General features: G+C 39.3%; 3 protein-coding genes and 1 long non-coding RNA gene across 12 annotated transcripts; 1 reads left to right on the top strand and 3 right to left on the bottom strand.

Moving 5' to 3' along the window:
• Positions 1–54,932: 54,932 nt before the first annotated feature.
• On the bottom strand, positions 54,933–96,498 carry LOC141279400 (uncharacterized). The gene is made up of 3 exons (XR_012333569.1): positions 96,030–96,498; positions 56,293–56,351; positions 54,933–56,044 (listed from the first exon to the last, which is right to left on the bottom strand). It is a non-coding gene; the product is annotated as an uncharacterized lncRNA (long non-coding RNA).
• Positions 96,499–107,890: 11,392 nt separating this feature from the next.
• Positions 107,891–186,902, bottom strand: GDAP2 (ganglioside induced differentiation associated protein 2). Of its 4 annotated transcripts, none has more exons than XM_019920009.3 (15): positions 186,714–186,902; positions 177,745–177,987; positions 176,666–176,805; positions 150,575–150,728; positions 150,076–150,164; positions 144,189–144,265; positions 137,714–137,873; positions 135,583–135,739; positions 127,737–127,813; positions 126,900–126,976; positions 123,949–124,088; positions 123,593–123,647; positions 116,217–116,245; positions 112,757–112,863; positions 107,891–108,355 (listed from the first exon to the last, which is right to left on the bottom strand). In XM_019920009.3, exons 2-14 carry the CDS (start codon positions 177,918–177,920, stop codon positions 112,770–112,772), a joined length of 1,425 nt encoding a protein of 474 aa, XP_019775568.2. In that variant the 5' UTR covers positions 177,921–177,987; positions 186,714–186,902; the 3' UTR covers positions 107,891–108,355; positions 112,757–112,769. The 4 variants fall into 4 exon arrangements, 3 of the variants coding, with proteins under 3 accessions (XP_019775568.2, XP_019775567.2, XP_019775569.2); XR_012333567.1 differs by having other exon boundaries at positions 108,314–108,355; positions 112,757–112,900; XM_019920008.3 differs by lacking the exon at positions 116,217–116,245 and having other exon boundaries at positions 112,757–112,900; positions 186,714–186,900.
• A 46-nt stretch (positions 186,903–186,948) lies between these two features.
• Positions 186,949–227,535, top strand: WDR3 (WD repeat domain 3). 2 transcript variants are annotated; one of them, XM_033860795.2, is made up of 27 exons: positions 186,949–187,046; positions 190,519–190,726; positions 191,737–191,946; positions 194,242–194,360; positions 195,973–196,051; positions 197,236–197,331; positions 198,583–198,696; positions 198,852–198,953; positions 199,854–199,951; positions 200,887–200,994; positions 201,516–201,746; positions 204,515–204,608; positions 207,031–207,132; positions 208,386–208,471; positions 208,635–208,770; positions 209,486–209,542; positions 210,562–210,662; positions 210,887–210,998; positions 211,145–211,279; positions 211,566–211,616; positions 212,143–212,208; positions 219,121–219,213; positions 219,695–219,742; positions 220,408–220,451; positions 222,086–222,214; positions 223,621–223,714; positions 224,007–227,535. In XM_033860795.2, exons 2-27 carry the CDS (start codon positions 190,556–190,558, stop codon positions 224,160–224,162), a joined length of 2,832 nt encoding a protein of 943 aa, XP_033716686.1. In that variant the 5' UTR covers positions 186,949–187,046; positions 190,519–190,555; the 3' UTR covers positions 224,163–227,535. The 2 variants fall into 2 exon arrangements, with proteins under 2 accessions (XP_033716686.1, XP_019775523.1); XM_019919964.3 differs by lacking the exon at positions 186,949–187,046 and adding an exon at positions 187,114–187,381.
• Positions 218,969–391,527, bottom strand: SPAG17 (sperm associated antigen 17). Of its 5 annotated transcripts, XM_073809001.1 has the most exons (46): positions 391,399–391,527; positions 378,090–378,276; positions 376,326–376,520; positions 374,404–374,585; positions 370,146–370,307; positions 368,862–368,949; positions 368,540–368,652; positions 363,746–363,883; positions 363,544–363,657; positions 362,803–362,953; positions 359,153–359,380; positions 358,842–359,057; positions 351,638–351,699; positions 350,966–351,079; positions 343,221–343,375; positions 331,161–331,291; positions 329,451–329,536; positions 320,884–321,120; positions 319,259–319,370; positions 316,977–317,132; positions 315,520–315,633; positions 308,064–308,239; positions 305,993–306,110; positions 302,323–302,501; positions 301,568–301,727; positions 296,521–296,738; positions 292,468–292,612; positions 290,654–290,808; positions 275,245–275,433; positions 273,229–273,374; positions 272,994–273,124; positions 271,091–271,218; positions 264,476–264,658; positions 263,399–263,512; positions 262,813–262,858; positions 260,550–260,649; positions 260,284–260,331; positions 257,586–257,685; positions 256,758–256,860; positions 251,492–251,623; positions 243,547–243,683; positions 235,991–236,175; positions 233,956–234,016; positions 231,212–231,356; positions 228,385–228,528; positions 218,969–219,163 (listed from the first exon to the last, which is right to left on the bottom strand). In XM_073809001.1, exons 1-45 carry the CDS (start codon positions 391,522–391,524, stop codon positions 228,392–228,394), a joined length of 6,303 nt encoding a protein of 2,100 aa, XP_073665102.1. In that variant the 5' UTR covers positions 391,525–391,527; the 3' UTR covers positions 218,969–219,163; positions 228,385–228,391. The 5 variants fall into 5 exon arrangements, 4 of the variants coding, with proteins under 4 accessions (XP_073665102.1, XP_073665106.1, XP_073665121.1 ...); XM_073809005.1 differs by lacking the exon at positions 370,146–370,307; XM_073809020.1 differs by lacking the exons at positions 376,326–376,520; positions 378,090–378,276 and having other exon boundaries at positions 391,399–391,522.
• Between the last annotated feature and the right edge of the window lie 185,189 nt (positions 391,528–576,716).

Raw genomic sequence — 576,716 nt, 5'->3', positions numbered from 1 at the left:
CTCCATCCTTTGTCTCTTCTTCAGTCTACATTCTTCTTAACTGTGGTCATCCATTCCATGTCTCTATACGTCATCTGTTCAATACACACACACACACACACACACACACACACACACACACACTGGCCAACTTGACATTATGCTTAGATGTCACAAAGGCATCTCAAACTTAACATGTTCAAGACTAAACTCTTTACCTTCCCTACGCTAATGTAATCCACCTGTAGTTCCCCCATCTCAGTAAATGGCACTTTCAACTACTCAGTTACTCACAGTGGAAATCTGGGGGTCATTTTATATCCTCCATCTCTTTCATCTCCCAAATCGAATTTATTACCAGGAATTATTTATTTTAACTTCTAGATATATCCCCATATTCCCTTGTTTCTTCATGTCATTTTAGTCTAAGCTACTATCCTTTCTTGCCTGACCTATAGCAATAGTCTTCTAAGTGGTGTTCTTAACATTCATTCCTTTACAACCCCTTTGACAAAGCAGTTAAGCTCTAGTTTAGAAATACAAACCAGATCATGTTACTCCTTAGTGTCCCTCTAGTGACCTCTCATTGCACTATGAGAAAAATCCAAAACTTTAGGATGGCCTTGAAGGATCTGAATGGTGTGACTTCTTCTTCCCTCTCCACCTTTATCTGTGCTGCTAATCTCTCACTCACTGTCCTCTGGACCTTTCTGTAGTCCTCTGAGAGGCCCAGTTCTTCCTGCCTAACATCTTTGTACTGATAAACTCCAAGAGGCCAGGGACTGTATCTTTCTTGTTCTCAGGTGCATACCCAAGCATGTGTAAATAGTGAATAAATATTTGCTACATAATGAATAAATGAATGTGTTTCCTTTATTTAAAATATTCCTCCCTCATTTATTATCTGGTTAAATCTTATCTACCTTTTAGGTCTCATATCACTTTAAATATCAATTCCTCAAAGATGTCTTCTGATGACCACCCCTCACCTTACCCTTCTTTTCTTGAGGCAACAGCCCTCACTGTTTGGCTACAGGGGTAGGTACTGACCCTGACTGGACCAACTTCACAGTTCCCGATTCCTCTGGTCAATATAAGTCCTCTCCTCAGATTTTCCTATCTGGTTTGGTAAGGAAGGCTCTTTTGCCCTTAGGTCATAGAGCTACTTGGCTGTGAACCATGTTCTCTGATGTGCGAAGAAAGCTTGGGAACAGGAGAGAATGAGGCCAACTCAGAGAGATGTGAAGAAGAGGAACAGAGAGTCCAGATGGCATGCCAGTCTTTGGATCTCATCAGCTCCCTTGAGGCATTCTCCAAGCCTGGATTGGCAGCTCTTCCTTGCTTCCATGAGCGACCCCAATATCTTCTTAATCAATTGCTCCTTTTTGCTTACACTAGTTCATATTGGATTTCTGTTATTTGTAATTGAAAGATTCTTGACTACTACACATTATTTGACCTCCCAATCTAAATTTAGTCCTCATATTATACTCCTTAAAATACCCTATGCTTTTCCTTCAGGACACTTAACAGAATTAATAAGCATGTGCTCATTTGTATGTTTATTTGTTTAATGTTTGACTCCCCACAGATGATAGAAGCCATGTTTATTTTGTTCACTACTTTTTATCCAGCACACACTGTAGTGCTTTACCCATAGCAAGCACTCAATAAATATTTGTTGAAGTAATGGCTGAATGAATGACTCTGTGACTAACTAGATACAAAGGGGAACCAGAAAGGGAGAAGGCTTAGGATAATAACACATTGTCTGGCTTCGCCAAGAGGGTGGAGGATGGTATCATTGATTCATATTGAGAACATACGAGGAGGAGTCAACTTAGGGAGGAAGAACATGAGTTAAATTTTGGACATGAGTTTGGGGCTCCCCAGTACCCATGGCACAGTCGAGCTTTCCAGCAAATAGGGGAGTTATCTGTCTCCAGCTTAGGAGAGAGGACAGGTTAGAGATCTGATTTGGAAGGCCTTAGATAATAGGGAGCATTAGAAGTTTGGGCGCAGATGAGATCTTCTCAGGAGCAGACCTAATGACTGAGGAGAGGGCCCTCAGGAACAACCCTTCAGGCTGGCCTAAATCTAGAGCTGTTCAGTAGTTCTCAGGGTCTGGCTAATTCCTGGCTTCTAGGTGGGACACAAGATCTACTGGCCAAGAGGTTTAGTCGTAGGTTTTTGGGGAGTCTCTGGGAAGAAGGAGGTATGAGGCTGAGTCCATCCTCCTTGACCTCTTTGGCAGATCAGTGCCCTCTAGAGCAAGGCAGGGCTTCCCACCTACACATAGCCTCTGTCTATCTGCTCCAAACTCTGATCCTCCACCCAGGACTGCCTTAAGGTATCTGATACGTACCAGGAACTTTGAAATTTTTTCCATATGTGATCTCATTTAACCTTTAACCTTCTGAGGTATAAACTATTACACCCATTTTACAGAAGAAGGATCAGGGATTGAGAAGGTAAAAAACTTGCCCTGGCTCTGACATTTGGGACATGCTCAGGCCAAAACTCCAGCACCAGGATCTTCCCACCTTCCAGGCTTCCTCTTCATCACAGGAGCTGTGGGAACAAAAGCTTTCCCCTCAGAGGGCCAACTATCAACCAGTTGCCAACTCTTGCCAAACGCACTTCTCAGAGGAGAGTGAAGGCAAGGTCTACAAATCCATCTCATGGAGGAATCTCTCCCTTGGCACTACTGTCAGTCTGCATGATAACTCCCAGTAGCCCTTGCTTCAGGGCTGGTCCCCTGACTAGGCTTTGCCTTCTTGGAAGTTTACCAGGCTTCTCTCTGGTCACTGGCAGAGCAGCACCTCAAGGAGTCTCCTTGGTTTCCCCTGGAAAGTCCTGGCAAACAGAGATCCAGCACTCTGAGTTGAGCTGCCCTCGAGATTATTTTCCTAATTCTGAGAGTAGAATTATTTATCTGGAGAAGTAAAGTATCTGGAAATATAAAAGCAACAGGCCAAAAAAAATCCTCTTATAATAAAAAACAAATTTTTGGAAAAATAATCATGGCTTCAAGTACTTTGGGGATGTCATTGCTGATCTAAAGCCATTTTTATTAATTTAGGGCCATAAAACATAATTGAGTTTGCTCCAAAAACTATCACATCTGGTATATTTGGAGACAAGCAAGCTTGGGGGAAAATGGAAAATATACAGGAGAGAAAAGGGGATTCCCATATTTCTCTTTGAGTTTTCTAAGAAAACAAAAGTTTTTCTCAGAAAAAAATTTTTTTTCCCTCAGATTTTATTGTGACCCAGCTCTGTGATCCAGAAAACTACACTCACAAAAGCCATCTCTCCTGGTCAATACCTACCATATATTTCCACACTGAAGGGAATATTATTTATCCACACTCTTTCTTCCATCTCTAAAGGGTTCATCAGGCCAAGGTGGGGGGCTCACTGTTTGTCTAGGACAACCACACTCAAACCAATGCATCTGGTAGAAATGAAGAGATTTGAGTCCTGAACAGGGGTCATAATCTAAGTTTCTAGCTAAGACACACATATAGATAAATCTCTAGGAAATTCTTATGCTTATTGTATAGATCTATAATTTAACAATCACTTACTAGGCTTCTTCCATGCCAGGAGTCAAACGAAGGGATGGAAGTATAAAGGTGAATGAGCCACAGTGCTCTCCCTGAAGGATCTTACAACCCAATGGGAGAAACCAACAAGAAAGTCAGCAATGGTTGTGGTGTACACAGGAGGTTCCACCTGCACTGAACCTGAGGGGGTGGCGGGGGTTGGGGGAGATGAAGATGGGTGTGGTGGAGAGTCAGGGAAGACTTCCTGGAGATGGGTCTGCCTCAGCTGTGTCCTGTTGGACCAAAAGGAATTAGCCAAGCAGAGTGGGAAAAGGGCATTCAAGGTAGAGGGAGCATTGTATGAAAAAAAGAAATAAATAAAAGGAAAAGGGAGAGCATTTGGCACTTTTGTGGAGCTATAAATAGACAGTATGACTTGAGAGATCAGAGAAAGGAAGGAAAGAGTCGAGATGAGGCTGGACAGGAAGGTAGTCAGCTCGTGATGGAGGGACTGGGTTGCTGGATTTTAGCCTATAAATCAGGAGTCAACAAATGTTTTCTGTAAAGGGACAAATAATACATATTTTACATTTTATGGGTCATGTAGTCTCTGTCACAACTACTCAACTCTCTCCTACTGTAGCATAAAAATAACCATAGATGGGCTTCCCTGGTGGCGCAGTGGTTGAGAGTCCGCCTGCCGATGCAGGGGACACGGGTTCGTGCCCCGGTCCGGGAAGATCCCACATGCCGCGGAGCAGCTGGGCCCGTGAGCCATGGCCACTGGGCCTGCGTGTCCGGAGCCTGTGCTCCGCAACGGGAGAGGCCACAACAGTGAGAGGCCCGCGTACCGCAAAAAAAAAAAAACAGTAACCATAGACAATATGTAAATGAATGAGCATGGCTATGGTCCAATAAAACTTTATTTATAAAAACAGGCAGTAGCCTGGATTAGCTTGTGGGCCAATATTTGTTGAACCTTGCTGTAAATCATAATCACCAAGAAATAGGCTAACCAACACATCATGATTTACCCAGGACTTCCCTAATTTTAGCACTGAAGGTCCCACATCCTCGGAAATTCCTCAATCTCCCCAAACTAACCTAGGTAAGCAGAGCAGTTGTTCATCCTACCTAGGAATGTTGTTTAAAAATATAGGATCCTGATGCCACTCCTGACTTAAATCAAAATCTACTGGGATTGAGGAAGCTAAGGGATGGGGCACCATCTATAGGCCAGAAAGTGATCAGGTTTGTATATGAGATAGGTTGCTCTCAAGGCAGGAATACGTACCCATAGACCCCTACCTCAGATGGCAGGAGAACATGTTCACCATGGCCCTTTGGAAGGATGGATTCAGCCCAGCAGGAGCACCTGGCCTAAGGCTGGACATGAACTGGTTTATGCAGATGCTTTTTCTCTAAGTCATCACTGCCCACTAAAGGTAGGGGAGGGTCCACAGAATCCAAGTGACAGGACCTTTGACTGGACCACTGCAGGGGAGGGACCAGGGGAGCCTAGAGACCAAGGCTCACCAGGCCAGGGAGGGCCTCACTGTTTCTCTAGAAGAGCCACATCCAAATCGACACTCCTTCCAGAAATGAAGAGGGGAGCGAGACCTGGGCTGGGGTCACAATCTACCTTTCCAGCTAAGGCACACATACAGATACAGAAAATAAGCAGAGGAGAAGATAAACTTTTGTGCCTACATGTCAGTTTTTGGAAACTTTTCATGGTCAGCCCTTATCAGCAGCAGCTCTGAAGAGCCAGGTCTGAAATTTTCCTTTCTGAAGCAACAGGTGTTTTACTTCTGTTAGCAATGGCCACTGTTTGGCTTGGACAAACAAAGAGTTTACATTAAAAAGACTAATAGTGCTCCGTTTAGTTCCTTAATCAGTCTCTTTCTAATTTAACGTCAGAGCCTTGGGGGAATTTTCCACTTAATTATAAACAGTGCTTCCTATCTTCTGGATTGCTCTTTTCCAAAACAGGTGGGTCTTGTTCTAAGAAGGTCAATATATGAAAATCCAGGCCCACAGTAGAGATAATTTGAATTACATAAAAAATTTTTAATGTTTAAAATAGGTAGTCCTTTGTACACTGCAGAGTTTGTTTATGAACCATTAAGCCCATTAACTGTTTGGCCAGCATTCTTGAGCTATTGCCAAAGAATGAAGAGCAATCAGAAATAAAAATAAAATCTATTTTAAACCAATGGGGAAATAAGTAGCCTTGTAGTATTAAGCAGCTGAGCTTGGTAGTTAAAAGAAATGGCTTTTGAGTAAAAATGCCTCTGTTGGAAACCTTGCTTTGCTTCTCACTAGCTTTGTGACACTGGGCATGTTAATTCATCTCCCCAAGCCTCAGTTTCCTTATCTGTGAGCTAGAAATACTAATAATAGTTTCCGCATAGAATTGCTGTGAAGATAAAATAAGGTAATATAAATAAAGTGCTTAGCATAGGAAATACACAATAAATGTTAGCTATAATATTACTCCCACTAGGCTAGTCATTTTATCTCTATGGGCCCACGTTTTCACATTAGTGAAATGAAGGCGCCGACTTCTAACATCTTCCTGTTAGTTACTAAGTCTTCACCTTATATAGAAAAACCAAGATGAAGGGAAGGCAGGGCTACGTGCGTAGAAAAACATCATTCTCCAGGACCGCCCTCTGAAAAGTAGCAATGTGTTAGGAGGATATAAACACAGAAATGGAACATCCATTTGATGATAAATGGAGAGAGAAACAGGGGATAGACTACATACCGCCTAGCCAGAAGATAGATATCTATGGTATCCTCCAGTACATTTAAAAGCCAGCTCAGAAGCTAAGATATTACACATTACCGGGAGGCCATGTGCTCTAAACTCTTTGCTGGGTATCTCGTTCTTCTAAAAGGACAGCATCTGGTAAGTTTTTAACCTACTTCACTGGCATTTTTATTGTTTGAGTGTGAACGTATCAGCAAAAGTAAAAATGTATAGACTTCATTTTCACCATCAAAGAAGAACAAATTGGTGCTGTAAAAATGGGAGGAATTCTGGGAGAAAAGACTATGTCATCACCCAAGTTATAAGCCTAAGGGACAGGAATGCTGGGCATACCCTACAGTACTCCAAATAGTGGTGACTTTGCAAATGGAATTCTACAACCACAAATTATACCCAAGAAGAATAAATTAGTGGGAGTGTTGCTGGTGGTATTAATTTACTCCAGGTATTTTTAAAATTAATTTTTATTGCAGTATAGTTGCTTTACAATGTTGTGTTAGTTTCTGCTGTACAGCAAAGTGAATCCTCTATAGGTATACATATACCCCCTCTTTTTTGGATTTCCTTCCCATTTAGGTTACTCCGGGTATTACTGAGTACCTACTACCTTCCAGGTTCTATGCTACATACTGGGAAGACAGAAATGTTTTTAAAAAGCCATGGTGCTGAAGGAGCCCACAAGCTTGCAGAGTATCGTTTATGGAGATGCCATCAAGTAGACAATTCCAATACATTTTCAGTACTGTTGAGATAGAAGTGTGCACAGGCTACTAAACTTGTGAGGGGCTCCTAGCTAGATTGGGAGGGGTCAGAGAAAGCTCCCCAGTCAGGGTGATAACTGAGGTAAATTTTCAAGGATGTATAGAAGTATAGTAAGAGGTACAGGTAAGAAGGAGGTTCTATTCTGAAGAAATAGAATGTCTGTAAGATATCATTGCAGAACCTTGGAACAACATAGATTTTCTCTAAAACTGAATTTGAATTACAGTGTAAAGGGAGAGATAGTGAGAGGTCCAGGTCATGGTAGGCCTTGTATGAGGAGAGCCTTGTATAAGGACCTTGTCAAAGAGCTTGGATGTTATCCTGCAGGCCAATAGGACATCACAGAAAAGTCTGAATCAAGGGAATGCTATGGTCTAAATTATATTTTAAATCTGTGGCATTGTGTGGGGTAGATTTTATAGAATCGAAGCTGAACAGAGAGAGATCAGTGGCAGAAATCAAAAAGATGAGAAATAAAATAGGGAGCGGCAAGAGGATGGAGAGGGGGAATGGATTTGAGTTACATTAGGAGGTGGAATGATTCTGCTATGGATTGGATATAGAAGATAAGCAAAAGGGGCTTCCCTGGTGGCACAGTAGTTAAGAATCCACCTGCCAATGCAGGGGACACAGGTTCCTGCCCTGGTCCGGGAAGATCCCACATGCCGCGGAGCAACTAAGCCCGTGCGCCACAACTACTGAGCCTGCGCTCTAGAGCCTGCATGCCTCAACTACTGAAGCCCACACGCATAGGGTCCGCGCTCCACAATAAGAGAAGCCTGCGCACCGCAACGAAAAGTAGCCTCTGCTTGCTGCAACTAGAGAAAGCCCGCTCACAAAGATCCAACGCAGCCAAAAATAAATAAATTTTAAAAAAAAGAAAAGAAAAAATTTAAAAAAGAAGATAAGCAAAAAAGCCTAATGCTAACGATGACAAAAAGAGTAATGTTGTTGGTTGAAGACAGTTGAGTAGATGAGACAGCCCAAGGCAGAGTAGGTGGGGTGAGATGAAAAGATGATGGAGGACTGGCTGAAGAGTAAATCAAGAAAGAAGTGGAAAATAATCAGCCAGAGAAGTAGGACGCAAACCAGGAGAGAGAGTTACCAAAAAATCAAGAAAGGCAAGGGTTTCAAGTGGGAAGTCAACCGTGTCTCAGTATTGGACTTAGCAATAAAAAGGCAGTTTTTGATCTAGTCAGGAGTAGTGTCAATGGACTGGTAATGACAGAAGCCAGATTGCAGCGAGCTGAGGGGTGAGCGGGAGGTGAGAAGTAGAGACAGGACATAGGTTCCTCTCTCAGGAGCCTCAGCCATAAAGAAAAGAACAGATTTAAAGAGATGCCAGGGAGTTGAGGAAGAAATTTTTTTAAATAATTAAAAAAATTTTTTTAAAATTTGAGAACCATTGAGAAACCTGAGCACATTTATGTGGAGAAGAGAGGAGCCATTGGAGAGGGAGAGGTTGAAGACAGACGCTGGATGTGAGGGAGGCATCTCCAGCAGTGGCCACGCCGCCCCTCAAAGGGGCACTAGCAGAGCAGACCCACTGTTGGGGATGCTAGAGAAAATGCTTTTCCTTTGATCAGCCTAGCTGAGCCCAATGATACCTTCTAACTTGTAGATTCTTCAGTGTGACAGTGATGTATTGATCTGTTTGCATTTGCATTGCTGCACGGTGACCCAGGTGGCACATTCCGGCAGGCTGAAGCCACATAATGGGTTGAATCAGCCAGTCTGAAGTAAGATCCCTTGGCCCTCTTGGCCACTCCCAGCCCCTTGTGATTCAGAGATCACAATGAATTAATTCAGGATAGAGGTGATTGTCAGGCCAGCCATCTCCCTGACAACCTTCCCACGTCTACCTTGGGGAAAAGCCAGGCAAGGCCACTTCTCTCCAACTTCTAAAGCAATATTTGGCTTCAAAGTCTACTTGTCATTTAAATTCAACTCAACTCAATTCAATTAAGCAAACATCCATTGAGTGTGTACTGTTTGCCAAGGTTGTGCGATGACAGGAACAGGCTTCCTGCCCACAGAAATGCAGCCCTTCCCCAGTCACTCATCTTTCCTGTGAATTGGAGGTAAATAGAAAAGAAATTATTATGACAGTCAGGGGACTGTTTTTCAAAGTATGTTTACGAAGCCCTTAGATTCTAAAGAGGTGCTCCCTGACCAAGGAGGTGAATGGAGGGAGGAGAAGCAGAGATTCCAGGCCTCCACATTCCAGCTTCAACTCAAGCAGCTCTGCTTTCATTTGTTTTATATATTCAGGTTGTCACAGGTTTTTGTTTGAACCAAGAGTTCCATTGCTAAGAGAAGCTTAACAGCCCACCAAAGTCATGCTTGCTAATCAAAATTAAGAAAGGCATAACTCTAAAAATTACCAAAAAGGCATTGAATAAAGGGGTTCATTTGGTCTTCCAAAACTCTGCTCACGAATTAATTCATCTGTAAAATGAACATATACCAGCAGTCATTGTACCAGTTCCATGTTGGGCACTGAGGAAATAGAGGTAAAGAAAACCTGGTCTCTTCCCTCAAAGACGTTATAATCCAGTAATGGAGACAGACAGAGGAATGATCACTGTCAGGGGGGCAGTAAGTGTCATGATCAAGGTGTGGGTTAAGTGTGGTGGGGAGACAAAGGCGACAAGAATGAACTTTGTCTGAGAGGTAGGGGAGAGGATTTGCCAGGGGAAGCTTCACAAGAGACCTGCCCCGAGAGGGAGAAGGACGGGTGTGCGCCTATTCCTATGGGGGAGCCCTCAGTGCAGGGAGGGGAAAGGCAGGAGATGACCAGACACCAGTGGGGTGTCTGCGGGGACGAGCTGAGCGAGCGATCTTGGCAGCTTTCTCGAGCCATCGGTCAGTCAGGGACTCCAGCTCCATGTCCTTCCAAGTACTGCCACCTAGTGGCCATGCTCAACGCTTCCCTGGAGAGTCTTTAATCTGGATGCAGACCTGGAGTCATCTCAGTCTTCCCACTGATTTAAGAGTTGAGGAAACAGTGAACATAAAACAGTGATAAGTGACTCCTCTGGGAGCACAGAGTTTGTGAGAGCTGCGGCTGCAATAGAGCCCAGGTCTTGCAACTCCAGGACCAGCTTGGGAGTGATCTAGTTTGCCCCCAGCCATGCTCTGGCTCTAGCAGGCTTAGGCTGAAGGTCGAGTGAGACTCAACCTGGTGGCTGCCTCTGGAGTGTACTTAAAATCCTCATCTCAGGCTTTGGTGGGATGGGGACACTTTAAGAGAGAAAGGGGCTTCCCTGGTGGCGCAGTGGTTGAGAGTCCGCCTGCCGATGCAGGGGACGTGGGTTCGTGCCCGGGTCCGGGAAGATCCCACATGCCGCGGAGCGGCTGGGCCCGTGAGCCATGGCCGCTGGGCCTGCGCATCCGGAGCCTGTGCTCCGCAACGGGAGCGGCCACAACAGTGAGAGGCCCGCGTACTGCGAAAAAAAAAAAGAGAGAGAGAGAGAAGGAACATGGGAGTAAGTAGTTGAGCTGGAAAGAAAAAAGGATATATTCTCCCCACCCCATACCCACTGGTCCAGGCTTCAAATCTCTATTAGCAATGAGAAGAAGGTGGCTAGTGATGTTCTGGATGGGTAGACACTATATACTTCAGGCATTGAAGCCAGCATGTCAAAGAGAGAAGGGGAATGGGCTCTCCATCTAAGTCCTTCCTGAGGAATAGATGGGGGCGGAGGAACCCCAGAGCCACAGGCAAAGGAGAAGAGATCAGGAACAGGGCTAGAGGCCTCTGAAAACACCTGTCAGCTGCTGAATGTCCGAAAAAGTGCATTCAAATAGGATTCTCTATTTAAGCCAACCATTTACATGCAACGTGTTTCAGAAGCCCATCTGGGGTTGCAAAACCCACTAATGTTCCAACCTATACTGTGGTAAAGCCATGTAATCCACTATCCTGATCAAACCTCCTATGTCCTTGTGGGTATGTGTGGTCATACCGCATGGTGCCTGTGTATATTTTATATTTTGTGTATATATAGCTGCTATAGGTATATATGCTTGTTTTATACCCAGAAGCTAAAGCAGAATGGATTTTTAAGACTTTACAATAAAAGTCATAGAAATAATAAGGCTAATTTGATTGACATAGTCAAAAGAAAACAAGAACTAGATAGTTAAGAACGCAGGAAGAGAAATCGATGTATTGAACAACAACAACAGCTTTGGGCAGAAGAGTACAAGGCTGAGCCTAAGCTTTGACCTGAACATCCCATCAACTTGGGAGAGAAAAGAATTGCCACTGACGAGCCCTGAATGAGCACCAGGCATTTCATAGGTTATTGCATAACATACCATCAGGTAGGTATCTTTTTGTTTGTTTGTGTTTTTGTTTTTGTTTTTTGCGGTATGCGGGCCTCTCACTGTTGTGGCCTCTCCCGTTGCGGAGCACAGGCTCCGGACGCGCAGGCTCAGTGGCCATGGCTCACGGGCCCAGCCGCTCCGCGGCATGTGGGATCTTCCCGGACCGGGGCACGAACCCACGTCCCCTGCATCGGCAGGCGGACTCTCAACCACTGTGCCACCAGGGAAGCCCCCATCAGGTAGGTATCTTGATCTTCATTTTGTAGAGGAGGAAACAAAGGCTTGTGGGGTTATTTGACTTACCTGAGGTCATGCAGCTATTACATGATAGAGCCCCTCTGTGAAATGGGAAATGGGAGAGCCCTAAATTATTTCATTGGCGCCTTAATCTGTTTACCTCCAAAACCCTTGTCTCCACTCCCTCTTGCTTTTTTTTCAAGCATCCCCAGAATGAAGGCTTCTGGCACAAAGAGAGAAAGTTTTCTGGCTGGGAGTAGAGGGTGAGCTGGGCTTGCTGATAGTTCAAGGGAGAGCCTTGGCCAAGGTGGGCTCACAAGAAACTCCCCTTCCAATTTCCAATCAGAAAACTCATTCAGTTGTTTCTGAACGTCCCATAATTGAGGCTAGGCAGTGTGGCCAGGGATCAAAGCCATGGAACCTCTCCTTGTACCCATCAAACTGAATTCACAGAAGTAGGGAGGGAAGAAAGAAGGAGAGGCTGGGGGCTGCTTCTGATTAGCCTGTGTCTTCTGCCAAAGTGAGATGTCCTCTCTCTGTGGACGATTACACGGTTCTGACGAACCTGCCATCTGGGCTCAACCAAGTGTGGATTGGCGCTCTCTCTCTCCACCCTACCCCACCCTGGTTCAGAGACCAGGCCAGAGAGATTTAGAAAACCTAGCCCCTCCCTCACTTCCCACTCTTCCTGGCATGCCTGCTGCTAACCCAGTCCTCCAGCCCTCCTCCTCTCAATGGATAAAGCCAGCCCAGGAACAGAACCCCTCAGTGGTCCTGAAAAGGGCCGGGGAGCCACCCCTATCACTGGGCTGGACCTTGGGACAGACACTGGTGGCCCCAAAGAAGAAAGCAGCATCAGCTTCCCCAGTCACTCCAAGGGATGAAGTTCTTGGAGAAGCAAAGCCCTGACTCAGTCACAGTTGACAGAACAATCTCATGCCTTACTCTTGCTGTTATTGTTATTGTGCTTCTAAGTGGATTGACAAGTGGGTTTTGGTGGTGGCCAGCAATCGGCAGTGCCAACAGAACCAGGCTCAGACAACATCATCAAGTGGGCAAGGAATGTGTGACTTCCTTGTCCTGTCTTCTCAGGCCTTATCATCCTCACCTTGTCACCTACAGCCTCAGGTCCATGCATTAGCAAACATACACTTTGCTTACCAGGCACTGTGCTAGGCACCAACCCTGACCTGGCCCATCTCTTGGCCAGGGAGGAGAGGCAGCCAGGCAAGCAGACAGGGAGATGACTGTTAGGGTTATAGGGAAGAGGTTATGAGAACAGTGGGGAGGCGTGAGAAGGACCTCTAAGACAGATCTTAAAGAGCTCAGAAGGAGCTTGGAAGGGGTGCACAGAAGAATATAACTAACAACTGTAGCATGTTTTTGTTTCATACAACGCTTTCTCCTAAATAATCTCATTTGATCCTCAAGACAACTCTTTTAAGTTGGGAAAGAAGACATTATAGTTTTAGACCATAGCAGATAACTCATCAATGTTTTCCAAGTGAATCAATCTCTCTGTGAGAGATGAGGAAACAGGTTCCAGAGAAAGTAAATCTTTGTCCAAGATTGCAGAGAAGGAAGCAGGGAACCAGGGTTCAAATCCAAGTCTCTGACTCTGAATCCTGGGTGTTTCCCAACACATCAGTGGTTTTCAGTATGGGTCACAGACCCCTGGGTCCTCTTAGGGCACATAAATTCTATATGAAGATTTTCAAATGTGTTTATTTTGTTGATAATTTAACAAATTAACATAGGCATATTCTGGGTCACTATGCTGGTTCTTTGTGGCCAAGCACACACAGGATTTTTGTGCCTACATCTGTGTCTGTATCTACATACAGATCAGAGGCACCATGATTGGAAAGGAGGAAGTACAACTGTCTTTATTTGCAGATAATGTGATTGCCTATGTAGAGTATCTGATGGAATCCACAAAAAGTGCCACTAAAATTAATCAGTGAGTTTATCAAGGGTATAAGATAGAAAATCAACTTAAAAAAATCAATTGTATACCAGCAATGAACAACCAAAACTGAAATTTAAAAAATATCACAACATAAGAAAAGAAATATGAAATATTTAGGGATAAATCTGACAAATCCTGTACACTGAATACTAAAAATCATTGCTGAGAGAAATTAAAGAAGATCTAAATAAATACAGACAGATACTGTGTTATGGGTCAGAGATTCAACATTGCAAAGATATCAATTTTCTCCAAGTTAATCTGTAGCTTCAAAGCAAGCCCAATCAAAATCCCAGTAGAGTTTTTGTAGAAATTGACAAGATGATTCTAAAATTCATTTGGAAATGCTGGAATAGCTAAAACAATTTTGAAAAAGAAGAACAAAGTTGGAGAACTAACACTACCTGACTTCCAGATTTATTTTAAAATTTATAGTAATCAAGGCAGTATGATATTGGTGTCAAGACAGACAAATAGATCGGTGGAAAGAGCAGAGTCCAGAAATAGACCCGCATGCATATGGTCAGTTGAGTTTCAACAAAGATGGAAAAGAATTTAGTAGAGAAAGGATAGTCTTTTCAATAGTTGATATGGAAATAATTGGTATCTGCATGCAGAAAAATGAACATTGATTCTTACCTAACACCATGTACAAAAATTAACTCAAATGGATATAAATCTATAAAACTTTTAGAAGTTTTATAGAAGAAAACAATAGAAAATTGAGATCTTGGGTAGGCCAAATATTTCTTAGCTAGAACACTAAAATAAAAGATATAATTGATCAATTGGGATTCATCAATTATTAAGAATTTGCTCTTTCAAATATACGTTTAAGAGAATGAAAGACAAGCCACAGATTGGGAGGAAAATATCTGTAAAAAGTACTTGATCTAGGATAGACGAAACACTCTCAAAACTCAATAATAAGAAAACAACAACAAATAGGAAAAAAATGAGCAAAAAGTTCTGAATAGACGCTTTACCAAAGATATACAAATGGCACATGAAAATACACTTAATATTACTAATCATTAGAGAAATGCAAATTAAAACCACAATCAGATATCTTTGCTGGCCTATTAGAATGGCTAAAATTTGTAAGTCTGGCCATACAATGTCACCAATGTGTAGGTGAGAATGTGGAGGAACTGGAACCCTCCTATGCTACTGGTTGGAATGTAAAATGGTACAACTTTGATAAACAATTGGGCAGTTTCTTCAAGATTTAAATACATGCCCACATATGATCCAGTCATTATATTCCTAGGTATTTACCCGAGAGAAATGAAAGCATATGTTCATACGAAGACTTGTGTAGCAATGTTCATTGCAGCACTATCTGTGATAGCCCCAAACTAGAAACAAAAATACTCGTTAACTCATTGATGAGTTGTTGTGTTGTACAACTCGTCAATAAAAAGGCATGAACTATTGATGCACACAACAATATGGATGAATCCCAATATAATTACACTGAGTAAAAGAAGCCAGTGTAATTATAGTGAATAAAACAGTACATACTGTATGATTTCATTTATATAAAATTCTAGGAAATTCAAAGTAATGTATAGCAACAGAGAGCAGATCAGTGGTTGCCTGTTGATGAATGAGAGGAAGGCAGTGCAGGATGGAGGGATTACAAAGGATGCAAGAAGACTTTTTCAGGTGCTAGATATGTTCATTTTCTTGATCATAGTGATGGAATATGTCAAAAATTATCAAATTTTACACTTTCGATAAATGAAACTTGTTGTATGTCAATTTTAATTCCATAATACTGTTTAACAAAACTCAAATATAGCAAAGCTTTTAATTTCTTTGTTTAAATGTCTTATCACCTTTCTTTTTATTGCCTGTAAGTAGAGCACAATTTTTTTTATTGAAGTATAGTTGATTTACAATATTATATTCGTTCCAGGTGTACAAGAGTGATTCAATATTTTTATAGATTATATTCCATTTAAAGTTCTTATAAAATATTGGTTATATTACCTGTGCTGTACGTTACAACCTTGTATTTTATTTATTTTATACCTAGTAGTTTGTACCTCTTAATCTCCTTCCCCTATTTTGCCCCTCCCCCAACTCCTCTCCCCAAACAAGTCCAAGAAACAATAGCTTGTTCTCTGCTTCTGTGAGTTTGTTTCTGTTTTGTTATATTCACTCATTTGTCTTATTTTTCAGACTCCACATACAAGTGAAAACACACAGTATTTGTCTTTCTCTGTCTGGCTTATTTCACTAAACATAATACCCTCCAGGTCCACCCATGTTTTTGCAAATGGCATATTTTCATTCTTTTTAATGGCTGAGTAATATGCTATTGTATATATACACCACATCTTTATCATTCATCTGTTGATGGACCTAGGTTGCTTCCACATCTTGGCTACTGTAAATAATGCTGCTATGAACACTGGGATGCATAAACCTTTTCAAATTAGTGGGGGGTTTTTTTGTTGTTTTTTTTTCTGCGGTACGCGGGCCTCTCACTGTTGTGGCCTCTCCCGTTGCGGAGCACAGGCTCCGGACGCGCAGGCTCAGCGGCCATGGCTCACGGGCCCAGCCGCTCCGCGGCATGTGGGATCTTCCCGGACCGGGGCATGAACCCACGTCCCCTGCATTGGCAGGCGGATTCTCAACCACTGCGCCACCAGGGAAGCCCTCAAATTAGTGTTTTTATTTTCTTCGGATATATACTCAGGAGTGGAATTGCTGGATTATATGGTAGTTTTGTTTCCTTCAGAGCACAATTTTGTAGTGAAAGTAACTACCATAAAAACTAAATCCTTATTTCCAGTCAAACTGGTTGTCAATCCAGCTGAATATGCAATATAGTATAGTGCAGATGCCTGCATGATTAATGCTTTATTGGGGGAAGGATATGCATGACCTGGCATTCTCCAGACAAGTACTTCTCAAAGTTTAATGTGCCTCTGAATTGCTTTAGAGCTGTGCTGTCCAGCACAGGAGCCACTAGCCACATGTGTCTATTTAAATTAAAATTAATTAAAATTTAAACTTAGCTCATGAGTCATGCTAGTGTTCACAGTCACATGTGACTAGCGGCTCCTGTATTGGACAGTGCAGATACAAAACATTTCCATCATTGCAGAAAGTTCTGTTGGACACTGCTGCTCTGGAGGTTCGCTTTTCAAATGCGTGGTCAGTGCAGCAACACTGCATTATCCTGAAGTTTGTTGGAAATGCATAGTCTCCCCTCCCAGGGGATGTTATGCACATGAAAATTTGAGAAGTGCTTGTCTAGACAGTCTAGAAACAGCTACGGAATAGATTTTGAGGTACAGGGGGATTTAGCATTGCGTATCAGGACAAGGGACATAGTCTTTCCTCTGAGCTGCCAACATGAAGTTAAACACTTAGGGAAAGCAAAATGAGCACTCATGAATCCGAGCTGGGTCCTGGACAGAGCTAGAACACTGTGGGGGTAGGTGCAGAACACCAAAGTGAGGCTCAGTCCTAGGTGACCAGTCACTTAGCCAAGGTCAGGAGCAGGAGCGGCACAACCAGGTGAGGTGGTGGATGCACCACAATTCCACTTTCATAGGCAGGGATGGGGCAGGCGAGGGCCCCAGAACACAAGCTGGGAGGGTCATCCTTGTTTGCTTGAACACCTGGCTGGCTGCCCCTGGCTCTTTTTCTTCCAGTCACAGAGTTCCCAAATCTCAAACCTAGAGGGACCTTTAATGGAAACTCTCACCTTATTATCACTCAAAGATCATAGATATACTAAGAATGCTACAGGCGTTCTTCATTTGTCCCACAATCACTAAGCATCTACTGTGTGTCAGAAAGAGCCTCTGTTCACCTCAAAGAGACTGTGGAAGAGACCTGGTCGTGCCCTTTTCAGGAATGGGAAGTTTCTGCCTATTACCACTGACGGTATCAGGTACTGTTCTAGGTAATGAGACTTTAAATATTCTAGAAGTCTGACCCAGGAGTGCAGAGATATGCACCCTTAGAACTTGAACATTCTGAGTAAATGTCTAAAGTCCAATATGCACACTCTTACCCTTCCTTCTCTCCCCTATAACCCTGAATAAATGGGTCAGTTATCATTTCACATTTGTTGAAATGCAGCCATACATTTAAAACCCACAAAACTGGACCTCTGTCATGTTGGGCTTCCTCATTCCCATGTTATATTGTTAAACATTATTTGTTCCCTGGGACTGCTTTTGGCCACACTTATTTCCTACTCCATCTCTTTAACTCCTTCCCACCCCCTTGCCCCCTTTCCCCACCCAACCCTAAAGAGTGACTGATTTTTTGTTTTAGATCATTTTCCTAGGCCGCTATGACCTAGGTAATTTCCAGCTCCCTTTGGTAATTGCTCTCGGTCCTGCTGGGTAAACTCCTTGCTGGTTGGTGTGTGTATCTTGTCTGTAGTTGATGTGCTTTGCACATTTTCTTGACATTTGTTTGTTCCTGCTTTTAAATCATTAGCAGAGAAGTTAAATAAAACCAGATCTGACCCTGTTCTCTAGGGAAGTGCCCTCAGCCCTCCACTCCCTCCACTGGAGCTGTTTTGGGTGTTTATATCCTTATCCTTCATTTATGATCTCCCAGCCAGCGTTGGAGTCTATGTGACTATGTTCTCGTCCAAAGCAATCTGAACTGGCCTTGGAGAAGAAATGGCGTGGCAGGCTGAGCAAAATCCTTCACCCAAGTTCCAAATCCTTTACTAAAGACCTGGCCTCACTCGGATTTTCTCTTCTGCTGAGTCTCTTGAACTCACTCCTTTACATAAATCCTTTGTGTCTTTATCTTTTCCAGATGTTGATGGATTTTCACTGTTAACATCTGTTTTATTGCCATGACTATCCAATTTACTGGCCAGTAATTTCCACAGTTAGCTTTCTTTTTTGAATGTTGACACCATATTTATGGCCTCATCTCATTCTCTACCCTTGATTTTCAACTCTCTTTTTAGTTCTCCAATAATTTTTCAAACTCTTTATACTTTAATCCAGGATGGTGATACTCAGAGCTCCATTCTTGGTGACACATTTGAGCATTAACGGAGGTGTGGCTTAACCTGAATTTGGAGTCTGTTGTTGCTTAAATCTATTTTGCCAGTTAATTGTCCAGGATTTTTCTAAAACACATCACTCAGATCAAAAAAGAAAAGAATAATTTTAAGGATGATATTAATAGTAATTCTACTTACCCAGAAGCCACTTATCTAGTCACTCAGGTATCTAGAATTATAGCAGAAAAAAACCCCAAAAAGCAAACAACATACAAAAATCTAAAACAAAACCCAGAAAGAGTCCAAAAAGCTACTACAAGGCCAAAATAGATGTCATTAAGTCCGCCTATTGAATGATGCCAATTTTCATCACTTTTTGAGTCCCTAGGAATTATCTTAGTAGTTTTCCTGTGTCCTCCATGGACAGTAAGCTATGTTATCTCTTATGCATTGCCTTTACCAGCACTCTGGTACTTTCATGTCCACCAGGCCTGCCTACCACAAGGACCTGCTATCTGAAGGCTCAGCACTGTATGATTTTCAGTGAGAGGGAACTAAATTTGAGTTAGATAAGAATGCCATTCAGCCCAATCCACTTTGTAAAGCCATAGCCCACATAGCTGCTAGCATTTTTTTTTAACTCCTAGAATTTACTTCTTCCCATCTCCACTTGACAAATTCTATTTACCACCTGAGACCACTTGACTTCCAAGTCACATCAGAACAGATGAGCAACTCATAACAGGGGGAAGGCAATGGTTGCTATAAGTAGTCACTATAATAACAACAAAAAGTGATACTTGCCAGGGAAGAGATAGAGAATCTAAAAAGTAAACCAAACACTAAACCTCTGGAAGCTTAAAAGTTTTGGAGCCATTTAGTATAGGAGCAAATAACTCCAATGAACTTTAATATCCTTTTTTGTTTTGGAGTAATCCTATTTAGAAACAAGGCAATAAATAATATTTCTAATAATGACCTTGATTCAGAAAGAAAAGTTACATTAGTTTCAGCAACTCCATTGAAAGAAGTAAGGAAGTGTGTCATTAGTTTTAAATTGATAGGTAATAAATGTACATCGTTCAAAATTCAAAAGTTACAAAAGACGGAAAGTAGGTTTCTCTCTACCTCTACTCCCTAATCTCCAAGTTATCATCCATGGATATAACCACTATAACGATTTGCTTTTGGACTTTTCCAGAGGTGTTCTAAATGCCTTTAGAAAAGTATGTTTTATAAATCATTAAAAATTTTTTGGATTCTAATAAGCAAGCTCCAGTGATCTGGAAAATTCACTTAGATGGAACTGTTTATTTCCCAATGATTCAGGGTGAATTAGGTATCACTGAGTGTGAATTTAGTTTTTTAATTTTTTAGATTATTGGGAGAGAAAAGGTCATTGTCGACCTCAAAGAGACTGTAGGAGAGACCTGGTTTACTTTGCAGGACTGGGAAGTTTCTGACAATTACCACTGATTTCTGTGGTAAAGACAGTTCTCTCAACTCTATTTTCTCAAGCTTTTCTTAATCCTACCATGTGCAAATGCAGGGTGGTGGGGGAAAAACGCGTGCTGCTTTAGGGGCAAGATAAGGTATAAAGAAGAATGCAATCTCTGTCCATAAGATACTTAGAATTTAATTTTTAAAAAGGTAAGGCATGCACAAAATGCTGTAATATAAGGTATCATATTTGCTATAAGGAAATTTAGAATGCTATGAAAAGAGAGCTTACTTGGAGCTGAAAGAGTCCAGGAAATCTTCATGAAAGAAGTAGAATTTGAGATAACCCTAGAAAGAAAAGTAGGACATCGACAGGGAAGAAGGCAGAGAAAAACCCAGAAAGAAGAAAAAGCATGAACAAAGTTTGGGGGCTGCAAAACAACACTCTGGGTAAAACCATTAATGGAATGATTATTTGGTGTCATTCACTTTCTTTTCTGAAACACTTCAAGCCTGCTCCCAGATATTAGAGCTGTGACTGGACACCAGCCTGCAGACCCAAGAGGTGTCTTTGGGAGGGAGCAGTGATCATGTCCAATAAGGTGGGGAGAGTCAAACTGATTTGTTTGCAGGAGAAACCAACGGTCTCCTCCACCCTGACTCCAGCAAGTCTGCTCTTGGCACCCCTTTGCTGGCCGTGTGTGTCTAAGCCATGAGTCTAGTTACGACTCCTTGTTTTCCTGGAACTGTCCCTCATTTCTGTGGTAGTACTTGGAGGAATATGCCCAGAATGTTCCCAACACGAGGCCATCTGCTCACTCTGGTTTGGATTGGTTCACTGGCTGCCTCACTTTTCTGAAGCAGAGTCCCTGAAGGAGCACCCAGAGCCAGGGGAAGGGGAAAATGCCAGAAGGTAAACTTTCCTGGAAAGGGGTTTGCATTTTTCTGACATAGTCTCTTCCACATTTTCCCAGGGGTAGGAATGGCCTGAGACCATGTGTTTGACATTTCCCTCTGGCAGAGACCTACAAGAGCACTCATGTACAAAATGGATTTGATTAATGAGAGAGCCAGGCAAATTCTTTTGTTTTAGGCTGGAGGGGTGCAACCCAACATAGGTGTTGGGTTCTTTATTCCTCTGTACTCAGTCTTCCATGCTCAAACCCCAAACAGAGAGGGCATTTGCCTTACTAGAAGACAACAGTTTGTTTTATGTACTTTTTTTAATCCTGGAAATACAGATTTATAGACCTCCAGAAGAGAACTCTGGGTTCACCTAGTTCAAACTTATGCAGAAATCCCCAGTATCCTGGACACGCTGCCAGATTTTAAGACCCATGAGGACAGAGACTACATGTGCCTTATTTCCTATACTGTATTCCCAGTGTCTGATTCATGGTAGATGCTCTGTGAATGAGTGTTGAACGAAGATAGTTCAGTCTCTCTTACATGCTTCCAGAGATGGAGATTTCAATTTCTTCCAAAGCAGCTCATCCTATATGGTTAACGTTCTTTTTCATGGGGAAAATATTTTGAAACTGATAAATTGATGTATTTTTCATTTCAATCACACATAATCATGTTTCTTTGCAACTACCATTACGATTTGAGGGAGAGCGGGGAGCCAAATGCTACCTTGGGAAGCAGGATAATAAGAAAGAGTATTGGACAGAAGTGAAAATGAAAATTAAAGAAAAAATAAAAACAAAAATTTTGATCCAGGTTACGGGCAGGAGTGTCGAGGAGAAAAATGTTGCATATCAATTTTTAATTGTTTTTTTTTTAAATTTAAGACATAATTGACATATAACACCGTGTAATGTAAAGGGCTACAGTGTGTTGCTTTGATACATTTATATCAATTTTTTTGAATCAGTTTGTCAATTTCTACGATAAATCCTGTTGGGATTTTGTTTGATATGGTTTTGAATCTTACAGATTAATTTGGGTAGAATTGACATATTCCTTTTTTTTTTCATCATAATTCTTTTTTTTTTAAACGTCTTTATTGGAGTATAATTGCTTTACAATGGTGTGTTAGTTTCTGCTGTATACCAAGAGTGAATCAGCTATACATATACATATATCCCCATATCCCCTCCCTCTTGCGTCCCCCTCACCCTCCCTATCGCACCCTCTAAGTGGTCACAAATCACCGAGCTGATCTCTCTGTGCTATGCTGCTGCTTCCGACTAGCTAACTGTTTTACATTTAGTAGTGTATGTATGTCGATGCTACTCCCACTTCACCCCAGCTTCCTGCTCCCAACCCGTGTCCTCAAGTCCATTCTCTACGTCTACATCTTTATACCTGCCCTGCCACTAGGTTCATCAGTACTGTTTTATTAGATTCCATATATATGTGTTAGCATCCGGTATTTGTTTTTCTCTTTCTGACTTACTTCACTCTGTATGACAGACTCTATGTCTATCCACCTCACTACAAATAACTCAATTTCGTTTGTTTTTATGGCTGAGTAATATTCCATTGTATATATGTGCCACATCTTCTTTATTCATTCATCTGTTGATGGACACTTAGGTTGCTTCCAAGTCCTGGCTATTGTAAATAGAGCTGCAATGAACATTGTGGTACATGACTCTTTTTGAATTATGGCTTTCTCAGGGTATATGCCCAGTAGTGGGATTGCTGGGTCATATGGTAGTTCTACTTTTAGTTTTTTAAGGAACCTCCAAACTGTTTTCCATAGTGGTTTTATCAATTTACATTCCCACCAACAGTTCAGGAGGGTCCCCTTTTCAATACACCCTTTCCAGCATCTATTGTTTCTAGATTTTTTGATAATGGCCATTCCAACTGGCATGAGGTGATACCTCATTGTAGTTTTGATTTGCATTTCTCTAATAATTAGTGCTGTTGGGCATCTTTTCATGTGCCTCTTGGCCATCTGTATGTTTGCCTTGGTGAAATGTCTATTTAGGTCTTCTACCCATTTTTTAACTGGATTGTTTGTTTTTTTGATATTGAACTCCATGAGCTGTTTGTATATTTTGGAGATTAATCCTTTGTCTGTTGTTTCATTTGCAGATATGTTCTCCCATTCTAAGGGTTGTCTTTTTGTCTAGTTTATGGTTTCCTTTGCTGTGCAAAAGCTTTTAAGTTTAATTAAGTCCTATTTGTTTATTTTTGTTTTAATTTCCGTTACTCTAGGAGGTGGGTCAAAAAAGATCTTGCTACAGTTTATGTCAAAGAGTGTTTTTCCTATGTTTTCCTCCAAGAGTTTTATTAGTGTCTGGTCTTACATTTAAGTTTTTAATCCATTTGGAGTTTATTTTTGTGTATGGTATTAGGTAGTGTTCTAATTTCATTCTTTTACATGTAACTGTCCAGTTCTCCCAGCACCACTTATTGAAGACGTTGTCTTTTCTCCATGTTCTTGCCTCCTTTGTCATAAATTAGGTGCCCATATGTGCATAGGTTTACCTCTGGGCATTCTATCCTGTACCATTTATCTATATTTCTGCTTTGGTACTGTGCTACTGTGCCAGTACCATACTGTCTTGATTACTATAGCTTTGTAGTATTGTTTGACGTTGGGGAGCATGATTCCTCCAACTCTGTTTTTCTTTCTCAAGGCTGCTTTGGTTTTTGGGGGTCTTTTTTGTTTCCATACAAATTGTAAAATTTTTTGTTCTAATTCTGTGAAGAATGCCATTGGTAATTTGATAGGGATTGTACTGAATCTGTAGATTGCTTTGGGTAGTATAGTCATTTTCACAGTATTGATTCATCCGATCCAAAAACATGGTATATCTCTCCATCTGTTTGAGTCTTTGATTTCTTTCATCAGTGTCTTATAGTTTTTTGAGTATAGGTCTTTTACCTCCTTAGGTAGGTGTATTCCTGGTATTCTTTTTGTTGCAATGGTGAGTGGGAGTGTTTCCTTAACTTCTCTTTCTGATCTTTCATTGTTAGTGTATAGGAATGCAAGCGATTTCTGTGCATTAATTTTATATCCTGCAACTTTACCAAATTCATTGATTAGCTCTAGTAGTTTTCTAGTGGCATTTTTAGGATTTTCTATACATAGTATCATGTCATCTGCAAACAGTGACAGTTTTACTTCTTCTTTTCCAATCTGAATTCCTTTTATTTCTTTTTATTCTCTGATTGCCGTGCCTAGGACTTCCAAAACTATGTTGAATAAGAGTGGTGAGAGTGGAAATCCTTGTCTTGTTCCTGATCCTAGTGGAAATTCTTTCAGTTTTTCACCATTGAGTATGATGCTTGCTGTGGGTTTGTCATATATGGCCTTTATTATGTTGAGGTAGGTTCCCTCTATGCCCATTTTCTGGAGAGTTTTTTTTTTTTTATCATAAATAGGTGTTGAATTTTGTCAAAAGCTTTTTCTGCATCTACTGAGATGATCAGATGGTTTTTATTCCTTAATTTGTTAATGTGGTGTATCACATTGATTGATTTGGGTATATTGAAGAATCCTTGCATCCTGGCATAAATCCCACTTGATCATTCTGTAAGATCCTTTTAATGTGCTGTTGGATTCTGTTTGCTAGTGTTTTATACAGGATTTTTGCATCTATGTTCTTCAGTGATATTGGTCTATAATTTTCTTTTTTTGTGGTATCTTTTCTGGTTTTGGTATCAGGGTGATGGTGGCTTCGTAGAATGAATTTGAGAGTGTTTCTCCCGCTGCAATTTTTTGGAAGAGTTTGAGGAGGATCAGTGTTAGCTCTTCTCTAAATATTTGATAGAATTCGCCTGTGAAGCCATCTGGTCCTGGACTTTTGCTTGTTGGAAGATTTTAAATTATGGTTTCAATTTCATTACTTGTGATAGGTCTGTTTATATTTTCTAATTCTTCCTGGGTAAGTCTTAGAAAATTGTACGTTTTCAAGAATTTGTCCATTTCTTCATGGTTGTCCATTTTATTGGCATAGAGTTGTTTGTGGTAGTCTCTTATAATCCTTTGTATTTCTCAGGGTCAGTTGTGATTTCTCCTTTTTCATTCCTAATTTTATTGATTTACATCCTCTCCCTGTTTTTCTTGATGAGTCTGGCTAAGGGTTTATCAATTTTGTTTAGCTCCTCAAATAACCAGCTTTTAGTTTTATTGATCTTTGCTACTGTTTCCTCCATTTCTATTTCATTTATTTCTGCTCTGATCTTTATGATTTCTTTCCTTCTACTTACTTTGGGTTTTCTTTGTTCTTCTTTCTCTAGCTGTTTTAATTGAAGGGCTAGGTTGTTTATTTGAGATTTTTCTTGTTTCTTGAGGTGAGATTGAATTGCAATAAACTTCCTTCTTAGAACTGTTTTTGCTGCATCCCATAGGTTTTGGGTTGTTGTGTTTTCATTATCATTTGTATCTATGTATTTTTTAATTTCTTCTTTGATTTCTTCAGTGATCTCTTGGTTATTTAGTAGTGCACTGTTTAGCCTCCATGTATTTGTGTTTTTTACAGTTTTTTTCCTGTAATTGATTTCCAATCTCATAGCGTTGTGGTAAAAAAAGATGCTTGATATGATTTCAATTTTCTTAAATTTTCTGAGGCTTGATTTGTGACCCAAGATGTGATCTATCCTGGAGAATGTTCCATGTGCACTTGAGAAGAGAATGTATTGTGCCACTTTTGGGTGGAATGTCCTATAAATATCAATTAAATCTATTTGGTCTGTTTTGTCATGTAAAGCTTGTGTTTCCTTATTTATTTTCTGATTGGATGATCTGTCCAGTGGTGTAAGTGGGATGTTAAAGTCCCCTACTATTATTGTGCTCATGTCGATTTCTCCTTTCATGGTTGTTAGCATTTGCCTTATGTATTGAGATGCTCCTATGTTGGGTGAATAAACATTTATAATTGTTATATCTTCTTCTTGGATTGATCCTTTGATCAGTATGTAGTGTCCCTCCTTATCAATTGTAACAGTCTTTATTTTAAAATCTATTTTATCTGATATGAATATTGCTACTCCAGCTTTCTTTTGATTTCCATTTGCATGGAACTTTTACCATACCTCCACTTTCAGCCTGTATGTGTCCCTAGGTCTGAAGTGGGTCTCTTGTAGAGAGCATATATATGGGTCTTGTTTTTGTATCCATTAAGGCAGTCTATGTCTTTTGGTTGTGGCATTTAATCCATTTACATTCAAGATTATTATCAATATATATGTATTCCTATTACCATTTTCTTAATTGTTTTGGGTTTGTTTTTGTGGGTCTTTTTCTTCTCTTTTGTTTCCAACCTAGAGAAGTTTCTTTACTATTTGTTGTAAAGATGGTTTGGTGGTGCTGAATTCTCTCAGCTTTTGCTTGCCTGAAAAGCTTTTGATTTCTCCATCAAATCTGAATGAGATCCTTGCTGGGTAGAGTCATCTTGGTTGTAGGTTTTTCTCTTTCATCTCTTTCATCACATTCCCTCTGGCTTGCAGTGTTTCTGCTAAAAAATCAGCTGATAAGCTCATGGGGATTCCTTTTTATGTTACTTTTTATTTTTCCCTTGCTTTTCTTAACATTTTTTCTTTGAATTTAATTTTTGTTAGTTTGATTAATACGTGTCTTGGTGTGTTTTTCCTAGGGTTTGTCCTGTATGGGATTCTCTGTGCTTCCTGGACTTGGCTGACTATTTCCATTCCCATGTTGGGGAAGTTTTCAAGTATAATCTCTTCAAGTATTTTCTCAGACCTTTCTTTTTCTCTTCTTCTTCTGGGACTCCTATAATTCGAATGTTGGTGCACTTAGTGTTGTCCCAGAGGTCTCTGAAGTTGTCTTCAATTCTTTTCATTCTTTTTTCTTTATTCTGCTCCTTTGCAGTTATTTCCACCATTTTGTCTTCCAGCTCACTTATTTGGTCTTCTGCCTCAGTTATTCTCTTATTGATTCCTTCTCGTGTATTTTTCATTTCAGTTTTTGTGTTGTTCATCTCTGTTTGTTTGTTCCTTAGTTCTTCTAGATCTTTGTTAAACATTTCTTGATTTTGTCAATCTGTGCCTCTATTCTATTTCCAAGATTCTGGATCATCTTTACTATCATTACTCTGATTTCTTTTTCAGGTAGATTGTCTATTTCCTCTTCATTTATTTGGTCTTGTAGGTTTTTCCCTTGCTCCTTCACCTGTGACATATTTTTTTGCCATGTCATTTTTTTTTTTTTTTCTGAGTGAGGTTTTGTTCCTGTCTTACTGTTTGTTTGGTCTGAGGCTTCCAACACTTGAGTTTGTAGACTGTTGGGTAGAGCTGGGTCTTGGTGCTGAGATGAGGACCTCCATGAGACCTCACTCCAATGAATATTCTCTGGGGTCTGAGGTTCTCTGTTAGTCCAGTGGTTTGGACTCAGAGCTCCCACTGCAGGAGCTCTGGCCTGACACTTGGCTCATAAACCAAAATCCTGCAAGCCATGTGGGGTGGCAATAAAAAGAAAAAGAAAAAGAAGAAAAAAAAGGAGAACAATAACAAAGTAAAAAATAAAAGAAACTAGGAACTAGGAAACTAAGAAATTAGACTAGGAAACTAACAGATATATTAGAAAGAATATAAAAATTAAAATATAGATGAATCAACAACTGGAGGGTACATCAGTACCACACTAGTAAAGAAGAGGAGGAGGGAAAAGAAAAAAAAAAGAGGGAGAAAGACCTTGGCTGTGGAGGCCAGGACCTATGATTAGGACCCACATAGCTGGAAAAGGCCATGGGAGCTGTGGGGGGTGGGTCTTAGGCTCAAGGAACAGAAGGGGCCCAGGCATGTCCCCCAGCCCTGGTCTCAGAGAGTGGGGAACCTCAGCTGGGAGCCCAGCAGGCTTCCTGGGCTAGAGTGGGTGGGAAAAATTCCCTCCTCTTCTCTCCTGCTCCTCCGGTCCCAGAGGGTCCCTCCCACCTGCCCCTCCTGATCTCCCTGGCCTCAGGGGCACTGATCCTGTCTGCCCTCCACTTCTCTTCCCCCCTCAGTCCCCCCACGTCCTACTGATTCACTTGGGGGTTCCTCCTGTATCTTTGGGTGTCAGGGTTCCCCACCAGTGGCCGGCAGGCACCCTAGTTGTGGGGAGACCTAACTCGAAGTCTTCCCACACTGCCATCTTGACTCTGCCCTCCTGCCTGCTTTTAATATTTTCTTTTTACCTTTGGTTAGCTTGGAATGGTCTTACTTATAGTTATCCTGCTTCAAGTTTTACTGATCTTTTCCATAACTGGGTGTTAATGAGTTTCATCAATTTTGGAAAATTCTCAGCTATCTTCTCTTCAAATATTTCTTCTGCCTCCTTATCCCTCTCTTTCTATCTATCATCTGTCCCTCTCTTCCATTTCCCTTTCTATGACTTTAACTATATATTTTTATATAATTTGATGTTATTTCCCTGGCTCTGTTTTTCTTATCTACTTTCTTCTTTGTCTTATTTAGACCATGAATCTTACATAAAACATCTTATAATTATAATAGTCTTTTAAAGCTGATAACAAGTTAACTCTGATTGCACATGAAAACTCTACACTTTTACTCTCCCTCTCACATTTTGTTTTTGATATCCAATTTACATCTTTTTATATTGTGTATCCATTAACAAATTATTGTAGATATAGTTTTTAAAATACTTTTTTACTTTAACCTTTATACTGGAGTTGTAAGTGATTTATATACTACTATTACAGTATTAAAGTATTCTTAATTTGACTATATACTTACCTTTACCAGTGAATTTTATAGTTTTATATGCTTTCATGTTGCTATTTAGTGTCTTTTTGTTTCAGCTTCAAGAACTCCCTCCAGATTTTCTTGATTATAATGTATCTAGGTTAAGTCTTCTTTGACTTGAAACTGTTTGCGGACTTTGAGCTTCCAGAACATAGATGTTCTGGATGTCCATAACTCTCCCCAGATTTGGAAGTTTTCAGCCATTATTTCTTTCAATAAGCTTTCTATCTAATTTTCTCTCTTCTCCTTCTGGGACTCTCATAATAAGAATGTTAGCCCTCTTGATGGTGTCCCTTAAATCCCTTAGGCTTTCTTCATTCCTTTTCATTCTTTTTTCTTTTTTCTCCTCTGACTGTATAACTTCAAATGAACTGTTTAAGTTTACAGATATTTTCTTCTGCTTGATCAAATCTGTTCATGCTCTTCTATATTGTATTATTCATTTCATTCATTGTATTCTTCAGCTCCAGAATTTGTTTATTCTTTTTATTATTTCTATTGCTTTATTGAACTTCTCCTTTTGCTCACATGTTGTTTTCCTAATTTTGTTGAGTTGTCTATCTGTGTTCTCTTGTAGTTTACAGAGATTCCTTAAAATAATTATTTTTAGTTCTCTTTTAGGCCATTTGTAGATCTCCATTTCTTTGGCATCTATTACTAGAATACAATTGTGATTCTTTGATGGTGATATGTGTCCTTGAATTTTTGTGTTCCTTGAAGTCTTGTGTTGCTATCTTCACATTTGAAGAATGGGTCACCTCCTCCAGTCTTTGCTGACTGGCTTCAGGAGAGAAATGGCTTCACCAGTCATCCCAGCTGGTGATTCTGAGGCTCTCACAGACCTTTTCTATGGCTATGCCCACTCCACACTCTTGTTTCCTCTTCAGGGGTGGGTGTGTGTTGTATTCATATTTTTAAGATGATATGCCTTTTCTCAATACTGCAAAGCCAGGTGGGGTGCCAAGAGACTCTCTTTTCTCTAGGGAAGCTCCCTGAAATGTTCAAGTTTGTGTGCCTTTCCCAATCCCAGTGTTGAGTCAACTGTCTGCATGAGATACTTCACTTGCTCTCTGAGGGGGTACATTTGAGGAGCCAATCTTGGGGAGGGAGAGGGTCAGATACATGGAGCACTTGGGGTGCCCATAGGTCAGTTGAGGGGTCTGTAGGCAAAGTGTCCTAAGCAACTTGTGGGAGAGCTTCCTGATGGAGTCTACAGGGCATTTCATGGGGTTTGTGACCTGTCTTCCTTGCTCTTGCCTCTTCCAACCACTCAGCTGTGCTGATCACCTTAGTAATTGGGTGTAGTGAGAAAAATGTGGGCTTCTTGGGCAGCATCCCACATAATTGGGAGAGTCAGGTGCTTACTTACTGTGTTCTCACTTTCCCTGTGGGAGACATGATGGCCTGAGGGGGTCTTTCTTAGCTGAGTTGTGCCACCTTAGAAGAGGAGTTATGCAGGTAAAGTGAAACTGTTCTTCTTACCCTCTTTGATGCATCTATTCTCAAATATTTTGCTCCAACAGTGTGTTGGAACTTCTCTACTGGACTCCTGGAATTCCATAAAGGTACTCTCATCCATGAGTAGTTGCCAAATTGATGATGCTTCTGGAAGGGGATGATGGTAGAAAGCTCCTATTCCTTCATTGTGCTGATGTTCTGATTTATGATGATTTCAGTTCACCTGCTATCTTAAATGTCAGGGCTTTGGGATATGAGTACTGCAAAACTATGATATCTTTCTTGTCCTTTCACTTCCAGCCTGGCCTTATCACTGTTCACTCAACAGACATCTGATGGGAAAAACTGGTAGGTATTGAGACCTAACCTGTGTTGGGACTCTTCTAGGTTTCAATCTACCATGCCAGCCTATGTATTCTGTTATGAGATGAACTAGTTTATCCTTGACCCAGGCAAGTTCCTTTGCCCAGGACAGCTTGCTGTTTAACCCTCTTGTACCCCCAGGTAGAGTCAATGCCCCCAAGAATGAAAGCAGTACCAGCCATTGCTCACCTAGGAAAGCCACATTCCTCTCTGGAATTTAATTCACTAGGACTTCTTTGCACCCACAGCTCTTTGACAGTTATAAGTAAAAGTATGGATTTCTTTTTTACCATTTACCTGATATTTTCTCTTGTTACAGGGGGAGTGATACAATCCTCTTCATCCCAACAATAAGTGGAACTCTGATCTTGTATTTTTTTTCTTACAACTATTATTTATCTTAACCAACTCTCTTCCAATCTCTTCCTTCATTTTAGCCTATTTTCCTTTTGTTTTACTGCCTCTACTTCATAGAAGCTATATCATCTTATGTCTTTTGAAGGACTTCTAGGATTTTTTTTCTGAGAAAAATTCTCTTTCTCTGAGCCTTCAGGATTATGCTCTTTGTCCTTATGATACAGTAACTTTTTGTAAAGTATAATCTTTTATTTTCCTCACTGTCTGCTTGGTAGCTGGCAGCTTCTCTCTTTCCAATTTAAACCTGAATGTGCAGTTGATGTTCTTCAAGCCCAGTTCAGTTTACACTGCCTAATAGTAATTCATCTAGTGAAGTCTGTTGGACTGACAGAAGATCTTCTCTAGCTATCACTCTCTTAGTTTTGGGCCAGCTAGAGTGTCAGATGCAGTTTGCAGTTGGAAAGACTTTCTAGAATGCACTGTTCAGTTTACACTATACTTTCTTAGTTACTAAAGATGTCAGCTGACAATTCAGTCTTTTTTTTTTAAGGATGTAATTTTATTTTATTTATATTTTTATAAATTTATTTTTTAATTTATTTTTGGCTGCATTGGGTCTCCGTTGCTGTACACAGGCTTTCTCTAGTTGTGGCAAGTGGGAGCTACTCTTGGTTGTGATACACGGGCTTCTCATTGTGGTGACTTCTCTTGTTGCAGAGCACAGGCTCTAGGCACGTGGGCTTCAGTAGTTGTGGCACGTGAGCTCAGTAGTTATGGTTTGTAGGCTCTAGAACGCAGGCTCAGTAGTTGTGGCACATGGGCTTAGCTGCTCTGAGGCATGTGGGATCTTCCTGGACCAGGCTCAAACCTGTGTCCCCTGCATTGGCAGGTGGATTCTTAACCACTGCACCACCAGGGAAGTCCCAGTTCAGTCTTTTTTCATCTATCTTTGCTTACTGCCATGTTGTATGCCAGGAGAGAGTTGAAGATTGGTTGGGGGAAAAGAAGAACGCTGTCAGGATGGTGACTATGATATGAGGTGAACATAATGATAGAGTTTGTGGCCTGAGATGGCAAGTTGTCTCTTGCCAACTTCCTGTTGAAATATAACCATGAAGAAATACCCAAAGCAAAAATAATAAATGAACATTATAAAAAATGACAACAAATAACAATAAATGGTCTGCTTGGCTTTACGGTTCAGGGTCTAAACAAAAAGACAAGATGGTATGAATTTCAAGTGAATTTTGAATCAGGCTTGGAAGAGTGCTAACTTAGAAGGAGCAAACAGGAGACAGGGGGTGCCAGTTCTGACTCCCTTCTCTGAGAGCCCTGGAGCCTCTCCCTGAAGGTGGCTGGGGGATGACGGTAGGGCAGATGGGTGTTTGAGGATTATCAAGAAGACATTTACAGGGAATTCCCTGGTGGTCCAGTGGTTAGGACTCTGTGCTTTCACTGCCATGGCTTGGGTTCAATCCCTGGTTAGGGAACTAAGATCCCACAAGCCACATGATACAGCCAAAAAAAAAAAAAAAAAAAAAAAAAACCACACAGCGAGAGACTTATAGTGAAAGAAAGTATTAAAAGAGTGGAATGGAAAGGACTATAAGGGAGGTCCCTGATGGGAGGAGGCCCAGGAGGAAAGAGTGGGAAGAAGAACTGAGCTGAATGTGTGTGAATAAATAGCCTGAGAGAGATGCACTCAGGCAGCAACTAGAATGAGGGAAAAAGACAGTGGAAAAGAGGACCAAAAGTGTCAAGATGGAATTAACCATCTTTAGAATTTTGAAAGTAACTTTGGAGTTTCTTAGGGTCTTGATGTCATAAAGCAGACCAGATGGGTATAGGAAAATGTCAAATAGTAATGAAATTATTTATTTGATTATCAAACGTAAGTTGATCCCTGTTCAGGTCAAGGTGTTCTACCATTGTTTGACAAAAACTAAATGATGTGGAAACAATAATAGAGTTCTTAGTGCAACTTGAATGCTAATGAGTGACTCTGGTTCTTCAGGAGTTGAGAAAGCAATTGAAGATCTTCAACATCTATCCATCTGGCAATGTGTGCTTGCTGCACATCCCTTGCAGCTAGTATAAGGGGCTATATACAGTTGCCCATCTTTCTTTAGGTACATCCCTTTCTTCCTCTGAATTAAACAGATTTATGTACCCGGTCACTGACACAAAGGGCCTTGTCTCTTAGGGACAGGTTCTTTGCTGCATGGAAGGAGAAAGCATTAGAATATACTCTTTTTTAAAAAAACATAAATTTATTTATTTATTTTTGGCTGCATTGGGTCTTTGTTGCTGTATGTGGGCTTTCTCTAGTTGTGATGACCAGGGGCTACTCTTTGTTGCAGTGCGTGTGCTTCTCACCGTGGTAGCTTCTCTTGTTGCAGAGCACAGGCTCTAGGTGCATGGGCTTCAGTAGTTGTGGCATGTGGGATCAGTAGTTGTGGCTCGCAGGCTCTAGAACGCAGGCTCAGTAGTTGTGGCGCATGGGCTTTGTTGCTCTGTGGCATGTGGGATCTTCCTGGACCAGGGATCAAATCCGTGTCCCCTGCATGGGCAGGTGGATTCTTAACCACTGTGCCACCAGGGAAGTCCTAGAATATACTCTTTTTTGCCAGTCTACAGATCTAGAGAGTCATCTTAGAAGAGGCAGAATTACCCATATGCAGCACCATTTCTCAAACTCATCTATAAGATAAGTCACTTCTCTTCCCTGAGGGGAGGTCAGGAACATTATCCTAATTGAAATTCTTCTGCAGGAAAACTTGAGGAGTGGGGAAGTAGTGTTTCCTCCTAACCAGATTAAACTAGTAAAATAAATGCGTTGTAAGGAATAATAATTTCAGAAATTATTATTAGTTATTTTGCAATTTAAACAGGCAGAAGCAGACTTGGAAATCTAATGAACACATAAGAGTGTGGAAGAAAATTGTTACCCTATTAATGGTATTTACCAATCTGAGGTAAGAAAGGTTACCAGAAGGAGTTAAAAAAGGGACAATGCACCATAATAGTATCACTTTTGTTAGGCCTCACATCAGCAAACCAAGACTTAATACCTAACTTAATTACAGTTTCAATCTTCCCCACGAATGTGACCTTTAATTGGCCAACCTGGAATATACTGGTTAGCACTAGGAAATCTACTGATAGACTCCTTTCATTCTCCTTAGGAGGGTGACCTTGACTAAAACAACACATTATTTGTTGATAGTTTCCTTTTTTTCACCTCCGTCTCTGCCTTTAAAAACCTTTTATTCCTGCATCTTGATGGAGCTCACTTTCTAGGTGGGATACTGCCTGATTCATGAATTGCTCAGTAAAGCCAATCAACTCTTTTAAATTTACTCAGTTGAATTTCATTCTTTAACAGATTTGGTGGCAGCAGTGGGATCCGAAGTGAACTTTTGACAACATTCAGGGACAATGAGAAACATTGGTGAGGTGACTGCAAATCCCTTTTCTGAGTTCACTGTCATTCTCACTGTTTTTGAGGGCTGTGGATAAGTTCCTCTCATTTCTGAGCTTTACCTTCTTTGCAACAAGATCCCTATCCAATTGGCTTTCCAATATAGGAAATGTCAGCTTGAGTTGGAAGATGGTTCTACCTGGAGCTAATCCCCTAGCCTTTTAGACTACAATTCCGAGTTTTTTGAGTGGAAATCCCAAGCCTCTGATTCTGTTTAAAGATCTACATGGGAACTTCTAGAGGCAGTGTGCCATTCCCCATCCATGTGGAGCCCCCAGTCCACAGTCCCCATTTGCTGAGATCTGCTGGTTCAACCCTTTCCCCAGCCCAAGGTTCTATAGCAATTGTTGGTGCACACAAGGAATTTTCTTGGCCAGGATGCAGGAATATCTCTTTGTTACTGACAATATATTAAGGTGCACATGTTTGTTTTGTCTTGTTTTGTGTAGATAAAGGCTAATTGCTAATGGGAATATCAAAAGTAAAAACAAACAAAAAAAAAAAATGAGAAGAAAAGCCACAAAAATTGGTGAGCATGAATCAAGCATTTAAGTGCTGATAGACTGCTTGCCATCTAACCCCCAAAGACTCCAATGTTGGGATAAGGTGGTCATGGAATGCGTTGGATTGAAACTAGGTCACCTACCAACCTCAAGAAAATTCCTGTGCGATGAGTTACGTTGTTAAATGTCACACAATCCCCAACCCAGTGGCACAACCCTTTTAGGTATCAATTCAGCTCCTAGAAACCCAAAGGCTTAGCTAATGAAATCACTAAATTCTAAAGAGTTATAAGTGCACCACACCTTCCAGCACACCTGCTTATTTTATGTCTAAGAACTGTGAGTCCTGGAAGCTATAAATACCTACAAAAATTGCAAAAATCTTACTAAAAACAACCTAGAATTACAATGGCCATTAGAAGGAACATTCCAGTTAGGTAAGATCATTTAAGAAGTTAATTTAAAAGTAAGAATTCCAAAATTAAACAAGCAGAATGAGATACATATTTTATTGGTATACAGAAGCTTCTAAGAGGCTTCAAAATTCCAAAACAGCGTCATTAAAAATTCGTTGCAAAAGGTTAATGAAAAATTTAAGACACAGATTATAAACAAAAGCCCACCAAGTTAATGGCCTTACAGACAACCCCATGTCTACCTTCAAGGGAGGACCCCCATGTGGACCCCTCCCAGAGTTGATGGAATTCTGAGGAATTTTCTGGTAAGCTAACAGCTATGTTATTCCTTTGCATAGCCAAGGGGAAACTAAAATTAAAATTAATTTTTTAAAAACCCTTGCCAAATTCTGGTAAATATCAGAGCTGTGTTCTCCACTTTCACTCAGAGCCTGCAGATGGGATCCTGAGAGAGCTAGCAGAAGCCAGTGAAGGGTGAGAATTCTTACCAGAGTTAACTCTCCAGAATCTCTGTCTCAAATACCTAGTCAATAGAGGAAAATAAAATTTCATGTTGTCCCTTTCTTTGCAAGTCCAGACTCATCAGTTATTGATCCTTTCTCTCCCAGGGATAGCTATTGCCTTCTTGCTTGTCTCATTTTGTGTCCTAAGAGCTTGGCTTGGCTTTCTGCCTGCTTGGGACATGTAGACTGTCAGTTCTTTCTTTTGGCTATCTTTAGAAGTGACTCTGTATCTTGGGAAGGTAGTAAACTTTGCACCCTCCTTGGGGACACCTCTTGAATCCAAGTGGTTGTTCACCATTGCCAGAAATATTTGCTATCTGTCCCAGCTGAAACCTGACAAGATATTTTAAAGGATTTAATAATTCTATGAACAGAAATTTGGCCAAATTGGAAGCTGATATTCAGAGCTTGATAGAAAAAAATTAAACCTCCTCTCCTAAACTAAATGTACTCAGAGGGAAAGAAAAACTTTCTAAAGCTCTTATAAAAGGATTTATGGGTGGATCAACCTATGATGTCATTTAAGTTGCAACCCAATTCTTTGAGGCATTAAAAGCAACTGTCATTATCTTACAAATCTTTGCAGAACCAGAAATGCAGCTTTACCTATTCCTTTCACCAACCCCCAAACCTCTCCTTTTCATTTCAAAAGTCTTGCAAATGTTGGTCTTGGGAAACCAAAGTCCTTTTTTCAGGAACTTGCATTCCTTCCCTTATGCCTTTAAGCTGTAAATATTCAAGATCTCTATTAAATTGGATTAAAAATGAATAAGTGCTTATATGGGTTAAAATATATTAGAAACTAACCCAAATGCTTTCCAAGTTCATGTAATCTAGGATTAGTCGTTAGTAAATTAAAGTTAAAGTTGTTGGTTTAATCAAAACAGGCATTTTTTTTAAGAGTTATCAACATTGAATAGAATGCAAACATACAACTTTTATACTACTTGGGTTTACTAATCAAATAAGTTCATGTTACAAAATCTGTCAACAAGAAAAGCACATGGGTATGATAAAATTTTCATAAGTAATCTAAACCTAATTGTTGAAAACAAATAAATAGATGCAAGTGAGATAAAGGTTTTTAGGTGAATATTTTTTAACAATGACTGTTTTATGGTATGCCAACTTAAAAATAGTCACAGAAATCTCTTTGGTGACTTCCACTGTTAAGAGTTTTGCTAAGTTAAATCAAATGATAGAACTTCGTTGAATATCTAGATCATTTCTAAATAAGATAAAATGCTGAAACATTAATAATTGAACATAGGTTTATCTAGTTTTGGCTTCCTTTTACAGAGGAATTAAAGATATTTGGGTATATTAATAAACACGTTTTATGCAATTTTCTATAAAAAGGGGTATGTTTCTAAAAATTATTAAAAAGTATTTATAAATTTTCCAAAGCACAGAATGCTATTATAAAGAACAGTTCACACATGCTTACTTCTTAATTTTCACTAGTAATTAAGGGCTTCTAAGGCCCTTCACTTAAAAAAAGATCTATGTGATTAAAGCTACTAGAAATAAAAAGGAAAATATCTCTGTATGCAAGGAAAGTAGGATGTATGTTTTTAGTAAAAGAAGGTATGAAGAGGGAATTCCCTGGCAGACCAGTGATTAGGACTCCGAGCTTCCATTGCAGGGGACACAGGTTTGACCTCTGGTCAGGGAACTAGGATCCTGCATGCCGTGCAGTGCAGCCAAAAAACAAACAAAAAAAAAGAAGGTATGAGGAATAAAGATGTATTCTTTGCTGAGGGAAAAGAAAGTAAATTTGTCCTAAAGAGCAGCTGAGAAAGAAGAGAAAACATAGGACAAAATCTGAATGTTAAAAAAAAAAAAAGGAAAATACGTAAGGTTTATAGAAAAAGGAATCTTGGAAAGAAATTTTATGCATGGTCAGGACTGGATAAAATCAGAATAAATTTAATTGGGTCAGTGACCACTAATATCAACAGTAAGCTTGTGCAAAATTAAAATTTGGTTTTCCCTCTGTTAAAAGAACAAGTTTTATTAGAATATTGGTCTTCTCTTGATAAGAAATTGTAAAAGGTATTTTTGTTTTTGTTTTTGTTTTCCTTTTAAAATAATCTGCCCAGAAAGCAAGGGTTCTGTGTTTTGTCAAAATAATTTCCTGTGTTCAGAAAGCTAAAATAAATAAATAAATAAAAGCTAAGCTTTTTTTTTTACAACAGTTTATCTGTCTGTATTTGCCTTTAACATCTTCTATTGTCACTTTGATTAAATAGATAACTAAGTATAATATTATTTCACAGTTACCTATGATCCTACTTGACCAAGGGTTTTAAAACCTTTCTGATATTTTTAAACAAACTTCCTCAAAATCAAATTCTAAATGAAGTTTTTTTTTCACCTCAAACTAACTCTGAAATTTTCCAGGGGGCCCCTAGAATATTTCAAAAGATTTGTTCTTTCTCCTTATAAAAAGGGAGATAGTAAACTAATTAGGCTAATTTGAAATGTTAAATTACATGGGAAGCATTGTCAAATAAGAACTAATAAAAAGCTTTCTTTATGTTGTGTTTATATAGGTATACGTTACAAGTGTTTCAGAAATTATGTGGAATTACTGGAAATCTGATATGTCCTGGTATAATATTATTAGTCATAATTCCAGTTTTTATCTTAAAATATTATGTGTCACAGAAATAACTACATTTCCTTGTCGATTCCATCATAATGAACCCTCATCAGCTCTTTAATAACGGGCATGTTTTAAGTCTTTTGCAATCTGTAGACAGTTATTGTTTTACTCAGATGCTTTTACAAAAATGTACCTGTAAAAGTACTTCATCTTCAAGGAGATTCATAGAAAGGATTTTTGACAGATACAGGTTTCTGATTACTTTAGATCATAAAACTGAACTGGGTAAGAAATCACAGAACTCTAATGGAAAAACTGATGGCTTCATAAAATTACTAACAAAAGATCAAGATCAACAAGAATTAATAACATGGGACTAAATAAATTGAGGTGGATGATTATTTTTGTTTGAAACATTGCTGATTCTTTGTTTTAAGGAAACCTTTTCTCTCAAGCTATTTATGACATACAATTTTGATACAATTTTGATAAAAATATACCTTTGCAAACAAGAATGAAACATTTACTTTTTCTCCCTACCTGATCCCTCCAGAATTTGGAGATTTAAGTATTCTTTCCATGGCAGTATAGTTAGTTATTTGCATAAGTTCAGTGAGAATCTGTTCTCCTTGTAAAAGGACACAATTGGAAACACTGGCTATATTACCAAGGCTTTGACTGGAATGATTTGCGAGAGATATGCATAGACTCAGACAGAACCAGACAGTTTTAAGGAAATGCTTGAACTTTGGTTTGGCTTCCTGGCCTTCCTGAACTTAAGAAGTTCAATCAGAGTTTCCTTACAAAAAAGTTCCAGCAAAGTAGTCTTAAAAGGAACTTACATGGTCAATCACTATTTTTGCTGCATTTATGTAAATAATAAGGCCAAGCTTAATGCAAACAAATTAGTTTTATTGTGATTATCCTTAGAAAAAAAAATTGGGGTAATGAGGGAGAAAAAGTATGTTTGCACTTTTGTAGATGTTAGTTTCTAGTCCTATTAATTATCTTTGAGGTTTTGTTATATACCTGTAAACTGGACTGGATCCTGAAATCTTCTAAGTTTTCTCAAATATCTGGCTATGATTCTCAAAACTAATGCTTCCAATTTTTCCCCACCCTTCTAATTTGGAATCAGTAAGAACAATGACTGCCCTTAAATCTCCTTGTAAGGGACTGTACCACGTCCTCATTACCCAGTGGCAGCAAAACTTCAGGGATTCAAGCCTTGGGAATACATTCACAGTTTAAGAAGACTCCACCTGACATCTGGTCCTGTACAAATGCTGGAGACCTTTCAGACTGCTAGATTTGTCATCAACTCTGATTTATTAACAGTGCCACTTTAATGTGAATGACTTGTGCCCTGACAGAGCTTGTCTTTGTGCTGGTTATCATTCTTCTTAGGCCAATCAGTGTCCAGGTAGCTGGCACACAGTTGGGCAATACCTCTTAGGTTATCTAACTGTTCCCCTAACTGCCCACAAACAGACTGAGCCAACTCACTGTTGACTTCCCTGAATTTACAATGTCAAGTTAAAAAGAAATTACCAGGAGGCATTCGTGATTCAGGATTACTTCCTTTGGCAGAACCCTACTTCTCTGGTTAGGAGTAAAAATGAGGCTATGATCAGAAACCTCTCCTTAGCTCTTGAAAGTACTACAGAATCTGCTGCAAAAGCAATGTGTCCAACAGAAATCCTTAGACTCTCTGGCCAAAGTTGTTCTTGATAATAGGAGAGCCCTTGGTTATCTTTTAGCTGAACAATAAGGTGTTTGTGCTATGACCAACACTACCTGCTGCACCTGGATTAATGCTTCTGGGGAAGTTGGAACTCAATCATATAAGATCACTGAGCAAGCCACTTGACTTTAAAAGGTGACTCCTTCTTCAGAGTCTTTCTTTGACTTACTTGATTTTGATTGGTTTGGGTTTTAGTAAGCATGGCTCCAAAGTACACTCCAAACACTGGGAATTATCCTGCTTATTACAATCATAATAATCTCCCTCATGCATTGTATTTTCTCAAAAGCTTTAAGTGCACGTTCATAGCCATCAACTGCCAAGTAAATGATCTCCCTAAGACTGTAATGTGAGAAAAGGAACAGAGTTAATAGCTGACTTAAAAATTGTGAGCCTGAAGTCTCTTCAATTTTGATCACATCTCTCAGTTAAGCTGAGAATCTGATCAAAAGGAGGAAATTATTAAAAAAGAGACAGCAGGTCCAAAGTGGAGCCACTTTTGGTAGGTCCCATGTCAGCAAACGAATACTTAATACCTAAGTTAATTATAGTTTTAACCTTCCCCAGGAATGTGACCTTTAATCAGACAACCTGGAATATCCTGGTTAGACTTAGGAAATCTGTTGATAGACTCTTTTCATTCTCCTTAGGAGGGCAGCCTTGTCTAAAACAATGCATTCATTGCTAATAACTTCCTTTTTTCAGTTCCTTCTCTGCCTTTAAAAAACTTTTCTTTCTGCATCTTTTTTTAAACAAGGGTTTTTTGTGTGTTTTTTTAAAATAAATTTATTTATTTATTTTTGGCCGCATTGGGTCTTCATTGCTGCACGCAGGCTTTTTCTAGTTGTGGCTAGCAGGGGCTACTCTTTGTTGAGGTGAGTGGGCCTCTCACTGTGGTGGCTTCTCTTGTTGCGGAGCACAGGCTCTTGGCATGGGGGCTTCAGCAGTTGCAGCACATGGGGTCAGCAGTCACGGCTTGCGGGCTCTAGAGCACAGGCTCAGCAGCTGTGGCACACGGGCTTAGTTGTTCCGTGGCATGTAGGGATCTTCCCGGACTGGGGCTCGAACTCATGTCCCCTGCATTGGCAGGCAGACTCTTGACCACTGTGCCACGAGGGAAGCCCTCTTTCTGCATCTTGATGGAGCTCGTCTCTCCTGACTAGATGGGATGCTGCCTGATATGAACTGCTCAATAAAGCCAATCAGCTCTTTTAAATTTACTCAGCTGAAATTTTTTTTTTTAAACAGAGTCTAGAGAAAGCACAAAGTCTAGAGAAAGAGGGCAGAAAAGCCACTTCTGCCACTGCATTCCCAGCACTCAGCCTCCTGGGGAGATGGATGCAGCAGGCATTAGGGTTCTCAGGCTCACTCCCTGGCTCGGATTGCATACTCATCAAGTCACTTTCTGATAATAATTTGGCTTTCCGTGTAGACTTTCCAACAGAGGAGAGATTCTGCTAAGATGGATATTTGGGTTTTATTTGTAACTGGGAATATGTACATAGACATCTGCTTTTTTGTTGGTTGTTGGACATCAGTCTCTCTAAGTCTAATCACCTTTGTGTGAACCAAAAAACTTCAGTTTTGAACCTTGCAAAGCTGAGAAACAGACCTGGATTATGATGACTACAGCAAGACATAGCAAGTCTCTTTGACTACATTTTGGTCTTCACTCTAAATTCAACACCCATGTGTACCCTAGTCTAGGAAGAGATTAAATAATTAATGTAGCTGTGCCTGTGCCTTTGTGTTAAATTTGACTACACTATGGTAACTTGTGAAAATTAATAACCTGTAACTATACTTTCTATGGTAGGGTACCTAGAACCAAGTAATTATTATATATACAAATGAAATAAAAGCCAGCAACAGTTGGGATTTTCAAAGCCATTACTTCTGTATTTCTAGACTTTTCTAAGACGATAAAAGCAGCTTCCCTCTCTCTTTCCCTAGTCTTCTTACTTCCCTTTCAGTCGTCCTCTCTCAACTACAGTGAACACTCCCACAACAATAAATGTCTTTAAACTCTTTGATACAAATGATTAGATTTGGCTCTGAGGGGTTAAACTGAAGTGAAAGTCATACATTTCCTGTCATGAGCATGTGGAATTGTTCCTCCACAAGGAGGGCTTTAGCTGGTGTCCTTAAACACTCAGGAAGGCAATGAAGATATTGAGTAGACTGAAATGCAACTCTTGAATGTGGCAATAATTCCACATGTAGGAGTAAGACTGAAATTTATAAATGAAACTGCACATGTTTAACCATAGAAACTTAAAAAAAAAGAGAGAGAGAGAGAGAGAAAGAGTTGTTTAATTCAGCATATGCTGAGAACTTTGCTTCACGATCAGATGCCAGGTCAGCGTTGCTTGTTCACACCTGGTCTGTGAAAGGACCCGTTCACCCTCCCCCACGTGGCTGACTGGTGCTCTGTGGTGATGATCAACTGTCCCAGAAGGCTCAGTGCGTGGAAAAGCCTTTCTTGGCCTTACAAGAAGCTCAGCCTGGGAGGTTGGCCTGGGGGCTGACCAAGAGCAAAATAGAAAAACCACAAATAAGATCCAGCTGGAACAAATAACCTCTATTTATTTTGGGAAAATAATGTTATGTCATCATGACACATATCTAACTCTTGTGTTTCTGATTGAACAGGCCAGATATGTGAGCAGTAACTCCAGCTAGACACAGCTTTTCTGCTGGAAGATGGACTTATCTGTTTTCATGGTCTTACTCTTACCATTAAGCAACTGCATTATCAAGAATTTCCAATTTCAAGTACTGGAAGTTTAGGGAGGCTGCTTATCTGACATAAAAAGAGATAAGAATCAGAAGTAAGTTTTAAGTGACAAATGATGGGTTTAATGGCAGTAACATCCCTTGTACCTTTAGAAATAATGCTCCACCCTAAGGAGGGAGGGCAAGCCTTTCAGTAGAGAAGCACTTGGTAACCTAAGCAAGTGAGGTATTGGTTTTGGTCTGAGAAAACATGAGAGAAAAGAAAGAGAAGATCTGGAAAGCTACCAGCACAAAGAGGAGCAGCTGAAGGGGCAGTGTGCTATAAAGTGCCCTGAAGGAAGTCGCCCTGCCATGAGCCAGGCACAACATCCAGCATGCAGAAGGGCCAGTTCTGCCCTCTGTCCACCAGGATAACTAGCCACCACACTACCCTCTCCTCACCTTCAGGGTGGATGCAGAGCTTGTAGGTATGTGACCTGCAGGCCAAAAGTGGCCCGGAGATGTGTTCTCTTTGACACACTAAGTGATTTTGCTTTTTAAAAATTGAACACGCTAAAACAACACACACACAAATTTAGATTTCTAGTTTCTCTTAAAGGAAATGAAAAAAGAGTGAGCAGCTAAGGCTGAACTCATGTTCTTCTTGGTACCAACTGGCCCGAGTTCAGTGGCTGCTGCTCCTTTGGAGAGCAAGAGCAATGCTTTGTGCTATAGTGCGTAGTGAGGAAAGTGGGAGTCTAGAGCCAGCCTGCTTAGGTTTGCATTCCAATGCCATCACTTACTAGTTGCATGAACTTGGGGCTATTTCTTAACTTTGTGCCTCAGTTTACTTGTTGATTAGATGAGGCTAGTAATTACGCTTATCTCATAGGTTTTCGTAAAGACCAAACAAATTAATAAGTGTACTGTGCTTCAAGTAGTGCCAGGTAAATAGTCAGTATTATATAAGCACTTGCTGTTATTATAATACTTATAAGTACTTATTACTTTTGTTTCTAAATGATTTACATATGCTAACTTACCCAATCCTCCTAAAAACGCTATGACGTAGGTTCTATTATGATCTAGATTTTAGGGATGAGGAAACTGAAGCACAGAGAGGTTAGGTAAGTTGCTTAACCTTGTCATATAACTAGTAAGTGGTGGAACCTGCTCTGGGGTCCATGACCTCAACTGTCATGCTATAGAGTGATGTTCTTTTAAGTGGGGCACACGCTTTTGTTCACCACAGTACTTGCCATTTACATATTGTATACATATTCCTCTTCTTCTGTCTCTCCACCTCTCACCCTGCACTCCTTCAGATTATCTTCCTGGCCAGCTTGCATTTGAATTTGAGACCTTAATCTAGCAGAATGGATACACAGCATATATAGCTGATTGACAGTCTACCACGTAGAACACCTCTCCTAACAAGATCTTTATGAAGAGCCAAGCAGAAGACAAATTGTGTCAATCAAGGGTCTACTCTAGGGACTTCCTTGGTGGTCCAGGGGTAAAGAATCCACCTTCCAATGCAAGGGATGCAGGTTCGATTCCTGGTCGGGGAAGTAAGATCCCACAAGCTGCGGGGCAACTAAGTCCGCACACCACAACGGCAGAGCCCATGTGCTCTGGAGCCCGTGTGCCACAACTAGAGAGAAGCCCTTGAGCCACAACTAGAGAGAAGTCTGCGCTTCACAACGCAAGATCCCGCACACCTCAATGAAGATGATGTGTGCCGCAACTAAGACCCAATGTAGCCAAATAAATAAATAAATAAACGGGTCTACTCTAGCGTGTGTAGTCTGTGATACTGTAGTGTGGTCCCCAGATGAGCAGCATCAGATCACCTGAAACTCGTTAGAAATGCAAATTTGGGGGTTCCATGGCATATCTACTGAATCAGAATCTCAGGTGTAGAAAGCCCAGCAATCTGTGATTTACTAAGCACTTCTAGTGATTCTGACGTAGGCTAAAATTCGAGCATCACAGCCTTAGAAAGTCATGTTCTTTTATGCAAAATACAGAAGCTAAGACATCAGTGGTGAGGGATAGCCATGCCAGCTCCTACAGAGTTGGCCAAGGGAAGGATGTAGAAACATCTCAAAAACACTTCAGTGGAAGGACTAGTTGGGGACAACATAGCTTTCTAGTGAAGCCATCAGGATGAAATAGTACCAAATTGTGTGCTTAGGCAATTAATTAATTACACTTTTATTTGTTGTCCTATAAAGAACGTGCTTCCTACAGGATGAACCAATTAACATTTGGAGACCCTCTGATGAAAACTATGATTTTAATTTTAAAGTAATATTTATTTTCTGGGAACAGTTAGATAAAAGGTCCAATTGTGCAGAGGCCAGTATAAAGGAGAACACATATCCACATAACTTTCTGTGGCAGTGTGCCTGCATTGAGGTCATCCAAAAGTTCCTTTACAAAATTAGAGTCTATCAAGACTCTGGCTGTAACTGACAGAAACCCAACTCAAACTAGCTTAAGCAAAACAGGGAAAACATTAAAAAGTCACTCTGATCACATTTAGGTTCAGAATATGAATATGTTTTGGTATAAAATATACAATAAACCAGAGATAATTTTATGTGGGTCAATAATATTGGGTTGGCCAAAAAGTTCATTCGGGTTTTTCCATAACATCTTACGGAAAAACCCAAACAAACATTTTGGTCAACCCAATACCTAGTCAGAAGAATCTAATTACTGATTTTGACTTCCTAATGATTGAGTCAATCCTAATTAGACCCCTGATGACTTAACTGGATCATAGAAGGAAATAATCCAATGAGAGATAAAGCCAATTTGTGAGGGTACAGCCTTATAGGAGAATGTCCAGAAAGACCGAGCCCTGCTGGAGGACAGTAGAAATAGGGAGAAGAAACATAATGCAAGTCTGAGGCCTGGAAACAGACCAGGCTCTTGCTCTTTGGTGTAACATATTCTATTTGGATTACACCATGACTCAAGCCTACTTCCCTAATTCTCCTGAGATGGACATTTGGGGACTTTGCAGTTGATCCATTGTCTGGGAAGAGCCATTAGCATAGCATCTTCAGTCAGCCAAATTCATCTGGAGGGAAAGAATGCCCAAACCTTGAAAGCGTCTTGCCCTGGAATTGTGGGAAAGGGAATGAGGGTGAGTGTGCCACTTCCTTCTCTTGGATTAGTTCCACCCAATGAATAAGTGAATCCCCTCCTCCTTTTTTAATGTGTGGCCTAAAGAATGTTTAATATATTTGAAACTTATGAGTAGGCCATGGGGTATTTAGCTAAGCTGGTCCAATTTTTCTTCAGCAATTCCATGTTAAGGAGTTTGGACTTCACCCTGAGGGCACTGGGAAACACTTGAATGATTTTAGGAAGAAGAATGACATAATCAGATGTGAGTTCTAGAAAACTCTAGTTCTAGAGTTCTGGAAAACTCTTGCTGTGTGGAGACTAGAATTATTATAGTGCTCAAGGCAATAGTTGAGAGTGGCCTGAAAACAGTATTATACTATCTTTAACAGATTCTGCTCCTCTTGTGCAATAAAATATAAGATTGATAAATCAACACTTACAATTTGTTAAAGAGTAAACTTGCATGAAACTTGTTTGAAATATCAGACAATCTAGTAATCTACGGAAGATTGTCCATTTTTAAAAAGTATAATGGATGATTATACTTTTGTTTCACAGAGTTAGATTCAAACCTGTGGATTTAAGCTTAATGGAAAGAATCAGAGCCCAGTTAATACAAATTTTGAGTAGTTCTAGAGGAAAAATTTGTTCTGATTATTTAATATTTTAAGCAAGTAACCTATATAAAGAAATGTTTGTGAGTCAAGGCAACAACCCTAGAACTTTAGAGTTGAGAGAAACAGGCCTCCAGGGCATAGACTTGTATTTCCAGGGCCTCTTTCAAAAAGAAGCTGTGCTGTGAACCATGACCCTAAATATATTCTCATTTATGGTTACAAAACCGTATCTGTGACCTCTTGCAGGTATTTATTACACCCAGGTTTTCTGGAGGCAATAAGTTTATAATAAGATTTAAATTTGATCAGTTCATGGGTCATAGAAAGGGAGCACTGTACCTTGTTCTCTTTTAGGAGTCTGCACATCCAGGTAGAGCTTATGGTTTGTTTTTTCTTTGGATCCCTAACATTTTTGTCAAATCAGGAACTGAGAGATTAGGACACACTTGCTCAAGAATGAAGTAGTCAAGCCTGGATCCAGTGTATCAACAGATCCTTTGTAAGAGGAAAAAGGAAATGACTCTCACTTAAAGACAGAGGGTGGAAAACAAATAATTAAACAATGGGAAGACCATGGTGTACTCTACAAATATTGGACAATTTTATAAAGATGGTACGTGTAGGGAACTTTTAAAAGTGTTTAGGAAGGGGACTGCTTTTCTAGTGACACCAAAGCCAGCTGCAGTGATGGGAAAAGCAGCCTCACTACATTCTTTCTATGTCAGACCCCTCTCAGGTTGAGGTCTTGGCCCCAGTTAAATCACTTCTGAGCTTTTCAAAGGTTTCTAAATCAAGTCCTTCAGAAACTTGCAGTAAAATTTTGTTCTTGCTCTTGCCTCTCAGTGATGGTAGCTTTAGGCATTTCCAGACCGTTCTGTTCAGCTGAATCATCTAGAGGAGACTTGTACTATTCTTCCTTTTGTTTCTATTTGTAAAAAGTCCTTGCTTCCTCCAGGACATCTGTGTCTCCTCCCTACTCGAGGAGGAAACTCTTGCCCTCCACCCACTCTCAGGGCTGTAAGGGAGAGGGTCACAGCAGGACAACTGGTTTAGTCATGCAATTCAAAATTGCTAGGTGCCCAAACTAAACTTAGACCAGGGAAATACACAATGTGCTCTTTTGTTTGGCATTATATAAACTTCTATTATCATAGAATTTAGAATTTAGATTCTTGTGGTATGGCATAAGCCACAAAGAAGTGGAGAACTAAAAATCAAAACCAACTTGGCCTGTTTAAGCTGACCATGTGACACTCCATCGGTCCAGCGAGGAGTGGCCAGCAGGGCTCTGTAGAGCTGAGCTCACATATGTTCTCACCTAGTGGCATGCATGCAAATGCTGCTCACACTGGTGCTAAACTGGATATATATTTATATCAAAACCAAGAGCCTTCAAATAGATCATCCACATGGCAAGCCTGTGACTTCCTATCCTGGAGTATGAGGTGGCTTCTTTTCAAACATTTATGAGCAACATAAAATTTCAGTTTGCTTTCCCAAGTGAATTGTAACAACTCTTGATGGGAAGGATTCCTCCAAAGAGAAAAAAAATCCCAAGTCCCTATTAATTGAAAGGAAATGTACTATGACATATATCACTTTGGCTAGAAAGAAATAGCATGCCAATTCTGAAATATAACAGAGCCTGCCAACTCTCAATGGGAAGGGGGATTAATTTGACCCAGAAAGACTTAATCAGAGAAGTATCTACCAGTTCTGGGCTGTTGTCAGACTTATAAAGAAATTGGTGTGGAAGAGCAAGAGTTAAGGTAGGAATGCTCCTGGACAGGTTTCCTGAGGCCAGCTCTATCATGCTGAAGTCAGTAGACTCATCTTGACAAAAGAATTCAAGATTACTGAGGACTGACACAGCCATAAGACTTAACAAATGGCCACAGTAAGTAGGCGGTAGGAAATGAACACAATATTTTGGTCAATTCTTATCAAAGTTCTGTTGGATGACATATGCTACATTTTGTTGACAAAGGTCAGTCTAGATTAAGGACCAAGGCAAATAGGTGCTAACTCAAACCCTCTCCAGAAGGTGGAAGCAACTCAAGTATTCACTGATGCATGAATGGATACACAAAATGTGGTATGTGCATAAAATGGAATATTATTCAGCCTTAAAAAGGAAGGAAATTCTGACATGCTACAACACATACTCTCCCCTTCCACCATGTGAGGGCACAGTGAGAAGACAGCTATCTATAAACCAGGAAATGGGCTCTCACCAGACATGGAGTCTGCTGGTACCTTGATCTTGGACTTCCCAGCCTCCAGAACTGTGAGAAATAAATGTTTTTTATTTCAGCCACCCCGCCCAGGCTATGGTGTTTTTGTTATAGCAGCCTGAATAGACTAAGACATGGGAGTTGTTGTTTGTTGGGTATCGAGTTTCAATTTTGTAAGATGAAAAGAGTTCTGGAGATTGGTTGCACAATAATGTGAATATACATAACACTACTTAACTGTATACTTTAAAATGGTTAAAATGGTAAATTTTATGTTATGTATATTTTACCTCAATTTAAAAAAAAGTTTTAAACACATGAAACTGCATATTTTATATTGGTGCAATTTATTGTATATCAGTCATACCTCAATAAAACTGCCTTACGGAAAAAAAAAAAAAAGAAAAAACGAAAAGCAACTACTCCACGTGGGGTCAGCAGGGATGAGGCCATTGTCCTGCATGGTCAGAAAAGGCTGCAGTGCAGATCTACATGGAATACCTGTACTAGATGGGTGTGACCGGACTCATGAAGTAAACTCTATAAAGTAGTCAACAGTAGCATTCTGTTATATACAACATCTTTTTTTAAAATTATTTTTTATTGGAGTATAGTTGATTTACAATGTTGTGCTACTCTCTGTATAACATCTTTCTGTCCTTGAATCCACTTCTAATGATTTTGTGGTTCACATCCTCATTTTCTCTTATCTATATTTTTTCAGTAACTCCCTAAATTGCCTCCTCACCTAAGTAGGCATGTCAGTGGATCTGGTGAATAGTGACCTTCGAAAGTGCAATTTCAGTAGAAAAGGTAGAATATAGATTATGTCATAATAATCATCACTAAAATTTATTGGGCTATATTCTTAGTTGTCTCTTTTTATTTAACCCTAACAAGAATCCTGTAAAATTATATACATTTTACAGATTAAGAGTCTGGTGTTCAGAGTGGCTGAGCAATTCATCCAAAATCCTTAGCTATTGTGCCAGACAGGGTCCTAGCCGAAGGGAGAATTTCACTCAGATGTTCAAATGAAAGATATTGTAATGAATGGACCACTTCCAAGGGTGTGTGGGCCAGGTTAAGGAAATCAAGAAGTGTCATCACCCAAAGTCTAATAAAAATGAAAAGTCACTTCTATTTCTACATGTGAAGGGTCAAGGGAGGTAACAGACTGGGTGAAAATTGGATGGTTATAGGATTAAGACCATATAACAATGTTTGTGAAATGGAGGGAAGAAAGCGTTAGAGAGGTTGAAAAAGGGAAAACTAAGCGAGCAGGAGAAAACAGGAATGGCTGAGATCGAGAGCACAAGGGGAGTTAGCACTGGAGACAAGAAAGAACACATCTTCCTAGCAGACAGGAGAGCAGATTGGGAGAGAAATGAAGGGAACATTGTCCTTTGAATCTAAAGTAGATGCTGACGGTATCAGCTGGGAGGAAAGAGCCTGGGGTGCTACAGGGACCACAGAAGAGCTGACACAACAGCTGTTGTGGTGACTTGAGAGAACCTCAATTGGGGATGGAAAAATAATTAGTACATTGTGCTGTGGGACACACAAATGCCTGCATAACCCAAATCTGCAACATATTCAGTCAGCATTGTCACAGAGCAAACATGACAGATCAACTCCTTCATTGTTTTCATCCATTCCTTAAGAAAATGCAGTAAATAATGGACTTGAAACAGTAAAAAAGTCGTCTAAGAGATATTTGCTTCTAGAATTATGATCAGCCAACTACCTGGTGGCAGGTTGATACATCTATATTATGCATACACACACACACACACACACACACACACACATACATACACAAACAACATGCACAAATATATTCATAACAAAATAAGGAGGAAACACTTATGACAATTTTAATCCTCATTTCTGTTACTGGTCCCATGGTTGTCACTGGCATTTATTACTACCTCCTTCCACTACCCATTCTGTATTCCCTGTGCCTTCAGTAAGCACTTCAGCTGGTTCTTTACCTGGTGAGGTGACCCAAACTTTCATTCCTGAAGGGTCTGGGCCATTAGTAGTCCTGCTTGGATTGGGATGTAGTTATCCATTGACTTTAATCACAGGGTATGGTAATACTAAGAGATGTCCTACGGAATTTTCTATATTCTAGTTATACTATTCCTTACCTCCCTTGTAGAATAGTAGTTCAATTTCCCCTTTGTATTCAGGATCAATCATCCCAGCCAACACCATATCTCCCTTTGTTGACTCAGTGTCAAGAAGAACCCAAAGTACCCAGTGGTAGTCAACTTTCACTTCAATGGAATCATTGTTGTGTCTCCTGACGCAAACATTCCTTCCCCTGGAACTAAGACCTTTAGGCCAGCAAAGCATAAAACTGCAGGAACAGGAAGCAAAAATTTGGTTATTGAGTCACTAGGAGTAATAAAAAGGGTTGCATTCCCATTTATCCCCTCGATTCATGGACCTATGAGCTCTGGCTGAAAAAGAGCACCAGATATTGGACAGATTCACAGCCTATTCAGCCTACTGGAGAACTTTGCCCCAGCCTTGCCAGGTATTGCCATCTATCTGGCACTATAACTGAGTCTTCAGAAGGCCATTTCATTGTTCTATCAAGCCAGCTGCGCCTTCTGTGCTTCTGAGCCCCGCTCAAAACTAGCAGCTTTTCAAGTCATGTGGTAAATGGACCAAAGCAACACACCCAAGTGAGGAATATGTTGCCCCCAAAAGAGGCCCACTAAGCATCATCCCTCTTTCTGGGTTGTAGATGGGACTGGCTGCAACAACTTATCCTTTACTTTAGAAGGTATATCTCAAAATGCCCCACACCACCAAATGCCTAGAAGTTTCACTGAAGTAGAACACCCCTAAATTTTAGTCAGATTTATTTCCCACACTCTGACACGCAAATCTCTTACCAATAAATCTAGAGTAGTTGCTACTCCTTGCTCTTTAGGTCCAATAGTAAAATGTCATCTATATATTGGACCAGTGTGATATCTTGTAGAAGGGAAAGGTAATCAAGATCCCTGTGAATTAAACTACGACATAGGGCTGAAGAGTTGATATACCTCAAGGTGGCACTGTGAAGGTGTATTGCTGGCCTTGCCAGCTGAAAGTAACCTGCTTCTGGTGGGCCTTATGGACAGGTATGGAGAAAAAGGCATTTGCTAGATCTAAGCTGCATATCAGGTAACAGGGGATGTGTTAATTTGCTCAAGCAATGAAACCATTTATTGTTATAAATAAACTTGCCTCTTAGAACTGCTTTTGCTGTGTCCTATAAGTTTTGGTATATTGTGTTTAAATTTTCATTTTTCTCATGATATTTTTGATTTCCCTTTTAATTTCTTTAAGTCATTGGTTGTGCTGGAGCATGTTGTTTAATTCCATGTATTTGTGAATATTCCAGTTTTCCTCTTGTTATTGATTTCTAGTTTCATTCCATTGTGGTCAGAAAAGATGCTTCATGTGCTTTCAATCTTCTTAAATTTGTTGACTTGCATTGTGACCCAACATCTGATCTATCCTGAAGAATATTCAGTGCACTGGAAAATATGTATTCTAGTGCTGTTGGATGGGATGTTCTAAATATATACTGTTAGGTCCCTTTGATTTAAAATGTAATAGTTTAAGTCCAATGTTTCTTAATTGACTCTGTCTGGATGATTTATTCATTGTTGAAAGTAGGATATTGGTCCCCTACAATTATTGTACAGTTGCCTGTTTTCCCCTTCAAATCTGTTAGTAATTGTTGAATATATTTAGGTGTTCTGATATTGGATACATAAATATTTACAATTGTTATATTCTCTTGATGTATTGATCCCTTTATCATCACATAATGACTTTGTCTCTTGTTATAGCTTTTGAGTTAAAGTCTATTTTGTCTGATATAAGTATAGCTACCCTTGCTCACCTTTGGTTTCTATTTGCATGAAATCTTTTCCTATTTCTTCACATTCAGTATATGTATTCTTAAAGGTGAAGTGAATCTCTAGTAAGTAACCTATAGTTGGGTCATGTTTTAATCTATTCAGCTACTTTAAGTCTTTTGATTAGAGAATTTAACCCATTTATATTAAAGTAATTATTGGTGCATAAGCACTTACTGTTGCCATTTAATTATTTTCTGGGTGTTTTGGAGATCATTTCTTCCTCTCTTGATGTCATTCTTTGTAATTCAATGATATTCTGTAGTGGTATACTATGACTCCTTACTAATTATCTTTTGTATATCTACTATAGGCTTTTGCTTTGTAGTTACCATGAGTCTTACATAAAACATCTTATTGAAGATGGCAGTGTGGGAAGACGCTGAGTTAGCATCTCCCCACAAGTAGGGTGTCTGCCAGCCGCTGGTGGGGGACTCTGAAGCCCAAGGAAATGGGAGGAACCCGTAGTGAACCGGTAGGACATGGGGGGACTGAGGAGGGAGGAGAAGTGGAAGCCAGACAGGATCAGTGCCCCTGAGGCCAGGGAGATCAGGAGAGGCAGGCCTGAAATATAATGAGCTTAAGAAAATGGAAAAGAACAAGGGAATAAACACAAAGAAAAAAAAGAGATAATGAAGAGTATAAATCAATGAAATAGGAAACAAGGATACAATAGAGCACATCAAGAAAGTCAAAAATTAAATCTTTGAAAAGGCTAATAAAATTCTTAAACCTCTATTAATACTGATAAGGAAGAAAAATGAAATGCACAATTAAACAATATTACATGTGGTAATGACTAAAAGGAAAAGATACTATGAAATTTATGCCAATAAATTTGAAAACATAGACAAAATGGACACATTTCTAGAACTGAAAACTGACTCTGGAAGAAATAGAAAGTCTTAATGGTCCTATCCTTATAGAATAAATTGAAGCAATATTTAAAACTCTTTCAATAATAAAGACTAGCTGTACAAGTGAATTCTACCAAATCTTCAAGGGATAGATCATTCCAATCTTATAGAAGCCTTTCTACAAAGAAGACAAGGGAACATTCCCCCAATAAATCCTAAGAGGCAAGAATAATCTTAACACCAAAACCAGACAACGACAGTAAAAGAAGTAAAATAATAGGAGAAAACCACTCATGAATTTACCCACAAAAATATTAAATAAAGTTAAATTCATCTGCATTTTAAAAAGAGAATACAGGCGGTTGACCACAAAGGACGTGAGAGAATTTTATGGTGACAGAAAAGATCTACATGCTGATGGTAGTAAAGGTTAACGATTCCATATATTTGTTCAAGTTCATTGACTATACACCCTAAAAGGTGACTTTTGTTTTATGTAAATTATGCCTCAATAGCCTCTTTTTAAAAGAGATTTTATAGAATTCCACACTATTTCATCACAAAATTTTTGTAAATTACATGGATAAAAGACAACATTCTCCCTCTGATATAGACTCCCTACCAAAGGTTTACATCAAGCATCATTCTTAGTAAGAAAATTTAAAAGCACTATCTTTTTTTTTTTTTTTTTTTTTTTGCGGTACGCAGGCCTCTCACTGCTGTGGCCTCTCCTGTTGCAGAGCACAGGCTCCGGACACGCAGGCTCAGCGGCCACGGCTCACGGGCCCAGCCGCCCGGTGGCATGTGGGATCCTCCCGGACGGGGGCACAAATCCGTGTCCCCTGCATCGGCAGGCAGACCCTCAACCACTGCGCCACCAGGGAAGCCCTAAAAGCACTATCTTTAAAATTCAAAAGAATACAAAGATGCCCACCATTAAGACTTCTATTCAACATAGTACTGGAAATTCTAGCCAACATGGTAAGACAACAAAAGCAACTAGAGGCATAGGAATAGGAGGAAAAAAGAAACAAAACTGATATTTCCAGATATATGTTTGTCTATACTGAAGGTCTCAAACAATAGAATTAGTAATAATAATAGAATTTGGCAAGGTGACTGGCTAAATGAGCAAGAAAAAAGATAAACTTGTATTTTTATGCCAGCAAGAATCAAAACCAATTTAAAAAGGAAATCATTTGTAATAGCAATAAAAAGTGAAGTATTTAAGAATAAATTTAATAAAAAATGTGCAAGACATCTGTAGAAATTTAAAAGTTTTTATTAGAAGAAAGGAGACAAATAAATGGAGAAATTATCTTTCTCTATGAAAAGAATTCAGTATCATAAATATGTCAAGTATCACTATCTCCAAGTTAATTGACTGATTCCATGCAGTTTCAATCACACTTCCAAGTGGTTTGGAATGCAACAAACTTATTCTAAAAATGTATACTTAAGAGCAAAGGAATGAGAAAGTAAAAGAATATGTTGGGATCTTTGCCCTACCAGTTACCAAGACTTATTATAAAGTTATAGGAATAGGCAAACGGATAAACTGATTACTAGATAAAAATAGAATAAGCTTACACATACATGGAACTTTGATACATGATATAGGCAGCATCTCAAAGCAGTGGGGGAAGGAAGGACCATTCAACAAATGTACTGGGAAAGTAGATTATTCATATAAAAGAAAAAGTTATATTGGATCCTCAACCCACTCCATATTTAAAGTCAATTCTAGATGTATAACAAAATGAAATCTGAAAGGCTTTAAAAATGCAAATAAAATATGGTGAATGTCTTTCTGAACTTGGGGTAAGAAAGTCTTAAGCAAGACAAAATGCAATAACCATAAAAGAAAAGATTACATTAAGATTAAAATTTTCTTTTCATCAAAAGATAGTAAAAAATGTAAAACAAAGTGAAAACACAAACCACACACTGTGATAGTGGAGAATGATACAACTACTTTGAAAAATAATTTGACTCTTCTTATTAGCTGAACATCTATTTATCCTGTGGTTTAGCAATTGCATTCTTGCTTTTGTGCACTAGGAAACAAGTATAAGAACATTCATAGGGACACAATGTGTAAGAGCAAAAACCTGACAACCATTCAAGTGTCTTGTTGCAGTTATCCTTTGCTGTGTAACAAACAGCCTCAAAGGTTAGTCACTTAAAATGACAACAACATGAGCCTGAAATTTTAGGAGGGCTTAGTCTCTCTCACCAAGAGTCAGCTAGGGCAGCTGGAAGACTAGGAGCTGGAATCATTTGAAGGCACACTTACACGTCTGGAGGTTGATGCTGGCTGTTTGCTGGGACCTCATTTAGTGCTGCTCCATTTCACCTATTTTCACTCCATTTTCCAGTGATAGTTTGGCTTCCTCATAACATTGTAGCTTGGTTCTAAGTAGGGGGGAGGAAGTGAAGGAGAGAAAGAGAGAGAAAAATAGAGGGAGAAAGGGAGAGAGAGAAGGGGGAGGGAGAGAGGGGTAGGAGGAGAGACGAAGGAAAGGAAGAGAGAAAATTATATAATAAGCAACATTTCACCTAGCTGCAGAAATCATACAGTATCATGTTTGCCACGTTCATTAAATATATTCATCAAAGACAAGTTACTAAAGTCAGCCCCTATGCAAGAGAAGGAGAATTACCTTTTGAGAGGAGGAGTATCAAAGAATTTGCAGATATGTTTTATAAACCACCACTTGTCCTGTAACAGAAGCATAGATAAAATATTTTAACAATTAAATATTATATATAACAGTGAATATAAGTGAACTGTAGCTATCTGTCACAATATGGATGAATTTTTGAAATATAATTTGAATTAAAAAAAAGCAGTCCCAGAAGATTACGTTAAGTATAATACTATGTTCAGAAAACCCAAAGTCAAATAAAAATAGATAATATATAGTTTAAGCATATTTATATTAATGACAAAACCATTATTTTTAAAAAGAGAATAATATAAAATTCAGAGTAGTCCTTTATCTAAGTGGGGAGAAGGAGAAGGTAGAAGGATGAAATGGGAAGAGCAAACAGGCACTATATGTTATTAAAGAGTTCTGGATTTTATACTGGTTGGTGGGCTTTCATTATATTACTATACATTATTATGTATGTATATATTTGTTTATAGTTTGCACATTTTTGATAAAAATTCTATTGAATGTACCAAGTATTTTATTAAACATAATAGAGGGGAACATTTAAAAAATGAATAAGGAAATGAAAGGCTGAGACGGGTTAGGAACTAAAGAGAAAGTATCTAGTCAATTTAAATGAGCTAAATTTCTGTCCTAGAATGTTAAAAGAATTTGGTAGATGTGGTTGTTAAAAATCTTTAGGAAAATCATGTATGGGAGACATGAGAGTAAATTATTTATTTATAGTTAAATAAACATCCTGGGGCTTCCCTGGTGGCGCAGTGGTTGAGAGCCTGACGATGCAGGGGACACGGGTTCGTGCCCCGGTCTGGGAAGATCCCACATGCCGTGGAGAGGCTGGGCCCGTGAGCCATGGCCGCTGAGCCTGTGCTTCCGGAGCCTGTGCTCCACAACGGGAGAGGCCACAACAGTGAGAGGTCCGCGTACCGCAAACAAAACAAAACAAATAAACATCCTGAATTTCTAGAAGCTAGGAAAGGTAGATTTTAAAAAATAATTGCAACCAACTTATTATTGATTTCTGTCACAAATTTCCAAAAGATGATACGTCGGCATTTAGAAAAGAATCATGTGCTCACCAGGAGCTTCATGGATTACTGACAAATGTAATTTCCTGTTGTTATTGGCCAATCGAACTTGCAGCATGATTAGGGTAGGCATGAACATAGTGTAACATGACCTTAGTAAGGCTTTTGATATCTTGTCTGTTCTTGCAGACAAGATAGAGATGTATGGGTTAAAAGCAGTAGAATGTTGGGGATATGTTGCTGATTGAACAATCCAAAGGATATTGGTCAGTATCAGTCTGAGTGGAAGTACAAGTGAGCTCTGTCTCAGGCCCACTTGTCTTTTTATGCAACCCTGAAATGTGGAGGGAGAGCTAATGTACTGAGTGCCAGAACCAAGACTGAGAAAGACCTGGACAAGATAGAATGAATGTAGATTCAAAACAAAGCTCTCAAGTTACGTTGAAAATGTACTTGGAAAAACATGGTTTTGAGGAAGAGCTGAATTAGCAGCCATTGTCTGAAAAAAGATGGGGAGAGGCAGAGACAAGAGGTAGTTACTCCAAGTTCAACATGAGGAAATGGTCTGCTAGGGCTGCCAAAAGAGCTGTAAGACTCACATTCTATTTTGCTAATGGTTAGAATGCATCTGGAGTTTGGGCCCAATTTTGGGCATCATATTTTAAGAGGGACATTGACCAACTAGAAAGAATACCATGGAGGGCAGGTTGACTGCGTATGACTCACACCGGAAAGGGTTGAAGGGATTTTAGGATGTTAGGATTTTTTCCTTTCTAAAGGAAAAGCCTTGGGCAGTGATGACTACCTTTAAATATTTAACCTACTATCATGTTAAGGAAAGGGATTAGACTTATTTAGGCTCCAGAAAAATCTAACTTGGTTTGGTAAAAGGAATCTTCAGGAAGGCAGATTTTCTTTCAAAGGCGGGGGGCGGGGGGGAGAGAGCAAGAAAGAGAGAGAACTTTCTAACAAAACCATCCAAAGGCTGAATAGCTTCCTCTCACAGAAGTGCGTTCCCATAACTGGAAGTGATCAAGCAGTTCTGGATGTTTTAGGGAGAATTCAACCACTGGAAGGAAGGTTTTAGTACATGGCCATCAAGATCTTTACCAGCTGTTAAGGTTCAGGGATTCTATACCTACCAAAACCCCTCAACCATGCTACTGAAATGATACTAGAAAACATTATTTGACTATCAGTTGACTAAAGGTACAATTGCTTCTAGGAGTAGCAAGCTTTAAGCAATTAGCACATAACCCTAACCTAATTTGTCAGAGATTGGCAATATAGTGGTCTTAAAAATCTGGAGAGAAAGAGCAAGAAATAAAAAAATATTACTTTTATTAACAAAATATGATCACAATAACTGTAAAGGAATTTTTATGGCAGGAAAAGAAGTCACCCTTGCCCTATTGTCTTAAAACTGATTTCACTTTGACATTTCCTGCCTGTGTTGCTTGGCACACTGGGGTCTTTCTTTCCTCCCTCCCTCCTTTCCTTCCTTTCTTTCTTTCTTTCTTTCTACCTACCTACCTTCCTTCCTTTCTTTTCTTTCTTTCTTTCTTTCTTTCTTCCTTCCTTCCTTCCTTCCTTCCTTCTTCTTTCTTTCTTTCTTTCTTTCTTTCTTCCTTTCTTTCTTCCTTCCTTCCTTTCTTTCTTTCTTTCTTTCTTTCTTTCTTTCTTCCTTCCTTCCTTTCTTTCTTTCTTTCTTTCTTTTCTTTCTTTCTTTCTCTTTCTTCCTTCCTTCCTTCCTTCCTTGTTTCCTTCCTTCCTATTTTCCTTTTTCCGGGGGGGGGGGGTACATAGTGGTAGACATATTTTGATGAGAGAAGGTTGGGGGAATAGATTTAGAGTTAAAAGTTAGCAGCCTGATTCAGGGCAGAAGAGCTCCAAGAGCCTAGAAGGAAAGGGCTGGGGAGGATGAAGGAGGAAAGGAACTGGCCGGTTAAGACCCAGAACAGTGCAAAGTAACTGCTTTCAGGTGGTGATTCTCTACTTGCTGGGTCCTGCCTCTACCAAGAGGAATGGCTGCTCCCTCCTTAGGCAAAACCCACATGCCCTGCCCACTCCCACTGCCTCTAATACCCTCGCATCCTCTCTACTGCTCTGCCTCCGGGGCCTCTTCCTGCAGGGAAACCCAGCCAAGGGAGCCTCCTTTTATTGCAATGTGACCAGATACACTCCCAGTTCCAGATGTTGCTGGCATCAGTTGAACAAACCTCATGAAAACCATAAAGCCAAGCACAAACCCCAGATTAACTATTTTAGATGTTTTTTCTTTCTGAGAACTGGGACAGAGGTCTCAATCTTCTTTATGCCTCTCTCAAGTGAACGCTATGTAGGGGACAAGTAAAAGTCACAATTTTCAACCAGTTGTTAATCATGATTGTGTAAGAAGAGCGTAGGGTCTGGGAGAGTCTAGTGAATGTTACCAAGGGTTCCAGATATGATGCTGAGGGATCCGGCTCATTCCTGTTCAGCACAGTGGGGCTGTGGTCTAATTGGCCTAGAGGCCATGGAGCTTCTAGAAAAGTGACAAAAAGACATTTTGAGACTTGTTTCCTTAACTAAAGATAATGAAATTCATCAGAGTGGTGCAGAAAAATATCCCTCAGTTAATGCAAGGACCAACCCATGTCAGGGTTGGATGAACGCACAGCCCACGTCAGAGGCTTTAGAGGAGGAAAGACAGTTCCACAGTGGCACACCACCAGGAATCTGTTTTCCCAGGTAGGGTCTGGTCTGGGCTCCCATGGGGGAAGATGTCACCTGTAATGATAGGTTTCTGATAGGGTCTGGAGCCTTGGGTACATCTTTAGACCCCATAAGTTAAGACAAAGATATACTTTTTTCAAGTCTCTAACTTGTCCCTATGCCTCTGGGTCAACGTGTATGTTGTTCCTCCTGCCTAGAACTCCAGCCCTATCCTAGATACCTTTGTCTGGCTTCTACTCATCCTTTAAAGTGCTTCTCTATGTCATCCCTCTGAGAAGTCTTCCTGAGACATCACTTCCAAGTCCAAGTTTCCGTAGCTCCATGATTGTGTTATGTGTTTTTGTCCCTCTCCCACCAAGCCTGCAGGCCCCTCTGAAGTCAGGACTTGTTTGTCCACTCTGTCCGTATAGGAGATACTCAGCACTGTTATTTCAATAAACAAATAAAGGAATGGCATCCTGGGATTCATCATCAATGGCATCCTTGACCCCATCAGGGTCAAGGATGGGAAAGAGAGTGGAGCCCCAAGAACGGCTTGGTGACCATGACATTATTAGAATTGAATAAGCAGAGTGGTGTAGCAGTTCAGAGGCAACTTCCAGAGCAATGATGATGAAGGCCTGTTTTCAGTTATGAAGTGCCTCAAAACAGCATTGGGAGGGGCCCCCTGAGACATCTGAACATGACATTGCCCCAGAGATGCTTCCAGAGTGGGACGAATAGGAGCTCCAGCTGACCTGTGTTCTGTTACCAGATACAGGACAGCATCCAGAAAACCATGGGGACAGTCACTATGGTGTGGGGCCTTGACGTGAAAAAGCAATGTGTGGGATCTGGCACTATTTTGAGTCAGTCAAGTTGCCATGCATGACATAGAGCACATAATTCCTGGCAGAGTAAGCCCCATATATGGGAGAATCACAGTAGCGATTATATCATTATTATTATCAAGCCAAAAATTAAAATAACTCAAACAATAAATGGCCAATCATCTGTGGGTGGAGGGGTTGACTTTTTATGGCTCAAGTGCTTTTACTGTGAGATGAAAGGAATAGGAATTAAGTGGAAGCCATGAACTCTACCTACTAGGCTTGGTCATCAAAGGGCTGTGGGAATCTCGAGTTTTACCATTTGATATGCGTCCCTTTAGACAAATATCACATAGGCTTATGCTAATGGATGACCGTTTAGCTTCCATTACACCTCTTTGGTTTCTGTCCCTGTGGCAGCAAGAAGCTCTCACTGAGAGGAGTGGTAAGAAAACTGAAGGGCTTTTTCCTGGGGAATTCTCGCCCTGCTTCAACCGGCAGATAAGGGCTCCTTGCTAGCTCTCTCCCAGAGCAGGAATATCCTCATCACTCTGGGGTGTTGTGCTGTTTTGTGGGATCAACAAGGCAATTGTGTCTCCTTTTGTCACCAGCTTTCTGTTGTATGGCATTCACTAATGTCTTTCAAAGGCTCAAGCAACTTCTGAAGAAAACACCCACTAACCACTTGAACACAGCAGAAACAATCCGGGGACCTTATTCAAACAAGTCTCAGACTAGGCAGGGGATATTCTAGGTCAGAAGCTGGCACATTTTTTCTGTAAAAAGCCAGAGAGTAAGTATTTTAGGCTTTATGCAGACCATGCAGTCTCTGTCCTGACTGCTCTACTCTGTCCTTGAAGCATGAATATAGCCATAGACACTATGTAAATGAATGGTGTGGCTATGTTTCAATAAAGTTTTACCTACAAAATGGTGGGCCAGATTTGACCCATGGGCCACAGTGTGCTGACCCGATTTAGATCAACAGAAGGCTGTCATTACTGAAATGGTACTTCCACATTACAGCAGGTTATGAGAGTGTTCTGGGTTCCTCTGGGGAACAAGGCTGAGAATGGTTGACTGGAGGGCAGGAGGTCAACTGCAGGTTAATAGTCCAGGACTATTGTTCTCAAGGCCAACCTGCTGAAGGAAGGAAGAGGAGGAGAGACTTGTCAGGGCATGAGGGGAGGAGAGAGAGGGAAAATTAGAATGGACGGTGAGAAAGGGAACTCTGTCCCCTGGATCTGAAAGAGTGGGACAGAGAAGGGATTGGGGAGAAGCGGGTGGATGGGGACCTCTGCTTTAGCCAATACCCTTTCTCTGGGGCTGGAAAACACCATTGCTTTGGGACACAGCTGACTTCTCCCAGCAGGTCCTGGACAAAACTTCCAACAGCTGGAGCTGAGTCGACCCTCATCTGGTCCATGGTTTTGAGGGGTAAATACCTGGTCCATTCTTTCTGCCATCTCAGTTCTTGCATCCCTCTCCCCCCAAACTCACTAACACATATTTACTTTCAACTGGACGTAATGAAAGAGGTGTGCTTAGAGGTGTCCCACGGCAGATCCTCCTTCACAGGCCTGCTCCTGCTCTCCACCACTGCAGAGCTAATCTTTAGAAGTATTGAGTCCCCAGGATTGTTATGGACTCCCTTTTGGGTGGGAGGAAATACTCAGTATTGTTTTCTTTCTTGTGCTTCTACTTCTTAGAATGCTGAGGATTCTGTTCTGTTTGCTGTTGACAGCTCCCAAATAATGGATGGTAGGGTCATGGGATGACTTCAGAAATGGCAATCAGTTCAATGACAAAGAGCAGGTCCTTCCAAGGATGCCTGCGTGAGGACTTGGTGGAGGGATGCATGGGGCCTGTAGCTCCACAGTTAGAAACTTTGAACAAATATTGCCCTGGAAGGAAGCATGCAGGAGGCTGAGTGGCGTTTTCTTCCCTCTCCCGATCACGGTTGTTTTCACACAGACATAGGGGAGAATAGTAGAGTGCTTAAGAAGGTGGGCTCTACAGTCTGACGATCTGGACCCTAAATCCCTACCTTGACACCTTCTAGCTGTCAGTGACTTTAGGCAAATCATTTAACCCCTCTGAGCTGTATTTCCCTCATCTTTAAAATGAACATACTAATAATATCTAAATTAAAGGACTGATGTGAGGATTAATTGAAATAATCTGTGTGAATTGTTTAGGATAATAAATGCTTCTTTGTCTTCTTCACCTTCTTGTTATTTTTGCACGGACATGAATCAAAGGATGTAGAGATATTCCCATAAAACCTCCAAACCTCCTGCTCTGAGCCTATTCTAGCTACATGAATTCTCCACTGGAGATTGCTTTGGATTAAAGGTAAATCTCTCTAGAGATAGAACAAGGTATATCATTACTAGCCATTCATATCTCAGGGAGAGATGATATGTTCCTCTATGCATTTTTTCTTCACTTTAATGAAACTTTCACATATATTACCGTGCTCAGTGCTCATACAGTCTTGGAAAAGTAAGGCTAGGGAGGGATCGTTCTCCTCATTTTACCAAGGGGAAAATAAGTCACAGAATCTAAGTCGTTCTGCAGGAGCCTGGATAGAAACCAAGTGCTTATTGCACTAGAAGAGTGTTTCTCAGAGTGTGGTCCAAGGAGGCTCCCTGGTCCAGAAGTATTTTGGAGGCTTAGCTAAAAATGCACATTCCTGGCTTACATCCACCTGAGACCTACTTAATTAGACTCATGAGAGGTGGGGTCTGGGAATCTGTATTCCTAACACATTCCTTATGTAATTCTGATATGTGTTACAGCTTCGAAAAATCATTGCTCCGGAGTCTACACCAGTGGTTCTCAACCCCAGCTAAACATCTAGATTACCTGTGGGGTTTACTTAACAAAATACACTCAAGCATGCCTCAACCCTATACTCCAGAACTCTGTTTCAGTAGGTTCAGGGTGGATCTCTGGCATCCACAGGATTCTGATTCTCGCACTAGAGTTGAAAGTGTCTGATCTAAATCAGCAGTTCTAAAACTTGGCTGTACATTAAAATGACCTGCACAGGCTGCACCCCAGACCAATGACACCAGGATCTCTGGGGATAGAACCTAACCATGGGTGTTTCAACATCTCTCCCAGGTGTTCCCAATGTACAGTCATGCCTGAGAACCAGTGGTCTAGATCAGGGATCAGTAAGCTTTTTCTGTAAGGTCCATGTAGTAAATATGTTTTGCTTTGTGGGCCAGGTGGTCTCTGTCACAAGTACTCAGTGCTACCATTGTAGCATGAAAACTGCCTTGGACAATACGTAAATGAATGGGTGTGCCTGTGTTTCAATAAAACTTTATTTACAAATTCGATAGTAGGCTGGGCCTGGCTCATGGGCCATAGTGTGCTGACCTCTGGTCTGCAGCAATACTTCTCAAACCACCTGTGGTATAGGATCATTATTTTATAAAAATTTCCGGTCTGTGATAGACCAATTTTTTGTAAAATACAATGAAGGTGAATTGTAACAAAAATGAAATAAAAAGTACAAAATGTAAGCCCACTGGTTATAAAACTGGTCGTCATAACTGTCAAATTGCTATCAAAGTTTCTGAGTACTTAAAATCAATTTCTTTACTTACCTTGCATGAACTGGCAACAAACATCTCAAGACTAGATCCATCCAGACTATACCTTGAGTTGTACTGATAAAATCACAATGTTTTTTCTATTTAATGGATAAAGGAACAGATCAGATAAATTAATCGGTGTAAACTTTGTAGCGAAAGAACCTTTGAGTCCAACTTTGAAAAAAGCAGTGGGCCTTGATAGGTGAATAAGGAAAGACAAGGCATCTTAGCATAATTCTTGCCACTTAAAAAACATTTAGTAAAGTGAGCTGGATTTGAATCAGGCAGGGAAAAGCAAGCTTCATTTGTTAAACAGAGAGAAGTGTTTTTGCCACTGTAAACAGAGTAGTGCTGAAGGACCCCTAAGTGAAAGCACATTGAGGGGCTTTGAAATCAGACAGGATTTGAAACCTGGCGTTGTCACTTTTTAGCTGAGTTGGGGCCATCATTGACTATACTCAGTGACTTTGTCTATGAAGGCAAGGATTTCACCAACTTCCCAGGATTGGTGAGGGAATTCGAATCACACACACAAAGTTCCTACCTCAGTACCTGGCACCCAATAGATGACAGTGATTGTTACTGAGAGGGCCAGGCCTGCACAGTCAGGCAGACTTGAGTTCGAATTCTGACTCCACCACCTGTGTGACATTAGGCCATTTAAACCTCTGTGGACCTGAGTTTCTTTATCTGTAAAACAGAGACATTAATACTCACCTTTTAGGGTACACTAAGGATTTAGGGGTTATAAAAATATGTAAAGTGCTGGCACAAAAAAGTACTCAAAAAGTGGGAATTATTATTTTTCTCATATAATTTTTTACTGAGCTATATTCACAGATCATAAAACTCACCTTTCAAAGTGTACAATTCGGTAACGTTTTAGTATATTCACAATGCTGTGCAACCATCATCACTATCTAATTTCATCATAGCTATGATTTTTTAACTCATTTGACTTAAGAACCCTGAAGTCAGCCTCTGCCCTCTCACACTCTGCTGAAGGCTTTACTAAATGAAGCTTGACAAGGGACAAATCGCGCCATACAACACTCGGTACCAACACTCAGTACACTTTCTTAATGGTCTCTTTCCAAAGCCTCACACTGGACAGCAGCTGCTCCAATCTAGTCTCTGTCCTCCAGAACTCCATCTTGGCCAGCTCTCCTCTTCACCCCTTCACCTTCTCTTAGAGCTTTTGTAATCCTTCCCCATAACTTCTATGCGCTTTTTCCTGTTGAGTGATGTATCCCATTCCTTCAGCTTCTTTAGTTTGCCACTGCTGATCGTAATTTCGCCGTGTCGGGGTCGGCTAGCTGTTTTTCTGAGACCTGTGCTCCCCTCTCATAATGAGGAGGTCTGGCAGAGGGCTCTCAGTCTGGAGCCACATCTCTCAACCGCCCTTGCGTCTGGGTGGAGCCCTGTGGATGAGGCAGACTGGTCTTCATCACTGAGCGGAGCAGAAATCATGTGTGTCACTTCCAGATCAAAGTGATTAACAAGTGGGTATCTCTCCTCTACCTTCCCTTTCCTTGTCTGCCAGATAAGGGCAAAGGACTCCAAGGCCCAAGGGGATAGCTAAGCCTCAAGCCAGGAACACGGGTCCATGAATCACCACGTGGGAGACTGTTATCAAATACCTGATTGGGACTGATGGGAGCAAAGAATACAACTATTCTCGTTATGCTACTGACAGTTGGAGGATTTGCTTATTACAGAAGCTAGTTTTGCCTTAACTAGTATACCTGGTCAGCCCAAAGGAAACAAAAGCTCTTGAAATCTCAGAAGCCCCCAGAGGGAGAATGGTTGTAAACATTATGCTTTATATAGATTTTTCTGTTACATTTCTGTTACTCTTATTACACACCCCATTCCATTTAAGACTGGGACTTGCAGGAATAACATTAAGACATCTTCACTGACAAAGAAAGATATTGAGTTGCTTCCCCGGGTGAGTGTTTCTGGGGCTGCTGGTGAGAGCCCTCCACCGGCTGGGCCCATGGATCTGGGAGGCAGAAGCAGTTGGCCGGCAGGTACTTTCCAAGGAGACCCAAGATCTCAGGCAGAGAAGAAGACAGGAGACAGGCAGAGAGGCCTTCACACTGACCCGAGGAGTAGAACCCGCTGCTGAATGCAGGAAGGGTGGCCTGCAAATTAGTAGCACTGTCGGCCTCAGGCTTGGGAAGACCTCATTCTGAGGGTTGCATGGTGACTTGGGTGGTGGCTCAGGGAGGTTGTGGATGCGTGGGAAAGAAATGGGGGCCTGCAGGTGAAGCTCTGAAAGCTCAGAGCCTCAAAGGCCATCCATGAAAATCCTGCCCAAGTCCACATTCCCAGTGGTCATAGCAGCAGGGTGGGCATGGGGCCCACCTTTTTCCTTACATACCCCACTCCCTATAGGATCCCTTTTACTATGTCTTTTTTATCCTCCAAGGCTACCTTTCATCCCTGTGTCCTTATTTCATATTAGTGTTAGTGGAAAAGAACATGGTGTGTGAGTGGGCAGAGGATTTGACAAGAGTTGAGGATGTCAATAGCCCATCTTCCACCTCTACTCTAGGATGAGATGCTCCAGCTCAACTCCCAACTCATTGGGAGCTCCAATTAAATGGGTCTGTGATATCAGGGCTTTCATAAATCTTCATAAATGCATTTATTCATTTATGCACTTACTTGTTTGCCTACCAGACATTTCCTGAAACCTGACTTTGCAAACAGTATGATGTTAAGGTGCCGTGGGGCATGGAGAAATGAAGAGGTCATCATCCCTGTCCTTAAAAAGGAGAACACGAAGAAAAAGGAGAGCAGCAGCTTGTAATTCTCTGTCAAAGCAGTGGCAGCAGCCCTCTGGCAGTGTAGCAGGGAGGCCTGGGGATGTGGTGGGACCAAGAGAGCTGGAGGCCTCTGATGTTCTAGGGCCTGTGGTCAAGAAAGATGAAGTCTTTGGCAGTGACTGCTCCATCTTACAGCAGGGTTAGGGCGGAGCCCGTTGGCGTGGTGGTAAAGCACAGTAATGAGGAGATGCCAGAGTTCAGCTGGCTGCTCCGAAGCACTCAGGAGTGGGCTCTGGCTTTATCCAAAGAGAGATGACACCCATCTCCCCGAAGTTGGCTGGAAGAGTCCCAGAGAAGGGCAGAAAACCTTCCCTGGAGACCAGCATTCAGGCTGAATTCAGTGGTCAGGTGCTCTCCCCTTTCCACTTCTTCAGTCCTCAGCTCACTGGCCCCTAAACCAACAGTACGGGTGAAACATCGGCCAGACATGTCCTGTCAGAGAAACCTCCATGGTGTATCACCTGAAAGGAAGCCAGCATGCCTTTCTCTAGTGTTAGAAGATGAACCTGATGTGTGTGTGTATTTGGGGGGCAGTGGGGAGACCCCCGCCCGTGAGCAGGACTCCTCTGGACAGGTGCCAAGATTTCAGGCCACTGCTACCTCTTCCCTTTCTCCCCAGGAAGGGAGTCAAGAGGGTCATATTTCCGATGGCCCAGTGGGTAGGCAAAACCAGTTTGAAATCCACCTGAGATCTAATCTTGGGGCAGCTCTGGGATCAAGTCACCCAAGGATTTGGGTTGAAGCTCAGAGGGAAAACACCTAGTGTTTCCTCCTTACAAAAAGGTGAGAGATGGAATGGGAAGATGAGCATGGTTCTAGTGTCTCTCCTTCTGCCCCTGGGACCAGAGGTTACAGAGCATGTCACCTAAATTTTTGTGCTCCAGGAATCAGATATTCCCACAGGGAGCCAACCCAAGGCTCACTGATCAGATGCCAGCCATCAAGGCTTCTCAAACTCCTTTCCATCCTGCCCAGTTCTAGACAGACCGTGTAGCCCCAGAATTCTCACATGGCCTGTGGCAAAATACTGCTTCTCCAATGGTCAGTCCCCTCTGTGTGAGCCGTTTTCTTAGTGTACTCATTAAATGATGCCTCTGGGAGGGAGACTTGCCCAGGGTTTCCATACCTGGTCACCACCATCCAGAGGTTACCTTTGCCAGTCTGGGAACTTAATTCCATCAGTTTCTCAAAGAGAAGCAGGCTATGGAGAGCTGGTTCCATCAATAAGAGCCTGAATGACAAGTGAGATACTTATTAATGAGGGGTATCAGGTAGGATCACTGGTACCCAGGCTTTCTTTAGAACCCTCCTAAGAATAATCCCACTGTGGATGCTGAAACATGAAGCAGGTATTTTCCAAGAGGACAAAAGTAGAGCAAAGCTTCAAGAGTGCTCTTGTTTTTATGGACTATTTCATCATTCTAGAGTATTTGGATAAACTGTGCTTCTGCACTTTGGAGATGTTTCTGGGTAAACAGCGCTGCTTCCCAGAATTAGAGGGCTCCTACTCTGGCACACAGAGCCACCTCCACCTGTGATGCCAGCAGTGCCTCAACATAATACGGTACAGTTGAGTAGATAACTTTCTTTATAAGTGAGTGCTTTCCAACTTTTTGAGCATCATCGCACCCATACACAACGGCAATGTCTGTATGGCATACTGGGCTGAACTGATAAAGGGACTCCAGTCATCCCAAGTCCTGTTCTGCCACCCTAAGGTTCAAAGGAACTAAAAGCCCCCGCACATCTCTGACTCATTGTTGCCCATCAGTGGGCCTTAGCACATCCGTTGGAAAACTCTGGTACATACCATGATCTTCTTCACTAGATTTGGGAGTTATTTAGTAGAGACGGTAAGTACTCTAGTCTCATCAGCAGCACACCTTCTTTTAGGATTCTTTTAATGCTGTGTCTTGAGGTGTTTTGGTTTTATTTTCAGCTGATGAATTTTTCTGACCCTATCACCCATCCCCCAAATCTGGAATGCCTTCAGATTGGAGAATACTTTTATATTCTCTCCAGATCCCTTATTCAAGGTTGATCCACCCAGCTCCCAGCTGCTGATGCCTCCCAACTGTGTCCCTCACTAGACAATGTCCTTGGCAGATAACTGCCTGGTGCAAAATGAAGGCCCCTCCCAGAGGCAGCTCCCAGCCAATGGCTGGCTAATGTAGCAATGTAAAGGTCGGACCCCTTTACTTCAATTGGAAATATTAATAATTCTGAAAGCTCATCCCAGCTCCAGAGCTCCCCACAGCATTGTCTAAGGCCCCAGTTACAACCATATTAGGGGTCAGTTTCTTCCTTTGCCAAATTTTTATATGGAAACACACTCAATAAAACGTTTGCATGCCATTTTCTGTCACCAAATCTGCTTCCAGGGAACCCAATCTAAGCTACACTCTCTTTAGCATTTTATGCACATAATGTCATATACCTTTTACTATATAAAATGAACAGATTTATATTGACAGACAGATTAAATTGTTAAAAAAGTTACCTGATAATGTGAGGATTGGTGAGCAGCTAGAATGTCTGGGAAAGGACGATAATTCAAAAGGAAAAATTGAGTTTCCCTGTGGGAAGGGAGGGAGGACCCAGAGGGACAAAAAGGTTATCTGTCTTTTACATCTTCCAGGACAAGTCACCTTCTCTCTCTGGCCCTCACTTCTTTCATTCATCACATGGTCAGGTAACCACCTGATTGCTCGGCTCACACTTTCTATGCTTCTACATTTCTCTGTTTTTCTAAAACAGTAGTTCTCACGCTTGAACATGCATCAAAACCTCTTGAAAGACTTGTTAAAACACAGATTGCTGGGTTCCACCTCCATAGTTTCTCACTCAGTAGGTCAAGGGCGAGGCCTGAGAATCTGCATTTCTCACAAATCCCTGGTGGTGCAGAAGTTAATGCTGGAGGTCTGGGGTCCACACTTTGAGAACTACAGCTCTCATGGCATGGTAAGGGTTGTCTGTTCTCTCAGATGGAAGAAGGACCATTTCACACATTGCGACGTAGTGGCATTATTACTCAAGTGACCTTAAGAGAGTTAACTCAGCTTCTTTATTTGCTGGTGAGAAACTCTCTGTGCAAGAAAAAAATGTTCCCAGCCCAGTAGAGGCCTAACTATCTAAAGTTAAATCTTATGTGAAAAAGAGATCACTTTTTCCAGAGGAGACTACAAAGATCATAAACCAAATAGATGTGGATTTATGGCAAGTTCCTCTAAGCAGGAGAAGGGAGGAAGAGAAGGAATTGTCTTTTGGAGAGGGTCTTTCCTGAAGACCCTTGCCAACTGAACACTGTCTGGGATGCTGACGGCGTCAGATGCTGAGCCTTGCTTGTAAGCAAGGTCTCAGACTCCAGTCTCCTGGGATTCTGGGGCAAGTGCTATATAACCTTCTAGGGTGTGCTCAGTGCCAGCAAGAGTCATCCGCCTAGGGCTGCACTGCTGGAAGAACTCTCCCTTGTCTGGCCCGGGGCCTCGCCACCCAGTCTGTTTTCACTGGACATCTTGGAGGTCTGAGAGCCCAGACGTTAGGGCACTTCCTTAAGAGTGTAGTATCTGGGATGCTGAACCTGGGCCTGCCAGTTCCCATGCATGCTTCCAGGCCATGACATAGCCCTGCTGGCTGGAGGAAGGCAGGCTTTGCTGTTCTCACTGAGGATTTGGTTGGACAATGCCCTGGAACTGTCCTCTGGAAGTACTGGGGCACTGCATACGATCAGGAAAATCTTGGACTAAATCTCTCCTTTCTCCCCAAAGACAGTTTACCCATCTTTAAAGTATCAGAGGATCTCAGGACTCTGAGGGACCTTCAGAGACCATCTGGTCCAGCTCTCTTAATAATCATAAAGTCCTATTCATAATAATGATGATGACATTTTACAGTTGGCAAAGTTTACAAAGTGCTTCCGTATATATTACGTCTTTCCTCACATGCTGCATTGAATCTGTTAGAAAGCCCTGTTGACTCTTCCTCAAAATTATGTCCCATTGATCTGTCTGCTCTTTCCATCTTTTCTGCTACCACCCTAGCCACAGTATCTCTACAGCATCAGCCTCCAAACATATTTCTCCTTTTCCACTCTTGCTCCTCTACCATCCAATTCCCACACAGCAACCAGAATGATCTTTTAAAATATAAATTGGTGGTGACTGTACAACATTGTGAATGCCTCTGAAATGTTCACTTTAGAATGATTAATTTTATGTTATGTGACTTTCACCTCAATTAAAAACGTGTGTGTGTGTGTGTGTGTGTGTGTGTGTGTGTGTGTGTGTGTAAATCAGAATGTGTTATGTGCTGGCAGAAAACCCTTCAATGGTTTGCCACCGCACTTAGAATAAAAATTCAAATTCTTTTTTTTGTTTGTTTGTTTGTTTTTTGCGGTACGCGGGCCTCTCACTGCTGTGGCCTCTCCCGCCGCGGAGCACAGGCTCCGGACACGCAGGCCCAGCGGCCATGGCTCACGGGCCCAGCCGCTCCGCGGCACGCGGGATCATCCCGGACCGGGGCACGAACCCACGTCCCCTGCATCGGCAGGCGGACTCCCAACCACTGCGCCACCAGGGAAGCCCAAAAATTCAAATTCTTTACCATGAGAATGCTAGGCCTCCGTGATGGGCCTTGCAATCTTACCTACTTCATCTCCTGCCACTCTTTATCACACCTGCTCTATTCCCAGGCACACCAACTTCCCCTTTGCCCAAGCACACTGAGGTCATTCCTAAGAACTTTTGCATTCCCCTGTCTATAATAACGCTTCATCCAGATACACTCAATCCAAAGGAGGTTCACCACTCACTATCAGCTCTCTGTTTTGTATTTTATTCACATGATATTGCCTGTTTATTGTCTGTCTCCTTCAACACTGTATCCCCAGGGCCTAGAACAGAGCTTGACTCATAGTAGGTGACTTATTATAAAGGATTGGCTCACATGATTATGGAGGTTGGCAAGTCCAAAAATCTGCAGTGTGGGCCGGCAGGCTGAAGACCCAGGAGAGCCACTGGTGCAGGTGAAGTCTGAAGGCAATCTTCTGGAGGATTCTGTCTTGCTGAGGGAGGCTGATCTTTTTGTTCTATTCAGGCCTTCGACTGATTGAATGAGACCCACCCACATTATGGTGGGCAATCTGCTTACTCAGAGTTCACCAATTTAAATGGTAATCTCGTCCCAAAACATTCTCCAGTTGACACAAATTAAGCATCACAGTGAGTGTTTTATAGGTGTTTGTTAATTAAATTATCTAATTTGATCCTTGGAAATTCTGTGATGTAGGGATTACTAGCCCCACTTCATAGGTGTCCATGGAGCAAGGAGGTTAACTGATTTATTTAAGAACATAGAGCTGGAAAGGGGCAAAGGCAAGTCAAGCCCACTCTTCACCACCAAGTCTAGAGCTTGCTTTAACAAGTTTCAGTGCACTCTGTATTCACATTGTCTCACATGCTATGCATGGTAGGATTGCATCCAGAGAGATAAGAATCCTCTCAACTCTTCTCTCTGGAAGTTGTTCCTTGCATTTACAAAAATCATCCCGTTAGGAAAGTGGGCAAGAAGAGGAGTCTAAGGAACAAGTGTGATGCTTTTCCCTAGGATTCAATGCACTTCTGTTTGTTGGGTCTTTGCCCTTCACCTTCTTTGCTTCAACCAAGTCAATCAACAATACATGCAAGGGAAAAACCAATCCACATTCCCACTCTAGCCCACTACTAGCTAAAGTAGCTACCATTCACCGGATGCCTACTATATGTCAGGAATCCTTAAAGAGTAGCTACTATTAACTCCCATTTTCCAGTTGAGAAAATGGAGGTTTGGAGGATAAGTAACTTGCCAAGGTCACAGCTTGTAAATAGTAAGAAAGATTCAAATCTTGTCTGACTCCAAAATCACAGTCATCTCACTATACCACAGGGCCTCTTAAAAGAAATCAAATCTGTGACTCATTCCCCCTGAACCCCCTCCCTACCCCTTCTCTTCCTCTGCCAAACTGAAGCAGTCTGGTGCAGTGGACAGATCATAAGTCCTGGAGAGAGAAGCTCTGGGCCCTTCCAGGCTGTCTGAACAAGTCATTTGGTCTCTCAATTATTCTACAGTTTATTCATGTATAAAATGAAGAAAAATGTACCACTGTTCAGATGAAAAGAGGTGATGTCTGTGATGCTCTCTGAGGACTAGAAAGTGCTGTATACGTTAGTTGGGACTGTTATAATCTAAATACATAGCTTTCTTTCTAGATCTGAAGGAAAAACTTAACTTGCAGGAATCCTTTTCCGATTGACACAAACCCATTTAATCACTTGATTTATACTCCTTGAGAATTAGCAACTAATTATGAGTTCATTTTCAAATAAATTGGGTGTTTGATTTGGCTCTTCAAATGGACTTGATCAAGGCAGGGATTGCATTTTCTATTTCTGTTTTATCCTCTTAGCTTGCCCAATGCAGGGATCTTCATTTACCAGGAGCTCAATAAGTTCAGGGTGAAAGACTGACTCAAGAAGGAGAATTTGTGGAGAAAGTCAAGAAGTCATTTGCTTATGGAGAGTAAGATATTTGATGAAGACAAGTCTGGCGAATCCAGAAAGCGCAAATTAAGTTGGGGAGATATGTCCCTAAATGGGTAAGTGAGAAATAATAGGGCCATGGAGAGGGGCAAAATCCCCAAATCCCAATGCTGATACATTTTGAGAGGATGGATATTGGTTCTTTCTGTTTTAGGGGTGGCCTGGTGAAGTGTAAAAATTACTAAACTAGGAGTCAAAATCCTGGGCTGCAGACTTGCGAGTCATCTGATATCTCTAAGTCAGTTTAAAAATTTGTAACATGATAGGCTGAACTAGATTACTGTCAGGTTATTATTTCTACTGCAAAAATGTGATGAAATCACAGACAAGAGGCTGACTTTCTTAACATATGAAGACCTCCTAAAAAATGAAAATTTAAAAGCCAGTAACCTAACAAAGAGGGTGAAGGGTATAAGCAGACAGTTCACAGAGAAGAAAATATAGGCAACTTTTAAACAAAAAGAGCAATGCAAGTTAAAACTGCAAAGAAATTCAATGTTTTCAACTATCAGATTGGAAATAATCAGGGTTCCACAACACATTGTGTTGCTGAGTGTAAGGCAATACTCTCAAAAAGTAGTGGGAGTGTATACTGGAATATCCTCTAGGGAGGACAACTTGGTAATTACTATTAAAATTAAAAGTACCCTTTAATGTGGCTATTCGGCTCCTAGGTATTTATGCTACAGATATACTCACACATTTAAGAAACAGTCAGTGTAAAACGGCATTCACTGCAGCATTTTTGTAGTATGAATGGATTTAAAACAACTTAAATGTCCACCTATGTATTGTTATTTAAATAAATTATGTTATACTGTGTTTCCATACAATGAAGTTATGGCAATCTTTAAAAGAATGAGGCATCTCTATATGTACTAGCATGAGCAGATCTTCAAGATAAACTGTTTAATTAAAAAAAGATAGGGGCAAGACAGTGTGTATAGTATAGTGCCATTTGAGTTATTAAGCAGAAAATATATTTATTATATAATATGCATATTCCTTTTTACTTAGAAATACTTTAAAACTTACAAAAGTTGTAAAAGTAAAGGGAGTATAAATGACACCCATATACCCTTTAACCAGATTCACCTATTGTTAACATTTTACCCCTTTTGCTTTGTTGTTTGAATATATATATAGATCTGAAACTATATATATAGTTTTAATGTCTCTGGAAACGATCATAAGAAACTTGTAACAATGGCTGCCTCCAAGGAGGGAACTGATTGACTAGAGGCAGGGAAAGACATCTTACTTTTTACTCTCTGCATTCTTGAACCTTTTGAATTTAGTATTATATGCAAAAAAATAAATTTAAAGTTATATGAGCATCTCTGCATATATGATATCTGAGGTCTGTACCTTCTGAGTAAAGATCACTATTCCAGTGAAGGAAGTCAGATATCTGAAAGGGTGAAAGGGTAAAAATGAAAGCCAAAAGGTAGCCAAGAGTGACCAAATAGTGATGAAGGATAGTTTCTCTTTATAGAAATCTTCCAGCTGATAGACAAAGAAAGAAGGATAAAATTATTTTATCAGCATTTGCAACCCCTATTGCGTCTGTGGATCAATAGCTATTAACACCAAAAGGATATTTACATTTGGATGCCCCCTGATGGAAGTACACACCACTGCCTGTGAAGGATCCATGGCAAAATAATTGATCCTGAATTGGGTCAGCTTCTAGATCTATACAGCAGTTAAAGGATACACAGGGATCAGAGGAACACACCATCCTGGGAAGGCTCACCCCTACGGGTTGTGCTCCCTGGCTCCTGTGTCAGCTGGCTCCTGGTACATTCAGGCAGTGGGAGGTATGCAGGGGGCTGAAGTTAGGAAGAGGAGAGAAGCCAAGGTTTTATCTATTCCACCGTGTGCCTCATGGAGGCTCCCACACTGGATACCTCTTTTCTGCAGCCCAAGCTCCTGCTGGTTATACCAACATGATTCCCGCTTCCACCTCCTGACTTGGGCCCTTGGACTCCAGTAACACCTCCTCTTCCCTTTGTTCCCTCTGGATTAGGGGTAACAGTTGTTTCCTACTATTGCTAATTTCACTTTTTTGGTTTTTTGACTCCTCCCATCACCTGTGTAATTAATTCCCCTCTTTTTAAATACTCTGAGTGGTTTCTGTTTTCCTGATTGGACACTGACTAATACACATGGCTTTACTGATTAAGTATTTCAAACATATGTACCTTGGGACAAATAATTTCCGAAGTATCAATATTTATTTTTCAGAGCATAGAAAAGAGATCCTCTGGTCTGCTCTATTTATTAGCACAATCTTGTTACAAAACCTGTGAAGATGGCAGACTAAAACTATAAACAAGTCATAAGAAATGGTTTTCATATGGCCACCTGATTTGTGACAAAGATGGCATTGCATTTCAGTGCAGGAAAGGATCGTCTTTTCAATAAATGGTGTTGGGTCAATTAGAATCCATTAAAATAAAAAAGAAGCCTTGATCCTCTGGTTCACACCATACCAAAAAAAAAAAAAAAAAAAAAATTGTGACGACCCATAGGCCTATATATAAATCCTAAGGCAACAAGTTTCTTAATAAAACTACAGGGGAATATCTCCGTGATTTAAGGTAGACAAAACATTTTAAAACAAGATGTAAAAACCACTAAACAAGAGGAAAGCTTAATACATTGGATTTCATTAAAATTAAGAACTATTTATCAAAAGACAACATTAAGAGACTGAAAAGGCAAGTGACAGACTGGGAGAAGATAACTTCTCTCTATGTCTCTCTCTTTCTCCTCTCTCTCTCTCTGTGACCCCCTCCACCCCATGACAAGGAACTCATCCAGAATATATAAAGAACTACAAATCTAAGGAAAAAGACTTAGAATCCTATAGAAAAATGGGAAAACACCTGAAGTAGGCACTTAACAAAAAAGGATATTCAAATGACCAATAAGCACATGAAAATGTGCTCAATGTCATCTGATCAGAAAAATGCAAATTAAAACCGTAATTTGATACCACCACAGTAATGCCAAAATCAAAAGGACTGGTTAAGACCAAATGTTGGGGTGGAGACCTTAAGAATGGCGGAGGAGTAAGACGCGGAGATCACCTCCCTCCCCACAGATACATCAGAAATACATCTACATGTGAAACAACTCCTACAGAACACCTACTGAACGCTGGCCGAAGACCTCAGACCTCCCAAAAGGCAAGAAACTCCCCACATACCTGGGTAGGGCAAAAGAAAAAAGAATAAACGGAGACAAAAGAATAGGGACGGGACCTGCACCAGTGGGGGGAGCTGTGAAGGAGAAAAGGTTTCCACACACTAGGAAGCCCCTTCGCAGGCGGAGACTGCGGGTAGTGGAGTAGGGGAGCTTCAGAGCCGCGGAGGAGAGCGCAGCCACAGGGGTGCAAAGAGCAAAGCGGAGAGATTCCCGCACAGAGGATCGGTGCCAACCGGAACTCACCAGCCCGAGAGGCTTGTCTGCTCCCCGGCTGGAGCAGGCGGGGCTGGGAGCTGAGGCTCAGGCTTCCGTCGGAGCGGGAGAGGACTGGGGTTGGCGGCGTGAACACAGCCTGCAGGGGGTTAGTGCACCACGGCTAGCCAGGAGGGAGTCCGGGAAAAGTCTGGAGCTGACGAAGAGACAAGAGACTTTTTCTTGCCTCTTTGTTTCCTGGTGCGCGAGGAGAGGGGATTAAGAACGCTGCTTAAAGGAGCTCCAGAGACGGGTGTGAGTCGCGGCTGAAAGCGCGGACCCCAGAGACGGGCATGAGACGCTAAGGCTGCTGCTGCCGCCACCAAGAAGCCTGTGTGCGAGCACAGGTCACTATCCACACGCCCCTTCCGGTAAGCCTGTGCAGCCCGCCGCTGCCAGGGTCCCGTGATCCAGGGACAACTTCCCCGGGAGAACACACGGCACACCTCAGGCTGTTGCAACGTCATGCCAACCTCTGCCGCCGCAGGCTTGCCCCGCATCTGAACCCCTCCCTCCCCCCAGCCTGAGTGAGCCAGAGCCCCCGAATCAGCTACTCCTTTAACCCTGTGCTGTCTGGGTGGGGAACAGATGCCCTCAGGTGACCTACACGCAGAGGCAGTGTCAAATCCAAAGCCGAACCCCAGGAGCTGTGTGAACAAAGAAGAGAAAGGGAAATTTCTCCCAGCAGCCTCAGGAGCAGCGGATTAAATCTCCACAATCAACTTGATGTACCCTGCATCTGTGGAAAACCTGAATAGACAATGAATCATCCCAAAATTCAGGCGGTGGACTTTGGGAGCAACTATAGACTTGGGGTTTGCTTTATGCATCTAATTTGTTTCTGGTCTTATGTTTATCTTAGTTTAGTATTTAGAATTTATTATCCTTGGTAGATTTGTTTATTGATTTGGTTGCTCTCTTCCTTTTTTTAAAAAACATAGATATAAATATATTTTTCCTTTTTCTCTTTTTGTGAGTGTGTGTGTATATATATATATATATATATATATATATATATATATATATATATATATATATATGCTTCCCTGTGTAATTCTGTCTGTATAGCTTTGCTTTTACCATTTGTCCTAGGGTTCTGTCTGTCCGTTTTTGTTTGTTTGTTTGTTTTAGTATAGTTTTCAGCACTTGCTATCATTGGTGGATTTGTTTTGTGGTTTGGTTGCTCTCTTCTTTCTTTCTTTTTAAATTATTTTTTAATTATTTTTATTTTAATAATGTTTTAATTTTTTATTTTAATAACTATTTTATTTTATTATTTTTTCTTTCTTTTTTTCTCCCTTTTCTTCTGAGCCGTGGGGCTAACAGAGTTTTGGTGCTCCAGCCACGTGTCAGGTCTGTGCCTCTGAGGTGGGAGAGCCGAGTTCAGGACACTGGTCCACAAGAGACCTCCTGGCTCCACGTAATATCAAACGGCAAAAGCTCTCCCAGAGATCTCCATATCAATGCTAAAACCCAACTCCACTCAACGACCAGCAAGCTACAGTGCTGGACACCTTATGCCAAACAACTAGCAAGACAGGAACACAATGTCACCCATTGGCAGAGAGGCTGCGCAATCCCTATTAAACTACCAATGGCATTTTTCACAGAACTAGAACAAAAAATTTCACAATTTGTATGGAAACACAAAAGACCCCGAATAGCAAAATCACTCTTGAGAAAGAAAAACGGAGCTGGACGAATCAGGCTCCTGGACTTCAGACTATACTACAAAGCTATAGTAATCAAGACAATATGGTACTGGCACAAAAACAGAAATATAGATCAATGGAACAGGATAGAAAGCCCAGAGATAAACCCACAGACATATAGTTACCTTATTTTTGATAAAGGAGGCAAGAATATACATTGGAGAAAAGACAGCCCCTTCAATAAGTGGTGCTGGGAAAACTGGACAGCTACACGTAAAAGAATGAAATTAGAACACTCCCTAACACCATACACAACAATAAACTCAAAATGGATTAAAGACCTAAATGTAAGGCCAGACACTATAAAACTCTTAGAGGAAAACATAGGCAGAACACTCTATGACAAAAATCACAGCAAGATCCTTTTTGACCCACCTCCTAGAGAAATGGAACTAAAAATAAAAATAAACAAATGGGACCTAAGGAAACTTAAAAGCTTTTGCACAGCAAAGGAAGCCATAAACAAGATGAAAAGACAACCGTCAGAATGGGGAAAATATTTGCAAATGAAGGAACTGACAAAGGATTAATCTCCAAAATTTACAAGCAGCTCATGTAGCTCAATATCAAAAAAATAAACAACCTAATCCAAAAATGGGCAGAAGACCTAAATAGGTATTTCTCCAAAGAAGATATACAGATTGCCAACAAACACATGAAAGGATGCTCAACATCACTAATCATTAGAGAAATGCAAATCAAAACTACAATGAGGTATCACCTCACACCTGACAGAATGGCCATCATCAAAAAATCTACAAACAAAAAATGTTGAAGTTTTTTACGACCCAGCAATTATGACCCAGCAATCCCACTACTGGGCATATACCCTGAGAAAGCCATAATTCAAAAAGAGTCATGTACCACAATGTTCATTGCAGCTCTATTTACAATAGCCAGGACTTGGAAGCAACCTAAGTGTCCATCAACAGATGAATGGATAAAGAAGATGTGGCACACACATACAATGGAATATTACTCAGCCATAAAAAGAAACGAAATTAAGTAATTTGTAGTGAGGTGGAATGAACTAGAGTCTGTCATACAGAGTGAAATAAGTCAGAAAGAGAAAAACAAATACCGTATGTTAACACATATATATGGAATCTTAAAAAAAAAAAAAGGTTCTGAAGAACCTAGGGGCAGGACAGGAATAAAGACGCAGACGTAGAGAATGGACTTGAGGACACGGGGTGGGGAAGGGTAAGTTGGGATGAAGTGAGAGAGTGGCATGGACATATATACACTACCAAATGTAAAATAGATAGCTAGTGGGAAGCAGTTGCATAGCACAGGTAGATTAGCTCGGTGCTTTGTGACCGCCTAGAGGGGTGGGATAGGGAGGGTGGGAGGGAGGGAGATGCAAGAGGGAGGAGATATGGGGATATATGTATATGTATAGCTGATTCAATTTGTTATAAAGCAGAAACTTACACATCATCGTAAAGCAATTATACTCCAATAAAGATGTTTAAAAAAAAAAAAAAGACCAAATGTTGGCAAAGATGTGTCAGGCAACTAGAATTCTTACACATTTCTGATGGCGTATATGTTAGTTTAACCACTTTGGAAAATTGTTCAGTAGGCTTTTTTTAATAGCTCTGAGGTGTGATTCATGTAAAATAAATTGCACTTTTTTTTTTTTTGGCCACACTGTGTGGCTTGTGGGATCTTAGTTCCCTGACCAGGGATTGAACCTAGGCCCCAGCAGTGAAAGCATGAAGTCCTAACCACTGGACCACCAGGAAGCTCCCAAATTGAACATTTTTAATGTATGTAATTTGATGGATGAGTTTTGACATATGTATGCAACCATGAAACAATTACCACAGTTAAGAATATGAACATATCCACCACCCCTAGAAGTTTCCTCATGCCCTGTGGAATCCATCCCTTCCTCTTTCCTCCCCACCACCCCATCCTCAGGCAACCACTGATATATTTTCTATCACTATGAATTAGTTTGCCTTTCTAGAATGTTATACCTGGAATCATATAGTATTTTGTATCTAACCTCTTTTACTCAAACCATTATTTTGAGGTTCATCAATATTGTTGCATCTCAGTAGTTTTTTTTTTTTTTTAATCACTGAGTAGTATTCCATTGCACAGCTCTGCCTCAATTTGTTGATGCATTCATCTGTTGATGAATATTTTGGGTTGTTTCCAATTTTTTGCTATTACAAATAAAGCTGGTATGAACATTAATGTACAAGTCTTTGTGTGGACAGATGACTGTTTTCTCTTGGGTAAATATTTGGAACAGAATGGCTAAGTCATAGGTTGATGGATGTGCAACTTTTAAAGAAATGAGTGGAAGTTTTTAATTGAACTGAATATACGCATTCCCTGTGACCCATCAAATCTACCTTGGGTGTATTCCCAAGAGAAATGAAAGCACATGCCTGCCCCAAAATATGTATAAGAATATTCATAGTACTTTGTTCACAATACCCAGAAATCGGTCATATGTCTTAACATCTATGAATAGTAGCCAGAGATCCTCCACCACTGCTGTGTTCCTGAGTTGCCTTGGGCCAGAAGGGGTACTTTGTTGTTCAATAAATCTATCATAATCAGCCCATGACATACACCGTCGGTTTGCCTGCCCCTCCCTCCTGTCACTGTTCTTGTCTGTCAAACCCAGCACTCATCAATCCAGATTTCTGCCTGTTTCCTGCCAGCACCTGAACAGCTGAATGTGACTGAAGAAAAGTATGCCCCCTTGTGACTGGTTCCTAGTGCTTCTCAATTGGGAATGGTTCAGCTCCCTAGGGGTATTTGGAAATGCGGTGGGGGGCATTTTTGATGATCACAATTAATGAGGGGCATTACTAAGGGACAGGGATGCCAAATGCCAAGCAACATGCCTGCCCAAGAGGCCAAGAGCGTTTCCACTGAAAAACACTACTTGACTACAAACCTAAAGTGTAAGTGCTTTCATTATCATACTACGATTCTCTCATCATTTCCCTTTTCCACTCCCCTGGGCAACTTTTATCTCTTCTCACTTCAAACTTCCAACATATCTTCCCTCCTCCTCATTTTCAGCTGAAAACCATATTTCTTATTCAATAGAAAAAACAGAAGAGTTTAGGGGGACTTCCCTGGTGGTCCAGTGGCTAAGGCTCCACACTCCCAAAGCAGGGGCCCCGGGTTCCATCCCTAGTCCCGCATGCCGCAATGAAAGATCCCTCATGCTGCAACTAAGACCTGCATGCCGCAATGAAAGATCCCGCATGCTGCAACTAAGACCCGGCACAGCCAAATAAATGAATAAATAAATAAATATTAAAACAAAACAAAACAGAAGAGCTCAGGAAAAAACTTCCACACGCTCTTGATATCTACCAGCATATCTACATATATACCCACGTATTCAGTGTCCCTTACGGGACATTGTGGGTAAACTGTCCAGGCCATTTTCTAAGTCCTCTCTTTGCATACTGGATTCCATCCTCTCTCACTCAACAACTTTCCTCTTGCAACCGTTGTATCATCAATTTTCCTCTCTCTGCTCTACTATTCTCATCAGAATATAAATATTCCATATAACTGCATAACCCCCAAATATTTTCCCCTGACATCATGTTCCCCTCTACTTTTTAGAAGGTGGTAATTTGCAGGGAGTGAGGTGTCCTGGCTCTGCCACCATCTCATCAATGACCTTGGGTGGCTGACCTCTGCATATCTCAGTTTTCCCATCTATAAAATGAAAAGGTGATACTAGTTAGTCTCTAAGGTTCCTTCCCTGGTTAACATTTGACATCTATGATGTATCGCCTCACAATGTATATATCTGGCAAGGCACAGAGCAAACCCAGGCTGTTTAAGAAAGGTGTCAGGCTAAAGAAACACCACAGGGAGTGCAGGGATGGGTAAGACATTTTTCCACATGAGAAAATGTGGGGCCCTGAGATAAGAACACAAATAATTCTGACTCCGTAATAACAGAGATGGAGAGGCTCTGGGTGAGATTCAGCCCAAACGTTTGAAGGTTAAGGAAAGGAAAGAAGATGAGGCTGCAAAAATAGGCTGAAGCCATGTTGTTGGGAACTTGAGGTCTGGATGAAAAGCTTGTATTTTTTACTTGCTTCGTGGAAACTAATGCTGGGAAAACTAAAGATGATGGAAACAAATATGTGTTGAAATTCAGCTTGAGTCTTACAGTCCTACATTCAACGTAAAATTGTGTAACTAAGGTTCCAGTCTTTAACGGAGTGAATGGGGCTGGAACAAAGAGAAAATCATCTTTCTGATTAATTTGGGCAAAACACAGTTGGAAATTATCAAGAGAGAATAAATAAGTAACCTTTAAGTATTATTATACAAAAAATATATATATTTCTGATTGTATTGATAACTACATGCTGAACTCTGGAAACTGGTCTGACCATATGAAAAACATTCTTTTCCAAGTTACCACAGGAGAATACCTACTTCTTGGTTCATGACATGCAGTTATTTGGATGGTGTCCAAGACAAGTCTTGTCGCAGGAAGAGGAAATGTTTAATGATAGGACAAAATACTCAGTTCTAAGACCAAATATACATTTCCATATAGTTGCTAGCATATTCTTGTTTGCTTTGTATAAAGCTCAACATTAAACACTTCAGTGCCTAACAGCCTTTAACATTGGTGCCAGTTGTGAGGTCCATAAAGCCATGTGGGGAGCCTGAGAGCCTGAATTCCCATTGACCTCACCACCAATTCACAGGGTGTCCTTAGGGAAGGAACTGCCTCTCACAGTTAGTTGGAAAATTGGAAACCTAGAGACTTCAATACTAGGTTCAAATCCTGGCCCTTCTGGTAATGTGACTCAGAGCCTTAATTCTCATTGTGCCTCAATTTCCTCATCTGTAGAGTGGGGTAATAAAAGTTCTAGCCTCACAGGATTCTTGGGAGAATCAAATGTGTTCATATATAGAATAATGCCTGGCACGTGGTAAGGGATTATACGTACTGACTGTTATTATTCACTTCACCATGCTATTTCAGCCTCTCTCTGAGGCTATCACTGCTTACTGAAGATTTTAAGTCAAAAGGCAGGAGCATAGTTTCAGTAAACTCAAATGACTGTGAAACAGAATTCAGGATGCTCAGAAATGTGACCTTATACCTCCACTTCTTCTCCCAGACTCACTGGTGTGTATCCTATGATCAGAGACTCCTGGGAAGAAAGAAAGAAGTTCTATAAGAATTTTTCCTTTGAGGTGGCCATAGACATCCTCCAATACAGCATGCTCTTCAGGAAAACTCTTCCCCCACCCACAATGTAATCTATTTCCATTTGCCTTCTTCAATGTCTTGTTAGTTCCTTTCCCCTTTTTCCTTTGCTTGGTTCACTGATACCAGTGTCTCTATTCTTTCCTGCATAGCCCATTTTTCAAGTGTGCTTATGAATATATAAGGACAACAGAGCAAATGTGCCAGAGGTCAAAGCCTGATCACTTGGGTCAGAATATCAGTTTCTCTCCTAAGAGGCTGAGAAAAGAGTGCATAGTGTCTTGGTTTACCCAGTGAAAGAAAGTGCTTTGGGAACCACGTAGGATATCTTCATCAACACTATTTCCTATGGAGAACATGCATTTTCTATTCCTGTGTGCTTTCTTCACACCTGGAGCTAAGAGAGTTAAAATTTCAACTCAGCAGTGCCCATAGGAATGCTCTTAAGACATCTTAAAAATTCAGTCGAGTTCAACGTACTCCCAGATCTGACTCTCTCTGGAAAATCTCTGCAAGGTCACACCTCTCTAGTACCGTGACCAAACAAGGACATCCTCTGTAGCATGATTACCATGCAGTCTCTCTGGAACAACCTCAAATTCAAATAAATGACTCTAGTCTCCACAAATGCTCACTTGCAACTGTCATACCACATATTCCCAAATATTTATTTGAAAAAAAGTATTAAAACTATAAGACATGAAAGTACAATATATTCTTCCTGTCCTTAGGTCACCCAGAACAAAGGTCAGGACTGACAATTCTCTGCTGGAACATGTTTGTTTTCAAGGCTTCACAGCAAAGTGGGATTCTTCAAAAAAGAGAGCAATAATTTGGTACAGAGATGGCCAGATCTCCTGGCCTTTATCACTGAAAGCAACGTTCTTGTCTGCTCCAACTCATTCCATGACATATCTGCTTGAGGAATCTTGACATTTTCATCACTTCTTTTCTCTGTCTTCAGGTTGGTTGCCAGCCCTTGCTAAGACTGCAGCAGGGTGTAATCACTGATCAAAACTCACAGAACTTTGTGAACTGCTTCTGTTGCACTGTGTTCCTTTCAGGAATTTGCTTGGCAAAGTCCTTGCGTTTATTACATTAGACTTGGGCGGGCAGAGGCCACTGCTAAAAGATATAATTCTAGTAAATCCTTACAATATCCAGAGTCAAAGGGCTGGTCTTGAATTTATAAAGGATGTGACGATGGTGCTTTACTAGTTGGATATTGTGCTTTACAGTTTATCTTCAGCTACATTTTGAGGTGATAAAGTATAATTATAAGAAGAGAATAAGGCCCAGAGATAAAGGCCAGATAGATAAGAAAAACAGAGAGGCTGGGGTTTGAACCCAGGTCTTCTAATTTCAGAGCCCATGGGTTTTCTGCAACATTCTATCAAGTTAAGTGCAGTAAACAAGGAAGCCAAGAAGAAGAAAAAGAATCTTCAACTCTTAAAACATATGATACAATTAAGCCTTTCTAAACAGGGACAGGCCCTCTCTCACTTACCAAAGAATGCACTGTTGGTGAAAATACATACATCCTTTATGTCTGTACAAATAACTCACACAATACCAAAAGTCATTTAGATATTTAAACAGAGCAAGACATTGGTTTTCCTGCCTCGTCTTCTTCCTACTTTCTCCACACCCCAGATACAATGCATGGCTTTGTAGATAAATGCCTACTTGTTTTTCATGATCGTATTACAGTATAAAGTCAAGAAAAACATAAAAATGGGTATGAAACAGTTAACTACTGCCCATATCCCTGGCAACAAGTAGGCTATTCTTAAAATGTAGTGTAGTCAAGGAGTGCATATTTATACTGTCATGTCCAGAAGTAACTATAAAGGGCAGGGCTTCTGATTAATGTGAGAATCCAAGGTAGCACTTAGCCCAATCAGTTAGTGAAAAAAATACATGGTGCAGGTGTTGTGCTTAGCACTATGTATACTGGGGTGTGCAAAACATGGTTTGCCCTGCTGGAGGGTACTGTCTAGGTGGGAAGCTCTTGTCTTTCACCAAAACCTACGTGGAAGGTTAATAAAACTCCTTTTGTTACTGCAGCAATGAGAAGAAAATATTTTGTAGCCAGAAGCACCCAAAGGCCTATTTGCAGAATTGACGAAGCTTGGCAAATCTGATTACTGAAAGGATTTCCCAAGTAGCCAACAGGTCGAGAGATGGCTGCAGCAATAGAAATATAGCTGCTAAAGATTCCACACTTTCAAGGTTGAACTTAGAGCAATTGCTCGCAGTGACAAGTAACTCTCTGAAATTTGTTGCTATGTGACAGGAAGGTCACCAGTCTCTTAACAGACCCACAAGTAGATGCATGAGGCAGACCACCACAGTGAGACGGAATCTAGATAAAACCAGCGCTCTCATGGATCAGGTATTAGCCTCCTGGTGATGATATTCTGCTGGGAGACAAAGGGGTCATCAGGGACCAAATCATCATAAATACCAGTGGGGAGTTGGTGGCTCCCCTTCTGAGGATGGACATGTGGTCCCAAAACACATTCAAAGGATAGATGTTGGTATTTGAAGAAAGATATCAGAGGTGACACACAAAGTTCTAGACAAGGAAGATTTTCAGAATGATATGGAAAGTAGTGAAATGCATAGCAAGAGAGTCTAGAATCATGGTCTAGCCCCGATTAAATACAAAGTCTTTATGTATCACCATGCAGTAAGTGGATCAATGATTCCATGTGAGTCCAAACATTCAAATTTCAGGTTTATGGCAGTTGTGAAAAATTGGGCAAATACATGGCACACCAGCTTTTACTATTAGACTTCAGCACTTTCTCCTGCTCAGCCCAGGAGGATGTCACGGTCATTTTCACTGCAGTGATGCAAGCAGCTGTGGTCAGTGTTAGTATCAAAAACATAAGCTTCTTGCAACACTTGGACTAGACTTTTTCTAGACATCTCTTATGAGTGGGAAAGGACCTACAAATTTTTGATTCTTGTCAGATGCAGGACTGTGAAGGGGAGCTTTCAGGTAGCTGATCACATTTTAGTGCAGAAAGGAGAAGGTCTGTCAGAACAGGTGGACAGTATAGACATTTCCTTAGTCCCTCTGGCTAATGGTTTTGTCCATCCCGTGTTGTAAGAGAACTGGTCATTAATATCAGATTCATACTTGTCCCGCATGTTTACAAGAAATTTTAAAAATGTAATATCCCTACCAGGTTATAAAATGCATAAAGTTAAGAACTATGACACTCTTGTACAAGACTATATTCTTGGAGCTCAGGGCGTAGTTGCTGCTTGACGAGTTATTTTTTTGAGTAGGTAGTAAACTTGTGTCTATTAACTCTCTAGTAGGACACAGTAGCATGGGTTCAGCTGCTCACAACTACAGTTGACTCATATTACTTGTGGTAGTTATGTTCTATAAAGTTGTTGCAAATGCTAAATTAGTGAATCCTGAAACATTGCTCCTAGGAAAAATACAAGATGAGGTTCCTTTGAGCCTCTGGTCACAAACTTTTCATCAACCAATCAATCCATAACTTTGTTTTATGTGTGTTTCTGCTTAAAGATCCCTTGTAATGAGATATAGTTGATTCATTAACATTGAACTCATGGCCAACAGCACTATAACTGATGCCTGAATAAAGCTTATCTAACATGTTTCTCCATAAAGTACATCACAGCCTTCTTGCACTTAGGAACATGAGACAGCACTTCAGCACCATCCTGGGAGCCATTTTAAACAGAGAAATCAACGAAGAGCAAAAATGCAAAATACAGAGAGATCTTCAAGATGGCAGAGGAGTAAGACGTGGAGATCACCTTCCTCCCCACAAGTACATCAAAAATACATCTACATGTGGAACAGCTCCTATAGAACACCTACTGAATGCTGGCAGAAGACCTCAGACTTCCAAAAAGGCAAGAAAATCCCCACATACCTGGGTAGGGAAAAAAAAAAAAAGACACAAAAGAATAGGGATGGGACCTGCGCCCATCCCTGGGAGGGACCTGGGAGGGAGCTGTGAAGGAGGAAAAGTTTCCACACACTGGGAAGCCCCCTCGCTGGTGGGAACAGCACGGGGGGGAGCTTCGGAACCACAGAGGAGAGCACAGCAACAGGGGTGCAGAGGGCAAGGTGGAGAGATTCCCACGCAGAGGATTGGTGCTGACCAGCACTCACCAGCCTGAGAAGCCTGTCTGCTCACCTGCCTGGGTGGGTGGGGGCTGGGAGCTGAGGTTCGGGCTTTGGAGGTCAGATCCCAGGGAGAGGACTGGGGTTGGCTGTGTGAACACAGCCTGAAGGTGGCTAGTGTGCCACAGCTAGCTGGGAGGGAGTCGGGAAAAAGTCTGGACCTGTTGGAGGGGCAAGAGACCATTGTCTTGAGTGCGTGAGGAGAGGCGCTTTCTGCTCCATGTGTCCACAGATGACAGAGCACTGCCTAAGCAAGCTCCAGAGACGGGCATGAGCCGTAGTTATCATCTCAGACCCAGAGGCAGGCACGGATTGCTGACCCCACTGCCACCAAGGATCCTGTGTGCAAGCACAGGTCACTACCCACACCCTCCTGGGAGCCTGTGCAGCACGTCACTGCCAGGGTTCCATGATCCAGGGCCAACTTCCCTGGGAGAACACACAGCGTACCTCAGGCTGTTGCAACGTTATGCTGGCCTCTGCTGCAGACACGGCCCGCACATTCCAATTGTGACTACTGTACCCCTCCCTCTCCCCAGCCTGAGACAGCAAGAGAGCACTGATCGGCCGCAGCTTTAACCCCCTCTTGTCTGGGGAGGGAACAGAGACCTGAGGGTGGTCTACACACAGAGGCAGGGCCAAAACCAAAGCTGAACCCCAGGAGATGTGCGAACAAAGAAGAGAAAGGGAAATCTCTCCATGCAGCTTCAGGAGCAACGGACTAAATCCCTGCAATCAGCTTGGTAAACCCTACATGTGTGGAATACTTGAATAGGCAAAGAGTGCTCCCAAAATTGAGGCAGTCAACTTTGGAGGCAAGTGTGGACTTGGGGTTTGCTTTCTGCATTTGATTTGTTTTTGGTTTTATATTTCTCTTAGTTTACTCTTTAGTGATTGCTTTCATCTGTGGGTTTGTTTATTGGTTTGGTTGCTCTCTTCCTTTTTTTTTCTTTTCTCTTTTTATGAGTGTGTATGCTTCTTTGTGTGATTTTGTCTGTTTAGTTTTGCTTTTACCATTTGTCTTGGGGTTCTGTCTGTTCGGTATTTTTTTGTTTTGTTTTTTATTTTTCTGAGTGTGTGTGTTGGTTTCTTTGTGTGATTTTGAGTGTTTAGTTTTGCTTTTACCATTTGTTTTGGAATTCTCTGTGTTCATTTTTTTTTCTTTTTCTTTTCTTTTTTTCTTCCTTTTCTTCCAAGCCGTGCATCTGGCAGGGTCTTGGTGCTCTGGCCAGGTGTCGGAACTGAGCCTCCGAGGTGGGAGAGCTGAGTTCAGGATGTTGGACCACCAGAGACTTCCTGGCCACATGTAATATTAATCGGTGAGAGGTCTCCCAGAGATCTCTGTGCAACACTAAGAACCAGCTCCATGCAACGGCCAGTAAGCTCCAGTGCTAGACACCCCATGACAAACAACCAGCAAGGCAGGAACACAAACCCACCCATTAACAGAGAGGCTGCCTAAAGTCATACTAACTTCACAGACATCCCAAAACACACCACCAGACATGGCCCTGCCCACCAGAGGGACAAGATCCAGCCCCAACCACCAGAACACAGGCACCAGTCCCCCCACCAGGAAGCCTACACAAGCCACTGAACAAAGCTCACTACTGGTGACAATCACCAGAAATAAGAGGAACTACGAACCTGCAGCCTGTGAAAAGGAGACCCCAAACACAGTAAGTTAAACAAAATGAGAAGACAGGGACATATGCAGCATATGAAGGAGCAAGGTAAAAACCCACCAGACCAAACAAATGAAGAGGAAACAGGCAGTCTACCTGAAAAAGAATTCAGAGTAATGATAGTAAAGATGATCCAGAATCTCAGAAGTAGAATGAAGAAAATACAAGAAACGTTTAACAAGGACCTAGAAGAACTAAAGAGCAAACAAACAATAATGAACAACACAATAAATGAAATTGAAAATACTCTAGAAGGAAGCAATAGCAGAATAACTGAGGCAGAAGAATGGATAAGTGACCTGGAAGATAGAATAGTGGAAATAACTGCCACAGAGCAGAATAAAGAAAAAAGAATGAAAAGAATTGGGAACAGACTCAGAGACCTCTGGGACAGCATTAAACGCACCAACATTCGAATTGTAGGGGTACCAGAAGAAGAGAAAAAGAAAGGGACTGAGAAAATATTTGAGGACTTATAGGTGAAAATTTCCCTAACATGGGAAAGGAAATAGTCAAGTCCAGGATGTGCAGAGAGCCCCATACAGGATAAACCCAAGGAGAAACATGCCAAGACACATATTAATCACACTATCAAAATTAAATACAAAGAAAAAATATTAAAAGCAGCAAGGGAAAAGCAACAAATAGTATACAAGGGAATCCTCATAAGGTTAACAGCTGATCTTTCAGCAGAAACTCTGCAAGCCAGAAGGGAGTGACAGGACTTATTCAAAGTGATGAAAGAGAAAAACCTAAAACAAAGATTACTCTACCCAGCAAGGCTTTCATTCAGATTTGACAGAGAAATTAAAACTTTTACAGACAAGCAAAATTTAAGAGAATTCAGTACCACAAAACCAGTTTTACAACAAATGCTAAAGGAACTTCTCTATGTGGGAAACACAAGAGAAGGAAAGGACCTACAAAAACAAAACCAAAACAATTAAACCAATGGTAATAGGAACATACATATCCATACTTACCTTAAATGTAAATGGATTAAATGCTCCAACCAAAAGACATAGACTGGCTGAATGGATACAAAAACAAGACCAGTATATACACTGTCTACAAGAGACCCACTTCAGACCTGGGGACACATACAGACAAAGTGAGGGGATGGAAAATGATATTCCAGGCAAATGGAAACCAAAAGAAAGTTGGAGTAGAAATACTCATATCAGATAAAACAGACTTTAAAGTAAAGACTACTACAAGAGACAAAAGATACTACATAATGATCAAGGGATCAATCCAAGGAGAAGATATAACAATTGTAAATATTTATGCACCCAACATAGGAGCACTTCAATACATAAGGCAAATGCTAACAGCCATAAAAGGGAAATCAACAGTAACACAATAATAGTAGAGGACTTTGACACCCCACTTTCACCAATGGACAGATCATCCAAAATGAAAATAAATACGGAAACACAAGCTTTAAATGACACAATACACCAGGTGGACTTAATTGATATTTATAGGACATTCCATCCAAAACCAACAGAATACACTTTCTTCTCAAGTGCACAGGGAACATTCCCCAGATAGATCATATCTTGGGTCACAAATCAAGCCTTGGTAAATTTAAGAAAACTGAACTCATATCAAGTAACTTTTCGGATGACAACTGTATGAGACTAGATATCAATTACAGGAAAAAGACTGTAAAAAATACAAACACAAGGAGGCTAAACAATACACTGCTAAATAACCAAGAGATCACTGAAGAAATCAAAGAGGAAATCAAAAAATACCTATAAACAAATGATAATGAAAACATGATGACCCAAACCTATGGGATGCAGCAAAAGCAATTCTAAGAGGAAAGTTTATAGCAATACAATCCTACTTCAAGAAACAAGAAAAATCTCAAATAAACAACTTAACCTTACACCTAAAGCAATTTAAAAAAGAGAAACAAAAAAACCCCAAAGTTAGCAGAAGGAAAGAAATCATAAAGATCAGATCAGAAATAAATGAAAAAGAAATGAAGGAAACAATAGCAAAGATCAATAAAACTAAAAGCTGGTTCTTTGAGAAGATAAACAAAAATGATAAACCATTAGCCAGACTTATAAAGAAAAAAAGGGAGAATACTCAAATCAACAGAATTAGAAATGAAAAAGAAGTAACAACTGACACTGCAGAAATACAAAGGATCATGAGAGACTACTACAAGCAACTTTATGCCAATAAAATGGACAACCTGGAAAAATGGGCAAATTGTTAGAAAAGTACAACTTTCCAAGACTGAACCAGAAGAAACAGAAAATATGAAGAGACAAATCACAAGTACTGAAACTGAAACTGTGATTAAAAATCTTGCAACAAACAAAAGCCCAGGACCAGGTGGCTTCACATGTGAATTCTAGCAAAATTTAGAGAAGTGCTAACACCCATCCTTCTCAAACTCTTCCCAAACTCATTCTATGAGGCCACCATCACCCTGATACCAAAACCAGACAAACAAGTCACAGAAAAAGAAAACCACAGGCCAATAACACTGATGAATATAGATGCAAAAATCCTCAACAAAATACCAGCAAACAGAATCCAACAGCACATTAAAAGGATCATACAACACAATCAAGTGGGGTTTATCTCAGGAATGCAAGGATTCTTCAGTACACACAAATCAATCAATGTGATACACCATATTAACAAACTGAAGGATAAAAACCATATGATGATAACCTCAACAGATGCAGAAAAAGCTTTTGACAAAATTCAACACCCACTTATGGTAAAAACTTTCCAGAAAGGGAAACTACCTTAACATAATAAAGGCCATATATGAGAAACCCACAGCCAAAATCATCCTCAATGGTGGAAAACTGAAAGCATTTCTTCTAAGATCAGGAACAAGACAAGGGTGCCTACTCTCACCACTATTATTCAACATAGTTTTGGAAGTTGTAGCCATGGCAATCAGAGAAGAAAAAGAAATAAAAGGAATACAAATTGGAAAAGAAGAAGTAAAACTGTCACTCTTTGCAGCTGACATGATACTATACATAGAGAATCTTAAAGATGCTACCAGTAAACTACTAAAGCTAATCTATGAATTTGGTAAAGTAGCAGGATACAAAATTAATGTACAGAAATCTCTTTCATTCCTATACACTAACAATGAAAAATCTGAAAGAGATTCAAAGAAATACTCCCATTTACCATTGCAACAAAAAGAATAAAATACCTAGGAATAAACCTACCTAGGGAGAAAACAGACCTTGATGCAGGAAACTATAAGAAACTGATGAAAGAAATTAAAGATGATACCAACAGATGGAGAGATATAACATGTTCTTGGATTGGAAGAGTCATTATTGTGAAAATGACTATATGACTGAAAGCCTTCTACAGATTCAGTGCAATCTCTATCAAACTACCAAGGGCATTTTTCACAGAACTAGAACTAATAATTTTACAATTTGTATGGAAACATAAAAGACCCTGAGTAGCCAAAGCAATCTTGAGAAAGAAAAATGGAGCTGGACGAATCAGGCTCCCGTACTTCAGATTAAACTACAAAGCTACAGCAATCAGGACAGTATCATACTGGCAGAAAAACAGAAATATAGATCAATGGAACAGAATAGAAAGCCCAGAGATATACCCACGCACAGATGGTCACCTTATCTTTGATAAAGTAGGCAAGAATATACAATGGAGAAAAGACAGCCTCTTCAATAAATGGTGCTGGGAAAACTGGACAGCTACATGTAAAAGAATGAAATTAGAACATTTCTGAACACTATACACAAAAACTCCAAATGGATTAAAGACCTAAATGTAAGGCCGGACACTATAAAACTCAGAGAAAAACATAGGCAGAACACTCTATTACATTAATCACAGCAAGATCCTTTTTGACCCACCTCCTAGAGTAATGGAAATAAAACCAAAAATAAACAAATGGGTCCTAAGGAAACTTAAAAGCTTTTGCACAGCAAAGGAAACCATAAACAAGACAAAAAGACAACCCTCAGAATGGGAGAAAATATTTGCAAACGAAGAAACTGACAAAGGATTCATCTCCAAAATATACAAGCAGCTCATGCAGCTCAATATCAAATAAACAAACAACCCAATCCAAAAATAGGCGGAAGACCTAAACACATATCTCCAAAGAAGATATACAGATTGCCAACAAACATATGAAAGAATGCTCAACACCACTAATCATTAGAGAAATGCAAATCAAAACTCCAATGAGGTATCACCTCACACCTGTCAGAACGGCCATCATCAAAAAATCTACAAACAGTAAATGCTGGAGAGGGTGTGGAGAAAAGGGAACCCTTGCACTGTTGGTGGGAATGTAAATTGATACAGCCACTATGAGAACAGTATGGAGGTTCCTTAAAAAACTAAAAATAGAACTACCATACGACCCAGCAATCCCACTACTGGGCATATACCCTGAGGAAACCATAATTCAAAAAGAGATATGTACCACAATGTCCATTGCAGGACTATTTACAATAGCTTGGACATGGAAGCAACCTAAGTGTCCGTCAACAGATGAATGGATAAAGAAGATGTGGCACATATATACAATGGAATATTACTCAGCCATAAAAAGAAACAAAATTGAGTTATTTGTAGTGAGGTGGATGGACCTACAGTCTGTCATACAGAGCGAAGTAATTCAGAAAGAGAAAAACAAATACCGTATGCTAACACATATATATGGAATTAAAAAAAATGGTTCTGATGAACCTAGGGGCAGGACAGGAATAAAGATGCAGATGTAGAGAATGGACTTGAGGACACCGGGAGGGGGAAGGGGAAGCTGAGATGAAGTGATAGCGTAGCATTGACATATATACACTACCAAATGTAAAATGGATGGCTATTGGGAAGCAGCTGCATAGCACAGGGAGATCAGTTCGGTGCTTTGTGACCATCCAGAGGGGTGGGATAGGGAGGGTGGGAGGGAGACGCAAGAGGGAGGGGATATGGGGATATATGTATACATACAGCTGATTCACTTTGTTAATATAGCAGAAACTTACACAACACTGTAAAACAATTATACTCCAATAAATATGTAAAAAAAAAAAAAAAAAAAGCAAAATACATGGCACGAAATAGAACACAGAAAGGAAATGTGCTTACAGTATGAGACCTGAAATGAGAAGGCGGAAGTAGCACCTTGTTCCACCTCAATTTTTTGCTGTCCTGAGGAGGAAAACACAGAACCTCTTTGGTGTGATTAAGAAGAGTCATGGACCCAAAAGGTAGTTTGTGGTTACCTGGGTGCCCAGAAGTATCCCAAGAACATGGGGCCTGATCAAGAGCTATTTTCATCTGGGGATGGTTACATAAGACAGGAGACATTAGGAAAATGTGTATGGAAGAATTTGGCTTACAATGTAAACCAAACTGTAAAATGCTATGTTTAGCAGGTACTCCTTGAACCTTAAAAAGGGCATATTTAGGGAAAAAGTAGATGATTTTCTATCAAAGACCAAAAATAAAAAGTAAGAGACAGCATAGGCTGGAACTAGCTTCAGAAGAAGTTCAGGGACGTTCAGAGGTGGCTTTTAATGACAGGCAGGAACTGGTAGAGCACTCACTGATGAAACACACTGAATATTTTCGATTCTGCTAAAGTGATGTGAAATGCACCTTTCTTCTCTGATTCCTAGCCTGACAAGAGACACGTGCTGATGTGGTGCCCAGGTTTGTGCAGGTGTTTTACCTGAGAGTAGCTTCTTGGGGAGACAGTGAGCAGCCATCAGTGCTCACTCTCTCTTTGTGTGTGTGTAGAGGCCCATCTGTCAGGAAGGGCAGGACCAGCTCTGGCCATGTGAGCTTCATGGCTCATTTTAGTTATTCTAGGTGACTCAGTCTCCCCCCATCACAGAAGACTCACCAAACTCCTCGGCAAGACTGCCTCATCACCTCAGAGCCTTCTCTCAGGCTTCCTTGCCTTGTTGGCTTAGCTGCTACCTTCAGGTCTAGTATTTGGTCACTAATGAGGCAACTTGGGACCTGAAACCCAATCCTCACTTATATTCACCTTTCCTGGAAAAAAGCAAATTATTAAAAGAGTTAACGTTGTGAAGCAAGGCTGCTCACCGAAGGAAAGATCATTTGGCTGTTCACAAAAAAGCTTTATATGGGGATCCACTTGACTCATGTCCTTCCTTCTCCTATGACTCATCAAATCATTCCCAAATCCTGACTGAACAAGACGTAAAGTGGTTTATGGATGTGAAAACTGAGGGTTAGAAGAGCTAAGTGGCTCTAAACCCAGAACCGCACTGCTCGTGAGCATCAGTCAGGATTTGAATCTGGCCTTTTGACACCAATTCCACTGCCCTCTCAATTACTCCTTAGTTGCCACTCCTGGCTGGTGGCGTCTGTGGGTACTAATTTATTCAATGAATATCTGTTGAGACACTGTTCTACCACTGAAGTGTAGAACAACATGAAGTGTCTTGGAGAACACATTGCAGTAAGACCCAGACACAGGAGGGAGGCTGGAGGAGACTGGGAAGGGGGAATGACAGCGAATGGGTATGGGGTTTCCTGTTAGGATGTTGAAGATGTTCTAAAAGTAGGTAATGGTGATGGTTGTGCAACTCTGAATGTACTAAAAACCACTAACTGTACACTTTAAATAGCTGAATTTTATGATACGTGAATTATATCATTAAAGCTACTAAAAGAAGGAAAGAGAAAATAAACATACCAAAAAAGGATATACTCCATAAGATTAGAATAGAAATAGAAGTCTTTATATATTCAAAAAGAATATAATGTAGGATTATATTATAATTTGATTTTGGTACATGTTACAATAAATCATAAACATAAAAATAAAATTAAAAAACCCTAGATGCAGAGTGGTCTTACACTGTGTCACTTCACTACTGTGACTAAAATATGGGATTTTTGCCTTTTCCCTGCTTCTTGTGCAATTCCAATGGGAGTTAAGTAAGGTTCAAAACTGCATTTGCTAAGACAGCACACCAACAAGATGGATTTAACAAGAAAGTATTAGCAGCTCTTAGTTCTGGCCTGTACTAAGTGCTGTACAAAGAAAACAACATGCAGCATTTTGGACTTCACTTGTCAAATGTTAAGGTTGATTTCTCTATGAATTGGAAATCCAGGTCTAAATGTCGAGAGGCATATACAAATTTAGACTTAGATATTTCTATTTGAAAAAATGTGAGTGGTTCTTGGGTTGCTCCTTTCCTTGAGTGAAAGCCGTAATAACTAAAGTCTTTCAATTTAGTTTCCAATTCTGAAGAATTTGATGAGCTAAAGTAAGCCACCCATAACATCAGTAAGCATACCTTAATTAAACTGGAATTTTAAAATTGTAATTTACTTTAAGAGAAAGAGGAAAAAGTCAAATAAGCTGATATTAGGAACTGACTTTAAAAGATGCTTTTAAGTCCCAGATTCTATTCTTATGGCGGTATATATTCAGCCCTATCTCTGATAACTTTCTATGCTAACCATGTATGATTAAGAGAAACAGTATTAAAAAGATAAACCCAAGGCATGAAAGATCTAGATATGCTTTCTAAATCATTACATAAAGCAAAAATTAACTTTAATGTGCATATATTATACTTACTAAATGAGGCACAAAGATTATACTACCAAAACACATTTCCAAAAGGTTGAAAACCAAGTTATTTTCTGGTTGAACAAAATTATTTGATATACAAATACTTGTGTTTCCTATTTCAATTAATCTAAGGTTACTATAAATGTTATGACTGAAGTCCCTTAGGAATTTAGTATCTCTCAAGGTTTGGCATATTAGTAGATCATTTCTGTGTATACTTTAAAGTTTATACCTTGATAATTCATTGATTGAAATCATGGCTGCTGTCTATGTTAGGACTTACTAGGCCAAACATCTTTTGCTGACTCTGGAAATTTTTTTTTTTTTCTGTGCTTACTCATTTCTAAGGAACACTAAACCATATGAATAAGAAACTATTTCAAAGGGCTTAAGTCCTTAGTGTGACATCAATAAGGGTTGAAAGAGGATGAGTTCAAATAGTTCCAGTTTAAAGCGCTGTCTCCCCTTTATTTTAAAAAATACTTAGCGTAAGAAAATAGCCAATGCTTGCTGTCAGGTGTTACTTAACATTTGTGTACATTATCTCTAGAGAGTACCCCGATATCCAAGAAGTGAAGGGACAGAGAGATTGAGCAATCTGGCTAAGTCATACTAGTAAGTGCCGGAGCCAGGATTACAACAGTGTCTCTCAAAATTAACATAGATGCCAATCACCTGGGGGAACCTTGATAAAATGTACAGTCTGATTCCATAGTTCTGGGGTGAGGCCTGAGAGTCTGCATTTCTAACAGGTCAATACTCTTGATCCACAGATTTGAAGTAGTAAGATATTAGTACAAGATTCAGTAAAGGGCATCTGGATCCCCCCATTCTGTCTGCTCTAGAGCATATGCACATTTGGTGATAGAGGTTCTGGATACTAGGAGCTTCAGTTTACGGATATGTTCTAAGCTATGCCATGGGATTTTGTTCCAGGCAAAGTCGTGATCACGTGCCAATGCCCTTCTCTAACATTTGACATATCTCTAGTGGAGCATTTCTTTCATCACAGAGTAATTGACTTCTATTTGGCTGGAATATACATATATATATATATATATATATATTTAAATTGGAGTATAGTTGCTTTACAATGTTGTGTTAGTTTCTGCTGTACAACGAAGCTAATCAGCTATATGTATACATATATCCCCTCCCTCGTGAGCCTCCCTCCTCCCCCCCGCCCATTCCCACCCATCTAGCATGTAGTAGACTGCCTGGATTATTGCCAAAAGCTGGGCACCAAATTCCTATCCTTCTCTTCCTGGGCCCACAGTTAGTCTACATTCCCTACCTCCTGACCTTGCAGTCAGGTGTAGCCGATGACTGAGTTCTAAATAGTGGAATATGAATGGAAGTGATATGTGTCACCTCCAGGTCTGGCATAAAAAAATCTTGTGGGCAAGTCCTCTGGGTTCTTTCCCATCTGCCAGCTTGAAGTGGAAAAGCGTGTATCCTTCACATGTTGAAGATGATGGAGCCGTCTCTGAACCAGGACTTGGAGAAGAGTGCTTGCTCACCAGTAATATCTGTTCAGGCTTCAGGTGAGAATTAAATTTCTATTGTGTTTAAGCCATTATGCATGTTCAGTGTCTTTGTTACAGCAGCTAGCACTGCTTTAACGTACAGATCCTTAGTAACTGTTTACTAAGTGAGTGGAAGAAGTATAGTATTTCTCTGTATTGTGGTCTTGCTCATTGATTCAGGAACAAATAAAGGAGAGAATTTCTATGCTATAAAACTAAATGTCAGAAAATGGGTTCATAGATAAGACTTTCTCCCGCAAGAGCCTCCGTAATTTTAATGTAGAGCTTATTTTGGCATGCTTTTGGCACTTGATACGGTAGCAATGCCAAAGTCTGTGCAGTTTTCCAGGTGGTGTAAGATCATCATATTCGGATCAGCATTTTCTCAGTGTGATTTGATTTCCAAAGAGGTGGTTTTAAATGCTGCTTTCTTGTTCAACTTTGCTGGAAGGAGGAATTTTTATTCAAGAGGTGGATAGTGAATGGGAGTGAATGGACAGTTGGGTAAAAACTAAAACCTCACACCTGTAACTTCAAATGAACATTTACCTCCCACCCCCAAATATTTTCACAGTCCCTGATGATGACTGGTAACCTCTGCTGTTAATTCCTGAACTTGGTCCTCCCCTGGAACTTGGCTAAGCCAAGTGCAACATAAATAAAAAATAAATGATGAAAAAAATAAACCCTACTTTGGAAGACATAAGAGGGAATGTGAAAGTCAAGCAACTGTGCAAACATAATTAAACCAAAGGGCTCTAGCTACAGATGGCAAGGTCATCCTCAAAGTACCTACAATCCCCATGATCTGGCTATGAGTCCAAGCTGTCTTAACCTGCCTGGGCCTCCATTTCTTCATCAGTAAAATGACAGGGTTCAGTGGTTCTCCACTGTTGGAGAACCAATGCCCCCTTTCATAATAAATTTTAACACCTACTTTAAGAAATAAAATTCATAGAAAACATAACTCACCTTATTTAAAAAAAAATGATGTTATAATTAATAATTAGCATTTCAAAATGAAAATGCCAGACACATCTGAACTAGAAGACATAATTAAACAAATTCTTTATATACCTACTTATAAAGAATAAATTTGGATTTTAAAGAAGCAAAAAACCAGAGGGCATTATATCCAAATAATAAAAGAAAAGTTAACCAGTCTTAAAATGAATAAGAGAAAGAGGAAAATAACTTGAACTGAAGTAGGGCTCACAACCCAAATCAAATAACAGACTGCTACAATGGAGAAAGTCAGGTAGAACTGGGCCATATCTATTCTGTGAAGCCAGAAAAATTTTCTTACGCTGTGATATGGGATGGGCAGTGAAGTAACACAGAAAACATATCTTTTATCTTGATAACTCACATGTACAGAGAGCCATGCATTCATTGAACTTTAAAGATCTTGCTGGGGCTTCCCTGGTGGCACAGTAGTTAAGAATCAGCTTGCCAATGCAGGGGACATGGGTTCGAGCCCTTGTCCGGGAAGATCCCACATGCCACAGAGCAACTAAGCCTGAGCGCCACAACTACTGAGCTTGCACTCTGGAGGCTGCGAGCCACAACTACTGAAGCCTGCACGTTTAGAGCTCACGCTCTGCAACAAGAGAAGCCACTGCAACGAGAAGCCCGTGGACCAAAACGAAGAGTAGCCCCCGCTCACCGCAACTAGAGAAAGCCCATGTGCTGCAACAAAGACGCAACGCAGCCAAAAATAAATAAATACAATAAATAAATTTATTGCTGATGGCAGAAAGAGGCTGGAGTGGAAAAAGAATCAATAATTTCCACAACATAGATTATCATCATGCTTCTATATAAGATGGCATAAAGGGAAGTATTTTTACAACAGATTTTAATAAAATTCAATGACAGCCTCACATTTCATGTGTCTCCACTACTCTAACAATTTCTGCAAATATTTTAGTAAGTAGGGAAAGAATTTTAATTTGCTACATACTATCTTTGTTAATAAATGAGTTCCTCTTACAACTCCCTCCTGCTATTTTCTCCCAACACCTAATTAGAAAAAAGCTAAACAATAAAATAAAAATTTAAAAAACCCAGCCAACAGGTATGCATGTTCATTTTTCAAAAGTCCAGATTTTTTTTTTAACAGGAAACTAGGAAATGATAGACTTACGAGAAACTATTTTAAAGGACAGTTAGAACAATTTTTAAAAATATGTTTCACATGTGAAAATTAAGTTACATATTATTTCTCAGACTATCAAGGAATACCAGGATAATACTGGTGGGGGGAAAATTATTTTTCTGCAAAAAAGCTATACTGAGATTCAGTGAGAATCTCATGCTACCATTAGTTATAGATCTTAAATGTGCAAGAGAACAATAATACACAAGTGGAGCCTAATGGTCCTAGTATCTCTTCACTGGACCACAACCTAGCAGGACAGCCTTTAAAAGAAATCTACATTTATTCTGTGTCAATTTGATTATCAGCACATCACACAATCGTTAAAAGGAACCTTAGTCATTTCCCCTCCAGGGAAACATCATTAATTTTATAACAAAAAGTTTGAGAAAATACAATTTAACATTAAATAACTTTTAAAATAAGCAACTTAAGTTGATGTTCTATATTAGATTATTTTTTTAAGGGCATGAGCTTTGGAGTCAGACTTGGATTTGAACCCCAATCCTATAACTCAATATATAAGATAACATATATAAAGAGTTTAGCAAAGTTGAAGGCGGCACATAGTAAGTCCTCAAATGGTAGTTATTATTATTCCTAATCAAAGCTATGGTAGCTACCATTTATAAACACTTACTATGCATGCTTTACTAACATGACTGCATTTATTTCTCTTAACTATTCAATGAGTATTATTATCCTTGAATAATACCTGAAAACAGTGAGGTTCAGAAAATGTTGAGAAACATGCCTGAACCCAGGTGTGTCAGAAGCCAAAGGACCGATGCTATTAAACACCATGAAAAATCCTTGTTGGGAGGGAGAGAGAGAGAGAGAAGGAGAAAGGGGAATTAAGAGCCTGTGTATGTGTTTGCGGGCTGGGAGATCCATGAGTTTACTATGAGAATTAGACATTTTTCATGTTGATGAAAATTCTAAAAAATTAATATTCACGTTCTGAATTATCTGGATAACTACCTTAAAACCAAATATTGCCAGAATGTTTCAGTGACTAGGTTTGCATTTGTCTTTACTTGAAAGTTAAAGCTGGGTTCTGCTTTAGTTGTGGAAAGCTTATGGAGAAGAGAGGATAACTTAATATGAGGGAAATGATGCATTCAAGCTAGATGAAGACCAGATAACATCACTATGTGCTAAATGAATGTAAGTAATAGTTTGAACAGAGAAAAAGAGTGGGAGAACTGAGTCACCACATAGTACATGGTAGTAGTTGCATGCTAAACACAGAAGAAGCTGTATTACAGTACTCAGTACCATAATCATGTTGCTGCTTCGTTTTGGCAAAACATCATCATCAATCATACTCAGTTACTGTTATTCTAAACTGTATTAGTTTTATAGTTTTGCTTGTGTCTGATCTGTAAACTTCTTTCGGTTTTATAGTTGTGCGAGAGCTATAAGCATAAGGCATTTACATGTAGCTTTATGTTCATATATAGTTAGGTAACATTAGAATGAACAAAACCCGAGGAGCTAAGAGAATTTTTCCATATTAAAAGGGGATGTGCATTATTCAAGTTTGAGAAACACTGGTCTATACTGCACCGCTTGCATGTTCGGGCTTCAGCAGCACTTAACCTCTATCACCACCTATCTCACAGGATTTCTAAGAGGATTAAATGAGATGAGGTATGTGTGAGTGCTTGGCCCACAGAAGGAATTACACTGAGAGTTCTGTCTGCTTTACTGGAAACAAGGAAAATATGGAAGCTAAATATGGTCTAGGCTCTTTTACTCTAAGTGTGGTCTTGGAACCAAGAGTATCGATACTACCTAAGAGCTTGTTAGAAACGGAGAATTGGGGACTTCCCTGTAAGTCCAGTGGTTAAGACTCCACGCTTCCAATGCAGGGGGAGTGGGTTCGATCCCTGGTCAGGGAACTAAGGTCCCACATGCCTTGCAGCATGGCCCCCCCCCACAAAAAAGAAAGAAACAGAGTCCCAGGCTCCACCCCAACCTACTGTATCAGAATCTGCATTTTAACATATTCCCAGCTGATTTAATATATGCACATTAAAGTTTAAGAAGCACTAGTCTAGGTCTCCATAGAGATAGATGGTTGACAATAAAATTCACTGCATTTTGAACTGCTCTGTAGGCTAATTTTGGTGATTAGAGAAATGCCGGGTATAAATAGCCAAAAAAGACTGTCCTACCCTGGGGTTCAGTATAAACATTACCATTTTACTAACCGGTTTTTTTTTTTTTTTTTTTTGGTATGCGGGCCTCTCACTGTTGTGGCCTCTCCCGTTGCGGAGCACAGGCTCCAGACGCACAGGCTCAGCGGCCATGGCTCACGGGCCCAGCCGCTCCGCGGCATGTGGGATCTACCCGGACCTGCGCACGAACCCGTGTCCCCTGCATCGGCAGGCTGACTCTCAACCACTGCACCACCAGGGAAGCCCTTTAACCGGTTCTTAATGGCCGTATGTGTGATAGGGTGGGACTCTCTTTAAAAGGGATCTAACTTCTAATTCAGAAAGAACAAAGTATATTTTTAAGTGCAAAATATTCATAAAAACTTTCTGAATTTTGAATAAACAAGTTTTAAGATCACATCAATCAAAACTCTGTTAGGTCTCCTTTGCCCAATAGCAATTAAAATAATTTACATATGTTAAGCTCTTATTTAAATATTTTGGCCCACAACATCTGGTTTGCCAAAGTCTTGGCTCAGTTTATGACGATTGTGTGCTTACACTAACAAAACACATTACCAAAAAAAAGTATGACTGTGTATACAAAATGTATTAATCTTAACTGTTCAACAAAAATAGTAGATCACATTCACCACTCATGATTTTGTCAGTGTAATTCACCTAGAGAATATCTCTGCTTTTCTTCTTGAACTCAGAGGCCCTAAACATTTAAGTCATGTTTTATTTACTTATAAAGATTTAAAGATACTGTTCTTGGAAGCACAGAAAACAAAGTTAACAACTAATATCCAAGAGAGCCACTAATATTTAAAATGACCTTGATATCATCTGTTCAAGGGTGATTTTGGTAGAATCAAAGCTTAAACTAGGCTATTTATTGTTTTATGTTCTCTATTTACAGGCCATTTAAACCACATTCAAAGAATGTAAAGCAAAGCAGATTATTGTGTATAAATATAAATATGTATGTAAATATGTACACATATACGTACATATGGTTAGACCTACTAGGAAATCCTTATAATCTCTGGGTTTATCCTACGATTTAGATTACAGGTAGAACTCTCCTCTACCCTTCACGGTCTCAGGAAATAGCAAACCAAGAGTCCATCCTATAGCATGAAGTATATTAGCGCCAGTACCGGTGAAACACTCTAGTGCATGTTGATTATGGTGACCATAACTTAAGAGAACCACAATCTGAAACTCACTGGCTAACTCCAATTTTAGAGGTCTACATGCTATCTTGCAGTCCTTTCGGTCCTTATTATAGTCAATCCCTGTTCCTAGATCCATACAATTCTTCTCTTTCCAGTACTTCAAATACCAATCATTTCTGTTCATATATTAAGCAATTTAAACTCTATATACATATATACACAATGTACCAGGGGAAACACAAAGAGTGATTTTTAGCTCCTAACTACACTTTCTTGCTTTCCTATGAACTGCTGCAAAGAAAAGGTTAAACCATTACCTACAGTTTGAATTTATTAAACAATATCTAGGCAAACAGAAGACAGGCAGAAATAGCCAAGCCACGTTTTTCTAATACAGTGATTACGCTCATCTCTCTCTAGAAATGGGAGATATTTTAATCATTTTAAATTTCAGATATTTGATCAAAAATCTACATCTATTTATGCTACCAAAAATACTTTAAAAATCCTGTTAATCAGTCTCAAACTACGGCAGATGGATTACTTTGCAAAAAATAAATGTAATAGAGCACCAGCCGATGAAATAAGATATATATTAAAGAAAAGAAAATCTTTAAAATATGAACCTCTTGGTCTCTAAGGTTTAAGAGTCTAATAAATACTGAGTTTTTTTCAAGAGGTCATTTTTGCTATCAAGAAATAATGAAATAAATATAGATTAATTAAGAATCCAAATATATGCTGAAGCAAGAAACATACTTGTTTTATAATTCATATTATGTCTTGCAAGAACTAATTAATGAATTAAATTAATATTTTGTAAGTAGTTTCTTCCTCAATTCAACTAGCATTTGGCATGACCAAAGTTTAACTAAATTAAGGACTTGAGGGTGCTTTGAATTAACATCAGATGCTAGTGGTCATCTCCACCCCTTTATCCTCCCTCTAATGTGTCCTTGAGGGTGGCATGTGTTACCCAGGCTATCCAACCTTCTGACAAAGGCATATATATAGTGAACATTACTTTTTCATTTCAATATCAAGGTCACTATGTTCCCCTCCTAGGATTTAGTACGTTGAAAGACCTTCATTACATAACACTTCAGACAGCTATAAAAGCATGAACTTGGTACCATACCAAATTCAGTTTCACTGAGCAGAGCAACCTTATCTTTAGTCACCATTAAATTATAAAATGCAGTTGATATGTACATAGTCCCGTACTACCTTTACACCCTAGGACAGCAATTGAACATTCTTGCTTGTGTTACTAATCATTAATATACTGCTGTGAATATACCAAAGGGACATCCTTTCAAAATTATTGCCTATAAGAAATTGTAAAATTTGCTCCCTTTCAAATAGTAAAGTAGCTTGCACCCTCTATTATCTATAGAGGAAATGATTCAGGCCAGATGCCAACGTGAGGTAGCCAAGTCCAGCTTTAACAGAGAAAAGATGGCATATTTCTACAACTGCTCCTAGTGAAATGACACCTCATATATGATCTAACAATGGACTGGAGAAGATGAAGCTAATTTTTCAGATTTCTAAAGGCCAAGGCTCAAGGGATGAAAGGAGTACTGTTTGAGATGAAGCTTAATACCAGACATTTGACTGGCTGTCTAGACCTGATGACCTAGGGAACATAACAGGAAGTCCTTAACAAGTAAGTGTATATAAGGAACAAGTGGTTCTGATTTCTGGCATAAAGCAAATGTGTCCATTACATGCAAAAGATAAGACTGCTTATCTGAGAAATGTAAAGCCCCTGCTTGTTTATATGGGAAGATAGAGGATGGGGTTAACACAACTATGGGGGGGTTCTCTGGCATAAATGAAGAAATATGTTTCTTTTATCTCCACTGAAGAATTAATCTGGACATAGGGGAGTGGGACCCTTGGAAGCACCAATCCTGAGCACATTAGAACAGAAGAGTTCTACTTTTTCTTCTCCGAACTGCCAGTGTACATGATGGGGTGAGGGAGATGGGGAGTGAATGTAGGAATCAAAAGGAATATGAAGAAACCCTGATGGAAATGATAACGGTTTGACCTTAATTCAAGAAGTAATGTTTTCAGGCTCCGGACACGCAGGCTCAGCGGCCATGGCTCACGGGCCCAGCCGCTCCGCGGCATGTGGGATCTTCTCGGACCAGGGCACGAACCCGTGTCCCCTGCATCGGCAGGGACTCTCAACCACTGTGCCACCAGGGAAGCCCAAGAAGTAATATTTAAAATGGCTAACATATGTCTCTTGTTAAAGTGTAGCACTGGAAGAGGAGTAGGACAGAAGACATTCTGGACAAAGTAGGAAGGAGGTCCTCAGGGTTGGCATTTTGCACTAACAGCTGTTGTCCCAAGAAAAGGGAAATCACTCAAAAGGTGCCAAAGACAAGAGGAGTGCCTTGTTGCACTCCCTCAAGGATATCTGTTATCATTTAAAAACTAACTAAAGACACCCCACCACACAAACTCTCCTAGCATTTTTCATCCAAAGACATCAAAAGCCCTTTCTAAATGTTACCTCATGATACCTCTGTGAGGTAGGCAGCATAATTCTAATTTTTATTCAAGCTAAGGCACAAATAGAGCCTGAGTTGCAAAAGTGGTCTGGAATTTTGTTCACTGCAACACACCTCCTTCATTTTGATGTAGGCAACTCAAGACACACTGCTAGGAAATGTCCTTAGAGAAAGTAGACCTAAGAGCCAAACAAAATCATTCATGACTCTGGGAAAGCGGCACTCTAACACTCACTGATGGTGTCTTAGGAGATGCCCTGCACTTAAGAGTACTAATATGTGCAGTCCTGTTGAATATGGAGACCAAACCATCTATGATGATAGGAAAGAGGCTGAAGAAACAGTCTTCTTGTTTTCCCCCACTGTTGAGACCAGAACAGTGACAATCTTAAAACATACCATCTAAGGAACTTTAGTTCTTAAGTCTCGGTCTTCACTGGTGCGGTAAAATTCTAAGACCTATATTTTGCTGACGATTTTGATGTTTTTGATCAGATACATTTCTACATCCTTGATCCCAGACAATTCTCTTTTAGCATAACTGAATTATCTGTATAAAACGTAATGCCAGGGTCTGAAGCAAACAATACATCCAGTCAGCATACATTGGTTCTATATATTTTGAGAAACACTTGAGTACACAAAGAAAGCGTGCAATGTTAAAGAGATGATGTGAACAATATTGTGGCTTGTCTAATGGAGAATCCAGTGTCCTTTCAGGAAACTGAAGATACTCAAAAGTTGCTCCCCAATTTCTATTAACAACCCTCGAAAAGTGAACATTTTCATTTGATACAAATATACAAATTTAAAATAAGTGAACAGTTCAGAATGGCCTACCATTTTCAGATTGCTTATGTGTCAGAAAATATACAGTCGATAAAAAAATACCAGAGAGGTGGGGACAAAAGGCTCTCTGGAGCTGTACAGCAAAAATGAATATCACTTCAGTAGGTAGTGATCTCTGGAGAAAGTGGTGTCCTTAGAAACCAGTAGCACTGAAAGACAGCAGGTCACAAATCCGGTGATGGGGGATAAGACGTATAATAAGGCCCATTTTCCTGCAGAAAGAGAAAAAGACAAGAACATTAAATAATAAGATCAATGTAATTGGGAATGTAAAAGAAAGGGATTTAGAGCCAATGATCTAACGTATGGAAAATGTCTAGCACATGCCTGGCCCTGAGCAGGCCCTCAAGCCAACAGAGCCATTCCACTGGAGTCAGTCAGAGTTGGTATAATGTAGGCAGAGGTAATCAGGATGATGAGATTTAAAAATATTACCATTTATTGAACATTCTATATGCCAGACACTTAACCAGCACTTTTCTTTCATTATCCTTTTATAACCTCACAACATAATGCCATAAAGTAGGTAACATCCTCATTTTACAGAACAGGAAACTAAGGATCACACAGATGGCATCACTCACCTTAGGTCACCAAGCCGGCAACCAGGAGAGCCTGAATTTTAAATCCATGTCTATCCAAATCTAAAGCCCAGATTCTTTTTTTTTTTTTAAACATCTTTATTGGAGTATAATTGCTTTACAATGGTGCGTTAGTTTCTGCTTTATAACAAAGTGAATTTTTTGTTAGGCTGTGTTGTCTTGCTGTGTGCCGAATCTTTGAGTTATGAAACAAAAATCATCATCAAGGAATTTAATAAGTACAACTGTGCTGGCAGAAATGAGTCTCTCCATGACATGCCTGAGTGGCGAGGCTTTTAACAATGACAGTTTTTAGGGCGTTCAAGATCAAGGTGGAGAATTGAATGCTAGAACTTTAATGTCAAACGTAGAAAGCAATAAATCAGTGTAAGGAAATTTTTTGACCTTATTTTGGCTAACTTTATCTTATAAAAATCAAGACAGTTAGCTTTGTGGTAGATAGACCCAAAATTACATTTATGAGACTGAAGATTCATTTCTTGTTATTTAGGAAAGTATTTCTTTGACAAGTAACTTATTTTCCAGTAAACCATAAACAAAAAATGCTCAACATTAATGTACGATAATAGATATGGAGAATGAAAGGTAGGAAGAAAACAGCATTGCTTTATGGCATATTTACATTATAGTTATGGAGCATTAAATCCATCCCGTCTTGAACATAATAGGCAGTTAAATGGTATTTGAGTGACTAAGTGAATCAAAAGCTCTGCCATTCTTCAGAGCAGATGCTCTGGAGGAGAAATTGATCCTGGGACCATAACCAGGAAAACAAGAGAATATCTAGGAAAACTTACTTTCTTCTTTTTTTCTTTTCTTTCTTTCTTTTTTTTTTTTTTTAACTTTCTGATTATACATCTGACCAGGTTAAAAAAAATTCAGTAGAAACAAATCTAAAGATTGGCTACATTTTAGGATACTTCACTAAAATTAATGAAAAATTTTTTTTTGTATTTTAGAATTTCCTACCAGGATCTGTTAAACTAATCACTCCAGTATCCTCAACAGGCATAGAAGCTATGCTTAAGAAACATGCCTGAAGAGAGAAATCTAGCCTGAAGTTCAACTGAAAAGAAATGGTTCACGATCCATCTTTAAGATTTCTCCATTCCATTCCACTACGGTATTTTTCTAGGCTTCCTGTATCTACATTAAATTGTGATAAAGTAAGAAGGGAAAATCTAATTCTTAATGCTATGAAATAAAGCTTTTATATTAGTCTCACACTGTGGAAGAGACTGCCGAGCAGTCGAATACTTTCTCTATTTCTCGAAACAATCACAGAATTTTGAAGAATTGTTACCAGGTAAATCTCTACACTCTCTTCTTTGACTATAAGAGTGCTGACTAGCTCCCTTTCTGAAATGGTCTCAGTACCATTTTGATCCAGATAGACAAAAATTACCTTCTAATTACCGCCAAAGGTTCCTTTTAATCCTATAAAATTTATGTCACTAAGTCACAAAAGACCCAGAAAAATAGAAGCTCACTGCCAACAACCAACCACGTCATACCTTCACCAAGTAAAGGACTATGGGCAAAGCACACTTGAATACGATAATAAAACTGACCGACTCTACACTCGTTTCCTTTTCTCTAATCATATTTTTAATTCTTTCTAGCAAAGGAAAACTTTTCTTTACAAGGTACTATCCAACCACCTTCTAGCCTTTCACCTCAGTGCCCCGTGGGGCACCTCAAACCTAGTGTGTCACAAACTGAACAGACCACCTGTCTGTTTTCTCCAAGCCCCCCCAGTGCTCTTCCTCCAAATTGCCTCTCTGGGATGGTGGCGACACCATTCTCCAAGTCTCCCAAAGCAGAAACTTTGTTAGTCACCTCAGGCTTCTTTCCTCCTTCATTCCTCCCAATGGCTGGCTGCTCAGTCACCATAATGCTGTGGATTCTATTCCCTAAAACGTCTACTTCTAACTATCTCTAAGATCTTCAAACCCTTGCCATTACCACTACCACTGCCTGGCTCTAGTCTCTCATTTCTCCTCTGACAGCCTCTTATTTGTCTCCTTGCCTCCAGTTTTACCCCTGTCTGGTCCCTCTCTACACTGTGTCTTTAGCCATCTTTCTAAACAGGAACACAATGGCAGTTCTCCCTTGCTCAACACTCCCCACCAACTACGAAGGAGCCAAAGTACCGCAGCATAATGTGCAAAGCTGCAGTGTATTTAGGGATCTGCCCTCTGCCTGCCCCTTCCACATCATCTCCTGACTCCTTCTTCTGTTTCTTTCCTCTTTTTATTCCTCTCTTTGGTCTTTATATATAGATGGCCTGATATCTCAGTTTTAGAAAGCTCCAAGACAGGTACAGAAAGATGATCCAGTGGCCTAAGTGTTAGATTGTAGGTTATTTTATTTCATTTTGATTAATCACATTATTAATTAGGCCTGTATTTAATATATAAAATATTTTAAAAAAACACTAAAAACACACACACAGAACAAAAAAACAAAACCAAGCTTGAGTGCGGTGTTGATATTTAATGAAAGCCTGCTTTGTAGGCCCTTAAGTATATAGAAAACGTGTTGGCTTAAAAACTGCTCTTTTGGGGCTTCCCTGGTGGCGCAGTGGTTGAGAGTCCGCCTGCCGATGCAGGGGATACGGGTTCGTGCCCCGGTCTGGAAAGATCCCACATGCCGCGGAGCGGCTGGGCCCGTGAGCCATGGCCGCTGAGCCTGTGCACCCTGTGCTCCGCCAACGGGAGCCTGTGCTCCGCAACGGGAAAGGCCACAACAGTGAGAGGCCCGCGTACCGCAAAAACAAAACAAAACAAAACGAAACACAAAAAAACCCTGCTCTTTTGGGTTGTCTAACCAATACATCCTAACTTACATATTTCTATACCAGAAAATAAATGGTAAATCTGGACATTAGCTTTGAATCATCATTCCAAATTTTTGGTATCAAAATGTCTTTCAGTGCCTTTCACATTTCCAGCTATCCATTTTTCTTTAAATATTAAGAAGAGTGATATATAGTTCAAAAAAATAATAAGGCAATTTTCTGCTCTAGCAATCTGCAAGAAATAAAACCGGATGCTCTTTTTTCTGCCTCCCATATATTCAACAATCTTTGTATTTATGATCCAGCGACTCCAATTACAAATCCTCTTTGTGCAAAAGCGAAACATGACATTTTGTTAGCCATTAGAACACATTAAATACTTTGCTCTTCACATAAGAAATCATAACTGTAGCAGAAATCATAACTGAAGTCGTAGAAACGTTAGAGAGAAAATGTCTTGTAGGATATTTACTGTACATACGTTGTACAATAATTAAGAATAATTCATTTTAAGCTTAATATAACCTGCAAATATATTCTCTGATTCATGCATAAAAATATGCAATCAGCAATAATTAAATAAGGCAATTGATAACCTTTTGGCCAAGCGTGTTACTTACTTCTCTGTTTTTAACTACTAAAGTGATAGCGCGAATAAGTACAATGGAATAGAGCTTTGATGAAATTCTAGAGTAGTTCTTTCTTAGTGTTTAATAGATTCATAAATGTATCTGTAAGAAATAATGTATTGGTTGTCACTTATACAAACTTTTAGCAAAATGAAACTTCTCATAGGGTAAAGACTAGGATAGGCGACCCGGCTTACAATTAACGCTGAAAATGTCGGACACCAACAGATTCTTCTGGCTCTATTTATGTAGATGAAAAGCCATTCAGTCTTAACAAAATTAGGGAGAGGTGTGTCTCAAAGGTGATGGAAAACTGACAGTACAAGCAAGGATTGGCTATAAACCTACAGCAGAAATATTTCCCATTGAAAAGTTTACTGGGGGAAAGGCGCCCTCCTTAGAACCAAGCATTTTCCTAAAGTTACCATAGGAAAAGAATGTCAAACGATACTATCAAGCTTATTCAAACACATTAATTGCATTATCATCTTACAATGAAAAGATGATGTGCTCAGACGCACTTGCACTATAAAATAGTTAAGATAATACACCAGGTAAGGGAGAATTCCTGGTACTTCTTACCCTGGCATCATATTCAAGGACAAAAGGAGGAAAGTCGATCTGTTCTGGGGAGATGGCAGAAAACAGCTGGTGGAGGCTGTCCACATGGTGGATTTTGTCCTTCAGTCCTGAGACAGAAAAGGTGGTAAAAAACCATGTTGATACCTGATTAATAGAAGAAAAAAAAAATTTAAGCCAGTGGCCTGAATTGGAAATATACACGATTTTGAAAATTTATGCTAGATAAAAACTATTTTGAAATTGAAATTGATATCAAAAAAATCTTGTAATAAGCAGTGTTTTTCAAGGTGCAGGTTGTAGTGCATCAGTGGATTATGCAATCAGTTTAGTGGATTGTGAACAGTATTAAAAACAACAAACAGAAACATGCTAGAGCAACAATGACTAGGGAATGTAGCAAGATGAGCTTTGTCTCATGAAGCTTCAGTTTCTCTTACATGTCTATGCGCTCCAGTGCATGTCATGTGTTGGGATGTAACATAATATGCTTCTTACTGTGGGCTGTGGTCAAAACCACTGCATTATCTGATGGAAGAACTGATTCACTGGTACTCTGAAAATGGTTAACATCTCCAAATCTCATAAACTCTTTTCATTACTTCAAATGAGACTGAAAATTTTTGCCAAGTTTTGAGACATTTATTTTTCTGTTGACACTTGGCATGCAGTCTCTTTCTCAGTCAAAGTGAATCTTCTGTAGACGTGGAGCCACCTTTGCTCATTCCACTTCATGACACTGCAATCTTTCTATAAAAGCTAGTCTGCAAAATTTGTTGGTTCCAAAAACAGAGAGAATTCTTGATAGCAAACTATACTGGCAAACTATACTGGCATTCTAGCTAAACAATAGCTAGAATTTACAAATTCTTGTTCATCTATCCAAACTGGCAATCATAATTAGTCATGTTTACCAACGGCTTATACAACAGTTCTATGAGGTAGGTACAATGTTACTGCTATCCTCATTTTATTTACAGAAGAAGGTAACATATGCATATGAATTCTCAGTGCACTGGCATAGTACATTCCAGTATATAACTGGGTACATTATAAATACAGTACATGCCACTTTGGGCACTTGCCAATCATTTTTAAAATTTCTCTTTGACACCCTATCATGTTTTCCAGTGGTTGCTCCAAACCTTTCACATATTCCTGGTCCCTAATACAACATACTGTCTTCATACCTACTTATGAGAAAAGGCATGGAATAACAGAGACAACACTACACTTATCTCTATCAGAATCTTATCCAAATTTCCAAGACTCGGTAGAGACTCATCTCTACCATTATTTCTCCCTTACAGCTCCAAACAGATTATCCCCTCTACTGAATTCACATAACCTTATGTTTAAATCTCATTTATAGCACTTATCTTACTTCATAGGAATACAAGTAGTTTCTTATATTCACTTCTATAATTTCCCTAGTACTTGGCAGACAATCATAGAATGGTCTAAAGTTTTAGAAGGTACAGACAGACCATGCATTCTCAAGTATTTGAAAAAGAATGAATGAATGAAGATAAGGCCTATTTCATACTGAGTTTCATGGCCTGGCTCACTAATCTATTTCGGCTATACTACCAATGACTGTTATAAGGCCTCAGATATTAACACTACCCTCTGTATCCTCTCATCTTACCAAGCTTATTTGGAGGGTGGTGGAGGGGGCGGGAGGTACTCGGCCTTTCTAGAACCAAGTGAGTTAATTTAAATCAGATTAGATTGTCACTTAGTTACACTCCAATCCCCAGTTTTTTACATCAGTTTTTTTTGTTTTGTTTTCAAAGCACATGCTGTTATATACCTAATTGATACAAACTTCTGCAAACTAGATTAGGGGCTCTACAACCAGTTAGCTGATAAACTAGTAAGAGCTACGGAGAGACCATGGAGATTTTAGAGATTCTAGGAAGAGGTTAAGAAAATAGATTGTAGAGTCAGAACGGAGAAGAACCTTGTGGATGTGTCAGGAGATACTGTGCAAGGAGTTACACATTGACTGGGAATCTACTATGTGCTAAGCATTGGACACGGCTGTAGGTGATACAGGGTAACAGTGACCTGGCCATTCCTCTAATGGGGGCTTAGACTCTAGAAAAGGAGCCAGCTTATAAGCATAACAACTTCCTAAGGCAAAAAGTACTAAATCAATGAATGGCCCAAAGAAACACATGAATACCTATCACAGGCAAGGAGCTGTGCTACGTGGAAAAAGGTATAAAATTACGGAACTAGAAGGGACTACACAGGGTATCTGTGTTCCACTGTCTCTTACCTCAGGACCTTTTTACATGCTGCTCGTTTAGTCCTGAAACCCTTTTCCTCAATTCTTTGCCTGGCTAAGAACTGTCCTTCAGAGTTCAGGTCAGAACTCACCTCTGTGAGGAAGCTTTCACTGAGTACCTACACTCCAGCCAAAGCTGGAGAAGCAGCTTCCCTCTAAGTGTTCCAACAACACCGTGCTTACTCATATTACTACATAACTGACACTCTTTGTGGTAGTAGCTGATTCTCTCAATAGACTAAATTCCCGCGTCTGGGGATTCTCTTCTTCAATACCATATTTATAGGGATTTATAGGGTCTAAGTAATGCTCAACATGAAAAGTAAGCAATTCAATATGTGTTGAGAGAATTAACAAATACTTTCTGGACTTACTACTTTAGTACTATTTAGGGATGGTCGAATATTCCTTCGTTCTACAAAAACAAGTTGTACTTCAATCTGGGCCTCAGTCTCTTCATCTACAAAACGAGCAAGTTGGACTTCAATGATTTTTAAAGTCCCTCTTAGTTATACAGTTCTATGAAAGGACTCTTGACTATGCTGCATGTACTGACATGGTGAGCTGGTGGTAGTAAATTCAAACAGAAGGCTGGGTTGGGGAAGAATGGGCAGTGATCTTAGGCACACACTCTTTGAAAGACAAACACATTTCTCTGTTGCATTTTCTCCCATTACCTCCTTTACATTCTTTAGGTATTAGCAAGAGAAAATTACTCAAAGTAGACAGAAGTGGAAACCCAGTTACAAGTTTTCCATTCAGGGAGACCCACGAGCATTGTCTTCAGTTTTTTTCATTTTATTTTTATGTAGCTCAGCTTTTAATTTTCAATTATTTACAACATAAGTCATAGATATACATTTATTTAGGTAAACTTGCTTTACTCAGTATCTACTATTTTAAAAAACTGAATTAAAAATTTGAAAAAAAGGCTGCTATGATATTCTGTGAATGCTAGAAACTCTTTCATCCAATTATTCACAAATGCACAGCCAAGAACATGGGATCACAAGACAACATAAACTAGGAAAAGATTGTTCACACATGTATGCACTTAAGTCATCTACTAGAGCCAGAATCAACAGTGGGTTTAAATACTATTAGTTCACGTTCTATTAGTGAACTTCAAGAAAGAAAAAGAGTAGTGATTTATATGAGCAGTCAACTTACCACGTTGGGTGGAGTGCCCTGGAAAAGATCTGAGAAGTATGGAAATCAGGACAGTGATTCTATTGTTTCATTATCCTTTGATTTCATCTCATTATTTTATAATTACAACCCCTCCATTTACAGTTTTCGATTTAGTATAAAATAATGGTGGATTTCATTACACATGGGTTTTATTTCCTCAATCCTTCATCATTTTCTCCATCCCAAAATATTAAGAAAGGTAACATAATGGCTTTCACTTCATACATCTGCTCTTCAGTCTCTGCCTACCCGCCATTTGCACTGACTTCTACCTGAAGCAATTCCAATGGTGTGGCAACCAACGCTAGTGGCTCTAACACTGAAATTTCTGGTAATGTCTATCCATTGGTGTCCAAGTGGGGGAAAGATAGCTATTCACTGACTCTCTTGTGTGGGGAAGGAGGGGTTAAAGTCAGATCTTAGCAAACAGTGGCTATGTATTCTCGTAAGTCTGGTACAGAGTAACACTCTGGATAAGTCTGAATTTGTGACAAAAGTTAAAGAAGTTTTTTTTCCATTAAAAAATTATGAAGATTCATAATTTGGATGAAAATTCCAACATTCACTAAAGTTGAAAGAATTTTACAGGGAACACTGGTACAGAAATCATTCAGACGATCATTAACATTTTCCTTAAGTTTTCTTCATCACACATCTATCTGTTCCTCTATGCATCTATTAACCCATCTTACTTTTTTGCTGCACCTCAAAGTAAACTGCAGACATCAGTAAACGTTCCCCAAATACAGTATTCATATCTTTAACTAGAGTTCAGTGTTCGTTCAGTTTGCTATAAAATTTACATTCGATGAAATGCACAGATTTTAAGTGTACTTTTGCTGGTTAGACAGATGTACACACTTGTATTAGTAAAACTCCTATTGAGATACAAAACATTTTCATCACCCCAGAAAGTTCCCTCACGCCCCTCTTCCCAGAGGCAAACACTGTTTTGATTTTTTTTCTACCAAGCATTAGTTTTGCCTGCTCTAGAATCTCATATAAGTGGAATTATACAGTATGACTCTTTTATGTAAGGCTTCCTTCACTCAGCATTAACGTTTTTAAGATTCCTTCATGCTGTTGTGTATATCAGTAGTATCGATGTTTTCTTTTATTGCCAAGAAATATTCCATTACAAGTATACAGCAGAGTTTAATTATTCATAATCCTATTGATGGACACCTTGGCTGGCAGTCACTGGCTGCTATGATTAATGCTGCAGTGAACATTCCTGTAGAAGTCTTTCTATGCACATATATTTCATTTCACTTGGGTAAATACCTAGTATTGGAATTGCTCGGTCACAGACTAGGTATATATTGAGTTTATAAGAAACTGTCGTAACTTTTTTCAAAGTGGTCGCAGAAATTCACATTCTGACTTATACTGTAGGAGAATTCCAGTTACTCCAAATCATTGGTAATATCTGGTATCGTCAGTTTTTTAAACTTTAGCCATTCTGGTGGCAGTGCAGTGACATCTCATGCAGTTTAAAAAAAAAGTTTTATTAAGATATACCCAACTTACAATAAACTGCACATATTTAAAGGATAAAATTTGTTAAGTTGTGACATTACATATACACCCATTATACCATCATCACAATCAAGAAGATGAACACTGGGAGCTCCGCGGTGGCCCAGTGGTTCAGCTTCCGGGCTTTCACTGCTGTGGCCCGGATTCAACCCCTGCTCGGGGAACTGAGATCCCGCAAGCCACGCGGCGCAGCCAACGACAACAGCAACGACAAAAAAAAAGAAAGAAAATGAACATACCCATCACTCCTACAGGTTCTCAGGGTCCTCTGTAACTCCTCCCTCCCACCCCTCCTCCCTGTCCACAGGTAACCACTGCTCTACTTTCTGTAGAAAAATTATACATTAGTTCATATTCCCTAGAATTTTATATGAAGGGAATTACATAGTATAGACACTCGTCTGGTATGTACATGCTTCTTTTATTCAGCGTAAATATGTTGAGATTCATTTGTGTTGTTGCATATATCAACAGTTCATTCTTTTTTTTATTGCTGAGTAGTATTCTATTGTATGGATATACCATAGTTTGGTTATCAGTCCTCTCAGTGATGAGCATATGGGTTGTTTCTAATTTGGGGCTATAACAAAAGTGCTGTGAGCATTTGTATACAGGCAATGGATATGCTTTCATTTGTTTTGGGTAAGTATCTATGAGTGGAATGGCTGGATCACACAGTAGGTGCATGTTTAACTCTTTAAATAAGCTGCTAAATTGTGTTCCAAACTTTCTATACCATTTAACGTTCTGATCAGCACTATTTGGGAGTTCCAGTTCTTCCACATTCTCACCAACATTTGATACACAGTCTTTTAAATTTTAGCCATTCTAATAGGAACGTAATATCTCGTTTTGGTTTCATTTGTACTTTCCTAATAAGTAATTGTGCTGAACATCTTTTCATTTGCTTATTTATCATCGTATATTTTCTTTGGTGAAGTATTTTGCACAAATCATTTTTTCCATTTCTAAATTGTTTCCTTATTATTAAGTTTTGAGATTTCTTTATATATTCTAAAGATAAGTCCTTTATCAGATAAATGTTTTATTTACAAAGATTTTCTCTCAGGCTGTGGTTGTGTGGTTGATCTTTTCATTCTCTTAGCTATCTTTAAAAGAGCAGAAGTTTTAAATTCTAATAAAGTTCAATTTCTTTTATGGATTGTGCTTTTGGTGTTGTATCTAAGAAATATTTGCTTTACACTCAAGGTCACACAAAGCTTTTTCACCTATACTTCCTTCTAGAAGTTTAAAAAGTTTTGTTTTACATTTGTGTGATACAAGATATAGATCAAAGTTCATTTTTTTTTGGCATATGGATATCTAATTGGTCCAATATTGTTTGTTGAACAGACTAACCTTTTTCCACTGATCTGACTTTGCACTTTTGTAAAAAAATCAGTTATCCATAAATACGTAAATCTATTTCTGGATTCTTAATTGTGCTCCATTGATGTCTTTGTCTATCTTCATGCCAATACCTCACTGTCTTGAGTACTGTAGCTTTAGAATAAGCATTGAAAGCAGGCAGTGTTGGTCCTCTAACTTTGTTCTTCTTTTCCAAAGTTGTTTTGGCTATTTTAGATTCTGTGCATTTTAATTGAATTTCTACAGAAAAAACCTTGTTGAAATTTTGACTGGGACTGAATTGAATCTATAGCTTTAGAAAGAATCGACAATTTAACAGTATTCAGTTTTCTAATCCATAAATACAGTATATGTCTTCATTTATTTAGGTCTCCTTTAATTTCTCTCATTAATGTTTTGCAGTATACATAACTTGTGCAGTGTATTATACAAGTCTTTCATATCTTTTGTCATATTTATCCCTAAGTACTTGGTATTTTTGATGCTAGTTTAAATTATATTGCTTTTTAAATCTCAATTTGTTTCTTGCTAATATATATAATAGATTTTTGAATATTGATCTTAAACCCTGAAACCATGCTAAAAGTTACTCATCAGTTCTAGTAGCATTTCTGAGGATACCATAGGGTTTTCTATATAGATAATCATGTCACCTATTAATGACAATCAAGACAGCATTATTTACTCCTTTCTAAATCTATATGCATTTTGTTGCTTTTTCTTGCCATATTGCACTAGCTAAAACGTCCAGTACAATACTGAATACAAGTGGGGATAGCAGACATTCTTGCAAAGACATACTAAAAACCGACATACTCTTCTGTTTGTCTCCATTAAAGAAAAAGTTTCGGTAGCTACTGGATGAATACAAAAATAAATGGATGACGAGATTTTGGGAAATAGTCAAGCACTTCTTATGTGCTATAGAAAGAAAAAATTAGCCACCTGCTGAGCATAACAAAGTTAACTTTTCCAATAAGGAGAAAGGTTAGGAAGGTTAATAATATATTATCTGATAAGACCATGTAATCAGAACTCAACTGAAAGAAGAGTAGGAAAGACAAAGTGATTTAATTGACTGTTCACACATTTTACTTTTTTTTTTAAGCCTTGCCAAGCAGTGTTCCCATAAGCATAGAACTTTCTACTGTGCTGTTCTAACACTGAGGGACCAAAAAGAAATTTGCAATTTTTAAAAGAATTATTAAAATACTTCATGCAAAACTTAAAGATGGTATTTCAATGACAGACAACAATTTTGTAAACAGTGACAAATCCCAAAGTGGAAAACATTCTCACTGAAGCCTTCACTCATCTTAGTTATGAAATTTAATAAGGACTTTTCACTACTTATCTTACTTAATTTCTCCATAGTGCTTTAAAATAACTATTTCTACCATCTCTGATGCTCTTCCCATCCACTGGCTTCCACAGCATTAGCCAATCTCAGTTCTCCTGCTGCTTTTTGATTATTTCTTCTTGATCTCCTTCCCTGATCCCAGGGCTCTTTCTTTAGCTGTCTAAGTCTATGATTTTATTCATTAACACTTTTAAAGAGTTAAAGCTCTATTTACTTGACGATGTTCTCAAATTTACATCCCAATCCATGGTCCCTACATCTGATGACCCCTGGGAGTCATGGATGACACGGTCCTTTCTCTCACCCGTACTCATTTAATAAATCACTAAATCCTGGGATTTTACACCCAAATAATAAGTCATCTTTTCTCCAAACCACACTGATATATTCAGATTCTTATTTTTTTCTTTGCCTAGGCCAGGGGTTGGCAAACTTTTGCAAAAGCCCCTATAGTAAACAGGAAATATTTTTGGCTTCTTATATTAATATTATAAGAAAATTTCACTAGGCAGGCCTGAAGGCACCTGGAACAGTGCTATACTGGAGGCAGGACAACGTGAATACTGATTAGGTTGTTGCTGCATCCTTTGAGGTAAGAGATGATGGTGGGATGAACTAAAGTAGAGGCAGTGGGACTAAAGACACAGGCATAGAATTGGACAATAGTAAGCACACAGAAGTGATGCAATATGATGAGAATGAGGTAAGGCAAGTACCCAAGGATGCCTCCCTTGTTTCTGACTTAGGCATCTGGGTAGACAGTGGTCTCATTCACAAAGATAGGGAATACAAAAAGCAGTTTGGGAGGGAGTGGGAGATGACGACATGAGTAGTTCTGTTTTCAAAATGTTGAACTTCAGGGGCCTGTAAAACATCTAAGTGAAGATATTTGATCAGAAGTTCAACAAGCAGGTCTAAGCACAGGAATGATGATGATGGCTAACATTTACTGAGTGTTTATTGTATGCCAGATAATGTTTTAAGCGTTTTACATGTATTAACTAATTTCATCCTTCTGACAACTACACAAGATAGGTACTACTATTATCCCCACTTTACAGAAGATGAAATTAAAGCACACAGAGGTTACATAACTTGCCTGAGAAAACAAGCTGATAACTGGTAGAGCTGGGATTAGAACCTACATTACCTGAATCTCAAATCCATGCTTTCACAAACATTAGACTTTACTGCCTCTCCAGACATATACTTGGGAATTGCATATATTTTGGAGGGTTGTTGAAAACACAAGAATGAAAAAAAAGAAGTACAGAATGAAAGAAGTCAGAGGATTTGGGGACACTAACACTCAAACGATGAGCAGAGAAAGAGGGAACTGCAAAGGAGACTGAGAAGGAGTGGCTAGAAGTAGAAGAAAAACTAGGCAGGATAAGTTTCAAAGAAGCCAAGACAAAGTGTTTCAAGGGAGAAGTGACAACTGTGCTTAAGGGTATAGGGAAAAGAGAAATTACTGGTGTTTTTAGCGTGAGCAGCTTTAGTTGCCATAGTGGGATCTGAACCAGACTGGAGTAATTTCAGGTGTATGACAAATGGAGATGGTGAGCAGAGGGCACAGATTACACTAAAAAATTTTGGTTGTAAAGGGGAAGAGAGATAAGTGGAGGCTTTAGAATGTTTAAAAATTGATGAGTTAGATCCATAAAAATGGGAGATAAGAAAGAGGATAATTGCTGAAGGGAGGTTCCTGAGGACAGGGAAAATATTCAATATATGTGTAGAGAAGAGTGTAGGCTCTGGAATTCAAATGCCTAGATTCAAATCCAGCCTTTGCTACTTTACAGTTGCTTAGTTTGCAAAAGTTACTTAATCTCTCTAAGCATCCATCATTTTCCTATCCAATGGGAATAATACTACTATCTACTTCATAGATATAAGGCTTAAACAAGATAACTCATGGGAAGAACTGGCACACAGTAAGTGCTTAGTAAACGTTAGCTATTATCACTATGGGATCCAGAGCACAGGTAGAGGGACTGCCCTTCATTAAGAAGGAACACACTTCTGTGACAGAATAAACAGTGGCAATGATAGGAAGAGATGGCACATAAGTTTGGGGTGGGAGGGAGAAGACAGGGAGCTCCTCAGTGATGTTTTCTATGTTCTCAGTTAAGAATGAGGCAGGGCCATCTGTTGCAGTGAGGAGCTGCTGGTAGGACAGAGCTTGAGGGGAGCACACAGCCATGCTGGGACACTGTTCAGTGAAGCATCAAAGGACCACTAGCAGTGAATGCCCCACGAGTCTGCTGAGAAGCCCAAATTCACATGGCTCTATGATTTCTCCACCACTGCTCAGCAACCCAGATACAGGAGTGAAGAAAGCAGAATGATGGAATAGCTCAAGATCAGGTTTGGATGGGCAAGTGTGATGGAAGGCTAAGAGGTCATAGGTTATTTTAGACATAGGTTATTTATTGACAAGAGTGGCTGAAGTGATGGAACATGAGTTTTAGGCTGGATAGGGAAGAAAAATAAAGATTAAAAAAAAAAAAGAAGATATTTTCAGAAAAAGTAAAAGGACCAAAGGACTAGATATCTTGATGAAATCAAGATGCAGGATTAGATATTAGGGATGTAATTATGAGCAAGATAGCTATATAATAACTCTCAGAGATCTGGCAGGCTAACACATAAGGTAGAAAATTAAACTAGTACTTAGAATTAAAAACAACAATGAAGGAAGACTAGAAAATCTTAAGGAAGTACAATGCAGGAGTACCTACTAGTGGCAGGATTGATCAGAGAGGTTTTTTTACAGAAAGTAATTGTTGACCTGAGCTCTGAAGGATAAATAGGAGTTAGCCAGGAGCAAGGGCAGAAAAAAGCCCAGATTAACGAAGAGCATGAAGAGGCAAGGACTGAGGGACTAAAGGCCTGTAAAGGTCGCCTACAAAGATACTGGAGTTACATGGGACCAAAATAGGACCACAACTCAAGATCACTTAAAAAGGAAGGGTAAACAAAGAAATTAGCAGTCATAACGGGGATAGCAAGAAGATGATGAAATATATCTTAATATGCATGTAGTACACTTAAATTCAAGATTTAGCTAAAAAGAAAAATACCGTACCTTTGAACGAAATGTTGGATGAACAAAATAAACAGCCTTCAAATTCCTCTTGTACCTGATTCAAAACCAAAAAGAGAGTCAGTATAAGCCATGTCTAAAACCAGTCACCATTATGAACAATTAACTCTTTTTCCAGGTGTTTAAAAGCAGGAAAAAGTTTACATATGAATTTACTTTGATACAAAATAAACTGGAGTTAAGGAGGGCCTATTATTAAAATATCCAATCTAAGTAAAAAAAAAATCTTAGTTACATGAACTATCCTTTCACAAAATACACAACGATGTTTGCTATTGCTTAATACTCGGAAAGAAAAAGGCTGCTTTCCCCCTTCATAATTTGAGAAGATAACTAACTTGACATCAACAACATCGTAGAGTTTCTTCAGGAAGTCAGAGTCCAGGTGATTGTATTCGCTGGTCAGTGTGTGAAAATATACTAATACGTATTCCTTCACAGCAATGTGATCCATTACATGGATAAAATATAAGAGAGCCTAGAAGAAAAATAAAGATAACAAACATTTTGTACAGTAGTCTATTTCACAGATGCCAAGAGAGAAAAAACCTAGAAGATTAATCTGCACCCCAGGCACTGCAGAGAGACATCTCAGACTAACGAGTACCTCTTTAAAAAGATCTTCAGGGGAAGTGTCTCATGCCAGTGTTTAGTAGTGCACATAATGCTACAGTATGGTCCCTTTCTGTCTTGTTCTAAGTGGTGGAGGAGAATCACCAGTCTCCGTCCTTTCAAACAACTCTTCACATACTCAAAAGAGCTCTTCAGTCAACTACCAGGTTTTCTCTCTCTGGAATAACGGTGTCAAAACCATTAGAGGGAGAATTTCTAGACTTTTAATCATTCTTGAAGGTTCTACCTGCATTCAGTGAAAGTATTTGCAGTCTCCACTGAGAAACGGACTAATGGCTCTCACGTAACCAAGAATTACTATAAAAGGACATTAGAAGTGATGCCGCACATGGCTCACTTTGAGGGCTAATTTTGTTAGCATCTTTGACGTTGAACTGAATGAGGAAAATGAGAACAGGTTTAGTGAGCAGATGGCAGTGGGCTGGGCAGCACTTCCCTGCTCTGCCTCAAACTTAATGTGACCTGGATCAGTTAGAGGAATATGCCATTACAAGAAGGATGAAATTTAAGAGAAACATTAAACACAAAGCAGAGACACGATATGGGCAGGGCCAGCATGACCCAGTGGTGTAGCTATAAACCATGACAAAGAGGAAGCTAAGAGGTAACAACTGAAGATTATTATCAAACAGGTTATTTCTCCATTCCTCCTCAGGGGAGTCCTTGGCATTAACTTGAATGGACTAACATGGATTAGTTAGGATGGGTCCAACTGCTACCAGAGCAGACAGAGGAGGGCACTAAGGAAACACAGTACCTTTCCAGTTGCTACCTGGTTTGGACTTCACAATATATACGAAATGATACACCACGAACATCCAGAACACCATGTAAGTACACACCAGAATCAAAGGCAGGGGTTTACGCTTTTATTGGTATCAATCACATTATTAATGCTGAGAATGAATGTCATACCGATTATCAGTTGTTTTTTCCCCTGTGTGTATGTGTGTATTTTTATTATTATTTCTGCTCTTGCCTGACTGCTTCTGGTCCTCTTTCTATCCACTCACCACCTCAAGGCAAGGCAATCAAGATATCCATTTTCAGCTTCAAATTCCCCATCTTTAGCTTGAATCTTTTTCATTATAAAGTACAGCCATATGACAGAAAAATGTAGAAAACAAATTCTCCCTAAAACTATGAAATCCATTTTGAGGTACTGATATGCATAAACTCGCACCATGCCCCCCTCCCCCACAAAAAGGTCAATGTACATACAAGCTGTTGTTTCTTCTCCTACTGATATTATACCATAAACATTTCTCTATAGTACTTGCCTCTATAACCATAATTTTTCAGGGTCACAAAACATTCCATTTGTGGATGCATAATAATTACCTGTTAGGAATTTAAGTTATAATTTTGGGCCACAAATGAGCCTGTGAATAACATGCCCAATCCAGGGCTTCCACAGTTTTTTTTACCCAAACACCAGCGACCAGGAGTTTAAGGGCTTAGCCAGATAAAATTATCCCCTTTTGCACAACTGTGTTTTATCTTAAAATTGTATTTAATTTTTACACTTTTGAGTACACTTTTTTTTTTTACTGTGGTTAAGAATTATTTATTAAAGCGATTCTCCTCCTTTGCAGTCTGTGTCTATTACAATTGTTCTAGGAAGATCTACATATTTATCCCATGGATTCAGTTGTCCCTTGCCCAAGTATTCCAATTTGGGCAATTTCTGGGCCTATAGCTACTTTCAAACCTAGGATTATTCCCTTAGTACAAATTCTCAGAAATGGGATTAACGGGTCAGTGGGCGTGACCACTTTGACAGTTTCAATTCATCTTTGGTAACAATGATTATTATTTAAAAGTAATGGCTAATTTTGATGACAGTCCCAGCTGGACCATGAAGGGACAAGAAAACTCCCCCGCCTGACATGGAGGAGGAAATGACAACAGAAGCGTGATGTCTACTCAGAATGAGGAAGAAGGTGGTCTTCTCCCCCTCACCACTTTTCCTTTGATTATAAAACTGTAGCCCACTAAGGTCTCGGGGTGCAGCAACTTCTCGCCCACCCGCCTGTAAGCCTCACAAGTGTCCTATTCTAATAAATCACTTCTTATCTATCAAAAAAAAAAACAAAAAAAGTAAAAGTAATGGCTAGTTTTGAAGGTGAAAAAAGAGATCTCATTTTAATTCACTTTTTTTTTTTTTTTTTACTACTAATCAGGTTGAACACTTTGTTTACCAGTAATACCATTTCTTCTGCTATGAATCATCTATTTCTGTCCTTTACCTCCAAAAGAAGGGATTACGAAATTATGACATCTTGGGTTAACTACTTCTTCTCTTCAGAGAGATAAAAGAGTTAATGTTTCTTGTTTCAAGAAAAGCAGAATTTGATTATTAGTACAGTTATAATACAGAATGAGTCCAACCAAAAACTTGCCAGTTACATCATATCCAAAACAAAGCAGCTGCATTTTTGGAGATCACAGTATGGCAATTCAGTATTTCCGTTTCTCCCAGAGCGCAAAACCAAACCCCTTACTGAAATGCTATGTGCCAACTTGCAGAATCAGGGCTGCTACTCTATCACAGATACACAATTCTGTCTCATATTCTAAGCCTTGATTCCAAATTCATGTCCTACTTATTTTTTAAATCAACATATTTATAAAACAAAGCTTTTTAATGGCTTACCTTGTCCATATCTATTAATGTTACAGGAATGTTTCTTCCAACTACCACCATTACTGTGCGACCACAGTTATCAACACCTACAAACAGGAAATGTAATCAGCACCCAGAAACTTTATTCCAAGAATATTATCTGTCCTGGGCTCTGACCTTATAAAAATATTCTACACAAATATGAAAGACTGAAAACCAGGAACATAAGTTTTTCAGATTTCATCTTCAGATTTCTTTTAGTATGTGGAAAACATCACCTTTCTTTTCTTTTTTTTCCCAGCTTCATGAAGTTTTGATGACTGCCCTTACTTTTAAGATAAGCCCTCTTACAGGTTTTAAATCAGGGACAGCCAAAGGTAAGGTTGAGGGTAAAGATTTTTTTATAAATAGCCTTTTGTTTAAGCATACTACAACTTTTAATAACATCAGTGATCCAGGAAAAACTAAATGGAACTCAAATCTGAAAATTAACGAGTACTGCCTGGAAAAGAAATATAAAGGGGGAATCTGATAACTTTTACTGTCTCCGTTATTTATTTATGTAAGGTTTGAATTTTGTACAGCAGGATTATGGTACTTTTAAAAGTAGAAAAAAAATTAAAAGATAGGAAAAAGGACACTGAGAAGAAATGAAGTTGGCCAATGTAGAATTACTAGCTGAAAATCTTATAGGTTGAGATGCTATTTTGAAGATCTTGATGATGAGCAAAAACTATCTTCCACTGTACAAAAAAAATCTATTCAGAGATAAAATGGACAAAATCAGAGAAAAGTGAAGTCTCTAATAACATGCTAAGTAAGGTTCTTAATCAGTAAAAGAATAAGTTACCATATCCTTAAGCTCACCTGTTTGGTATAAGGCTTTTAGAGAAGCAATATCAGATAGATCCTCAGATCTTGCTTGACACAACCAGCGATTATAACTAGAGAAATAAAGGATATAATTATTGTAATAAACAGTTGTAAATTTATAAATGAGACCTGTTTTTATCTGTCTGTGTTCTTAAAGAATAATGTTTTATTATATTGAGAAAGGAGTTAAAGAGGCTGTTACACCATGCAGAATCTCTACTCTGTTATTGATTAAAAAAAAAAAAATGAGTTACTGAGAAAGGAAGGTATTCACACTAGATGATTTTTAAAAATCCTTTACGAGCAAATGAAGACTACTCATATAATTGGCTAAGATACCAAGTATTCTAACATTGTTTTTAAATACTATTATCTTCCCCTACTAAAAAAAAAAAAAAAGCAAAGAAGGCCTAAAGCAATAGCAGTTCTCCACAACAGATGTTCACTAATCCAACAAAGACTTATTGAGTGCTTACTACACAAGAGGTATTGAGAATACTCTAGTGAACAGACGTGGTCAGACCCTCAAGAAGTTTACTTTTCAGAAGAAAACCAGGTAAGTGTTGTACATGTTATGTTGGACCACAAAGAAAGTAGGTAATTTTTTCTGGGAAGTCCAGGCTTATTTAATGACTGGCTAATCAAAGTAGCTGTGCTGATACTCTATATACCAGATCATAAAGATGGCAGTTTGGCTTTGGCTAAGAGGATACTGAAACTGGAAGAAACGTAAAGATCTCAAAGAGTGGAAGCGATCTGAAAAAGGTCAAATTAATCTTAGAGTTACCAGTTAATGGTAGAGTTGAATTTGAAGTTCACTCAAGTCTCCAGTTTGCTGGAAAGGTCAGTACTTTTTCTACTATTTCCTACTTACTTTCTTAAAATTCAAAGTGCCACTTACTTAATTGTGAAAAAAGCTTTCAAGGTACCTAAATGCATGAAAAGCAACTTTGAAGCATCTGGGTCACATATGGCAACATCCCACAACATGAAAACAAACAAACAAACAAACTAAACTAAACCAGAAGAGAGGATACTTGGGTCCTCACGCTATCACTTTCTATGCAATCTCAGTAAAGTAGTTCCACCCCTACGGACCTCAGTTTCCTCATTTGCAAAACGGTGTTTATGTAGGATACCTTTCAGCTATGAAGTACAATCACACAACTAAGGATATTTAATAGGAAGTCTATTACATACGGATTGTAATCAACAAGTGATATGCCTGCTAGTTTCACAGAAATTGTTATTGTTTGTGAAAACAATACTTAGTATTGCATAGTTCTATAGTCTAGGTTTTTAAATTTAGAAACGTGCCCACCTGTGCAAATTGAATTCAAAGACAATAACTTTTAATTTTAGTTTAAGATATAATTTGCAAGTCAAGAAAGGATCTGTGTTTATTGTAGTTCTCCCTATTCATATGTACTATTCCATATTTTCATACAGAGCTATTTCCGAGGTTATTTACACTAACTCCCCTATTGTCCTGCTTTCTAATTGTTTTATGATTAAGCCATCTCCACACATCAAGACTAAACAGAAAAATATGTCTTAAAAGTCTTATGAGCACCACAGGTCATGGCACAGAACATGTAACAGGAATTCAGTAAATACCTGTTATTTTCTATACTCTCTGTGTATTCATTAGCTCATTTTCAAAGATTTATTGCATAAATGCAATGCCTGCATCATAGCAAGGACTCAAATCTTTGTTGAATAAAATAATAAACATGAGTATTATTCAAGGTATTTTGGAGGCCTGAGAAGAATAATAAAAGGCCCTTGGCTTCAGAGTTTGAGGTTGAATATATGAGACAGACATATTACAAAGACAACTAACATTGTAATAAGACCCAGCGAGATAAGCAATACAGCAGACATCTGAATACTGTATCAATCAAGTATGTATGCTAAGGTGGGGACTGGCATGGGTAGGAGTGGGGGCTGGGGGTGGAGTGAGCAGAAGTGGAGGCAAGGTCCAGGCCTGTTATAGAACTAACTTCTCCCTTCTTTATATCACAAAGATCAGCACAAGGCTTTACCCACTCACTGCAATATTTGCTTCTACTCTGTTGGACCTCAAGATAGGGACTATGTCTTAGTTGTCTCTATATTTCTAGCAAATTTCTAGGGTAGTTCCTGACACTCAGGAACTATGTATTCAATGAACTGTGAAGAAAAAAAAATTTTAAACTGGAACTCAGATGTCCAAAATAGAATTAATTAACAGAAGCTTTTCCTGACTTGATGCAACTATCCCACACTGGACTTAGTTAAAATCCTTGTTATACACTCTTATTGCACCCTGTAATTTAAATACATTTTTCATACAATAATTAGTTTAACGTTTCTCTCCTTTGCAAGACCCTAGGCTCAATGAGGCCTGGGGCTGTATGTGCCTTGCGTGACACTTTATTATGTTTCTAGCTTGGCACGTTAGTAGGCGCTCAATAAATATTTAATAATGAATGAGATAAAGTTTTTACTGTGAGAAATGACATAAGAGTTATAGGCAACTGGATCTTAAGCCAACCAAGGAACACTAATGAAAAAGAAGAAAGTTCTTGTGAAATAATTTTAAGAGTGATATGCCCAAACTGTGTCACAACTGGATGGAAGACCTGGAAATATTAATCAAGACCTAGACAACATGTCTAATTATTTTAGATGTTCAAGCGAATTATTACACAGAGACAAGGCAATGTTATGAAAGGAATGATCTAACCCTACAGCCGATCCATGTGACCGTTGGTTTTGTTACTGAAGGAAGAATTGAAGGCTTTCAAAAAGATAATTCTAACTAAAGATCTACTTACTTCCTAAGAGATTTAAAAAAATTTATCATTTGTTCAACTTGATCAACAAACATAACAGAAACCAAACTCAACCTGTGTAAATAAAATCCTGATTTAGAAAGAGTAAGAGAAATAAAAATTTTAAACTACAGTCTTAAACATGTAGCCATGGCAGAGTATGTAAACAGATGACCTACAGCTCAGTTATATAGTAAATTCCTAAACGATTAGTCATCAATTCTCAAACTTTTGAGTCTCAGGACCCTTTCATATTTATGTCAGTTACACCTACCAATATTTACCATTTTAGAAATAAAAAGAGAGATTTATAAAAAATATTTATTAATTCAAAAATAATAAAAACCTATTACGTGAACACAAATAACTTTTTATTTTTAAATAAGCTATATCTAGGGAGAAGAGTTACACTCTTACATTTTTGCAAATCTCTTTAATTTATGCTAGATTCTTACATCTGCTTCTGTATTTAACCTACTGCAATATCACACATTAAACACTCTCTGGAAAACTCTATTGAACACTACAAGAATGAGAATGAAAAGAGCAAATAAGTCTTAGTAAGATGATAAGAAGAGTTTTGCCCTCATGGGCTCCCTGAAAGGGTCTAGGTTTCCTGGGTTACACTTCTGAGCTGCTGACAAGACCTCATCTTTAATTATCACAGACATGGGGCACATGAATAGGAAATCTGAAAATCTTTTGATTCAGATGTAACTTATCACTCAAGGGAAGTGAGTGGCAGGGGTACCACGCCTTTGTTTCTTGGTTCAAGCTCTGGGAACCATAGGCTGTGCTCTTCCCCAAGCCTGTAGCTATGTGCTAATTGGATGTGCACAACAACCTCAGCGCCACACAGAACACACCATGACATGTGAGGGTAGTGTGGCTCACTCATGAATTTCTAGACTAGAGAGACTACTTTATCTGTATATTTCAGTTCTAGAATATTATCTTGTACAGAGTAAATATCCAATGTTTCCTGAACTGACTGGAAACTGTGAACTATGTGACTAACTTGACTCTCAAGATCATGGCCTTCTACCAAAAAGAAGGACAATGCTTTACATGCTGTATTCATATTCCTTCCTAGAACCTACCCCTTTGCTGATGACCCCTTTCCAGAAAGCATGGACTCAGTAAATACAGATTCATTTTAAACTGGTTTGAACTAGTCATTATTAAGTGAAACAAATCTCATTAAAGAGAGCAATACAGACAGGCAAATATCCAGTCCAGACAAAAACAAATGCCACTTTATCTGTATCACTCATGCAAAAATTAAAAAGGTGTGTGTGTGTGTGTGTGTGTGTGTGTGTGTGTGTGTGAGAGACAGAGAGAGAGAGAGAGAGAGAGAGACAGACAGACAGACAGAGACAGAGACAGAGAGAGACAGAGAGAGGGAAAAGAGAGAGAAGAGAAAAGGGTAACTGATTTGAGAAAGGTGGTAACAAAGCAGTTCTCTGTATATGAAAACAAAATGTGTCTGGTCCTTTCCCAGCTTCTCTGAAGCTGGTCTGTGTAGGTGCCTGGAGATGGTGGTAGAGAAGGGAGATGAGCTGCAGTAGCCATCTTGAAGGCTCATCTTCAATTAGCTGTAACTCTGGTCAAATCACTCTTGGTGATCAATTCACCCTTCTGTAAATTAGAGGGATCAGACCAGATCAGGTACAAAATCATCTAAGAAATCATCTAAGAAACCTTAGAAGGATGATTCCTGAGGCCTTCCCACAGAGGTTCTGATTCAGGAAGTTTGGTGTGGGGCCTATGAATTTTTAGCAAGCACCCCTGGTAATTCTAATGCTTATACACTTTACACTACATTTCAGAAAACTGTATCAGATAATTACCAAAACTCCTTTCAACTATAATGTACTGCTGAGAGACCACAGACCAGTGGTTCTCAAAGTGTGGTGCATAGTCCCAATACTTTTTCAAGGGGTTTTACAAGGTCAAAACTATTTTCATAATAACACCAAAACATTTGTTTTTTCACTGTGTTGACATCTGCACTGATGGTGCAAAAGCAACTGTTGGATAAAACTACTGCTGCTTTAGCATGAATTCAGGTGGAAGCACCAGATTGTACTAGTAGTCGTTGTGTTCTTAATTGCCAAAATACTCACAGGAAAAAAAAAGTCAGTTTCATTTAAGAATGTCTTTGATGAGGAAGAAAAAATTATTAATTTTATTCATTAACCCTTGGAAATACATCTTTTTAATATTAATGTGTCACAAAATGGGAAGAACACACAAAGCATTTCTGCAGACCAAAGCATGAGGCTGTCCTGAAGAAAAGATCTAGTTGTTTGACTTGCAAGCTGAACCAGTTGCTTTATTTCATGGAACACCATTTGTCTTCAACTAATGACTGGCAGACAAACTGTGGTTATTTAACATGAGTATTTGGCAGACGTTTTGTCAAAAATGAATAAAGTGATCCTGCCATTTCAAGAAAAAAAACCAACAGTATTTGTTACCACTGATAAAATTCAAGCTTTAAAATACAGATATAATGTTAGAAAATTTGTATCCACCACCAGAAGCTAACAGTTTCTAATACTTAAGGACTTTTCTGATGAGATCAGTGGTGATATTATCAAATATAAGTTTTTGATATTGTGTAATGTAATGTGTCAATATTTGGAACAACTGAATAATTACGTGAGTCAGTATTTTCCAAAAGACCAACACATCATGTTGTAAATTCATGCTCTAAATTCCTATTATAAAATCTACTCAAAGTGCAGGATAAAACAACACATTTTAATATAACAATACAAAAATTCATAAATATGGTTTGAGATTCCATATTACAACATTATGAAACTACCATTCATTGAGTTATGGTGTACTATCAAAGAATATCCCCAACTATTTGAAAAGGCTATTAAAATACACCTTTTTCCAACTACGTATTTTAATGAGGTCAAATTTTCTTCATATACTTCACCCAAAACAAAGTATTGCAACAGTTTGAATGCTGGTATGAGAATCCAGCTGTCTTCTATTAAGTCAAACATTAAAATATCTGCAAAAACGTAAAACACTGCATTTCTCACTAACTTAAAAAATAGTTATTTTTCATAAAAACATAATGGGTTATTTTTAAATGAATTAACAAATAATTTATCATATGATAAATATTAGTGGGTATAAGCCAGGTAAAAACAAAAGCTCTTTGGGGTCCTCAATAATTTTTAAGCATGCAAAGGGGACCTGAGACCAAACAGTTTGAGAACCACTGCCCTAGTCCAAAAAACAGGTACCCAAATCTAGTTGTACATGAATCATGATGTGAAAAAGTTTTAAAATATACATAGAGGCCAAATCCCAGTCATGTGAGGGAAAGCCCAGTCACTGTATTTAAAGAAAAATGTTTGCCAGATGATTCGTACACATGGCCAAGTTTAGAAACCACTGAAACTGTCGTTCGATTGTGCTTGCCTTTAGAAAAGCTGTTCGTTGGTGCCCCCTAGTGACTAATTAGCTTTTGTTCATGAAAATAAAAGGAGATCTGGACTTCCCTGGTGGTGCAGTGGTTAAAAACCCACCTGCCAATGCAGGGGACATGGGTTCGAGCCCTGGTCGGGGAAGATTCCCACGTGCCACAGAGCAATTAAGCCCGTACACCACAACTACTGAGCCTGCGTTCTAGAGCCCGTGAGCCACAACTACTGAGCCCGTGTGACACAACTACTGAAGCCTACATGCCTAGAGCCTGTGCTCTGCAGCAAGAGAAACCACTGCAATGAGAAGCCTGTGCATTGCAACGAAGAGTAGCCCCCGCTTGCTGCAACTAGAGAAACGCCCGTGTGCAGCAACAAAGACCCAATGCAGCCAAAAATTAATAAATAAATAAATTTTTTTAAAAAAAAGGAGAATAAAATGAAGACCAGGAACTCAGGAAAAACAAAATTCTAATTCTATAAGGGACTCCGGAGATCGTCTAGTCTGACTCCCACTTTATACATGGAGACTAACAACAACCACACGTCATTACAGTATTGTGTGATAAGTGCTAGGCTATCCTTTGGTTAAGTATAGGATGTAAAAAAAAAGGAAAAAAAAAAGCATACAGAGGAGGCATTGATTCCAGACTTCTATTCTGTCTATTCCAACTTATCTCCAGGGAGATAAGTTTCTAGAGGCAATCACTTCTGAGCTGAAACCTGGAGAATGAGCAGGAATTGAAGAATGAGAGTATTCCAGTCAAAAGGGATGGCAAGTACCAAAGCTCAAAGGTAAAATAGACCATAATTTGCTCAGTATTGAAGAGAACAGCAGTGACCAATTTTAAGAGCTTGCTAAGTACCAGGTACTGTGCTAAGCTCATTACATTATCTTATTTAACACTCACAACAACCCTATGAGATGTTATCCCCTCAACTAACCCTATAAGATAATGAATATTAATCAATTATGGTGTACGATTTTTCCTTTCCTTTAACATTTTTTGAAAAGCAGCTAGCTTTCCAAGGACTGTTTGTTAATCCTTGGACAAGCTTACCCAGAAGTACAAAAGCTGCTTTTCTTTATGTTTCAAAAAGGAGTTATTCAGAATTGCTTTAGAAAACACCTGAAAGAAATGGAATGGCTTTATAAGGTCCCTGGGATAAATCAGGGGGAAATAAAGCTCTTTTAACGTTAATACAACCATAGATTATGCTTTAATTATAAATATAGTAATGTTAAGTAAAAACTTTGTGACTTGATTTTTCCCTTCCCCTATTTTCTGCTTTTAGAATATAATCTCACCCAAAGACACTACAATCGCAGTAGAAAGAGTAGGAGCTCTGAAATCAGAGATGCATCTGAACACTGACTTCATCACATACTAACAGTGTCCACTGATATTAACTTTGAATTTCTGCATCTACAAAGTGGGGACATATCTTTCTTAGTGGATTGTCATGAAGAATAAACGATGAGACCATGTTACGTGTAGATCATTTAGCAGAGGTAGGCCCTTTCTTGTTTCTCATGTCCTTATGTGTCTGTCAGTCCAAAGGGGTTTGCCTTACTTTCTTTGATGCTGCTTCTGCAGGGCTGCCTCTGATAACTGTCCTTGAAGGATCAGTCTTCTTTGCTTATCAATATCTCCTTCCATTCGAGCAAAAGCATGAGAGCCAATGAAAGAGAGATCAACTGCCAAGCCTTCATCCTCCTCTTCTTGGTTGTCTGCAACAAAAATACTATCAATAGAGATGGCAAAACTTGACAGTAAATGCTACAAACAGATTGTGAATGCTGCTATAGGGATGAGTGCACAGAAACTCAAAAAAACAGGGTTAAGGTTATTTTTTGAGAATGAAACTGAAATCAGATTCAGGCGTTTGAAGAACTGAAATAATGAAAGAAACCACCTGTCCATGTGGGATGGAAGTTTTAGGAACACATGAAATCAAATCAAGGGGACCTAGGTGTAACCTTAGGAAGAGAAGAGTAGAACGTAATAATAAACAAAAAGATAGAAGCAATTATACTGTATGTGGGTTTAAAGATGAACTGTAGCACAACACCTAACCAAAGAGAAATAGAAAGAAAAAGTGTTTGGGGTCATTTATCCAGCATTGTTTAAGAAGGGAGCACTTGACTGGCTGGTACATAATCTTCAGTCCTTTTGTCAGGGAACCCCTGAAGGAAGATGGATGGAACAGGATTTCAGGGTGTGATCCGTATTCACTAAGATATGTTTTGACTAGCGGTCTGATTTTCTACACTGGTCATGCCTACATAATCATTCTGGTACATACGAGTTACAGTTCTCACTACAAATTAATGTTACCTTTCTGATTTATCCATATGATCATTTTACATTTGACTAGCAGCCAGTCCCTTGGGAATGGATCATCTCTTAATGTGTTCCCCACTGCCTCACTAGATCTGTTTTAAAAAAATTCTTTTTTAAAGAAAGAAAAGCAAACAAACAAAATCCTTGGACCATGGCAGGGGAGCTTCCCAAGGCAATGCCACCACCAGAGGCCGTTCAGCTGGGACCTCCTCACATCTATACCTCTGCTCCTCAAACTGTGACAGGCAAGGGCCGAGTGTGCCTTTATTAAAAAAAATACCCATAAATGAATCTTCTCTCAATCCCTCAGGTAAGGCTGATTTTACATCTATTTTAACAGATTCTATATTCTAACTGAAAATAGTTATGAACACTAGAGCCTATGAGATAACAATATTTTCTGAGATATGGATGCAAATCAAGCAGTCTTTGAGGATGGGGGACAGAAGGGAACCTTTTGGCTAATGACTGTCCGATTTTGCTTTTTATTACCCCTTGTCATATAAAACACATTTTACGCATTTAAGAAAAATTATATTCTATTGTGGTAGTCACAATTATGAGGATTTCCAAATGATGCTGGGCACATTTCAAGGCTGTACTCTATTGGTGGCTCCCTAAAAGTACATGAGTACCCCTCCAGGAAAGCTTGGTTCACAGACATTTTCTGATAAAAATACTGGTGATAAAAAAGAGATGAGTAGCCTTCTATAGATTTTAACTTGATGCTCATTTAAAAGTGTTCACAGCAGGAATCTCACAGTAATTCTTAAACTGCTGAATTTTGAGATCAAGTTCCAGCCATGAAGCTTGTGAGGCATGTCTCCAATAACACGTATCCAAGAAGATCAGTACAAGCTGTCATACAGAACAGCTTCAGAGGAGCTCCCATCCTACCCTGCTCTACTATCACTTCAATCTACAGGGGTATGTAACCTAAAGAAACAAAACAAAACAGCATTCTTGTTTCAGTATTTAATGTTAGGTATGGCTTTCAGAGGACACAGTTGAAAATTTTAGATGATAATATACTTGACTGCTTCCTCAACAGTGTCCTGCATGAAACTATAAACTTCGTGAGGGTAAAAATGTTGTCATATCCACCTCTGAATCTCTACTGCCTAACACAGACTTGACATTTTATATATATATATATAAATATAATACATATATATATTTTTTACATTTAAAGAGTAAACCTCAACAAGAATAAGACTCTAAAAACGCCTAAGTTGGTCTTGATCTTAGTGTCCCACTAATAGCCTCCCAAGGGTCAGGCTGAACTTCCTACTTCTTCGGTGGCTGATGTTTACCAGAGCCTTTGCTTCCTTAGGAGGGAAAGTAAGAAAAGGAGAACTCACCCTCCGGGGCACCAGGTTTTTCACTTATTCTTATCTGCCGTTCGGGTACCACAGGCTCCCCTTCTGCGTTTCCAATATCTGCAGGTAGGTATGGCAATGAGCAACTCTCCTCCTTTAATGACCTTGGGAAGTACAGAGGTAGCAGCTTTCGGTAAGTAGCCTGTGTGAGAAAAGCCAAACATTGTGTGAAAACTAACGAAGTAACGAAGCAGGCACCAGCAGTGCTTAGTGTTGTTCCTTACACCGTGAAGACAGCCTTCATCACGGAGAAAGGCCACACCACTTCTAAGCTCAGACTGTATGCTGCCTGGGACCCTCAATCAGTTCTTGTGTTAAGGATCAGGGTTTGTTAGTCACTCAAGTTGAGCATGATTCCCATCCTGGCAGTTCCAGGTCACTGAACCCGGAATGAAAAGTTCTGTGACCCCTGTCCCCAGCCCCTCCTTCACCTCACTAGTGATATTTGTCTTTCAAGATTCAGCTCAGACACCACTTCCCTAATCCTCAGTGTGCCATCAGGGTCCACTGGACCCACGTTTAGTTTTTGAGATTTTTTTTTTTAACAGTTCTAACTCTTTGTGAAGGATTGCTATTTCATGACTTCCATTCTTTCTTAGAGATTTCTCAAAGAATAAAGATATATCTCACTTAAAAAAAGAGAATAAAACTCATTCTATCTTATAATTTCCATATGGGTTGGTCCATTGGACTCATTCCTAAATCCATGATACATTATAGATACTTAGTGCTCTTATTTTTCCTATATCTTGAAGCATTTTGCTTTTTCATCATCCTAGAATTATTTTATCATTATTCATCAATTATCCCCAACTATACCAGAAAAGACTACAATAGAATAATAAGAAACCAAAAGAACGATGGAATTGCCTAGAAGGGCAGAGAAATCATTATCTGTCAGTTTTCCCATTATGTCACCTGCAATACTTCATCATCTTTCATGTAAATAAGTATATTAATGAGGTACATAAGAAGACTGGATTGTAAGTCAACTGTACTCAATTAAAAAAAAAGACTAGACACAACATCTTTGCAGCCTTTTTAAAAAACAGATATAATTCACGTACCATAAAATTCACGTTTTAAAGTATACGATTCACTGGTTTTTAGTATATTCACGAAGTTGTGTAATCATCACCACTATCTAATTCCAGAACATTTCATCATCTCAAATAGAAAATCTAAGCTCATTAGCTGGGTCATTCTCCATCCCTCCCTCCCCAAGCCCCTGACAACCACTAACATTTCTGTCTGTATAGATTTACCTATTCCAGACATTTCATTAAAATGGAATACAGTATATGGTTCTTGTGTCTGGCTTTCTTCACCTAGCATAATGTTTCTAAGGTTCACCCATGCTACAGGATATATCAGTACTTCATTCTTTTTACAGGTTAATATTCCATTGTATGTATATACCATATTTTGTTTGTCCATCTATCAGTAAGTCAGACATTTAGGTTGTTTCCACATTTTGGCTGCTATGAATAATGCTGATATGAATATTTGTGTACAAGTTTTTGTGTGGAAGTATGTTTTCAATTCTATTCTGCATATACCTAAGACTGGAATTTCTTTTTAACTTTTTTAGGAACTGCCAGGCTGTTTTCCAAAGCAGCTGCACAATTTTACGTTCTCACTAGCTATGTATGAGGGCTCCAATTTCTCCACATCCTAACTCTTGTTATTGTCTGCCTTTGTAATTAAAGTCACACTAGTGAGTGTGAAGTGGTACCTCACTGTGATTTTGATTTATATTCCCTTATTGGTTAATGTTATAGAACATCTTCCCATGTGCTTGTCTATTCAAAACTTTTGCCCATTTTTTAAGATTTTATTTTTTTCATAGCAGTTTAAGGCTCACAACAAAATTGGGAAGAAGGTAGAGAGATTTCCCATATCCCTTCAGCCCTCACACATACAGTCTCCCTCATTATCACCAACCCCCACCAGAGTGGTACATTTGTTATAACTGATGAACCTACACTGACACGTCTAATCACCCATAGTTTATATTAGGGTTCACTCTTGATGCTGTACATTCTACAGGTTTGCACAAATGTATAATGACTTGTATCCATCATTATAGTACCATAAAGAGTATTTTCACTGCCCTAAAAATCCTCTGTGCTCTATTCATCCCTCCCCCATCCTCCGGCAACCACTGACCTTTTTACTGTCTTGGTAGTATTGCCTTTTCTGGAACATCAGATGGTTGGAATCATACAGTATGCAGCCTTTTCAGATAGGCATCTTTTTTTTTTTTTAAATAAATTTATTTATTTATTTATATTTGGCTGCATTGGGTCTTTGTTGCTACACGCGGGCTTCCTCTAGTTGTGGCGAGCGGGGACTACTCTTTGTTGCAGTGTGTGGGCTTCTCATTGCAGTGGTTTCTCTTGTTGTGGAGCATGGGCTTCTTGGCACGCGGGCTTCAGTAATTGTGGCATGTGGGCTCTAGGTGCGCGGGCTTCAGTAGTTGTGGCACACGGGCTTAGTTGCTCCGCGGCATGTGGGATCTTCCCAGACCAGGGCTCGAACCCGTGTCCCCTGCATTGGCAGGTGGATTCTTAACCACTGCACCACCAGGGAAGTCCCAGATAGGCTTCTTTCACTTAGTAATATGCACTTAAGGTCCCTCCATATCTTTTTATAGCTTGATAGTTCATTTCTTCTTAGTGTTGAATAATATTCCATTGTCTGGATGTATTACAGTTTATTTACCCATTCACCTACCAACATATTGGTGCTTACAAGTTTTGGCAAATATTATTAAAGTTGCTATAAACATCCTTTGTAGTTTTTTGTGAGGACATAAATTTTCAACTCCTTTGGGTAAATACCAACTTTTGTCCATTTTAAAATTCGGTGATTTGTCTTTTTACTGTTGAATTATAAGAGTGACCAATTTACCTATTTTTATTTTGGATGCTTGTGTCTTTGACATCACATCATATCTAGGAAACCACAGCCTAAGCCAAGGTCATGAAGATTTATACCTGTTTTCTTCTAACAGTTTTATAGTCTTAGGTCTCATACTTGGTCCCTAGATACATTTAGAGCTAATTTCCTTTATATGGGTGAAGTAGGGGTTCAACTTCATTCTTTTGCATGTGGATAACCAGTTGCTCCAATACCATTTGTTTATAAGACTATTTATTCTTTCTTCATTGAATTGTCTTGGCAGCCATGTCAAAATTCTATTACACTGATCTATATGTTTATTCTTATGTCAGTACAACATAGTCTTACTTACTGTGCTTGGAGTAAGTTTCAAAATAAGTTAAGTGTGAATCCTTCAACTTTGTTCTTTTTTTCCAAGGTTGTTTTGACTATCCTGGGTCCCTTGCATATCCATGTGAAATTCAGAATCAACCTGTCAATTTCTACAAAAAACTCAGTTGAGATTTTGATAGGGATTTTGCTGAATCTGTAGAACAATTTGGGGAATACTGCCATCTTAACAATATTGTCTTCCAATCCATAAACAGGATATCTTTCTATTTATTAAGGTCTTTTAAATTTTTCTTCAAATGTATTTTGCAGTTTTCAATGTACAAGCCTTACACTTCTTTTGTTAAGTTTAGTCTTAAATATTTGATTCTTCTTAATGCTACTGTAAATGCAACTGTTTTCTTAATTTCATTTTTGGATTATTCTTTGCTAGTGTGTAGAAACACTATTTTTTATATTGATCTTATGTCCTGTAACCCTGCTGAGCTCCATTACTTCTAATAGCTTTTTTGTGGACGTCTTAGGATTTTTTTATATACAAAAACATAGCTAACATTCCTGGGATAAATTCCACTTGGTGATGTTATATTACATAATCCTTTTATATGTTGCTGGATTCAGTTGGCTAATATTTTGTTAAGAATTTTTTCACCTCTATTCTTATGTGTAGTCTGTAATCTGTTTTTAACTTTCATTGGAAAGATTTGAGAATTCAGACTTTTTCATTTTCAGCCCAAAAGAGCAAAGAGAAGACAACTGAACAAAGATGACGTTTCAGAATTATTAAAGGAATCAAAGGTGAATGTAAAGACACAGACAGCAGCATTTCATTTAAAGATGAGGTTAAGATTGATCATATGAAGTGAATCTCAGACACTGAGTCTTCCGATGACAATATCCTAGATTAATCTTCTCAAATTCAAGAACCTATGAGTCAACAACATATTTCCATGGGCAAAGTAGAAATATGGCATTCTCATTCAGTGAGTCACTATAGGAAGAACTTGACCATACAGGATTTTGTGATAAGAACATTTTACTAGAAAGATGTGACAGTATTCTTTCATCTTTTACGATGTTTGTGCAACAAAATTTACTTGATATAAAAAGGTTGGTTACATTTCAATTCTTACTGAAATACCTTATCAAATTGTTTTTTATTATCCCTTTATTATTCAATAAATTATTCTTAAAACGACTTTTTAAAAAAAAGTCCATTGGACCTAGATGATAAACATTAATGACTATTTTTTTCAGGTATACTGCAGGTGAAGAATTTTTCTCTGTTCCCCTGGGTCTGGCTTAGGTGCCCTGATAGACTGCCACAGCACTGTGATGTACACTCCCAGCACAGCACTTGCCACACTTCAGGGTGGTCTTTGTTTATCTGGCTATCTAACTATTAGTCTACAAACTCCCTGAGAACAGGGTATCTTATCTTGGTCCCTTACTTGGTAACCTATTCTATGACATGGTCAAATCTCTAGCCCAGACTTCACTCCTCAGCTTCAGACTGACAAGCACAATGGCCTGCTGATCATCAGTTGAATACACTGACCCCCTAGGATTCAACATGTTCAAAATAGAACGTGTCTTCAATCCCTTCTCCTCTCTGAAACTTTCCCCCCTTTCTACCTGCTATCTCACTGGTGGCATCATTATCCAGTCATCCAAGCCAGAAACCTAGGAGTCATCCTTAACTTCCCTCTCTCTTTTCCCCTACATACTTGTGACCTCCAACTCCAGTTGAATTTGTTTAATATTTTTTTAAATTTCAACACTTCCAGTGCCCTTGTTCAGGCCTGACCATTTCTCACTTGGAATATTACAACTGCTTATTATCTCTTCTTGTCACTTGTCTTTCTCCTTCAAAATCATCCTCCACATAGCTAATATAGAAGTTAGACCACATCATTCGTCTGCTTGGAGCTCTTCTATGTTCTCCCATTGTATGACTGATAGAGTATGAGATACCAGGCCTTGAGTGATCTTGCACCTGCCTAACTTTCATTTTTGCCACTCCTAGCCTCACATTTTACGCAATACACTACACCCTTTCTGCTATTTCTTACTTATATGCCTGTGCTTATGCTTGTATGACTACTGTTATTTGCCTTTCCTTTGGAAAATTTTAGTTACCTTTTACAATGATTTCAACTTACATATCACCATCTATGGAAAGCATTTCCTAACCCCATGCCAGGCTGGAGCTGTGTGCTCCTGTCCTTCCCATACCTCCATTAATGCCCTTACCACAATGACCATAACTTATCTGACTTGTCTGTCCCCACCAACAGACAGCGGGTTCCTTGAGGACAACGACCATGACTCATCCACTGGTGTATTCCCAGAACCCAGTGGAGTAAACCTGATATATCCTAGAATTCAATTAATAGGTCACTGAGAGAATGAATGAATAGGTAAACCAGGTGAAACAAGAAGAGATAGCAAACATGGTAAATGTGTCTTACTTCAGCAAATTCAAAATGGTTTATATCTCATATATGTACCTACATATACTTTGAATGGCTATTTCACATGTATTAGTTCATTTATCACAAAACTCCTGATATAAGTACTGTTAGTATTCATTTTTTATCAAAGCACAGAGAGGACACAAAACTTGCCCAAAGACACAAAACTCAGAAGTAATACAAGCTGAATGGGACAGAGCACACTAAAGCTAAATAAAGCTTAATAAGATTTAAAAAAGAACTCATTTCCTAAAATGGCTCTAAATTAAATTGAAACATACTAAACCTAACCACACATAACAAACCATAAACCTCACAACTTACTCAATACTAGCCACTAGGCTAGGCTGTCACCTGTTTCCAGGTCACAGAGATAACACGGCTTTTCCAGCAGTGGTGGTTTTCCAGTTATGCTGCCCAGGCACCCAGTGCTTAGGTCATAAGGCGATGCCTTGAGCTGTCTTGAGAGCTAATATAGTGAGTAAATCAGAACAACTCCACCTTATAAGATTTTACTGCGTGATAACAGTTTACCAGTGAAAAACATGGATAAGATGCTCCTCTTGACTTGCTTTTAGTCTCCAGTATAGTCTTTTTCAACAAATGATGGTAAGCCCCACTACCGAACATGTGCACAGATAATTAGGATTTCCCTGCTGGCAATTCAGTTAACAGATAATGAAGAGACAGCGGCAAACACTTACAAGTGAAAATAAGATTTAAACAATGCAAGATAATTAGCAAAATACCTCTTCAAGTTCAGAGACAGCAAATACTACTTTTTCAATAGTCTCTCCGTGAATTTCGAGGAATCTCCTTACCGTGCCTAAGGAAAAGAATAGAAAGATTAATTCAATAAATAAGAAATTAATTGTGAAGAAAAATCAAACCCTTCAAAGTTTTATTTCTGTAAGGGATCACTCCTCGTGTCATTCAGGTCTGTGCTCAGTGACACCTTATCAGTAAAGCCTCCCCAGATCACCTTATTTAAAAACTCTTCCCTGATTTGCTTTCCTACAGAGCAACAATTCTGGACATTTCGTGGTTTCCTGTTTATTGTATATCCTCCCCACCCTCCCTGCCCCATCCATTAGACGAAAGTGCCACAACAGCAAGAGCTTTATTTTATTTACTGCTTTATTGCCAGTAAATAGTGCCTGGCGATAGAAGATGCTGACTCCAGACAATTCTCCCTTATCCAGTATATTCCTTTTATTCTCTGGGGCCTCTCTCTCTGACCAGAATGGTCTAGCACAAGTGTCTTTCCATTAATCAGTTACAGTATGAGAAGTCCTCCTCAGCTCTTTATCCCTGTCAATATCCTATTGAACCAAAACTGAATTATTTTTTCTTAATTTCTATCTTATCCTTTCTCTATAAACTTCTTTTTTTTTTTTTTGCGGTACGCGGGCCTCTCGCTGTTGTGGCCTCTCCCGTTGCGGAGCACAGGCTCTGGACGCGCAGGCCTAGAGGCCATGGCTCACGGGCCCAGCCGCTCCGCGGCATGTGGGATCTTCCTGGACCAGGGCACGAACCTGTGTCCCCTGCATCGGCAGGCGGACTCTCAACCACTGCGTCACCAGGGAAGCCCTATAAACTTCTTAATAATGAGACCTAGTGGCCTTTTCTCAGTCCCTAATTTACCTGCAATCTCTCTCTAGATGCCCACACCCCACCTTTTAAAAATATTGTCCTCTCCAAGTTCTGTCCTCCATATTTTTAATTTTCTTGGTATATATATTTTCTTGAGCTCACTAATTTGATTGCTAGATAATACTCCACATGCTGATGGCTCCCAAATCTTTATACTCTGTTTTCTGAACAAAAGACCTGAAATTTCCTACAGCCTGCTGGGCATATCTGCCCAGATAACTTGAGACCTCAAACTCAGCATGTCCAAACCTGATCCCAACAGGTCCAAACCTGACTTCCATCTCTCCTCAACACCTGCTTCTTTACCTGTACTCCTTATTTCAGTTACACAGCAACAACCAACCACTCACCTAAGCTAGAATCCTGAATTCTTCTGACACTTCTTCCTTCATCCTGCATTTTCAATGTGTTATCATGTGTTTTAAATTCTATTGCTAATATTTTTAACAGCCATTCCTTTTCTCTTCCAGCTGCTCTCAGGCTCTCAATGATAACAAAGACGTTGGCAATCAGTTTTCAACTGTTCTCTTGTTTCTCTTTCCAAGCCTACATATTCACTGTTGCCTGAGTTATCTTATGTTACCTTCCTTACTATTTCTGATGGCTGTGCACTGCTTATATGTTAAGATCCAAAGTCCCCATGGCATGGCTCTCCACACCCTGACAATTAACCACCCCTCCACCCCTGCCCGTTAGTCCTATTTCCAGCTATCTTTCCCACCTATCTTATGCTTTAGCCATTGGCTTCTTTGCTGTACTTCGAATATGCCACTTACCCTACCTCTGCCTGCATGGTTGCCTTTGACTAGAATACCTTTCATCCACCATGACCCTCTCTTAGTGAACTCCTACTCATTTTTCATGGCCCAGTCAAAAGCCATCTCCTTTGTATAGAACTCCATCCTTCTGTGTGCTCCTCCTGTAATCTTTTAAACAGCCCTCTATTTGTGAACTTTGCATAGCTTTTTATATCTAGACTGTGAGCTTTCTGAAGGCCAAGTAAACTTAACATTAATACTGCTAGGGCCTTGGGACTGCCCTCGCGGTCCAGTGGTTAGAATGTTGCCTTCCAACGCAGTGCAGGTTTGATCTCTGGTCGGGGAGCTAGGATCCCACATGCCTCAGGGCCAAAAAACCAAAACATAAAACAGAAGCAATACTGTAACAAATTCGATGAGGACTTTAAAAATGGTCCACATTAAAAAAAAAAAAATCTTTAAAATAAAATATATATATTACTAGGGCCTAGTACACCTTAGGAATATGGCAAGCAATCATTCAAAAGTAGTAACTGAATGAACATTTTATGACTCTGATTATCAACCTATTGCTTGCCTTGTTCACTACTGTGTCTTGAGAGCCTAAACAGAGGAGACCCATTTGTTGAAGGACTGAACAAATCTTCCTAATTCTCTTTCTGTCAGGTGACAAATTTTTTCATTTCTCCCTCTATTCTGCTTTAATAATTTTTAAAAAATGAAATAAAAAAAAAACCGATTTTCTTCCATCTTATTTACTTTGACACCAAGTTTTAATGTTTACACAAAATAGTTTCCCAGCGTATAACTGGGGCATTTCCTTTGGAAGACAATGTACGATGCCAACTAGTAACCAAGCTGAATTCCCTCAGCAGCACAGTTCACTCAGAAAAGTAATTCTGCAAAAAGGAGAAAAAAAAAAAGTGATATCGTGGCTATAAGGTTTTGGTACTGTGCACTATTGTTTGCAACCAACTAGGATGCCATGTGCCTAACTTGTAGTAAAAACTCTGTAACTGGTGAGAATGACATGTGTGACATTAAAATTTCCAAACTGAAAACACAATAAGAACACCACCATTGCCTTTTTTCTCACCACTGTATCCTCTTCCATACAGCATAGGACCTAGCATATAGTAGTCACTCAGAGTTCTGTTGAATGAATAAATAACATGATAAATTTATCTAAATGTAGATGTTTCTTTAAGTTTCTTCTGGAGAAGAACTGAACTGCACATGAACTAAGAAAAAAAAGATAAATAACTTAGTATATCTATCATGAAGATATTACTTAGATTTCAAATGAAATAAATTTCAATAATAGTTTAATAAGTAAGAAAGTTTTTGGAACTAAGGACTTAAGAGTTACAGCCTCAGATTTGTTCTTGGCCCATATATGCTACAAAAGCCTAAAAGCCATTTATTTCCCAGATGCTTAGAAAGTATGTGAGCAAAGGGCACAACTGTTTGTGTTTGTGTGTATTTTTTAACGAGATGTTATAGTTCTGCTATTAGATTTAAGGTGTAATAAGTCAAGCAGGTCTTATAACATACAAGTTAACCTGCTTATCTTAAAGCTTTACATTTCCTTTGTGCTAATTAAATTTCTAGAAATTGCTTCATCAAAGTCCCTTATACCTACTTTTTTTCTTTGTAATTTGAGGAGAATTTAATTGAGGGACCATTTACAAAAGCACATGCTGGGTTTCTGGTTGACAATTTCAAGGTAGGAATAGTGGGCTGGCTTTCTACCCTGTGACAGGCAGAATTCTAAGATGACATCCAAAGAGTCACAACCTGGTTGAATCTCCTGCCCTTGAATGTGGCAGGACCCAGCAGAAGTGAAAAATGTCACTCCTGTGGTTGAGTTACATGGTGTGAGGCACTGGCTGGCTGATGGAAGAAGAGGTTCTCCTGCTGCCCTAGAGGAAGTGGGCTGCCCTGTTGGGAAAGGGTCACGTAGCAGGGAACTTCAGGTGGCCTCTAAGCGCTGTGAGTGGCCCTCGGCTGACAGGCAGCAAGAAAGCAGGGACCTCCAGTCCCACAACTGCAAGAAACTGAATTCTGCCAATAACAACATGAACTTAGAAGTACCCCCCAAGCTCCAGAGATGAACTGTCTGGCCCACACCTAAGTTGTTGCCATGGGAGACCCCGAGCAGAAGTGTCAGCCGAGCCAGACTCCTGACTCATAGGAACTATGGCCTTATACCTACTTTTGATCTTTATCTGCTGTTACTACAATTACTGCTCAAAGCTGACTCCTCTGTGGTACTGTATCAAGTGACTTATCTGAGGGCCACAGAGCCAGAGTTAGACTGGTAGAACTGGGACCAAAAACCAGTCTTCTTGACTACCTTTTCAGAGCCTTTGCTACAAAATGATGGTGTCTCTTTAAATTCTAATCCATATAATTACTTTAATAAAAAATGGAGACATAAAAGGCCTATCTCAAGCTATGAGATATGGGGCACAGGCTAAACGAAAACAGAGAAAGTTAAGACCTGCCAAGAGCCTTGCCAAGGAGAATTATATAAAGGTAGGAACTTTGCTTTGGTAAGGCACCATTCAGAATACATGCAGGCTAGCTGTAACAGTAGTTTCCCACCAAAGCAGTCCTAACTCAAGCATAATGAATTATCTAGTACAACACATAGGTTACTAGACTTGGGAGTCAGAAGGCCTGTATATATGTTCCAAGTCTGCATAACCCTAAGAAAATGATAAATTTCTGAGCCTCTTTATTTGTAAAACAAATACCTAAAACACTACACTACCTAAAACACAAGGCTGTTGAAGAAGTGAAATGGAATTTCTTTTATCCCTTTTTTAATACATATTTCTTCAGCAAGGACCATATGTAAAGCATTCCTGACATATGAAAGTGTTAGAAATACAGAGATGAAAAGATCTCTGGGACATCTCTGGTGGCGCAGTGGTTAAGAATCCGCCTGCCAATGCAGGGGACACGGGTTCGAGCCCTGGTCCAGGAAGATCCCACATGCCGCGGAGCAACTAAGCCCATGTGCCACAACTGCTGAGCCTGCGCTCTAGAGCCTGCGAGTCACAACAACTGAGCCTGCGTGCCACAACTACTGAAGCCTGCGCACCTGAAACCCATGCTCTGCAGCAAGAGAAGCCACCATAATAAGAAGCCTATGCACCACAACGAGGAGTGGCCCTTGCTTGCTGCAACTACAGAAAGTTTGCGCGCAGCAACGAAGACCCAACGCAGCCAAAAATAAATAATAAAATAAATTAAAAAAAAAACCACCTTTCTATTTCAGATAGTCCTATCTCAAAGGGGAACAAATCTTCCTTGTCACTTGGTCTTAGACCTGTCTTCTACAGTTGGAGATCTTATTTACAATCTTTACAAGGATCTGTGAACTTCCTGAAATAGCATGTAAATTCCCTCTGTATGTGCATTCCTCTGGGAAAAGGGTCCACAGCTTTGTTTCATCAGATGCTCAGTGTAGTTTATGATGAATTCCAAAGAAGTCATAATAGTTAACTAATAGAACTATTGCTCTAAAAATACAGCATGGAATAAATCCACATGAGACGACTCCATATATTTGGGCACCATATATGCTAAAAGCGTGTTCTTCTTTAGGAGAAACACCACTAATGTTTCAAACTGTTTGCCCTGCAGTTTGTCAGTCTCATGAGCTATGACAGCCAGAACTAGATGCAAAATTCTAGGTGTGGTCTGAAGCTGTATACAATACAATGAGATCAGGGACTCCCTCGAGCTAAGCATCATATTTTTATATTACATATACAACATTCTGGCTCATAATGATTGAGCCCAGTCTTTTTAAAATCTAAATGCAGGGTTTTATATTCAAATAGCACACGTGAAAGCTACTGCTTAAACTGATAGTGCTGTATCAATCTGATATTACAAAATCTGTTTTGACTTCGTTGTTGCTGCCTGCTAAGATTATTCTGAATTATGATTCAAATACCCAATGCACTGGCCATACTTCTCAGTGGTATAATTTTCAAACTTAATAGGCAAATTTTCTAAGCCTTTATTCAAATGGATAAAAATGTCAAACCTAGAAAGTAAACTGAGAGCTCTGCAACTTGTCAACACAAACTTCCCACCAGAGTGCCACAATCAGTTAATCAACAAATCTTCTTTGGCTGCAACTATTTAACTAGTGATAAAAAACTTTTTTTAAATTTAATTTATGTACAGTACCCCCAACCTTACTTACGAAGTGCTATGTGTGTTGCATCCTCTAAAGGGTAACCTCGTTTTGCAGAATTGATGACACAGAATCCAACAGAAGACATGGACTGCTCTCTGCAATCAAACAGAAAACACAAAAACTATACTCTAAGCATTCATAATAAATAATAAAAAAGGCAGCTTAACTTCTCCTTCCCTGTACCTTCAATGAATCTACTGTAATATTTAACCCAACTACACTATGTAAAAATTATATTAATAAATAATTTAACTGCACCATTTGGGGGAAATACATTCCGAGTAAAATGGGAACTAAGTAAAATGGGAATGGGTTAAATTCTCAAGTCACCCAAATGTATTCCTCTTACTCTGCCACGTTTGAGAAGATTATTAATTCTATCTTCAGGGTCCTCTTAAATTATTTAAGTCCCTCAAAATTTGACTTTCATAGCTAGGTTTCATTTTAAAACCAGGGCCTTTACCAGTGTATGGCATGCTATGTCTAGGAACTCAGTTAGCCATACTTTGCCAGCTGAAGTACGTTTCTGTAGCAGCTGTATAGGGAACTCTCAGCGGCTGTGCGATAGCGGCTCTTGTACTTAGGTCCCACTGTGTGAATGATGAACCGGGCAGCTAGATTAAATCCTTTTGTCAATTTTGCTTCACCTGTCCGGCAACCTGGGAACAAGGGAGAATATATAAGTCATGGAGCTGTTAGGAAAAAAAAACCCCAGCAAACTAACAGAACAATGCATGAAACAGAGAAAGTATTACGAACTTTGAGAAATTCCAGTTAAAAATATGGCTTGAATACAAACATTTGTTTCTGATCCCAAAAAAGCAATACAACAGGTATAAAAAGAGAGACAAAGAGGATGGGAGAGAACATGAAGCAGAAAAGCATCATTAAAATTTTGGAAGGAATACAGTCAGTGGACTACAAGCAACTGATTTAGCAAAGCAGAGAAACATAACTGCTTGCAGAAATGGGGTGACCAACATGAAGCAAGCTGGTCTGTTCTGAAAGGCAGTGTTGGATTGAAGACAGACTGCTTTGATTCAAATCCTGAATCCACCATGTTCCTGCTGTGACCCTTTGGACAAGCGCTTGGCCTCTCCATGCCTCAATTTCCTATATAAGGGGGATACTAGTAGTACTTACTTCACAGGATTAAATGAGTTAATATATGCAAAGTGCATTCATGCATTAGCTATTATTGTTGTTGTTATTACTACAGAACACTAAAAAGGCTCAGAAATTGGAGGTCCTAAGAACTTCTGAAGGCTATGATGTGAAGTGAGACTACAAAGAGGAGGCTGAGTTAAAAGTTTGCATAAAAACATTCAAATCTGCAACAACCCCTCCCCCCGCCAGCACAGCAAGGCGATGATTCCTTTACCACCACAGCAACAGGAAGGCTTATTCTTGGGAGATGCTGCACTAGAGCTTCTGGACTCTAAGAACCCCAGGCACAGCTGAAAAGAGGGGATTTGATTAAACTGTTATACTCAACAGTAATGGCTCTAGATCTCTGCTCCTAACTGGCTTCCAAAACAGACATCCATGATTATACCCCTGAAAGATTCCCTTCCAGGAGACTAAGAGGCTCAAACCAAAGGACCTACAGATTCTGATAAATGAGGGATGTTCTCCCAATGAAACAGCAGGGCTCCTGCTCATCATCTGCTTCAAGATCCACCAAGCCCATGCACACAGAGCTTCCCAGTACCTTCTCAATTCCTCTCCCTTGAATATGCTAACACTCGAGGAGTGTGGGGAAAGCCTCTCAGAAATGGGGTGTGTGTGGGGGGCACAAATGCTAAAAAAAAATAGGCAATTTAGGGAAGGAAACTTAAATAACAAGCCAAAAAACTCCCAACACTATAATTAATACTCTCAGAGAGGTGAGAGAAGACATAGTATGTCTGAAACATAACCAGAATGTTATGAAAAACAGAATATTCAGAGAAGAGGAAAAAGCACTTATCTAATTGTTATAGCCAAGTGAAAAATATGACAGCAGAAATAAAAAGTTCCATAGATGGGTTAAAGCTAAAGTTGAGGAAACCTTCCAGAAAATAAACAGATGGAAAATAAGAGGTAACAGATATAAAACCTGGAGGATGAAATGGGAGGTACAGCATCCAATTAAGTTTCTTCAAAGACAGAACAGAGAGTAAGGGAAGATGGCGGAAGAGTAAGACGCGGAGATCACCTTCCTCTCCACAGATACACCAGAAATACATCTACACGTGGAACAACTCCTGCAGAACACCTACTGAAGGCTGGCAGAAGACCTCAGACCTCCCAAAAGGCAAGAAACTCCCCACGTACCTGGGTAGGGCAAAAGGAAAAAAGAATAAACAGAGACAAAAGAATAGGGACGGCACCTGCACCAGTGGGAGGGAGCTGTGAAGGAGGAAAAGTTTCCACACACTAGGAAGCCCCTTCGCGGGCGGAGACTACGGGAGGCGGAGGGGGGAGCTTCGAAGCCGCGGAGGAGTGCACAGCAACGGGTGCGGAGGGCAAAGCGGGGAGAATCCCGCACAGAGGATCGGTGCCGACCGGCACTCACCAGCCCGAGAGGCTTGTCTGCTCACCCGCCGGGACGGGCGGGGCTGCGAGCTGAGGCTCTGAGGCTAGGGTTTCGGTTTCGGACCGAGCGCAGGGAGAGGACTGGGGTTGGCGGCTTGAACATAGCCTGAAGGGGTTAGTGCACCACAGCTAGCCGGGAGGGAGTCCGGGGAAAAGCCTGCACCTGCCGAAGAGGCAAGAGACTTTTTCTTCCCTCTTTGTTGCCTGGTGCGTGAGGAGAGGGGTTTAAGAACGCTGCTTAAAGGAACTCCAGAGACGGGCGCGAGCCGCGGCTAAAAGCGCGAACCCCAGAGACGGGCGCGAGCCGCGGCTGAAAGCGCGGACCCCAGAGACGGGCGCGAGCCGCGGCTGAGGGCGCGGACCCCAGAGACGGGCGCGAGCCGCGGCTGAGGGCGCTGACTCCAGAGACGGGCGCAAGCCGCGGCTGGAGGCGCGGACCCCAAGGCGGGCGGGAGACGTTGGGGCTGCTGCTGCCGCCACCAAGGGGCCTGTGTGCGAGCGCAGGTCGCTCTCCACTCCCCTCTTCCGCGGAGCCTGTGCAGCCCGCCACTGCCGGGTTCCCGGGATCCGGGGACGACTTTTCCGGGAGAGCGCACGGCGGGCCTCGGGCTGGTGCAGAGTCACGCCGGACTTTGCCGCCGCAGGCCCGCCCCGCATTCCGTGCCCCTCCCTCCCCGCCGCCGGCCTCCGTACGCCAGAACCCCCGAATCAGCGGCTCCTTTAACCCCGTCCTGTCTGAGCAAAAAACAGACGCCCTCCAGCGACCTACACGCAGAGGCAGGGCCAAATCCAAAGCTGAGCCCCTGTGAGCTGTGAGAACAAAGAAGAGAAAGGGAAATCTCTCCCAGCAGCCTCAGAAGCAGCGGATTAAAGCTCCACAATCAACTTGATGTACCCTGCATCTGTGGAATACATGAATAGACAGCCAATCATCCCAAATTAAGGAGGTGGACTTTGGGAGCAAGATCTATGATTTTTCTCCCTATTCCTCTTTTTGTGAATGTGTATGTGTATGCTTCTGTGTGAGATCTTGTCTGTATAGTCTTGCTTCCACCATTTGTCCTAGGTTCTATCCGTCCATGGTTTTTTCTTAAAATTTTTTTTCTTAATAATCAATTTTAATTTTAAGAACGTTATTATACTTTACCTTCGTCCTTTCTTTCTTTCTTTCTTTCCTTCCTTCCTTCCCTCCTTTAGACAACGAATCATCCCAAATTGAGGAGGTGGTCTCTGACAGCAAGATTTATGATTTTTCCCCCTTTACCTCTTTTTGTGAGGGTGTATGTGTACGCTTCTGTGTAAGACTTTGTCTGTATAGCTTTGCTTCCAACATTTGTCCTAAGGTTCTATCCGTCCCTTTTTTTTTTCTAATTAAGAATTTTTTAATTCAATAACTTTATTATACTCTATTTTATTTTTACTGTATCTTCTTTCTGTTTTCCCTTCTTTCCCTCCTTTCTTCCTTCCTCCCTCCCTCCTTTCGTTCCTTCTTGCCTTCTTTCCTTCCTTGCTTCTTTCTTTCTTCCTTCCTTCCCTCCTTCCTTCCCTCCTTTCTTCCCTCCTTTAGACAACGAATCATCCCAAATTGAGGAGGTGGTCTCTGACAGCAAGATTTATGATTTTTCCCCCTTTACCTCTTTTTGTGAGGGTGTATGTGTACGCTTCTGTGTAAGACTTTGTCTGTACAGCTTTGCTTCCAACATTTGTCCTAAGGTTCTATCCGTCCTTTTTTTTTTTCTAATTAAGAATTTTTTAATTCAATAACTTTATTATACTTTATTTTATTTTTACTGTATCTTCTTTCTTTTCGTTTTTCCTTCTTTCCCTCCTTCCTTCCTCCCTCCCTCCCTCCCTCCTTTCATTCCTTCTTGCCTTCTTTCCTTCTTTGCTTCTTTCTTTCTTTCTTCCTTCCTTCCTTCCTTCCTTCCCTCCTTCCTTCCCTCCTTTCCTTCTTTCTTTCCTCATACGTCTACTAATTCCCTCTACTTTTTCTCCCTTTTATTCTGAGCCGTGTGGATGAAAGGCTCTTGGTGCTCCAGCCAGGAGGCAGGGCTCTGCCTCTGAGGTAGGAGAGCCAACTTCAAGACACTGGTTCACAAGAGACCTCCCAGCTCCAGATAATATCAAACGGCGAAAATCTCCCAGAGACCTCCATCTTAACACCAGCACCCAGCTTCACTCAACGACCAGCAAGCCACAGTGCTGGACAACCTGTGCCAAACAACTAGCAAAACAGGAACACAACCCCACCCATTAGCAGAGAGGCTGCCTAAAATCATAATAAGGCCACAGACACCCCAAAACACACCACCAGACGTGAACCTGCCCACTAGAGAGACAAGATCCAGCCTCTTCCACCACAACACAGGCACTAGTCCCCTCCACCAGGAAGCCTACACAACCCACTGAACCAACCTTAGCCACTGGAGACAGACATCAAAAACAGGAGGAACTACGAACCTGCAGCCTGCAAAAAGGAGACCCCAAACACAGTAAGATAAGCAAAATGAGAAAACAGAAAAACACACAGCAGATAAAGGAGCAAGATAAAAATGCACCAGACCTAACAAATGAAGAGGAAATAGGCAGTCTACCTGAAAAAGAATTCAGAATAATGATAGTAAGGTTGATCCGAAATCTTGGAGATAGAATGGACAATAGAATGGACAAAATGCAAGAATCAGTTAACAAGGACCTAGAAGAACTAAAGATGAAACAAGCAACGATGAGCAACACAATAAATGAAATTAAAAATACTCTAGATGGGATCAATAGCAGAATAACTGAGGCAGAAGAACGGATAAGTGACCTGGAAGATAAAATAGTGGAAATAACTACTGCAGAGCAGAATAAAGAAAAAAGAATGAAAAGAACTGAGGACAGTCTCAGAGACCTCTGGGACAACATTAAACGCACCAACATTCGAATTATAGGGGTTCCAGAAGAAGAAGAGAAAAAGAAAGGGACTGAGAAAATATTTGAAGAGATTATAGTTGAAAACTTCCCTAATATGGGAAAGGAAATAGTTAATCAAGTCCAGGAAGCACAGAGAGTCCCATACAGGATAAATCCAAGGAGAAATACGCCAAGACACATATTAATCAAACTGTCAAAAATTAAATACAAAGAAAGCATATTAAAAGCAGCAAGGGAAAAACAACAAATAACACATAAGGGAATCCCCATAAGGTTAACAGCTGATCTTTCAGCAGAAACCCTACAAGCCAGAAGGGAGTGGCAGGACATACTGAAAGTGATGAAGGAGAAAAACCTGCAACCAAGACTACTCTACCCAGCAAGGATCTCATTCAGATTTGATGGAGAAATTAAAACCTTTACAGACAAGCAAAAGCTGAGAGAGTTCAGCACCACCAAACCAGCTTTACAACAAATGCTAAAGGATCTTCTCTAGGCAAGAAACACAAGAGAAGGAAAAGACCTATAATAACGAACCCAAAACAATATAGAAAATGGGAATAGGAACATACATATCGATAATTACCTTAAATGTAAATGGACTAAATGCTCCCACCAAAAGACACAGATTAGCTGAATGGATACAAAAACAAGACCCTTACATGTGCTGTCTACAAGAGACCCACTTCAGACCTAGAGACACATACAGACTAAAAGTAAGGGGATGGAAAAAGATATTCCATGCAAATGGAAATCAAAAGAAAGCTGGAGTAGCAATTCTCATATCAGACAAAATAGACTTTAAAATAAGGACTATTAAAAGAGACAAAGAAGGACACTACATAATGATCAAGGGATCGATCCAAGAAGAAGATATAACAATTGTAAATATTTATGCACCCAACATAGGAGCACCTCAATACATAAGGCAAATACTAACAGCCATAAAAGGGGAAATTGACAGTAACACATTCATAGTAGGGGACTTAAACACCCCACTTTCACCCATGGACAGATCATCCAAAATGAAAATAAATAAGGAAACACAAGCTTTAAATGATACATTAAACAAGATGGACTTAATTGATATTTATAGGACACTCCATCCAAAAACAACAGAATACACATTTTTCTCAAGTGCTCACGGAACATTCTCCAGGATAGATCATATCTTGGGTCACAAATCAAGCCTTGACAAATTTAAGAAAATTGAAATTGTATCAAGTATCTTTTCTGACCACAACGCCATGAGACTAGATATCAATTACAGGAAAAGATCTGTAAAAAATACAAACACATGGAGGCTAAACAATACACTACTTAATAATGAAGTGATCACTGAAGAAATCAAAGAGGAAATCAAAAAATACCTAGAAACAAATGACAATGGAGACACAACGACCCAAAACCTGTGGGATGCAGCAAAAGCAGTTCTAAGGGGGAAGTTTATAGCAATACAAGCCCACCTTAAGAAGCAGGAAACATCTAGAATAAACAACCTAACCTTGCACCTCAAGCAATTAGAGAAAGAAGAACAAAAAAACCCCAAAGCTAGCAGAAGGAAAGAAATCATAAAAATCAGATCAGAAATAAATGAAAAAGAAATGAAGGAAACAATAGCAAAGATCAATGAAACTAAAAGCTGGTTCTTTGAGAAGATAAACAAAATAGATAAACCACTAGCCAGACTTATCAAGAAAAAAAGGGAGAAGACTCAAATCAATAGAATTAGAAATGAAAAAGGAGAGGTAACAACTGACACTGCAGAAATAAAAGAGATCATGAGAGATTACTACAAGCAACTCTATGCCAATAAAATGGACAATCTGGAAGAAATGGACAAATTCTTAGAAATGCACAACCTGCCAAGACTGAATCAGGAAGAAATAGAAAATATGAACAGACCAATCACAAGCACTGAAATTGAAACTGTGATTAAAAATCTTCCAACAAAGAAAAGCCCAGGACCAGATGGCTTCACAGGCGAATTCTATCAAACATTTAGAGAAGAGCTAACTCCTATCCTTCACAAACTCTTCCAAAATATAGCAGAGGGAGGAACACTCCCAAACTCATTCTACGAGGCCACCATCACCTTGATACCAAAACCAGGCAAGGATGTCACAAAGAAAGAAAACTACAGACCAATATCACTGATGAACATAGATGCAAAAATCCTCAACAAAATACTAGCAAACAGAATCCAACAGCACATTAAAAGGATCATACACCATGATCAGGTGGGGTTTGTTCCAGGAATGCAAGGATTCTTCAATATACGCAAATCTATCAATGTGATAAACCATATTAACAAACTGAAGGAGAAAAACCATATGATCATCTCAATAGATGCAGAGAAAGCTTTTGACAAAATTCAACACCCATTTATGATAAAAACCCTGCAGAAAGTAGGCATAGAGGGAACTTTCCTCAACATAATAAAGGCCATATACGACAAGCCCACAGCAAACATCATCCTCAATGGTGAAAAACTGAAAGCATTTCCACTAAGATCAGGAACAAGACAAGGGTGCCCACTCTCACCACTCTTATTCAACATAGTTTTGGAAGTTTTAGCCACAGCAATCAGAGAAGAGAAGGAAATAAAAGGAATCCAAATCGGAAAAGAAGAAGTAAAGCTGTCACTGTTTGCAGATGACATGATCCTATACATAGAGAATCCTAAAGATGCTACCAGAAAACTACTAGAGCTAATCAATGAATTTGGTAAAGTAGCAGGATACAAAATTAATGCACAGAAATCTCTGGCATTCCTATATACTAATGATGAAAAATCTGAAAGTGAAATCAAGAAAACACTCCCATTTACCATTGCAACAAAAAGAATAAAATATCTAGGAATAAACCTACCTAAGGAGACAAAAGACCTGTATGCAGAAAACTATAAGACACTGATGAAAGAAATTAAAGATGATACAAATAGATGGAGACATATACCATGTTCTTGGATTGGAAGAATCAACATTGTGAAAATGACTCTACTACCCAAAGCAATCTATAGATTCAATGCAATCCCTATCAAACTACCACTGGCATTTTTCACAGAACTAGAACAAAAAATTTCGCAATTTGTATGGAAACACAAAAGACCCCGAATAGCCAAAGCAATCTTGAGAACAAAAAAAGGAACTGGAGGAATCAGGCTCCCTGACTTCAGACTATACTACAAAGCTACAGTTATCAAGACAGTATGGTACTGGCACAAAAACAGAAAGATAGATCAATGGAACAGGATAGAAAGCCCAGAGATAAACCCATGCACATATGGACACCTTATCTTTGATAAAGGTGGCAGGAATGTACAGTGGAAAAAGGACAGCCTCTTCAATAAATGGTGCTGGGAAAACTGGACAGGTACATGTAAAAGAATGAAATTAGAACACTCCCTAACACCATACACAAAAATAAGCTCAAAATGGATTAAAGACCTAAATATAAGGCCAGAAACTATCAAACTATTAGAGGAAAACATAGGCAGAACACTCTATGACATAAATCACAGCAAGATTCTTTCTGACCCACCCCCTAGAGTAATGGAAATAAAAACAAAAATAAACAAATGGGACCTAATGAAACTTCAAAGCTTTTGCACAGCAAAGGAAACCATAAACAAGACCAAAAGACAACCCTCAGAATGGGAGAAAATATTTGCAAATGAAGCAACTGACAAAGGATTAATCTCCAAAATTTACAAGCAGCTCATGCAGCTCAACAACAAAAAAACAAACAACCCAATCCAAAAATGGGCAGAAGACCTAAATAGACATTTCTCCAAAGAAGATATACAGACTGCCAACAAACACATGAAAGAATGCTCAACATCATTAATCATTAGAGAAATGCAAATCAAAACTACAATGAGATATCATCTCACACCAGTCAGAATGGCCATCATCAATAAATCTAGAAACAATAAATGCTGGAGAGGGTGTGGAGAAAAGGGAACCCTCTTGCACTGCTGGTGGGAATGTGAATTGGTTCAGCCACTATGGAGAACAGTATGGAGGTTCCTTAAAAAACTACAAATAGAACTACCATATGACCCAGCAATCCCACTACTGGGCATATACCCTGAGAAAACCGAAATTCAAAAAGAGTCATGTACCAAAATGTTCATCGCAGCTCTATTTACAATAGCCCGGAGATGGAAACAACCTAAGTGCCCATCATCGGATGAATGGATAAAGAAGATGTGGCACATATATACAATGGAATATTACTCAGCCATAAAAAGAAATGAAATTGAGCTATTTGTAATGAGGTGGATAGACCTAGAGTCTGTCATACACAGTGAAGTAAGTCAGAAAGAAAAAGACAAATACAGTATGCTAACACATATATATGGAATTTAAGAAAAAAAAAATGTCATGAAGAACCTAGGGGTAAGGCAGGAATAAAGACGCAGACCTCCTAGAGAACGGACTTGAGGTTATGGGGAGGGGGAAGGGTGAGCTGTGACGGGGCGAGAGAGAGTCATGGACATATACACACTAACAAACGTAGTAAGGTAGATAGCTAGTGGGAAGCAGCCGCATGGCACAGGGATATTGGCTCGGTGCTCTGTGACAGCCTGGAGGGGTGGGATAGGGAGGGTGGGAGGGAGGGAGACGCAAGAGGGAAGAGATATGGGAACATATGTATATGTATAACTGATTCACTTTGTTATAAAGCAGAAACTAACACACCATTGTAAAGTAATTATACCCCAATAAAGATGTTAAAAAAAAAAAAAAAAAGACAGAACAGAGAATACAGAGGGAAGGAAATTATTAAAAAAAAAAAACAAGAAATTTCCCATAATGGAAAGATATGAGTTTCTAGACTCAAAGAGCCCATGGAATAACCAAACCAGACCAAGCCACATCACTTAAATTATTTAAATCACTTAAATTTCAATTAAAAAACATCAGAAATAAAGATGAGATCATAAAGTTTCCAGAAAAGAAACCAGTAACATATGAAGAATCAGGAGTAATAACATGAGATTTTTCAAGAGCAATAATGAAAATAGAAAACAATGGAGCAATGCCTTCAAAAATCTGGAAAATAATTTCTAACGTAGAATTTTATTTCCACCCAAACTATAATTTAGGACTATAAATTGTTGCTAAAACCATTATGTGAATGTACAATGAGGAACTAGATACTCATAGAGCCTAAACACCATCTTATTGATTACCTTTCAGCCCCAAAGGATAAAATATAACTGTACAAATGGAAGGATCAAACTGTCATCACTCTAATCTGGAGAGCCTCTTAATAACGGTCCACTAACAGGTCAATCAGATTTCATGTATCTTCTAATATGAGACAATATTAAGTAAACAACACAACATCACCTATGAAATATTTTAGCCAAACTTGATTCCATTAGATATAACTTCCAGTTTAGAGGAAATACAAGGGATAAAGCAATAAACTAAATGGTACCTCAGGTGAATCAGATATATCCAGAAGGTGGGATATCTTGAAACACATCTTGGCCTAATTCACTCAAACAAGTCATATTTCCCTCAAATCTTCTTTTCTCTATGCTAATCCTAGCTCTTTAAACTATTCCTTCAAATAATATGGTTTCCACAATGTCTACTATGCTAATCATTTTCTTTTAGGTATATCCCAGTTTATCACTCTTAAAAAGTAATAACAAAAATAAGATGAAAACTATGCAGCATGGGGTCCTAACAGGACAGAATAAATAACAGCCTCTCTTGACTTTGATGCTGTACTTTTCCCCTCAGCTTTACTGAGGCATAACTGACATATAACATTGTGTAATTATTGTGGTAACCATTTCACAATATATACATATATCAAATGACCATGTTTAAGGTGTACAACATGGTCATTTGATATATGTATGTATTGTGAAATGATTACCACAATAAGGTCAGTTAACGCATCTATCACCTCAAATAACTACTCTTCTTTATAGAGAGAACACTTCAGATCTACTCTCTTAACAACCTTCAAGTATGTAATAGTGTTATTAATTATAATCACCAAGCTGTACAACTTTAGTATTTATATTATAGCCTGAAGTTTGTTCCTTTGACCAACATGTCATTTCCCCCACCCCTGTCAACCACAATTCTATTCTCTGTTTCTATGACTTCAGCTTTTTTCAGATTCAATATATAAATGAGATCATTCAATATGCCTTTGACTTTATTTCACTTGGCATAACACCATCAAAGTCATGCATATTGTTGCAAATGGCAGGATTTCCTTTTTTATGGCTGAAAAATATTCCACTGTGTATACTATATATTATATAATATGTACACACACATAGTTTATACATACACACACCATCACCACATTTTCTTTATTCACTCATCCATCAATGGACACTTAGGTTGTTTCCATGTCTTGGCTATCATAAATAATGCTGCAATGAACACTGGGGTGCAGATACCTCTTTGAGATAATGATTTCATTTTCTCTGGATTTACACCCAGAAGTGGAATTTCTGGACAATACACTAATTCCATTTAAATTCTTTTGAGGAACCTCCATACTGTTTTCCATAACAGCTATCCCAATTCACATACTTACCATGAGTGCACAACAGTTCCCTTTTCTCCACATCCTTAACAGCATGTTATCTCATTTTTAAAATAATAGCCATTCTAACAGGTGTGTGGTGATATTTCACTGTGGTTTTTTTTTTTTTTTTTTTTTTTTTTGCGGTACGTGGGCCTCTCACTGTTGTGGCCTCTCCCGTTGTGGAGCACAGGCTCCGGACGTGCAGGCTCAGCAGCCATGGCTTATGGGCCCAGCCGCTCTGCGGCATGTGGGATCTTCCTGGACTGGGGCACGAACCTGTGTCCCCTGCATCAGCAGGTGGACTCTCAACCGCTGTGCTGCCAGGGAAGCCCTTCACTGTGGTTTTTATTGAGCACCTTTGTATGCACCTATTGGCCATCTGTGTCTTATTTGGGAAAATGCCTCTTCTTGTGCTGTACAGAAGCTTTTTAGTTTGATGTAGTCGCATTTGTTACTGTTCTGATTATTATAGCCTTGTAGTATAGTTGGAAATCAGGAAATGTGTTGCTTCTGGCTTTGCTCCTCTTTCTCAAGATTGTTTTGCCTATTTGGGGTCTTCTGTACTCCCATACAAATTTTAGGATTCTTTTATCTATTTCTGTGAAAAATACCATTGGAGTTTTGATAGGGATTGCACTGAATCTATAGATGGTTTTGAGTAGTACAGATATTTTAACAATATTCTTTCAATCAATGAACACAGGCTATCTTTCCATTTATGTCTTATGTCTTCTTCAATTTCTTTCATCAATGTTTTATAGTTCTCAGGGTACCGATCTCTTACCTATTCACTAAATTTATTAGTAAGAATTTTATTCTTTTTGATGCTACTGTAAAATGGGATTGTTTTCAGAATTTCATTTTCAGGTGGTTCATTGTTACTGTATAGAAATGCAACTGATTTTTGCATGTTGATTTTGTATCCTGCAACTTTACTGGATTTACTAGTTCTAACAGTTTTTTTTTTTTTTTTTGCAGTACGCGGGCCTCTCGCTGCGGTGGCCTCTCCCATTGTGGAGCACAGGCTCCGGATGCACAGGCTCAGCGGCCATGGCTCACGGGCCTAGCCACTCCACGGCATGTGGGATCCTCCCGGACCGGGGCATGAACCCATGTCCCCTGCATCAGCAGGCGGACTCTCAACCACTGCGCCACCAGGGAAGCCCCTTCTAACAGTTTTTTGGTGGAGTCTTTACAATTTTCTCTAAATAAGATCATGTTACCTTCAAACAGTAATAATTTTACTTCTTTTCTGATTTGGATGCCTTTTGTTTCATTTTCTTGCCTAATTGCTCTGGATATGTTGAAGTATGTTCCTTCTACATTGAACATGTTTAGAATTTTTATCAAGAAAAAGGTGATGAATTTTGTCAAACGTTTTTTCTTCATCTATTGAGGGGATTATATAATTTTCACTCTTCATTCCGTTAATGTGGTGTATCACATTTATTGACTTGTGTACGTTGAACCATCCTTTCATCCCAAGGATAAATTCCACTTGATCACAGTGTGTGATTCTTTTAAAGTGCTGCTGTATTGTTTGCTACTATTTCGTTGAGAATTTTTGCATCTATATTCATCAGAGATATAGGCCTGTAGTTTTCTTTTCTTGCAGTGTCCTTTTTTTTCTTAGAATTAGAAAAACTTTATTATGCAATCATACATCAATTTTTTTGTATTTAATGAACCAATAAAAATCCTCTGTAAAATTATAACTACTAATGATTCCTTTAATAGGAATGTTATTTTAGAATTAATTTTTATTTTTTTAATATCTTTATTGGAGTATAGTTGCTTTACAATGTTGTGTTAGTTTCTGTTGCACAACAAAGTGAACCAGCTATAAGTATACATATATCCCCTATCCCCTCTCTCCTCAGCCTCCCTCCCACCCTCCCTATCCCACTCCTCTACGTCGTCACAAAGCATCGAACTGATCTCCCTGTGCCATGCAGCTGCTTCCCAACAGCCATCCATTTTACATTTGGTAGTGTATATATGTCAATGCAACTCTCTCACTTCGTCCCAGTTTCCCCTTCCCCCCATGTCCTCAAGTCCATTCTCTACGTCTGGTCCTTTATTCCTGTCCTGCCACTAGGTTCATCAGTACCGTTTTTTAGATTCCATATATGTGTGTTAGCATACACTATTTGTTTTTCTTTTTCTGAGTTACTTCACTCTGTATGACAGACTCTAGGTCCATCCACCTCACTACAAATAATTCAATTCATTCCTTTTTATGGCTGAGTAATATTCCATTGTATACATGTGACACATCTTCTTTATCCATTCATCTGTCGATGGACACAAAGGTTGCTTCAATATCCTAGCTATTGTAAACAGAGCTGCAGTGAACATTGGGATACATGTCTCTTTTTGAATTATGGTTTTCTCAGGGTATATGCCCAGTAGTGGGATTGCTGGGTCATATGGTAGTACTTATTTTAGTTTTTTAAGGAGAACTATACTTCATACTGTTCTCCATAGTGGCTGTATCAATTTACATTCCCGTCAATAGTGCAAGAGGGTTTCCTTTCTCCATACCTTCTCCAGCATTTATTGTTTGTAGATTTTTTGATGATGGCCATTGTGACGGGTGTGAGGTGATATCTCATTGTGGTTTTGATTTGCATTTCTCTAATGATTAGTGATGCTGAGCATCTTTTCATGTGTTTGTTGGTAATCTGTATGTCCTCTTTGGAGAAATGTCTATTTAGGTCTTCTGCCCATTTTTGGATTGGGTTGTTTGTTTGTTTGATATTGAGCTGCATGAGCCGCTTCTATATTTTGGAGATTAACCCTTTGTCAGTTGATTCGTTTGCAAATATTTTCTTCCATTCTGAGGCCTTTTTATCTTGTTTATGGTTTCCTTTGCTGTGCTAAAGCTTTTAAGTTTCCTTAGGTCCCATTTATTTGTTATTTTACTTCCATTACTCTGGGGGAGGTCAAAAAAAACCTTGCTGTGATTTATATCAAAGGGTGTTGTGCCTATGTTTTCCTCTAAGAGTTTTACAGTGCCTGGCCTTACACTTAGGTCTTCAATCCACTTTGAGTTTATTTTTGTGTATGGTGTTAGGAAGTGTTCTAATTTCATTCTTTTACATGTAGCTGTCCAGTTTTCTCAGCTCTACTTATTGAAGAGGCTGTCTTTTCTCCATCGTATATTCTTGCCTCCTTTGTCAACGATAAGGTGGCCAGATGTGTGTGGGTTTCTCTTTGGGCTTTCCAACCTGTTCCATTGATCTATATTTCTGTTTTTGTACCAGTACCCTACTGTCTTGATTAGAGTACCTTTTAGTATAGTCTGAAAACAGGGAGCCTGATTCCTCCAGCTCCATTTTTCTTCCTCAAGATTGCTTTGCCTATTCGGGGTCTTTCGTGTTTCTATACAAATTGTAAAACTTTTTGTTCTAGTTCTGTGAAAAATGCCATTAGTAATTTTATAGGGATTGCATTGAATCTGTAGGTTGCTTTGGGTAGTATAGTCATTTCCACAATGTTGATTCTTCCAGTCCAAGAACATGGTATACCTTTCCACCTGTTTGTATTGTCTTTGATTTCTTTCATCAGTGTCTTATAATTTTCTGCATACACATCTTCTGTCTCCTTAGGTAGGTTTATTCCTAGGTATTTTATTCTTTTTGCTGCAATAGTAAATGGGAGTGTTTCTTTGATTTCTCTTTCTGATATTTTTGTTGTTAGTGTATAGGAATGCAAGAGATTTCTTTTTTTTTTTTTTTGTGGAGAAAGAATTTTTTTTTTTGACAGTTTAAGGCCCCTCTTTAATTACATCTCTGTTCTTTTCATTTCACCAGATAAAAGAGTTTTTCAACCCCTCTCAGTAATAACCCAATGTTCAAGAACCATAAATACTAGGAAATTATTCCACATTTGCTCATTAATTCATGTGTTTTCATTCAACTAATGCAGCAAGAGTCTAGTGTGTGCAAATATCATGGGAACAACTTACTTGTCCCTCTACTCACCATTCTGTATCGTAGGCCCCAATTTTCCTACTTTGTATTCAGTTAAATGGCAAACAGCCAACTGCCATCCTTAGGATAATAACCATATTGCTTTACACCATTAATATATTGTCTTCCTCCTTCTCATCTCTAGTATCACGAACCTCAGTCTCTATAGTCTTCGGAATGCAAGAGATTTCTGTGCATTAATTTTGTATCCTGCTACTTTACCAAATTCATTGATTAGCTCTAGTAGTTACCTGGTAGCATCTTTAGGATTTTCTATGTATAGTATCATGTCAGCTGGAAAGAGTGACAGTTTTACTTCTTCTTTTCCAATTTGTATTCCTTTTATTTCTTTTTCTTCTCTGATTGCTCTAAAACTTCCAAAACTATGTTGAATAATAGTGGTGAGAGTGGGCAACCTTGTCTTGTTCCTGATCTAGAGGAAATGCTTTAAGTTTTTCACCATTGAGAATGATGTTGGCTGTGGGTTTGTCATATATGGCCTTTATTATGTTGAGGTAGGTTCCCTCTATGCCTACTTTCTGGAGAGTTTTATCATAAATGGGTGTTGAATTTTGTCAAAAGCTTTTTCTGCATCTAATGAGATTATCCTATGGTTTTTATCCTTCAGTTTTTTAATATAGTGTAGCACATTGATTGATCTGCATATACTGAAGAATCCTTCCATTCATGGGATAAACCCCACTTGATCATGGTGTATGATCCTTTTAATGTGCTGCGGGATTCTGTTTGCCATTATTTTGTTGAAGATTTTTGCATCTATGTTCATCAATGATATTGGCCTGTAGTTTTTTTTGTGACATCTTTGTCTGGTTTTGGTATCAGGGTGATGGTAGCCTCATAGAATGAGTTTGGGAGTGTTCCTCCCCCTGCTATATTTTGGAAGAGTTTAAGAAAGACAGATGTTAGCTCTCCTCAAAATGTTTGATAGAATTCACCTGTGAAACCATCTGGTCCTGGGCTTTTGTTTATTGGAAGATTTTTAATCACAGTTTCAATTTTAGTGCTTGTGATTGGTCTGTTCATGGTTTCTATTTCTTCCTGGATCAGTCTTGGAAGGTTATACTTTTCTAAGAATTTGTCCATTTCCTCCAGGTTGCCCATTTTATTGGCATATAGTTGATTGTAGTAGTCTCTCATGATCCTTTGTATTTCTGCAGTGTCACTATTACTTCTCCTTTTTCATTTCTAATTCTGTTGATTTGAGTCTTCTCCCTTTTTTCTCCTGATGAGTCTGGCTAATGGTTTATCAATTTTGTTTACCTTCTCAAAGAACCAGCTTTTAGTTTCATTGATCTTTGCTACTGTTTCCTTCATTTCTTTTTCATTTATTTCTGATCTGATCTGTATGATTTCTCTCCTTCTGCTAAATTTGGGGTTTTTTTGTTCTTCTTTCTCTAACTGCTTTAGGTTAAGTTATTCGAGATTTTTCTTGTTTTTTGAGGTAGGATTGTATTGCTGTAAACTTCCCTCTTAGAACTGCTTTTGCTGCATCCCATAGGTTTTGAGTCGTCGTGTTTTCATTGTCATTTGTTTCTAGGTATTTTTTAATTTCCTCTTTGACTTCTTCAGTGATCTCTTGGTTGTCTAGTAGCTTATTGTCTAGCCTCCATGTGTTTGTATTTTTTACAGTTTTTTTCCTGTAATTGATATCTAGTCTCACAGCATTGTGGTTGGAAAAGATGCTTGATATTTCAATATTCTTAAATTTACCAAGGCTTGATTTGTGACCAAAGATGTGATCTATCCTGGAGAATGTTCTGTGTCTACTTGAGAAGAAAGCATATTATATTGGTTTTGGATGGAATGTCCTATAAATATCAAATTAAGTCCATCTGGTCTAATGTGTCATTTAGAGCTTGCATTTCCTTACTTATTTTCTGTTTGGATGATGAGTCCATGGGTGTAAGTGGGGTGTTAAAGTCACCTACTATTATTGTGTTACTGTTGATTTCCCCTTTTATGGCTGTTAGCATTTGCCTTATGCATTGAGGTGCTCCTATGCTGGGTGCATAGATATTTACAATTGTTATATCTTCTTGGATTGATCCCTTGATCATTGTCCTTCCTGGTCTCTTGTAGTAGTCTTTATTTTAAAGTCTATTTTTTCTAATATGAGTAGTATTATTCCAGCTCTCTTTTGACTTCCACTTGCACGGAATATCTTTTTCCATAACTTCACTTTCAGTCTTTATGTGTCCCTAGGTGTGAAGTGGGTCTCTTGTAGACAGCATATATATGGATCTTGTTTTTGTATCCATTCAGCCAGTCTGTGTCTTTTGTTTGGGGCATTTAATCCATTTACATTTAAGGTAATTATTGATATGTATGTTCCTATTTCCATTTTCTTAATTGTTTTGGGTTTGTTTGTGTTAAGACTTTTCCTTCTCTTGTATTTCCTGCCTAGAGAAGTTCCTTTAGCATTTGTTGTAAAGCTGGTTTGGTGATGCTGAATTCTTTTAACTTTTCCTTGTCTGTAAAGGTTTTAACTTATCTGTTCAATCTGAATGAGATCCTTGCTGGGTAATCTTGGCTGTAGGTTTTTCCCTTTCATTACTATAAATATATCTTGCCACTCCCTTCTGGTCTGTAGAGTTTCTGCTGAAAGATCAGCTGTTAACCTTATGGGGATTCCCGTGTATGTTATTTGCTGCTTTTCCCTTGATGCTTTTAATATTTTTTCTTTGGGTTTCCTCTTTGTTAGTTTGATTAATACGTGTCTTGACATGTTTCTCCTTGGGTTTATCCTGTATGGGACTCTCTGTGCTTCCTGGACTTGACTGACTACTTCTTTTCCTATGTTGGGGAAGTTTGCAACTCTAATCTCTTCAAATATTTTCTCAGACTCTTTTTTTTCTTTTTCTACTGGGACACCTACAATTCGAATGTTGGTGTGCTTAATGTTGTCCCAGATGTCTCTGAGACTGTCCTCCATGTTCATTCTTTTTTCTTAATCTGCTCTGTGGCAGTTGTCTCCACCATTCTATCTTCCAGCTCACTTATCTGTTCTTCTGCCTCATTTATTTTGCTATTGATTCCTTCTAGAGTATTTTTAATTTCAGTTATTGTGCTGTTCATTACTGTTTGTTTGCTCTTTAGTTCTTCTAGGTCCTTGTTAAATGTTTCTTGTATTTTCTCTATTTTCTAGATTGTGGATCATCTTTACTACCATTACTCTGAATTCTTTTTCAGGTAGTTTGCCTATTTCCTCTTTATTTATTTGGTCTTGTGGGCTTTTACCTTGCTTCTTTACCTGTAAGATATTTCTCTGTGTTCTCATTTTACCTAATTTACAGTGTTTGAGGTCTCCTTTCCCTAGGTTGCAGGATCATAGTTCCTCTTGCTTCTGTTCTCTGCCCCCAGTGGTTAAGGTTGGTCCAGTGTCTTGTGTAGGCTTCCTGATAGGAGGGACTGATGCCTGCGCTCTGGTGGGTGGAGCTGAGTCTTTTTTCCACTGTTGAGCAAGGCCAGGTCAGGTGGTGTGTTTTGGGGTGTCTGTGAGTTTAGTATGAGTTTAGGTAGTCTGTGTGCTGATGGGTGGGTTTGTGTTCCTGTCTTGTTTGTTGTTTGCTGGGAGCAGCTGGGAGCTGCTGGCAGTTGGGTGGAGATGGGTCTTGGATTCAGATGGAGGCTTCCGTGACATCTCTCAGTGATTAATCTTCCTTGGAGCCAGGAATTCTGTAGTGTTCCAGCACCCTGGACTCAGTGCTCCCAATCCAGAGCCTCTGGCCCAACTTCTGGTCGAGGGACCAAGACCCCACAAGTCGCTCATCCCGGCAATAAAGGGGATAAAAAAAAAAAACTAACAAAACCCCAGACATATGCTATAAATTAAAATCAAACAATCAGAAACAGAAACAAGGAAGCACACACACACACAAAAGAAAGAAAAATAGAACCAAATAAATCAAATAGCAAGATAACAACCAGACAGACAAAAGAACCCAAGAATGAAATCAAACAATTAAGAAGAAAGGTGACAAAAAGCAAGAAACAAAACCAAAGCAGAGTGCCAACTGAAGAATGAAGCAAAGAAACAGAACAAACTGACAAAAATGATATAAAAAAAGAAAAAGAGAAAGGGGAAAGATGACAGGACAACAGAAAAGCAATGTAGAAACAAATATAAAAAAAAATAGAAAGTATATTTTAGAAAAAAAAGACAAACAAAACCCTGGAGAAATGGTAAAAACAAAATCAAACAAAAAGAGAAACAAGGAACACAAACACACATAAAAGAAACAAAAACAGAACAACCAGACAAACAGAAGAACTCAAAAATGAAATCAAACAATTAGGATTAAAACTAACAAAAACACATAACCTAAAAACAAAACCAAAGCAGTGTGACCACTAAAGAATAAAGCAAGGAAACAGAACTTATAAAAATGATTAAAAAAATAACAATAAAATAAAATAAAAAGGGAAAAAACACAGACAACAGAAAAGCAAAGTAGAAACAGAAATATATACATTAAAAAAGGAAAATTTATTAAAGAAAAAGGAAAAAAATTAGGGAAAAGAACACAGAAAAGTAAAAACAGAAATGTATAAAAAAAATAGAAAGTAAAAATATGTTATAAAACATGGAGATCCCAAAAGAGTAAAAAAACAAAACAAAACAAAAAAACCTAAAACCAAAAAAAACCAAAAAAAAAAAGCTAGAACCAAGAACAGAATGAATCAAAACATAATGAAATTAATAGCAATAATTATGTGTCCCTGACATCTCTGCTGTAAGTGTCCTTGCATATGCCGTGAGCTAGAGCCCACCTCCGCCTCCCCAAGAGGCTCTCCTCTGCCTCTGGGCTGGTCTCTAGACCTTCTGTGGGCCCTGTGGGCACCACTCAGACTCTGATCTGGCCCAATTCCTGCATGTGCTGCCCCCAACGTCCACAGCTGCCAGAGCTAGACCATTTTCATTTGTGGGAACACTCATTGTCTACTCAGATATTCCTTAGATGCAGGATCTACCTAGCTGATTGCAGGGATTTAGTCTGCAGCTTGTACAGCTGATGGAAGGATTTTTGATCTTCCTTAGTCACCCCGTCCCGGGGGTTCAGCTCTGGTTTCATTCCCACCTCTGCGTGTGGTCCACCCACAGGAGTCTGGTCCTGAGGCTGCCTTGGAGCTCTAGGGTCTGCCCCCGTGAGGACCAGGTGCAGAGGTGGTATGACTGCTTGGATCATGGGAGCCCTTACAGCCCCAAATGCACAGGGAAGCTGCCAGCCACAGGCACAAGAGATATGGTCGTAGTGAGGGCCTTTTCTGGCGCCCGGCATAAGGCACATGAGGGCCAGCCCTGGCCAGGGTTTTCCTGGCACCCGGCAGCAGGTGTGCAAGGGCCAGCCCTGAGAGGGTTTTTTTGCCCTGCAGCCAGCACGTGAGGGCCAGCCCTCATGGGGCTTTGTTTATTGCTTGGCAGCCAGCGCACAGAGCCAGCCTTGAGTGGGCTTCTTTTATTGTCGTCAGCAGGCACTGGCATGTAGGGAGAGAGAGGTTACAATGGTGGCTCCTCCCCCCTCTTGTGACTCAGCAATAGCGCCCTGCTTCCATGGCAGTCCAGTCTTCCTCCACAGGCATTCCCTGCTGCAGATTTCCTCCCTCCTGTCCCCTCAGTCCGTCTCCCCACAGTCCACAGCAGTTCTCACTCTGGGCCTGTTCTCCAATCCCCAAGCACCAGCTCCCAGCCCCCTTGCACACCTGTGAATACATGTCCCAGTCCGGGGCACATAGGGCTGAGGTATGGACCATCTGTGTACTTCTCACTCTGTCCCGTCTGCCACAGATTGGCCGCTTCACCTTCTTCTGACATCCTCAAATGCTGCCCTTCTGTCTCAATCGATTTCCCTGTCGGAGAGGGGGGTTTCCCCGAATTCGGGCATCTCTCCTCTGCTTCAGCTCCCCCGACCCAGAGTGCAGGTCCTGTCCTACTTCCTCTCCTTCTCCTTCTCCCTTCTTTTTTCCGTCCTACACAGTTATGCAGGGATCTTTATAGTCCTTTCTAGTGTCCAAGGTCTTCTGCTGGTTTTCAGCCAGTGTTCTGTGAGAACTGTTGCATCTACAGATGTATTCCTGATGCATCTGTAGAGAGAGATGAACTCCATGTCCACTTACTCCTCTGCCATCTTGAATCTCTCTTCTTGTAGCATCCTTATCTGGCTTTGGTATCGGGGTAGTGCTGTCCCTGTCAAATGAATTTGGAAGCGTTCACTCCTCTTCAACTTTTTCACAGAAGAAATTGAGAAGAATTGGTATTAATTCTTCTCTATATGTATATGTATGGTAGAATTCACCGGGGGAGCCATCAGGTTGTGGGCTTATTTTTGTTGGAAAGTTTTTGATTGTTGATTCAAGTCTCCTTACTCCTTTCGTCTGTTCAGATTTTCTGTTCCATCATGGTTCAGTCTTGTTAGGTTGCATGTTTGCTAGGAAGTTATCTGTTTCTTCTAGGTTATCCAATATGTTGGCAAATAATTGTTCATAGTAGTCTCTTATAATCTTTTGTCTTTCTATGGTGTTAGCTGTAACATCTCCACTTTCATTTAGAATTTTGAGTCCTTTATTTCCCCATGGTTAGTCTAGCTAAACATTTGTCTCTCTTCTTTAAAAGCCAACTCTTTTTGTTGCTTTTTTCCTATTGTCTTTCTAGTTTCTATTTCTTTTATTTCTGCTCTAATATTTACTATTTCCTTCCCTCTGCTAACTATAGGCTTAGACTGACCTTTTTTTTCTAACTCCTTGAGGTTTAAAATTAGGTTGTTTGAACTGTTTTTTTCTTCTAATGTAGGCACTTAGTGATATAAATTTCTCTTAGAACTGGTTTAAAACATTTTTTTTTTACATCCCATAAGTTTTGCATGTTGTATTTTCCTTTTCATTGTCTCAAGATAATTTCTGATTTCCCTTCTGATTTCTTCTTTGATCCAATGGTTTTTCAGGAGCATACTGTTAAATTTCCACATATTTGTGATTTTTTTCATTTTCTTTTTGTTATTGATTTCTAGTTTCACACAACTGTGGTTAGAAAAGATTCCTGACATGACCTCAGTCTTCTTAAATTTGATAAGATTTGCTTTCTGGCCCAATATGATTTATCATGGAGAATGTCCCATGTATGCTTGAGGAGAATGTATATTCTGGCGCTGTTGGATGCAATATTCTGTATATGTCTTAGGTTCATTTGGACCATAGTGTTATTCAGGCCTTCTGTTTCCTTACTAATTTTCTGTCTGGATGATCTATCCAATATTTATAGTGGGGTATTGAGGTCCCTAATTATTACTGTATTTCCATCTATTTCTCCATTCAGTTCTATTAATATTTGCCTTAAATACTTAGGTGCTTCAATGTTGGGTGCACATATATTTACAATTGTTATATTCTCTTGATGAATTGACCCCTGGACCATATAGTGACCTCTGTCTCTTGTGACCAATTCTGACTGAAAGTCTATTTTATCTGATGTAAGTATAGCCACTCTTACTCTCTTTTGGTTTCCATTTGCATGGAATATCTTTTTTTATCCATTCACTTCCAGCCTGTATGTGTCATTAAAGCTAAAGTGAGTCTCTTGTAGGCAGCATATTGTTGGATTCTTTTTCTTTTTTTTTTTTTATCCTTCATCCCCTCTGTGTCTTTTGGTTGGAGAATTTAGTCCTTTAGCATTTAAAATAATTATTAATAGGTAATTACTGTCATTTTGCTAATTGTTTTCTGAGTATTTTTTTAAGTCTCCTATCCTTTGTTCCTCTCTTGCTGTCTTACTTTAATTTTTTTTTAAAACTGATATGCTTTAACTCCTTTCTCTTTATCTTTTTTGTATCTATCATAGGTTTTATTCTTTGTGGTTACCATGAGGTTTACATTAAACATCTTATAAATATAACAGTTTATTTTAAGCTGATTACAAACCTTCACTTGTGATGCTGTGCAATGATGCATCTGATACTGTTAGTGTTTTCAGTAGAAATGATGCATTATCATCTCGGAGTCTAGTCAGTTAAAATCCCAGGGAACTTCTATTCATTCATTTATCAGCTACTGAAAGGATGCCTTTACTATACTTGGTACTGGGAACATGGAGGCCAATAAGACATATGGTTCCTGTCCTCAAGGAGTTCAAAGTTTAACGGGGACATAATAATTATATAAACAATTTACAAAATTACAATTGTGCTAAGAGCACCAAAGAGAAGTACCACAGGTTGGGAGCATATACCATGAGCGATTCTGAAGTGAAAGGAAGAAGCGCTTTGAGGAAGAGATATAAGCAAAGACTTAAGATTAAGAGTTAAGAATTGAGAGAAAGAACAACAGCACATGCAAAATTGAAAAGGAGCTGGATGACAAGGCAATGAGAGATCAGTCTGGTTCAAGTACATTGAGGAAGGTAAAAGGGGACCTGGAAGTAAGTGAGTGAGATCTTGCAAGAACTTGGAGAACAGTTTAAGGAGTTAGGACTTAAAGTGTAATGAGAGGCCACTAAATGGTTTGAAGCAGGGGAGTAATGAGAAGGGATTTACAGTTTAAAAAGCAAATACTGACTACGTGTGGAAAACAGATTCAAGTAAAGAATGGTTGTAGGAGACCAATTGGGAGGGAGGCAATGGCTGTAGTCCAGGCAGGGGATGACGCAGCACAGGCTAGGCTGGAGGTGGTGGTAATACAGAGAGATTCAAGATCTATTTAGGGCTTGATGACAGACTTTATGTGGGGAATAAGGAAGAGGAAAGTGTTAATGCTAAAGTTTTTTTGCATGAAAAATGGAGGAGATGATAATGCCATTTTACTGAGAAAGCAAATTCTTATATAAAAAGTGTTGTCAGACTGGGCTTCCCCATCCTGAACTTGGGTAATTAATGTTTTCAACTTACTGCAAGACCTTTATATTCATCCTTGTTGATTTTTTCATTTCTTTGGCTCATACTTCCAGTCGGTTCGGATATTTCAAAATCTTTAGTCTATCATCCAATGTCTCCTATAAATCCTCCCAGCTTTTTATCATCTACAAATTTGGTAAGTCATACTTTGTAATCATTTACTAAGTTGTTGTTAAGCATGTAAAAAGAGGACAGAATTAAGTACTCAGCCCTTCAGTGCATCCTTAATAATCTCTCTTCAGGGTGGCACTGGTTCATTAAGCAATACAACTGAGGAGTGTAACCAGCACCAGCAATAACACTGAACACTGAGGATGTGCCTAGCACTTAATGTCCATTATTTAATTTATTCTTCATGAAATTAATTTTTTCCATCCTCAAATACTCATTGAGCTCTTGTTATGTGTCAGGAACTAAGATAGGGACTATCATCATCCCCATTTTAGAGATAAGGAAACTCAGGCTCAGAGGTGAAGTAACTGGTCCTAAGTAACACAGTTAGTAAAGGACAGAGTTATAATATGAACCCCAGCTTGGAGACCCTCCAAACATATGCTGCTAAAAATTGAGTTTTTATTTTGTATACTTAAATTTTATATTTTTTTAATTCGTAAGTCCAGCTCTAAGGTGTAAGTGAGCGTGTGCGCTCATTAGGAATTTTTCCAGACCAGTTTCTCTGTTACTTATATCAAAGAACTTCTCAGTATTATCTCTAATACATATTATAATTTCTACATATTCTTCATGGCATCATGTTTTTAGTTAAACTGAGGGCTTTTTCCCACATCTACCCTCACAAAGTTCAGTTTCTTGATCAGATAAACAATTCTTCTCTCTTTATCTCTTCTTTCATGGTCAGCATTATAAATGATCCTGTTCAAATTCTAATATCTTTATTAGGTTAAAAACCAATTGTTTGTAGACGTCTAAGAAACGAAGATTTTTTTTATATAGGTGGGATTTGCTGTTTACATTTTAAGAAAAATTGCTGTATTTCAAAAATATTTTTTATAAAATGGGATAATTGAATTTCACAATATTCCCTTTACACACAAATAATAATAACAAAAAGTTGTGAGATTGGTAAGTTAAGAAAATAAATGCAAATAAGGTAAACAAGATTCTGAACAAACAGGACTCCTCCTGTCTCCAATTCCAAAGAAATATTCCCAGAAGAAGAATGTACTGGTTTAAAAAAAAAAAAAGAAAGTACAGAATTAACCCAGAACACACTTGGTTTTTACCAGTAAGTCAATTTCATTTCAGAAGTGTGACACTCTATGTCCAGGAGGTATATAAAAAAATTCTGTCAATATCAAAACTCAATAAAAAATTTTCAGTTTAGATAAAGAATAGTTGTTTTATAAGGCTCATCGGTGCAAGACATTATACAGCCAAGAAAATGTTACCAAAAATCTAACTGGCTATGATGACTGTCATTTTAAAATTCAGGTACACGACAGAGGGGTTTTACCAAGTAAAGTCTCAGCACTCAGCTTCTAACACATTATAGGTTTTTCAAAGGCTGTATTTATTTAGTTTTAACAACAACAAAAGAGCTACATCTACTTAGTTTCTCACTTACACGCAAAATATACTTCTTCAAACATCAAAATAAATGTTTCCTAAGCACTAACATACCTAAGAAAATTCACTCACCTCTAAGTTTCTGGAGGTCCTCCTTCAAATCAGGCCCTGCAAGCATGAAGATACTTTCTGACACAGGATTCTTATCAGTAAGACTTTCATTGCTGGTATTCACAATAGCTGTACAGTTCAGTAATGCAACATCTCCTTTCCTAAGGAAAATAAATAAATAAGAGCAAGTGTGGGGAAGAGGAGGCAGATAAGAAAGCTAGTTTCTAATCATTTCAAAACATTCTATCTTCACTCCCTTCACAACATTGGTTTTACCAGTTCACAAGCTTAAGCAATAGTAAAAAGTTGTTCCTGATTCAGAAAGGCTAATATGGCATCGCAGATAGATCTTGAATGCAATTGCTGTAACCCTGAAACGCACAAAACCATCATGTCATTCCTTTGCTTCTTACATAAGAGATGTGTGTGAGATGGGGAGTGACAGCTAATGGGAACAGGACTTTGGGGTGATGAAAATGTTCTAAAATTGACTCTGGTGATGGCTGCACAATTTTGTGAATATACTAAAAACCACTGACTTGTACAATGTAAACTAGTGCATTTGTATGGTATATGAATTACATCTCTAAAGCTTTTTTTAAAAACAGAAATGTACTACTACTGCTACATGCAACAACATAGACGAACTTTCAAATAACTGTGTTGAATGAAAGAGGCCAGACTGAAAAAAGAGTACACGATTCCATTTATGTAAAGCTCTAGAAAATGCATACTAATCTATAGTGACAGAAAGATGAATGATTGCTTGGGGATGTTGAGGCAGGGAGGGGCAAGAGAGAGGGATTACCAAGGGACACAAAAAAACTTCTGGGGTGATAAATATATTCACTATCTTGATTCTGGTGATGGGTTCATGGGTGTATGCATGTCAAAATTTACCAAACTGTACACTTTAAATATATGCAGTTTATTGTAAGTTAATTAAGTCTCAATAAAGCTGTAAATGTGTATGCAAAGTAATATTTCAATAATGCAAGAGTTCACAAAAAAGAGTTCAGAAAAAAACATGAAAAAAAGAAATTAGAAGAAATTATGAGAAAGTATTATTACATCATGATATGATTTAACCAAGGAATTACCAGAGAACCACTTTTCCATTGATATCCTTATTGTAAAGAAAAGGTGATCTAATAGTCTCTTCCTGATATGTTTCAGCTGCAGTATCAGAAGTAGTTAATTGTTCTTCACAAGAATTGCCCCAGCTTGGTAGTGTATCCACATCCACAAACTGGGAAGGTGCACCCAAGGGATCCATGGAATGGGAACTTCAGCTTGTCTTTTCCCAAATTCCTCAGCAATTCAATATTCACTGTAGACTTTAGCTTAAGAGAAAAGAAAGAATCATTTTAATAGAGAAGCACAGGTATTACTTTACTTCTATTAGAGTAAAAAACAAAACTCTGCTGTGAAATGCTCCAATAGTACATTGTGTGATTATAGTCACTTAAACAGTCTATTAAAAAATCAAAATGTACAATGAATTACTACGGCTTTTTTAAACAGGAAGAAAGAGGGATTATTTAAACACAAATTATTTTCAAAGAATTACAGTCATTTAAATAATCACACAGCCCATCAATTCTACTTTCCAGAAACACAGGACTATTCATTCAACATTCATTGAGTGTCTGCTATTGGCGGGGTAGGGGGAGTGTCAGGTGCTGCAAGAGATACAAAGATAATATGAACAACTTAAAAAGTTCAGTCTAATACGGAAGATGAGAAGCAGGGAGGTTACTGCAATCAGGTAATAAGAGATAAAGGTCTGAACTATGTAGAGAAACAGATGGAGAGGAAGGCATAGAACTGTGAGGCAACAAAGGAAAAATTAACAGGATTTGAAAATTTATAGAATATAGTATATGAGACACCGATGTGGTATAAGTTTGGTTGTACAGAAATGTAGAAATTAGAAGAGAAGGGTGATAGGAAGACACGTAGTGTTAAGTCACAGAAACTCATGGGAAATTTAACATGATACTTCATTTGGCAGTAAGTCAGATAGCTATTTCAGTAAAATGGTAGATTCGTTCATTCAGTAAATCTTTATAAGCAGCTATTATGTGTCAGGTATTGTTCTAGTTACTGGGGACACACAGTGAATAAGAGCAAGTCCCTACCCTTAGAGAACTGATGCTTCCTTGAAAGCAGATGAAAAACGATAAACAAACAAGCAAGCAGGTATCTAATAGAACGACTGGAGGCAGTGAGTATTATAAGAAAAAGGTTCTATCTGAGCAGAGAGCTAAACAAAGTGAGAGAGCAAGCCATGTGAAGCTCTGGAGGGTGCGTCAGGCAGAGGGAATGGCAAGTACAAAGGCCAAAAGGGCAGGGAGGAGCTTGGTCTATTCCAGAAGAGCATAGAGGCTGGTTTGGCTACAGTACAGTGAGCTAGGTAATGAGTAGCAGGTGATGAGGTTGGTGAGCCAAGGAAAGGCCAGATGATCTAGTTTGTAAGCCATGATAAGAAGTTTAGATCTTAATGTAAATGAGGGTAAGCTATTAGAGGGTCCCTATAAGGATAATGACTTAATATAAATATTTGAAAAGATTACTCTAGCTACAGTGAAACTGAGTGGGGGCAAGAGTAAAGGCAGAGACCAGTAGAAAACGACTGGAGTAATCTAGGTGATGGTGATGAAGGTGGTGAGGAATGGTTAGAATTGGAATGAATTTTGAAGGTAGGGTCAACAAGACTTTCTAAATGCACCTGAGGGGGTGAGGGAAAAGAACAGAAGCAAAGGTTACTCCTAGATTTCCTGCTTGAGCAATTAAATAGACGGTAATGCTACTTATAGAGAAGGAAAAGACTGGAGTAGGTTGCAGGTGGAGTAATAATCAAGGTATTTTTTTCCTTATGTTTTCCTTTTGTTAGTTTGAGATGCCCATTATATGCCCAAGTATGTATATCAAACATGCAGTTGGCTGGCTACATGAGGCTAGAGCCCAGAGGAGAGGTCAGGCTAAAGATATAAATTTGGAAGTCTCAGCCTATGGATGGTATTTAAGACCACCAAGAGAGGAAATGCAAATGGAGAACAGATCCAAGGACTCAGTCCTAAGGCCAAATTTAGAGGCTAGAAAGAGGAAAAGTTTAAAAAAGAGATAGAAAAGCATTGATAAGAATGGAAGATCTGGAAAGTGTGGTACCCTAAAAGCCAAGTGAAGAAAGTAACTTTAGACAGAATGCTCAAGAGGGATCATCTAGGGTTAAATGCTACTGAAAGGTTGAGTAAGGACTAAGAACTAATTAGTCGGTTTGGTAAATTGGAGATAGCTGGTAACACTGAACATACATAAGAGCAAAGAGATGATTAGGGAATGACAGCTGGTATGTGAACTTCCTGAGAAGCTTTTCTGTACGATCCTTATGTTTGTTAAGAGTCAAGGAGAAAAAGCATGCCCTTCTATATCTAATATCTTGCTGTTTCTTGCTGAGAGACATGGGATACTAATTGGAATGAACGATGGATTTGACACAATATTCTAATTCCTGCACCAACACTGTGTGGTAGGAAATGTGCTCATTTATATAACAATTTCAGAAAGGCCTTGTAGATCATATCAGGATAAAATTGTATCGGAGAATTATTCTTATTTGTTACTAAGTACTCCTTTGATATTATTTTGAAATATATAAACTAATTTTATCTAGAAGTTGGTGTTTAGTCCATCCAATTGGCCTTTGAAACTAGAGGCAACCACAAGTCCTGTTGATCAGTTCACAAGTATTCAGCCTGGAACTGGACAAGCTGAACAGAGTACAAGTGAAGGCTACATTCACTGTCTATGGCTGAACTGCCTTGAGCTCAACGGAACGACACCCTGCAGAAATTCATAATTTCAAAAAATTATCCACAGGTTTTTGGTGACAACTCATGCTGAAATTTCTTAACCATGATATTAAAAAGTCCATTAAAAACAAACTTAGTTTTCATTTTGCAAACTTGAATGTCAAATTACAGGGCTAAATCACTTCTTTAAAATAACTTTTCTTTCCAATTCTAAGTAATACTCACTTACAGAACATTTGAAAGATACCAAAAAGTAGTTCCTACCTTTTTCTGTGATAGGTAAAATCATAAGGTACGTACAATTTTGAATCCGGTTTCTTTAGTATTTTAAGGTAAATATTTCCATATGCAATTACACTTTGAGGCAGAAGCAGAATGGTAAAAGCTTGGGCTCCGTTATCAGAAGGCCTTAGTTTGGGTTGAGGACCTACCACCTAACAGTCATATTATCCTTGACTCTAAACCAGAGTTTTCTTATTTTTAAAATAGGAGTAATGTACTACTATGGTTATTGTGAGAATTAAATGATATAATCTGTATTAAAATTGCACAGCAGGGACTTCCCTGGTGATCCAGTGGTTAAGACTCTGCCTTCCAATGCAGGGGGTGCAGGTTTGATCCCTGGTTGGGGAGTTAAGATCCCACATGCCTCTCAGCCAAAAAACCAAAAAAACCCCATAAAACAGAAGCAATATTGTAACAAATTCAATAAAGACTTTAAAAAAATGGTCCATATCAAAAGAATCTTTAAAAAAAAACTGCATAGCAGAGCACCTGGCATCAAGCAAGGCACAATAAAAGTTATAACTTTCTCAGAGCCAATGTGAAAGTCACCTGCACCACTGTTGAGATAAAGAGATGTTTTCATGTGTGGCAAAGACCAAGACACTCACTGTCAAAGACTCTCTAACGAGCATCAGATAAACCAAAAACAAATTGGTGAATTAAGATACACTCTTACTTATCTCTATGTCTGCTCTTGTAATGACTTGTTAATCCCTAACACCTAGATCAAGCCTACATCTGTTTTCTCTGATCTGCTCCTGCGCCAGTAGGGAAAAAAAAAAATCAGAAGTTATTCTCTCTGCTGTCAAAACAAATACATGGTTTCCTATGTTAGCTTGGCCCTCCATCAACACTAACTGAAAACTGTTTTGAGTAATTCTTGGATGACTCTATGCTATTCCACACAGCATCTGTGATAGACAGCCTCCAAGATGTCCTTCAATGATACCTGCCTCCTGATATTAATGCCATTGTGCAGATGCCTCCCATAATGAATAAGGCTGGCCAGTGTACCCAACTGGATATTGCAGAAATGACAGTGTGTGACTTCCACGGATGGATCATAAAAGATATTGTGGCTTCTGCCATGCTCTCTTGGACTGCTTGTTCTGGGGAAGTGAGCTCTCCTGACATGGGGACACTCATGAAGCTCATGGAAAAGCCCCTGTGGGGAGAGACTGAGAGTTCCTGCCAACAACCAGCATGAACTGATAGACATGGGAATGAATCACCTTGGATCCTCCAGCCCCAGCTGACATCTTGACCACAACCTCATGAGAAACCCTGAGCCAGAACCACAAGACTAAGCAACTTTTGAATTCCTGACCCATAAAAACTGTGAGGTAATAAATGCTTATTTCCCTATTATGTCCCAGGCATTCATTCATTCAAGCACTGTTAAGTGCTGAGTCTCTGTCTAATGGAAGAGATAGCTCCACAAAAATCACACAAAGATATAATCGTAGAAATACATACATAGTTAAAATCTGTGATAAGTGTCCTACAACAAAGAAGTGGGGGAGCTATTTAAATTGAAGAGGCAGAGAATGTCTCTTCCAGATAGTGAGGGTTGAGACCAAAAGTAGAAGAGTTTCACAGGCTGCGGAAAGGTACATCTGGGCGCCTTAAGGCAGGAAAGAGCCTAAGACACTAAAGGAACAAAAGAAGGCCAACTGTGGAAGTTACAGTGAACCACAGGGCATTAGATATGTTACAAATATGCTTTCTAATCCTTACAATAATCCTGCAAAGTAGGTATCAGAACACTTATTTTACAGTGAGGGCACCAAGACCCAGAGGTTCAATTATCAGCTCAAGGTAACAGAACTAGTAAGTGGTACCTTGAGATCCACATCAAAGACCAGCTGGCACTAAAACCCATGCCATTTCCATTACATCATATCACATTGCCTTCCTTCTTTTCCTGATGCTCTGAGAAAAGAGAAGTCATTGTTGAAATTATCTTAACTTCTCTCCAACTCAAAATGTCTCTATCTTCACTCACTCTTTCCAACTTCCAAGTGATTTTTGGGTATATTCCACACTTTTAAGCCTGCCAAATCACCTTCATTTAAGCATTTTACTGCACCTGACTAGCTTTCCTCTAAGAGAATGTAATAACATCAAGTATCCCTTCACTACACCTGATCTCTCCTTCCCCTGAGTCTCTTACTCTCAAATTTTTTCCCTACCCCATTTCTTCAGAATACCAACAAACTCCTCTTTTCACCATTTAACTTTAAAAGTAATCTGTTTCGCAGCTCTACTTCCTTTTCCTCCATGTATTCAACCCACTGCAGTTCTGCTTCCATCTCTATAACAATACTAAAACTGCTTTTTCAAGGTCAACAATAATTCTCCAAATGTCAAGTCCAAGAGCTAATCAAATTTTAGCTGCATCCACTATTGATTATTCCCTCCCTGAAACTCTATTATCTTCTTTGACAGTACACTCTGGTGGTTCTCCTATATGTCCAACCACATCTTGTCAGTATAGTTTGTTGGATCTTCTTCCAAGATCTTAAAAGTCATTGTGACACACAAGATACTGAGTGTTAAATGAGTAATAGGTAATGTTCAGAGCTCTTACTGTAGAGCAAATTTAATGGCATTATATGAAAGTGTCATGGCATTTAACAATGAATTCTTTTTCAGCTCCATTTCTAAACAGAAATGTATTTTTCTCATCAAAAAGAGATTTAAATCTCCCCCTCCCCCAACACACACACCTTGGCAATAAAGCAAATGGAGCAGCAAAGCCAAGCTAGGCAGGAAAATCTGATCCCTGATCCTTAAGGAACAGTGGTTCTTAACATTCTTGGAGTCACAGACCCCTTGGAGAATTACATGAAATATAAAGACCTTTTCATCACCCAAATTGTGACTACATGAGCTCATACAAGCACAGGTCTGGAAAAAAATCTGAGGGGTTTCCCAGACTCAAATTAGGAATCCCAGTGATAGAATACAGAGTGCTCGGGTAAGGAAAGGAGGAGGGGAAGGCTACAATAATCTACAGCTTTAGCCAGAATTTTGGATAACATTAAAGAGGAGCGGGACTTTCCACTGAAAATCAATTGATCAGTCCTGTATTTTGAACAGGTTCATAAGCAAACACAAAACCTTAGTAAAAATGCTCCTGAAGCAAGACATTTACGTCCCAGGATCTCAAAGTTTACATGTAACAAACAGATGATTGCAGAATCAGATCTATTTCCTTAGCCATACTATCTTAAGGGCTATCTTCAGTACCTCCCTAGATGAGGATAAAGAGAACCCACTATGTATCTTTTACAATTCAAATTAGTAATGAGTATATAACAGTTCTTATTACACTGTAGCTCATCTTTTTTTTCTCAAAATCTTGTCATCTTTTAGTTTAAGAAGTCCTCCAAATAGTGCTTTATATGATTAATTGGATTGGTTAGAGGGATTAGACTTTTATTGTTCAAGACAGGGCAGAATCAGGCAGAACGTCTTGGATCACTGTCTCAAAAAATTCTGATTTTTTGTCTGAATAAAGAGAAAATGATATCATTTAAAAGACAAAAGAACTTTAAATCTGTTTTCTTATTCTTCAAAATGCTTACATTGATTAGATAGGCCTGGATAAAAGTACAAAGAGAGCTGGTCCATGCTTTTGACCTCCACTCATTACCAGCTCTATTTCATTGTTTTTGTATAAATTATAGGTTTACCATTCTTTATGTCTTTGTATTTCAATATTTTAAACTTCAAGGTACTTAGATATTTCCGCACAATACCTCTATCCCAACACCAAATCTATTATATTTAAGAATCATTCTATGCAAATAGAAAGAATGACTTTTTCTTTTTAGAAAGTTACTTAGATGGAAAAACAAATGGAAGCAGTCAAATACGTCAACAATAAATACAGTATAACAAAAAGATTTCTAAGTTGTGTTAATAGCCCAGGTCAAATTTAACACCATTATTCAAAACCAGCCAAACACATGCTCTCTCTAATGGTGAGTTAGTAGTACCACCTTCATATTAAAAGAACTTTACTATGTTTCATCTATCAATGTCTAAACTGAAGAAGATGATTCCTGTGTACTGGTTTACATGTGTGTGAGTGGCAGGTTCTGGGTCTGCTGTGCTGTGTCGTGACTGTCAGTGTTTCTCTAGTTTTGCAGTAACGCCGTGTTGTTATTTACGCTCTGACAGACTGTCACGTGGTAGGTTCTTTCTCAGGAACTCAATTTAACTATTATTTATTGATATATCATCACCTTTGAAACGCTTTTACTGGCACAACTTATTGTTAAAGTTTTGAATCCAAAAAGTAAAAAGAACTTTACTATGTTTCAATTATAAAATTAATACATTTAGCAATTCCGAAACTTAAGAAACTAAGGTTATGCTCTTGAAGTAGTGCATTGGGAAGTTATAAGATGCATTATCTTAGCACTCAATCGAAGATGCTTACAACAACTTTCATTAAAATTATTTTTTCTGGGAATTCCCTGGCAGTCCAGTGGTTAGGACTGGAGAAGGCGCAGGTTCGATCCCCGGTCAGGGAACTAAGATCCGGTAATCCGCGCGATGCGGCCAAAACATAATAATAATAAATAAAACAAAATTATTTTTTTCATTTGTGATTGTCCTTTCCCATAATATTTAATAATGTTAAATTAATTTTTTAAAGATAAAATCATGACTCATTCTAATACAGAAGTGAACATGGTTCAAGATTTTATTTAACTCACAAAGGAACCAGCCAGATGGTTGATAAAGGGAGTCCCAAAATTGGGCTCATTAATAGATCAGGAATACTGAAATGAATGTACGTGAGGCAAAACTTCCACTCAACCTCTAAAAGACATGTAGAATTTTCATGTCTACAAATAAAATGATTTAGTATTGACAGTAGTTATCTACAGTTTATACAGCTGTAAAATAACTTTCTTAGAATCACGTAATACAAGGGGTGTCACCGAGATGGAATCTAGACTATGTACTAAAGCACGTTTTTTCCTCATATATATACACATTTTTTCGTATATTAGCCATACACGTTCACCTAAACGCTCCCTTCCCCATCAAACTTATCTGAAGTAAGTCTGTTGCCACAATTTCCTCCTTTCTCATTCATCCAACCCACCGGAGGCTTGTTTCAAACACCTACACTGTTACATCTATTTACAGCCTGATCATATCCATTCTCTACTCTTATCATATGGCAGACTAGGTGAACATGTCTTAAAAACTCAAGAAACGCCTGAAGAAAATCAGGTAATATAGATAAAACTATTTTCTAAGCTGGCTGCAGCTATCTTGAAGGCACAGACTTATTTCTTTTATATACCTATATGTTAGCTTTAATCTTCCACAGCTACAGACATCAGAACTCCTTTCTAAACACTTTTATGCAGCCCAAGAATAAAATCGGACAAAACTGCAAGAAAGAAAAGCTAATTCCCACTTGGTGACAGAGCACCTAAAGCCTCAATTACCAAGCAAGGAGGAGTCAGCCCTGGTCACTTCTCCCTCCGGCGACCAAGGAGCGGAAACCAAAAGCCAGACCAATGTCACTCCAGGGACTGCGGAGATCCAGACAACTCAGCATCCTGGGCTCAGCGCCTACCCAGCCCTGATTCGAGCAGCTCTCGGTCCGTGAAACACCCAATCCACACGAGCGACCACACAAACTCGACTCCTGCACCCCAGGACGCGCGCCTCCCCAGGGGCTAGAGCACCACTGTCCCTTGTGCCTGGGTCTGCCTATCCTCTATCTTCTGGTGGGTAACTTCTCCCCGACAGCGCCTCGGGCGAGAGGAATCAGACCAACAGCGGAGGGGGGAGTGCCAGGCTCATTTTTGCGGAGAACTGACAAAACCAGCCCTCTATGCCCGCACCCCCAGCCCTGGCCGAGTCCCGTGCGCCCCCGCCGCGCCCCCGGCCCGCTCCGCCCCGCCTTCCTTCCCGGCCTCTGTCCCGCCTCTCACAGCATTCCGGCGGGCCCATCCGGGAGGCAGGCACGGCGGGTTAAGTTCCTCGTGGAAAGCGGCCGAGCGGCATCCCCGGACAAGCCTTGCCAGGAGCTCGGCGGGTAAAGCAGCCAAAGTCGCAGGAGGCTGGAAAGACCAGCCGCAGGAGCCCGGGCAGGCGAAACACCGCCTTCCGTTCCCGGCCGGAGCTCACCAATCAGAGCCCAGCTCTTACGTCATTTCCCCCAGAAGGCAAAGGGAACGTCGGGCGGAAGAGGCTCCTCGAGCGGACCCGGAAGGGGTGGGTTCGACGGGCGGGTCCAATCAGCCCGGAGCCTCGTGGAGGCCCAGGTAGGTACCGTAGGCGCGCGGCGGCCGAACGCTTTTTGCTTCGCTCCTTGGGTTTGTTTGGTCCTGGCTGAGGCCTTCCTGGTGCCAGCAGCGGGCGAGGCAGGGGGATTTGGGGCCGGTCTCGAGGGTGGAGGGGCACCTGGGCCACTGCGGGAGCCCCACCGCCGTCCCTGGGAAGCCGGCCGCGGACACCCGAAGCTGGCGCGTGCCGTGTTGAGCTAGTTCACCCGGCGCCTGCAGGGCTCGCCTGAGGATGGTCTGGCAGCGTGGTGGGTGTGCGGAACCCCCACTTCACCCTCTCCTGAGTGAAGAATTGGTTTAGGGACATCTGACAGGTCTGTTCCGGCGGTCCAGCCTTTCAGCGCATCATAGAAGCATGTTTTCGGGGGCTGTGGGTTAAGAAGCAGGGGCATAGAGGAAGGTTAGGGCGTGAGCTCTCTCCGAAAAGCGTCATATACACAACATGCATGTGAGACACAAGTGACCAGTACCAAGATGTATGGAAGATCGTTGAAGTTCTGAGGCAATGGAAAAGGCTTCGAGCATTGGACTAGCCCCAAAGGAAGTGGGCCTCAGAGGGTAACACTTAGGTAGACGGGCGAATGCATGTTATTCTAAGTGGGAGGAACAGTTTGAAGAAGGCAGGTGACAGGACAAAGAGGGAAACCAGCTAGCCCGACAGAAAAGTTTATGCGAGAACTAAAGAGGAATAGATAGGTTGAGTGCTTGCGAACTGCACACTGTTTAGCTCTTAAAGGGTTTTGGGGTAGGATTAGTGCGTTTGAAAAGATTAGTCAGGTAGTATTAATGACTTTTAAAAGAAATGAATGAAAAACATGGAGGTGGAGGTGCTACATAGTGCAGGAACCCAGTGATAAAGAGCTGGAACAGAAAGTAGTGGAAAGAGAAAAGGATCCTCCTTCAGAGAAACAGGTAGAAGTTTCTGACAAAAGAGAAGACGGAGGCAAAGAAATAGTTTAGTGGTTAAAAGAGGAAATTTTGGTGTTTGGTTTGTAATCTGGCTTTGGCACTTAAAACCAGCTGAATGACTTTGAGCTAGCTATTTCATGTCCCTGTGTCTAGTTTCTTTGTCTGTAAAATAGGGATAAGAATACCAATCTTGCAAGGTAACTGTGAAGGATCCTTTTAAGCACTTTACATGTATTAACCCACTTAATTCAATTAATTATGATCAATCCAATTAATAAATATGAAATTAAATGCATATGTTTACTCAGTTATATATATTTTAATGTATCAGTTACCATATAGTAAGCACTCTTTCAGTATTGGCTGTTTAAATAATACTAATGAGCCAAAGGTTACTACAAGGTTTTGAGCCTGAATGGCTTGGAGAGCTGTGTGTTTTAGACTTAGAAAAAAATGAGTAGGGTTCAGGAAGCAAGGTAGGTTTGGTTTTATACACGTTAAATGTGATACTGCAAGGTGTTTGGATGGGGATGTCTAATAAGCTCTTGGAGCTATATAGTTAGTATTCAGGTATGTAAGGCCAGACTGGAAGTAGGGATGTGGTGGGTCCCTGGGCCTAGGCGTGCTGTATGAAGTCTCCAAGGAAAATACTGTGGTAGATGGCGGAAGACTACCATGAACAACAATTACAGTTAAGGGGCTGGGGCCAGAGGAGTAAGATGAATTGGTAAAGAATTGATCAAATGGCCCAGGTGAAGAGCGTTTTTGCCATGTTAATATTATCTTCCCTTCATTTTTAACTGGCTTTATGTTGGTTCCTAGGAGAAGAAAAATGAGGCCTGTAAGTGGTCATTAAAAGAAAGTATTAGTACAGGCATTGACTATTTTCCTGTTAAAGTAGACTAAAACATCAGGTTGTAATAGAAAGAGACCCTGTAGCGTTAAACCAAACAAACTGAACCAACAACAACAACAAACAAAAACAGCTCCAGAAGAAGGCTGTAACTTCTGTTTAGTATTCTTGTGTTTTTTAAGTTGCACCGGTGTTTGGGGGAATACCTTTCACATTTCCATATTAAGAGCAGACAAGCTTAATTTATCTCCTTCACCAGTTGTCTCTTATGGTAACCAAGTGTTTTCAGTGAATTTGATTTAGTGCAGTTGTTAAAACCAAAGCTGGGCCCGCCCCGCTGTGGGCAGTCAAGCCAGTCTACTGACACCGGGTTGTGGTGAAGGAAAGTGCACTAATGCTAAGTGCAGCTAATGCTGAGAAGACACCCCTCCCCCACACTGGCTTTCAGGGAAAGGTTTTTAAAGTCAAGGTGAGGGAGAGGGGGTGGGGCATGTGATCAGCTGGTGGGCATTCTTCTGATTGGTTGGTGGTGAGGTAATTGGGAGTCAACACCATCAACCTTCTAGTTCCAACTGGCCTGGAGTCTACCTGCTGGTGGTCAGCATTCAGTTAACGTCTTCCACCTGGTTGGGGTTTCAGTATCTGCAAAACAGCTCAATGATACGGTTCAAAATATTATCTCCATAGCCCTTGACGAGGAACCTAAAGATCCTTGATTTTGTTTAATGGCTAAAACTATTTTTATTTTGTCTTGCTTGATTCCTTTGTTTCTGCATTTTCTCACTTCTCTGATTACATTTGCTCTTTGGAACTCAGGGAAGGCTTAGGAGGCTAAAGGTTTTCTATTAACGGGAGGCAGGTGGAGGACATGGTGTGGCGGGGGTGGGGGGCGAGGGGTGGGGGGTGGCGGTGGTGCCTGACCTGGGAAGCCCCTGTAGTGTCCTGCTCGGTTACACAAGAACTATGGCAACTTTGAAAAACAGTGTGCCAAGGGCAGGTGACTGCCCTGCTTTGGAAATCCAGGGCATACCTGCACGTATTAGTTACAGTAGTTCTCAAAGCGGGGAACCGCAGCAGCAGCATCACTTGAGAACTTGTTAGAAATGAAAAATCTTGGGTCCCACCCCAGACCTACTGAATCAGAAATAGGCTCTGGGGATGTGCAGTGTAGGTGGTTCCCAGCAATTTGTTTTCATAATCCCTTGGGTGATTTAGATACATTCTGGAGTTTGAGAGCCACTGTGCTCGAAGGTAAGTGCCACAAGATCAGGGATTTTGTTTTACTCAACACCATATCTCTAGCGTCTAGATCAGTGCCTGTCTCATTATTAGTAGGTTTACAATAAATGCTTACCAATAAATACTTTCAGTCTCAGGCTGTCTGTCTCCATGTAAAAACTTTGATGATAGTTGAATGGGCAGAAGCAAATTGTTAAGCTGCATTGGGGCTACATGTCAGAATTTGTGAGGTGGCCATGACAGTGTGACCAATCCGAAACTTAAGTGAGAGATTACACATTGAGTCAGCAGTGAATAAAAAATGGAGGTGTCTGGGTATTTTATGTCAGTAATATATTCAAAGTAAATGAAGGTTAAGCAACCACAGGTCATGTACTTTTAACTACACGATATGCAGTCGGTGTTTGCCAGCCTAGCAGAACCCAAGAACTCAGTTTTCTTTGTTTGTAGGTGCAGCTGCCTCACTTGTGGTATCAGATATTAGAACATGGGGCTCACCAGGCAGTACCTACGCTATGTTGCCAGTGCAGTCTTTGGCCTTATTGGCAGCCAGAAGGGTAATATTGTCTTTGTGACACTTCGTGGTGAAAAAGGACGCTATGTGGCAGTACCAGCCTGTGAACATGTTTTCATCTGGGACTTAAGGAAAGGAGAGAAGGTATGCGAGAAATCACCTAGATTGGTATTGATTTATGGGTATTTGAGGGTGGAGGCAGAAGTGGGAGAGCTCTGCTTTGTCATGCACAGACTTTGTCATGCACAGATTTTTTTTTTTTTTATGTGTGTGCCTCTAGAAATTTTTTTTTTCCTTTGGGTCTAGATAGCCAAGTATCACATTCTATTGTGCTCTTCTATACTATATTCTGATAAACCACAACCAAAAGAGCTTACCTCTTGGGTATTTATTTGTAGTGATATTTACAGGTAATTATTTGTAATCATTATTCCCAACATGTTTGTTTTTCTCTGCTTTACCAGTTCTCCATTTTTCAAGTTCTTCTACTTGCCCTCACAACTAGTTACAGAATATTAAGCATTTAAAAGGAATATTGCTATGTTGACTGAATCTTTTTCTTACTTATGCAGATGAGGCCCAACGGTTGTTAAACTAGCCTTTGATATCTTGTATGACTCTGAATTCCCAAGCCTACCACTTCTGCCAAACAAAATACAGGCATTTTGATCTTGTCCACTCACTTTGTGACCTCCAAGAGGTTAATACTTTGATACTTAGTGTCCCCCAGAGTCCCTTGGGGATACATCACTGTAGCACTCCAGTGCCATGCAGGTTGGTTTCTGGGATGGGGCTCAGTTAAATCAAGGATGTGTTTATAACCCTTTATGGAAAATCATTTGGTGTTGACATAGAATAAGGACTTAGTAATTTATTCCATTACCTGGGAAATTTTGGCATGTATTATGCTAATGTAGAGCTTTGGAGAAATAGTATAGTATAGCTTTACCTTTTCTTGAATGTTTCATTACCCTGTACAAATAATAATTTCTATATTAAAGAACTTGAGATAGAGTCCGGAGACTCATTATTATTCATAAGAGCGATTTGGAATTATTGATGCTCTTAATTTTACTGTGCCTGATTATTCCCACACTTTTTCCTTGATGACATGCTTAACTCCTCTACATTGTTTTTAATTCTTATTATTTCAGATTCTCATCCTTCAGGGGCTTAAACACGAAGTCACTTTCTTGTGCCCCTCCCCAGATGGGCTGCACTTAGCTGTTGGTTATGAGGATGGGTCTATCCGAATCTTCAGTCTCCTGAGTGGGGAAGGAAATGTGACCTTCAATGGACACAAAGCAGCAATCACTTCCTTGAAGTATGATCAGCTAGGAGGCAGGCTGGCATCTGGGTCCAAGGTGAGACCTTGAATTAGGTGCCCGGACTTTAATCTAGAAAGGAGTGTAAGGCTACTGCTGAAGCAGGTTATTCACAAACATTGTTGCGTGAAACAGTGGGCACTCGGTGTACAAAATAGTATAGATGGTAGAATAGAGTGAGAAGGATGGATATGAATTGGGTGGTTCATTTTGTTTCCTGTCAGATTCACTGATAAAAGACTATTAAATACAGGAACAAGATGAGGATGCCCATGATAGTTACTATGTAACATCATTGTGGATATGCTACCCAAAACAGTACACAAGTTGGGGGGAACAAAACAAATTGGAAAAGGAGAGTCAAAATGATGATTCTTGGCCATTCGTTTTGGTAAAATCGGTAGCTTTCCTATATCTCAGTCATCAGAAAATAGAATGTAAATGATTCCATTTACAAAAGTATGTTAAGTAATGGACACAAAAATACTGTGAAACTTTACTAAGGAATGTAACAGAAGACTTGAGTGAATAGAGACACAAACCATGTTCTTGAATGGCAAGACAAAGTATTGAAAAGACGCTCGTATGTTCTAATTAGTTTATACGGATAAAGCAATTTAAATATCCCAAAGGTCTTTTTGTTATTTTTTTAGAATATGACCAAATGATTTAAAAGAACATATTGAAAAAACAAATGAATAATAAATAGCAGAATTTTGGGAAAAAATAAAAGGGTTTCAGATTTCTTTTTTCAGGGTTAGATTTAAGAAGTTTCAGATATTAAAATGCATTATGAAGTTATAACTTATAATGTGTTATATTAACCTGACATTAATACAAAATAGTCAGATTACTGTAACCAAATGGGAATCCAAGAAACAAATCCACTTGATATATTTTAAAGATGACATTTTTGATGAGTAGATAAATGATGGATTACTTATGAAACAGGACTTAAACAGTTGGCTAACTGTTTGGGGGGAAATTTAAAGTTAAAACTTTACCTCATGCTGTGTACCAAAGAGTCACAGATTAAAGACTTAAATATTAAACCATGATATTTTAAGTAAACTAGAAGATATATAAATAAATATTTATTTCATATCAAGGTAGAAAAAGACTTCAAGCATATCAGCAAGGAAAGAAATTATAAAGGAAAAGACTGATAAATTTGAACGCTTGATATTTGAATATTTAAAACATTTGTGCATTTAAACACTATAAAGAAGTTGTCAAGAGTAAATCCTAAGAGTTCTCATCCCAAGGAGAAATTATTTTTCCTTTTTTTCTTTTTATTATATCTATATGAGGAGATGGGTGTTAGCTGAACCTATTATGGTAATCATTTCACAATATATGTAAATTAAACTGTCATGCCGTATGCCTTAAACTTATACAATGATGTACATCAATTATTTTTTCAATAAAACTGGAAAAAATAAAGTTAAAGGACAATGAAAAAGGGAAAGTATTTAATAGTTCCACTATGAAAGGGAAGGATTAATGTGTCTTAATAACCAAGAAACAAGTGAAAAATAAGACCCAAAGGAAGATGAAAGACATGACTTGGCAGTTCAAAGGAGGTGCAGAATGGCCAGTAATCACCATAGAGCATGTACAGAATTTCTCATTGGTATTCAGAAATGCAAATCAAATAAACATTGAGACAGCCTTTCAACTTTTGAAACTGGCACTGTTTTTTGAGCAACTGATAATATCCAGAGATGAAGGGATGGGAAAACTGGCATTGTCATACATATCCTTGGTGGACCTTTAGATTGGTGTAGCCTTTCTGGAGATCACCCTGAATTGCAGACTTAAGATAGAAATACCTTTTAACCCAAGAATTTCCCTTTTTAGTTTTTATTCTGATCAGAGATATGTACAAAGATAGAGGTACAAGAATGTTCATTTCCACATATCTATGATAGCAGAAAATTGGAAACTGCCTAAATGGCTGAAATAGAAAAAATTTAAAGTAAGTTATGGTATATCCTTAAGGTTGGTTATTATGTGACCAGTAAAAATGAGAACAGTGTGGAAAGACATGGAAGTATATTAAATGAGAAAAAGGAGGAGAGTTATACAGTGATAGGAATAGCATGATCTCAGTTAACATGTATGTATACATAAAGACTAGAATAGTATACAACAAAATATCTGTGGTGGTTATATCTGGATGGTGAAATCAACTGGTGTTTGGTTCCTCTGTGCTTTTCTGTATGTTTTCCAAATTTTCTATAAGGACTACATATCAACTTTGTAATAAAAATATTGTTTGTCAAGTTAGGCCTTATGTGGTAAAGAAAATTCTTCTGTATTTGATTCCTTTAGGACACAGATACTATCGTGTGGGATGTGATCAATGAAAGTGGCCTCTACCGTCTAAAGGGGCACAAGGACGCTGTTACACAAGCATTGTTTCTACGAGACAAGAATCTGCTAGTTACTAGGTAAAGAAATAATAAGTTTCGTTTCCATTTTTCTCTAGGTGAATTCATTGGAGAGGTTTTCAAAGAGGGAATTTGTTTCATTCCTTACTCGTATCTCTGCACTAGAGTACTCAAGCTCATGTGCTAGTTTCCTCTTCTCGCTGCTTTTCCTCTCTCTTCCCCTCCCTTCCCCTCCCCTCCCTTCCCAAACAGTGTCATAGATGCTGTTCAGAGTTATTTATAGCATTTTTTAATTCCCTTTTCTGATTTGTCATTATTTTCCCCTGATACCAGCTTTTCCATAATTCCTTAACTCTTCAACAGACCTTGTATAGGATGAGCTGTCTACTTTCTGGATCCCTAGAAAGTCAGAAAAGCCGAACATGGAGCAGTGGGCAGATGCGAATACCAAATGTTTGTCTTAGCCTGACTCTTGAGAAGAGACATACCCCATACTTAGGCCTTCTGAACATCTCATAGGTTGAACCATTTGAAATTTCCATTTGTGTGGGTTAAAAATGATAGGTCAGATATCAGCAATTTCATATATCAGCAATTTCATATAGCTCAACCTAATATAATAGTTATCATTCCTAAGGAATGACCACTCAGGAAAGTTTGGGATCTTAAGTTTTGCCAGGCAGTAATTAGAACCATAGAAGAACCAGAAGGCAGTGTAGAGGAGCAGCACGAAATGCTGTACCAGTGGTGGATTTGTTCCTGTGGGATAAGATGCAGGGACATTAGTGTGTCTTGTTCAGATAACACATTCTGTGAGGCAATGACTCTACTGCTCTACTAGAATATACATACACCTTATAGCTTAGGGAATGTAAGGGAAAGGAAATAACACCGTGAGGTGGGATTATATAGCAAAGACTTTGTAAATTGGGTTTTTGGTTTTTTCCAGTTTTGTCTTGAAGCAGGATTATATTAGATTCACATTGGTGAAGAAGCAGGGAACAGGCATTTGAGGCAGGAATAGTAGAGCCCATTGGCAGGGAGATTAAGTGCCAGTTAATGGGAGGTTTTGGGAATGGTGCTGAAGAGCTTGATTTTGAATCCATAGAGAACCTTGAGTTAGTGCAAATTTAGAAGATTAAGATTATCTGACAGTAATGTATTGGATGTGAGGGAACAGAATAGACAGAGACCAGATAAGTTATTAAAATAATTCGGGCAGTAGGACCTAACTTCAGGTTTGTGTACAGAAATGGATTGGAAGGAATCGAGGCTTGGAGACTTCCCAGAGGAGGCGTTTTCAGGACCTAGAGACTAGCTGGACATAGGAGACAAGGGAGCAGGAGAGGTCTAAGATGTTTGTGTGTTAGAATGAAGGAATGTTGATGCTGTGGTGATGGAAATGGTGGTCAACTGGTCAAGTTCTGCGTTCTGTAGCACTCTGAATTCAAGGTTATTTTTGTGCTTACAGATGGGACATTTTATTTTTCTACCTGAGAATAGACATATAAAGAGTTAGGATTCTTTACTTTTTAAAAGAAAGGTCAGGTAAATAGTAGCATTAGACATCATTGCTGTGTATTGTCTTTTTAAGGCAACAAATAAGTCCTTGATTTTCCTGTTAGTTCAGTGATTCTTCCTAATAAGATTTTTTTCCTATTTCTTCTTCTAGTGGGAAAGATACCATGGTGAAATGGTGGGACCTTGATACCCAGCACTGCTTCAAAACAATGGTCGGCCACCGAACTGAGGTATATGTAGGGTCATGGGCCCAGGGAAAGAATAGCAAGGCAGAGAGGAAAAGATGGTTTCTTCCCTGGCCCTTTCATGACTTTGTTTTTACTGCTAACAGTAATCAACATGTACTGTCTTTAGAGAGAGAAGTTGGAGTGGTGGACAAAGTGCCAACCGTCAGAGCAGATGCAGCTGCTCTGGCATTTGGTAGAAATTGGCCTCGCATAAGTTTTTAACCCATGGATATGGGTTTCATCACTTCTAAATTATAAGTATCCACCTTTATGATCATAGGGAAGTTTAATGATACTGTGTATACAGTGCCTGGCCCGGTGACGTGTAAATAGCAAATTGTAGCCATTATAATAATTACCTGAACATAGATCTGTTCAATAGAGATCAGGGAATATTTTACATCTTTGCATCCTCCTTTGTGCTTTGTTCATACCAGGCATAGGTGAAGGTGATTAAGGGGTACAAACTTCCAGCTATAAAATATGTAAGCCATGGGATGGAATCTACACATAGGGTATATAGTCAATAATATTTTAACAACTTTGTATGGCGATGGATGGTAACTGGTCTTATTTTGGTGATCATTTCATGATGTATAAAAATATTGAATCACTGTGTTGTATGCCTTAAACTAATTTAACATTGTTAATTATAACTCAATTATATATATTTTTGTATATATATGCCCTAGAATATATGAGGAATATACACACCCTAGAATTAATGAGGAGGAAAAGCAGATTCTTTCTTGATTTGCAACAGTACTGTTGTTTTCATTGTTTAGTTAGTTCATGGATGTTTGAGGCTAAAAATTATGCTCTGATAGACATTAATGGGGCACCTTTCATTTGCAAGGCACTGCTGAAATCAGAGAAGTGCCACGCTTGAAATCATTATTTTGAGTGGCTTCTAGTTAGGATTTATTCTGAACAGCCATTATCTAAATTTAAGGATAGGAAATTACAGAGAAACTGCTAGTTACCCCATAAACAACACTTCCACCACAGATCATTTTCTTTCTCAAAGTGAGCTTTCTTGTAGTGTATTTTGAAAGGGTTGTCTTAATATTAGACTTTGCAATGTCAAAGAGATTTCACTACAGTGTACTTAGACTTTTGGAATGTCATGTCATGCATCCTGGAGTCCCTTAATAACCATATTATTTGAATCTTTTTATACCCTGTAGGTGTGGGGGTTGGTTCTGGTGTCAGAAGAAAAGCGACTCATCACTGGGGCTTCTGACAGTGAGCTGAGGGCTTGGGACATAGCTTACCTGCAAGAGGTAATTGCTTTTTTTCTGATCATGGGCAGTGTCATGTTTTAGCAATTTCATAGGCTTGCTGAATTTAGAATCAGATGTAATTTTTGAGTACTTCACATACTATTGGAATTCTCTCTTACTGTGATTTCTAAACAACTTTTTTTCTTCATTCTGTGGTTCATTTGCACTTGGAAGAAGGATAGCTTTAGGCTGACAGCTCTTGGTAATGTTAATGTTTTAGTCTGTAGGGCTCTTAGCTTGATATTCCTTGACCTTTGGGTGTCCACGGATGGACTTCCGAATATCTGTGACCCTCTTCCGTCAAACAAAAATCTATGTGAAATTTGTGTATGTTTATGTAAATATGTATATCCTGAGAAGATCTGTCACATTTTCTCAGATCATCAAAGATTTTGCGTGAATGAAAGGTGTTATAGACCTTAGGGTTTAGCTGGAGTTAGGTGTGTGGTGGTGTGTCCAGTAGCCATTTTGATGGGTTCTTCATTAGTAGGCTAGGGTTTATCTTTTTTTTTATTTAAGGAGAAAATGTAACCTCTCTTGCAATGTCTTTCAATTTGTAATGCCAATATGAATCTTTCCCTCTAGAATATGGTAGATTTTTCACCTAAGAAGGTTTTAAAATTAATGAGGTCATATCATTTTTTCACCTTGTTATGAAACAATAGTCCTTAGACTGTGGAAAGTTATTGGAGCTGGTATAATGAATAATGTTTTGTTTGTGTTCTTGATGTGGTCAGTTTTTAACACATTCTGATGAATGTGCTGTCGTTGAAGAGGTTTGATCAGAGAGATCACTAAATGGAAGTTATCAGTGGCTATAAGGACAGGTTTCTAAGTCATTAGGGGGGAAAATCACCTCCTGGAACAAATTATTTCAGCTTTTTTTTTTTTTTAAATAAATGTATTTATTTATTTTTGGCTGTGTTGGGTCTTCATTGCTGCACATGGGCTTTCTCTAGTTGTGGCCAGCAGGGGCTACTCTTCATTGCGGTGCTCAAGCTTCTCATTGTGGTGGCTTCTCTTGTTGAGGAGCACGGGCTCTAGGCACGCAGGCTTCAGTAGTGTGGCTTGCGGGCTCTAGAGCGCAGGCTCAGTAATTGTGGCGCATGGGCTTAGTTGCTCTGCGGCATGTGGGATCTCTCTGGACCAGGGCTCGAACCCATGTCCCCTGCATTAGCAGGCGGATTCTTAACCACTGAGCCACCTGGCAAGCCCTATTTCAGCTTTTATTTTCCCATTTTTATAAAACAGATTGAAGACCCAGAAGAACCAGAGCCCAAGAAAGTCAAGGGATCTTCCCCTGGAATACAGGACACACATGAAGCAGAGGATGGTACCCTTGAGATGGATGAAGCTCCTGAGGATGTAATTCATTTTTGTTTCTTACCTTCAGTTGAGTTGAATGGTGGGAAAGTATTCATTTTCGGGAAGATCTTTGTCACCTGCATTTCTTGGGATCATGTCTTTTCAGGGGTCAACAGAACTATTAACCTTCATCTTTTCTCTTGCTTCCTCTGCAGCGCATCCTTACATGTAGAAAAGCTGGTTCCATAATGCGGGAAGGAAGGGACAGAGTTGTGAACCTTGCAGTCGACCGGACAGGCAGGATTCTTGCTTGCCATGTGAGTACCAGGCTTAGGAGAAAATAACAAGGACTTGGCTCTTCCTTTAGAGACTTGTTCTTCTTTCGTATTCAGTGTGGAGGTGAATTTTTCTTTGGTCCTGTTAAGATTTCCTTATATGGTATTGTGTGGACCTGTATTCCCTAACTTCTGTTAGCCCAACAACAGTAATTGCTCTTATTCTTCTTATTATTAGCAAACATTTATTAAATCCCTGCCTTTCTAAACAATTTAAAAGCATTAACTTCTTTTTTCTGTTTTTTTTTTAAACATCTTTATTGGAGTATAATTGCTTTACATTGTTCTGTTAGTTGCTGCTGTATAACAAAGTGAATCAGCTATGCGTATACATATATCCCCACATCTCCTCCCTCTTGCGTCTCCCTCCCACCCTCCCTATCCCATCCCTCTGGGTGGAAACAAACCACCGAGCTGATCTCCCTGTGCTATGCGGCTGCTTCCCACTAGCTATCTGTTTTACATTTGGTAGCGTATATATGTCCATGCCACTCTCGCACTTTGTCCCAGCTTACCCTTTCCCCTCCCCATGTCCTAAAGTCCGTTCTCTATGTCTGCGTCTTTATTCCTGTCCTGCCCTTAGGTTTTTCAGAACCAATTTTTTTTTTTAAGATTCCATATATATGTGTTAGCATATGGTATTTGTTTTTCTCTTTCTGACTTACTTCACCCTGTAAAAAGCATTAACTTCTTATTTAGTCTCAGAGTAACATTGTAGAAAGTGGTGAATTCCCACTTTACAGATGAGACAGCAATCCCAACGAGATTAAGTTGTCCCTGGTAATACAACTAGTAAGGGAAGAAAGAGAAATGTTCTTACAGAGAAAAAGCTAAATTACAAATTGCCTCTCCTGGACTCACATCAACCTTTTGCCTTTCTAGGGGACTGATTCTGTGCTAGAAGTGTTTTGTATCCTTTCCAAGGAGGAAATTCAGAAGAAAATAGACAAGAAGATGAAGAAAGCTAAAAAGAAAGCAAAGTGTGTTTTCTTAATATTTACTACTAGTCAACAAGTATCGTGGGCCACATAGTACTGAAGGAAAAACTATGGCTTCTTTAAAGGAGTATTTACTCTGTTTTCAATTACCATTAAATGCTAGGGAAGATTTTATGGCGTGCTGGTAGTCCAAGTTTTTAATTTCTAAATACAGCTTCATAACTATCATATTCCTGGGTCTTGCACTCAGAGCCACACAGAACGAGAAAGGCAGTACAGATATTCAAACATGGCTTCTAAATGATTTAATTCTGAGAGGCTAGCAGTGTGTCTTCGGTGACAACAGCCTATACAGAAGCAATCCAGGTTGCGTAGTGCTGACCTTTGGGACTATGAGAAGGAAGACTGGTTGGACAGTTACATAATTGGAGTTTGGGGGCAGTATAACCTTACAATAAATAGGTCATTATAGCCATAGAAATCAGTTTCTCAGTGGTTGAAATTTATCAAGTCTCAAAGAAATAAAAAGTCACCAGTTTTAAAAATTTTTTATTTGCCAAAGCAAATCTTTTGAGACCTCTGGGTTTTTTTTTTGGCATGGTTGGGTTATAAGTGCAGAGTAATGGGTTTTCTAAAAAGTCCTGAAGTTAGAGAAGTTTACTAGAAACACTTCAGTGGGATAGTTTGAACTATAAAGACTTGTCCTGTCCTCAGAAATTTTATGGGCGTTTGCATTCAGAATCCGTTTATTGAGGGTACCCATAGGATGGAGTAACACTTCATATTAATTGCGTTGTGGTTCACAAAGCATTTTTACGTACACTACATTGTTTAATTCTCATGGTAATCCGTGTGGTTAAGTGACTCTTCCGGGTTCAATAAAGGTTGTTGGTCTCAGACCAGAGCTTGACTCAAGTAATAGCAAAGCTTCTTCTAGAAAAGTGATAGCATGATAGTCTTTTTTTTTTCTCCTCTAGATTAAATTCTTGCAAAGAGGAGGAGGAAGACCTTGAAGTCAATGTTGAAATGACTCTGCAAGATGAAATCCAACGGGTGACTAATATCAAAACTTCTGCCAAAATCAAGTGAGTGAAAATGTAGTAGCTGAGGTATCTGAGAGAAGTATCTGAAGTGTTGCTACAAAATTGTATCGGCTTTTCCCACTATTTGTAAGCAGTCTCTGCAAATTATGTATCTGGAGATGGTGATCGTGGCCTCAGCTCCTGCCTCTCACCATGGGCCCACTTACTCATCATCTCATATTTGTTTTCTTATGATAGCTTTTTAGCTTTTTACTTACAGTTCTTTGCTGCCAGTTAAAAAGAAAAATGTATACCCCACATTCCAAAAGGATTTGCGGTCACTTACAAAAAAGAATACATGCACAGAAACAAGTCAGAGCCAGTATCTGAGCTCAGGTTTCTTGGACTTAAAAGCCTATACTGGACGATTGTCCAATACTCAGAGCACTCTTATTTGTAAAATCCTTTATACTTGTTCAAACTTTGTATAGATGGAGGGCATTGCAAAGCTTTTCTCCTAGAAAAAGATTAACCTTATGAGCTAAGATGGTTGCTGGAACATTTATGAATATTTTCTCATGCAGATCCTTTGACTTGATTCATACTCCTCAAGGAGAGTTAAAGGCTGTCTTCCTTCTGCAAAACAACTTGGTGGAATTATATTCACTGAATCCATCCATGTCAGCTCCTCAGACTGTCAGAACAAACAGAATTACCATCGGGGGTCATCGCAGTGATGTGCGGACTTTGTCATTCAGCTCAGACAATATCGCTGTCCTTTCAGCAGCAGCTGATTCCGTTAAGATATGGAACAGGTTTGTGAAATGATGCTTTCTATAGCTTTATCCAATCGTGTTTTCTTCCCTTTGAGTTAGTTTTTAATACTCTTGATGGTTAGTTATTCTTAGGGCCCTAAATACAGTTCTCTCAAAATGTATCTTCAGTGCATTTTGACTGTAGGCCTGTGGAGTTTAGAGTAGGAAAAATTGCCTTTTTAGATTTGGTATAAAAAATGTAAGTTTATTCCATGTCTGAAGCTTATTGCTGTACTTGGCTAGAGAAAAACACAAGCATACTTCCTACTCTAAATTCAAATAGGCTCTTAGTGCTTTACAGTAATTTTACCATGATTTCTCATTCCTCACTTTCCTAGATGACTATTTCACATGTTCTTACCGCTCCTCACACCTCACACCTGTAGCCCCTTTAAGCTGATGACCTTGCCTCCTAGTTCACTGAAGAAATGGAATCATCTAGAAAATGTTCATATGTTCCCACCTTAGCTGCATCTGTATCCACATAATCTTTCTTCCTATGACTGTTGGTGCTCCTAACCAAAAGGTAATCACAAGCTATATTTCTCCTTCTAGCAATTTTGCTCCCTCTCTTGCATCATTAATCTTCCCTCTCTGTTGGGTTGTTCGCATCAGCATACAGATACACTGTAATATCTCCCATCTTGAAGGAAATAATCCTGTTTCATCCTTATCTCTCTGTCCAGTTATCTCCCCCCATCCTCTGACTTCTTTTCTCCATCAGACCTTTATCCCCACCATTTCACGAAAACAGCTCTTGTCATCTCATCAGTGGTGTTCATGTTTCAAAATCCAGTGACCAATAAGCTTCGTTTGACACTGTCTTTGAATTGATAACTTTTCTCCTCTTTGAAACAGTTTGAATTTCATTACTTCCTCTTTCTCTGCTGGCTGTTTTTTTTCCTCAGTCTTGGCTAGACCCTTTTTATTTTGCTGACTTCTAACTGTTGGAATACTTCAGGGCGGAGTCTTTGAAAGTTTTCTCTGTCTACACTCACTTTCTGTGATCTCTAGTCAGGTGGCTTTCTATAAGCTGATGACACTTAAATTTCTATCTCTAGCCATAGCCTCTTCCTGAACTTCAGACTCATATGTCCAAAGCGTTTGTTTGTATCACCCTTGGATGTCTAATTAGGCATCTCAGATTTTTATATGTCCAAACCATACTTGTGATCTTCATTTCTTCAATAGTCTCCCCACCCTCTGTTCCTACAGACTTCCCCATATTAGTAAATAATTACTTTCTGTGGTTTTTCTAGCCCAAATCCTTGTAGCCATTCTTGATTCTCTCATGTCCAGTGCATTAGCAAATCCTATCAGCTCTACCTTCAAAACTTCCCTGGTGGTCCAGTGGTTAAGAATACACCTGCCAATGCAGAGGACATGGGTTCGATCCCTGGTCCGGGAAGATCCCACATGCCATGGGGCAACTAAGTCCATGTGCCACAACTACTGAGCCTGCGCTCTAGAGCCTGTGAGCCGCAACTACTGAGCTTGCGTGCCACAACTACTGAAGCCCGCGCACTCTAGAGCCTGTGCGCTGCAACTCCTGAGCCCACACGCTGCAACTACTGAAGCCCACCTGCCTAGAGCCCATGCTCTGCAACGAGGAGCCACCGCAATGAGAAGCCCGCACACCGCAATGAAGAGTAGCCCATGCTCACCACAACTAGAGAAAGCCAAGACGCAGCAATGAAGACCCAGTGCAGCCAAAAATAAATTAAAAAAAAAAAAAATGAGTGTTTAAAAAAAGAAAACTCACCTGGAATTCAACCACATCTCATCACCTGCGCTGCCATGACCTGGTTCAAACCACCAACATCTCTTATCTGGATTGTAATAGCTTTCTGACCAGTCTTCCATGCTTCCTTACTTGCCCCTCTGTGGTCTATACTCAACACAGCGGCCAGTGTAATCTTTTTATAATGGAAGTTATATCACTTCCAGGAGCTCCATCTCACAAAGACTAACTACAAGCCACAGTCCTTACAGACATTGTCTCTTACCACTCTCCCCTTCTCCAGTGGAGCCACCCTGGCCTTCTCGTTATCCCTTACAGGCGACAGGAGCGTGCCTGTGTCATGGCTGTTGTGCTCCCTTTCTGCGTGGAACCATATTCCCCTTTTGGCTAAGGCTTTCTCCCTCTCTTCTCATCACATGGCCATCCTGCTATCCCCTTCCCACCCTTGTACTCTTGGTCCCCTTCCGCCAGGTGCTGTGTTTCTCCATAGCACCTGCTAGCACCTGCTACACCAATATTTGTCTCATTTCCAGAGGATGTTAAGCTTTATGAGATTTGGGGCCTCTTCTGTTTAATTCATTGTTATATCTCCAGCACCTAGAACGGTACCTGGCATTCAGTAAATGTTGAAGGAAGTGGGCATTTGATATCTGTTTGTTGCATGGATGAATGTTTATGGTCCAGTAAAATGAACTGTACTTGTAAGGATACAGTATGCTAATTCGACTTGCAGTCCTCTGGCCTCACTTCTTTGTAGTGGCAGTCTGTTGAGCCCAGCAGATGCTTTTCTCAGCTCTTTCGTAGAATCTGTTCCTTAGGATTGGGAGCCGCCATGAAAGAAAACAAAGTTAGGTGCCGCTTACTAATTTCTCCCTTCACTGTAATAAGCCGGGGTTATTCAGACTTTATCCTTTCTCATATTGATCATTCTGTGTGGCTAAGTTTGTATGAAATGTACATGCTGACCTCTCAGATGGAGAAGCAGGTTCTCTTAACATACAAGTTCTTTATTCCTTCTTTCTCACAGGTCTACACTGCAGTGTATTCGCACGATGACCTGCGAATATGCACTTTGCTCATCCTTTGTACCTGGTGATCGGCAGGTGGTCATAGGAACAAAGGTAAACAGGCTTTTCCATGGATTTGGGGGACTTTTTCTACTCAGTTATTCTTAAAGTTGTTTGAGAAATATGCTTTCTATTTTAACATATGGGAAATGTATTAGGGCCAGATAGTATGAGAGGGTGTTAGTTCATTGCCCTTTTTTTTGAGGTTTTTATTTTTATTTAATTAATTTATTTTGGGCTGCATTGGGTTTTCGTTGCTGCGCACAGGCTTTCTCTAGTTGCGGCGCAAACGGGCCAATCTTCGTCACGGTGCATGGGCTTCTCATTGCAGTGGCTTCTCTCGGGCTCTAGATACACGGGCTTCAGTAGTTGTGGCTCATGGGCTCCTGAGCGCAGGCTCAGTAGTTGTGGCTCACGGGCTCCTGAGCGCAGGCTCAGTAGTTGTGGCTCACGGGCTCCTGAGCACAGGCTTAGTAGTTGTGGTTCACGGGCTCCTGAGCACAGGCTTAGTAATTGTGGCTCACGGGCTCCTGAGCGCAGGCTAAGTAGTTGTGGTTTGCGGGCTCTAGAGGGCAGGCTCAGTAGTTGTGGCGCGTGGGCTCAGTTGCTCCGTGGCATGTGGGATCTTCCCGGACCAGGGATCGAACCCTTGTCCCCTGCATCAGCAGGTGGATTCTTAACCACTGCACCACCAGGGAAGCACGAGGTTTTTATTTTTAAGTTTTGTTTTCTTTGTGTTTTTTTTTTAAAACCAAATCTTATGTCACATTACAAAGAAAATTAAAATCATGACCTTGAGATAACCGTCACTAACATTTTGGAGATCAGCCTTTCATGCATCTTTTTATGAGCACACGTGTAATTGTGTTTTGAGAAGACTGATGATAAAAGACATTAAGTACCAGCATCATGCGTGGCAGATAGAAGCATTTGGTAAAGACAGCCTGACTGATGAAGTCCTCAGCTGCTAATCAGATTGGGAGATAACCATGAGGGAATAAGCAGACATGGATTTGGATTCAGGTTCTTCCCCTTACGAAATGGGTAATTTGGAGAAAGTCATATAACTTCTCTTAGTGTGCTTCATTATCTACACAATGGAATGGTGACACTTGCTTTTTCGCAGAGCCTTTTCTGCCAGATGGGCCTAGGTTAGAATCCCAGCTCTTCCACTTACTGGCTATAAGACCTTTTGGGCAAGTTACTCAACCCTGTGAGCCTTAGTTTTTTCATGTAAAATGATGTAAATAACCTGCCTCACAGTCTGCAAAGCACTTAGCACAGAGACTGGCTCCCAGCAAATAACTAATAAATAAGAACTAGTAGCAGAAGTAGCACGAATGGTAGTAGTAGGGGTGGTAGTGGAAATAAAGTGGAATAAGGTCTATGGAATATTTTGAAAAGTGCTTTGCAAGTATTTGTCATTATTATCCCCCTAAACTAATGCCATGTGCGCATGATTATTTTATTAGAAAAACCTATGTTATCATAATGGATATTTTTGGTCCAGCAAAAAGTGTAAAATAAGCTGGAGAGATTTTAGGGTCAGGGTCAGTGAAAGAACATTAAATTTCAGTTAAAAGTTTTCCTCAGTTTTCATTCATTCTTTTAACAAATGTCCATTCACTATCTGCTATTGGGAAAACATTTTGCACATTGCTTCAAAGACTATTTGTATGACTCAGACAGAATCCCTAGCCTAGTCTCTGTGCCGTGCTGCTAACATACATGATCTCATTTCATCCCCACAACAGCTTAGAGGGGTTGGTGATATAAACTCCATTTTTCAGATGGAAAAACGGGCTCACGGAGATGAATTTACGCACAGTCAGAGTTAGAGAGAAGCAGCCCTGGGATTCAAGTCTTCCCCTTACGTTCTTTCCACCACGTGTGCACAGGCTTGTCATAGAGCAGGCTTTGCCACTGTGTGTGTTCCGTGCTGGCACCATGACCACAGCATATACATGGTCTAAACAGGAAGCGTGGCTGATAGCTTTCTAAGCTACTGTGATTTTGTTTTTTTCAAGTTCATTGCCCTCCCTAGCATTGTAGGTAGTATTTCACATTATCAGTGTATTCTAGAGGGGGAAATCAAGAGTTGGTTAAGCCAACTACCATAGAGGATAGTCCACTTAAAGGATTGATGAAGTTTTTTAAAGGTTTTTAAGTTCCCCATTTGCTCTTATGTTTATTCTGATATGCCTGTGGCCATGATATTTACCTTTTGAAGTTGAGGAAACCAGTAGAAGTGACAGTAGTCCTGTACTCAAGGTTGTACTGTTCCTTAGTTGTACAGTATAGCAACCCTGCCAGGATTAACCCAACATGTCCGTAGGGGATTTAACAACATTTATTCACAGAGGAAGTACATACAGAGCATGGACCGTGGAAGCCCGTTTCCTGAGCAGTTAGCTACATTGTTGCTGCTTGGTTATGAAACTGTGTAGGTTGTGTGTTCATTTTGTGTCTTCCAAAGACAGGAAAGCTGCAGCTTTATGACTTGGCCTCAGGAAATCTGCTGGAGACAATAGATGCACATGATGGAGCTTTATGGTCCTTGTCTCTCTCTCCAGATCAGGTAACTAAACCAGATGTTAAGATCTGGGCTTCAGTACTCTGGCTGTACTTCCCATTTCTTATATCAAGTTCTACTGCTGCCTAACAGGGATTTGTCTCAGGGTTTCTTTAAAGAAAGCCCACTTCTGTCTAATGTCTAGCTTTTATATATGATGCCATATCTTGTGCCTGATAATATGAATAGCTGTCATTATGTTTTGAAATCTTGTTCAGCTGCTGTTCATCATCAGCTCCATGACATCAAATTGCTTACCCTCCTGACTTTGTACCAGTGGTTTGTGATACTTCTTAAGAGGAAATACTTCCTGGGGCAACACAATGTGGAGGATAGAGTAGACTTTTGTGCTCCCCTTTTAGTCCATACATCTATGACTATATAAATCTAGTGATTCTTTAGTAAATATGTGAACCTTTTCAAGTCAATAACTGTATTTCCCTTCAAAGGAGTCACCCTGGAGAACTGTGTACTTATTCCAGTAATGGTGCTGTTGCTCAGAACATTTTGAGATATTTTTTGACAACACCTTAGGGGGTTGTGGCCCATTTATTTGAATACTCCCAATGGTGGCAAACCTTCATTCATTGAAAGTAGATATTTTTGGAAAAAAACGGAACCTGGAATTTAGACTGGGTAATGCCATTTGGGGTCAGAAATGAAACAGCATTTAAAATTTAAATAGTACCAACATCTAGCGTTTGTAGAGTGTTCTCTTTTCCAAAGTGTTTTCACGTCCATCATGTCATTATTGTTATTTTCACAATGATTTTATAAACTAGGTAGTCTTTACAACTGCACCAACACTGAGGGTCATTATAAGGTTATTTTCCCATGTTACAAATCTCTGAAATAGCAGAATAGACATTTGAGATGTAGTTTTCTGACTCTATAGTCCTTATAGCTTACACTAACACTAAAATGTGATAAAACCAATTGAATACTTCATAGCAAATTCTTTTGACTGTTGCCTTACCCTGCAGTGTTCATTGAGTCTTTCTTCCTGATGCTGAATGAAAGTATAACTAGAACTTTACACTAGTTATCATCTGACTACATTAGTCTCTGCTAGGAGTTCTCCAGTAGGATCTGTGGTGGCATCCCATAAAGAGCAATGAAGGGAGTTAAGGAAAAACCACATATCCTAATTCTTACCCCATGCCATTAAATAAAAATGGTCTTTTATACTATTTTCAGGTGTCTTATTAAAGTTTCTATACTAAGATATTTTTTTAACGGAAATGTCATTTGATTTTCAGCGTGGCTTTGTGACGGGTGGTGCAGATAAATCTGTCAAGTTCTGGGATTTTGAGTTGGTGAAAGATGAAAACAGTACCCAGAAGAGGTGAGTGGACATTTTTTATTTGTGTCCATTTTTGGGGAGGGAAAATCGGGAACCATTGAATGGGTTTTTGACATGTATTGATATTTCTGTTGAGCTCCAGAGGGTTTTTGGAATTTTTTTGTGCCTTCGTACTCATTTTTCTTGATGCTTTCTGTAATGCTAGGCTTTCTGTGAAGCAAACCCGAACCTTGCAACTAGATGAAGAAGTTCTGTGTGTCAGTTACTCTCCCAATCAAAAGCTGTTGGCTGTGTCTTTGCTGGACTGTACTGTGAAAGTTTTCTATGTTGATACTTTAAAGGTACAATGGTTATGCCTATGGGTATTTGCTTTCTTTCTGACTGACCTTGGGTTGAGACTATAAAGAAGTGTCCTTGAGTGTTCCCAGCAGTAGTATGTTTCTAAAAATTTGTGAATCAAAACATTGCAAGTACACTAGGAAGGCTGGGGTTTTAAAAGAATCCTTTGGTTCATAAATTTTGTTTAAAGCAAGTTGTATTTCATATGTTCAGAAAAATCTGTGGACAGAAAATCCTGTCGTGGCCAGTAGTTTTAAGAGCGATGCTAGGTGTCTTAGGCAGTGATTCCACACTTGGCTGTAAGTCAGGATCATTTGAGTTGCTTTTAAAAATATAGATTACTGGGCTCTATGCCCAGAGTCTCAGTGGGACTGGATTGGGCCTGGAAATATTGTTGTGAAACAAGTGCTCCAGAGACTTTTCAGCTAAGAACGTCTCTGTTCCATATTCTGACTGAGGGAATAGGCTTCTGCAGCAGCCCTGGCTCCACTGTATTGCAGCATTCTTGGCAAGTGCATGCTGGGGTTGTATGCTGGATATGGGTACAAGTCACCTTCAGTGGTTTGACTGTCTTCTTTGAAACTACAGACATAAAGCAATCCAGAACAGTCTTAGCATTGTATTTAAAGTTATGTTTTAGGTCTACAGGTAATAAATTATACCTGTGTTTTATAGACATGAGTTATTTATATTCTTTTTTTATTTTTAAATGTTTAGTTTTTTCTCTCACTGTATGGACACAAACTGCCTGTCATTTGCATGGACATCTCTTATGTAAGTAAAATTTAAATAATGTCTCAGTAACAAGTTGTCTTTTCTAAAATGCTATCTTAGTTCTTGGCTTGATAGCTTCATTTTAGTATTTTTCAGTTTGTTGTATAACTGATTATCCTAAAAAAAAATCATACCCTAGATATATATATTTCTTTAATGCTTTTAGAATATTTTCACAGATACCTGAATTAATCCTCATAACCAACTCCCTGTTTTGGATTCCCCAAGTAGTATATTTTCTTGTATAAAAATAATATAATTGGTAGAACACCCTAGAATATGAAGAACTTTCAAAAAGGCAGCCCCCTTTGTTCTGAAGTATAATGTTTGTAAGGAAAATGGAACTTTGCAATATTTACGGTATTTTGCGTTATGTATACTTCTAGTCTCTTGACCAAAGTCATATTTTTTGTAATGTCTAGTTATGATTAGGAGTGGCAATATATATTTAAAAACAATGTCTAGTCTGTGTAAAAGGAATTGGCCCCTGCTCTAGCTTGTCTGCACTCAGTGCATTAACAGAATAAATTGGTGTCAGAAAATATTTTCAGTTTTCTTGTTATGTTGACAGCAATTTGCACTAGGTGCTAAAACAGGAAAGGTAAGAAAATCAGTGATAGGAGACATGGCATAAAAAGGGCTAGGTCGTAAACATTCTATATAGTAGATTCTTTCCCAGCCTTATTCTTCTCTTTCCCTCTTCTCTCCCCCCAAACTTTATGACAGAGATTAGAGATTCTTTATTCTATCTGTTGGACAAAGTAAACATAACCTCCATCAAGGTATAACACTGTCCTGTAGCAGGACCAAAACATCTAAGCCACAGAGTTCTTGCTTACTTACAAGTTTTGTAAGTAGATCTGTAGGTAAAAGAGAGGATGTAGGTGCTCTTGGTAAAGAGATGAAATTAATTTTTTGGCATTAATGTTTTTGAAAGAAATGGGATACATGTTCTGGTTAGCTTTTCTCCAATTAGAGTTTCAGATAATCAAGTAATGTTTTACTTCTCTTCCTCCTAGGATGGAGCACTGATAGCAACTGGCTCTGCTGACAGGAATGTGAAGATCTGGGGTCTGGACTTTGGGGACTGCCACAAGTCTCTGTTTGCACATGATGACAGGTAGGTGTCATCTTTTCAAAGACCTCCCGTTGAGTCACCTGTAGGTATCATTTCCCGGGAGCATCTGTGTCTATTATTTAGTGTTCTCAGATAGTCAGAAATTAAAAATTCTAAAATATAGTCAGACACTCTAGAACTAGCTATTCAAAAGCTATTTATGTGTATAAGACTCTTTTTAATGATGAGGAATTTGATGACATTTGAGTACTTCTCTCACTTTTCAGTGTGATGTACCTAAAGTTTGTACCCAAGTCTCACCTCTTCTTCACTGCTGGGAAAGACCATAAGATTAAGCAGTGGGATGCAGACAAATTTGAACACATACAAACTCTGGAGGTAACCTCTTGCCTGCTTTGCTTGCTCAGTACTTAGGAACTTCTTTTAAGATCAAGTGTTGATTTCCCACTAATGTAAGCAGTTAGCGGTCTATGAATAAGGTATTCTTACTCAGGATTTTTGTTTTTTGTCCTTTCTCTCTGCAGGGGCATCACCAGGAAATATGGTGCTTGGCTGTAAGCCCCAGTGGGGACTATATTGTATCATCGTCCCATGACAAATCTCTGAGACTTTGGGAGAGAACAAGGGAGCCTCTTATTCTTGAGGAAGAAAGGGAGATGGTAAGGTGTTCAGCCTTGGTTACAAATGTGCTGGTGGGTGTCAGTATCTGACACGCTGTCTCAGCTCGAGTTTCCTGTCTAGTGCTGTCACACCTCAGTCAGTGCAAGTCCATTGAGCTCCAAAAGATGTTTCCAAGACTGCTGACACCACTTCGGCAGCCAAGCGGACACAGAGATGCCATAAGGGGGTTGGATTGTGAAAGAAGCAGCTTCTCACTGTCTCATTTCACTTCACATAGGGGTCATGTTTTTTCTTTGAAATTAATTCATATCTATCTCTTGTCAGCAAAGGGAAGCAGAATATGAGGAGAGTGTGGCCAAAGAAGACCAACCAGTAGTAAGTAAATCTTTCAGGACCCTCAGACTGTGTCCTGTAATTATCTTATTGGAATTTACTGTAATTTCAAGAATTTCTAATGGGATTAGAATTGGGACTAGATGTCAAAGTCATCCACAGCTGATACGGGAAGGAATCTGTGTAGTCCTTCTTAATCCAGCTGTATATCCTGATTTTATGGGACAAATGATTGACCAGATTTGGTATTGAATGATTTTCGTTCTGGCTTTTTTTTAAGGAGGCTTCAGGCAGTTGTTTCACTGTAAATCAAAAATCAGAAAAAAATGGAGAAATTGGGCATTCTCTTAAAACGTGTTGTAGAGAAGGGTATTCTTCTGATAATGCATATAACACATTTAACATAGTGTCTGGCACTTACTAAGTACTCAGTTAATGGTAGCTGATAACACCATGTAACAGTCATCGTAACATAGTAATGTCTATTCTTTTCTGGATATAAGATTAATTTATTGGCTCTTTAACACCTGTCAATGAAATTGTTAAAGGATCTCTTTGTTCCTGGCAGGTTCCGGGAGAGACTCAAGGTGACAATTACTTTACTGGAAAGAAAACTATTGAAACGGTCAAAGCAGTAAGTTGATACTAGAATGCAGTATCTCATTTTTAATTTTTTTTTATTTCCAAAAAGTATTTTATTAAAATCTAAAGAAAAACACAAAGGAAACAATTATAAGAAATAAAAACAGCATGAAATTGCCCTTTTTCTAGATTTGACCCTAAAATCACCAAATAAGTGTTAAGAGCCCCTATTCTAATTCCTTTACTTTATGGCAGTAGTTCTCAAAGTGGAGCCCCCAGACCAGAAGCATCAGCATCCCCTGAGAACTTGTTAGAAAAGGAAATTCCCAGGCCCTAGCCCAAACCTACTGAATGTGGATCACAGGGGTGGGGTGAGCAATAAATGGGGGTTTTTTGTTTGTTTGTTTGCTTTTTTGATTATAGACTTTTTAAAAATTGAAGTGTAGTTGATTTACAATGTTGTGTTAATTTTTGCTGTACAGCAAACTAATTCAGTTATATATACATTCTTATAAATTCTTTTCCATTATGGTTTATCATAGGATACTGAATATAGTTCCCTGTGCTATACAGTAGGACCTTGATGTTTATCCATTCCATGTATAATAGCTTACATCTGCTAACCCCAACCTCCTACTCCATCCCTCCCCCAAAGCAGCCACAAGTCTGTTCTCTATGTCCGTGAGTCTGTCTCTGTTTTGTAGATGGGTTCATTTGTGTCATGTTTTAGATTCTACATATAAGTGATAACATGGTATTTGTGTCTCTTTCTGACTTAGTTCATTCAGTATGATAATCTCTAGTTGCATCCATGTTGCTGCAAATGGCATATTTTGTTCTTTTTTATGGTTCAGTAGTATTCCATTGTACATTTGTACCACATCTTTTTTTTTCTTAAACATCTTTATTGGAGTATAATTGCTTTACAATGTTGTGTTAGTTTCTGCTGTATAACAAAGTGAATCAGCTATATGTATACATATATCCCCTCCCTCTTGCGTCTCCCTCCCACCCTCCCTATCCCACCCCTCTAGTGTACCACATCTTCTTTATCCATTCATCTGTTGATGGACATTTAGGTTGTTTCCATGTCTTGGCTATTGTGAATAGTGCTGCTATGAACATAAGGGTGCACGTATCTTTTTGGATTAGAGTTTTGTCTGGATATATGCCCAGGAGTGGGATTGATGGATCATATGGTAATTCTATTTTTAGTTTCTTGAGGAACCTCCATACTGTTTTCCATAGTGGCTGTACCAACTTACATTTCCACCAACAGTGTAAGAGGGTTCCCTTTTCTTCACATCCTCTCCAACGTTTGTTATTTGTAGAGTTTTTAATGTGGCCATTCTGACCACTGTGAGGTAGTACCTCATTGTAGTTTTGATTTGTATTTCTCTAATAATTAGCAATGTTGAGCATCTTTTCATATGCCTATTGGCCATCTGTATTTCTTTGGAGAAATGTCTGTTTAGGTCTTCTGCCCATTTTTCAATTGGGTTGTTTGTTTTTTTGTTATAGAGTTGTATGAGCTGTTTGTATGTTTTGGAAATTAAGTCCTTGTCAGTCACATCATTCACAAATATTTTCTCCCATTCTGTAGGTTGTTTTTTCATTTTTTTTATGGTTTCCTTTGCTGTGCAGAAGCTTGTAAGTTTGATTATGTCCCATTTAATTATTTTTGTTTTTATTTCTATTGCCTTGGGAGACTGACCTAAGAAAATATTGGTACTATCTATGTCAGAGAATGTTTTGTCTATAATCTCTTCTGGGAGTTTTATGGTGTCATGCCTTATGTTTAAGTCTTTAAGCCATTTTGAGTTTATTTCTGTGTATGGTGAGAGGGTGTGTTCTAACTTCATCAATTTACATGCAGCTGTCTAGCTTTCCCAACACCACTTGCTGAAGGAGACTGTCTTTTTCCCATTGTATGTTCTTGCCTCCTTTGTTGAAGGTTACTTGACAGTAGGTGTGTGGGTTTATTTCTGAGCTCTCTATTCTGTTCCATTGATCCATATGTCTCTTTTTGTGCCAATACCATGTTGTTTTGATTACTGTAGCTTTGTAGTATTGTCTGAAGTCTGGGAGGGTTATGCCTCCTGCTTTGTTCATTTTCTTCAGGATTGCTTTGGCAGTTCTGGGTCTTTTATGGTTCCATATAAATTTTAGGATCATTTGTTCTAGTTCTGTGAAAAATGTCATGGGTAATTTGATAGGGATCACATTAAATCTGTAAATTGCCTTGGGTAGTATGCCCATGTTAACAGTATTCTTCCAGTCCAAGAACATGGGATATCTTTCCATTTCTTTTCTTAAAAAATAAATTTATTTATTTATTTATTTCTGCCTGCATTGGGTCTTCATTGCTGCATGCGGGCTTTCTCTAGTTGTGGCGAGTGGGGGCTACTCTTTGTTGCAGTACACGGGCTCTAGGCGCGCAGGCTGCAGTAGTTGTGGCATGTGGGCTCAGTAGTTGTGGCTTGCAGGCTCTAGAGCGTGGGCTCAGAAGTTGTGGCACATGGGCTTAGTTGCTCCATGGCATGTGGGATCTTCCTGGACCAGGGCTCGAACCTGTGTGCCCTGTGTTGGCAGACAGATTCCTAACCACTGTGCCACCAGGGAAGTCCCTATCTTTCCATTTCGTTGAATCATCTTCAACTTTCTTTATTAAGGTTTTATAGTTCTCAGTGTATAAGTCTTTCACTTTCTTGGTCAGGTCTATTGCTAAGTATTTTAGTTTTGGGTTGCAATTTTGAAAGGTATTTTGGTTTTTTTGGATGTAATGTCCTGAAAATATCAATTAAGTGTAACTGTTCTATTGTGTCATTTAAGATCTCTGTTGCCTTGATTTTCTGTCTAGAAGATCAGTCCATTGATGTGAGTAGGGTTTTAAAGTCTCCTACTATTGTATTGTCAGTTTTTCCCTTTATGTATATTAGTATTTTCTTTTTTTTTTTTTTTTTTTTTTTTGTGGTACGCGGGCCTCTCACTGTTGTGGCCTCTCCCATTATGGAGAACAGGCTCCGGATGCGCAGGCTCAGCGGCCATGGCTCACGGGCCTAGCCACTCCGTGGGAAGTGGGATCCTCCCAGACCAGGGCACGAACCCATGTCCCCTGCATCGGCAGGCAGACTCTCAACCACTGCGCCACCAGGGAAGCCCTAGTATTTTCTTTTCATTTAAATTTATTTTTATTTTTGGCTGCGTTGGGTCTTCGTTGCTGCATGTGGGCTTTCTCTAGTGGCAGCGAGTGGGGGCTACTCTTTGTTGCGATGCGTGGGCTTCTCATTGCGGTAGCTTCTCTTTGTTGTGGTGCACAGGCTTCAGTAGTTGTGGCACGTAGGCTCAGTAGTTGTGGTTCGTGGGCTCTAGAGCGCAGGCTCAGTAGTGGGACATGGTCTTAGTTGCTCCGTGACATGTGGGATCTTCCCAGACCAGGGCTCAAACTCGTGTCCCCTGCATTGGCAAGTGGACTCTTAACCACTGTGTTACCAGGGAAGTCCCTGTATATTAGTATTTGTTTTATGTATTTGGGTGCTCCTGTATTGGGTGCATACATTGTTGATGAGTGTAAACTCCTCTTCTTGTATTGATCCTTTTATTATTATATAGTGTCCTTCTTTATGGGCTTTGTTTTAAAGTCTGTTTTGTCCAATATGAGTATTGCAACCCCAGCTTTCTTGTCATTTCTGTTTGCATGAAATATCTGTTTACATTGCCTCCCTTTCAATATTTCATCTTTGTCCCTTTTTCTTTGTTTTTCCTTTTGTGGTTTGATGATTTTCTTTCATATTATGTTCTTTTCTTTTTGGTTTTTGTGACTGTATTGTATGTTTTTCATTTGTAGTTATCCTGTTTTTCAAGTATGTTAACCCCGTCCTATATCTGCTTGCCTCAGACTGGTAGTCATATAGGCTCAAACACATTCTAGGAAATGAAAAAAAGAAAAGTCTACCTTTTCTTACTCTCCTCACCCACATTTTATGATTTTGATGTCCTGTTTACATCTTCACGTTCATGCTTTTGCTATTCATTGTGGTATCATCACGTTCACAAAAATTTTATTTTATTTTTTAATCTGTGTACTGGCTTATTTATGTGAGTTGCTTTCCAATTGTGAATTTTCTCTTCCCTATATATTCTTCCTACTTTTCTGCTTAGAGAGGACCTTTCAATATTTGCTTCAGGATAGGTTTAGTATTGCTATATTCTTTTAGTTTTTGCTTGTCTGAGAAATTCTTTATACCTCCTTCTATTCTAAATGATAATCTTGCTGGCTAGAGTATCCTCGGATGCACATTCTTCCCTTTCAGGACTTCGCATGTATCTTGCCACTCCCTTCTGGCCTGCAGTGTTTCTGTAGAGAAATCTGCTGATAGCCTTATGGGGGTTCCCTTATAATTAACTGTTTTTTTCTTGCTGCCTTGAGAATCCTCTTCATCTTTAACTTGTGCCTTTTTTATTATAATATGTCTTGGTGTAGGTTTGGGTTTACCTTGTTTGGGACCCTCTGTGCTTCCTGTACCTGCTCTATCTGTTTCCTTCTTTAGGTTTGGGAAGTTTTCAGCCATAATCTTTCAAATACATTTTCAGTCCCCTTTTCTCTTCCCCTTCTGGAATCCCGATTATGTGTAGATTGGTACACTTTATATTATCCCATAGGTCTCTTATATTGCTTTCATTTTTTTCTCATTTGGCTTTCTGTCTGCTGTCCTGATGGGTGATTTCCATCATTCTATCTTCCAGGTCACTTATTCGTTCTACATTATTTATTCTGCTGTTCATTGCCTGTAGTTCAGTTTTTGTCTCGACAAATGAGTTTTCTAATTTTTCTTGGTTCCTCTTTACTGTTTCTAGTTCCTTTTTCTAGTACTCTGCATTTCTGTTGATAACCTTTCTTAATTCCTTCAGTAGTTTCATTATCTCCTTTTTGAAATCAGCGTCTATTAGACTGAAGAGGTCTATCTACTGTGGTCTTGGAGGGCTGTTTTTATGTGGGAGCATCCCTGTGTAGCCTGTGTGGGTTTAATGTTTTTGGTGCAAGGGCTGATTTTCGTATGGATGCCTGTTGCCTCTTTTCTCAGCGTGTGCTGGCCATTATCCCCTTAATAGAGGGTGTGCAGATGCAGTGGCTGGTGCCTGGTTGTGGGGTTCTCAGCAGCAGTGGTGGCTCATGTGTGCCCCCGGAGCACATGATGGGAGCAGAGGCAGCTCATGATCACTCTTGGAGCTCATGTGGGCAGTGTCCTGCCGCCTGAGAGCTCGCTCAGGGAAAACGGCTGCAGGGTGGCTCCCGCGCCTCCCCTCACACACTGCCCACACAACAGCACCTCTCCAAAGCCCAAGTTTCCACACCCAGCCCTTGCCCGTACTGGCAGACGTGCATCTCAGGCTGGGGAGTGTAGAGCGGGTGCACTGACCCCCTGTGCAGGTCTCTATTCTAGCTGCTGCAGATCGGTTGCTGTTTTCTCCTCCAAGGCTCTGAAGCTCTCCCTCTGTCCTGGCTGATCTCCCTGCCGGTGAGGGCACTTCCCAGGGTGCAGGAACCTTTCTTGTTTCACAGCTCCCTGCCTGGGGCGCAGGTCCCGACCCGATTACTTCCTTGCTTTTTTTTTTTTTTTTTTTACTTTTGTCCTACCTGGTTACATGGAGATTTTCTTTGCCCTTTCAGGGGTCTGAGGTCTCCTGCCAGCATTCAGTAGACATTCTGTGAGAACTGTTCGACATGTAGATATGTTTTTGATGTAGTTGTGGGAGGAGGTGAGCTTCACATCCTTCTACTCTGCCATCTTGATCGCTCTCCTGTATCTCATTTTTATTTTTTAAAATTTATTTTGGGCTCTGTTGGGTCTTCGCTTCCGTGCGAGGGCCTTCTCCAGTTGCGGCAGGCGGGGGCCACTCTTCATCGCGGTGCGTGGGCCTCTCACTATCGCGGCCTCTCCCATTGCGGAGCACAGGTTCCAGACGCGCAGGCTCAGTAGTTGTGGCTCACGGGCCTAGCTGCTCCACAGCATGTGGGATCCCCCCAGACCAGGGCTCGAACCCGTGTCCCCTGCATTAGCAGGCAGATTCTCAACCACTGCGCCACCAGGGAAGCCCCTGTATCTCATTTTTAAATAGGATCCCAACCAGATAGGCCTTTTGTGGCAAAAAGTTGATGAAATTTACAGATGAAGTTCATAACCTCTGTTTTCCTCCCTTGTAACCAAGGACAGAAGTAGTGCTGAATCTGTTGGATCAGTGCCTGGTTTCTAGAAAGAAAAGTTTGATCTCCTGAAAGTGGCACCTCTCAGGTGTTCCTGGGAGTTGCCCTACTCAGTGTGTCCACTTGTAGTCTCATCTGAATCCATGACCCAGTCTCCTTGTAAATTAAAAAAGAAAAATCAGGGACTTCCCTCTGGCGCAGTGGTTAAGAATCCACTTGTCATAGTAGGGGACACGGGTTCAATCCCTGGTCTGGGAAGATCCCACATGCTGTGGAGCAACTAAGCCCATGCACCACGACTACTGAGCCTGCACTCTAGAGCCCACGAACCACAACTACTGAACCCACGTGCTGCAACTACTGAACCCTGCATGCTCTAGGGCCTGCATGCTGCAACTAAGCCCACGTGCTGCGACTACTGAGCCCACATACCTAGAGCCTGTGCTCCGCAACAAGAGAAGGCACCGCACTGAGAAGCCCGCGTACCGCAACGAAGAGTAGTCCCCGCTCACCGCAACTAGAGAAAGCCTGTGCGCATCAGCGAAGACCTAATGCAGCCAAAAATAAGTAAAATTTAAAAAAAAACAAAAAAAACCCCGAAGACATCTTTGAATGCTGTTTGGCACACTATTGGCACATCTTTATTAAACTGATTCAAGCAATTTCATTTGGTAACTTTTCGTCAGGCCTTCCATTTGCAGTGTTGTGGGATGGTGAGTTTGTTGTGATGACTTCTGTCCTTTGCCATCATCCGTGTAGGCTGAGAGGATCATGGAGGCTATTGAGCTATACAGAGAAGAAACTGCAAAAATGAGAGAACACAAAGCCATTTGTAAAGCTGCAGGGAAAGAGGTAAGAGAGTCCATTAAGTTACGGTCTGAGAAACATTTATAAATGGAGACAATTCCTGAGGAAAAAAACATCATTTGGGGATTTATTAACTCAGATCAGGAAATGAGATAAATGTAGTAGAATCTTTTCTAATTCAAACATTAGAAAGAAGGAATTGAGAAGCTTTGTCTTAATAAAAAGCCAAGGATAGTTAATTTGAGATCATGGTGATTATTGTATTGAGTTAAAAACTCAGATTCCTCCTTTTGTTTGGGAGGCAGGGTAAACATTTCGGGTTTCTAGATGAAATGTATTGCCCAGACTCATTCATAAATAAGCAGTATTGAAACTAAAAGCTATTATTAAATAATTTAATAATTCTTCAGGGTCAGTTTTTAGGGTCTCTCTTTTCAAAAGTGTAAAATATTGTTATGACCCTGCCTGTGATAAGCACTATCAAAGGCTTGTTGTTTAATGACTTGATTTAATAATTTCTTCATAGGTTCCTCTTCCCATCAACCCCATCCTGATGGCTTATGGCAGTATCTCTGTGAGTAGACTAATGGTTTCCCCTTGGTTATTCTAAGGTTACTTTCAGGCGCAAGAGAGGAAGTGAAGAGGCATTATGATTTTAGAATAGACATATTGGGAAATACTTTGTCATTAAAAATGTCTTGAATGCTGGAATCCTCTAAGACATTTTGTATTTCAAAAGGACCATTTTAGTGTAACTTCAAGTCATCCTTTCTGGTTGGACTGGACTGGCATTGTTTTTTTAGTGCTTATTTATGTTTAGTATCCACAGCCCTCTGAAGATTCTATTCATTGAAACTGAAGTTTTTGGAGGAAAAGTTGATATAAGTCAGATAAAAGAGGAGAGAGGGAGAATACTGGGACAACGTATGCTCTTAGTGATCTTTAATTACTCAATACTTGCATGTTTCATTCATCACAACAGTAATGTGAGTCAGTGTGTCTTCATTTTATGGATAGGAGACTGTTCTGACTTACAGATCGAAGGGAACATAGCTGATAAGTGGCAGAGCTGGATTGTGAACCCAGATCTGACTCAGTCTAAGCCCGTGCACGTAGTGCCCTTTTTAGAACAGTTTCTCATAAGAAGGAGAGATATCCCTGGTTTTTAGGAGATAGAAATTAGAGAGCTTCAGTTAAGAAATCAAGAGTATCACTAATGCTGTCACACTTCCTTTATAGCCTTCAGCTTATGTGTTGGAGATTTTTAAAGGAATCAAGTCAAGGTGAGTGCCAGTGCGCAGTTATTACAGCTAATACCATTTACCGAACATGAGATAAACAGACATTATAATTGATGATTATCTTCTTTAGAGGTTTAACTATGTCAAAATTTTGATGGAAAATAACTCATTATAATGTTCTTTTTGAATTAGAACTAGAAGGTTCCTCCTAAAATATGAAGGGAGATATTGAATACTTTTAAAAAGCACAAATGAAGGGCAGTGCTACTTTATATCATAGGTAATGAAATCATCTATAATTCAGTCACAGGTACCAACTGCTAACATTTTTTGTTGTATATTTCCTTTGGCTTATTTTCTGTATACATACACAGTTGGAATCATATGTATACATTTTTATATCCTGTCCTTTTTCACAGAATATCTCCTGAGCACTTGCTCACTTTAGTAATATTCTTCAAAAACACAACATTGAATTAGTTCAAAATATTCCATTGTATATATAGTTACTATTGGGTGGTGCATATGTGTTTGGCTGTTATCAATACTGCCTTAGTAAACACCTTTATATATAAATCTTTGTCATCATCATTGATTATTTTTCTTAAGGGTCCTAGCAGTTTATTACTAATAAATGGACATGAGCTTTTTAAAGGTTTATGTTGCTTAATTACTGTCAGAGTGCTTGTAATGACTTTTACCAGCTTTTAAAAAATTCTTTGCTGGTTTGAGAGGCAAAAGGTGGTACTGCATTATTTTCCTTTTTAATTAACAAAGTTAAAATTTTATTATATTTGTTGGCCATTTGTATTTTTTCCTGTGAATTTTTACTTTCCCTTTCTTGTGCTTTATAGTTGTTTCTCTTACTGGTTTTTTAAGAATTTTTTAATATCTTTTGTCATTCATTTTTGAAATAATATTTGAGTTTGATCTACTGAGAGTTATCATTTTTTTAATAACAAATCACAATATCTGAGTATATCCCATACAAGAAACAAACAGGACCTATCTAAGATAATGAAACTTTGCTAGAGAAATGTAAAAGAAAATTTAGAGTAATGGAGGTACGATGCATTCCTAGATGGGAAGATTCTGTGTTTTAAAGATTTGGTTTTTCTTAAACTAGTCTATAGGTTTGTGATCCCAGTTGAAATTCTCTTGAGAGTTCTAGTTGGAATTGATGAAATGATAATAGAACTAGCTCAAGAAAAGTAAAACAAACCAGAAAAAGAACAAGAGGGAGCTGTTCTCCTAGATTAAAAAGCTGTAAAAATGCACCTGTACGGATTGTTGTCAGAATCAGTTATGAAAACAGACTCTAAAGCCCTAGAACACTCTATGACATAGAGGGACTCAATAAATGGTAAAAGAAGTATCATATAAAGATGGGATATACAACAAAAGGCTTTAAAGAAATTGGCTATCTGAAAGAAAAACAGTTAGATTCTCCTACCCTGCCATGGACAAGAATGCATCAAGTAGGTTAAAATACTAAATATAGAAAACCAAAACGTTGAAAAGAGAGAACCATTCATAATACAGATGTATGTTTAACTCTGGATGGGTAAGATCTACTCAAGTATAAAAGTAGAAGAAAAAAATAGGAGAGGAAAAGATTTTTAAATTGACTATGTTAAGAAACGTGGCATTTTTAATGTTTATTTTTTCCTCTTCAGTGAGCTGGAAGAATCTCTGCTTGTGCTGCCTTTCTCTTACGTCCCAGACATTCTTAAGCTCTTTAATGAATTCATCCAGCAGGGCTCTGATATTGAACTTCTATGTAGGTGCCTCTTCTTTCTCCTCAGGTAACGTCCTTTCCAAAAGAATATCATGTCTTATCCGCATAACTGCTCCAGTAGTGCCTCACCTGAAGCTGTCCATGCTTTGGGATTAAGAAATGTGATGTTTCCGTTTCAGAGACTGTTGGGAATTTCAGTGCTGCCTGACATAATTCTTATCCTTTGGAGTCAGTCTTGCTCGTAAAATGCAGTTAGTGATGACCCAACTCTAAGTAGCATGAGGTACTATGTTGCTAAGGATGCTCAGGCAGGCGGAGGTCTCCAGGTTACAGTCTAAGGTAGCAGTTCTGGTTCTAGTCAGTTTGCTGAAAGCCCATCTCTGAATGGCCAGTCTGCCTCAGTGTTTCTTTTTGACTATTGAGTTTAAACCAAATGGTTTTATTTTCATAATAGCATTTTAAGGAGTAGTCAGTTTATTTCCCAGGTCTCTACAAGTACAAATGGAAGGATAGGGGCATATTTGGAGGGAACTAAGAAACATAAAGAAAACGTTCATTAGATTATATTCTTAAATAGGAAGAATTCTTATTAATATGTAACAGAGGGAAAATATATTTACAAAGGCGTAATATATTCTTATCTTCCACTGTGTCCCCCAGTCTCAAGCTGTTATATCAGAGGACAGGAATAGAGGCAAATTTGAACATTCCTTAAAATGCTATTAGGAAATCAGAAACTGCTCAGCCAATACCAAATAGTTAAAAAGAAAACAGGTGTATTTGGTGAATTGGCCTTTTTTCATGATCATTAACCCTTCATTCCTTTATTTCTTTCAGGATAGTAGCAAATGAAGAACAATGATATGTTTATATTATTCTGTTGTCATATTTACAGTTTATTTTTTAATTGCTATGGCATATGTGCTATTGAATCGGGGTTACTGATTCTAAGAGAAACACAGTGAATATTTCTAGCATATTGGGGTGGTAGATGGGTGCTACCTCACAGGTAGATATGGCAGGTCACAACTGAGGGTGAGGGTGAATGTGGAGGTTAAAGGAGCATGAATCATCAAGGGCATCTTGGTACTCTAGGTCAGAGTTTGATCATCTCTTTTTTTGGCTGAAATATTAATAAATCTTTGAGTTAGCAATTCTTAGAAGGCTCATTTTCCTCTGGTCTTTACATAGAATGCCGTTGTCAAAATCTGTGGCCACTGGGTAGATTGCAAAGAGTCAGCTTTGCAAATGAGTTGAATGTTAGGATAGTATTTTAAAAATTGTTATTGGATAGAATTGAATAGTAGGAAGAAACTTCTTTAGTTTTTTTTCATAGAAGCATTTCTGTATTCCCATGATTGGCAAAATGATTTTTTTTTTTGGACATTTTGTCTGTTTGCTAGTTCTAGAAGGGACAGGTAGAGCTAGAACCACTATCCTTCTTTGTGACATGCCTGGTTTTATTTTTGTTAGGATTCACTTTGGCCAGATCACTAGCAACCAAATGCTTGTGCCAGTGATTGAAAAATTAAAGGAAACAACTATTTCAAAAGTCAGCCAAGTCCGGGTAAGTATCTTTGTAGAGACAGAACAAGGAGGGGAAAATTCTAGTGTGTATGTTACTTACAAGTAGCATAGTGTGCTGTGCCCTATCTTTGGTGATATTGACCTGACATGCATGTATATTTAAGATGAGGTTTTTGTTAGAGCTAGTAGACAAAAAAACAAACAAACAAGGAAAACCCTTAGGGAAGGATGAGTAACAACACATGAAGCTTTGGTTCCCCTGACTCACATATGCTGCGATATTGACTGAATTGAGAGGAAGTTTATTTAATCTCTCTTGTATTCTTTCTCAGGATGTTATCGGCTTCAACATGGCAGGTCTTGATTTTCTCAAGAGGGAATGTGAGGCAAAAAGTGAAGTTATGTTTTTTGCTGATGCTACCAGCCACTTGGAAGAAAAGAAGAGGAAAAAGAAAAAGAGGGAGAAGCTGATTTTAACATTGACTTAGAACTGAAATGTGGTGCCTTTTTCAACTTTGTCTTGAAAAGGACTTCCAAACTAAGCAGCAGAACCTATGAATGCGATCTTATTTGGAATTTGGGTCTTTAAAAATATAATTAGTTAAGATTGGTCATTCTAGATAAGATTAAATCCAATGATTTGCTTTTATAAGAATGCCATGTGATGGACAGCTACATGTAAAAGAATGAAATTAGAACATTCTCTAACAAACACCATACCCCAAAATAAACTCAAAATGGATCAAAGACCTAAATGTAAGGCCAGACACTATAAAACTCTTCGGGGAAAATAAAGAACACCCTTTGACGTAAACCTCAGCAATATCTTTTTGGATCCACCTCATAGAGTAAGGAAAATAAAAACAAAAATAAACAAATGGGACCTAATTAAACTTAAAGCTTTTGCACAACAAAGGAAACCATAAACAAAATGAAGAGACAGCCCCCAGAATGGGAGAAAATATCTGCAAACAAAGCAACCAACAAGGGATTAATCTCTAAACTATACAAACAGCTCTACGTTAAAAAAAAAACAAGGCACATGAAAAGATGCTCAACATCACTAATTATCAGAGCAATGCAAATCAAAACTACAATGAGGTACTACCTCACATCGGTCAGAATGTCCATCATCAAAAAGTTTACACACAATAAATGATGGAGAGGGTGTGGAGAAAAGGGAACCCTCCTACACTGTTGGTACCACCACTATGGAGAACAGTATGGAGGTTCCTTAAAAAACTAAAAGTAGAACTACCATATGATCCAGTAGTCCCACTCCCGGGCATATATCTGGAGAAAACCATAATTCAAAAAGATACATGCACCCCAGTGTTCACTGCAGCACTATTTAGAATAGCCAAGACATGGAAGCAACGTAAATGTCCATTGACAGATGAATGGATAAAGAAGATGTGGTACATATATACAATGGAATATTACTCAGCCGTAAAAAATAATGAAATAATGCCATTTGCAGCAACATGGATGAACCGAGAGATTATCATCCTAAATGAAGTAAGTCAGACAGAAAGACAAATATCATACGATATCACTCATATGTGGAATTAATTAAAAAATGATACAAATGAACTTATTTACAAAACAGAAACAGACTTACAGATATCAAAACAAACTTATGGTTTCCAAAGGGGAAATGTGGCGGGGAGGGATAAATCAGGAGCTTGGGATAAACATACACTACTATATATAAGGTAGATGGCCAACAAGGACCTGCTGTATAGCACAGGGAACTCTATTCAATGTTGTGTGATGACCTATATGAGAAAAGAAGCTAAAATAGAATAATATATGTATATGTATAACTTAATCACTTTTCTGTACACCTGAAACTAGCACAACATTGTACATCTATACTCCAGTAAAATTAAAATTAAAAAAAAAAAGAATGCCATGTGAGGACACACAGGGAGGGAGGCCACATGACAGCAGAGGCAGAGATTGGGATTGGAGTGACAGCAGCTACAACCCTAGGAACACCAAGGATCCTGTCTACCACCAGAAACTAGGAGAGAGGCATGGAACAAATTCCCTCAGTGCTTCCAGAAGGAACAAACTCTAATACCTTGGTTTCAGACCTCCTAAACTGCAAGAGAATAAATACCCATTGTTTTAAGCCACCCAGTATGGTCATTTGTCATGGCAGCCTCAGGAAACTGATAACAAATTTTGGTACCAGGAAGTGAGGTACTGCTATAGCAAATACCTAAAAATATGGAAGTGGCTTTGGAATCAAGTAATGGGTGAAACCGGGAAGAATTTTGAGCTACATGATCGAAGAAAGTCTAGATTACCTTGAAGAGACTGTTGTTGGTAGAAATAATGGACAGTAAAAGCACTTTTGGTGAGGGTTCAGAAGGAAGTGATGGGGAAAGTAAAGAACACTTTAAGCATCTTAGAGAATTCCTACATCATGAATAGAATGTTGGTATAAATATGAACATTAAAGGTGATTTTGCTAAGACCTCAGATGGAAATGAAGAATATGTTATTGGACAGTGGAGGAAAAGTGATCCTTGTTACGAAGTGGCAGAAAACTTGGCTGAATTGTGTTCTGCTTTGGGGTAAAAAGTAGAACTTATAAACAATGAAATTGGATTTCCAGCTGACGTTTCCAAGCAAAACATGGAAGATGTGTCCTGGTTTCTTGCTGCTTATAGTAAACAAGAGGAAAGGGGTAAACTGAGGAAGGAAATGGTCAGCAAAAAGGAACCTGAACATGATTTGGAAAATTCACAGCCAGTCCATATTGCAGGAAATGCTAAGGCATGCTCTGGAGCGTTCATCAAGGGTGCAGCTGGAAAACCTAGTGGAGAAATTAGATTTGTGACCATGAGTATAATCAACCATCTCAGCAGAAGCTAGGAACAGAGGTGAGACTATCCAGGAAGGACCTGTGGAGAACCCTCACGTCTAATGGCGTGGATCTCCTTGATATCCATGAAGACTGATGGTTTTTGAGAATGTTCTATCAGCAGAAACACTGCCTGCTTGGCCTGGTGGACAGAGACAAGAAATGAAGGAAGGCTGCCAGACTTCTGGGCTTCTATAAGCAGGAAATGGGGTGCCCAGAGGATAAGACTGTCCCAGGCTAACAATTGAGAGGGTGGGGCCCACAAGGCATCTGTGGGTCTAGAGGGGGGTGCTGGTGAAGCCTCTGGCCCAGAGGGCAGATCAAGACACAGATAATTATGCTCAGGCTTTGAAACCTTAGGAAATCTGCCCCGCTGTGCACTGCAAACACTTAAATCAGTGACTCCTTTATTCTTTCCATTTTCTCCTTTTAGAATGGGAATGTCTTATGCTATTTTGCAAGCTGACAACTTGTTTCTAGTTTCACAAGTCCATAGATGGAGAGGACACCATGATAGGTGAAGACTTTGGGAAATACTGGGATGGAGTGAGTGCATTTTGCATGTGAGATGGGTATAAATTTTGGGGAACCAGAGGGTGGACTGTACTGAGTTTATCCCCACAAAACTCATGTCTACCAGGACTTATGAATGTGATCTTATTTGTAAATAGGGTCTTTACAGATGCAATCAAGTTAAGATGAGGTCATTCAAGATTAGAGTAGCCCCTAAAACCAATGACTATTGTTCTTATAAGGAGAGACATATAGAAATACACAGGGAAGGATGCCATTGGGGACAGAGGCAGAAATCAGAGTGAGTTATAAGCTAAGGAACACCAAGGACTGCTGGCAACCACCAGAAGTTAGGAAAGAGGCATAGAACAAATTCTCCCTCAGAGCCTCCAGAAGGAACCAACCGTGCTGCCACCTTGATTTCAAATGTCTGGCCCCCCAAACTGTCAGAGAATAAATATCGTTTTAAGCCACCTGGTCTGCAGTACTTTGTTATGGCAGCCTCGAGACACAAATACAGATTTATTACAGCAGCCCTAGGAAACTAATGCAAGATGCTATTTGCCTTTTTCTCTCATGAGCGTACAGTGGAGTTTTCCAGAGACTATGTGATGTGTGATATGGTGACAGATTGAATACAGAGCAGATGTGAGAATCCAGCTATGTCCTATTAAGCCAGACATTGAAAAGATTTGCAAAAATGTAATACTCTTACTAATTTTTGTTTGGAAAAGTTATTTTTCATTAACAATTTATTTTTGGTAATATACTGGGTTTATTTTTTAAATAAATTATAAGTTTTTCCAAGTTTTAATTCTAACTTGGTAAATATTGATAATATGACCCACATAAACAAAAGGTTTTTGGGGTCCTCAATAATTTTTAAGAATACATGAGGAGTCTTGAGTCCAAAAAATTTAAGAACCACTAGCCTAACTGTAAATTCTCAAGTCCAAAAGGGCATCCTGCTGTTTGTGTTTGTACCCTTGCTTTTTGGAGAGTCCGATCAACATCAAAAATAGCACTTGAAAGAATGAACTTTAGAATCACATTGAAGTAGGTTAGATTTTTACTTCTTCAGGATTCTCTGAGCCTCAGTTTCCTTATTTATAAAGTGGGAAAAATATCTATCTTGTAGATAGTATGAGGATTAGATAGTTTATGACTATGAAGGGGTAGTTACAATTATTAAAAACAAATATTTTCATTCCACCAGACTAAGTGGCTCATTGGTTGCTGGCTGTATGAAGATGGGAACAAATGCAAGGTCTAAGGCTTCAAGTTTGAATGGATGACAATCAAATTACAAATTTGTTACTTACCTGACACCTAATGAGAAACTTTACGGGACATGAAGACTCCAAGTGCAGGGGAAGCAGCTGTAGAAATCTTCTGGACCATAGGATTTTCTTTTCCCTGGGGAAAATCTTTTGGTCTCTTATCATAATTGCTGCTTGTTAAAACTGGTAAAATACCCATTAAGGACTATTACTTTCATGAACAAATGATTTGTACATGCAAACTCAGATAACATTGTAGAATCTCTAGCACATTTAGCTCAATTTTAGGTATTTTCTGTCTAATGCAAATTCTGCACGCCAGGTTTAGGGGATGAAGGATGGCTATTGATCTCCTGTAATTTCTTCTGTTCACCCTAGAGTATGTTTTCTGCTAAGGGTGACTGGCCTTTCTGTAGGTGCCATCAGTCACCATAACCAGGTCCCAGACCACATCAGCATCCAGATTTCATGGTTTTTTGGTGGGGAGGGGCAGGGGGACAGGCCTTGGGAAATGGACTATGAACTATCATTGTTGTCACTGGAAGTAGAGTAAGGATTTAATAAAACTCTTTTCCCCATCTCTCTGTGCCTGACAGATGGTCTCTATAAGCAAGGAAATAGAAACTTTATTAACATAAATGCAAAATTATTTAATTGCTGTGATCAGCCACAGGGATTCAGTTAGTCTGGATCAGCATCTAATAACTTGTGTGAAGAGGATGTAAGAGGACTTGATTTAGTTCCCAGAGTGAGGGAAAATTGTTCCCAGTGAGGTCTTTCGTGACCACCCTGCTGTAAACTGCAATCCTTCACACTCCCTGTACTTCCTTTCCTACTTTACATTTTCTCCCTTGTACTTATCACCATTGTCCATGTTTCACTTATTTTGTCTATTGTCTGTCCTCCCACTGGAATGTAAGCTTACATAAAGGCAGAAATGTGTGTCTCTTGTTCATTGCTGTATCCCCAATGCCTAGCACATTAGAAAAACTTATGATCTTTGAAAGAATGAACAAATGAATCCAACTCCATTTCTATTGAAATCAAGGTCATCTGACACAAGTTCCCCTAAATTTCTTTCACCTCAGAATGTCTGGATCCTTAGCCATCTTTGTTCTCTCCCTTGCCAAGACTAACACTTCAGCTCTGTTCTTGATTATTCTCTTGCCTTCTTTTGGATACTGCTGGTTCAGTCCTCTCATTCATATTTCTAATGTTTCTCTTCTGATCCACTCTTTCCAGCCCACAAACACACTAAACTGAAAATCTCTCCTTTTCCCTGTTGCCTCCCTGAGGTACTCTCTCAGGTACCATATACTCTTGCTGTTTCCTTTAATACTAAATTGAAAATGTATCCATACTCAATATTTCTGCTTTCTTAACACCCAGGCATTCTTCACGTTCTGCAGTTTGGGTTTTGTCCCAACCAAATCTAGTGGTCCTATTTAAATCCGCAGTCTCCTTGATATCTCCATAGCATCTGTCAACTGTGTCCATAGTTCCCTTGAAATTCTTTGAGATATTTCATATTTTGCTAATTGCTTGTTCTGTCTCCACTGGTGCCTCTTTTTTCTCCTGCTCCCTAAACAGACTCCACATTTCTTCTCCTTCTGCATACCTTCTATCATCACCTCTGTAGCTGACACTTAAAATTATTATATCTCCAGCCCTGACTGTTCAATTGAGATCCACTCCTGAGTCTCCATGTTTCATTACCTGAGCCCCAAACCTTGCAGGTGAACTCTTATGTCCTCTTACTTCCTTTTCTCAGTGGGTCACACCTTAGATTTTACAGTGCCCCCTGCCAAATGTCTTTCATCCACGTCCCTCTTTCCCAACTATAGTTGCCACACTATAGTTCTTGTCCTTACACGTGGCCTGTTGATGTAGCCTTCCAATGGTTCTTTGCATATCCAGTAACTCTTCTCCTTCAGCATATCCTGTACAATAACACTGGATTCATTTTTATAAAGATATGCTGATTATATCACCCATTGGATCAGAATTTCAATGATTCACTGTTGCTTATATAATAAAGTCAAGCCAAGGATTCAAAATCTCCCATAACTTGATTCCAACCAACTTTCCCACTATATTACTAATACTGTAATCTCTCAACAAATTGAACTCCCTGCTTCCCCTTCTGAACACCTGGAGATTTCCTATTGCTACACTTTTGTTCATTCTTCCTAGTTTAAGTCTCCTTTCATCAAAAGTTTTTGCATTCTATAAGACCCAGCTCAAATATCAAATAGATATAACTGTAACGCAAAGTAGCATATGATTCATGCTGTTGGAGTACAATATAGGAATCAAGTGTGAAAACTTTATTTCTGCTACCAGACTATGTAAGTCTTTTAGGATAGAGTCCAATTTTCATTTTTATATTTGATAAAATATTTCATACAGTACCTTGCATATAATAGGTTCTTGATATCTGTATATTCTATCTGCAAGAGACACCAGTATGAAGGAATGTATTGTAATTCAGTGTATGTCCATTCAACTTCTACAATAAGGTATCTCCTATCCCCCATCAAGATTACAAGTTGTTGTGTTTTTTTAATGACAAAGACTTGCTTTTTTAAAAAATTCTGATTGTCTGATACCCCATAGATGGCCAATAATATTGAGATTTATCCAACTTACAGTCACATGTACTATGTTAGGCACTTTGCTAGATGCTTTCAAAGATGAAAGAAGATACAAGTCTTTGTCCTAAGAAATTTAACTCTGATTTTAAAAATAGAATAAATGAAGCTACAGAGTGCAGATGTGAGGGGATTAGAAAATAGCATTTTGAATTCTCCTTGCTCAAATGTAATTTTTGCACTATATATGACTACTCAAATTGAACTTTAAAGGATATTTGCTTCCACAGGTAAGAACAGGACATCATGCTCAGTCATAATCTCTATATTGTGAAAGATGTGTGCTGATCCCTTGGCACCATCCTCTCCAAAAGCCATGGCAAATAACTCCACTTTCAGTTCTGCCTGCAAACCAGCAGCCACCTATAAGACACAATGTAGCTTTAGAATCAGACATGTATGAGTTCAAATCTTGATTTTTAACATGACTTTGGGCAAGTTACTCAAACTCTCTAATCTTGTTTCCTCATCTATAAATTTGGCACAAATGAATGATTGCTGTTCTAGCATTTAGAAGAATTACTTCATGGATTAGTTAGGTTGAATTCCATTGAGTAAGCGGGACCCAGGAAAAATTGCTGAAGGAGAACATCAAGTACTATTTAGGAAAAAGCATAAGGAAACTAAATGCCAGGATGCTGGAGGGCAAACTTTCATGATGTCTGTAACTGTGCTATTTCTTGAATATCAGTAGCAAGTTTCTATTTATTGTCATCCTTGTAGATAAAGATAAATTTAATCTAAGAAAAATATGTTTCATCTTAAATTTAATCTAAGAGACTGGGTGAATCCCACAATTCCCCTGCCCTGCCCCTTGGTTTAGAGTATTCCTAATATAGGACCTGCAATGTGGCAAAGCCAGTAGAGGGAGACAGAATTAGTTTAAATACCAAACTGCTTAGATCCGAAAGCTACATGGACGAGGTCTGTACCAACAAAAAAGAAACCTGATACATAAAGAAGAAGAAACACAGCAAGGAATAGGCTTCTTGCCTTGCTCCTTGAAAAGAACACTAGCCAGGAAAGAAAGAGCTGTTTATGTTTCTAAGCTGCCTCTCTAGGAGGTGGGTTAAAAAGCAGACTTGAGAACAGTTATCTGGAAAAAATAAATCAGAAGAAACTACCACATGGAAAGCAGTTAGGTACGAATGGAATTTTTTTCTTCAATAGAGTTTTATAAATAATAGAATTGAAAAATGTTTCAGTTTTTTCAACAGTGTGCTTGTGAGCATCTATCTGCACACTGGAGAGTATCCAACAGCTCTGTTTTGAGACCCAAGCCCTTAGCCCTCCAAGCCCAACAACCAGAGCAGGGCCGGGGAATGATGACATTCTGCACAAGGGCAGCTGGAGAACTGTTATCACACAGGTTTACCCAGGCTTGGAGTACATTCATTCACTGTTGGCAACGAACCAAGATGAACAGTGGTGAGATTTAGATATGGAGAAGTCTAGAGGTTACATTCTTTGCCAGAGCCAAAACCTACTATCAAAAAGAAAAAAAAATAATAATAACAAACAGTATAGAGTGAGCTTCAAAGAATACAAGCTGGGTTTTTAGTACGTATAAAGGTTCGTCCAGCAGTCGTTTGTTTGGCTTTTGGCTAATCCCTACTTTAAATGAAAAAGATTTGCTAACTTCCCAGAACAGTGGGAGAAAAGCTTGCTTTAACTGTGTTTTTGCTTTATGTTGTGAAGATTCTGAAACTTTGACACAGTACAATGATGCATTGTCTTGGAGAGGTGCTCATGAATTAGTGGATCTAATCCCAAAATGTATTTCTGTTTGGAAATTGCAGCCTGCGTACTACAATTTTATATAGATCATAAGATACTGGAGCTGGAAGAGGGCTAAGAAGTGATCAGTCTAAGCTCCTTCTTTTATAGACGAGGAAAGCAAGGTGCAGAGGATTAATTAACCAAAAACATCACTGAGCTGCTTGGTAGCATAGCCAGGACAAGAAGCCAACTTTCTTTGCACTATAGCCAACCGATGCTTCTGTGTCAACGTATAACAACTGTGGCTTCCCCACATCGTCTGTCACTCAATCACACATCTCTCGAGTGCCCACCATGTGTCCTGCTCTGTAAGCTCCTTATGTGTCTCACTCATCTTTAACATCCCCTGTACCCGGCACTATCACTGGCATATGGGAGGAACTCAGAGCTTGTTGACTGAAATGAAAGGCGTGTTAAAGCAGCAAGATGATATACTGACCAAGAAATAAAAGTTAAGATTGCAAGTGTGATTTTTGTTATCTTTTGAGACAACCTTTTGTTTATAACATACTACACTTCTGAAATTCTAATGTGAAGTAAGTGGCAGTATACACATTTTATACTAAACACCTTATTTGGGGGAATGTATCAAATAAAATCAGAACAGATTGACATATTAAAATTTGTATTTTCAGAGATTTTTGGAGAAATGAGACAGATGGTGACTTTAAATATACTACTATTTCTTAATATGTTATTAACTAATATTCTCTGACAAATACCAAGAGAACAAACCAGATTTACATAAAATGTAAACAATGAAATATTTGTTTTTCAAGTGATTTTTCACTTTGCAGAAGGATTTGTCACAGGATATCTTTAGGTAATCAGTTTACCAAGTGCATGTTAAATCGTATTTAATGTTTTAAAAGGTATTTTCAGACAACAGTATAGAACTGCAGTATTGGGACAAGTGAAGTGAACTTCAGAAATGGTTCCATAGCTGGAAGTTTAACTCTATTTACACACAGATCTGCTCATGGTTGTTACATGAAGTAAGTGACATCAAGCCAGATGTTGAACCAATACCAGGAATCTTTTGTTTAAGATACTAGAAAAAGTAGACTTAAACATGGTTTAAACTGAAACAGGTAGAACGACTTGAAAATCACTTGACTGGAAACATATACATATCTGTACGCACACACGTGGACACACACAACAGATAGCACATAGGACTTACAGGCCCAGGTTTGTAAGTCACTTTCAGTCCTGTGCTGGGTGGGGGCTGCTTCACCCTAAACCTACCAGGAAAAAAGATGGGAATAAATTGATGCCATAATGAAAAACATGAGCACGAATGAACTGGGAAGTAATAAAACCAGAAAGGTGTTAATATTCCCTACACAGGAGCAAGGGGTCCAGACTAGTAGAAAAGCAACCCAATATCCAGTTGGAAAAAGAATCTGGGGCCTGCTTCACAACTGCCTTTCCAACAGTTTTCATCGGCGTCAAACTGACTCCAACCTGAGTTTCAACCCTTTGTTTTCGGATGCTGACGAGCAGCTCGGGTCTGGGCAGAAGGTGGCGAAGGTTTGGCTGGCGCGTGCACTGCAGTGTAGCTGCCAGCGTGAACACACATACTGACTGCCAGGTCATTAAGCTGAAGAATAAAGGCTCCTTTGGAAAGCAGCAGAGCATGGAAGCCAGTCTTTCTCTGCCATGGTATGGGGTTTGCAAGTTTGGGGAGAAGAGAAACAGAAAAGGCTCAGAAAATGTTGGTGAACTTGAAAAGCCCGGTGCTCACACGTGGTGCCTATTGATCTCTTCCTCTTCCTGTGGTTTGTGGGTTCTGCCCGAAGGTTAAAGACCTGGAGTAAATTAAAATGCCAAGGGAAGCCTACCTCCATCTACTCCACTCCCTCTACCAGCCACTTTGCTGTCTGCCCTGTGGTGGCTGAGTTGAACAAGCTGAGGACTGAAATCTATAAAACTAAAATTCTGTACTGGACACACAGGGTCTGCATGGGTGGTTTTAATTCGTTTGAGGTTGACTCTCCATTTCTCCCTACCCACTTTGTGGCAACAACCTAAACAATAATGTCTGATCTGGCGGCTTGGGTCCCTCATCAGGTTGTCTGTGAGGAAGTAAATGTGATTCCTGAAGTTGAGAATTCACCTCAATTAAAATGGGCCGGTGATCTTTTCAATCAGATGCTCCTATAGCTTTGCTCCATCTGACTTCCAATCCTGAATTTAGAATCACAAACATTCTCAAACTTGCTACTGACCCTGAGAATAACTCTGCACTTGAAATAAACATGTATCCCATTTTTATGGGGGAAAAAACTCGACATAATCCTGAAGCTTAATTCAAAATAGTATAGAGGAGATTTTGTGATTGGGAGTTGTCTTGGCATAGATACATGGTATATTGACCCAGTGGGAAGGACTGATCTCCCACAAGAAGCAGTGACCACAGCGGTGTTGATAAAGCAAGGTGCTCCAATGAGCTGGTACTCAGGAGATCTGAGATCTACCCTTGCTGCAGCCTACAAGACCTTAAAACAAGTTACTCAGTTTGTTCCTTTATATAATAGTCTCTAAGGTTCTACACACTCTAAAATTCTATTGGTTTTGATCTGAAAATGAAGGGCTAAGGTGACTTTCTTGTCACTTAATGCCAGATACAGTATATTTTCTATTCGGAGTACAGGCTGTGAGTTAAGGTACTTGTTTATAATTCCAAGTCACATCATCAGAGTCAAAATGACCCTGATGATTAAGGGTTAACTTTTTTTCCTTTTTGCCTCAATTATGCAGAATTAATGTAATTAAAATCATGTTTAGATCACAAAGTGCCAACCAATGTTAGCTGGTATTATAGTTGGTGGTAGATTTGAGAAATAGACTTTCAAGTTTTGTGCATTAGTTATTGTTTTGTGTATTAGTTATTGGAACACTTGTACAACTTCCCTTTCATTTTTTGCTAGTACAGATCAGGTCTTGAGGTGCTTCTAACCAAAGTATGGATAAAAATTAATGGAAAGGCAAAGAAATACCTACTCTATAGTTGAGGCTTGGTAAGTACTAATTTGTTGAATAATGAATGAATGGATGAATTAGTGAGTAAATGATTGAATGAATGATGTTAAGATTCAAGAGTTAGGGTGTAATTACAATTCAGTTCAATAAACATTCACTGATGTAGGCAACCAAAGAAAAGTCACAGAGTAGGGGAAAGTGATCTGAGCATACACTTGGAGCCTTGGCCTCACCTGCAGAAGTCCACTCCAACATTCTTGAGCTTTACAGTGGTTGCATAGGTGTGTCCTTCTTCGAGCACTCCAAACGTCACTGAGGGCGGGAGAAGATGGAATCCAAAGGGGGATGAATTTACATTATTAATGGCAGCAGATGCAATAGAGGATGTTTTCACTCTTCCTGCAACAGAATCTTGCACCTTGCATTGAGAAAAAAAGCAATAAAGCATAATAAAATGGTTCTATTTTGCATTCTCAAGATAATAAAAACTCTGACCCCACACATCCCCTGACTAGACCATGCAGCAAAGCATGCAAGAAGCTTACCCTGCCCTCCAGCCAGCCTACAGCCATTGCACAAGGCAAGGCCTTGCAGCCAACCAAGTCAAAGCCAGCTTTGCCCCCAGCATGCCCACAGTAGTAGGCCCTACCACAACAGAAAGGCACCTGCAGCCCACATAAGGGCATCCCTTGACTACACAGCTCTGGTGACCAGAGGGGAGCATGCTGCTGGGCCCATGGGACATCTTCTACATGAGGCTACTTCTCCAAGATTGGGCAATGTAACCAACATTAGAAATAAACACAGAGAATTGGGAAAAATGAGGAGACAGAAGAATATGTTCCAAACAAAGGAACAACACATAACCTCAGAAAAAGAACTAAACAAAGTGGAGGTAAGCAATCCGGCCAGTAAAGAGTCAAGATAATTATCATAAAGATGCTCACTAAACTCAGGAGAAAAATGAATGAATATGGTGAAAGTTTCAACAAAAAGTTAGAAAAATGAAAAACCAAACAGAGCTGAAGAATACAATAACTGAAATAAAAACTGCACTAGAAGGAATCAACAGCAGATTAGGTGATACAGAGGAATTGATCAGCAATGGATCAGAGGAATGGATGAGACAGTAGTAAAAAATCACCTAAGCTGAACAGAAAAAAGAAAAAACAATTAAAAAATGAAGACAGTTTAAGAGACCTCTGGGACAATATCAAGCATACTAACATTTGCAAATAGGGGACCCAGATGGAGAGAGAAAGGGGCAGAGAACTTACTTGAAGAAATAATAGCTGAAAACTTCCCTAACCTGGGAAAGAAAACAGACATTCAGGTCCAGGAATCACAGAGAGTCCCAAACAGGATTAACTCAAAAAGGTCCACACCATGACACATTAAATGAAATTAAAATGGCAATTAAAATGGAAAAATTAAAGATAAAGAGAGAATCTTAAAGAAGCAAGAGAATAGCAACTAGTTATGTACAAGGGAATACCATAAGACCATCAGCTGACTTTTCAGCAGAAATTGTGCAGACTAGAAGGGAGTGGCATGATATATTCAAAGTGATGAAAGGGAAAAACATACAACCAAGAATATTCTACCTGTTAAGGTTACCATTCATGTTTGAAAGAGAGATAAACAGTTTTACAGACAAGCAAAAGCTAAGAGTTCAACGCCACTAAACTGGCTTTACAAGAAATGCTAAAGGGACTTCTCTAAGCAGAAAAGAAAAGGCCACAACTAGACATACAAAAATTATGCAAGGAAAAATTTCACTAGTAAAGGCAAACATACAGTAAAGGTAGTAGATCAACCACTTATAAAGCCAGCAGGACAGAAGGTCAACAGACAAATGCATAAGATTATATATATCCACAATGAGTAGTTAAGGGATATTCAAAACAAAAAGATGTAAAATATGACATCAAAAACATTAAATGTGTGTGGGGGGAAGATGAAGAGTTGTTAGAATTTATTCAAACTTAGGACATTATCAACTTAAAATAATCATATATATGATTATATGTTGTTATATATGAACCTCATGATAGCCACAAACCAAAAACCTGTAATAGATACACACAAAAAAAGAGAAAGGAATCCAAACATAACACTAAAGATAGTAATCAAATCACAAGGGAAGAGTCTAAAAGAAGAAGGAACAAAAAAGAACTACAAAAACAACATGAAAACAATTAACAAAAGGTCTGTAAGTACATACCTATCAATAATTACTTTAATGTAAATGGTCTAAATGCTCCAATCAAAAGACAGACAGTGGCTTAATGGATAAAAATCAAGACCCATATATATGATGCTTACAAGAGACTCACTTCATATCTAAAGACACACACAGACTGAAAGTGAAGGGATGGGAAAAGGCATTCCATGTAACTGAAAACAAAAAGAAAGCCCAGGTAGCAATACTTATATCAGAAAAAGTAGATATTAAAACAAAGACTGTAACAAGAGACACAGAAGGACATTATATAATGATGAAGGGATCAATCCAACAAGAAGATATAACAATTGTAAATACATATGAACACAACATAGGAGCACCTAAATATATAAACAAATATTAACAGACATAAAGGGAGAAATTCACAGTTACATAATAATATATAATAATAGTAGGCAACTTTAATACCACTTACATCAACAGACAGATCATCCAGACAGAAAATCGATAAGGAAATACTGGCCTATATGACAAGTTATAGTGGATGGACTTAATAGATACTTACAGAACATTTTATCCCTGAACAGTAGAATACACATTCTTTTCAAGTGTACATGGAACATTCTCCAGGATAGATCATATAATAGGCCACAAAACAAGTCTTAATGAACTGGAGAAGACTGAAATCATATCAAGCATCTTTTCCAACCACAACACTATGAGATTAGAAATCAACTACCAGGAAAAAACTGCAGAAAACACAAACATGTAGAGGCTAAACAACATGTTACTAAACAACCAATGGATCACTGCAGAAATCAAACAGGAAAAAATACCTAAAGACAGATAACAACCACACAATGATCCAAACCTATGGGACACAGCAAAAGCCATTCTAAGAGGGAAGTTTATAGCGATACAAGCTTAACTCAGGAAATAAGAAAAATCTCAAATAAACAACCTAACCTTACATCTAAAGGAACTAGAAAGAGAAGAATAAACAAAACCCAAAGTTAGGAGAAGGAAAGAAATAATAAAGATGAGAATGGAAATAAGTGAAATATAGACCAAAAAACCAATACAAAGACCAATGAAACTAAGAGCTAGTTCTTTGAAAAGATAAACAAAACAAGCCTTTAGCCAGACACATCAAGAAAAGAGAGAGAGCGCCCAAATAAATAAAATCAGAAATGAAAGAGAAGTTACAATCAACACCACAGAAATAAAAAGGACCATGAGAGATTACTACAAACAATTGTATGCCAATAAAATGTACAACCTAGAAGAAATGGATAAATTTCTAAAAACATAATCTCCTAAAACTGAATTAAGAAGAAATAAAAAATATGAACAGATTGATTACCAGTAATGAAACTTATTCAGTAATTTAAAAAATTCCAACAAAAGTCCAGGACCAGATGGCTTCACAGGTGAATTCTACCACACATTTAAAGAAGAGGTAGCACCTACCATTCTCAAACTATTTTAAAAAATTGAAGAGGAAGGAATGCTTCTGAACTCATTCTATGAGGCTGTCATAAATCTGATGCCAAAACAAGACAAAGATACCATAAAAAGAAAATTATATATCAATATCATTGATAAACATAGATACAAACATCTTCAATAAAGTATTGGGAAACTATATTCAGAAATACATTAAAACACTCAAACATCATGATCAAGTGGTATATCAAATTTTATGATCATCTCAAAAGATGCAAAAAAGCTTTTGGCAAAATTCAACATCTACATTTATGATAAAAAATCTTAACAGAGTATAGAGGGAGCATGCCTCAACATAATAAAGGCCATATATAACAAGCCCACAGTTAACATCATACTCAATGATAAAAAGCTGAAAGCATTTCCTCTAAGATCAGGAACAAGAAAAGGATGTCCACTCTTGCCACTTTGATTCAACATAGTACTGGAAGTTTTAGCCACAGCAATCAGACAAGAAAACAAAATAAAAGGACTCCAAATTGAAATGGAAGCAGTTAAACTGTCACTATTTGCAGACGACATGATACTATATATAAAGAATCCTAAAGATGTTACCAAAAAACTATTAGAACTTGGTAATGATCCATATCTTAATAAGAATTTGAGTTACATGAGTATATGCATTTATCAAAACTCAGCAAATACATGCTTAAAATTTGTGCATTTTATTGTATGTATGTATATTATAGATCAAAGGAAAAATATAAACAAATATTGAACTCTACTTAGTGATATGTATGTTAGAATATTTAGGGATAAATGTAGTAATCTCTGCAATTTACTTTGAAGTGCACCCAAAACAAGATGGATTAATGGATAGATATAAGGATAGATATGTGATAATGCAAGTATAATAAAATGTTACTGGTAGAATCTAGAAAAAAATCACACACTATTAGGACTGATAACTTAATTCAGTGAAGTTGAATGTTATAAAATTAATATACAGATATCTGCATCTGTTGCATTTTTATACACTAATAATGAACTATCAGAAAGAGAAATTAAGTAAACAATCCCATTTACAATTGCATCAAAAAGAATAAAATACCTAGGAATAAATGTAAACAAAGAGGTAAAAGACTTGTACTCTGAAAACTATAAGACACTGATGAAAGAAATTGAAGACGACACAAATAAATGGAAAGATATACTGTATTCATGGATTGAAAGAATATTGTTAAAATGACCATACCATCCAAGGCAATCTACAGATTTGATGCAATCCCAATCAAAATACCAAAGGCAATTTTCACAGAACCAGATCAAATATAACTAGATGATTTAATTCTAAAATTTGTATGGAAACACAAAAGCAATTTTGAGAAAGAACAGAGCTGGAAGTATCATGCTCTCTAATTTCAAACTACACTACAGAGCTATGGTAATCAAAACAGTATGGTACTGGCATAAAAAGAGACACATAGATCAATGGAACAGAATAGAGAGCTCAGAAATAAACTCATGCTTTTATGGTTAGTCAATCTATGACAAAGGAGGCAAGAATTACAATGGGGAAAAGATAGCCTTTTCAATAAATGGTGTTGGGAAAACAGGACAGCTCCATGCAAAATAATCAAACTGGACTACTTTCTCACACCATATACAAAAATACTCAAAATGTATTCAATACTTAAATGTAAGACCTGAAACCATAAAACTAGAATAAAACATAAGCAGTATGCTCTTTGCCATCAATGTTAGTAACCTTTCTGGATCTGTTTCCTCACACAAGGGAAACAAAAGCAAAAATAAACAAATGAGACTACATCAAGCTAAAAAACTTGTTGCACCATGAAGGAAACTATCAACAAAATGAAAAGGCAGACTACTGAATGGGAAAAGATATTTGTAAACAATATATCTGATAAGGGGTTAATAACCAAAATATACAAAAAACTCAAACAGCTTAACATCAAAAAACCAAACAACCCAATTAAAAAATGGTCAGAGGACCTGAGTAAGATTTTTATCAAAGACATAAAGATGGCCAACAGACAACATGAACAGATGCTTAGCATAAAAACATACAAAAAACTCAAACAACGCAACATCAAAAAGCCAAACGACCCAATTAAAAACTGGCCAGAGGACCTCAATAGATTTTTTTCAAAGAAGACATACAGATGGCCAACAGACACATGAAAAGACGCTCAGCAGTAACTAATCAGCAGGTAAATGCCCATCAAAACCACAGTGAGGGGCTTCCCTGGTGGCACAGTGGTTGAGAGTCCGCCTGCCGATGCAGGGGACACGGGTTCGTGCCCCGGTCCGGGAGGATCCCACATGCCGCGGAGCGGCTGGGCCAGTGGGCAATGGTCGCTGAGCCTGTGCGTCTGGAGCCTGTGCTCCGCAACGGGGGAGGCCACAACAGTGAGAGGCCTGCGTACCGCAAAAAAAAAAAAAAAAAAGAATATAAGGATATAAGGAGCAAAATCTGGAGAGTTCCCAAAGAGAAATGGTGAGAATCACTAGAAGCCTTAAAAAATTCATTTAGGGGGCTTCCCTGGTGGCGCAGTGGTTGAGAGTCTGCCTGCCGATGCAGGGGTCACGGATTCGTGCCCTCGTCTGGGATGATCCCACATGCCGCGGAGCGGCTGGGCCCGTGAGCCATGGTCGCTGAGCCTGCGCGTCCGGAGCCTGTGCTCCGCAACGGGAGAGGCCACAACAATGAGAGGCCCGCGTACCGCAAAAAAAAAAAAAAGAAAGAAAGAAAAAAGAAAAGACTCCGTCACCAGAAAAAAATAACTGCTTGGTTGGGAGAGGAAATGAACATTTATGGTCTATGTAATCCTTACTACAGCACTGTAAGGAAGTATTTTAGGCTTTGTTTTAAGGATAAAGAAGCTCAAGTTCAGAGAACTGAAAGACAGATAACTTGCTCAAGTGTTACGTGCCGAAGTTTCAAACTCAAGTTTGTCTGATTCTAAAGTTTGTACTCTTTCTTCTGTGCCAGTGATGATCAAACTTTAGCTCCCACCAGAACTACCTGGAGGACTGGTTAAGACACCAACTGCTGACTCCACTCCCAGAGTTTCTCCATTAGTAAGTCTGGGATGGGGTGGAGTAGAGAGTACGTAGGTGGGGAGGGGAAGTGTCTACAAAGATAAAGAAAACCTGCTCTGGAGAGGAGCACAGTCTTCTGAGGACTCCTTAAGACACAAATTGCTGACTCCAACCCTAGAGTTTCTCCATCGGTACATCTGGGATGGGGCCCATGAATCTGCATTTATAAAAAGGTCTCAGGTGTTGCCAATGCTGCCAGTCAGGTAATCATGCTTTGAGAGCTATTGCCCTATGCTGTTATTTCCTGACCTCACCTGGGAGCCTGTTAAAACTGCAGAATTTCGGGCCCCACACCAGAGCCAATAAGTCAGAATCTATATTTTAACAAAGTCCCCAAATAACTCACATGCACATTAAAGTTTGAGAAGCACTTCTACCACATGTCACTTATATACATTGCAATACCTTCTCTGATGGTAATGAACACAGTGTGCCATGAAATTTCTAAAGGATGACTACCAAAGCTTGATTGGTGGGCTCAAGGAAACCTTTACAACAGAACTGAGATGGAATCTTAATCTTAGGGGCTCTGAGGAAGGAGCTTGGTGCTTTTAAAGAACTAAGAGAAGTCCACAATGGGTGGAGTGTAGTGAGTTTGAGACAAGGTGAGGGTAGAGAAGCAAATGGAGCCATGCCTTGGAGTCATGCTAGGTCACCTGGATTTTATCCTAAGAGTCATGAGAAGGGTGCCCAATGATCCCCTCAGCCAACAGTGTGCTGGTAAACTGGCTCTCAGAAAAGAGCCTTTATCAGTAGCATTTGCCGATTTCTGTGGCATAAGAACTCCCAGCGTGGCTGACTGCAAGCTAATGACGATTTAACAGCTGGCTCATAAAGTTTCTCTCATGAGTGTATATAAGCTCCAGCGAAGCACTGCCCTGGTTTATCTCTGTGTGACCTGAAGGGATCCATGTTGAGATGGTTCTTATATTGAACAGTAGTACACAGTGGCTGGAAATCAATGGCCTCAATCACCAGGAATATATAAAATGCTCACTGGCTCTGGGAAATTTCTTCCCATGTCTGTTTTACCTTTTTGAGAGGTTGAGACTTGGGCTTGGAACTCAGCAAATAGCGAGGTAGCCTCACTTTCTCTTTTCTTGCTTGTCCTGCCACATCCTGCAGCAGTGACTGGGTTGGAATTTTCAGAGGCACACACGATTCTGGTTCTGTTAGAGAGAACACTGAAATTACACCACGTGGACGTTGCTTCCAAAGACATTCAAGATCATACCAGAGCATAGAAGAACACAGAACCGACTTGGGAAAATTTTCTTCTTTCTTTCTTAAAGAGCTTATTTGCAGGAATAAAGGCTTTTATTCATTCTAGTGTTCTATCTTTGCATTTTACAAAGAGATTTTACCTAAAATTAGTCTTCACAACAATCCTATGAGATGGGCAGGGCAGATGCTATTAGCATCACCTTCTTTTCAATAAATGAGAAAAATCAGATGCTAAGAAATCGAGTGACTTGCCTGTAAATCAACAAGGCACAGTTCGAGAAAATGTTGACTCTCAAAGATTTCTTAAAACTAATGAGGAAAAAAATCTTAAGAATTTCTTTGTTTCAACTAGTAAATTTATAGTTCGAAAAACTCTTGTAGTAATCATAGATAAATTAAGCCAGGGAATCAAATCCCCAGATCACTAAATTTGGTGAAGGAGGGAGCAAAAGTAGATAATCTACACAGCTGGCAATTTTATGTATTTTTCCAAATATCCAGGGGGTTTAATAAGAATTGTGTTTTAGATCAGCATATTTAAACATCCTTTCTTGAGTTTAAGTCATCAAGAGAGGAAAGGGAAGGGAACAAATATCTGAGTGTCCACTGTCTGCAGGCAAGCACCACATGCGTGTTTTTACATACAGCATCTCACTTAGTTCTCATAAAGTCCTCTGAGCTGAAGGTAATGGTAATTGTAATCTTTGTATGCTGAGCATTCTCCCCATTGCCCACCTCCACACCCACTCCCAGCACACATACTTCTAGTGCCACAACACCCCTGGCCCCAGGCATCAGGATGGTGCACGACCCATGCAAAGCCAACACAGGCCCTTCACCTGGATATTTCCTGAAGCTGACCGGGATGATCCCATCTTGTCCATTGGGTTATGGGTCTGGAAGAATCAGAACCTTGGACCTCTCTGATCATGTCCCTGACACATGGACATAGCCTGTCCTTTGTAGGAGAGGATAAAACCAAACAGGGCAGCAGTCCCAAATTTTTTGGCACCAGGGACTGGTTTTGTGAAAGACAATTTTTCCATGGACGGTGGTGGTGGGGGGTTGGGGAGATGGTCAGGCGGTAATGCGAGCGATGGGGAGCGGCAGATGAAGCTTCACTCGCTTGCCCGCCGCTCACCTCCTGCTGTGCGGCCCGGTTCCTAACAGAGGGTTGGGGACCCCTGAAACAGGGACAAGTAAGGATGTGACAACACAGAGGCAGGGAGATGCCCAGAGAGACAGACAATCAGACGCAAACACTCCCCTGAAAAGCTTGAGTGCCTGCATCCTGTCATCCCTGGGCTAGCACCATAGCCACTTTTCTGTGGTTTGCTTTTGAGCATCAATAAACACCACCCCACCCACTGGCTTTTTTGTTGTTGTTCAATGGGTTTGAGTTTCAGTTCTCAAATTGAAGAGTCCTGACTAATATAACAGTAGTATCTCTTTTCTACAGATGAGGAAACTGAAGTTAAAAAAACTTGTCCTGGAAACTAAAAAGTGGCAAGGTGGGATGTATACCCAGGTGTGTCAGATTCCACAAGGATCACACTCCTGGTAGTGTAAGATAATAGAAAATGTATATTCATCTCTGCCCCTGGTTCCCGGCAAGGGCACGGCACTCCTAAATCCCTTGTGATTTCCTAAGTGATAAGAGTGTTAGGAGTATCTTTAAATATTTGGTCTTTGACCCTGATTCCTGACACAGAGCTCCTAAATCCCTTGGAAATTCCTGGGTGATAGGTGTGTCTTTTGACCTGAATGAAGTGACTCTTGGTGGGCTCCTGGATAGCTTCAGGATGGGGGCTGGTCATCAGGAAAACCAAGCCATGATTAGAAGCTTGGAACTTTCAGCCCCACCCCCCCATCTTCTGGGAAGGAGAGGGGACATGGAGATGGAGTTAATCATGCCTACATGATGAAGTCTCCACAAAAGTCCCTACAGCACAGAGTTCGGAGAGCTTCCGGGTTGGTAAGCACATCCACAGGTCGGGAGGGTGGTGCACCACACCACCACAGGGACAGAAGCTACCATGCTAAACCCTTCCAGACCTTGCCCTGTGTGCCTCTTCCTCTGGCTACTCATCTCTGCCATTTATCATGTCGCCTATTATATAATAATATATGAGTTCTGTGAACTGTTCTAGTAAATTATGGAACCATAAAAGGAGGTCATCGGAACCACAATTTATAGCTGATTGGTCAGAAGCACAAGTGACAACCTGTACCTGTGGCTGGCATCTGAAGTGGGTGGTGGGCAGCCTTGTGAGACTGAGCCCTTAACCTGTAGCATCTGTGCTAACTCTGGTTAGTGTCAGAATTGAATTGTAGGACACTCAGCTGGTGTTGCAGAATTGCTTGGTGTGTATGAGTAGTGAGTTTTTCCTAGACAACTACCCAGTGTGTCCCAAATTCACCTGTGCTTCATAATCCCCTGGGCTGACTCTGGTAAAATAGAGATTCCCTAGCCACATACCAGATAAGCTGTATTTCAGACCAGAACAGAATCAGAATCTCTGGGGATGGAGCTCAGTGATCAGTGTTCTAATGTATTTATTCTCTTTGGTCACTGCTGCCTACATAGGCAACCATTCTAATGGCTTGATGTGTCTTTTTGCTTGTATTCTTAGCATATGCATATTACTATCTTATATGAATGCATTTTACCAGTCTAATGGGTATCAAATAATCTCTCATACTATTATTATTAATAGTAAATACTGATACGGAGTTTCTCATGTGCCAGGCACTGCTGTAAGCATTTTACATATACTAACTAATTTAATCCTCACAACCCTATAATGTATATACCATTATACCCCCTTTACGGAAGAGGAAACAGGAATATATAGAGGGGTTAAAGAGCATGCCCACTGTAACATAGTTATTATATGAGGAGTCAGGTAGAGTCTTACATAAGTTATAATATAAGTCATATTATATATATGTCATTATATAATTATATAAGTCATAAGCTATTATATAAGGAGTCAGGTAGAGCCTTAGCTCTGCTGTATACCATACTGCCTCCCATAATAGATGGATTATTATCCACTGAAGCCTACCCAGGGCTTCCCTAGGGATGGGGGGAGGAGGAGGGAGTACTTGAGGGGCTTGGAACAGCAGCTGGTCACGAGCTGATACAGAAGTATTTTAATACTTAACAACTGGGGGACTTCCCTGGTGGTCCAGTGATAAAGAATCCACCTTACAATGCAGGGGAAGCGGGTTCAATACCTGGTCAAGGAACTAAGATCCCACATGCCATGGGGCAACGAAGCCCGCCCGCCTCAACTACTGAGCTCGCGAGCCTCAACTAGAGAGCCCACGCGCTCAGGAACCTGCGTGCCGCAACTACAGAGCCCACGCGCCCTGGAGCCTCCACACCACAACCAGAGAGAGAAAAGCTGCATGCCACAACTAGAGAGAAACCCGGGCACCACAACGAAGAGCTCATGTGCTACAAGGAAAGATCATGCGTGCTGCAACTAAGACCCAATGCAGCTAAAAGTAAATTAAATAAATAAATAATCTTTAAACAACTGGGATAGTCCAACTAGTGGAATCATCTGAAATTACGGCTGAATCCGACACAACTGAAGAGCAAGTAATGGTTCCCTGTTTCTATGCTGAGGTCGACTGTGGTATTTATGCACAATAATGTTTTGGTTTTGGTTTTTTGCCTCCTCTCAGAGCATAGCTTTATGTACTTCATCTCTGAGCACAGCTTCCCTGTAGATGGAGCGTATTTCTCTGCCCTGTTGACGCTGAGCTCAGCCTTAGGACTTGCTCTGACCCATAAATGTACGTGGAAGCGGCTGCGCCAGTTCTGAGCAGAGGCTGAGAGCGGCAGCCCGCAATCCACCTCTCTTGATGGTCCTGATCCACTTCTCCTGAGCTCCGACCCTGTGTCCTGAGGACAGCCAGCCACAGAGGGTGGGGCTCCTTCATCACGGGAGCAGAATACACCTGAGCTCTGCCTGAGGGCGCGGGTGTGCTAAAAAAAAGCTTAACAACTGCCTCCCCGGAGAAAAACCGACCTGGTTGGTACACTTTGCAAGTGTGTGGCATTTGCTGATTTCTCACGGTGGCTGACTCATGCTCTCAACGTGGTGTTGTTGAATGTGGGGCTGGGAAGAGACAGATCTCAGGGGCCTGGTGCTGACTCCAGCACGTGCTGCCTGCAGGCTGCACAGTCAGCTCACAGCCCCCAAAACTGGTTGCTTAGCCACTATAGGATTTATGCAGTGTTATCATAGCGAATGCTGACAAGTTCAGTTTTATTTCACCAAATCCAAATCACCTCTGATTCTCTTTTATTTCCCAAACATTTCTTGTACTAGTACCAAATCAGAATACTCTGATCTACTTACAATAGCTTCCAGTTCATTTCTACTCAGGCTTTTGAACACATTCTTTCTTTTTTTGTGTGTGTGTGTAAAATACTCTTCTCTTCCCTACATCTGGAGGGTAGTGTAGTAAACTATAGAGAATTCAGAGTCAAAAACTCATTTTCTGGCCCTGGCGCAGTCCCAAATTTGCTGTATGATTTTAGATGCTGCTTGACTTTCTCTAGGTTTCAGTTTCCTCAAGCGAAATGAGGGTTATCTCAGGTGATCCAATCTTAAACTTTAAAATCTATGCAATTGTATTTATTCTTTAAGACCACCTCTCCCATAAAGTTTTCCTCACTGCTTGTGTTAATCTCTTCCTACTCTGAACTTCTTTAAACTTTATTGTTTATATCAAAATTTAATTTACCACTTACAGTGGAATCACATTATTGTCTCTTATTAGCTCAAGTATTTCAGCGTGTAGGGGTGCTGTAGGTGTCCCTCTCGTTTCAAAACAATTTTTTTGCTCCTTCAAACACTCCCATTCCTTTGACTCTCATGCTATCGTACTGTTTTACCTACGACATCTCCAAGTAGTTGTCAGTTACTGACCTTCTCAATCATTCCCTTGATTCATTGCAGATCTTGACACCTTGGATGGTCTTCCACTTCATGGCTTTTGGTGACATCCCCTGGATGACCCATCCAACACCCTGTCTGCTCTGATTTTTCCATCGCCCTGTTTCTTCATCTTTTCCTCTTCTCCATCTCAGAAACTCCCACGGTCATATATTTGCCCTTGGCAACACCAGTAATTTTACCACTTTCCAAATCTCTGTTTCAAGCTACCCTCTCTAGATCACTACTTCCTATTCTTCTAGCTTATTACTCTATCATATCTGTCAAGCAATTATTTGACCTTCTTGAGACCTCTAATCAATGGACACTGTCACTTTAAACAATCAGTCACCCTTTCTTGTTTTGCTTTCCTGTTTCTCTGGAATGGATTTTATATTCTTATCATTATATCCACTCCTTTGCCATCACACTCACTCATCTCCCCAATACCATGTATCTGTATTCTTTCTCCTTTCTCCTGTCACTGTGGATGAGGTGACCTACTCACAACCGAGGTCAAATCTGCCACTCAGGGTCTGCCCCAAATGTCATGTTCTCTCACCTTCTTTAACACTTTGCTATCCTGCAATCAGGCTCCCTTCTCCTGCATCATAAGTTCTCTCTTCCTACAGAATTATCATCATTTGCAAATCAACATGCTCTAGTATGTCTAATTTTTTAAAAACCTCTCACTTGGTCACACATCTCCCTCCAGTTGCCGTCCCACTACTTTATTCTTTTCCACAAGACTCTTGGTTACATCTATGTATTCCCGCTGCTGCTGCTGCTGATTCCGCTTTAGCCATTCTACACATAAGCAGTTTCAGTTGGCTTTGGTCTCCCCTGTGCCCTGGAACTGCTCTTGTCTAGATCACCAGTGATCACTATTGCCCAATTCCATGGTTATTCTTTATCTTACTCGACTTTTGAGGAGCACTTAATATACTCGAAACACTCAGTCATTTTCACTCTCCTATTTTTCATCTACCTTGCTGGCTTTTTCTTCTTAGCTGCCTTAACTGGCTCCTCCTCTGCCTGATTTTTACATTCTAGAGTTTGCCTTAGGTTGGTTCTCAAAGCATGGCCCTGTATCAGCACCATCAGCACCATCTGGAAACCTGTTACAGCTACCAATTCTCAGCCTCACAACTGGTCACATTAGTTAACTTAGGAATCACCCTTGATGCCTCTTAGTTCTCACCCTCATGTCCAATCGACCAGCAAGCCCTGTTGTCTCTACCTCCAGGATATATTTCCAATTAATTTGCTTCTCACCATCTCCACCTCGAGCTCCTTAGTCCAGGTCTCTGTCCATACTCACACGTATCTTCTGTTGCTTCCTCCCTGCTTCCACCTTCCCCACTTCTCCTTTCCCTCGCCATGAGCTATTGGCCACACATCTACCAGAGGAATCTTTTTCAAATATAAATTAGTCAGGTAACGACCCCGCTGCTCAAAACCTTCCAGTGGTGCTTGACTACAACTCCACTTAGAATAAAACTCAAAGTTCCCTATGCAGCATCACGGGATCTCACTGCTGTCCCTCTCTCTGACCTCACCTTCTACTTGTTCTGATGACCATTTTCTTCCAGTTCCATGCCTTATTTTCTGTTTCTTCTCTCCTCAGGGCCTTCATATTTGCTGTTCCCACTACCTGGAATATTCCTTCCCCCCAGTCTTTGAATGGCTGCCTCCTTCTTGTCCTTCTTGTCTCAGTTCAAATGTCCCTTCACAGAGGGGCCTTCAAACCCCCTAGTGGAGTGCTGTCTCTCTCCCCGAGACACTCTCCATACATTATAGTGTTACATTATGTGACACCATTTATTATAATCTGAATTTGATGTGTTTACTTATTTATTGTCTAGGTTTGCCCATAGCATGTTCAGCTGCATATGTCTTTGGCTTCTTAATTGCTGTATTTCCATGCCTAGAACAATGCCTGGCAGTGAGTAAATCACACCCTAAATGAATAAACCTTATAAGAGAGATAAGATTAAATCAGGAAGGCAAAAGGCCTGTACAAGGTAAATCCCTAATTCACCCGTAAATGTGGCAAGATGCTCCCTCTATAAGAGGTAACTAAGATTCCCAGATTCCCAGCAGATTCCCAGCTCACTTTCAATATGGAACATGCCCACAGGAATCAAGGGGTGCAAATGTATCTACACAATTTAAATTACTGTTTTTCTTTCTTTCTTTCTTTTTTTACCACCCATATTTGGTTGAATTAACTGCTGTGAAATCAGTGTAATGTGACTCCACGGGAACTAGATATTATTCTGTAGTATTCCACACTTCAGTTTCTGCTACCCCAATAAGTCGATGTGCTGTGCAAGACAGAGACTACATCTTACGTTTCTCTTCTAGCACCTGCAGAACAAGGAAGTAATAGGTAAATCTAAGTCCAACTACCAAATCACTGGCTGCTCAAACAAAGCTACCAGGTTCCTGAGTTTCAGTAAACCACACAAGCTCTTAGAACTATGAGGGATAAAATAGAATAATAAATGAATCAAAATAAAATAAAATGAAGAAATAAAAATAACAAATCTTAAAAAAAATTTTGTCATCTCTTTCCTTCAATGTGGGACTTGTAGTCATTCTCAAAATATTTTTTGAGATACTTTGCTGTGCTAAGAAGCCTTACAAAGTCCCATAGGTTCAGGATCCATGACCCTCTAGAATTTTTTCTGTAACCGCCAACCATGCCCTCAGTCCCCAGGGCCATCTCCCATACTCCAAAAAGAAATGATGTTCAGTGTTGAGAAACAATGAGATAAAGCAAATGACTGCCATACCTTTGATAGATGCTGTTAAATTTTCAGTTTGTTTCTGGCTAGCAGACTCCTTGGTATTCACAAAGTTCTCCGATTTTGGAAGACTAAGCGTATCTGAGGATTCCTGTTCTGCAACTTTATTTTTCTGGGAATCTTAAAAAGAAAACCAGAACAGATATTTTAAAATGATATTCTGGACAATGATACAATGACTACTAATGTTTGTATTACAATGAACAAGGGGCCTTTCCCCCCACCGTCTTTAGAAAGACTAAATGGAAGAAAGCCATTAAGAGGCTGGGATTATCATTATATGACAAATGTTTGCCATTAACAAACAGGACAGTATCTGTAAAACTCAAACTCCCAAGGAGCTAGCTGGTTCTTTCCGGGCCTTATGACCACATAGTAGTTGTTACCTTGTTGGCTTATGAAACAGGGACCAGGTAATTTGGCCTACTTTTACTTGGCAAGAGTAACTAAAAGGTGATATTTTTTAAAAAGTTTCCACTCTTAAATAGCTCTTTATTAAAATGCACTCTAAGAAATCAGTGCAAAATGAAACAAATTTTAAATAAATATATCAAGCACTGGGGATGCAAACACATTTCAACTTGTGTGTACACCAACCCTGGTTAAATGGTGGTGGCTGCCCGGAGGACTGTGTTGAAGAAACTGTGGCCTCGCCCCCTTTCAAGGGGAGAGTAGGTTTGATTGGTTAGTGTCTTCTGCCCAGGGTGCAGGTGGCAGCACAAGCACCATCAGACTTCATCCCTGATTTAGCCCCATCACATCTACAAGTCATTGTTCCAGCCTTAATCTTTGCTTTGCAAACTCTGTGGTAATTGGCTGTGCTCATTCCAGGCAGCTGAATTTGTGGTATTGTACAGTAGAAAATCCCTCTATCTGGGCATTTTAACCACCCAGTTTATTAAAGAGAAGCACTAAATTTTATGTCATCCCTAAATTCTTCAATATGCACCTCCTGAAATGAAGACATTCCCCTACACATCCACAACAGCATCACCAAACCCGAAAAAAGTTACAGTAATCCAACAATGCCCTCTCATATAGAGTCCCTAAATCAAACTCATGTAATTCATCCAAATATTTTTGATAGCTGTTTTTTTCTCAATCCAGCAACCAAAATGTATGTATCACAAGTAGTTTTTATGCCTCTTTTGTCTTTTTTATTATAGAACAATCACCTCATGTTTAAAAAAAATTTTTAATGACATTTACTTTTTTTTTTAACATCTTGATTGGAGTATAATTGCTTTACGTTGTTGTGTTAGTTTCTGCTGTATAACAAAGTGAATCAGCTATACGTATACATATATCCCCATAACCCCTCCCTCTTGTGTCTCCCTCCCACCCTCCCTATCCCACCCCTCTAGATGGTCACAAAGCACTGAGCTGATACCCCTGTGGTATGCAGCTGCTTCCCACTAGCTATCTATTTTACATTTGGGAGTGTACATATGCCAATGGTACTCTCTTACTTTGTCCCAGCTTATACTTCCCTCTCCCCATGGGTACATCTCTGGGCTTTCTATCCTGTTCCATTGATCTATATTTTTGTTTTTGTGCCAGTACCATACTGTCTTGATTACTGTAGCTTTGTAGTATAGTCTGAAGTCAGGGAGTCTGATTCCTCCATCTCCATTTTTCTTTCTCAAGATTGCATTGGCTATTCAGGGTCTTTTGTGTTTCCATACAAATTGTGAAATTTTTTGTTCTAGTTCTGTGAAAAATGCCAGTGGTAGTTTGATAGGGATTGAATTGAATCTGTAGATTGCTTTGGGTAGTAGAGTCATTTTCACAATGTTGATTCTTCCAATCCAAGAACATGGTATATCTCTCCATCTGTTTGTATCATCTTTAATTTCTTTCATCAGTGTCTTATAGTTTTCTGCATACAGGTCTTTTGTCTCTTTAGGTAGGTTTATTCCTAGGTATTTTATTCTTTTTGTTGCAATGGTAAATGGGAGTCTTTCCTTAATTTCTCTTTCAGATTTTCCATCATTAGTGTATAGGAATGCCAGAGATTTCTGTGCATTGATTTTGTATCCTGCTACTTTACCAAATTCATTGATTAGCTCTAGTAGTTTTCTGGTAGCATCTTTAGGATTCTGTCATCTGCAAACAGTGACAGTTTTACTTCTTCTTTTCTGATTTGGATTCCTTTTATTTCTTTTTTATCTCTGATTGCTGTGGCTAAAACTTCCAAAACTATGTTGAATAATGGTGGTGAGAGTGGGCAACACTTGTCTTGTTCCTGATCTTAGAAGAAAGTGTATTCTGTTGGTTTTGGATGGAATGTCCTATAAATATCAATTAAGCCCATCTGGTCTAATGTCTCATATAAAACTTGTGTTTCCTTATTTATTTTCATTTTGGATGATCTGTCCAGTGGTGAAAGTGGGGTGTTAAAAGTCCCCTACTATTATTGTGTTACTCTCGATTTCCCCTTTTATGGCTGTTAGCATTTGTCTTATGAATTAAGGTGCTCCTATGTTGGATGCATAAATATTTACAATTTTTATATCTTCTCCTTGGATTGATCCCTTGATCATTGTGTAGTTTCCTTCTTTGTCTCTTGTAATGGTCTTTATTTTAAAATCTGTTTTGTCTGATATGAGAAATGCTACTCCAGCTTTCTTTTGATTTCCATTTGCAAGGAATATCTTTTTCCAACCCCTCACTTTCAGTCTGTATGTGTCCCTAGGTCTGAAGTGGGTCTCTTGTAGACAGCATATATATATGGGTCTTGTTTTTGTATCCATTCAGCCATTCTGTGTCTTTTGGTTAGAGCATTTTATCCATTTGCATTTGAGGAAATTATCGATATGTATGTTCCTATTACCATTTTCTTAATTGTTTGGGGTTTGTTATTGTAAGTCTTTTCCTTCTCTTGTGTTTCCTGCCTAGAGAGGTTCCTTTAGTGTCTGTTGTAAAGCTGGTTTGGTGGTGCTGAATTCTCTTAGCGTTTGCTGGTCTGTAAAGGTTTTAATTTCTCCATTGAATTTGAATGAGATCCTTGCTGGGTAGAGTAATCTTGGTTGTAGGTTTTTCCCTTTCATCACTTTAAATAAGTCCTGCCACACCTTTCTGGCTTGCAGAGTTTTTGCTGAAAGGTCAGCTGTTACCCTTATGGGGATTCACTTGTATGTTATTTGTTGCTTTTGCCTTGCTGCTTTTAATATTTTCCTTTATATTTAATTTTTGATAGTTTGATTAACATGGGTCTTGGCGTGTTTCTCCTTGGACTTATCCTGTATGGGTCTCTCTGCACTTCCTGGACTTGACTATTTCCTTTCCCATATGAGGGAAGTATTCAACTGTAATCTCTTCAGATATTTTCTCAGTCCCTTTCTTTTTCTTCTCTTCTTCTTCTGGGACCCCTATAATTCGAACGTTGGTGCGTTTAATGTTGCCCCAGAGGTCTCTGAGACTGTCCTCAATTCTTTTCATTCTTTTTTCTTTATTCTGCTCTGCAGCAGTTATTTCCACTATTTTATCTTCCAGGTCACTTATCCGTTCTTCTGCCTCAGTTATTCTGCTATTGCTTCCTTCTAGAGTATTTTCAATTTCATTTATTGTGTTGTTAATCATTGTTTGTTTGCTCTTTAGTTCTTCTAGGTCCTTGTTAAACATTTCTTGTATTTTCTCCATTCTATTTCCAAGATTTTGGATCATCTTTACTATCATTACTCTGAATTCTTTTTCAGGTAGACTGCCTATTTCCTCTTCATTTGTTTGATCTGGTGGGTTTTTACCTTTCTCCCTCATCTGCTGCACATTTCTCTGTCTTCTCATTTTGCTTTACTTACTGTGTTTGGGGTCTCCTTTTAACAGGCTGCAGGTTCATAGTTCCCGTTGTTTTTGGTGTCTGCCCCCAGTGGGTAAGGTTGGTTCAGTGGTTGTGTAGGCTTACTGGTGGAGGGGACTGGTGCCTGTGTTCTGGTGGGTGAGGCTGGATCTTTTCTTTCTGGTGGGTGGGACCGAGTCCTGTGGTGTGTTGTGGGGTGTCTGTGACCTTATTATGATTTTAGACAGCCTCTCTGATAATGGGTGGGGTTGTGTTCCTGTCTTGCTAGTTGTTTGGCATGGGGTGTCCAGCACTGGAGCTTGCTGGTGTTTGAGCGGAGCTGGGTCTTAGCGTTGAGACGGAGATCTCTGAGAGCTCTCGCCAATTGATATTATGTGGGGCCAGGAGGTCTCTGGTGGTCCAGTGTCCTGAACTCGGCTCTCCCACCTCAGAGGCTCAGGCCTGACACCCGGCCAGAGCACCAAGAGCCTGTCAGCCATACGGAATTATCAAGATAGTGGTCACTGGCAAGTGAAACCACAAGAGGAGAGGCCCGTGCTGTGCCTGGTTCTGCTGAGCACTTTTCAGACATCAGCTCATTCTGGCAACAGGGCGACTGGGTCAGCGAGGCAGGATGGTGTCCGTGAGGTGGGCGGCACTCAGCAGATGGCGAGGCCTGAGGCGCCCTGTCGAAGCCCTTGGGAAAGGCCAACGGGGGCCAGGACTCCAGCCTCCTGCGGCTGCAGCCTCTTTAGTGTCTCCTTCCCGGCGTCAAGTTGCTCTCACTCCTGCTTTGGTGGCCGTGCCTTTACCCTGAGGTTCTTCATGCAGTAAGCGCTCCCTGAGGTGATGCGTGAAAAGCGTGGGCCTCACTGAAGTGAGAGAAACGGGGATGGAGCCATGGGGCCAATGACATTGACTTTTTGGAAGAGCCCGGGTCAGCTGTCTTATTAAATGTCTACATTCTGGTTTGTCTGATTGTTTCCTTTTGATTAAATTCAGGTTAAGGATTTTTGGTGAGAATTCTACACAGGTTCTAGGAACAATATTCATATTGCATTAAATGAGAAAACATCTAATGCTAGGTTGTCTCACATATGGTAGAAGTTTGATCACTTGGTTAAGGTGGAAAATGCCATCTCCCTCCATTGTAAAGGCATATTCTCCTCCTCATAATTAGCAGGTAATACGTGAGGTGATACTTGGAGACCATGTAAACGTACTGTTCTCCAACAACCTTTCATCACTCCCTTGATTTTTAAATTAGTCAGGTCTTCTTAATGCTTTTAGGTAAATTTTAAGCATACAGGATGAAAACTAAATTTTATTTACATTTTAGTTTCCTCATATAACTCAGCCAAATCTATAATATATAGGTCACACTGTGTTATGTCATTAGCTGTTACTGAGACAAAAAGTGGTAGGAACTAGTTATGTTCTACATTAACAGGAATAAGAGCTACATGAACATATTACCTGGAGGAAGATTGGATGTATTTTGAACAGCTGTTTTGCTTGCATCCTTGTCTTTCTTGGTAAAAGAAGGCAAGTTTTTGGAAAGGGTGTCCAGATAATTAAACTTCAAGGAAAAATCAAAGATTTATTTTAGACTTACACACAGCTGAAAGGCAAGTGCTACGAGCATGATAAGTTGGTAAGCAGTGATAAAAGCATATTTTTGAAGGCCCTGAAAAGGAAGTTTGCAAATTACAAGTTGTTCAAGAAACTGATTAACTCAATTCTGGATTTTGTTAATTAGTCATAATTTCCCATAATTTCTTGTCAGGCAGCCTCTGGTTAAGAATAACATCTGGAATTTTCATTGAAGCACAGGGAGTTCTGAACACATGAAAATCCTCCCTTTGCTTGAGAGTTTCAAGGTTTCATAGGAAAGGAGAGCCATGTTCTCCTTCCATGGGCTTCCAAGAACTCACAATCTCTCAGTGTTGCCTCAGCAGCTGATGGGTGAGGACATTTCAATAGAATAAAAACTTCAAAATGGGATTTATCGGAGGATAATCATCAATAGGGAGAATTCAACCCAAAAAGAGCTTAAAATAGATGGGAGAACATAATTAATAGTGATAATGCAAGGCAGGGAGGTAGAGCTGTAGGAATACACTGGCAAAGAATTTCCCTCTCACATGCTGGTGAGGACATGATTTGAAGAGCATGGGTTAGTCAATTGGGTTGATGCTTGAAGCAGGAAAGAAACATCAGGATAGGTAGGTTACATTAAAAGCACAGGCATTGTATCAACTTCTATGAAGACTCATTCAATTTTTGTTAATTACATTCAATTACCTGAGACTGATATAACTTGCTTAGTTCAGATTTGTAGTACGGAGATATTGCTTTGTTCCTAATTTCCTTTAGATAGTTTTGTGTTTTTTCAATTTCCTTCCTGGTGGATATTTCCATAACGATGCAAAAGAAGACACAGAACATTAACGAAAAAGTGTTATTTGCTTTTGTTTCAGCTCTAAATCCCACAGAAAATGGGGATCACTAACAAAACTGGTAAGAATTAACTCGGGCATTTTTTTGTCAACTTGTTTCAGTTCATCTTCTGCTTCTTCTAGAATCGGTCACATTTCTGACCTCAGAAATTAGACTTTCATGTGAGACAGGAAATAATGATACCAGCTAGTAGTCTGGTTTTACACTTCATCTCAAAAGGCTACAAACCACATGGATGACCTTTTTGCATGTCTTTCCGTTTCTCTGAGGTTTAATTGACAGCTAGATTCTACTGATTTCCGAAATTTCAGTAGCAGTGGTAACACTGAAACCTGGGGAATGAATGGCTTATGAATAATGCAATTAATGATCACAAAGTAAAATAAAAACAATCATAATCTTGCTAGCTGACTTTCCATATTAGAAAATGTACTGGGGAGGCAATAGTCCAGCTAAAAACTACACTTCCCAGCCTTCCCTCTATATACGGATAGCCAGTAAGATGTAAACTGAAGTCACTGGGTAAGACTTCAGAAAGCTTTTAAAGAGGGCTAACTCAGCTGGAAGGCTTTCCCTTTGTCCTTGCTTCATCTCTTTTCCTACTTCCTAAAATATGAATGAAATGGCTGTAGCTGCAGCAGTCATTTTGCAACTATGAAGCAAACTTGAGGATGGAAATCATGTGCTAAGAAGGATGGAACAGAAGAAAGGAAGGAATCTTAGTTCCTGATGATGATGTGGCACTGCCTGCCATGGACTGCCCACTTCGGACTTCTTTTACATTAGGAAAAACAAACTTCTTTCTTGTAAAACACTGATTTGGGGGTTGTCCGTTAAATGCAGCCAAACCTAACCCTATCTGAAAAAATTTTCATTTTTAAGTGCTTATTGCATGCCAGGAAAACTTTGCAAAGTACTTTGCATTTAATCTTACAATAACTCTATGAGTTACTATTATTATTCCCATTTTATTCATCAAAAATTCAAGGCATAGAGAAGTAAGTAGTAAGAAGTAAAGTCTGAATTAAAATCCAGGTTGCCTGCACCAAAGCCCATGATCTTGAGAAGTGCTTATGCAAGTCAGCTGTTAGTGAACTGACAGAGATCTTAGATACTAGGTGGTCTAATCATCCTCATTTTATAGATAAGCAAACTGAATTCCTGAAGTAAATTTTACTGAAGTAAAACAACCAGCTGGAATCATACAGTCTGCCAATAATCAAATTGGAGCTGATTCTAGGTCTGCTGGCTCTAAGAACAGTGCTCTTTCTCTTATACTAGATGGCCTCTCTGGAAATACTGGCTGAATGAAAATCGTCTTATTTAAACAGCTTGAATTTCTCATTAAAATATCTCTACTGCCTCACTGGATTCGTTCATCAATCTATGGCAGTCTGGCTACCGCCTATCAATCTATTAAAATTGTTCTCACAAAAGAAATCAATAAACCTTCCAACCGATAAGCACAAATTCCTCTCTTCATTCTCCTTTCTGATTCTTCCATGGCATCTGACATTTGTTGACTACCTTCTATTTCCTTGAAACTTTCTCCTTCCTTAACCCTCCTCCCCTGTCCATTTTCCATGTTGCCAGCCCTTCTCTTTCTAGGACATATATCTAATTATGTGTTTCACTTTCTTCTTCAAAAACTTTTGTTGGCTTGCCATTCCTACCTATGGGTTAAAATTCGAAATTGTTAATGTTTCAAAAATTTTTTAAAATGTGAATGGATAACACATGCAAATGTACATAATTCAAAAAGGAGAAAAGAGTACATAATGAAAAGGAAGTCCATCTTGCACTATCCCCTAACCTCCCAGTTTCCTTCTCCACAAGCACTCACTGTCACCAGGCTCTTGGATATCCTTTCAGGGATATTCTACAGGACAGTATATACTTCTAGTTTGACCTTGTATAGAGGGGTGGCCCATGAGACCTAAGGTCTTATCTCACTACTTCTCCAACACATTCCACAAGGTAGCCCAGACGTTTTTATTAAGAAGCGTATTCATCCTGGGAGTCATTCTGGAGAGGAGCCATGCAAATGTGTACAGTGGTACCATATGTACTACTATACACTCAATAAATATATCTGGCTTCCTTTCTTTAGGGCAAGAGGGCTGGGGTTGGAATCCTCAGCTAGGATTGAAAGGAAACCAGAGCACATAATGCTTAGAGCACATTCCTCGTGTGCATTATAAGAATCCTTGCATGTTTACAACTATGCTCTGCATTAAGTTCTAGAATATTTATTAGTATATTAGAATTACCAAAGCACAGAGAATACCTGAGAGTTCCCTTGCTTATGAGAGAGAGAGGATCTACCTAATGGTCAAATGGTAATGGTCAAATGGGCTTCCTCAAAAGATAATAAGGTCACTGCCCAAAAGATGACTGCTGGGCAGAAATGTAGCAGAATTTAAAGAACATCGGGGAGCCTGGATGGTAGGACTTTGCAACCCCCCCAATTCTAAAATTCTATGACTCCACCAAACTGGGTCTTTCACATGCTTATTTTATGTATAGTTCAGGGTAGAATTACCTCTTTTGAGCTAACTTTTCTTTCCAGCGCTTTGTTGTTTCTGCGTGCCTGTGTAAAACGAAAGGAAAAAAAATATGATGAAAAAGGGCAATGTTCTCAGCCTACAGATAATAAAAGAAAACCCACCCTTGTATGATAAATTGTTAACAGCATGGAAGATGAAAGGCTAATTCCTTGATGTAGTCACCCACTGTATGACACCCGCGCCTCTCCATTTCCTCATCATTTCCTTAGTACTGATTGGAACACATTATTGATCAGCTTACCTCCGTTTCTTTTCAGAGAAATCTGTCTCAACGGTTTCTGGTGGACATTCTGTAGTATTAGCCAAAGACTGCTTGAATACATCAGTTAGGTGGGCTGCAACTTTAAAAACAGATGCATTTAACTTTTATCCTCACTTCTTGACAGCCCAACACACAATCAGTACCCAATTACTCATTTGAGATGTTTTCTAAGAGCCTATATTGAGTCTATCAAGTGATTACTAGAATTTCCATGACCAAACTATAATATAACAGGAAACCAGGTATCTCTATGAAATACCCTTTTAGAGAACACACATCTTATAGTCAAAATGTAAAATGTAAGTGACACCTCATTTGTCCCACATCACTGGGGGCGTCAGTGTTCTACCTAACTGAATTTCTTCACATCTGAAGCACCAAAGCTCAAAAAAATTAAACACTTGGGCTTCCCTGGTGGCGCAGTGGTTGAGAGTCCGCCTGCCCATGCAGGGGACATGGGTTCGTGACCCGGTCTGGGAAGATCCCACATGCCGCAGAGCGGCTGGGCCCGTGAGCCATGGCTGCTGAGCCTGCGCATCCGGAGCCTGTGTTCCGCAACGGGAGAGGCCACAACAGTGAGAGGCCCGCGTACCGCAAAAAAAAAAAAAAAATTAAACACATATTGAAATTGTTTTTCTAAAACAATATCTAAAGATATAAACCTAAGAATATGAATATAATACAACAGTTATTTGATAATTTGGGCAGTGGTTCTCAGAGGTTATTCCAGAGAACATGGTCTTGGAGGGATGTTAACAGGAGATTAAAAAAGAAAGAAGGCTCCGTGTTTCATGGTTATATGAGTTTGGAAAACACTGATTTTTACAAGGTTAAATATGTTTCATTACTGTAGAGCTTTTCTGGACCCTTAACTAGTTCATGTACTTTGTGGCTGTCTAAGAAAATAAGGCAATATGCAGCAGTATGCAAACTTATGTTAGCATAGAACTCACTTTTTTTTTCTGGAGCTGTCCCGTAGACTAGTGTTTTAGGAAGTACTTTGGGGAGCATTGACTTAGGATCACCACTATTAATGTGTCAGGGGCAGCTGTAAACATGCAAGACTCTGATTCCTGCATCTGTTTGTCTGTTTGAAAAATACATTTGATTTGTCCTTCACTATTGGGCAGCCTGTGCATTTACCTTACAGTGATTGTTCCCTCACACCAGAGGTTAAAAATTCAAATGCTACAATGTAGGGTCACCAGATAAAGTATAGGGCATCTAGTTAAATTTGAATTTCAGAGGAACAACAAAAAATCTTTAGTATAAGTATGCTCCATGTTATTTTGGGACATCCTTATAACAAAAAAATTTGTTGTTTGTCTGAAATTCATATTTAACTTGGCCTTCTGTATTTTTATTTGCTAAATCTGGCAACCGTAACATAAGAGGCCACCCAGGTAAAAGAGTGACAACAGAGTGTAAGGACAGGAGACACTGTGGCTGTGATGGATTCTTTTGTTCATGGCAGTTCTAAAGGGGCAGCTGATAATCATCTTCAGCTACATGTCACTGTGTGGTAATGGGACATTTCAAGATAAGGAAAATTCAGATACAGAAACAACAAAAGCAACTGTGCAAGACAACACTGTGGGGGACACACAAAACACATCTGTGGGCTGAATGGAGCCCGTGGCTGCCACTTTCTGACTTTTGTCATATGACCAAAATAGAAAAGAAAACCCCAAACCACAAAAATTCTCCACTGCTTGTCTTCTGTGAACTATGAAACCATATAACCAAGTTTGTTGGGGCTGTATATTTCCCCACATAAATAAGCTTTCCAAGAGTAGACTGCTTGGGCCACATATAGTGCAAAACAGTGCAAGATTTTGGTGATACCTGTGTAGTTGCTCCAAAGTTCTGTGTGTGCGTGTGTGTGTGTGTGTGTGTGTGTGTATTGGGAGTAGAGTGTTGGTTGGTTGACTGTTTCCTTCCTGTATATTTGCTATGTTCTAAATGCAAGTTGAGGCTAACTTAAAAGCCAAATGTCAACTTTTATCATTCAACATGTGATAGTTAAAGATAAATTAGAGGCAATCATGGTTTGAAGGATCTCACAATTTAGGCAGGAAAAAAATATATAAAAAAAATCATTACAATACAACATGGCCAATATGACAACAGAAATATGTACATGGTACTTTGCTATCAGATGAGAGAATAACTGAGAAGTGTATTTAAGATTGTTCCTTTGCAATCTGTAACTATTTTGCACAAAAATATTAAATGTAATTACCTTCAGTATCACGACTTTCTGTAGTTTTCTCCATTTTAGGGAAAGACTGAAATGAAGATAGAGTTCCTTAATGATGATGATTATATTACATACAAAATTTACTTTGTTTAGAAGGATTCCTTATGTGATCAAATTGATCTTTTATGGAACTTACTATAAAATGAATTAGTTTTTTAATGCCAATACAAAAAGTGACATGATTTTTTTTAGTCATTTCTTTCACTTAGCAAATTTCTAAAAATGGAAATCATTTTAAGTGTAGAAGTTGATTTTTCGTCCTTCTTCCTATTTCATTCATTAATTCATAAGACATTTCAATGAATGTCAGTTTCTCTGAAGACAATAAAAACTTTTATTTAAGAGCCTTCAGAATTATTTATGATTATTTAAGGAAGAGCCTAAAAAGCTTTTGGAAAATTCGATATATATAAGGGATCAGAGTTCCACAGAAATAAGAAATTATAAGGAGGGAGAAAATGCTTCATAGAAGTGGCAGAAACAGCTATTATTTACAATATTTTGTCTCAAAGCATTTAATATTGAAACAATAGTAAAACCACTAGAGTAAAAAACATTTCTTTCTCACCATAACTAGCTTGAGGAGATCTGCAGCCTTGGCTTTCTCCTCCTCAGTTCTGGAATCTTTAACTCTCATTTCCTGTAGCTCATCTTCTTTCTTTAGAATATGGTTTATATAATCCTAAATCAGTAGAATAAAAGAGATCAATAAAATGCAGAAATATGGTAGAGAGAGACACAGAATAGCCAACATCAGCTTGAAATATTACAAAAAGGTTAAGAATATGTAAGTTCACAAGGCTTAACAACCAGTTACTGGTCAAGCAATCTGGAAAGGCTTTTCCTTAATACGTTAATAAGCAAAGACCTGAAAAGTCCAAAAGCAAAGCTTTAAGAGCCACAGGACATTAGAATTGTCTGAGGACCTCAGAGAGGCCCAGCTTCTCATTCAGTGCTCCAGTGTCCTCATCAATAAAATGGACAGAGTTGGGTTACATGATTTCTAGAGTCCTTTCCAGGTATAGCCTTTATGATGAGATCTATGAATGTAAGTTACTCAGTTCATGCCTTTGCTTCCAAGAGAAATATACTTTACCTTTTGCATAAATATTTGATCTGTTTTCACAAATAACGGTCCCCTGCTGTATGCCAGGTATTGGGTATATAACCATAAACAAAACACATATGATACCTGTTCTGAGAGAGCTGACACACTTGACAGTGAGATGTTATAGATATGCTTATACAGTTAACTATATATGTACAAATTCTTAGACTATTTCCCAAAACCAATAATCCTTTTCTTCCTCTGACAAGTATCAAGTTAATATGCAGTTCTACCTTTTTCCAGAGGTTACTAGATCAGTTTTCCATATACTGAGAGGGGAGGAGGACGACATTGCAATCACATATAAAAGTTACCTATCTTCTCAATGTCTTTGGGGCCTCAATACTTCCTATACCTTATGGGAACCATTAAGCATTTTCTGCCTTTTCCACCTCCTACCCTCTAGAAGATTGACATTTATGTGTTGCATTAGATAAATATTGGCAGAATTACATAATTTCAGGTTCCTCAGGAAACCAAGAAGAATGATTGCTCTGTTCCTGATTCTTTTGGGTCAGGTTACCAGAATTCCATTACCTTCAGGGAAATCTGCAGTTTCAATTTCACCTCATTCTTTATGACCTCGTGCTGGATGAACTGGCGTATCTGTAGCACACTGGGGCTCTTCCGTATAGGGGCTGGGGTGCTCATTAGCTGTTTGGACCCAACGTCGAGGCCCTTCCAAATCTGAGTGCCAAATGGAGGTCCTGGAGTTTTTTTCTATTAACGAAACAAAGCAAAACAACCACCAAACAAATGAGAATATTTCACCGTTAGAATTGTTTTTTCCACCGAGTACTTATTATGTAGACACTCTATGCTAGGAACCACTCGTTAGGGAATACCACAGTGAAAAAATGTATCCCTGCTCTCAAAAAGGTTTGCAAATATGAGTGAAATTGGGAACAGAACTGGGCAAGTTTTCCTCTTTAAATATGTTACCAAGAATAAGGATATTTAAAAATCTGTTGCCTGATGTCCCACTGGATAGCATTTAGGGGAATGCTAAGCCATGCTGTTGCCATGGTGAGGCAGCAGCAGCCTCGGTTATGCCAAATGCATGCAACTATTCCTTAAAATCCACAGGGAGCCTAAGACACTTGGAATTAACAATCTTTAACTTTTTGGTTCCATGTTCATTTTGACCTGGAGAGATCCTTTGAGAGAGAAATCATCCCATAGATCTGGGAGGTCTTTGAGCTCATTCTAGATTAAGCATGCCACTAGAATCTTCCTGGGATCTCTTGGGCAGAAACATGTGCCTTGAGTAGATTAACATCTCTATCTTCTCCTTGTAATTGATTTTCAGGAGTGGTGTGCTTTGATGTGTTTCATTTTAAATTGCTCTTCAATTTCATTCCTTTTTACAGCTGAGTAATATTCCATTGTATATATGTGCCACATCTCTTTATCCATTCATCTGTTGATGGACATTTAGGTTGCTTCCATGTCCTGGCTATTGAAAATAGTGCTGCAATGAACATTGTGGTACATGTATCTTTTTGAATTATGGTTTTCTCAGGGTATATGCCCAGTAGTGGGATTGCTGGGTCATATGGTAGTTCTATTTTTAGTTTTTTAAGGAACCTCCACACTGTTCTCCATAGTGGCTATATCAATTTACATTCTCACCAACAGGGCAGGAGGGTTGGGTTCCCTTTTCTCCACTCACTCTCTAGCATTTATGAAAAATAAATAAATAAAATAAAATAAATTGCTCTTCAGTGCCAAATGCCTCGTCAGTGATAGCTACTCAGAGGCTTGCCTGGGTGGCCACTCCACTGGGCATAGAAGGTCATAGATATAGGAGCTGTGGAGGAAGAGAATGAACTTCCTTCATTAATCTCAGGTGTGGTATATTATTTCTCACAGTGCAGTATTTTCAACTTGGAGATAGTTTTAGTAAACCATTTGGTGTGGTCTTTTCATTTTTCAGATAAGGAGTTAAGACATGCAGTGTGACTTTTCCTAAGTCCCACATTAATAATTGATAGAGCCAAGACTAGAATTCAGATCATCTTCATTCACCATGTTGCTTATAGGCATCAAACTGAAATATGGGGTCCTGCGGGCAAGCACAGGTCACTACCCACACCCTGCTGGGAGCCTGTGCAACACACCAGGGCCAACTAACCCGGGAGAACACACAGCATGCCTCAGGCTGTTGCAGTGTCACGCCAGCCTCTGTTGCCGCAAGCACTCCCGGCATCTCAATTGTGACTACCGTACCATTCGCTCTCCCTGGCCTGAGTGAACAAAAGAGCCCTAATCAGCTGCTGCTTTAACCGCCTACTCTCTGGCCAGGGAACAGATAACTGAGGGCAGCCTACATGCAGAGGTGGGGCCAAAACCAAAGCTGAACCCCAGGAGCTGTGCGAACAAAGAAGAGAAAGGGAAAGCTCTCTGTGCAGCCTCAGGAGCAGCAGACTAAATCCCTGCAATCAACTTGGTAAACCCTGCAATTGTGGAATACCTGAATAGACAACGAGTCCTCCCAAAATTGAGGTGGTGGACTTTGGGGGAAACTGTGGACTTGGGTTTGCTTTCTGTGTTTGATTTGTTTTTGGATTTATGTTTATCTTAGTTTAGTTTTTAGTGTTTGTTTTCATTTGTGGGTTTGTTTATTGGTTTAGTTGACCTCTTACTTTTTTGTTTCTCTTTTTGTGAGTGTGTGTGAGTGTTTCTTTGTGTGATTTTGTCTGTTTAGTTTTGCTTTTACCATTTGTCTTGGGGTTCTGTCTGTTCGTATTTATTTTTCTTTTTGCAAGTGTGTTTGTGTATGTTTCTTTGTGTGATTTTGTCTGCTTAGTTTTGCTGTTACCATTTCTTTTGGCATTCTGTTTGCTCTTTTTTTTTTTTTTCCTCTTCCTTTTCTTCCATGCCATGTGGCTGTCAGGGTCTTCATGCTCCAGCTGGGTGTCGGGCCTGAGCCTCTGAGGTGGGAGAGCTGAGTCCAGGATGTTAGACCACCAGAGACCTCCCGATCCCATATAATATTAATTGGTGAGAGCTCTCCCAAAGATCTCCATCTCAACACCAAGACCCAGCTGCACCCAGCAGCCAGCAAGCTCCAGTGCTGAACGCCCCATGACAAACAACTAACAAGACAGGAACACAATCCCACCCATTAGCAGAGAGGCTGCTTAAAGTCATACTAAGTTCACAGACACTCCAAAACACACCACCGGATGCAGCAATGTCCACCAGAGGGGCAAGCTCCAGCCCCAACCACCAGAACACAGGCAACGGTCCCCCGCACCAGGAAGCCTACATAACCCACTGAACCAACCTCACCCACTAGGGGCAGACACCAGAAATAAAGGAACTAGGAACCTGCAGCCTGAGAAAAGGAGGCCCCAATCACACTAAGTTAAACAAAATGAGAAGACAGAGAACTATGCACCAGAAAAGGAACAAGGTAAAACCCACCAGAACAAACAAATGAAGAGGAAATAGGCAGTCTACCTGAAAAAGAATTCAGAGTAATGATAGTAAAGATGATCCAAAATCTCAGAAATACAATGGAGAAAATACAAGAAATGTTTAACAATGACCTAGAGGAGCTAAAGAGCAAACAAACAATGATGAACAACACAATAAACGAAATTAAAAATACACTAGAAGGAATCAATAGCAGAATAAGTGAGGTAGAAGAACGGATAAGTGACCTGGAAGATAGAATGGTGGAAATAACTGCCACAGAGCAGAATAAAGAGAAAAGAATGAAAAGAATGGAGGACAGGCTCAGAGACCTCTGGGACAACATTAAACGCACCAACATTCGAATTATAGGGGTCCCAGAAGAAGAAGAGAAGAAAAAGAAAGGGACTGAGAAAATATCTGAAGAGATTATAGGTGAAAACTTCCCTCATATGGGAAAGGAAACAGTCAATCAAGTGCAGGAAGTGCAGAGACTCGCATACTGGATAAATCCAAGGAGAAACATGCCAAGACACATATAATCAAACTATCAAAAATTAAATATAAAGAAAAAATATTAAAAGCAGCAAGGGAAAAACAACAAATAACATACAAGGGAAGCCCCATAAGGTTAACAGCTGACCTTTCAGCAAAAACTCTGCAAGCCAGAAGGGAGTGGCAGGACATATTTAAAGTGATGAAAGGGAAAAACCTACAACCAAGATTACTCTCCCCAGCAAGGGTCTCATTCAGATTCGATGGAGAAATTAAAACCTTTACAGACAAGCAAAAGCTAAGAGAATTCAGCACCACCAAACCAGCTTTAAAACAAATGCTAAAGGAACTTCTCTAGGCAGGAAACACAGAGAAGGAAAAGACCTACAAAAACAAACCCCAAACAATTAAGAAAATGGTAATAGGAACATACATATCGATAATTACCCTAAATGCAAATGGATTAAATGCTCCAACCAAAAGACACAGACTGGCTGAATGGATACAAAAATAAGACCCATATATATGCTGCCTACAAGAGACCCCTTCAGACCTGAGGAAACACACAGACTGAAAGGGAGGGGATGGAAAAAGATATTCCATGGAAATCAAAAGAAAGGTGGAGCAGCAATTCTCGTATCAGACAAAATAGACTTTAAAATAAAGACTGGGGCTTCCCTGGTGGCGCAGTGGTTGGGAGGCTGCCTGCCAATGCAGGGGACACGGGTTCATGCCGTGGTCCGGGAAGATCCCACATGCCGTGGAGCGGCTAGGCCCGTGAGCCATGGCCGCTGAGCCTGCGCGTCCGGAGCCTGTGCTCCGCAACAGGAGAGGCCACAACAGTGAGAGGCCCGCGTACCGCAAAAAAAACAAAACAAAACAAAACAAAAAAAAACCAGAGCTGGAGAAATCAGCCTTCCTGACTTCAGACTATACTACAAACTACAGTAACCAAGACAGTATGGTACTGGCACAAAAACAGAAATATAGATCAGTGGAACAGGATAGAAAGCCCAGAGATAAACCCACGCACATATGGTCAACTAATCTATGAAAAAGGAGGCAAGAATATACAATGGAGTCAAGACATCCTCTTCAATAAGTGGTGCTGGGAAAACTGGACAGCTACATGTGAAAGAATGAAATTAGAAAACTCCCTGACACCATACACAAAAATAAACTCAAAATGGATTAAAGACCTAAATGTAAGGCCAGACACTATAAAACTCTTAGAGGAAAACATAGGCAGAACACTCTATGACATAAATCACAGCAAGATCCTTTTTGACCCACCTCCTAGAGAAATGGAAATAAAAACTAAAATAAAAATAAACAAACGGGGCCTAATGAACTTTTGTACAGCAAAGGGAACCATAAAAAAGATGAAAAGACAACCCTCAGAATGGGAGAAAATGTTTGCAAATGAAGCAACCGACAAAGGATTAATCTTCAAAATATACAAGCAACTCATGCAGCTCAATATCAAAAAAACAAACAACCCAATCCAAAAATAGGCAGAAGACCTAAATAGACATTTCTCCAAAGAAGATATACAGACTGCCAACAAACATATGAAAGGATGCTCAACATCACTTATCATTAGAGAAATGCAAATCAAAACCACAATGAGGTATCACCTCACACCGGTCAGAATGGCCATTATCAAAATATCTACAAAGAATAAATGCTGCAGAGGGTGTGGAGAAAAGGGAACCCTCTTGCACTGTTGGTGGGAATGTAAATTGATACAGCTACTATGGAGAACAGCATGTAGGTTCCTTTAAAAACTAAAAATAGGGGCTTTCCTGGTGGTGCAGTGGTTGAGAGTCCGCCTGTCGATGCAGGGGGCACGGGTTCGTGCCCCGGTCCGGGAGGATCCCACGTGCTGCGGAGCGGCTGGGCCCGTGGGCCGTGGCTGCTGAGCCTGCGCGTCCGGGGCCTGTGCTCCGCAACGGGAGAGGCCGCAACGGTGAGAGGCCCGCGTACCGCAAAAAAAAAAAAAACAACTAAAAATAGAACTCCCATACGACCCAGCAATCCCCCTACTGGGCATATATCCTGAGAAAACCATAATTCAAAAAGAGTCATGTACCACAATGTTCACAGCAGCTCTATTTACAATAGCCAGGACTTGGAAGCAACCTAAATGTCCATTGACAGAAGAATGGATAAAGAAGATGTGGCATATATATACAATGGACTATTATTCAGTCATAAAAAGAAATGAAATTGAGTTATTTGTAGCAAGATGGATGGACTTAGAGTCTGTCATACAGAGTGAAATAAGTCAGAAAGAGAAAAACAAATACCGTATGCTAACACATATATTTGGAATCTAAAAAAAGAAAAATGGTTCTGATGAACCTAGTGGCAGGATAGGATTAAAGATGCAGACCTAGAGAATGGAATTGAGGACACAGGTCGGGGTGGGGGGAGGGTAAGCTGGGACGAAGTGAGAGTAGCATTGACATATATACACTACCAAATGTAAAATAGATAGCTAGTGGGAAGCAGCTGCATACCATAGGGAGATCAGCTCGGTGCTTTGTGACCACCTAGAGGGGTGGGATAGGGAGGGTGGGAGGGGATATGGGGATATATGTATATGTATAGCTGATTCACTTTGTTATATAGCAGAAACTAACACACCATTGTAAAGCAATTATACTCCAATAAATGTGTAAAAAAAATGAAATGGCAAATCTGGCAAGATGCAGGACTATATGATTCTTGCTCAAGATGTTTTCTTTCACTCTTTACAAAACCTTAGGTGGGCCTTTCTCTAAGCTGCCACAATTACAATGCTTACTTTTTAAAATTGCAGTTGCAAGTTCCTGTATTTAATATTTCACATTATTCTTACATACTCAGTTTGTGCATTAATAAATTGAGACTAAAGGGAAAGTGAAAGACCTAAGACTGTGTGTTAAAACTAACAAATAAATATTGGGAGAGGGAAGGTTTCTGTATTGCAAAATATCAGTAATGGGTTACTCAAATTGCATATTTTCATATTATAGGAAGACGTTCAAGCCTGCGATGTAGGCTAAAAGAAATAAAACTGAGATAAACTAGTCAGGTGTATTTCTCTAAAATCTACAAATATAAAACTCCTTGAGCCCATTAACAATTTACAAAAGAAGGAAAATATGTGAATATACAGGAGAAGAGCTGAACTCTGGCCCACAGATAGATGGATATGCAAATATAGTTACTTTATAGCAGAAAAATTTGTACCTCAACCGAGGGAAATGTCTCCCATGTCCTTGACTGGAGATTAGGAGGAACAATTGTATCTAACTCTTTCTTCATTAGCCATGGTGAAGCTTCATGGAAAGGGCGAAGGACAGTGATGCTCAGGGCACCTGGTTCACAGAGAGGTATCGGAGGATCATTTCTCTTTCAGAAATATTCTGAGAAATCCAGTAGGTATTCACCAAATCGAACAAACACTTTTGAGAAGCCAGACACAATGACTATGCTTAAGGACCTTACAGTCTAACAAGAAAGGAGAGACGCAGTCATGGTAACACCTAAAACAGCTGGATTTAGATCACCTGAAAGTATTAATGGACACTTCACTGTCCTTCGGAAACCACATCCAAGTCCTGTCAGTTCTACCACTAAACGTTTCTTGAGTTCATCTATCTCTTCCTCCTCCAGTGACCCTACCTTAGACTATTCCCCTCAGAGCCATCCTGTTTTGGACTACAATGACAACTAGCTTTTCTGCCCACTTCTACTCTGAATGAACCTCCCTCCGCAGTCAGGGTGACTGATTATGCTAGCCCATGATGTAAAATCTTCTTTGACTTCCCATTGCTTATGGGATAAAACAGAGGCCTCACCCCTGACTCAACTTGCGCTATTTTCCCTTCTGTACTTTGCCTACTTTAGCCTTTTTTCCCCTATCCTCCAAAGCTTTAAGCTTCCTGCTTTGTATTCTGTCTTCCAAGAAAGCTCCTCCTCCTATTTTAATTAATGCCTACTTATCCAGCAGCTCTTGGCTCCAGTGTTTTCAGGGAAGCCTTCTAGACTATGTCAGCTCCTCTGTTAGATGTTCTCATAGAATCATATTCCTTTACTTCATAGATCTTTTCCCAATTTATAATGATACAGTTATTTGTGTGACTATACATTTAATGCCTATCTCTCTCACTAAAGTCTAAGCTCTGTGAAAGCAGGGTCCATTGCGGTCTTAGCTCACCATTGTATTCCTAACACCCAGCCAGTGTTTGGCACATGGTGGTTTTTCACGTAGATGCTGGTTAAACAACTAACAAAGCAATTTGAGATGAATTCCTATTCTCTTACAGTTCCACACACAGACTGCACCAGTCAGAGCTCCCCACTCCTCATATTCACACAGAAAGAGCAAATTTATAACATCACGCAATGTACGTTGATACATTCAAAGATACAATTGTACATAGATGCAGGCATATTCATAAATGAGCACAAAATATATCCCACCAACCAGAGAAAAGATAAAAAGGAAACACACACATAAACCTAGATAGAGCACGTTGCTTTGGTACACAGATAACATGAAAGTCTTTCTTTTCCTGTGTTTAAATACACGTTACATATACAGTGACTCTTACTTAGTGCAATATATGTCTCTAACCTTTAATCACACACTAATTTCTTTCAAATTGATGAAAACATGTAAATGCCCAATGAATATAATATGTAACTTATCCTATATTTCAGGTTGATTTTCTAACCGACACGTGAAATGTACTTTCTCCTCTTGTACTGAATTCACCAAGGCAACACATTCAGAATGATAAAAAATGAACTTATGAAAGATAACTCACTTTTGTTTTTCCCTACCAAGATGAAACAAACACATAAATAGGAACCTAGGTACATAACTAAACATACCTAACAGATATAAACGCAGATACAAATCTGCTTATAGGTAGGAGGGGGATCATACACAATTTATATAGGTTGATGCTTAGATGAAGCGTGGTACAAACATAAATCACTGTATAAATAGGTTGACATGGCCAGGTGAAAAGTAGAGTTGAAAAGCGAGCAAAGGGAAAAAAGCAGAGACGACACGGGGGTAGACTGGATAAGGAGGATGAGAGCTGGTAAAGGGACTCAATGAGTTCCAGTCTGGATTCTCTACCTGGCTGTTCCTGTACTGGCTCTTGAAGAACTACGGTAGTTGAGTCTCCGTATGCGAAGGAGAGGTATTCTTCTATGTCACTGTCCCGAAGAAGTTCCACTCCTGATCCATCAGCATAGATAATAAAAAACCTATTTGAAGAAATAAAAATCTAATCCCTTGACATATTCAGCGAAAATGCTCCTTGAACTTGGAATTGAAAATAAAAGTCATGGTGTTATTTTTATCATATTACCTGGGGACATGTTCACCATAGATTTGCAGATGATTCTTACGAAGGTGAGTGGATGATAATGTGTCATAGCCTTCAGCTTTTGCATTTAAATCATCTTCCAAATTGTTTTCAGGTAGGATAGTTGATGCAGTACCATCAGCCATGACCTAAGGGACATAGTATATAAGCAACTAAAAGAAAAGAAAAATGCCATAAACTTACATTTCTTTTGATCCCATTTGAGAAAGCAGGTGATCTTTTGGTTACTCAGAAAATCAGGGATATTTCTTTGTAAGGAATTGTGCACTAAGTATAGATTGCATTAATAAAAGTGAAAAGCTAGTAGCACATCTCCACTTACAAACCACACCTAGACTGTGAAAACAAACAGGAAGACAAACCTGAATACATTCAGAGGAAGGTGTCTAGGATGGCAGGGGACTCACTTAACTTCTGAGGATAAGTTCAGGGAACTGGGAATTTAAACATGGAGGGAAGGCTATTTATGTGATGGTTGTCTTGAAATATTAAGAGTGACAGTATGGATTCTAAGCACAGAAATAGGACTCATGGATATACAGGGAGACAGATTGAGTCTCACTATGAGAAGAATTGTTCTAGCCATTACTACTGTCTAGATATGGTGTGGTCAGGCTGAAAGGCCACTGAAGGGAATGCCCAAGAAGAGCATCAATGTCTAGGATAATGTTTGGCTTGCATGTTTCAACTCAGAGAGTTTGGGCTTTAGGTTTCAATTTCAGTTTCTTGCACACTGAAATCTCTTAGCAGCCTGAACTCATGCTGTGAAATTTCACTGACTTAGCACAGAAAAACTAAGTTGGATCAGGGCTTGTCTGCATCTCAAAGTTGGGGACTTTGTGGTACGGTTCCAAATCTAAAAAGTAACTTCACCACCCGCCAGACAACACATGAAATTCCACCGCTGGGTGAGGAGTGAAAAAAAAAATTGCCTAGAGAAGGGGCTGGCAAACATCTTTTTGTCAAGGGTCAGATAATAAATATTTTAGGGTTTGTTGGCTGTAGAGTTTCTGCTGCAACTACTCAACTCTGCCATTATATGCAAAAGCAGCCAGAGATAATATGTAAACAATTGAGCGTGGCTATGTTGCAGTAAAACTTTATAGTGACACTGAAATTTGAATTTCTTTTAATTTTTATGTGTCATGAAATATTCTTCTCCTTTTGATTTCCCCCAACCATTTAAAAATGTAAAATGCAGTCACTCTGCATTTTTAGCTCATGGGCCCATACAAACAAGTGGCCATGGTTTGCCAATGCCTGGCTTAGAGATAAGAGGAAGGACAGAGAAACAGAAGATGGAGCTCTACCACTGAATAGCTAAGCACCTCTCCAGGCTTCCCAACACCCCATCGTCAGCCCTGCTGGAACCCTCACACTAACTGATAGCTCTCACTTTGGATTCTCTGCCTAGTTAAGCAGACTTGCCTGCTGCCCCATGTATTTTCTCTCACTTGAACCCAGATACAGAGCATTTATATCACTCTTCTTTGTTGGCATTATTTTTAGATGGTTAGTAACTTTTTTCCCTTTTGTTCTAATTACTTATTTGGCTTTAGCATTTCAACCATCCTCATTGTTGGACTTGCTATCTCCTAATGAAGTACACTTGAGAATTGAAGATACTGACATTCATTGCTGCTGTCCAAAGTGTATTGGCAGTTAGTGGATAACTAATCCCAAGGCAGCTAAGATAAAATGCTATACGGGAGCTCTCTTTTTTTTTTTCAGTACGCGGGCCTCTCACTGTTGTGGTTTTTCCCGCTGCGGAGCACAGGCTCCGGACGCGCAGGCTCAGCGGCCATGGCTCACAGGCGCCCGCCACTCCAGGGCATGTGGGATCTTCCCGGACCGGGGCACGAACCCATGCCCCCTGTGTCGGCAGGTGGACTCTCAACCACTGCGCCACCAGGGAAGCCCAGCCGGGGAGCTCTCTTGTGTGAAATATCTCAAAAGCAAAGCCCTAGCCTCTCTCTCCATAATAATGATGCACTTTACCTGAAAGGTGTTTCCTTCGGGATCCATGACCTCACAGATAACCTCTGATGTGTGCTTCATGATGTACCTGCTAGCTCTCAGCTGCTCACGTTTTTGAAAAGGATGGTATATCTCACTGCTTGATTCATGGCAATATATAGCTGAACAGTCCCTATCAATATGAAGACAGCCTGTGTTTGGAGGTAACACCTGGAAGGGTAACAGGAAGAGAGATATTATTAAAAATTTCTCGTTTGATTTGAGGGATTTATAAAATCATTTAAGGAAAAAAATTATCCATAGAACCCAGACACAAACTGCGTTTCCAGGAAGAAAACAAGAGAAGACTTAAGTTTGGGGAAGGACTACTTAATAAGGAGTCAGACTGATTAGGATATAATTGCTCCTGTGTCTCACATTTTATTTACTCACTTTAATATTTCTTCCAAGTAATTGCTTTGTACCTTATCATCTCCAAGAGGGTAAAAGCTATGGGACAAATGCTTTTAGAAGCTTTTATTTATCGTTATTCCTATGGTGGCTGACACAGTCCTTGAGTAATAGCTTTTGTGTAATGACTTCTGGTTCAGATAGACTCTTTTTGTGAGATGTAATTCACATGTCATATATTCACTATTTTAAAGTGTATATGCAGTGGATTTTGTATATTCAAAAACTTGTGCAAACATTATCACTAATTCCAGAACATTTTCATCACCCCCCAAAGAAACCCTGATGCCATTAGCAGTCACTCTGCATCACTCCTGCCACTGACAACCATTGATCTGCTGTCTCTATGGATTTGACTATTTCAGACATTTCATATAAATGGAAGCACGTGACATGTGGCCTCTTCTGTCTGGCTTCTTTTACTTAGCATAATGTTTTCAAGATTCATCTATGTTGTAGCGTGTATCAATACTTCATTCTGTTTATTTTCACCTGAGTTTAGATGTGTGAGATTTGGAAGTTTTTCTGCTAACATATCCAGACCTCCATAGATTCTGCCACTGAGCTCAAGCTTTTTCAATTTAGGTAGTTTGGGGAGATTTGAAACTGAAATCAAGCCTACATTTATTAAACTGAGGAACTCTAAGTTCACAAATTCAGCCATAAAGCCCTCAATTTTCCCATCATTTGATTTGCATTTGTCCAGGACAAGTTCTCAAACAGCTGCCAGGGTTCAGTTTCTCAGCTCCAGATGGATGTTCCTCTTCATGTCCGTGTTTCTCTCTTCCCCCCTCTTCAAACTTAACTTTCCATGGTGGGGGCAGAGCAGGGAGAGGTGTCCCAGCCTGTGCAGCGAGGGCCATTGGAAGGGGTTGGCTGTGGCAGACAGATCAAAACTACAATGAGGTATCACTTCACACAGGTCAGAATGGCCATCGCCAGAAGTCTACAAACAATAAATGCTGGAGATGGTGTGGAGAAAAGGGGACCCTCCTACACCGTTGGTGGGAATGTAAATTGGTACAACCACTATGGAGAACAGTATGGAGGTTCCTTCAAAAGCTAAAAATAGAACTACCATATGATCCAGCAATCCCATTCCTAGGCATATATCTGGAGAAAACTATACTGCAAAAAGATACATGCACCCCAATATTCACTGCAGCACTATTTACAATAGCCAAGACATGGAAACAACCTAAATGTCTACCAACAGAGGAATGGATAAAGAAGATGTGGTACATATATACAATGGAATATTACTCAGCCATAAAAAGAACGAAATAATGCCATTTGCAGCAACATGCATGGACTTGGAGATTGTTATACTAAGTAAAGTAAGTCAGACAGAGAAAGACAAATATCATTTATATGTGGAATCTAAAAAAAAGATACAAATGAACTTACTAACAAAACAGAAACAGACTCACAGACTTTGAAAACAAACTTACGGTTATCAAAGGGGAAAGGTTGGAGGAGGGATAAATTAGAAGTTTGGGATTAATATATACACACTAATATATATAAAACAGGTAATAAACAAGGACCTACTGTATAGCACAGGGAACTCTAGTCAATATTCTGTAATAACCTATATGGGAAACGAATCTGAGAAAGAAAGAATATATGTATATGTATTCACCTTGCTGTACACCTGAAACTAACACAATATTTTAAATCAACTATACTCCAATAGAAAATTAAAATATAAAATAAAAATTGAATTAAAATCAATAAAATCTAAAAAAACTTCATTCTGTTTTATGGATGAATAACATTCCATTGTATGGATATATCAAATTTTGTTTATTCATGAGTTGATGGACATTGGAGTTGTTTTCACAGTCTTGTTATTATTAAAAATGCTGCAATCAACATCTGTGTATAAGTTTTGTGTGGATATATGTTTAATTTCCCTTGGATATCTACCCAGGAGTAGAACTGCTGGGTTGTATGAGAACTCTATTTTTAATTTTTGGCGGAACTGCCAAACTGTTTTCCAAAGTGACTACACCATTATACATTCTCATTAGCAATTAATGAGGGTTTTACATTTCTTCACATCCTCACTAACGCTTATTACTATCTGTCTCTTCTATATTTCGGAAGAGTTTGTGAAAGATTGTTCAGTGTTAATTCTTCCATAGATGTTTGGTATAATTTACCAATGAAGCCATCTGGGCCTGGGCTTTGCTGTCTGCAAGTTTTAAAATTATTAATTCAATCTCTTTACTTGTTTTAGGTCTATTCTGATATTTTATTTTTTCTCGAGTTAGGTTAGGTAGTTTGTGCCTTTCCAGAAATCTATTTTATCTAGGTTATCTAATTTGTTGATGTATAATTGTTCACAGTATTTCTTTATAATCTTTTTTATTTCTGTAAGGTTGGTAGTAATGTCTTCTCTTTCATTTTTAATTTTAGTAATTTGAGTCTTCTCTCTCCCAACCCCTTTTTTCTCCTTCTGTTTGTCTGTCTATCTCTCCCTGTAAGTCCAGCTAAAGATTTATCAGAGAACCAACTTCTGGTTTTGCTGATTTTTCTCTATTTTTTCATTTATTTCTACTCTAATCTTTACTATTTACTTCCATATGCTTGCTTTGGGTTTAGTTTGCCTTCTTTTTTCTAGTTTCTTAGGGTGGAAAGTTAGGTTATTGATTCAAGATCTTCATTTTTAATATGGGCATTTTGACATTTAAAGCTTATATATATATATATATATATATATATATAATAGAGAGAGACATTTAAAGATATATATGTGTATATATATAGACATTTAAAGCTATATATATATAGCTTTTGCTGCTTCAATTAAGTTTTGGTATGTTAATTTTATTTTTAGTCATTTTTAGTCATCTCAAAGTATTTTTAAATTTCCTTGTGATTTATTCTTAGTGTTATTTTTCACATATTTGTGCATTTCCCAAACTTCCTTTTGTTATTGATTCCATTGTGTGTTATTTCATTCCGTTGTGGTAGGAGAACATATTTTGTATGATTTCAATTCTTTTTAATCTATTGAGACTTTTTTGTGGTGTAACACATGGTCTTTCCTGGACAATGTTCCATTTACACTTGAGCATAATGTATTCTATTACTGAGTGGAGTGTTCTATACATGTCTAGGAGGTCTGCATGGTTTATTCTGCTGATTAAGTCTTATTATTCTCTTGATCTTATCTATTCTTTTATCCATTACTCAAAGTGAGGTACTAATGTCTCCAAATATTATTGTTGAATTGTCTATTTCTCCTTTTAAATATGCCAATTTTTACTATTTAACTGGACATGTTAATTTGTATAGTGCACAACTCTGGAAATACGCATGTGTTTTGGGCTCTGTTGTTAGTGTATAATATGCTTGTAGTTGCCATCTTCTTGATGGAGTAATCTGTTTATTATTATAACATACCCTCTTTGTTTCTTGTAATATTTTGTTGTAAAGTCTATTTTGTCTGATATTTGTATAGCCACTCAAGTTCCCTTTCAATTACTTATTGCAGGTATTATCTTTTTTATCCTTTTACTTTCAACCTATTTGTGTCTTTCACCATAAAGTGTATCTCTTGTTGACAGCATACAGTTGCGTCATGCTTTGTAATCCATTCTTCCAATATCTGCATTTTGATTGGGTTGTTTAATCCATTTATATTTAATGTCATTACTGATTAGGTCAGATTTGAATCTTCCAAATTTCTATTTGTTTTCTTTTTTTTTTAGCATCTTGATTATGGTATGATGGCTTTACATTGTTGTGTTAGTTGCCGCTGTATAACAAAGTGAATCAGCTATACGTATACATATATCCCCATATTCTCTCCCTCTTGCATCTCCCTCCCACCCTCCCTATCCCACCCCTCTAGGTGGCCACAAAACACTGAGCTGATCTCCCTGTGCTATGTGGCTGCTTTCCACTAGCTATTTTACATTTGGTAGTGTATATATGTCAATACCATTCTATCACTTCATCCCAGCTTACCCTTCCCCCACCCCGTATCCTTAAGTCCATTCTCTACGTCTGTGTCTATATTCCTGTCCTGCCACTAGGTTCATCAGAACCATTCTTTTTTTTTTAGATTCCATGTATATGTGTTAGCATATGGTATTTGTTTTCTCCTTCTGACTTACTTCACTCTGTATGAAAGACTCTAGGTCCACCCATTTCACTACAAATAACTCAATTTCATTTCTTTTCATGACTGAATAATAGTCCATTGTAATATATATGCCACATCTTCTTCATCCATTCATCTGTCGATGGACACTTAGCTTGCTTCCAAGTCCTGGCTATTGTAAATAGAGCTGCAATGAACATTGTGGTAAATGACTCTTTTTGAATTATGGTTTTCTCAGGGTATATGCCCTGTAGTGGGAAGGCTGGGTCATATGGGAGTTCTATTTTTAGTTTTTAAAGGAACCTACATGCTGTTCTCCATAGTAGCTGTATCAATTTACATTCCCACCAACAGTGCAAGAGGGTTCCCTTTTCTCCACATCCTCTGCAGCATTTATTCTTTGTAGATATTTTGATAATGGCCATTCTGACCAGTGTGAGGTGATACCTCATTGTGGTTTTGATTTGCATTTCTCTAATGATTAGTGATGTTAAGCATCCTTTCATATGTTTGTTGGCAATCTGTATATCTTCTTTGGAGAAATGTCTATTTAGGTCTTCCACCCACTTTTGGACAGGGTTGTTAGTTTATTTGATATTGAGCTGCATGAGCTGCTTGAATATTTTGGAGATTAATCCTTTGTCACTTGCTTCGTTTGCAAATATTTTCTCCCATTCTGAGGGTTGCCTTTTCGTCTTGTTTATGGATTCCTTTGCTGTGCAAAAACTTTTAAGTTTCATCAGGTCCCATTTGTTTATTTTTTATTTTATTTCCATTACACAAGGAGGTGGATCAAAAAGTATCTTGCTGTGATTTATGTCATAGAGTGTTCTGCCTATGTTTTCCTCTAAGAGTTTTATAGTGTCTGACCTTATACTTAGGTTTTTTTTTTTTTTTTTTTTTTTTTTGATATGCGGGCCTCTCACTGTTGTGGGCTCTCCCGTTGCAGAGCACAGGCTCCAGACGTGCAGGCTCAGTGGCCATGGATCACGGGCCCAGCCACTCTGCGGCATGTGGGATCTTCCCGGACCAGGGCATGAACCTGTGTCCCCTGCATCGGCAGGAAGACTCTCAACCACTGTGCCACCAGGGAAGCCCACATTTAGGTTTTTAATCCATTTTGAGTTTATTTTTGTGTATGGTGTTAGGGAGTCTTCCAATTTCATTCTTTTACATGTAGCTGTCCAGTTTTCCCAGCACCACTTATTGAAGAGGCTGTCTTTTCTCCATTGTATATTCATGCCTCTCTTATCAAAGATAAGGTGACCATATGTGAATGGGTTTATCTCTGGGCTTTCTATCCTGTCCATTGATTTATATTTCTGTTTTAGTGCTAGTACCATACTGTCTTGGCTACTGTAGCTTTGTAGTATAGTCTGAAGTCAGGAAGCTTGATTCCTCCAGCTCCGTTTTTCTTTCTCAAGATTGCTTTGGCTATTCGAGGTCTTTTGTGTTTCCATACAGATTGTCAAATTTTTTGTTCTAGTTCTGTGAAAAATGCAATTGATAGTTTGATAGGGATTGCATTGACTCTATAGATTGCTTTGGGTAGTATAGTCATTTCCACAATGTTGATTCTTCCAATCCAAGAACATGGTATATCTCTCCATCTGTTTGTATCATTTTTAATTTCTTTCATCAGTGTCTTATAGTTTTCTGCATACAGGTGTTTTGTCTCAAGTAGGTTTATTCCTAGGTATTTTATTCTTTTTGTTGCAGTGGTAAATAGGAGTGTTTCCTTAATTTCTCTTTCAGATTTTTCATCATTAGTATATAGGAACACAAGAGATTTCTGTGCATTAATTTTGTATCCTGCTACTTTACCAAATTCATTGATTAGCTCTAGTAGTTTTCTGGTAGCACCTTTAGGATGCTCTATGTATAGTATCATGTCATCTCCAAACAGTGACAATTTTACTTCTTCATTTCCAATTTGGATTCTTTTTATTTCTTTTTCTTCTCTGATTGCTGTGGCTAAAACTTTTAGAACTATGTTGAATAACAGTGGTGAGAGTAGGCAACCTTGTCTTGTTTCTGATCTTAATGAAAAGCGTTTCAATTTTTCAACATTGAGAACAATGTTGGCTGTGGGTTTGTCATGTATGGCTTTTATTATGTTGAGGTAAGTTCCCTCAATGCCTAGTTTCTGGAGAGTTTTTATCATAAATGGATTTTGAATTTTGTCGAAAGCTTTTTCTGTATCTATTGAGATGGTCATATGGGATTTCTCCTTCAATTTGTTAATATAGTTTATCACATTGATTGATTTGCATATATTGAAGAATCCTTGCATTCCTGGGATAAACCCCACTTGATCATGTTGTGTGATCCTTTTAGTGTGCTGTTGGATTCTGTTGCCTAGTATTTTTTTGAGGATTTTTGCATATATGTTCACCAGTGATATTGGCTGTAGTTTTCTTTAATTGTGACATCTCTGTCAGGTTTTGGTATCAGGGTGATGGTGGCCTCGTATAATGAATTTGGGAGTGTTCCTCCCTCTGCTACATTTTGGAAGTGTTTGAGAAGGATAGGTGTTAGCTCTTCTCAAAATATTTGATAGCATTCGCCTGTGAAGCCATCTGGTCCTGGGCTTTTGTTTGTTGGAATATTATCTTTTTTTTAAAACATCTTTATTGGAGTATAATTGCTTTACAATGGTGTGTTAGTTTCTGCTTTATAACAAAGTGAATCAGTTATACATATACATATGTCCCCATATTTCTTCCCTCTTGCATCTCCCTCCCTCCCATCCTCCCTATCCCACCCCTCTAGGTGGTCACAAAGCACCGAGCTGATCTCCCTGTACTATGCGGTTGCTTCCTACTAGCTATCTATTTTACGTTTAGCAGTGTATATATGTCCATGCCACTCTCTCGCTTTGTCACAGCTTACCCTTCCCCATCCCCATATCCTCAAGTCCATTCTCTAGTAGGTCTATGTCTTTATTCCCGCCTGGCCTCTAGGTTCTTCATGACCATTATTTTTATTATTATATTTTTTAGATTCCATATATATGTGTTAGCATACGGTATTTGTTTTTGTCTTTCTGACTTACTTCACTCTGTAAGACAGACTCTAAGTCCATCCACCTCACTACAAATAAGTCAATTTCGTTTCTTTTTATGGCTGAGTAATATTCCATTGTATATATGTGCCACAAATCACAGTTTCAATTTCAGCACTTGTGATTGTTCTGTATATATTTTCTATTTCTTCCAGGTTCAGTCTCGGAAGGCTGTGCTTTTCTAATAATTTGTCCATTTCTTCCAGGTTGTCCATTTTATTGGCATATAGTTGCTTGTAGTAATCTCTCATGATCCTTTGCATTTCTGCAGTGTCAGTTGTTACTTCTTTTTCATTTCTAATTCTGTTGATTCGAGTCTTCTTTTTTTCTTGATGAGTCTGGCTAATGGTTTATCAATTTCTTTATCTATTCAAAGAAGCAGCTTTTAGTTTTATTGATCTTTGCTATCGTTTCCTTCATTTCTTTTTCATTTATTTCTGATCTGATCTTTATGATTTATTTTCTTCTGCTAACTTTGGGGTTTTTCTGTTCTTCTTTCTCTAATTGCTTTAGGTGTACGATTATGTTGTTCATTTGAGATTTTTCGTGTTTCTTGCAGTAGGATTGTATTGCTATAAACTTCCCTCTTAGAACAGCTTTTGCTGCATCCCATAGGTTTTGGGTTGTCATGTTTTCATTGTCCTTTGTTTCTAGGTAATTTTGATTTTGTCTTTGATTTCTTCAGTGATCTCCTGGTTATTTTGTGTAGCCTCCATGTGTTTATATTTTTTTACAGTTTTTTTCCTGTAATTGTTATCTAGTCTCATAGCATTGTTGTCGGAAAAGATACTTGATACGAATTCAATTTTCCTAAATTTACCAAGGCTTGATTTGTGACCCAAGATATGATCTATCCTGGAGAATGGTCCATGAGCTCTTGAGAAGAAAGTGTATTCTGCTGTTTTTGGATACAAAGTCCTATAAATATAAATTAAGTCCATCTTGTTTAAAGTGTCATTTAATGCTTGTGTTTCCTTATTTATTTTCATTTTGGTTGATCTGTCCATTGGAGAAAGTGGGGTGTTAAAGTCTTCTACTATGATTATGCTACTGTCGAATTCCCCTTTTATGGCTGTTAGCATTTGCATCATGTACTGAAGTGCTCGTATGTTTGGGTGCATAAATATTTACAATTGTTATATCTTCTTCTTGGATCGATCCCTTGATCATTATGTAGTGTCCTTCTTTGTCTCTTGTAATAGTCTTTATTTTAAAGTCTATTTTGTCTGATATGAGAATTGCTACTCCAGCTTTCTTTTGATTTCCATTTGCATGGAATATGTTTTTCCATCCTCTCCCTTTCAATCTGTGTGTTTCCTCAGGTCTGAAGGGGGTCTCTTTAGACAGCATATATACGGGTCTTGTTTTTGTATCCATTCAGCCAGTCTGTGTCTTTTGGTTGGAGCATTTAATCCATTTACATTTAAGGTAATTATCAATATGTATGTTCCTATTACCATTTTCTCAACTGTTTGGGGTTAGTTTTTGTAGGTCTTCTCTTTTCTTGTGTTTCCTGCCTAGAGAAGTTCCTTTAGTGTCTGTTGTAAAGCTGGTTTGCTGGTGCTGAATTCTCTTAGCTTTTGTTTGTCTGTAAAGGTTTTAATTTCTCCATTGAATATGAATGAGATCCTTGCTGGGTAGAGTAACCTTGGTTGTAGGTCTTTCTCTTTTATCACTTCAAATATGTCCTGCCACTCCCTTCTGGTTTGCAAGGTTTCTGCTGAAAGATCAGCTGTTAACCTTATGGGGATTCCCCTGTAAGTTATTTATTGCTTTTCCCTTGCTGCTTTTAACATTTTTTCTTTATATTTAATTTTTGATTGTTTGATTAATATGTGTCGGCATGTTTCTTCTTGGATTTATCCTGTATGGGACTCTCTGCACTTCCTGGACTTGATTGACTATTTCCTTTCCCATATTAGGAAAGTTTTCAACTAATCTCTTCAGATATTTTCTCAGTCCCTTTCTTTTTCTCTTCTTCCTCTGGGACCCCTATAATTCGAATGTTGGTGCATTTAATGTTGTCTCAGAGGTGTCTGAGACTGTCCTCCATTCTTTTCATTCTTTTTCTTTATTCTGCTCTGTGGTAGTTATTTCCACTTTTATCTTCTAAGTCACTTATCCATTCTTCTGCCTCAGTTATTCTGCTATTGATTTCTTCTAGAGAATTTTTAATTTCATTTACTGTGTTGTTAATTATTGTTTGTTTGCTCTTTAGTTCTTCTAAGCCCTTGTTAAACATTTCCTGTATTTTCTCCATTCTATTTCCAAGATTTTGGATCATCTTTACTATCATTACTCTGAATTCTTTTTCAGGTAGATTGCCTATTTCCTCTTCATTTGTTTGGTCTGGTGGGTTTTTACCTTCTCCTTCATGTGCTGTGTATTTCTCTGTCTTCTCATTTTGCTTAACTTACTGTGTTTGGGGGTCTCCTTTTTGCAGGCTGCAGGTTTGTAGTTCCTGTTGTTATTGGTGTCTGCGCCCAGTGGGTAAGGTTTGTTCAGTGGGTTGTTTTGGCTTCCTGGTAGAAGGGACTGGTGCCTGTGTTCTGGTGGTTGAGACTGGATCTTGTCTTTCTGGTGTGCAGGACCACATCCAGTGGTGTGTTTTGTGGTGTCTGTGAACTTATTATGACTTTAAGCAGCCTCTCTGATAATGAGTGGTGTTGTGTTCCTGTTTTGCTAGTTTTTTGGCCTGGGGTGTCCAACACTGGAGCTTGCTGGTCGTTGGAGCTGTGTCTTAGCATTGAGATGGAGATCTCTGGGAGAGTTCTCACTGATCGATATTACAAGGGGCCGGGAGGTCTCTGGTGGTCCAATATCCTGTCCAGAGAGCTCAGGCCTGTCCGGTGTCAGGCCTGAGCTCTCCCACCTCAGAGGCTCAGGCCTGATGCCCGGTCGGAGCACCAAGATCCTTTCAGCCACATGGCTTAATGAAGAATGCTGCAACATGATGATCGCATGAATGGAAGTCTCTATTTGTTTTCTATATGTCTTCTGTCTCTGGTTTCCCCTCTATTTATCCATTACTGCTTTCTTTTATTTTAAATAGATATTTTGAAGTGTGCCACTTCAATTCCCTTGTTTCTTTTATATATATTTTTGAGTTGTTTTCTTAGTTTTTCTTGGGTATTACAAACATCTCAATTTATAACTTTCTAGATTAAATTGATACTAAGAATTTCAATATTATACAAAATCTTTGCTCCATATAGCTCTATTCCTCTGCCCTTTATGTTATTCTTGTCAAAAATTTCATCTTTACCCATTATAAGCACATAAATATACTTTTATAATTATTGCTTTATGCATTTGCCTTTTAAATCCAAATGAAAAGAGAGTCACAAAAACACATCTATACTGTCTTTTATATTTACCTATGTAGTTACCTTTAACATTGCTCTTTATTTATTTGTGTGTATTTGAGTTACTGTGCAATGTTCTTTCATTTCAGCCTGAAGGATTCCCTTTAGATTTTCTTGTAGGGGATGTCTAAGAGCAATGAATTCTCTCAGTTTTTGTTTTTCTGGAACTATCTTGATTTTTTCATTTTAGAAGGATAATTTTACTGAATGAGTTTTTGTTGATGATCTTTTTCTTCAAGCATTTTGAATATGTCATCTCACTGCCTTCTAGACTCCATAGTTTCTGATGAGAAATCAGCTACTAATCTTATTGGAGATCCCTCATATTTGATGAGTCTCTTCTCATTACTTTCAAGATTCTCTCTTCATCTTTGACAGTTTGATTATGATGTGTTTAGGTGTGGATCTCTCTGAATTTATCCTACTTGAAGTTTGTCGAGATTCTTGCATGTACAGACAGTTTTTATCAAATTTGGGAAGTCTTAAGCCATTATTTCTTCAAATAATATTTCTGCCCTTCTCTCTTTTCCTTCTCAGACTCTCATTATGCATGTGTTAGTATGCCTTATGGTGTCCCACAGGTCTCTGAGGCTCTGTTCATTTTTCTTCATTTTTTTTTTCTCTCTCTTCCTCAGATTGGTTAATCTCAACTGACCTATTTTCAAGTTTGCTGATTATTTCCTCTGGCAGCTAAAATTTGATGTTGAGCCTCATTAGTAAATTTTTCATTACAGTTATTATGCTTTCCAACTCCAGAATTTCTATGTGGTTCTTTTTTTACAAAAAATAATTTCTATGTATTGATATTCTATACTTGACGAAAAACCATTCTCATACTTTGCTTTAGGTCTTTACGCAAGGTTTCTCTCAGTTTTTTAAACATAACATCTGACTTAAATTTCTTTGTCTATTTAAGTGCAAAGTCTGGGTTTCCTCAGGGGTAGTTTCTATTGATTGCTTCCTCCTTCCCCATCCCTGTTTATGGGTCATAATTTCCCTTTTCCCCCACATGTCTCATAATTTTTTGTTGAAAACTGGACATTTCAAGTAGTATAATGTACAACTCTGGAAATTAGATCGTTTCCCCAGGGCTTGTTATTGTTGCTTTGTTGTTGTTGCTGTTTATTCAGTGATTTCCCTGAACTATTTTTTTAAAGTTTGTATTTATTGTCGAGTGGGCCTAACATGTTTGTTTGGTTGCTTAGAGGTCTTCTCATAACTGGGCAGATATTTTCTTAAGTACTTTACACTAATACGTCTTTCAGCTTCTGCCGAGGGCTCCGTTTGCATATTGACGTATTTTTTCAATGCTCTAGCAGGAAGTTTGTAATTCCACCTTAGCTTTGTAATTCTGCCTTAGCTTCACTCCCTGCTTGTGCCGAGCCTCTTGATCAGAAAGAGTGAAAGATCAGGGCTTTCTTTTATGGGCATGGACACAGCCCTGCACTTGAGTATGGCTTTCCAGATTCCAGGGAATACATCAGAGCTTTTCAAAGCTCTCTGTGGACTTCTCGTTCCCCTTCTTTTCCTTTAAACTCTTTTGTTCAGCCTCTTGTTTGTTATTGCCACTTCGATGGCTATAATGTTAAATAATTACCTCTGTTTGGGGAAAAGGCTGTTTTTAGGGAGTGAGCTCAGAATCGGATCAAATAAAGACAACCCCTGTGAGTGGGTGTTTCCAGGGAACGGCCAGACAGCTCAAACACTGACAATATTTTGTGGAGCTCTAAATCTTTTCTTCTTTCAGTGGCTGCTGGCTTGCTGGCTTTCACTGCTGTTTTGCATGTGAGAGTGTTGATTTTCAAGGCTACCATGGAGCTGGGGGAGGGGAGGGGAATATGGCAAGTGAAATCACCACAATTCTTGCTGTTCTTCCCAAGATTCAGTTTTTTTTTTTGTCTTTAAATAAACAATCCTCAGAATATTGTAGTCCTTTGGTTAATTTCTAGACTTCTGAAAAAGTTGATTTTGACAATACTTCCAGGTTTCTAGTTGTTTTTAGGGAGAGTAGATTTTCAGAAGTCCTTACTCCACCCTTCTGGAAGTTTCTCATATTGACTCTTCACCATTCCCTAGGCCCAGAGAACTCCACTGGACTTGATGAGTTCTGAGGCTTCTCTGTGGTTTCAGGTACATTTTAGAGTAGGCACTCGTGGCTGGTTAAATATTCAATTTTCCCAGCCTCCACAGGTCCTCATCAAAATGGATCCAAACTGTCAGATTGACTCTGTAATTTACTGAAAGCTGCTCTGGACAGAAAAAGATGGCCTATAACTTCCACAATTAAGACATACCATAGGTGAAGGAACCATATAGAAGAGCCAAAAAGAAAACCTATAAAAAGGAGATGTTCTGCCTTCTAGGAAGTTAATCTGGAGAAACAGCAGTGCTGAAGCATAGAGACTCAACATGAAAAATATAGCAATGACTCATATATGTATGTATGTATGTATGTATGTTAGCAAATTAAATTCTCATGGTTTTACATACCTATACTGCTCAGAATTTACTATAAATTTGCCTCTTTCAACTGATTTCACACACTAAGTAGAGGACAAGGCACCCTTCATTATGATGTTTGTTTGTGGTAGTACTGATAAAGACAAGGACTTTTAAAGTCCTTTTCACTAGTATTCCTAAGAATGCTTCTTACATATCTCTATCTTCCCCCAAAGGAGTCAGGATCAGACTGGTATAGAAGAGTAGTCAAAAGCTTAGTCTAGCACACACACACATACACAGACACACCGTTCCCCAGAAAGACAGTAGGTCTTCTGGTCTAGGGAAAATGGTTTTAGTTCCTAAACCCAGGGATAGAGAAAGATTTCCCATGGGAGATAACAGACCCATTATTTGTCATCTTGTCTTCTTGAAATCCTCCAGCTGGGTGGATGTTCCCACCGCCACTTGTGGCACATTATAATCATAGAAGATAACAATTGTTACACCCACCTCCTTTTTGATGTTTTGAATAATCTTTCTAGTGCTGCCAAGGTACAACAGTGACCAATATCAAGCTCTACTCTCCCTTTCATACATTGCCTAAAATCTGGCCTCCCTCATCACACTGCCCAATGTTCTCATGCTGGTGAGTGAGGAAATAAATGACAAGTGTGCCAAGTCCAACAGAGGACAGGCAGAAGGTATTTTTGAATGCCAGCTTTCAATTCTATAAAACCACAGAATTACAAAATAGGTGCAGCTAAACTTACTCAGGGTTTTTTTTTTCCAGTTGGGAACTAAGATATGTGTGTTTCTCCATAAGGAGCAATCAAGGTTGATCCTTCCTTAGTCTGTGTTTCAGGATATTGGGCAAACAAGCAGCTATACAATAGTGTCAGGCACTGAAGGTCTCCAAGTTGGATCTCTTTTCTGTTACATCTCTTCGTTCAGTGGTAACTGTCATTGGTGCTAAAATTCCTTTGCCCCATAGTTGTAACAGTTAGAGTCTGGGGACATGATAAAAATAAGCTCTCATCACAGCATCTTAGGAGAGTCTCATCATATCTGGTAGGACATATGATACCGGCAAATGGATGCTGCCTAAAAAATTGGATATTCTGAATGCTATATAGGAAAAAAAGCATCCCCTTCTCCAACTGCAACATTTCACAGTCATCTCTCACTTTCAGTACCTTCCTTGCTGCACAAAGATCTGCACAGGGTAAAGAGGGGGTAGGATAACATTATCGGGAGAGATGGGAGGGATAAACTGGCTTCAACAGCTTTCACAGAAACAAACATTTGTCACTGAGGTCTTTGTCCATCATCTTCTGGCTTCAAGCTCTCAGTATCCTATGACCTTAGATGTGACACCATGGCACTTGTGTTCCTTCTCCAGCAATTGGAAAGGCAAAGGCAAATCCTTCTAAGACTGAAGAGACTGCAGGCTGAACCCGGGTGATTGTGTTTAATGGGGAAATGCAAGGAGGCAGAGGAGTTTCTAACAGTGCTCCTCCCCAGCCCTCCAAAGACAAAGCTGTGCTTCAGCTGGGCTAGCTGTCCTTCCATCCTGTGGGGACATGAGGTAGAGTGGGGACAGACTGGAGGTGGGAAGGATGGGAGAGAGAGAATGAATAAGAGGTGGCAGGAGGTGAAACTGGTCTGGTAGGGACAGGCCAGCACTGCATGCTTCTAACACCCACGGTGCCCATCACCTACCACATAAAGGATCCCCAGCAAATACACTCTGGTTTATAAGCTTGATCCCCAAATACCCAAGAATTTAAAGACAAGCAGGACTATGTTTTCCTGGAATGAATTGTAAAAAGAAGGTGAATAAATGAAAAGAGATTGAGAAGTGTGTTCTCAGATCCACTGAGACAAGAGAGCAACAGTCGTGCATGTGGCAGGACTGTTCACTGCCCCCCGAGGAGTGGGTTTTCTTAGTCAAATTGACACTTACCTTTGGCACCCCTCATCCTCCCCCAGACCCACCTGGTATGTTCCCTGTGGCTTTGCGATGATAGACGTCCCATCCCCAAAGGTGGTGCAGCAGCTACTGTCCTCGCAGTTGGTGATGACAGTGGCGTAGTGTGAACTTTCAATCTGCATGCACTTCACCTGCCTGGTGATCCTCTGAGGACCTTCGTCTGTGGGCAAATGCAAGGGAAGCAGGTCTGATAGGATGCACACATAGGGAACATGCCTGCCAGCTGACTCTGACTGTGCTCCTGCCTCCTGGCTACCTGGACTCCAAGTCAAGATCCAGTGTTGAGAACTCACTCCATGGGGCTGGAGTACGGGCTACTCTCTATGTCAATGCAGTCATATTTCCAGAATATCTCTTAATTTAGTGTGCTCTTTTGTTCTCACCATTCTTTTTATTTTGAGAAATTGAAAACATCCGGAAAAGCACAAAATATAATTTAACTATTCATGCTCACTAATGAAAATTAACACTTGTTAATATTTTGCCATATTTGCTTCATTTTTAATATGTACATAAGAGAAAAATACAGATAAAGTTGAAGTTTACTGCTCTCCTTATCTCTGGGTTTATTCCTTTTTCTCACAATCCATTTTTATACTTTTATATAAATGTATGTATCAAAAACAACATATAGTATTTTGTGTACTTTAAATTTGCATAAGTTATATATTACTCTATGTATCATTCTACACCTGAATTTTTAACTTAACAATGTTTTGAGACATTTAGCCATCTTGATATATATGTGTGTGTGTAAATAGGTGCATGTATGTGTGCACTTCATTCCTTTTAATTGCTATATAGTACTCCTTTGTAAGCATATACCACATTTTATTTTTCTATTCTGCTGTTGATGGACATTTGTTTTCCCAATATTTTAATATTAAACTTGGTGTTGCAAGTAGCACCCCTATACCTGTTTCCTTGTTCAAATGTATAAGAGTGTCTTTCTATATATACCCAGAAGTAGACTTAGTGTATTGTATGATATGCACATTTTCAATTTACCAGATATTTAAAAATTGCCCACCCAAGTGGCTCTTTTAATTTTCACTCTAACTAGCAGGGTGGAAAGGTTCCTCTTTTTCCAGTCACTTGCCCATTTGTTGCACTTAATTTGGCAATGAAGCATTTAAACTCTGGAATTAAAGAAAAGTGAGTCGGAATAATTTTTATTTAAAAATCGTTTTTAAATTTAGCTTAGGAAGGGTGGTAGGCTTTTAGATAATATGAAAGACTCTGGTTCATTAGTAGCTGTCGCTGGCTTTTCTCTTATATCACCTTTCTGATAATGAGAATTGTCAGAAAGAATTGAAGGAGGACCTACCTGATGTCACCTATGTATGCAAATTAGATTCCTTAAGGATCAAAGGAAACAGGTCTGAGAGCTAATGTGCAGGACAGTTGAGTCATGATTATTAACTTTTAGTTGCTACCAATCCAGGCTGTAAGTTTTTAGTGGTAAAAATGGAAAAGGCACTATTATTATCCATCAGCCAACTAGAGCTGTTATCACTTCCACGTCAGCTGAGGATAAAGATCATAATAAAGGGCCTCATTTGGATTACGTGAGTACTCTTTAGTTGACGTGAATTCTTCAAAAAAATTATTTTCTTATGTGTATTTTCAAAAATCAGTGAGGTTTCTACCTATCTTATTGTAAAGACATAGAATATTGTCATCTACTTGAAAAAGAAGAGATACATGTATATGTATAACTGAATCGCTCTGCTGTACACCTGAAACTAACACAACATTGTTAATCAACTATACTCCAATATAAAAGAAAAATTTTAAAAAAAGAAAAAAAAAAACTTACCTGTCTCTTGATCATCCGGAGAAATAATTTGATCTTCATAAACTTGATAAAAGGTTGTGATTCTGGTACCATCAGCATGATCCACTACCCGAGTACCATCTTTCTTTTCAATGATGATCACTTTGTCTTCTCGAGTTGTCATAACCTGAACATACAAAGGCAGAGCACCATCATTTGGTCAGGTGGTTAATCTCAAGTGTGCTTATTTTCACACCCCATTGATTACCATCAAAATCCTGGTTATTTAGAAGTAAAAGTTTTATCTCATCTACTTGATCTAATCTTTATAACAATCCTGGGAGGCAGGCAACGATATCCCCATTTTATGGATGAGGAAATTCAGGCTTAGAGAAGTTAAGAAACTTGCTGAATGTCACTCAGCACGTGCCAGAGCTGATGCTGGACTAAGACTGTCTGACTTCAGAACTGGTGCTTCTTCCATGGTCGCACATTTGTGAGTAAAAAGTTAACATCAGGACTGATCTGACCCAGGTATGTCCAGGAAAATGGTCCCAGGTCCTGCCTCCTTGGAAACTACAGGTTTAAGATAAGCAAGGGACCACTGGTGTCTGTAGTGAGGGTTCTGATGTGGTCTGGTCTCCCCTGAGGAAGCAATGCCAGAGCTTGGATTTTGTGTGTCGGTGCAGGAGGGCAGCATGGGTGAAAGGGGTGCTAGACACAAAGGATCCCAGGGAGCAATGGGCAGAGTGGTGAGAGCAAGGTTAGGAGTGAGGGACCAAACTGGGAAGATTATTAAGCCATATTAAGGACACAGTCTTTATCCCAAGGCAGGCAAATCAGTAGTGAAGGGTTTTAAGTATGTGGACTAGAGCAAGAAACACAGAAAATATTCATTTAGCCCTAGCAAGTACTTCAGTCTGAAAGAGCACTCAGACCTTTGTATCCTGTAGCTAAATGGTTCACCAGAGAAGCTCTAAACCCCCAGCTCTGTGTGTGTGTGTGTGTGTGTGTGTGTGAAGATGTGGCAGGCATGGAGATGCATAGCCCAGATCTTCCTTCAAGACAGGATTTGCTCCCCAGCTGTGTGGAGTGAAGTTGGCAAACAGCCTCCAGTTGTCAGCTCTTCCAGCATCTGCCTCAGCTGCAGAGAAATGCTTTGCCTGACTCACATTGCTCCAGGTGACCTTGGTCCAGTGACTGAGTGAGGCAGGAGTACACCGATATGGTTCCTGCTCCCAGACTTGGGACATTGGGACAGATGACACTGGCTTCTGAGCTCCTGCCAGTTAACCAAGGCTTTGTGGGGTCTGCGTCACAGCTCAGCTTCTCCTCTGTCCAATCCTGCTTTCTCCCCGTTCCTTTCACAAATGGTGTCCCTTATAAATATCTTGTACCACAACCTTCATTTAAGTGTTTGCTTCTGGAGACCCCAACTGTCAACAATGTATTAAAATTATATAATGCATATATTTAAATCATTGAGTGTTTTCTAACTTATACTGTCCTAACTGTAAGGGACACAATTTGCAGTGAAGTGTCCAGATGGATATGAGAGTGAGTTTGCTAGCTATATTTTGACTCAAGTGTCTAGGGCTTTTGTGAGTAGGTCATAATTACATTTTTATCTTTTTATAGTAGGCAGAAATCACTATAAGAGAGAAGTGCACACTGATCATTATTTTAAGTTCTTATCTTTGGCACTCTCAGCCAGTGGTAGATATAGATATGTATATCTGTCTATCTATATCTGTCTGTCTATCTATCTATCTATCTCTCTATCTATCGAATGTGTATAACAAGAAATACTGCTGTAGAATGCAGTGACTGAGAGCATGGACTCTGCAGTTAAGCTGCCTGAGTTCAAATTCTGGTTCCACAGCTGGCTGAGTGATTTAGGCAAGTTGCTTCCCTTCTCTCAGCCCTAGTTTCCTTATCTGCAAAATGGAGCCAACACTAGTATTCCTCAGAGATGTTATACGGATTAAATGAGATAATGCTGGTAAAGTAATTCACACTTAATTGGTCATCAAGTTAGCAATGATAAATACTAGCTCTTTAACTCATTTATTTATTTTGGCTGTGGCACATAGCTTGTGGGATCTTAGCTTCTCAACCAGGGATCGAACTTGGGCCCTTGGCAATGAAAGTGCAGAGTCCTAACCACTGGACCGCTAGGGAATTCCCTATCTAGTTTAGATATTCACAAATTATTATTTAGAATTATTCCAACATTTTATAACACCACATAACATTGACATTTTCTGATCACCATAGGGTAAGATAATCATTATTTTTAGAGGTGGCAAGAACACAATAGAAAGAATATTTACTGAACACCTGATGGTGCTAAATCTGGTATTAATCTTCCCAACTATTTTAGGTAATGACTATTATTTCTATTTTAGGAGTAAAGATACTAGATTAGAAACATCCAAAGTCATATATCTAGTAAGAAGTGTGACTTGGGGTTCAAACCCATGACTGCCTCACAGCAAGGTCAGTGGCACTCCTCTAAAATGTGATACTTCATGTCAGATATCATGAAAACACACATCCATTCTCAATTTTGTTTCATATGATTATTGCCCCTTATTTGCATAATAGTTAAGCATATGAGACCTAGAATACAACCTGGGGTCCACATTCTGAATCTACCACCTGCTGTGTGATCTTGGAAAAATTATTTAGCCTGTCTGTAGCTTAGTTGTCTCATATGTAAAATGGAAACAATAGTTTATTGTGAGAATTAAACAAGTTAGGATGTGGAAAACACCAAGAACAGTGACTGGCACACAGTGAGTGCTCAATAAATATTATTACTATTGTTGTGATTGCTATTTGACTGTTGGGTGTCTATGCTTGAATCCAGGCTCCTGGATCTTGGTTTGTGCTTCTATAATGGTGCTAGGTATCAGTAAAGGAAATTGAGTGTCATTAACTAAGAAATATTAATCAAATTTGCATATTAAGCCAAATAATCTGTATCAGGGCTGAATTAAAGTGAGTCATTTGAAGTCACCAAAAAAAAACTATCCTGAGATGATATGTATCTTGAGTCTCACAACAGAGAACTAGCAAACAATGTAAGAGATTATGAAACTATTTCAGAAGTAGGCTGAAGAAGAAAGGAAAACGCATTTGGTTAGATAAAGGAATTTATCTCAATAGCAAGCAGACATTTTGCTTTCGACTATCAGCATGTGGTTGTAAACAAGTGCTGGAAGTCCAGAAACCAGAAATAAGGCATGCAGGAAATTCTTTGTCTTGTTAGATTTAGAGGGTGCTGCAAAGCTCCACATAAGATATTAGAGGAATAGCTGTGGAATGGAAAGAGCCCAGTTTTTAGTCCCAACGACTGGTTCTAAACCTGGCTCCAGCACTTCCTGGTCACATTACTTAACTTGCTGAGGCCCAGCTTCCTCATCTGTATAATATACACTGGTGTGAGGCCTGAATGAGAGAATGTATGTAAAACCCCTAACAGAAAGCCTATAGAAAACGCTATTGTGCATCCCAGGGGTTTCAATTTCACATCTGCTTGACAGATAAACAAAACCGTTATTTACTATACCACTCATTTGTCACTTTTTCTTAAGTTATAAATAAAATCTTTCTTATAGTTGCTTTGTGGTGGTGTTGAATGTTTGAGTTATTTAATGTGGGCATCTCATTAAATATACCATAAATTATTTGAAGTCAAGGATCATGAACAAATTTCTATAATTCATGTCAGGTACACACAAAAAGTAGGAATAAATCAGAGCCCCTCACTTCTAGAAGATAAGACATATAAACAAATACATCCAACAGAAAGAAATATAGGATATCATTAATCATATGTCTTAAAAGTGGAATAGAAAATTCATGATTTGTCTCTCACTTCAAGAATTGATATTTCATGATACACTACACTGGTCAAATGAACCACACAATATTTTTAGATTTGGAAAGATGGATCCATCCATTCATCCATACATCCATTACTTAACAAACAGTTATTGAAAATTTATTATTTGACAGGTATTCCTCCATGTGTTGTTTCAGAACCCTAACAATTTAGAAAAATTTGTAATATATAATAGTTTGCCATACCGTTCCATCGACAGGATCTGTGGCTTTAAAGGATAAAAGTGGGGCCAAGTCTGCTATTCTTTCTAATCCTTTGGTGCCAATCCGATTTCCTTGAGGTGTAGTTGTAAACCAGGTGCCTAAGTGAACCTCCACAGGAGTTACTGTTTGAATTGTTTCTGGGGGAGGTTCATGGCTTTCATTTTTATGAGCCATTGATGACTGATTTTTCTGACTTTTTCCTGTGGAAGTTCAAGTAAAATCAAATACAACAAATCAACTATACTCCAACAAAAATTTAAAAATTTAAAAAAAAATTAAAAAAAATCAAATGCAACAATATAACTATATCACATATAGAATTATTCATTAAGTTTTAATACAGTGTAGGTTACCTCAGACACAGAGAAATTCTAAGTGGTATTCATCAATTATACTATTTCTCAAGAAGCAAAAATTTCAGGTTATGAATATCTAAATCTTGGTACTTGAACCTTGGCTGGATTCCCATCACCTCCCACAAAACATACACGTGCATACACAGCTCACTCTCCATGGCACAATACCCATTCTTGTCAATTTCTGTACACTTTTAGGTCTTGCTTACATCTCCCTAGATTCCAGATTTGGGGTTCTGTACCCTGGTTTTCAAAGCCTCTATTTTCTCCTGTGTATCTCTGAAATTTTTAGAATGCTTTTTTTGACTTATTATATTCTAGTATAATAGAGTATAATTTTAACTCTTCATTCCTCTGATTTTGTCTTTTTTTTTTCAGTCACAGGAAACATCTTTCTTCGGCCCTGGATCTGGAGAACATTACCAATCAAGCATATCCTTGGCCTCTCATATGGAGAGGATTTGTACAGTTTAATTACTACATTGATAATCATCTGATACACATCCCCCTCTCAACCCCTCCCCACCCCCATTCAATTAGAACAGGAAGATAGAACTGAAGAAACCCTCATGGAACCCTGTAAATATTATCTCAATCCCTCTACCTCTGGAGTAAAGGTAGATTTACTCCATTTGTATGAATAATAATGAGTAATCTCATTATTACTTGCCAGGCAAAATTTGCCAGTGTTGCCAAGCCTCGATGATGAAGTAAACTCAGACTGAGAAAAAAATTGCAAAAAATATAGTAAAGGATTGTTGCCTCCAGGAAGATCCTTTAGATTCAGACCACGAAATGTGGATCTTGGTGTAAGATGCAGACTCAACTAATTGGGGGAACCAAAGAAGACAGATATATTTAGCTAAGCCTTTCCATTGCCCTAAGATTTAATTTGGACCTATTTGTATTTCCAGAGCATTAAAAGAGAACTGAAAGATAGACCTGTAGAAATTATTTAGAATGAAGCTCAGAGGGCCAATGTGACAGAAGTAATGAAAGAGAGGTAAAAGCTCTCTAATACACATTTAATTGGAATTCTCGAAGAAGAAGAGAAAGAAATGGATGATAAACAATATTTGAAAAGATAATATTGAGAAAGTTCCACAAGGAATGAAAGATACTAATTTACAGATTCAAGAAGCCCAATGTGGGGCTTCCCTGGTGGCGCAGTGGTTGAGAGTCCGCCTGCCGATGCAGGGGACACTGGTTCGTGCCCCGGTCTGGGAGGATCCCACATGCCTCGGAGTGGCTGGGCCCGTGAGCCATGGCCGCTGAGCCTGTGCTCCGCAACAGAAGAGGCCACAACAGTGAGAGGCCCAAGTACTGGGGAAAAAAAAAAAAAAAAAAAAAAAAAAAAGAAGCCCAATGTATTCCCACTTGGATAAATAAAAAGAAATCCACCCCTAGTTAAATCATATTGATATTATAATAAAAAAGAAAATATTTTAAAGGTGGTTAGATTGTCTAACAACAATTAGACTGACAGCCAACTTTTCAACAGCAATAGTGGAAGCAAGAAAAATATGAAGAATTATTGTCCACATGCTGAGAGAAAATACCTGTCAATCTAGAATTCTACACCCAGTGAAATTATTTTTCAAGAATGAGGACAACATAAAGACATTTTCAGAAAATATCTGTTTTGCAATAAATAGCTTAAAACTTCCAGTTAAAACACAAAAATATCTAATTTTTAAAACATATACCTATATGCTGCTCACAAGACACACTTTTAAACATAAACCATAGAAAGTAAAATAAAGTGTGGGAAAAGTTATACTGGAAAAGTTAAACAATAGCTGATGTAGCTATAAAAATATAAGCAAAATCAACATTAGAGTAAAAAAGAATCCTAGAATAAAAAGTCATTGTGTACTGATAAAAAGTTAAATTCCCCATGAAGATAAAACAATTCTAAATTTGTAAGTATCTAAAATCATATCCTCAAAATATATAAAGGCAAATCTGAGAACTATAAAAAAGACATAGTTATTTCAGAAAAAAGAAATATGGATTAAACTGTAAGGAGTGAAGAGGCTATTCTACCCTTTCAGGAAATTTAAACATACTTCCGCTGAATAAGTTGACATTGTACATTAAAAAGTCCATAAGGATATAGAATAAGAAATGTCAAAGTTTGAATGTGAGGCAAATATGGCCTACTGTCTGTTTTTGTACAGTCTGTGAAGTAATAATTCTTTGTACATTTCTACATAATTAAAAAATCAAAAGAATATTTTGTTATGTATGAAAATTATATTAAATTCAAATTTTAGTGACCATATAAAAGTTTAATTGGAACACAACACAGCATGCTCATTTGATTATGTATTTTCTAAGGCTACTTTTACACTACAATAGCAGAGTTAGTAGTTGTGACGGAGACCATATGGCTCCAAGTGTCTAAAACATTTACTATCTTGCCCTTTACAGAGAAGTTTCCTGAACCTGGATATAAATTGGACAACACAACTAACAAATTTGATTGCACAGATATAAAGAGAACTCTGTAACATGCTGTATAAATATATATATATAAATTAATTAATTAAATTAGAAAAAGAGAACTCTGTACTCAATAGCTGCAGGATATATGCAGTTTTCAACTTTTCAAACACAGACAGAATTTTTTTTTAAATTTGACCATATCCATTCCTCTGTCAATGGACATTTAGGTTGCTTCCATGTCCTGGCTATTGTAAATAGTGCTGTAATGAACATTGGGTACATGTATCTTCTCGAATTACGGTTTTCTCCAGATATATGCCCAGGAGTGGGATTGCTACTTCATATGATAGTTCTATTTTTAGTTTTTTAAGGAACCTCCATACTGTTCTCCATAGTGGTTTTACCAATTTACATTCCCACTGACAATGTAGGAGGGTTCCCTTTTCTCCACACCTTCTCCAGCATGTATTGTTTGTAGACTTTTTGATGACGGCCATTCTGAATGGTGTGAAGATGTCATACATGTATACCATGGAATATTACTTAGCCATAAAAAAGAATGGAATGCCATTTGCAGCAACATGGATGGACCTAGAGATTATCATACTAAGTGAAGTAAGTCAAAGACAAATATCATATGATATCACATATGAAAAGATGCTCAAGCTTCCTCATCATCAGAGAAATGCAAATCAACCACAATGATATACTACCTCACACCTCTCAGAATGGCTATCATCAAAAAGAACACAAATAACAAATGTTGGAGACGATGTGGAGAAAAAGGAACACTTGTACACTGTTGGTGGGAATGTAAATGGGTGCAGTCACTGTGGAAAATGTTATGGAGGTTTCTCAAAAAACTAAAAATAGAACTACCATATGACCCAGTATATCATTTCACTAAATTTTGAGTTATCAAAAAAAGAATTCACTTTGCCTCCATACAATGTTACTGGGTACCATGATGAGATGTGTGAATCTGAGAGAAAAAGACTAAATCTTAGTCTCACAGATCATTAAAGGCATATGAGAAATTGAGAAAAATTTGCAATGCCTGAGAGACAGTGTAATTTAGGGGTTAGTTGCCCAGACTCAGATCCGAGCTTTACCACTTACTAGCTGAGAGACTTCAAGGAAGTTAATTAACTTCTTTGTGTCTCAATTTTCTCATCTGTAAATTGAGATTATTAAGATACACACCTCACAGAGTTGTTGTGAGTATTCACTGATTTAATATTTTGAAGTATCCAGAATTGTGCCTGGTGTACAAGCACATGTCTCCTACACATGAAGATCTCTTAAAATGAAAATGATGAACATCCCAACAGCAAACCAAGGAAAGATGTGAATAGAAAATTAACAAAAAGAAAAAAAAAGCAACAAACATCTTTAAATGTTTAATCTCATCAGTAATCAATGAAATGCAAATTAATATAATAATAAGATGCATTAATTGTCTATCAAACTGAGTAACATGAAAAGAATGACAATACCCGGCATTGGCAAGGGTATGAGGAAGCAGACACTTTCATACTGTGCTGGAGGTAGGGGCATAAATTGCAAGTGTCTTGGAGGGGAGCAAGTCTGTAATTTAGATTATGGCAGACATGGTTGATTGCTTACAAGACACTTCTCCACCTTCCTTTTTCCTTACTAGTAGTGCTCATCTCCTGAGAAAAAAGCCAAAAGTTTCAGATGCTGTTTTCCCAGCCTAAGTCCCCAACCAGGTTTAGTCAATGACATATAAGAGGAGACCCACTGGGGGTGGGGGAGACTGGTGTAATCTGGGGCTATTTTCCTCCCTGATAAAGAGAGACACTTGAAAGCTCTTGTGTCCACCCTCTTTCCTTTCTGCTTTGGAACTTACGACATGAGGCCCTCGTGTCTGGAGCTGAGGTGGCTCTCCTGCGATTTCGGGGAAAAGAGAAGGACAGAGAAGGCTACACAGAGACTTGACATCACTGATCACTCATCTAACCCTAAAACAGTAGTGTAGGCATTAGAACTAATGTCGTGTCAGAGTACATGATGACATAGGAAAATGTTTGCTATTTATTACATAGAGATAAAAGCAATTCATGAAACAATGTGTAATGCTGTGATTCCCAATGAAATGTGCATGTATTCGATGAAAAGATAAGTGTAATAAAAATAATATTGAGCATTTACTAAGCCCTTGGATTTATTAAATCCATTATAAATTGAGAGGCTTCGGTTATTACCTTTCTTTGTGATGACAGTCTCTGATGGTGCTGTTTCTGATTTTTGCTGAGAACCCATGCTCATCAAGTCCCCGCTGTGAGGGCTTGCTGGCGCATCAGCAGGAAGACCAACAGGCCCTGAATTGGGACTACTGCTCACAGTACCATCTGCGAAGAGAATCTGAAGAAAAAGCAAAAAATTTCAGCATTCTCAGAAACGAGGAAGAAACTGGTTAACAATACTGTGTGTCAAACTGAAATAGGTTAAAAATAACTCAAAGAAATGCTATTTTCCGACATCCAGACTCAGCAGTATAAAGCATGTTATAGAAGGGTAGATTTGGAGCTCAGAGACAACAGGTTAATAAACAGCTCAATAATATTGCTTTGTTTTCCATTTACTTTCTATTTTGTTTCTTTTCATTTCCTATCTTTTATCAGATTGACTTGCTTTATGTTTTCCCATTCTTCACCCTTCCCCTATGTAATTGGGAAATTATTTACCCTATTTCAATTTTTCTAATGACTACATTTAAGACTTTATCACATATTTAAACGTTTAGTTTCTATCAATATCTGTCTAGTATGTATAGTATGTATAGCATCTAAGGCAGTGTTTTTCCTTCCAACTATATTATTCTTTGCCATTTTAAGGCATCATTCATTTTCAAATGAGTTGTTTCTCTTTCCTTGTCATAGTACTGTTCCTCACCTTTAGCTTGTTTGTATTTTACTCTGCAGCAGGAAAGAGTAATTTATCTAACATATTCTTTTACCTGTGTGGATCCATCCAACAGGTATTTGACAACAGTGCCTTGACTGGTAATAACTCTTGATGCCTCCTGCTCCAGAGGTGGCATCACTGTTTTACAGAATTCATAGTGCTTCACCTTCTGGGGGTAGCTCTGTCGGACCATGATGTCCCAAGTGGGTTCCTCATCTATAACACATTGATCTTAAAAAGAAAAAAGAGCTTACTGAGAACTGTGCAATGCTGTATGGCTGGGATCTTATCGTCCTGCTTAATTGATTTCATTCTTTGGTCTACATCTGGTTACTAGGGGAGTTTTCATGTCATGACAGATGGCCCAGAGTACTGGTTCTTTGCTGCCTTTCTTATAGTCACATGTAGTAAATAAGGTCATTTACGAGTACTTAATACATACTTTCTCCATGTATAAGCCAGTGTTTCTAATGATGTCCAGAACATTTCAGGGCAAAATTAGGAAGGGAGAGAGTTATTCTGTCTTAGATGTTGCCTTTTCTCCCCATTGGTATTTTTCTCTCACCCTGGATGCACAATGTTCCCCTGGGGTCCCCCAGTTCCCTGGAGCCCCAGGGGAAGTCACTCACTCAGGCTTGCCCTCCTTAAATCATTTATCATCTTTCAAAGTTAACACAACCCTCTCATCTCTAACCAAGTCCAGATTTTTCTCAGAGTTCTACTCTTAGCTGGCAATCAAGAAGAAAACACCTAATAAATTCCTCCAAAAGAAAGTATTATTATTGAGAATTTCTGGTACACAGCAGCTACTCAGATTTTGCTAACTGAATAATTTCCTCTTCTCCATTTAAAAAGTGGTTTAATAACATAAAATCCAATGTCTGTCAGTGATGGAGTCTATTAAAAAATCACAGTCTATTCATTTGATGAGATGTTATCTAGATTTTAAAAGAAATACATTTGATAAATGTGTATCACCTAGAATATCCAAAATAGAGATGGACTAAAAAGGCTATTTGCAGAAAAATATTTACAATAAAATATAATTTATGTAAATTTTGCATTATCTACAACTTAACATTATTTGTTATTATGAAGGCATACATATAGCACATTTGTATAAACCTATTTGCACAAAAATCTAAGTCTTGTTAGTGTTCACTATAAGAGAAAGAGAAGGAATAGACTGTAGAGGGAAATTTCGGGTTACAGCTGTGTCTGTAATTTTAAAAATATATTTTGATTAAAGTATGACAAAAAGAGATCTTTATTTTGTCTGGCCAGCACATCAGTACTTGTTATATTATATATTATATTTTTCTGTATTAAAAGTTAAAATAAAATGGTATTGGTTCAGGAGGAAAAGAAGTGGTTTACTAACATGAAATGATGGTATTTCAAGGACTATATCAGGCTGGTGGGAAAATATTTTGGAATAAGCACCTTTCAAGGTGCTTGACCCTTCAAGTCACAGAAGTAATAATAAAATAATAAACATCTGTTGAAATATTTCTATATGTTAAATGCTCTGTGTATGTATTTTATTCAGCCCACCTCAACAACCCTTTAAGGTAGACACTTTCATTTTCCAGAGTTTTCCGATGAATAAATGGAGGCTAACTTCTCCAAGGTCACACAGCTGGTAAGAGCAGAGCTTAGATTTGAACCAAGTCTCTGTACTTAACTATTTTCTTATGCTGTAAAAACAACCACTGCTACCATGACCAAAAACAAAAGCAAAAACCTAACATTGGAATAATACTTTCCAAATTAGAAAGTATTTTCTCATTCAATATTTATAGCAACTCTGTTTAGTAGATGACGTTATTTTATAAATGAAGAAATTCAGGTGGGGAGGGGTTATGACTTGTCCAAGGTCACCCTGGCAAGAACTCAAATCTAGGCTCTTTCTTCTTGCACCGTGTGACCTTCTCTCCCTTGCCCAAGGCTGACCCTATGAAGATAGTGCTACTTTGATACTTATGCTGTAATTATATTCAGACTTGAATTAGGATAATCACAATATATGGAGGGTTTTAAAAAGATTATTTGTTACAGTTATTATTATTATTTTTTTAAAGGATCCAACAGCATTTTAAAAAATAAATTTATTTATTTACTTTTGGCTGCATTGTGTCTTTGTTGCTGCATGTGGGCTTTCTCTGGTTGCAGCAAGCAGGGGCTACTCTGTTGCAGTGCGTGGGCTTCTCACTGTGGTGGCTTCTCTTGTTGCGGAGCATGGGCTCTAGAGCTCAGGCTCAGTAGCTGTGGCTCATGGGCTTAGTTTGTCCGCGGCATGTGGGATCTTCCCGGACCAGGGATTGAACCCGTGTCCCCTGCATTGGCAGGCGGATTCTTAACCGCTGCACCACCAGGGAAGTCCCCAGACAGAGTTATTATTAACTACATTGTCTACCCTGACATAAAGATGAAAACATCAGACTAGAAAATGAAACTAATGGAAAAGACCGGTGAAACAAGTATTAAGCTGTGGTTTGCTAACAGAATCAAGAAAACAAGCAAGGAAACAAATATGTCCTTAAACTTAAAAAGAATATCCCTCTCAGTTCCCTCATAGCATCTTTGACTTCGGAAGACTGTCAGTGGCCTTCAGTCTTAGCACACACAGTTGGTCCCATCATGGAAAACCTGGATCACTAGGAATACTTGGAAATAGAAACAAGGGTTCATGGTCTATTTTTAATAATTCAGAAAGCCCAGTGAAAAGAAAAATTGAGATGAAATAGATCGACTACAACATTAAGTTTCTTCTCATTTGGCTGGCAACTGAATACAACATTGAATTATTTTTCAATAAGCAAACTCTTTTTCTTTGGTACACTTTTTAAATATGGGGTACATAAGGAAATTATAATAGAGTATATTTGGTCATGAAAATAGGATTCACTGATATAATGTAACATTTGTCAGATGAAGAAACATGGTCCAAAGACAGTAAGTTACTGAAAGGGCCATACAGTTAATTAGAACTCAAGTCCCGGCTCTGTGCTTGCTTTGTTGCCTCTCCCACTTCTACTGCAGTAGGGGGTCTTCATTTAAATAATGTTCAAATCAATCACCAATGTGGATGCCCCCCTGCATCAGGTTAATTAAAGGAGTCCTGTTGTACTTACTTATTCATCTTAATAGGTTAGGAGCCACGTACAGAATCAACAGAAGTAAGAGACCCTATAAAAGTATATATTGATACCTGGGAATGAGACTGGTTTTCTTCATCCATTTAACTTGCACTTATCTTTACCTACTCTGTGCTCACCGTCCTTTGTTTTGATCAGACCAGCAAAGTTCTGTTCCTGTGGCCCTTTGTAGAGGAAGGACACAGGACCACACAGTAGTTATTAAGAGCATTGGCTTTGCCACCACTGGACCAAGAATGGCATTTTATCTCTGCCACTTAGGAACTGAGTGACCTGGGGTAAGTTACTGAACCTTCTGATGCCTCGATTTCTTTATTTTGTGAAAGGAAATTATTAGGACTTAGTTTATAGTAGTTGTATTTTGTCATGTATGTTAAGTATTTAGATAGTGCCTGGCCCACAGTAAGTGCTCAAAAATGGTGGTCATTATTGTTATTAGCCTATTATTCATTATCAACAAGTTTATTTAACTGGTAGGAAAATACACAGTTTCAATGGTGACTGAAGTGTTTTCTATATGACTTTTTTTCCCCCTGCCTCCTCATCCTCCTGGCCAGCACTCACCTGGGGACTCTTGCCCAATGAAGGTCACTTGGAGCCCACTGGGGCAAGACACGTTCAGGTTTTGGAAGGTGGGAACATAAAGAGTCTCTTGTAAAACAGGTTCTGGTTCTACTTCTTCCTGTAAATAGTTCCACGTGTGAATAATTTCCTGTCATTTTCTAAATGAGATATCGATTTATTATGACTAAACAAAGACTTGGTGAATGCTTAGACTATGACTTGCCCAGGACTAGTGAGCCCTGCAGTGGAGCCTATAAGGATGCATGAGTCTCTACCTTTGCGCAATTGATATTTTGCCTGTAGAATGGCACACAGACATATGAAACAGCTAAATAACAGTACCAAATGGTTGGCACATCTTTCCTCAGAAAAGGGAGATATCAAAGTTAATGAGACTAGGAAAGGATCATGGAGGAGCTGAAGCTTGAACTAGGCCTTGAAAGATGCCTCAGTTTGGACATGTAGATGTAAGGGCTGACCAAGATCCCCACCACCTTCCTTGTGTGAGTCTTACAGTTTGGATGCTAGAGACATTATGCTATTAGGATATGTGTCTTTATTTTTCTATAATGAGCATACATTGCTTTTGTAGTAAGTAAAAATAAAAAAACACAATAAAAAAGATTATTTATAAGTTTTAATGAGGGTTTGGGTGTGTCTACTTAACAGATTCTAAATAACTTTATGCTCACTATGCCTGAATCCCTTGTTTGGTTATACGTACTCCAGGATGAAAATTATTCGGTTACTTCCAACCCACCCCTAACAATAATCCTTTCAGTTTTTCCAGTTGATTTGCTCAGCGGCTCGCCACTAAAATCATTCCAACTGATCCCCCAGTGTTGGATCTTTAATTTATTCTCTCTAGTCCTCTACTGTTGATCATTTAGGTTGTTCTGCCTTTGTTATTAATAGAGAATAAAATCTGGATCACTGGCTGAAAATCAATTAAAAACACAAAGCAAAATTAAGAGGTAAAAGCTTATGAAATTCTGTAAAATGAAAAATACTGCTCAAAGACACAAACAAGCCATGACAAATGTATCATTACACTCAAAACCAGTAATTATCCCCCACCCTTTCATTGTCATCAATTTTAAAAAATGTTGGGTGGACCAACTGGTTTGCCACCAAATTGCTTTCAGCTAAATTAATGAGTTACCTGGGGATACTCTACTCAGTACTTGAACATTTCTACTTAAGGGTCAAGTGTCCTAGCTTGAGAAACCTCATCTAGTAAAGCTGTGTAAATATGGTGCAGAGGCCAAGTAACATTCAAACCCCATAACTTTCAAAGGGTCAGGCTCTGAAATCCAGGTCCCTGATCACTTTTTAACACTTTTTTTCTAATAAGTTGAGAATTTGTACATTGTACAAACTGTACAACTGTACTAGTAAAACTGAAAGAATCAAGATTTGATCAGTAGTTTCCTTCTTGTCATTCTTTTAGAATCTCTTTTGATCTATATACTTCTATTAGGAAAATGTTTAGAGTCAAAGAGTTCTCAAGTGTGTGAGTGTGTGAGTGTGTGTGTATGTGTGTGCGCTTGTTTGCATATGGTGAAGGGTTAGAGGTAGAGGGTGGACTGCTCTTTAACTGGAAGTGGGTTGTCCTTTAGACTTGCTGAATTCTTAGTACATCAATATCTAAGTCCAGATCTACCTAACAGAAGTGTTTCCACTATTTAGTTAGAGATCCTCCCCTTCCAATTGTTGTTTATCTCAATGGAATTAAATTCAGTATTGAAAATAAGGACTGGTAGGAACTTGACCATCTAAGCAAAGAACATCCAAGATTCAATGTGGAAAAATGGTTGAACTAGTTATTCTGAGTTTGAAATGAATGACCTGAGACAGTTTGTTTAAGACAGCATGTCTCCTGGTGTGGGAATTCAACTCCTGTGCGCAGACCTCTTCTTGTCCATTCAAAACTGAAAGTACAAGGAGTGTTACTGAATCTGCACAGTAAAATATATGCACTGTAATAACACTATTGACATAACTCATGATTTAAAAAAGTTAACATTGAGGCAGAAGCAGAGTTTGGGAATACATGGCAAGGTCCACTTACCTTTTTCTCTTCTTCCTTTGGGAGCTCCTCTTCTTTAAGAGATTCTTTGGATTTTTCTTTGCTTTTTATTTTCCCTTTTCCTTTGCTTTGAGGAATACTCACTATAACAGGAATTACTGTTGGAGTATGTGCTGATGGGATATTCAACATTGCTTCCAAGTTAGGATCCTTATCCTCTATAAAGAGAAAGAGGAGAAAACAAGTAAATTAGACATTTATATTTGATATGTTTGTTAAATAAAATTTACATCTCAAACATTTATACCACTTGGCAATTTTTACCTTGCTGAGTAGGATTGATCAGTTGGATAGGTTTCAGGGGTAATGTAGTTGATTTGGAAATCAAAATTGTAGCTTAGAAATTTGAGGCACTTAATACTTTGATGCATTTGATTGAGTCATGATTTCACACACTCTTGCCTCCCTATCTAGATTGTAAACTCCTAATGATAGGGCAGTAACCATCTCTTCATTTTTTTGAGAAATATTTATTGAGGCTCATATGTAAAACGTGTGCAGCAGTGGATAATAATAAAAAAGAAAAATAAAGGACCTTATGAAGTCAAAATAGTCTAAATAAGATCTGTACTCAAATAGCTTCAATACAAGGACATATTAAATAGAAACATAAGGGATACAAACAAGGAAATTTAGAAAAGAAATGATTATTTCTGGCTGAGATGATAAAAGAAGTTTTCTTATTGAAGACTGATTTTATTCTGGGTTTAATGGATTGTTAGAATTCTAAAAGGAGAGCCAATCCATGGAGGAACTATGTTGGAAACTTCCAAGCATCCCCTTACGTCTTAGGTTATATCCTCTTCTGAGTTCCAGGGTAACACTCCCACCTGGATCTCCTCTTACCTCTGGTTATTTTTTTCGCAGTCTCCTTTACTAACGCTTCCTCTTTGTTAAATGTTGGTAGGTCCCAGTTTTTTTCCCCCTTCTCATTACACAACAGATGTTATCAACTCTGGCTGCACATAATCATTTTTCATGGAATTAAACGAAATGCTCAGGCCCCCCACCTTGACTCTCTGGGGACGAGGCCCAGGCATTTATAGTTGTGAAACACAATCACATGTAATTGTGATACACAGTGAGGGCTGAGAGCCTTTATTATCTCTATTAGATCTGAGTATCTTGTTCACTACTGGGGCTCCAGCTGTCATCTACATTTGAATGACTGCAAAATTTACATCTCCGGGCACAAGCTTTCTTCTCAGCTTCAGATCTGTATTTCCAACTGCTCTTAGACATCTACCCCTGCTTGTGGTACTGGAGACATTTCAAAATCAGTAAGTCTCTCCTCTTCCAAGCAGATAACCCTCCCTCCTATGTTCTCAACCTCAGTCAATGCCATGACCAATCATGCACTTTGTTTCTCAAGTTAGACATTGAGATTGTATGCATTTTCTCTTTTGGACTCACCCTATACATCCAACCAGTCACGGAGCCCTCAGAAATTTCTCTCAAATCATGCCTCTCCTATCTATTCCTACCACCTTAGTTCATATTCTTATTCACTTGCTTGATTTTTTGTAGCAGTTTCCTAATACCACCACCTCAGTGTACTTTCCAAACTATCACTATGATTATGTTCCTAAAATGAAATCTTTTCATGTCACTTCCCTTTTCATACTTAAAAAACTCTGGCGCTCACAAATCTTGTAGGACACACAATGCTCACCCTCCTCCACTCCAGTCACACTCAACCTCTCATTTTTCTGTAAAGATGTCATGCTTTTACCCAACTGTGTATTTATACAAATGGTTCTTACTGTCTAGAATTCCCTTTCCTTGCTGCTTTGTCAGGATAGTTCCTACTCACCTATAAAGTCTCATCTCAGATGCTATGCTTTCTCTCTCAAGTATTTTCTGGCTGTCCCCAGTACTTGGTTTATATATAATTTCTAGCACTTATGCAGTTATTTCACTATTTATGGTTTCTGTTCCCATTAGACAATGAATTCTTTGAGTAGCTGTAACATGGTTTTATTCATCTTAGTGACTCAGTGCCAGCAAGATGCCTGACTCATAGCAAGTACAGAATATAAATAGCGAATGGCATCTAGTTAGAGGCAGCTGGAAACTCCTCCCTCTCATCCCCATCCATTTACTCAATCAGTAAATATTTACTGAGTACCTACTACTGTGTACCATGCATTGGGTAACCAGTGATGAATGAGACATCAGGAACTTGTAACGTAATGAGAAGTTCAGATGAAGAGAACCTCAGGTATTCAATGTCATGTGTTAAGCCCATGATAGGAAAAGTACAGAGTGACAGGGGAACCCAGAAGAAAGGCATTTGCCACAAAACACTTCCATACAAGCTGTACTTTATACAGCTGTCCTTCAGTATACACAGGGGGTTGGTCTCAGAAAACCCCATGGATACCAATATCTGTGGATGCTCAAGTCCCTTATATAAAATAGTGTAGTATTTATTTGCATATAACCTATGGACATTCTCCCATATACTTTAAATCATTTCTAGATTACTTATAATACTTAATACAATGTAAATGCTATAAAATAGTTATTATACTGCATCATTTAGGAAATAATGACAAAAAATTAGTCTGTACATGTTCAGTACAGATGGAATCATGCAACCATCATGTGCTTAACTACATGGTACACATCAGCAACAACATAACATTATCTTTCTTTCAACACTTACAGATGGCTTTTGTTTAATGACCCAAAAGAGAAATACATGGAATAAAACATAGACTATTTAAAATACATATAGAAAATATAATCATAGAAAAAATATTAATTCTCTCTCTCTCTCACACACACACACATAGTGTTAACAATCACCAAAACCCTAGTTCTCCTGTCTTGATTACCCTTGCATCATGATGATGATGATGATGATGATGATGATGATGATGATGATGATGATGATGATTGCTATATGGTGTCTATGGTACCGATGTGGCAAGGCGATGAGATGTGTGGCACTCTAGGTAAGTGATGAGACATCAGGCTGAGTTAAGTCTTCTGACAGGATGTCAGAAGGATTATCTAGTCAGGAGAATTGGGTTCCAATTGCAGACACTGTCACTTTGGAGGAGGCTCAATAATACTAATGTCAGGATATCTGGAGGTTGAGGGCTGAGGATCTTAAAGCATTGAAGTTCTAGGCTTCACAACTGCAGATGCTTTAGTTAGAAACACTGTTATAGGAAGCTGTTTCTTCCTTTTCTTTGCATCATCAAACAAGTCTTGCAATGATTGTTGGCATACTGCTATACCTTGGATACCACAGAGGCTTCAGTCCATCAAAGGATTGTACTTGAGGATCATATCCTTTAACACTTGCACCTACTGAAAAAGCACTGCAATATTTTCACGTGTCCAAATTGATCGCTCTGCTTCCTCTAAATTTTCTCTGTAGAAAAAATCATCTGTAGATGACTTCGGCAGATCTTTGAGCTCCTTGTTGGTAAGGATTCCTCTATACTCTTCTATGTGTTCCTTGATGTCACCCTAGATCATGTCAAAGAAGCCTCCCCCCCACCCAACTTCCCTTGCAGCATTCAAGATATTCCTGATTCTACATCAATAGTGGGGAAGCCCCTGAGATCATCGACTACCTCACACCATAATGGCTTCCAACATGCATTGACTGTCTTAGGCTTTAGGGCACCTACAGCCTCTGCAGTAAGCACAGTTCCAACCATAATTGTGACGCTCTTCCATAAATCCACTATTTTTTAAATAAATTTATTTATTTTTTTACTTACTTTTGGCTGCATTGGGTCTTTGTTGCTGTGCGTGGGCTTCCTCTAGTTGTGGCGAGCAGGAGCTACTCTTCATTGCGGTGCACGGGCTTCTCATTGCAGTGGCTTCTCTTGTTGCCAAGTGCGGGCTCTAGGAGCGTGGGCTTCAGTAGTTGCAGCACACGGGCTCAGTAGTTGTGGTGCACGGGCTTAGCTGCTCTGCAGCATATGGGATCTTCCTGGACCAGGGATGGAACCCGTGTCCCCTGCATTGGCAGGCGGTTTCTTAACCACTGCACCACGACGGAAGTCCCTAAATCCACAATGTTGCAATCAGGGTTAGCACCAAGGGCAGCATGAATCTTCCTGAAGGTGAGGCAGGTATAAGTTGCCTTAATGTCCTCGATGATGCCTTGATTGAGTGGCTGCAGCAGTGATACAGTGTTAGGAGGCAGGAACATCACTTCCACCTCCTTGTCAATGAGGCAGAGAAATTGAGTTAGTTGGGAGCATTGTCAATTATGAGGAGCACCTTGAATGGTAGCTCTTTCTCTTTGAGGTATTTCTTCATTTTAGGAATGAAGCACTGGTGGAACCATTCCAAGAACAAGACGGCTGTCACCCAAGCTTTCCTGTTGTGCTGCCAGAACAGCATAGACAATTTTTGTTTTTGTTCTTTTGGGCCCAGGAGTTGTTTGCTCATAGACTAGGCTTGATCATGTGACCTGCTGCATTGCCACATAGCCCGAGAGTAAGGTAAGCTTTCCAGTCCTTGAACCCCAGGATCTGCTTGGCATTCTGACGGATGTAGGTACGACTGGGCATCAGCCTGTTTTATCACAATTGAAGACTTGCTCTAGAAGGTAGCCTTTCTCTTCTTGAGTTCTTCTGGGAACACTGATGTTGCTTTGGCACTGGCCGATGTCGATTCTCCTGTGATCTTTAAGTTCTTGAGGGTGTAGCATTTTACCAGCTAACCAGCCATCTATTAGTGCCCTTAAACTCCTTCCTCTCACTCTCCTCACCCCTCACAACAGTGCACACAGAGGCTAAGTGCTCTTTCACACGTAATTTTGCCATCCAAAGGGACATACTTCTGTAACATGTCCCCTAGCCACATACAAAATACAAGCACTTTGTAAGCACTTTGTCATGAACCTGTGAGACCATTTCTGCCATTGTAGGGGCAGCTCTAACCCTTCCATGAACTTCGGCTTCTTTCTGCTTTACTGTGAGAATGTTCCATTTGTTCTTAGTGACCTTACATCCCACTTTGGCAAGCCACACGCCACTTTTCAGAAGATCAAAGATCTGTATTTTCTTGTCGAGAGACAGCACTTTCTGCTCTCTCTTGGCATTTGAGGAATTGTTTTGACCACTTAACTGCTTTTTGGGAGCCATTTTTCACAGAAACCAAGCATGAACACACAATACAAGTAGCAAACGAAGGGAACACCAGACCAGCAATGCTCAGACAATGAGCACTGGAGAGAGTGCAGGTCTGTGACGTGGTAGGTGGCCACAGTAGGGTGTGCCTACACATCACTTCATTCACGTGGCTTCAGCATAGTGATCGGCATGGGGCAAAATTGGGGGCAAAGTTTTGCTTTTTGCAACTTTCTGGAATTTTTTTAAAAATAATATTTTCAATTCAAGGTTGGTCGAATCTGCGAATTCAGAACCCACGGATATGGGATACAGAGGACTGACTGTACTGCGCAGTTTGCTTTTCCACAAACGTGTCATGCTTTTACACTACTGAGCTTTTGCACATGCTATTCCTGGTATAGAATTCCCTTCCTTTGATTCTTTGCCTAAGCAATTTCCACTCAACTCCAAAGACCCAGTTCACATGGGTGAAGCATTCCTCAGAGCAAGTAACCTGTAATCTGAGTCCTGAAGTATAGGAGGAAGTTCATTGTTGAAAGTGGTGATGTACGTAGCAAGAGAAAGAATTCTGAGCAAGGGGCACAACATGGGCAATTGGTCAGAGATAAGACAGAGCACAGTTCATCAAGGAACTGAAAGGCACAAAAAAGACTAGGGTAGCCAAGAGCTGGAGATAACCTAAATGTCCACTGACAGATAACTGGATAAATAAAATGTGCTGTATACATTCAGTGGAATGCTGTTCAGTCTTAAGAAAGAAATTCTGTAATGTGTAACAATGTGGATGATCCTTGAGCACATTATGCTAAGTGAAATAAGCCAGTCATAGAAAGACAAACACTGCATGATTCCACTTATGTGAGGTATCTAAAATAGTTGAATTCATAGAATCAAAGAGTAGAATGGTGGTTGTCAGGAGCTGCGGAGAGAAGGAAATTGGAAGCATAAAGTAATATCATAATCAACGGGCATAAGTTTCAGTTAAGCAAGATCAATAAGCTCTAGAGAGCTGTATATATTGAATTAAGAGGGGGGGAACTGGATTGGAAATTTGTTTAGCCACTAGCAGATAAACGTTCTTAAATATTAGTATTATATGCATCCTTAAGGAATTTATAATATATTTTTTACAAAGACTCATGCCTTCAACTTTTCTAATATACAGGAAGTAAAACATTACTTATTATCTACACTATAAACATTTTCAAACACAGTACCTATAAACTGAAATTAGGAACATCTGTATTAAATGGAAAGATTACATATTAATTTAAGGATTAGATCAAGAATAAGTAAATCACTTAGAAAATAGCAGCAACATAGTTGATATAGAGTGTAAATATCTTAATGTAAAATAATGATAACCTTGTTCAGTTGGAGTATGGTTTGTTAGTGACTGTGTGTGATTGTGGATTTTAATACATAATCTGTTAGGCAACAAATGACTTTTCCAAGTGTTGGATTAAAAATGAATCAACTACAAAATTAAAAGTCAAACCCCCAAATAAAGCAAAAATACTAACAAATTTAATGGGCTCTCTAACCCACTAAAGTACTACAATACTTGGCACAAGGTAAGAAACATGGATTAATGATCCATGGGAATATTGTCTCTAGAGAAATGAAACTACATAGTACGGCAGATAATTGGATCACCACAATTCACATGTAGTTTAAGGTCACACAACATAGGGATTACCTTTTGATTTTATAAAGCTTTTTTTTTTTAATCTCTTGTGGTTAGATCCCTGTAAAATGCATGAGAACCCACAAGATTTCCTAACTGGTTCTTGGTAAAGTGACAGGTCATTTTGTGGTTTGTAAGGAAATAGCTTCCAGTTGGAGAATTTGTTTATTAAGAGTAGGGTAAATAAATCCTTCAAGATGTCCAATGAATGGCTCCTTTAAGATTAATGTTCTGAAGCACATTGAGGAGTTCCATAAACACAGGATTCATAGAAATATTATTCTGTAGAAAACCAAGAGGATTCTTTGGCAAATCATGTTTTTTTTTGGTACCAACTAACAGACTTATTTTCATGGGTTAGTTAACAAAGATAACTTATATGTATGTACATGTGGTTATATGTGAGATTATATGTATGAAAAGTGCTGTTTAAAATGTCAAACTATTGTTATTTTCTACGTATGCAAGATTATATATATACATACATATGTACACACACATATGTATGTACACACACATATATTCCCACTGCTCAGGAAATGAGGGGCATTAAATCAGAACATGTTTATCAACAAGTAAGCTGATAGAGGATGGGCAGCTGCCCTTGGTCACGGGACACTTATCCTTTCTGTTGTGTTTAATTCACCTGGCGCCATTCCACTCGATCCATAGTAACTTATTGAGAGGCAGATTCCATTTTCCAAGGTGGCAGAAAAAGATCCAAACTTGCTGACAGCTTTATTCTCTGCATTTGATTCTTCTAAAAGATAAAATCAAATCAAGAACATTTTTGTTTTATCAAAAGGAAATGTAAGCAAAACTCAGTGTGAAGTAGAAATCACCCAAATATGTAAAAGCATGGATATGATTAAGTAAATTATGATATGTACATATACCAATGAATTATTATGAAATCATTAAAAAGTCTTTTTTTTTAAATCTTTAGATATATATTTTTTAATCAAAGTATAATTGACTTACATTAGTTTCAGGTACACAGCATAGTGGTTTGATATTTTTATAGATTATGCACCATACAGTTATTATAATATGATTTTTTAAAATATTTAATGAATAGGAAACTGCTCATCATGATAAAGTGAAAGACATACACTGTGAATAGTGGTTACTGCTGGGATGGTAGAATTATGAGCAACTGTCATCTTTTTAAAGTATTCCTATATTTCCTAATTTTTATAGTAAACCATATATTTTTATATCAGATAAAACAAAGAAGAGTAATTTTTAAATTTCTGTTTTTAAGTTCTTGGGTACATTCAAACTTGTCAAACATTGTATTCTTACTTTGAATTTATAAAACACTGTGACTATAACTAAATGTATTAGCTAGATTTAGTCATTGATCTTATTACTTATTACTAACTTGAGTCCAAAAGCATTTTATTAATTAACTCATCTCCATTTGCAGGTATAACCTACACTGGGCAAGAAGCAATTAATTTTTCCAGCTGGTGTTGCCGGGACATGTTAAATGGTGTTATCAAGAAGTTTCATGGTGTATGATCAATGGACATCCACTTGGAACTCTCATCTACAAGCAGGTCGAGATGCTCATGGCCAAATTTAGGATTTTTTTCTTGTTCTTGCAGTTTAAGAAAATTGATACTACATGGAGATCCAAGTGATAGATCATAGATAGAAACCCTATCATTCACAGTCAGTATCGCAGAGAAGCCAAACCTTCAGTAGGAATCAATTAATAAGGACCTGAGTCCTAGAGATTGCACTTGGTACAGTGCATTAAACAAAATTCAGAACAGAAAGGACATTGCAAACTCAATGTTGCTACAAAAAGGTAGCCAGGCGAGGTAGACTCTCCATGTCAGCTGGAATCAAGAGCTGGGTTCCCAGAAGAGGCAAAACCAAGTAAGCAGCCCACTATAGATGGGCTATGTATATGATGTATATATCCCCTTTACATTAGGGAAAGTGTATATAAACAAGATGGCAAAACACTTCAGTTATCATCTGTAAAAATTACACATGCTACCTGCCAGGGATGCATGTGTTTCTGTTAGGTGGATAGGTTTGACCTATGGTGGAAGTACTGATACCCACTGCCACAAAGATGCAGCTGCTTACCTTTTTCAAAATGTTGCTCTCCTTCTCCTTCTCCTTCCTCATCTTCTGAAGGATAATCCTCTTTTTTCTCCTTTTTCAAAATTTTCTTAGGGTCTCTTAAATGAATTAAAAAATTGTGCTTGTCCTTTTTCACTTTCACTTTGATAAAAGTTGGGCCTGGAGAAGAATCATGGGATAGAAAATGGGCTGATTGTGATGCCCCAATTAAGCTCTGTGATAAGACCTCTAAATAATGCAGCATAGCATTTAAGTCAGGGACTAGAAATACCTAGGGATGTCACTACTTTTATAAAAAGATACCTAAAAGAAAAAAGTGTTGGTGGAATTCCAGGAAGGAACAGCAGGTGGATCAGGGAGATGTTTGCAGACTTTCTGCTCATACCTAAAATCCAATTACAGAAGGGAGAGTAAATTGGCTAAGGTATACCTATACTCAACTTTATGATCAATCACACATGATGGTTAACGTGAAAGGATTTTGTAATTGATAAAGAATTGCATAAATGTTAGTTACAGTAGTTATTATTGTTAGTAGGAACATATAAGAATTTCCCAAACAAAACATTTTCTGCTAGTGTTCTGACTCATTCTTTGTCTCCTCTTCCAGCTTTTTTCTTTTTTTTTTTAACCCAGCCTTTCCTTTTCAACTTTCATTGAATGATCATATCTCAAAGTTGATAGAATTAAGATAAAAATGTACTTACTATGAACCATCTGAAACATATATATTACATGCATATGCAAATATTGATAAGAGTAAAGAACGGTTACTGAAAATGGAACATAGCATTTTAAAACTTGAGTCCAGTGCTTTTCTCAGTTCTGTGATTCTGAGTTCCATTTTTAGTTACTACTATTTGTACCCTACACCCAGGGTTGATATTCAAAATATTAAACACTAAAAAATATTGTAATATAAATAAATATGCACACCTATCTATTAATAAAAATCCCTTTCATGTTTTAAATGTCTTTATTTTTATTTATTTTTTTTGGCTGCACAAAGTGGCCTGCGGGATCTCAGTTCCCGACCAGGGATCAAAGCCCGCCCCCTGCAGTGGAAGCCGGAGTCCTCACCACTGGACCGCCAGGGAAGTCCCCCCTTTCATGTTTTAAATAAACAAACTTTATATAATAAAACAGTCTGGCATTTGATATAAGTTGTACCACAAACCATTCTTTAAATAATTTGAATAATTTGTAGGCCTTTTTAGTTTAAAAATCATTGGTAGGATCTTTTGTTTGATGTGGCAGTTACTATCTAATGATGCTTGAGCCATGATTCCACATAGGGAATAGCGTTCTCACTCTTGTAATGATTTCCTCATTAAATTGATGGTCATTTGATGATAGGAAGGAAGGAAGGAAGGGAGGAAGGGAAGAAGGGAGGAAGGGAGAAAGGGAGGAAGGAAGGAAGGAAAATTAAGAGAGGGCTGGAGGAAGGGTAGGGAGTGAGAAGGGGCGGGCTGGTGTCGCAGGCAGAGTGTGGATGGGAGGAGCCCTGGTGTCCCTTGTTGGGTTGCCTAATCTTGTGGACATTAAACAGGATCTTGCTTACACTCCCTCCCCACTGACTTTTCCCAGCTCTCAGAGACCACAGCTCCCTACTAGACAATAAGCTGTCAAATAAAACCCAGGTCCTCAAACCCATCCTAAGAAATCTTTAAAGCAAAGTGAAAAGAGAAGCTCTACAAGATGTCCCCAGTAAGTTCCCTAGAGCCCAGATCTGCTCTTCCCTTGGGGAGAATGAAACATTTCCTTTTTCCAGACTAGGTCCTCCTCAGCTCATCTCCAAGACCTCCCTCCCACTTAATGACTTCTGAATCCAGAGGCAATTTCTTTATAGCAAAAATAACTGGATATTGGCAGCAGGCCCCCAAACTCTGTGCTCCAGAAACCAAATCAGGAATTTGCTCTAAATTCACAGTATGTGCTTAGTTTCTGAGATAACACTATGTGTTGTAATTAACATTATTAAGTAACGATTTGCTTACTGCAGTTACTATTATACTATTTTCCAATCCTATGGAAATATTTTCATATTTTAACAACTGGAATGTTTGTCTTAGTGTGCCCAGGTAACCTCACGGCTGGCCTGTGCCTTGCAGAGGCTATTACAACAGAAGAGTGTGAAGTCTGAAAGTGGGGAACGTTGTGCATAAATGAATCACTGGGGGCACATTACTACTCTCATGTATCATACTCAGGAGTACAAGGCCCCAGGATTACCTGAAATGGGTTAATATCTTCCAAACCATTAACCAGCTGCTTTCAAAATGTACCTTTTTCAAATGTTGTCTTTTCTACTTCAATCTGCCCTCCATCGGAAGGATACAGATAATAATTTGTTCCTGAGATTTGGACTGGTACTTCTCCCATGTTGTATCCACGAAACTAGAAAAGAAAACATCATGCTTTGCGTGTGGAATGGCAATGGACAAAAATTAGGTCATCCATGTGAGCCAGTTAAAGCTGCCATAAGCCTAATTTCTGCTAAATGATTTGTCACTTTGTAGACTCAGAGGCCAGTGTCCATCTTATCTTTGGCACCTCCTGTAGTGTTATAATGACAGGTAGAATTAAAGAAGGTACATGATTTTAAACTCTGTTCACTGGAGCATCCTCATAACCCAGTGCAATTCAAATCACTGGACTATTGCCAAGGCAGTGCGAAAAGTTATTAATTTCTCCTTCATTGGCTGTTAATTTCCTGTTTAAAGAGAGCTAATATACTGAGGAGTATTGGTACTTTACATTTTAGAAGGTCAAGTGTTAAAGACTTTTTTTTTTTTTTTACTAAGTGTCGCTAATAGAGCTCCAAGTGATACTGATGCAGGCTAAAGCTTGAGAACAACTGGCTCAGAGTAGTAACTAGAAAGGACAAGGGCTGTTACTTTTTTTCCCATCTTTTTTTTTTTTCTGATTAGGTTTTTCTCATAAAACAGCTTGAGGGAGAGATTGGCAAAGGGAAGGTTTCACAAAAGCATACAGGCAAGTAACGTGGGTGCATACAGAGAGACAACCCAATGTACTCAGCAAGTCCCATCATCTGAGACAGAAAAAGCCAACCTCTTTGTCCACTATTGTAACTGAGCAGGACTCTATGGGCCTTCCTGGGACAGACTCCTCCCCCATATCCTCTGCTTTAGCTCCTCTGAAGTACCTAGATAATAGTATTTGAGGCACATTTCCTGAGTTGCCTTACAGATACTAAAACCAGCACCAAATGGAAGAAATGAACTATTGTACTTGATGACCATGAGCACCATAGCCCCCAGACCTACTGGTGCCTAAGGATTGATAATGTTAACCCCTGTGACACTGCCCTGTTACCTCACCATCAACCAATCAGAGAAGTCTTCAGGAGATGGTCACATACCCTGCGACTTCCCTCCCTCACCTGGCCTTTAAAAATGCTTTCCTGAAACCCATTGGGAAGTTGGTTGCTTTGAGCACTAGCTGCCCAGGACTCCTTGCTTGGTGCCCTGCGATAAACGTTGCACTTTCCTTCACCACAACCCGGTGTCAGTAGACTGGCGTTACTGTGTGCAGGCAAGTGGACCCAAGTTTGGTTTGATACAATGCTGATCTATCACAGTTGCTTATTTACATACACCTAAGTGAATGCTTTTGTGTCAAATTTCCATCTTTACCACCCCTAGAAACCTAGCTTCATGGCACTCAAGAAAAACTGGCCTAAGGGTGTTCCTGTCTTGATGATCAGCTGCAAAGAAGGTCCTAGGTATCACAGGATGGACTGCAGGTCTGAGATCTTCTATACTAGAAGAAACCCCAAGGCCTCTGTGGTGGCAGTGAAGACTGAAAACCTTATGTTTCCACAGAAGCTGTGTTCTTCCCCAAACAATTAGGAATGACCCAAAGGAGCTTTTTAGAAAATTGATTTTACCGAGTAAACGATCTCAGGTTCTGGTTCCTGGAGGGGCTCCTCTGTTATTTCCAGGATCTTTATTTGCTCTTCTTCCAATTTCTCCTTTAAAAAATTTTCTCTCTTGAAATTCCTACCATCTTCTTTCTCTAGTTTTTCCTTGCCTTTCTTTTTACCAGAGTCCTTACTCTTCTTTTCTGCTTTTCTTTCTTCCTTTAAGCGTTCCTCTTCAGCTAACCTATCTTGTTCTTTCCATGCCTGTAAACACATTTTTAAAAAATTAATAGGATTTTGAAACAAATCTGATCCTATTCAGGTTCACTCTGGAGAATATTTAACATGATTTTTATAAGCTGTATCTCTGATGGATCAAAATACTGAGCTAGAAATTGTGGTGTCATCCTTGATTCTCTTTCTCTCACCCAACTTCTGTATGCTAAACCCTGCCAATCCTCTGCAGAGATCTCTCTTCACTTCAGCTTTTTCTCTCACCCTCTGTTGAAGTTTTCTCTACTTCAGGTCTTTTAATCTTTAACCTGAACTACTGCATCAGCCTCTTAGCTGGTCTCCCTGGCTCTTATACTTTTCCACAAGAATCCAATCCCCAATTTAGGTTCTAAACATGGTTAATCAGCAGTATGGTAGACAAGATGTACAAAGAAACATTCCTGGCATAAAATATTTCAGAAATGATGGCTAAAATATCAAATCATCATTGTAATGCATAGCAATGTAATGAAATGCATTGTAATGCATAGCAATGTTGGCAGCAAAGTAAAAAATATGAGAAAGCACTAATTCAATGAGGGAAGGAAGCACTGAAAACAGCAGTTTCCCAGGGTTATCTGCCCATCCCTGGAAGCCAAGAACTTGGGTTTTGGGAGTTATAGGGACTAGAGCCAGAACCCAGGAGATCAGAGACCTGTGAATAGCATGGGTATTTTTTTAAAATGACACCTTCACTGAGCGAACTAGAAAAAAATCTTGCCCCATAGAGTAAAATCATGAAAGCTAGTCAGCTTCCCTGGCCCTGAGTTAAAGTAGGGGCAGAGAGGGCAGGAGGAAATTGGCCCTGAGAACGCTTAACCACAAGCCTGTCCTCACATAGATTTGTGGCCAAAATGTACATCACCTTAAAAGTATTCTGAAAAGATTGTGGGCAAAATGTGAGTTCACAAAGGAAAATCACAAAATCTGAGGAACTAAGTCAAAATCAAAAACCTGAAGAAGAAACAAACTCTGAAATTAATTTGCAAAGACTGCAGATATTGGAATTATCAGAGAATATAAAATAAGTATTTTAATATGCTTAAAGAAAGAAAAGGAGGCATCAAAAGTATCAGTAAAAACAAGAGAGTATCAAAAATCAGTGAGTTTGAAAGCCCTATTGGAAATGGAATAGGAGTTTTGAAAAGGCAGTATTTGAACAGATAATGGATGAGACATTTCCAGAGCTGATGAAAGACACTAACCAGTGAATCAAACCCAGGAAATGATAGTGATGTGCTGGACCTGGGTCATATTGACTTGGAAGAGTTTATTGTTAAACTTTCAGGAATTTTGCGAGTCAGTTTTAACCACATCCATTATTAAAATCAAATGATACAAATGCACAATAAAATACCATTAAAAACAAAGGCAATAAACACTCAAAACGTACCACTTTCCTAACTACTTTGTTACATTTAACTATGATTTATGCCAGCGGTCCCCAACCTTTTTGGCACCAGGGACCGGTTTTGTGGAAGACAATTTTTCCACGGACAGGGCTGGGTGGGGGGTGGTTCAGGAGGTAATGCGAGTGACGGTTCAGGCAGTAATGTGAGCGATGGGGAGTGAAAGGGAGCAGCAAATGAAGCTTCCCTTCCTCGCCCGCCCACAGCTCTCACAGCGGCCCAGTTCCTAACAGGCCGAGGACCAGTAGTGGTCAGCAGCCTGGGGGTTGGGGACCCCTGATCTATGCTCTTGGGGTTATCTATGTAAATTGTATCTGTATGGTAGAATTATAACAGTGTGCTACTGCATATTGTTTCCAACTCCACATACAGTGACATCTTATCAGTAGCTTGAAGTCAGCCATGATGGGAGTATTTACACTACAGATATCAGCAAATGCTACAAATCAGGGATTTATTGACTACTCGTTGACTACATAGACTTTAAAAAATGATGGAGAAGATGTTAATAATGCAGTGTGCTGTGTTTTGAGCTGTTACACTGTAACTAGCACAAAAAAAATTGAGGAAATATCCTTCGAGTATTTAAAAACTATTACCTGATTCAGCAAAGAAGTTGCTAATATCATTGGTGAATAAGTGAGACATATCCCTCTGTTGCTCACTTTTGTCTTACTTGCTTATGTAAATGAAAATATCAATCAGCATTCATTGTGGCACTACCCTTGTTTGTCAGTTGCAACTATAGGCTGGCTAAAGATGTAAGAGCTTAGTAAAAATCAATGAAAGCAATTCTGTGAGAATCCACTGGCTAAATGGAATTTACAATAAAGAGTATTACCTATTTTATTATTTGTAAATTGTGTGCTATACATACCATATATCAGTAAAATTTAGAATAAACTATCTATTTATCTATACAGAATTTTTTTTCCTAGAGAGCTAATGCTAAACATTTACCAGCACACCACCACATGTTTTCAAAGCAGCTAGAGAGAAAAGATGAACTGTCTATAAAAGAATGACAAGTTAGATCAACAATCAATTTATTGGGTTGGCCAAAAAGTCTGTTCCATAACATCTTATGGAAAAACCTGAACAAAATTTTGGCCAACCCAATATTAACAACTACAGCATCAGGTAGAAAAATGTGGAACAAAATCTTGAGAGTACTAACAGGATACAAAAAAGTCAACCAAGAATTTTATAAATTAAAACTATGTTTAATAAATAAGGTAAAGTAAAACCATTTTTCAGACCTGTTCAATAGCAACAAACCCTCACTAAAGGAAGTTCTAAAGGAAATACTCACAAAATAGAAGATGTGAGAAGAAATGCTCAACAAAACAAATGGCAAGCATGGGGCTAAATCTCAATAGCACTGACTGTATAAAGCAATGACAATAATAATGTCTAATTTGTGGGAACAAAAAAAATCAAGATAAAACTTAAACACAGGTTGGGAGAGAGTAAGCCGTTTTAATAATTCCTTGTATTGTTCTGGAAGAAAGATATTTTACTGAGACTTCATTAAATTATATATACAAGTTGAAAATCTAGAGCAACCACTAGAAGAATAGAAATAAAGTGTATACATTATAAACTTTTCCTATTAAGAGCCAGATAGTAAATAACTTAGGCTTTTTGGGTCAAAAGACAATATCAAGGATATTGTGTAGGTATTTATGTAACAAGCAAGAAAAGTAATTTCTGCAAATATTTTATTGACAACTCACTGAGTACAATTTTTCCCCAGAATACAGTCTACAAATATGAAAAACAGAATTCTTCTGGTGAGGGAGGATAACATTTTACTTAGAGTTAAAATTAGTGTTCCCTATCATCAAATTGATTGCAAGTAAAAAAGGAAAAAAACATACAAAAGAAAACAAGAAAAAAGGATCACAGAAAAGGTAGGAAAATAGAAAACAGATTGAAAATCGAAAATAAACTATATATCTTAATATATAGTTTATTAGAATAGGTATAAATGGATTCAAGTCTTCTGCTAAAAGAAAAATCATCAGTATAATTTTTTTTAAATCTAGTTTATAATTCCTGTTTACAAGAGACACACTTAAATTATCAAGCCACAGAAAGGTAAAAATAAAGAGATAGAATTTGTCAGTAAAATACTATCTGAAAGAAAGCTCCTATCCCTTTGTTTTTCTTTATTAATTTTAGAATCAGCTTTCTAAGGTTCATTAAAAAACTGCTGAAATTTTGATAGGAATATATTTCTATTTCCCATTGTGGTCACAGGGACTCTAGCCCTTGGTGTTATGAGAATGGTGAAGAAAAGGGCCATTGTGAAAAAACTACCTATTGTTGAAACTCTGGGCTGCTGTAACATGATTTGTTCAGATAAAACTAGAACCCTGATGAAGAATGAAATGACTGTTACCCACATATTTACTTCAGATGGCCTGTGTGCTGAGGTTACTGGAGTTGGCTACAATCCATTTGGGGAAGTGATTGTTGATGGTGGTGTTGTTCATGGATTCTATAACCCATCTGTTAGCAAAATTGTTGAGGCGGGCTGTGTGTGCAATGATGTTGTAATTAGAAACAACACTCTAATGGGGAAACCAACGGAAGGAGCCTTAATTGCTCTTGTAGTGAAGATGGGTCTTGATGGAGTTCAACAGGATTATATCAGAAAAGCTGAATACCCTTTTACCTCTGAGCAGAAGTGGATGGCTGTCAAGTGTGTGCACCGAACACAGCAGAAAACAAAATCAACCGATGTAACTAACAAAACCTAAACCCGCTGACCTGACTCAGGATCTAGAAGAGGTCAGCCTGGCACAGATATGAAAAACGTACCAATTAAAAAAAAGCCCCACGGGACTTTGCTGGTGGCGCAGTGGTTAAGAATCCACCTACCAATGCAGGGGACACGGGTTCGATTCCTGGTCTGGGAAGATCCCACGTGCAGTGGAGCAACTAAGCCCGTGCGCCACAACTACTAAGCCTGTGCTCTAGAGCCAGCGAGCCACAACTACTGAGCCCATGTGCCGCAACTGCTAAAGCCTGCATGCCTAGAGCCCTGCTCTGCAACAACAAGCCTGCACACCGCAAAGAAGAGTAGCCCCTGCTCGCCGCAACTAGAGAAGCCTGCAGGTTGCAACGAAGACCCAACGCAGCCAAAAATAAATAAATAAACAAACAAAACAAAAGAAAGTATGAGCATATACTTTTAAAGGTATATGAGTATATTTCATATCCTAAACTGAGTCTTCTCATCCAGACCATGGTATATTTTCCCACTTATTCAGGTGTTTATTGTCCTTCAATAATATGTTGTAATTTTCTCCATAAAGAAAAATCTTTTATTAATTTATTTTTCTTGCCACCTTATAGTTTTTGTTGCTCTTGTGAATGATATTGGTTTTATGTTACATTTTCTAATCAGTTATTGCTGGTGAATAGGAACTCCAGCGATTTCTTTTTCTATGTTAATCTTGCATACAGTAACCTTGCTGTGCTTCCTTAATTCATTTTAAAAGCCAACATGCACCCCAATTTCATAGCAGCATTATTTACAATAGCCAAGATAGGGAAGCAACTTAAGTGTCCATCAACAGATGAACAGCTAAAGTAGATGTGATATATATATATATATATATATATACACACAATAGAATACTACTCAGCCGTAAAAAGAATTAAATTTTGCCATTTGCAGCAACATGGATAGACTTGGAGGGTATTATGCTACGTGAAATAAGTCAGAGAAAGACAAATACTGTATGATATCACTTACATGTAGAATCTAAAAAATACAAAAAAACTAGTGAATATAAAAAAAAGAAACAGACTCACAGATATAGAGAACAGATTAGTAGTTACCAGTGGGGAGAGGGAGGGGGAGGGGCAATATAGGGGAAGGAGATTAAGAGGTACAAAGTATTAGGTATAAAATAAACTACACGGATCTATTGCACAACACAGGGAATATAGCCAATATTTTGTAACAACTATAAATGTAGTGATTCTTTTTTTAGTTATAGTTATATCTTTATTTGAAAATCTCATCTGCCAACTTAGTGCTTTCCACCAACTCGGGGTGCAGAAACCTTCACAGGCTTCACAATCTTTTGATTAGGTGCTGCCTTTGTAATAGCCATTGCTGTCTTTATAAAATTGTGAATCACTATACTGAACACGTGTAACTTATATAATATTGTACATCAACTATACTTAAATTAAAAAAAAGAGCCAACACATGGTGCTTCCCTGGTTGTTTGGTGGTTAAGATCCCATGGTTCCACTACAGGAGGCGTGGGTTCGATCCCTGTTCAGGGAAGTTCCACATACCGTGAGGTGCAGCACCTCCCCCCCCAAAAAAGAAGCCAACGTAACCTTAATAGTAATGCTTGTTAAGAACAACACAAAAGCCTATCATTTCATTCATCATAGACACAAAAATTCTAGATAAAATACTATCAGAACAGAGTAAGTTATTTATTAAAATAATTAAATATTAAAATATTAATTAAAATATTAAAATAATAACATTCCATGAAAAAAATGGTGCTATAATTTTTCATCAATAATGTACATAAAGATGGACCCAGGGACTTAACTAAAAATTAAAATTCCTAGGTTCTATTCCCAAAGATCAGTTAGAATGGAGTGAAAACATGTATATTTTAAGTCTCTCCTCCCCCCAGAGATACCTAGGCAATTACAGCATATGTGGTTTTGTGGGATAAGGACTAAACTTTAGGAAATGCTGAGGAGAAGTTTGTTTTAGAAATACAAAGGTTATTCATATTGTTAAATCAATCTCCATAATTCAATATATCTCCTAAATAAAGGGGAAAAAACCCCAATAGATATTAGTTTCAATACCAACAGATACTTTAAAAATTTACTAAGATTAAGCAGCAAATAATAATAAACTTAAAGATTTGCCATGTAATTATCTTTATCATTAATACCAAGAAGCCAGGGAGGCTCACCAGTCTTAACCAATGCTCTTTTGAGGGTTATTGCATACTGATGGAGGTGGGAAAATCAGCTCCTGCCTACACAGTCTATAAGCTTACAACAAAGCTACTGGAATTAAAATAGTATGGTACTTGTATAAGAATAATTAACTGAAACAGAATACAGCATTCAAAAATGGTTTAAAATACCATCACATTGGGATTAGGTTTTCAACATGTGAATTTTGAAGGACACAAACACTCAGTAGACACTATAGTGTTCAGAAGAGTTCAGGACATCTCTTATCATTGTATAGGGATCTATAAAAATGGATTAAAAAATGGGTACCTAATATGTGACATATCAATATTCCAATTTGTTTAAGGGGTGGGGATTAATATTACATTTAATTAAATAGTACTAGTAAAATGACAGTCCATCTGGCAGAGAAAAAGACCCTTACATTATGCTACAAAACATGTATTTCAGATAGATTAGATCTCTGAATATAAAAAGGATATCTATGAAAATATTCTAAGAGAGTGAAGGAAAATTAACATACAAACTCAAGGTGGAATCAACCTGATGGAACCAAAAACACAGAAGCCCTAAAACCATAAAAAAAAAAATGACAGATTTTTAAAATGCTTTTTTTGACAAGCTGTAACGTACATACAAAAAGAGCACAAATCCTAAGTGAACAGCTGAATGAACTACCACCAAGTAAGTGCTCCTGTAAAACTACCACCAGGTCAAGAAACAGATGACCTCCAGCTCCCCAGAAGCCCTCCTCACGCTTCTCCTCAATTACCACCCACTTGTACTGCCCCAAAGGCAAATATCATCCTAATTTTTAATACATTAGTTTAACTTTGCCTATTTAAAAACTTATGTAAACAAAATCCTACATAAGGTATATAGTCTTTTAACTTTCTCTTCTTTTGCTTAACATGTGTGTGAGATTCATCCGTATTTCTGTGTGTAGCTATATGTCATTTATTTCCAGAGCTGCATAGTATTTCATTACATGAACCATTCTAGGCATTCTACTGATGAATCTTTGAATTGTTTCCAGTTTGGGAGAATTAAAAATAATGCTGCAAGGAAAACTGTGTCCATGTGTCTTGGTGAACACATGCATGCATAAGTATATTAGGTATATACTTAGGAGTGAAACTATTTGGTTAAAGAGAAATCATATGCTTAACGTTAGTATGTATGTCCAATTTTCCAAAGTGGAAGTACCAACTTATATTTCAATCAGCAGTGTATGAGAATTTACTTTACTTCACATCCTTGACAAAATCTGGCATTGTGTCTTTTAAATTTTGGCCGAAGATGATTGATTTGACTACATAAAAGTTAAATATTTCTGTATAAATAGAAAAAAGTGGTATTTATTACTAAGGAAATTGTTTAATAAATTAAGGTACATCCAAATCATAGACTAATATAATGCTATGAAAATAAGTTAGATCTCTAGATACTGTCCGGAAGTGATATTCATGATGTGTTGCCAAGAGAAAAAAGCATGTAGCAGAGTTAAAAACAAACATACCAAACCTAAACCAAAACCAAACATGAATACTCTCTTATATTTGTGCATGCATGCTTGTATAAGCATAGAACATGCCAAATCATTAATATTTCTGACTTTAGGGTCTTAGGACAGCCAGGTTAAGTTTGATTTCTTATAAAAGCATGTATTACTTTTGTAACTAAAAATTGCAATAAAAATGCAAACAAAAACAACTTCCTGCAGCAGATGCAGAGAGTTTACCAACTATGAACAAAGCACTGCCCTGGATTTTGGCATAGTTTCCTAAAGGCTTATCATCTGATGGAGGAAATAGCTTGGTGGAGAGACTGTCATTTCAAGTTTAGCAGAAAGATCATTTCCTGTTATACCACACAAACTAGCACAAAATAACTTTGACCTTGTGATTTGTCAGTGTCATTTGTCTTTCCTTGGATTACCTTGAGAGAGCCTTCTAAAATAAAAGGAATCTTTTCCTTCTCTTTTTCTTGATCTGATATCTCTGTTTTGCTCATTTCTTTGTTACCTATAATCAGAGAAAATTAAACTTCTTAGTAAAACTCTCTAAAATAAGGTTTCATCGAAGGACCAAGCGTCTGGGTTGTAGGGGATCCCCATTCACTCATCTCTGAATTCTTTTTTTGCCATCTCTAGAGTAGACATCTGAAGTGGAACTGAGCTCTTTTAGGGATGAACAACTCACCATCTGTGGAGGCAGTACATTCCATTCTCAAAGTGTTGAGATTTTGAAGCTTTTAGTGAACTGGACTCTCTCTCACTAGAGTTTTAACCTAATTAATCCTAATTTAACCCCTTAAGACCACACAGAACAAATGTAACTTTTCTTTCTATACTGAAGCCCTCCTCTTGCCATCATAGTTATTCTGTTGTGAAGATTTACATCTGTCCTGACTTGAGAGGCCTCAAACTGAATGCAATACCTACCAGGTGTATTCCAATCCCAATTCCAAATAAACCATTTTCTGAATTTGGTCCATAGACACCCAGATAATTATTAAGCTTTTGGTTCTGCTCAGAAGCAGAATAAAGAAAAGGCAGTCAACCCACAATTTTTGCTACTAACAGTAAAGTATGGCCTGGACACGATTGTGAGAGGGCAGCCCTACCTGTCTTTTTAGATAGTCCCATCGAGTATTCCAATTACCTAGTGCTGTCCTGCTGCACCCCATCAGGAGGAAGGCTGAGTTGATGGATGGATTATGTAACCATTTTGGTGAAAGGTGAATGCTTCATCTTTGACTTGGTTTTCCAAGTTTTATTTTAGAATCAAGCCAAGCAAATTGGCTTTGGTAGTTTATAGTGGTTGCAAAAACTTTGGAAATTATATAGTTTTGCTTCTTTATAGGAAATCACTCTCAACTTGGTTATCAGAAACAATGAGTATTATTCACACAGAGCTCATTTCCTTTGTACGAACCCAGTGAAATATCTTTACTTTCCAGATGAATTACCTCAACATTTCACTTATTTATCAAGTATCCTTCCTCTTTTTCTCACCCTCTTCTCTCTGACTGACAGCATCAAAGCCAAGAAAATTGACAACAACAAAAATGAAAATATCTATTGATCCAACATCCTGTAGAGTCCATGTCACAGGCCCCCAGTAATCCGTTTTTCCTTCATTTTTAAATTCTAACTCCCAGTTAGTCTCGGGACTATTTTGTTTACTCTTCTAAGGAAGGTCTTGTTTTAATCTCACTTTGGAAGCCATAATGATTCTTACGGAGACATACTGACTCTGAATCTAACTCACATATTGCCAACAAAACTTAGATAGGTGAACCTATCAATCCCAGCAAAATAAAGACATTTGGCATTTCTCAGCATCACACTGGATCTGAATAGATTGAATCTTTCAGATCTGGCAGGAAGTATGGTCAATATAAGACAAGTATCAATCAATATACAACAAATATTTTCATCATATTTAGAATGCAGCTATTCTATTTTTTAGGGAAAGTGAAGAGTCTCAGAAATTTTGTGGATAACTCTTTTTAATCCTGAAATGTTCACTGTCTTGATTAAATTAATAAATAGAATGTCTTTGGACTTATGTATAAGTTCAACTGGTTACTTATTTTTAGATTTTTTAATAGAATAAATTTTGCTAGTAGAAGAAATTTTGGTACCAGCAGAAGATTTTATTTCCAGCTCATTCTTGGTCCTACTGATTTCCTCAGCCATTTTAGCTTCCTGATATACAGTTTCTTCTTTTATGATCCAATCTTGAATGGATTTTGCAACAAGTTCCAAATAATTCCTAAAAAAAAAGCAAAGAACAGCAGGTGACAATTGAGCTAATATTAGTTAAAGTCAACAAGTGCTTAAGATACTGATTGTGCAAATGAAATTTAAAAAAATGAACTGATTCTAAATTGCCCATGTAACAAATGTAATAGCAATATATCCTAGAATATATTTTGTACAAAGTAGTCATATATAAATATCCAATAAACATTTGAAAATTGTTCAGCTTCCTTCATGATTAAAGATGTATAAAATTAAAAATTAGATATTTCCATCCAAACCAAAGATTAAAATGCTTGATAATACCAAGAGTTGATGACGGTTTGGAGAAACAGTCATTCTCAATGCTATTAATTGGAGAGTAATATGGCAAAATCTCTTTTTAGGGCAATTTTATAGCACAATAGGTACTATCTTAATTGACTACCAGCTAAGTGACTCACTGTACTAGCTGAAACACTGCACTCTTGCTATAAAACTTACTGGCCCTTGAATACCCACATCCTAAATACTACACCCTAAGCTACTTGTGCATTTATGTATACATCAGCATCTTATTGCTTACCAGGATTCAGTAATATTTGCTCCCAAATCCATTTATTCTATTTATACAGATTATTGTAATTATTTTAACTAAATGTTATGTACACTTACAATATATGAATGTCCAAAGAAAGTTGTTGCTAGGGAAAAAAGTTGAAATATTTAGGTTTGACAATAAAGATTAGTTACTGTCAAATTGTATGAAAGTGAGGATAAAAGTTTTGAAAAAATAAAGCTAGATGAATTCTATACTCAAGTTGCTTCATTATTTTCTTTAATTCTTGATCTCTTTTAAAGAAAAGAAATGCAAATTGGAAAAGAAGTAGTAAAACTGTCATGGTTTGCACATGACATGGTACTATACATAGAAAATCCTAAATATACTACCAGAAAACTACTAGACCTCATCAGTTAATTTGGTAAAGTTGTAGGATACAAAATTAATACACAGAAATCTGTTGCACTTCTATACACTAAAAATGAAATAGCAGAAAGAGAAATTAAGTAAACAATCCCACTTAATATTGCATCAAAAGGAATAAAATACCTAGGAATAAACCTATCTAAGGAGGCAAAAAACCTATACTCCAAAAACTATAAGATACTGATGAAAGAAACTGAAGAGGACACAAACAGATGGAAAGATATACTGTGTTCTTGGATTGGAAGAATCAATATGGTTAAAATGACCATACTAACCAAGGCTATCTATAGATCCAATGCAACCCCTATCAAATGCCCAATGGCATTTTTCACAGAACTAGAACAAAATTTTTAAAATTTGTATGGAAATACAAAAGACCCTGAATAGCCAAAGCAATCTTGAAAAAGAAGAATGGAGCTGGAGGAATCTATACTACAGACTCAGACTATACTACAAAACCACAGTAATCAAAACTGTATGGTACTGGCACAAAAAACAGAAACATAGACCAATGGAACAGGATAGAAAGCCCAGAAATAAACCCACACACTTATGGGCAATTAAAATCTACGGCAAAGGAGGCAAGAATATACAAAACAATGGAGAAAAGATAGTCTCTTCAATAAGTGGTGCTGGGAAAACTGGACAGTTACATGTAAAAGAATGAAATTAGAACAGTCCCTAACACCATACACAAAAATAAACTCAAAATGGATTAAAGACCTAAATGTAAGGCCAGACACTATAAAAAGCTTAGCGGAAAACATAGGCAGAACACTCTTTGATATAAACTGCAGCAATACTTTTTTTGGATCTGTCTCCTAGAATAATGGAAATAAAAACAAAAATAAACAAATGGCTCCTAATTAAACTTAAAAGCTTTTGCACAACAAAGGAAACCATAAACAAAATGAAAAGATAACCTACAGAATGGGAGAAAATATTTGCAAACTATGTGATAGAGAAGGGATTGAGTTCCAAAATATACAAACAACACATACAGCTCAATAAAAAAAAACAAACAAACAACCCAATCAAAAAATGCACAGAAAATCTAAATAGTCATTCTCCAATGAAGACATACAGATGGCCAATAGGCACATGAAAAAAATGCTCAATGTTGTTAATTACTAGAGAAATGCAAATCAAAACTACAATTAGGTTTCACCTCATACCAGTCAGAATGACCATCATCAAAAAGTCTAGGGCAGGGCCTCCCTGGTGGCGCAGTGGTTGAGAGTCCGCCTGCCGATGCGGGGGACGCGGGTTCGTGCCCCGGTCTGGGAGGATCCCACATGCCGCGCCACGGCCGCTGGGCCTGCGCGTCCGGGGCCTGTGCTCCGCAGCGGGAGAGGCTGCAGCAGTGAGAGGCCCGCGTACCGCAAAAAAAAAAAAAAGTCTAGGGCTTCCCTGGTGGTGCAGTGGTTGAGAGTCCGACTGCTGATGTGGGGGACGCGGGTTCGTGCCCCGGTTCGGGAGGATCCCACATGCCGTGGAGCGGCTGGGCCCATGAGCCATGGCCGCTGAGCCTGCGCGTCCGGAGCCTGTGCTCCACAATGGGAGAGGCCACAACAGTGAGAGGCCCGCGTACCGCAAAAAAAAAAAAAAAGAAAGAAAAAAGTCTACAAATAATAACTGCTGGAGAGGGTGTGGAAAAAAGGGAACTCTCCGGCACTGTTTGTGGGAATGTAAATTGGTACAGCCACTATGGGGAACAGTATGGAGTTTCCTTAAAAAACTAAAAATAGAGTAACCATATGATCCAGCAATCCCACTCCTGGGCATATATCCAGAGAAAACCATACTTTGAAAAGACACATGTACCCCAGTGTTCACTGCAGCACTATTTACAATAGCTAGGACATGGAAGCAACCTAAATGTCCATCAACAGAGAAATGGATGAAGAAGATGTGGTACATATATACAATGGAATATTACTCAGCCATAAAAAGGAACAAAACTGGTCACTTATAGAGATGTTGATAGACCTAGAGAGTGTCATACAGACCAAAGTAAGTCAGAAAGAGAAAAACAAATATCATATATTGATGCATATATATGGAATTTAGAAAAATGGTATAGATGATCTTATTTGCAAAGCAGAAATAGAGACACAGACATAGAGAACAAACGTATGGATACCAAGGGAGAAAGGGGTGGGGTGGGAGGATCTGGGAGATTGGGATTGACACATATACACTATTGATACTAGGTATAAAATAGACAACTAATGAGAACATACTATATAGCACAGGGAACTCTACTTAATGCACTGTGGTGACCTAAATGGGAAGGAAATCCAAAAAAGAGGGGATGTATGTATAGGTATAGCTGATTCATTTTGCTGTACAACAGAAACTAACAAAACATGGTAAAGCAACTATACTCCAATAAAAATTAAGTTAAAAATAATAAAAAAATTTAATAATAAAATACCTTATTTGCCTAAAAAAAGAGAAAGAAAGAAACTGAAAATTGTAGACTATGAATTATGGTTACACAACATCTTTATTTGGAAGGTAGAAGATATCTCAAACTCAGCATGCCCCAAATCAAACTCCTGATCTTCCACTCCAAACTGCTCATCAAGCCCTTTGGCCTCTTAGCTGATGGCAAGTCTGCACTTGTCATCAGGTTGAGTTGAATAGGTCAAATACCCTGAAGTTATCTTTGACTACTCTTGTTTCTCATGTTCTTCTTCCAATCTGTCAGGAAATCCAAATGATTTTTTAAAACATATTTAAAATACATTCAGAATCTGATCACTTCTCACTCCCTTTACCACTACCGTCCTGGTCTGTCACTACCACCTTTTGCTAGGATTGCTTCCATAGACTCCCAACAAGTCTCCTTGTTCCTACCTTCGACCCCTTGTAGTCTATTCTAGAGAGAGCAAGTAGGAAGATCTGTTTCATCCTTAAGTCATATCATGTCTCTCTTATGCTCAGGACCTTTCAATAAGTCTGCATTTCAAACAAAACCCAGAATCATTACTACTGATCTGTGATGAGAGGACACGGATATATATATTTCAAATGAGATAACAAAATAAGGAATATTTCAGCATGCAATGATTCAGGAAATTTGCCACCCACAGATACTTTCTGAAAGAATTACTCACAAATGTCTTCCAGCTGCATTAAGAAAAAACATCCAAGACAACATGGGATATAAGTAAGAGTTAAGAAATCATAAAATTTACAATTAAATGTAGGCAACTATTTATGCCACTTATTTATGATTAAAAAATATTACTTTACAATTGGAAATAAAATTTTTAGGCAATTTCTAAATCAGAGGTAGGAGATTTGTTGGGAGTAAGTGAAAATATGTTAAAGATTTTAACATTTTCTGTGAAATGATATTAATATTCTTTAACCCTAGCTATTATATAAAAAGGTTTAAATATGTGATTTAAAAGGATAAGTGTAACTTCTAGAAGAATATAAATAGAATGTATGACTTTTAAAAATCGCATGCTAAGAATGAGCTAAGAAAATTGAATCTAACAAAAGGAAGGAAAGGGATTAATCCTGAAGTAAAAATGTGTGTTTATAAATTTAATGGTAAGACACGGTCCCTGGCTGCCGTCTTGGATGCAGCGTCCTTTGCCTCACTTCTGCACATGGCTCGCCTGGGCTGAAGTGTTGGTGGCAGCCATTCCACACTAGGAACTCTGGTCGGAAGAGCCGGATGCAATGCCTCTTCATGTGGCTCCCTGTGAGCAAGGGAAACCCGACTAAGCACAAAGGAAAAAAGCCATCTCAGAGCTGTGACTGTTTTCAAGGCTATTGTTTTTCTCTGTGGAACACTACCTTTGGGGCAAAGCAAGGAAGAAGCAGGTGATTCTAATGTGCAGCACAGAAGGAGAGACACTGCAGGCCAGCATCTCCAACTCTGAAGGCACTCCAGCCGTGTGGCTCACAGGGTCTTGGTGCTCCGACTGGGTGTCAGGCCTGACCCTCTGAAGTGTGAGAGCCAAGTTCAGGACATTGGTCCACCAGAGGCCTCCTGGCCCCACATAATACCAATCAGCGAGAGCTCTCCCAGAGATCTCCATCTCAATGCTAAGACCCAGCTCCAATCAACGACCAGCAAACTCCATTGTTGGACATCCCATGCCAAACAACTAGCAAGATGGGAACCCCACCCATTAGCAGAGAGGCCTCCTAAAATCATACTGAGTTCACAGACACCCCAAAACACACCACCAGATGTGGTCCTGCCCACCAAAAAGACAAGATTCAACTTCATCCACCAGAACACAGGCACTAGTCCCCTCCACAACGAAGCCTACACAACCCACTGAACCAACCTTAGCCACTGGGGTCAGACACCAAAAACAACAGGAACTACAAACATGCAGCCTGCAAAAAGGAGGCCCCAAACACAGTAAGTTAAGAAAAATGAGAAGACAGAGAAATACACAGCAGATGAAGGAGCAAGGTAAAAACCCACCAGATCAAACAAATGAACAGGAGATAGGCAGTCTACCTGAAAAAGAATTCAGAGTAATGAGAGTAAAGATGATACAAAATCTTGGAAATAGAATGGAGAAAATACAAGAACCATTTAACAAGGACCTAGAAGAACTAAAGAGCAAACAAACAATGATGAACACCACAATAAATGAAATCAAAATTTCTCAGAAGGAATCAATAGCAGAATAACTGAGGCAGAAGAACAGATAAGTGACCTGGAAGACAGAATAGTGGAAATAACTGCCACAGAGCAGAATAAAGAAAAAAGAATGAAAAGAATTGAGGACAGTCTCAGAGACCTCTGGGACAACATTAAATGCACCAACATTCAAATTATAGGGGTCCCAGAAGAAGAAGAGAAGAAAAAGAAAGGGACTGAGAAAATATTTGAAGAGACCATAGTTAAAAACTTCCTTAATATGGGAAAGGAAATAGTCAATCAAGTCCAGGAAGTGCAGAGAGTCCCATACAGGATAAATACAAGGAGAAATATGCCAAGACACATATTAATCAAATGATCAAAATTTAAATACAAAGAAAAAATATTAAAAGCAGCAAGGGAAAAACAACAAATAACATACAAAGGAATCCTCATAAGGTTAAGAGCTGATCTTACAGCAGAAATTCTGCAGGTCAGAAGGGAGTGGCAGGACATATTTAAAGTGATGAAAGGGAAAAACCAACAACCAAGATGACTCTACCCAGCAAGGATCTCATTCAGATTGCACGGAGAAATTAAAACCTTTTCAGACAAGCAAAACCTAAGAGAATTCAGCACCACCAAACCAGCTTTACAACAAACGCTAAAGGAACTTCTCTAGGCGGGAATCACAAGAGAAGGAAAAGTCCTACATAAACAAAACAAAACAAGTATGAAAATGGTAATAGGAACATACATATTGATAATTACCTTAAATGTAAATGGATTAAATGCACCAACCAAAAGACACAGACTGGCTGAATGGATACAAAAACAAGACCTGTATATATACTGTCTACAAGAGACCCACTTCAGACCTAATGAAAGATATAGACTGAAAGTGAGGGGATGGAAAAAGATATTCCATGCAAATGGAAATCAAAAGAAAGGTGGACTAGCAATTCTCATATCAGACAAAATACACTTTAACATAAGGACTATTACAAGAGACAAAAAAGGACACTACATAATGATCAAGGGATCAAACCAAGAAGAAGATATAACAATTGTAAATATTTATGCACCCAACATAGCAGCACCTCAATACATAAGGCAAATGCTAACAGCCATGAAAGAGGAATTTGACAGTAGCACAATCATAGTACGGGACTTTAACACTCCACTTTCACCAATGGACAGATCAACCAAAATGAAAATAAATAAGGAAACACAAGCTTTAAATGACACCTTAAACAAGATGGACTTAATTGATATTTATAGGACATTACATCCAAAAACAACAAAACACACTTTCTTCTCAAGAGCTCATGGACCATTCTCCAGGATAGATCATATCTTGGGTCACAAATCAAGCCTTGGTAAATTTATGAAAACTGAAATCATATCACGTATCTTTTCTGACCACAACGCTATGAGACTAGATATCAATTACAGGAAAAAAAATGTAAAAAATACAAACACATGGAGTCTAAACAACATAAGCAGGAGATCACTGAAGAAATCAAAGATGAAATCAAAAAATACCTAGGAACAAAGGACAATGAAAACATGATGACCCAAAACCTATGGGGTGCAGCAAAAGCAGTTCTAAAAGGGAAGTTTATAGCAATACAATCCTACCTCAAGAAACAAGAAACACCTCAAATAAACAACCTAAACTTACACCTAAAGTAATTAGAGAGAGAAGAACAAAGAAACCCTAAACTTAGCAGAAGGAAAGAAATCATAACTATCAGATCAGAAATAAATGAAAAAGAGATGAAGAAAACAATAACAAAGATCAATAAAACTAAAAGCTCGTTCTTTGAGAAGATAAACAAAATTGATAAACTATTAGCCAGACTTATAAAGAAAAAGAGGAAGAATCAACAGAATTAGAAATGAAAAAGGAGAAGTAACAACTGACACTGCAGAAATACAAAGGATCATGAGAGATTACTACAAGCACCTATATGGCAATAAAATGGACAACCTGGAAGAAATGGACCAATTCTTAGAAAAGCACAACCTTCTGAGACTGAACCAGGAAGAAATAGAAAATATAAACAGACTGATCAGAAGCACTGAAATTGAAACTGTGATTAAAAATCTTCTAACAAACAAAAGCTCAGGACCAGATGGCCTCGCAGGTGAATTCTATCAAATATTTAGAGAAGAGCTAACACCTATCCTTCTCAAACTCTTCAAAAATATAGCAGAAGGAGGAACACTCCCAAACTCATTCTACAAGACCACCATCACCCTGATACCAAAACCAGACAAAGACGTTACAAAAAAAGAAAACTACAGGCCAATATCACTGCTGAACATAGATGCAAAAATCCTCAACAAAATACTAGCAAACAGAATCCAGCAGCACATTAAAAGGATCATACACGATGATCAAGTGGGGTTTGTCCGAGGAATGCAAGAATTCTTTAATATATGCAAATCAATCAATGTGATACACCATATTAACAAATTGAAAGACGAAAACCATATAATAATCTCAATAGATGCAGAAAAAGTTTTCAACAAAATTCAACACCCATTTATGATTAAAAAAACTCTCCAGAAAGTAGTCATAGAGGGAACTTACATCAACATAATAAAGCCCATATATGACAAACCCACAGCCAACATTGTTCTCAATGGTAAAAAACTGAAACCATGTCCATTTAAGATTAGGAACAAGGTTGCTCACTCTCACCAGTATTATTCATAGTTTGGAAGTTTTAGCCACAGGAATCAGAGAAGAAAATGAAATAAAAGGAATCCAAATTGGAAAAGAAGTAAAGCTGTCACTGTTTGCAGAGGACATGATACTATACATACAGCATCCTAAAGATGCTACCAGAAAACTACTAGAGCTAAGCAATGAATATGGTAAAGTAGCAGGGTACAAAATTAATGCACAGAAATCTCTTGCATTCGTATACACTAATGATGAAAAATCTGAAAGAGAAATTAAGCAAATGCTCCCATGTACTACTGCAACAAAAAGAACAAAATACCTAGGAATAAACCTACCTAAGGAGACAAAATACCTACAGCAGAAAACTATAAGACACTGATGAAAGAAAGTAAAGATGATACAAACAGATGGAGAGATATACCATGTTCTTGGATTGGAAGAATCAACATTGTGAAAATGACTATACTACCCAAAGCAATCTACAGAGTCAATGCAATCCCTATCAAACTATCAATGGCATTTTTCACAGAACTAGAAGAAAAAATATCACAATTTGCTTGGAGACACAAAAGACCCCGAAGAGCCAAAGCAATCTTGAGAAAGTAAAATGGAGCTGGAGGAATCAGGCTCCCAGACTTCAGGCTGTACTACAAGGCTGCAGTAATCAAGACAATATGGTACTGGCACAAAAACAAATATAGATCAATGGAACAGGCTAGAAAGCCCAGAGAGAAACCCATGCACATACAGTCACCTTATGTTTGATAAAGGAGGCAAGAATATACAGTGGAGAAGAGACAGCCTATTCAATAAGTGGTGCTGAGAAAAATGGACAGCTACATGGAAAAGAATGAAATTAGAACACTCCCTAACACCATACACAAAAATAAACTCAAAATGGATTAAAGACCTAAATGTAAGGCCAGACACTATCAAACTCTTAGAGGAAAACATAGGCAGAACACTCTATGACATAAATCACAGCAAGATCCTTTTTGACCCACCTCCTAGAGAAATGGAACTAAAACCAAAAATAAACAAATGGGACCTATGAAACTTAAAAGCTTTTGCACAGCAAAGGAAATCAGAAACAAGATGAAAAGACAACCCTCAGAATGGGAGAAAATATGTGCAAATGAAGCAACTGACAAAAGGATTAATCTCCAAAATTTACAAGCAGCTCATGCAGCTCAGTATGAAAAAAACAAACAACCCAATCCAAAAATGGGCAGAAGACCTAAATAGACGTTTCTTCATAGAAGATATACAGATTGCCAACAAGTACATGAAAGGATGCTCAACATCACTAATCATCAGAGAAATGAAAATCAGAACTATAATGAGGTATCACCTTATACCAGTCAGAATGGCCATCATCAAAAAATCTACAAGCAGTAAATGCTGGAGAGGGTATGGAGAAAAGGGAACCCTCTTGCATTGTTGGTGGGAATGTAAATTGATACAGCCACTATGGAGAACAGTATGGAGGTTCCTTAAAAAACTAAAAATAGAACTACCATACAACCCAGCAATCCCACTACTGGGCATACACCCTGAGAAAACCATAATTCAAAAAGAGAAATGCACCGTAATGTTCATTGCAGCACTATTTACAATAGCCAGGACATGGAAGCAACCTAAGTGTCCATTGACAGACGAATGGATAAAGACGACGTGGCACATATATACAATGGAATATTACTCAGCCATAAAAAGAAACAAAATTGAGTTATTTGTAGTGAGGTGGATGGACCTAGAGTCAGTCATACAGAGTGAAGTATGTCCGAAAGAGAAAAACAAATACCGTATGCTAACACATATACATGGAATCTAAAAAAATAAAGAGGTTCTGAAGAACGTAGAGGCAGGACAGGAACAAAAACTCAAATGTAGATAATGGACTTGAGGACACAGGGAGGGGGAAGGGTAAGCTGAGACGAAGTGAGAGAGTGGCATTGACATATATACACTACCAAATGTAAAATAGATAGCTAGTGGGAAGCAGCTGCATAGCACAGGGAGATCAGCTCGGTGCTTTGTGACCACCTAGAGGGGTGGGGTAGGGAGTGTGGAAGGGAGACGCAAAAGGGAGGAGATAAGGGGATATATGTATATGTATAGCTGATTCACTTTGTTATAAAGCAGAAACTAACACACCATTGTAAAACAATTATACTCCAATAAAGATGTTAAAATAAATAAATAAGTAAATAAATAAATAGAAATCCCGAAGAGTCTAATAACCATGACAGAAGTTGTATCAGTAATTAAACATCATCCCAAGTCCAGATATTCTTATTTGGAAGTTTTACCATATGCCAAAGGAACATATAGTCTTAGTCTTGCACAAACTCATTCAGAAAATCAAAAAATAGAAATGAAAAAGGAGAACATCCACCCATTAATTTACGAGGCTAATAAAATCCCAATACAAAAGCCAGACAAGAACGTTTAAAGAAAGGAAAATTATAGCTGAGTCTTACCCACGAATACAGGTCCAAATATTGTAAATAATCTATTAGCAAACCTAATGCAGTAATTTATAAAAAAAGATATCATAATGGACAAATTGGATTTTCACAGGAATAAGGTTGAACACTAGGATATCGATTAATAAAATTTAGCACTTTAACGAATAAAAAAGAACACCTAAATTGATGTAGAAAAATCATTTGATATGATTTAATAGTTACTTATGATTAAGAACTCAGAGCAAACTAGTAACAGGAGGAACTTTTCTAACCTAATAAGGAGTATTTACATAAACCCTACAGCAGAAAAACAAAAGCAAAAACATACTTAATAGATGAATATTCAAAACCTAGAGCAAGACAAGGATGTTCTCAAAATTGTATTGGAAGTCCTAGTCGGCAAAGAAATGAAAAATATAATTACTGGAATGAGAAACAAAACAAAGAAAAGCACAGTTTAAGATATTAGCTTGGTACATCTGTTGCGTGCCTTAATTTTGAAAAATCATCTCATGACTTTAAGATGTGTGTTCCCATGTATGCACACAACCTATTTCCCCAATTATTATACAGGACCATGTTCGTCCTATCTTTCTGTATCCCTTAGGACTAAAACAATTCTATACAAATAATAAATACTGAACATACATTAACCAGTATTGAAAAATAATGAAAAGTCCTCATTATTAATAAGGAGAGAAAGCAAAATTTTAAGTTAGCAATGGAATAAGGATCTGGGAAGAAAAAAAAATCACTGATTCCTAGAGGCCTCAGTTTGCTGGGAACCTGACTGCATGTGCCACTCAACTGCCCTACTTTTGAGTCTTCCCTAGATCAAGTGGAGTTACCACAAACCAGCATGCAGAATGTCATGTTTTGTAGTTCCTACTTTAAATCTTTCAGAGGCTATTTTATTGGAGTCTAAATGAATCAAATGTAATTTAGTAATATCCCCACTAGATTCAATGGGATAGGGAATGACATCTGTCTTCCTTGGGGAGATAGTTTCAATGCCTATCACAGTGCCTGGCACACACATTCAACTTGGTGAGCTGAATTGAATCTATAGTATCACACAAATGTTTTTATCAAGTTTAACCACCCAGCTTAGGCTATAAGAACTAAAAACTAGGTAACTAGCAAACTAAGCTAAGACAACTAACTAACCAAACTATCTAAGTTGGTTACCTGAATCCAACATTAGAGTGAAGAGCAATGTTCCAATGTTCACAGTGCAGACGTTGCAAATTCATTGGATTATGAAAGACCAACAGTAAAGCGTTATCTTGGGTGTGGTAATAAGAATCAATACACTTGTATTGCTGATTGGCTTCTTGAAGAACCTGAAAATCAAAACAAATCCATTGTTGTGTCTTTTTATCCCAAGAGAAGGGTCTCCTGCTAGGGCATTTCTCTGCCCCCTTCTTTTTCTCCACTTATCTCCATGATGTTAGTCAAGGTGAGACCATAGATGGCAGACGTTTTCAGGAGCATTTTAGCAACTTTTAAAGAAAAACAAATCCTAGGCTAAAGGCATAGAGGCATTTGCTCAAGTGTTCTTCATTAACGCTGGGAGATAATAATTAAGTCTAGGAGTTTTTTATTTAACGTTTTCCATGCCTTCATATAGATCATCTCATTTTGTCATCATAAAAGCCCCAGATAAATAGGTATGATTATTTTTTCCATTTCAAAATATTAAAAGCTGCATTTTTCAGCATCAGTTGTGGCCAAGAGGGGATAAGATACTCGTCCAAGAATATGGAGTCCCTAAGTTCTGGTGCCAGGGCTCATACCAGTCTTTCGACTCTACATGTCACATTTCACACTCCACACAGTGCTCTCCACTACACCACGCTGTAGTACAGAGACATGCTGTGAGCGGTCCTCCTGATATTGTTTCTACATGACTTCTATCCCTGGCCCTTTCCAAAACATTCTATCTTCAGCATTGCAACTGCAGCCACAAACAGAGGGGCAGAGTAGGCAGCTCGCTGTCCTGTTGCCTTTTCCTTATGCCAATCAACATAAAGAAATATATGCATAGGGAAAGCAATTAGACAGCTGTGGGGTTTTGTTTTTCTAGTCTATATCAATTCGGTGGTGGCAGCTTTCTGTTCTCTACCTTTCAGATGATCTGAAGGCATGGAATTGCACATTATGTCAGGAAAGGACTGTTTTACTTTTGCTTTCAATTTTACACTGGTAGCATAACTAAAATAATATATGTACTTCCCCAATCTAGTCCCCTCTATGAGTGTCTTTATGAAGTGGCATTTAAATTTTTACATCTGTTCCCTGAGAGCCAATACAAGAAACACACATGTGGTAAATATTTTTGCATTTAAAAAATTTTGCTATGTGGGGTGCTATCCATTACTTTACTTTTTTTGGCAAATTCCTTTCATATTTTAAGTCCAAAAAACAAATATTTTTATTTCTGATGAACCTGTATTCTTTCTTGTATTAGAGAGCTCCACAATCTTTGTGTTTCCACATTTACTTTGACTGCTGGGGTAGACATCTATTAAGTATGTTTTTGTTTTTTTGTTTTGTTTGCTGTAGGGTTTATGTAACCTAATACTCCTTATTAGGTTAGAAAAGTTCCTCCTGTTACTAGTTTGCTCTGAGTTCTTAATCATTAGTGACTATTAAATCATATCAAATGATTTTTCTGCATCAATTTAGGTGTTCTTTTTTATTCTTTAATCTGTTAAAGTGTTAAATTTTATTAATAGATATTCTAGTGTTCAACTTTACATTCCTGTGAAAATTCAAATTGTACATTATGTTTTCTTTTTTTTTTTTATAAATTACTGCATTTTGTTTGCTAATAGCACTAAGTTTCTCAGAGCTGTAGCTGTTCTTAATATTTGATAAGCTTTCATACAATGTATTTCCTGTCCTTTTTAAAAACTTGGCCACAGCACTGTAAATCAACTATACTCCAATAAAATAAATTTTAAACACTTGGCTTTTACCTATTTTTCTGCATTAATATTGTTGTTCTCATTAACTACTTTTCTCCTTAAAAATGAAGACCTACTATGTGCCAGGCACCATGTAGGTTCTAGAAAAACAAAATGAACAAGATAGGTAAGATTTTTCTCCAAAATCTGATTAAGATTTTTCTAGAGAATTCTGGAGTTCAGAGATGTGTGTCTAAGAAGATGAAATTGATGGAACATCTGATATGGACAGAAGGGATTGGCATGGACCAAGAGTGGAGCAGGCTGATGACTAGGATATTACAGTAGATGGAAAGGATGGTACTTGAATTAAAGTAGGAGCAGTGGAGATGGTGAAGAGCTTGAAGATATATTTTGAGGTTATACCCTCAAAACTTGATGGATCAGACATGCAGGACAAAGGAAAAGCTGAAGTAAGGAATGACTCTTAGCCTTTTGGCTTGATGGTGACATTTTCTGAGATGGATGAGGGGAGAAACATGCTTAGGTGGGAAAATTATCTGCTTCATGTGGGACACTAAATATTTAAGAGGCCTATCAGAAATTCAAGTGGAATTTAGAGGTAGGGACAGTAATGTGGAGCTCAAGATAGAGATAATTTGGAAGATAAAATTCTATGAGTCATTAGGGTTAGACATATATAATAGATGAAATCATTAAAAGAATGTTTACAGAGGAAAGAAGACAATTCAGGACTGAGACTTGAGGCACTTCAATATTTAGATGTTAGGTGGAGGAGAAGTATTAGACAAAATTCCAAATGGAGCACTGAGGAGGAATCCAGTATGGTGTCTTGGAAACCAAGAGCGAAGAGTGTATCACAGGGAATGGATCAGCTTTGTTGATGAAAAGGTCAAGGAAGATGAACAGAGATAAGTGTTCATTTAGGTTTGGCAGGACAATTATGTGTGACCTTGAAAAGTGAAGCTTCATGGAGTGGGAAGGACAGAGCTAAATCAAAATAGTCTGAAGTGAACTTCCAGTTAAAAATGGAAGATTAAACACATGTACTCCCTAACCCCTCAGTAAAGGAACTGTAAAAATTTTGAGTTTTAATATCACAAAGTTGAAGGCCACAGAAGAGGAGACAAAGGCAACAGCATTTTAGAAGGTAGAAAGCAGAAGGATAAGTGGTAACAGATTTAGCAGAACATGGAAAGCCAAATCCTAAGAGTAGTTTTAAGAGAGACCAGACGGAACTTTATCTGTGTGCAGAAATACAGAAAGGCTTAAGAAATGGCAGAGTGAGGTACCTCTGAAAGTGGAGTGAAAGTGGCATTGAAAATAGGAAGTCTTTTAAGAAGCCTCAACAGTCCTGAGCAGCCGGGGGACTGTCCATCTCCCACCTCAGCAGAAGGGAGATTTATTACCAACACAAGGTGACCCTGTGGATTCTAAGAAGAGGGACCCGAGGCACCACTGAAGGAGACCTATACCACAGAAAAAAGAGAATTCTGTAAAAGTCTAAATTGGCATGGTCCAAGAGAAATATAAGGTAAGCCACAAATGTGAGCCATGTGTGTAATATAAAATTTTATAGTAGCCATATTTTATAGTAGTCATATTTTTAAAGAGGTAAAATTATAACTGTATGTTTTATTTAACCTAATATGTCAAAAATATATTATCATTTCAATATGTAATCAATGTAAAAATTGCTAATGAAATGTATCACCTTCTTTTTCAACTAAATCCTTAAAAATCTGGTGTGCACAGCATTTATATAGCTATACTTATGTAGTGTATAGCCTACTTACAGCCCATCTCACTTTAACTCGCAACATTTCAAGTACTCAGAAGCTACATGTGACTAGTGATTACCACATTGGACAACGCAGATCTGGAGGTTGAGTGGGAAGACACCTTAAACTCTTTCCCTCTATCACTCAGCTCTTAAAACCCCGACTGGTAAGTTATATCTTGAAGATAGGAGATTAGATTTTTCTTTTTTTCCTGGAGACTCTAAATGGCCCAAGAGTACAGAACTAATACTTTAACACTGATGGGTCTCCCAAGAAAACCCCCCAGCCAAATTACCCAACAACGAAGTCCAGTTGTTGACAACTTCCCTCTACCCTGACCTCAGGTAGCACTTCCTATCATATTTTTAGTGTCTCATTAATATGAACAAAGAGGCAAATACCACTAGATATTATTCTCCAATATGAAAAATGAAGATCTCCCCTCCTCTCCTCCAAAAAACAAAAAGTTAAAAAAAAATTTGAGGAAAAGAGACGATGCAGGGAGAAGACACTATGACTTCAAAGGACTTTAATATCCTCATAGAGATAAGAGAAGATATGGCACCAGGGAATGTGAACAGTGTGCTCTATAAAGGTAATTTTTAATTATAAATAGAACTTAAAGAAATTAACATTATAACAACAGACACAGAAGACCCAACAGAAAAATTGAATGAAAGCAGAGCCATATTTCCAGAATAAGAAGAAAAGGTGTTGTAAACTAGGAGGGAAAAGGTAAAGAAACTGGAAGTTCAGTCCAGGAAGTCCAACACCAGAATAATAGGAGTTTCAGGAAGAAAGACTAAAGAAAACAGAGGGGAGATGATTTAGACTGATGATTGTATAACATTTCCCAGAATATAAAGACAGGAGTCTCTGGATTATACTGGGCTCCCCAGTACAATATGAGGAATAGAACCACATACCAAGGCACATCAACAGGAAATCTAGAACACTGGAACAAAGAGAAAATCTTAAAAACCTTACAGAGAGAAGAAAAAAAAAAAACAGACTAAAGTGATCAGGAATCAGAATTTCATTCTTTTTTCTCAAGGACAATCTGGAAAGCTAAAAGACTATTGAAGAATGCCTTCAAAATGTCAAAGGGAAATACTTTTTTTTTTTTTTTGTGGTATGCGGGCCTCTTACTGTTGTGGCCTCTCCCGTTGTGGAGCACAGGCTCTGGATGCGCAGGCTCAGCGGCCATGGTTCTTGGGCCTAGCCTCTCCAAGGCATGTGGGATCTTCTTGGACCGGGGTGCGAACCCGTGTCCCCTGCATCGGCAGGCGGACTCTCAACCACTGCGCCACCAGGGAAGCCCAGGAAAGTACCCTTTAACTTAGCATTTTATGTAAAGCCAAACTGGCAGTCAAATGTAAGGATAGAATTAAGATACTTTCAAACATCCAATGCCTCAAAAATTTATGGAAGCAACTTGAAGAGACGGTCCCCTACAAAAAGAGTAACCCAAGAGAGAGGACAACATGGGATTCAGAGGACAGAGTATCTAACTGGAAATAGAGGCAAAGGATGTGGCCATGATAGTGAAGGGAGATCGCAGGACCACAGCTGTGCAGCAGGCTTTCTCTGAAAACTGGTAGAATTTTCTTTGCTGCTTTGTAGCTTCTGGCAGTGGCCATCAATCCTTGGTGTATTTTGGCTTGCATCTGCCTCATTCTAATCTCTGCCTCTCTGGTCACAAAATATTCTCCCTGTGTCTCTTTGTCTTTACTTGGTATTTTCTTCTTCTTACAAGGACGTCAGTCATATTTGATTACAGCTCACCATAATGCCCTCATCCTAACTTGATTTCATCTTTTAGACACCCTAATTCCAAATAAGGTAACACTTTTAGGTCCTGGTGTAAGGATTCTAAAAATTCTTTTCGGGGACACTGTTCAACACATAACAATCCATACTGTGGCCTCTCAAATTCATATCCTCCCGATATGTAAAATATATTCACCCAATCCCAATATCCCTCAAAGTTTTAACCCTTTCCAGCATCAACTCTAAGGCCCAAATTTTACCTAAATATCTTCAAAATCAATTATGGGTGAGACTCAGTTCCTGGTCCCTCCTTGGGCAAAATTCCTATTCATGTGTGACCCTGTGAACCCAGAAGACAAGTAGAGGGCAAGCAGAGGTTGAGAGCACACAGGAAAGGCATTGCTTAGACAACAAAATTGATAGAATACCTGTTAGGTCTGAATGGATTGAAAGGAGATTTACTCTTTGGTAGAGAATTTGGGGGGTAGTAATGATAAATGAATAACAAACTAAACAAATGAAAAGGAAATGTAATCATAGAATACTATACAGTTCAGTTGTGAATAGTTTTTATATAATTGAAATAAGGTAAATCTTGAAATCTAACCAAAAATTATGATATAGTTAACAGTGTTGGAGAATGGCAAGGAGAAATGCTGCTGTGAGGGTAGGAGTGTATGAATGAATGTATGTGCACGTGTGTGTGTTTGTGTGTGTGTGTATGTGTCTGAGTGTGTGTTATATGGAGGGTGGGCAAGCTGTCTTCTCAAGAAGGAGTTAATTGATGATGATGCCCCAAACTAAAACTAAGACTAAATATACTTGTTACTGAGAGACAATTAAGTAACAAAAGAAACAGGTAAATACCTGGAAGATTTTTACCTCTGGGAATTTTGGCATGGGAGTGGGTGGGAGCTGTTATTTTTCGTAAGACTCTTTATACAATTTTTTGGCTTTAAAAATATGTGGATGATTATGGAGAACAGTATGGAGGTTCCTTAAAAAACTAAAAATAGAACTACCATACAATCCAGCAACCCCACTACTGGGCATATACCCTGAGAAAACCATAATTTGAAAAGAGTCATGTACCACAATGTTCACTGCAGCACTATTTACAATAGCCAGGACTTGGAAGCAACCTAAATGTCCATCAACAGATGAATGGATATAGAAGATGTGGCATAGATATACAATGGAATATTACTCAGCCATAAAAAGAAATGAAATTGAGTTATTTGTAGTGAGGTGGATGGGCCTAGAGTCTGTCATACAGAGTGAAGTAAGTCAGAAAGAGAAAAATATATACCATATGCTAACACATACATATATGGAATTTAAAAAAATGGTTCTGAAGAACCTAGGGGCAGGACAGGAATAAAGACATAGTTGTGGAGTATGGACTTGAGGACACGGGGAGTGGGAAGGGTAAGCTGGGGCCAAGTGAGAGTTTGGCATGGACATATATACACTACCAAATGCAAAACAGATAGCTAGTGGGAAGCAGCCGCATAGCACAGAGAGATCAGCTCGGTGCTTTGTGACCACATAGAGGGGTGGGATAGGGAGGGTGGAGGGAGGCTCAAGAGGGAGGAGATATGGGGCTATATGTATATGTATAGCTAATTCACTTTGTTTTAAAGCAGAAAGTAACACACCATTGTAAAGCAATTATACTCCAATAAAGATGTTTAAAAAATGTGGATGTAAAACTTTGATAAAAGTAAAATTGAAATTAAAAAGATAAAACAAAAGAGTACAGGTTTTTGCATAAAACGTAAAAGCAACAAGAAGTTCATTTTAGCGTTACTCATTATTTTGCATAGTGGTTAAGGGCACAAGTTCTGGGGTTGGATTTCTTGGGCTCGTATCTTGCTTCTCTCACTCATCAGCCATGTGACCTTGGACAAAAGTTACTGTTGGTCAAGGTGTCTCAGTTTTCTACTATTTAAATAGTTTCTACTTCACAGGATTATTGAAGAGATTAAATAAGCTAATAATACATATTAATCATTGACTAGCATATGGTAAGTGCTCAGTAAATGTTAGCTATCACAACTTCCATTGACCCGTTAATTGTATCAGAAAATACTTGGAAATGTTGCGAAAACTGAAGAGAACTGCCAGGCAATATGGGGGAAAATAAGGTTGCTTCCCAATGTCTTACTTTTATTACTATGTTTTTTTAAAAAAAACATGTGCAACAGTCATGCATATCTATATTTTTTTCCTTAAAAGACTTTATAAAAAACATCCTTTTAGAAAGTATATTTTAAACTATTTTGGGCATGCAAAGCTCAATCTGGGATTAAACTCACTTTATAGGTGAAGTAAATGGGAGTATTGATCTGAACTAGATCTGAGAGTGACCTAGAAGTGAACTGTTCTAAATCACACCATGCCTCTCCAGGCCCATCTGACCATCTTCCACAGACTCACAGACCATTAATACCTGAAGCAGAACTTCTGGCTTAAAATGTTCAGTAAAACTCCAGTCCATTAGATTGCGTTGCTGCATTTTCTTTATGTCCTCTAACTCTGCTTCCACAGTCATCTTCTTGGGTTTCTAAAAAAATCATAGGAATCCAATTTCAGCCTTAATTTGTTTAAGTCCAAACGGAGCCCTCTTGGACTCCATCAACTAACCAGCATGCACTCCATCTAATTGGGGAAATCTGCATATGTATAAATCCATATGGCAACACTTTAAGAGAACTGCTGCCAGAAAGAGTATGCCTTTGACTTTTTTTTCATGGGCAACATAATCTAAATATTTTTATTGTTAGGTTATACTCTTCTGAGTCCTGTTAGCAATTATAGGCAGGTTTTCTGAACTCACTTCAAGACAGCATTAGTTCTACATGGCTGTATGGTCAGCAGGTGTTCGTGACGTTGCCAAGCCACACTGTCTAGAGAGGAGCATGGAGCCTGGAAGTTTTGCTTGAGCGGCTGGTGAAATTAACTCCTTTCTCTCCAGTTGGAGCTGGTCAGGGGATGTCTGAATAATCCCTTCTCCTCTAGCATCAGCATTCTCCTGCTAAGCTTCTCTCTCTCCTTTTTTTAGTTCACGGTTTTCTCAGATCATCTTACTCGCATCTACACATTTATAATAATAATTTCCTACCTTTTCAAGAGGATCAGCATTCGTGACCGCTTTATCTTTGATCTCATTGTTCATGGTCCGCTCTGTAAATCAAAGACACCAACATCCAGTTGTGTTTGGGCTTTGTTCTCATTTTAGTCAACGCTGTGCATTTTTGTTGCCATATGATCTAGCTTTCTGTGCTGAAAAGGTAATTCCTAAAAGGCATGTTTCATGCCTCCAAAAAGGTGTCTGTGTCAATAATTCTCAATCAGTGTCTACCTAGAAAAATTATGCTAAGTCCTTTGAAAAGAACCCAGCTTCCTATACAATACATTCCTAAATCATGTTAGATAGTCTGCCTTCAGACTGTATGGCTCACTTCTAACAATGTCCCTTTACATTACAAGCTGCAAATATTTACTGATTAAACTATGTCAACTGCTCACTACACACTGTTGTGTCTTGTCATGCTGGCAGCTATCACAAAGGCTTTTCAAACTTCTTGGTCATATCTTATGGGTGACAAACTAGGACAGGGGCAGGGGATGTATGGAAAGGATAACTACCAGATAAAGGCAACTCCTACCAGAAAAAATAATACTATATACCATCTTGTAGAGTTTTTCCATTCATTAATTGTTTATTAATTTTAAACCCATTTAATGGGCATCTGCAGACTTATAGAGTTTTAAAAAGTTAGTTAAATGAATAAAATGAATCGGGAGCTGGACTCCACTGCCCCATACCATGGACCAATGTGAGTCACGCACATTAGTTCTCCCTGTGACCAAACAGTAGACTTATATGATAATTGGGATTGTGATATCCTTCTTGAGTACCGAGCAAACAGCCATATAAATGGACAGAGAGGAAACAGAATCATGCTGTTGATTTCTGAATCACCATGCTTCAGTAATTACTAAAGTTAACAAATGTTACACAGAAGAGTTCCATGATATATGTTTCACGTGGATAGACATCTTTACTGTGAATGTCTCAGAGTTTGTAATATGCTCTTGTGACTGTGAATCTCTAACAAAGAAATGGATAAAGTACATAGCATTTTCCAGATCTGACCAAAGTAATAGAGTAAGGGTGTGAATCTTGTAACATACCTGTCATGCTGCTGAATAACAGCCAGCCGGACTTTTTATCACCCTTAGAATAATAGCAAATTAATCCCTACAAAGTCATATATGAAATGGCTCCAGCTTAACTCTCCAATCACATCTCCTTCCACTCTCCCTTGCTCATTCCACACCAGACTCACTGGCTTGCTTGTTGTGTCTTGAAGTTTTTGAACTTGCTTTTCTCTGTCTGGCATGCTTTGCCTTAGATAGTCATCTGTTTCAAACCCTTACTTCATTCATATTGCTGCTCAAATGTCACCTCCTCAAAAGCCTTCTGCTTCTTATCCTGCTTTATTTTTGATCATGGTATTTATCAGTGCCTAATAATATTTGTTTATGTCTGTCTCTCCATATCAAATGTGAATTCCTGGAGAATAAGAACTTTATCTTATTTTCCCTAACTGTATTCTGAGCAACCAACACATGCTAGGAACTCAGTAAATATCTATATTTTTTGATTGAATGAGAGAAATCTATACCATATACTGAAACTGGAAATAAATACAGGGCCATATAGAGAGAGAAGAAATGTGGAAGAAATCCTACAACAAAAGCTTATTTGGGGGTAAGCATAAGATTTGTTTTCATTCTGTGGCAAAGAGAACCATATCTGGGTTTCTAGAGGGAGTAGTTAATTACGTCTAAGCAGGATAGGTCAATGTTTTCCTTGCTTTTAGGAGCATAGCTACTTATATCTTTACTGCTAGTTCCATCTCGCCTTGGGCTGGTGAGGGTGACAGCATGAATGTTCCATTTTGATTTAGAAGAAAACTATAAAGACAATTCAGTATTTATATAAATACAGCCACTCAAGAGAAAACTCAGGCCAACTATAACTCTAAATAGACCATGATGTCCCATGTGTCCTTGAAGCAATTGATATGAAATCTGTGGAATAAAAATTATTCTATTCTGTGGGCTGCCAGATTTCCGGGAGATCTGATATTCCCTCTGTGTCTAAGGATCCAGCAGAAAAAAGTCTCCAGTTTAAAAAATATGTTCTAAAAATTTGTGCACCAGTTATTTTGTCAAAGGAAAGAACATTCTAAGACTAATGTGAACTCTCTATTTAATAGTAAAGCAAGAGTCATTTTTTCTTTCTTCCTGATTTCTCCCTTCAACCGCATAATCCCTTGACAGTGTGATTCAGTAGTTTTTGACACATCTGGAAATGGATGCATTCTCATTCCTTTGAAAAACAACTTTCCTAATCTGTTTTACTTTAGAGATAACAAGATCCCTCTGCAAAGCAGTTACTTTATTAAAAAAACACCCAACAAGCATAAAGGGCACATCTAAACCTATAGCCTCACAGTTATCAACTCTCAGGTTTTTCATAAATATCCAATAGGCCCTGTCAAGTTCAAAAACAGTCTCAGATGGATGTTTGGTTGAGAAAAGCACAAATACTCAGCTCTTCATGTCCAGGAACAGGCTTTTATATATATCTGATGCTAAGATGGTTGTGCAGGAAATAGATGAACAATTTCTGCTTTGTTTAAAGAGATCTAAAGTCGATGCTTTAGAAATGTGACTCAGGGTTAGGGGAAAAAGCAAAAAAAGATTAGCAACAACAACAAAAAATTCCCTTACATATAACAGCCGCAGTGAGGAACCAAGGCTCAGCTGCCCTCCCCCACCCAAATGTAACAGTTTCTTGATGTAGACCAGCCTACACCCTGTAGAATCCCTTACAGGCCAACCCTTACAGGGTTCAGCTCTCACGATTGCTCGGCCTCTAGGATACATTGTCCATCACAGCATTGTCAGCCTTGATGATTAGGGAGTTGCTATAAACATTTACTTTGCACCAGGATCCAGAACACCAACTTATGTGGTTTGACCACCAGGTGGCAAAAGTTGCCTGAGAAAAAACTATATACCAACTGCTCTAAAAAAAAAAAAATTAAAAAATTAAAAAAATTAAAAAAGCAAAATAAAACAAAAAAAACCCCTCAGGCCTTATATCTCTCCTGGCTTATTCTGGCTCTACATTAACTCAAAATGACTTCTTTGGAACTTCCTTGGTGGTCTGGTGGCTAAGACTCTGCACTCCCAGTGCAGGGGGCCCAGGTTCCATCCCTGGTCAGGAAACTAGATCCCACATGTTGCAACTATGAGTTCGCATGCCCCAACTAAAGATCCTGCATGCTGCAAGGAAGGTCATGGATGCCGCAAGGAAGATCCTGCATGCCACAACTAAGACCAGGTGCAGCCAAATAAATAAATAAAGTATTTAAAAGAAAAAATGACTTCTTTGCTATACATGTACATTCCCATAGGATTCACTAATACCATAACATCTCAGGCTAACTTATTTGGCTTAATTTTTTGTGAGCTAGGCTAATAGGTAAGGGTATTTAGAACAGAGAAATAGGGAACCAGCCCTAATGGTAAGGAACTAGCCCTAATGGTAAGGAACCAGCCCTAGGAAGACCCGAAGGCAACAAAATCAGGTTAAGTGTTGCCATGAAGAAGAGACTATGAATATGGCTAAACTATCAGATGCATCGCAAGGAATTTCTGGAACTGAGGAAGCCACAAGACAGCCACAGTGGAGGAAGCATTGATTTGGAGTTAGATAGCCCTCTTTGGAATCCTGACTTCCTGCTTGTATGTGGTTGAAAAAGTTACTTAACCACTCTGAGTCTTTGTTTCCTTGTCTTCAGAATTAGGCTAATAGTAACTTCCTCATAGGCTTGATGTTTATATAAAGTATTAGTTAATATATGTAAAATAGCACAGTGCTTGGAATATAGCAGGCAATATTAAATAAATGTTATCTCCCTCCCTCCTTTGTCCCCTTCATCCTCACTTATCTGCTCTGCTAACAGGCAAGGAGATTTTCCCTAATTCCACTCCATTGATGACTTCCTCTTCTACCCTCATTTAAGTAAATGAAATGGTAAGATGACCATTTAGTCAATACTGACTTAACACCTATTCTTTTGTGGCACTATTTTTTAATGCTTTTTAAAATTATGAAATATAATACAGAAAAGTACAAACAACATAAATGCTTGGTATAATGAATAATGATAAAGAAAAGTCCCAGCACTCCAGACATCTTATGCACGTTCTTTCACAATCACACTTCTTTATTAAACTTGCATATTATTCCTGACTCTCTTTTGTGGATTATTTTGGGTTTTCTACATACACACTATTTACAAATAATAACAGTTTTGTTTATTCCTTTTCAACCTTTACAATATTATCTTTTTCTTGCCTTACTGAGTTGGCTAGCGTCTCCTGTATAATCCTAAATATGAGTGTTTATAGTGGATAGTCTCCTGATCCAGGGAAATCTTTCAACTTTTCATCTTGATATATAATGTTTATTATAGTAATTTTAAAAATAACCTTTATAAAGTAGAGAAATTTTCTTTCTATTGCTAGTTTGTTAAATTGACTTCATAAATCGCTGTAGAATTTTAAGTGCTTTTTCTGCATCTATTGAGATATTTTTCTTACTGTGTTAATTGATAAATGATGTTGATTTTACAATGTATGTTTTTTCCTTCAATCTTGTTATAAAAACTTGTACTTGATTATTATCATTTTGTATATTGCTAGATCAGTTTACTTACGTTTTATTCAGGATTTTGGCCTATATATTCATGAATAACTTTGATTTATAACTTTCTTTTATTGTATTATCTTTGACAGTTTTATTATAAGGCTGATGTTAATTTCATAAAATGAGTGGGAGAGAATACCCCTTCTATAGTTCCTGGAATTAATTTTTGTTAAGCTTAGAACTATTTCTTTTTTTGAGCATTGAATATCACTAGCCAATGACATTATTTGGGAAGATTTTAAATTATTGATTTAATTTATTTAAATAGTTACAAGACTATTCAGGTTCTCTATTTCTTCTTGAGTGAATGTTAGTAAGTTATACTCTTCTAGTAATTTGCTCATTTCATTTTTAGGCTTAGTGGAATAAAGTTGTTTATATCCTTTTACTGTCTTTTAAATTTTTATAGGATTAAAAGGAAGTCCATTTCTTTATTCCTAATATTTTTATTCCTGATACAGCTTTATTTCTAATATGGTTATTCATGCTTCTTTTTGTGATCAGCCTTTTGTAAAAAAATTTCTCAATTTAAAAAATCTTTTCAAAGAACTAAACTTTTTCATTTTATTTGTTCTACCTATTGCATCTATATTTTCCATAATTTCTTTGTGGTTTGAGAGCATACTCTGTAGTTTTGATCTGTGAAAATTTGTTTTAGGACTTGTTTTCTGATGTAGTATATGATTAATATTTTTAAGATAAACATACTTATGACCTCTAAAAAGCTATAGTATTAAGGAGGCCTTAATATAGGCATATGAATAATGGTAGTAAGTAATAGGAAATGATAACTGATGCCATAAAGGAAGCATAGATTAATTATGACCATATGGAATGGTAAGGGAGGCATTTCCTGGTATACACATGTAACAAAGCTTCATGGAGGTACCATTCAAACCTAATAATAATCAAAAAGAGAACTCTAGTTGGAGGGTATTGTGGGGAAAAGTCACAGAGATTGAAAAGAGCAGGCTGCCTAGAGGAAATAGGGCCTAATTCTGTTTGGTTAGAGCATAGGATAAGTGAGCAAAAGGGAAAAAGTAGAAAGGGTTTGGGAAAAGTAATCTGGTACTGCTGAAGAAGCACGTAAAGCAGGCCAAGAAGTTGGGTTCTATATTGCAGGTAGTAGGGAGCCACTGAAGGTTATAAGCAGGGACATAACAGAAGTGTATTTTAAGAAATTAATCAGTTGTGTGTAAGACAGCTCAATAAAAATTTAGCCTAATATTCTTCTATGCTTCTATACCTCCTAATACAACAATATTTATTATGCTTTATTCTAGAATGAGAGTAACTGCCTAAGCCATGAGGAGGAGGGAAGGGAACTGATGTTCACTGAGCACTGATTTTGTACCAAGCTCTGCACTGGGCAGTTCATTATGTTACTGCAGGTAATTTTTAATAAGTTTTGCAAATAATCACAATAGCCTTGTAAAATACTAATGATGAAAGTTTTAATTATGTTCACTGTACTACATTTATGAAGGTAAGAGTGGACTAAGAGGTTTTATATTTTGGGAAAAAAAAGGTTGAAATAATGAGGACTTACTCTACAAATAATAAATGCTGGAGAGGGTGTGGAGAAAAGGGAACCCTCCTACACTGTTGGTGGGAATGGAAATTGGTACAACCACTATGAAGAACAGTATGGAGGTTCCTTAAAAAACGAAAAATAGAGCTACCATAGGATACAGCAATCCCACTCCTGGGCATATACCGTATCCAGACACAACTATAATTCAAAGAGATACCCACACTCCTATGTTCATAGCAGCACTATTTTCAATAGCCAAGACGTGGAAGCAACCTAAATGTCTATTGAAAGATGAAAGGATAAAGAAGATATGGTACACACACACACACACACACACACACACACACGGGAATATTACTCAGCCATAAAAAAGAATAAAACAATGTCATTTGCAACAACATGGATGAACCTAGATCACATTAGATGAAGTAAATCAGACAGAGAAAGACAAATATACGATATCATTTATATGTGGAGTCTAAAAAATGATACAAATGAACTTATTTACAAAACAGAAAGAGGCTCACAGACATAGAAAACAAACTTGGGGAGGGGAGGAATAAATTAGGTGTTTGGGATCAACAGATACACACTATTATATATAAAATAGATAAACAACAAGGACCAACTGTATAGCACAGGGAACTATACTCAATATCTTGTAATAACCTATAAAGGAAAAGAATCTGAAAGAGAATATATATATATATATATATAACTGAATCACTTTGCTACATATCAGAAACATTGTAAGTCAACTCGACTTCAATAAAAACTTTTTTTTAAAATAATGAGGACTAACAACACTCAGTAACAAAGTTTAATTAACCAAATAATTTAGATATTAAACAGTTTTTCAACTGAAATAGGGAGGCATTTAAATAATGCATCTTGAATCTTTTTTTTTTTTTGGTTTATACATTCTCTAGTAGCGTCTATACACACGCACGCACACACATATAGACACATGTACACACACAGAGACACAAGTTTACTTACTCAAAGGCTCAGGTTGGAGCTGCGACTTCAAGCTTTTCTGCTCTGATGGTTCTCTGTAATCAGAGTCTAAGGATTTCCTATTATCCAGGTCAGAATACTTCATATTGTTAGTATCAGGCTGACTAGGATAGGAAGGTTCTTTGTTGATCTCATCATCTTGCATAGATGTTGACCAATTCTGATCCAGAAATAAAACTCTGTCTTTGATTCCACTATCTAGGCAGTGTAGAGAGGATCCATAAGATACAATGCTAGACAAATGGACAATCATACAATGCGAGATTACTTTTTGTTCCTTCCAGGCACTGTACCTGTTCGCTGTCTGGTCTCTTGGGTATTCATTTTCATGATGTACTTTTGCCTTATCTGTTTAGCAAATCTGGCAGGGTTGTCCCATGGTATGTTGAACATCTCAGAATCTGTCCCATACATCATTCTAGAAGGTTTTAGTTTCCCTTCTTCATCAACCTCAGAGAGTTTCAGGCTCTCAAAAGTAAACACTTTGAAGGCTCGCTCTACTTCATTCCAGCTCAAGACTTCTGTAAGAAAGTAGGACAAGTGCTGCTAGGAATGCTCTTTATTACCACATGGTACAGGGCTAAAAGAGGGACAACCAGGGAGTCAGTCCACCAAAATGACAAAGGAGTCACGCCATGATGGGTGTTGACCTGACTTTACACACAGGCTCCACAATTCTGCAACAAATACCAAAGGTAACTAATAATAAGAAAGCTGCACAATCAAGATATAATTTATTAAGATAACGCTCACAAACTGCTTCGTAGCTGAATGAATATTAGGTGTCCAGATTAATTCACATGGACTTTCCGGGGTATCACATTGGTTGAATATATTTAAAACTTGTCATTTTTCATAGAGAGCAGACTTGTGGTTGCCAAGGGGGAGGGGGGAGGAGAGGGATGGACTGGGAGTCTGAGGTTAGTAGATGCAAACTATTACATATAGAATGGATAAACAACAAGGTCCTACTGTATAGCACAGGGAACTACATTCAATATCCTTGGATAAACCATAACAGAAAAGAATGTAAAAAAGAATGTACATGTATAACTGAGCCACTTTGCTGTACAGCAGAAATTAACACAATTGTAAATCAACTATACTTCAATAAATAAATTAAGAAAACGTCATTTTTAAGCAAAAGCACCTTTTGCTGTGGTTGTAATTTAAAACAGAGAAATCACTCACTCAAGTCTAACATAGGCTGTTATGTTCAGTAGGCTTTTCTGTTCACTCAGGCTAAGAAAAGGCCTCTTTCCACCCAATGAACTGGTACAGTACTTTTCATAATTTTACTTTAAAGGTTATCAGCCTTCAAGGGGCTATATTAACTTGTGTATTTATTCTTTTATAGCATTTATTCATGCATTCACTCACTCACCTGTTTTTGTTTTCTATGTCTTAGGCTTTGTACTCTATGTATTTTTCTTTGCCTGAGATTTAAAGAAAAGATTTGGTTCTTGTGCTTTAGAAGTTGAAGATAGAGGTGGGAGGTAGGTGTTAACAAATAACCATGGAATTCAGTGAGGGAAGGCGAAATGACAGTGACAGATCAATGAATCAGAGGTCACCTACACTTCCTCTCCAACAGAGGTGAGGGCAGCGGGAAGGTTCCTTTTGGAAAAAATACAAGGAAATTCAGAAGAGAGACAGGAAAGTGGTTAAAAGTGACAGAATTAAGTTTGTTCATTCATTCATTTCACAAATATTTTTTGAGCACCTACTAGTTGCCAGTGACTTTAGTAAAGGGACCACAGCAGTAAACAAATCAATGAACTTCTGATTTTATGGATTACCCATTGTAGCAGTTAGAAACAGAATAAACAGATAAGTGTATCCTGTATCAGAGATGATAAGAAGAATAAAGCCAGGTGAGGGGATAAGAAGTGATAATGGTTGGGGAGAGGCTTCTATTTTATATAAGGTAGCCAGCAAAAAGCCCTCTGAACAAGTAAAGCAAAAATGTGAAAGAAGTGGGGGAGCCATATCGATATCTGGAAAAGAGCAAATGCAAAGATGGAGGCAAGGGTGCAAGTGACTTGTCCAAGGAATCACAGTAAGGCCAACCAGATAGAGTGGAGTAGAACAACGAGAGCTTGACAGATGATGAGCTCCAAAAGTGGGCGGCAGAACAGCTTAGATTTTATTAATACTTTGAGGGAAATGGGTGATCACTAGAGGGTTTTGGGCTAAGAAGGCACATGATCTGACTGACATTTTAGAAGGGTCATTCCCATTATTGTGTGAAGAAAAGACTGTAGATAAAACGGGGAAAGCCTGGAGACCAACTGGAAAGCTATCGAAATAGTCCAAGTGAGAGGTGGTGCTGGACTGGGCTGGTAGTGAGGGATGTGGTGGAATTGGTTGTGGGGCGTGAGTAAAAAGAGGAACCAGGGATGACGCCAAGGTTTTGGTAGAAAATAGTCACCATTTACTGAAATAAGGAGGACCATGAAGGGACATGTTTTGAGGAAATCAAGAGTTTGGTTTTCGACTTGTTAAGCATGAGGAAAGAGAAAAGGAGGAGAGGCAGAGGGACAAGGGTTTGGGATGGGATATGGGAGCAAGATATGTGGGCAGTTTCAGTGGTGGCAACACAAACAAGAATCTTGTGTATTGTACAACATGGGGAATATAGCTTATATTTTGTAGTAACTGGAGTGTGACCTTTAAAAATTGTATAAAAAAGAATGTGTACATATCCTCCCATAAAAGACAAAAGCAAATGTGAGCATACGAATCATCCTCTTCTTATCTTTCGTTTCCTTTCCTTTTTTAACTTAATTATCTGGGAGACTGTTCCACATCACGATATAGATATGCCCCACTGTTGTTAAGTCGCATGATTTTGTACCACATAGGTTTCTGATATTTTAATGAGAGCTTCTGATGGCCATTCAACTTGTTTCCAGTATTTTGCTACTGTAAAAAAATGATTCAATAAATGTGCTTGTTCATATAAAAAAAACCCCAAGAATCCTGTGCTGCGGAGGGCAGAACTGAGGTGGAGAGAGAATAAAATCATATCACAGGGCAGAAGGAGAATAGGAGTGTGGCAGGATGGAGGTAAAGGCCAGATGTTCTCAGAACACCAGGAAGAGGGTGATTATGTAAACAACAGACAGGACATACCCAGGCCCACTAGGCTACACCCCACATTTCCATGAGGTGAAGGCATGGCAGTATTAAAAATTTTAGCTTTTTCTATTACTAAGCCTGCTGAAAAAATGAAAAAAAAATCAAGATTAAAATATTTCATAATTTGCTTAGAGTTAGAAATGAAAGGAGAAGGAAGAATCTGCACATGCTTTTTTCTTTTCTAGGTCAAATCAAAATGTCTATGTAATTTCATATTTCTTCTTATAAGCAGGAAGGCATTTGCTTATTGCCTCAAGTGGAAATAGTATATGTTTTAGGAAATGATTGTCTATATCATAAAATTCCCATGAACTCTGCAATAAGAAGCTGATTTTAGATATTTTTAATGACCCCTCTTTCCACTGTCCTCAAAGAGCAGAAAATGGCCCTTCATGTTTTGAGAGGAGGTGAACTGGTATTAACACTCTCAGCACCACACCACAGGGGGCGCTCTAAGTTCTCCTCTTAACCAGGATGGGGGCTACCATGTCATCTCCAATGATGTCAATGAGGGGATGTGGGACTGGGAGGCAGGGAGGAGGAATAAAGAAGGGGATTATGCTTGTAGAAACAGTGAAAAGAAAAGCCAGGGCATCAGATTGAAGAATGCTATGCATCACAGCTATCATCCTACTGCTAATGATATTATTCAAGATAAGAAAAGTGCAGTCAATCAAAATACCCACCCCAGCCTCTGAAAGGTCAATAATCAAAATACTTTTTGCAGATGGGGGTGTAATCGTTAGAGGCACACGTGACCATAAATGAACGAACTTAAGCTACGACAAAGCAATGTACTCACCACTTGTACAAAAGTGCATGAGCTCATGAATTGTAGCTAGACGTTTCGTGCTGTTCCATGGCGGGGGCAGAGGGAATTCAAGGAATTCCCACAGTGGCAACTTAGACTGCATCTTCTGCTCAATTTGAACCAGGTCAAAATTCTTTAGATCCTGATGAAAAAGAGCAACATGACAGAAGACATTAAAATAAGCTGTCAAGTGCCTTATGCATATGGAGAAGGCAAAACATGATACCCTTGCTCTCATTATTTGGGAACAGGGGAAATCAATGGTAATTGGGGAAGACAAACTGTTGGTATTTTGCTGAAGGTCAAAAAAGCTAGTTCTCACTTTGCCAGAGGTTCTTGGTGCACACAAATGATGGATTCCTCATTCACAGTGACAAACTGCCAAAGTCTCAAATGTATTCCTCCCTCCCTTCTGAGATCCTTTTCTGGCCTCCACTAGTTTTTTCATATTAGCAGATGTATAAAGCAAGGCTTTAATGCAAATTTGGTGTAGTCGCAATCAATTTAATGGTCCGTTGGACCTCTGTATTTAGGCCAGTTTTCTTTGCTGATGTAATTTCTCCTTTATTCATTTCCATTTTCTGAGATCTTACTTTGCAAGCAGGTATCTACTTCGCACATTACTGGTAATTAGCATTGGTAAAGCTATCTCATTAAGATTTCTTCAACTGAATAATTACTAATGAGATTTCTTGCATCCATTATCCTCAGGGTAACCTGGTTACTTATTACCTTTAGCACATATTTCTTGTGGGCGAGGGCATCGTGATAGTTCAGTAGGAGAGGGCCTCTGGGCACTGGTTTGCTTTCATTTTCCTCTTCAGGTAAGAATATTTCATGGAGATTCTATTCAAATTAAAACAATATTGATGTAAAGAGAGAGTTCATACTTTTCAAAGCATACACACTTTTTGGTTTTCTCACACCATCTGACCTTTTTCTCCCTCTCTGTCAGACAGAGAGAGGGCAGGATGGACATGATGTGAGCTGCAATTGTGTGGTCCAGCCCATCTGCTCTGGGAGGCGGCTCCGCCAGACTCGGTGGGACAAGGTCTTCTTCACTTGCCACAACCTGTTGACATAAAGAGTTGGGAGGAATCAGTTTAATAGTCAGTTCCTTACTGATAGTCACGTATTTCCATTGCTTTTAGTAAAAACAAGGCAGTTTCTACCAAAAAGTTTGGTGATTATACAAAGTGGCAGTGTAATTACCAGTGACTACCAAAGTAAAAGGGAAAAAGTTTATAATCCATTAAAACATTAATTTATATATAATTATATATATTAAATTATTAAAGTATATATAATTTTCATACATGTACTAGAATAGATAACACAAAATGCAAATGGTAAACAGGAAATTTTACCATGGTAGAAATCAAACTAACAATATTAATATAATTTTTCTTAATGATTTACTCTTTCTTTTAAAGGACTCAAAACTATGCTCTCACATCTTTGGATTCAATAAGTATTTATTGAGTGCCTACCACATGCCAAGCACTGTGTGGGCCACCCTCACATACATCATCTCATAAGCCTCACAGCAATAGTGCTGAGTAGCTATTATTTTCCTATTTACAGAAATGGAATTAGGGTGAGGGAAATTATGTGCCTGGCCCAAGCCCAAGGCTGCTTACTGGGAGGAACTGGGGTTCAGGTCAAGTCCTTAAGATAGAAAAGTTATACATGGTGAGATCAGTAAAGGGTAATATTCTTCTTAATATGGAGGAAGTGAGGCCTAGAAAGATTAAATGCCTTGTTCAATTTTACGTGGTAAACAAGAAGTTGAAATATAATCAAGATAGGCACCTAATTTATAATTGTTCTCTTCACCTTCAATACCAATATCACCCGCTATGATTTCACACCGCTCTACAGGATTTTTCAACCTTGAAATTTAAAGACATTTGGACTAGATTTTTGTCATGGGGGCTATCTTGTGCACTACAGAATGTTTAGCAGCATCCCTGGCCTCTCCCCATTTGATGCCAGTAGTACCCCTCCAGTTGTGGCAGCCAAAAGTATCTCCAGACGTTGCCAAATGTCCCCTGGGAGGCAAACCCCCCTGTTGAGAACAATAACAAAATAGTTGTATACTCTTTACTGTTTATCAACACATTACTTTTAAAAGAGTCACTCCTGTCTCCACTTTCTCTCTTCCTACCATCTCTTGGACCCACTCCAATCACAAGAGACCATGCAGAACTGTTCCATCTCTGAAATGTTAAACTCTAATATCCCCTCCTATAAAATCCCACACGATTCCTCTTATATTTCAATTTTTCATCTCTTTATTATCAAACACTTATTCAGTCAACATGTATCTCTTATTGGAGCCTTCTATGTGTCAGGCACTGAGCTCATCAACTGTCCCCTTTGGTACACAGAAAACAGTGGATGGTTAATAAATATTTGTTGCTTTGAGTTGAGTTGAATAAAATAAGTAAGATTAAGATAACTAAAATGATACTGTAAGCCATATAGGGCTATTAAACTTTTACAAATTTATTGATATAATAAAACTACTGATCTTCCAAAAGCCTTACAGGGTAATTAAAGGCAAATATGAGTGTGCTTACCTAATTGGTTAGAAAACTAAAGAAGTCAACAAGCATAAAAGTGTATGCTGGAGGTAAGAGATGATTAGAGTCTAAAACTATTTTAATATTCAGTGAGATAAAGGAATATTTACATACATGAAATAAGAAGGACAGTTATAAAAAGAAATTAGAGAATTTATAAATTAAAAATGTTATTGTTGAAACAAAACTTCAGTAGCAGACTAGACTCCACCTAAGAATAAATTAGTTGGAAGTTAAGCTGAAATTCCCAAAGGGGTAAAATTGAAAGAAAATTTAAAATACATGGAGGTAAAAACTAGAAATTCCAACATCTGTCTAATAATAATTAGTATAAATTAAAAGAAATAATATTTGAAGATATAATTTAATTGAACAAATATATATTCAGGGTCTACTATGGGCTAGGTGTGGTTACTGTGTGCTGAGCAGAGAGCAATGAACAAGACTAGATTAGGTCCCTGCTTGCATGGAGCTTACATTCTAGTGAGAAGAAGATAATACATAAAGGAAATAAACATTTTCCTTTTTTTAAAGAGCAGTTGTTGATAAGAAAATAAAACAAGGTGAAATGGTAGAGAGCACTCTGTGTTGTTGTGGGCCTTCTTTAGATCAGGTGGTCAGAGAAAGCCTATCTCAGAAATGCCACTTTCACTGGGGACTGAATGACAAGGAGTATCCATCCACCAGGCAGACAGACATGTGGGAACAAAACTTTCTAGGAAGAGAAGTTAGTGTAAAAAAACTAAGGTGTAATTAGTGAATGTGAGGAAAAACCAGAAGGTCTATGTAGATGACCAGTAGTGAGAGAGAGAGAGTGGGAGAGAGGGAGAGAGATGGGGGGCAGGAGATGAGATGACAAACATCCCAGAACCATATTTTTAGGGTCTTTATGGACCAGCACAAGGAATTTTGATTTAACTCAGAATGTGGTCAGAAACCAGATTATAATCCTTTAGATCACAGAGGCAATGAAAAAACAAAGCCATAACTATACATAGCCTTGGAGGGAGGAGATATGGAGATATATGTATAGGTGTAGCTGATTCACTTTGTTATAAAGCAGACACTAACACACTGTTGTAAAGCAATTATACTCCAGTAAAGATATTAAAAAAAAAAAAGAAAAAGATAAAACTCTAATAACTACCAGAAAGAAAAAATAGATTACCTACAAAGGAAAAAGTATCAGATTGACATCAGACTTCTCATCAGCAGTGTTAGAAGGGAAGACCACAACAGAGCAATGCTATCAAAATACTTTTCCACTTAGACTGATGAGGTTCAAAAGTGGTTTCTGTCACTTACTACTTGGATAATTTACTTTTTAGGCCTCAGTTTCCTTTTCTGAGAAATAGGGAATAAAAATAGTTCCTGCTCCATAGGGCTGCTCTAAGGATTAAATGAGTTAATTAACAGCAAATTCTTTTCAAATGCATATATAGTACTCACGAGAACTGACGATGTACACCAGGTCACACAGGAAGCCCAGGAAATTAAAAAATATTTTTAACATCCAGATCATGCTTATTGACCATAATGCAATAAAATTAGAAATGGACAATAAACAGTGGAAATTAAAAGATTTAGAACTGAATACATTGAAAGCATCATGATGCAGCCAAAGAAATACTCAAAAGGAAATGCATAGCCTTAGGTAAAGTGAAATAGACTAAAAATAAACAAAGTGAGCTTTCAGTAAAAGTGAAATACGAAATAAACCCAAACAAAGTAGGAAGAAGGAAATAATAAAGATAAATGAAGAAATTCATAAAAAGTAAAAAGGAGTGGATCAGTGAAACAAAATGCTGGTTCTGGATAAAGAAGATGTGGCACATATATACAATGGAATGTTATTCAGCCATAAAAAGAAACAAAATTGAGCTATTTGTAATGAGGTGGATGGACCTAGAGTCTGTCCTACAGAGTGAAGTAAGTCAGAAAGAGAAAGACAAATACCGTATGCTAACACATATATATGGAATTTAAGGGAAAAAATGTCATGAAGAACCTAGGGGTAAGACAGGAATAAAGACACAGACCTACTAGAGAATGGACTTGAGGATATGGGGAGGGGGAAGGGTAAGCTGTGACAAAGCGAGAGAGAGGCATGAACATATATACACTACCAAACGTAAGGTAGATAGCTAGTGGGAAGCAGCCGCATAGCACAGGGAGATCAGCTCCGTGCTTTGTGACCGCCTGGAGGGGTGGGATAGGGAGGGTGGGAGGGAGGGAGACGCAAGAGGGAAGAGATATGGGAACATATGTATAACTGATTCACTTTGTTATAAAGCAGAAACTAACACACCATTGTAAAGCAGTTATACTCCAATAAAGACGTTAAAAAAAAAATGCTGGTTCTTTGAAAAGACATCAATAATCGATATACAATTGCATTCATGATCAAAAAAAGAGGGCACCAATAAATAACATCAGGCATAGGAAAGGAACATAACTAGATACAGAGAAAAACTTTTCAATGTATATTAGTGAATAAAGAACTTTTATGACATTGAAAACAAATAAAATGGACATGTTCATTTAAAAATATGAATGACTGGGCTTCCCTGGTGGCGCAGTGGTTGAGAGTCCGCCTGCCGATGCAGGGGACACGGGTTCGTGTCCCGGTCCGGGAAGATCCCACATGCCGCAGAGCGGCTGGACCCGTTAGCCATGGCCGCTGAGCCTGCGCGTCTGGAGCCTGTGCTCCACAAAGGGAGAGGCCACAACAGTGAGAGGCCCGCGTACCATAAAAAAAAAAAAAAAAAAAAAAAAAAAATCGACAAGTGTAAAAGAAATGTTAAATGCAGTTGAGGACCATTTACCACCCCACCCACCTGCCCAACTCTCTTTTCTTTCATTAAAACAACACCTGATAGTTTTAAAGATATGCCTACCAAAACTTCAGCAAATGTTATATAAAATCATTCCAAAATGTAGCAAGAAAAAGAGGATTGAAGCTGATAAAGCAGATTTTAGCTTTATCTAAAATGTTCTAATCTTTGCAAAGAAGAATGCATTCAGGTATTATGAGCGTAATTTTAAAACAGTTAAAAAACAAAAAAACCAGAAGCAAAGAGAGATGAAGTGATTGACTCAAGGTTGCCCACCTGGGAAGAAAGCTTCAGCGTGTATCCACTTACCTGTTCCAGCATACAATGCAGTATCAAGGGCACAGAAATGAATTCTTCCGGAATTGGATTCAGCAAATCATTGTAATATCGCATGTCTACTTCATTTGTGATGACGGAAGCCACTGTAAAAGATACAAAATACCACTGTTCAATTAAGATGTGTTCTCCGTTACTCCCATCAAAATTTCATCCACAGATTCAAACTCTGATCATGCACTGATAAATGTAGGATCTTGAGGTGGAAAGAGATGTGAAAGCGACACCAAGGACAGTCACTCCTCAAAGCACCAGCTCCTGGCACTGATCCTCCAGCAACAGGTTTCATACATGCCTGGTGGTGGTGGTGCAGCTGGACCTTGCAGCTCTTCATATTGTTGTGTTTTCTTCTTTCCAGGGGTTACAGCAACAGTTTGTGGGGGCTAAAATAAGAATAATTAAAAAAACAATTGAAACTTCCAGCTGAGAGATGCTTTCATCCAATGCTGGTATGATGGGACTCTGACGGGATTCCGGGATTCTGAGATTGTATGATTATGTTCACACCACAAAATCATTTGCTAATATTAGGATCAAATAAATGGGTTTTGTCTGAGGAAGGAAAGAAGTTAATGAAAACTGAAAAGAAGTTTTCAGTTTTTCCTAACAGAGCCCACTGAGAAATTTCCAGGAAAGAGATGGGAAGATGGGGCATCTTCTCTTCTCTTCTGTGTCACTCTGGGGTGACACAGAATCATGCCATTCTCCCTCTAAGAATCCTTCAATGGTTCTCCCACAACCTTCAGGATAAAACCCAAACTCTTGAGCTCAGCACCAAAGAACATTCTGGCTCCCGCCTTTCCAGCTCGTGTTGCTGCTCTCCACTTTGCATGTATCACCTGGGAGCACTGCCATACCCCGTGGTGTGGTCCTGGACGCAATACTTCTTTACTTTGACCTCCATGTCTTTGTACATCTTTTCCCCCTTCTTGAAAATACCACTCTGTCCCTCTCCCCAGTCAGGTTTTGCCCAGGCAATTCAGCCTCAGCCTTCAGCACATCACTTACCCTGCCTGGTAACATCTTCCCGACTCCCGTCTCTCTATCCCACTCTGCTCAGGAGAGGTGCCCTATTTATAGCTTCTCCTGCAAGCTCAGCTGACTGTCCTCACAGTGCTCATTATGCTAAACTGAAACCACCTTTGCCTTGACTGCCATTTCCCCTTTAAAGGTTAACCACAATGAGGAGGACAGAGGATGGGTCTTGTTCATTATAGTATGGCCAGCATCTGGTACAGTGCCAGCACAGGGTAGGTGCTAAAATAACATGGTGATTAAGTTATCAGTAGCCCTCCTTGTTCCAGATGCTATTTATCGCTCCATGGCTGAAAAGTGGGTTCTATCATCCCCTCTGTGTGTGGCAGGTAGTTGGGGGTTTCATAAAGCTCCCATCACATGGATGCCCTTTAATGCTGTGCCTGGGGGCCTGGATCTCACCCTCACCCATTAAATCCCAGCAGGCAGTGTTCCCATGCTACCAGTATTTGTGTGATTTTTTTTCTTCATGTTTTATAAATGTGAAAATTAAGTTGTTCAGCAAATCATTCGGCCAACTAAAGACATTCTCGCATATGCCTACCTCAGAAGTCAACGTAGCTTCTAAGATAGGTTTCTCACTAACCACCTGTGGGACGTTAATAAGCTGCATGTTTTCCAAATAGTGCTGGTGCTGCCTTTTCCAATCCAGGCTGTCGTACATCAAACAGGCAATATTTTCAAAAATGTTGGTGCCCAATTCCAGCTACAGGTGAGAGAATTCATGACAATTAGTCCTCAGTTTCATGTTGTGGGAATCAGATGCATGATTTGTATCTCCCTTATAGCCAAACCTATCACTTTTTACAGGGAAGTCCTTCCCCAGCTGGTCCCCAAACCACTGAATCCCAGTCATGGTGACCAAGTCTTCATTTGCTGAACCCTTCGGGCCCTTCTTGTTCACCACAATGCAGACTGTTCCCTTTGGAGGGCCTATGGCTGCCTAGTATTGTTAAGAGCCTAATTAACGCTTCAACGAGGTGAAAAGTGCCCTATTCATTCATGTCAGCAATGTGGCCTATTTTCTAGGTATGTCCATTCCTAAAGCAACTCATTAGATAGGTAATTTCCATATCCTCAGCCCAAGACAAGCTGGGGATGAGCTCTTGCTTGGCGACAGACACAAGAATCGCAACGGCAATCACCCACTCGGCTTTGCACGCCATCCCCACAAGTCCACTGCAGTATGTGTGCAATCAGGATTTCTTCCTTCCCTCACCTGTGCTACCTTTAGGGAAAAAAACCCTAAGACGTCCTAGTAGACTAGTACTACTATAATACCCACAAGTTTTATGATCTGGCAAGTGGGTTTGGATCAGATACCTCTATTACCTAGGCTTTCATTTCCAGAAGTGGAAAAGCACTGTTGGTTAGCACTAGATGTGTCTGCTTGAAAGCGAAGGAGGATTAAATAGGCTCCTCCTATGTCCCAGCCGCAGTGGTAAGGTAGAGAGAGAAAGCACCTGGTGGGAGCCAGCGAATCACAGTCTGGCGTGAGACCAGTGAAGTGTCAAACCTCGCCCATCCTCACAGCACAGCTGTCAGTCTGGACTTCACGCGTCCCCGCTAAGACTGAGAATTCTTCCGTTAATATCAGCTTCAAACTGATATTCTTTGCCCACATTCTGGCATATAAACACATTTTTGTTTGTTTGTATTTATAAGAAATACAGTAAAAAACTTCTGCCCTATTATCCCTTAGGGTAACTAGCTAATTTCTTTTTAAATCAAATAGCAACTCGCATGTTAAAAGCCAGAAAATTATTTCAGCAACCAAGGGCTTGACTTGAAATGTTGCAGATGTCGTTCATAGGCAGTTAGCGCTTCTTGATGGGCATTTATTTGATGTAAAGCTTTCGTTACCTGGGTTCAGCAGAAATACAGCTTGCCTGCTTGCAGCCAAGGGTACTAATGCTTTCCTTCTTCCAGAGAGGAAGAAGGACTACGGCTACTTGGCTGGCTCCTGGCTTGGATATGAGGCCATTATCAACTTACAGATATAGCTGAGAGTGGGATACTGTGTATCTACACCATGCATTTAAGCTACGGGTATTACAAATAGGTTTATTGCTTTTATATTTCGTAAGTAATCCCAAGTTTAAAATGAATTTTGATCTTCAGTATTAAATCCAATGGCCTTTTCTTCTGTAACCCAAATCTATTACTGAATTGCTTTCAAGGCTTTCTTTCCCCGTCATCCTCCATGCTGGGCTGTTCACTCACAAACCATACCTTACAGAGGCATGCCTTGACCTAAAAGTCTCCTGCAGTTGGACCCAGACTGCAGCCCTGGTGTGAAGGAGATGTTCAATAAATATTTGCAAAGTGACCGATAGAAGATCGGTGTGTCCAGTTGGGCAGCAGAGCTAAATGTCTCATTCCTCACTTACCTTCATGGCCCAACTAGAGACCCTAGACATTAATCCTCTAGTTCTGAAGTCAGTGTTTCAACGAAGCTGATACTATTTTTTTCAACATGAAATTTATGAACTTTAATTGCCATTTAAACTCTTCCACTCTATTTTTCAAAAGGAAAATATAGTCACATTTACTGTCTTTAAAAATGGAGGGATTAAAATCTTCTGATGAACACTAAGTTGTTAACACTGGAATAAGAAACAGGATGCTGGGAATGGTGCTGGGTCTCTTGGAGCTGCAATTGTGTGCCTTGCTGTTCACATCTATGTACTGATGATGCAACAGAATGTCTTCTACCTTGGGCTCAATGCACATCAGCTATTCTCAGTCTATGCCTGGGGAGTAAATAAGACACATGGAAGGCAGCTCTAGTTAGAGCAGGAGCAAAAGGTTCTCGGTTTGAGGCTGCCTTAGAAGACTCTTGGTATTGCCTCCTCTGAATTAGCATTCAAGATACGTATGGCTGGGATCTCCTATGCCTTATTGAACCAAAACTGCATATAAGTTCTTTACAAGGTATGTGGCCAGAACTTGGCCCAAATGAGAGAAGGACTGTTTCCACAAAACTTAAACTTGTGGATGTGGGTTTTTAAGTTAGGCATATATTTATATGTTCTCGGGAGAAGAGCTGGTCTATTGTAGAGCAAGAGTAGAAAGCTATCTTTCAGATGGTGTTTCGGGATCCCAGGGATATGGCCTCTTTCTCAAACATATCTCACGTTTGCTGGGCATAATCTGGAATTCCAATAAAATAGGATGGAATAGTCATAGTATGACGGTACCTGGTATGCCAGTATCTCTGGGATAGAGAAATACGGCCCAACTTAACACAAAGTAGTAGAGGACAGATGGACTCTTTTCTGAGCTCAGGCTTAGAGGCAGGGGAGTGAAAGACAAAGCAGGAAAGAGGAAGATATCTAGATGAAGGAGTGGGACGACACAAAGCAAAGGGAGTCCACAGTAACCAGTTTTGCCTACAACAAGCTCTGCCTTCAGCCACAGCTTTTCTATGTTCAGCATTGTTTCCACATATAGGTCAAGGCTTATCTTTATTCTTACTATTGCCAAGGTATCAGACTTAAGTGTTCTGTTTCTACGTGGTGACATCTAACGCCTTATGTTGACAGTCTTTGTAACTCAAACTGATCTCTCCATTGCTACTTATTCAAATCCTGTCCATCCTTCAAGGTTCAGATCTAGGCTTCCCTCCTCGGTGTTTTCATTTACTTCACCCAGTGCGCATCCATTTCAAGGTAAAAGAATCAGGGACTCTCATAGTGAGAACTGTCCGTGCTCCAATCCATGACCGTGGGCAGCCTACCCTTTGTCTCGGAAACTGCTCCAGGCTTTGATGTCATTCTCCTCCTCTTAGACAGCCAGGTTTGGTTGTTTGTTTGGCAGCCACCCACAGTCATTGCCCACAGACACCTATCCCCCTCCTCCACCCTGCTTTTCCCAGCTCCCTTCACGGCATACTTTATGTGGTCCGTCTCCAAGACTCTGCTTTCAGTTCAATTCCCTTTAATGCTGATATATATCACCCTGCAAGGGATTCAACACTCCTGGGCCCCTGTTTGTTGGGACAGGGGGTCAACCAGGAAGAGACCTGAGAGGTCTCTTTTTTTACAACAGGAAGCATGGATAACTTCCCCAACAATGATAGCTAACATTCTTTTGAAAAACACCCTCATGTATTTAGCATTTGTTACTTTACAAAGCATCCCATGTCTTCTTTTTCTGAATTAACAGGAAACTTAGAGTGTGTTTCACATAACACATAGGCGCGTGGCACCTTGAACCCTGCCTCTCTGTTTCACGGTTTTGGTCTTGCCTCTCTGCGAGCACCTCAATAGCAGGGGCCAATAAATACTCTCAGGAAATGTCTACTAACTGTTGGGCTGGGGTCAAGTCATTCTATTAAGATAGACCTTGCTAGGAAAATACATGAAAAATACAATTCTGGCAATAAAAGCAAGGGCCTAGAAGAACAATGTTTTGAACTGATACATAAAAAAAAAAGACAATGTAATTTGACAAACTGTAAAATTTACTCTTTTCACAATTAATGTATATTAAGACTCTACTGCCTAGAACATTGTTATGGTATGAAGCAAAGCCACATCACCAAATAAAATAATTACCATCCTTTATCTTCATCTCATCTTATTCCTTTGTCATTAATTCATACACTATAAGCTGAAGGATCAGGCTATAGCCATTATCGGATGTTCAGTGTGATCGCTGTCTTGAAGGTAAAGGAACCTAGCACAAAGCCTTCTCTGTAGACAGTGATTAATAAATATCTGTGGAATGAACGAATGGAGCAAATGCAACCACAGTGTCACGTGTTCAAACCAGTCACTCTCATTAATGCGTGTACTAACCAACATCTCACTGTCCGACCAGTCGCAAGGAAACTTGTCAGCCTTGACCACGTATTCAAGCCGAGCGACATCAAAGAGATTTGTTTCCGGTTTCTCATTATTCAGGATTGGTTCCAAGTACTTCCAGAAGATTTCAAGTTCTTTTATGTCGTTCTCTTTCTTCAATTTTTCAGCTTCTATATCTAATAAGAGCAACGTGTTTATACTACAAAATGAGAGTGTCGAATTTCTTCCCACGTTAAGTGTTTGTGGTGAGTCATATGCATTGCATGATGTCTGTACAGTACCAGAAAATGCAAATAAAGAAATGTAATTTTGAGAAGTGTTTGGACCTAGACTATATAATTCAACATCAGAGGATTTTACTCCTGAAATTGTTATTTACTATGAGCTTTTTCCACCCCTTTATTTTATAGTTGAGGCCCAGAAAGATTATAAGGTCACACACTTGGGGAGCTAAAAATGGCCAATACTTCCATAACTCTGAGATTGTATCTATATAGGAGCAGTTTTTCTGCCAGATCCCTTTTTGACTCTTAACATTTGTTTGCTGCATAACTGGTTAGGAATGCAGTCGATCCAGTTCTCCTTCCCATGTGGGTAAAAACAGACTGGATCCATGATTTCTGCTTCAGTTAACTTTTGGTCACATTGAAATAGCTACTGGCTTCTCTGGGCATTTGTGCTCTGACTGTATAAAATAATGACAGTTTTCCATAAAGTTACACTTGAAAATTTGTCTGACATGGTTTGGTTTTTCCATCTCTAACTAAATAGGTTCTAATACTAAGATCTCACTGTTCTACTGTAAAGTCTCTTTTTCTACGATTTTATTTTTATATATTAAATATTTTTAACAGAAAGACTACGGAGCTTGTGCAGCATTTTCTCACTGACTTGAATAATAAGTTATTGAATGTTACAACTAGGCTTTGAGATAGAAATAGCTAGGTTTAACTCTCAACTCTTTTACATAATAGCTGCCTCTAGACAGAATCGTTTTTGGTAAAATGGAAATAGTAAAACATACTTCCGAGGGTTGTCATGGAAACTACACGAATCAACACACTGAAAGCCCTTAGCATTGAGCCCAGTCCCAAGGCCTGTGCCCAATAAATGGTAGCTATTATTATTATCAGGGGTAGCCATTTCTAACCTGGAACAGCAATTTAAAAAATATGGTGTTATAGAAATCCGGATGTGGCTGTATAGGTTACAAAGCCCTGTGAAAGGATATTACTAATAAATAACAAAAAATCGCAATAGCATGTGGCAAAAAGAGCTTGGACTTCCAGGTCACACAGGCTTATATTGCATCCTAATTTTACTATCTGAAGTAGACAGTAGACTTTGTTCCCATCCCACAGAGGCAGTCTAGTACAATTCCCTTAGATGAAGACCCTGAGGTCTGAATAGTAGTGCAGAATAGTAGTGTAGTGGCTGAATAGTGGTGTAGGTGGGACTACATCCCACAGCTTCCGGGTCTAAAGCCTGGGAGATAAGCGTCCCCTCTGACTTATCAGAATAAGCCAGTAGCAAATCGGAGCAAGAACCCAAGGCTATGACCTCCCTTGGGCCATTTGGTGACTGTGGCTTCTGGCAGAATAGATTATCTACAGATGATCCATCCCACTCATGCTTTAGGTAAAAGTTATAGAGGAAAATTCCTGAGAAATGTAGTTGGATAACCAAGTCTATGCTCTCTGTGGCTCCACAGGGATAGAAACACGGGGTATGATTTGAATTTGCAAAATTTACAACACCTGGCTAGTGCAAGTGGCATAAATAGCAACTCAAAGTCTCGAAAGGATTTAATAATGTATGTCTTGTATGACTATGCTTTGGGCAGAAAATTGTATTTGTACTTTAAGGACAGTGGGTAACACTGAAGGATTCAGTAAGTTGTGTAGCAGACTGCATACCTTCTGGCCGAAGAAAACTTTCCTGCTGCTGGCTAACTGCTGCCAGGTGTGTCTGCAGAGGTTCATAATTCTCTGATGATATTTTAATCACGCTGCTTATGGGAATGCCGAGCTCAGTCATGATCGCTAATAACTGAGGACTGTTGAAGCCCACAACTATAATGTAATGCTGGGCACCGTCATCTGGCTCATCGTCTGTTCAAAATACCGTAGAGAAGAGCAGCCGTCATTTTAAAAGAGAACAGGTTGCACTCAGCCAGTTCAATGGCTCTATACATTATGCATGCGTTTATCATCCCTCGGGCTCGCCAAAAGCAGTCCGGTTGGCTGGAATGCAGTCATGTTGACTGGTTTTCATTATTGCCCTTCCGGTAAGAAGGCTGTGGCCATTTTACAAAATATTAAATCACTTTTGCAAATGAGACATAGGCGTAATAGGAGGACAAACATACAGAGGGCCTGTCGTCATGGAAAATGTGTGCTTGGGTTTTTCTAAAAAAAAAAATGTCTAGGTTTTTCTAAAAAAAAAAAAACATGGAAAATGTGTGCTTGGGTTTTTCTAAAAAAAAAAAAGACACATGCTAATTTTTCTTGGTTCTAATCTCTTTTGAGCAACATCTGGCTTTACTCCTGAATTACAAGTAGCTGCCGCTTTGTGGTATTTGATATGCGGAGGTGTTTACAGAAGAGGGAAATATTGAATATGAACAAACTCCCTACCAAAGCATACTGTGTGTTTATGCCAATAGGTGTGCATGCTGAGTATGGGTAATGTAGCAACTATATAGTTATTGCATTCAAGTTAAAAAATAGATATTGCTCACTTTCCTAAAATTTTTCTCCTCAATTTTGTCCTGGCTATACTGTTCTATAAGTGTTAAAACATGAGTTTATATTAGAACGTGAGATTCTGGGGGGTGAGAATAATTGTTGTACTTTAATATCAATACTAGATGGTACACGAAAACATTACATCTCACAATGGTTCATCAAGATCAATTTAAGAATAGAGAAACAGATGCACAAACTTTTGATCTTCAAGTAGTGATTTTTCTTCAGCTACTAAAACAAATCAGTATTGATACTCCTCACGGAATCCATAATATAATTGCTTCTGTGTCTAGTGGGTTTAGAGCAGAGATATATTAGGGGAGTCAAACTGTCAAAGGATGTGAAGAGGTGCCGCCTCATTTAAATACGATGCAAATAAAAAACAGTAGCTCCACTTGGGTTCATGGGAAGGTGGCAATGAATTACTCATAGCTGCCCAAGTCAAATAATGTTTTTTATATCAATACTCTAAATGAAAGAGAATTCTGGTTGTTCTATCTAGGACAGATAGTGGGAGAAGCTGAGGTCAGGAAGCTACGTGCTCTGAGTCACAAATTAACAGGTCTGATTTTATTACCACCGTATTACACTCGTGACAATAATCACTTTTTACTTTGCCTTATAAGTGTTTCTGATTTTCTCAAATGTTCCCAACAAGATAGTAAGCTCCTCGGTGGCACAGTCAGCTAGTTAATTCATCTTTTATCTGCACTATGAAAATGTGCCTATAGCAAGACACATGCTAAAGAAATATTGGCTGAAAACAAAAATGAATTGCAAATAGAAATATTTTTCTATTAGGGTGTCATGGGGAGTATAGGATTTATGCTTTTAAAAAGGTGAAAAGGCTGGGGAAGATTAAGCATAGTGGTTGGAATGATTTTTCAAGTTTGTAGGTCATCAGGCAAGAAGCGAAAGGAGCATCTTACTGACCAATGTAATGTTTGGTGTGATCCTCTTCTCCCCTTCTTACTAACTGGGTGGTCTTTTTTACTGCTGTGTTTGCCTCAGGCTGGTCCTTTCCCTTTCCTTTGGCAACCATGGCAATTGGGGACTTTTTTTCCTTGAGAGATTTTGCTCTCCCTTTATCCTTTTCTACCTTAAATCTGTCTTCTATCACCTGGAAAGACAGAATACTTTTGATTAAACCATAGAGTGAGCAGGCAATGGCTTCTCTACTGTCAGGTAAATTAAATCTTTATTTCATTCACTCACTCCTTTACTCCCTGATTCATTCTTCAAGCCAGGATAGTGGAGATTCCAGGTTGAGCCTAAGCTGTGAGAAGGCACATCAAACACAAAGACCAGAGGGGTGGATGCTAGGAGACTGTCACACACACACACATCTTTCTGGAAGGGAATTCATCTTAAAGGAGCCCCCCCCTTGGCCTAATAAACAACCTCAGTTAGTGGCTGGCAGGGAGAGTGGTGGATTCTGAGTACATTGTGATGGCAGGGACTTAGGTTTATCAAGTAGCCTAACCCTGGGGTCTCTATCTGGGTCTAACAAAGGTTTTCTTTTCAAACAATTGCCAAAACCTTTGTACATTACGTCATAATGTAATTACACTTTCCATTCATGTGTTATGAATACATATAGGTTGAGTTCATTGAAATGACGTGGTAGTATTGGACCATACAGAAGATCCAGAATATGCTTATGTTATTTATTTTTCCCATGTTCAACAAAACTGGGCACAAAAATAACTAAACTAAATTACTGCAGCAACATTGGGGGTTCTGTGTTTTCCTGAGGTCGTGAAACCAAATTTGAAGAACTCAGTCCTAAGACGTTAGAGACAAGGAAAGTAGAAGATATATTGCTTTGGCACCAAGCTAACAGAAGGTAGCACAGGAGGGGAGAGGAGCGTCTGCCTCCTCTATGTGGCTTCTGGGTGTTGATGTTTCCAGAGAACCCAGTTTTTGGTTTCTTTTTAATCTTTTTCACCCCTCCTCGTGGCATGTGGGATCTCCGTTCCTCAACCAGAGATTGAACCCATGCCCCCTGCAGTAGAAGCGTGGGGTCTTAACCACTGGACTGCCAGGGAAGTCCCAAACCCAGTTTAGCTGTAGCACCCGGAGGAAGCATCAGAGGTGCCCATGGACCCTCCGTGCCTGCCTGGCACCTGTGGCTCCAGTGGTGGGGAAACTCGACCTCCCCACCACCTGCTCCTCAACAGAGGGAAATATCAGTGGAGGCTGCAGATGTCACTAATAGCCTTGGATAGAGGCAGCAAGGAAAGCACAAGGTAAAGTACAGAAGTATGAAAAGCCCCAGTGTTTCTCTCTGCGCCAGATACAAATTGGCCCATAAAAAGGGTTGGCACGTGCTAATGCATATATATGGAATCTAAAAAAATGGTACTGATGAACCTAGTGGCAGGGCAGGAATAAAGACACAGATGTAGATAACGGACTTGAGGACACAGGGGGGAAAGGGGAAGCTGGGACGAAGTGAGACAGTAGCATTAACATATATACACTACCAAATGTAAAATGGATGGCTAGTGGGAAGCTGCTGCATAATGCGGGGAGTTCAACTCGATGTTTTGTGACCACCTAGAGGGGTGGAGTAGGGAGGGTGGGAGGGAGGCTCAAGAGGGAGGGGATATGGGGATATATGTATACATAGAGCTGATTCACTTTGTTGCACAACAGAAACTAACACAACACTGTAAAGTAATTATACTCCAATAAAGATGTGAAAAAAAAATAGGGTTGAACTCTATTCCCTTGAGCTCCTACTCTACAGGGGAAGAAAGAGAAAAAAGCACATGAACAGAGAAACAAAAGCATGACTGACGATTTTCATGAATTTTATGAAGGATAAAACCCAATGTAGTAATAGACACACAATTCGCCACTCACTAGTAAGCTGGTGATGGAAGGCCTCTGAGGGAGTGACATTTGAGTGAAGACCTGAAGGATGAGAAGCATCCGTGTGAGAAGCAGGGGAAAGGTGAAGTGTGTGCCAGAGGCCCTGAGTTATAAAGGAGACGGGTATGCGCAAGGAACTGAAAGGAGGTGAGTACAGCAGGAGAATAGTGGGCAAGGGAGAGAGTGGCCAGGATGAGGCGGGGAAGGTAGGGCATGGGCCAGGTCATCCAGCGCTTTGGTGGGGGCTGGTTCACAAGTTTATATTTTATTAAAAATGCATTGGAAAGACCATAAAGGGTTTAAATGGAGGACTACTGTGATTTTGCAAGATAGGAAACCAGAAGACCAGTAAGGAAACTCTAGCAATAGTTCAGATAAGACCTAACAGTAACTCAGTTTAAAGTGTTGGTAGAGTGGAGAAATGTAGATGGATTTAAGATATATTGTGGATGTTGAAAGTACAGGGGTTGAAAGATTAGAGACAAGGAATGAAGGAGGAGGCAACAACGATAATGCTCTGGATTTAGTTTGAATAACAAGTTGGTTAATGGTGCCACTCACAGAGACAGAAGCATTGGAGTGAGAAATAATTTTTACTTAAGGTGGGCAGACTATTCAGAAAGATCTTGTTAAATCCGAGATGCTCCTGAGATGACAAGGAGACAATTGAATACACATGTTCTTCTCTCAGAAGAGAGATGTGGCTGGAGTTACAAATTCAGGTGTGGGTAACATAGAGATAGTAGTTAACTGCACGGGAAGAGATAAGACCCCCTGGGGAAAGAGGTCTCAAGAAATATGAGAATTGAACCTGGGATCATGCTGGAAACTCCAATACTTACCAACTGGGTATAGGAGGGGATGTGGGTAAAAGAGAGAAGTGACTTAGAAGGTAGGAAAAATTACAGAGTATGCAGCTAGAGAACCAAGGGACTGAAGAGTATGGGTAGTTATAGGCGACATTATGGGAGCAGTTATGGTGGAGTGTGGAGGTAGTGAACACAGAGGCAGGAACAGTTGAGTGACCACTTGTGTGGACAATGGTTTCAAGAAGCTTCCTTGTGAGCACTATGCACAATAGCCAAGACATGGAAACAACCTAAATGTCCATCAACAGATGAATGGATAAAGAAGATGTGGTGCATATATACAGTGGAATACTACTCAGCCATAAGAAAGAACGAAATAATGCCATTTGCAGTATGGATGGACCTAGAGATTATCATACTAAGTAATGTAAGTCAGAAAGAGAAAGACAAATACCATATGATATCACTTATATGTGGAATCTAAAATATGGCGCAAATGAACCTATCTATGAAACAGAAACAGACTCATGGACATAGAGAACAGACTTGCTGTTGCCAAGGGGGAGGGGGTGGGAGAGGGAGGGAGTGGGAGTTTGGGGTTAGCAGAGGTGAGTTATTATATAGAGAGTGGATAAACAACAAGGTCCTGCTGTATAGCACAAGGAACTAGAATCAATATCTTTTGATAAACCATCTTGGAAAAGAATATTAAAAATGCATATATATATGTATAACTGAATCACTTTGCTGTATAGCAGAGATTAACACAACATTGTAAATGAACTATACTTCAATAAAAAAGTAAAAAACAAAACTAATGTAAATGCATTAAAAAAAAGAAAAAGAGAACAGTCTTTAAAGAAAAAAAAAAAAGATGTCTGCTTGTAAAGGGGAACTGGGGGACCTGAGATTGTTCAGTGGATGAGTGGGCAGAAGGGGAGTATAACGTCGTTATGCACGTATGTAAGTAAAGTCAGGAGATACTGTGTTTTCAGGCTGATGGAATGATCCATCAAAGAGGGGGACATTGAAAACATGGGGGAGACTAAAGTCCTTGAGGAGAAAAGATGGGATAAGATGAAGAGAATGTGTCAATAACTGGACTTTGATAGGAAGAAAGGCAATTTCTCAGTTTAATGAAAGGAGCAAAGAGGGGATGACTGGCTGGGTGTAGGTGCAAGAAAGAGAGAGGTCTTGATGGTGCTGGGGGAATGTTTCAATGTTTTCAAGTCAAGGATGAGGCAAGGTTACCAACTCAAGATGGGCAGGTATGAGGTAGGAGGTTTGACTAGAGAAGATAATGTGAGTCATCTCAGAAAGTGGGAGAGCAAGCTTACTGAAGAAAGATGGTAGAACTCTCTGCCAATGTGGAGAGCTTATTGGAAATTTTGAGATTGTTCACTGAAAATGAAACCAGAGCCCAAATCAGTGCCCCTGACTCCAATCAACTCGGAGGTACTGGTAAGACTCGTGCAAGTAGGAGCTCTCCCAGCCACACCTTGGATCAAGGTGAGTCCACTAGAGGGAAAAACACCAGTGCAGCTGTGAGGTGGACAGCTGGCCTCACCACAGAGAAGTCCCAACTTGACCAAAAAAAATCTGCCAGAAACTTCTACAGCTATCATTTGAAATAAAATCGCAGGGTGATCTTTAGAACTGAAAAGAAGAAACTGTTTTAGATTAAATTATTCTAAAGTTCACCTTCATTCATTTCATTCAACTTTATACATGCATTCATATTCCACCATTCCAAAAAACACTTCCTGACTGCAGTGGACATTTGTGTCCCAGTAAGGCAGTAAAAGGGCCCTCTGGCCCTGCAGGCTCTCCTAGGTGGGGTGTAGGACCTGTGCAGACACATAGCTCTCATTCCTTTGGAGTCTCTCTAGCAAAGATTGGGTTCTACAAGGTAAGCAACTTCCTGAGCCCTTTCTCCTGTAAGTTTTCTTAGGATCCTAGAGAAAGCAAGGCTGATCACAACCAAAATTTCAAAGTAAGTGGTAACTTAGCAGAGACACTGCTATACAGTATGATACGTGCTTTCTAGACGTCATCATCTTTAATTTGTTCTCACAAAGCAACATGCCAAATGGGTAATTATTCCCATTGTATAAATTAAGACCCACAGTTTCCCTCACAAGCACACAGCTGTGGTAGAGACACAAGTTGGTGTGACTCCAAACCTCAAACTCATTTTATTTCCATGGTTCTCCTGTAGCCTCAGCCTTCGATGTCCTTGCAACCTTCTTCTCCATGCTCGTCTGCCCTCTCTCTACTCCATCTTTCCAAGGGCTGAATAATACTAGCTGTATGCTCTTCTGTTTCTCCGTGTGTTTCACTTCCCTCAGCTCCTCTTTCTGCTCAGTGCCCTCTTTCCCTCTCTTTCTTTTTGCCTTTGCATTCCCTTAGCAAGGCCAAACTTGGTACCCTGAAGACGAGCATCTTTTTTTTTGTTGTTGCGGTACGTGGGCCTCACACTGTTGTGGCCTCTCCCGTCGCGGAGCACAGGCTCCGGACGCGAAGGCTCAGCGGCCAGGCTCACGGACCCAGCCGCTCCGCGGCATGTGGGATCCTCCCAGACCGGGTCACGAACCCGTGTCCCCTGCATCGTAGGCGGACTCTCAACCACTGCACCACCAGGGAAGCCCAGACAATCATCTTTTAAACTAATTTCCAGTAACACGGAAATTAGCAATATTGAGCTCCCTCCTTTCACAAAAGCATTTAAAAAGTACTTCTAAATCCTGATTTACTTCTTTCGGTATGTTTTTAAATTCTAAAAATAATCATTATTGAAAAACTGGAAAAAAAACATAGAGAACTTACAAAAATCACAATTCCACCATCCAGAGAAGATGAGTGAAGAGGCTATTACAATGCATTCTCTCAAATTATGTTTAGGCGTCATTTTAATGTAATCATTATTGTTGTCTCTATATAACCTAGTGTTCTGCATTTTCCATTTAACAGTGGATGTATGTTTAATTGGTAGAACATCAAGAAGTATTGCTATGTAAAGTATGTCTCATAGCGACTATATATGTGATTTCCTGGTGTGCAAAGACACTAAATGGTAGAGAACAGAAGCAAATGGAAGCACCTGGGTCCTCCTGGGTGCCAGGGGCAGGCAGAGAAGTCCTTGGTAAATTTCTGAACATGTTCTTTGCCCTACCCAGTGCCCACTACTCCCCTGTGCCTGACTCTAGTGGTGGTCTCTCTACTCCTCTCCTGTATCCAGTCTGTATCTCCCAACCTCCACACCTGAGCTGAACCACGACAGTCCCTTTGTTCCTCTGCTTCTGAACAATCGTTGACTACTTGGCCCCTTAGAATTCTACTCTGGTCAAAAGGTCCATCCTTTTCTACTAAGCCCCAATTGCAGGAAAATCACCTCCTATCTCCTTCCCTTTCCCTCTCTTCTCTCACATTCTGAATAAGTCCCTCCCTTCTATGGGTTTACGTCTTGGGATTTGAGGGCGGAAGTGGGGAGAAGTGAACCAGGTTTGCTGAGCCCCCTCTTAAATCATAAGCTAAAATTTGTTCAACACCAACCTCTTTTGCCTTTCTTGCTTTTGGGTAGCATAACATGCATGTTCCCATTTAGGGTCATCTACTTACAACTGAAACAACTCAGAGGAAACTCTTGCCAATTCAAGATAAAAATTTAGGAGGTGTGTATCTAACAGGCCCCTCTTTCTACCGTGTTTGGGGAACACATGCTCCCCAGCATATGAAGGGAGAGTCAAGTTCATGGCAGAGTACATTTTCTTTAAAATGCACTGTGTACCAAAAGCATCTGGATGGCTCCTCCTCCTGTGCGAAGGCTTTGGGTAGGCATGGAGGTTTCTTACCAGTTAAGCTACATAGCAGATGTGGGGCTCTTGTCTTAGCAACAAACAAAAATGTATTAGGGTTTCACACACTCACTTGAGTATTACGTGACACCTACCTAGAGCCCTTAATCTTGTTATTCTCACCTCTTAAAGGGAAAAATACAAAATTCTTCCTCTCTGGAATTGGGCAACCTAGTTAGTTGATGCTTCAAAAATATTTTAGACTGTGTTTTATTTCTAAATTACTTCTTAATACCAAAATTCAAATACCTCTATGGGTATTCATTCTGTTGTTCTTCACAGTGAAAGGAAAGTAAATGGTAAAAGTCAGTGGAACCGGTGGTAGATACCTATACTTCCTCTTAACTTTTATAGATAATAGCACATCTACATATTTGTGCATAACTGTGTGTTGTGTACAACTCTGTGTTTCATATGCGTTCTATCATAAGATTCCCACAATAATATTATTAAGGATATAGATAAGAAAAGATGTCACGGCAGTTAAATGACTCACTCCACTATTATGTGACTTATGAGAAACAGGGTCTATCTTCTGAGTGCTACTCAGTTCTCTTTCAAGATATCACTCTATCTCACAAACAATCTATTGGTCACAGATGATGAGAAGACAATAGATGGACTGAAAGAAATGTATGGTGTCAAGTAAGTTTGAGAGACAACAGATTAAACAATATTAAAGAGATTTGTTTTCATGAAACTCCTCCATCTTTAATAAGCTAATATAAAGTTAATTTGAACAGGGGGTCATTTGTTATCTTTTTTAATGGAGAACTGGGTCTAAATGGTTCCAGAACCTATTTTGGAAAGAAAAGGTTGTGGGAACATTTGGGGGCCCAATTAATCCATTTCTATAAACGTATGCTAAGGAAATTATCCAAAATATGAAGAATTGTATACGGTAAGGTTGTTCATCACAACATTGTTTATTATGAAACAACACAGAAATAATGGAAATGTTCAACAATAAAGGAACTTTAAGAAAAGTATGGTAGTCAATAGAATGTCACCTAGCCAATAACAATGATAGATGTGGATGCTGTGATAATGAGAAAAAATTATGGTATATTTTAATTGAAAAAAACTGGATTAAAATTTCATTTTACAATGATTACAGCTATGTAAAGAAACAAATCCACAGAAACAAAGGAAATGTACCAAAATGTTAACATTAGTTATAATAGGGTTATGGCATTATGAACATTTTGTTTTTCCTTTTCTATATTTTCTATTTCTTTCCCCTCCCTGCTTACCTGCCAAATAGAAAACATAATGTATGGGACTGAGTTAGGAGCTTGCTTTTCTAGAGAGTGGCTGAGGTGTAGAAAACGTAAGCAAACGAATATACTGGGTTCACTCGACCAAATGATGCAATCTAAAGATTGCACCAAGTCCTGGGGTGCCACACTGCCATCTTCAGGGTGCAATTCTTCATCCACGGACTCAGAACACGGCCCTGTCTGTGTGTGGTGGTGGTGAGGGGGTGGGTCTGATGTCTACCTGATGTCTGTCTCCTGCACGATCCTATGTGATTTAGAGGTTTCAGCACCGGATCAGCCAATGCTATCCAACTTCAACATCCAGAGGGGCAGAGAGAAGGGCTAAGGATGTTTGAAATAATCCCAGGAAGTCTCTTTCTAAGAGATTCCCCCAGAGACCAGCCCATTTCTGGGCAGGGGGGTGGGACTGGATAAGAAGTCAGGATTCCCTCGGGAATTGGTGGTTGGTTAGCTCAGTGCCCTTTGTCTTTGGTGGACTTTGTTCCTTTCTCTGACCAGTCCCCCCCACCCCCGCTTAACCTCAGGATGTTTTATGCAACATGGAATTACATGATCTAATTAGCGAGTTGGTAGATCCCACTGAGCAAAGCCATTTGCTCCTTGAAGCATCCCTGCGAAGTTCTCTGCTGATCGTAAGCCAAGAGTGCTGTTTTGTGTAATTATTGAGACACACTCAGAAGGGGTATGTACGGTGGTTAAGAACATAATCTTAGAGTCTGACAGTTCTGGATTTAAATCCTGAGTAGCTATTTAGCCTTGGGAAAGTTACTTTTCACACCCTCAGTTTCCCCATCTGCAAATCGAGAATAATACTCTGTAACTCATAAAGTCATTTAAAGCATTAAATGTTAAAACATATGTAAAGAGCTTAGTATAGTGGCAAGCAGTCAATAATGGTAGCTAATTACTATTATTAGCTGCTGTAACTATTTGTATTTCAAAATACTGCTCTATTTTAAATGTGTGTGTTTCTTTACATTTTTCCTGAAGTCTGTAAAAAGGTTTCATTGATTAATAGCATCCCAATTAGGAAAGCACTGCTCTAGTTTACAGATAAGCCAGCCAGGGAATCATTTATAATTTACCCTGAATTGTTGAATTTTGTAGCTCTTCAGATCCAACAGTTTTGTTGGTAGTATCCTCATTTCGATAATCCAGCCTCAAAGAATTCCATCCAGTTAGTGAGGCAAGTTATTCCTTTCCTGAAACCACACGGGTCCCTCTAAACTGAGTTTCTGCTCTTCCTCTGTTTGATTTCTTAGAATAGTTTCTGAAGATTTTAACCACAACTGAATCAAAACTAACCAGCCTGTAATTTCCTGGTATGTCCCTATGGCTTTTCTTTTAAAACAAAACACACATACAAAATGGCATTACATTGGCTGGTTTCCAGTGTTTCGGGGTTTTAACTGGAGTAAGCTGGAAAACGTCTGTGAAATTTACCCTAATTTCTCTTTGTCGGTCCTTTGGAGCAGGCTCTGGGTTGTTTGGGCTTCATCATGATATCTGATCAAATTTAGGTGCTTTTAATTTTGAGATGTTTTAAGAAAAGTTTACCAATACCATCTGTCCATATTCTTTACTGCCTGTCTTCCATCTATTCAATTCTAGGACATTGAAAAATAAGGCAACTTGTGCTAAGTAGATAAGCCAGAAAGAGAAAGAACTGTTCTGCTTTTATATAAAAGATATGCTAAAAATATCCAAGAAAATATGGACTGGTTATTTGAATTCACAAATTAAAAGCACAGTTAGAATATATTTGGATCTTTTCCTAAAAAAACCTATCCAAATGTTCTGAACTCAACGGCACAGACTAGATTTAGTTTGGCTGATTATTTAAATGGGTTAATTTTGCTTGTATTACAGCCATTTTTAATTTTTTGATGATTAAATGTTTTCTTCTAGCTGAATTCTCAATATATTTTAAATATTTTGATTCACAATGAAGTGTTTTGGTTTTAAAAAATGTTTATAATTAATATATAACATAAAAGTTGCAGTTAAAAAGAAGTAAAACTGTGAAAAATACTGTAATATTCAGATAATGACTAAATTAAAACATGGTCAGCAATTTGTTTTAAAATTATAATGAACCTTATGAAAATATATGTGCCCAATACATTGTTTCTCTAAATGTTTGTTAAGTTAATGAATTAACAACAAATTGATAATGATATAACTAAAAATGCAGAATAAATGTTGAGATAATGATGTGCACAAGGAAAACTTATTTCTAAACAAAACACTCTCTTATTCCGATTTTAAGATATAATAAAATCTAATTTGGGATTAATTGTATGAAAAAATCATATTCAGAAGTTCTGAAATGCTGAAATACATTTCTAGAAATAAAGTGTATTTTCTTCATTATATGTATATTTGCAAGTAATCAACAAGATGCTTCTGAATATATAAAAGTTTTGAAATATATTCAACTTATTACAATTAGAGGCAGGGATTTGCCTCTCAGAAATTTATATGCTAAAGGCCTCTAAACTGTACTTCTAAGAAATAGCTTCCTTGTGTTATTTTTTATAATATTAATTATCCAGTAAACTTTCTTCATGGACAAAGCAAATGCAATGTTAAGCATAGCCCGGACTAAAGTGTTATAAATTATTAAAATTAGTGGAATCTAAAATAATGATATTTTCACTGTATCTGGCTATTGTAACTATATTATTAAGAAAAGTTTTGATGGTTAAAACAGAATCAAGGGGCTTCCCTGGTGGCGCAGTGGTTGAGAATCTGCCTGCCAATGCAGGGGACACGGGTTCGAGCCTCGGAAGATCCCACATGCCGTGGAGCAACTGGGCCCGTGATCCACAACTACTGAGCCTGCGCGTCTGGAGCCTGTGCTCCGCAACAAGAGAGGCCGCGATAGTGAGAGGCCCGCACACCGCAATGAGGAGTGGCCCCCGCTTGCCGCAACTAGAGAAAGCCCTCGCACAGAAACGAAGACCCAACACACCCAAAAATAAATAAATTAATTAATTAATTTAAAAAGCAAGTTAAAAAAAAAAACAGAATCAAATATGTAGTATACATTACATTTTTTTCCATTGGGCTAAAAGGACAGGGACGTACTCATATTAGTAGTTTTTGTCCTCACTGTCTCCCTAGTATTTTCTGTAATTACTGCTATGGATATTTTTCAACCATTCATTTTTAAAAATTCAATTCCAAAAATTCAACATAGAAGATACAAAACACTCTGGGTTGTACAGATGTAAACATATAACTAGTATTTGAGAGAAAGCAACCACATATACCTCATGTTGATGTTAAAAAGCCGAAGAGACAGTCACTCCCCTTGCAGGAATCTCAGAATCTCACCCGGGGTTCAGAAAAAGGAAGAAATTGGGTAAAATCCTCTTTCCTTTTTTTCCATTTTCTAAACCACAGCGTGGTGTCAGTTTTACATACTTTATACTTATTTTGCTTTCTGCTAAACTCCCTGGCTGACAAGCATTAACCTCCGCTGTTCCAAATGACCTGCTGGGCAGTGTTGTTGAAATGAACATAGATTATATCATCCCTCCAACAAATCCCTTAGTCTTGCCTTTACCTAGAATATTTTTCTGGAGAGTTCTCCCTTCCAATCAGTTTTCATCAATTGTTTAGTACTGACTCGTGTGGTTGCAACTCAGAGATTTGGGGCTGGTGTTTCAGGAACCCAACTTAATGAAGGCATCAAATTAGATTATGTAATTGCTGGTTCTTAATTGCTCTAAGAGTCCTCTTATGCACCTATTACTTTTTTATTTTTATAAATCTAAAATTCAACTCCCAATTCCTTAAGACTCTTGAATTTTCAACAAATAAAGATTATTTCCATATCTTCAAAATCTCATAACTGTCTTATTATATTGTTCACATTTCAAAAAAAATGTTGAGCAAAATAACAGTGCAGAAATATCTTTATACTGTTAGTTTTAAAAATGTTTCCTCGGTCGCCAGGATATTCCATTTATTGTTACTTAAAATTTGTTAACTGAAATCTAAAACCTACTCCTATTACAAACAATTACCAAGACTTAAAACAGGTGGCAAACAAGGAAACTGACACTCTTAAAGTGTTATGTATATTTGTAGGTGCTGTGGGAAAGCACAAAGCAAACAGAAGGTGCAAGAATTTTTGCAGGACTTAACAGTCTACTTTTTGTAATTCAGATTCCCATGTGATACTGGAATTTTAAAAAGACAAGAAACCATCTTTCTATACTAGTTTCAAATTTTCCAATTTTTCTTCTGCCAAGTCTTAACGTCCCTGAGTATTTTTTAAGGTACGAATCTCCTGTACACGTTGGAAAGAGCTTCATATAGATGGAAAACTATACCATCAACTGTTTTCAAATAAGTAGAATTTTTCTGGGGACAATATACACCACCCTAGTAAGATGCTAAATGCAGAATCTCTTTGAAAAACATAAAGCCCTATATTACAAATTTAAGGTGGCATTATTATGTTTATCTACAGTTACCCTGTCAAGAGTTCAATTCAAATAGGAAAGCCAGATTTGGGGGGGGGGGTCTTAACAAAGGGGAAGTAGGTATTACTGGAACATGTTCACTTTTCTCTTTCTTCTTCCATGACTTGGTTTTGCCTCTCCCACTTAGACGCATAAAGAAACAATTTACTTATACACCCATTTCATGCATACACATGCACACATACACATTACACATGTACATACAGAAGCATTTGGCTTTCCAAAAATATTTCAGCATGATTTGGAAAATAAGAAAAACATCTCTCATTTTGACTAAGGTTAAATAGCAAATGGATTTGAAACTGGCATCACTAAAACTATTTTAAAATATTTTTTCAGATGAAAAATACAAATCTTTGGAAAACTCACAGATTGATTTCCATAGGCAAATTAAATGAAAAGTCTACACATGAAGAAATAAGCAGGTATATAATATAGGAGTAGAAGTAATGGAGCGCTGCTGAAATATTTAGATTATTAGGAAGATGCAGATGTAGCCCATTACTTTAATAGGTACTCCTATTGAATATCATGTAAAATATTTAAAATAGTTAGACCCTGACTTTGTGGGGTTTTCTCACCTTTTTATACTTACTTCTCCGGACTCTGTGTCTCTCCTTTGGTTCCCTAATTTGTTCCTAACATATAAATAGACTACGGTAAAAACAACCTCAGCCATATGCCCTGGGATACTGTCACATTTCTGCATAGGAGAACTTATTTTTAATGGGTTTGTCTTTGAGAAAATGTAATTCCTCCAGCAGCGCTTTGGATAGGCTTTTCCCTAAAAAGTTGAGGCAACAGTCAAATGTGCTACGTAACACTTCGTGGCAGGCTTACGGAGAGAGGAAGTGCCCCAGAGAACCTGGCTGCAGTTCACTCACTCCTTGCCGTCTTTAGAAAACCCACCATCACCCTCCCAGTACCTTTTTCTCCTTTTCCCGTCGCTGTTGGTCCTTCAATTTAACCTGGAGAAGCTGAAATTTCAAGAGTTTCCCTATCAGTGGTAAGGTGAATTTCTCTCCGCTGTCCATAATTGCTTTTGCTGCCATTAAAACCTATGAAGAAACACAAGTATTAGGAAAGTGGCATTTTATAACCTTTGGCATGTCTGTCAGTGATGAAAAGATGAAATGGTATTTTGAGTTTTGTAATATTTGTCTTGCCGCAAAGGTGCCTCATTGCGGGCCAAAAAAATTAGGGAAAAATGCCCCAATGCCATAAAGAGAGGCATTTACCCTCTACTCTAAGTAGATTGGGTTGTCTGAAAATGAACTTTTTCCAATAAGTGCTTCCCATGATGGTGCTAGACTCAGACTCCCAAACGTGGGTGGAGGAAAGACAGGTGGAGCTCTGTGTTAGGATGACTGGTAGGTCAGTTTCATGCTACAGAAAGTCTGTTGTTTGGCAGAGCCAATAGTCCAAACTGTCAAACCGTGACTTCTTACGACGCTATAAATTAAATAGGGTTTTATAAAAATGGAAATGGCTATGTTAGCAGTCTTTCATTTCTTGGTGACCAAATTCAAATGAAAGATAAAAGCTGTTTGACACAGAGGCGCCGAGTGAATGCTGCTCCCCTACTCCTACCCCTTGCAATTTAAGGTTTATCCTGTTGGTATGCAGCCTAATTGGGGTGAAATAAGGTTATTGAGTTTCCTTTGGGTGACGACAGCCACTAGGAACATACAGCTGTATTGTCCAGATGTGTGGCACTGACAGCCTGTTTTATAACTGCACTTTTTACAGCTTGTTTCCTCTAAATTTCACACAACTCTCTAACATCTGGGCCCTTTTCCTTGGAGCCCTATAACCACTTTATTTACTGCAAAAAAATAAAAAATAAAATCGTGTAAAATATACCATAAAAAGTTGTTATGTATTTCTCTTTCTTCATGTTGTCTCCTTAATAAAGTTCACCTCAGCCGGAAGCACTGTCACAAAAGTAATCTAGTCAAAGTGTTTTTTGACTTTTGTTTTCAAGCAAGCATCAGATTTATTTATAACCTCGGGATGAATTAGGTGTTACTAAAATGTCCTGACATGTTGCTTTTCTCCCCCCCTTGGTGCAATTACTCCTCCAGGCGCATATGGTGTCAATTTCACAGCCTCCGTCTCAGATAATGATGGCGCACACCGCATCTCATCGGGCTGCGTCTTGTCTGAGGTTCATACAAGCCCTTGGTCAGGGCTTTCCTGACCAATCCGGTTCCTTATGACTTTTCACTTTGCCAAGGGAAATAGCTGAAAGAAAGGGAGATGGCTATTTTGCTTCTAACTGCAGATGGCCCTGTGGATTATCCTATGCCAAAATGTAATCGGACCGCCTCGAGACCACATTGGGGTTTCCTGCATTGCAATGCAGGAGGGGAAAGCCAGGGAAAGGACTCCTTTAAAGCTGCTGTTTCCAAAAACCAAAGGAACAAACCAAATGTCAGAAAGCTTTGCATGTGTCTAAGCAAACACCCTCCATGAAACAGAGCTCTTTGCTTTTTATGGCAGTTCTGCTCCTGCTAACACGATTTAAGAAAAGGGACATGATGGCTGTGATAAGGATACACCTGTGGAATCTCACCACTTAATGATGACCAGACTCAAGAGAGAAGGGAATCCTAAGGGGACGGACAGTCACACATAAAATGAAAGCTGTCCGATTGGGTCCAGCCTCAATGGGTAGATGTATTTGGCTTGAAATGTTATTTTTCAATACCAGCTAAACAGTGTGCCGACTCTCAGGCTTCTCTGTGACATCTGGTTCAAAATATACAGCTTTGAGTTTTGAAGCTCATAGCAGCCTAGGATGGGGCGTTTCCCTGTGATACAAATATAATGACAATGTTGAAGGGAAGTCAACACTGGACTGGGTCTCTTTTCCTGAAGACCTGTGAAAACAGGATATTTACCTATGTCTCGGGTGGTGTGGGTGAAGCCTGCCTGGTGTCACGGTGATGGATGGGATGTCTCCGGAGTTGTTTTCTATCCCCATGTCCCTATTAGGCTACGAATGTTACCTCACTGTGTTAAAATGTACTCAAAGCACAACAAAATGTCCCAAGAGAAAGGTGTTTTGCGGGCCATAAATGTTATTTCCGGTCAATCGAAAACTGTCTGTAGAGAGCTGGGTTTAAAACAAAAATCTGGCACAGCCTCAAAATAAGAATGATACCCTACTCTGAAATGGGGAGATTAGGAATAGCTGGGCACCCATGATCTCATGGACACAGAGCCAGGAAGAGCAGTGGCGGGGCGAGCCCAGAGGATGCTCCCTCCTCCCTGAGCAGCCCAGGGTGACCCAGTCGGAGGCAGACTCAGTGCCGATGCCCACACTCCCGGAGAAGGGCACAGCACTGCACGTGGCACTGTTGGCAATGGCAGAAACCGGCATGCTTGTCCTTCCCAGAGGAGGTTGCTCGGAGGAGGTTTGACTCCCAGGCATGCCATTTTCTTTCTGTGCTTCTCCCAAAGGGAACAGTAATGTGAATCCTTAGGATAATTAATGTAAATGAAAGTCTCTGCTGAAAAACATCTTAGACTGAAAATTTTTATGGAATGTGGGTCATCTCCAGGAGAGGCAGAAAAAGAAAAATGTTTATAAGTGAATTTCTACCGAAAAGTCTGTCTTCTCACACCCCATAGTTCACACTTCCAGCCAATCAACAGCCAGTAGTTTGGTCTCAGATGAAAAACAAATCCTTAGAGGGCCTCTGTTTGAAGGATAAGTCTTTGAGGGAAGGAAAAAACATGTGCAGAAGACACAGATTTTAAGGCTTCCCTTCCCTTGCCTTACTCGTATTAACTGAGATAATAATCAAATCTTCAACCTCCCAGCATTGTAAGGGTTACTTGTCCAGTATCTAGTCCATGTGTGTGTGTTTCTGTGTGTCTCTGTGTGTCTGTGTGTCTGTGCATCTGTGTGTCTCTGTGTGTGTCTGTGTGCTGGGGAGGCAAGCCGACAAGGGCAGTAGGTCTTGGGAGGATGAGGGGTACAAGAGAAAAAGGGAGCCGTGAGCTGATCAGGGTTGAGGAGTAATTAGACAAACCCCAAAGTTTCCAGAACTAGGCAGAAAAACAGCCCTAAGTGGGTTAAAACCTAGGTACTCATCAAGCCAAAATACCAAATAAATGAGCCTGGCATGAGTCAGAAACTTAAAAAATGCGTCTTATGGGCAAATGAGACTTATTAAATGGAGAAAAACTGTTCCCAGACAAGGCCTGTACGTGTCTCCTGGACCTATTCAGGCCAGGCCTCGGGGCCTGCCAGGGCTGGGGGGACATCCAGGCCAAGCTACCCGAGGTGCTTGGTTCTGGGAAAGACTGGTGTAGGAGGAAATTTAGCGTCCAAGAGTGCAGCTGAGGCAGGAAGACACGATTGTAAGGATCTTATTTTGAGGGTGGATGCCCTTTGTCTGTTAGGAAGTTTGTGGTTCTGAGCACACTAAGAAATAAAAACATTTCTCTCTTTATCACTGACCTAATTCAAAGACGTATGTCTTATTTACTACCTAATGATCTGATCCAACAAAAATACACCAAATGAGCCAAATTCTTTCCTTGCCTGGGGATCAGGTCCCCCCACAGACACTAGTGGCCTCCCTTCCCGTCTTCCATCCTCTCTGTGGATCCTCCCCACATTAGTAGTAAGCACGGCATCGGTTGGGACAAACACTTAGAACTGCTCCACAGATTCCCATGAAAACAAAATGTATGTGTGTGCACAAATGCATGTATACATACAGACATAGAAACACATATGCATACATATATGTATGTGTATACATGATACATAAATAGATAGATGATAGATAGATAGATATAGATAGATAGATAGATAGATAGGACTTCCATGAGGTCTGCAGGTCTGCTGCCAGGCTTCCCTGGTGTGCTTACAACAAGGCACAAGGGACAGCTTGACTTAAGTTGCTGAACTTGCTGCATGTTCAATCCAGGTGAGTTCTGAGGAAGGGTAAAGATTTTGGATCTGCATTTCTCTTGCCTGGAACAAACCAGGGAAAAGAGGTGGTGGAGGAGAGGGAAAGGTGTGGTTATGTGGGGCAGAGAAGGGAAGGATGAAGGGAGAGGGATGGGATGAGGAAAGGCTTTTCCTCCAGGGACTCCAAATATAGTCACCATTTTTTCCTAAAAGTCTTTTGGTTTCAGGGCCCTCCTTGAGGGTCCATGGTATTTGTTATAGTAGCCGCAAAAATGCATAAGATATGATTTCACGTTTAACCCATTATTCTTGGGTCAATGACTTAGGATTGGTTTGGATATATAAAGACCTCAGCAAATAGGAGCAGAATCCGTAAACTTGGCTCAGTCCAAACTAGCCCAGGGCGGAGCAAACAGGTTTTTGACATGCAGATCTAATTCGCTTTGTTTCTTCGTTCGTTCATTCATTCATTCATTCATTTGGTACCACATTCTTTTGTTTCTCTCATTTCCTTAATATGTGACCAAGTGCAATAGTTCCTCATCATGGTAAAAAGTGCAAGCAGTACCAGAAGGACGTACAGTGAAAAGAAAATGCTTCCCCAATCTCCTGCATTCCATTAACCAATTCTTGTGTATCCTTATGTAATTTCCTATGCATATATAGACATATACTTATATCTTTTTATATTTTAATACAAATAGTATCACACTTTCATATTGTCAAGTGGTTTGTGTTTTTACATCCAAAGTTATCGAGGACACCTCTGTATGAGAGAAGAGACCATTTATTACTCATAGCCCAAAAGTAGCTGTGTATGTGTCTTCATGTATAAATAGTCTTTGCATAAATGTAATTACGAATGTTAATAGAATTCAGGCCAATCTCAAGGTAAAAACCAGTGTATAACATTATATTTGGGTTTCTTGAAATTATATTCTAAAACTAAGCATTAAAGTATGCCCAAATAAATATGTTTTTTAAAAAAAGTTATCTAGGACAGCTTTCTGTGCAGACACGTATTGCTTACACATGTATTTTTAAATTATTAGCATAACCTCCTATTGTAGGGGTGTTTGGTCATTTATTTATAACCAGTTTCTTATTGATGAACACTTAGGTAATTTCAGGGTTTTTTCCTACTAAGTGCATGTGTAATTTAAATATTTATTGATACTTCCAAATTGACATTTGAAAAGTTAGCAGCATTTTTATTTCCACCACCACTATACGAAAGGGTCTGTGTCCCCCACTGCCTGCATTAACGCTGGATATTCTCCAACTTTTCTTTGTCTATATCATTGCTGACAGATCTTCCTGTGATCATGGAAGTGTTCTTTACCTGTACTGCACAAAAGAGTAGCCACCAGCCACTCGTGGTTATTGAGCACTTGAATATTGCTAGTGTGACTGAGGAATTGAAGTTTTAATTTTATTTTTTAATGGATTAAATTAAAACGTAAATAGCCACATGTAACTAGTGGCTCCGGTTTTGGTCAGAACATGTCTGTGTGATAGTGAAAAGTGATTCAGTCTTTTATTTATATATATATATATATATATATAAAAGACTGAATCACTCTGCTGTACACCTGAAACTAACACAATACTGTAAATCAACTATACTTCAATATATAAAATAAAATAATGGGGCTTCCCTGGTGGCGCAGTGGTTGAGGGTCCGCCTGCCGATGCAGGGGATGTGGGTTCGTGCCCTGGTCCGGGAGGATCCCACATGCCGCGGAGCGGCTGGGCCCGTGAGCCATGGCCGCTGAGCCTGCACGTCAGGAGCCTGTGCTCCGCAACGGGAGAGGCCACAACAGTGAGAGGCCCGCACACCGCAGCAATAAATAAATAAATAAATAAATAAAATAATGTTTGTTTAATCATCCCATCACTTTGTCCCTTAGATTTTATGCCAAAACTGAAAGGAAAGATATCCTATTTGGCACCATCCTTGGCAAAGTTTATTAATGTAGGAAATGCTTACATGCCTTATAAAATAGTAATGGTGCACTCAGATATTACACAGTGAAAGGTAATGGAAATCTGTGACTTCCAGGCTAAGACATTTTTTCCTGGTCATTTAAGAAATGTGCCCTTGTACAGGTGAGGATAAACAAGGCTGGTCCAAGGCAAAATTCAGAAAGACACAGAGCGCCTTTTTGCTTTCTAAATCCCTCCTGCTGCTAAAACAGAAAAGATTTAACTTGGTAACTCACTTTGAATGAATTTTACTCATACCAGTGACTAAGCTGTATTATAAAATTTTATCCCTTATTTATAGAATGAAAGAGACTAGCAACTGATGATAGAATTTCAAGCAAGAAGTAACAGATGTGGCATTTGAGAATTTAGGATGGGAGGTAGCTATTCTCTCTAACCCGAAAGCTTGCAATGCCTAAGGCTGGCTCTGAAGATAAATATGGTTTTACCTTTGTGGCACTGGGAGGCTGCAGTGTGACAGCAGTCTTGCGGCCATGACTAGTTTCCCATGCATCCACCCTCAAGTTTCACTGCCTGAAGTTGCTCTTATACACCAAGGCTAGGTCATTCAGAGGAAGGGCTCTGAAGAGAAAATGGAAATACCCTTCAGATTACGGTCAAAGGAGAAGCATCAGAGAGGGTGAGTGGGTAGGTGGGGCAGAAAACCGGTGAGACAGCAGCTCTGTATTGAGGGAGGAGTAAAGGCAAAGGAAGATGCTCTGGGGAGTAAGACCTGAGACTTGTCTGTGTGTGACTGTGTCCAAGTGTGTGTGGATATGTGGTGTGTGACTGTGTGTGACCACGAGACTGTGTACAGACTTGTGGGTCTGTGTGCATGCATGTGCCTGTGTGTGCATGTCTGCACAAAAGTATGTGTGTTTTGGTAGCTGCCTTTGGGGATGATTAAGATTATTAAAAGATACTCAGTTTCTCAAAACATTGGCAAAACTGAGATTGCAGCTACTGAAGAATTAATAAAAAGAGAAGAATACTAATATTTTTGATTGACACCTTAAAAGTAATACTGCTGTTTACCATTTTTAGCTAATTATTCTGCAGAACACAAGTGCTTATGTTTATCATTAAACACATGTCAGATTAAATATGTATAATTTATTCATCAAAGTAAACTGTAACTATATAGGCCATCTTCAAAGTTTGTTGCTTATGCACTCTGCTTTTGTCTTATATATGCTATATCTGCTTATAAAATGACAAAGTCAGAGAAAGTATTGCCCCAGTGTGTGTGTGTGTGTGTGTGTGTGTGTGTGTGTGTGTGTATGTGTGTGTTTTTCACAGTTTTCAATGTTTAGAGTCAAGGGCTGCTTTAGATGGGACTGATTCTGCATATTTGATGAAAAGGATGGATGAGCAGGTGATTTCAAGTGACTGAAAAGGGCCACTTAAATGGAGATGCCCTCATAGGAAAAGATTCCTGTTGGGAATTCTAGGTCCTCTGGTACAGGGATGATGACCCAGCTGCTGAAGCCGTACCTACTCACGGGCAGCATAAGGCAGAAGCACAGGCTGCGTTTGTATTCCAGTCTTCTCAAATACCACTGGGTGGCCTTGGGAAAGTTATCAACTCCTTTAAACTTCAGCTTTTTAAGCTACAGCAGGGTTTCTCAACAGTGGTACTATTGACATTTTGAGCCAGCTAATTCTTTATTGCAGGAGGTTTTTGCATGCACTAGAGGATGTTTTTAGCACATCCCTGGCTACCCCACTGTGACAACCAGAGGTATCTCCAGACATTGCCAAATTTCCCTGGGAGACAAAACTGTCCCTGGCTGAGAACCGCTGATGTACAGAAAGAGAATATGAATAGTGCTGATCTCACAAGACTGTATCAAGCACTGCATGTAGAAACACATAAAAAGACTTAGCATGGTGAATGATCTATGCACAGTAAACCCTCACTAAAGTGAGCTCTTACTGTTGCTATGCTTACATCCAGGGCAGGACTGGAATTCTTACATCCAGGGCAGGATTGGAATTCTTACATCCAGGGCAGGATTGGAATTCTTGAAGACCTTTCAGCTCAGGTTGGGGGAAAGAAAAAAGTAACGGAGAGATGTGCATTTGGGCAGGCAGAAGGGGAACCTTAATTTATTATCAGCTGGTGGTAACCTGGTTTTTCCTTTCATTTAACCCTTTCTCTGCTCTGACAAGGACAGATCAAGACGCATTTAGGGAAAGCAGAGATAAAAAGAAAAGGTGTAAAACAGATCCTGTTATGGTGCAGTGCATTCTGGGAGGGGGAGAGGAGGAAGTCCGTTATTCTTAATTTCTTCTAAAATGAGACAGAGTAATGATCTGAGTGTTCTACAACTCCTCAGCCTCCCTTCCTGTTCCCTCCACTCTCTTCCCTCCTTCATTCCTCCTGCATTTACTGGGTGCCAACTACACTGCAGTCATTGCGTTGCTTGATCCTTTCTGTGTCTAGTCTATCCAGTTCACATTCTTTAAGTAATGAATAATTTCCAATGAGGCATAATTGGAAACACAGCTGGAAGGAGCAGGGTAGCAGCGAGAGAAGGCAATGGAGTGAGACAAGAGGAAAGAAAAAGAATAGGAACGACTGCAACATATTTTCTCACTTTGAGCAGAGGAAAAGAAAATAATCAAGCAATATGAAGCTGTCCCTACATAAATTTCAAGGTGACAGAAGATCTGGGTTCCATGTAGGTCATCCTGTCTGTCTAACGCAAATGGAACGTTATGAAAGGGCTCAGACCACAGCTTGGTGAGAAGTTCATAATGATGATAAATACCCGTAGCAGGTGACTCCTGGATCATTTTCAGCTGTCCATAATTAAACTGGTATCCATCTCTCGACAGTGTCAGGGCTGTGAAATAATTCCAGTCATTGGACCCCTTACATCTGGGCTGAAATGAAATAATATTTGGCAGTAACAAGGAGTCACTGAAACTAAATAAACAACCCCTTTCAAGACTATATAAAAGTCGGTAACATAATAACATTTGACAGGGATTAAGACCTCTTTGGGGCCGTAAGGAAGTTTCAGAAGCAGCAATAACAAATACATAGAAGGTAGAACAGATCTATGCTTTAACAGACATGTATAATTTGAAATGTGATGAATTTCCCAAGGGAGAGGTGCATTTTGAACATCTAGTATGCTCGTGTCAAAAAGCACAGGACTTATCTTAGAAACGTTTGTCGGACTTATTCTTCCAAAGAAGGAAAAAGCAAAGCTTTCCTTTTTCTTTTTTAATTTAAATTTATTTATTTTTTATTTATTTGTTTTTGGCTGCATTGGGCCTTTGTTGCTGTGCGCGGGCTTTCTCTAGTTGTGCGAGCGGGGGCTACTCTTCGTTGCGGTGCATGGGCTTCTCATTGCCGTGGCTTCTCTTGTTGCAGAGCACGGGCTCTAGATGCGCGGGCTTCAGGACTTGTGGTGGGCACGCTCAGTAGTTGTGACTCGTGGGCTCAAGAGCAGAGACTCAGTAGTTGTGGCACACAGGCTTAGTTGCTCCATGGAATGTGGGATCTTCCTGGACCAGGGATCGAACCCATGTCCCCTGCACTGGCAGGTGGATTCTTAACCACTGCGCCAACAGGGAAGTCCCTAAAGCTTTCCTTTTTTAAGTAGCGTTTGGGTTTTTGTATACCCACAAAATAAAGGCACATGAAGCTGAATGTGATAATATGGGAAAGGATGATATAGGAAGTTCAGATATATATTAGCTTTAGGTGTATATGAGTAGCATATGATTCTATTATCATAATCCTTTTTTTATTTTAGATCAAGGTCTTTTCCTCAGTCCCAAGATGCCCCCACCCCTCTGAAGTCATTCTTGGTTCTTTCAGCTTGTCATGAAAGCTACAACTGAACAACCCTACGACTTTTTTGAATCTTCCCTAAGGGAGCTGGCTCTCTTGTTTCGGAATTATTTGTGTGCAGGGTTTGTAATCTCTAGGAGCTTGGAAAGGCTGATCCTGATGTGATTCATCTGTCTCCAACCCCGCATAGAATCGATGCATATGTCATTCAATAAATTTAAAATAGCTTTTGGAGTTATTTCTTGTTTGACTTGAAGTTGGGTGTTTTCCAATATTCATAGCTACCATCACCAAGGTCTAGGAGTAGACTGCAAGTAGCAGTAGGTTCTCAGGCTAAATAAGTAACACATAAGCGGCTACATAGCACACACTATGTGCCAGATAAGGACTGTTCCAACAGTGGCACTAAAATAATCTAAGGATTGCACTTTAGATAGTCTACCTCATTTAACTCTCACCTTCCCTCCGAGGTAGAGACTCATCACCCCATTTTATAGATAAAGAAACTGAGGCCTGGTGATCACAAGTAAGTAGTAGCTGTGGGAGCTGAACTCAGGCCACCTAGTTCCAAGGTCCTACTCTGCATCACCATATTTGGTGGCCTCACAGAAGCCTTTTCACCCCTGAAATGGAGCTAGTAGGCTCCCATCTAGTATCGCAGCCCCTCCCCAGTCTCTATACCCAGTCCCTATCTTAGCTGGAGGGATGTAGAGCTTTTTAGCTTTTTTTTTTTTTTTTAATGTTTAAATACTCTTGACTCTCTTACTAGTTTTGTCTTTACTGGGTGCCTCCACTCTAGAGAGCTGGGCTGCTTTCTTTTCCTGAGACCCCTCAGATCCTAAAATAGCTCTGAAAGGTGGCAGAAGGTGCCACTTTGGCATAAGGATTATTCTGAACTAAAGGCACTTGAAAAACGGCAGATGCAAGAAGGGCATTCTAATCTCCCTTTTTCTTCACGAAAACAGGAGATCAAAGCTTCCATGTGAAAGATGCCCTCCCTATACCAGAAGGAAATTAACATCATCGTCACCGAGGACCAGAAGTTGACAGAGAATTCTATACACGAAGACCTTGCCAAAATAATTCTTAACTTCTTTTAGCCTCCCCACATAGTCTACCTACTTTTTCACACTGCCTCTCTCTGTTCAACCCAATATAAAGGCCCATAGTTCTTGCCATTTCTTTGGGAGTGGGGCTTCATTTCCTTACGAGGGCTCCTGTGTCAGGTAAAACGTATGCAAATTTACATGCTTTTCTCCTGTCCATCTGTCCAATGTCAGTTTAATTCTTGGACCCAGCCGAGAAGAAGCCTCAAAGGGTAAAGGTAAAAAGTTACCTCCCCTGTACTTCATCTGTCTCTTGTCCCCAGGCCTGAATCATGTCTTAGAAACTCAGGCTGGCATCCACCTTCCTTTCCTAGTCGTCTTCTCCTTCGATCCTAGACCATTCCCCTAAAATCCTGCCTCAGTCTGAGTCCAGTGACTGATACTTGCTAGTCACTGACTGGCCTAGATATCTGAGTACGGCTGGTCCCTGAACTTCCTGCACCCCAATGCCAGACCACTAGATGAGTCATTTGCCATTTAGTTAGATTCCACGTTCCACTTCCTAGACTGGAAGTTGCTGGGTGCCCACCCACGCCTTCCTTCCTTTCTGGGAGAATCTGACATTTTTTAGGCGTTCACCCCTCTCCCAATTGGCTCGTGTGCCTCTGGGGACTCGCAGCTCCAGGGGTGGATCCCTTTGCACTAGAAATAATCCTAACCTCCCTGGTCCAGGATTGGTTCAGGATGAGCCTGTGACCTAGTTCAGGCCAGTGGGATGTGAGGAGTGGTCTCCTGGGGTTGCTGGATCCCATATCCTCAGTCCTGATGCTTTCGGAAGAGGCTGCAGCCATCCCACCACCATAGGAAGCTGGAGCCGTCACACAGATGGAGGAAGGGTCGTTCCTCACAGATGCAGGAAGTGGGGCTGGAGCCTGTGGGCTAAGCTGACCCCAAAACCTGTCTAGACTTCTAGTTATACAAGCCAGTACACTCCCTTTTGTTTAAGCCAGTTTTAATCTTCTTCTTGTGAATTTAGAAGTAAGGTGACCAAGCTGGTACCGATACGGTGAGATGCATGCCTTCAAACCACTAGAGACTTTTTTTTAAAAAACAGTGATTATGTGTCTTTCAGGTCAGCAGCACTAGCATCACCTGGGACCTTGTTAGTTATGCGAATTCTTGGGCTCGGCCCAGACCTGCTGCATCTGACGCTCTGGGGGTGGGCCCAGCAGTCTGTGGTTTAACCTGATGTTTAACCTGATGTACTCAGGTTTGAGAGCCACTGCTTTCTGGTTTCTTTGGTGGCCTTTCACACTAACATATTTAACTCACGTATTATCAGCACCCCTGCGTCCCTTGTTCTTAGTAATGTGCATCTATATTGCTTAATTTTTTGTATCTATCTTTCTAAAATATAGAGTTACCAAGCTGCTCATTTCAGAGGACAGCCTGGAGTGGGATTTCTGCTAATGTCCTGCTGGGCAAAGAATGTATTCAGCGTGTCAACTCTCTCCTCTTTCCCCCTCAAAACTCTACTCCTTCACAATTAAAAAAAAGCTGTAGTGTTTCTCTAGCTTGGTTGTGGACAGTATTCTTCAAGGCTATTGCTGCCTCCTAACTTTCAATCTATTCCAAACCTGTCCCATATAGAGGCTTGTTTTCTAAGTTTCCCGTGTCCTCTCCTAATCTCTTGGACTCATGGAGGAAGCATACAGGGTATTGATGTCTCCTGGCTGGCTACTGGGAGAGCCCTTTGTGAGCAGACGGATGCTGCCTAGTTTCCCATAAGTGTTTCTCTGTGTGCCCTGTGGACCACCTGCCCCATAATCCCTGGGACCCTAGTTAAAGACACAGATTACCTGGGATCTACCCCCAGAACCACCAAATCAATCTCTGGAGGTGAGGTTCTAGGAGCATAAAGTTTCAACAAGCATTCTAGAGATTCTTAAATACCCTTGAGTTTAAGAACTGGGGCAAAGGTCATTTACATATTGACCCTAGGATGACTAACCGAGTGTTTTCCCAGGGCTTGGTACTTTCAGTGCTAAAACTGAAAGTCCCTGGCATCCAGGACAGTTGGTCACCCTAAGATAGCAAGTTCTCAAGGCGAACCATTTTGAGACTGTCAGAGCTAAGGGGATAGTGTCGTTAGTCTGACTTTATCCCTTGCTTTGCTTTCCCCAGTCTTTCTAGCCCATAGAAGAGGGGTGTATTCCAGAAACTGAGAGTGACTGAAAGCACTCGAGGGGTGTGGGTGGGGCCAAGAGTGGCAGGTGGGGGGACGGGGAGGGGAGAGAATTAGGGGAAACTTGACATTGAAGAAGTAAGCAGGGGTGAGGCCACCAGCTGCTCAAATAACATACTAAAGGAATTTGGATTTTATCTTGAAAGTGATAAGGAGACACAGAGTTTTAAGCAGGTTAGAGACATGATCAGATGTATAGAGGTCTCCTTCTGAGTCCTGGCATTTCATTTATCTTCAGTGACTGTTCTTATGCAGCAAAACCCCCAGGCTTTCTTAGATGTCTTGGTAACCAAAACCCTTGAATGTGTATTTCAGGGCTTACACTCTGTACCCTCCCCCTCCAGCTTTGTTTGACTGTCATTTGCTCCTAGCGCTAGAGGCATATATGTTGATCAGAGGCATTCTGATTTGCTCAGAGGCTATAGACAAAGAAGTGGGCAGGCAGGCAGTAGTACCATCTGCCTTGAAGAGCAGGGGAATGAGCAAAGCATGAACATTCTCTGGCCCTTCTCAGATCACTGTTACTTTGGCAGAACTCAACAGATTGGAGAATGTAAATATCCTAAAGGCACCGGCCTTCAATGGTACTTCTGTTTCTCCAGCTCTGAGAACAGTGCCTGGCACAAGTGCTCAAAAGTGAAAGAATGGATGGATGGACGAACACCGGGCCATGGAGAATGGGAGGAGGAGAATAAGTGGGGCCATTGTCCTGTTCTGGGTGGTGGCAAGGGGGAGCCAGAGTGCAGATGGAGAGTTCACCTTTGGGGAGGATGGCCCCTCTCCCGGCCCCGTGAGCAGCATGCGGACAGAGGTGTGGCTGCGTCTCTCCAAGTGCAGGCTTGGGAGTGCCTGGATGCTTGTTGAGAAGGTGTGTTCCTGGACTTTCCTGAAGACACCCCCGATCCCCGTCACTGTGGCTGCGATCTCGCACAGGCATTTTTAAATGAGCTCTGCAGGTGATTTGGAGGCTTGCCACTTTGAGGACCACTGACACAAAGAGGCAAGAAGAGGTTTAGCAATCGGAAGGGCTCACACCAAAGGCCTTCCTGCAACAACCCCTCCCAGATTCCCCTGTCTGAGACAATTCTCCCTGGTCCCGCTCCCTGGCCCTTGTGCATGTTTCCATCCAGTCCCCTCCTGCAGGTGCGCCTGTATTAGCAGCCTTGAATGTGTGTCCTTCTCCTTCAGGGCACCTGGAGCTTGGCAGGGCCCCCAATGATGGCTTCTTCCTTTTTGTAACCCTCACTGCATCTAAAATCTGCTTTAAATCAAAGCAAATATTCCTCATTCTGAATTTAGACAACAGTGGCTCCCCTCCCATTATCACAAGAAATCCGAAAACAAAATTACGTAATCATTTCGCATTCATGAATTCCGTAATCACAAAACACAGCCAATAAAAATATGATTAAATGTTTAACCTTACAATTTTTGCTTATCAAATTGACTAAGATAAAAAAATACAATGTTGAAGAGGGTGTGGTTAAATTGGAACTGTTAGAAGGAATGTAAATTGGCACAAATTATCTCGAATGCATTTTGACAATGTATGTCAAGAGCTTTACAAAGATTTATATACTTTGACTCAGTAATTACACTTCTTGAAATTTTTCATAAGGAAACAATCAAGGTCCTCACTATTGGTAAACAGTCTAAATTTAGCAAAAGGGGGAGTGGTTAAGTGAATTATTGAATAGAGACATGCTTCCTATTATATAGACACTGTATATGGATTTAGAAAAAGGCTAATGTCATAATATATGAAAAGGATATGATAGAAAGTATATACAGTTTCTATTTTTCAAAAAGAAGCATGCACCTCTGAATGGTGGAATAGTCTACAGATACTTAGGCGCCTGATACTATATGGGCTATGCTCTTTCTACATTTCCCAAATTTTCTACAATTAACTTGTACTGTATTGCTTTTTTAATAAAACAGCTAATAAATGAAATATACAATGTAAATGCTATACAGCAATGGACTGTTATTAATAGTGCCACCCTTCCATCCTCCTGCAGAATTTTTCCTGCACGCTGATTCTAATATCTTCACCTCTCATATTACTTTCCAGCTCAGAATTCCTCAACGGATCCCATACCGAAAGGATAAAGTGTTCACTCCTTAGCAGGGCACACCAAGCCCTTTATGACCTAGTCTTGACACACTTGTCTGGTCTCGTTCCTAGCTGCTCCTTCCACTATCCCTCCTATCCTTCAGGGATGCCCATTATTTGGAATTTCTTGGTTATGCCATGCTGTCTATGTCTGCCTGATTTTGCCTGGGCTGATTCCTCTGCCTAGAATTCCCCCTCCTCCTTCCTTACTTCATAAATTCCCCATTCAGCTTTCTAGCCATTTTCCTAAAACCTTTCCCTCAAAACTTTAGAAAGATTTAGGCATTGCTCTGTGCATTCAATGTACCCTTAACAACTTTGTTGTTATCGTATGGTAATAAACTGCTCATTTCCATATCTGTCTTTTAGGTTGAAGGCTAGAATTAACTTTATGATGGGCACATGGTAAACAACGAATACAATACATGCTGAATGAAAGAATGAGCACACAAATCACAAAGCCCTTCACAAACATCGTGCAGGCTGTCCCTTGTAAAAGGGTACCCTGTGACGGCCAGCGTGGCTGACATCCAGCCAGCCCTCCTCTTGCGAAGCCAGTGTGCTCAGAGGCTGGGAAAACGCTTGGCACTAGTTCACTAATTGAGAAAGTGACTGGTGTCAGGGGAAGTGCCTGATGTGCCAGAGACTCATTCCACAGACCCATTGCACAAACATTTATTGTGTCCAGCAAAAGTGCGAAAATCAGTGGATTCAGTCTCCAAATGCACCCCTGGGCATGAGCAAGAGTATCAACCAAGAGGGGGGGAAAATATTAGAACCCCTGATTACATTTGCCTTTATTTTGTCCTTTTTAATTCTTAATTTTGAGGATGTTCTGTGATATTTGTAATATGTTCATATACACACACACAATGTACACGGAACAAACGCTCTATTTTTTTTTTTTTTTGAACTGATGGGATATGTGATCAAAATAACTTGGGATTGCTAGCCTAGAGCGCTGGGGTTTTAGTGATGAATAACACATGTCCTCTAATGCTCATGCCGTTCACTACAAAGTAGCGGGAGGCAGATACAAACAAACAACCACGATATAACACAGCAAGATGAACTTTGCCTGCCGGAATCCAAGGAGATTTCACAAAAGAGATGACACTTGAACAGGGTTATTTGGCTGCTAAATGGGAACATTTAAGTCTAAATTTTACATAATTCTATTTAACTCGGTGCACTTTGCACTTACTGAGGAAGGAGCATAAAGTGAATGGAGCGCAAAATGGCTAAAAAGGGATGAGCTAGAGCTGCTCCAAAACCGTGGCTTCATCACCTAAAGGGATGGAGATATGTGTGTGTTTGCTTACGGTGCCAAGTAGACGTGATTTGATACAGAAATTCTAGATTTACAGTCACTTCATCATTCTTGATCAAGTTCTACCCCAACCTTTTATCTCCTCAAAAAAACCCCAGGTCCCAAGGGCTCTAGAGAAAATCCTAAGTTAATATCTGCCAATTCGTATTTGTATTTTCCCTATCTAATTTGGTTTATTTATTTTACAACTTTGTGCAGAGGGGTCAGGTATTCTAAGTGGGGAATGTCTTTAGCCCTGGGAATGATGTGAATGACTGATAAAGTCTAATCCAAAGTCTGAGGCCAAACGTGTGCCTGCGGAAGCCTGTGTTTGGCACAATTCTTTTAGAAACTTTAAGACCAGGGGAAACACTTCCTCGGTAACAGCGCTAGAGAAAACTCCCAGAGGGCTTGCTCCTTTGTTTAGGTGAATTACTAAGCAGGTTAAACTTAACTGTCAGCTCCTTGACTGTAGGGACTGCGTCTCAAAGAGCCTGAAGTAACAGAGTGAAGCCTGAACATGGAGCCTGCGTTCCAACATGGGGCTCTGACGTTATCAGCTGCGGGCGCAAGGCAAGTCACTTAACCTCTTCGAGACTCTCTGCTCGTTTGCTACATGAGAATAATAAGATGTAAGTCAGCTTCCCAAGGTTGTTGGGATCAAATCTACATTGTGTGTGAAAAGTATTTTATACTCTAAAAGGCATCTTCCAAATGTGGGTTGTTATTATTCTTGTTAATAAAGTCCCAGCAAAAAGCATTGCCTGTTGGAGAAAATGTCACATGCCATAAAATACTGATTCAAAAAAGACTGATTGAGTGAATGAAGGTGGAAGAGGTTTAGTTTCAACAAATTCACTCAATGGTGATGCAGAAATGGTTTCTGGGGACTCGCATGGTTACCCCACGCCTTCAGTCTTGCTAACTCCTTCCCCTACTCTCCCTGTCCAGATGAACATTCCCTCAAAGGTCCAGCTTTTACTTCTGATAAATAAACGCATGTTGATAGGATAACGGTATAATGGGTTAGCATGCTGAAAATGCAGTTTCATTTCATCTGAACCAGGGTTTTACCGACCCTGTGCCTGAACCCAGGCCTTGCAGGGGCTATTTTTGGACAGGCAGAACTTCCAGCACCTCTTATATCATATCTCACGGCAACTGCCCTCTCCACCTACATACAGGGTGGGCCTGCATACATAAAACAGGACACTAAAACCTCTTTCTCCCATCTGATGACTCATCTTTGTCTCTACTTTCAGAAAGGGAAAGCACCATACATAGACTTTACCAATCCAATCCATTTTCCTTTGCTTCTCCCCAAAGAGGAGAAAGAGTATGTATGTGTGTGTGTGTGTGTGTGTGTGTGTGTTCCTCCCATGATTGAGGAATCCTGAAATGAACCTCTATAAGAACCCCTCACAATGTTCTGTGGATGGTTTTGCACATGGAATTGAAACAAGTTGGCAGGAAGAAGAATTCTTTCTGCATAATTCAAAGCAGACATTTTACTAGGGGAAAAGCAAATCAGAAATTTGCTGTCAGTCCTTGAAATTTTATTAGTTACAAAAAGTAATATATTAGCCCCTTGCATTAAATCCAGATAGGATCTACCCTTTCTTTTTCCCCCTCTCAATGATATTCCTAAAATGAATCTTTGAGAATGTACTACAAGACTAGCTCCTCATAAATTCGTAAGATTCAGCAGTGGTGGCCTGTGACTATGTTACGTGTTATTAGCTTCTCCTCTGCTTCTCTGCAGCTCCAGCGATAAAGGATAATATTATAAGACTTGAGAATAACTGAACTAATTACATGTTCCTTCCGATAAAGAGGATAATCTAATTAAATATTTCCCAATGAGTGAGTGAGCCCGGGTGAGTCTGAGTACTGTAATCCAAATAAGTATGAAGCCAAAAGATGCAATTTTAAAGGAAAGGGGTTTATTGAACAATTGCACTTTTTCTGGGTAAGAATTTTTGTAGGACTGGTTTTCTATTTTTCAAACCTCTAAACTCATAATGATATATTTTAATATATTTTGGAAGCAATATAGAGATCATATTTTAGTTAACTTACATTATCAGGCTACTTAATTGGGTTTGAGGGGTTTTTCGGCCAGTCAAGTGTGTGAAATAGAAGAATGGATGGACTTCAAAACACAATATCTATCTGAAATTCACTTATTCAAATTAATATTCTGTGAATTAGTATGCACAGTAGCTTTTCAGTAAATATAAATGAATTTCTATCTAATAGTCAATTCTCTCACCTTTGGTTTGGTATTTCTTCTTCCTTTCCTTGCTACCAAAGATGGAGGAATGAGTTAGAATTTCAGAAATAGAGGTCACACTAAAAATACGTAGAAGCATGAAAATTGTTACCATACTTCAATTCCAGCTACACATTCTCTCCCTCTCAGGAAGCAAGGCCATCTATATCTTTGTTGCATCTCTGACTGTTTTGGTGACGGCTCTGCCCCTCCCTCTCTCCTCTTTCCAACATGCCCTGTCTGGGGACCATTACCCTTCTGGCTGAAAGTTGTGAACAATAAGTGAGGTCAGCCACAGGGCTCAATGAAGGACAGACTCAATTATAACCAAGGCTTAAATCTATAACTTTTACATCAGACTTGCTACAAAGTATTAAAACGTCATGAAATAGCAGGAAACAAACATAGTATTTACAACATGATGGACTACCAGCTCTTGAGGGCAGAGACCAGGTCTAACTGAATCTTGTGCCCGCTCTCCAGCCTGTAATAGAAACTCTGTAAACGTCTGCTGAGTGAGGGCTGAACAAGGATGAGTGTCTACAATACCCTTTACTCCAGGGAGATGCAGAAGGAAGATAACACAAAATAGGTTTAGAGGACTCTAAGGTATTGGTTTTTCAAACTTTTTCGGACCTATATTTACAGCAAAAACTGTTTACATCACAAACCACACACATACACACACAGTTGCCACCAACTAAATATCTGTGTAAACCACTGGGTTGTAACCCATAATTAGAAAACCACCATATGGGATATGGAACCAAAGAAGAGAAAAAAGAAGGGACCAAAACTGCTAGTACCCAGGAAATATTACTGAACTACCATTGTTGAAATGGTCCAATGTGTCCTGCTTGTGGTCCTTACCAGTAACTCTCACTAGTCCTTCATTAATAAATTAGTTTTTTCAGACAGCAAACACCTCTTCAAATACTTATTATGTACCAGCACCACACCAGGCACGTAAAGATACAAAAAAGGAAAAAGACTAAAAAATCTGACTTCCTTTTTGACATCTCTCCTCTTAGAATATCTGTCAGACATATCAAATTTAACCCAGGCCAAACTGTACTTCCACATTTCCCCCGAATTTAATCTTCTTCAGTTTTTTCTATTGGAAGATATTTTGACTGAGTTTCTCAAGTCAGAACTTTGGAATCACTCCTGAAACTCACTGCTTCTCCCTCACCCCTCACATCTCACAGTGGCATCATTATGCTGATTCTTCCTCCTTAATATACTCTGAATCTGCCTGCTCTCTCCACCTCCACCTGGGTATCCCAATGACCTCCTAACTGGTCTCCTCACTTCCATGTTTATCTCATGACCCCATCCCAATTTATATTTCACTCTGAAGTAGGAAAATATTCTGAAAAAGAACTCAGATTGTGTCACTTTCCCCTTTAAAAGGCTTGATGGCTTCCTATTTCCTAGCAAGTAAAAATGCAAACTCTTGCTTATCAAGGACATACTAGTCCCTGCAGATCTGGCCTCTGTCCACCTCTGTCTCACACTCTCTCTCTAATTAAATTCTAGGCACACTGGCCTTTTTCATTCCTCTGAGAGGGTGACATCTTTCACTCCTGCCTTAGACTCTTTGCACGTACTGTTCCCCCTGCCTGAATATTTTCCCCACTCTTCTCACTTGGCCTTTTTTTCATCTTTCAGTTTATCTCCAAACACTCAGTTTAAAGTATTTTCCATGTAATTCCTTCTGATTTAAAGCAATTATCACAATTTTAACTGTGTATATATTTTTTTGCTTAATGTCTGTCTGCCTTCCCCATTCAAATATAAGCTCTGTGAGGGCAGGAAATTATATCTGTTTTATACACTAAGATAAACTCAACCATAGATTTGGCACATGATAGACATTCAAATATTTGTGCAATGCATGAAAGTGAAGCATTTCTTAAACCTTAGTTATTGTCACTTGATCATTTAGCCAAAGCCGTGTATCTGTGCATCGATGACTGAATAGATAAACAAAATGTCATAGATACATACAATGGAATATTACTCAGCCTTGAAAAAGAAGGAAATTCTGACATATGCTACAATGTGGATAAAACTTGAAGACATTATGCTTAGTGAAATAAGCTAGTCACTAGAGGACAAATACTGTACGATTCCACCTATATGAGGTACCTAGAGTTGTTTAGTTGTTAGAAACAGAAGGTAGAATGACTGTCAGGGCTGGGGCAGGAAATGAGGAGTTGTTTACTGAATACAGAGTTTTAGTTTTGTAAGATAAAAAAAGTTGGGAAGGTTTGCTGCACAACAATGTGAATATATTTAACACTAAGGAACTGTACACTTAGAAATAGTCAAGACTGTGAATTTTATGTATTTTTTTAACCACAATAAAAAATTAAAAATAAAAAACCCTGCTCATAGATGTTTCTTTTCTTTCTTGCTTCTTAAAATACAAAACTGTAACAATCACTGAGAATAGAAATTTTAAAAATAACATTAATTATAATAGCTAAATCTTATTGGACACTTACTCTGGGTCAAGAATTATGCTAAGTATTTTATATTTACTGTTTCATTTAATCATCATTACAGCTTTATGAAGTAGATAGTATTATCAATGCTGAGTTTACAAAGAACTGAAGTACAGCAGAGTTATGTAACTTGTCCAAGATTACATAGCTAGTAAGTAGTAGAATCAGCATATAGCCCAGGCAGTCTGGTTTGGATCAGTGCATCTAACTCCTGGGTCTAGGTCTCATCAAACTAGCAGAAGGCACTCTGAAAGACTCAGTCACCTTAACCATACAAATCTTAACTCTAAGAATTAAAAATTCCAGTTGACCCAAACATTTGAGCAGAAGCCACTCATGAACATGGCTCAAAAATAACTAAAATTGTTTGACACCTTCATTATCTGCTGATATACCTTCACTGTTTTCGCCTGAGTAGTAGGAAAAGTAATAACCATATCACAGAACTATGGAGAGATTTCAAGCTTAATTCTAATTACTAACAGTAGCTTGTATTCAAGAAATGTGAAACCACAACCACCACTTGTAGAATCTAAACTATTCTTAATTTTTGTGTAAAGACAAGGAGAAGGAACAAAGGCTTCCAAATCAACCAGTTACTTAAACTTCCTGAGCTTCACTTTCATCATTTGTTAATTATCTCCTGGCACGTTGTTGAGAAGATTAGGTTAGCTAATATATATGAGGCACCCAGCACACAAAACTTGGAATACACTAAGTGTTCAACGAATGGTAACTATTATTACCGTATGTAAAGGGGGGTTAGTCACAGTCTTAGATACAGGAATAGGATGAGATCGTCTTCGTGATTCTGTCTCCAGTATCCTTCCAATCATGGTGGAAGTGTAATGTAACATGTTGGAGAGGCTCCAAACCCCACCCAGTTAAGACAGTGATGGCCACTCTTCACTAGCTGAACCTTGCTTTATTCTTGTGGCTGCTCCTCCACTGATATCTGTGTGTCCTGGAATTCTTGACTAGATTCCTGCCTTGCCCAGCAGTTCTCCCACTGGTCAAAGGTCCTAGCCAGCACCCCAATCCTTGCACGGTGTGCATTTCGTGCTGATGAATCCCAGGGTCCTCAGCTTCAGGTACCATTCTTCCCCAGTGACTACTGGCCTCCCCCTGGACTGTTGACTATTTGCCACATGGGCTTGGCCAGCCGCCTGCGCCTCAGGGTGGAAAAGAGCTGAGGGCACCATTTGGATGTCTCTGAGTGCCTTTGCTTGAGTTGTGCTTTCCTCTGAAAACAGAACTCCAGGTTTCTGACATGAGAAGCAAACATACTGCACCCCAGGAGCCCTGACCTTCTGCTCCTCAGTGACTAGCTTGGCCTTACTTTCTCTGCTGGGCTGCTCAGGCCTCCTCCAGAAAGAGGAGGCTCAGGGTTGATAACCCATCTGACTGCTCTTTTTCCCATTTCGACAAAATGCATTCGCTTGCAACTCTTCATAACCCTTTATAAACATTTCTAGCACTGTGATTTCTCCTCGTTTTCCCTTCTTTGGGTGAGAAATGCCTCCAGAGCCCAGCTTTTGACACAACAACTCCCAGATTGTTTTTATAGTCCCAACGTAGTACTTCTTTGTTACAGCTCAATATTCCTAAATTTTGTTCCAAGTCATTATTTTACATTTATAAATATCAGGTTGTATTAATTGGTTCCAGCTTTAAAAATGTTCCATCAGAGGTTATTTTCTTCTATTTTGACAGTGGTTTCTAAACCTGGAGCGCCAAGGCCCTGATGTGGGCCATGTTCTGCAAGCATCCCTGAAGGACTGATGTGGAACAGAAAAGATACTCAGACCCTGGGCCTCGCTGTGTTCTTTGAAGACTGTACTGGCCATAATAGCTTCAAAGAATTTCAACAAGTTCCTAAGACATGACCTTCCCTTTCCGAAAACCACGTTGGCCAGGCTTGTCTTAATCAAGCTGTGCTTTTCTAAGCATCCTTTTACTTGATCTCCTGCAGCAGTTTTTAATACTTTCCCTACAAGTGAAGTTAAACTAACTGGTCTGTAATTTCCTGGTGTGTCCCTAAGCTCTATGAAATAACGGCATTAGGTTGGCTACCTTCCAATTCTTCCTGACTTTTTTTGTTTTGTTTTAAAACGCAGGATTGAAAAGGCCAGAGAATGCTTCCTGTCTCGCTTTCCCTTCGTTCCTTCCATGACATACTGCTCTTTCTGTTCCCAGTAGATCTGCCATTTTAATAACTTCAAACCTCTTAAATGTGTTCACTTATTATTTGTTCCTATCTCTGAAGCATGAGTTTTCCATTTTTCATTTTGACAAGGGCCACCCCCAAAAATAAGGGTTTACAATTCTACTGAATAGATTATTAATTTGAGGCACTGTTTAAGAAATGTTTCATATTAGGAATCTGGAAAAGGGAGGCAACTAGATAATAATTAAGTCTGTGTTCTTACTTGTGAGTTATTATAAACACATTTTGGGGAAAGAGCTGAGAAATATGTCTACACACCCAGGAATGGGAACCAAAAATGGAACTATTATATCTGGGAATTCTAATCTAAAGTACTAGCAAAGCGTTTTAAAAATGTGGTGAAACTAATTTGATCAGAAGATATAAAATTTGCATCTTATATCTGTTTTAACTGCATTTGGTTTATTACTCTCATATCTAATACCATAAAAGTCTTTCCACATTTAATAATCTCCCAGAATTATCTCCCAATGGAAAAGCCCATTTTAATATTTAAATTAAAAGTTTTAGTTTTTACTGAGAGGAGTAAAGAGGAAAATTAATAATTATTTGTATTTGTAAAATTGCAACGTATCACATAATCTTTAGGATTGTCCAAGTTCTTTATTGTATAGAATTGACTATTCTTTGAAGTAAGTGAGACATAAACAAGGACATAAAAAACTTCATTGTTTAAAGATGATTTTTGTTTCAGCAGACTATTGGGTTTTGTTTGTATAGTGACCCAATTTCTCTTTTCGGAATAAGTCACAGACAGGCACATAAACCACAGCCTATGTGTGGATAGAGGCCCATCTCCCGATAGGGAGGCATGACGATCACCCTTATGGAATGAGAACTACGCAGTGGAATATACAACTTTTAAGATGGTAGACTCTAATTTCAGATAAGTTGGATAAACAACCCCCTTGCCCAGTTGGTAGTTTTTTCTTTCTAATTTATCAAAACTACAATGTCAAAGTCTGAAAATTTTACATCTCTCATAGTGCTCACATACCGTGTATCAGATTTAACCATAAGAGGGATGATCTTTGCATGTATGATATACTTAGACCCCTCTCATAGGTAACAGTTCAGTTGACTCTGGATGACCATTAATATTTTCCTTTGTGGTTTAGGTCAGGACTGAGTATACCTGCAAACGAACAGGTCAGATTCTCTATGTGGACCATAAAGCACACACACAAATATTTGTGCATATTTAGTGAATTAATTTAAGTGCAGCCATGAATCTTAAAGCATGGATTTTTTTCCAGTGTTTGAAATGTTTTCTCATAGATTTCCACCTTTAGGATCTTAAAGTTGTAATTAAGATATGTACAGGGTTTATCTTTGCTATTTCATATGTATTGTACCATGTAACTACAAATTTAGTACATATGCTTTCAGTCTTCTCTCTCACTCCTATGCCTTTACTTGAGCTGTTCCCTTCTCAGAGAATGTGCCCTCTCCCACATTTGAAAGTCAAGACCTATCCATCCAAAAGGTGGACAGCTTTGAGCCCAGTGAAAGAGTACTGGGTTTGTGGTAAAGTGGAAAAATCTGAGGCTATGTGTTTAACTATGGTTAAATCCAAGTTCTTCAGTTTTCTAATTAGCAAGCTTCCTACCTTCTCTATGCCTCCATCTTCCCCTATGTAAGATGGGGATATATACATTTCCTTTTAGAACTGTGATATGGGTCAATCGGGATAACATGTTTAAAAGATCAGACTTGTCAGCTCCCCTTCCTTTCCAATGCCACCTTCTCCACAAAGCTCCTCTAGATCTCACCCCTCCCCAATCCACCCAGGCTAACAGTAACCTCATCTTCCTTTAAATGTCCAGAACACTCCAACTGTCCCTCATAGACTTCCCTGACTATTTTCTGCTTTGTGTTACTCAATTTAACAAACATTTATTGAATACCTACTATGTGTCAGGCATATATATATATATATATATATATATATATATATATCTTTTTCTTCCTAACTAGTCCTTAAGCTTCTTGAGGTTAAAGTCTTTATAATATTCATACTCCCCTCCCTCCATTGTCTAGATAGTGTTTGACACCTAGTGCTTGAACAAGAATGTACTGGTTAATTGTTTGGTATTTGGTAAAACTGGTCACTAATAATTCAGGCAACATCTGTATATCCATTCTCATGTGCGTACACTTGTTCAAATAGGATTGCATGGTGAAAATTATGCTTATAAGTAATGCCAGTATATGGGATCATAATCATATTCATCCTCATTAAATGCTACTACTATACCTACTACTACACTACTACTACTACTATAAGAAAAATAAAGTGATAGCTAACATCCCTAAGACTATAGGCAAAGGGGAAACTTCTCTTCCCATTCCCACATAGGTCCTTGGAGTAGTTCCTGCTAGAGCAAAACTTGTTTCCAAAAAGAGAAGGTGAAGGAACACATGGGTAGTTTTGTCTCTGTGGAATCACATTAGCACAAATCTAAGCAGGTTTTCAAAGAACTGTGGTTTATAAATAAATATTCTCTCATATATACAATATCATGGCTAGATGAAATTCTAAAGTTTCAGGGGAAATTACACAATTTCAAAACGAGGCTGTGTGTACACAGGACCAAGCCATCCAAATGAAAGCTTGAGCAAATCATTGTGGAATGTGGTCTTTGCTAGCCCAGACATTTCAAGTCGTTATTGGAAATATGTAATGAGGTTCTGACACTCTTTTACTACTCATGGATCAACTGCGCTAGAATGAAGTTTCACTCGAATTCTCTGCTCCTAATCGACCGCAGGCTGGGAAACCAGAAAGTCAAATTGGTTAGAACTGTGTTTAAAGTAAGAACGACGAGGCTCTGATCTAAGGCCAACGAGAGTATCCCACAAATAGTAGTCAATGTAAGTGCGTGGCCTTTAAAATATCTATTTTGAGCTCTCCTTCCTCCAAAATGGAGATCGAAAAGGAAACAGAACTCTATGAATTTCCCATGTAACGTAAGTAATTTTGTTGGATTCTCTTTTCTTTCCCCGTTGCAGAGTTTCCTTTGAGAAGGAAAACATAAGACTTCCTAAACAGGCTCCCGAGGAATTCACCTGTGGCCACAGACCGTGCAAGATTTTAAGCAGAAATAGAGTCAAGAGCCGGCTGTCTGCATGCCTGGAAAGTCCAGAGGTCCCCAGAGAGTTTGGCTTGTGGGTCTCTTTCACGGCCACACTCCTAACTGCCTTGGAGCTCTCAGTAGGCACTGCCTGTAACTTTTCACTTCTCTTGGGAAGAGGGACCAAAACGGGTCCTAAGTGTGGAGGGACTGAGGTTGGATATGTGCCCCTCTTGTCCAGATGTGCATTCTGGCCATGGCTGATGTCGCCCAGGAACCCAAATTTGTTTTCTGTTTTTGATCCATTCTTGCTACAGTGATTGACATTAATGCACGTCTGGTGCACCCCAGGTCCATCTCTGTGGTGCTCCTGCTGCCTTCCTTTTTCTTCTGGAACCATTCAGAAAAGGGTATGTGAGCGGGTGTGGGAGGCTTATTGCCCAAATGCTCCACTGGAAGAATGCAGGGGAGCCAGATGTGAAATGGACCTCCCCTGAGTGAAGGCTGTGAGGAGTCATAGCACACATTGGAGAGGAATGGTTTTCTAACCGAACTCTGGATTTGTAACATCGGGCTATCCCACATCCAAGCCAAAATGCCTGTCCACATCAGATGTCAAAACTGGCCCGTTATCATCTCTGATTTTCACTGAGCATCTTTGAAGAAGAAAGAGTCCTTTGGAGGCGGGGGCTAATTGATCCCAGGCCTGAGAATTGGACATGGATTTCTATGGCTACTTCAGAAGAAAACTTCCAATATTTTAAATCCAGGTACCACATAATGTTTCAACTGGGGCATGCACATGCAGGACATCATAACAAAAGCTAGAAGGCTCATTATTTGACTTCATCAGCGCAGAATGAGTTTTTTGCCATGATAGCGAGAGTAGTGTAGCAAGAGTTAATGCTAAAAATCCACAGTATTGGCAATTGTAAATAAGTCCAATGGAACCTGTTCAGATAGTACTCAGGCAACACTACAGAGTCCATCATGAAATCACCCAAGAACCGAGACACATAAAAACTTTATTAGTTACCACTGAAATAAAGTACAAACAAGTTCGTCTTGAAAGAGCCCCAAATCTTTATGCTTTCGGTCTGCAGAGTCATAAAATAGTACCTGACAAATTTTAAGTGATATTCTAATTAATCACTGGATTTTTATAGTTCCTTGTAAGCTGTCAGTTGGATATTAACAAGACAGGGTAAGAGGAAAGCCCCTGTACTGAGCCTGTGTTCTAAGTCCTTTGCACAAACCCACTGGTCAGCCAGGCCAGACTTTTGCATCTGCTAGAAACGGAATGGACCATTAATCTGAAGATTATCCTTACTTTCACAATGATTAAAGTAGCATGTAAAATGGACACAAAGTTCACAAATGGATGGAAAATTATTCCAGTTGTTTCTCTGTCATGTGCAGGAAGCACCTTCTGGGGCATTTTTACATTGTTTCTTTGGTAAAACTAACACTTTGTAATACACTGATAACACAACCCCCTTTAATACCATCACATACTCAGTAATTACCATGAAAAAGTATGGTCCAACACTTTCATATACACACATTTCTGATTTATATTCTTCAATTGGATACAGTGACAGTGTAGACAATCTGGGACAATTTTGGTCCTAAAGGGGGATTTTGTTAAAAGGGAAGCAGATTTTTCACACGCCCACCATCAGGAACAAACAGCTCCAACAATGAGTGGGAATTTGCTTTCAAAGAATGAATTAAATTTTTTTAAAAGTGACTATAAAATTATTACTTCAATTCTTGTTTTCTAAAAGTTACAAAAATCTCTTCAATCAATACGTTCACCTACCTCACAATATAAGGGAGCACTACCGCTTAGAGATTTCTTTGCCTTTTTAGATGTACTTCCAAAAAGTGCACTTGTTCCATTGATCTGTAAGAAAATTCATCTATAATGAAAAAGAAAGGCTTTCTTAAAGAATCCTTAGATATATGTAACTTTCAAATACCTCGGTGACTTGAGGGGTTGGGGAACCTAGCAAGGAAGAGATAGTCATCAATTAATTCAAATATTTACAGTCACTTCGGTAAGCTGTTAGTAATTATATGAGGCTGTGCTATCTGACAGAACTTTTCTGTGTTATCATTCCCCTCTAACCTCTGACAGCTAGGATTCTCTGGAGGCTTCATTTTTCCAGTTAGTTATGGGCTTCCTTGGAATATTAAATAGTTTTTTCTTTTATTGTTATTGAGTCTTTTATTAAATAATTCCTCACAGAACCTAGCATGGAGCCTAGTATGACCTCAGACATTTTTGTTGAATGAATGAATGTGGAAAGGGCAACATTCACCGATAAAAAAATAATCCTTCCAGATTAGATGATTCAAATTTATTCCAGCTAAGTGTTTGTGCAAAGTAATGCACCAAAACTTGCCAAACAGCCCAAGAATATGACAGTTTTATTTATTTCATTATTTTATTCTATTATTTTAAGAAGAAAGTCTCCAAGGGGCTTAGGGGTGGGAAGAGACAGGTACCTGCTGGAGAATGTCTTGCCAGGAAACCATACTGAAGAGTCTGCGCTGAGGAACTTGGACAGCGAGGGTGAGGGCTTGAATGAGAAGCTCATCCTCAACTCGGTTTCCAACGACAAAAGCGATGGAGCTCTTCCAGTCATTCTGTGACAAAATCAGAAGGAATTAGATTCTAAGTACTCCTGGCTAGGTCATTTTGTATCAAAGGCTTCCATTGAAGAGCAGGATAATTGTCCTATAAACCTTACCTTTAAAGACAGAGTTGACCTTACAGTGTATGTGGGTTTCTGATTCAAGCAGCCGCAAGGCGGCAGTATTGTGACAAATTTCATGCAACTTGCCCAAAAAGCATTTTTCTTGAGAAACAAGGCCTTTTATTTTAAGGAAGACAATTTAAAAAAATAAAAAAATAAAAATGACACATTTTCATTAGAATGCTGTGCAAGAATAATTTGGTGTTGGAAAGTAATAGTTCATTCATATGTTACAAATGTACATGAAGATACAATCTCCAAGGCAGAAATCTTTGTTTTGCTTCCTGATACATCTTAAGACTCTAAATACTGCTAGGAGCATAGTAGAGGCTTGATAAATATTTGTTGATTGTTGGGTGATATTGAACGAGTTGCAAAATGGGCTTTTTTATAGGAGGTAAAATTCAATCCCAGAGTTTTTGTAAAGGACAGAACTAGAACACATCTTTTCCTCCTAATGTAACACAAAATTCTCATTGCTAATTCACATATGGGTTCTTTCCACTGTCAAGAAATAGACTGCAATATTAAACTTGGACATGAAATTCTTTGTCGAATAGTGTAAAGAAATAAGTTACTAAAAAACAATATTCTTATTCAGTAATCCCCTTCCCTCTATTATAATTTCTGTTGGGAAGAGGCAATTCTCTGGAGGAGATTAAGAATGGAATTTACCGACTTTCTCATTGTGTGGTGCTGAGGAAGGCCAAACTCATGCAAATCAGGTCTAATGCTTTTGAACACTCACCACCTTATGGGAAGATGGACCAAGCAAACATGATACAGACAACAGGAAAGAGAGATAATAATAAGGGAGGGCACTCTGGCCCTGTGACCTCTTTAGACCTTAGTTTCTCCATTTATAAAATAAAGGGGTTGCACAGGGCAATATGTAACCTTCCCTCTAGTTCCACTCCAGAGATCTGATACAAATACAGTAAAACTCCCCCTTGGTCAATTCCAAAACAATGTCTAAGAAGATTTGGAAAGACTTTACACAAATTTAATGAAATGCATAATTTTACATGGTTCTCTCTGGTTTCTGTCCAATTCATAGTCAGGGTAGTGACAGAACTAGAGTATAGATGGGAGGAAAGACCTTAGTACAAATACTTCCTTACCATCAAAGGTAAGGAGGAATTTGTCCTTAAACTTAAGAATTTGTTCTTAAACTTCTCTTACTTCTCTCCATGGAAACTCACTAACCCTAACTACGTAACAAAACCCACACAATTTTCAATGCTATCACCAAAACAAAAAACACACATAAAAGCATAAAAAATGTCTATTTAATCTACAAAGTACGTATTTGCGTTTGTACACGTGTACATGCATGCATGTAGGTGTGGCTCTGTGTTTCCCTCTGTTATACTGAGTTTAAAATCTTTTTTTGTTTGTTTACTAATTCACCATAGGAAGATTGAGCATCTGTTTTGCAAATAGCCTGATTCTGAAAAGCAAGTATGATATTTGTAACACAGTCTTCTGAAAAAGAATTCCATGATCACAAAATGACCTTTCCCCACACTGGATGCCTTTCTTTTCTCTTGTCTGCTCCCTCAGTCAAAACTGCAATTACAATCATCATTAAAGAACAGAAATCTTTCATTCCATAATAAAGCAGACGTGGTTCCTGAACAGGCAATACCTTGAAGTCCCTGTCAGTTACAGTTTTCACCACTGAAGATTTTAATGACCACCTCTACCCCCTTATCCCACTCCCTCTTGCAAATTTCCTTGCCAATATTCAAAACTAATAGTGACAAGCAATGGCTGCCTCTCAGCTCTTTGGGGGACAATTCAGAAAGAGGGCATCGTAATCCACCATCCACCCATTAGTATCTGGTATCCAAGATGGGTGTTGACTATTTCAGTCCAGAAAAAAGGGGTCGGGGGAGGAGGAGGTAGGAACTAACAATTATTGAAATCTGCCATGTGCCAGGCATATGTTATCTCATTGAATCCCTAAGTAATCCATTTAAATAGGGGCACTAATACTTTATAGATGGAAAAACAGAGGCCCAATGAAGTTAAACACCTTGTTCAAGGTCATTTTGGCAGAACTTCATGGAGACCACATACATGGCTCACAATTTGGTGATCATTTCAGAATAGTTTTGAGAGCAAGCCTTTAGGGTCAGAATGCCTTTCCATAATCCTTAAATTGCACCTAATGGCTACTTTGGCTACAGTAAACCTAATAGAAGAAGATTTAGATCACATGTTAAAGTGTACAGAACCTTCAAAAACAGATGAATGTATTAAAACCTTACAACGTCTAAGATTACTTTTTTTTTTTTTTTTTTTTTTTGCGCGGTACGCAGGTCTCTCACTGTTGCGGCCTCTCCCGTTGCGGAGCACAGGCTTCGGACTCGCAGGCCCAGCGGCCATGGCTCAGGGGCCCAGCCGCTCCGCGGCATGTGGGATCCTCCCAGACCGGGGCACGAACCCGTGTCCCCTGCATCGGCAGGCGGACTCTCAACCACTGCGCCACCAGGGAAGCCCCTAAGATTACTTTTTATCAATAGTCGTTTTACAAAGGCTAAAAGAGTTTGAGGGAATTTCCCAAGGTGGTCTCTCTCTTCAAGCCCGTTGCTCTTGCTACTTTGCACTCTAGGAGTGTATCTTAACATAAGATCAGTTCCTCTGATTCTTGGCACTGTACTGAAACTTATGGGCTCCCTGAGATCACCTTGAGACAGTCTGCCTGCATTAGAGCAGGTCCAGATTTGTTCATGTTCAGAGCTCTCTACAAGGCCCATTGGGAGATGGGCCATGTCTCCCCATTGGAAGGGGTCTCAAGAGTCCAGCCCACTTTCCCATCTGTACTCTCTAGCCCACCAAACTCCTGCTCCAATAGTTAGATCTATTTGGCAAAATAGGACCCATGGAGGACTCTGTTGGAGCCATGGATTAGTGTTTAATCACATTGCCAGAACCCAGGGAAGCATGAAATGGACTGATCAGACAGTAATAAAGCAAAGATTGCTTGCAGGGAAGGATGCGCTCACTGGCATGTTGCACTAGGGGGCAGCGAGATGCCAGGAAATGCACAATATTCCCATAACGGAGAGCAAAGTCACTTCTCTGTGTCTAACTGGGGAGACTCGTTAAGTAAATGACACTCTGCAAATACAACTTTTGAGCTTTTTCTTAGTATTTCAGGATAAGGGTAGATTCCAAGTCTCTCCTAACTGGCAGCAGTTTTAGAAATAGGAAATTATTTTGGAAAACATTCAACCCAATTTAAATTTGGCAAAATACTATTAAAATACACCCTTCCACCCATATTCCACCCCAACATGCAGCTAAACACAGCCCTTAAATTTCAGTTCACAGGGCAGCAAGAGAAATAAGTACAGAGAAAACAAATGTTGACCAGAGGGGAGAAATGAAAGCATATGGCACAGAACCTGATTCATCACACTCGCGAGCCCTGCAGGGCTCCTACCTGTGTGTGAATTTGTTTAAGACAGTTCAAGAAGCTTGGGTGTAATTAGTAGCATAAGCCTAGAGAAAGAAAACATTAATCATTTCAGGAAAACTACACACTAGATGTATCAGTGAAGGAAGAGGGTTTTAGTCGGGCACACCTCAAACACCTTAGGAAATAAAATCAGCTTTCTATTGCCTGGAGACATCAACTGTACATGGTTATTGCTGAGTCTTGCCCTCTAGCAGTTATTGATAAACTCATTCAAAGGATGGAATGAAGTCGTGTATGGACACAATCCATTACCTTTTATTTACTTTATCAGCCTCACCTAATTTGAAGCCTGGCAGGAGGGCGTCCTAACCTAAACACTTAGGCCCTAGACTTCTATGGCAAGAAAGTACTCTCGTAAATGCAGAGAATCTGGCTGGCTCACGCGAGCCCACTGTCCCAGAGACACAGGGTAGATCCAGAACTATTTTTCTTTCATATACTGCAAATTCTCCAAATTTTACTTAGGGTTCCTATATTCTAAGAGAATTACCAAAACCCTCTCAAAAATAAGTGAAACACTGCACAGGGAACTTTATTCAATATCCTGTGATTAAACCATAATGGAGAAGAATATGAAAAAGAATGTATATAGATGTATAACTGAATCACTTTGCTGTACAGCAGAAATTATAATAACGCAACATTGTAACTCAAAAATACTTCAGTAAAATAAATTGACAAAAAAGCAAGTGAAAAGGAGCTTTTGGATGATGAGAGTGAGATTGCTTCCTTCTATTAGCACAAATAATCAGCTGATACAGGGGAAGACAAGGGCAGACACGTATGTCTGCTCTCTTCTGCTGCCTTTGCTAGTGTGTCAGGGGATCTGTTGCCCTGGATGATCAGAGGTGAGATTCCCACAGTCATCCACCCTGAACTGATCAGAGCCTATGGAGCTCTATGACACGAAAGCCCCAAATAAAATCAATGCAACATTGAAAAAGTCAGGTTCTGTCAAGAGTTATTTAATACCGTGCAGATATGCAAAGCTGTGCTTTGTCAATACTCTGCTGAAAGGATAACCTTTTTGTTAAGTAGATTTACTGCCAAATGGACAGGGATTTGTGAATGTCTTTCTCATACCGGGTTTTCCCTTCAAAAGGAGTCTTGGATCTCCATCAGCAAAGGAGTGTTAGTATGGGCTGTTGGCCAGCAGAAGAAATATTTTTATTACATTGAACTGGCTGCTCTAATCGTTATTTGTTAAAAAGGGATTCTAACTGTAAAATGAGTCGGAAATATGTTTAAAAAATGGGTACACATTACGTGACAAACAAGAACAATATAAAGGACCAGGATATGCAGTTTGACTGTCTTTACTAAATAAGTTCTCATTATAGACTCTCCTTTAATTATAGGTTCCTCACAATTCATTATAAAGACTATTCTTTGACATATCATCATCATGCTGTTATAAGTGCTCCTTACTTAGGAATTAGTTCACATGGCTGTCACGTTTTCTCAACGAGATTATAAGCTCTTTAGGTTGGAAAAATTGTTTTATGTGTTTTGCAGCTCATAGTGTCCAATAGTGAATGGAAAACAGAGCAAGGCTCTCTGTGTACATATCTGTTGTTCAACAGAGAAGATGCTTAGAATGACAATTTTGACCCTGGGAATCATAAAGCACTAGAATGTCAGGAAACTGAGCAGGGCATACATAGCCTTGAAGTCCTTCGGGAGGAAAACAGACTGTATCTGATCTAACATTGTTCATATCAGGGTCATTAACAAGGGTGTGAGGAGTTAGACCCTGCTAAGACATTCCTCTGCTAAAACATGTTTCCTGGGAGTGACTCAGACTAGCAACCAGACTGGCAACCAGGGGAATGAGGCAGCTCTTCCTGACAGTAGGGAAAAGCCAAGGACTCACATACACACATGTGTGGATTATAAAACCATTCCTCCCATCTCTTTCCTTCTTCCTCCTTTCTCCCATCTCCCATCAAGAGATGATGTCCTGCTCCCTCTTCCCTTCCACCTACTGCCTCTGGGCTGCAAATTCTATGATTCCTTTCTCTTTCAAGACCCCTTTGATATTCTTAGAGCTTGATTCTATGGTGGAAGGTATCAGGGTAGGGTGGGGAAAGAAGGAGCCACACATAAAATGAACCCTCTAGGTCCAGAATCTGAACCTGACCCTTGTCCCCTGCAGCAACACTACCACCGGGGTCTGTCTACCCTAATCTTCTGACCTCGCCCAAGGCTGTGCTGGATCTGATTGCCCACAGCTCTTCCTGACCCTGTTCAGTGGGGCTGTGTTGGTAACCTGAAACTTGCTGTGGTGGGAGCATTTAAACTAAGGCAATGGCAAATGCTACCAATAAGAGCTTTCCTCCTGGAGAGCAGGTGATTAAACATTTGCCAGCACATTGAGGGCCCCCATCCCAGGAAGGCCTGTTGGTCTAAGGCCGACTTAGAGATGAATTTGATTTAAAACGCCAAGGCTGTCTCTGAGAAAATACTGAGGGCAAAGCAGATTCTCTCCATCTATTGCCCCTCCCAACCCCAATACACATTGTGCAGCAGTGTGCTGCTATGTGAATTCATAATTAAGTGTCTGCTGATGCTGTTTCAGGTGTGGCCCAGCCTTAAGCACTATCCTTCAAAATGGGCTCTATAAAAACAGGTGACAAGGTAAGGACAGAGAGGCCACTGTGGGAAGAGCAGGACCAAGCTACTCCAATGTTCTCCTTGCCTCTTGGCCGTCTCAGGGGTCTACTTCCACACGCAGGATCTGAGCACTGGGGTCATTGCCATGGGAGGGCCCCAGCACCCCTTGCCCATAGGTGACGAGGCGCCCTCATATTTTGGTGGCCCCTTGGAGAAGGGGTGGTGGCCCACAGGTCATTGTGGCATAGTAATTAAGAGCCTGGACTCAGGAGACAGAATGCCTGTTTTTGAATCTCAGCAAACCAGCTGTGTGTCCTTGGGCAAGTTACTTAACTTCTCTGTGCTTCATGTATAAATGAGGGTAACTACAGTACCTACCTTTTGGGATTGTTGTGAAGATTGAATGAGACAATCTATAGAGAATCTTTCTGAGCACAGCACTTAGCAACAATCATAGCCATCATGATGGATATTATTTTGGGGGCTTCTCCTTGGGTTAGTCATTAGAACAAACATGGTTGTTCCATACATGCTGTTTCAAGTGTGGAAAGCTTAGGGGTGAATGCAGAAAAAAAAAATCAAACAGAGTATCAACAGCTGCCTCATAAGTGACAGTCAACTTATAAAATAATTTTCTCATTGATAACAATAAACTTGTTAACTAATATATTTTTAAAATATTTTAGGTCTTTGGAAGAGAGGCCAAAAATCATGAACACAGGATATTTAAAATTCTCCAGGTATAGAATTCTCAGAGCTGTGGGAGAGGATGTGAGAGCGAGGCAGGAGGGTACTTTAAATCCTTTTGCACCTGGTGCAGGTTTGTCAGCGATGTCAACCTATCATCAACTGTGAAAAGACATTGATTAGAGTTAAATAAGGAGTACAGAGGCTGACTAAGGAGATGATGAGTTCTGAGGTAGCCACACAGAGGACCAGCTACCAGGCTGATTTTCATTAGAGATGGGGGCCTGCTTACTTGGTTTTAAACAAATAAGAACTTGGCTTTGAAATATATCAGGTAGGGCTAGTTCTTAAAAACAAAAGCAAAGTGACTGAAGTTTATTCTTGATAGAGAACCTTAGTGCATCCCTCTCTCCAGATAAGATGGGCTCCCTGACCTGCGGCTATATCCTGGCTTCCCTGGGCCCTTACAGGTGAATTTCTAGAATTCACCATCCCCTTCTCCTGGGTAGAATACAATTTATCCACATCACCTCCTATTCAACTCAGGGCCTTAATAGTTGATTCTGGTAACTGGATGAATAAATATACCTCAAGGCTTTAGTGAAATTTAGTATTTAAAAAAATACTTTAAAAATTATTTTTTAAATTAAAAAGTATATTTTTCTTTCCAAACTATCTTCATTTTCAAAAAAGGAATCCCAGTGACTCCTGGACTAACTCAAAGGGATGCCCTGCTAAGGAGACTATTTTAGGCAGTGGGCTGGGCCAGTGTAAAAGGCTCCCTTAGAATCATACCACCTGGATAACTTCCTACTTTGCCCATGTGCCTGGCATATAGTAGCATTCAATAAATGTTTCTGGAACTTAGCAGCCAAAACCACACACTACAGAGAATTTTTACACATGCTTAGTATGAGAATGCCAACTAAGTATGTGGCATTTTATCGGCTACACTCAGCACTTTGGAAGGAACCATGTCTCTGAATCACTGAGCATTTGAATGAAAGGAAGAGCATATCCTCTGGACGTTCAGACAACACTGTAATGTCTTATATTCACTGATGAGAACTCAGAAGCCTGGAAGCATCTTTACTGTGTATGCACACACTACCTGTCTGGTGTTCCTTGTCTTCATGAATATTAAACGTCATCACTAGTTAAAATTACTGAAGTTCTAGCTCTATTTACAATAGCCCGGAGATGGAAACAACCTAAGTGCCCATCATCGGATGAATGGATAAAGCAGATGTGGCACATATATACAATGGAATATTACTTAGCCATAAAAAGAAACGAAATTGAGTTATTTGTAATGAGGTGGATAGACCTAGAGTCTGTCATACAGAGTGAAGTAAGTCAGAAAGAAAAAGACAAATACCGTATGCTAACACATATATATGGAATTTAAGAAAAAAAAATGTCATGAAGAACCTAGGGGTAAGGCAGGAATAAAGACGCAGACCTCCTAGAGAATGGACTTGAGGTTATGGGGAGGGGGAAGGGTATACTGTGATAAAGTGAGAGAGTGGCATGGACATATACACACTAACAAACGTAAGGTAGATAGCTAGTGGGAAGGAGCCGCATGGCACAGGGATATTGGCTCGGTGCTTTGTGACCGCCTGGAGGGGTGGGATAGGGAGGGTGGGAGGGAGGGAGACGCAAGAGGGAAGACATATGGGAACATATGTTTATGTATGACTGATTCACTTTGTTATAAAGCAGAAACTAACACACCATTGTAAAGCAATTATACCCCAATAAAGATGTTAAAAAAATAATAATAATAAAAAAAAATTACTGAAGTTCTGGTGTAAAGATGCAGAGCTCTGAAGTGGTATCGAAATCTGCCTCTGTAGTTCCTCTGCTAAATGACCTTGGATCTATCTTTGTGACTCAGTTTTCTCATTTATAAAAATGGGGCTAATAATAGAAACTTCCAAAGGTTGTGGGAAGTCTCTAATGATAAAATATATATATTGAAGCATTTTGTAAATTGTAAAGCTACATGCAAAGGTAAAATATTAAGGCATGCAAAGAAAAGATTACGATTCTCCTTAGAAAATTTTGCAAAAAATGGGTTAAAACAGGCGATTATTTCCGTAATTTTGAATTTGCATATGTCCTGAGGATCTTCTTTGGACGGTTTAGCCTCTGAGCTTAGGCTGTTTGTTCGTCTTTTGTTTTTCAGGGTTCTTGGCTCATCCCAGCAATCTCGTACATGAGTCTAATTCGGTTTTGCTCCATGCATCAGAGAGTTTTAAGACAGCTATTAAAACACCACATGGAAAAGCTTTGCAGGGAATTCTACTCCACAGAGAAGCCACAGAAACCACTACACACCTTAACTATCTCCCCACCCCCCAGAGTTGGCTAAAATTACAGCTCCATTATGTTAGTACAATCCAGCCAATTTTATTGCTTGGAGCAAAATCTGAGGTCCAAAATGAACTTCAGAACATAAAAAGTAAGGCAAACCTCAAAAGGAAACAAGCTTCTTTGGGTTTTCAAACAAATATTACATATCAGAGGCATTCTTCTAAGGGAGGAGACCAAGCAAAGCCAAGAGGAGTCCTGCTAATTGCTCCATGAATGTAAAGTTGGAACCAGGGACTCACCCCAAAGAAAGGAGATCTCTTTTCATCATCAGATATTAAAGACTACAACCTTTCATCAACTCCCTCCTCAGACATGAGACCCCTTTGTGCCTTCCTCGAGTCCCTTCAGTGTTGAATTACTATCTTCCACGTTAAAAATTAAGATATATTTTCAGGACTCAATATGAGCTCATTAGTTATCCTAATTTAGCCCTTTCCTTTTTTTTTCCCCACCTTCCTTTGTCTAATTAAATGTCATTTTTTCCCTAAGCATTGTGACATAGTCCATGAACTTGTATGGCTTTGGCACTACGGCTACACAAAGGAAACAAAATAACCAACCAATGCTCTTTCTAATGAGCCATCCACGCCCCATAGCTGCTGCTTGGTTTGTTACATCTCACTTGTCATTTGTTCACTACAAAGCCACCGATACAGTTTAATTTCTACATGCATCTTGAGTGAGTGTGGAACACCCAAGGATACTTCTGACTATCACAAGAATATAAGACTGTCTTGATTACAAGCACTCTATCCTATTTGCCCCAAAATTCAATAAAATGTCTAAGAAATGCCAATATTTTGGTAACCAAATTCCATTCCCCATATGGTCTCTAATACTTGGAAGCAGAACAAAAATTCTTTGTCTGACCACCTGCTCTGATTTTTAGGTCTAAAGCTGTGGTCTTCAAATTATGATGTGGGAAAGAAGGGACGATCCCAGGCAGTATCAGATCTTCTAGATACCTGAGTTTGTGTCACGTTAGTAGGGAACAATGAGACTATCCGAGCACTCCCTGAGGGTGTCAGAAAAACTATGAGAGTGTACCTTGAGCAAGAAGCGTGGTAGAGAATCTGTGTTCTGCCTCAATTCAACAAAAAAAAGAGGTGGGGTTCAACTCAACCAGCATTTATTAAATTACTCTGGTTAAATGTCTGAGATGTAACAAACTGTAAAGCATACCCCAAAATGACTAAGATAGGAGTTTGAAAGTGGGCAAGCAGTGCTTATACATGGAAATAAGTTCCTTAAAAGGTCTTTCCCTTGTGCGAGCTACCTGGCCACTCAGTTGCTTTGACTGGCCTGTCAAAGGAGTTAGGGTGCGCTGCTCCCCAGATCTCGTTCTGTGCACAGCAATCCTGACTTTTGCAGCTGCCCAGGACCCAAGAGTTGTGCCAGGGATTGAAGAGGTGATGGAGATCTGCCTCTGAGTGAGGAAACTGGGGTAAAACCTCCAAATCATCAAGTGAAGGGTTAAAGGTATTGATCGGTACCAATCGTTCCTAGTGGGAGGGCAGATTGGAGTGTGGGTGGTATCTGAGGCAGCTCCTGAGATCTTTTTCCTAGACTGCTTGTAATTTCCTTCCGATCTCCACTCAACTGTCCCTGTTGTAGGGAAGGGTTTCTAGGAGGTGGACAAGAAGGTGGGGTGAAGGAGAGCCAGGAGGGGAGGTGTCACTGAAGCCAGAAGAACAGTGGTGTATGTCGTCAAAGGCAATTAGAAGGTTACCACTGACCTTAGCAAAAGCAGTTGTACTTGAGTGAAACTGCTTCCCACTCATTCCTTCCCTCCTGCAATCCTATATGCCCTCATAATTCACATATCTCCTTTATAATATGAACCTCACATGGTTTAAGGACCACATGACAATATATTCTAAGTTAATGATTATGATAAATTTCAAGCCCTAGACCTGGTTATGGTTATTAATTTTCCCTAACTACATAGGTACATGGAGTCTATTTATTGGTTACATCAGGGCAGTAATTCATTATAATTATTCCTTTCCTATTGATTCCCTAATATAGTCCTTACAATAGCTCTTTCAATGTTATAATGAAAAGACCACTGGATTTAGTATCAGAAAACCTGATCATTAGTCCTGATTCCAACCACGTGGTCTTGGAAAAACACTCACGCACTCAGAACCTGGACCTTAACAAAATAATACTTACAGTAGGGAGTCATTCATTCATTCAATAAATATTTACTGAGGAGTTACTATGTGTCAAACATTGAAATGGGCATTAGGAATAGAATGCATAGGCATAAGGCATAATTGCTACCCTTAAATAGCATCAGCCTGGGGAAGAAAAATCCACAAATAACAGAGAAAAGGGATTATAGTTAAAAGTATTCCATAAGAAAGTGCTGTATAAAGTATCCATTTCTTTTGTTATACTGTTTATCCTAATTTATTCACTAATAACTTTTGCTATATGGGTACCTATGCTACACTGGAAATGAAGGATACAAAGATTAATAAGACAAGGGAAATTAAAGGAAATGAACTAAATCTGTATTTCTCAGCATGGTTAGACTTCAAAACATAATGATGAATTTTAAAAAAAGATAAATTGCAGAACTGGTAAGTACAATATGGAACCATTTGTATAAATTAAAAAAATCATAAACAATATTACATAATATTCGTGGATATAGATAAATAGATACATAGATAGGCTCAGAGGATATGCATTCATGACAGTGTGTGCTCCTAGGAAGGGAGAGAAAGGAATGGAACAGGGGCTGGGGGTAAGGACAAAGTGTTCTTCCATTTTTTTCCCAGTGTTTATTTTAAAAAAAAGAGAAACTAGCAATTGTCCCGATGGTACAAATGTCCTTGTTATATTACCCTTTGTGCTTTCCTGCATTAAAAAAGAAGGAAGTCTTTGCTCTCAAAAAACCCACATTCTAGTAAGGGAGGCAGATATGTGCACAGTCATAACGTAAAATGATACGGGTTTTACTGTTGACCGCATCTCTCCCTGCGTCTTATGTCCCTGCCTCACGGGCAGATGCTGATTGAAGAAAGAGTGGAAGGAATTCTTTGCCTATGTCTCTTGTTTGTCAACCTTCTATCTACACAGTGGCCACACCTCCACCTCCTCAGAAGAGCAAAGCTCTCTTGTTTAGGTTTCTTCCCTTTTTCACATTCTCTTCTCAGTACGTCCTTCACTAGTCTGAAGAACTTGCTCCTTTTTCTCGGGCTGAGGGAAAGATTCTGATCCTTTCTCTTTTGTACTAGAGCAAATGACCCACTTTCCTTTGACCTGCTTTTCCAGATTGTTCCGTCAATCCTATCTCTCCCCCTCCAGTTTTCAATCCCTTCCTGCCCTCTCCTCTCTATCCCATTTCACAAAAGCATAGCTATCTTCACCTAATCCCAGTCTCCCCGCTAACCATTTTCCATAGGATCTTCTTTTCTTCATAGTCAAACTCCCCAAACATGGGACCTAGCGCTTGAGGCCCTGGATCCTGATAAGCCACAGTACTGCTCCCACCTCCCTCCCTCACCTCCACCACCATTCACTCTATTGAAACTGCATCCTTTAGGATCACTAATTGTGTCCTCATCACCAAATATGGTTGCCTTGCTCTGTTCTCCCTAGATCTCCATAGGTGGGGACTTCAAACGCCATTTCGTGCCCTTCTCCCTGGACGGATGTCCATGACACAACACTGTTCTCATTCTGTCTTTATTCCTGTGGCTGTTTCTTCTCTGACCATCAGGCTCTTTCCTTTCTTTCTACCTCATAAATGAGGACCTTTAGATATTCCATAGAATTCTATGCTCAACCTTCTGTTCTTCTCCTGGCACATTCTCTCTATTGGATATTCTAGGTCCTCCCACAGCATCCACTCCACTTCTCTACTACAATCCCTAAGTCGATGCCTCCAACCATGGACTGTGAGTTATAGTCTATGGACTTCCTGATGAATTTCTACTTTGATGTTCTACCATCATCTCATACTCAGCATGTCTGAAAGCTGAGTTCTTTACCTCTCTGTATACCCTAAAAACAAAACAAACAAAATCCTATCACAAACAGTAAAAATCATCCAAGTTCATTTAACTGAATTGGTCAGTTTCTGAGACTTTCCATTTTTCCCAGTCATCATGCTTCAAATCCTCCCTCATTCTCCTTTTGTATATGCAATCGCAGTTACTTTCTTTCTAGAATTTCTTGGATCTGTCATTTCCTTTTTATTTTCATGGTGATTCGGCTAGTTCAACCTATAACCACCTCAAACCTAGACCACTGAAAATACCTTCTACGGGGTCTATTCGAGCCTCCAGCTTCTTCCATCTCTAACCTATTAATTTTTTCTAAGAATCAGTTTAATCATTTCATGCTTCCCTCACAGAAAGTATTTTAATTGTCTAACTCTTAGACTCTAATGGGATAAGTCCAAACTCTATATTACTAGAATTCAAAATCCTTTACATTCTCTTCCCCACATACTTTAAACACCATATCTCCCACTATTTCTAAACTCTCACAGCTCTCAAATTGTTCTATGTAAGTTCTTGAGCCTTAATTTTGCCATGTAAATGGGAATAATATTTTTAGAGCTGTTGTGAGGATGAACCATGACAGTGTGTGTAAGGCACCTAATCCAGTGCCTAGTGAGTGGTTAATTATGTATCACAAATATGTCATGTGTTTTCTCAGCTCTCTGTTTGCTCAGCATGGTCCTTTTATACAGAATTCCTTGCTTCCAGGTGAAATTCCTGCTTCACCTGTGGCTCTTTCCCTAAACATCTCAGCCCAGCAGTGACCACTGTGTCCTCTGCTTGCAAACTCATTATCAGTACTATACTAGTAACATAGTACTTACATTGAGGTCATGATATTAGTGTGGGTCTTCAGCTGTAGTGTGCATGAGAATCATGTTTGTTAAAGTACAAATCGAAGTACAAACTATGCTCCACCCTGAGTTTCTGATTCAGTAAGTCTACGGTGGGGCCTGGGAATTTGCATTTCTTATAAGTTCCCAGGCGATGCTGTTGCTTCTGGTCCAGGGATTACACTTTTAGAATCACTGGTGTCTATGTTTTCTCTGATTAGCTCTATGTCTGTGTTTTCTCTGATTAGCTCTAGGTGGCAGGAATGCTGTATTGTTCCTTTTTCCATTGACCCATCCTCCCCTTTCTATACATCCCAGGTAGTACACAGGGCAGTAGTTTAATACAAAAGGAACAAACGTTTTTCAGCTGAATTTAATCACTTACTGAAGCTATGGTCAAACTCCATATTTACTAGCTGGTTGTACTCAGTCTTAAACCATTTCCAATATTTAAAAATCTACTGAAGGAGAATGTCTTAGTGATGTCAGGTGAAGAACATATTATTTGTATATAAAAACCACATTAGATATAGATATAGCCTCAAGCTTCAATTCTTCGTTAGTAGAGAAGTATATGGACTCTAGGAATTTAATAAAGGAAATTATTTCTATTTTCCTTTGGAATGCATTTTTAAAGTTATACTTTGGGATGTGCCCATCTTACATTCTGGAAATTCAGAATGCTTTAAATAATTCCCCTATGAAAGTATGTTTCTGTGTCAAGGACCACTCTCTGCCTCCTCTGAAGCCTAGAGATGGACTGGCAGTGAGGGGGATTAGAAGGAAGGTGTCCATACCAAAACAGGACAGAGGAAGAAAAATAGGGAGAACTTTCAGAAGACATTAAAAGGGTAATTTTGTCCCCAAATCTGGGGAAGATAATGGTAGGCAACTTAGTAATTGCTATTCTCCCCCTGGCTCACCCATGACTCAACTGCTACTGGGCTAAAGATACATTACAGAAGGAAGCTCCAGCTCCACAGCTGACCATGTTTAGGGCTTGGAATTGACCAGTGGGGTACGTCTACTATAGACTTACATAAGGAAGATCTAGGAAGGCGTCCATCTTTCCTAGTTTGATTTTATTTTAATCCCACTTTCTCCAGCCCAAACTGAACAATTCAAGATGAACAATCTTTCCTACTTAATTCATTTGAAACATTTAAATACAGTTCTTTTGTTTCAAGGTGCTTGTTCGTTTGACCGAAAATTTTCATTGACCAAACTAAGTTGGATAATGTTAAAGACTTTTTCTAGCAGCTAAAATTCAAAGTAGAAAGGAAACTTTCAACCTCCTCGATTTTGGAGGAACACTGGCTTCTATAAAATAAGACTAATTAGAGATGCTGATGAGGTCAACATGGAGACAAAGCTAAAGAAAAAATGCTGCCAAGGAGGCTGAGAACAAACTTCCAGTGAAGCCACCAAGAGGCTCTTTGTGTGGTATACGCTGTGTAAGATGAGAGAATTTCCTCAGCTGCTTTGAAGACAGTACTGATGAGGGTATAGCCAGAGGTCCAGTTCCCATATGGACTTCACGTGACCCCAAATTCTGCTCCACACGACCAAAATCTTTGGCCTCTAGACATGATTGCTCTTAATTACTGAACACAAGAGGGACTAAGCAAAAACCTTTCTTCAGAAAAACAGATCATCATTGCTTTAAATATGTTTTAAAGTGTATACCCTTCTGAGCAAAAGTGACATCTTCATCACAAAGAATAAAGTAACACATTCACAGTTATTTCCATCTCAAAGGTTGAAAATATGGTCCTAATAAATCATTTTTCCACAAACATTTTCCTAGGTTGGTGCTAAATTTCTAAGATATGCATGACAAGTTAAACAATAAACATTCTCTAATGCTTCACCTTTATGATTACAGTAACAACTGTGAATAATGAAACGCTTTCTATCCTTGCTCAGCCATCTAAATACTTGATGTGAAGACAGAGGTAGCTGACATAATGGAAAAGAATATGAGAAAGTATGTGTGTGTGTGTGTGTGTGTGTGTGTGTGTGTGTGTGTGTGTGTGTGTGTGTATAAAACGGAGTCACTTTGCTGTATAGCAGTAATTAACACAACATTGTAAATCAACTATACTTCAATAAAAAATTCAAAAAAAAGACAGAGGCAGTTGAAGTTAATATTCCTAACCTTTAACTAGTTTAACCAAAACTCAACTATTAAATACATATATGGAGTCATAGACAGTTTTAGAGATCCCATGATTTTTCATTGGTGCTTATATAATTTGGGGGATTTCCTCTCCATTTCTATTCAATATATCCTGCCTGAGTAACTGTTACGCTGTCTGTACCACCCAAGGCCAACACACTATAGTCATATTTAGCAAAAACACAATAAGAACAACACAAAGAATCATGATCGTGAGGGGTGAGGACAAGAGGAAGCCAGGAAACAATTTATTTAATTTTAGAAAGCATTTCACAAGTTTACATACCAAAAACATTGAGTTACCATGGAAGTAGAGGAAATGTTTTGTCACAGAGAACTGGCTAAAAAACAAAGGCGAAGTTAAGCAGACATCTCTCTGGATGGAGAAGTGTTAACAGCAGGGAGCCCTGGGAACCTTCCTCGTATATGTCTTATTCAACTGCCTTTATACAAAATACGTAAATAGTTACAGTGAAACACAAACTTTCAGAATTTAATGTTAGGCGATTTCTTCCATTGCCATTTAGTCCAATTCCTTCATTTTGCAGATGGGGGTAAAAAATCTATGACATGGAGACTTGGTCAAGGTGACACAGCTAGCAAGAAGCACGTCCCGATTCCTAGACAATGGGCCTTCCTCTGCCACCCTGCCTTGGCTTCACCGGCAGATGTTGTGACAATGACATTGTGCCAAGGGGACAATTAAACACTGCAGGGAGATTTCACAAAGCCTTCTGAGTTGAGCAAGCATGTGTGTCAGATGAGATTCAGTGTGGAAAATATAAGTAAATGCACTGAAGAAAACATAATCTAAACTCCAGTCAGAAGTTTAGAGGCTTTATATGACCCAGCAATCCCACTCCTGGGCATATATCCGGAGAAAACTCTAATTTGAAAAGACATGTGCACCCCAATGTTCATTGCAGCACTATTTACAATAGCCAAGACATGGAAGCCATCTAAATGTCCATTGACAGAATAATGGAGAAAGAAGATGTGGCATATATATAGAGAGAGAGAGAATACTACTATATTAGTAGACTACTACTCAGCCATAAAAAGAATGAAATAATGCCATTTGCAGCAACATGGATGGACCTAGGGATTATCATATTAAGTGAAGTAAGTCAGAGAAAGACAAATACCGTATGATATTACTTGTATGTAGAATCTAAAATATGATGCAAATGAACTTACTTACAAAACAGAAACAGACTCACAGACATAGAAAACAAACTTGTGCTTACCAAAGGGGAAAAGGGGTGGAGGAGGGATAATTTAGGAGTTTGGAGTTAGCAGATACACACTACTATATATAAAATAAACAACAAGGTCCTACTACACAGCATGGGGAACTATATTCAATATCCTGTAGTGAACCATAATGGAAAAGAATATGAAAAAGAATATAGATATATAACTGAATCACTGTGCTGTACACCAGAAACTAACACAACATTGTAAATCAACTATGCTTCAATTAAAACAAAAGAAGTTTAGAAGCTTTGATGATCAGTTACAGGAAAGGTGCCTGTATTAATGCTTCCCCATAACCAACAGCTTAATGTGCTGCAGTTCCATTGAAATGCCTTGGCTCACCAGATGTAGAAAAAAGTGGGAACAAAATAGAAAACCTTGCCCTACAACTGTACAAAACCAGAGGGCCTAAGTACTTGGAAAGTTGTGTTGAGTTTTGGGCATAAAACCTAAAAAGAGATTGAATAGCTGGAAAGAGTCACAAAATGGCAAATAAACTGGTTATAGGAAAAGAGGGACTTCAATGGGAGGACTGACTGAAAGAAATTTAGGAGAGAGAGGGGAAACTATTACTATACAGTAATATAGTACTGAGTACAGCCACAACTACTGAGCCCACGCGCCACAACTACTGAAGCCTGCACACCTAGAGCCCGTGCTCCGCAACAAGAGCAGCCACCACAGTGAGAAGCCCGCACACCGCAACGAGGGGGAGCCCCCGCTCGCCGCAACTAGAGAAAGCCCGTGTGCAGCAGTGAAGATCCAATGCAGCCAAAAATAAATTAATAGATTAACTAATTAAAAAATAAAAGATAACAATCACTGAAGTAATTTAGTGGAAGGAGAAAAGTCAGTAGGGACCAGAATAATGTAATTAAGCTCCCTTCTGGAAGATATAAGGGAGGGTTTTAATGAGAAGGAGTTGGATGGAGGCAGGGAGATCTTCAGGCCAGGAAACTACATGGGAAAAGTCAGTATGTGCCTGGGGATACTACAGAGACCACTCAACTGGAGTAAAGGAAGATAAAGACGGATGGGCAGAGAAAGACCAAATTAGGCAGGGCCATGAAAGCCAGGCAGAACATCTTGCATTTTATCTTGTGGGTAACTGGGAGCCAATGACGGTTTCTATGGCTAGAGCTGAAACATGGTCAACATTCACCATTTCTTAACATTTCCCTAGTATGTTGCCAAACTCATACTGGCAACACTTACGTTTTACTTGTATTTAATATTTTTCATTTGCTATAAAAACAATCACGTATACCATCTAGGTAGATATTTTGACATGAGAACTCCCTTTGGTTCCAAACTCATTCAAATAATACATTTTTGTCTAAAAAGATAAATTATAATGTGAGGTTATGAAAAGTCCATTTCCCTCTTAACATTCTTCCTAGCAGCTCAGTTGTTTTCGTTGGCCTTTATTAAAACAACCTTTGTGTGAACTGGCAATCTGTTTGGTAAATATCAATGAAAGCATATTTCAGAAAATATAGTAATAAAATCCAAGCCAATTTCAGAAATATGCTTGCTGCCAGACATCAGTCTTCAGCTCATATTATGAGGATTTCCAGTAAGTCTTACACATTAACATGAGAAACAGCTTACTGTTTAAGATCAAAAAAGTTGAAAAATTCTTCACTGCCTCTCAAACGTTATTCAGGGGGTCTGTCCATAAAATGTATTTCTCTTTTGATAAACTGCATTTATAATGGTTTCAAGCACTTCAATTCAATTGAACAGTTTTCCTCCCAAACCTACTGAGACTGCTTATTATCATTCTAGTATCTATATACTTTACAAATTTAAGAGGTCTGGAGTATTAATAATTTCAGCAATACCTATCTGGAACCCTTATCTACTTTCCAAACCTTTATAAGATAGAAGCTTTGTTCAAGACTCCAAGGAAATTCTGTTACTATTTTTCAAGTGTGCACAACTCAGCTATTGTCACTAAGCTACATTTAATAAGAGAAACATATTATTCCTCAGCTGAAGTCTAATGAGGAGGAGAAACTGCTAACTATATGTTCTAAAAAGCATTCACTTAAATGCCTCCTGGTTGGCAGATAAAATATCTCTGTGAAGTGAAATGGAATCATTGCATAGTTCTTTTGGGGGTACTGTTACAATCAGCCTATATATCTGCTATGATGGTTTTTTTATATAAATGTTTTCTGTCCCTTCCTCTTCTCTTAGAAAACATCTCCTCAGTCTAACTGCCCTGGTTTCTACAATAAAGGTTTCTTCATATTTCAAAGTAAATCAGTGAATTAATTTCGTATAGAGTTTGAGTGTGGTTCTGTGTGCCTATAAACGTGCTGGTCATTGTGGAGTAGATATAAGGAGTATAAGATATGATTTCTCTGTGAAGCAGCTTACATTACATCAATACTTGTGCTCTATAAAACATGAAATGATAGCAAATAATTCAAGGCATTCTCACAACCAAGGACTGGGTTGTAAAAGACAGAGCCTAGATCCAAGGTGGGGGAAGATAAATGTGGGTTAGGTTATTTAGGAAAGCTCACTGCAAGGCATGGCTTTATGAGAGCCTCGAAGAATGGGCCTGACAAGGGGAGGGAAGGTGGAAATTCATTTCAAGCAAAGAGACTAATATGAGTGAAAAAGCAGGATGCAGGGAGTGAACTCTCTTATTGAAGGGTTATTAGATGCCAGATGTGATAAAATATTTATGAAATGAAATAAATATCATTTACTCCTCACAGTAAATCTTTGAGGTGGATATTATTATCTCCATATGACAAAAGGAGAACGAGGCTCAGAGAAGGTAAGACATTTGCTCTAGGTCACCCATGGGCCTTTCAAAATCAGGATTCGACACCTAGGTCTACCTGGCCCCAGAGCTGGGGCTTTCTCCAGCAGCTCATTGCCTCCTTTGTGTGTCTGTGCTTCAAGGAAGAGAATGTCTTGCCTCTAGCTATTCAATGTGATGGTTAACTGGCGGCCAGCTTAGGGCTTCCCTGGTGGCGTAGTGGTTAAGAATCTGCCTGCCAATGCAGGAGACACGGGTTCGATCCCTGGTCCGGGAAGATCCCACATGCCACAGAGCAAATAAGCCCAGGTGCCACAACTACTGAGCCTGAACTCTAGAGCCTGTGAGCCACAACTACTGAGCCCGTGTGCCACAACTACTGAAGCCCGCGTGCCTAGAGCCCATACTCCAGAACAAGAGAAGCCACCGCAATGAGAAGCCTGCGCACCACAAAGAGTAGCCCCTGCTCGCCACAACTATAGAAAGCCCGTGCATCAATGAAGACCCAACATGCCCCCCAAAAAAAGGAATCATTATTTAAAAATATGTGGATATTTGTATTAAAGAAGAGTTGAAGGCTTAATCAAGAAGCAAAATCTTAATGATAAATATAAGGCAAATGACAATGAGTATCCATTCCCTTAAGCTGGGTATTAGGGACCTGAAATCATCATTACAAAATGAAATCAGTGAATCGGAATAGTGAGGCTGGCTGGGTTAGGGAATGTGTAGATTGCCATAATTTTTTTTCTGTTGTTGTTTTTTTTTTTTAACATTCTCTATGGTGGGTCACAGTAGGAGAATGAAATAATTGCTGTGCCAATAGTTGGTCTCACAAGTTAGGGCTGCCTTCTTGCTACACCTAAAAAGGAGAACTTAAACTTGGAACAAATGAAAAGAAATAACCATCTTGGATAATCTGAAAATATGGAAGTACTTAAGAATTAAAACTAACAAAATCCCAAACCAAATCGACTCAAACAAACTTTGGAGAACCCTCAAATTCTGTAGAACATATTTGGGACAAAAGTCTATAATACCTTAAAGAAAAAGAAAAGGGTTTGTATCTGGCTTCTCAATATTCACTATACTGGTATCATGCTGTCACTTAACACAGATAACATTGTGAGGATTTTCCCCACTGTGTCAACACAAAAGTCTTCATCATAACACACGATTCCATTTGAAACACGTAGCTCACTCATTTTGAAGCCATGTGACAATCTGTAGGCTTCTAAAAGGAATGGCTCTGCTGTTTGAACAATTTTGGTAAATTTTCCTAAATTTTCATGAGCAAAGCTTCTACTAGTCTCCCCTTCCCCAGCATCACCTGCTATGTATGTTTGTAAGAAATGGAAAAAATCAGAGTTGATTACAAAATCTCTCAGACCACAGTAAGATCAGCAAGATGGCCAACTGGAAAGCTCTAGGCCCTCTGTCCCTCACAGAAACATTAGAAAAACAACCAGAGATTGACTAAAATAACTTTATAGGAGCTCTGAAACCAGTCAAAGATCTAAAGCAACCGAATGAATGCCCAAAATCAATAAAAAGCCACATTCAATATGGTAGGAAATTTTGTGGCACTTCTACTCTCCCTTGCCCCACCCTTTCTCTGGAGAAAGGACAATCTTTTCAATAATTCGTGCTGGGAAAACTGTATATTTACATGCAAAAGAATGAAGTTGGACTCTTACCTCATACTATAAATGAAAAGTAACTAAAAATGGACCAAAGACCTAAATGGAAGGCAGAAAACTCTTAGTAGAAAACATAAGGTAAAATCTTCATGACTCTGGGTTTGGCAATGATTACTTTGATATGACACCAAATGCATAGGCAACAAAAGAAAACTTAAACTGAACTTCATCAAAATTAAAAACTTTGTACATCACAGTACACAAAGAGTAAAAAGGCGGGGCTTCCCTGGTGGCGCAGTGGTTGGGAGTCTGTCTGCCGATGCAGGGGACGCGGGTTCGTGCCCTGGTCCGGGAGGACCCCACGTGCCGCGGAGCGTCTGGGCCCGTGAGCCATGGCCGCTGAGCCTGTGCGTCTGGAGCCTGTGCTCCACAACGGGAGAGGCCACAACAGTGAGAGGCCCGCGTACCGCAAAAAAAAAAAAAAAAAAAAAAGAGAGTAAAAAGGCAACCCATGAAATAGGATTAAATATTTGCAAACCATGTATCTGATAAGGGATTAATACCCGGAATATATTTAAAAAAAAAAAAACTCAACAATTTAACAATAAAAAACCAAGCAACTTGACTAAAAATGGGCAAAAGAAGATACACAAATGGCCTAAAAGTGCATAAAAAGATGTTCAACATCAAAAATAATCAGGGAAATGCAAATCAAAACCACAATGAAATACTACTTCACACCCATTAGGATGGCTGCTATATTTAAGTATATAAATAAAAAACACAGACTGTTAAAAGCATTTGGTGAGGATGTGGAGAAACTGGTGGGAATATAAAAATGTTATAGCTGCTATGGAAAATGGTATGGCTGTTTCTCAAAAACTTAAAAATAAAATTACCATATGATTTGGCAATTCTACTTGTGGATATACACTCAAAAAATTGAAAGCAGGGACTCAAACAGATTCTTGCACATTCATATTAATAGCAGCATTATTCACAATAGCCAAGAGTTGGAAGCAACCCAAATGGCCATCAACGAATGAATGAATAAAATGTGGTCTATACAGACAATGAAATATTATTCAGCCTTAAAAACAAGGAAATTCCAGTACATGCTACAACCCGAATGAAGCTTGAGGACATTATGCTAAGTGAAATAAGCCAGTCATAAGAAGACAAATACTGTATGATTACATTTACATGAGGCACCTAGAGTAGTCAAATTTGTAGACACAGAAAGTAGAATGGGGGTTGCCAGGTGCTGGGGGGAGGGAGGTGGGGAAACTAGTTAATGGATGTATTTTCAGCTGGGGAAGATGAAAGAGTTTTGAAGATGGAAGGTGGTGATGGTTGCACAACAATGTGAAGATACTTAATGCCACCGAATAGTATATTTTAAAATGTTTAAAATGGTAAATTTCATGTTCTGTATATTTTACCACAGTAAAAAATACAAATAAGAATATCTTAGACCAAAATGTTTCCAGATAGCACCTTCTGTCACTGAGCACCTGGGTTAACACATCTTCCTCTCACTGTGGCCAGCAGAGGCTGCCTTGAGAGTTTCATGAAAAGATTTTAATTTCTATGATACCACAGTATCTTTAACTTCTTAATGCTCCTAGATATCATAAATATGTCTATGTCATATAAAGCCCACACTAAGATGCATTTTTATAACCTTGTACCTAAATATTTCCTGTATATCTAATTTGAGATGTGATATTTTGCATATATTAATAATACAATATACTCACAAATAATATTATTTATTCACATGTACAATAATAAGCTAAATATTTGATACATGGATAGCAAAGTTAGTAAATGACCATTTGATTGACAGAATTAATTTATGAGCAATGTACTTCCAGGAGCCGTCTAACCTACATTTTTCTCTCTCACAATTTAAGTGTCCCAGATTTATTTAAGGCACATGCTGGTCTCCTTTCCTAAAATAATTGTCCTCCTTCCTTCTACCCACTCAAATTCTACCTATTCTTTAGAGCTCAGCCAGAAGAAAGTATTTTAAAAAGCATTTCCTGGCTATCCGAGCCCACTTTCATCCTCCTAATGTCCAGACTCTATATAATCATTTAGTGCTTAGTAATAGACTGCCTTGTATTATTTGCTATCATTTCATGTTTTAGAACCAACTAAAATGTACTGAGAAATTGATGATTATTCTAGCCTGAAAGGACAGCCCAAAACAGTGATACAAGGTACATTCACTAAAAGCAAATTGTGAACTTGCTTATTCTCTGTCAACTCTAGTGCAGCTCAGTACGAATATGAGTTCAAAATCACTATTGATTAGGATTACTAAACTGGCTTATGGAAGACTGGGAGGAAAAATTCCCTCTCTGCGACCCCCAATACACACGCAACACACACACAGTAGCACACACATACTCAACCACGTACACTGGAGCACAGTTTGCACAGAAGTAGCAACTTTATGGAAAGAGACTGTGGAAACGAAAGCAGTAACATTTTTTGAGCATCCAATATGTGCAAAGCACTTTGCTGAGCCCTATGAATAAGGAATTCACACATCTACAGTCATCTTTAACCAAAATTCAGAGTCTGTTACATTGGTGGTTAGGGCATGCTTCTGGGCATTGGCTTAATCTGGGAATTTTCCTCTTGGATCAGACATGAAACCAAGCTGAGAAAAAAATGTGAGAGGAGGTGGAGGGTAGTTGTCTTCCCCCTGCAGTAAAGAACCCACATTTCAACAAACTGAAGAAGTTTACTTGTTGTAGTTAAAACTACATATTGCTTTGAGTTCAAATTCTTTCTATTAATATGTAAGATTTATTGAAATTATATTGTTTAAGCAGGAACAAGAAAGCTGAAAATTATTTCAGGTTTTCAAGCCATAAGGGAAAATAGTGCCTTTAGGTTTTCCACTCAACTAGGAAAATTATAGCTTCATATTTGCAGCACTAAGGCTAATGCAATGTCAGCAGCTCCATCAAACTCTGTTGTTCAGCAGTTTATAATTCAAGCAGAAATGTTCACTCCAAGCCCAAACTTGGCCTACACAATTTCAAAGAAAATGAAGAAAAAATTATTTTGGCTAGCACTAACTTATAAAAGCAAAAGAGAGGGTCTTTTATAGAGTATTTCAAAAAACATCTAAGAATTTGAGAACGTAACTGAGAATTACTGAGTTGACATCCTTCGTTCCTAAGGCTATAGAAATACCCCCAAATTCCATGACATCATGTCAGCATCGGCAGTGTTTTAACTACTTTCATGAAATTCTTCATCTGGTAGAATTTCATATCAGACAGAATTACTGTTCATAGGGAAAAAACAATTATAGTGGAAAATAAGGACAAATAGGTAGACATTTCTCATGAGGGCATCATAAGACTTTAGATGTATTTTTCCTTTAAGTACTAACTCTCTAGTGGAACATACACACACATAGAAAATGAAAAAAAAAAAATTCTAGTTTTTAAAGTGTTTTGCAACGGCAGGCTGGAATTCCCAGAATCTAGCTTCCTCCTTCCAAATGTCATCTTAGAAATAACTTAGTGTTGAAGTGAATTTCTGGCAGCAGATGACAGGAACTATTGGGCTGACCAGCTCACTGGAGGTGGGTGGGTGTGAGTGAGGTGGGGAGCTAGTCAGTTCTGGCATGGCAATTCGACGTCATGTGGCAGGTGGGTTATAGACTGCCTTTGTGTCATCCTGCAGATGAGTCTAGCAGCCAACCCCTCAGTACTCTGATCTCCTACAGTACCTTCAAAATACATCAAAACTTTTGATATTGTGGTATCAGGGCATTACATAAGAAAGTCATCCTTTCCTATCTGTAGAAGGCTCACTTGTATTAAATATGTTGATACCTTAGGTATTCCATGTCTGTTTTCATACAGCATTTATTAAAGCTGTACTATGCACCAGGCTACAGATGATCCAACAGGATTTCTCTCTTCAGGAGAAGTCAGGAGGAAGCGAGCAGTTCGTGAGGACAACCCCAGTACAACTGTGGAGTGCCATTTGGATGACTTCACTGAAGAGGATGCTGAGGTGTCAGAAGGACACCTTGTCTCTTCACCACCACGCACCTTTCACCACCTTTTGAAATCCACTTCCCCTTCCTTCTTCCCTTAACGCTCATTTCGTCAAGCGTTCCCTGCGGATGGGACCCTGGGTCGTTTTGTGTGAAACCATCAGGCCTGGGAGAGCAATACCAAGTACAATTTTCGGAGGGGACAGCGGTGGCGTCAGGAAGGGAAGGCTAGCCTGGCAGAGTTGCCTGCAGGGTCTGGTCGGGCTTTAGCATTGCGGGGGGGCAGAGAGGATTTACGGGGTTCTGGGCATACCTGGTTGAAGGGTGCGGCGATGAGCGAGGGTTCCCACATCTTAGAACCTGTGGTCCCGCCGTTCTCTTTTTTGGGTGCCATGCAGAGAATGGGAGGAGCATTGGCCTCTAAACAGGCCTAGGCCTGGACTAAGCGTCTCCGCTGCCATAGTAACCAAAGCCACGCCCAGTTCCTGAAGGAATTGTCTCCCCTCTGCCAAACCTGTTCTGAATCCTCAGGTCAACCGCTTCTGTCGCCATGGCAACTGAGTTTCCCGGAGCGCGCTGCAAACTTGAGGGCGGGACTCCAGTCCCCTTGGTTAAATCTTAGGATTTCCCATCAGAAGAAATGTGCAAGTGGAGAGGGAAAGGACGAGGCCGGCCTCGAGCTGGTCAAGCTTTCTTTTACTCACTTCTACCCTCTGCTTCTTCTTAGAGCCTTCTCTGGCCCGAGGCATTGTCTTGAAATTCAAAATCCCTGGAATCCCGTCCAGGACTTCTTCACCAAGATTTCTTTCACCCTGGGTAACCTAGAATGAAGAACTGACTCTCCTCGGAAGATGGCCCATGCCAGTTTTCTCTTCCACTCTAATCTGCCCAAGATGCTTCACTATGTGAGCCAAATTTGTCCCCCGACCTCCATCCTCTGCTTTGGTCTCGGTTCTGCCTCCCAGGGCCTTACTAAACAAGTCCAATCACTCTTCCACAGGACCCTTTATATAATTATAGTTGGGATTACTGTCTTTATAAACCTTCTTCTCTGCCTGAGTAGCCCCAGTTCTTTTACACTGTCCTCCACTGCTCACTAGAGTCTTTTTCCCCTTTCCCCACCTGCAGCACCAGTATCTAAAATATCCTGATCAGACAGAGTTCCCAAAGTAATAATGATAGTAATCATAATAATGGTAATAACAACTCTTGTTGTTTGAGCACTGGTTATATGCTGTACACAGTTACATTATTTAATTCTTACAACAGCCTTGTTCCAAGTCCCACAGTGTATCACTCATGGCACCAGATTTAGAATCCAGGATTCAAATGATTTTAAAGAATTAAACATTTTAAAATTCAAAAAAATGAAGATTTCAGGATGGAAGAATGCACTTCCAGTACAATCTTTTATGGATCCCTTTGTAAAGACCTACCAGGATAAATTTAAATATAGGTTTTCCAAAACTGATTTAGAGAATTGAAAATAAAGGTTTTATTACAGAATGCTTTTTGCCAGTTTTGGCCTGTTTCATTATTCCAGAGAAAGTGGTACTCTAGATAATTTATGACACAAAGGGGAAGACATTATACAGTAACCCAATGTATAGGGAGTTTCATCTTAGAATTGGTCTGTTTAATTTCAGAAAATAGGTGTGAATGACAATGTTCATAGTTTTAAGAAGCAAAAGCCGTTCAGCTAAAAGGGGACCCTGGCAAGAATAGAAAAAAAATCATTACCATCTGTCATACATTTATGCTCTTTTGGTATAATAAATTGTTTCCCCCACTAAATATAAGTTGAAACTTTATAAGCATATACTTTACTACATAAATTTTCCCATATGTCTGTGGCTGAAACAAAGCTATTTGGAGAATTTTCTTTCACATTGGCAGAGTCACTCCTGGTTTGTTTTAGTTTTTCCAGTAAGATTTTGCGTTTAACATTATTTAGCTCACCAAGGATCGTCTACTTTTAGGGATGCACTGTTTCTTTAGGAAACAGTGATTACCGAATTATTCTTTTCAAGTGTTACACTTTGATCTTATAGTAAGTTCAGTGAACTCTTATTCAGGTGTAAAGTCTGAGGCATGACTCTCATACATGAAAGGTTCTAGGCAGCTACTGACGTGTCCAGTGTTTCCACTGTTACCAGGTAACATCAGGAGCTATGGACCAATTCGCTTCTAGGCCAAGACTGCAGCCATTCAAAGTACATTTAGCTGCAGCAACCTGCTTGCCCTCAGCTCAGAAGGCCTCACAGATGTCCTGTGGTTTCTCAGATTGGCATCCTACATCTAAGAACACCTTTCACTATCTGGTTGTGCTATTTACTGTCATGATTACTGTGTTTGTAACGTTCCAAATAGAATGTTATAATGCATTGTCCTGGAGTTTTTATTGTGTGTGATGCAGAGGGCTTGATCTCTTTCAGCTACAAGGTCCAAAACATATGGAGAATATTACACCTGCTTTCAATGGTCAGCATTAGCGTCCTATTCCGTCCTGAGTGCAATTTAAAGTGTTGACTTTAATCTTTAAAGCTCCTCATTGTTTCGAAGCCAGTTACTCCAGATATCACATCTCTCCTTATGCATCATTGTGGCAATTAAAATCAGTTGCAGTGCTTGCAGTTCATAATCCCCAGTGAATTGTGGGAAGCCTGGGAGTAGATCACTTTATAACGAGGAACTTCCTAGGAACCCTGTTTCTGTCAATGATAAAAGCAATATTCAAAGTTTACCGTTTTGGCCTTGAATGTCTTGTCATATAACTATACATCTCTGGAACCATAATGAAGTGCTGTGGATTTAATTTTTATGTTATTTTATGTAATTTGTGGCCAAGCATTTAGAATATCAATCTACGTTTTAATGAATCAGATAAATAACAGTTGTATATATGAAAAAATAGGAAAAGCTACAATTCATCTGTTTCATATTTGTTAGTGTGGGAGTTTTTACTCGAGTATTCTCTCACTCAAGTTTTTCTTTGAATCTAATTTTAAATGTCTTCAGTGAAGGGATTTGCTAAAAATCCTTTGGGGACTATTTCAAAATCCATAACTCATGGTAAGTCATTTCTCTAAATGCTTAGCTAAATGTTTGATTTCTTAATGCTTTATCAGATGTCTGTTACTTATACATTTGCACTATTTTAAATAATAACTTTTTAAAATTGTGGACAAAGTTCAAAATCTATGTTTGAGGGGAACCTATACCAAAATGTATCATGCCAGACCATGGAGCAATCTTTTAGGGAGAAAAGATGATTTGTCGTGGGGTTATGAGGAGCTGGGAGAATTATATATGGTGGTGTAGACCAACAGTGGTATCTGCTGCCCCTCCTTCCTCAGCTTCTATCTTTCTCTTTTCCAGCTTGACACTCTCTCTCAGCCTTCCTAAAAAATGCAGGGTACCACTAGGGAGACGTCTGAATGATTTCCAAGGAAGTCTTAAATGCAACTATGCAGAGTTGCTTTTTTCTATCTTATACATGCCACTCCTTGTTTCCATGAATTAAAATCTTGCTTTTGCTGGCTTCCAACTTTTGTGTAACATTCTGCTGTCAAACGCACCCAAATTAAGACTATCTGTAGGCACTATGCTGCTCCACTTACTGAGAAAAGGGGTCCTGTTCAGTGGGATGAAGCTGCTTCATTTCCTCTTATATTTCAAACTCATAGATCATTTGTTTATTCAATGACTTTTCGTGTGCTTGCTTAGGTTTCTTCTGCCCTCCCAATGTGGTATTTTATAACATACCCATCTCTATGAAAGAATATGAATTTCTCTGATTAAATATCATTTTATTTCACTGGTTGATTGGTGTTTCTATTTATAGGGATAGGGAATACCAGAAGAAGAAAAGGGTCTGGGAGTGGGCTGGTGAGGAAATTAGGACTTTGGTTTTTAGAGAAGTTCAGTTTGTATACACCTGAGACATCCAAACATGTAAAGCAGGTAACTGGATATGTGGGCCTGGTACTCAGAGCAGGGGTAGACATGGGCGAGTCATTTACTTATCTGTAGCAATCGAGCCTGAGTGGATGAGCCCGCCTGGAGAGACCACCCAGTGAGCAGGGGAGCGAAGCCTAAGGCTGAGCTTTAGGTGTCCAACGGTCAGTGGCTGTGAGGAAGAGGATGGCCTGGGAGTGGAGGTGTGGCCAGAGAGGAAGGAAGGAATCCCAGTGGGGCTCGAGTCACTGGAGCCAAAGGCTGGGGGTATTTCCAGAATGAGGGAGTGCCCAGTAGTCCTGACTGCTATTGAGAAGCCAGGTAAGAAAGTCTGAAAAGTGCCTGCTGGATGTAGGAACAAAGAGGTCAGTGGTGGTTGGCTGCTTTATTTCGAAGTCTTTGGAAAAGTCCACTGATAGACGAATGGATAAAGGAGATGTGGTAGATACAATGGAATATTACTCAGACATAAAAAGTAAGATCTGCAACAACATGGATGGATCTAGAGGGTATTATGCTAAGTGAAATAAGTCAGAGAAAGACAAATATCTTATGATATCACTTACGTACGGAGTCTAAAGAAACAAAACAAAAACACACTCATGGATACAGAGAATAAACAAGTGGTTGCCAGAGAGGAGGAAGGTGAGGGGGGTGAAACAGGTGAAGGAGTGATTAAGAGGTATAAACCTCCAGTTATAAAATAAGCCACAGGGATGTAATATACAGCATAAGGAATATGGTCAATAACATTGTAATAATTTTGTCTGGGGACAGATGGTTACTAGACTTACCATGGTGATCATTTTATAACGTATGCACATGTTAAATCACTATGTAGTACACCTGAAATTGTATGTCAACTATACTTCAATATAAAAAAAGAAAATAGCATCAGTGTTCATTTGAATGTGATTCCTATGCAGGTAATTTTTCTTACTGTTCTTGGATCAAACTAATTGTGGTGGTTGTTCATATGTCAACTTGACTGGGCTAAGGGATGCCCAGATAGCTGGTAAAATACTATTTCTGGCTGTGTCTGTCAGACTATTTCTGGAAGATATCAGCATTTGAATCGGTAGACTGAGTAAAGAAGATTGCCCTCACCAATTCTGTGAGCATTATCCAGTTGACTGAGGGCCTGAAGAGGACAAAAAGCAGACGAAAGACAAATCTCTTTGCCTGAGCTGGGACATCCATCTTCTGCCCTCAAATGTCAGTGCTCCTGGTTCTCAGGCCTTTGGCTTTGGAATGAAACTGCCCACCACTGGCTTGCCTGGGCTTCCAGATTTCAGAGAGCAGATAAAGGGACTTCTCAGCCTCTAAAATCTCATGAGCCAAAGTCTCATTTTTTAATATCTATCTACCTTTTTATCTATAGATATAGATATAGATCCCCTATTGGTTGTTTCTCTGAAGAACCCTAATACATTAATATTTGAGAGTGCATTTTTTAAAAGTTACATTTCCTATGGTTTTATATGCAGAGCGTTCTTTAAAAATCATTTCAATACACAGTTTTTATTGTGTGCATTTTTTTGACCTTTTTTGATATCGATTAGTATTGGCTTCTATGTGAAGTATAAAGAAATATTTACCACACTGACATCTTTTATGTTTTTAAGAAATTTAAGAGGGGATTTCATTGAAACCTAAAGATTCTTTCTAGTAAGAATTTAATAGAAAAAACACCATCTTAGTGAAATCTACTTTAACTATGTTTTGTGAAAATGTCAGTCTAAAAAAGGAGGAAGGATTCCCAGATGTTAGGAAAAGGTCTTACACTCAATTTCTGTCCCCTTCCAAATACATATTTTCAGAAAACTTCCAATGAAACCTCCAAATTATGGCTGATGTAAGTGGATATAAGGAAAGAATATGAGGAAAAAGAAAACATTTGAAGTCAGATATTAGGAAGAAAAGGATGACTATAAGAAAATACTCATTCAAAAATAAAATAATTTCAGCCGATGCACAAGTCAATCAGCAGAACAAATATTGCTTTTAAAGGTCATATTAGGAGTTGCTTTCTCTGCCTCACTCCATTTCTGAATGAATCTATTCAGTTCTTCCACTATTTCCTTTACGGGAGCCAACCATTTCTAACTTCACCTACCAAAATAATGGTTTCATTGACTCTTATATTTCAACTCTCTGCTATATTAAACAAAACCTCATTCTTTGTTATGCTTTGATTGTTACACTTTTTCTTTTGTGCATAGCAGTGCCTTCTTTATGCTCCCATAGTTTCCCTCCCCCCCAACCCCCCCCCCCCCACCGCTTAGGCTGGCTATTACACTCTAAGCTTCTATTTTTGTTCACAATCAAGTTTTACAATTTGTCAATCATCCACATTTTAAAACTTTTATGATTATTTTTGCCTAACAGTATGCACGCCATCTGAGCCAGCTGTCTTAATCCTTTAGAGTGTGGCCATTTTTCTCTACTATACTTTTGGGTAATAACCATTGCCAATTTATCCTGCTAAGTAAATTCCTCATTTTATTGAAATTGTTTATACAAAGCTTTTTTTAAAAAAAATTTATTTATTTTTGGCTGCGTTGGGTCTTCGTTGCTGCGTGGGCTTTCTCTAGTTGCGGTGAGTGGGGGCTACTCTTCGTTGCGGCACGAGGGCTCAGTAGTTGTGGCTCGTGGGCTCTAGAGCGCAAGCCCAGTAGTTGTGACACACGGGCTTAGCTGCTCCACGGCACGTGGGATCTTCCTGGACCGGGGCTTGTACCCGTGTCCCCTGCACTGGCAGGCGGACTCTTAACCACTGTGCCACCAGGGAAGTCCCTATATAAAGCTTAAGTTACTCACATGTATGCCCATACTCTCTTCTCCCTCCCACTTCACTCTGGTAGAAGTCTGAAACCCTATTTATTTATTATCATAGTTTCCCAAACTCCTCCATATTAGCTTTCTGACTTGCCATAGACTCCTTCCTCAATACGACAAAGGCTTATTAAAAATCAGAGAATCAAATCGTGTGCCAAGAGGCACTTCCAGAGATCATCTTGTACTGACAGGACAAAATTCTTTCTCCTGGTTCACCCTCTGCTGGCTGTGTGACAACCTTGACCAAATCACTTAACCCTTCTTTGCTTCAGTTTCTTTTTGAAATGGGGATAATCATGTTTGCACTACAGAGTTGTTGTGAAGATTAAAATAGTTAGTAGATATAACTGCTTAGTACAGTTCATGGCATATACTGTGCCCTCAATATATGCTAGCTAATATTTTTCAAATAAACTTTTTATTTTACAATAGTTTTAGATTCACAGAAAAGTTGCAAAGCTAGTGCACATTGTACCCATATACCTCACACCCAGTTTTCCCTACATCTTAAATTAGCATGTTAAATTTGTCACAACTAATAAATCAATATTGATATGCTATTATTAACTAATGACTTTTAACCTAATGTCCTTTTTCTGTTGCAGGATCCCATCCAGGAGGCTGCAGTCCATTGAGATATCGTGTTTCCTTAGGCTCCTCTAAACTGTGACAATTTCTCAAACTTTCCTTGTTTTTGATGATTTGACAATTTGGGGTTGTAAAATGTTTTGCAGAATGTCCCTGGATTTTGGTTTGTATGATGTTTTTCTTATATTGATACTTAGGCAGGAGTCATGGGATTTGGGAGAAAGACTGAAGACATAAGGTACCATTCATGAGAATCACATCACATCAAGAGTACCTACTCTCAACATGCCTTATCATTGAGGATGTTAATCTAGATCTCCACCATAAAGTGTCCCCTCCCCCAACTTTCCACACTATATTCTTTGCAAGGAAGTCGCTATGTGCAGTCCCAGCCCACATTTAAAATCTGGGGAGTTATGTTCTACCTCCCTGAGGGGGGCAGTATCTACATAAATGTTTGAAATTCTTCTGTATCAGAAAATTTCTACTCTCATTTATTTTATTCAATCAATCAATCATTTATTTACATCAGTAAGAATCATAAATATTTATTTTATCCTTTGGGTTACAATCCAATACTACATTATTTATTTTGGCACTTAACTCAGTTGTTCCAGCTTTAGCTGTTGGGAGTACTTTCATTTGGCTCCTGGGTCTCCTTGATATGCCCCCTCATTGTTTTCCTTTTTCCTTTGAGCACTTCCTTACTTCCTGGCATTACAAGATGCTCCAGACTCATGTTGCATATTCCTGCCCCAGCCCTAGAATCAGCCCTAGTTCCTTATATTGGAGAATTGCATTAAAAACCCAGATCTGGGCACTGGGCATGCTCTTTGCTACTGGAGTGTGTTTTGTTTCTAGGCTCTCTCAGTAGAAAGAATTAAGAAATAGCACATGTATATACACATACACACAATTATTTCTATATATACATATGTGTCTCTATTAAGGTAAACGTGAGTTCATACTGATGTTTACCACTCTAATCCAATACCACACAGTTCCTTCTAGCCTGCTAATATTTTATTAGCTATTCATTCATTCAACAGATTTTGCTGAGTGCCTATTAGATGCCAGGCCTTATGCTCAGGACTGAGGAATAGAAAGTATGGTGGATACTATCCCCACTCTCATGTGGCTTAGAATTCAGGTGACAGCTTAAATATTTACTTTAGTTCTTTGGTACTACCAAGGATTGACATCACTCATAATAGTCTATTTTCACATCTCTCTATTTTTCCCACCATATTTCATTCCTCCACTTCCAAGACTGTACTACTTTCTATTCACCTATTTCCCTCTCTACCCTCATTTCTCTTCCAACTCTTTGTCCTCTGCAATTTTTCATCTCATAAAACACACTCCAGGAAAAAAGAGACTATAATATAAGCATATTACTACTTCCATTCCAAAGCTCTTTCACATCTCATTTTTGACTACAGAATTCCTTGAAGAAGATAAGGTTATTGCTAAGGTGTTTTGTCTATAGTGGTACCTTATGATTGCTACTGACATGTATGAACTTGTATGGGATGCTTCACAGAGGAGGCCCCAAATGGTCATGTATTTCTGTGAGAAATTGCAGGGCACAAGCTATTCTACTGGGCAGATAGATGATCTCTATTCATGCAAAACACTATAGGGCCACTGACTTTAGTGCCTTTCTTTGCTGCTTACTGAAAAAAGTTCAATGACATTTTTATATATTCTTACACTTAGTAAATATTTTCTTTTATGTTAAATTCAACCCGATCCTTCTCACCACTTGAGGGAAACTAAGATTATCTCTGTCCATGAAGGAAACTCACTTGTAATTTTCTTTCTCATACTGTCATAGTTTCGTTTGGATAACAAATTTATACTAGCTTGTAAAATGGACCATGCCATATATTCTTTTTTCCGTCTGCCAATGGAGTTTATATAAGACTGGAATGAACAATTCCTGGATTATTTAGAAGAGACCAACTACAAAATTATATAGGCCCAGTGATTTAAATTTTTTGTTGTTAAAAATTATTCAACTACTGATTTGATTTCCTTAATGGTTTTAACATTATTTAGGTTTTCTAGTTATTCTTGAGCTAGTTTTAGCCAGTTATACTTTCCTAAAAATGTTTTCATTTCTTTTGTTTTAGAATTAATGATATAAGGATGTCCATTGTCACCACTTTTATTCAACATAGTTTTGGAAGTCCTAGCCACAGCAATCAGAGAAGAAAAAGAAATAAAATGAATACAAATTGGAAAAGAAGTAAAACTGTCACTGTTTGCAGATGACATGATAATATACATAGAAAATCCCAAAGATGCTACCAGAAAACTATGAGAGCTCATCAGTGAATCTGGTAAAGTTGCAGGATACAAAATTAATACATAGAAATCTCTTGCATTCCTATACACTGACAACGAAAGATCAGAAAGAGAGATTAAAGAAACAGTCCCATTTACCATTGCAACAGAAAGAATAAAATACCTAGGAATAAACCTGCCTAAGGAGGCAAAAGACCTGTACTCAGAAAACTATAAATTATTGATGAAAAAAATCAAAGATGACACAAACAGTTGGAAAGATATACCATGTTCTTGGATTGGAAGAATCAATATTGTGACAATGAATATACTACCCAAAGCAATCTACAGATTCAATGCAAACTCTATCAAATGACCAATAGCATTTTTCACAGAATTAGAACAAAAATTTTACAATTTGTATGGAAACACAAAAGACCAAGAATAGCCAAAGCAACCTTGAGAAAGAAAAATGGAGCTGGAGGAATCAGGCTCCCTGACTTCAGACTATACTACAAAGCTACAGCAATCAAAACAGTATGGTACTGGCACAAAAAAAGAAATATAGATCAATGGAATAAGACAGTAAGTCCAGAGATAAACCCACACAGTTATGGTCACCTAATCTATGGCAAAGGAGGCAAGAATTACAATGGAGAAAAGACAGCCTCTTCAATAAGTGGTGCTGGGAAAACTGTACAGCTACATGTAAAAGAATGAAATTAGAACACTCTCTAACACCATACAAAAAAATAAACTCAAAATGGATTAAAGGGCTTCCCTGGTGGCACAGTGGATAAGAATCTACCTGCCAATGCAGGGGACACAGTTTCGATCCCTGGTCCGGGAAGATTATATATGCCACGGAGCAACTAAGCCCATGCACCACAACTACTGAGCCTGCACTCTAGAGCCTGTAAGCCACACTACTGAAGCCCATGTGCCTAGAGCCCAGGCTCCACAACAAGAGAAGCCACCACAATGAGAAGCCTGCACACCACAATAAAGAGTAGCCCCTGCTCACCACAATTAGAGAAAGCCCGTGTGCAGCAACAAAGACCCAACATAGCCAAAAAGAAAGAAAGAAAAAAGCCATAACTTAAAAAGAAGTGGATTAAAGACCTAAATGTAAGGCCAGATACTAGAAAACTTTTACAGGAAAATATAGTGAGGTCACTCTCTGACATAAATCGCAGAAAGATCTTTTTGGATCTACCTCCTAGATTAATGAAAATAAAAACAAAAATAAACAAATGGGACCTAATTAAACTTCAAAGCTTTTGCACAGCAAAGGAAACCATAAACAAAATGAAAAGGAAACCCTCAGAATGGGAGAAAATATTTGCAAATGAATCAACTGACAAGGGATTAATCTCCAAAATATACAAACAGCTCATGCAGCTCTATGTCAAAAAGACAAACAACCCAATCAAAAAATGGGCAGAAAATCTAAAAAGACAGTTTTCCAAAGAAAATATACAGATGGCCAAAAAGCACATGAAAAGATACTCAACGTCACTAATTATTAGAGAAATGCAAGTCAAAACTACAATGAGATATCACCTCATACCAGTCAGAATGGCCATCATCAAAAAACCTACAAACAATAAATGCTGGAGAGGGTGTGGAGAAAAGGGAACCCTCCTACATTGTTGTTGGGAATACAAACTGGTACAACCACTATGGAGAACAGTATGCAGGTTCCTTCAAAAAATGAAAATAGAGCTACCATATGAACCAGCAATCCCACTCCTGGGCATATATCTGGAGAAAACCATAATTCAAAAAGATACATGCACCCCAATGTTCACTGCAGCACTATTCACAATAGCCAGGACATGGAAGCAACCTAAATGTCCATCATCAGAGGAATGGATAAAGAAAATGTGGTATATATATATACAATGGACTATCACTCAGCCATAAAAAAGAATGAACTAATGCCATTTGCAGCAGCATGGATGGACCTAGAGATTGTCATACCAAGTGAGGTAAGTCAGAAAAAGACAAATATCATGTGATATCACTTAAATGTGGAATCTAAAAAAAGGCTACAAATGAGCTTATCTACAAAACTGAAATAGAGTTACATATGTAGAAAATAAACTTATGTTTACTAGGGAGTAAAGATGGGGGAAAGGATAAATTGGAAGATTGGTATTGATACATATACACTATTATATATAAAATAGATAACTAATAAGGATCTACTGTATAGCACAGGAAACTCTACTCAATACTCTGTAAGGCCTGTATGGGAAAAGAATCTAAAAAGAGTGGATATATGTATTTGTATAACAGATTCACTTTGCTGTACACCTGAAACTAACACAACACTATAAATGAATTATACCCAAATAAAATTTTTTTTAAATGAAAAAAAAGAAAGAGAAATTAAGGAAACAATTCCATTCACCATCGCATCAAAAAGAATAAAATACTTAGGAATAAACTTACTTAAGGAGACAAAAGACCTCTACTCTGAAAACTATAAAACACTGATGGAAGAAACCAAAGATGGCAAAATCAGATGGAAAGATATACCATGTTCTTGGATTGGAAGAATCAATATTGTCAAAGTGACAATAATACCCAAGGCAGTCTACAGATTCAATGCAATCCCTATCAAATTACCAATGGCAGTTTTCACAGAACTAGAACAAAAAATTTCACAATTTATATGGATACACAAAAGACCCTGAATAGCCAAAGGAATCCTGAGGAAAAAGAAACAGGAGCTGGAGGAATCAGGCTCCCTGACTTCAGACTATAGTACAAAACTACAGTAATCAAAATAGTATGGTACTGGGCTTCCCAGTACCACTGGGCACAGTGGTTGAGAGTCCACCTGCTGATGCAAGGGACACGGGTTCATGCCCTGGTCCGGGAAGATCCCACATGCCGCAGAGCGGCTGGGCCCATGAGCCATGGTCGCTGAGCCTGCGCGTCTGGAGCCTGTGCTCCGCAACGGGAGAGGCCACAACAGTGAGAGGCCTGTGTACTGCAAAAATTAATAATAATAATAATAATAATAATAATAATAATAATAATAATAATAATAATAATATGGTACTGGTGCAAAAACAGAAATATAGATCAATGGAACAGGATAGAAAGCCCAGGAATAAGCTCACACACCTACAGTCAATTAATCTACGACAAAGGAGGCAAGAATATACAATGGAGAAAAGACAGTCTCTTCAATAAGTGGTGCTGGGAAAACAGGATAGCTAAATGTAAAAGAAAGAAATTATAACATTCTCTAACACCATATACAAAAATTAACTCAAAATAGATCAAAGACCTAAATGTAAGGCCAGACACCATAAAACTCTTAGAGGAAAACATAGACAGAATGCTCTTTGACATAAATCGCAGCAAGATCTTTTTTGATCCACCTCCTAGAGTAATGAAAACAAAAATAAACAAATGGGACCTACTTAAACTTAAAAGCTTCTTCACAGCACAGGAAACCATAAACAAAACGAAAAGACCACCCACAGAATGGGAGAAAATATTTGCAAATGAAGCAACCAACAAGGGATTAATCTCCAAAATATATGTACAACTCATGCAGCTCTATGTCAAAAAAATAAACAACCCAATCAAAAAATGGTTAGAAAATCTAAATAGATATTTCTCCAAAGAAAACATACAGACGGCCAAAAAGTACATGAAAAGATGATCAACATCACTGATTATCAGAGAAATGCAAGTCAAAACTACAATGAGGTGTCACCTCACACAGGTCAGAATAGCCATCATCAGAAGTCTACAAACAATGAATGCTGGAGAGGATGTGGAGAAAAGGGAACCCTCCTACATTGTCTGTGGGAACATAAATTGGTAAAACCACTATGGAGGTCCCCTCAAAAAATGAATATAGAGCTATCATGTGATCCAGCAATCCCACTCCTGGGTATATATCCAGAGAAAGCCAAAATTCGAAAGTATACATGCACCCCAGTGTTCATTGCAGCACTATTTTTGATAACCAAGACATAGAAGCAACCTAAATGTCCATCGTCAGAGGAATGGATAAAGATGTGGTACATATATACAATGGACTATCACTCAGCCATAAAAAAGAATGAAATAATGCTATTTGCAGCAACTTGGATGGACCTAGAGATTATTATAGTAAGTGACGTAAATCAGACAAAGACAAATATATGATATCACTCATGTGGAGTCTAATTTAAAAAGATACAAATGAACTTATTTACAAAACAGAAACAGACTTACAGATATCAAGAACAAACTTATGGTTACCAAAGGGGAAACATGGAGGGGAGAGACAAATTAGGAGTTTGGGATGAACATACACACACTACTATATATAAGATAGATAACAAACAAGGGCTTACTGTATAGCACAGGGAACTCTACTCATTACTCTGTGATAACTTATATATGAGAAAAGAATCTAAAAAAAGAATGAATATACATATATGTATAACTGAAGCACTTTGCTGTACATCTGAAACTAACACAAAATCAAAATCAACTAAACTCCAATAAAATTAAAATTTAAAAAAAAGTATGATACAGCGGCCCATCAGCCTGGTCTCTATTTAAAACAAATTTGAAAGAAAATAACAATGAAGAATTTTCATGTCCTTTGGATTTATATTTTGATCATTTCTCATTTGAGAAGGCTATCATCTAAATAAGAAGGGACAAGATAACTACAGTGGTAAATTTTAGGAACAAAGATTGGTGGAAGAATAAACAAAAAGACAATACAGTAAATAATTTGGGAAATTATGTAGGAAAAGAAGAAAAGAGAAGAAGAGGTAGACAGGAGAGTTATTCAAACACTATACAAAGAAAAGAGTTAGATTCAGGGGTTCAGATTTAAAAATATTCTTTAGCCTCTATTATGGGCCTGCCTATATCTTAGGCTTTAAACAAAATGTAAAAGACCTCTGCTTTAAAGGAACTTACATTCTAGTTGTTATCTATCAGTTAAGATTATGTTGTCTGCATTAAAAAAATGTTTAAAAAATGAAAAAAAATCATATTTTCCCCTCTAACATAAAAAACAAAACTCAATATAAATAAAATTAATGATATAAAGTTGTTATAATATTCTCCATTATTTTTATCACTGAAAGAATGTAATTATATCTCTTCCTTCATTCTGAAGGTTGTATATGTATGCTTGCTCACTTTTGTCTTGAGTAATCTTTCCAGAGGTTTGCCAATTTTATTAGTCTTTTCGAAGAACAACTCTGAGATTTTTTATTCTTTCTATTGTATTTTCTTTTTTATTATTTTCTGCTCTTTGTTATTTCCTCTATTTTCTATGTTGTAGTTGATGTTATCAAATTTATAAAGTTGAGTGTGTAGTACATTAATTTAACCTTTTCTATTTACTAATAATTTAAGCCCTCATATTTCCATCCAAGTGCTATTTTAGCTTTATATCACAAGTTTTGATTAGTATTTTACTACTGTTATACCTTCTAATTGTCATTTCTTTTGACCTGTAAGTTATTAGAAATGTGATTTTATGTTTCCAAATGTATGAACTTTTTAATATTTGTTTTTAACTTAATTGTATAAAGATTAATTTGTTCTAAATGATATTTATCTTTGAAATTATTGACATACACTTAATGGCCAAATCTGTGTTTTATTTTTGTCAATGTTTTATGTGTACTTAAAATTGTGTATTCCTCAATTGGTGGAAGCAATGTCCTGTGTAAAGGTAAGACTGAGCTTGTATTTTCATTTTTTTTCAAAATTCCTGCTGATATTTTTGCCTGGTTTGAGGATATGGGGAGGGGGAAGGGTAAACTGTGACAAAGTGAGAGAGGGACATGGACATTTATACAATACCAAATGTAAAATAGATAGCTAGTGGGAAGTAGCCACATAGCACAGGGAGATCAGCTCAGGTGCTTTGTGACCACCTGGAGGGGTGGGATAGGGAGGGTGGGAGGGAGGGAGATGCAAGAGGGAAGAGATATACATATGTATATGTATAACTGATTCACTTTGTTATAAAGCAGAAACTAACACACCATTGTAAAGCAATTATACTCCAATAAAGATGTAAAATATATATATATATCAATTATTTAGAAAGGTGTTAAAATCTCTCTCCTTAAAAGTAAAATCTCTCCTTAAAAGGTAAAGTCTCTCTCCTTAAATTAATCCTTGAAGTTTTATCAAATTTTGCTTTATATACATTATATTATTTGACTCATACATGTTTAGAATTATTATGCCTTATTATTATTTTCATATTAGTGATATTGGCATATCACTAGTTAGTAGTGATATAAAACTTTTATCATTATGTAGTGATTCTGTTGCTTTTGCAGAATGATTTTTGCCTTAAAGTCTATTATTTTTTATGTTACTAAGGCTAATCAAACTTTCATTTGGATAGTTTTTGCCTGGTTCACCTATTTTCATCCTTTTCAAGCTTTTTGTATTCTTTTTGATTAATAGCAAATAATCATTTAAGAAATTCAGTCCAGAAGTCTCTGTCTAATTTTAGAGCATATACACTGATTATTATCAACAATTTATTTAGGTTTATTTCTACCATATTATTTTGTACTTCTCTTTGTTCTGCTTTTCTAGCTATCTGTAGTTTTTTTCCTCCTTTCTTGACATTTTATTATTATGTTTATTTGCTGAGGCTTTTCTTGATTGCTTCATTTTCACCCTCTACTAGTATGCAAGTTATACACTCCATTTCTACTCTTTTAAAGGTCACCTTAGAAATTTTAACATGCATACTTGAATTATCAAAGTCTCCTCCCAAACAAAACAAGGGCTTTAGACCACTTTAAATTTCATCAACCCTTTGTCATTTATACACTGCTGTTGGGTAGTATTTCATTCCATTTTGTCCCCTCCTTAACAAGATCGTCAATGTTTGTTTGCTTAGATACTTAGATTTATCCACTATTTGGGTTATTCTTTGCCCATCATTTCTTCTTTTAATTCAGATCTTTCCTCTTCTATTTTCCCTTCTTTGTGCAGTTCACCCCTTATAATTTATTTTAATGATAATCTGTTTGAGATAAAATAGATTTTATGTGTATGAAAAAGTATTTGTTACTAAATTCTTAGAAGATAATTTCATTTGGCATATGATTCTAAGCTGATGATAACTTCCTTTCAGAATGTTGAAGTAATTATTCTCCAGTTTTCTGGCTTCCATGGTTACTGACAAGTCAGCAATAAGATTATTTGTTGTTTCTTTGTGTTGCTGTTATGCCTTCTCTGGTTTTATCAGGATCTTCTCCTCATCTTTGATTTTCTACAGTGTCATTATGATATATCTAGTAATGACTGCTTTTTATTTATCCTGCTTGGGATTCATTCTGCTTCCTGAATCTGTCAATTAATATCTTTAATAAATTATGGAAATTTTCTCAGCAAGTATGTCTTCACATATTTCCTCTCATCCATTTTTCCTATTGTTTTCATTTGAAATTCCAAGATGTATGTTTGATCTTCTTACTCTATCCTTACATTTATTACTTGTCTTATATTTTCCATATCTCTGTTTCTCTTTGCAGGCATACCTCAGAGATATTGAGGGTTCAGTTCCATACTACTGCAATAAAGCAAATATTGCAATAAGGAAGTCATATGAATTTTAAAACTTCCCAGTGGATATCAAAGTTGTGTTCACACTATACTGTAATCTAGTAAGTGTGCAGTAGCATTATGTCTAAAAAACAATGTATATACCTTAATTAAAAATAGAGCTACCATATGATCCAGCAATCCCACTCCTGGGCATATATCCAGAGAAAACCATAATTCGAAAGGATACATGCACCCCAGTGTTCATTGCAGCACTATTCACAATAGCCAGGACATGGAAGTTACCTAAATGTTCATTGACAGAGGAATGGATAAAGAAGATGTGGTACACATATACAATGGAATATTACTCAGCCATAAAAAGAATGAAATAATGCCATTTGCAGCAATATGGATGGACCTAGAGATTGTCATATTGAGTGAAGTAAGTCAGAGGAAAACAAATATAATATGGTATCACTTATATGTGGAATCTTAAAAAATGGTACAAATAAACTTATTTAAGGAAGAAATAGAATCACAGATGTAGGAACCAAACTTCTGGTTACTGGGGGGAAAGGATAAATTGGGAGACCGGGATTGACATATACACACTACTATATATAAAATAGATAACTAATAAGGACCTACTGTATAGCACAGGGAACTACTCAATACTCTGTAATGGCCTATGTGGGAAAAGCATCTAAAGAAGAGTGGATATATATGTATATGTATAACTGGTTCACTTTGCTGTACGCCAGAAACCAACACAACATTGTAAATCAACTATACTCCAATAAAAATTAAAAAAAAATACTTCATTGCTAAAAAATGCTAACCATCATCTGAATCTTCAGCGATTTGTAATTTTTTGCAATAGTAGCATCAAAGATCATTGATCACAGATCACCAAAAACTTATAATGATAATAAAAAAGTCTGAAATATTGTGAGAATTACCAAAATGTGACACAGAGACAGGAAGTGAAAAAATGCTGTTGGAAAAATGGTGCCGACAGACTTGCTCAACACAGGGTTGACACAAACCTTCAATTTGTAAAATACATAGTATCTGAGAAGCATAATTAAGCAAAGTGCAATAAAACAAGGTATGCCTATACTAAATTTTCTGTAATTCATTCAGATTTATCTTGTATTACACTAATTTTCTCTTCATCCATATCTAACTTGCTGCTTAATATTTCATTTTTATGAAAATAAAAAAAAACTATGCAATTTTTTTCATAAAAAATCTATGTGAATTTTTTTTAAATGTGCCTGGTAATTTGAGTGTCTTATTTATTCCTTGATCTATTTAATACTCTTTTATTTCTTTTAACATAGTAAGCATGCTTATTTTATATTCTTACCTGATAATTCTACCATTTGAAGTAGTAAGTGTCTCTGAATACATCTTTTGTCACTCGTGGAGCATTGCTGCTTTGGGCATTTTATTATTATTACTTTCTTTGAGTACATATTACTGAAATATTTGAGGCCTGGATTGGAGATATCTTTCTCTCATAAGCATGTGTATGCTATTTCTAAATTTAAAATTTTGCAGATTACAAAACTACAAAGCTTTGAGGGTGGGCTTGCAGTTTTAAAGTCTCAGAGAGATTTCGTTTTCATCCTCTGCCAAGGCTAGGACAAGCAAGTTTCTTTGCTGTCACCCTCTCGGGAGTGGACTTTATATATGCACACATTTGGACTATTTCAGCAAAGCTGTACTCCCTTGCAGTTTCAGCTTTATGTGGGGGCCTACTATTCAATGGCCCACCTCGAGTAAGCCCTAGGCATTCTCTCTAGTCCTTCCACTCCTCACGGGATTGTCAGAATGGAAGCGCATGGTCACTTTGGTGCTTCCTTACCTTCCCAGTTTCCTGTTTTTACAGATACTTTGTTTTTGGCCTCTGAGGATTTCTCTTACATTCTTATCAGCTCAATAGTATACTTTAATATATTTTAAAGTACAACTTTAGTCAGAATTTTAAAGTTTTTTGTAAGGAGAAGGTTGTTCACTGTACTTAGTGTATCATACTGTCAGAAGTATTATAACCCATTTTCAAATAATGTCTATTCTAGACAAGGCAGCTTTCAAAGTGAAAGCGCAACAGGTAACCTCTTTCCTCTTAAATTATCCCCGCAGTCAAGAACTCCTGTCTGATCAGTTGGTGGACGTCTGGCAATTCTGCTTCAACATATGCAGCCTCAGTAGTATTTGTACCTTTTAGGAAGAACATTCTTTATGTGAACAAGTTTTAAGAATTTATTTTCCTGAAATTGATATTTATTTTTTGCTTATACGTACCAAAAATGAACAAAACCTGTTCAGTGATAGAAACACTTGAATATAAAGGAGAGAGCCTATGTGAGGTGCTAAAATCTCTAAAAAATATGACCATTCAAATATTCTCAGGAAGAGCCAAAGGTAATGTCCTTTACCCTAATCCCCCCACAAAGACGTTGAAAACTAGTGTAAGCCAAAAATGCAACAGAAGGATCTTCTGAGAGTGAGACGGAATAAATCTTCCAAGCATGGAATAAATGTCACTGCAATCAAAGGCATTGTCTACCACATGAGAGGAATACTGAGCACATATGCAGAGCATAGGAAATCCTCTAGTCAAAGGTCACACATTAATAGGCAACAAACTGTACAAAATCACTTACTGGGGGAACAGCATAGATATAAAATGCAGATCTGAATGGAACCACACCCTACATTTACTCCTTTTTCCTGGTGTACAAGGCCCTATATTGCCCTTGGGAAATGAACAATGCACTAAGAAATATTAAGGAGGGGCTTTATGGATGGAAACAGATGGAGTGGGCTGCTGGCAGTATAACGGCTCTGTGAATTGCATTTCTTGAGCATTTTGAAGTGGGACGGGGCAGAAGAGGAAAGCACAAAGAACAAGAGGAAGAAGGTACGGGGCTTAGGTTTTCAACAGAAAGACTAGTTGTGGTAGCCAGATGGAGAGACGTCTGGGGAGTTTGTTTGGATTTTCTTTGGTTCTTTAAAGGGAAAGCAATTTTGGCTCTGAGATTCAGAGCCTCTTTATAATTGTTTATAATTGTAACTCCCCTCACATTTTTATCCAGGGACAATATGGAATAATGGAAGAATTTTATATGTAACTTCCTGTCAAACTGCTTTAAAGAAAAAATATGACTTTTCTCAATGAGTTACATTTCCAATGCCCATGGAAATGCTGATGCAAAAGGATCTGTTCTGAAAATAATCAACTTGAAAATCACAAGTATAATAAGAATAGTTTTATACTAATTAAATTCTATTTAGCAGCCCAGGAAAGGAGAAGGGGTAGATATTTTCCAAACCTCCTAAGTTAAAATTCAGAATGTTATCAGATTTACATGAAGTAGAATTTTGTTTTTATTTTACTTATCTTTTTCATTCTCGTTGGAAACTTAAGATAGGCATTTGTCTGAAAAGATGACATGTACTTTACACAACTTAATCCTTGCTGATTGGAATTCAAACTGAAATAAATACAGGTGCTGAAACTTTGCAGAAATTCCAAATACTTACATTCAGCTCAAATATCCAATCTAGAATGTTGTGCCTCTGAAATCAAGAGTTAATCATCCCCTCCCCATGCATTACATATTGTCACCATGATTCTGATTAAAATCATAATTCTGATCATGGTTGATAGTTACAACGAGAAGACTTTTTGTGGTGGCAGAGGGATACAATCACCGAAAACGAGACAAAATTACCGATTCTTGCTCCTGTAATTATTCCCACAAAGACTCATGTCATGTACTTGATGGTTCCAACAACAGAGCATAAGAAGTCCCTGTAAAATCAATGCTAGCACAATGATTGGCACATATAAACATCAATAAATGGTAGCCATTATGGATTTCATTTTCATTATTATTATTATTGGCCTTATAAAATAGATGTTACCAGTAACTTATAATATCTTTGTGCTGATGGTCTCTGATAAACAAAAACCAACTCACTCATATAAAACACCCATGGCTGTTTTCCCTATTATTCTATTCTGGCCACTAATGCCTCTGCTTCATCTGTAAGATTAGATAGAAACCTTGCATATTAATTATATCTCCTTTCTTGACCTCTCACCCACTGGAATCTTTAACTTATTTTTCTGCTGCTGATGTTGTCTTAATGTTAGGAAACAGAAAGGGTCCTCTCCCTTCTTCAGCCCAGGAAAGGAGAAGGAATGGGTGGAAATCTCCCAAGTTGAAATTCAGAATGAACTTCCCTTAGAAACAAAATCCAAGTGGAAGTAACCAAATGAGTCAGCGACTTTCAGGCCTATGAAATGTTTTCCATGCTATGACAATAAAGAAACTAGTCAATGGAAGGAGCAGGTGAAGCTGTCCACTGACTCACAGCAAGGAACCCTAAAACCTCGCAATTTCAGACAAGAGCTGGAAAGCACCTGGATGAAGAGAGAGAACATTATAGGTGAGAGAGTGGGCACAGGCAAAACATCAAAAAGGAAAAGTCTGTGCTGTGTGTGTGTATGTGTTATGTTGGTCAGCTGGGGTGGGTTGGGGGGCTACAGCAACAAGACCAACAAGATTGGAATCAAGAGTGTGTTAAAATAAAGATGTGCAGGATATAAGGTTGGTAGCCAGTATTAAGCCAGATTACAGAGGCTTTCCTTAGAAAATTTCAGAGATGTGATTCATGATCGGTTTGACTCCTGGGTCTTGAACCTATTTCGGTTTTTCAACAAATCAGTCTCATCTCCATCCATAGGCTCAGTCCTGACCCATGTCAAGGGACAGGCAGTCATGCTTCTGGGCCCAGACTGATTGTGTCCTCTGATTCAATCATCAAGCTTTTGCCTTGTTTTTAGTCCTGAACTCTGCCACTGTGCCCTGATCCTGTTATTTGGATTTCTACCCTGTTTCCCATTCCTGGGTTCTCACCTTGTCCAGGTGATGATGCTTTCCTCTCACATTGGCAACCTTCCTCTCCCTTTGGCATCTCTGCCCCTTATTCTAGCCCTCTTTATCTCCTTACCCATTGGATTCTTTCCATGAAAGCTAGTTCCTGTCACTCACACGAGAACTCTTTTATACAGATTTCTTTGAAAATACTACCTGTAACTTGCCCTATGTACTATCCTAATAACGACACTGCCACCATGGGTGGGTCTGTAACAATTCTCTTGTCCTCTCATTTCTTCTCTGTCTGCTGCTTAAGAGATTATAGCTATGTGGAGATAATTTTTTATTTTGTCACTACTTCACTCAAGGACCTTTTTTTTTTTAAAGATTTTTAGAAATTTCATGTAATGTCTGAAACATTTATATTAACATATTTTCATACAAATAACCCAAAGAAAGTTTAGTATTACTTGTTTTTTGCTTGTTTGTTTTATACTGCAGGTTCTTATTAGTCATCAATCTTATACACTTCAGTGTATACATGTCAATCCCAATCGCCCAATTCAGCACACCACCATCCCTACCCCACCGCAGTTTTCCCCCCTTGGTGTCCATACGTTTGTTCTCTAGATCTGTGTCTCAACTTCTGCCCTGAAAACCGGTTCATCTGTACCACTTTTCTAGGTTCCTCATACATGCGTTAATATACGATATTTGTTTTTCTCTTTCTGACTTACTTCACTCTGTATGACAGTCTCTAGACCAATCCACGTCTCTACAAATGACTCAATTTCGTTCCTTTTTATGGCTGAGTAATAATCCATTGTACATATGTACCACAACTTCTTTATCCATTCGTCTGTCGATGGGCATTTAGGTTGCTTCCATGACCTGGTTATTGTAAATAGTGCTGCAATGAATATTGGGGTGCATGTGTCTTTTTGAATTATGGTTTTCTAAGGGTATATGCCCAGTAGTGGGATTGCTGGATCATATGGTAGTTCTATTTTTAGTTTTTTAAGGATCCTCCATACTGTTCTCCATAGTGGCTGTATCAATTTACATTCCCACCAACAGTGCAAAAACCTCTCCAGCATTTGTTGTTTGTAGATTTTCTGATGATGCCCATTCTAACTGGTGTGAGGTGATACCTCATTGTAGTTTTGATTTGCATTTCTCTAATAATTAGTGATGTTCAGCAGCTTTTCATGGGCTTCTTGGCCATCTGTATGTCTACTTTGGAGAAATGTCTATTTAGGTCTTCTGCCCATTATTGGATTGGGTTGTTTGTTTCTTTAATATTGAGCTGCATGAGCTGTTTATATATTTTGGAGATTAATCCTTTGTCCGTTGATTCGTTTGCAAATATTTTCTCCCATTCTGAGGGTTGTCTTTTCATCTTGTTTATGGTTTCCTTTGCTGTGCAAAAGCTTTGAAGTTTCATTAGGTCCCATTTGTTTATTTTTATTTTTATTTCCATTACTCTAGGAGGTGGATCAAAAAAGATCTTGCTGTGATTTATGTCAAAGAGTGTTCTTCCTATGTTTTCCTCTAGGAGTTTTATAATGTCTGGTCTTACATTTAGGTCTCGAATCCATTTTGAGTTTATTTTTGTGTATGGTGTTAGGGAGTGTTCTAATTTCATTCTTTTACATGTAGCTGTCCAGTTTTCCCAGCACCACTTATTGAGGAGACTGTCTTTTCTCCATTGTATATCTCTTGCCTCCTTTGTCCATAGATTAGTTGACCATAGGTGCTGTGGGTTTATCTCTGGGCTTTCTATCTTGTTCCATTGATCTGTGTTTCTGTTTTTGTGCCAGTACCATATTGTCTTGATTACTGTTACTTTGTACTATAGTCTGCAGTCAGGGATTCTGATTCCTCCAGCTCCATTTTTTTCCCTCAAGACTGCTTTGGCTATTCGGGGTCTTTTGTGTCTCCATACAAATTTTAAGATGATTTGTTCGAGTTCCGTAAAAAATGCCATCGGTAATTTGATAGGGATTTCATTGAATCTGTAGATTGCTTTGGGTAGTATAGTACATTTTCACAATATCCATTCTTCCAATCAAAAACATGGTATATCTCTCCATCTGTTGGTGTCATCCTTTAATTTCTTTCATCAGTGTCTTATAGTTTTTCTGCATACAGGTCTTTTGTCTCCCTAGGTAGGTTTATTCCTAGGTACTTTATTCTTTTTGTTGCAATGGTAAATGGGAGTGTTTCCATAATTTCTCTTTCAGATTTTTCATCATTAGTGTATAGGAATGCAAGAGATTTCTGTGCATTAATTTTGTATCCTGTTACTTTACCAAATTCATTGATTAGCTCTAGTAGTTTTCTGGTGGCATTTTTAGGATTCTCTATGTATAGTATCATGTCATCTGCAAACAGTGACAGTTTTACTTCTTCTTCTCCAATTTGTATTCCTTTTATTTCTTTTTCTTCTCTGATTGTCTGTGGCTAGGAGCTTCCAAAACTATGTTGAATAATAGTGGTGAGAGTAGACATCTTGTCTCGTTCCTGATCTTAGAGGGAATGCTTTCAGTTTTTCACCATTGAGAATGATGTTTGCTGTGGGTTTTTCATATATGGCCTTTATTATGTTGAGGTAGGTTCCCTCTATGCCCACTTTCTGGAGAGTTTTGATCATAAATGGGTGTTGAATTTTGTCAAAAGCTTTTTCTGAATCTATTGAGATGATCATATGGTTTTTATTCTTCAATTTGTTAATATGGTGTATCACATTGATTCATTTGCATATATTGAAGAATCCTTGTGTCCCTGGATAAATCCCACTTGATCGCGGAGTATGATCCTTTTAATGTGTTGTTGGATTCTGTTTGCTAGTATTTTGTTGAGGATTTTTGCATCTATATTCATCAGTGATATTGGTCTGTAATTTTCTTTTTTTGTAGTATCTTTGTCTGGTTTTGATATCAGGGTGATGATGACCTCATAGAATGAGTTTGGGAGTGTTCCTTCCTCTGCAATTTTTTGAAAGACTTTGAGAAGGATGAGTGTTAGCTCTTCTCTGAATGTTTGATAGAATTCACCTGTGAAGCCATTTGGTCCTGGACTTCTGTTTGTTGGAAGAGTTTTAATCACAGTTTCAATTTCATTACTTGTGATTGGTCTGTTCATATTTTCTGTTGCTTCCTGGTTCAGTCTTGGAAGCTTATACCTTTCTAAGAATTTGTCCATTTCTTCCAGGTTGTCCATTTTATTGGCATAGAGTTGCTTGTAGTAGTCTCTTAGGATGCTTTGTGTTTCTGCGGTGTCTCTTGTAACTTCTCCTTTTTCATTTCTAATTTTATTGATTTGAGTCCTCTCCCTCTTTTTCTTGATGAGTGTGGCTAATGGTTTATCAATTTTGTTTATCTTCTCAAGGAACCAGCTTTTAGTTTTATTGATCTTTGCTATTGTTTTCTTTGTTTCTATTTCATTTATTTCTGCTCTGAGTTTTATGATTTCTTTCCTTCTGCTAACTTTGGGTTTTGTTTGTTCTTCTTTCTCTAGTTCCTTTAGGTGTAAAGTTAGATTGTTTACTTGGGATTTTTCTTGTTCCTTGAGGTAGGCTTGTATAGCTATAAGTTTCCCCCTCAGAACTGCTTTTGCTGCATCCCATAGGTTTTGGATCATCGTGTTTCCATTGTCATTTGTTTCTAGGTATTTTTTGATTTCCTCTTTGATTTCTTCAGTGATCTCTTGGTTATTTAGTAACGTATTGTTTAGCCTCCATGTGTTTGTGTTTTTTACGTTTTTTTCCCTGTAATTCATTTCTAATCTCACAGTGTTGTGGTCAGAAAAGATGCTTGATATGATTTCAATTTTCTTAACTTTACTGAGGCTTGATTTGTGACCCAAGATGTGATCTATCCTGGAGAGTGTTCCGTGCGCACTTGAGAAGAAAGTGTACTCTGCTGTTTTTGGATAGAATGTCCTATAAATAGCAATTAAATCTATATGGTCTATTGTGTCATTTTTTTTTTTTTTTTTTTTATGGCACGCGGGCCTCTCGCTGTTGTGGCCTCTCCCACTGCGGAGCACAGGCTCTGGACGCGCAGGCTCAGCAGCCATGGCTCACGGGCCCAGCCGCTCCGCAGCATGTGGGATCTTCCCAGACCGGGGCATGAACCCGTGTCCCCTGCATCGGCAGGCGGACTCCCAACCACTGTGCCACCAGGGAAGCCCCTCTATTGTGTCATTTAAGGCTTCTGTTTCCTTATTTATTTTCATTTTGCATGATCTGTGCATTGGAGTAAGTGAGGTGTTAAAGTCCCCCACTATTATTGTGTTACTGTCGATTTCCTCTTTTATAGCTGTTAGCAGTTGCCTTATGTATTGAGGTGCTCCTATGTTGGGTGATTATATATTTATAATTGTTATATCTTCTTCTTGGATTGATCCCTTTATCATTATGTAGTGTCCTTCCTTGTCTCTTGTAACATTCTTTATTTTAAAGTCTATTTTACCTGATATGAGTATAGCTACTCCAGATTTCTTTTGATTTCCATTTGCATGGAATATCTTTTTCCATCCCCTCACTTTCAGTCTGTATGTGTCCGTAGGTCTAAAGTGGATCTTTTTTAAACAGCATATATATGGGTCTTGTTTTTGTATCCATTCAGTGAGCCTGTGTCTTTTGGTTGGAGCATTTAATCCATTCACGTTTAAGGTAATTATCTATATGTATGCTCCTATGACCATTTTCTTAATTGTTTTGGGTTTGTTTTTGTAGATCCTATTCTTCTCTTGTGTTTCCCACTTAGAGAAGTTCCTTTAGCATTTGTTGTAGAGCTGGTTTGGTGGTGCTGAATTCTTTTAGCTTTTGCTTGCCTGTAAAGCTTTTGATTTCTCCATTGAATCTGAATGAGATCCTTGCCAGTTAGAGTAATCTTGGTTGTAGGTTCTTCCCTTTCTTCACTTTAAGTATATCATGCCACTCCCTTCTGGCTTGTTGAGTTTCTGCTGAGAAATCAGCTGTTAACCTTATGGGAGTTCCCTTGTATGTTATTTGTCATTTTTCCCTTGCTGCTTTCAATAATTTTTCTTTGTCTTTAATTTTTGCCAATTTGATTACTATGTATCTTAGGGTGTTTCTCCTTGGGTTTATCCTGTATGGGACTTGCTGTGCTCCCTGGACTTGGGTGGCTATTTCCTTTCCCATGTTAGGGAAGTTTTCAACTATAATCTCTTCAAATATTTTCTTGGGTCCTTTCTCTCTCTCTTCTCCTTTTGGGACCCCTATAATGCAAATGTTGTTGCATTTAATGTTGTCCCAGAGGTCTCTTAGGCTGTCTTCATTTCTTTTCATTCTTTTTTCTTTAGTCTTTTACACAGGAGTGAATTCCACCATTCTGTCTTCCAGGTCACTTATCCGTTCTTCTGCCTCAGTTATTCTGCTGTTGATTCCTTCTAGTGTATTTTTCATTTCAGTTATTGTATTGTTCATCTCTGTTTGTTTGTTCTTTAATTCTTCTAGGTCTTTGTTAAAATTTCTTGCAGCTTCTCGATCTTTGCCTCCATTCTTTTTCTGAGGTCCCAGATCATCTTCACTATCATTAGTCTGAATTGTTTTTCTGGAAGGTTGCCTATCTCCACTTCATTTAGTTGTGTTTCTGGGGTTTTATCTTGTCCCTTCATCTGGTACATAGCCCTCTGCCTTTTCATCTTGTCTATCTTTCTGTGAATGTGGTTTTTGTTCCACAGGCTGCAGGATTGTAGTTCTTGCTTCTGCTGTTTGCCCTCTGGTGGATAAGGCTATCTAAGAGGCTTGACGGGGAGGACTGGTGGTGGGTAAAGCTGACTGTTGCTCTGGTGGGCAGAGCTCAATAAAACTTTAATCCACTTGACTGTTGATGGGTGGGGCTGGGTTCCCTCCCTGTTGGTTGTTTGGCCTGAGGCAACCCAACACTGGAGGCTATGTGGGCTCTTTGGTGGGACTACTGACAGACTCTGGTAGGGCTTACGCCAAGGAGTACTTCCCAGAACTTCTGATGCCAGTGTCCTTGTCCCCACGGTGAAACAGAGCCACCCACTGCCTCTGCAGGAGACCCTCCAACAATAGCAGGTAGGTCTGGTTCAGTCTCCCCCAGGGTCACTGCTCTTTCCCCTGGGTCCCGATGCCCACAGTACTTTGTGTGTGCCCTCCAAGAGTGGAGTCTCTGTTTCCCCCCAGTCCTGTCGAAGTCCTGCAATCAATTCCCACTAGGCTTCAAAGTCTGATTCTCTAGGAATTCCTCCACCCGTTGCCAGATCCCCAGGTTGGGAAGCCTGATGTGGTGCTCAGAACCTTCACTCCAGTGGGTGGACTTCTGTGGTATAAGTGTTTGCCAGTCTGTGAGTCACCCACCCACCAGTTATGGGATTTGATTTTACTGTGGTTGCGCCCCTCCTACCATCTCATTGTGGCTTCTCCTTTGTCTTTGGATGTGGGGTATCTTTTTTGGTCAGTTCCAGTGTCTTCCTGTCAATGATTGTCCAGCAGCTAGTTGTGATTCTAGTGTTCTCGCAAGAGGGAGTGACAGCACATCCTTCTACTCCACCATCTTGGTTACTCTCCACTCAAGGACCTTTAATAACTCTCTCTTGCCTACAGTGTGGAATCCAAGTTCCCAAGACTGGGAGCAGATAACTTTTGATGAGAAGACACGATGATTTATTCATTTTTATTTATCCCTGGGGCTTAGCACATAGAAGGCACTCAGTAAATCTTTGTTAAAGGGATGGATTTTGTTTGCTTTCTAAGTCTTCCTCTATAACCTGGTCTCATTCTACTCACCCACTTTTTCTTCTTCTTTTTAATATAAACACTATATTCTAATTAAACTTATCTTTGACTAGTTTTCCCCACCCTCTTCCTCATCTACCCACAAAATCACGGCTAGTTATTATTTCCATGTCTTTACTCATTATGACCCACCACTGAAATGATCCCTTCTCTGCTGTAAGTTTTTCTTAGATCAAGCCTTGCCTCCTTTAGGAAAGTGTCATTAATTCTTCTAGCCAACACTAACAACTTCATTTCAATAACTGTTTTATGTCTCTTAATAGGCAAAGGATCCCCCAGACATATTCTATTTCTTTTAGTTTCCACTGTGCCTAGGTCAGTGTTAGACACACAGTGGAATTCGGGACTCACTGTCTGTTATTGATTACTGGAGGCCTTTGTCTCAAGCACAGTAGTTTCCTCCCCACTGGACTTTCATGCACTCTCTCTACGAGCTTTGCACTTTCATCTCTGCCTTGCTGGCAGGGTCTTGCACTGAGTAGGTACCAGATGATTTGGAGTCAAGAGGCCTGTATTCAAATTCCAGCTCTAGCTATGTGTATTGGTCAGGGTTCTCCACAGAAACAGAACATATGTATATATATATATATATATATATATATATATATATATATATATATATATATATATATATATCTCACATTAAGGACTTTAAAAAGAGCACAACAAATACAGATTTATATCTATTTGATGAATATATATGTATACATATATTCCATATATATATATATATATATATATATATATATATATATATATATATATATATAAGAGATTTATTCTAAGGAATTGGCTCTCACAATTCTGGAGGCTGAGAAATCTCCCAATCTGCCACGTGTAGCTCCAGTCTAACCCGAAGGTCTGAGAACGAGTAGAACAAATGTAAGGTGTAAGTTTGAGCCTGAGGGCAGGAGAGGACTGATGTCCTCACTCACACAGTGGAGCCAGGAGCACAAATTCTCCCTTCCTCTGTCTCTTTGTTCTGTTCAAGCCCTCAACAGGTTGGATAATGCTGCCCCACCCCACATTGGCGAGGGCAATCTGCTTTATTTCGTCCGCTGATTTAAATGCTAGTCTCTTCTAGAAACGCAGGCACAGACAGATCTAGAAATCACGTTTAACCAAACATCTGGGCATTCCATGACCCAGTCAGGTTGACACATAAAATTAACCACCACAGTGTATGCTTCTGGGTAAGCTAATTCAGTTTGTTAGCTTCAGTTTACTCACAAATATTAAGTAACAGTAATAATTGCCCCACATGATTGTTTGAGGATAAGATGTGATAAATGTGTATGAACAGAGCTTTATAAACTATAAAGTGGTTGGTAAACATTAGTTAGTTTTAGGGGCTCAATAAAACATCCTTGAATGAATGTGTCAGAGAATTACTCATCATTCCTCGTGTGGTGCCCAGATGAGGAGGTTCATGACAAAATGGTTTGACAGAAAACTCATAGGATACCAGTCACCTCATCTGTATCTGCTGTGTTATCTCTCAAGGTCCTTCTTAATGTGTTATTTTCTAAATTTCTTTCTTCTTCACTTTAATTAGCATACAGAGGATTCTCCAGCTATTGTCACTATTTTAATAAGCACTTAAGACATACTTTTCCGTTTATCTCTATTTTTTTCTCACTTGGATTATTTTACATGGTCTCCCTATCCTAAGTGAGGTTCACCACCTTCTAAAGAGTGGCTTTGCTTATCCCCTCCCCTGAATTCTCCAAGGAGATGCTATGTAGGTTAATGGACAGGTTAGCTTATAGGGATCCCCCTTATACCTCTCCCTCCAGGACCTTTCTGCACCTCCCACTCCCTGCTGTCATTCCTTTGGTAGGAATTCCAAATGGGAAGGGGCCCCATGTTGATGAGACCAACTGCTGAACTGCAAATGATAACTCATTCTGATGTGGCATTGATAGAGGAGAAAGGCTGAGGGAGGCGTGCACCTGAGCAGTAGGCGGTGGCACTGGTCCAAGGAGAAGTATCTGGACAATCTTTGACAACAGCACATGCCTGGCTTAGGATGTTTTTTTTCTTCCCTCCATTTATTATGATCAGGTCTAAGAATAGAGAAGAGCTTGGCAGAAAAGCCCTAGAGGGCAAGCTGTTCTACTTAATATCTCTAATGATTAACAACTGAGATACAGCAGTCCTTTGTTATCCATGGGGGGATACGTTCAAAGATCCCAAGTGGATGCCTGAAACCACGAATAGTACCAAACCCTATATATACTATGTTTTTCCCTAGACATCCACACCTATGATGTTTAATTTATAAATTAGGCACAGTAAGAGATTAACAACAGTAACTAATAATAAAATAGAACAATTATATCAATATATTGAAATAAAAGTTATGTGCATATGGTCTCTCTCTCTCAAAATACCTTTTTGTACAAATTTAATGCCTTTACCATCTTAACGAACCTCAAGCTTAACTAACCTTAAGCAACCACATCATATGATTTTTTTTTCTCTCCCTTTTAAAGTCAAGAACTTTTACCTTTTTACTTAAAGGAAGCACTTTACAGCTTCTCTTTGGCAAATCCAAGTTGCTGGCATCACAACTCTAGTGCTTTGGGGTTTTCATTAAATAAAATAAGGGTGATTTGAACACAAACACTGCTATACAGGATAGTCGATCTGATAACCAAGATGGTGACTAAGGGGTGGGATACACGAGACAAAAGGATGGTTCACACCCCAGCAGGAAGTGTGTGAGATTTCATCACGCTACTCAGAACAGCACACAATTTAAAATTTATCGATTATTTATTTCTGGAAATTTCCATTTAATATTTTCGGACCTCAGTTGACTGCAGGTAACTGAAAGCATGGAAATCAAAACCACGGATGAGGGGGAATCTACTGTACAGTCCATTTATGTTTGAGCTACACTGGAGGGTGTGGATGATGGATATGTGTAAATTTCTTACCTTTTGGCCAAGTGATTTCAATTCTAAGCTGTAAACAAAAATTCAGTTATGATGTTCATCACAGTGTGTTTATAGTAGGTTGGAAAATAATCTAAATTTCTGCCAATAGGAAATTGATTAATTCATTAATAGTGGCTCATAAATATGATGAGATATTATGCACCTATTAAAATGATGTTTCAGAAGAGTATTAAATTACATGAAAACTTTTCTAGGTATATTATTAACTATGAAAAAGCAAGTTACTGACATAGTTTGTACAATCTGATCTCAAGTTTATGTGTGTGTGAAGCAGTAGATCTTAAAATAAAGCACATTCTTAAGAGTTACGCTGCTTTGGTTCAAATCCCAGCTCTACCACTTAATATACGTATGGCCTTGGGCAAGTCAGCCTCTCCTGCCTCAGTTTCCCCATATGTTAAGCAGAGGTAATAATTATGCCAATCTCATGAGGTTGTTCTGAGGGTTAAAATTAATCCACATAAAGTGCTTAGACCAGTGCCTGCTCACAGCATTTATGGAGTAGATATTAGCTATTGAGAAAGACAAATATACAGAGGAGAGAAGTCTTATGGAGAACTCTGAAGAATCCTAGCAGGGAGCTATTTGGTGTCATGAGCAGAGCCAGGTGGCAGCTATAGCAGAGAATGAGGCTCTCAGTGCCTGAGTAAAAAAGAGAAAGGACTCACATAATATTGTAAATCAACTATACTTCAATTTAGTTTTTTAAAAAAAAGGGAGAATGAGAGCACAGTCACATCTTTGATACAGTGGGGAGCATCTTGGGTTGAGTATGGGATGGTAGAAGTCTTGTCTGCTTTGGAATCAGAAAGATCTGAGCTCAGTCCTTATTACCCTCTCCCTTTATTCCCTTCAGTCCTTCTCTCCTCTCCCCTCCCCTCCCCTTTCCTTCTACTTTTCTCATTCTTTCACTTATTCAACAAACTTTCTGAGCTCTGCTTTGTTTTAGGTATTATGGTAAACTTTGGGAATACAAAGGTATATAAAATACGTTGTGTATCTTCAAGGGGGATATAGGGTCTGATGGTGGTGATGCTTACCTCAACAGACAATTCCATGATGGTGTGCTCAGTGCTTTGGTTTAGATATTCATCAGGTATTGCAAGAGCAAGAGGACTGGTAATTAAACCTGATTTTGTGATGAGGGGGTTGGTGGTGGGACACGTGGGGGCAGGGTGCTTCCCAGAAAAGGGGCCGCAAACTGAGTTGTAGGAAGGTAAAAGTAGATGAAGATGGGAAGAGTGAACAGCACATATGATGCACACAGGGCTGAGACACTGGCTTGAGGAACTGAAAAGAGCTCCATATGGTATGGGAGATTGGCGTCAATGGAGGAGCAGTAAGAAAGGTGAGCAGGAGCCAGACCATGATGGGCCTGGTGTGTTAAGATGAGGATTCGCTTTTGTTCTGAAAGCATGGGAAGTTCTGAGGCGCTCTTTATCCTGGAAAGTCATGGAAAGTAACGGATAGATTTTGGGCAGAAAGCATCCGAATCATTTCTGTGTTTGGCTGTGTGATCTTGGGCACTGTAACCTTCATGAGCCTCATTTCTATAATGAGGCTTGTATATCTTCAAGCTAACGATATTAAAACCTACCTTGTTGGGCGACTGTAAAAAATGAGAGAATGTCCATAGGGCACATAGTATAGTGCCTGGGTTTATACTTCTAATATGGTAGATAGCTTCAAAAACAAAAAAAAGGGCTTGATAAATCAGAGAGAATGCTGGACTTGAAATAAGAATCTGTCTTTACATCTTGGTTCTGCCACTTCCTGGTTCTGTGACCTTGGGTACCTCACTTGACTTCTCTGAGCCTCAGTGTTCTCACTTATGAACTAGAAACAAAATCACCCTCATATTAAAGTAGGATAGTGCTTGCCATTAAAAAGTTCCCAGTACAAATGATTTCTCTCCTCTCTTTTTTTCTCTCTCACTCTCTGTGTCTCTTTGTTCTTTCTTCTGAAGCTGCAGGCTTTTGTAAATTAACCCTCTGCTTCATGAGGAAGGACACCCTGAGGTGGGATCTCACATCACCGGTACCTTGACTCGTAAACCAGCATATTGGGAGCACCATCTGGAGGTTCCTGCAGCCAGGGGAAGGAGGAGAGGCAGTGGTTGGCCTGCCAGGGAGGTAAGCAAGTGTGTGCACAGAGCGCAATCTCACCTAGCGGCCCACTGAGCCACTCCTTGAAGGCCTACACGGGTGTAGACCAAAGTCAAGGCCTACATCAAGGAAAAGTATTACCACATGTTCCCGCACGGAGACTAAAGGAGAGAGGGCTGCTCATGGCAAGGTGGGGAGGAGGGTAGAGGTGGGAGTGAGTAACCAGGGGAGGAAGGGAGAAAAACAGAAGAGCTGCCAATATAAAGAATTCATTAGAGGAGAGTCATGTTGTGACCTTCAAGATGAAGATGAGTGAAAATTCTTGTATAATTTAATACTCTCTGGAAATACACCAAACCACATGCTCTCTGAGCAGGTTGCATCTTTTACCTCATTTCAGGGAAGTCTTAACTCCCGACTACTCTGCATATTGCTTACTTAGTCTGAGCTTTTTGAAACGTGCCGGCAAGTGAGAGGGAGAGGCGGCAGTTAGAGAAGTCTGGCCAACAATCTGAGGGAGGGAAGTGTCCTAGCAGAGTGCCATGCGGACCATCAGGCAGCCTTACCTCTGGGGACAGAAGTGTCATCTGTCTATGTCACTTTCTCCAGCTCTCTCAGGTAGTCAGATGAGTCCAGTGGCTTTGAAACGTTAAAAAAAAAAAAAAAGTATTAGATATGTCTTTAAGAACTCTTATGAAGTGATGGTACCCCTTTGGAAGAAAACCAAACAAACCAAAGATCTGCTCGCAAATCTAATACATTAAAAATATAGTCATGAGCTTCCCTGGTGGCGCAGTGGTTTAGAGTCTGCCTGCCGATGCAGGGGACACGGGTTTGTGCCCCGGTCCGGGAAGATCCCACGTGCCGCGGAGCGGCTGGGCCCGTGACCCACGGCCGCTGAGCCTGCGCGTCCGGAGCCTGTGCGGGAGAGGCCGCAACAATGAGAGGCCCGCGTACCGAAAAAAAAAAAAAAAAAAAAAAAAAAAAATATATATATATATATATATATATATATATATATATATATATATTCATATCTGCTCTGGTTGGAAGTAGAATGGGGTCCTGGGGCCTTGCCCACAAGCTTCTCTCCCCTGTGCAGATCAGCCCGGAAGGCTTCACAAAGCAAGTGTGAGCACTGTAGTTCCAGTCCTACTCCTCCAATGTGTGGATGAGGAAATGGAGATGCAAGAGATGAAGAAACTTGTTCAGCTCTGGTAATTAACTAGGGGCTGAGTTAGGGTTGAAATCACATTCTTCTGGTACCCATTTCAGTGTATTTTCCCAGCCCTAGACGCATAGCTATTTGCTTTCAGAAGAGAGGTGTTTAAAGTGATCTTGCGTCTAATCAGCTAATACAGATCCAGGAAGGAGTGGGAGATTCGAGGAACCTGATGCCCTCCCCTCTGCAGAAGCCCTGGGGGAAGCCTCCACACCTAGTTCTCCCTGGGCACAAAATCTACATCTGTTGAAGCAGAATGAAATGCTGCGGTCTTAGGCAAGAGTCCCTGGGAGTCCCCACAGTCTTAGACGTTCCCTGTCTCCAGGGGACTTGGACTCTGAAGACCCGCCTCCTCCCAGACATGCTCTGTGCTCCTGGATATGGGCTTTAGACTTTGCAGAAAAACCTCAAATTGCTAGTTTATTGTTTAGACAAGCAAATTCATAACAACTTGCCACATCTCTCAAGTGTGGCAAAGAGGACCGAGCAAAACCTACCTGGGGATTTTGTTGAGTTATAAGTCTCCTTCCTGGTCACAGAACTATTGGTTTGGCACATTAGTATTTATTAACAGTAAAAAAAAAAAAAAAAAAAAAAGGTTGTTTGAAGATTCTTGTTGAGCTTCTGATTTCCTCAAGGCAATAAAGGATCGGGTCCTTTATTTCTCCTTAACCCTGCTGGGTCCCCTGACTCTGGTATGCCCTGAACCATCAAGAAACACTGATGCCTACCGAAACCATCATGGTTGTGATGAGACTGTGGTACTCACCAACATTCCATCCGCTTCCTCACACTTGCCAAATCCCTTGCATATAGGTGGAGCTGTGAGACTAGTTCTGACTAATGAAACGTGAGCTGAGATGGTGAAGGCCCAAGTACACATCTCCAGACCCTCCTTCACTGACACCAGCATTGTCCAGATGAAGCCCTATCAGTCTGGAACCTGAGGAATTCTGATAAGCAGAGTACCCTCCTGCAGTGGACCCATGCTGGACAGGCATCATGAATGAAACATAAACCTTTGCTGTTTTAAGCCACTGAGGGTTCAGGGCTAATTTGTTGTGTAGCATAACCTCGCTAATCATGGCTAATATAGAGGAATTGGGGTTGGAAGCGAGGAGGGCCTGAAGATCTGCTCTGGCAGGAACGACAGAGAAGACTTCTCTTCAGATCGGGCAGCCCCAGGGTTTCAAGCAGTGGTGCACTGGAGCTGCCTCCCACCGGCTTTGAAAAGCTGACTGTGCCCACATCTTTTCCCAACTGTGCAATCTGTGACCTTGGTGACTTGTAATGGGCCGTGGTGCGAGTATTTACAACCCAGAAATTGGCAAATGCTACAAATCATGGCATTTTTCTCCCCTGACAAACTGGCTGTTAAACATTTACCAGCACACCACTGGTTTCAAGTCTCTACAGAGAGATTCAAGGTGGGAGTAGGAAATGGGACAGGGAGATCTTCAGTAAACAAGAACCCCCTCAAGTCCTTAATTGTTTCACATTTTCTGTAAAGGGAAAATTTGGTAGAGAGACGGCCTGCTAGATATGGTTTTCTCCACATCATATGATAAGTGGTAAAATAAGGTTTATGTCAGCATAAAATTCTAAGCTCATTTTATTTCAACAGTTATCTTTGCACAGGGTAGAAATGCCAAAATCATCTTTTACCGTTCATTGACAACACACAGCAGGATCCTGTGCCTTTCAGACTTTCAAGTGAAGCAGCTGATAAAGAAGTTTTTATTATGGCTTTGCTAAGTGCTGGCATGTACCCTGGAGAAGCTTCTCAATTTAGCATTATTATTTCTCCAGCATTCTGTTTTTCTTTTTTTAAAAAATACACTTTCCATGTATTGAATATTTCTTTCTGCTTTCTCACCACTATCCTTCTTCATGAATATAAAGCAAACAGATTCAGGTTTGATTTGTTTGGAGTTTGATATTAAATCTCAAAGCCTAATGAATTATCATTTTGTTAAATGATATTTAGCATAACTGCTGGAGCGCTCCAAGTATGAAGAATTTAATTCCTTATTACCTAAAATTTCAGGTACAGAAATAAGTACCACCTAAAGAAACTCCTTGCCTTGACTGCCCACTCATGACAATCCCCACTTCTTACACTGTTCATGGTTCTAAGAACTTTATAGAGGAGATGTTCAAGAGATTGGCAACGCCATACTTCCCCTCTTCTTCAGAAGTTGAGGGAAAGGTCTTGCTTAGTAAGTTACATAGTATCGCAAATTAGTAAACACTCTTCTTTCTAGCTGCATTTCTACTTATTCTTTCTACCATTTTCCCAGTTGTTCATCTGTGAAATGTGGGTGGTTTGGAGCAGGGAGGCTAACTTACTGACTTAAGAAAAATATCTCATGAAAACTTGATTTATTTTATAAGGAGTTATAAAATCATTTTGAGCACCATATTACATTATTTGGCTTGAATACTAAATGTCATTGGTGAATAGCTTATGCTTCACTTCACTGACAACTCATATCTGCTAAAAATAAAATAGAAGAATACTTTTCCAGCTTATATCATTCTGAGAAACAGTCTTGCCCTAAGTTTCTTGACCTCAACTTCTTCATTTGTAAAATGAGGGGTTCAACCTGATGATTTATGGGGTCCCTCTCAAGTGAAATTTTCTTTGAATCTATAGGTATGCTGTCATATCAAAGACATACAGGGCTGAAAGTATATTCATTTATGTAAAGCACATTAATTGCCTACTATTGTCAAGCGCTATGACAAGGAAAGTTATACAAGGTCCCTGCTCTCAAAGCACTCACAGCTTAATGGGGAAGAAAAACGAGCAAAAAGCAATTACAATATAGCAGAATAAATGTTACAGTAGGGGGGAATGGTGGATGCAAATGGAGAAAACAGGAGAGGCACCTAATCCATTTTGAGGAAAGAAGGTAATAGGATGAGGAAGAAAGTGACATTAAGTGTACGTAGGGCTGGAACTAGGGTGAGGCAAGAAAGTCACCTATGGTGTAAAATTGAAGCAGGTGCCCACTCTTGGGGTCATGCACGTGTACTCTTAATCCCACGCCCTGAGTATGAAATGTGACAGTGTGCTTGAGTTTAGCCATTAGAAGCTGTTCCAGGCAAAGAGAACAGCGTGTGCAAAGGCTTAGGGGCAAGAGAGAAATATAGGAAACTGCAAATGCCTTAGTGTGTCTGGATTTGGGAGTAGAGTCATAGATGTAAGAGTTATAGACGTGAACGATGAGAGGTAAACAGGGCCAGCCCATGAAGTATCTTGTATTGATAGAATATGTTAAGGTATTTGAACTTTCTTCTTAGGTTAACAGATATCCATCAGGGAATTTTTAAAAAAGGGTTAATATGACTAGGCATGCTTTTGAGAATATTCTCTTTGGCAGCAGTGGGAAACAAGGATGGAGAATTAGATAGGGAAAAAGACTGGGGGCAGACAGACCAATTGGACGGTGGTGGAGGTGGGGATGGAGAGAAGTAAACCAAGCAGCTTCTAGAGGTGCTTACAAGTAAGAACCACCGGGAACTGACGACTGATTGAACAAGCTGTGTGTCGAGAAAGGGAGAGAAATAGGATGCTCAGAGTTCCTGGTTTGAGAAAGTGAGTGGAAAATGGTGCTGGCCACTGAGATATGGAGCACACCAGAATGAACTGGGTTGAGAGGGAAGGTGATGAGCTCGGACTTTGACTCGTGGGGTTTGACATCTGAGGGGAGATTAGGAGGTTAGGTGGTTGCTGTATGGGTTGGCACTCAGCAGAAAGACATGGGTGTGAATATTGATTGGTCAGTCATTTGCTCATAAGTGATAAGGAGAACAATGGGAATGGATGAAATTGCCCATGGAGGAAGGTAGTGAGAAAATAAGGCCTCGCGGGTATTGAGACCTCCTTGCCACCCTTCAGTAAATTTACAAAATATCGATAAAAGCACATCTTCAGAGCCATCATTGGGATGCGAGAAAGGACAGAATACATAAGCAGTTGTGTTGCTCTTCCCTTGCTGCAATGGATTTCCAAAGCCACTAAGAAATTTGTGTTAGTTTGTGGATACAGAGATTGTTAGCTGCAGCTGGTGATTCTGTGGTCTCCTTGCAAAGAAGGAACATGGGTTCCCTCTCTGCCTTGTGGTTCTGGAGAGCACAGCACTGCTCACTCCTGAGGAGAGGGGGGAAATTGGGAAGATTTAAATTTCTCTTTCCCTCTAAGTTGCAAAAGCACAAAATTAGTGACTTTTTTGGATGTCCCCGTCGAAATGTTCACACTTGAGAGAAAATTGCTCTCTCCAGGAAGTAAGTAATAAATCTCTCTCACCAATGGAAGTCGCTACATCCTGAAACAACACTCTTCAGCTGAAAAGGAGAAAAAAATAAAACATTCCTTCCCACCATGAAACTCTCTTTCTCCAAACATGTGTCCATCGGACTATATAGAGCACCATTATGCAGACATCTCAGACTTCTTCAGGACTTGCCCAGAAACATAATTGGCTGTGACCAAATGACCATGGCAAACTGCCCAGAGTGTGAAAATGTTTAGTCAGGGTCATGGCTGGAGGGGCTCTGCTGGGTAAGGCAGGTTGAATGAGCAAACCAGGCCAAGTGTATGCAGATGTGGCCAACATTTAACCTGAAGACAGAGTGGTTGGGAAGGGGAAGTGGAGGGAGATATTTGGACCTATGCCCTTTAAATCACTTATACATCTTCATTTTGCAGGCTGTGTGTGTGTGTGTGTGTGTGAGAAATGCCTGAGTGTGTTGCTTCTTATCCTTTACCTGTGTTTTGCCCTTATTATCGGGCTTTCTAAATTTTCCCCTCCCTCTCACCTTGCTTCTTTCACATCCATCTTCCGAACTGTTGCCAGAATGAAATGCCCCCCAGAACCTGCTCCAGACTTTGCCAGGGCTCCCTGCTCCTAGCACTGTGAGTATATATACCCTGAATGCAGAAGAGAGGACATGCCTGACTCTCAGGGGACTTGGGGCAATTCTCCCAGAAAGGGTAAATCTCACTTTTAATTTAAAACTTCAATGGAATTTTTTTGATTCATTCTATAATATACTCATGTTTGTTTTAATAAAAAGTATTGTTTTAAACTACTTATCATTGAGGAAAAAATAATGCTCCCCAGGAAGATGCACCACTTTGTCCCTAAAGAAACATGGCCCTGGGGGAACCAGTCTCAGCTCCTATCCAGGGCTCCTTCAACTGGCCTCCCTCTACTTGAAATTCTACAAATTAACCTAAAGTAAGTTCCTACATGGACATGTGGCGAGGTATTTATTTTCTGATCAATTGTGTCTATTAATATATATCTGATTTATAGATGAAATCGTTCTGCTTGATATTAACGTGGTGTAGCACAGAAGTTAGGAGAGAGCTAAGCAGTTCTAACCTTGATCCCTTGTTCTGTCATTTACCAAGTATACAACCTCATGGAGCCTCAGTTTCCTCATCTGTAAGATGGGCATTATAGTGACAATTAACTCCCGAGGTTGCTGTGAGGATTTAACGGGAGGTCTGTAAAGTATTGTGCATATGCCTGTGTTGACTTAAAAAGAATGCACAATGTGAGAGTTGTGAGTTAAGTTTTATCAGGTGCAAAATGAGGACTGCAGCCCGGGAGACAGCACCCCAGATAGCTCTGAGAAACTGCTCCAAAGAGGCAGGGGGGAAGGTCAGTATATATGTGATTTTGGTGAAGGGGAATATATGCAATCAGCACTTATTTTTACAGAAGTTTTCTGCTAGTCTCGTGCAGGTAACTGCTAGTCACGGGGAGAGGACCTCACCATGAAGGATTTTAGTGCTTTTCTAGATATGAGAAGATACAAGAATTTGGCTCATAAAATCGGCTCCTGAAAATATCTATCTGCAGACCTGTTCTGCCAGTTTTTCTCAGAGCACAGGATGCCTCATTTCTGTCGTCCACCCTGAACTCCTTTCAGGGGGTGTTGAAAGTCAGCAGCTGCAGCAGCATATGATTTAATCCTTGTAGAGGTAGCTGGCAAGTGCCAATGGAAAATGCCAATTTGTAGTTGACACCTGTCAGAGTGAGAGTTCAATACATATGAACAATTTTGCCATGGAAATAATTTTAGAGGTAATTCAGATACACAGTCTGCTCTCCATATCTTAAGGTATCATATCCACGGATTCAACCAACTTTGGATCAAAAATATTTGGAAAAGTCCAGAAAGTTCCCAAAAAACAAAACTTGGATTTACTCCACATCAGCTCTATTTACCTAACATTTACACTGTATTAGGTATCATAAGTAATCGAGGGAGGATTTAAAGTATACGGGAGGGTGTGGGTAGGTTATATACAAACATGACATTTTATAACACGGACTTGAGCATCTGAGAGTTTTGGTATCCGTGGGGGGTCTTGGAACGAATCTCTCTGGATACAGAGGGAGGACTGTAGTTACAGGCACTAAATGATCACAGAGAGATACAATTGGTTTGATTATATTAGACAATTTGCAGGAATGAAACAATTTTAAAAAGGTTACTTTGCATTGTGTCAGTGGATACTTCAAGACTACTAAGACTTAGAATATGAAATAAGAAAGGATTTACGAACTCATTATAAGTATGTTTTAAGAAATTATAGAACATATCACTTTTTTTGTTATGTTCAATTCTGGTGAGCACACTATTTTGACATTCTGTGTAATATAGTTTATTGTACTAATATGTCTTTCCCCAGAGCAGAAATATCTCAAAAACTTAAGCAAAGAATATAAATAAATAAGAACATCTGGTAGAGGAACTGAAGCAGATGTGAAGATTGAGGTACATCAAAGAAAAGCTCGTTATTATCTTAGTGACTGACTAGTCCTGCATAATATAAACAACTTACAGAAATGGAAATTAATGGTCCAGAGGTGTCAGCTCATATAAAATATATCCTCAAAGCAAGAAATCTTATTTAAACAATAAATGATTACAGTGTATGTAGTTAGTGCTCAGATTGATAAAGGGCATCAATAGAAAATACATTTAAGACACAGAAATACCAAATGTCTGGTTCTGTGTACAGGAAAATGGTTTCCTTAAATGTGGAAATAAGAGCATCTCTCTGAGATTTTCTCACACAGCACTGCACATGCTGGATAGATTACTGTTCCTGAATTGATAGGTTACACGTGGTGATTAACTGACACATTTAATGCTATTGTGTACACACAACTATGTATCCGTGGGATCACAGAGTGAGAATGATCATGCAACATGCCACTTTTTAATTCAGGAAGCAGTGGAATGGCCTTATGCCCAGAGTGATTCTGTCTGATGTCATGTAAGACAGAGTTAAAGACCTTCAAGTCTGAGGTCAGAAAATTGGACAGAATAATAACAGGACTTCAGATTTATTGATGGAAAATCCAAATATATTAGTTTTCTTTGACATACTGCAGAGAGGAAAGGGTAGTGTGCCCACTGTTGTGAGTAGTTTCTCTACTATCTTATTGACTTTTATAGATTCTTTCTGAAATCCTCATAAGCAAGTTATGCACCAAGTACAAGGTGTGATGTCTTTCTTCTGATGATTTCAAAGGTGACAAAAGGTGCAAACCCTGAACTTGGATAGGTGGAAAATTACCTTCAAATGCACTGAGTCTTCACTGCAGAGGAAAGATAAAAGCCAGCCCTTCAAAGGTGAATCTGGCAAGTTCAGTGTCATGGAGTTAGCAGTAGAGTCTAAAACTCCTTCAATGTCACAATCTGACTGTGAAGGCTAAGCACAGTCCTAGGAAGTATTAGATAATATAGTTGTAATCCAAATAAACTTGGGTGCCCAGAGGCACAGTGCAATATCCCTAAGTGCCACAAAGACTCCATAGAACACTGAAATAGGGCTTCCCTTGTGGCGCAGTGGTTGAGAATCCGCCTGCCAATGCAGGGGACACGAGTTCAATCCCTGGTCCGCGAAGATCCCACATGCCGCGGGACAACTAAGCCCGTGCGCCACAACTACTGAGCCTGCGTGCTGCAACTACTGAAGCCCACGTGCCTAGAGCCTGTGCTCAGCAACAAGAGAAGCCACTGCAATGAGAAGCCCGTGCACAGCGACGAAGAGTAGCCCCCACTCACCCCAACTATAGAAAGCCCACGCGCAGCAAAGAAGACCCAATGCAGCCAAAACTAAATAAATAACATAAACAAATTTATAAAAAAAAAAGACGTGGTTACTCTTATTATAAAAAAAAAAAACACTGAAATATAGCAGGAGGCTTCTACTGAAGATTTCTTGAACAGGTAGCAAAGGAGAGTTTTTTAAATTCAGAAAACTTCCTAAAATCTCCTTTACTTATCTCTATCAGACTCTAGACCAGCTGGCTCTCCTATTTAATTCATCACCAGCCCCTCTTTCTCACCCTCTTTTTCCCACTTTCTGGATCTTTCCTTCTGTTCTTAGGGTATAATAATGTTTTTCTTATTTATGTAGCGTGACCCATAGCATCTCTCTGCTTTTTAAGTTCCGTTGTGACTGTGCTCAGCACAGTTAGGGATCAACAGCCAAGCAATGCAGTTAAGGATCTTCCCAGGAAGGGAAGGAAAATAGTGTCCATACCGCGGGTTTTTTGTGTTCATCTACAACATTAAAATGTCACTTAATAAAACAACAGAAGAAATGCTACAAGATCCTATATAATAAGTGCCAAATGGGTGGCCTAGGCAGGCAGCAAGAGATTTAATTCTTCATTTTCATCCAGGGTGGTCAAGAAAGGATTGATGGGCAAGGTGAACAGGAAGTGGGTTGAGCCTGGACTGGGAAAGAGAAAAGACCTAAAGGATTCTTTAGGTAATCAAATATTTTAAGCATGTATACTCAACATTATGCATGTAAGTTCCTTGAAGGCAGAGGAATTTGAAAAATTCTTGACACATACAGTAGCAGAAAATAAATATTTGTCAAACGAATATAATCTGCATTTGTGGAACGGATATAGTATGTGAAATAAATTATATGTATATGTTTATGGAATGTGTAATTTCAATATAAACTTAAGGAAGACCTTAATCCTTCTGAGATACTCTCTAGAGCAGTGCTTTCCACACTTTTTGGACTACCACCACAAGAAGTGCATTTTAAATTTGTACATATAGTCTATGCATGTTCATGCATGCACACTCATATACACGTGCACACACAGGTATGCACACAAGGTGGACGTTTTATAAAATATGCTTACCTTTATATTGTGATGCACTGCTAATTTCTATCTATTCTAGTTTGTGGAAAACAATGCTGATCCCAGACCCACTGAATAGATTTCACAGCCTCTAATGACTGGAGACTTGCATTTTAAAAAATAAACTGCTCTGGAATAGAGATCAAAGCAAAACCAAAATAAAACAAAACAAATTAAAATGTACATATAAACCAGTTACTATCAATTTGTTAACCTGCCTGGTATGACAAAAGCTAGCCTGTGGATAAACTGATATAATGTATGACCCTTGTAAGGACATTTAAAATGTCTTAAAAATAGTAACAACCATAACTACAGCAAAACAAGTGCAAAATAAAACAAAATGTACTGTGTAAGCCAAATAAAGCTAGTCTGGGCCTAATTTGACCCATGGTCACTTGGTTTGTCACTTTTTGCTCTAGGGGGTAGAATGCAATTTCAGAAATTTTAAACAAATCACAAATGTCTTAAATGTGAGGGTTTAATTTCACTCTTAGTCATTGAGTTTCCTCATCTACCTTCAATTTCTTCTCTCTTCAGGCACATTAGCAGTGATCAAAGGAATAGGACCTATTTGAAATTTCAAAATCTGAGTTTGTCCTTATGATATGAAAATATCTTTTTTTTTTTTTAATGTTCAATTAGGGCTACATATGATCTTAAATTCTGCTTTCTTGTCCCGCACATACACCCAGACGCTGGTTTTTAGTTTGCACAGAAATAAATTTTAACTTAAAATAATTTCCACACCTACTTTGTTTAGTTAAAGAGGAGCTACGAAACATTAAATTTAATTTATGAAGCCCTCTATTTGTGTTCCAGTTCTCTGCACATACACACTGTGGTAATGCTGTGTCTCTATATGCCAATGACATTAGAGTTTCTGGCAAAACTCAATATGTAATCAATTATCACCTGTCATGAATGACTTTTAAGATCCAGCCAGATATTTTAGAAACACTGCTTAGCTCCACTGAGAAGGGAAATCTCCCTCTGAAAGTGGTATGGCCCTCATCCTTAAATCTCTTATTCAAAGGAGTCTGGACAACTTTCAGCGTAGTCAATATGAAATAGAGTCCAGCAATTTACATCTTAAGAAAGCATTTCAGCTATTTCAAAACTGCTTCAAGAGTATGCTCGCTGCTTAGAAAAGAAATGATAACAACTCTTTAATCATTTTTTTTCTCTGTAGGGGAGCAAAAATCTTACATGCACCAGTTACAGGCCAGCACTTCCTTTTTTACCCCTTGCTTTAATGCTTGTTTTGATTTCAAACTCACCAATTGAGAAGAACTGGAATCTGCCTCCTAGGATTCCAGTAGTGTTGTACTTTCTTTTCCTTTTCTTTTTCTTTAATTGGTTTTCTCAGAGAAAACAAAAATCTATCGTTATCCTCCCAGCTAGAGACAATCACTAATATCCCAACAAAACAGCTTTTCTAGGCTTAGACACGTATTTTTACTTTCTCAAATATTATCAGATGGCTTTGTGACCTGCTTTTCTCCTAATTAATAACATAGTGTGATCATCTCTTTGTGTCACATTTAATTGATTCCTATTTCTATCAATAGCAGGGAGGTGTAATGAGGAGAGTTTCCACACGCTCCCCGCCAAATTGCACAGATTTTCACATGCAGTGAGATAACTCAGGGTGGTCCATGCTCATCACTAGTTACTCTCTCAGCCTCATACACTCATTCCTACATATTCAACAAGTGCCCATATTCAGCATGAGCTGTTTGACTTCACTGTGTATAGTTTGGGGGAACCAGTTGACTGAAACTGATTATGCAGAGATACAAAAAGCATGGCCTGTTTACTTGCATTTGCCAGATAATAAAGAGGCCAGAGGATTCCTGCTTTTAAACATAATCATTTTCATAGCACCAGAAAGTTGAGCAGCTACTCTGGATAATTTATTTCCTGAATTTAGGTATATTGGGATTAACAGGTTAGTTATAGTGATCAGGAAGCAAACGACTAATGGATAACGCCAAGCTCACTGTCTTGTCTGCAGTAGATATACAGTAAGTGCCGTCAAGACATGAATTATCTTCCTGAACCATCTGGATACTAATAGATAAACTTAAAGCCCTTTTTCCCAGTTTCAAAAGCTACAGTAAGTTCCCTGATGAGAAATTTACTGTGAATCCCACTGTCTTGCATTGCTGGGAGGGATCTCCGAAAATGATTGCATCTGTGCCACTTGATTCCCAATGTTGAAGCTGCTCTATTCTATGTGAGGGGTCAGATGATCTCTTCCAGATTCAATATCTGTAATGCCTCTCTGGCCTGCCTTTAAGGGAACAGGCTTTCTTAAACCTCCAGGGGGCAGCCCCATACCGGTTGTGATGAGGGATAGGGTTGGACTGTTGGGAAGAAGAGGTTAGAATTTCTACCCCTTGTTCAGACAGACAGCAGGCTCCACAGAGAGCTGCTGACATGGACATTGGCCTGAGATTCACAGCACCTTCCAGGGACATGGCATGGGGTAGGGTGAGTGTGGGGCAGAGATGAGCTGTCTTTACTGGTGGCTAAACAGTCAAGGCTCCTAGCTGTGAGTCTCAGTTCTGACACTTTTAGATATGTACAGTGAGTTCTTGTGAAGTGTGGTAGTTTGTGTTCACAAAGCAACTACGGCTGACTGATCACATTACAGCAATCTGTTTCCCAGGATCTGAGGACATAAAAAGCATGTGTATTCATTGTATATTTGTATGTGTGAGTGTGTGTTATTAAACTTGGGAAATTAATAAACATTAATCAAATATCTGTTTGAATACATACCTGCAGTTCTCTTAACCGTCCATGGCTCAAGGCCAATCAAGGCTACATCCAGCAAAATTCCCCCGCATCTGACGTTGCCCTCCCCACCAAAAAATAAGACAAAAATGCAGTGATTTAGATGCTTATTTTGTGCTCTTGGATTTTCTGCTGAAATATAAACTCACTGAAAGCAAAAGAGACTCACTAGTGTTTCTGAAGCCTCCACTGGGAAAGCTTAATTGTCAAAGTTGGTCAATGGCAGGTTCTGGAATCTACAGGAGCCAAGGGTTTGTGAGGAATTAACACTTGGCTTGGTTCATTTTTGGCTCGATAAATTTCCATTGCTTTCTTTAGGGAGATAAGACCAGAATGGATTCCCTATTGATAGACCAACATTTTACAGTGGATCACATTGTAGAAATACTTGTTAAGCATTTCATGTAGGGGTTTCAAAAACACTAATAAGTCTCTTCTGCTTTCAATGAATTTATTTTACCAGGATATCCAAGAACACAAAATAAGCACCTAAATCACTGCATTTTTTGCCTTTTTGGGGGAGAGGTGTTGGATTCTGGGGAGTTTGCAGGATGTAGCTACGCTAAGAGAGGCCTGTTCTAGAGAACAATGTTGGAGGTGAATCGAAGTTTCCCCTCTCCCCCTGGTGCTTGGAATCCCCGGTTCTCAGCTGTAGGAGAAATACATCAAGCAGAGTATCAAAAAGGTGGATCACAATTGTTCCCAAACCAATTCTATACTGAAGTAACACTATGCTTTGCTGATCATTTAAGGTGAGGCAAAGGTTAAATTTTCAGCATTCCTCACGCCCATTTCCCTGAGAAATACTTCCTAGAGGGACACGCTGATTTCTGAGTTCCAAGGACTGTCAGAGCTACTTGAGTAGTAGTTGTGTGTTTCACATGGACACGTACAAGCACACACATGCACGCACGTGCACAACAGCTTACTAAGGTGGTCCCACTCGAGGAATTCAACTGCAGGGAAGCACCTGATTGATGCTGTCTTTAAAAAAACCAATTCGAATGTTCATTACTGCACATAACAAGAAGTCTAGAGAAAAGTCAGTTCTTAGAGGGGACCTCTCTTGGAAGATGCTGCAGAAGAGCAGCTTAAATTCTCCTCTTCATAAATCCCATGGTACCTAACATGTGCCCCTCATGACTGCCCTCTACTGGATGGAAGCCGATCCAGCTAGTTTTGGAGGTCTCCCAGCTGAGGGACAGAGTGACAGCTTAGCAATGGGTTCCTAGGCTGGACAAAGTGAGATTTAACCTCTCAACTAGTATTATCCATCTCTCAGTTGAAAGTTCATCCATCTATGATTTTGTTTCATAACATCATTTAGTAATACTACTTAATGCTCAGCATTTTGAACCCATTGTGTAATTTAACCCTCACAACTACCCTGTTACGATATTATTAACTCCATTTTCCAGAAGAGTAGGCTGGCGCTCAGAGTGTTTAAATTTCCTGTCCTCTGCCCCACAGGTGGAAAGAGGCAAAACCTGACCTTGAGCTCAGGTACCTTTCACTACAAATCCAATGTTCTTTCCCCTGCATCATCCTAAATGCCCATAGGCCTGTTCTGGATATAATTTCTTGATAGGTTATCATAATGCTTACATGAACCTCAGACAAAGAATGGCCATGAAATATGATTAATCAAACAGGCGCATTAAAAATTATCCTCACCACCATACGGTCACACCTATACGCATACTTAGCCGACACTCTTTGGAGCTGTTACCTACGCTCACTGTTAGTGTGTTTATCTGATTCCCTAAGGATTCGGATAAACATTCCCTGTCCCCGCCCACCTCCTCCACCATGGTTCTCTAGGCCCTGAACAGCTGGACCCACACTCCACCCCAAACACAGCATCCCTGACCTTGGTATTAGAGACTGTCAGGATTTCTTTCTTCCCTCCCCATACCCCAGTATCTCAGTCAGATGGGGTGTCCAAGACTTCCAGGTCATTCCTTGTCACCAGACTCTCTTCCCCTAAACTGACCCATTTGCACAGATTTCTTCAACCCCTGACACATTCACCCGGAACTCACTGTCTTCAGCAAAAACCTCCAATCCTCAACTCTTTCCTGCTCTAATCTTAATCCAAACCTGGCTCTTCTCTGAGGGTACTCTCTCTATAGCCCTCTCAGGCAGTGCCTGTTTCCTTCCTGTACTTGGAGTGCTTGAGGTGTTCCCCTTACTCTTCATTCACTGGCCTTCATTGTCTCCTCCAGACTATTCTCCTGCCCCCCTCTACCCTCTTCCCTGCCCAGATTATTGTCATGCTCTCAGGCTCTACAGTCTACTGCTCTTTCTTGCTGCAGTCAGCTACAGACCTCTAGGCCTCTCCCCTGTATCCCTTGAATATTTCAGCACCTTGCTGATACCCCACTCTGTAAAACAATTCCTGTAATATATTCATGACGTTTTCAAATCCCTGCGGGTGATGAACGCCCTGAAGGATCTGTTCTTTGGCTCCTCCTACTCTTACTAAACCACTCATTCTTAGTTCTACTCTCATTCTGGAGTTCTACCCCAGTTTAGTCATGACCAAGAACTGCAGCTACTCTAGATCTCATTTCAAGCGTTCCTCTCCATGACTAGCATTTCCTACCCTTTAAACTCGCTCTATCTAGTCTCCTGTCTCCAATAGTTCCCCAACTCCACAGAAAGCTACAAGCCTATGGATCCTACTCTATTTACACTATCAGTCATCCTTCCTTATCTCCTCTTTTTCCTCCCAACTTTGATTCCATAGCTCATCATCATAATCACGACCTTGTACACAAACTCAGCCCTTTCATTCCTCTCTCCCATCACCATACTCATCTAGCAAAACCGCAACATTAATTAAGCTAAAATCTCTACTCCATATCATTCCCAGGAAGCTGAACATAACAGGAGAAAAAAGCTCTCAGTCTCATGGATGGAGCTCACATTTAAGCCATGGCAACTTAGTTCAGGTGGGTCCTGGTGCTGCCCCCCAAGTCTACTCTATTTCCCTTTGCCAGTCACTCCACCACTCTCCTAGATGACTGCTTTACCTCTTTTCCATTCTTCTTAAACCTCCAACATCTCCTCTAACTTTCCTCTTGGCCATTACCTGGCTTCTTATTTCATGAAGAAAACACTAAACCAAGGAAACTCTGTATATCTGTTCCCATGCTTTCTTCCTTCCAGCCTCTTTTTATGGATATGCTAAAACCTTCTATATATGCACTTCAGCCCATCCCCTCTCATCTACCCAAGGGCATCTGTTATGGGCTGAATTGTGTCCCTCCAAAGTTCAGATGTTGAAGTCCTAACCCCCAGTACCTCAGAATATGACTGTATTTGGACATAAGGTCTTTAAAGAGGTAATTAAGGTTAAGTGATGTCATATGGGTGGAACCCAATCCAATAAGACTGGTGTCCTTATAAGAGAAGATTAGGACACAGACAGGAACAAAGGGAAGATCATGTGAAGACAATAGAAAACAGCCTCTACAAGCCAAGAAGAGAGGTCTTCAGCAGAAACAAATCTTACCAACACCTTGATTTCAGACTTCTAGCCTCCAGAACTGAGACAATAAATTTCTGTTGTCAACCACCCAGTCTGTGATACTTTGTTATGGCAGCCCTGGCAAACTAATATAGCACCTCTCCTGAAATCCTTTGTGTTTCTGTATCATCTACTTTTTCCTTTCTACTAAACTATTCACATCACAAACAAGCTAAATACTGTACTCCATTGTCGAAAACAAAACAAAACCCTGCCTTGGCCTCACAGTGCCTTCCAGCTCTGCTCCTTTACAGGAAAACTCCTCAAAAGAGTTGTCCTTATTCACTGCGTCCATTTATTATCCTCTTGGACTCCTCTCAACCAACTCTAGTTGGGCTTTCAACCCCATCACTCTACCAAAACAGCCTCTTCCAAGTTCAGCTATGACCTCACCTTGCCAAAACAAGTGGGCTCTTCTCAATCCTCATCTTTCTCGCTTATCAGTAAATCTGACATGATTACTTTTGAAAGAATTCTCTTGGCTTCTGGTACAATTTTTTTCTGGTCTGGTTATTCTGTTCGCTGTCTAGTACTTCTTTTCTGTATTTTTGCCTGTTTCTCCTGATTTTTGCTACCTCTTTTTATGTTATGGTTTCCAGGGCTCAGTCCTTAGATGTCTTGTCTTTTTTTTTGGCTGTGCTACACGGCTTGTGGGATCTTAGTTCCCCAACCAGGGATCAAACCTGGGTCCAAGGAAGTGAAAGCACCAAGTCCTAGCCACTGGACTGCCAGGGAATTCTCTTCGATGTCTTTTCTGACTACACTCAACTCTTAAGTAAAATATCATCCTGTCTTAGCTTGAAGTGTCTTAGCTTCAAAAGTCATTTCTATGCTGATGACTCCCAAACTTGTAACTTTAACTCAGACTCTTCCCTGAACTATAGACTTCTCTATTTGGATGTCCATCACGTTTTGAACTTGACTGGCTCAAAACAGAACTCTTAAACTGCCTTCCAACCTTGCTCCTTCTATATTCTTCCTCATCTCATAAATGTTGTTCCTGTTTCTCAGGGAAAAACCGTGGAGTCATGCTTATCTCCTCTCTCTCAATCATATCACATCCAATTCAAAGCAATTTCCTGAAGGTTCTTCCTTCAAATATACCTGGAATCCAACAACACCTCAGCACCTCCACAGCATCTCCTCTGATCCAAGCCATCATCTTCTATCCCTTGGACTAGTGAGGTTGTCTTCTGCAGCTTACCTTGCTTCCATCCTTGTCCCTAATGATCAGTTCTATAACCAAAGTGGTACTTTTAAAACTTGTCAGTCCATCTCCCCCCATGGCCTGGCAAATCCTTAACTAGCATCTCATCTCACTCAGAGAAGATCCAAAATCTCTACCACAACCTAAAGGTGTGATGCGATCTGGCTCCTTGATACCTCTTCTGATGCCCTGTCTCCCAGGCTCCCCTTGCCTGTTCTGTTCCCTTCGCATGGGCTCTCTCTGTTCCTACAACATGCCACAAACCCTCTTGCTGAAGGGCCTTTGCAGGAGCCATTTCATCTCCCTTTAATGCTCTTTTGCTGATTATCTTCATAACTCTTTCTCTCTTGTCTTTCAGGTCTTTATTTTTCAGTTGTCTCCTTAGAAGAGAGACCTTGCCTGTACTCTGTGTCTAAAATTGTCCCTCTCTCTCTCTTCTCTCCCTCTCTCTCTATCTCTATCTCTCCCTCTCTACTCTGCTCTGTCTTCATAGGACCCATCATCATCTAACTTTTAATGTACGTATTTGTTGACTGAATAAAAAAAAGAGATATTTATGAAAATAATTTTGGTATCTTTATTTCAGATAATTTTATAAAAAGAAGAAACATTTCCTGAATGCTCATTTCCCTTAGTTAATGATTGCTGAGAATTTTGTGCTTGGGAAAATAGGCCCTGATGCACTCCCCAACTTTGGTAGAAAAATTATTTTGAAATATAAAGGGCCAAACTCCTTCTTTATGGCCAAACTCCTATACATTTAACACTGACTTAAATGACAAGGAATCTAAAGGCTCATGTTGATGCAGAAATCAGACCAAGTCTAATGATATTCAGGAAACAGCTGAAATCTTTAGACCTTTATTCAGTCTATAGTGAAGAGGAAATGTAACAGTAATGTCTCCTATGCTTCATCTCAATGCTCAAAGCTTTCTACACTACTTTCTAGCTCTTCCTGGATTTGCTTTACTATGAATCTATAATTATAGGGAATGTTTTGTAAATAGATGCTCACTTTTATTAGATTTGCAATTAAAATAAAAAACTGGACAGAGAAGCAGAAATTCCTAGTAGTAGTAGTAGCAGCAGCAGCAGAAGGGTGTGGCACAGGTGAATGTAGGCAAGGCCAAAACAAAATTAGCGAATGTCATTTTTGTAGGCTTGGTGAAAACACACTGCAAAGTGACCTGCAAGAACATTTCAAGTTAGGGGATTCATAAAAAAAAGAAGAAATTACTAAATAAGGGAGCAAAATACTTACAGAGGAAAGTAGATATTTTCTAAGGGATTTCTCAAAAACTACTGTTGATGGAGATAAAAATCACTATGGACTTGTCCACTTCATCTTTAGAGAAGAAATGAACCTTCTGTACAGATGTCATAAATATTAGCGACAAGGAGCCCAGGACTAACCTTATGACTAATCACCATTAGTGACTGCTATTGTCTTTTTATTGAAAAACCAAATTTAAATCTCATCTAGTGACCATTTACTTTCCAAAGCTGTATGCCTATGTCCAAACTCATCAAATTGTATATATTAAATATGTACAGGGTTTTTTGTACATCAATTATACCTCAATAAAGCTTCAGTTAAAAAGGAAAAAATCCTTAGGGTGTAATACACTTCTTTTTTAAACATTAATAGTACCTAATCTTCTGAATTCCTATTTAAAACTCTATAGAGTAGGATAACACTCTGGTGCATAAAGAATATATTTGATGACTTTGATTATTCTTTGTTGTTAAAAGATTTCTGCCACTTTAAAAATCTGTAATTTGGGGTCATCTTTTCCTTGTAAATAAAAAACATTTAATATTTTTATCATAATGCGTAAATAATGTTTTCACCATCACTTCACCAACAATACAAAATATTTTACATTCACCTGGTTCTTCTGAATGCTGCAGGAACTGTAATGGTTCCTAATCTTTTCTTGGACATAATAACAATAGAAACTTGGAGAAAAGGGATATACTCCTTAAAAATATACCCTCCAAGAATCCCTCTGCATAATAAATAATAGTAATAAATTGCTACAATAATAATACATAGGTTACATTCATACAATACTTTATAATTTACAAAGTCCATCATTAACTTTTTGTCAATTGATCCTCATAATAATTATATGATGTATGGCTTAGATACATTTTGTAGACAATGAAATATAACTTCACAAGCTTAAGCTACTTGTTAGAGAAACACAACTAAGCAGAACAGAGTTACAATCTATACTCATTCTGTTTGTCTGTAGAGGTTGTACCCCTATAATTTTCCCACCTACTATAAAGTAACCTAAGAAGTTAGAAGTCCTAGGCTCATGTTGCCATCAATGTGTTCAAGGTAGGCAGGAGGTGGAAGGACAAGAAAGACTGTACTCCCAAGACAGAAGCCCAGATGGGAACTCCAAATCCTGGGGTAGCAGCAGCATGAGAGCAAAGAGGATGGAGTTAGGCAGGGAAGACATTTAAAGGCAGGCATTTGCTCTCTGAAATGTTTGATTTTTAGACTTGACCTCAAAAGCAATGGAAAACCATTACTCAAATCCTGTCTTTCATCAAGTTTCAAGTCTCTGAGATCAACAACTGCAGGGCTCTGACTTTCTACTTCTAGCTTGGGGTACTGTATAAATATTAGTTTCGAACTTCCACCTCCCTCTGACAAAGCCTCACAGATGAAGTGTAAAGCGGAGGCTCCGGCCATTTGTGCTTAGTAAAGGCTCCCTGGTACCTTTTACAAGAATTGGGTGATTAACATTCACAATCTTGGCCTATTTCCAACAAGGAGAAAGAAATTGTACTTCAACATTGCAGGCTTGCTTGCCCCTGTCGATTCCACTGGGTGAAACACAACACAGGGACTGCAACCCAGGTAGATTAGTCAGAGTAGAGTTGTTGCGAAAAACCCATTCTCACTATGTTTAATTTAGGACATATGAGGACCACCTGGATTAAGGAAACCAAATTTACCACTGCCTTCAAAGGAGGGGAGAATCAAGGCTTTAGGAGTAATTTACTTCAATCAATTTCAACTTCACTCCCCTGGGCTGTTTTTTTCCTCACTCTGAAAGACACTGGCCCAAGGCAAGGAGCAGATGCATGTCTCAGAACACCTGGTAGATACACACCACCTATAGCTGAGTCTTCGCACTGGGTTCTGAATGGCGGCTTCAAGGCTAAAATATCACACCCATATTTTATTTTATTTTATTATTATTTTTTTTGCGGTACGCGGGTCGCTCACTGTTGTGGCCTCTCCCGTTGCAGAGCACAGGCTCTGGACGCGCAGGCTCAGCGGCCATGGCTCACAGGCCCAGCCGCTCTGCGGCATGTGGGATCTTCCCGGACCGGGGCACGAACCCGTCTCCCTTGCATCGGCAGGCAGACTCTCAACCACTGCGCCACCAGGGAAGCCCTCACACCCATATTTTAGCTTGGAAGTAGATGGCACAAAATAACTCATGACTCTAAGTTACTGCTGCAAGTGTGGAGGAGGGGAAGAGAGTAGGTAAAGCAGGAGAGAAATTTTGCTCTCTCCTGCAAAAGTTTTGTTTGTGCTTTGTGTTTCAAACCTTCCGGTATTCTGGTGGGCATACCCTGGGCAAAAGGCAAATCACTCTCCCTAAAATGCTTGGTGGACATCAACTGGACCTTATGGAGTGACCTATGAGTTAAGTGTAAATGGTCTGAAGCATATAAGTTTCAAATGATCCAAAGTTCACAAACCAAGAGAAAACAATCTATGGAACATGGAAAGAACCTAAACATATTCCTAGGAATAAAGTAACCCCTTGGCTGTAGTCACTCAAGTGTTCACAAAAAAGCATGGGCAACCCTAAGGCTTTGACTTTGGAAAGTAAGTGGTCACTAGGAGAGGGTCTAATTTGTAGACACTAATAAGAAGGACTGACGGTGGTCAGTCAGGGGGTTAACTCCCTGGCCTTTTTCATTGCCAAAATTTATGAAATACATACAAAAAGCACATTTCTTCTCTAAAGATAAAAAAAAAGTGGACAAATCTACATTGCTTAACGTCTTAAAAACATGTTAGGGTCTAAGGCTACAGAGGGGAGGCAGAGACAAATGTTTGGGAACATAAGTGAAATAAAAGAGGAGAACAGGTTTGCGGATTAAGCCATTGCCTCCCATGCTTCCTTAGTCTATTTATTTTAAGGCCAGGCCTAGCTATTCTTGATTCTGAGGGGATTCTGTTTCCTTTCATTTTCCAATCACAGGCACTGCCTAAGACCACTTAAGCCAATAACCCTCTAGATCTTACCCCACGGGCCCAGCTTCTCGCAAAGCCTATTCGTGCCACTCTTCTGCTAGGCGTTAGGTCATTTTAGCCATTTCAAAGGCCAGAAGAGGTTGCAGAGGTATGGCGAGTCATCAATTACTCAGAAATTGGTTGTCATTATAGAAGAAAAAACAGCAACAAGGAAACAGGCCCCAAACAGCTGATTTGGTCATGGACTATGAATGGGAAAATTTGAGTAGACATAGTCACAGGCTGGACAAAATTAGAATGTTTTTCACGCTACTTCTCTTTTCTTCATGTTCCTATATTCTAGCGAAAGGGCCAAAGGAAAGCTTGGTTGAAAAAGTGAAGGGGCATCTCTCTCGTGTCCCAGAGAACTACCACTGCCTATTAATGCTCTAGCTTTGGTGCTTTAGTTAATTAGTCAAACAGGTATTTCTTGAGCAATGACCATATTCCAGGCACTTTGTTAAGGGCTGGGAATATAATGAGAAGCAAAGACAAGACACAGGGCACTAGAGAAGGGACCATTTGGGATAGGCATGGGCACCAGGCAGCTCAGAAACAATCTCTAACAAGGTCAGCAGAAAGCTGAAAGTAAGAAAACAGGATTTTACCCTGCTTTTCCCCACAGCAACAGCTGTGGCCTTTTGCAAAGCAACTAAGCCTGTGGCTAGCATTCCAGTCCAATCTCATGTCAGCAGCCTGTAGCCTTGGAACGTTCCTGAAGGGAGACTCTTAATCGATTGCATTCTTTTGTTTTTGCCTTGGCATCTCAGATGGTGGCATTCCCAAGGCTGATTAGCTTGGAGTTCCTTCCCTGTGAAGCTAAAGCCACCATGTAATTTCCATTAGACCTGAAAATGATCCTGATATAAGACATAGATGGAGCCTGTAAGCCACTGTCTAATCATACTTAAGAATTAACTGGCCTGGGTTGCATGTTCTTCATTTCTCTAGCAGTAAAATTATTCTTAAAAATATGCATCACTCTTTGTGGACAATCAAATAAGCATGATGACAGCCTAGTTTAGAATTGAGTACTGCGCTAAATGTCATAACTCTGATGCTGAATTGCTGTGTGACTTTGGGTAAGCCACTTAATTTTCCTCCTTGTGTTTTCTCTTTTCTGTTCTTTTAGTATCTTTGACGTGCCAATCTTTAAAACTGGACTTGGGGTGGGTTAGAGTGTAGGTAGGTGGGGAGGGGAAGGGTCTACAAAGATAAAGAAAACCTGCCCCCTGCTCTGGAGAGGAGAGCACAGTCTACTGTGGAAGTTGACTTCAATGTCAATAATTAGAGCCCCACGGTCCAGGACTGTCACCGAGGTGTATGCAGGGTACTGCAGGAGCACAAAGGAAGGAGACTCCCTGCTTCTGGGAGACTAAGCAGGGGAGTCTGACAAGATGTCCAAGAGGTATTACCAGTTAGCTGAATTTTGAGGGATGAGGAATTCCCTGCATGGAGAAGGGGGAAAGACACACTCCTGCTCTATCCCTGAAAAGGGATGATAGTCTTTGATTCTGCTTACCTCTCAGAAATATATTGACAGCATATACATAAAACACAGAAGACTTGGGAGTCCAACTCCTCCATGAAGGCCAAAGCACTCCAGCCCCACCAGAAAAATGATGCCACGTGAGTCTTTGGAACTTCGGAAGGCTTCTCTGCCCCGTGTCAGGAAATGCTTGTTAATCTTTTTTCCCTTGGCAAGTGAGTGAAGACTGCTCACAGCCGGCTTCTTCATCCTCTCCTGGCTCACACTGACGCTGGGACTGACACAGCTTGTGGTAATGATGGCTCTCAGAGCTGCTGTGGGAGACCCAGTGCAGTGCCGAAGGGGTGAGCACCTCCCTCCCAGGAGCGAGGCTGGGACCTCCTTCTCCCACCATTACAGTGGGAGGCCTTTCTTACACAGCTTTCTAGAAGCACTCTTAGCTGTTCAGTTAGCTCTAAACACTCTACCCAGTGAAAGTCCCCATATAGCCCTCATGAGCTTACAGCTGCCATGACACTCATTGCCTCTGTGTGTGTGTAGCTTCCCTGAGGATCAAAGGCACATCGGTGTAGTGGCAAAAGAACATGCAGACGTTATTAAGGCCATCCAAAGCCTCAGTGTCATAGGGATTTTGTGTCTCATCAGTCAATAGTGAAAAGAGCAAATATCAGGTAATGCCAGCTGGACCCTGCCATGGTACTCAAAGCTATGCTAAGCACTGGGGTTCCCACGAAAAGTCTAGCATGCAAGAAATGGGAATGCTGCCCATATTGCACCCCATGCCATGTGAAATCCCTGGGCTTCTGCTTCCTTATTTAAGACGTGATAAGGAGGAGAGGACTTAGATTACATGATTTTTCAGAGCTGTGATTCTCTAACTTCACAATATATGTAAGATTCTCAAACCAAAAGAAGACTATGGTTATTATACAGGAGTGGGGATTTTAAAGACTGATTTAATAGAACATGGTTCTAAGAAAGCATATATAAAAAAGGTGTTACATTTAATATGCTATATTGGGGAGTACTCTAGTCATCTTCGTAGACAGTATTATCAATATTAACTTTATTGTATAAAAGTGGGAATAAAAGGGTCACAAGTAGATTAAGTACAATGTGCATTACTCAACATGGTGTAGTGCTAATGTCTCCCCTTCCTACCTACTGCAAAAACCACAGTGGCTTCAAGAATAAGCATCAGAGAAAATGTAGGAAGCAGCTGGATTGAGACATACCGTTGGTTTATGAGGCAGGGAAATCAGGTTTTCAGTTTCTTTCTTTCTTTTTCCCCTTTCTGACTGTTTTGTGACCTACGGGACCTTGTCATTACTTTTAGGGCATTTATTTCTGTGCCTCACAAATTAAGGGTGGCAATGCTATCCTCCTATCGATGTCGTAGGGACAATTTAAGAATAATGACAGGTGTGCATTGAGGGCTCTTCTAAAATAAAGGTGCAAAGGGGCGGTCCACACTCTGTCTTGGGGCTGGTGGGGAACATATGCTTAGCTGTGGGGAGGTGTTTCCCTGCACGAGGCTGTTGTGTGTAAAGCTCAGTAGGGCCCATTGCTCGTGTAAGAGCCTCAGTCATTGTTCCATTGTTGTTTTAACCCCAGTGGGGAGCAACCTCCCTGTCCCTTGGCTGCCACCCTCACTCATACTGCCTGAGGATCTCAGAGCATAGGAGCTAGGCTCAGTTTGGCTTCTTCACCAGGGCAGGCATTCTAAACCTCCTTTCTTTCTCCCCATCTCCCTTCAATTCACCTATTCACTCACCCAATAAACATTTATGAAGCCCCTGCTATGTGCTAGGTTACTGCTCTGAGCAGGGAGACCCTGCTTCTTTGGAGCATCTCCTATCATGGGGAAGACAGGAAACAAATAAATGGATGATACCACTTCAGATCATCATTTATGTGCAAAGAAGACAATACATGGGATGATGTGAGAGAAGGTGACTGGGGAGGTGGACTCTCCCACCTACAGAGATTCAGATTCTCTGTATATGAATGGGGTGCAGGCATCTGCATTGTTAACCAGAAGGTCAGGGGATTCCAAGGAAGCTGGTTCCTGGATGATCCTTTGAGCATCACTGCTCTAGGGAATGTCCTGAGTGTATGACCTTCGGGGTTGTGGTCTCCTTCGTGAGTGGTGCAAGTGGAGTGGGGCGTGTTTCAGGGTGAGGGTTAATTGCTCTGTGCGATTCCCACCTGAAGCTCTTTTCCTGGCATCCTTTCTCGCTCCCAGCAGCTGCCTTCTGTGCAGGAATGGGCCTTGCCACCTGTTGGCTACAGCCTTGCTCTCAGAAGATTAATATGTTCTTATCTGAAATGACAGAAAGAGGAGGAGAGGGAAGCAAAATTGTTAACATGGTTCTCCTTATCTCTCCTCTCCCAGATCTTTTTCTGATCCCCCCTTCCTGGGTTCTCCCCCAACCCTATCAAATCCGCTGTGAGCAGCTGCTGACCTCCTGGCCTGATGGGCCTCCTTGCCAGCTGTCTGACGTCACATGTCAATCTTCCATCTTTACTGCAAATCTCTACTGATCAAATTTCACATTTCCAGGACTCTGGTCATAAAGCCCCTTTCTCTGGTATAATTAGTAATTAGAGGAAAAATGTTAGCTAACAGACACTCAATCCCCATCTGTCAAGTGAGGAAATTCCCATTCAAGTGAGGCCTGACCACTCCATCCGGGTGATGGACCCCCTCATGGTCTGCTCTTCTGAACTAAGCAATTCTAAGGGAATGAGAGAGCTACATTACCAAGTGTCCATTTGGCTGTGAACAAATCTCTCTGTATCTGTATAATTTAATTCATAACTTAAAAAATCCCTTCTTCCCTTCTCTCCTCTTCTTTCCCACACTGCATTTAATATTAAGTCAATGGAAACATTACTAAAAGAAGTTCCTCTTACTAAGGCACACTTCCTATGCTGTCACTGGAACCTCCTCATGATTCCCTCCTGAAAAGCTGGCTGCAGCTTCCAGTTGGTCAATGAAGGGTCCTAACTGTGAAAATGTGAGGTTTAGGAAAAGCCCCGTGTGAGGCCGATGTGATACTTGCAGACTTGCCTAAGTGGAGACAGTTTTAGTTGAGGGTAGTCTTTCCTTATTAATTGTTTCTGCCACTTATAAAAGGATCTCATGAAATATTCCCCAAACTCATGCTTTGCAGAAGTTTAGTTATTATTTAGCTAAACATGGGCCACTGGCACAGTATGGATACCCCAAATAAACACACAAATAAAACTCCCCAAATCAAATGTGTTTCTAGAGAGAGACGATAGTTCGCTGTTCCTGGTGGTGGTGGAACCACATCAGGCTGGCTGTTCTGAGGCATAAACTGAATGATGACACAGAATCACAGAGGTGGTCCAGAGGCCAATCATCAAGAAGGTAAAAGACTTTTAGACCTCATCATTTGAAGAATGGTTGAAGAATTGGAAGATTCAGAGAAGAGAGGCCTCAGAAAGAATGTTAGTTGTTTTCAAACAGTTAAATGGTTTGCATGCTGTAAGAACTTGGACTCATTCTGTAGCACCCAGAAGTCAACATGGGATTACAATTACAGGCAGTGGGGTTTTAGCTGCATGTACAGGACACTGGAGTCAGGTCTGGGATTGAATTCTGCTTCTGCCACTTAGATATTTGATGGTGGGCAAATTTCTTAACCTCTGTATCTCAAATTTTTTTCTCATCTGTAAAATAGGAATAATAATTGTACCTTATGGGGTTGTGAGAATTAAGTGAGTTAATACATATAAAACATTGCAACAGTGTCTGACACACAGTAAGCACTGGCTATTTACATCACTACAAGAAGGGGTGGCATGATCGCCTGGTCTAGAAGCTCAACATATCTCAAAGAATTTTCCACAAAACATGACTCCCTGAAGATGCCTCCTGAGAAAAGAGTTCTGAAATCAAATTGCTCGATCCCCAGCCTTGAGATTCATGAGACAAAGGACAGTAAGAGAATGCAAGTTACTTTTGTTTAACTAAATATTTCCCATTTATTTCACCATGGAACCCTCCTTTAGTGGAGAGATATGGTGAAATACAGTGTTACACAAAACACATTTGATTAAAGACTAAATGACAGAATTGGCCAATCAGTTGTGCCTGTGGGAGAGTGGTTACGTTCTGATGGGCTGGGTAGATCTGATTTCTGGAAAGGACATCTGCTGATAAAGCATCAGGTTTCTGAGGGGAGCGAGTGAGGCATTTTAACATCAATACTAACAGTGTGGAAAGACCACACGCATCACCTCCCCAAACAGCTCTGCCTAGAAACAGAAAGAAACTTAGGAAGTGAGAGGTGGAGAGGAAACAAACCACTTTTTCATTTAACATTCATGGAAAAGATGTTTGCTTATCTCAGGCCTTGCGATAAGCAACGGAGACACCAAGATGACTAAGACACCCTCCCTTCCATCCAATGTAGGGATATGACCACAGGAGCTGAGCACAGGGGCTTGCAATACGGTATAATCACTGCCTTAGTGGAAATTTAGAAATAAAAGGCTCAAGAGAACAGACAGGAGAGAAAACTAATTCTGTTTGAAGGAGAGAGGTTTCTGGAGGTGCGGGTGACTCCAGATCTCCTCTGTGAGGGAAGAAGAAGTACGTATTATAGGTAGAAACATGGGCCAGGGGAGGGTACTCATTACAGAAAGGAAGACCAGGGAGAGGGACCTGGGGGAAAGGCACCAGAACAATGAATGAATTTATGCTCAAAGATAAGAAGATATCAAAAGTGACACCACATTCAGAAATGGCCAGGTTAAGGGCCCAATAACCAAGAGCTCCTGAGTTTTCAAATTTACTTCTATTGCTTGAGCAATCACTTTAATCAACTACACCCTTTTTTGAACTATCTGAGTTGGCTTCATTTGTAAAACATGGGAGGGATGGAGTAGGTTTCTAAGACCCCCCTCCTTCTCTAATATTCCCTGATTCCATGAAAGTTTATAAACTGAGATCCACCAGGCTTTATTTTCCTATCAGGGCCCGATACCAGCCAGCCCATTCTGTGAAATTTTTAAATCTTCATTTTAAATCAACCGCCTTTAATTGCCTAATTATTAGTTTTGCACTTTCCTGACCTCTTCATTTTTCTTTCTCATTCTTTACTTTCAAAGAGAGAGACCTGAACTCAGAATTCCAAGTGTGGCCTCCTCTTGGGGTAGAGAGATCACCCATCTTCTATTCACTAGCACGATGATTCTGTCTCGAGTTAATCTGGTCGCCACAAAACATTGCAAACTCATGTGTTTCTGGTTGCTTGCTCCCAAATGCATTACTTTGCATTTTTCAAAGTTGAATCCCATTTTACTTTTTTCTACCCGTATTTCGATAATCTCTTAATATCATTCATGTGTTCAGTGCCTGCCCACACTGGGGTCTCCTTCTTCTAGTCTGGTACCATTTGCATGTTCTATTAATCTTTTTTAAAGAACACTGGGTCTAATACTTTCTCCCATGTCTTTTACCTATTACCTCACAGCTAAATGCCTGTTCTCACACTCAGATCCAAGGCTGCCTTTGCCTTTTAGTCAGAAACATCACTTCGCAAATGCAGTTAAAAATTCTAAATGCTGCTTCTTTATCTAACAGTTGCTCAGTTCTTATGGATTTTAACATCTTGTAGTTGGATGGTATTATTAAAATAATATTATCCAATACCCCCATTTTATGGATGAAGAAACTGGCCCAGAGAATTTAAATGTGCCATTGGCAGGGCAGGATATGGGAGAAACCAGCACTTAGGGTTCCCATCTTCTCATTCGCCCCAAGATGCATTCACGGTGCATGCACTTATGCCCTCTCCCTTTCTAGGAGCCTCTAAGGGGCCTGAAGAGGGGTGGGGCTTATCCATCCTCAACAGTTGAAGAGCCATGTTCTAATGAAGAATAATGTTCAAAATCCCTTTCCGCCTTTCCTAGCTTGGTTTAATAGTATTTATTTTTAGAAAAATTCCTGGGATTCTTTTCCATTCTTCATTAGCCTTCAAAATATTATAAGTGGTTTCTTCCATACACTTTTTCATGCCTCACATTGTAGTTTATGGTTTTCTGCTAATCTTTGTGCATTGAGGATTTCAAATACCCACCAAAATTATTTACAATTCATCTTACTTTGAACCATTTTTTGGCTTCCTAACTTATCAATCATTTGCCTGAATTGTGCAAGAGGTATAAGAATTTAGTTCACTATTTTCTGTTGTCTGGTCATTACTCACTGACTTACTTAGAAAATTTTTTTTCCCCAGTGTCTTCTCACGTCATGACAAACATAAGTGAAAAATACTCATTTTTTTAGACTGTTATGCTAGCATTAAGTCATTCTGGTTTTTTTCTGCCAAGTTTTTTTCTCCAAGTTTTGACTGAAGCTGGGTCTATATGGTACTAAAACATCCAAATGAAAAAGAAAAATTCAGTGGAACCACTCAGATGTTTATCCACCAAATCCAGATATCTGGCAAGTGTGGATACTTCTGGATAATGAGTGATTCTCCCTAGAGTCAACATTTTCATCTTAATGCTTCAATAAATAAAGATACAGCTTGACTATGTGTATTCTGTAGAGGATGGTAGCTTCTGGTAGACTCAACCGTGTGTGAAAAGAACCTCTGACTCATTAGTCTGTCTAGGTTGGGATGAAGTCGTTTGTCCCGTGTGGATGTGATGGGCTTGTTACCATGAAGAACTGTGGGTTAGGAAGTGGGCATCTATCCCAGCATAAACAAATCCAGATGCAAAAAAAAATTCAAGGGAGAAAGAATCAGGAACTTGAATCTTCCTTGGCTGTAGAATTGTGGTAAATACTTCTAGATGTCCATACTACCCAATTCTTTTAGTTTGCATAAGTTGCCTAACTTGTCCCTTAATATAATTAAATGAAAAACACATATTTTGCATTTAGACATTGTCATTCTGAAAGATTTTACATTCTCTCAATATTCCAGTGAAAAGAGTTTTACTATCTTAATTGATCAAATGACTAGAGTGACGCTTAGACAGTTTCACATAAAAGGTAGAAAACATTTGAAGACTAGACCTGAGTCTAGGATTATAGATTTGAGGGACTTTAAAGGTCTTTTAAGGAAAATCCCCATCTAATGCTTCAAGCTGCTCCCCATTTGGCACATGTGTTGAGGGGTATCAAGGTAGTTCTAGAGACAGGGAATGGTGTTATTATTATTTTTAATTTTCCCAAGAATCTACCTCTCTGTGGCTTCCATTTCCCGAATGCTGACTTCCTCCTTGAAGCCCCAGGACAAGTCACGCTGTCTTTTTTACATCATTGATATCTGAAATAATTTGTCTCATCCTTTACCCCTGACCACCTACTTGTCCTGAAATTTCAATCAAGACTTCTCTTCTCCAGCCACCTCTGCCCCTCCCATCATGAGGTCTGATGTTCTTCCCGAATGTGTTCCAGTTTGTTTGTGTTTCTCTTCAAGCACTAAACACAGGAAGACTGCTTTGCCGAGGCTCCCCTCCCCCGAGCTGCTGACTGCCCGGAGTCTGGCGGCACGCCACAAAGGTGGGGGGTGGGGCTCACTGGCCAGGTGAAGATGGCTTCCACCCTAGCGTCTGTCTCACTTCCGAGCTCATCCTCACATCAGAGGCCTGACTTTTTGACGACAAATAGAAACTTGAGTACTGCCACACTCCACCACAGTTAACTGCTCCTCGCAGCAGCAGCCACTACCACTCAGCCCCTCCTGGCAGGGCTCCGGCACAAGGTGAGGGCTCTGAAACTTTTACACAGCACTGTATATAGGTCAGGGGCTCTGACAGGTACCCAGACCACCTAATGACGGAAAGTTTGATCTGGCAGGCAGTTAATCAGCAGCAATGATCCCGGCTCTGAGGGCAGAGTGGAGAAGCAAATGCCCATGCTCCCTCTTTGCGGTGGTAGTGGGGGGGTTGCCCCCTTTTCTCACCTGAGCTTTGCTGAGGCTCCCACACATCTGTAGTTTCTTTATAGCTCCCAGCAGCCATTCTTGAGGCCCCAGTGGTGACTCTCCGGGTAAAAATACTGAACTTGCTTCCCACCTTTTAGCCTTTCTCCAGGTACAGTGTAACACTGTCTGGTCCAGAGTTGAAACTTCTTTGAATTGTGGTTTGTACCACTAGCGCCTTGGGTTTATAAAAAAGAGTAAAATTTCTGCCTTGTACTGTGGCTGTAAAAACCCTTAACCTAATTTTCCAGCTGAGCCAATTTTGAATTAAAAGGCTTCATGTCAGGAACATCAACATTTGGACGAGACTCTAATAGATCCTGTGATAAATCCGCAGCTGCTGTGGGTGAATCTAATTCCAGATTCTCTGCCTGGAAAACACCGAGACGATAAATTACCACACAGATTCTGTAAAAGCCAGAAGGGGTTCACGTGGGAGACTGAGGCGAGCAGGACAGTCTTGGGTGGCAAAGTAGACAACCTCTGTGACATTGCTGTTAGCTTGAATGAGTTGATGAGGTTGCAAACTGGAGGGCTTCCCTGGTGGTGCAGTGGTTGAGAGTCTGCCCGCCGATGCAGGGGACACGGGTTCATGCCCTGGTCTGGGAAGATCCCACATGCCGCGGAGCGGCTGGGCCCGTGAGCCATGGCCGCTGAGCCTGCGCGTCCGGAGCCTGTGCTCCGCAACGGGAGAGGCCACAACAGTGAGAGGCCCGCGTACCACAAAAACAAAACAAAACAAAACAAAAAAAAAAACTGGAGGTGACTGGGTAGCCTCTGTTCTTAGTCTCTGCCCCCTCACAGCAGAACCGGGCACATCACAGCACTGCCCCAAAACAGATCCAATAGATAATATCCGTAAAGACTTGATAGGGGAGGTGGTGGGAAAGAGACTGTCTGACAAAGCTTCATAAAATCCTGTTTAAACATCTCAGTCAGTTCCCAAGAGTCCCCTCTGGGCCTCTGTCACTTCCTCTTTCCTCTCTCTCCATTCCTCCTCGGGGCCAGCATCTACCTCTTCCCTTCTCCCTGGCTCCCACTCTCAGCCAAGGCTCCAGCCTTACCCTGGACTGTTCCAGGTTTCCTCTCCATCCTTTTCTTATACAGAGTACTGCCATACCATCTCAGTTTCTAATAGGCAGCTCCATACCCATGGTATGCTGCAAGCTAAGGACTCTTCTTAGGGTCCACTCATCTTCCATGGGAGGGATGGAAGTGGGCGTGGTCATGCTGCTTGCAAAACACTTTCCTAGAAACAGTTTTTCCCTGACATGTGGTTAAATTATTTAGGACTGCATCTAACTCGTAGTACATGTACCAAAATGGTAGATTCTAGCATTGCTAGTAAGTAATATTATTTTAAAGGAAAAAAGATCCTCTGATTCTCATTCATCTATTCTCTTTGGACTTGAAATTCTGTTGATTTTCAATTTTAAGGACTTCGATTCTTTGTAGTTCCCAAACTCTGGTGTTCAAAAGAATAACCTAGTGAAGACCTCACAAAGGTTCCTGCAAGATTTTAATTCTGTAGATCTGGTCAGGGACTCAAGAATCTGTAGTTTAACAAGCTCTGCAGGTGATTCAAATGTAGGTGGTTTGTGGCCCACCTTTGAGAAATACTGTCTCAGGACTTCCAATGTCTTCCTACTATCAATACATTCCTTCATCCATCTCTACTACCAGATCAATTTTCTTGAAGCTCAATTCTGATCATTTCTGTGCCCCAATCCTGTGCATGCTTACTTCTCACTGTACCTTACCACGGCCACCCTAACCTCTCCCAAGTCTCACCAGAATTATCCCAAATCATTCCCAACCACCTTGATCCTGCCCTTACCTCACTACAGTGAATCCTCAAAACAGTAGCCTCAGATGCCACAGATGCATCCTTTAGTAAGGATGTAAATTCAGTAAATTCAGGTATTTCTCCTTAGCTGAAAACCCTCTGGTGGTTTCCAACCTCACTCAGAGTAAAAGTCCTTACAGTTACCTCCAAGGCTCCTGTCATCTGGCCCTGCATCTCTCTGGCCTCATTTCTCACCACTCTGCCTCCCTCACTCTCTCCCAGTCACAGAGGCCAGGCCAGGCACACTGTGCTTCCTGTTCCCTCTTTCTCCTTGAATAGAGGAGGTGCTTGTCTTACTACTAACTTTGCCTTAAGTAGTTGTAACCCTGGGAAGTCTACCCACATTTCTCAGGCTTCTGGGTGGGCTTCTGGGCATTTGTACCACTTATTAGCTATAGTCTGCAGAAGTGCTTTGGTCTTGTTTCTTTGTTCCCTCAGTAAGAGACACCCTACATCTCTAGGCCCTTGGATTTTCTGGATTCTCTGCAGATAGCGTCTGGTGTTGTGATAAGCACAGTGGGAACACCTGTTACAGTAAAGGATCATTACTTTTTAAACTCTGCCCTATTCTAGAAGAAATTTAGGAAGATTATAAAAAGGTAGTTTTTAAAGTGAGAAAATTAATTAAAAAGAAAAAGCGATGTAGAACAAGCAGATGGCTAATGATTAACATAGAAAGTGATTAATATAGAACATGAAGGCCATAAGATCCTGTATATTTGCTGCAAATCTGACTCTGAGCTTCCTAGAAGTCAGAAAAAATAAAAGAGGGAAAGATAATCAATTACAGGAGTCACAGGGTCTACTAAGAACAAATCAGTGCTCAAGAGGAGCACCTCTCTCCCTGTGCCCTAAGAAATTTTACTCTGTGCCTTCTATAGAGAAGTATCCTGCATAATACAGACAACAATGTCCTTAAGAATGCTGAAACACAACAGCAGAGTCTGGGCTTGATACAAATCTGGTGATCGGCAGCATATGCATGTGATAAGGAACTGCTGAACAGACCAGTGGTTTTCTCCTGCACCTTACAACTTTAGCCCAGCAAAGCTTGCTAGAGCTAATACTCAATGATGTCAGCCAGGAGTAAATGTTTCAAGGGGCCAGCACAATATACTGAAATCTAGCAAAGCTGTGGTCTTTGTGCATCTGATATCAAAAAATGAAGGTGTCTCAGTCAAAATCTTAGCTCTCATCAGTGGAACCAGAAAGTCAATGCAATTCAAACTTGACAGGTAAGGAGGGAAGTCTTATAACAGCTGTTTCTTAAACACCTCTAGTCAATGTAGCCATCATTCTGGTTAGTGCTGAGTCCCTTAAATTTATCTGGGTACCCAGAACTACAGCTTCAACAATACACTGTGGGTGGCCTTTGCTCCAGACAGAGGTACATTCTCATCACATAGAGGAAAAGGGTACCATCTTGGTGTAGTGCAAATAAATTGACAGGGGCTGTTATACTTTGAACCACATTCAGTAGTCTCCAAATGACTGAATCCAGAATAAAATTAGGAAATGCTTTTATTAAAAGGTAGTTACACTATGACAGAACAGGGCAGTCTCTATGTAGTAATAACATCATTACTTCCCTAACAAACATTTGTGAGCTCTTGTGTTGTACATAAACTGAGAAGAGGAGGGTAATGGTGGACAAAAGCACTGGACCAGAGTATCAGTGTTAGAAAGCTCACAGTCCAGCAGGGGCAGTTGAGAAACTCAGTTAATGCCCCCGTGGCCATACAGCTGTGTCTGGGGTAAGGCTTTGACTTGATACCTTCTCATGGCTTTCTCAGACACTCACATGATGTTCCACATCTAAGAATCTCATTCTTATTAGCAAAGCCCACTTCCTCTATTCAAGCAGAAAGAGGGAACAGGCGGAGAGAGTGAGGGAGGCAGAGTGGTGAGAAATGAGGCCAGAGAGATGCAGGGCCAGACGACAGGGGCCTTGGAGGTAACTGTAAGGACTTTTACTCTGAGTGAGGTTGGAAACCACTGGAGGATTTTGAGCTAAGGAGAAATACCAGCTGAGCATCTAGCTACACCCCCACCTGGGTGTTTTCATTCCATGGATGTAGCTAGATGCTCAGCTGGTCCCAACTGGCACAGGTGTCCCCAGCTGGGAACTTGAGTACCACATAAGCCACGAGCTGAGGAGAAAGAGGCACCGTAGCTTGACTACCTCTGCTGAGAAATGCCATCAGCTTTAAACACCTCTTTGGCATAGGGAAGTCTCCAGACACCTTGGGCTCATCACTAACTGGCTTCCCACCATGAGTCTGGCATCGTGATAGGAAGTCAAAGAAATACAAACGTGGGTGATATACAGACTTCAAGGTAAGCAAAATAAGCCCGATACATAAATAGCCCTAAATAAGGTGAAAGTGTTAAGAGCCAAAAAAGCATAAGTAAACTGCTTACAGGAGTTGAGAAGAGGGAAGGGTAACTTTTAGCTAAGAGATCAGAGAAACTTTCAAAGAGTTTTAACTGCATCCTGTAGTGGGCAAAATTTGGACCGTAGAGGCAGAACTGTAAGAGCAAAGCTATGGAAGTGTTTAAGTGCAGGGTATGTTTGGAGAACAGTAATTCAGGTCAGTCTGGCTGGGTGGAAGTTGGGTGAAGATAAAAGATGATAGGGGATGAGGCTGAAAGTGGGACTGGTAATGGGATTGGGCTTTATGGGAATTAACCCCATAATGATGGTTAGACACTAGAGATGGAAATTCTAATAAGGGAACTGCCATAATAGTCTAAGCAAGAGATAACACTAGGAGAACATGCTAGTGATATTTCAGAGAAATGTGAAAAAGTGTGAACAAAGGTATTGTCAAAAAGACAGATGTTGTCAGTCTCTGCCTTATGCTACCTCCTCCGCATCTCTTCCACCCCCATGTACACTTTCACACAAACTTGCAAATAATTCCCATTGCTTGTAATCACCAATGAAGCTAGTTGCTCGCCAGCCGCCAAACTTTCTTCCTTGGAAGGGATGGATTTTCCCAAAGTAAACTGGAAAATCAAGGCATTTATGCAGGGAATATGTTGGGGGAAAATCTAAAGAACTCAGATAAATTTTTATTACTTTTAAATTTAATAAATCACTTAATTACTTCAACTCTTTCTTTTTTCACAGATAGAGGCTGAGAACTGTGAAGCAGGCCCTCCATTATCCCTGATCCAAATGCAATAGCAGTGCTGAGATGAATGCGGCCTTGAGCTCCTATAAAAGGTTTACTACCACTGCACTTGGGAAGGGACTGATCCTTTTCTTTCCAAGAGTTAATAGCCAGGTTGATTCTGGATTCTTCTCTCGATTGCATCACTGTTCTGCAGGACCAGGGAATCTTAGGTGTAACTGAAGCTTTAGATCCTCAGAAAGGCAGTTTCAACCTCTGAGTGCTGTCCTAAAACAACCCTGATTTTTTCACGACTAAGAGTGATCCATATTCCTAAACTTTAGCTGGCCCTTCCCACAGCCTCATTTCTTGCCATGCCTCCACCCTGACCCCCGATCCTTCAGAACAACTTGAAGTTCCCCAAGCATCTGCTGTTTCCCATGTCTACTCATTTACATACATTTCCTCCCATGCGAAGAAGGCCCTTTTCTGTCCTACCCAGCATGCTGGGTCCTCCTTGACATTCAAGTTCAGCTCACCTTTTCCTTCCTTGAGAAGTTTCCTCTCATCTCTTATCTCAGTTAGATGCCTGTCCATGTAATCTATGTCACCCAGGTTTACCTCTATCATAGCACTTTGTTCATTCATTTCTTAAGTTAATATTACTGAATGACTACCAGATACCAGGTACTATGCTAGGTCTTACAAACATCATAGGTATGTATATATATATATATGGAGAAGACCTATTAAAAAATGGTGATGAGACCCAGTGAACTATACTCTAACTGTTGGCTTTCTTTCCTGATTTTCCTGCTCTGCTATGAGTTTCTTGAAGGCAAGAAAATAGCTCTGTCTCTCTTACTTATCAAGTGCTTAATAAATATTGAAAGAACAAATGGAAGTTGGCTACTAGTAAGGAAGACTCAGCAACTGTAGACGTCAGTTCTTAAAATTACAGTGAGGTGAGCAGTTGTCTGACTCCGAGTTATCATCAGATTGGAGTCACTGGGGCTTGGAAGGGGCCTTAAAGGGAATGTGACTATGCATCCTGGTTTGCCTGGGACAGTCCCAGGTGACACCTGTTCTTTAGCATCTATCTGGGTTAGCATTTATTCTAGATTTTTCTTTATTTCAATGACGTTATTATTTTATTAAAGTAAGTTGGGATGGATTTGGTAGACCTGGACTCTTTATTCTCAGATTCTGCCCCAGGGAAAGGGGCTGAAGATGGAGTTAAATCACCCATGGCCAATGATTTGATCAATCATGCCTATGCAACAGAGTCGCCATAAAGCCCCACAAAGACAGTGTTCTGAGATCCTCCAGGTTGGTGAACACGTGGAGATCTGGGGACTGAGGTAGCGCTCTAGGAGAGGGCATGGAAGCCTGGTGCTCTTTCCCTACACCTTGCTCTGTGCATCTCTTCCATCTGGCTGTTCCTGAGTTATATTCTTTTATAACAAACTGATAATCTAGTAAATACAATGTTTCTCTGAGTCCTGTGAGCCACTTTAGCACATTACTCGAACCCCAGGAGGGGGCGTTGGAACCTCCAAACTAGAGCAGGTAGGTCGGAAGCACAGCTCATAACCTGGATTATGATTGGCACCTGAAGTGGGGGGCAAGCAGCGGTCTCGTAGGACTGAGCCCTTAACCTGTGGGATCTTACACTATCTCCAGGTAGATAGTGTTAAATGTGAGATTAATTGCAGGACACCCCGCTGGTATTGGAAAATTGTCTGGGACACCAAGCTAGTATCGGAAAATTGTTTGGTGTGGGGAAAAACCTTTACATGTTGGAATTGTAGATGCCAATGTCAAAAATAATAAAAGTAATAAATATAATACCTTTTAGATAAATAATAAATGTAATGATACATTTTAATACTTTCTACTAATATCCAGTTTACTATAGACAATTGAGATCCTCCTGGTTTTATTGTTTTTTTGTTTTTTTGTTTTTTTTTTTTTGCGGTACGCGGGCCTGTCACCGCTGTGGCCTCTCCCGCTGCAGAGCACAGGCTCTGGACACGCAGGCTTAGCGGCCATGGCTCACGGGCCCAGCCGCTCAGCGGCATGTGGGATCCTCCCGGAACGGGGCACGAACCCGCATCCCCTGCATCGGCAGGCAGACTCTCAACCACTGCACCACCAGGTAAGCCCCTCTTCCTGGTTTTGAGATCCTATTCCATCACAAGTAAGAGTGTAACCTTAGGTAAATTAACTCCTTTGTCAGTATGTCTCTTCATCTGTGACACATGCATGATAATAGGCATCTAGCTCATAGCATCTAGCTCATATGAGGCTGTAATGAGTTAAGCATTTAGAAGAGTCCCTAACACCTACTAAGCAATAAAGTCTGTATTTATTGCTCTTGCTGCTATTGTTATTATAATTATTTTTTAGCATATATTTACTGAAACGTCTGTGCCAAGTCCTGCAGATACCTGGATGATGAGTAAGAAACTAGGAATAAAAGAAAAGCCTATGAAGAAATATCCTCTGGCTGTGTGGGAGGACCAGCCACTTTTTCACTTTTCATGTTCTGCATAAGCCTGGCCTGAGCAGTGTAGGTGGAAAAGCTCTGGGCCCTGAGAATACATGCAACTAGGTACTGTTCCTGACTCAGCCACCAGCTAACCTCAATTTGCTCATCCAATAAACTGCGATTAACAGTGCCTACTTTGCAAGATGGTTCAAAAGGGATTATATCAGACCATAGTTGTAAAGAGGCCAACATAGTGCCTAGAAAATCTAGATGCAAAGACCTTTAAAACATGTTTGAATCCATGAAGTCCACCTGTCTTCCACCTAGACAAAACTAACTTGGTCATTTCTGACATGGGCAGGCTCTTTGGCAGGAATAGCTGAGCGAACAGTAAAGCCAAAGGTATAGCTCCTGACGAGCTTACGGTGGAGGCCATTCCAGGCAGGTTTCTCCAGTCACAGCACCATGGGTTAAAGGAAGGAAAATATTGATGTTTTATTGAATTACTCCTATAGGTCAGATCATGTATCACTGCTGTGATCTAAACAATGAGCCGGTGCAAGAGGAATGCACAGCTGAGACTGATGAGATAAGCCTTCCCCAGCCCTGACTCCTCCAAGAGTCAGTAAATTGCTTCCTTTATTTAATTACAAATTAATTGAAAACACTCCCATGCTGATAAAACAATACTAGTCCCCGATTTGTTGATAATAGCCTAATCCTCCTGTAACAGTCCCATAGACACCATCGCATGATTATGTCATCAATTTTACACTTGCGGGGTCTGGATAAACATGGCTGCCTGAGGTTCAGGAAAAGGATAAACACGCAGAGAGGTGCACTTTAGGAAGACCAATTTAGAGGTAAGTTTGGTGTCAGATGATTCTGGGCCGATTCCTAGTTCTGCCAGTCACTAGCTAGGAGGCATTTTGAAGCCCTTGGAGCCCTTGAGGATGAATAAATATATAAAATGTCTAACACTAGGCTTGTCACATAGTGCGGGACTCATTAATGTTAGCTGCGTTCTTTTTTCTTCTCTCCTCCTCTATGCACTTAGGGAAATTCCTGCTTTTCTTATCAGTTCAGAAGGCTATCTTAATCCCAGGAGGTCAGAAACTATAATGATACCCTCTCCAGCATCCACAGCCCCTTATCAATCTGGTCTTCTGTACTCATCAGGGCAATTTGCACCCCATGATCACCCCTTCCTGCTTACTATGACACCTGCTTTTGCTTGATCACCAGCTTGTCTCATCTTCCCAGAGTGAGCAATGTATCCTGTTATGTGAAGTGGGCACCAACATTGCTGGCTAGCAAAGCACATGTGTTGGGGACACTACTCACTCCTGGGTAAGGCAACTAGAGAAATGTTCCTGCAGTTAAGGACAGGCACATGTAATAGAGAGTAAAGGAGTGTTCCAAAGCATAGGACTCATTTTAAAAGAGCAAGTAAGAATTAGTTAATGTTAAAGCTCAAAGGATTTTGGAGTCCAGGCCATTTACTAGCACAAGATATATGGTCCCTATTACAACAAGAATCATCTCTCCATTATGACTGTCAGAATAAGATTCTACCAGGAGGAGTAATTAATGTTCATGCACTTTTGTGTAAAGCAGAAATCAAGACTCTGTGTCTTTATTTCAGTGGATGCAACTTTGAGAATAGGGCAGAAGAAAATCAGACACTGGCTTTGCCTGTATTGAGAGGATGAACTGGTCTCTCATAGTTTTCATCTTCAAGATGAAAAAAGAAAAAAGGGGGCTTCCCTGGTGGCACAGTGGTTAAGAATCCACCTGCCAATGAAGAGGACATGGGTTCGAGCCCTGGTCCAGGAAGATCCCACATGCTGCAGAGCAACTAAGCCTGTGCGCCACAACTACTGAGCCTGCGCTCTAGACCCTGTGCTCCACAATTACTGAAGCCCACACGCCTAGAGCCCACACTCTGCAACAAAAGAAGCCACTGCAATGAGAAGCTCACGCACCACAACGAAGAGTAGCTCGCCACAACTAGAGAAAGCCTGCACACAGCAATGACGACCCAACGCAGCCAAAAATAATAAATAAATAGATATATAAAAAAAGAAAAAAAGAGGGGCTTCCCTGGTGGTGCAGTGGTTGACAGTCTGCCTGCCAATGCAGGGGACGTGGGTTCTTACCCCGGTCCGGGAAGATCCCTTGTGCCATGGAGCGGCTGGGCCCGTGAGCCATGGCTGCTGAGCCTGCGCGTCTGGAGCCTGTGCTCCGCAACAGGAGAGGCCACAACAGTGAGAGGCCCGTGTACCGCAAAAAAAAAAAAAAAGAAAAAAGGACATGGTCATGTCCATAAAGCAGAGAGGTACACTTCTATGAGACTGGCTCAGGAACACTAAGGATTGATAGTTTCAGAGTTCTCAGACCACTTTCTACTTTCTTACCGAACCCCACACACCCAGTCCCTGGAAGAAGGCCAAGAGAGGAAGGAAGTTCTTTCTCAAGACAGAATCACAATCCTTATTATGTGTTCATGTCATTTTTGCAGGAGTCATTTTTGAGCCTGTCTAATTGCAAAATGAATTGGTGTGGGAAGATGGACAATATTTAAGTAAACCCTCAGTCAAAAAGAAAAAAAAAAAGCCTACCTAATCAGGTGGATAGACCTAGAGTCTGTCATACAGAGTGAAGTAAGTCAGAAAGAAAAAGACAAATACCGTATGCTAACACATATATATGGAATTTAAGAAAAAAAAAATGTCATGAAGAACATAGGGGTAAGACAGGAATAAAGACGCAGACCTACTGGAGAACGGACTTGAGGATATGGGGAGGGGGAAGGGTGAGCTGTGACTGGGCGAGAGAGAGTCATGGACATATACACACTAGCAAACGTAAGGTAGATAGCTAGTGGGAAGGAGCCGCATGGCACAGGGATATTGGCTCGGTGCTTTGTGACAGCCTGGAGGGGTGGGATAGGGAGGGTGGGAGGGAGGGAGACGCAAGAGGGAAGAGATATGGGAACATATGTATATGTATAACTGATTCACTTTGTTATAAAGCAGAAACTAACACACCATTGTAAAGCAATTATACCCCAATAAAGATGTTAAAAAAAAAAAAGCCTACCTTAAAGCAGGAGTTTAGGGACTTATGGAAAGTCTTCACATGGGATCCAGAAGAATGACTTGCTCCCTTCTCCTCTGCAGCACATGGCTTACACCCTCTCACTGTGCTTTTCTCCTGGCATGCCTGACACTCCTCTAGGCATGAGAACTCTGAGGGTAGGTTATGGGTCTCATTCATGGTTGAATTTACTTCAGCCAGTGAATGTCTGATGCACAGTACAATATCAGTAACTATTTGCTTTGTGAAACAACTAGAGGGAGAAAAAAGAAAAGCAGAGGAAAAGAGACAAAAGAATGAAAAATTCTTTCAATCATAGAGCTATTTTTGCTTCAAAGCTAATCAGAAAGTAAAAGCTGATTTTGCATGTATTATAAGAAAAGACATATTGTTTTTGGATCTGAAAGTTGATAAGTCAGTATCACTTCATATAACTACTGAAGCTACACACAGACATCTCTGGAGTCAGAGCCACAACAACTTGCACAACAACTTGTAGTGCAAACAATGGTTTCACCAGGTGAAGATAAAGTAAACTTCTCAAATTCAAAGCATGTTTAGGCCAAGCCTATCACCCTGACCGAGGGACTAATTTGCTGTATTGAATAAGATCATCTAATTGGCAAAGCCAAGATAAAATACTGATGGCAGATGTCAGTAATCCAGTTGTCTGCTAGATCTCATCCTGCTAAAACTAGAGAAGACATAAGATAAACTTTTGATTAGGATGTCTTGCTGATAACTTCACTTTTTTTTAGTGTATAGGAGTCAATGAAGGGACTTAGTCCAAAGTTTCATTCTGATCAACCAACAATAATGGATTTATATCAATTAGAATGTGTTCAACCACAAGTACATTAATATCTGTATATTATTAAGGAAATACATTAGCTCACATAAATGGAAGAGCAAATACAGTGCAGATTTCTCAGTTGGTTTGTCCAATGGCTCAATGCGGCCATCAAGAATTCTGAGCATTCTCTTCTGCTCAACTACTGGTCATGTCAGTTTCACCTTAAGTCTACTTTCTTTCATGGCAATGGAATGGCTGCTGGTAGCAACTGAGCCTACTTTCCTTTTCACATCTAGTGGAAGAGAAAGAAAGGCCTCATTGGCTTTCTTTTAAGACAGAAGAAAAATATTTCCCCAAACTTTCAGCAAATCCCGCCTCACACCTCATTGGCTAGAATTAGGTAATATATTCATTTCTGAATCAATTACTGGCAAGGGCTTGGGATTTCTCTAAGACCCATCAGACCCATCCTTGAAACTAAAAGGGGAGACTTCTTCCCCTAAGTCTTATTAGCAGCATAAGAGAGGGAGAAAGACTTCAACCTAGACTACATATATATATATATATATATATATATATATATATATATATATATAAAATATACCCTGAGAAAACCATAATTCAAAAAGAGTCATGTACCACAATGTTCATTGCAGCTCTATTTACAATAGCCAGGACATGGAAGCAACCTAAGTGTCCATCAACAGATGAAAGGATAAAGAAGATGTGGCACATATATACAATGGGATATTACTCAGCCATGAAAAGAAAAGAAATTGAGTTATTTGTAGTGAGGTGGATGGACCTAGAGTCTGTCATACAGAGTGAAGTAAGTCAGAAAGAGAAAAACAAATACTGTATGCTAACACATATATATGGAATCTAAAAAAAAAAAAAGGTTCTGAAGAACCTAGGGACAGGACAGGAATAAAGACACATATATAGACAATGGACTTGAGGACACGGGGTTGGGGGAAGGGTAAGCTGGGATGAAATGAGAGAGTGGCATGGACATATATACACTACCAAATGTAAAACAGATAGCTAGTGAGAAGCAGCCGCATAGCACAGGGAGATCAGCTGGGTGCTTTGTGACTACATAGAGGGGTGGGATAGGGAGGGTGGGAGGGAGACACAAGAAGAAGGAGATATGGGGATATATGTATATGTATAGCTGATTCACTTGTTCTAAAGCAGAAACTAACACACTACTGTGAAGCAATTATACTCCAATAAAGATGTTTAAAAACATAAAAAGTTTGACATAATGTAAGAACAACCTATTTTTGGAGACTTTTGCTGTTAGATTACTCCCGAGGTAATACTGCTCATTTGTGACATTATATAGGTACCCACTATTAACTAAGGTCAGTTGGAAAAGCAAAATATTGTTTGGCAAGCTCACGTTAGATATATTTTATATCTTTCTAATAGTAACTAAAATGAAAACTTACCTTTTCTTTAACTCCTGAACTTGAAGATTTGGCCCATGATTAGAACACAGACTTGCTGAAGCAATTCCCAACTGAAGCTTTGTGCACTGCTTGAAGATACTTCCTGAATATTTTCAGAAGTAGACTTAAATTGTTCTTTTTTTTCATTTTATTTCTAATACTTCTGTAATCACTGCTTTTCCCGATTACTTAAGATTTTTTTCTTTTGATCTATTATTGTAGCAATGGAGCTGAATAACTAGATTTCAAGATAACCTCATGGCTCTGCCTTTTCATCTATACCTGCTTTCTCGGCATGCATATAAGTGTTAAAATCATAGCTGAGTTGAGCGATAGGGGGCTCTTTACCACAGGATTCATGAAAGAAGAAATACTGAACACTCAAGGCACATCAGTCAATGACTTTGCAGCAGGCTCCCACAAACTACTTTCTTTAAGCAATCTTTGTTTTTGCTAAGTTCTGCTATGTAAGTACTGTCATTTACAAATTATGAAGTTCAGGCTTGTGGCGGTGTTGAAGAACAGACTTCTAAACTTGTGCTTTAATTTTATTTCAACATTTTTAATATTATAAGATACTTATCAAATCAATTAGCTGATAACAGTGACCCACTGTCTTTCTTGGTCAGTCTGGGATTCTGTTACATTATGCCGTGCTGTAATTTCTGTCTGAACACCCTGTTGAAGGGTGTGAATAAAACGTCTTATGTTTGTGACTCCTAAATTGCTTCACCTGATTGTTCCATTGTCAATGACAATTGTATGACATTTTCTCAGTCTGTAATTACTTCTTCAATTAGATTTACTATGTTGCTAGCTGTATAAGACCCAAAAATCTCCTGGCAGAAGAATAAAGCAGTAGTGTGGTTTAATTCATCTTTAATCTCCCATTCTGTGAAAAGTTAAACAAAGCTTGTGTTTGCATTTGCAAACTGTCTAAGCAGTATGAAGAGTTATTATTAAAAGTGCTACTACTTTGTCATGTAATTAGATTTTTGTTTGACTAATGTGTCAGATTTTCTTGAACATTAAGACTTTAAATAATAAACACATATCGTAGTATTCATAAACATAACAAAATATTAATAGTATGTGTTGATTTACTTCATCATTTCTACATTAAATTCTAATAATTCCCAGCATTGAAAAGGCACTTTCACTATGATGAGGAACAGTTTTTCTATCTTAAACAACCTGAAGTTTCAATATTGGGTCAGATTCAAGAGAAGCATATGGGACTTGGGGTTGTAAATATCTAGGACAAGTCTACTGGTGCCACAGGTGACCATGAACAAACGACAGGACATCATTTTGCCATCTTGGGAGATTAGTCATGATTGGATGAAAATACCAAGTTACAGTTATTTTTTAAGCAGAAAAATGAGGTGAGGACATAGGACCTCTGTACTATGATGTGTAAGATGACACTACCACAAGCATTGATATTTAATTATCAAAGAGTGATTTTTCCATTAGCTTTTCAGTACCCATTTGAAAAAAAAAAATGATACTACCACAGGCACTGATGGGCTACTGGGCCTCCTTTATGTCCCCTAACTCAACAAGACTTCAACTCTATATCTTTAGATGGTCTCAGTTTCATATCTTGTGTCCCTAGGTTCAAATTAGCCTTCTCTCTAGTTCTGTAACCATATTTAAGTTTATTACCTGATTTAGGTAGACAGAATTCCAAAAACCTCACCCAGACTGTTTTCAATTAATTTATTTGATGTGTATTTGAATTCTTCATTCTTTTCATCTTCTTGACCAGTTCTGGTCATAATGATAAAGATATTTTAATGTCTTTCGTTTAGCTTTGGCCAGAACTCTAATATCATTCCACTGAATTGTGAGTTTCTGTACTTTGGCTCTCCAGTCAAAACTTTAAAGACAGAAACCCTAAAAATCAAGAAAGCATAATTTCTAAGCAAGTGAATGTTGCAAACAATTATATATTTTCTCCTTTGGAAATGTACAGTCTGTCCTCTAGAAAGGACACACTGATTCTTATTGTACTTTATGTAAGAATAATACTCTTTTTGGTCCATCTGGTTCCCTCGATAAAGGAAAGATGTTGATGTCAGGCAGCTCAATGTCAATTTACCAAAGGACAATTCCCTGAAAACCAATTTGCCAAATGGCTAATTCACAGAATTGCTAATTCTAGATTTGACTTTTAAAAACTATTTATAGTGTTTATAGTAATTCATAACAGCTTTTGGAAACTTCTGGGAAGATGTTTTGATCGATTTTTATTCTGTACTCGTAGCAGCGTGCTGAGGAATGTTCAATTTGCTCCTGCCCAAGTCCCTGGGTGTAGCTGGAGGGAGCTAGGACATATTAAAGGGATCCTCTGCAATGAAAAAGTCTGAGAAAAGAGCAACAACTCAGAGTGGGCTATCAATCCTAGAGCAGGAGGTGCCTGAGGGTGGGACTATAGGGCAGGGAAAGAAGATAGAGGGACTGGTGTTGGATTACCCTTGAATATATTCTTTTCTTCATTTTTAAGCTTTACTGAGGTATACTTGACGTAATAAACTGCGCATATTTAAAATGGTCAATTTTAAAAGTTTTGGTATATGTGTATATCCATGAAACCATCACTGCAGTCAAGATCATGAACAGCCATCATTCCCATGGTTTCAAATCATATATATATATATATATAGCCATCTGAAGTCATCCTACAGATTACCGATATTCTGTTCATTTTTTCAATCTTTTTCTCTCTGAGTTTCATTCTGGATAGAAGATATCACCTGTGACAGCCATGGGGTTAAAGAATGAGATAAACAGACAAGCCTAAGGTAAGTCCTAACTTTTCAGTCTGGAAGATTGGGAAAATGGTAGTAATGTTAAGAGAAATTAGAAGTCAAGAGAGAAGCAGGTCCAGGTGATGACCTGACTCCTAAATGACAAGATTCTTTTCAGGGAGATTGAATCAGGGAAGCATCTTGGCAAATGCAGTCTAGTCATAAGAGGTCAGAACTAGAGTTAGACTTGGAACACCATCAGCTCAAGAGTGTTAGGGAGGCTAATTAGGATGAACCTGGCATTGAATCCCCGGGGTGGGGGGAGCTCATACATGTAGGGGACACAAAACGTATGAAAGGTGTTCCAGTTTATGACCCATCTCAAAATGAGAATAATAAACACAAAAGATGGTGTAGTGCAATGAAGAAGGCACAGGCTTTGCAGTCGGGTAGACGAGAAGCCTTGTACCAACTGGCCTGTCACCTGTAGCCCAGACTCTTTCCCTATTTGGGCCTCACTTGCCTACCGTTTCACCTTCGGCCAGTTTCTTAACCTCTGATGTTCAGTTTCTTCATTTAAAATGGGGATTATAAGAGCTAAGCATAAAGTTATTGTGCATATTAATCAAGATAACAAAGTATACAAAATCATAAAGCAACCCCTTTGCCCCTTGTTTCCTCCTGTCCCTTTAATTTTAATCAGTGAGGCAAGTTTTCCCCCTGCCCATCTATGAAAACTTGAACATATCCCATGTATTAGTCTGTTATTGCTGCTGTAATAAATTACCTCAGACTTGGTGGTTTAAAACAACACACATTTATTATCCTATAGTTCTGGAGGTTAGATGTCCTCGTGGGTCAGCAGGCCTGTGTTCCTTCTGGAAGCCCTGCAGGAAAATCTGTTTCCCCACTTTTTCTAGCTTCCAGAGGCTGCCTAATTCCTTGGCTCCTGGTCCCATGCTCTGTCTTCAAAGCCAGCAGTGTGGCATCTTCTGATCTCTCTCTCTCTGTCCCTCTGCTTCCGCAATCACATTGCCTCCTGTGTCTGTGACCCTCCTACCTCTCTCTTATAAGGACCCTTGGGATGACACTGGGCCAACCTGGAAACTCCAGGATAATCTCCCCATATCAAGATTTTTAACTTAATCGAATCTCCAAAGTCCCTTCTGCTACTTAAGGAAATGGATTCACAGCTTCTAGGGATTAGGATGCGAACATCTTTGGGAGGCCGTTCACCCTGTCATATCCCATTACTTCTCCAGTTGCTCTCAGGTAATATATGTGCTACATCGTTTCATGTCACAAATATAATTTCAATTCAGGTATTAAAAAATGTAGTTTCATGTAATAAAGCTAAATTTTAAACTTGATGCTTCTGCTCTTCTGCATCTAGTGCCTCTTTGAGCAAGAAGTGTGCAATCAGTCCTGGAAAGAAGGTACAATTGGCTACTTTTCTCTTTCCTCATGGAGTCTTCTTCTTTTCTAATCAGTGCTGATTTCCGCAGGGTTAGAGCAGCGGGGGAGAAGGCAGAGGTGAGGAAAATAGGAAGTCTGGGGTGGTCTAGAATCAGCAGTCTCTGGACCTGGTAGATATTTAAATGATTCTTCCTTTCCTGGATGCTTCTGGGCTCTGGTGACCGCACCCTCAGCTGTCACCGGGGTTCTCTCACCTAAACTTCTCCCATGCGCCAATACTTGACTTCTTGCATAACCTCTAGGCATCCAGGAGCCTACCTCCAGCTTCCCTGCTGCTCAGGTCCTCTTGCCCCTCCAAGAAGTTCTCTCCAAACAGCTGGTTCACAGGAAATACACAAAGCCTTTGCCCTGACTCTGGGAGTATATTCAGTTCCCATACCTCAGTCCCCTACTCTGTTTCAGCCAGCCTCTGCTTGTTTATAGTTTTCAGATGTGGCTCAAACATCAAACCATTATGTCCCCCAAAGTTCATAGGAAATTATTAAGATCTTGAATTGGTCTCTTCAAAATTCCTCTCTCTGGATTTGGGTTTAGGAGGTGGTACTCTCATCCCTCTCTCCCTTGGAGGGGCATGGTAGGAGACACACAGTACTGCTCCCTCCAAAGAAAATCTCTTCAAATATGTACCTCTTGACCTTTTATATCCTTGATGTGGGTGAGTGAGTGAGTCCTATAAGAGTTTTTGAACATCTCCTTTGCCAATGGTGCAAACTGGAATTAACTGTTTCTTGGTGTCTCAGCACCAAGCTCCATTCTACCATCCTGTTACATTTATCAAATAGCTACCACAGTGTCTGGCATAGACAAGCACCGAATAAATGTTCACTTCCTTCTTTCTAAGGAAACTAGCAAAACATAATTACAGATATATAATCAAATTAGTCAAATATCTTGAGATTTTCCAGATGGAAACAGCAAAGAAGGTGTAAAGCACTATTCTTAGAGAAATTTTCATCCTCTCTCTTCATTCTGGGCAGCTGGCAGTCTTCTTACATGGAGTGCTGACACATTCTGATGCGTCTTTCTCTGGGACCAATTTTGATGACAGGCAAGTACAATTTGACATTATTCAGATCTTTAAAATTCTGCCTTTCTCCAGGAAACATGTATGTCAAACTGATCATCTAGGCTCTTTTGTGCCTCTTAATATTTTAGAAGCACAGCAGGTAAACTGGATTTTTAGTATGTATCATTGATTACTGGGAAACAACCTACCACTACACATATGGTGTGCCATGATTTAATTGACCCCAGATGAGTAAATTGCATCGTTTTACAAAGCCTCTGTGATGGGCAACTGCAGAGCAATGAACGGCTGGATGATCTAAGTTTACTGGTGAGATGGCTAAGATAGAGTTTAAGGTCTGGCTATTTCAGTCACCTGATGCTTGAATTGGGTGGGTCAGCCAGGGCTTGATTTGATCTTTTTAGAAGGTCAATCCATTAGTTTCTGGACATTCAAAAGCAACTGGACCCTAAAGACCTCTGCTTCTATCAAAGCTGTCAACACCCACCTCAAAGCTCTTCATGCCTCCACATGAAATAGGAAGCATAAAAGAAAAGACTGAATGGTCAACCAACTAGGCTTTCCCTACTTGGGGATTATTTCTCTACACAGATTGATGGGAGCTTCTTCTACATAACTCCAACAGTTGTTTACCAAGATTTTAACAAAACTTTAGCCTCAGAGTCATAATTTACATGTGCATATAATTCTGGAAGCTTATTAATGGGGAGGCTGCACTTTCCTCTCCATCTTATCTTGTCATCATTTCTATAAATTCAGTATACATGCTGAAGTTTCTTTATTTCTGTGGATTAAATGGTTGGATGTAGAACAACAGGATCAAGGAATCCATATGTATCTTTTCTTTAAAGCTTTTGAAATATATTTCCCAATTGTCCTCCAAGATGGTTGATACCAAGATGTACTTCCTCTAGTAGGGGATAAGAATGCTTGGTTTCTCAGGTTTTTATTAATACTGGTAAATTCTGTTGGCTCTTGACTTTGCGAGCTCCCATGTGCCCTTACACTTGCACATTGTTCCTTCTGTTGTGATAACTCAGGAACTGATATCAGCCATTGCTTTCTATATCCATGACCTTGCTTTTGATTCATGTATAAAGGTTTGATATCATGCTAAGATTTTCTTTATTTTTTGGATCACCAATCTATCCTTCGTCTCATTTAGTCACTCTTATCTCAACCCCACACACTTATCGTGATTGATGTGTACCTCATGGCCATGATAGACTAGAACTGAGATTCTGGGAAGATTATCATAGGATGAAGCCATGATGAACAAGGCAGAGACCCACTTCTCAGGCCTGGTTTATATCCTGGAATAACTGCAGAGGTGAATGAAAGCTTAGAAAAGATCCAGAGCTCCTTAAATTTCCCTAAGGCCAAAATTGGTCCCAGAGCTTAGAGGAGGATTGAACCTGTTGGAAATAGGAGGAAAGAGCAACTGGCTCTACGGTGGAGATAAAGGGCAAGAATTTTAAAAGTACAAATTCCCCAAGTTTGTTTCATTGCCCTCCTCCTCTTCTCTCCGTAAAATCTCACCTTATCCACTCTCATCATTTCAAATATCAGTATGTACAAATGACCCTTAAATGTGTATCTCTAGCCCTGACCTTCTCCGAACTCCAACTGAGTTAACAACTTCTGATGAATATATATATATTCACATGTTTTAAAACTTTCAGTTTCAACATGCATAAAAATAAAATTTTTTGTTTCTTTGCTTTCTTTTACAGTGAAAGAAAGAAAGGGCTTACAAAGATGAGCCAGCACAGTTCCTGCCCATAAGAAGCTCACAGGTTGGTAGGAACAACAGACAAGTACAGTAAGACTCCAGTACAGTGTGGCAAACGCCCCTGATTGGCCACAAATCAAGTGGGGACATAGGACAAATTGGAAGTGGTGCTGGTGATGAACTGTACATGAGCAAATTAGGAAAAGTTTCACAGGGGGCCTGACATGGAGTTAGGACCTTGTTTCCAAGAAGTTTAGGAATTTGTCCCCAAGAAGAATGAATAACCAACCACAACTAATTAATATAAGGGATTCATCTTTAGGGAAACTGGAGGTTGGGAATGTAAATCACTCTGGGTTCTTTCCAGGACAGGGCTGAAGTGCCAGCCACAGGTAGGGGGGCCCTAAATGGCATATAGCATGTGGCTTTCTTGAGAATACCTAGCAATTTTCCTCAGAACTACTCTTCTATTAAATACACTTTAGACAAGATGACTATAACAAGTGTTTATGGTAATCTTTAAAAAGGTTCTTTGCGGGCTTCCCTGGTGGTGCAGTGGTTGAGAGTCCGCCTGCTGATGCAGGGGACACGGGCTCGTTCCCCGGTCCGGGAAGATCCCACATGCCGCGGAGGGGCTGGGCCCATGAGCCATGGCCGCTGAGCTTGCGCGTCCGGAGCCTGTGCTCCGCAACGGGAGAGGCCACAACAGTGAGAGGCCTGTGTACCGGAAAAAAAAAAAAAAAAAAAAGGTTCTTTGCATGGTGTCTGGCTTATAGTAGGCATGCATAATTATGTGGAGGAAAAATCCTGAGATTCAGTGATTCTATAATTTAAAAAGTTAATGTTTGGAGGCATATATTTCCTTAGGATACAGAAAGCATTACCATTAACACTTGATACTAACTACATGCAACTACTTGGAATAAATTGGTAAATGTGACCTTAAGGCCTCTCTCTACCTCTCTCCTTCTCGCTCCACCCAACGAATCATACCCGGACCAAGAATGGGCTTGAACCTCTGCTCTTACAGTCTCAATTTCTTCCTTGGTTAGTGTGGTGCTGGAGACAGTTTCAGACTGAAGTCACTGAAGGGAAGCAGAATTGTTTTTGTTTTATTCTACCCTCCCTTCTTAAATATCACTCAGTTGTAAGCATTTTCCAGAGAAGAACCACGTCTTCTACCATTACATCCCCCATTCTTAGCACTTTGTCCTGCACTCAGAAGGTGCCCAATAATGTGAGAAGATTACAACCACTGAAACTCACTCTTGGGGGCTGAGCCTGTCAATCAAGCTTCCCCAGCAGATGAGCCCAGAGCTCTTGCCCTTGAGCCTGTGGCCTTGGGCCAGGAAGGTTCTACTGTGCTGCCGTCAAGTTTTCCACTGTGTCCTCAGTTCAGCCCCAAATGGCTGGTATTGCTGTCCTCACACTATTTTTAGTCATAGATCAGTTATCCCTGACACACAGTGATGGGGATTAACAAAGTGCACCCATATGCATCTCTGAAGGCTGAGCGTGTGTGTCCCCAGCCCGAAGTAGTCTTGGGCAGTTCTGGGTAGGATTAGCAGGCTAGTTTTTTTTTATTGTCTCCTTCTACTGCTCCTGGCAGAGAGAGATCCGGGCCAGAACCAGTCCTAATTTGTTTAAGGAATTTGGTAGGAGACTATTCTAAACTACACATCAGACCTCCATTTTGCACCCTTCAGTACCTTGCAGCCCCTGTAGTGGCTGGGCGAGGCTTTCCTTCCGCTGAGGGGAAGGGGCCTGTTGAAATCCATCCTGATTTTATGAGAACACAGAGTAACAGGTCATGCAGTGGGGATGTCCCCACCAATCTCTCATGTGGTGAAGGTTCCACATGCCCGGGGGAGGGAATTTCAAAATGCCCCATGCCAGCTGGGAAGGCTGTACATGACAGAGTGAACACCATCGTAATCACATCATGTCCTGAAACTTCAGCCCTGATTACTCTGATCTTTATCCTCTTTTGACCTGAGATGAATGCAAGGAATGGTCTTTAAATGACCCCGTTGTTTTCAAGTTCTAGTACAGTGTCTGACTTGGACTTCCCCAGTGGTAGCAAATCACACCAGCTGACTCGAGCTTGCTTGACTTATTTATTTAATAATTTTAATTTTGGGGGTCTCTTCACTTCATCAAATCACCCTTGATTTTTATATAACAAGGAGGTAAACTTAGTGCATTCAAGAGTTTATCTGAGTTTTTGTAAAATCAGTTGTCTTCCTTGAGAAATCCTTCCCTGCTTGGTACTTACACATCAGTGTTTATTTCATGACCTTTTTGTTCTCTGCAAAGACTTTGTGGTCAGCCTAGAAATACTGGGCTGGGGGACAGAAGCCTGACACGACTGTCTCAGATCTTGCAAGTTATGCCAACATTATTTTAGGATCCTTATTCAGATAGTTAGAATCTCTTGGGAGATCTCAAAAGTCAACCTGCCATTCTCCTGTCTCTGTAATTCCTTACTTGCTGTGGTTGTCTAGGCTTCCCAGCAGGAAGGCAATTGGAGCCAGTGGTTTTAGCTCTACTTAAGGATTCTTATTCTTTTACCATCCTTTCCGCTGCCTCCTTCCTTAACTGTCCCCTCCGTCATGATTTCAAGGCTCTAGAAAAATAGTCATCATCATCATGTAAATAACAACCACAACTACAAAGAAAAAACACCAAAAACTGGACTCCCCTGATGGTGCAGTGGTTAAGAATCAGCCTGCCAATGCAGGGGACACAGGTTCGTGCCCTGGTCCGGGAAGGTCCCACATGCTGCAGAGCAACTAAGCCCGTGCACCACAGCTACTGAGCCTGTGCTTTAGAGCCCACGAGCCACAACTACTGAGCCCGCACGCCACAACTACTGAAATCCCTGTGCCTAGAGCCTGTGCTCCGCAACAAGAGAAGCCACCACAATGAGAAACCCGCGCAACACAATGAAGAGTAGCCCCCGCTCGCCGCAACTAGGGAAAGCCCGCGCACAGCAACGAAGACCCAACACAGACAAAAATTAATTAATTAATTAATTAAAAAAAAAACACCAAAATCTTTTTTTTGCTATTCAGGCAATAATTATTTACTGAGTACCTAGTATATGAATAGCAACAATGGTTTTGTCTGCCTCCCCTCCATGAAAATTCTCTAAAGGTAACTTTTCCTACTTAGGATTTATCTGTAGATGAGACCTTGCTCCATACTTGAGACAAATCTGGCTTGGGATGAAAGCGCATACTAGAACTTGCTTTAGTAGGTCTCTCTTTTAGCATTAAATAAGAAAAAGAGATCTTTAAAAGCTTCTGCTGAGTGACTGCCCCCAAGTAAGTCAGGGTATTTCTTAGGTAGTTTCTGGACTCAATCTCAACCTGGCCACATGCTGCCCTTATTCAACAGGTCTCCAGGGTCTGACATCCTGATCCCTCCTACTGGCCGTGACCACAGAAATGATTAGTGTACTTATTTCCTCAGTTCCCTGCCACCTGTTACCAAACCTCTCTAATAGCACCTGTCTGTTCATCTGTTGACCCCTGCTCACCTATGCGAAGCCTTGCAGAGCCTCCACCTCTCCTCTTCCTTCTGATTTCCTTCTCTCCTGGGAATTGGCTTCCCATTTTTATGTCCCTGGATTAATACATCCTTGGTCTCACACATCTTCAGACACACCAGTACACTTGGTCTTTGCAACCTGTCAAGTGCCCAGTTATGATATCAGACTACAGTAGCTGTGGGGTTTTTAAAAATTAAGGTGAGCTTCTTTATCTTAGGTGCTTGTGATCTAGGTAGAGAGGGAAGATAATTCTACATGACGACTGCCTAGGACAATTGAGTACAAATTTTGATTTTCTGCTTTTAGTAAGAGTTCAGAGAAGCAAGATCTTGGTGATGACTAACACAGTAGAAAACAGACTCAAGGAGTTGCATGGAAAGCAGGTTGGAACCTGAAGAATGGATAGGTAGAGAGTAGAGGAAAGGTGTTCCCGACAGAGAAGAATAGCATGAACTAACACACAGAGAGAAAGAATAGGAATGGTATGTTCAATGTGTATAAAGAGATGGAGCTGGTTAGAACTAGGGGTGAGTCCTGCAGTCACTGGTGAAAGGTCTTAGTGCTTTCATCACTTGGACACCTGAATGAGAGATGCCTCCTTTGCTTTTCTCATCAGACTCCAGGCAGAAAGAAACGCTGCACAACACAGTCTTCTTTCTAGTCCAAGTAGTTGTTTCCTCTGATCAGACATCTAGGGGGCACATTCTTTTAGGGAGTCATCTGGCAAAGCTGGGATCAAGTGAGACTCGAAGCCTTGGCCAGAGATAGGCCCCTCGACTGCACAGATACCCTCATGAGTTTTCCCCCTTTACTCCTTCTAGGTGAAGTTACCATTTTGTTAAGCACATTAGAGGAAAAAAAGTGGGGAGAGACAACCTAGATATACAGTAGTAGAGAAACATTGAGTAGATTTTGATCCTTCATGGGATGAAATATTATGCTGCCATAAAAATAAAATCTACCAAGGGGCTTCCCTGGTGGCGCAGTGGTTGAGAGTCCACCTGCCGATGCAGGGGACACGGGTTCGTGCCCCGGTCCGGAAAGGTCCCACATGCCGCAGAACGGCTGGGCCCGTGAGCCATGGCCGCTGAGCCTGCGCGTCCGGAGCCTGTGCTCCGCAAGGGGAGAGGCCACAACAGTGAGAGGCCCACGTACCGCAAAAAAAATAAATAAATAAAATAAAATCTACCAAAAAAATTTTTTAAAGATAGAGATGTTTACTATATTACATGAAAACAGTAGGATTCAAATAGGTACATACACTCTGATTTCAACTTTCCAAGTGTTTATACAGATAGACATTTGGCAGGATAGATTAAGATCAACGGAGCCTGACAGATTGCTCCTGGAGGGCATACGAAGTTGAGAGAGAGGATCTCAGGAATAGGGTGCAACTACCTGAGGACTCTACAGACCTCAGCTGAGAGGAGGAAAAGGACAGAGACTGTCTCTCTTAATGGCTCAGAGACTTGGCAGGCCAACAATCCCTGGAGTCAAGGATCTGAAGGAGAAAGTGTTACTGCATCCTAGGCTAGGTATGATGATAAAAGCCACCAGTTTTTAATATACAGGTTGACAAAATGGAGTAGACCAAAGTATCCAGTTGGAGCTGAGAAGTCCCTGGGAATGTTTGAATTACCACTTAATAAGGAGCATTCACAGCTGATCTACTTTCTGAAATGTCACCGTACAGAGAAGCTTCCACGAACACTCTCAGCCAGGTATGCCCTGGACTGGAGATAGCCCTCAGGTCCTGGACAGCCTGCAAGTTCCATAAATCAGTGCTAAGTCATGCAATCAGCTGTCTCCATGGTGTTTGCATGATACCATCCCAGGAATCCAGCCTAGGATTTTCCTGTAAGCTGCAGGGGTTTGGGTTTCCCAGGGAAGCTGGTGTCCCCTCCACTCTTCCCCTGTAAGTGCCAGAGACTTCATCATCATTGTCTTTTATTGAGTGCCTACTATGTGTGAGGTGCTTTACAGATATTATTTTTAATCTTCTCCACAATCCTATCGGATAGGCATTATTACCCCAATTTTATAGATGATGAATTGAGACACAGTATGATCAAGTAACTTGCCAGAGGCACAAAATTAGTAAATTTGAAACTAGATGTCTGCCTCTCTCCTTCCTGTGATGCCTTTCAGCTTCTCATCTGCCACTTTGTGTGTGTGTGTGTGTGTGTGTGTGTGTGTGTGTGTGTGTGCGTGTACATATGAGTGAGAGAGAGATATAGATGTACTCCTGAGTCTGAGTGTTTCTAAATTGCACCTATTTCCCGGGCACTGTTTTATTTCTCAAATGTTTCTATCCAACACATCCAAAAAATGATCTATCTTAGTTCTTATTTGTCTCTGTCATAACTGAGTCCTAGCCACAAGTGGAAACTGGATCAAAAAATAATAGTAATTTTTGAGACTAAAATTTTGGCTAGAAAGTAAAATGAGACTTCTAGTCTCAGGACAACAGAAAAGCTCATATGTAAGTTAGGAGCAACCTAAGATTAACGCTAAAGGTACAACAAACAAACTTCAAAAGTCCTTCACTTCATGTCCAGCAGAGCCCATGCTCAGACCCTGTGATGCCACTGCTTCTCTGACACACAAGGAACCATCACTTGGTGTTAGCATTCCAGCCCAGAATTTGAAGAAGTTGTCTTTGTGTTTATCTAGGCCAGATCACTGTGGATCCAGCAATACTGCATCCTTTTCTCCCTCTTCCTTTCTTCAAAAAATATACACCTAAAGCGAGGCCCCATGCTAGGGAACAGCAGGAAATAATGAACACAACAAGCATGGTTCCCTGCTGCCATTGGGAGAAAGAGACAAACGAGGAATTAAGATATAGTGTGGTAACTGATATGATCAGGAAACCAGAGGGTGCTCAGGGGGACAAACTTGGTCAGCGAAGGCTTCCTTGACCAAAATACCTCTGAACTGAGACCTGCCAGAGAGGGAGGCATGCTATGCCCAGCTTAGCTGTCTGTCTCATTCTGTCTGTCCACCACTGTACACAAATGTGGAAGAGGATCTATTGGGTTTGCTTTTAACTTTTTTTTTTTTTAGTTTTTAAATTAAGAAGTGTCAGAATTCAAGGAATATCAGAATTTTTATGGTCTCTAAGAATTTCACAAAAACACTGAGGTAAGGGAAAATTCCACAGAGGAATCATAAACCTCAGCTTGGAATTGCTACCTGGGGGTGGGGGGGGGGAATGCAACACCAGTTTTCTGGAAGGATCTTGGGTCCCATTGAGGGAAAGGCTGTGTGGTGAGGTTTTATTCTGTACCACGTTGGGTGACACTTTCTGCAATAAAACCAAAGCACTCAGCGTGTCAGGCTGAGTCTAATTCAGGGCTGTGACTATGAACTCTGCCATAGAAGAGGACTAGAAAAATGGCCATGGGTTGATCTTGATGATAAGAGCAGCAATGATTCGTGCATGGAATGAGATTTAGCACATGGCAGCTTGTTTTAGCCACTTAACAGTATGAAGAAACTACAGTTCAGGATATGCAGTCTTCAAAGACAGCACCGGAGGATTTAGACACACTAAATATTTGAGCCCTGGCCTTATTCCAGGGGCAGTGCCAGGACGAGAGGGGCCGGCTTTAGGTTCATCGAGATTTCAAACACACAGTTTGTTACTGAGGGTCTAATTATATAAGAAACTCAATACTAACATAAGGCTCAAGGTTAATTGGCAGGGCTTCAAAAACAATGTTATTAGAACTCTAACCTAATCGTGTAAGTTCACCATTTCATGAATTTCTTCTTCCTCTCCCTCTCTTCTCCTTTTAAGTAATAATACATAAAAATATATGTCATAAGTTGAACGCTTAGTATTGCCATTATAACGGGAGCTAAGGCTCACTCTATCATGTAAATCACATAACTGCTCTACGGAGTAGATATTATTTCACTGATTTTAGAGATGAGGAAACTGAGGTTTAAAGAAGGATAATTAACATGTTCATTACAAATGGACACACAGATAGTCACACAAAAGGAAAGTGTCTGAACTGGGATTTAAACACATTTTTGTCTGAATTCTCAAGTCTGCTATCACTATCTGAGCAATGAAAATATACATGCTGGCCGCACTGTCTGCCTGCCCCCCCACGTGCCTTCTCCACTAGAAGCCAGGGACCAGTTTTCCTAATTCTTCTCTTTGCCGACTACACTAAGCACAGCATGGAGCATGTGGTAGGACATCATTAAATGAGGGAAGGCCTGGTCTAAATTTATCCCTGCCACACAAATTGCAGGATTTTGTGTCACTCTGTAGCTCATCTTATAAGGACAGGCCTTCCTCCTGTCCGAGGCCTGAGCACCCGTAACAGAGCACTCCCTGTCACTGTGACAATAGGAAGCAAGGCAAAGGAAAGCCATAAATTAGGCCAGGGGAGAGAGGCAGAGGAAAACAGATACAAACTGCTGACAAGATTAATATGCAGTTGACGGGGAGTGCTTTCACACCCGAGTGCCAACAAATAAACACAATTCAGAAAGCTCATCCCTGCCTTACCAGAGGAGGCAGATTCCTGAGCCAAAGAAAGGGAGCAAATGAGCAGGAGAAAGAGAAAGAGACGACTGCATGTGCACGGCGCCTGGTTTGCCAGGAATCCCTCCCCCATCCTCAGATAGCTGAGGGATGATGCAAGCAGCCGGCCCTCCGATGATACATTTTCTGACCAAAACCAGGGAAAGGAGAAGCAGGGCCAGGCCCTGTAGGGGAGCTGGGCTTGAGGACACTGAGTGCAAGCTGAAGACTGGTGCTTCCCTTGGGCACAGCCTGCCCTGTGCTGCCAGCTAAGGCAGGTGTCATTTCTCACAGGAGTCAGCAGACCTGAGGGGCCTCTGGCAAGACCCCTGATGGGCTGTCTCACTCCCTGTGGTAATGAATGAGACCTCAGCAGGCTTCAGCTGAATACTTCAGAGATAAGAACTGATTCTTCTATTTTTTATTAGGTTGAACCCTATGAAACTGCCACTTTGAAGTCAAGAGTACTTGAATATTGGCAGTTTCACGTGGTTCAAGGTAAGAGTAAAGCTGGAGATAGTTTTCAAACCCAGGAATCAGTTTTAAAATGGAGGCTCTTCAACTGTGCATTATCAGGGTACAACATTGAGTAATTTAAAGCAATGGTTACATATTAAAAAAATAAAATAAAATAAAATTGAGGCTCTTAACCACTATGCTATAAGCACTGTTTTGCCAGGTAATTCTCCTTGCTTGAACATAAAATCCAGACATCAAGCTCGCCCTAAAAGAAATTTCATGGTCTGATCTTTGCTTAGCTGGCTAGTTTCTCTCTGCAGCAAGACTAAACTTCTAGCTATTCAACTGTTACTTCAGGTTGCTGATTCTTTACATATACTCTTCCCTCTTCCTGGAATACTCATATCCTCCTTTTTTCTCCCTGATGTATCATTCCATCCTTTGGGTCTTTGCTATCATAGCAGTTATTGGGCTATATTGGAACCTCCATGCAGTAAGGAACTGTTGGTCTTGTGCCCTATTGCTTAGCATCTATTTAAATGCCTGGCACAGAGATGGATGGATAAATAAATGGATAAGTGAATGAATTACATGTACCAACACTCTCCAACACACACACACACACACACACACACACACTCTCACTCTTTCTATGGCTAACTTGGTATTCCAAATTAAATAATTCTGTGTCTCATCACATGGATGTCCAGTTTCAGAAAAACCTCTTGACTTCGGCTAACACTCTGCTAGAGTTTGCTGATGCACAGAATGCAAGCCACGAAAAGTTAGGAAATTCAAGAACATTCAAGCATACCCTGAGGACCTAGCTTAGCTCTTGGTTTTACATACAATACAGTAAGTTTGTCATTTTTGCATTCTGTTTTTCCGGTGGAGCCTGGCTTTCACTGGCAGAATTTTCCAGAAGTACCACTAACATATACAAATAAAACCTTTTGGAGGCACTTATCAGAACTAGTTACAGATTCTGATGCTGCTTACAGATGTTGGAGCTGTTATTGCTGGTGATTGGCAAAAGCTCAAATTATTTTATAAGCTTTACTTAGTTGGATTTACATAACATATTTCCCCTGAAGAGAAATTTATGGAAGAAAATGGCTTCATAGCAATGAATCACTTCTAACGATCAAATTTGCCCCCTCCTGTTTCTACTAAAGCAAGTTGACATAGGTCTGTGCTGTGCAGACAGAAGAGTTTTTAAACTACACATGCTGTACAAAGATTCACTGAAATTGGGTAAAGGAGGTGTTAATGAGCTCCCTGACAGTAGAAGCCCAGGATCAGATGCTGGGTATTATCTGTCAGGCATGTTGGGATAGGCACTTCTGGAATAAAACACTTCTAAGAGTCCTTCCAACCACAAGATTTTATGATTCTATAGTCATAAATTCTACACCCAGCCAGTTTTTGCTATTAGCTTGGTATATAATTTTAATATAAATATATAATATACATATATGCATTTAAATAGAATCATATTTAAATGCTATTTGTAAATATTTTAATCATGAATGTATTTCCATGTCAATCTATTTATTCCATAATTTTGTTTTTAATGGATCTATAGTATTCCAATGTATTTCATAATTTAACCAAGATTCTGATTTTTACCAGAAGGGTTTTTTCCCCTAATTTCTGATATTGTAGATAGCATCAATGAATACCTCTGCCTACATTTTTGTGAATATGCTTATTTATTTAATTTAAACTGTGAAGTCAGAGTGTGTGACATTTTTCAGGATTTCGGTGACTATCGAGAGACTGCCTTTCAGAAAGACTGTATAATTTATACTCCACCAGCAGTCATACCATGACTCTTGATGATGACTTTCTGGCAATATAAATCTGTCACATGAGAAGTCCCGGGAGACTGGGGTTGCCTGTGTTAGATCCTCTCTAGGACAGTCTCTCCTCCTTCAGTGGAAGAGAATTAAAGGAAGGCAGGAAGCACACTCGTTCATTAAATGCACAGACTTAAAGTTCAAATTTGGTTCAAACTCTGACTCCACCATCTACTAGTTCAACAACTTTAAGTGAGTTGCTTAACCTCTCCTAACTTGATTCCTCACCTGTAAAATGGCAGATTCTACCTTGCCGGGTATTTTTGTCTTTTTCATGAAGGTGATATACAGAAAGGGCCTAACATAGCAGCAGATATATAGTAGCTGCTTTTTAACCATTAGCCAATATTTTTATTATATTATGCCTAGTCATTTGCTCCTTGCAACAACTCTTTTTCCTGACGGTGAATGGAAGCATGAGGTGGGGCGAGAAGGGAGAAAGGGAGATGAAGGACTTAAGGCTATTCCAGAAAAGGTTTCAGGGTGGAAATATGTCTTTACCTTGTTGGACAGCCTCTACACTTTGAGCCCTACCTTTCCCTCTAGAATTCGCAGCAGTTGGGGAAAGTCCTCCACCTGCCAGTGTCGCCTGGGATTTCACTGGTTTTGCAAGCTTTCTGGCTTGTCGCCTCTCCTCGCTCTGAAGGCAGCTCTGCTGACCTTGAGGGTCCAGGATATAGTGTTGATCCCAGGAAAGACAGTAATAGTTTTGTTGACAGACACTTTTCAACAGCTGTATGGTATCTGTAAGGCTGAGAGAAGAGGTTGGAGGAGAATGACTCAGGGTTAACCCCTTCTTGGCCCCAACAGTATTCCCTTCATAAGAAACCCCTGAAATGATGGAATTTTCTTTGACTCTGAGAACTGGATTTTTAAAAAACAGACCCTCTTAGTCATTTTCTTACAAAAGCAAAGTAATGTTTATGGTTCAGAAACACACGACACAAAATTTTAAAGCATTTGAAAGCATTACACTATGGAGAATACAGAATAAGGGGCCACTTTGAGAATGAGATGACTCTGAAATGCCCCGGGATTCTATCTTCTTGCACCTTCAAGGCACATTTGACGTACAGAGGATGACATATGGGTCCTTAATTTAGGAGAGAGAACATGATTTATTTTATTAAGTTTCGTTCCAGTGTTCATAGCAGATAATATTCACATGTGAATATTTACATAGTTATTTTCCTATTTATTAACCATAACATATGTGGTATCATAGCCAAGACCTCTTTTTAAAAAGTATTAAAGTGCTTTAAATGCATGACATTTTAAGTGCTAATCCTGTGAGTTTATAATGTTAAGGGATAAGACTAACAACCGCTTGCGAGCTGCCTGGTGTCAAACTTTGCCCTCTGGCTTCGTATATTTTAAGGGCAAATATATCTAGAATGTCTGAGTCAGTCTAACAACTAGATATACAATAATGAGATTCTACAGAAAATTAGTCTATTTCATAGCAAAAATTCATCAGTGAGACTACAACTATTTTCATTTGGTTTTTATACACATTCACTAAGAATTTACTGAAATACACAACTTAAGCATTCTAGGGAATACTAAGCACTAATCACCTGTTAGGATCCCTAACCTTGAGAAACTGCTCCCCAGAGACAGAGCCCAAGTCATTTAGAATTAGCTGTAACACAGGCAAAAAGTGATGATTCTCAAAGAAATAACAAGCAATGGGAGGTCTGAGGGGGTTGAGGTGTCAAAGAGGAAATATTATACTTTAGGCTTTGTTATTAGATTTGGTTTTGGTTCCATGCTCTGTCCCTTATTACCTAACTTACATACTGTATTTAATTTTTCTGAGCTTTATTTGCCTTATCTGACAAATGGGCGTACCTAACTTATGGTATATTTGTGAAACTGTATGTGTAAACTTCTAGTAGAGTACATAGCACAGAGCAAATACTCAATAAATGATAGCTAACAGTGGCAGGTAAAATTAAAGGGGGTATTGTATAGAGGTACTTGACTTCGGAGAGAGATAAGATTTGAGCTGGACTAGATATGGGGAGGGGGCATTCCAGGTGGCAAGGACGCATTATCAGCGGTGTGCAAGGTGATGAGGGCACACTGGGCACCTTTAGAAACTGAGAGTTGAACTGAGGGGCTGGAATGTAGGGTGCACAGTTTGGAAATGAAAACTTACCCAATAATATTCCAACTGATTTCATCACTGTGAGACAGAAAGGTAGTCTGGGAGAGCTGATAAAGGACCTAGATTGTCATGTTAAGAAGGTGGGGGGCGTTATTTGGTTGACAATGGGGAGCATGTCTGTGTTTTAAGGGATTACTCTAGTGACATGGAGGCTGGATTGTAGGGGGAGGGAAGAAATTAAAGGCAGGCAATTCTAATAATCCAGCCAAAAGGGCTCCTTTTACTACAGCAAAATAAATATCACCTTTGGCTTGAAAGGGCTGTTTTTGAAGGTAAGAGTTAATAGGCTCTGTGCAGTTTGCTCTTTGTTCTGATGGGGTCACTCATTCCCCCAGGGTTAGGATTCCCCTTCTTCACTTCACATATCTCCCCACAGACAATTGCTTATTTATATTATTGCTTTATAACTTTGTCATCCTGAGAATATTACCAAGAAGCAGACTCTAGGCCACGGTAACTGAGCCTGGCTTACTTCAGGTGGCTTACTGGAAATACAGAAGCCTGAAACCTCTGATCTGGTAGGTCTGAGGTGAATCCAGGAATCTTCTTTTTCTGAAAGTTGCCCAGATGATTCTATGATCAGCCAGGTTCCAGAACCACTGTGCTAGGTTTAAGCTTGCTCAGCAAGCCTGTTTCTCATTCGTTTTTGAATCTATAGGACCTATCACATTATCTAGCCCCAAATAGGTGTCCCATGAATATTTAGCACGTAGAACTTAAGTGTTGTAACAAGGGTAGAGAGAGACACTCAACATGAGCTGCATAATGCCTAGCTGGGAACTCAGGGCAATCTCTGAAAAGAGCAATTTCTGCTTCTGTTCTGGCAGGGGGCAGGGTTGGAAGCCTAGAGTGGCACTTTCCTTGATTGATTGCCCTGTAACTTGAGGCCTGACTTTGACCTGAGGGTTAGAGCACTGAGTCTAACAACTTGCAAATTATTAAAATAGTGTTAAGGAGAAAGCAGGTATTATCAGAGAACTGCATTTTTTTTCAGTAAGAGGATTACAGTCTGATTTCTAAAGTCAGTATGTCCTTATTGGTAATTAAAGAAATGCAAATGAAAATAAAGATACTTTTAAGATAGTAAAAACATTTTTTTAATGTTAAGATCTAAGGCTATTAACACTGTGATGAGATCACAATGACCCAACCATTCTGAAGAGCAGTTCAGTATTTTATATCAAGACCCCTAAATAGTTCATTTCATTTGACTCAGTGATTTCATGCCTGTGAATGTATCTTAAAAATTATCTGAAATTTGAAAATAAAAGATAACTGCACAAAGATGTTTATTGCAGAGTAATTGATAAATTTGAAGTAACTGAAAGTCCTGCAATAAAGGAAAAGTAAATAAATTGATAAAATTTTACATGGCCATTAAAAATTGATGTGAAGTTTGGTCCCATCATGGGAAAAACTTATAATATAAATGAAATAAGTTAAATGAAAATTTTTTATATACTTTAGAATTACAACTACATAAATAAGCAGCATATTTATAACAGACTGGAGGCCTGTGCACAAAAGTACCGCCAGTGTTTATATGGTGATATTATGAGTTATTCTTTCTTCTCTTTCCTAAAATTTACAGGTTATTTGTGGTACTTTCATACTTTAAAATTAAAATATATACATATTAACAAACACACACTGAAGTAGGTGATTGGATCACAGTCACCCAATGAGCCAGTAGGAAAATTGAGGCAGGAATCTAGATAAGCCAGTGGAGTACAAGCCGCCTTCCTCCATCCCTCAGGGACCACCACACTATTTTTTGAAACAATGGCACTTGGTTTTTGTTATACAAACTCCTTCGAGTTTAAAAACAAAACAAAACAAAAAAACGAATTAACATGAAAAAATTCCCCAGACAACCCTATTTCTTCTCCTCACCATTTTCTATAGGACTTGTATCAGGAGAGGTTTTTCAAACATTTTTTGTTTTTTTGTTTTTGTTTGCTTGTTTTCTCTTTTGGAAGGTCTTTTCCTGCCTTACTTGAAAATGACATATATGTACCACCCGGATTAATATCTAGATCTTCGTGGACTATTCAAAGAAATCTAGGAGAAAGAAGCTTCTGAGGCAAGCCTGTAATGTTAAATAAGGTCATGTTGCTGTTGGTGATCCCGCCCACATGACACGGTCCTATTTTTAACGCAGACAATTGGTGAATGACTCAGGAAGACCTCTGAAGCCAAAAGGCAGCTTGGAGAAATAGAACTTGCTATTAACCAAGGAGAAAATAACTAATGTAGTCAGCTGAAACTGCACATTTTCTGCTTTCAGTATATCTGGCAACCCAATAATGCTACAATAAACCCAGTTTAAAAAGCGTCACTTCAGATATTGGTATGCTGCTGGTTAACTACTTTTTACTTTCCTGTTCAGAAAATACTAGGGTGGGAAAATAATTTTAGAAAATCTTGAACAATAAATACCCCTCTTTGATGTTTACAAGGTAAATTTCTTCAATAAAGTCTGTCTTTGAATGGATTTCACTGCAGATTGCTCATTTTGTGAAGGTGGGAGTAAGTGGGGTTAGGGGAGCAAAGTAAGTGGGGGTAGGGGAGCAAAGTAAGTGGGGGTGGGGGAGCAAAGTAAGTGGGGGTGGGGGAGCAAAGTAAGTGGGGGTAGGAGAGCAAAGTAACTGGGAGTAGGGGAGCAAAGTAAGGGGTAGTAGGAGAGCAAAGTAAGCCCAGGTAGGAGAGCAGAGTAAGTGGGGGTAGGGGAGCAAAGTAAGTGGCGGTAGGAGAGCAAAGTAAGTGGGGGTGAGGGAGCAAAGTAAGTGGGGATAGGAGAGCAAAGTAAGTGGGGGTAGGAGACCAAAGTAAGTGGGAGTACAGGGGGTAGGGGAGCAAAGTAAGTGGGACTAGGGGGTTAGGGGAAAAGTAAGGGGGAGTAAAAGAGCAAAGTAAGTGGGGGTGGGGGAGCAAAGTAAGTGGGGTGTGGGAGCAAAGTAAGTAGGGGTGGCAGAGCAAAGTAAGTAGGGGTGGGAGAGCAAAGTAAGTGGGAGTACGGGGGTAGGAGAGCAAAGTAAGTGGAGGTAGGGGAGCAAAGTAAGTGGGAGTAGGGGGCTAGGAGAGCAAAGTAAGTGGGGGTGTGGGAGCAAAGTAAGTGGGGGTGGGGGAGCAAAGTAAGTGGGGGTCAGAGAACAATGTAAGTGGGGGTGGGGGAGTAAAGTAAGTGGGGATAGGGGGCAAAGTAAGTGGGGGTGCGGAAGCAAAGAAAGTGGGGCTGGGGGAGCAAAGTAAGTGGGAGTAGGGGGCTAGGAGAGCAAAGTGGGGGTAGGGGAGAAAAGTAAATGGGAGTAGGGAGCTAGGAGAGCAAAGTAAGTGAGTGTACTAGAGCAAAGTGGAGGTAGGGGAGCAAAGTAAGTGGGGGTAGGGGGCTAGGAGAGCAAAGTAAGTCGGGGTAGGGGAGAAAAGTAAGTGTGAGTAAGGGGCGAGGAGAGCAAAGTAAGTGAGGGTAGGGGAGCAAAGTTAGGGGGTGTGGGAGCAAAGTAAGTGGGGGTGGGGGAGCAAAGTATGTGGGAGTAGGGCCTAGGAGAGCAAAGTAAGAGGGGGTGAGGTGCAAAGAAAGTTGGGGTAGGGGAGCAAATTAACTTGGGGTGGGGGAGCAAAGTAAGTGGGTGACGGGGAGCAAAGTAAGGGGGTGGGGGAGCAAAGTAAGTGGGGGTGGGGGAGAAATGTAAGTGGGAGTAGGGGGCTAGGAGAGCAAAGTAAGTGGGGGTGGGGGAGCAAATTAAGTGGGAGTGGGGGAGCAAAGTAAGTGGGTGTGGGGGAGCAAAGTTAAGGGGGGTAGGGGGCTAGGAGAGCACAGTAAGTTGGGGGTTGGGGAGAAAAGTAAGTGGGAGTAGGGGCTAGGAGAGCAAAGTAAGTGAGGGTAGCGGAGCAAAATAAGTGGGGGTGGGGGAGCCAAATAAGTTGGGGTGGGGGATCAAAGAAAGGGGGTGGTGGAGCAAAGTAAGTGGGGGTGGGGGAGCAAAGTAAGCTGAAGTAGGGGACTAGGGGAGCAAAGTAAGTGGGGGTAGGGGAGCAAAGTAAGTGGGGGTAGGGAGCTAGGAGCACAGTAAGTGGGGGTGGGGGAGCAAAGTAAGTGGGAGTAGGGCCTAGGAGAGCAAAGTAAGTGAGGGTAGGGGAGCAAAGTAAGCAGGGGTGGGAGAGAAAGTAAGTGAGGGTAGGTGGTTAGGAGAGCAAAGTAAGTGGGAGTAGAGGGCTAGGAGAGCAAAGTAAGTGGAGGTCGGGGAGTAAATTAACTGGGGATGGGGGAGCAAAGTAAGTGAGGGTGGGGGAGCTAAGTAAGTGGGAATAGGGGGATGGGAGAGCAAATTAAGTGGAGGTAGGGGGCTAGGAGAGCAAAGTAAGTGAGAGTAGTGAACCAACTTTAGTAGGGGTGGGGGAGCAAAGTAAATGGGGGTGGTGGAGTAAAGTATGTGGGAGTAGGGGGCTAGGAGAGCAAAGTAAGTAGGGTGGGGTAGCAAAGTAAGTGAGGGTAGGGGAGAAAAATAAGTAGTGGTGGGGGAGCAAAGTAAGTGGGAGTAGGGGGATAGGAGAGCAAAGTAAGTTGAGGTAGGAGAGCAAAGTAATTGGGAGTAGGGGGCTAAAAGAGCAAAGTGGGGGTAGGGGGCTAGGAGAGCACAGTAAGTGGGGGTATGGGAGTAAAGTAAGTGGGAGTAGGGACTAGGAGAGCAAAGTAAGTGAGGGTAGGGGAGCAAAGTAAGTGGGGGTGGGAGATCAAATTAAGTGAGGGTAGGCGGTTAGGAGAGCAAAGTAAGTGGGAGTAGGGGAGCAAAGTAAGTGGGAGTAGGAGGCTAGGAAAGCAAAGTAAGTGGGGGTGGGGGAGCAAAATAAGTGGAGTGGGGGATCAAAGTAAGTGGTGGTGGGGTAGCAAAGTAAGTGGGGTAGGGGAGGAAAGTAAGTGGGGGTGGGGGAGGAAAGAAAGTAGGAATAGGGGGATAGGAGAGCCAAGTAAGTGGCAGTAGGGGGCTAGGAGAGCAAAGTAATTGGGGTTAGGGGAGCAAAGAAAGTGGGGGTGGGGGAGCAAAGTAAGTGGGAGAAGGAGGCTAGGAGAGCAAATTAACAGGGGGTAGGGCCCTAGGAGAGCATAGTAAGTGGGGGCAGGGGGCTAGGAGAGCAAAGTAAGTGGGGGTGGGGGGGCAAAGTAAGTGGGAGTAGGGGGCTAGGAGAGCAAAGTAAGTGAGGGTAGTGGAGCAAAATAAATGGGGGTGGGTGAGCAAATAAATGGGGGTAAGGGGCTACGAGAGCAAAGTAAGTGGAGGTAGGGGGCTAGGAGAGCAATGTAAGTGGGTGTCGGGGAGCAAAGTAAGTGGGGGTGGGGAAGCAAAGTGGGGGTGGGGGAGCAAAGTAAGTGGGGGTATGGGGTAGGAGAGCTAAGTAAGTGTGGGTAGGGGGCTAGGAGATCAAAATAAGTGGGGGTTGGGAAGCAAAATAAGTGGGAGTAGGGGGCTAGGAGAGCAAAGTAAGTGGGGGTGGGGGAGCAAAGTAAGTGGGAGTGGGGGAGCAAAGTAAGTGTGGGTGGTGGAGCAAAGTTAGTGCGGTTGGGGGAGCAAAATAAGTGGGAATAGGGGGCTAGCAGAGCAAAGTAAGTGAGGGTGGGGAGCATAATAAGTGGGGGTGGGGGAGCAAAGTAAGTCGGGGTAGGTGGCTAGGAGAGTAAAGTAAGTGGGGTAGGGGAGCAATGTAAGTGGGAGTATGGGGCTAGGAGAGCCAAGTAAGTGAGGGTGGGGGAGCAAAGTAAGTGGGGGTGGGGGAGCAAAGTATGTTGGAGTAGGGGGCTAGCAGAGCAAAGTAAGTCATGGTGGGGGAGCAAAGTAAGTGGGAGTAGGGGAGCAAAGTGGGGGTAGGGGAGCAAGTGGGGGTAGGGGAACAAGTGGGGGTAGGGGAGCAGAACTTATAGAATATGCTCCAAGAAACACACTCTGGGAAACCCTGAACTAGTGTGAATAGAGTCCTAGGGTGTTCTAATAACTTGCCTCAGAGCACCTAGCTGATAAAAAATGCAAGAACTGGGGCTAGAACTCTTATTGCATTTCCCATAGCACCAGGCTGTGGTTACCTTCTCACACAGACTCTGTTGCTACACAGAATCCACAGTAGCTGTGTCATTAGATCTGCTTTGGGTGTGTCCATTATTGGTGTTACTATTATTCTTGTATTTAATTTTCTAGTTAACATCTTCAGTCCTCTGGAATTCTCAAAAGCCCTCTCTGCCACAGACTTATTTGTTACTCTTTGAATGGCAGGTGCTTTCTACAGACAGGTTGTTTTATTATTATTATTAAGGCCCTATGGCAGGTAAATCACAGAAATGGGACTTGAGACAGAGGTTTTACTGCCACTTTAAGCTTTCTTTCTGAACTCATTTTAAAAGCAGTGAACCCCTTTGTGGTAACTAAGGGAATTTCAGGCTGGGGTTGGGCAGGAGAGGAGACCTGCCTCTCCTAAACCTAGGTGAAGTGATCCTATAGAGCGGGAAAGGAAGAGACCATACCTACTGCTGCAATAATGGTAACCACAATAAGTTTAACTTTGAAAAAGCACTTTAACTTGTGTTATCTCAAATGACTGCTTTAAATATCCAAGGTGTAGTTTCACTGCAGTGAGCCAGATGCGGGATCCTTTGTCTGGAAAACTATCATTTTCCAGCTGCATTAATTCCACGTTGTGACTCTTTTTCTTCAACATTCTGGTCAGTGTGGAAGAGCTCACAGGTCTGAGGGTCTAGCTGAGTGCAGCAGCACAGCATGTCAATTTCACATTGCTTTTCTTTGGTAAGAGACAACCTCAAGGACAAACTCAAGGTCACAGCATCTCAGTAAGGGCTTTGGGTTAGGGCTTAGAAAGGTCATGTGTCTTACTTTCAGAGAGGGAAAAAATGCTGAAAAACACGTCAATAACTCAGCTGTAAGAAGAGTGGCTGCTTCTAGGCAGTAAGTTGTAGGGGCTGGCGTGCATGGGGGTGGGCAGCACTCTTAATTTAGGCCTAGAGTCATCGTTATGTATTAAGTGCCTGCAGACTTTCGTCTAAATTTTAATAAGCTACCTAGATGTTTGGCTGAGTTGATTGAATCCACCTGAATAATTTCCTGCCTATTTCAGCAGCATTAATCATATGTACTGTTTCCTGACACTTTTACCAATGTGGTATAGGACATGGACAAAAGCTGTAGTTTCATTCTTTTGGCTGTGCCTAAAATACCCATATATACTCGTATAGATATTGGCATTTGAAATAGAAAGGAAAGTATCAATATATATTTCTAGTTTAAATGGCCAGGATGTAGGTGAATGCTACTCTGAGGCATGCTGGGAAAAGGATTAATTGAATAATCTAATTGAGTAAGAGCAATCAAAAGATGTCTCCCTTAGTCCTCATAAAAACACAGTAAGGAAACAGATAAAGCTCAGAGAGACTAAATAACTTTTCTCGAGGTCACAGAAATAATAAAGATGACGTCAGAATTCAAATCCAGTCTGAATTTTTTCACTCCACTAAGCTCTGTGAAAGTTAAGCTCTTCTGATCATGGCTTTTATCTTTCAGTGAAGATTCTGCAGACACTTCAGAAATGCTCAGGACCTCAGATGACTGCACTGAAGGTCGAGTATTGTATCACAGATATATTCACATATACATCTATATGTATAATATGTATTGTATGATTTTGTATTCGTAGCATAAAACTTATTATTTACTTTCATTAATAGAAATTTGTATTACAAAGAATTTTCAGCGTGGATAAAATTCTAGATTGTTCACCCCAGGCAAACGAAGGTATAGTAATAACTCAGAATTTGAGAGCCTTTAAAAGTCACTGTGAGACCCTTGCCTTCATTTGTAAGGTTAGGATAACAATATTTGATCCTATTCGTGATGCCATAGTGAGAGATGTTATGAAAGTACTTTGGACTCACATGAAAACAAAACAAACCTGTTATGGTAAAAAGCCTCCCATGAGTTTGTCGACCAGTTTTTGCAAATTTCGCAACCTGGTAAACTTCTTAGGAGTCATGAAAAGTGCATATAAAAATGGGGATTAACATTTTGAATGTGCCTACAGAAATACTTCATATGGGAAAACGTCTTAGTAGTTTTACTGTGTTGAATAAAGCCAAAGAAGGGTTATTTTCACATAAAGTCTCTCACCTAACTAGGACCACCTGGCATACAATTTTGTCCCATAAACCAGGGATGTCCCAAATCCCCTTCCAAAACAAAAGTCACACTGCTGAGGTTAATTCTGTTCTAATTGGAAGGCACAGTCAGTTCTCCTTTCATACTCTGGGGGGCTGCGTGCTGCAATCTTTAAAATGTACAAGCCCAGCCACTGCTTGGCCACTCAACTTTCCACTATCGTTCTTTCCTTTTTCTAGCTTGTAAAGTGATTATTTAAATATCAGTATCTTACCAATGTGTTGAGCTTCTCAAAGAGCAGTCTCTATGCATGTTGACACTTAATGTGTGTAGCTGGTGAAGAGACTTTAATTTTACTGACGAACTTCTACTAGCTACTGTGAATTTCATGGTATAAAATGCCACAGGCATTATCAGCAATGACAAATTAGAGGTTTGTCTGAAGTTTCTCTTAATAAACAAAATACTCAATTAGATACTTCTTAAAGCAGTTAAAAGTCTCTTAAAGTTTCCTTTGTACATCTGATCAAAATTATGTATCCTCTACCAGGAAAAATGTATGTACACATGTTTTCAGGTGATCCTTAGTCTTTTGAAAGCCCATCACTCCATTAACCATTGAGAATTCCTGCTGTACACACAGCAAGAATACGCATTTGTAAAATTGTCAATAACATTTATGCATATTAAACTTGGCATAATGTGGTGAAACAGTCAACCTCAAAGATCTAAATGTTTATATTTAAAAAAAAGGTCAAACAAAAATAAACTAATGGGACCTACTCAAACTTAAAAGCTTTTGCACAGCAAAGGAAACCATAAACAAAATGAAAAGACACCAATGGACTGGAAGGAAATATTTACAACTGATGCGACTGACAAAGGGTTAATTTCCAAAATATACAAACAGCTCATACAACTCAATATCAAAAAAACAAACAACCCAATCAAAAAATGGGCAGATGACCTAAATAGGCATTTCTCCAAAGAAGACAAATAGATGGCCAATAGGCACATGAAAAAAGATGTTCAACATTGCTATTTATTGGAGTAATGCCAATTAAAACCACAACGAGGTATCACCTCATACCAGTCAGAATAGCCATCATCAAAAAGTCTACAAATAATAAATGCTGGAGAGGGTGTGGAGAAAAGGGAACCCTCCTACACTGTTGGTGGGAATGTAAACTGGTACAGCCACTATGGAAAACAGTATAGAGGTTCCTTAAAAAACTAAAAATAGTTACCATATGATCCAGCAATCCTACTCCTGGGCATATATCTGGAAAAGATGAAAGCTCTAATTAGAAAAGGTACATGCACCCCAATGTTCATAGCAGCACTATTTACAATAGCCAAGACATGGAAGCAACCTAAATATGTCCACCAACAGATGAATGGATAAAGATGTAGTGTGTGTATATATATGTGTGTGTGTATGTGTATATATATACATATATATATACACATACATACACACACATACACACACATACGTGCACCATGGAATATTACTCAGCCATAAAAAGAATGAAATAATGCCATCTGCAGCAACATGGATGAACCTAGAGAATATCATACTAAGTGAAGTAGGTCAGATGGAAAAAAGAGAAATACTATATGATATCACTTATATGTGGACTCATATAATACAAATGAATTTATTTACAAAACAGAAACAGACTCATAGACATAGAAAACAAACTTATGGTTAGGAATATGGGATTAACAGATACACACTACTATATAGAAGACAGATAAACAACGAAGATTTACTGTATAGCACAAGGAACTATATTAAATATCTTGTAATAACCTATAATGGAGAAGGATCTGAAAATATATATATAACTGAATCACTCTGTTGTATACCTGTAACTAACACAATATTATAAATCAACTCTACTTCATTTTTTTAAAAAGGAGCATTTTTTTAAAAAAGAACTTTTGGTTTGAGATGGACAACTTTGTAGAGAGGAGTCTCCTTCACATTTCCTCTGCGTGAGGTTATCTGGGTGTGTTTATGTATAGTTGTGGGTGTATACATGTGTGGGTACGTGTATATGGATTTACCAAGGAAAACATTTTGCTATAACTACTCTCTCCATATATACACAAATGTGTGTATAAACATATGAATATGAACACTTCTTTATAACCACATCACACCCAAAAAATGTAACATAATGAAATTTCTGTAACTGTCTCAGAATGTCCCTATAGATATCTTTCTCAATTCTAGAATTCAATCAACTGTAACATACTGCATTTAGTTGTACTGTCTCTTTAATTTCCTTTAATCTAGAAGAATTTCCTGATAGCTTTTATTTGTCTTTCATAACATTCACATATTTGAAGAGTCCAGAGAAGTTGTCTTGTAGAATGCTCCACAATCTCCTTATGATTAGATCCAGGTTAAACCTCTTTGGTAAGAAGGCTCCACAAGCAATGTGGGAACTCACTCTTAAGCAGAGCTCTTGATGTTTTTGGAGCACTCACAATGAACATAGTATCAAGTTCCTCACCCTTTAGGCACTGTTGAGTTAAGACAACATTAATCGCACATAAGATATCACAGAGACATACACACACACAAAGTATGCCCATAAGATATCACACAGACATACACACAAAGTATGCACTCAAAAAGATCAGATTTTTAAAATGTATCTTTTTAAGGTTTGCCACAGATCCCATGAGGATATTTTGGAAGGCAGTATGAATCCATTATTTCACTGGCCCCAGCCTTGGAAGGTTTTCATTAAAAGGGAGGGGTTCACCAAGAGGATTAAGGTGTCTGGAGGCCTATGGACTTCAGTGATAGATAACCTGAAATCTGTGGTGGTCAATATGAACAAAGAAGAACCTGATCAAAGGAGAGAAAAAGGCATGGAAACCAGGGAATAGCTGAGAGAGGTGACACAGACCAGGGTAGATTGACAGAGGACTCTGAAATTCAAAGAATTCTAGCTGCAATGTTTAGTAAATCTTTTGGTAGTTTACTACGATTTGCCCTTGGAAAACTATATCTTTTTGTTTCTCAGAAATAAAGAAAAGGAGGAGAGGGCTTGAAAAGCCTTTTGGACAGAAAACGGCACTGAGAGAAACAATATTTTGATGAGTTAGTGCTAAATGAATTAGAAACATGTGGACTGAATTTCCCTTGAAATACAAATGGATTGAATAATTAATGGAAAAAGCACTTGGCAAAATGTACTTGAGGTTTTTATTGAACCCAAACCAAAAGATTTGAAAATATTTTGAAATATGTGAAAAGTACAATATACATCTGGATTTGCCCAACCCTAGTGAGGATACAGGAAATATTATTTTTATTTAACATTTATATGATAGCTGCAGTGTGTGTGCCTCAATCCTAAGGTATTTCTTACAACAGCCCCGTGGTCTAGGTCGTAATTATTATTTGCATTTGGGGCAAGAAATTTACCAGTACTTGCCTCAAGTGGGCTTCAAGTACAACCTTGTCTTGGTCTGTGTTCTTTAGAGATTTTTGTTAGTAGGAACACTGGACCAGCAGACACAGAACTTGAGTCCAAGTCCTGGGTTTAATTCTTATTGGACCAATCACATTGTATACCTTTTTGGTAGATTTTATCATAATGCAGTTTCTCCCTTTTCCCTAAAAATATATTTTGACTTACATACTATTATGCCAGATAGTAATAACTATCACTATACCAGCTTTCTTTGGTGACTATCAGCCAAATATATCTGTGGTAGGAAAAACAATCTCCCAGAGATGTCCCTGTCCTAATCCCTGAAACCTGTGAATATGTCATACTACAAGTCAAAGAGAAATTAAGGTAGCAGATGGAATTAAGACTGCTAATTAAATGACCTTAAAATAGTGAGAGTATACTGGGTAATGTAATCACAATGATCCTTAAATGTAGAAGTGGGAGGCCAAGGAAGAGAGTCAGAGAAAGAGATGTAATGACAGAAGTCAAGTCAGAATGATAGGATGAGAGAAGGACTCAACCAGTGTTCTTGTCTTTGACGATGGGGAGGGAGGGTCATAACCCAAGGAATGTGGGTAGCCTCTAGAAGTTGGAAAATGCAAGGAGCCTCCAGAAAGGAATGTAGCCCTGTCTATGCCTTGATTTTAGCTAAGACCCATGTTGAACTTTTAATCTACAGAACTGTTAGATAATAAAGTCGTTTTCCTTTCAGCCACTAAATTTGTGGTAATTTGTCATCAGCAGCAACAGAGAACAAATATATATCTTATTAACAGCTTTCATTTTGAACCATTCTATGCATCTTAACTATGTTTCTTGTAAATAATATTTAGTTTCTTAAAATCAATTTCATAATTTTTGTCTTTTAGTGGCTGTGTAATTCCATTCACATTTTTGTGATTCTTGATCTATTTGAACTATTTCTGCCATAGTATTTTGTCTTTTTTTCCATCCTATTTTTTTTATATCCTGTTTCTTCCTCTCTGCTTTCTGTTGTTTAGTCATTTTTTATTCCTTTTCCTCTTTTACTGGGTTGAAAAATTATACAATTTATTTATATTATTTTGGTGGTAAACTTATATTAAAAAATAAACTACTTTTTATTGAACTAGAGTACACATACAGAAAAATGCATGTCATAATTATACAATGAAATGAAGTATCATAAAATGAATACAGCCATGTAATAGTCAAGTAACTATCATCAAGAAATAGAATATTCCTTATGCCCCAGAAGTCCTGGGTGCCCCTCCAAGGCACTACCCCTTCCTTCCTGCTCAAAGGTAACCACCTGTAACTTCCAAAAAACCAGTAAGTTAGTTTTGATAGTTTTAGCACTTTTTAAAAAATGAGATAATAGAGTATATATTCTTTCTTGTGGGATTAATCTACGATGTGAAATGTATTTCATTCATTTCCACTGCCATACAGCATCCAAATAGATGCACAAGAATATTCATAGTAATATCATTCATAACATCCCCAAACTGGAAACAACCTAAATGTCTAGCAACAATATACTGGATATATATACATAGTATATTCATGCCTTTACATTTTTAAACATGCATAATTAAAGTTAACCAATATCTTTATGTGTGTTTTTAAACAACAGAAGAACTTTAGGACAGTTTAACTCATATTATTACTGCCTAGAATTTTAATGCCAAATTGATTTGAACCTAATCACCATTGGTCATTATAATTTTGAGAACAGATACCAAATATTTAGACTTAACAGCATGGTTAGCTATTTCTTGCTTACTTGTACATTTTATTTTTTCTATTCTTTCTTTCCACATTAAATTTTCATTTTGTTAAAGTATATCCTTTTATAATTCTCTTAGCACAGATCTGGGAATAATAACTGCAGTCTTTTTATGTCTGAAAATGTCATTATTCTGCTCATTCTTTAAGGATGTTTCAGCTGCTTATAGAATTCTTGGTGAATTTACTCTTTCTCAGCCCCTTTGAGATACTTATTCCACTTTAAACTTACATGTGCTGCCGTTGATGAGAATTCTGCTGTCCCTCTGATGCCATTCCTTTGTAAGTAACCTGTTGTTTATCTCTGATAGATTTTTGAGGGTTTTGATGTGGATTTATCGTTATTTATCCTGCTCGAAACTCAGTGTGCAGGCTTGCTGAATGGATACAAAAACAAAACCCATCTATATGCTGTCTACAAGAGACCCACTTCAGACCTAGGGACACATACAGACTGAGAGTGAGGGGATGGAAAAAGATATTCCATGCCAATGGAAACCAAAAGAAAGCTGGAGTAGCTATACTCATACCAGATAAAACAGAGTTTAAAATAAAGAATGTTACAAGAGACAAGGAAGGACACCATATAATGATCAATGGATCAATCCAAGAAGATATAACAATTATAAATATATATGCACCCAACATAGGAGCATCTCAATACATAAGGCAACTGCTAACAGGTATAAAAGAGGAAATTGACAGTAACACAATAATAGTGGGGGACGTTAACACCTCACTTACACCAATGGACAGATCATGCAAAATGAAAATAAATAAGGAAACAAAAGCTTTAAATGGCACAGTAGACCAGATAGATTTAATTGATATTTATAGGACATTCCATCCAAAAACAGCAGATAACATTTTCTTCTCAAGTGCGCACGGAACATTCTCCAGAATAGATCACATCTTGGGTCACAAATCAAGCCTCCATAAATTTAAGAAAATTGAAATCATATCAAGCATCTTTTGTGACCACAAAGCTATGAGATTAGAAATGAATTACAGGGGAAAAAAATGTAAAAAACACAAACATAAGGAGGCTAAACAATACGTTACTAAATAACCAAGAGATCACTGAAGAAATCAAAGAGGAAATCAAAAAATACCTAGAAACAAATGACAATGAAAACACGACGATCCAAAACCTATGGGATGTGGCAAAAGCAGTTCTAAGAGGGAAGTTTATAGCTATACAAGCCTACCTCAAGGAACAAGAAAAATCCCAAGTAAACAATCTAACTTTATACCTAAAGGAACTAGAGAAAGAAGAACAAACAAAACCCAAAGTTAGCAGAAGGAAAGAAATCATAAAACTCAGAGCAGAAATAAATGAAATAGAAACAAAGAAAACAATAGCAAAGATCAATAAAACTAAAAGCTGGTTCCTTGAGAAGATAAACAAAATTGATAAACCATTAGCCACACTCATCAAGAAAAAGAGGGAGAGGACTCAAATCAATAAAATTAGAAATGAAAAAGGAGAAGTTACAAGAGACACCGCAGAAACACAAAGCATCCTAAGAGACTACTACAAGCAACTCTATGCCAATAAAATGGACAACCTGGAAGAAATGGACAAATTCTTAGAAAGGTATAAGCTTCCAAGACTGAACCAGGGAGCAACAGAAAATATGAACAGACCAATCACAAGTAATGAAATTGAAACTGTGATTAAAACTCTTCCAACAAACAAAAGTCTAGGACCAGATGGCTTCACAGGTGAATTCTATCAAACATTCAGAGAAGAGCTAACACCCATCCCTCTCAAAGTCTTCCAAAAAATTGCAGAGGAAGGAACACTCCCAAACTCATTCTATGAGGCCACCATCACCCTGATATCAAAACCAGACAAAGATACTAGAAAAAAAGAAAATTACAGACCAATATCACTGATGAATATAGATGCAAAAATCCTCAACAAAATACTAGCAAACAGAATCCAACAACACATTAAAAGGATCATACTCCGCGATCAAGTGGGATTTATCCAGGGACACAAGGATTCTTCAATATATGCAAATGAATCAATGTGATACACCATATTAACAAATTGAAGAATAAAAACCATATGATCATCTCAATAGATTCAGAAAAAGCTTTTGACAAAATTCAACACCCATTTATGATCAAAACTCTCCAGAAAGTGGGCATAGAGGGAACCTACCTCAACATAATAAAGGCCATATATGACAAACCCACAGCAAACATCATTCTCAATGGTGAAAAACTGAAAGCATTCCCTCCAAAATCAGGAACAAGACAAGGATGTCCACTCTCACCACTATTATTCAACATAGTTTTGGAAGTCCTACCCACAGCAATCAGAGAAGAGAAAGAAATAAAAGAAATACAAATTGGAAAAGAAGAAGTAAAACTGTCACTGTTTGCAGATGACATGATACTATACATAGAGAATCCTAAAAATGCCACCAGAAAACTACTAAAGCTAATCAATTAATTTGGTAAAGTTGCAAGATACTAAATTAATGAACAGAAATCTCTTGCATTCCTATACACTAATGATGAAAAATCTGAAAGAGAAATTATGGAAACACTCTCATTTACCATTGCAACAATAAGAATAAAATACCTAGGTATAAACCTACCTAGGGAGACAAAAGACCTGTATGCAGAAAAACTATAAGACACTGATGAAAGAAATTAAAGATGATACCAACAGATGTAGAGATATACCATGTTCTTGGATTGGAAGAATCAATATTGTGAAAATGACTACACTACCCAAAGCAATCTACAGATTCAATGCAACCCCTATCAAATTACCGATGGCATTTTTTACGGAACTCGAACAAATCATCTTAAAATTTGTATGGAGACACAAAAGACCCCGAATAGCCAAAGCAGTCTTGAGGGAAAAAAATGGAGCTGGAGGAATCAGAATCCCTGACTTCAGACTATAGTACAAAGTAACAGTAATCAAGACAATATGGTACTGGCACAAAAACAGAAACACAGATCAATGGAACAAGATAGAAAGCCCAGAGATAAACCCACGCACCTATGGTCAACTAATCTATGACAAAGGAGGCAAAGATATACAATGGAGAAAAGACAGTCTCCTCAATAAGTGGTGCTGGGAAAACTGGACAGCTATATGTAAAAGAATGAAATTAGAACACTCCCTAACATCATACACAAAAATAAACTCAAAATGGATTTGAGACCTAAATGTAAGACCAGACAGTATAAAATTCTTAGAGGAAAACATAGGAAGAACACTCTTTGACATAAATCACAGCAAGATCTTTTTTGATCCACCTCCTAGAGTAATGGAAATAAAAACAAAAATAAACAAATGGGACCTAATGTAACTTCAAAGCTTTTGCACAGCAAAGGAAACCATAAACAACCCTCAGAATGGGAGAAAATATTTGCAAACGAATCAACGGACAAAGGATTAATCTCCAAAATATATAAACAGCTCATGCAGCTCAATATTAAAGAAACAAACAACCCAATCCAATAATGGGCAGAAGACCTAAATAGACATTTCTCCAAATTAGACATACAGATGGCCAAGAAGCCCATGAAAAGCTGTTCAACATCACTAATTATTAGAGAAATGCAAATCAAAACTACAATGAGGTATCACCTCACACCAGTTAGAATGGGCATCATCAGAAAATCTACAAACAACAAATGCTGGAGAGGGTGTGGAGAAAAGGGAACCCTCTTGCACTGTTGGTGGGAATGTAAATTGATACAGCCACTATGGAGAACAGTATGAAGCTTCCTTAAAAAACTAAAAATAGAATTACCATATGACCCAGCAATCCCACTACTGGTCATATACCCAGAGAAAACCGTAATTCAAAAAGACACATGCACCCCAATGCTCGTTACAGCACTATTTACAATAGCCAGGTCATGGAAGCAACCTAAATGCCCATCGACAGACGAATGGATAAGGAAGTTGTGGTACATATATAAAATGGAATATTACTCAGCCATAAAAAGGAATGAAATTGAGTCATTTGTTGAGACACGGATGGATCTAGAGACTGTCATTCAGAGTGAAGTAAGTCAGAAAGAGAAAAACAAATATTGTATATTAACGCAGGTATGAGGAACCTAGAAAAATGGTACAGATGAACCGGTTTGCAGGGCAGAAGTTGAGACACAGATGTAGAGAACAAACATATGGACACCAAGGGGGAAAACTGCGGTGGGGTGGGGATGGTGGTGTGCTGAATTGGGTGATCGGGATTGATATGTACACACTGATGTGTATAAACCTGATGACTAATAAGAACCTGCAGTATAAAAAAACAAACAAACCAAAAGAGCAACTAATACTAAACTTTCTTTGGGTTATTTGTATGGAAATATGTTAATATAAATGTTTCAGACATTACATGAAATGTCTAAAAATCTTATATGTTCTGGTTTAATGTTATAAGTCATAATTCTAGTTATTACTTTAAAATGTGTATCTCAGAAATAACTAAATTTCCTTGTCAATTGTATTATTATGAACTTTCATCAAATCATTAACCATGGTCATTTTTGAGTCTTTTGTCATTTACAGACAGTTCTGTGTGTACTCTGATGCTTTTGCAAAAATGTTCCTATAAAAGGGTTTCATCTTCAAGGAATTCATGCAAAAGACTCTGACAAGTACAGGTTTCTGGTAACTTACTATACTGCTGAACTGAATGAATAAGTATTTTCAGAACTCTAATGGAAAACTGATGAATTCATAAAAGTGCTAACAAAAGATCAAGATGAAAAAAAATTAATTACATGGGACTGAGTGAACTGATGAGGATGATTATAATTTTTGTGACTTTCTGTTTGAATTAAAAAAAAAAAAATCTCACAAGGACTCAGAGCCAAAAAAATACAAGTCAATTTTCAGTGCAAAGTAAAGGAGCTGTTAATAGCAGAGGATTACTGGACTGAATGTCAATATTATGACATAGTATTAGTGTGTTTCGTGTTTGGTAATTGCAATCATTGTTGCTTTTGTTGTGGTCATCCATTTACAATGCTTGGTGTCAGTGTATTTATCTCTTGTAAAAATAAACTACAGTGTGTTTGTGAAAAAAAGGAGAAACTGAGAAAAAAATAAATTACAAAAAAAAAGAAAACTCAGTGTGCTTCTTCAATCTATGGAATCACATCTTTCTTTAATTCTGGAAAATCATATTCATTGTCTTTTCCAAGTTTGCTCTTTATTCTTTCTCTTGTTTCCTTGTGGAACTTGAATAAACGAAACAAAATTTTAATTCTTCTCTTTCTTCTTTTTCTCTTAATTTCTCCTTTATATTTTCTATCCCATTATTCTTTCCCTGCTGATTTTCTGTGTGATGCCCTTAGATTTGCTTTTTTTTTTTTAAATTAATTAATTTATTTATTTTTGGCTGCACTGGGTCCTCGTTGCTGTGCACAGGCTTTCTCTAGTTGCGGCAAGTGGGGGCTACTCTGCGATGCGGTGCGCAGGCTTCTCATTGCAGTGGCTTCTCTTGTTGCAGAGCATGGGCTCTAGGCACGTGGGCTTCAGTAGTTGCAACACACAGGCTCAGTAGTTGTGGCTCGTGGGCTCTAGAGCACAGGCTCAGTAGTTGTGGCGCAGGGGCTTAGTTGCTCCGCGGCATGTGGGATCTTCCCAGACCAGGGCTCGAACCTGTGTCCCCTACATTGGCGGGCAGATTCTTAGCCACTGCGCCATGAGGGAAGCCCTAGATTTGCTTTTTAAAGCACCAATTTTATCTTTAGCTGCATCAAATTGTTATTTAAGCCACACATTCAGCTTTTCATATCAATGACTATATTTCCTATTTATAGAAATCTATTTACTTATTTCTCAAATTAAGTTTTTCTTTCTTTCTTTTTAAAATACTGTTTCTACTTTGTTGCATTCATTCCTTTATATCTGTGACCATTTTAGATGTACTTATAGCTCCCTTCAGATTGTTGTATTATCTCTAGTTTTTTTTTTAATAAATTTATTTATTTTATTTTATTTAGTTTTGGCTGCGTTGGGTCTTTGTTGCTGCGTGCGGTCTTTCTCTAGTTGCAGCGAGTGGGGCCTACCCTTCGTGGCAGTGTGTGGGCTTCTCATTGTGGTGGCTTCTCCTTGTTGCAGAGCACAAGCTCTAGGTGTGCAGGCTTCAGTAACTGTGGCATGTGGGCTCAGTAGTTGTGGCACACGGGCTCTAGAGCACAGGCTCAGTAGTTGTGGCACACGGGCTTAGATGCTCCACGGAATGTGGGATCTTCCTGGACCAGGGACTGAACCCATGTCCCCTACATTGGCAGGTGGATTCTTAACCACTGTGCCACCAGGGAAGTCCCTATCTCTAGTTTTTGGTGTACAGACTTCCCCTCTTGTAGTAAGTGTCTGTTGTCTCTCCTGAATGCTAGTTTGTTTAACCACAAGATTTACAATAACATCATCTTTTGGCACAAAATGCTTTCTATTGGAGTTTGGTGTGTCTGGGGATGTGGGAATGCTTCTATAAACTATTCTGCAGGAGCCCTATGATATCCCTGGACTCACTCCAGTTTCAAGTTAACTTCTCATTTTTGGATAAATTTAGCCATGTGGTTCCATGAACCTCATGCTCACCATACTATATAAGCCTGGGTTTCCAGTTCTCATATATTTTCTACTTATGGTTCTAACTGGATTCTAAACTTCCCTGCTGCTCATTCCCTCCCTGGGCCAGACTCCTGAACTCTCCTCCTCCTTGCATTTCTTTGTGAATTTCCCCTGAGCCCCTCAGCATTTGTACCACCTTTTTGATTTAAGAAAATCAAGAAATGTTCTCATCCTTTCTGGCAACTGGGGATTTTCATTTCTTGACTGTATTTAGTTGTCCTTGCTGTATTTGGGGAGGGAGGAATTCGATGAGTTTGATGTGGGAGTCTGCCTGACTGATGAGAAGTCTGGACAATTCAGTTAATCTCTATGGACATTACATTCTTCAAAGGTAAAACAGAGTGGATTATATCTATTATATCTATTTTATTATATTGTATCTATTATATCTATTTTCTTGTGTTATTAAAATGGAATCATATATTCAAAAATTCTCTTTTTTACATTATAAAGCATCATACAAATATGCTAAGAGAATAAATTAGTATGCCAGAAAATTCAGGCTCTTTGGACAATAACTTTCAATAGCACAGTCACAAAAGTATATGATTATTTGTCCTGAACTTAGCAGTTTAGCATTCAAATGACTTTATCAGTGTTGGGGAAAGAAAAGAATGGCTTGGTGAAGGTGTGTTTGAGGGTGAGAGATTGGACAGCATCCTTTCACAAAATGTTGACATGATTAGGATTATTACCATAAGTGGCATCCAAAATAGAAAAAGAGTTTTTGTTAATCTTATTTGAGAAAAAGTTCAATAATTCTGTTATTGTAATTATCATCTCATATTTGTGTACAACTTTTATTGATCAAGTAAATGTCAATGAGCTGGACACTTTATAAATTACTTCTGATGCCATTTACAGATGAGAGTTAAAGCTTTATACTATGTCTGATAGGAGTAAGTTAAATACCATTGTCCTCAGAGTACATAGCTGTGAAAACAGAGGTCCAGACAGCTCAGGTGGCTTGTATAAGCGCCCACCCTTATAAGAAAGGGCAGAGCTGCAAGGTACTCTGTGACTCTTTTATCACCCAGTTCCCTTTCCAATGTAAATTTATATCACTTTTGCCCTTATTTTCTGTGCTGTTTCTTATACAGACCAAGTCTGGGATTTAAAAATCACTTTCTAGGAAAGAATTACATTAACGTCTATACTTCTGTTTCTGACCCTGCTAGAACCATTCTTTCTTATTGTTTTTCCTATTGTTTTAAATTATCTTTTGTGTCATTGCAATTAGTCTCTCTTTTTCAATACACAATGTTGAAAATGGAAGTACTCATTTTACCTACCCACTCTGTCTTTTGGTTAACAGTAAATGCATACACTCAATCAGCCAATGTCTGTTGTTTACTCCCCAGCAAAGGTCTTAAAACATTTTCTCACACCATATACAAAAATAAACTTAAAATGGATTAAAAACCTAAATGTAAGACCAGAAACCATAAAATTCCTAGAAGAAAACATAGGCACAACACTGTTTTGACATAACTCATAGCAATATATTTTTGGATCTGTCTCGTAAGGCAAAGGAAACAAAAGCAAAAACAATAAATGGGACCTAATTAAACTTAAAAGCTTTTGCACAGCAAAGGAGACCACTGGAAAAACAAAAAGACAACCTACTGAATGGGAGAAAATATTTGCAAATAATATGACCAATAAGGGGTTAATATCCAAAATATAAACAGCTCATACAACTCAACATCAAAACAAAAAAACGAACGAACAACCCGATTAAAAAATGGGCAGAAAACCTGAATAGACTTTTTTCCAAAGAAGATATACAGATAGCTATATCTGTATATAAAAGATGCTTAACATCTTTAATCAGAGAAATGCAAATCAAAACCACAAGGAGATGTCACCTCACACCTGTGCTATCATCAAAAAGACCACAAATAACAAATGTTGGCAAGGATGTGAAGAAAAGGGAACTCTTGTATACAATTTGTGGGAATGTAAATTGGTGCAGCCATGATGGAAGACATTACGTAGGTTCCTCAAAAAGCTGAAAATAAAACTACATATGATCTGGCAATTCCACTCCTGGGTAGATATCTAAAGAAAACAAAAACATTAATTTGAAAAGATGCATGCACCTCAATGTTCCTAGCAGCATTATTTACATTAGCCAAGATATAAAAGCAACCTAAGTGTCCATAAACAGATGAATGGATAAAGATGTGGTTTATATATACAATGGAATACTACTCAGCCATAAAATAGAATGAAATGTTGTCATTTGCAAGCACATGGATGAACCTGAAAGGTATTATGCTTAGTGAAATAAGTAAGACAGAGAAAGACAAATACTGTGTGTTATCACTTATATGTGAAGCTTAAAAAATAAAACAAAAGAATGAATATAACACAACAGAAGCAGACTCACTGATATAGAGAACTAGCGGTTACCAATGGAGAGAGGGAAGGGAGGAAGGGCAAGATAGGGGTAGGGGTGGAGGTGCAAATTACTATGTATAAAATACATAAGCTACAAGGATATATTGTACATCACAGGGAATATAGTCAATATTTTATAATCTCTTTAAATGGAGTACAATCTATAAAAAATTTGAATCATTATGTTGTACAACTGAAATTAATATAATATTGTAAATCAACTATACCTCAATGGCAAAAAAAAGGTCATGGCCACCAGAGACCTTAAGATATTTTCACAACCTCTTAACTTTAAAGTATATTGGAAAGCTACTGCAGACACTTTATTTTCTCTCTGTCAAAATGCATTACTCATGATCATAAGCAAAACTCTAGTATTATATTCAAATTCTGGCTTTGCCAACTTACTAGCCGTGTGATCTTGGGCAAGTTGCTTAACCTTTCTGTGCCTTAGTTTTCTCATCTGTACAATGGAGGTAATAGTAGTATCTGTGCATAGGGTTGCTATAAGAATGTTTAGAATTTGTAAAGCACTAGAATGAAGCTTTCTATGTATGTGTTTATTAAATAAAATGAATTAAAGCTCCATATTTCTAGACTTCAGCCACCAAAATCTGTTAAAGTCAGGGCTGGGCTTGGTGATCCCTAAGGTTCTTTTCAGGTTTGAAGTGTTTCAGTCTTTTGCTCAACATCATAACTGATATGAATGGATGTCTAGACTGACCTACTTTTCCAGGGATGATCATAACAGCATCTCTCATTAATATGCTTCAACAATCCAGTTTTCCTTGGATTCTAGTAAATCTAATTTTCAACTGTGTATGTAAATACTAGATGTTGAACAGAATTTACTTTTTCTTCAAATAGAAGTCTGGATATCATTCAAACACAGTCTTTGATTCAAAGCAATTTTCAAAGCATTTCGGCTTCAAGTACCTAGATTTTTTAAAAACTATTATTGTTAATGATTTATATTTTAAGAGATTACATATGTTATGATCTTTGGGGTTATCTAGGTAATACGCATTCCATTAGTTGGAAATAGGTTAACAATTACTTTTCCCAGTATGTGATAACATGCACATAGACTGTTAGAGCTAGAGTGGACCTAAGGGATCATCTAGTCTGATCATATAATTTTACAGCTCAGGAACTGAAAGCCCAGAGGAGAATTGTTAGTTGGCCAACTTAGGTCTAGAACTCTGGTCTTCTGACTGACATGATGGTGCTCTATCTACTACTCAGCAGGATGGTAACTAAAATTCATAATAATGACTTTGAGATACCACAAGATCCCCAATTACCTCTGCCATAACAAATAAAAAATAAAAATTTCAATATAGTTTTGGTATTAAGAATATTTGGCTGTATTGCAATTTCCTGAAAATCAGTGATTCACATGTTGTATAATGCAATTTGCTTTAACCAGTACATCTGATTAATCAGAACTTTGCTCTCTAACTCCAGAAAATAGGACATTCAATGTAAAATTTTTGGTTTTTGGAAGTGATGCTAAGTGCTAATGTTGATAGATAAGAGATGTTGGTCTTAGATTTTATTGATTTTGATAAGCTATTTAAGAATCTTCACCATCATCATCAGTTGCATTTCTTGCATATACAAAGTAGCTTAAAGCTTTATATTACATGGTAACACAATGTCTATTCTTTCAGTGGAGGTATGAATACAAAGAATGAAAAAAAATGAGTCATCATGGTCACTTTGTTTTAAATTGAGGTGAATTCATCAGATACTAAGCTTAGGGAAAGCCAATGCTTCTTCTTCCTGGCAAGTTCACAGAAAATGCAGAGAAAAGAAACTTCAGGGAGGTAATTATTTAATCATAAATAAAGGGAGAAAAACTTTGGTAGAAGTAAAGTATGAGATTCTTCAACTTTGTAGAGTAATAGTTTCGATAGGGAAATGAGAAAAAAAGCCTAGAAGGTAAGAAACAGACAAGCAAACAGGCAATAGGAGACTTGGAATTGCAAAATATAAACCTTGGGGTATATCTGGAGAGGAAATCTGATGCTAATGAATGTCTAAATCATCAAGATGGATGATCTTCTCTTTTCTCCTTGATGATTTATAAAGAGTTTAAAATTTCTTTCTTTACGCTACTCCAGTATCCAGGTTGGAATTTCTTTTTTCCTGTTCCACAAGAATCTCTGGTGTCTTAATTATCTCTCACCTCCTTCAGTGCCTGGTAGATAAGGCCAACTAAAGAACATTATCATCATAGAAAAATTAACCTTGAATTTGTTTAAATACTATGAAAGTAATGTAATCACTTTTATACTGATCACCATGAAAACACATTTCTCTCTCTGTCTCTTCCTTTCACTTGTATCTTCACTGTCAACACTTTTAAGAATGAAAACATTCACAGGCTAAGCTGGCTATTCTCTTGAAGAACCTGCAGCAAGCTACCTCTAAAAAACTTATTATTATTTTTTTTTTGCTAGAAGAGAAACAAGCTTCAATGCTCAATGCCCACCTTGTGCAAATTGTTCTTCCAGGTTCTGGATTTTGGAGTCAGTAGAAATCCACATGACTACTTGTGTGTGTGTGTTGTTTAAAGAGATTCCCAATTCTAGTAATAGAACAATTTACAACTACAGAACGCCAGGAAGCATCAACCGCCACAACTGGTCCTCTCTTCCCAAAGCCTGATGGCCCATGAATCAGAGTTTCCCCTTTTCCAGTCTGAAACAATAAACAATATCTGTCTCTCCCCACTCCTAGCCAGTCTGGCAATCATCTGACTTGTCAGAGGGCCACAATTTATTGGTGGAGAATCTGCTGGGATGTTCCTGGGAGGTTTGCCAACCACTGGATCACACTTTTCAGATGCTGCCTCCCGAGAGGCTGGTCGCAAGACTGGTGGTGTGTGTACTCTTCAGCTATGCCTGGAGTGGCAGAAGTACAGAGGCAGCTCAGAGGTGATGTCAGGAGTCTTCTTGCAAAGGGTAACCCTGGGCAGTGTCACTCCAGCCAGAAGTACTCACCCCCAGACTACAGTTTTTGGCAAAGGGCAAGATAAAAATAAACACAGCAATGCAACACATCTGCACCAAGCATCTGGGTGAGAAGACAGAATGAAGCAGAAATGCTTCTGTCTGAATTAACAAGTCTATCACCGTTACTGTAGCACTGTCATCTGCAAATTTCCTTGCATCACCCAGTCTGGAATACCTCCCTTCACCTATTGGACTAGGTATAGATACTCAGATAGTAAGACAGATATATAGAATTAAAAATAGATTTCTATTAATGATAGAATGTGTTGCCATTTACCAGTTGTGTGATGACCTTGGGCAAGTTACTTAAGATTTCTTCATTTCAGTTTTCTCTACTGTAAAATACGAATAGTAATAGTTTATGTTTTACAGTATTGTTTGTCTTTGGTTCAAGCTAGGAATGAGTTCATATTTGTAAATTATTTACAACAGTATCCAGAACATAGTAAGTGCTTAACAAATGTTATCTTTGTTATGTTTCTTACTATTATTATTTAGATTCACTGATACTTTTAGATTTCACAGCATTCTGAGTTCAAAGGACCATGTCTTATTCAACTGGGTATTCTCATTACTAAACATGATAATGGGAGATAGTATGTTCCTCCCTAGTGCTATGCTTAACGCATTGTGTTTGCCTGTGATATCAATTTCTGTCACAATTTGGCCAGGTAAAGATTATTATCTGCCAGAACTAAGGAGTAAAGCACTGCAAAGACAAGATTTCAGTATTTTGCACTCCTCAACCGTACCCCATATTTTCTGAAAATACATCACTTATGTGCTTCGCCCCTTCAAAGCGTTTATGTCCTCTGTCAGTCTGATTTTTTTCTTCCCCATCCAAAGAAAGTTTGGAATTCTATCTGCACAGATTTGGGGTACATATTGCCCAAATACAGATTAAGTAGAAATTTTCTTTGGAAATGCAAACACCTTTGCAAGTAGTAACACCAAGAGTCAGGAAACATCATGTGACTGAGTTTACCAGATCTGTTTTTTAGCTAGACAAGACTTGTTAGGGGAGTGTGACTCGTGTGTGTGTGTGTGTGTGTGTGTGTGTGTGTGTGTGTGTGTGTGAATGAGAAAGAGATAGAGGGGGAGAGAGAGAGATGTGATGGGAGGGGAGTAGTCAACAGTACTAGCCTCCTGATTCCAAGGCATGGCACATCTTCTCCCTTCTGTGGTCATTTTCAACAGTGGGTCCCTACCGGGAGTGGTACAGCTGGAAGATTTTTCTTTATTGGAAGCCAACTGTGGATGCTCTGGGGACCATTCTACCTTACCAGACTTGGGAGTAGTACAATGGTTCTAGGGCAGAAGTGAGTTTCCCTGGGTTTTGTCCTTGCCATTTTTCTGCTCTTAAGCAGGGACATGAAGTACAATACAATGGACAAGAGCCCTAAGGACTGGAATATGAGGCAGAGAGCTGCTCTCAGTTTATACTCCCATATGCTAATTATGGAAGTGTTTATTTCCCTATAGCATTGCTAACACTGGATATCATCATCTGAGCTTGCTTTTATTAACTTGTTATGGGAAGCTGATACCTTATTCTTTTTTTTTTTTTTTTTTTTTTTGCGGTACGCGGGCCTCTCACTGTCGTGGCCTCTCCCGTTGCGGAGCACAGGCTCCAGATGCACAGGCTCAGTGGCCATGGCTCACGGGCCCAGCCGCTTCGCGGCATGTGGCATCTTCCCGGACCGGGGCATGAACCCGTGTCCCCTGCATCAGCAGGCGGACTCTCAACCACTGTGCCACCAGGGAAGCCCGATACCTTATTCTTTTAACTAGCATTTCTTAAAAATCCTTGTGAGAGTGAACATTTTTAGTATGTTTATTTGTCATTTTTATTTCTTCTTTTTTGACTTGTCAGTTCATATGCTTAACCCGTTTTTCTTCTGGTGTTATCATGTTATTTTTATGTCCAAATCTGAATTTGTTATCCTTGGTAGTTTCCTGCATACTGGAGTAAAGTTGAATTCTCACCAAAAGCACTATTGTCAGAAAAATTATCTTAACAATTGGAGACAGGCCTCTAATTACAGGATATTCTTTCAGGAAAGTGCTGGGTGTGACTTTCTATTGATTGTCTATTTTACAACTCTTTAGGAGCAAGTGTTACCCACGAAAATGTTTGCCCAGTAGAGATACAAATAATTACTGACTGGCAGAACACACAACTAATAGACCGGTTGGACATTAACTAGTTTTGCATCTAACCCATCAATCTATTAAACTGCCTATATATACTCAGATTCTCAAACAAGCTTAAGACCAATTTTAGGATCTTACTGGTTCCCTCATTAACTAATGAGTTAAATAAAATCTTTGACATATGTTCATTTTATATTAGCCTGAAAGTCATGAGTTTACCTTTTCAAAAATTACATCTCAACACCATTGGCTTTGAAAATTTCTCCCCAACTCCATTACCATTCATTGCTTTTACTGAGTACAAAGGAGGTTTAAAGTTTATATTCCTAGAATTAGAAAAGACACGTGTTGACCCTTTCCATACTCTCCTAACTCATCTCACTTTAAGTTCAAAATTGAAAACTCCAAATCAAAAGAATCCAGCTCATGGTCCTTCTTTTTTACTGAAAGTACAGGGTTCCTTCCCATGAAACCTGCCAGGACTCACAAACCTAACATTTTCTGTTTCCAGGTGGCTGCGGTGGAGTTTTTACAGCCCCAATTTCCATCTTACTCAGCGTAATTTTAATGTCTGCCTCTTTCCGGGGGTCTTAGCGAACAGTTCCAGGAAGGGTTAGAACCTACATTAAATAATAATCATTAAAAAAGAAAGACAGGGAAAATAAATTCCTTCTGTTTACACATCCCAACCAAAGGTCATTGTGAATAGGCTTCTTGGCCGACTTGAGAAAGACATTAGTTACCCTCATAATTTCCTGCATGGGTTTCTGCAACAGCCTTCTAAGCGCTGCCTCAGCCCCACAGTCCACTCTGCCTCACCCCTCACAACCACCAGCAAATACATTCTCCATATACCACTGATTTGATTTTATTTAGAAGTAACTGTAATCATTTCATTCCCCTAATTAAAGTCCTCAGGGGCTCCTCTCACTGCTGTGGGGTAATTAAGGATAAGCCCCTGCGTATGACTAACACGGCCCTTCAGCTCTGATCTCTCTGTAACTTTCCAGACTTACCATGTATGGCATCTGCTCACTCTCCTTTCTTTCTGGCTCTTCTGACTTATAACCCCTGAATGTCCCAAGCACTCTGACACCTCCATGCTGTCGAGTATGTTTACTTTTGTCCAGGATGCCTTACCCCTTTTCTAGTTAATTCTGACTTGTCTCCTAAGACTTAGCTCCAGCTCCATCTTCTCTTGTAGGAACTCCAGCTTCATCTTCTCTTGTAGGCAAATCCTGATATCCCCTCCCAGGCTGAGTTAGGTGCTTTTTTGAGGTCCTCTGGCAGCAGCCAATGAACAGCCCCACTGTAGCCCTTAATACACTGTTTTATAATCATTACTTTTATTCTGTGTCATTTTCGGGGGACTAAGATTTACCCCTTTTTGTATTCTTAGGATTTATCCCATAGGCTTAATGTGGGGAATCCTCAAAAGAAATTAAATGTATGACCTCATCTTATGACTTACATCCTTTTGCAACAAAGAAGTTCCATAAGAACTGTATGGGAAATTTTAGACATCTTTAAAGTGCCCTAAATTATCAAACTGAGATGCTTTTAAATGTGAAAGAATTTCCAGTCACCCCCTTGTCATTAAAAACTTGTTCTCTGAATATTGACCAAGCTTCTCAGTGTGTGTAGTGCTTCCAATGAAGTCATAGGATAGACATACAGAATATTTGACAAATCTGTTTGTGTGAAGTACTTCAGGGAAGAGAGAGTATCTTGGGTTTCTCTTAAATCCCCATACAGGACCTAATATATAGCTAGCCATTTACCAAGAGCTTAGTAAATACTTGTTGTTTGACTGACTATTTGAAATATATACAGTCAGTGCTGCCAAGAAACTCCCATTCTAATTTATTAAGTGGTGACAAGTTAGTGGTGCAACAGGGAAATTTGGGGATTATATCATAGCAGCGTAGCATGGTAATTTGGGAAGCACATTACCGGCACTCATTTTGTCCGTAGACTCTGTATTCGAGAGAATGGGCCAATTCATCTACCTCATTTATACAATAACATTCACTTCTAAAGTTTTAAACCTTTTCTTTTTTTTCCATTTCTTTCCACCTGACATTCTATAGCTTCAACATATAGTTATACAACAATGACGTATACCTCCAGCTTTAATCTGTCTCTTAAAATACAGACTATATTTACAACTACAGAACACCTAGACTTGTATGTTTGGCAAGTACCTTGTACACCACATGCCCAGATAAGAGCTCATTGTCTCATCCTTCTCCTCCACTCTCTAGGTTATTGGCTGCTAAGCAGTCTGTCATCTATAAATTTGTGACTGTGGATAAATTACTTAAACTCTCTAGGCCTTGGTTCTTCTGATCTGTAACTTATCTAACATTAAGTTTCTACCTCATAGAGTTGTTGTAAGGATTAAATGAGTTACTATATGTAAAGCATTTAGAATGGTTCCTGGCACATTTTAACTCTCAGTGAGTGAGTATATGCTGGTATTATTTTTCTTAGTCTCACAACTTCAAAGTGTCAGAGCTGTCCTCATTACCACCATCTCCTTTACCTCCAAATCCATGGTCATTAATTCTTGTACATTCTCCTTTGTACTGATTCTCTCTCGTGTTAATTCTCCTATTGTCCAGTCAGAAAAGCAGACACCACTCCAGCAGTATCTAACAGAGGCTGTAATTTAGGAAATTGGTTTAAGAAGGTAATAGAAGAGGGACTTCCCTGGTGGTGCAGTGGTTAAGAATCCACCTGCCAATGCAGGGGACACAGGTTTGATCCCTGGTCTGGGAAGATCCTACATGCAACAGAGCAACTAAGTCTGTGCGCCACAACTACTGAGTCTGCGCTCTAGAGCCTGCAGGCCACAACTACTGGGCCCATGTGCCACAACTACTGAAGCCCGTGCACCTAGGGTCTGTGCTCCACAACAAGAGAAACCACCGCAATGAGAAGCCTGAGCACTGCAACAAAGAGTAGCCCTCGCTCGCCGCAACTAGAGAAAGTGTGGGCTTTCTCACACTTCATTGCGTGCAGCAACGAAGACCCAGCACAGCCAAATAAATAAATTTATAAAAAAAAAAAAGACACCCTTAGCTTATGAAGACCTTGAGGGAAATAATTAGCATCAGTTACTCAAGTGTCTATTTTTCCATTGCAACATAGTGTTTTTAATATGTGTGTGTGTATATATATATATATAAAAAATATATATAATATGTGTGTGTGTATATATATATGTATATATATGTGTGTGTGTGTACATGTCTATATCTTCAGTAATTTAAACATTTCTCAGGGCAGAAACATGATGTTATTCATTTTTGTACTAAGAGTCTTACACAGTGCCTGACCTTGACACATGATGATTCAAAATATACTTGTGGAATAAATTACTGGACATATGGGGAATGTAAGGAAATCATATACATGGAGTGAATCCTAAAATAAGATTCTTCATTGTTCTGATTTCTGGTACGACAAAAAAAATGGATGAATGATGTGAGAAGGAAAGTTTCTTGGATTCTTCCTTGAAGACTAACTATGACCCAAGTTATTTCTTGCAGGACAAATACAGGATGTCTAAACTGTGTAATTCAGCCAGGGATGGGGTACCAAGAGCTCAATATTTAAAGATGCAGCATTCAAGAAAAACTGGTTTGATAGCAATGAATGGATCTAGAAGATGAAAGCAGGAATGCAAGAGACAGAGCTGGCCACATAGAGATAAATAGGACTAGTTCAGAAGCTAAAAAAGCCAGATTCCCATTGAGGTCAACCATTCACACACAGCTTGGCAGCAGGTACTCCAAGGGGCCAAAACAGACTGGATAGAACTGTGAAAACTAGCCACTAACTCATGGTAGATTAGGCCTCTATCTACACAAGCACTTCTCACTGCTCTTCATATCAAGACACACATAGAAAATGGTAATTAAGTGTCAGCACACCTGTAACTCATAACTAGAAATGGTTGGAAGCTCTGTTCTACTCAGTTCCTCTATGAAGTCTGTCTTTGGAGTCTTAGGTAGCCGATTATCAGTTCTGTACGTGTTAGTCAAGTAAAGCTGCTAGGTGTAGGGAAAGTAATTTCTTTGAGCATGTATTTCACTGAAATATTATTTGTGGTAGAAATGGAACAAACTCAGTTAATGACAGAACAAATTCTAATTGCTACTAAATACAGTTACCCATTTGAGACACAGACCATGGCTTGATTGATACAGGAAAAGCCTCTATGGATTGAGTTTTTACCCATAATTTTCTATTAATTTCTAAGTATACCACTATCACCAGTTAGTATTTATTAAATTTTCATGTTAAAGAAAAGGCAAAGTTCTATCCTCGGGATTAATTGTCATAAAACACTGAGAAATCCACAGCCCTACTATGTGAGTACTTTCTAAACAACGT

The sequence above is a fragment of the Tursiops truncatus genome, chromosome 1 (assembly GCF_011762595.2).
Source record: "Tursiops truncatus isolate mTurTru1 chromosome 1, mTurTru1.mat.Y, whole genome shotgun sequence".
In the NCBI taxonomy this organism is placed as follows: domain Eukaryota; kingdom Metazoa; phylum Chordata; class Mammalia; order Artiodactyla; family Delphinidae; genus Tursiops; species Tursiops truncatus.
Note: the sequence above shows the minus strand (reverse complement) of the source record. Positions and strands in the feature narration are given on the sequence as shown.

What these genes read in the sequence shown, in the direction of transcription:
- GDAP2 (XM_019920008.3), bottom strand. Translation starts at nt 177,920, where the DNA reads ATGGATCCCTTGGGTGCACCTTCCCAGTTTGTGGATGTGGATACACTA. An exon ending in AAAACCTGGTGCCCCGGAGG is followed by an intron (nt 135,740 to 137,713) that starts GTGAGTTCTCCT and finishes TTTTTGTTGCAG; the next exon opens with ACAACCAAGAAGAGGAGGAT. An exon ending in CAGAAGCAGCATCAAAGAAA is followed by an intron (nt 127,814 to 135,582) that starts GTAAGGCAAACC and finishes TTATTTCTCTAG; the next exon opens with TTATAATCGCTGGTTGTGTC.
- WDR3 (XM_033860795.2), top strand. Translation starts at nt 190,556, where the DNA reads ATGGGGCTCACCAGGCAGTACCTACGCTATGTTGCCAGTGCAGTCTTT. An exon ending in GGCTGGCATCTGGGTCCAAG is followed by an intron (nt 191,947 to 194,241) that starts GTGAGACCTTGA and finishes TGATTCCTTTAG; the next exon opens with GACACAGATACTATCGTGTG. An exon ending in GTAAAGCTGCAGGGAAAGAG is followed by an intron (nt 219,214 to 219,694) that starts GTAAGAGAGTCC and finishes ATTTCTTCATAG; the next exon opens with GTTCCTCTTCCCATCAACCC.
- SPAG17 (XM_073809001.1), bottom strand. Translation starts at nt 391,524, where the DNA reads ATGGCAGCAAAAGCAATTATGGACAGCGGAGAGAAATTCACCTTACCA. An exon ending in TCACACCAAACATTACATTG is followed by an intron (nt 376,521 to 378,089) that starts GTCAGTAAGATG and finishes TATTTTGAACAG; the next exon opens with ACGATGAGCCAGATGACGGT. An exon ending in CATGCACTTTTGTACAAGTG is followed by an intron (nt 359,381 to 362,802) that starts GTGAGTACATTG and finishes ACTTTCTTACAG; the next exon opens with AAGTCTTGAGCTGGAATGAA.